The sequence below is a fragment of the Melospiza georgiana genome, chromosome 3 (genome assembly GCF_028018845.1).
Source record: "Melospiza georgiana isolate bMelGeo1 chromosome 3, bMelGeo1.pri, whole genome shotgun sequence".
Taxonomy (NCBI): Eukaryota; Metazoa; Chordata; class Aves; order Passeriformes; family Passerellidae; genus Melospiza; species Melospiza georgiana.
In genome coordinates this window covers 11,569,894-12,004,278 of record NC_080432.1, presented here as the reverse complement: position 1 = coordinate 12,004,278, position 434,385 = coordinate 11,569,894, and the positions used below count along the sequence as shown (strand labels likewise).

General features: G+C 46.3%; 6 protein-coding genes across 13 annotated transcripts; 5 read left to right on the top strand and 1 right to left on the bottom strand.

The window, feature by feature from the left end:
* The first annotated feature begins 32,332 nt into the window (after positions 1–32,332).
* Positions 32,333–205,433, top strand: PLCB4 (phospholipase C beta 4). Of its 4 annotated transcripts, none has more exons than XM_058020297.1 (39): positions 32,333–32,423; positions 51,704–51,763; positions 98,434–98,501; positions 130,636–130,736; positions 132,788–132,868; positions 133,165–133,224; positions 134,515–134,658; positions 142,419–142,498; positions 143,045–143,098; positions 147,762–147,843; positions 148,548–148,648; positions 149,268–149,325; positions 154,037–154,145; positions 155,513–155,723; positions 156,322–156,415; positions 157,025–157,104; positions 157,545–157,629; positions 159,366–159,456; positions 160,643–160,738; positions 161,787–161,884; positions 166,115–166,256; positions 166,912–166,996; positions 167,223–167,347; positions 169,250–169,301; positions 171,541–171,643; positions 173,245–173,409; positions 176,048–176,252; positions 179,881–179,969; positions 180,360–180,510; positions 183,199–183,248; positions 183,369–183,434; positions 183,780–183,895; positions 188,000–188,075; positions 193,541–193,716; positions 198,288–198,389; positions 199,485–199,542; positions 199,968–200,054; positions 202,084–202,120; positions 204,874–205,433. In XM_058020297.1, the coding sequence occupies exons 4-39, from the start codon at positions 130,653–130,655 to the stop codon at positions 204,960–204,962; spliced, it is 3,582 nt and encodes a 1,193-aa protein (XP_057876280.1). In that variant the 5' UTR covers positions 32,333–32,423; positions 51,704–51,763; positions 98,434–98,501; positions 130,636–130,652; the 3' UTR covers positions 204,963–205,433. The 4 variants fall into 4 exon arrangements, with proteins under 4 accessions (XP_057876280.1, XP_057876282.1, XP_057876283.1 ...); XM_058020298.1 differs by lacking the exon at positions 32,333–32,423 and adding an exon at positions 44,285–44,308; XM_058020299.1 differs by lacking the exon at positions 98,434–98,501.
* A 4,777-nt stretch (positions 205,434–210,210) lies between these two features.
* On the top strand, positions 210,211–220,203 carry LAMP5 (lysosomal associated membrane protein family member 5). Its single transcript, XM_058021104.1, has 6 exons — positions 210,211–210,602; positions 210,841–211,013; positions 211,184–211,315; positions 211,391–211,496; positions 212,846–213,034; positions 219,076–220,203. Exons 1-6 carry the CDS (start codon positions 210,563–210,565, stop codon positions 219,252–219,254), a joined length of 819 nt encoding a protein of 272 aa, XP_057877087.1. The 5' UTR covers positions 210,211–210,562; the 3' UTR covers positions 219,255–220,203.
* Positions 220,204–223,065: 2,862 nt separating this feature from the next.
* Positions 223,066–371,917, bottom strand: PAK5 (p21 (RAC1) activated kinase 5). Of its 3 annotated transcripts, XM_058021736.1 has the most exons (9): positions 371,845–371,917; positions 255,581–255,795; positions 240,117–240,914; positions 234,450–234,932; positions 232,120–232,253; positions 230,337–230,463; positions 227,750–227,875; positions 225,669–225,803; positions 223,066–225,135 (listed from the first exon to the last, which is right to left on the bottom strand). In XM_058021736.1, the coding sequence occupies exons 1-9, from the start codon at positions 371,891–371,893 to the stop codon at positions 224,980–224,982; spliced, it is 2,223 nt and encodes a 740-aa protein (XP_057877719.1). In that variant the 5' UTR covers positions 371,894–371,917; the 3' UTR covers positions 223,066–224,979. The 3 variants fall into 3 exon arrangements, with proteins under 3 accessions (XP_057877719.1, XP_057877717.1, XP_057877718.1); XM_058021734.1 differs by lacking the exon at positions 223,066–225,135 and having other exon boundaries at positions 225,142–225,803; XM_058021735.1 differs by lacking the exons at positions 223,066–225,135; positions 371,845–371,917 and adding an exon at positions 300,614–300,619 and having other exon boundaries at positions 225,142–225,803.
* LOC131082100 (D-beta-hydroxybutyrate dehydrogenase, mitochondrial-like) lies at positions 353,994–366,910 on the top strand. The gene is made up of 4 exons (XM_058021738.1): positions 353,994–354,327; positions 360,431–360,583; positions 363,274–363,404; positions 365,904–366,910. Exons 1-4 carry the CDS (start codon positions 353,994–353,996, stop codon positions 366,249–366,251), a joined length of 966 nt encoding a protein of 321 aa, XP_057877721.1. The 3' UTR covers positions 366,252–366,910.
* Positions 371,918–372,415: 498 nt separating the features above from the next.
* ANKEF1 (ankyrin repeat and EF-hand domain containing 1) lies at positions 372,416–389,484 on the top strand. 3 transcript variants are annotated; one of them, XM_058020769.1, is made up of 10 exons: positions 372,416–372,639; positions 378,326–378,712; positions 379,148–379,347; positions 380,291–380,440; positions 380,906–381,029; positions 381,855–382,650; positions 385,174–385,400; positions 386,608–386,783; positions 387,971–388,108; positions 389,158–389,484. In XM_058020769.1, exons 2-10 carry the CDS (start codon positions 378,367–378,369, stop codon positions 389,281–389,283), a joined length of 2,283 nt encoding a protein of 760 aa, XP_057876752.1. In that variant the 5' UTR covers positions 372,416–372,639; positions 378,326–378,366; the 3' UTR covers positions 389,284–389,484. The 3 variants fall into 3 exon arrangements, with proteins under 3 accessions (XP_057876752.1, XP_057876753.1, XP_057876751.1); XM_058020770.1 differs by lacking the exon at positions 372,416–372,639 and adding an exon at positions 372,997–373,195; XM_058020768.1 differs by lacking the exon at positions 372,416–372,639 and having other exon boundaries at positions 378,056–378,712.
* Positions 389,485–390,931: 1,447 nt separating this feature from the next.
* On the top strand, positions 390,932–394,765 carry LOC131081654 (tubulin tyrosine ligase 3-like). Its single transcript, XM_058020894.1, has 10 exons — positions 390,932–390,971; positions 391,055–391,632; positions 391,775–391,903; positions 391,982–392,096; positions 392,194–392,301; positions 392,533–392,701; positions 392,773–392,921; positions 392,993–393,239; positions 393,321–393,753; positions 393,827–394,765. Exons 1-10 carry the CDS (start codon positions 390,932–390,934, stop codon positions 394,763–394,765), a joined length of 2,907 nt encoding a protein of 968 aa, XP_057876877.1.
* The last annotated feature ends 39,620 nt before the right edge of the window (positions 394,766–434,385 follow it).

Here is a 434,385-nt window from a genome sequence, read left to right as displayed (position 1 = left end):
CCAATGAACTGGTAAGAAAATGTGCTGGTTTACAGGAAGGCTTTTGCAGGAGAGCTGGGACGTGACTTCCAGCCACACCAATAAACTGTCTCAACAAATGGCAGCACCTGTACTTCTGTTCCACTGCCCCAGCTGTTTCACTCATCACCTTTATTTCCTTTCTGCATTCCCAGAGCAGAGATGATGGATTGCAGGCACTGGCAGGAAGAGGGGATGATGCACTGCATGGGATGGTGCCACAGCAGGTGCTTGCACCATGTGCTCAGTGTGGATGCAGCAGAGGGGACTGTGATGGACAGCCCAGACCAGATGATCTCACAGCTTCTCATGGCATTAAGATCTGCTCCTCTTAGCATAATGTTCTTTTCTTCGAGGGTTTTTTTTCCCCAGGAGGGCACTTTCACATATGATCACCCCAAGGCTGAGATTCCCCTTGGAAAGGCTTTCTAATATCCTCTTAATTGCCAGGGTCAGTAAAGTAACCCTGAGTGGTGATTCACCATGTGGGATGTCTCCCAGCAAACGAGTCACCTCTCTGCAAGGGTGTAAATCAGCCAAGCTGTGGCACCCCAGGAGCCCTCAGCAATAAATAAACTGAAGCCAAGAGCTCTTGCAGCTCGGCACCAGCTGAGCAGAGCAGATGAAGTCCCTGGCAGGGGGCAGAGCCCGCTGTGCAGCCTGTGGTAAGATCATCTCTGACTCACAGAGTGCAGCCTGGGGAGCAGCCGGGACAGAGCCGTGGTGTGGCTGCACATCTCCATCCCAGTGCAGGATCTCTGCACAGAGCTCCTTCCTGGGCTGGGGGAGAAGCCTCTCCTGGTGGGAAGGGATCTGTACAAGTAGGCAAGAGCCTGTGTTCCTCTCAAAATAAATATTGCCCTCTGCCTTTGCTTTGCTGCCACAGAGCCTCCCTCTGATGGTTCAGCCCCAGACCGCAGCCCAGCCCTCAGCAGGGCTGTTTGCTGCCCTGATTTGCGGGCTGCAGGTGCCCACAGAGCCCTTGATGCCACTGCTGTGCTCTGTGCCCTGCTCAGACACCTGCAGCAGTGCCAGGCTGGCTGGAGAGGAGGGGAGGGAGAGCAGCCCTTTCCTGCTCCCCAGGAGGGGTTTTCCTGCCCCTGTGCAAGTGCTGGGGTGGGGACCCCTGGGCAGGGCTGGGGATGGTGCAGAGTGCACAGGCTATCCCGTGGCTCCTACAGCTTACTGCTATTAGCTCCTTTTATTATATTAGGGGTCTAGGAATAGGAAGAAAACACCTTGGTATTGCCTTGGTAGCAACAAAATAATTGTTGCTGTGCTTTCCCAAGGAAACCGAGCTTTGGGCATTTGTTCTCCCTTTCCATAAAATGCAACTCTTTTCTATTGCCATAATTTCAAATCTGTATCTCTTTTAAAATTCCTGTTCCCTCAGACCAGTGACAGACTGGGGAGCTGTGATAACTTTCTTGTGTCAAGGTAACTAATGAAAGGGAAATTATCTGGCTGTCCATGGAAATGCTGCTATCCTCAGCTATTGGAGGAAAGCTGCAACTCCTCACCTCATAGTGGGACTGGCTGTGGCCAGGGGATGCCAGTGGTGCCAGAAGCGCTCCAGGGCACAGGGACAGGCATTTGCTGGTGTTACACACAGTGATAAAAATCTTGCAGTTTAACTGGCCCTGCTTCAGTATGCATTAAGGTGAATTTGACACAGTTATCATTGTCTTGCTGCATGGAGCTAACAGACTTAAATACCTCTTCTCTCCATATTCACTGAGACCATTGCAGCAAAGCCCTCTTTATCAAACCACAGCACTACCTTACACCAGCTGTATGTAAGCCAGCACCTGAGCTGCATGTGAAGTGAGGAGAGTGTTTCTGTGGAGAATTGCTGCTGCAGGCTGCACGTTCCTGTCCCAGCCCTTCCCCTGTGCTGGCGCTAGCTGCCGCTCTGCAGCAGCCTGGCGGGCACCAGCAGCGAGCCAGGCAGCCTGTGCCCAGCAGGGAGGGACAGCCACCAGCCTGGGCAGGTCCACATCCCACTGTGCCTCTGCCTGGTGGCTGTTCTCAGCTCAGCCCAAAATGCAGGAGAGCTGTCTGATGTTGGAGCTCTGTTTGCAGTGCCGATGCACGCTGCACAGCCTGCAGTTCCCTGCTCACTTGGTTTTTCAGCACTCTGGAGCACTGCCAAAAGTAAAGGGCCTGCTCCACAAAATAAAACTTACAGCTTTTTGTTCCAAAAGGCAAGTTCTTCAATGTTTCTTAAAGAAACTCAGAGGGTGTTTCTTGAGCAGTCTGTCTAATCCAATGCACACAGCACGGTGCTCTTGGTCCCCTGTTAGCTCCAAAGCAATTAGTGCCCAGTGTTGGGAGCTCTTTGTGCCACAAACTTCTTCAAGTGTCAGAATTCACTAGCCAGGTGTTAATATTGATTTTTAGCCTATGTGGAATAAAGAGTGAAAAATACAATAGTGTTTTCTATGAAGAGCCGTTTCATACTTTCATAATAGATATCATAAAATTCCATCAATTACTGGGGTCTCTTCAGGGGACCTAATTATTGTGCTATGCATACCTAGTCTGAAAACTTAATAATATCTCCAGATGCTGCCAAAAGTCCTTTGGAGGTCTTACATTCCACAAGGGAACCCTCTGCTCTGTTTGGCTTTTTTCTTTCTTTTAAATGAACTATCAGATGTTCATTGAGGGAGATGAACTGGAAAGCCTGCATTCACACAAATTCAGGGTGGTAAGGCAGGGAGGGAGAGGGGGTGTTTATTTTATTTTTTAATAATTAGATCATCTGGGATTTGCCTTAGGTCAGCTATGTAATGGTGACTGCCCAGTGTCACACGCTCAAGGAGCTGCAGATAGATCCCTCCATTGCTGGAGGAATTAATGGGCAGTGCTGTAGCAATTAATGGGCAGTTTGGGGTTGCTTTTTGTGGGGAGAGGTTATCCTAGCACAAGGTGAATGCCAACAGAAGCAAAGCTATTTCAGTGACTCTTTGTGTGAAGGCAACCAGATCCTGGGGGAGCACTGGGCATTTCATACATGGACTGCTTGATGAATGGCCAGCAGAGCAGCAGGTTGCAGCCCAGCACAAAAGCGTTCTGGATTGTTGTGATCACACTGGTGAGGTGTTCCTGGGGAGGTTCCCCTCTTTCAGAGCTCCAGCCCAAGGCCTGTTGCAGTCTGTGGCACTGTGTGTCAGAGGGAAGCAGGAGTGGTGCAAGCTCCCAGCACAAAGACAGCCCTCAGCCCTCTGCAGAAGGGGACGTGTGGCCCCTGGAACACAAACCAGAGGCACAGAACCAGCTCCCATCTTCCCATTTCCACATCCAGATGGCTGTTATGAAACAAGGAAACATGATGTGCCTGAGTGTGGCTGAGAGGACAAAACCACACTGGTGGAGCATGCTAATCCCTTCTTGTCTGAACCCCAACTCCTCTTGGGTGCATTACTCATCCCTGTGGCTCTCCAAAGAACCAGATTTTCCTTTAGATGTCTGACTTTGCTGAAAGATCTGAGAAATGCTCAAGGGCATAAATTATTCTTTTCATAGCCTGTGATAATGTATGATTCTTAAATTGCCACCAGATCTGCCTCCTTCAGATAGTGGAATGAAAATAATGCTGTGCTTGCCCCGAGCTAGGAGAGGATCTGGTCCAAACCACGTTGTCTTCCAGCAACCCAGCAGCATCATGGATGCAGATGGTGGGGATGCAGGGACAAATGCAAGGCTTGGAGGATCAGAATTCAATATCAGGCACTCAATTTCTTATTTCAGTCCTTACAATTGGGACCAGGTTTGTAGGGATGCTGAGTCTGTCAGTATGGTGTAAATCAGTCGTGTACAGTGTGGGGTGATGGAGCACTGGTGTCCAGTAGGACAGGAGGTGGTTTCTCCCTCTGTACTACCACCCATTCAAAACCCAAACTGGGACATTCATAAAGCCTCTTTTAAATAAAAACTTCATTTTCATTTGTAATTAGAATTATCCCCACTAATATTGCTGGTGCCTACAGCAGTTACAGGTTGCATGTTTGCAACCTTCCTTGACCAGCAGTAGATGTGGGACCATTGTGAGCTGTGAAATGGAAACTGTTTTCACATAACTCAAGGAGATGATAATTGCAAAAAAATCAATCAGCACCATAGCACCTGCAGTAAAATCAGAGTTAGCAACCCCAAATCAGTGAAGGCTGCAAAACCACTGACACAGGGAGCTACACAAGACAGGTAATTGATTTAAAGCATGCAGTATTTATATCAAATGGGGGGAAAACCAGTCAGAGGATGTTTCTATACAACCATTTTGGGTTTTCTGGCTAGCGTTCCTTACCAGCAGAAATACAGGCATCAGCCAGCAGCGCCTGATCCTGCTTTTCCTGGCAAAACTACAATTTGCCACAAGTTACAGCGGGAGTGGGACTCATCTTACAATGCAGCCCATCCATCTCCCAGGCAGCTTTCTGTGGGAGCCACACTGTGCCTTTGATTGCAGATGGAGCCCATCCAGGCACGCTGACAGCCAGGCACTCGTGATCACGGTGGCTGCACCCGCCTAAACCCCTGCTCTCCCTACAGGAGACTTGTAAGGCAAGGCATCAACACACATTTAGGCACAGGTCTGCCAAAACCCTTCCTACTGCCACAAGGAGATTTCTGCCATATGTGAGCCAAAAAAAAAAAAAAAAAAATATTCATTTAATAGGGGAGGAGACATTCTACCACACTCATTTATTGTAACTGATGAAAAGGCTGTAATGCAAATCCTTGTGCCAAGCTGCCTGTGCTAGCCAACATTTCGGCACGTTACATTCCTATCTAGGCAGCTTTTAATTGTTAATCATTTCAAGTGTTTTGAGGTTGAATTGCCATGGATTTTAAGTGATGGGCTAGCATGGACATTAAACACTGAGCCCGAGTGTCAGTGTGAGGGTGTTGGTGTGATCTCGCACCACTGCTCCTGGCTGTGGGTGGCTGCAGAGGATGACAGCTGAAACTGCAAATGTGAGAAGCTCCCAAATGTGTATCCATGTGAGACAGGCCCTGTGGGCTGACATTTCTGCATTGCCATCCATTACAGTAACTGATTCTTAGCCAGTGTCCTAGGTTCAAACAAAACTGAAGCTTCTGCTTTTCCCACGTTCGCTGGTAGAGGTTTGGGGATGTGTGCGATCATTCCCAAGAGTTTATTGTTGTTGGCCAAGTAGGACTTTCCATGGATAACAGAAGATACAACTGGAAACAGAGAGCTCCTCGTTCCACACTGATTCCAATCACGTGGGATCATTTCAGATGGATCTCATGTGAGTGAGCAATGATCACATGCCCATACCCTGAGACAGTGACTGATCTGAAAATTTGTACATCCATGTAACCCTGGGATCAGAAGTGTTTGCTTCTTATATTTCCAACTATTTGCTAAAGCTGAACAACTCCAGCTCTAGCAACTGTTGATAGAATATGATCATTTCAAAAGAGAAAGATTTTGCAAGTCTTTTATACATGCATTAATATTAAATCCTCTGGAAAATTTCAAAATGTGACTTTGCACCGAGTCCCTTGTGACAAGACATCACCCATGAGAAAGAATGAGAGGGGAGAATGTAGCTCAGCAAAGCTGACAGTTTAAACATCCCCAGAGAAAAATATAACCAAGGAAATTATTTTTGTGTATGTGCCGGGCTTGGGGGAGGAGGCTGGGTTTATTTTATTAAGCAAATGACCCATGGCACTTCTGCACAGAAGAAGGCAGATTTTAGACAGCAAAACTGTGCATCTTACTTGGAATCAGTGGTCTGTGAAGACTGTTGGAAGTTACCACTTTTAAAAGATGCCTGTCCTGTGTTCAGTCCAGCTAAACAACTTGGGCAGTCAACCCTGGGACTTTAATGGATGGATGGATGTTGTCAGGAAGAAAAGAGCCTGGACTTATCTACAGAAACTTGGAACATTTGGGGCAAGTGTTCCAAATTAAGAAAGAAAACATTCCGTGATTTACGTCAAAACTATAAAAATAAGCGTTTTGCACAGCTCATGCTCTGACCAAAGTCAGCATCCAAAACATGCAAAAATTACTTCTAATTACTTCAGCTCATGACAAATGAAATTCTCCTTGGTCTTCCACGGCAGAAATATCTGCTTTATCCTGATTTTTTCCTGTAATCATTCCCAGACACAAGAGGTTCAGAACAATGCCGTGATATCCATGACAGAGGACACAGGAGAGGGGGAAGGGAGAAAGCAAAAGGCATTATTTGTAGTTCTTACAATATTAATATAGTAATATTAATGTGTACTATGAGCCTCCCACAAAGCTCCAGCTCAGCCTGTGGCCCTAGAGGACTGGTGCTGCCTTAGAAATATGTGGACAGAAAAGGCAAGGAAGGGACAATTGGTTTGTAAAGGGATGAAAGAGGGTGGGTATGTCAGTCTGTGTGATACTTGGAGCTCCTCTAAGCTGCAGAGAGGATTCTCCTGCCTGCAGCACTTGGGTGTTGCTCCTCAGGCTGAAAACTTTCCTTTTGCTGCAAGGGCTCCTCCACAAGAAGTGCCAGGTGCAGAGAGAAGCCCTTGAAGGCATTCCCTTGACAGAAGGGTGATGCTGATTGGGAGCACAGCACCAGTTTGCAGTATACTGCCTAAGAGAAAAGGCACTTCAGCTGGGGGAATAATTTGCAGTAATGAGGGTGAAAGCTAAACTTTGCAGCACAACTCTTGTCAAACAAAAAGGTACCAAAGTCACAGTGAATTTCTGGAGTACCTGACAGGCATTTCTTCTGGGTAGGGCTCCATAACACACACTCACTTCACAAGCCATTTGTTTTGCCTTACAAACTGTCACTGTTGAGCTGATGCCACCAGAAGCTGGAAGGAAATGTGACTGGAGCTCCTCCATCAGCACTTCTAATTTCCTTCCCCAAGGTGGGAGGAGTGGCACACAGAGAAAACTTGTGTGTGTGTGTGTCTCTATGGAGAACGCCAACGAGCAACACAAATGAGCAGGATTGTTTATGCTGGGCTATGAGATGGTGTTGCTACCAAGTACTATGTGTGATTAGAAGAGAAAAGAAAAAAAAAAGAAACTTTATACTGAGTTTTTGGTGCTAGAGTGGCTGGGTGTGTCTGCTGCTGGATTAGGAAATGCATTCCTAGCATCCCCAGGTGTGCAGAGCAAGGGCTCTCCTGGTGACCAAGGTGCTGCTGCAGGCTCCTGGAGGAGCAGAGCAGTGGGAACATAGCTGGGGTCTCATCAGGGCTGCTCTGCTCATGCCAGGCTGAGGGCACAACTCTATTTGCTGTAGCAGAGGTGACTCCAGGAGGGGCTGCTGGGTTTTTGTATGAGCTAAACCTTGGTCTGTACAGGATCTGACTCTCCATTACACCAAGGAATGCACCTGCATTCCCCAAATCCCTCACTGAAGTCCTGGCATGGACGTGCACAGCAAGCAGCAGTTTGGATTTTGTGTCAGTGGCCCCTGGGGCAGGAAATCACTGTGGTACCCCCATGATCAGCCCTGCTCTGTGAGGATGCAGAGCACACCTGAACTCTGAGCACAGCCAGTGGTTCCTGGGATAACTGTCTGTGGCTTTTCCCTGAGAAGAGCTCGAGGAAGGGCTGCTCATCCCTTCACCTCAGCTGGGCTGAGATCTTCATGCTTCTATGAAAAATGAATTGGGGGGAGAGGGCTGCTGTGAAATAAACATCAGATGTGACAACCACACAGACTTAAGAGGAGAAATGGTGGTTTGGGGTGAACAGTAACCAACTGTGGCCAAAGAAAGAGGCAGGGAAAGAACCCATTGCAGATCTTCATTGGCATCCCATCCTCTTCTGCAGTGAAAGCTGGCATATTGCAGGACAGATGATTTCCCTGCCTGGTTTTTTATAGTGCTTTACACTTCCCAGGAGTTGTTTCTATATGACTGTAATAGAGCTGTCAAAATAACAGCTTGTGGTGGGGGAAGCAGTCACACCTCTTGGCTTCATGCTGCCCCTCTCCTGCAGAACCTGCTCCAGGGAATGGCTGCAGGAGCAGGCCACATGAAGGTGACATGCCTGTGAGTGCAGGACAAGGCTCAGGGCTCCTCTGGTTGACCTTCCAGCAGGGCCATGGCCTCAGGCCCCTCCAGCCCTTTGCACTGTGAGCCTGGCCCCAGCCATGTCTCCTTTGCCCCCTGAGGGTCTTTTGCACCTTCCAGCCCCAAGTTCTGCATCCTGCCCTTCCTGCCCAGCATTTCTGATCCAACCGCGCTGCAGGCAACACATGGAGCACAGTCACTCACAGCCAGCTGATGATGGGGGGTTTGGCAGGTATTGCAGCTGGACAGGGCAGTGAGGGTGGACTGGGATAAGATCCACTGCAGAATGGCTGTTGGGTAGGCTATGGAATACAGCTCAAGGAGGAATAGCCCCAGGACTACCTGGCAATCACAGCCTGGAGGGAGGCAGCATGCTGGTGCTGGGGTAATGATGGCTCTCCCATGCCTGGGGAAAAGAGTGCTAGGAAGTGTCCAGACCTGCTCTGTCTGGGAATGATTGTGTAAAGTCAGAGCCAAACCTTAATGAAAGAACTGGAGTCACCATCCAGCCATGTCCATTTGCTTGGAGGCATCAGGCTTTTGCTCCCTTCTTTTACCAGACATCTTCAGTGCCCTACAGGTGCCTGCTTGCAAGGTCAGCATTTCCTATGCACGAGATCAGTGGCTGTGCTGAAGATGAAGGCTGCAGAGATCCAACCCACCAGCTCAATCAGATGTTTAAGTATCTCTGCAGGAATGATCACTGTCATTTAATTTGCTGATTAGTGTTGTCATATCTATTTGTAGAATACAGCATAATTTATGGTGAGATCCCTGGAGGATCTTCAGCAAATGCTACAAGTAATTGAATCTGCTGATTTCTAAAGGTCAGGTGAAAAGTGAGCATTATTATAACACAGATGAGGTGATGATGACACCAGGTAGCTTTATATTTCAAATGTAAAAACTTGTACTCACTGATCGTTGCTGTATGCCATCACTGTGGAAGATGAGTGAGTAAGACAATCAACCACAATGTCCATTTTCAAGCTGTCAGTAAAGCAGTGCAGTTTCTGAAGAGAAAGAAAAGGGATTTACTTTTCCAAATCAACAGCTCAGGGGGGAGAAGAGTTTCAGAGAGGCGTGGCTGGGGAAGCATCAGGAAATTGTTTGGGTGATTTTTCTGAAGAAGTGGCTCAGTGATGAACTCTGAGGCTGAGTGCTGCTATTTCCAGTCCTGGCTCAGAACCATCCCTGAGCTGGCTCAGCCACTTTGCGTCTCTCTTCCAGCAAACAAGCGTATTTCCCTTATCAGCAAAACTAATTTGGTCTGGCTGACAAATTATGAAAATTAAGTCTTTTAATTTGGATTGTAGAGTCTGGAGTTCAGTTCTGCAGAAATGAGGGAGAAACAGAAGGAAGGTGGTCTGGGAAGTGGCAGGGACAATCAGCTTCTGAGGGCACCAGACCAAAGCAGCTCACTGAAGAAATGGTTTGGCCATGGAACAAAGCTGATGGAGGGTACCAGCAACACAAAGCTCAAGCTGGTTTGCACTAAAAAATCTGCATGCTAATAATAAGTTGAGATTTTTTTCCCAATAACACCAAACTTTTTTTTTGTTTAAAGAAAAGAAGTATTTCTTCAGGACTAGGCTTTTGTTGTCAAACTTGTCTGGGCCCATCAGAAACTCCCCCAGCCTTCTGGAATACCACTAGTTCCCATCTGCTTCCCTCAAAGTAACCAAGTCAGTGGAGAGCTGGGCAGGAACCAAATTGGCAAGACAAGGGCTGGGTTGACACAGTGACTAAATGTGGGATGTGTCTGTCCCCATGAAGCTGCTGCTGCTAACCCAAGCACACTGTGTGGTGTCTAACAGGCATTTATAGGCCATGCACCACTGACTTCTCCTGCAGCAACTCCTGCCTACAGGTGCTCTGCACAGGGCAAGACTGTGCTGAGGTCATAAATTCTGTGGCTGAAATGCCTAATAAAAAGGGTAAATGCATGTTTGCTTGTAAAACCCTTCCCCAGAATGGATTAAACAAGTTATCCTGTGCTTTTTCACTGCAGAAATATGTGTGTGCTGCAAACTTTCATCTTTAGCTGCTCTGTTAATCATCATCCTAGAACACTGCAGGCTACAAGAGCTGCCAGAACAAAAACCTGAAGCTTTAAGCCCAGGGAAGACTTAAACATCCACCTTACTTTGCATAGCCTGGTGACAGCAGTATGGATGTGCCTAGGGCTGAGTGCTCCCATGCTCCCATGGATCAGGGCCTAAATACACATGGACACTTCAAACAGAGGCATCTGTCTGCAAAAACTTCCTCTCCTTGGGAGGAGGCTTCTCTCCCAGCTCCTGCGTGGGTGTCGGGGCACATAAATCCCCCAGACTTTGTTGTTCTGCCAGCCAGCAGGACACAAGAGCAGTGAAAACCTGCCAGGTCAGTGAGAAACCAGCTGAGTCACAACGCTGCAGCAGGGCCACCTGGAAATAAACAGGCCAACAATGAAAGCTGCCCAGGGGCCAGGTCAGGAGCCTGGCTCTGGATGGGTGCAGGTTTGTCTGCTGCAGGGGCTCTGGCACTGGGGATGCTCCCTGCTGCTTCCCTGCATGGCTCCCTTTGTGCAAGCCTGGCAGAGCTGGGTAACCATCACCTGCTGTGCAGCACACCATGGAGCTGAATATCTGGAAAAGCAGCGCCAGAGCAAGGACCCCGTAGGATTCCTTCAGCAGGAACCCTTCTCTCTGTCCCCATCATCGCTCCCCTCAGGGTGACAGCGGGCACAAGTGGTGACAAGGGTATGCCAGCCCACGTGCACCAAATGGGGAGCTGTTGGGTTATTTTGGTGCTCTCTGGGGAGAAAGGCAGGGCAGCAAACATGGATAAATAACCGCTCCCGGTTCTGGGTCTCTTACATAAGGGGATGATTATAGAAACTGCCGTGTACGAGGGGGTGGAAAGGGATGCAAAGATCAGAGTTTTTAAAGGAAAGTAGGTCTTGGTGTTGAGGGGGGAAATGGAAATTACCAGCCTTCCTTGAGGCTTGATAGAACCAAAGAAGGTGGTGCTGTGTTGTAGCGATGTCCTGGCCGCAGACAAGACACGAGCTGGGGAAGGGCCGCTCAAAGACCTTGTACAGATCTTCTCTTCTGGATGTGCTGATGTATGGGGCTGTCAGCTAGGCACAGTGCTGGGAATCAATGATTCAATAGCACAAATGGTTTCCAAAGAGAGCTGGGAGAGTACTGTCCCAAAGTAACCAACACTTCATGTTCCATTGCAAGGACAAACGCTAATTGAATTATTGCAGACGTGTAGAGAGCAATTTTGTAACCATCCTGACACTAATGTTGGTTGGTTGATTCGTTAGTGAAGAACTGTTCACTGTATATTTTCCTTTCTTTTAAGCTTACTGAAGAATGCCGGATTAATACTCAGGATGCTTTTTAATCCTAATCAGAAATGAAGCTGCTTACAAACTAGGTTTAAGCATCTTTAAATCCTTATCATAGAGGGGCTGGGTTGAGGTTGTATTAAAACAGGCTGCTGTTTTATTCAGAATTGGTTAGAGAAAAATAGAGGAGGGTTTCATAAAGCACTAAACATTACACACACATATTTGCCATCTCCACCTCTTTTAAACACAGACTGTAACTCGCCAGTTCCCTAAGCTGCAATTTATTTTCCTAGAGCCAGGCTGTGGAAGCTGTGGGAATGGAAGTGATCCGTTGTTCTGATCTGTACTGAGAGTACTAAACCCCCCTATGTGTTCAGCCTGGTTGTGGTGGCAAGGTGTGCATTCACAGATTCACTGGTGGGTATCTGGAGGTTAACCTCCAATGCCAGTGCTCTTTATGATCTGAGCAGAGCCGTACCCCACAGAGCAGATGTCCTGCAGCAATGTAATTGTGAGTTACTCTGCCTGAGTGCATTTCTCTCCCTTTGGGTTCCTGATTGCTGTACCAGGAGCACCATCACAGCTTCTCTCACCAAGGGGGTTTTGGTGCACTGGAAAGTCCCCTTTGGAAAAATCGCTGTGCTCATGTAAAACACTGGTTTGGAGCAGGGCTGTCACACGGCCCTGGGATGGATCTGGGAGGATAACCAGTGTCCTGCATGACAGGGATACTGCCTGGATGCCATTCAGCATTCTGTACCTCTCATTCCTAGCACACATCCACCTTTGGCGTGCACTCCACGGGTGAATACACACAAGGACACAGAGAGAATCCTCGTGGATGTTTCTGGTGCCTCCCTTCCTTGGGGCCAAGTCTGCTCTCACTGCAATTAGCAGGAGCCTGTGGTGCAGCTCTTGTGTGTAAGCCCTGCTCAGCTGAGCAGCCTCCCTGCCCTCAGTGGGCTCCTTGGGTGCCTCATTTAGGGCTGGAATTTGCCAGCACCCACCGGGGTGCTGCTAACACCTACTGAGTCTCTAGACCTGCTGTATTAGATCATGCCAAAGGCTGCCCCTGATGGGCACTGCCAGAGAGAGCCCACATCACAGACAGGAGCCAGAGCTGTTGGATAGTCCCAGCCATGTGCTGTGGACATTTATGGGGCAAAGGGGCACTCATGAGTAACAGCAAGAAGGACAGAGAGATGAGCATGGGTTTATGGCACAGCACTTTCATGAGGCAGGGTTGATAAATGACAAGCAGAAGGGTCTCTGGGCACAGGGGAAGCACTGACACTGCTTTTACAGGCTGTGGGGTGCAAGGACCCTGCTTGTCACCCTTCCTCCTGCAAGGCTGCAGAGGGAAGAGCTCAGGCAGCAAACCCTGCTCGTGTTTTGGCTTCCTTGACGTGCCTGCTACGGCGTGCTGTGTGAGAATCCTGGCAGGGGGTGGAAATGCTGTGTCTGCTGGAGCTGAACGAGTTCCTGTGTGTTTGGCAGTTGTGGTGTCCTTGTTTGCTCTTTCCTGCGAGGCGTGTGAATGGAGCCCTTTGTACATCAGGGCGTGTGGTAGTGCCCAGGTACTCCTTGGATATAAAGGAATATTTGTGCAGTGGCAGCTGAGCCATGGAGATGGTAGAAGCAGGTGCCTTGTCTACATTTCATAGGAAAATGGAGTATGTTTTATGGAATAAATCAAGGCTTTGTTAGCTAGGCCACCTTATTCCTGCAGGGAATCCGAAGGAAGGATTTATATTAAGTGTTCTCTGATGATAATGATGCTTTTAAAATAGAATTCAGAATATTATGCCACCTAAATCTTGATAGCCCATTCCTTTAGCTCAGAAATACTAATGCAAGGTGTATCTTGTACTCCATATTTCATGGCTGTTCCAATTTCTTTTCTTTTTGAACTATATATTAATGTGGAGTTAGAGGCTTTATCTCCTCAGCTACACAGTCCCCCTCACAAGCCTCTCCAGATATGCAATTTAGCAAAAAAAAAAAAGCTTGCTTTGTTCCTCAGCATTATATGGTGTAATCAGGAGAATGAATAGCTATGCCAGAAAGATTTATGACTTGATTTTTTTCAGAGATGGAGAGGACAACTAATACACAATATTGATTTCATGAGAAACTGGGGATCTTCACACCAGAGAAGCATTTTTTTCAACATCCACTTCAGAAATATCACCCTAAATGAAATGGGTTTTTTGAGAAACTAAAGGATGAATAGGAAAAATTTTCAGGATGGACTGCTTTTTTTCTTTTCCAAAACATGAAGACACGTTTTGATAATCTAGCATACAGCAGGATTTGGCACTCATTGGCATTTTGCATCCTACCCAATGTTAATCCACCCTTTAGAAAATGTGCCCTAACCTCACTACCCCTGAAGCATCATTTCACTGAAAATGTTTTGGGTTTTTTTAAATCACCTAAAAGTCCAGCATTTATGGACATTCATAAAGCAAACCAGAACACAGCATTTCAGTTTCAAATTGAACTCTTAGCTGGTTTAAACTCTCTCTTTCAAAAGTGCAACTGAATACAGTTCTGTCTTTTTAACTATCCTAAATACAAATGCAACCATGTAGTGACATCTCTTTTTTTTTGGCTGGGTTTTGATATTTCTTGAGCTCAGCTTTTGGTTCCAAAGGGGTGGGGAGCTGCTCTGCTCCCACCCCTGAGATACTGAGCCTGAAGTCTAATTAGGCTCTTTCCATCTTTCTTGACTACAGTGGGGACAAATTTAGCAAAAAACCTCCAGCTGTGCTGAGACTGTGGAAGGAGTTGAGGCTTGGGGTTAGAGCTTGAATTGCTGCAGCCTCTTATTTCCTACCCTGTCTGCCCCTGAATGGCAGCTGTGCAAATTATATGCATACACTTCCTACTGTAGGTTGGTTTTATGGGGGTTTCACTGCAGTGGGGGAACTTTGAACAAATCATTTTAAGTTGGTAACTTTAATCAATGCAATTTTTTCATATTTTTTTCCTTGCAAAACCAGGTTCCTCAATGTCCCTTGTAATTCAGCACTAGTTAAATAGTGCTGGTTTCCTAGGGAAGAGGTGCTATTGTTTAAATCAGAAAGGTGAACACAAATGTAAGGCAATATCCTGTCTACCAAACGTGTGGGACGTGCAGATGAACAACTCCTACGCAAGCTGCAAATGCAACTTATTTTTCATTCTTCTTCCCATTCCTGGAAAGAAAGACCTGCAGGAAGGATGGGACTCTTAAAATCCCAGTCTGAAACCAGTTGTGATGGAAGTCAGCTACTGTAGCCCTGCAGCTCTGGACCTCTGTGCCTTCAGAAATTAAAAGCCCTGTTCCTATTGATTATTTTAAATTAATATTTAATAATAGTAAAAGCATGATTTCCATGTCAGACGAGGGTTTCTTCCTAACAAACTCTTTCTTTGGAGGCAGCTCAGAGGACTTGCCTGTCACAGGATCCTAGAGCATCTCTGGAGTGAAGCAAACCCCTTGTTCCTCTCCCTGGTGTGTGTGTGCTGCACATCCCTTATCCAGCCTGATATCCCAGATCCTGGGGCACCCAGCACCACAGAGTGAACCAAACCACTTCTGTCTCCCAGTCTGAGCACAACTGTAGTAATTTCTGTGGTTTACGCCTACCTTGTAAGAGTATAAATGACTGCTATCAGCTCCTGGTCTATGGGGCAGCACAGCAGTGTTAATGAGACCTGCTCCTTGCTACCAGGGCAGCTCTGTGTAGCCCAGTAGGTGTTAAACTGAATTTTAACCTGCTGGCAGTGAACACTTTATTATACAGCTGTGCCTAGGGCTCTGCAGGTCTGTGCACCACACACACAGCATGCTCAGGGGAAGCTGAGCTTGTGGGTGAGCATGCAGGAGAGAAAAGACAGTTCTCAGTTTTATTTTGCCAGCAATGCAATGGAAACAAGCTCTTTTTCTCCATCTACGCACAGATGTACTACTGCTGTTCTTGCTGGGATGAGCACTAGCTGGGGATATTTCTGTTTGGATGGAGAAGTGGAGAGATTGAGGAAAGAAGTGTCAGCCCCCAAAATGTGCTTCATGAAAACGTGCATGCAGCACACACACCAGGTGCTTGTACCACAAACATGGAACTGATCCAGCTCTCCTTTGCCATCCCAAGGATATCAGCGTGAAAGGAAGATACAAGGGACACAAATCTTTCCTTTCCTTGTTTTTATCAGGCTTATTTTGATCTGCTTGCCTAAATTAGCCACAGGTGCTGTTAGTCAGCAGCACAACACCACTTTCTGTGGGCAGGACCTTGGGGCTTTCTGGCCTGTATCAGAGATACAGGGAGTTTATTAGCTACTGATGCTTCATGGCTCTCCTCCAGCTCTATTAGTAACCCAGTCACCAGCTCCTGCCTCTCCCCTTGTTCTACACACTCCTGCCATTGTGTCTGCTGCTGAGTCACAAAGCTTCTTCCTTCAAATCACTTTTGCCGAGTAACTCCTGGTAAGAAAATCTTTTAAACCTATTTAATAAGACTGTGGCCAGTGCAAGTGTGGGGCAGTTGATGTTTAAGGGAAAGGAATAAAGGAAAGTTTTTATATAAAGAGAACCCATCAAAGGTTCTTAAAAAGAAATTGCTAAAGATGTTGCACAAGTGACTAACTGCGCACATCTGTGGTTTTTTAAATTGTCTTTTAAGTTTTTCAACAACATTTTAATTAAAGGTTTTATTAGCAAGTGCCTCATTATAAAAGACTGACATTTTTTATTACTTTCTATTTCATAATTTTTACAAGTGACTTTCTACAAATGTTTTGCTCTAGAAAGGTCATTCTGGGAGAAAGTAAGAAGGAAGCAACAGTGTTAAATCAGTCACGCAAAAGGTGTGATGTGAGCCATGGCTTGTTTTAATGAATTTCGTTCACTAAGTGAGTCTAATTTCTGGTCACAGCAATTGTGGTGCATTGATTTCCAGCCCCACACTAGCCTGGTAAACAAGATCTCATCACAGGCCCTGGTTTGTGTCAGTAAGGGCTTTCTGCTCAGGCAAATCAAATATTTCAATCTCCAGGTCCCCCCAGCTTTCGTGCTCGGCTGCACGCAAGCCTCGGAAGGAAGAGGCTCCTTTAGAGCTGCAGGGCAGGGTAGGAGGGGCTCAGTCCCCATCAGTGCTCCTGAGCCAGGGCTCCCTGTGCCAGGTGCCCGTGCCAGCTGTTTGCAGCTGCACAGCCTCGGCTGTGGCACAGGGGGCTGCAGGAAGGCAAGGCTGGCTGCAGCAGCAGGAGCTCAGGGCAGCCCAGGCTGTGTCCTGCTCATAGGCTGCTCTAGGGATGTCTCACAGCTTACTCTGTGCTCACACCTTGGCTGCTGGGCTGATGAAGTTCTAGCCTTTGCTTTGTCACAATGCTCTGAGGACTTCATATAATTTTTAAATATAGCAATCAAACCACTGAGCAACTGGACTCAAAATCTGAAATTTATATCTGATGGGGAAGCAAAATTCTAAATACAAACTGCTGCTGCTCGGCTGCTTGTGGATTTAGATTGCTGTCTTTGGGTGCTTTTGCAGGTTGCTCACAAAGTAACATAAGCTATAAGGAAAACCTCCATACAACCTCAAAAAATAACAATAAGTTTATCCCATCAGTCACTGCTCTTCACCATTCCTGTGGCCAGCTGTCCAATGACTACCCTGAGTGTACGGAGCCAGTGCTGATATCTCAGCTGTAAGTAACACCCAGCAAGGGAGCACTGCATATATTTAAAGTGTGCCAGGGCCCAGCAGATACTGTGCCAAGACTGGATTTTTGTGCCTATCTGAGACCTCCTCCTTGGAGGATTTGTTCTTGAGTGTTGCATAACACCTTTCCTTCTGCACTGACCTCTGAGATAATGTGCATCAAGAACGTCATATTGTCAAGAGAGCCAGGCAGCAGCTTGGGAGTTGGTACAAGGGCACATGAATAATGGCATTATTTCCAATCAGAAAATTGCTAAATTTAAGTCTATTACTGAATCCATCAGAACACTGTGCAGCTTGGCACCTTATGCAGGGTGTGCACCTACATAAGATTATGTTCATAAGAGGAATCAATAAGGTCTAAAGAAAAAGCTGGAAAAAATCTCCATGAGCATGTGGAAGGGAATACTAAATGTTTAGTGTTATTTTTAGCTGACCTCTTGATTTCAAAGATCTTTTTACTCGACATATCCTTCCCTAACAAAGTGAAATAGTGACAACCTGAGAAGAACCCAGAGGGATGGTAAAAATCTGTACAAGGCTGGAGCTTGTTTTGCCTTTGGCTGAATTGGTTCATGCAGGGCAAGCTGAACTCCTTACACCTGCTAGAGCCACACACCATAACAGAAAGGGACAGACACAGTCCTTTACTTAAAACTAACCCCTGTGAGGCTGTCGGTGTGAGCGCCAGAATGTGGAGCAATTGTGTGCAGCTGAACATAAAAGTCCTTAAAGAATCCTTCCTCACACAACTGCCACCAAAAGTACTGTCAACAAAGGGACCTGCTCTGCTGAGTGGGGATGGTTCCCTCTTCCAGCCTCCGGAAGCAAATGTGGCATCACTGGCTCCGTTGTAAGCAACCTGTCAGTACCTGTAAGGTGACTGTCTGTGCCTTAGCACACAGAAGTAATAACCTGCAAAACTAAGACAGTGTAAATTCTAGCATTTCCCAGGAGTGTCTGGCTTTGCAGCTTTAGCAGTGCTGGTACAAGGCAGGGCTTTTTTTTTTTTTTTTTTCTTTTATGGTAATACATTTGATTCAGCATTTACAATCAGGAAGTTCTAAAAGTAATGATGCCAATTCACTCCTAGAAAAAAAAAATTAAATGGGGCTTTCCTATCCAAACAGCAGGAAGATGAGCCAAAACTAATAATGGCAGTGGTGGTTTCTGTCTTGTGTTTCTATGGTCAAAAATGGGAAGCTGTCTGACATTGATAAAACTGCTCTTGAAAAGTTGTCATGAGAGGTCTAAATTATTCATTTGAATGCATCGTTACTAAATGCATACTAAACAGGAGCCAGGCTCTTACAAGACAAGCTAAAAAATACTGGGTTTGCATGTTTTCTCTTTGTTGATTTTTTTCTACAGTGGAGAGAGGCAGAGTAATGATGTGCTGGTTTTCACGCTGCATTAACTAATTATAGACATTAAAGGCAAAAAACACCTATTATTTTATTTAAATCTTCCCCTAGCTGTTGTCATGGCTGACAAACCTAGCTCTTTTTAAACACAGTTTTGCAAACTGCTCTTCCCTTGTACGAGCATGCTTCGCAGCACAAACCACGGTAAAATAAGGAGCAACATAATTCCCTTACCTGTCTAGGCCATGTGTCCTTGCAACTTCAGAGGTCACTGGGTGGAGAGATCCTCTGTGAGGGCTGCTTTTATGGACTGCAAATGTGGTTTTCTCTGCTCTCATCCGCGAGCCCCTCTCCGTCAGGCTCTCCCGTAGTGTCTGCAAAACACAATGCACCCAGCCTGAGCACATGTGTGTTGCAAAGGTAGGATCACATGGAAGCACCTGGATTTTACTGAAACAGGAGCCCAGGTAGGCTCTCTGTGACAGAACACTGCGGGTGTGAATGTTTTCGCTTTCGTGCTTTACACACCCGGCCAATACTGGGGGGTGGGAGGTGACAAGCAATAGATTTTTCACTATCCCAACTGCTTTAGCTCTAAAGGGAAATCATGCAAAAAGCAGGCTAGCAGAAGTCACTTATTATATGAAGGGTGTGGAATAAGTAATATACTTAATTACAGCATCAAGAAAGGGCTTTTTATATGCTAAAATAAAAAGAGGATTTGACCTCAGTCTAGGGTGGTGAAACACAAGCACAGATCTCACTAAATAACTGAGATCACCAATATGTGCCCATTTATACGTTCTCAGGACACCTATGACCTGATTCCTGCTTTCTGTTCCTTCCCTGAGGGAGCAGGACAAGGTGGCTGAGAGCACCCAGGTCACCCAGGCAGTGAGGGAGATGATGTCTCAGATTATAGGATTAAAACCTGACTGAGAGAAGAGTGACATCAACTATTTCCCAGTTCCTCTCTTCCTTTTCGAGTCCCAGAGGATGAGTTTCTTCCTAAGGGTCAACAAAACCCTGAGACCAGGTCAGACAAAACACCTAAGCTGACAGCTCCCATAGCCTGGGGACTCATTTTTGCTTTTAGCAGTGTCAGTGTGACCTTTTGCATCCATCCCTTTGGGTAAGGAAGGGCTGGGATTCTCCTGTAACTGAAACACCCCACTGCTGGCAGCCTTCAGCACTAAAAGCAGGGAGCATGTACAAAAATCCTCAATAACTGCAAACAGGCTGCTCTTCTCTGATGGGAAAAAGAAATCTCTGAAGTGTCACTGCACCTGAGGTTCCTGAAAACACTTCTTGAAACTATTGGGCAAGCATTGGGTTGCTTAAGTGAAAATGACACATCAAAGCCTAATTTTGTCAGTTCTTGATTTTCTAGTACCTCAGAACCCAGGATGAATTAATACTGTAGTAGAGGAATATGACTTCTGCACTTCTGTGTTTCATGATGTTAGTATAGCACTAAAAGGAATTATTTTCTGGTGTTGATTTTGGGTGTATTCCCTCATTCCCCTGTAAACGTGAGGCACAACTGCACCATTTAATGGCTAAGAAAAGAAAGGCAACACCAGGAAAGCTGGGTTCTCACCTATGTCTGATTGCCTGGAGTTCTAAATTAATTATCCCTCTTAAGGGAAAATGGAGGTTGAATGGGGAATAAAGCACAGCTGCTGAAGCTGTATAAATAGGAAAAGCTTTTAGAGGGGAAAAAAAAAGGTGCACTTTGAGGTAAACAGCTTTGTAAGGCAGCACTGCTCTTGGATTTGACTATTGGGATGATTCAGCACTGACACAATGGACTTGGGGGAGATGCCATGGGAGATCCCTGCTCTGCAGCCCATGGGATTTCAGAGAGCAGCACCCCATATAAACATATTTATGTGCTTAGGCAGACCATTACTTTGATAATATTCCTGGACAACACTTCTGGCACTGTGTTGCTCCTGTTTCATCTCAGCCAGCACCAAGCACTTAAAAAGTCTGCATAGTTTACCTGAACTGAATGAAAACAGGCCTTTTTCATTCTGGGAAAATAGTTTTGGTTTCTCTCTCCATGTCTCACTAGTCACAGCACCTGAATCACCACTTGAAAAGAGAATCATATGTAGGCCAAGTGATTAGCAGACTAGAGAAATGCTGGATTCTTCAATTTATGGCTCCCCAGATATGATAAAAGGAGAGGGGAAGTCTCACAAAAAGGGATTTTTTTTTTTTGTTAACCATGCAAAGTTTAGGGAAAACAATCTTTTAAGGCTGTGACTATTGTAGCACTGAGTTTCATGCTAACTTCTGAAGCAAATAGACTTTTCAAAACTGGAAAAGCTCACATTGCTTAGATACAAGTGTGTCCCTCTCTGCCTCTCCAATGTTTGTTGATCTATTACCCACCTTAAAGGAAGATTCCTGTTCCTCCTTGGAATCTGAGCAGAAAATCAATTAACTATAGTATTAATGAGGCCTGATTACAGGTTCTCCCCTGCCTGTGGTTGTCTTCACCTCCCTTTTCTGCCATTATTTAACTAGGCATATGAAAAATCTTATCTATTCCTTTCTTTCATCAAACATTGCTGATTAGAGCTCCTGCTTTTTATGACTTCCCTGATACACATAATTTTAGATTAGAGTGTTTGGAACAGGCCAGCTTAATGAGGAACTGCTGGGACAGGATTTCATACTAGCATTGTCAGTGCTCATTAACAGTGTTTATTCAGAATTATTTGTGATGGAGGTAAATTCCAGATTCAGGGGGTTCCTGCTTCCTTACTGGCATTCAAAACACCTTCTGTGATACTCCTCTGTGGGGTATGCAAAGAAGGATGAGGTTTCTCTCCTTAGTGCCTTATGAATCCAGCACAACTCAGAGCTGCCTGCTGGGGTCACACATCCAAGTCACTCCTTAAATCTAAAATGTGGTGGTACCACTTTGCCTTTCAGTGCCAGACCGGGAGCCTTGTGGCACCTGCTTGGGAGGGAGCTGGCCAAGGCTGCAGTCTGTGCCTGGGATAAAGGGATCTGTACCTGGGATAAAGGCTTTGTATCTGAGAAAAGAGCTTTGTACCTGGGATAAAGGCTCTCTGTACCTGGATACAGCCCTGCAGCTGCCCCACCCGCCTCAGGCTGGCATGGATCAGCTGCAGCTGAGTTACATTCCTGGCTCAGGAGGTGCAAATCTCACTGCTTGACCTCAGGTCTGGCATCTGGACAGGAAATTGTCTCCCATAGAAGATCATATTGGGATGATTTGGGTTATCTATCCCAATATACAGCTCCCAGCCTGACTAATATGAATTATCCCCACTTTGTGCCTCTGGCAGTCTTTCTTCTGCTGAAGGCACAACAGAGTGCCAGCAGATCTATACAGGTTGATCAATAAAGGCTTTTGGCACATGAACAGGCCAAGAGAAAGAAAGGAGTATTTCTGCTCCAGGCAAAGCCTCCTCTTCCAAGCTTTGTGCATGAACCCAGGTCTTTGACTGGAAAATTGCTAAAACCTGGACTACCTGGAGGTGTTGGAACAGATTGGGAGCCAAAAATTGCACTAGTCAAGCACTGCAACAAAGGGCAAGGAAACAGGGAAAATATCAGAGACCAGGGATGCTGCAGGAGGAGGAGGAGGAGGCTGAAGTCTGATGCAGCAAGACTGCAGCACAGGGAATGGAGCTGGGAGAGCTCACCCTGAGCAGGAGTTACAAGACATCCATGCACTTCCAGAGAACAAATAAACACAATTGCTTGCCATCACCCACGGATGCATGCACTTTCCTCCTTCCCACACGGTATGAAGACCTTTTGTAGCTCTTTAATTTAAACCAGTGAAATTGGAGCAACATAAAATTCATTTCTCTGGGTCCTGTTCTGTAAGCATCAATTATAATGTCTAATCTTCATGAAGTGCTGCTAAGTTTAGTAACCAGCTCTTTATTATGCAGCACCCAAAAGCATTCAAATACATTCACATTAAGATGTAAGATCATACAAACATTAATTGTAGAAACATCCAAATGCTAACAGTTGTTTTTTGCCTCCTAAGGCTATGAACAGCTAATTTGACTGGATTGCCACGTTTCTCTAAAATACACACGTTCAAAGAGAAATTTCTCACTTGGGCAGTGGGCACAAAGCCTTGTACTATCAGAAAGGGGAGAAAGCTTAGAGGAGTAGCCTTTATTTATTACAGTGGCACTGGAAATCAAGGTTTGGTGCTTGCTGTGAAAGAATTTCACGTGGCGGCAGAGGAAGGAGGAATGCATTGCTGTGAACATGTAAATCATTTATGCTCTCAATTAAAAATTTACTCAGTACCTCCAGTTTTTGCCTGAGATATGGCTGAGAAAAAACCCTGAAAACTGCTGCCTCTCCTCCAAGATCATGCATCTTGTCATTTAAAGGATTATTTGGTTTTGTTATATATTTGACACTTTATTGGCCTCTCAATTGGTTTTGGAATAAAGTTGTGTATTCTTTTGACTTCCTTTTCAGTTTTCTCTGCAGCCTAATGTTTTGGGGTTTTTTTCCCTACAGCAGATTATTGTTTACCTTTTTCTTCAGTATTACAAATTTTGCCACCTCTTACCTTTTACTGTGTCCTCTCTTTCTCTCTTGTCATTATTTCTTCCTCTGTGTCCATTCATTCCTCTGCTTGTGCTGATTTCTTTCCCCCAAAAGTAATCTTTACTGTCGTAGCTCACTTGTTAGTCTCTCTCTTCCTTCACTTTAATTCATGTTCAATTCTCCTGACTCTATTTTCTCATTTAGGGGCCTCAAAAGGACCACTGAAACAAACAATAACAAGAAAAAAACTGTCCAGAAAACGAAAGGAATAAAATGGTACATAGAATCATTTCAGCAAGGATAAATAATTAAAAAACAAAAGTGTGAATATGGGAGAGATAATCTTATCACTTAAAGCAGTTTTGACTTTGTATGAAAGCAGAGCTGGCACATATTGCAATACATAATTTCATAAGGTACAGTGCACCTGGCCAGGATCATAGTGTATTGCACAGGGTGTTTGCTGAAGGCATTTTGTATGATCATCTCTCTTTCTTTTGATGACTTGACCTTTCAATAGGTCATGGCTGGTGAGGCTGCTTCTGTCTCTTTTGCACCCCAAGTTTATGACCCTACCCCTCTCTAACAACTCAGAGGCAAGAGAAAAATGGCATTACAAGAAACTGTCATGCAAAAAGCATCAGAAGCAATGGCTTTTAACAGTATGGACCATACCTTGGCATAAGCACAAACCTCATTCATCATTCAGGAATCATTTACTTTTCATAGTGGTGAATTATCCCTGCTTGAGTTACTTAAAACTCCTGTTGTAACCTAAAAACTTTGAAATTAAATAAATAACTAAATTACCCTTACAGTACTGGAATAGCTGAATTGCAAACAAACAAATGAGCAAAAAAAGATCCAAAGCTTTCCAGATGGCTGGTTCCCACTGATGTACATTTTTTCTCTGGAGCTTCAAAACATGTTTAAATTATGAAATTTGGTGTGATTACAAGAACTTGGCAAGCACTCATTAAGGTTTTAGTCTGAGCAGTGATACTCCAGAGCTGGAGGACAGAAGCTGAGCAGTTGTGGAGCTGCATGGCAGTTCTTGTGTGTGCACAGCCTCCTCAGGGTGGCTTGTGCAGCTCAGCTCCCTGCTCACCAGGCTCTGACTTTCTCATGTGCTGCCCTCCTGCTGCTTCCTTGGGCCAAATCCATCCTCAGCAGGGCTGGTGGGACTGGTGAGATTGCATCAATAATTTACTTGGCTTCTTTTGCTCAGAGCTGCTTGCTCGGCGTGCCCTGAGCTGTGTCCCAGCCTCCAGGTGACTTGGGGACCGTCTCTGCTCCTCCCAGGCAGTGAGTGCCTGCTGGTGCTGCTGGGGCAGACCCTCTGCTCCCCAGGGAGAGCCCCTGCCCTTGCTGGGGGAGCAGAACCTGGGGAAAGGCTTGTGGGAGGCAGCAGCAGCAACAGATCCAGGAAGGAAAGTGAGGGGGCGTGGGGGAGGACAGAAAAAGAAAGACAGAAACAATATATTTACTCTCTGTTTTGAATATGTTCTGAGGCTGGCACTGATGGATTTTAATGAGTATATCCCACCCTGGGATCAGGCTGACAAGCAGGGTCAGGTGCTATGCTCCAAGGGCAGGGAAACACCCCAGTGGGGCAATGGTGGGGTGAAGGCGGGTGAAGCAGGGTCAGGCCTTGTGCTTCAAGTGCAGGGAAACACCCCAGTGGGGCAATGGTGGGGATGAAGACTGGTGAAGGTTGCGCCTCTCCCAGCAGTTCAGACAAGTGGGAAGTTCCCTCTGCATGCCAGGTCCTCCTGGCTGCAGTCACAAAGCCCCTTCCCACTCCTTCAGGCCCATCCTCTGGCAGCTCTTGAGGGCCCTGTCACAGAGCCTGAGGAAAATGCAGCACCTCCCTGCTGCATGCCTGGACAAGGCTGCTGGTGAGGACACCACCTCGTTTTTGTGGTGCAGCTTGTTGGCCAGGTGATGCAGGAAGGAAGTTCCTTACCAGACTGCTCCCCTCGTTATGGCAAGGGCAGGTTGGTCACTGGTAGCTCAAGATCCACAGTGGTGGGCAGTATTAGCATGGAGAAAGGAGGGAGCACAAAAGCCCCAAACCAAACAAACAAAGCAAGCTCCAGAGGTGGCTCTGTGGTAAAAGAAGTTACCCCTGGAGTTAGCAAGGATCTGATATTACAGCATTGTTGTGTTCTGTGTGCTGCTGCAGACAGTCATCCCCTGCTCAGCACAGACAATAGACAATCTGAATAGACTCTGAATGGACTCTGAATTATTCAGCTGCAGTTTAATTATGGATGTGGCAACAACTCATGGCGAAAGGAGGGAGGAGGAGGGTAAGTGCAGTTCCCCTGTGCTAACCTGGTGGCCCTTGTGTGATCCTCACCTCACTGGTGCCCAGGGATTGCTCTGGCAGGGCACTGATGTTGCATTGGTGCTGCCTAAGTGCATGCCCTGCAGCAAGCAGGAACATAAGCATTCAAGAGACCAACCTGCTCTGTACCTATCAAAGCGTGGTTTGCTGTCTGCTCCTCGGATTTATTGCCAAAACACAGTTCCTCTGGGGCTCAACCAGCTGCTATCTTATGCATTTGTGGACTCCTGCCGTGTGTCACTGTCAGTATATGAATTAAAAACAAATGCTGGAAGTACAGGGAAGAGATAAATAACAGCAGAGCAGGAGGAGATGTGCCTAAGCCCACGCAGTGGACTTGGTGTGACTCCTTTCTAATAAGTGCCTGTCCATCAAGGCATGCAATAACCTGCAGATGGCTCAGCAGTGGGCGGCACTCGTACCCTTGGGCCCCTCTGGCACACAGGTGTCCTGCCCTGGCCTTCCACCCTCTCCTTCACCAGCACACAGCCTTGCCCTGCTTGCTGGCAGCTCAGTGCCCAAAACACGGCTGGCTGGCTCCCAGGGGCTTGTCCCCTCTCCTGGGGGGGCAGCAAACACAGGCCAGGCCACCTGACTTTCTGCAATGGTACCAGAGCAGAAACATGACAAGTGGCAGAAGAACTGAAATATCAGAGCCATTCAGACTGTGTGCTATGATTTCTTTTGTTTATTCACTGTTCTGTCCAGGATCATGGTCTGACTACACACAGTGCCATTTTCAAGGGCCATCTCTGATGCCAAAGCAGCATGGAAAGCCTCTGGATACTCCAGAAGCACTTGAACTTGCATTGTACAGATACAGACTCAGGTGACATCTGAATGCTTTCTGCACCTTAGTAATCCAACCACATCATCCAGCTACTCAGAGAAGAGACAACAACCTGAGCTCTGGAAAAGGAAGAACAGGAACATGTCTATAGGAGAGGAAACAGAGTTTGTTTCAGAGTTAGGTTACTTTTCCTAGAAGATCTAATGGAAAGTACAGAGAAGCAGATACAGGAAATGTATACAGATATCTGGAAGGAACTCTCCATTGCAAGCACTGTGTCCAATCCATGATAAAAGCATCAACCCCACAAGCTGAAGAGTCCTACAATCCACAATAAAAACACCAACCCCACAAGCTGAAGAGTCCCTAGACTCACTGTTTACATTGGAGGGCTAATGCAAAAACTTGCTGCTGATGTTAGAGAGCAACTTTGGAACTGAAATTCACTGATGGTGACTTTTTTTAGCTCCGTCACTATAAACAAATCACAAGTGGTTAGATACTAGGAAAATGGGTTTTGAAAAGTATCCGATAGGATTGAAAGCAAAGGACTGTCGACTACAGAACTAAAAGTCACACAGGAAGGTTCATGGGTTGGACTGCTTTTGTCTTCTGCGACTTCTTTAAAGTCTTTCATGAGACAGAAAAATCCTGAATCGAAAAGTTCTTGCATTTTGCATTAATATTTAAAGCAGAGTACTTCTGAGTGAGCACAGATTTGTTACAGTTTATTAATAAGTTTTCCTTTATGATTTTCAAAGAGCATTTTTTACATAACCTGCTTGTCTTTCTATGGATCATTTACAACACTGAGTGCTGTTGTTTCAGCCTGGCTGTGCCAATCCTCTCACCATTTCCTTGCAGGCAATGACAACCCTTTAGGAACACTTAGGCAAAGTGAACTTGATCTGCATCCCTGCAGACACCCAGCTGAGGAGGAGGAGCAGAAGCAGGTTTGGGGGCTCAGCAGGCAGGCTGAGTCTCATTGGCCCTGTACATACACAGAGGGTGAGACTGGAGGTGAAACTCACTCTCACTGCACTGGGGCAGGGGGGCTTTATTCTTACACAGAGAGGGATGAGGAATGAGCTCCCAGAAGTGAGACAGGAGCCCCAGGGCTCCCTCCTTGGGCTGCTGAATGTGGCATGCAGCAACAAATCTTGTTCAGGTCATGGTGGATGGGGACAGGGGTGCTGGTGAAGGACAGAGCCCTTGTCTTGCACACACAAACCCTGACTGGCTCCTTGTCTGGAAGGCTGAATAGCACTGTGCTATTTTTGATACTCATGCCATTTCTTTGGAAGGTGGAGATACCTTACTGATACCTTAAAAAATACAAAAAGTATTGCTCAATGCTAAATTAAATTTCTTGTCATTAAGTCAGGCAAAGAAACTCAACCCTTCTCTTCCCCTAACATCCAAATGGAAAAACACAATCTCATTAGCAGCATTACCCTGAAAGCTCTGTTTCCCTCCCTGCTGCATTATGCAGCTTCTGGAGGAACCCTTCTCAAGCCCTGTGCTTCTGTAGTGCTGCATTCAGAAGACCTGGAGCACAAGCCTGAAGATAAATATATCCCAGCACAATGAAGAGCCTAATTAGCATCCTGAATAGATCCACTACGGCACTCTTGATTAGTAATATACACTCCTTTTAATAAGAAAGACCTCAAAAATAATAATTGCAATGTCTGTCATTAATATTATATTGTGGGCAGAGGAAAAACATTCCCTTTGTTCCCACTCATTCCTATTGTATCAATCTCTGTATGTGTAGCTCCCTGAAAAGCCCAGAAGGAAGCTAACAGTCTCCTTGAAAAATGATCACAGAAAATTTTATTTTATAATAAATGAAAGATCTGATACTGGAGGAAATGTTGCTTCAGCTTTCAGTAAAGTAACCTCAGCTTTTCCTAAATCAAAGCATTTGATGGGATATGGGTGCACAAAACAAAGGGATCACAGCCGATACAAATGATTGGGACCATGAAGGTCTGGAACAGGATGGTATTTACAGGTGTAGAAACTCAATAATCTTGAGCAAAAGGGCTTTGTACCTGGGAAAAGGACAGTTTCAAGATTGAAGTCTCTTTCATTTTGCTGTGTCCTGCCTAACGAAAATATTTGTGTAGATGAACATTTTGCAAGGGAGAGCTGGTAGAGACATCTACATTTAGAACTGCCAAGACTTCCAGTATTTTGCCAAAATTTTAACTACCAGACTAAAATATTCCAAGCTTGCTGTCTGCCTCAAGCTGCAACAAAATGGCCCAGCAGTGTTCACAAAAACACTCATGAAAAAAAAAAATCAAAAGTACTTTTAATCAAAATTATTCACCTCAGCTCTTTTTTTTGGAAGACCTTAAATTAAGTATCTGTCTACTTCAGCCTGCAGTGTGGCCCTGGAGTGACCATCGGATCAGCCTTTTTGCATTGAGATGCTCAGGGCTGGAAAACGCGTGCCCTAAGCGGCTGCTGTGCTATCGATTGAGGGCGATGTGTTTTCCCCATCAATAGCGAGCGCAGCACCATTAGCGGCCGATGATCGCACACCAGAGAGCCCTGTGGCAGCAGGACAGCAGCGGGACTGTCTCCAGGGACACTGGGGATGGAAACCCATGCAGGACATGCACCGGAGCGGCTGCGTGCAGCACAGGTTAATAAACCACACCGCTAATGGCGATTAATTGTGCGCGTGAACCTTCCCCAGCATGCAGTGTCAATGGAGTCAGCAGAACATCCGTGTTGAGAAGGAAAATAATCAATGGCCTCACCAAGAGGTGGCGTCAATCAGTGAGGAGCACACACAGGTTAGATCGACATGCATCTGTCAGAGATTGGCTGGGAGCTAATGGCACAGAACCACTCTTTCTGAATTTTGCAGATCAAGACTCCAGTACCCACCATGTTTCTATGCCTATTGCCTGCTTTTGTTCACTGCACATGCTGAAGGCCAAGGGAAATTTTGCTTTACACAGCCCAAAAATAAACCACTGAGAATAAATTCCTTTGGGTGGATATTCTAAGACCTAGTGGGGCTGTGATTATGAAACATCCTGCACCCTTGTATCAGAGAAGGAATAACACTGGAAATAACACCAAAATACCAATGTCTTTGGAAAATTCTTTTTCACTCTGAATATGCTGCAGCTCGAGTGGGTTCCTATGAAGGCAGCTCTAGCTTTTTGATAACTGTAATCAGGTGAGGTGGCACTCTATGGGGCAACCATTTTAAATGCATTGGGTTTCAGGTGATTGCTGCAGTGGTTAGGACTCTTCTGCTGTGTTTCCTGGGATATAGGAATTGCTGGCACAGTTCATCTTTCCCTAAATCTTTCTGGTAAGTCATGAGGGTGAAATCTTTAGCATTTGCATATGTTTATATTTGCTGCTCCTAAAGCTATAATACCCAATGTTGTCCTGTTGGAAGCAAATTGAACAGGACAGGTCCATGTTGTCCACAGCAAGTCAGCTTAAGAACTAGCTGGAAATTCAGAAGTTCTGGGATTCACTCCTTACTTATCCCTAAGAAGCCAAGTCACACAGACTGCTGAAGCCAGGAGGGAATCAGGACACAAAGAAAGATGAAACTGTTGTCATCAGCTGTTGTGTTTACAAGTCCAAGTGTGTAAACAGAGCTGTATCACAACAAAATTCAGAGAAGTGGGAATTTATCTTGATATGGGGGCCTGGCCCAGCCATGTGCAACTGTGTGGGGAGTTCAGACCCTTTGTTTGGCCTGACTTTCTATGACTTTAAACACCTTTTATTGTGAAGAACCCTTGACATTGTCAGTAACTGTTTCCTTGCAGACCCAGGGTCCTGACACAGGTTCCTTTGCTGACTGCCCTTCTTTCAGGGAACAAGCCAGGTCAGGGAGTGACAGCGGAGGGGGAAGGACAAAGAGCAGCTTTTTCTAAAGAAATTCCACTAATTCTGAGATGCCACTGCTTGCCTGCATCTCATGCAGTTACTCAAGCGTTTAAGGTCCTTACATTTTGCTAAAGCTGTTTTAAGAACAGCAATAATGAAGATAATAGGCCTAGTTTTACCCTGGAATAAAATCTCCCTGCACAGGCAGGCAGCCATGACTTATAGTCACGTAGAAGCCATTTTTGGGGAAAAGGAGATAAGAAATCACGGGAAAAGCCAGATAGAGGTACGGACCAGAATAACAATGGCTGTGCTTACAGACTCTGCCAGCTCTAGAGAGCTGAAGACAATCCACACAGGGATTCCTAAGGAGAATCCAATGCTGTTTTCTAGCGAGCGACTGATTATGTCTCACTGGAATTAAAACACTTTTTTGTTACTACTTACATAATAACTTACTTAATTTACATACAGCCCAATGGCAAAAAAAAAAAAAAAACAAAAAACAAAAAAAAAAAAAAAAAAAAAAAAAAAACCAAAGGAAAAGAAAGCAATGAAAAGGACACAGAGCACTTCATTTGTGTACACATAAATGCATCCATCTCCCATTCATTCAGAAACAAACGCTTTGGAACCACAAACAAAAACCCCTCTTCCCTAAGCCCTTCCATGTGACATTCAAGCAGATACCGTCCATCTTTAATGGCTGTAATTGCTGCTCCCATATCCTGTTAACTAGATCCCCTTAGCCCTGCCAGCAGCACTGGCCTTGGTCCAGCTCACGTGCTTCTCATCCAGGTTCCTTTGTTATTTCCTTCCTGCACCTCCTTTGGCGTGCTACGCCCACCCCGGCCCTGCCTGCAGCCCGGTGCCCTTGGGGGGTTTCTGCAGCCCTGCCTCTGCCCCCGAGCCCATGAGGGATTTCTAACTGAGGCTACTCAGCAAACACAAACACAAAGGCAGCACCTGCCTGGGCCACAGGAGCCCCTGAGAGCGCAGCTCTGCTCTGCTGACAGGCTGGCCCTGGAACCTGGCCTGTCATCCCTGCTGCTGCTCTCAGCCCCCCTCTGCTTGCTTCTTTGATAGGCAGCTCTGGAAGGCAGAAAATGTATATATATATATATATTTTTTTTTTTTTTTTTTTTTTAATCACATCCTAGCAGTGGTGTTGAGATGGGGGCTCTCATTCCAAGCTTGGATTTGTGCAGTATATGTTACAGGATAATATAGCCTGAGATCTTGGCTACCGCGTTACTGGCTCGAGTAGTTCATGGCAGTGCAACGCCCTTTCTGTGACTAGCAGAACTATTTCAGGTTTTCCTGCACTGCTTCCTCAGCTCACCCGGGATAACTTCTCATCTGCAGCTCGCTGTCTCTCCCCACACCCGCTCTCGGTGCCGGTGTCCCCTCGGAGCGGTCCCATACGTTCCACAGCTCACTAACAAAGTCCAAAGTCGGGCTGCAGGTGAACAGGGATGGGAACCTGCCCTGCCTGTCAGGCTCGGCAATTTGTTTGGTTTTGTGGGCGTTTCACGTTTGGTTTTTTTCCTTGACGCGGGGGAAAGCATTTCTCTGAAATCATGAGGAGACGGGGAAAGGTGAGCCGGGCACACGGTGACAGAAACAGGGGGAGCACAGGGAGGGCACCAGGGCAGCCCATGGCAGTGGTTTGTGGACATCACGAGCTGGGAAAGGGTTGGCCAGGGGATGTGGGAAGAGGGAATCCCCCGCTCCAGAGCTGAGCTCCTCCAAGGCTCACTCCAATAAACCTCAAGGAGTCCAACTGTAATTCTGAGATGAAAACTGCGGGACTGTGGGAACCCTCCAGCGGCCTCCGCACCATCGCCTTTCTCCCCTTGGCAGCGTGGGGAGCAGCAGGCCTGGCGGAGCGCAGGGAGAAGGGGGATTTCCTCCTCGCCCTTTCCGATCCGCGCCGGCGCGGCATCCTCGGGGGCACCGTGCGGTACCTGCGGCTGCCGGCCGGGGCCGCGGAGCCTCCGCGCCCGGGAGAGCCGTGCGGGCGGAGCTCCGCGCCCGCGGCCCCGCCGCCCACTTGCCATGCGCTGCCCGCAGCCTGCGCGGCGGCGGCGGGGGGAGCCGGCGGCGGCCCGGCCCGGCCCGGCCAGCGCAGGCGGCGGTCGCCCTGGGGTTTCCCCCGTCCCTGCCGCGTCTCTGGGCGCTGCGGGGGTTGAGGCGGGCGCGGCGGCGGGGGAGGAGGGAGGGGAAGGGAGGGGGGAAGGAGGAGCCGCCGCCGCTGTGGGGCGGGCGGGTCGCACACACACACAGACACACACAGACACTGGCACGGCGTGAGGAGGAGGAGGAAGAGGAGGAGGAAGCAGCCTCGGCGCTTGAGGTACGGGCGGCTGGAGCGGCCACCATTGAGGCGGGGGGGGACGGGGGGCGGCCGCGGCTCTGTCCGCGGCTTCGCGTCCTTGGCGGGGAGCGGCGCTGCCCGGCCCCCCCCCCCCCCGCCGGGCCGTAACCTTGGGCTCCCCCGGCCGCGTGGGGCCGGCGCGAGCGTGTGGGGCTGCCACGAACCTGTGGGGCTGTCACCTGCGAGGGACTGTCGCCGTGTGAGTCCCTCACCCCCGTGTGGGGCTGCCACGAACCTGTGGGGCTGTCGCCTGCGGGGGTCTGCCGCCGTATGGGTCCCTCATACCCGTGTGGGGCTGTGGTACGTGGGTGTGTGTCATATAGGTGTGTCTGCGTGCCTGTGTGCGACACGCATGCAGGGCTGTGTACACACACACGCATGTGTCCGTGTGTCAGTTTCACCCGTGTCCGTGTCAGTTTCCCCCGTGTCTGTGTCAGTTTCACCCGTGTCCGTGTGTGGGTCCCTCCGTGTGCAGGTCCCTCCGTGGGTCCCTCTGTGTGTGTGCCCGGCCGCTGGAGTCCTCCCCTCATCCTCGCTGCTGTAGTTTCTGAGCGTATCCGGATTTTGTCAGTGCTGGGCGGTGTGACAAATGTTTCTGTGTAGTTAAGTATAACTTTCTTGCAGTGGGTTGGGTTTTTTCCCTTCCATTTTTCCCTTTTTTTGTTTCCTTTTTCCCCCCCTCGCAGGCTTACCTTTGAAGATTGTTTGGTTTTTTTTGTATATATCCAGAGGTCTCTGGGGGTACAAGTGCTCCCGTTGCCTCTGTGTGGTTGGAATTTACAAGACATTTGTAAATTGCATACTGGTGATTTTCAAAGCAAGGTGCAAAATGTTTCCATTTCCATTCCATAGCCATTCCAAGGCTGTGCACTGTATTCCATGCACGACTTTGAATTATGTGCAGTCAGACACCTGTTACTTAATCCTGTTTATCCTTTGCAGTTACAGTTATCCAGCCTGGTCTTCTTTTTTTTTTTTTTTAATGTCTCACAATAAAGTACAAATATTCTTTTATGCTAGCATGTAGTAGAAACCCAAGGATCTAATGCGCTTGTGAGGTATTTAATGTGTGTTTGTTAGGTAATACTTTCCCAAAGGGGGATGATTTTAGAAAGTTATAGAATAATCATTATCTCAGGGGGAGTTTATATAATGTTAAAGTGTCCATGGGGATGCAGCTGTGGGAAGGGTGGATTTGACACAAAGTCTTGCACAGTATAAATCTTCAGTATAGTGTGCATCATCCTCTGTTAATACATTAATAATGTTTGTGTTTCTCAAACTTTGCCTGCTGTTGCACCATGGAATTTTCAGTTTAATAATTGCTGTTGAGGAGTGTCCTGGGGAAAAGGTCTCATTTTGGATCCTGCGAGGGGATGGAGCAGGTTCTTCCATAGCACGTTTGTGTTCAGGGCTGTGTTCTGGAGATTACCTGAGCAGTGCTAGCAAGCTGATACTGCTTCTCACTTCAGGTCAATTCCTTCCAGCTTCTGGAAGTGTCATGGCCACAGTACTTGCAGGCTTTCACTAGATCAAGGGTACCTAATAGTGTCATGAACTACAAAGTAATTACTGTTATATGCAGCCAAGCAGTTTTGTATTGTGCAGAGACAGCTCCTAAATATGAGTTCAGATTTATTCCTCCCTGCAACTGGTACCTTGATGAAGCAGTTAAATTACAGAGCTCTAGGATGAGAATTCCTTTCCACAGCCATTAATACCGGTGTGCCTTCACGTGTCAGTTTTGATTCATCTCTTGATGATATTGCTAAAAACCAGGTATTGATGGGAAAGTCAAACCCCTGGTGAAAATATGACTGCGTGGCTGTCAAAATAAAATGTGAGGATCTGACTTGATTGCTGGCTGTGGATATGCACTTGGGAGAGTAACAATGCCTTTTATTTTAAAGACATGCACCCACGCACAGGAGCTTTGTTCTAAAATAGTGCTTTCTGTCATGAATTTATGCATAACCTACACTCTCTGCTTTTTCTTAGAATGCAGGGAAGAGACTCTCTTCCTCTTGAAGGGGAAGACCAAAAGAGGCAGGAAAGAGAAGTCATTTGAATTTCCCTTACTGACAGAGGAAATTCTTCTCTGTTGTGTTTCACACAAAATATTGTGTTGTTTTCACCTTTTCAAAAACAATGGCGAGTTGTTTGGGCTTGACATACGCTGCTGACTTCTGCTGCAGACTTTGGGCATTTGTTCCAGTAATAGCTGGCTGTGATGGTGAACTTGGGGCTGTGCTGGAAGTCTGTCAAGTATTTGTTACAGCTGTGTAGGAACTGATGGCTTCATTTTCACCAGGCTTAGGTACACTGTGTTGAAAGCTTGTAGCGATATAAGTTTTGTGCTTACCAAGATGGCTTGGTTTGTATTTCTGTTTCATTTTTTATCTTGTTATTTCTGTGGGCTTTTCGAATTGTTTGGTGGTTTGCTTTCCCTGGTGGTTTTAAAAGCTCAATTGCTATTCCTTCCTCTTTGTAATATGCCAGAGACTGAAGTCTGAAACTGCTGGTTTATTATTTTCCTTAAAATTGAATTAATCCCTTTTCTAGAGGAAAGGGAGGAAAGGAAAGAGGAGTACCTATGAGAATTTTAGAAATGAGAACCAAAACTTAATGCAGGCATCTTACCTAAGAGAGACTACTTACGAAAATTGTACCTCATTGATTTCGGAGAAGGCTGCTTTCCTCTGCACTTTCAATCATCTGTCCCATTAGATTTTGGGAAGTGTTGTAAATTGGTTTAGAAGTGAAATTTTCCAAGTCATAAAATCTCTGGTTGGTTGTTAGTGGAAATCATTACGAAGGGTTGCATAAGCATTATTTGTGGGATGGCTAATCAGCAGCCTGGGCTTAGTTCCATTCTCTAATAAATAGATGCATTGTGCTACTTCAAAAATTGCAAAATTGATGGCTTGAGCACATTTACTAATTTTGCCAGATATGTAATGCATCTGGTTCGGGGAAGACTCTTTGATGTCTGGAGAAGTTGCACACAGTGGAGTGTTTACGATCCAGCCCTTAAAAGTTTTTTGATTATACTATTTAGAACATCTTATTCTTATGAAAGATTCATGCGTAGCACCACATCAGAATCACCTATGTGCACGCATCAAAGGCTCAGATGAGTTTTATTCAGCAGGACTCTCTGGGAGCAGGTTTTGTGGTCCTCTTGCCTCTGCAGAAAAAGAATGTGATTTTTTGACTTTGTGTTCCAAAGAGCTGACCTGTAGAGGGTTAGAATACATGGGATATCAGTGGTATAAATACCAAAGGTACTGTGCTTTGGCATTAGCCGTCCTGCTTTGGTTGTATCTTGCCCTGTGAACACCAAACTATTAAAATCTATCTTGCTGGTCCTCACCCCTCCTATGGTGGTAGTGTTTTCTGGAAGTTTAGTAAATATGGCTCAAGGGGCTTGTGAAACTGTGGAGGAGGACAGGTTCCCAGCCATTCTGGAATGAATTCATTAGCCTAGTAGTGAGGTCCTTGTTCCAGAAGGACATGCTGAAGTATCAGAGTGCCTGGAATAGGGTGCCACGAGATGGGGAGCAGCATCAGAACAGCCCTTCTGTCCCTGCCTGTGTGGTGCTGATGCTGGGAATCTGCAGTGTCCAGGGCAAGACGCTTCCAAGCGGCCTCTGCGAGTCACAGAAATAAATGGTGCAGCTCAGCTGTGGCTCTAGAGGCTCCTCTCCTGCAGACTTCTGGGTGATGGGCTGCACATGTCTTCCCTGCAGGGATCTTGGAGGGAAATCAACACTTGCATCCCCTCCTTGTGAGGACCAACATCAGCTTGTGCCAGGTAGTGAGGTGCTGTGGTCAGTTTGCCTTACAAGTCGTTCTACATGTCAGCCACTGAAAGAAGTACTTGTTAAAGTTGTACCTGTGCAGCAGCAAAGCAATCTTGAGTTTTGGAGAAGAATGAGACAAAACCTTCATCTTCCTCTCCTCTGAAGAGCCTCCTAGCCTAATATGAAGTCATAGCACGCTGTTTCCCTTGTTACTACTCTTGGATAAATGGTATTTGTGAGCAATTAAAATGTTTCATTTCACCTTTAGAGTTCTTAGAGGCACTAGTCGGTTTTCCTGTGGGAGAGAGTGGTATCACTGAAAGGTTAGGTTAATGTGGTGTATCTGCTCCTGAAAAGGGACAAGTACAAGGGATCCAGCTGTTAAGGCCACTTGCCTTTTGCACCATGTAGGTTTCTGTGGCAGATGGGGCTGCCACTTGGATGTCTTTGTGGTTTCCTGTTCTTTTCCATTGCCAGTCAGCATTGTTAAGCTCCATTGTGATCCTGTCCCACCCGTGGCTCATAGCTGGTCATGGGACAGACAGACCATGGGTGGAGCATCCCTTGTCCTCCTCTATTTCATGACCATCTTGCAGGTGAATCCATAATCTATTTATGCAATTGCTCTAAGCTGCCTGGTAAAAAATCTATTCTATACCCCATAGGTGTTCCTAATTGCTCACAGTGGGTCTCTCACCTTTCTGTATGCAATAGCCAGGGACCAAAGTGCAGCTTAAGAAGTTGGTTGGCAGCTGTTGTACATCCAAAATTAGGGCCTTGCTTCCTATTTTGTATGGGATGTATAATTGTACCACCATGAGGCCCTGCTCCAGGAGAGCTGATCCCTGGTTTGATCTTCCCTCAGAGTAAGAGCCCGTTCTTTCCCCAGTAACAGTAACTGGGAGCTTTGGCAGATGAGGTGAGACAGCCTGTTTGGAATGTGCTCCATTTTAAGGGCTGTTTGCAGACTGGTGAAATCGGTGGTGCTGAAGTTACAAAGTGCCTTTGCCCTTTCCCTTCTGCAGAAACCGGTTCTGTTCAGTTGACTTTGGGGCTCTCAAATTAAAACTTCCTTTGTGAGCCAACCTTGCAGCCTAGAAGACCTTGAGCAGGTGTGTAACATTGCAGAGGCTGGATTTGTAAGGGACTGTTCAAATTAAACCCTCTACATTGTTCCTTCTCAGATGTTGTACCAATAGACCCTTTACTTGAAAAGTCTTAATCTAGTCTTGGTGTTTGTATTCTGTTGTTTTTATGTGCAGCACCATCTGAAATTATGAAGATAAAAAATTTACAAATGTCATTGAATTATCAAATAGTTACATAGAAGTAATTTATGTCTGCAGTTGGTCTAGCAATATGCCAGCCAAGAGGGGATATATATTCAGCTACAGAATTTTGGGTGCACTTTAGTAAGTAGGAAATGGGTATGAAAAAGATATTAAAGGGCAGGCTCTTTATTCTTGAAGTTACAGATAAATTTCCCTTTCTAACAATTTCTCCATTCAGCCTGAGCACGCACGTTCGTGCAGACTGGAAGTAATCATCCAGGAGGTCAGTGACTAATAAAGGGAGCAAAAGAGAAGAAGGACTTGGAAGGTTAATAAGGAGCATCTCTTGGATTCCAGTGATCTCGAGTGTCCATGATCCTGTGAACACTGATGATGTGGAAAATAACAAGTAATAAGGGAGTTCTCTGAGGTGTAAGTTGTGGTCTTGAATGAAGTCGGATGAAATAACTTCTCATAGCAAAGTGGCATTTTTTAACTCCTTGATCTTGTAGACCATTCCAAAACTCTATGGGTTTTTCTGCTCCCATTTTTATACTCCTTGAACATATTAATTCCCATGCCTAAAATTGCCATGTCTCCCACATTTGCCCTTTGGTTTTCTTTTCTGGGGATGTGCACTGTGGATGTTGCTGCATGTGCTGTACTTGTTGCACATACAGATGCTCTGTGCTCTCCTCTGAGCCAAGGCTGTGTGCTGGATCCAGGGGCTTGACTCCATCTCTGCCATCTCACTGCTGCTGCCACACAGGGAAGAAAGGGTTTGATAGCTGCACTGAGAGCCTGTTTGTTTTGAAATACACAAAGTAGGATAATTCCTACAGAATTCTTCTTGGTCAAGTGTGTGTTGAAATGGGATATGAATGCCTTATTGGGAAGTAGGAAATTGAGCCATGGAGTGGTTTCTTTGGCAAGGCTAATGTGATCTGTTGAACCCAAAAGAAATTGGTATAATTTTTTCTGTGAAGGACTGTGATCATGGAAAGAAAAGTGTTTCTGGAAAAGGCAGGGAGAGAGGCTGATAAATTCTCTGTAGGTTTGTTTGCAGAGATGAGGAGGAAGCTCAGATGTGTTAAAGGAGAGGTTGGGTAGCATGGTGTTGTGGTGACTGCAAGGCAAGGCAGAGGCTGTTGGATGATTTGATTTTACTACTTGTTTTTCAGATATAGTTCTTGAGGATTAGTGCAGATTAATTGGGTGCTCTGGTGGATTTGGAGAGCTGTACTGCACGTCTGACATGAGCAAAGAAGAGACCGAGTAATTATTGCTTTCTGGTCTTTCAGCCTGTGTTATTTGGGTACTGCTTCCCTACAGAATACGCTTAGGAACAGTGGTCACCCAGTAAATGACAGGGGAAGATGGAATGTGGTTGCAGGTGTATTGGAGCAGATTGCAAATGAGGTGCTGCAGTCTGCCCCAGGAGCCGTGAGCTGCAGGTAACGCGGGCACTTTGGCACCCCTGCTTGGCCCGTGCTTCTCACCCCGGAGATCTCCTGTGGCCGTGGATGCTGCAGGAGCTCTCGGAAATTCCCCCCAGCGTGCCTGCCATCCCTCACATGATGCGCTTATCTGCTTTGATTGGAGAATGCCCGCGCTGGAGGGAAGGTGGGGGCTTGGGGCGGGAGCGGTGTGCCCTGGAGAACAACGGAGGGCTCAAATAGGGCAGCCCGGGCGGGAGGCTCGGCTGGGCTCGGGGTGCCGCCTGCCCCCGGCTCGGGGGGCTCGGGGACCCTCGGCCTCCTCTGCTCGCTCTGGCGGCAGCAGCAGCCCCCGTGTGCCTCTGCGTGTGCCGGGGGAAGGTCCTGCCATCCCTGCTGCGGCTGGACCGAGACGGGGACTCATTTCCTTTTTGCCCAAGCCCTTCAGATCTGGCAGTGTGTAGCAGGGGCTGGCTGGTCTTTTTGCTGATGCCCTCGGTTTTGGCTGTGAAATACAGAGTAGCTTTTTGATGACCTGAGACTGTACCAGGTGGCTGGGAAAAGAAATAACTTCTGAGAAGACCTTGGCCCAGGTGAGGACAAGCTGGGCAAAGTTTTTTTTAGTCGTACAGGTTGCTGCTTTCCTGCATTCACACATCACTGGTATAATTTTGCTTTTCTCAAGCAGGCTCCTGTCTACTTGGATGCATCCTAAAGTATTGTGTATGTTTGGCTCTGCATGCTTTTAATTTTTTGTTTTTCTTTACAAACTGAGAAAGTGCTGGAATTGGCATGTGTGGTAAGGCTGGTAAACAGATGTTGATAAAATGGTCTCCTTTGAGATATCCTAATGAGAGCATGAGCTTAACTAGAAGAGCCATGTAAAAATAGTTGGTGTGCCATTTCATCTGTGTGACTTGATACAAGAAAATGTCTTAAATTAGTCTTTGCATCAGGTAACAACTATCTGCACTGCTTTCATGGGAGCAATCCCATCTCTTCCCTGCGGAATGAGTGAAGAATGACACCTTGGAGGAAGCATGTGGTACTTAACTGGGAGAGTTAATGAGTTGGTGTGGTGCTGGTGGGCTCTGTAAGCTGCAGGGATGCTTTTGTGGGTGGTTGTGGGGTTGTGTGCTTGGGAGAGAGAACCCCAGAGACACTCAGAGAGCACCTCCAGAGGCACTCTGTGAGCCCAGCTGATTCGGTGGTCACAGAGCTGTCTGGATCCAGCCCGGAGTGAAGGTGCACAGAGCCTTGGAAGGACAGGAAAGGCCAACAGCAGCATCAGTCCTCTGCATGTTGCTTTTACCTCTCTAGAGAGCTGGATGAGCATTGCTGTGGAGAAATGCTGGGTGTTGTTCCTATGCCATGTTCCTATTCGGGGTAAATCTCCAGCTCTGCTGTTCTGGTTGAGTTCTTGTGGAAGATTTCTTACTAGTGAAGTTTGTACTGTGGAGTTGTGGTCCCTGTGTGGATAGAAGAATCACAGCTTGCTTAGACCTTTATCTGGTAGTCTGAATCAAGCAAAAAACCTTCATATTCTCTGCTGCATCTTCATTTTCAGTGCTAAATCTTTGGATTGCAGTCTGAGAAAAAAGATGTTATGTTGGATTTCGGCTATGGTGACAGTCTACCAGTTGATTGATTTGGGGTTTTGGGGGACATTTTTTTTGGAGTTTGTTTTTCCTTTTTTTTTTTTTTTAAACTTAAAGAACATTGTTGTTCTTATTTGTAATGATTTTTTGTTTGTTTGTTTTGTGTGGATTCCTGTATGTTAGTTTCTTACAGCTTTCCTGTGATGAGCTAAAGCCTCTTGTTACCTAACTGCATTTCCAGATGTGGGGAAATCAAAAGTATATGTTTGCAGTAATTCTTTGCTATACAAACACATGTATTTATTTTGTAAATGCTTCTTGTATTTTAAAACACACAAGGTGAAAGCAATACTTTACAGGAGTAGCTGTGAATTGCCATGAAATCGCTTACTTCTGAAAAAAAAAGTGATCTTTATTGCTGGAGATTTTAAAATGAAGTCTGTGGCACTTCAGTTTTCAAACCCGAATCAATCTGCCAAGAAATGCGTGCTCTCATTTATATACCTTTGATTTAGTTATGCTCAGTTTATAAACAGTGCCTGGTAATCTTCCCTGATCTCATCCTGCTTTAGTTTTTAATTTACCCTTGGAAAGACACTGCTCACTTTAATCTGGAATAACCACCTCCCCTCCCCACAGTAGAACCAGTGAATAATAATATTGTGAAAACAAAGATCTAAGTGCAGCTCTCAGATATGTGACACGTTAAAAACATCAATTGAACTGATCTGAAATTATGTGGAAAAACATACAGGTAGTTTTTCAGGTAATTTTGAATCATCAAATGACTGATTCCATGAGTGGTTTTCCATGAGTCAGGTGCTGAGCAATGTGGCGATACTTTGCGGCTTTTGAAAGCTGGAAAACAGTTTTTGATCCTCACAGGTGGAAATGGCAGAGGAAATTGCATTGCTGTGTTAAGAGTTACATTATTTGGTTTTAAGGAATTGGCTCCATCCCACTGTAGTTTAGTGTCAGGATGTTTGCTGGGTATTTTCCTTCTTGCTTTTAAGTGCAATTGTTTTCTTTACAGAAGACAATAATACTGCAGGATATTTTTTCCCTAGTCTTTTTTGGGGTTTAGTTTTTGAATTATTTAATTTTCACAGCATCAATTAGGTTGGAAAAGGCCTCTGAAATCATTGAATCCAGTCTATGATCGAACATCACCTGGCACTGAGTGCCACGTCCAGGCTTTCCCTGAGCAGCTGCAGGGATGGTGAGCCCACTCCTCCCTGGACAGCCAGTGCAGGGTCTGACCACCCTGAGCCTCCCCTGGAGCAGCCTGAGACCTGGTCCTGCCCCTGGTTTCCTGGAGAACAGGCCGACCCTCACCTGCCCACAGCCTCCTGCCAGGGACCTGGACTCCCTCAGGAAAGGGATACCTAAAAGAGTAGCCTGAGCCTTCAGCAGCATTGCAATGCTCATGAACGCCTTCATGAATAATCTGAAATTGTCACCAAAACTTGTGCTGCTTCACCTGGTTCATTTGAAACATCTGTGCAAGCATTTCTTCAAAAGTAATTATCAGAGTAAGGTGTCGGGTTTGTGTTTGTTTTTTGCTTTTCTTTGTAGGAGCTATAAAACTATATATGTAAACACTTCAAAATTGTAGACTTATGGTATTTTTCAGGTGAGCTACACATCTTCCTTAAAAGGTGACTGCTAATTTAAATTATAACCACTTTTCTGGTATTATTTCTTGATTTCATAAACCATTACCTGAAATCCTTCAGTTACTGAAAAGCCAACTTATAGTTTCAATTAAAAGTGCTTCTGTATACATGAATATCACATTAATTGCACAAATAAATTTCTGGCTGCCTTTCTTTTTGTAGAAGTTGATGAAAAGATAATGCTTCTCAGTTAATTTTAAATCATTTAAAGGAAGGCTTATTTAAATGTGACTGAAAGTGGATTAATCCTTCCCTTCCTTCCATCTCTCCCTGCTATCATCACATCTTGGGTTTTAGAAATTAACGAATGTTGTCTAAAAGGCTGTGGCAGGGAATATTTTGCTTATCTCAGTGGTCTTCAGTCCAGCTGGTAATTAGCACTTCTCTTAGTGGCTGAGACATAATTTTAACAAGATTTGGCTCTTCCTTTTCAGCACTGTGTATTGACAGAGTGTGGGTGTTGCAAGCAAGTAACCTGAGTCCATTTGAGTCTTGCATCTCAAAATTCAATTCAAAATCATCCTGCCTCATCTCAGGGGCCTTTTGGATGGTTATGGAAATTTATCTGATCTCTCTTACTGTGATACTGTTGTGACTGGGTTTGTGCATCTGCAGTTTTATCAGGGATGATTCATAGGCCAAAATGGTGTTTGTCCACTCAGTGCTTCATTCCTTTCCTCTTTCAAAAGGAAAATAATGGGAAAAAAGCTATTCTGTCTGATAGATAATAGCTTCTCTTTTATTGTTTGGCAGTGTGTGGTTTTGTTTTCTTCTTTTTCTTAATCTTGAAATTTGACCTAACAAAAGAAAGGTAACGAGAATCCAAATATTGTCCGGACTTGGCAGGGGGATTTGCCATGTATGAGGAAAAAACTGACCTGAGTACAGCACACTGCAAGTGCACAAACCCAGCCCTCCAGAGCTGGAGATTGATTACATCACTCTGTAATTTTTGCAAGTGAAATAGTTAATTGGAGACCTTAATTTCAGACCTTTATTTGTTCCCCATGGTCTGCACATCTGATGGGGCTCCGTTTATCCTTCCAAAGCAAAGCCTACATCCACAAAGCGGGCTCAAGCCTTCTCATTTGTAGCAGATGTCAACAGCATTCCCTTTTTAAGGATTGAGAGGTACTGGTGGAATTTTAGATGGCCACGTTGAGACTGATACAATTTCAAACGAATTTTTAGCTCAATTTCAGCCAGCAAGGAGTGGCAGTGAGGGCACTTTTGATCCTGTAGGAGGAACAGTGATACTCCTGGGTTAGGACAGGTAACTTTGTGACACAGGAGGAGAGGGGCCCAGACAGAAAGCTACTTGTTGCTTGGTATTGTTTTGGTAATTCCACCACCCTGTCCCCCTTCCCTCTCCCCCTGTCTTTTGGATATGGGCATAGCTGGTCACACTTTAAAAATTAAAATTCTTTGTTCTAAAGGAAGACTTGGGTTAAATACAGTACGACGCACCCCTCACCCACAGTGTTCTGATTAGGTATTTTTCAATATCTATCTTAAATGTCATGATAATGCCTGACAAGAAGGCTCACTGTCTTGTGAACCACGAGATCCAGAGCAGATTTCAGCAGTGCACATCAGAACAAGTGCATAGTTCCAGCCCTGAAAGTATGAACCGAAGAAGTACAGCACAATGTAAATGTCAGCTGAGGAATGTGAGGTAGGTTTGGTATGATCCCTTAAGGATTCTTTGTTCATGGCCTAAATTGCAAGGTTTCTGGGGCAGGGACGATCCTTGCATTATTTATTTTATGGCATTTATTCCAATGCATTCTTTGTTATTTTTTATGTAACCTGCTTGGTGCCCATTTGCTGATACCTCAGATGAGGGAATACACTGCAATATAGTGTTTTTAATTAGAATATATATACAGAGCTGATATATGCAGGTTAAAAAGAATTGGCATCCATGCTGTTCAGTCCAACGTGCTGAAGTACCTGAGGGTATAAAGCAGCTTACAGACTATTTCATCTCTTTATGTTCCAGTTGTTGAGACCTTTTTAAACGTGGCAAGATGACTTCTCCAAAGCCTGCAGCCCATGTGTGTTAGCAACAGGGATCCTGGTAAATTGCTTCTTGACCTTGACTTGGAAATCAAAATGTAGCAATCAGGGACATGGCCATGCTCTGCCAGCCCAGCTCCCCCAGGTGCAGGGTAATGTATGGAGCAGGGCATTGCTTACACTGCTCACACTCATGTGCCACGCAGTCTTAGAGGCCATTATCTTTAATGCCTTTGTTATGCAACAGATGCAGTTTTGATTTGTAGCCCAGAAAGAGCAGCGTTTCAGGTTTAGAAGCACAGTCTGTTATAGGATATTTATCAAGCAGGCTTTTTGCATATGGACATTGATAGCAGTCTTGCAGCAGAAATTACAATGTTCTTCTTGGTGTTGTTTCTAAGGTTGAGGATTCCCTGTGTAAATCTTTTAAGTTAGAACATAACTCAGGAACACCTTTTTTTTATTGCTTTGGCAATAAAAATGGTATGGGCATAGTCTGAATCAGCAAAGCTGGCTTAAAGGGACACTCAAGTGACAACCATATATATGTATAGAAAGGAAATTTCTTCTGCAAAGAATCAAAGTAGCTGCAGACATCAGGCCTACCACTGAACATTTTAAAACTAATTTATGTGGGTTGTGTCATTTCGGTTTCCTCCCTCTTTCTTTTGTTCTGTGAAAGGCAGCAAGCAGCACACCCTGAACAAGCTCAACTGCTCAGTTGGATGAGAAAAGAAATAGAAGGGGCTGGGCAGAAATTATAGTCTTACAAAGCACAGATCTAGAAAGATGTTTCAGCTATGCTAAAAATTATTTACACTTCGCAGTCTTGCAGTTCTCAGTGATCTAATAGTGGTTCTGGAATCTCTCTTTTAGGCGTTGTACATATTTGTTAAAAATGCTCCTTCACCCAAAGAATTTATTGCACTGGAATAGGAGGAGCCTAGAGCTGAATACAGTTTTTGGTATATAAGAAACAGAATAGAAGTGTGAAACATTTCCAGCTACATGTGTTTAAGATCAGCCTAAAAATTCAAGCTGCATGTTTTAATAATTTTTGATCAAGTGGAACTTCAAAGATTTTTACTTCCCTTTAAAGTGTAAATTTTTGTATTGGACAATGTAGCACAAACCAGCACTGGCTGCCATCAGATGAGATTTGCTTCAGTGCAGCTGGCAGCATCAGGCCCAGGATGTTTGCACAAGGAGGCTTTGTAAACCTCCTCTGCAGAGCTGCAATGCTTTGATCTGTTTACTGGACAAATCAAAATTAAACCGATGTCTTTTTTTTTCCCTTTTATTTTTTTTTTTTTTCCTTAGGAGAAACTAGCACTCAGGAAATCTGGCTGGCCATATCAGATTTTGCCCCAAGAAATTGCATTAGTTTCAAAAAGAGGCATTGTACTCCCAGCTTAATGTTTAAACTCAGTGTCAAAACGTTAGGGCAGAATAATGCACACCGATAATGCAAATGGTTTTCTTGGGTGGATTTCAACTGCTGTGCTGCTGTCTGGGAGAAGATGTTTACTTTCTTGCACTGCAATACCACGCCATTTCCATCACAGTCATGCCACTTGCAGCTAGCTGGTTGCAGCCAGGTTCAGCGATAAGAAATCAAAATTGTTTTCAAATGTATCTCTATTTATTACAGTGTAACTTTTCCTTTATACTTCATATTATCCAGTGACTAAACATGTTTACTTTAAACGGCCTCCGTGTTCCAGGTGGGTAGAAGCAAAACAAAAGTGCGTTTGAACCAGTTGTAATTAAATTTCTGCTCTGTACATTTTGTCAAGACAAGGAAAGCTGCTGGCATTTAAACCTTGCTATGCATTATGGAGTGACTGCCAGTCAGATCCTCCTATGGAATTAAATCAAATTGGAAAGCAGAGTGAGAAAGGCGAAGAGAGATTTGTGTGAATTAAATGACTGCGGCCTGTGGTTTGCCAGGCTCTCCTGCTTTTGTTGATGATGTCTGCTTATGTAAACTTCTTCCCACCACTTTCTTCTTGAACTTTGCAGCAAAGCAGTTTTGTGTGGTAAAACATCTGCTGGCATAAAAGTGGTTGTAAATAAAAAAGTCTTTACTGTGCAACCCAGTAGGAAGGAAAGAAAGGATGGAAGGGAGCGTTCTCTAGAAACACAGATGGCTTAAGTCATTAATAATCTTTTGTGAAATAATTTTAAAAATATGATTGCTAAAAATGGGACTGTATGAAGAAGCTGAGTGCATCTATTTGGTACATTTGGAAGAGTTTGCTGTTAAACTTTCCTGGAGGAACGAGCCCAAAATGATCAAGAGTGATGGGACCAAGAGGTTTCCATAAAACAACGGGCCTGTTCCATGTTATTTTGTACTGTGCAAAATAATCTTGTATTATAGTATGGGATGTAATTATATCAGTAAATATTCAGGGGGAAAAATAATGCTGCTTAATCCCTTTCTCTTGCTGTGCTGGAGGATTGGGATAAAAAAGCATAGATCACCACACGCAACGTTCGAGCTGCTGGCCTACATTTCAGAGCCAGGCTGGCAAGGAGCAGGCTCCCAGTTTCTGGAACACAGAGTACATCCCAAACAGAACTATTAGGCTGCAGAAGGATTTATGTGATGGTGCTGAGCTTTCCCTGGAGATATCAGATTTTATCTTGGTGATACAAAGTGCTGGCTTGCTGGCCTGAAAGGAGTATCCATCCTCTTCCCATCCTGTCACCTGCTGCATGTTCTCCAGGGCCTGCATTAGCTGCCCACTTTCATGTTGGAGTCCAGGCCTGTTCCTTCCTTTCTGTTCTCTTTGAATGTGGTGGGACACCTTTAAACTTTACTCTTGGTTGGAGTGCAGGTTTTTATGATAATAATTAATTTTGTTGGCCCAAGCTAAGTAAAAGCATTTACCCATAATTGGCCTGGATTCTTTGTAATGCTGTAAATGAAGTCTTGGATTGTTAATGCTTTCATCAGCAGTGAGTAATTTCATAGATTGAAAACCTTTTAAACTGCAGCATGATTATTTTGGTTCTAGAGAATTACTAGAGGCGACTAAAAATTGAGAATTCCACCAGGAAAAAAAAACCCAAACAAACAAAACAAAAAAGCTTCCTTTAGCCATAGGTAAAATTCCCTCCAGGAGTTGTAGAATAGTATATAATCACATCCTAGACACCCTGAAATTCTCGGAGTCAAATTGCAGATTGTGTATTTTGGTGCTATTACATTTGCATACTGATTAGAGTTTGTAATAACTGTTCTGTATTGCGCAAATGCTGCTGTTGTTTATTGCTTGGCTTAAGTTTTGTGGGGTTTATCATATAACTCCTGCTGTGTAGAAAAAGGTCTAAAAGATTCTATTATCTACACATCATTTTAGAGGGTGTACTTTATTATCAATTGACAGCTTCTCATGAAATGGAATCTCTGGGCTCCAAGTGCTTGACATCTCTGTGAAAAAGAGTCTGCCTGTTTCAGGAGGGCAGTGCCCTGAGTCTTGCTCAGCAAACATCAAGGAGTGATTGTACCTTTCAGGTTAGCTGTGTGCACATTTACCCTGAGTCAGGAGCTCTCCTGAGTCAGGATTTCATGGCTGGAGGCAGATTTAGGGCTGATGGGGTGGGGTGTGTGTGGTACTGGTAGGAGGCTCTGTGCTCCCTTTGGTTAATAAGTTTCTACCTTAGTGAAGCTGAATGCAGCAGCCCTTGATAGAATTCTGTGGTTTCTGAAAGTGATTCCCATCGTGGTATTCCTGTGACCATTAATTGTATTTAACTGCGTGGTTACCTGCTTCTTTTGTCCTTTTTGGAGTCATACTGTCAAGTTTGTGTTTAGTGGGGATCAACAGCCATCTGTGCCTGCAGTCAGTGCCCTCCAGGTCAGAATCAGTGCAGGGAGGTGCAGAGCTGTGGGAGCTGAAGGTGCTGCTGATCCTGTGGGCGAGCACACGAAATGTTCCAGAAAGATATGCCAGAGGCTCAGATTATGTAATGCCTCGAGCAGGAAGTCACCGAATGGTGTGTGGAGCATGTCAGCAGCAACAGCCTGATGTCCCTGGCAAGGCTCCACGCCAGGAAGGAGCTGGGCTTTCTCAGCAGCCTCGCAGGAGAGTGAGGGATGTGCGGTGAGGCCCTGGGAGCAGCCTGGCCCGGGGAGGCAGGAGCTGACACCACATCCCTTACTGGGCTTTCCTGCCCCCAGGTGTGAGGATGACAGGCAATTCTTCACATTTTCCTCCTGCCTTCTGTGTTTGCCTCTTCTTTTGCTTTGTTTTTTTTTCCTTACTCCTAGATCCTGAAAAAAAATACAAAGAAAGAAATGACCTTTTCAGAGCTGTGCATCCAGATTAGGGATATACAGGCAATTCATGTCTGAAAAATGGTAACAGTTGTGTGTCTAAAATTAACTAATGAGCTATGGTCGAAGCTCCTTTCCGGTACAGAATGAGAGAAGGTTTGGTAGGTAATGATCATTTCAGTATATTGACAGACTAAAATTGTCATGTTTAAATTAAGTCTCTAATGGTCTTTTCTAAATTGGGTACTTGTACTTTGCTTTTAATTAGAAGGAGGCAAAAGGTCCTTATTGGAATTCTAAAGTTATACTCTGGGTAACTCAAGGAGGTGATTATCTGTAACCAAGTGTCCATCAATGGGAAAGTCTTGCAGAAGTGTGTATTTGTCAGGTCATTTTCTCTGAGCATTTCAGAGTGACAGGTGAAAAAGAACCTTGAATGATGGATCCCTCTGGATGAAAACTTGTTTTCTGCTTGAAATGAAAAAGAAAAGGAAAAAAATTCTGTTGACAAGCCCAGAGTCTTGATGAAGGTTGCCCATCCTTTTGAAGGGTCATTATGATTCAGCTGGGTCTTTTGCAAAAATAAGTCTTTTCCTTGGAGCTTATAAGGGGGTTAGATTGTGAAGAGAGAGGAAACCATGGGGTGTATTTAAGGTGACAGGAAAGGCCAGGTGACAAGTGAAGAAACACGTTGTGCTTTACTGAACACCAGTGAAGAAATGTGTATTGTGGCCAGAATGAACACTGGCCACATCAGAATTTGATTCCTCTACACCTGCCCTGGTGTTGCGAGGAACATCAAATTAAAGATCCTTTGCAAAAAAAAAAAAAAAAAAAAAAAAAAAAAAAAAAAAAAAAAAAAAAAAAAGCAGGCATCAAGGTACTTAAGGCTTATTCATTTAATGTTTTTTTTTCTTTTTCTTTAGAACACGAGGAAAATGAAAATTGTGGGGTTTTTGTATTTTAGCCTTTAACTCAGCTGTGGAAGGGAGGGCAGAGCTGAGCCTGCAGCCACTGTCCATTCCTCCATCAGTTGTCCTGTTGCTGTGAATTACAAGCTGCACAGTGTTTCAGGGACTGAGGCTGCACTCTGGCTCCGAGTGCTTCCCTCAAAGAATTTACAGTCTCGCTGAAAGGGCCACTGGAGATTTTGGACACAAACAAGCTTCTGAAGAAATACTTAACTGGTGGAAAGACACAGAGAGAGATTTTTGGTATTTGCATAGCTAAAAAGAAACTGATTTTGTTCATTAAATTTATGAGATTGTACTCGTGTGTTTACATGGAACATGAGAAATTTCAGGGCCCAGTGGCAGTTCTGCCCAGAAAGCTGTGGCTGATTAGTACCAGTGGGAAGCAGGTTGTGTTTCTGGAATGTGCATTAGGGCTGCTGGGATGCTCCTGGTTCCAGTGGAGCTGGCTGGATCCCACACTGATGTAACCCTGCTGAAATCTGACTGCAGGCTGCAGGGGAACAAAAGGGGCTGGGCTGTATCTGCTGCTGCACACTAACAGAGCAGTTTGTATGCTTGAAAATTATCTTGTCATGTCTTTGTTTCCCAGCACAGGCCTGCTTTGGACAGGGAGTTTATTTTAGCATGAAGCTGGCTCTAGTTGACCCAGGAGTGAGTGTAAGGATGCTTGTGTGTGAAGCTGCAAAGTCCTGGAGACCCAGACATATCTTGTCATGTAATTAGGAGCTGCTGAGGGCAGGCTGAAAGTGCACCAGCAAAATGAAAGAGTTTGAGGCATTTAAAAAAATAATTTAAAAAAGACTTGAAATCACTGTGTAGTCTCTTACTAGAAGAGAATGCTGTCAGTATTTAATGAGAATAAAGTACGTAGCCATCATCCTCTCAGCATTGCTATTTATGATTTTAAACAACTTCTTTTAATGGACGTTTTTGGCAACTTTGAGAGGATTCAACAGAGGAGGAAAGTATTCTCTTTAACTGCTCTCATTGCTGTAATTGTGATTGCTGTGTCCCTCTGGTCCCATACTCAGGGTGTTTTATGTGCCCTGAGTTCTCAAAGCAGATGCTAGAGCCACAACATGCTCTGGCTTCCCTTGGCTGAGACCCTTGTTTTCTGCAATCTGTTTCTAATATTGAGGTTTTTTTCTTCTTCTCATAAAACTTAAACCTCATAAAACTGAAGAGTATCAGGTCAAATTTAATTCTGTGTATGCACCTAGTAGATATTGAGATGTTCTCAGCTTTAGGCTTCAATTTATTTTTTCTATAAAGGAAGAAAGATTTAGCTTGATGGAAGACAGAAAAATACAGCTTCTGATCTAATGTGTAGGAGCTCTTGATAGAAATTCATTTGAAAAAGCAGCGGTCAATTTCATGTTATTTTCAATAATGCTGAAGACACTTGCTTTCTTTTAATAAAATACTGTCTCCTATAAAACATGGATTTCTAATGTGAATTTGGACTTGATTTTGTTTTTGAGCACTCTTTGGTCATTTTCATTCCTGTTTGTGTAAATCTGCTGCTTTGCTTGCTGGAGGGCTGTTGTGCTCATGTCCAATTTAAAGTTTCACACCTAGGTCTTACAGAAGGAAATCACTGGGTTTGTGCATTTGGAAAAAAGAGGGGTGCAAAGGAGCAGCACCAAAGCACCCTGCCCACTTGTACTGCTCAGAGGTGCAGGAGTTGGTGTTGAATGTCCCTGTGCTGCTCCTTCCCCTCCAAAGATGGGGAAAACAGAAGTGGATGCTTCCATCCTTCCAGAGTGTTGGCAAAAGCAATGCAGGAAATACATTCTAGCACTAATAACAATGGCTTAAATTACTTTTTACCCAAAGCTGGGATGATAGAGAGACCTGATTGTATGTCTCAAAATAAAATACTTTCTTTTCCCTGCTCCTGACACACTGCTCCATCCTTAGTCTCCATTGTGTTGCTTTCTAGTTTTAAATGCTTGGAAGAATGGGTGCCATGTGTTCCTGTCACCTGCAGCTAGGAATTTCAAAATAAAACGAACTTCAAACGAAAACTCACTGAGCACTCAGTATTTGTTTGCTACTGTGTAAATATTCTGATCCATAAGGAGAAATTATTTCTGGGGGAAAAAGGTCTTGAAGTAGTTTACTGAGATTTTATTAGGTAATTAAATATGAATATGCACAATTAAGGCTTTTCTTTTTCTTTTTTTTTTCTTTTAAGGGAAAGGAAGACATTTTCTACAATGTGAATTTCTACGGAACAATTTCTGATTTTCCAAAGGTATGCATTTTCTGTTCTTTTAGTATTTTAATTCTGTTTTGTTCTAGATTATCTACTTCCTGTTTAAAATCCAGTTTACCATTGCAATGCTGCACTGTCCACGTCAGTAGAATGAAAAATGTGTTCTGAAAAAGCAGTGGTTGGGGTTCATGAGAGGAGAGAAGTTTAGATCATTTAGATCTAAAGAGAGAAGTTTAGATCATTTAGAAATTTAGATCATAACTGCAAATTCAGAGGGTGCTGTGCTCTCCTGAAACCAGATATCCTGACATTAAGGAAGTGTGTATGTGTGAGGTTGATCAGACACAGGCAGATGAGGGTATTCACAGTTCTCAGAGGCCTTATGTTTTTGGAGTCTAACATCCTGGAAAGTTTGGATGAGTAGAAATTGTTCTTTGGCGTGCTCCCCCTCAGGCCCAATAAACTCCAGTGATAACCACTCCTAAACAGCTGCAAAGTCAATTTAGGTTCTGGAGTCTCTGTGTTCCAGCAGATCCTTCTCACCTTGTGTTTGTGGAGAGCAAGGTTTTTACTTTCTTTTGGTACTCGGGGATGGGTCACTTGCATGCTAGTTTATGTTCCCTTCCTAGTCTGAGTAGTTTCACCCATCCCATTGGCATAGAGGATTCTTACCCTATTGGCTTCTGCTGCCTGAAAACCGCTTTTCCTCCAGAAGCACCAATCTGGCACAGAATTCCAATTGCTTTAGCAATCCAGGCCTTGAGCAAGCTCAGAAACTTGTGACAAATGTTAGTTTCTGGCTAATCCTGACTGAGACCTCAAGCTCAGCTTAGATGAGTTCTTTGATTCCTGTTGTACTGCACAGGTGCAGAGCAGGGCACAGGCTTTGTGCATGAAAGTTTTGAAGTGATAATGATTAGGTGGTGCATTTGCTTTTTATTGTTCTTCTAAAACCACACCTAAATTCATATGAGAGTTCTCCAATGTTGCCTGAAATTAAATCACGTGAGAAATCTCAGATGAGGATTCCAGTTGCTGATGGATCTGCTCTAAAGGGATCTTTAGTAAGAAAATGTAGGAGGGTAGAATATAAGAAAACAAAGATAGTGCAGAAAGTAATCTCACCCCTAATGAGTTGCAGCTGGGCCAATTAGCAAAGATTAGGAGCAGGCCTGACTTTAACAGGCCACAGGTGTAACCAATGAGAAGAGGAGTGCTATAAAGAGTGGGGTGGGTGGTGAGAAGGGAGCTGGAGTCAGGTGGCTGCTGTGTGAAGGAGAAAGAGTCAGTGCTCTGAGGAGATGCCCATGAGGAACACCAAGCAGGTATGGAACTCTTGTGATAAGGAGATAACAGCATGGCACCCCTGCAATAAAACCACAACAGGAAAATTTCATTGCAGAACAAATCATTGACACCAAAGGATGTGGTTGTGGTGTTTATCTAGAATTGTAGAATTAGAAGTAATGGTACAAAGGTTGTAGGCAGTGCTCTACCTATCCTACCTTGGCATTAGTGGTTAAAACAGACTTGTTTTCCTTGTTTTTCACTCCTGGATTGTTGGTTTATCCATGTAGTCTGTGCCACAACAGTTGGGAATCTGCTGCACTGTGACCTGGTGTTCTGTCACAGTTGGTTTGTTTATTTGTAACTGATAAAAATAATTCTTCTGTGGGCACAAGTACAGTTTAAAATAATTGAAAAAGAAAAAAATAAGCCTGCATTGGCCAGAAATAGCTTTCTTGGAAAGTAGAAACTTCTGTAAATATCTTTGTAGAGCAATGGTCTGAAAATACAGATAGGGCTGACTTCTTATCCAGGTGCAGCAGTAGAAACCTGGTAAGAGACTTGGAATGAATACCCATTAATGGCAGAACTGTTGGTTCATTTGTTAAAAGTGACAAAGGAATAGTAGATGAATAAGTTTACCTGGAGTGTCGCATTTGATGCTTTCAAACTAAGAGTAAATATTACAGTGAAAAGCCCCTTTGGGGGCTTAGTTAGTGAAGGAAGGTAGAGGTGAATGCTTTTTGTTTTCCACTGGATCCTCTTTTTAACCATTTCAACACAACATGAAGAAGGACATGCCGTAGGCTTTACACACCATCCTGAAAGTCAAAGACCTCTAAAACTTTGTGAAAAAAGGAACAGCAGATTTCAAAGCTCCCAACTTTTTGCATCAAATGAATACGAGGAGAACTTGGCTCTATAACAAAACAAAAGTAGCCCCAGGCAGTCACAATTTGTACAGCCAGTTTTAGGGTCTGTGAACAGCATGCTGCAGTTAATATTGGTTGCACTGAGGATGCCTGGGAGAGGTTGTCTGGGTAGAAGCCTGTTAAAATATCATATTGTTAAAGATTAAATGGGGCCATTCTGTGCTATCCTGTGTTTCATTACAGTGTGATTCCAGGCAGTATTTCTTCGGGAGATGAGGTCAGGCAGTGCATCCTTAAAGGTTTATTGTGTTTACATAGTGGTGGGTGGGAGGACAGGCCTGTGCAAATGGGAGATGGTGCCTTTATCATAACACATCATTTACCTGTAATCATGTTCCCCTTAGGAGAGCATTAGTCATGTTATTGAATAATCAGGAGCTGCAGGAACTTTGACCCCTCTCCTAGTCTGAAAGAGATTGAGCTGAAGAGAAAACTAGCCAAAGAAAATCCTTTAAATGAAAGGTGCTTTCCAACACTGTGGAAAGGAGAGAGGGCTGAATTCCTGTTCAAGTTTGTAGTGTCAAACTGGCCATGATGTTCACTAGGTATTCCTGATTGGAATAATAATTAAAACAGTTCCTTGCAGTTAGCTCATTGATTTTATTCATCAACACTTCACAGTTGATTTTTATGGAGGTGAAATAAGATCCCTGTGGTTTATTTACAGAATTGCAGACCTTTCATGTGAAGGACAGAGCCTGAATATTTGGCATGTGCACTTTTGATTAAATTACCTGTGCTCCTGTGGGTACTTGTGTGTCACTGTGTCTCTGAGTTGAGGAGCTGCAGCATTCCTTGGCCACATATTGATGGAGTTCCCTCTGTGTAATCTGCCTGCTGCAATCACAGAAACATCTTGCACTTGTTTTTCTTGTGCCGGTGTGGAACTCTCACACCTACTGAGCATAATTTAGGATGAGTTTTAGTCCCAAAGTATTTGCTGCCTGCTCCTTATAAGGGGCATGGTAACTGGTCCCAAATGGAAGTGACACTTTATAGGGGAGAGAATAAAGGAAAGCTGCCCTTCTTGTTAGAGACCAAAGCCATTTGCTCAGATTGCTATTGTCAAAATAATCCATGCCATGAATCCCCCAACTGTTCTCTTAATCAGGTCCATTGAATCCTACAGCCTATCTGATTCTTTTCCCTTGTTATCTCTGTTTTCTGGAAATTGAGTCCTTGTAGGCCTGAAAACTTATCTGCTGCTCATAAGCAACATGCATAGCTCACTAAGGTGGGGTATACTCTGAGTTTCCCTTCAGATGGCCAATGTTTTCTTTATAATAAGTTCTCTTATTCTTAGCGCATTTCTAGGTCAGGAATGCTTAAAATATCTTTGGTCATTAAAACTTGGAGTCAACAGTATAAAACCAAAATAGAGAGGCAAAAGACAAATAAATGAAGCTTACTGCATCCAGATGAAGTATTGTTTTCCAAATATTCCCTGCTGCTTGTGATCATGTTGTTGTCTTTGTGCTTTCCTTTGGGAGACTGTTCTGTTTAATTACAGCAAAATCCAGCAAAAGCAGAGACTTGTGTGAGAGAGGTGAGCATGCAAGGAGCAGAAAACCTATGTAGTGGCAAAGGTCTCAGCCTGAGCAAGATTGTGGTTTGGAGAGGAGGCAGAGCTCTGGGAGCTCAAAGCAAGTGATAACAAAAGCATACTGATAATTTGTGGCAGTGTGACTGTCTTGGTTGTGAGGGTCTCTGTAGTTTCCTGTGCATTTAAGCTGACACTTGTGATAAAGAAAATAGAGGCTGGGAGTGAGAAAGGAGACTAATTTCTTGTCCCTGAATGCTTGTTCACACCAAAAGCCAGTGTGAGAGTGAATCAGGGGCTGAGCTGGCCCAAAAGCACACCTGATACATAACATTCTAAGAGGTCATTTCTGAGCTGGAGGAGAGAAGGCTCCAGGCTACTGCCACCTTTCAATATTTTAGAAGGTCTTAAAGATGAAGACAAACTTTTTAGTAGGGTCTTGTGACAGGACAAATGGCTTTGAATTGAAACTGGGTATATTTAAGGAAGAAATTTTTTACAATGAGGATGGTGAAAAAACTGGAACAGGTTTCCCACTTAGATTGGGGTGCTCCATCCCTGGAAACATTCAGGGTTAGGCTGGGTTGGACTCTGAGCAACCTGGTCTAGCTGAAGATGTCTCTTCTCATTGCAGGACTAGATGGCATTGAAAGGCTCTTTCCAACCAAAACTATTCCATAATTCTGGGATTTTTTTTTTTAATCTGAGTCAGTTTTCATTTTTTCTGCCAGAGCAAAAGTTAATGGTGAAAGAATGAGTGACTGGTGGACTTCTGGAGAGGATTCCAAAGTTTACCAGACTGCTGCCTCAAACTGGTCTGTGGTAGGTCTGTCTGAAACCTGAATCATTAAGACATTCTAATGCAGGAAAAAGGAGAAAACAAATCTTGGCTCCTGTAAATTTTAGTTGTTTATGATAAGAGTTGTCTTAGGTTGTTTTCTTTGTCTGTATATTTCTCTTTCTCAGCCTAAGTGACTGCCTTGTAAAACTGTCCCGGAAGATTTATCTGCCATTCCCCAGGAAGGAAAGACTGTTTGCTCTTTTTTGCAAAGATTATATAAAGAACTTAGTCATAGCATTGTTTTATTGAAAGTTTCTATTTCATCAATGCCTGAAGTTAAACCTTCTTCTTTTAAAATGTGTGAAGTTCTGATTTTGAATCCAAAAGTGCGGAGTATGGGAAGAGCAGGTCAGAAACCAAGAGGCACAGAGTGGCACTGTGTACTGTTTGGCCTCAGTAAAACCTGGAGGAAGTGAGGTCCTTGCAAACCATTTTGTTCCATGCAGCTTCAGCTCTCTAACACATACTGGGGCTCTTTATGGCTTCCCCTCTCCCCCTTCTTTTCTGTTTTCTGGGTGTTTCCTTAGTGCACTGTATTGGATCCAGGGGCAAACCAGAGCACAAGAGTCTGCTGCAGTTATCCAGAGGAGTGTGTGAAATGGAGAGAGTGCAGTAGGAGGGAGTGGAGGAAGGAAACTCTTCCCTTTTGTGTTTTCTCAGCCTGCCCAAAGCTGGCATGACTCTGTGCCAGAGCTGGAGGGCAGAGACCTGAGTGACATTCCCGTGTTCCCAAGGGAAACCACTGCAGACACATTCGTGGGATTTCTGCCACTGGCTTCACCTGAGGCCAATTGTGTGAGAAATGGAGAGTGAAAGAATTAGCAGGATGATCTGGAAAGTGTGGGGAGAGCTGTGAGATAAAGGCAGCAAGGTAGCAAAAGTGGGAAATGTCATCATAAAACTGTCAGATACAGGAAATACCTACATGGTGGGAAAGAAAGAAAGAGGTTGTGCACAGCTGAGTTTGGACAAAATGTTTTATTCATTTCTGACTCTCTTGTCTTGTTGAAACTATCTGCCAAGACCTACTATTGATACAGCAAGATTACTGGCCTGTTGGATGCTCTCTTTTAAACTGATATGTCTCCTCCTGCCACGTGAATAGTGCATTCATCTTTAACCCTTACTGTTTTCTGGCAAAGCCAAAAAGGAAAATTACTAAATTATTGCCAAAAACTGCATTGTATTTTTAAAGGATTTTTCTTTTCTTCGAGTACTTTAAGCCATAAAATTATGGAAAATTTCAGAGGGATGTTTGCTCTGACTGCTTTTGTGATCTCTGTAGAGGGATAGAATATAAGAAAATAGTGCAGAAAGTAATCTCACCCCTAATGAGTTGCAGCTGGGCCAATTAGCAAAGATTAGGAGCAGGCCTGACTTTAACAGGCCACAGGTGTAACCAATGAGAAGAGGAGTGCTATAGAGTGGGATGGGTGGTGAGAAGGGAACTGGAGTCAGGTGGCTGCTGTGTGAAGGAGAAAGAGTCAGTGCTCTGAGGAGAAGCCCATGAGGAACACCAAGCAGGTATGGAACTTTTGTGATAAGGAGACAAGAGTATGGCAACAATATAGAGGAGCAGTATTTGGTTGAATGTAAAAAAAAAAATCTGTAAAGAGATGCTAATCAAAGACAAAACTTCTCAGTATTGTCTGGCTTTCCCAGAGCTTGCTTTTGTTCTGCTGTTCGTATCTTATCAGTTGTAATTTTGCTCTTAAAAGGAGTATTGCAGTGGAGAGCAGGGAGTGTGTGTGTGTGTATTATGGAGTCTGCCCACTGCAGCTGCTTACCCATACTGATCCCTTTTGATCACAATACCTGTAGCAACTGCAGGCTGAGAAGGTGGCACGTGCTGTTCCACATCAGAATCATTTCTTTGAGGCAATGGAAATACCTGTGGCAAATTGAATTGACATTCAAAACTTCATTTATAATTGTGGTTATTATGATTTCCTCTTTCTCTGTGTACATATTTGGGATCTACTAAGTGTAAATTTTCCATGCTCGACAGGTTGCCTAAGCCAGAAAAGTAGAAAAGAACTCCCCAAAGAACTGCTGCCAGATCTCTGAGGCATGTATTGAGCTGTTTGAGCTGAAACGCAGTATGTAAGAGGTGCTGTGCCAAGTTTTGAAAGGTACAGTATGTGGAGTGATGAGACTGCTGTCTAGTTATTTCCTGTACCCAAAGGGGAGAGACAGACAAACAGGGAATGCCGTCTATTGCTTAACAACACATATGCCACTTTTCAGTTATTTATATTTTAGCTGTTGTTTCTTCCCCTCAAAACTAGTGAGACTTGGTCAACATTGGAATGAAAAGTAGCAAGCTAATCTACTTGGATTTCATAGCTGCACTTTTTCTCTGTGATTGGTACCAGACTGAGAACTCTGATCAGAAACGTGGTCATTTGCAGTTAGCAAATGGGAGGACATCTCTGGGGCAGCTGTAGATGCTGCAGGTATTTCTTGTGCTGATGTGTGAACTGCTTTTTCAGGATCTGCAGCTGCTCCTTTCTCGGGCATTTGTACATTTTTGTACATTTGGAGGACTTTGACTGTTTGTGCTGGGTGTTTTTGTAAATGACCTCACTTACACACATGTGACCATCTGATATAATGAGGTATCTAGCTCCTGGTTGTGAACATTTGGCCATATAAGTCTGTCTACAAGTCTTTTGGGTCTGTCTGCCTGAAAAGCAGTAGGATTCCTTTTTTCTCTGCAGGGCTTTATGGTCTGCTTTTGTGTCAAGGATGTAGTAAGCAGCTAGCTAGATATTCTGAAAAATCTAAAAAATAAACTTCTGTGGTTTAAAATTATTTTACTTTCAGCGCATGTCTTAATGGAACAATTTGTTGCCTGGATTCTACAGGATCTTTTTTTTTTCTTGTGTTTAAACACAGTTGGTGAACTGGGAAGCTTACTCTTTTAAAATGTTTAGCAGTTTGAGGCTGTTTCCAGGTGCATATTTTGAAGGAAATCAGAGGCTTTCCTCTGCTCATCACTGATGTATCAGCATGGAGGCTCTTGTATTGTCACATATAATGTGGAGTCAGTTTTTTCATCATTAGTACTCCTCTGTGTTAATTTGCTGTGAAAGTGATGGTGTATTGGTGGGAGGGCAGTTGTCCTGTCCTCTGCCCAGTAAGTGTGTTCAGCAGCTTTGGCTTGGCTGTGCTTTCCCTGTCCCTTCTTTTCCTGGCAGTTCTCAGGCAGGAGCTGGCAGAGGTGGCACAGGACAGCAGGTGACACTAGAGCAGGAGATGATGCCATTGAAGACACTGCCTCTAGTACTTGTGGCTGCAGCAGAAGGTGCTACAGTCAATATCATAAACCCAAATCCAAGCTCTCTGACAGTTTACTGCTTATCTTTCCTCTCCCTTTTTTGTTTTTTCCTTTAAGAACTGTGTCCAGAACATGAGGTTTGTTTCCTTATCTTGAGTGTTTTTGTTAGCACTTGATGTGACTTGATATAAACAATGTGAATTCGAGTCAAGTGGTTAAATGTTAAAACAGCTTCCCACATGTGTTGGTTTACTGCCAGGGAAAGAAATACAGCAGAAATGCTGTATTTACCACTAATCAAACATCTGTTATTGTTGGAAGAATGATCTGACAAGGATAGAGCTGGACTAAAATGTACAGGTTGTATTTCATGGAAGGGGAAAGCTTTATTAATATTTCAAGAATGGCTTTAATTAGTCTGACTGTTGGTAGGTGTGTTCATTTTCTCAATGTACATCTGATATAGCATTTTTCACCGACTTATAATTGGCAGTTTCCCATAGGAAATAATCATTATTGGTATTATAAAAGCACTTTGTATCTATCACATTTGGGAAATGAAAGTTTTGCAAAGGTCACAATAAAGTGTGCCCCCAATTATGCTAATAACTCATACCACAAATGATCCACTAGAAGGTTTAATAGCTTGGTAGTCCTCTTTAGATTTTCTGAGAACAGGAAGAATTAATATTACATTTTGACACTTTACAGAAAGGTGAAAAAAGTAATCTTCCTTTGGAAGTTTGTACCTGAACTCTCAGTTGCTTGAAGATCCTGGTGGATTTGAGTTAGGACTTGTTGGGGTTTTTATTAAGAATTCTTTTGAAAAACATTTTGTTCCACTTCACACTGAAGTCATTACATTTTTTTTTTTAATGATCCCATGGTGGCATGGTATGTAGCATGTTTTGACATTTGGAGTTATCTGTAAGTTTTATTTGGAATTTGACAAAGTCTAATCGACTGATTTTTTTTTTTTGCTAGATTGCTGAAGTAATTTAAATTAATAACTTGGTATGAAGTATTGAAAGCTATTTAAAGACCTCTTCAAAATGAAAATTTTACTGCAAACTAAATTTTAATTTTCCTTTTCACCTGCCAAAAATAAAAAGAAAATCTTTGAGGGGTATTGCACATCTGTACTCAACACCAAAGACTGGAGTAACTAAAGCATCCAGAGGTCTTCCAAATGTCACAACAAATCTTCAGGATAGAATTAGTTAGAAATTATTGGATACTGGGTTTTTTTGTGAAAAGAAAATACCCACCAGAGAGATTTCTTTAGAGCCAGAGTCCGTGTTGCTTGAAATGGCTTTTTCTGTTTGTCATTTTGAGGCTGAAACATTACTAAAAGGCTAGATGGAAAGATTTGCTACTGAGGGTGATTGTCCTAATACTGCCACTGTTCCTGGGCATCTCCTGAGCCGTTAAAGAACCCATAAGGAGAGCAGTCTGAGAGCTAACATTTGCAAATGTCTGCAAATTGAATTATAAATGTCTCTGGTAAACAAAACGTTAGCTGCACTGTGTCAGCTCCGCTCCGAGGTCTGGCTGTGCCTGGTACTTGGGGTTTGTGAGATACTTTGGGAAAATAGAAAAGCTCAGATATAAAAATAAATAGCTCAGATTCATTCATCTCACAGGGCTTTTAAGTGGAGAAACATTTTTCCCTGCATTCTTTACTTGAAACTCCTGTCCCTTTTCCTGTGTTTCTGTAAGCTTTACTTAACCAGAGATGCAGATGGTTTATTGCTCCTTTAGAGGAGCTGTAAATGGGGAGTATTGACAAGTCTGGCACTGAAACAGGAGGCTGTTGGAAATTGCTTACCCTGATTTGATGGGCTGCGCTGGGAGAGCTGCTGCTTCTGCTTCACTGGAGGTGTTGTTTTGCTGCTTGCAGAGATCAGGGCTGTAGCAAGACTGCCTTCATAAAATGTCTCTTAGAGAAATGTTCCTTTAGGACAATTCTTCAAGCAGCACTGCCAGCAAGGCCTTTCTTGCACAAACATTTCTGTTTTGAGCATGTTCTGGTGCGGTTGGCCACACGTGTAAATAAAGAGAAGGATGGGAGCAGGCTGCTGGTAGACTTTAAACTTCAGCCTTGGTTTTGTCCTCCTGGGAACAGTTTTTTCTGTTTTGGCATGTCTTTATTTTTCCATTGTCACTTGTGATAAATGCCTGATGCTAAGTGCAAAGACTCTTGGTCTTGGCTGGTTTTTAATGCTCAAGTTCTCTCCACAGACAAATTACTCTTCTTCAGCTTAAACACCTCAGGTCAGTGAGGGGACATCATTAACTCTAGTCAAGCTGGTTTTACCTAGAAGATTATTTCTATGCAAATGCTGTGAGGAAGGGATAAAGGCAAATTTGTTAAAGCTACCTAGTGAAGCTCGTACACGTGTGATTCCATGAAGGGTTCTGTTTTTCATAGCCTACTACAGACTGCATGGCACAGTCCAAAACACATTTTCCAGAGCAAATCCTAAGTTTTGAGTGTGGGGCACACAAAAGGTGAAATTAGAGTCCAAAAGTAATTTTATTCAGCATATGTAGTGAAGTACATGGCAGTACTTATATTTGATTAGGTGTGCACTGCACTCCTTGTTTGACTATGGTTTCATAAAATGTTCAAAATGGTGTGGATTTTATTCCATAGCTGTGTGAACAATTAAATCCTCTGAAATTTTTCTGACTGTCCTAATTTTTTTTCTTCCATCTGAAGCTTTGCTAATGGAGGTCTCATCACTCTGTCAGAGAGTCAGGTATGTCTCCTGATGGTACTTGTGCCTTTTAGACCAATGGGGACAAAATGATCCAGTTTTTCCTTCCTTCCAGGTACAATTATGGGTCTCAATATAATAAAAATAAAATGATTGAACATCTACAGAGGATCATATGGCATATTTTCCATTTATTTTAAGTTGGGAAGCTAAAATATCTTAATTGACAATCCCGTAAGGTTTATTTTTTATGAGCTCTTTTCTCTCTGCGGTTTTACATTTTCAGAGTATTGCTAATTCTGTAAATTTAGCTATCAGAGTATTGTAATTTAAGGCCAAATCCTTCTCACAGTTGAAAGAAAAAAATTGAATTGGTTTTATTGGAGTAGAATCAGATTTAAGGGGCAGAGCCTGAATAGTTTTTAATTATTCTAATCCCTGGACAGCTTTTCAGCCAGGACACTTCACAGGCACTAATAACATTTTATATCAGTTGAGTTTCCCCTGATGCAAAATATAAAGATCATGAGTTTGCTGTATAGCCTGCTCACATCATTGGGACCAGTTTTTCTAGCTGCATGAACAGGCTCTAAGAAAGAAGCTGTTTAAATTTGTATTGTGGTGCTTTTGTGGAGTTTTTTTTTTCCTTGTTTTTCTTTTGACCTTTCTTTCCCATGGGTCGCTTCAATTTATTAACTTAGTTGGCAACTGTTGATAGGATCAGGTCTTTTCACAAAGTCTTGCAGCTCCTGTGGCAGGTTGTGGTTGAAATGCTTTGTTTTGGTGCTCAGGTGTCTGATGCTCATATCCTGCACTGATGTAGGAAAGCAGAGCATCAGAAGAGTGATGCTGGTCAATCATAGCAGTGGTTTTCTTCTCAACAAGCATTTAGTTCTTTAACCGGGCAAGTGTTGCCATTCCCACTCCAGTTGTACTCAGCAATTTCAAAAAGTGGCAAGGTTTTGTTTGTCAATCAGCAAACAAGCATGAAAAGAAAAACTGTGATGGAGCACAGGACTGTGGTAATGGGTTGGGGGTTTGTGTGACTATAACATGCCAAATTAACATTTCCATTTCTTGAAAAATCTAAAGAAATGTATCTCAGGAGCTTACCTTGAATTAGCATGGTTGCAGAGCTGTTCTCTGTTTGGCTTGTATGAGAAGAAATATTTATAGTCTGCTTTTGTTTAAGAGAACCCTTAATTTGCCCTGTAACAGAAAACACCAGTAATTGAGGAAGCTGGTTTAGGTCCTCTTGTTAGGTGGCAGAGGAGATTTTGTCCCTTTCCATGCATGTGCAGAAGGACAAAGAGAAATTCCTCCCTGTGGCTTCTCTAATGAACTCTAACACAAAGCTAAGCAGGTTAGAATTTCTACACTCCCTTGAACCAAGCAAATCATGTGGTCACTTCTTTTTTACCCTGTTCTGCTTTTAGCAGGGGGTACAAAAGTGAACAACAATGTATTTATTTGCTACTGTGACAACAGATGAAATTCCTGATCTTCCCTTAACGTGAATGGGAGCATTGCTCTCCTGCTTTGGGGTGCCAGGAATTCACCAGCTGTGCCTACTGGCTGCAGAAGTTCAAACTAATTAAGAGCTAATTCCAGGTTACCACTGGACTGATGCTGCTGGAAGTAGTTGCTGGCCTTGTCGTGGGTAATGTGCTTTCCATCACACGTGGCTTCTTCTCTCTTGCTGTGCTGCTCAGCCCTGTGCAGTGAGGTGCTTTCCGTGCTGTATCCATTTGCTTTTGGAATGATGGGAGATGTTACAGGCCGCTCCCAGGGGACAGTGAGTTAAAGCATTCCTGCAGAATTGCTGAATAACAGGGTAGAGCAGTGTGTAGATAAACATCTTTTGGAGTCACTGGGGTAGATGTGTTGGACCACAACAGTCAGTGTTCAGAACTAAATTAAAGGTCAGCAAACACAGAGCTCCTTCAAAACTCCAAAGCATCATGTCTGACTGTGTTTTGTTTCTGGAGACATAAAATGAGATGTTCCACACCCAGAAAAGTAGCAAAAAACAGCATTTGCCATGGCAGCTAAAGGGTGTGAAAGGGAAACCCATGTATCTTATACCTCTTATTTTGATTTTTGTGCTGATACTCAACGTACAAGTGGTTACGATGTAAAATCTAACCATGGCATGTACCATTTTGTGCAGAGGAAGGAAATAACTTTTTAATTTTTTTTACTGCTAATGATTAATGTTTCTTAAAAATAACTCAAACCTGGACATATCAAGCCTAAAATGGTGAGCTTGGAATCTCTGTGTGGGCTGTCTCAAGTCCAGCTCCTGTCTCACAGTAGGCCCATGTATGTGTGAGTATGACAAGTAAGGAAGGGCTGAAAATGCAACTGCTACATCCTTCTTGATGAAAGGAGTGAATGCTGCTCTGCAAAGACTCTTTATGTAGATCAGAGCCAGAAAAATGTCACATGGTGTTAAGTGTGTGTATATATATATATGTATAAACGTGTTTGTGACCCATGATCTGTTTTTCCCTCAAGTCCACAGCATCTCAGAGGTGCATCTGAGTTTTGTGTGTGGATAAGAGCCCTGGGGGTTATTGTGGTGCTCCCACCATTTCCTTTGCTCTTTCTCTCTTTGCTGACAGATGCAAACATCTCTCCCTTCCCTCAGTTTCCCCTTTCTCCTACAGCAGCATCAAAGAATAGGATGTGCTGTTTCCAGAGGCTCTTTGGGTAATGTGAAGCTGAAGGATATTTAGTAACCAAAGAGGAAAAGCTGGAAAGTTTTAATTCAAATAGTCTTTGGCTAATATTGGAAGAAAATGAGTAGTGCAGGCTTATCTAACAGAAGGAGCTGTGCTGGTCAGTTGTTGCATAAAGGGAGTGTGACTCAGTGGCTGATGCTTTCCACAGTATTTCACTAGTTCCAAGGTATGATGGAGAGCTTCATTTGGCAGCACTTAAAAAATCTCCCTTATAATGCAGGAGAAAACAAAAGCCTCTTGGAGACTGGCCATAAGGTTTGTTGTACACTTTTCATTTAGAAAGAAATGTAAATTTGTCTGATTCTATAAAAATCAACTTTGTGTCATGTAAGCTGTTCCCTGTTTGGTGTGGATGGAAAATTCTCAGTCCGTGGCAGGTAAGGTCAGCATGAGCACAGCCTGCTCCCCAAATCATTTATCATTGATGTGGTGTGTTTAGTTCTGTGCTAGAAAATAAACAGGCACATTCCTTTTTTGTTTACATAGAGATTTAGAAATAGTTATATTGCCCTTCATTCTTCTAGGTTTTATTAGAAAAGACATTGAATACAAATAGAACAGTGACAAAGCTAATAATAGGTCTTTTATGGAATGTGACTTATTTTGCCAAACTAGAGCATTTTTACATCCTTGTGCTTTTAGGCTGACTTTTCTGTAAAAGGGGGGAAAGGGCAGTAAAGAGATTTGATTTAGATTTTATTTCAGCCGTGCTGAGTCAGGGTTACTTGTTGTTTTCTGTGAGCTGCATATATAGTTTGTCTTTTTAGATGACTCTTTTTTAGAATTGAGATGAACTGCTGTTTCTGCTTTGCTTTCAGTCATGAAACATCCCTAGAGATGTTCTGTCCAGTTTGCATAATTGCTTTGTCAGAATGTGTGTATGTGCTCACCTGCAGTTGCACTTCTCATGTCAGGTGTCCAAGTGGACTTGGTGTCCTGTAAATCAGAAGGCAAAATGCTGGAACCTCAGGAGCTGGGAATGGGGCCCACTGGTGCATGCTGCTTTACCCTACCAGGTTTGGTTTGTTTGGTTTATAGCCTCACTTGCCTGGTGCTCACATTGTGTTTATGAGGGATTTCACACACAAGTGAAAGTAATTTTTAAGACAGAGCACTTCCAAGGGCAGGATGGCAGCTCTTACCTTCAGAGTCCCTCCAGTGTTCCTGGCACAACAGGAATGTGGAGCTGGCTCTGAATAACTGAATGGCAGCAATTAGAACTGTTATTAAAACAGGAAGCTACTGTCACTGTGTTTTCTGCTCATTGTCTTTGTTCTAGCTGTTGTTCCTAAAAGTAGTGCTTTGTGTCTGAAAACTGAATCTCTCTTGCTTCCCTTTGGCATTTTATTTCATCCCACAAATGATAATTGCCATAGGTAGAAATAGTCTGCAGCAATAATAAGCACTAAAAATCCCCCTTCCCAGCCTGTGCAGCTCTCTGGAAGTCCTTGCAGTGTGGTTCTGGATTGCCTTCCTCATCCTCTCATGAAGGAGGGATTCACCTTTCAAATATAGAGCAGTAACCTTCTTCTCCCTCCTCCCACTTCTCTCAATTATCAGGTGTGCAGTATATCTAATTTTAAATTAACTTGTCACCCTACATCCCATCTGCAGGGGTTTACAATTTTAAACCAATTGCCTTTGAGGTGACTTTATATACTGTTCCATTAACATATACATATCAATTCTAGGGCACTTACAGACTACAGAATAAAATCCCCTCTTGAGCAACACATCTTCAGGGAAAAGTAGTAGCTTGCACTTGATTTGCTGTCAAATGAGAGCTGTGATATGTCAAAACCTAACACTGAGCAGGGTGGTTGAATGACTTGAGTAATTGTTTTAATACAAGACAATTTAGGATAGTCTTAGTCTAGATGCTTAGTAAAAGATGGGTTTTTTCTTATCTTAGTAGTGTTGCATTATCCATGGGTATTGTAGTACAATGTAGGAGAGAGTGAAACTCTACGTGCCTGAATTTGTGAGTACATGCATGAGCACCCAAGGTATTGAGCTGTCCATGAAAGCATTTTTAGTTAATTTTGTTATAAAATTACATAAATAAAGTGGTGGGAGCTCAGACTGTATATGTGTTGTGTGTCACGTTGTTATCAGTGGCATGATTCAGAGTGTGACAGTGCTGGAAGGGCACTGTTCCCACTTGGCTCCTGGTGCAGAGGCTGCTGTCACCTCGGGCAGGCAGGAGCTTTCTGTGTCTGGAAAGAGCGCTGTTCCATTTTACACTGCAGTCCAAAGTCTGTGCTTCACTCTTCATCCTGGGGAAAGCAGCCTCACTGGTGTGATACAGAAAAGTCACTTTCCTTGGGAAAAGACATTTTTTGTTGTGGTGTGCTGTGATGTCCCATTTTGGCCTTCCAGGTCACTTTCCCAGGTGTGCCTGTACGTCTATCCCTTCCCCCTTGCCCCCATGCTGAGTGAGTCCTGTCAATCAGGCTAAACGTTCCAGCAAGGCGTGGTGTGGTTGGTCAAGTTCAAAGGATGCCCCTCAGGCCCAGGGGTCATTGGCCTGGCTGGGTGTCATCTTCCCCTGAGACCCTGCCCCTCTCACCTGGTTGGTGGCTCACCTGTACCTCCCCTCCCCCTGTCCCTGAGCTTAAAAAGGTGATCAGACCATGCGGTGATGGTTCTGTTGGAGCAGCTCCTCACGTTCAGACCTCTGTAACCATGGAATAAACCTCTGGACATTAAACCCTCCAGCAGAATCCTCTCCTTTTTCTCTTCACCATCGCCTGAAGCTATCCTCTTGAGGTAAACGGGGTCCTAACAAGCCTGGACTTGTTCAGTGCCCAGCTGCAACCACCAGCAAGCCAAGGTATCTCTGCGGTGAAACACCGCAGTTGCTGCCTTTGGCCCAGCAGTGAGGGTCAGACTGGCCCAGGCACAATCTTACTGGTAATATTGGGAGCCTTTTTTTTTCCAATAATTTTTCTTCCCTTTTCATGCTGCTGCAGCTGTATTCCTGCCAGCAAAGATGAAGGGATCTGGCTTTGCAGAGGTTGTGACACAGCTGATGGTTTCTTTTAGAGAAAGGAGAGCCTGCCTTGCACTGAGACACGAGCAAAAGTACCAGAAATGGGCAGGGCTCTAGCCCTGTGCCATTAGTCTGCAGCAGCCGGCCCTGGCAGGCTCCCTTCCAGAGGAAAGGCAGCTCAGAGCTGGGGTCACTGGGAAACAGCAGCCAGGAGTCAGGAACTGCCCCCAGCAAAGAGAGGGTGCTCCAGGGGCAAGGCAGGGAGGAGATGAAAGCACTGCCAGGGTGAAGGTGAGGGGTGATGGCAGCTCTGTCAAACACCTGTGTGTTTGGGCAGGAAGGAGACCAGGGGTTATTTACCCCAACGTACCTCCAAGGAGCTGCTTGCACATCAGCTGTAATTTGGACATAATTTTCAGGAATTTATTATTCAGGCCTTATTTTCAAAGATGAATACAGGGAAATGGTGTATCTTGGGATCAAGGGGAGTAAAGTGCAGTGAAATGTCAGGTTATTGTCTCAGCAGGAGAGCCTGAGCCTCTGAGGCAGCCAGACCATGCAGTGTGCCAGAGGCAAACCTGCAGAATAAACTCAGGGAGGCTCTTTATCTCACTGGCAGTGGAATATTTTCCACAGCTGTGCTGTAATAGCTGGATCTGGTTTTATTTTGTGAAGGGGTAAAAAGGCAACCAGAAGGTGGCAAAAAGAAACGTAAAATTGGTAGAGGAAATGAAGCTGAACCATTTTAGAACACAATCTTTTTTTCCTCTTTTCTCCTTTTCAATTTTTTTTAATTTCAGAATATAAATCCAAATATTCTTTCAGTTAATTGCAGTGTGTATCACCCAGCTCTGCCTAGGGAAGGGTGGAGTTCTGGTAAAACTTTGGCTCATTGGCTCAGCTCTCCTTGCTGCTTCCTACCTGACTGCTGTGCTGCAGTCACTAGGGCTTTGTCTAAAAATCCTTTCTCATGCTATTTCTTTGCTTATGGCTTAGGAAAGGTAAATCTCTAACCACCCAAATGTGCTTCACATTAACCCAGTGTGCACAGTAAAGGCAGTCAGTGAGAGAGAAGCCTTGTGTTCTTGGCATTTACTTATTTTTAAGTAAATGCATCTATTGGACTGACATTCACCTTTATGCTTATGGATACGAGCAAAAATGCCAACTCTTGCATGACACACTCAAGTGTCTGTAATACTTATACCAATAAAATACCAAAGCCAGCAAAATGTTCCAGACTATAGGTTGCTACAATTTTTATTTTATCCCTAATGTCACTCTCTCAGAAAAACCTCAATTATGAAACTCATGCTGTACATTGAAAAAAAGGATCTAAAAAGTAAATAACTCCCACCTCAGTTTGATTTCCTGCTCCACTGTCTTGGGTTGGATAAGTAGTATGCTGCCCATATGAATTTACAAATGCTGCATTCTAGGAGTGAGAAGCAAAAATATACAGAACATTTTGTTGTATCTGCCTGTATCATCTCTGTGTATGTCTTAGCTGCAAACAGCAGCCATCCCTGTGGATATATAGAATATATAACTGTAAATAACAGATGCAAAAATATTTATAAAATGAAATTATTAAAACTTAAATAAAATAAAAATTGCACATGGCGACTTGCATATGGCTGTGTGCATGCACCCTTCTGGAATACAGGAAAACCCAGTCTTCAGGCAGGAGGGAACAAAAAAGAAAAACCCACCAAAATATCCAAACAGAAAATAAGTAGCTGTTCCATTTTAGAGCAAAAATAGTCTGAGGAGAATGTAATGCAACAATTCCAGTGTTTATTTTGAATAGCTTCAATCTGGAGTTCTCCATGCTCAGGGACTGAGGGGCTCTCCCTTGAGGAGCTGCTGAGCCCAGGTGGGGACTGGGAGGATGTGCCGGTCCCAGGCTGAGGCAGCCCTGGAGGAGGACACTGGGCAGGTTTGTTTCCGTGGGAGATTGCTTGTTAGGCAGGAGGGAAAACTTGCTGGGGTTGGCTTTTCTCTGTACAACACTTTGGTTTTTCAGGAACTGCCACGTCACTTTGGAGAAGTGTCCTGGTCACAAGTAGTGGTGTGATTCCATGTGCAGCCTCAGTGGTTAGCTGGGCTGAGAGAGACATGACCTGGCCATGGCTTTCCTCAGCTTCTGCAAAACCTGGGGAGCCAGTTGTATTTCAGAGCAAACTGGTGAAACCTTCTATTTCTCCTCAGCAACATTTAACACACTGTAAGCCACCTTCCAAGTGGCAGCTTTCAGCCTTGCCCTTTATATTTATCAGAAGGCAACCACAAAATAAACGGTGGTATTTTTCTGTCTTTGCCCAGTTTGCTTTATGCATTAGGCAGTGCTCTGTAAATTACAGCTCCACTTTTTCTCTTGAGCAGTCAGCCAGGCGTGCTCCCGTTTCACTTGTGCTGAGATCCATTTAAAGGTTACCCAGTCCTCGCAGGGAGGAGTATGTTTTAAAAACATAGAAAATTGAAATAGTAAAATTCTGTGAATTGCTGAGGGAGGAATAGGGAGAGCACAGTGAAAAGAAGTTTCTTGGATCTGTTTTGTCACTTGTTTTCAGATTGGTAGTGTTCTTGTTTCTGATGTTTCGTCTGTGTCACGTACGGCTTAGTGAAAAGTCATAATGAAAATAACATTGCTTTTACACTTTATCTAAATGTAAGAAAATTCCTCCTTACTAGAATAGCAGTTTGTCTCCAGTTATTGAGGGGGGTGAGGTTAATTAAATTGGCTCCTAAAAATACAGTCTCCTGCTGTCTTAGTGTGGTGCAGTTTTGTGTCCTATTTCTTTGTGTTCTTGCCCTTCCTGTTCTGTTGGGGTGTGGAATTGGGAAAGCAGATGAACTGAATCAAGTTTGGGGATAACTTTCTGGTAGCAAATAGAAAACAAAAGGGTGGAATAGAGATTGTTACCTGAGGGAAATGTGAGAAGTTTTATTTTTGAAGGTGGGTTTCCCCAAGTGCCAGAAGCTTGTTTGGGGCGGTGGGAAGTAGCTCAGTGCAAGGAGATGGTAAGTCTGTCCATTCTGCATGTACATCTGTAATGATCTGTGAGTGGTTTTTCTTTTTAATGAGCATAGTTGGAACCTAGAGAAGAAAATGGATATGGGAGGGAGCAGCATATTCCAGCACAGGAGGGTGTTTTGAGGTGTTAGCAAGTATTAAAACTCTTGTTCCTGGTGCTACCACACAGCTTTATCCAAGGAACATTTTCGATTTTTCACTCTTCTAGTAAATTACAGTGCAGGCTTTAAAGGATAGTTTTTTGGTCGTGACCTGTAGCATTTTTTACTGTAAAACTGAAGATAATTTTAGTTTCATGTGTGTAACTTTGTTTGTTTGTTTCCATATTAGTAGTTTAAATTTTGGAAAGTTGAGAGGGCATGGCAGTTTGCCAGCATTAATGAAATAGTTTTGTTTTAGTTTGGGAACTCAGCAGAGGCAATTCATGGAAAAATTGTCTTTTATAAGTATGAATAGTGACTGCTTTAGATGCTGTCTTATGCTGCTCAGCTCAATGAAGGACTCAAATAATAGAATTAGCAGTAGATTTATGGAGAAAAATTGCTAATTTTAAGCATTTATAAAAATGAAAATAACATCTTTGAGACATACTTAATATTTATTGGACAACCACATAAGTTTAACATTATATTTATTTGTTTTCTTTACTAAAATTTGCTTCAGATTTCTTTGTGCTAAGATGTTTCTGTTGGATACATCAGCTCTTTTCATACTTTCTGAATAAAAAAGAGCCTTTCTGATAGCATGCTAATAAGTGATTATCTCTTTGATTTGTTAAATGTAGCAATGTGCACTATAAACACCTGTGCTGTCAATTTAGGGTTTAAAAGAGAACAGATGTCAAGGTTTGTGACAGGTATATGCAGCTGTATAGTTTCACTCCTTGGGAACTCTGTACTGCAGCACAAATGCTCTATGAATATTTATTAGGGCATTGTTCAAGCTTGCCCAGCCATATTCCTACACTTTCCTTATTTGTAGGCTGTCGGAAAAGAGGACAAAAAGATCTTTCTCTACACATTTCTTCAATAGTGGAGTTACTTCAACTCAAGTTGATGAATGTGTAGTTTTCAGCTCTTTGGGAGAAGCGTTGCTTTTCCCAGATTAGAGTTCACAGTAGTTCATTGTTTTTTAAATAAATAAATACTAATTAATCTCGCTAACATCAAAACCTAAAGTATTTCATTCCCCTCAGAAGTTTTAAAATAGGCCTTTAAATGTGTTTTGTTCAACGGATGATTTTACAGGGAAAGGATTTGATTTGTTAAATGTCAAGCAGTGTTATTTGTGGGACTGTTTTCATTAATGGCAGTGTGAATAACAGCTTTCCTGAATTTATTCCTGTGTTTGCCTTTGCTGAATCAGAATTTAATAAGCTCACTGTGTGGAAAACTGTTGTCAGTCTCACTTTTGAGCTTTGTTAAGGAGCCTGTGCTTATGAAAATAGAGATAAACCTTCTGTTAGTCAATGAGGAACATTTCGGAAATGAAGGAGAATGCAGCAATTTTCATCTGTTCTTTTAACTATGAGATAAATTATAAAGTAGAATTGCTCTGAAAAAGCTTTTAGGTTATACTTTTTAAAAGGACTACTGCAGCTTCCATCTTCTCTCACCTTTACTCCAGTGAGTCTGTGTACTTTGCTGTTTAATGTAAAGTGCAGAATATGATGGATTGGTTTTTTTACCCCTCTCTTTCCTGCTGTGAAGAGATGGTTTGGTTTTGCTTTTGTTTTTTAAACTCTGATCTTTAGAATTTAAATTCTGCCTTATGTTTTAAAAATAATGCTACTTGAATGTGGGGGGATAGAATATAAGAAAACAAAGATAGTGCAGAAAGTAATCTCACCCCTAATGAGTTGCAGCTGGGCCAATTAGCAAAGATTAGGAGCAGGCCTGACTTTAACAGGTCACAGGTGTAACCAATGAGGAGTGCTATAAAGAGTGGGGTGGGTGGTGAGAAGGGAGCTGGAGTCAGGTGGCTGCTGTGTGAAGGAGAAAGAGTCAGTGCTCTGAGGAGATGCCCATGAGGAACACCAAGCAGGTATGGAACTTTTGTGATAAGGAGACAACAGCATGGAACCCCTGCAGTAAGATGACAATGCGTGAAGGTGGAAATTCAGTGATAAACTGATATCCCATAGTTTATATCAGTAACAAATAGAAATGTGAACTGCAATTACAGTTGTTGAGTGGTCATTGCCATTGCAGAGGAGGAAGAGCTGGCACAGCCTTTGGTGAGAAGCTCCCCCAACTCCTGGCAAAAGGGTTTTCCAGAGGCAGGGAGTGTTTGTTCTGGGGCTCAGGTCACTCAGCTGTCCCTTCTCAGTGATTAACTTGGCTCAGGCACTGCTGAGGAAGGCGATTGAGGACTGCAGAACGTACCTTGTTTGACCTTTGCGTTCCCCTGGATGAGAGGGAGGCTCCAGGAGAGCTGAAGTTACCCAGCTGAAGTTGTGCAGAGCACAGTAAACAATGCCATCTTGTTCTGTTCCTTCAATCAGTGCCTTTCTTTTAGAGAAATCAGCTGCATCTCGAGTCTAGATTAGAATGTCTGCTGCAAAATTAGAATAACTGCTAAAGTCAGTAGTTCCTGACAGCTCCCCCAAAACAGAGGTGAAAAACTGAATTTCTCACTCAGTTCTGAACTCAGCCCTTTGTTTGTTTGCTTATTTGTTTGCTTAAAGAAAAGGGGCTCGTTTGGCATGATTACTAACACACCTATGAAGACCAGCCTTTGGCAGGTGCTGCCCATGCACTCTGACACATGGGATGAATTTTTGTGCCTGTGCATGAGGAGGAAGCTCTGTGCAAAGCCCAGGCAAATGTGCCTTTGGTTCATCAAGCTGCCCTTGGTGTCAGGACAGCAGCTGTGCAGTTAGACAGCAAAAGGCATTTTTGAAATACTTTCCTGGCGAGCCTCAGCCCAGGGACAAGGAAGGTTGCTTCAGCTGTTCTGTACATGCTTCATGGCAGGAATGCTTGAGGAGATGCTGTGTGAGCAGGCAGGTAGTAGCTTGAGAGCAATGAATTGTTCTCTTATTTCCATCTAACATTGTTGCAAGCCCTTGGGTGCTCACACCAGGCTGCTGCAATACCCAAGCAGGTCACTTGTTACACCCTAACTGCTTAACAGCCTTTCTAGCGCCAAGTCACATTCACATTGGTTAATGCAATGCAAAATTACAGCCTTCTTGGTTTAAAACAATAATAATATTTTAAGTATTTGCTTATTAAGGAATATGTTCTGTAAAGCCTGTAGTTTTCTCCCTCCCCTTAAGGCAAAAAAATGTTAGCCCAAATCATCAGATGCCCTACACTTCAGCAAAATTTCTAGTTTTCACCAAACATGCATCTGTTCTTCTCCCTTTTTCTACTTCTGAGGGAAGATATTTATTCTAGCTGTGCTCTCGTATAATTACATTTTCCTGGTATTCACTGGGTAAAAACAGCTGCCAATGTTCTGATCACTTCTAGTCATAAAATGTTCCACATGAGTTAATTTCTGTAGTTAACTTACATGGTGATTCTGCAGTAATTCAAGACCTAACACTGTTTGCTGGTTTTATTTTCATTTGCCTTTAGAAGTTGTCTTGTCATCTCTGCTCTTGGTTGAATTGAAGAATAGTACATTGGGGAACATAATCATAAGAGGTTAAGGAAAGCCCTAATCCTCCATTCTCCTGAGCCTTCTGTGTTTCCCTCCCCACATTTTTGTACTACTTAGAAAAGAGCTGTGACTGATACTAAGCTTTTTATGATTAGTGACATTCTCAAGTACTCACTGCTGCACTGATTGTATTTTGTATTGTATTTGCCTTCCAGTAAAATGCAGTCTTTCTAATGATTTTTATAATTTATTACATTGGGGAAATGAGGTGAAACTTTGCTAGAACAAGTTAATTAACATGCCTAAAGAAAAGCTCACATTTCTTTTTTGGATGCTGAAGTTTTTCATTTTTTAAATAAGCTTACAATGCAGTGGATGTTTCAAGATGTTTTTAAGAATCCTTTAAGTTGAAGGGGTATATTCTGAACAGGATTTCCACAATTTTAAAACCCAAAGGAACCCTAAAAAACATCAGGAGCTGAGAGAGAAAATGTTTGCAGAAGGTGTGATAAAAGCAGAAGTTGGTTGGTGCATGAGTTGAGCAGAAATGAAGTTGCCACCCATAAGAAAGGGCACACAAATGGCAATGTTTATGTGCCCAGAGAGGTGGAGATGCAGTTTTAGGAGATATTGCTGTGTAGCTCCACAGGTAGGGTTTATCTTGCCTGGCTTTGGCTGCCTAAAACAAGTCATCTGTTGAAGCTGTTGTTCTGCTGGTGCAGTCCCGGGAGAGAAGGCATTTTGGGGGAATGATTCATCTGCCTTGGCTCAGACAAATCCCCCAGGAGGTAGTGACGTGTCCTCAGGAGGTGTGACACTGTGCATTGATTAGTGGCCAGCCAGAAAACTCAGCTGGGGGACCTGCCAGCTGCATTCAAGTCCTCTTCCACCTCTCAGCTTCTCTGTGAGGCTAAGGGGATTTGTAGTTCTGTATTTTTACAGTTACCACACGTGCTGTTGTCCAGCATTTACACAGAATCAGTTTTCCCTTGTGTTGTTGTTCTAGTTCAAGTAGTTATTCTTGAAATTGTCAAGTGTGCTAAAAAAATTACTTCTATTGAGGTGATGCAGTGGATGATCTGTTACTGAATTTTGTTCAACCTTATATAAAAGTTAACACCTTGTGGCTTATGTAATTAACAAATGGGAATAGTAGATATTTATTTTCATTCTAGAATAGCTGGACAAGTCTCTATTTGATTTGGTTTTTCCAGACAAGCAGATAAAAGTTTAACTGCAAACCATACTAACACAGCTTTGCTCCCCAATGACAGTGTCTGAAAAAATATCCATTTGGTCTTTATCTTCAAACATCAGACTATCACCTGAGACTATTCACTCGTCTATGGCCTACATAAACACTGTAACAATGCAGGGGAGGGAGGTCTCTGTCATGTTCCTAATGGATGAAGAGTTTGATCTCAGCTTTCTGATGAGAAAGGTCGTGATTACTCAGATTGAACAGAAAGTCATTCTAAAGGTTACGGAATGAGAACCGAGTCTCAGCAATGACACAATAGTCTCTTTGGCCTTTATAGAGTTTGTAATCAGGCACTGCTTATTGACCTTTGCAGATTAAATTTTATTTTAAATCTCAAAAATGAATACCTTGTTTTTATTATATAAAACTGTCATAAATAGAAGATGGCACGAGTGTTGAGCCTCTCCCACAGTGCTGATACTGAAGGAAGCTTTCTTTTCCCTCCATCCTGCTGCTCTGCAGGCAGCTGCCAGCTCATTGTAGTGGCTCTGCTGGAGCCTTTCAGCCTCAGCCGGGTGGGAGCAGTCTGCTCTGCTCACTCCTTGAGTGCAGCTCTGTTTTTGGGATGCACAGCCCATCTTCCATGATCTCCATCCCATCCTCCTTGCCCTCCTGCAGCTTGCTCAACTTCATCCGTTGTTTTTGGAGTGCCACACTCCATGGGAACAGAGAACTGAGGGCTGTGTGTTTTCAGCTCCTCCTAGCCCCTTGCTCCCTGTGAGGAGCCTGGTCCATGTCCTCTGACACCCCCGTGGGTGCTGCTGGAGCTGCTGTGGGTGTCCCCCCAGCTCCCCTTTGTGAAGGCAGAGGAGCCCTGCTCCACAGGGACAGCACTGCCATCCCTGCCAGGCTCACGGATTGTGCTGGGCTTGCTGCACTGCTCCCACCTCCCTGAGTGCTGGCCCAGGTGTGGCCCAACAACCCTGAGCAGAGGGGGTGAAACCCTGCCTTGCCTTCAGCTGAGCCAGGCTGCCGTGCTGTGTCCTGCCAGAGCACGCTGCTGGCTCGTGCTCTGCTCTGTTTGCTGCCAGGAAGGACCCTTGCTCTTTTCTGGGAACTGCTGAGCCCAACCACCTCACTGTTTACCCGCCTAATTGGCCACTTCTCCACATGTAACACCCAGCTGGAGAGGAGGAGTGGGCCAGCCTGTTCATTAGCTGATAAACTCTGATTTGTTTTCCCACATTAGCATTGAACCTGTGCAAGCCCTGCTGTCTGACCGTGCTGCTTGTTCATCACTCCACCGGGAATGGCTGCAGTAACCCCCAGGTACAGGTGATTTGCTGATGTTCCCACAGCCTCCTGACTCCCGTGAGAACATGGTACAGGTGTTTATGGTCTCTCCATGCCTACACCCACAGCCTGCTGTGGACAAGGATTTTCCTGACTCCCGTGAGAGCATGGTACAGGTGTTTGTGTTGTCTCTGTGCCTGCATGCACAGCCTGCCGTGGACACAGCATTTTCCTGACTCCCATGAGAACATGATACAGGTGTTTGTGGTGTCTCCATGCCTACACCCACAGCCTGCTGTGGACACAGCATTTTCTCTTGCTCCTCTGACAAGAGTGGATGAAAACTTTGCTTCTCAGCAAGAAGCTTTGTCTCAGTGTCTGTCGATCATTGCATTCCTGTGAGCAAAGTGAAATCAATAAGAATCCTCAATAACTTTGGTAAATCTCACTGGTTTCTTGCAAGCAATTTAAAGCCTAACTGATTTTTCAGTCTTTAGTATTTGGGATTTGAAGTGGAAAAGCAGTTATTTGCATATTGAGAGGGTGCTGCATTTAACTATAAATGGAAAGGAATGAATTGCTGATGATCACTGCTAGCATTTTCAGTTGTATTTTTGTGTTGAACACAGACTATGCCCATAACAGAAAAGCTGAACTCAAAGCACTTTGCTTTCTCTTGAAATACAATGCTGAATAATAATATCAGGGTTTTTTTGTCTAACTTTCTCATTTGGTTTTCTGAAACTTCAGAGACTGACAGAACTGGGAGAATTTATTAAATAGAGCATTCTGAACTGAGGATTTTAGTGCACTGGTGCATGACCACATTGGTATCATCCAGGAGGGAATATATAGATGAGATTGTAAAATGCAATAATTGCAGTAGCTCAGAATAAAGCCATTATTTTGTTAAATCAGAATAAGTAATGGCTGTATGACTTTAATGTGAAAATCAAGATTAGATGTAATATGGGGCAGCCCCACCTCCTTCCCATCTGTCACCAGAAGCCTTTTTTGGAGGGGAAGGATGGCAATCCCCAAAGAGAAAAAGCACTTTTTATACACTCACTTGCTCTTTCTGCAGAGAACGGACTTCTCTGTTATTTTATTGCTGCTACCCTCTTATCTAGAGGTGAAAATATTTTGAGCCCTCCACTTGTATCTATTTTTAGGCAAGTGATTTTTCAGAAGTACTGAAAGCTCCTTAAAATTTTGTCCAGTGGTTAACACAAGAATATTCCTGTTAGATTTACTGGAGCCTTTAGATATGAACACTTTACCTGTGTGGGCAAGTCAGAGGTTCCTTGGTCACAGAGCCTGAGATAATTTGGATATTTATTTTGCACAACCTTTTGTATATTTGTGTGCCCTCATGGGTTTTACATACATGGCATAGTCTGGTATTTAATGGGATTGCCTGCTAAGGGCTGTGAGTTACAGGAGTTATGGATGAGAGTTGTAATAGTGCCTTAGAGCTGAGGAAGCTGAGGTCCTTTGTGAGCAGTAATTAATTAAAGCTCAAACCAGTCCCATGAGATGGCACCATCCCCTGTTTTACAGATGGTGGAACTCAAGGATAAGTGTATTGTTCAAGGGTGGGTAGCCAGGCGTTGTCAGATCAGAGATTAAACCCCAGACCTCCTTTTTATAGGGCCATGTTCTAATCCACTTTGTGTTTGCCGTGCTTTGAAATTTGCTGATACTTATTCTGTAAAGCAACTTTTTCATCTCATTTGATCTTTGCTGTATGAGATGATCCTTGACAAAAAGCACGGCATTCCATCGATCTGCTTTTGTCGTAAGTCTCCAAAAGGGATTAGGTTACAAATTCTGCCTCTTTAGTACTGCCCAGACTAACTCAAAATGTAAGCACATCCTTTTCTCTCAGATCACAGTATTTTGTGCTGCTGCTTTGCCTGTAAGAACTCGAACAAGATTATAATGGCACCTTTTTTTCTTAGCTTGGCCATTAGGGGTGGGGTGGGAGTTGGTGTTCTGCTGCTCACACAGAGACATCAGTGGGGAAAGATGGGACAAGAAAGACCTTTGAGCATTCAAGTGTCATTTTAAGAAATGTTGCTACTTAAAACTTGTGCTCGTGGTTGTATAAAGAGTTCCTCCTGTGGAGGTTGACTGATGTCAAAGGCTTTATCTGTGTTTTGGCATGTGGTATCACACAGCAGCTGAGGCTCTTTGGGCTGTGGGACTGTTCCAAGTGCAGAGGGAGCACATGTTGCAGCAGGAATTTCAGCTCTGGCGTGTGTTTCCTCTGGAGGTGATGAGGATGTCATGTTGCGTCCGGAAGGCAATCTGGAATGCTGCCCTCATTGAATTTCTCTGCAAGTCCTGCTGAATGAAATCATCTGCTCTCTGTCAAAGCATCTCAGGGGAAGGAAGAAAGATTTTTTTTTTTTTTTTTGAGTAACAAAGTGCTGTGTAGTAAACTCATTGACAAAATCCTTGATTGGCTTTGTGCTTGTTTTAAAAGCCTTCCTAAAAACCAGATCTCTGACGTAGTCAGCAGTAGGTTAAAGTATATTAAAGTATACTTCTGTGTAAAACTTCTAACTTAACTGAGTTTGCTGACAGCTCTTGGTCTAGTGCATCCATGAAACCAAAATAGCATCACTCCTGAGAATTCCACTGAGTGAGAAGCCAATAGGATCTTCTGTGTTTTGCTCTTTTGGGGAAGTACAACATTTGACAGATTTCCCTAAGCATTTGTCTTTGGTTGTTGGGAAACAACTTGTGGACTAGTGAAGCTGGTAGTTTCTGGTTTAGTGTAATTTATTGCATTTTGTATTACTTTTATGCACATCCATTTTTGCAGAGTGTCTCAGTAGGGTGGACTGGAAAACAGCTGTGGTGATAGACTGGAGAAAACCTTTCACATGGATGGACGGATGGATGCAGGGTTTGAGGTGCCAAGCAGACAGACACAAGATGCAGAGTCCTCACCCAGGAATGTGTGAAGCTACAGCTCAGCCCAACTCCTTTTCTGGTCAGAACAAAAGGTGGGGTGATAATATCAGTCTGATGGTGACAGCTCAAAAACTGAGTCACTGAAGAGATTGGGGGTCAGGCAAAATTTAATGTAATCAAATGCATGTTTTCCTTAAAAATCTCAGTTTTGAGTGGAAAACTTTAAACCGGCCTTATTAATAATCTGTGTCAAAGTTGGAAAAGATTGAGTAAGGAAACTATGCAAAGAGAAAGTGAATTTAGCTCAGTTAGTGCTGGCTGCTGTTTTTCAGCAATTTATTAACTTTTGAGGGTAGTATGATCAATATTGTTGTTTTGAGGAGTGAAGAGTGAAAAAGATGAGTGGCAAAGAAAGAAAGCGCTTTGGAGTGTGTAATAACAAATGCTAATGAGGTAACATGGACACACAATAAGAGATCCAGGACTTTGCTGGAAGTTGTGAGATGTTCCTGGTAGAAACAGGGACGTACCCTGGATTGCTTGCTCTGCCATGGTAAGTGAAGACAGGAAGAGTTTGGCAGGGCATTTCCCATGTGGTTGGAAGTGCAAGGGCAGGCTCACGTTCAGCCATGCCTTGTCCTTGCTGTGGTGCCTCTCCTGCCAGGTGAGCCCTCCCCTCTGCTGGCCAGGGCGCAGAGCTGGGAGCAGTGTTGTGGGAGGGTTGTGTCTGGGCCCTGAGCTCTGGAGTGGCTCTGCTCAGCTGCACACACACTGCTGTGCTCCAGTGAATCATTCCCTCTCTCTGAGATGGCAGCTTGCTTTGCAGGGCAGCTTTGCTATTGCAGAGGTGAGTGGAGGTGAGGGAGTGAGCAGCTCTGCTGCTGGGATCCCAATGCTCCTGGCTGTGCCTGTTGCTTACCCATGCTGATTTTGGAAACTGGCTGTTCCACCCTTCCCTCTCTGCACATGCATCACCTGGCTCCTGAAACAGGTCATGTGTCCCTTACTTTGTTTAACTTTCATTTTGGCACCATGTTCCCACAGCTACACGTTTTTATCCTCCCCACCCTCCATGAGCTCCACTCTGAGGTGTCCCCTTCTCTTTGTGCTCCCTGCCTCCTTCACCTCCCCACACACACCTTTCCCTAGGAGCTTTCACCCTTCCCCTCCGCATTTCCTGCTCCACAGGCGCACTCTGCCGCAGCCCTAGCAGAGAGCCTGGCCCCTGCCTCTGGCTGGCATGGCACAGTGCCTGCAGCAGGGAACCCGGGTGCCTGCAGAGGGCTGGGCTGCCAGCTTCCATTTGCACATCAGGCTGTGGCAGCAGCAGCAGCTCCAGACCTTGGCTTATGTGTAGCAGCATGTCACAGGGCAGGATGGTCTTTGTGATTCCCTGTTACGTTTTGTGTATGGAAAAGTCAGGAACAGCCTTCACTGAAGATTATCATTATACCACTCTAAGAAGGCTTACCTACCAGATTTTACCAAAGCTTTGTTTGATAATGATGGAAATTACCTTTTCTGAACCTGTCTTAAATGAGCACTGCAAGTATCAGATTGCAAACTGGTTTAAATCCTTTCTCTTTGTCTTTTTTTCTGTTTATTTCTCCTCTTGAGTGAGTGGGTTTGTTTTTCATGAAGGGGTAAAATTCTTGAAGTGTTCCCAGTCATTGATGCAAGGACTATCATGTTGGCCAGACACAGGGGATGGGCAGCACTTTGCCCTCCAGAGCTGCTGCTGAATACTCAGAGGCACACTGGGAGTCTTTTTGGTGTTACACACACAGCTCATGCTCTGTGGGAGTTAACTGTTTATACTGATTTCCTCGCACAAGACATTTCAATTTACCTGAGACTGGCTTTTGCTTGATTGCCTGTTAAACAAATTTGTTACTTAAAAAAAATTATTACTCCTTTTTTTTCCCTGGTACTATACGAGAATAAACCCCAAGCATTGGTTTTTTTGTGTTCCTGCTGAAATGGCTTGGCACCAGAATTATAATTCTTCTATGTCTTGGGCTTTAGAAGTTGAATGTGAGATTTGTCAGAATTTCTGAATTCTTGGCTCTTCCCTCATAAGTAATTGGTGAGATTTTGGGAAGCTTCCTGGTCCCTGGTCAAACGAGTCCCATATTTTCAGGACCATTACATATCTAACAGTTCTCACTACAGACAATCAGATTATTGAATGGTGTTGCAATCATTTTAACAATTGAGTCACGTAGTTGCTGGAATTTCACAATAGGTAATTAGTTCTCAAGCCATTAACAGGCAATGCCTGGAAATGAAACCAGCCTTCCCTTTTTTGTTGTGTAGAATGCTCTTAGAAAAGAGTATATTTAAAGCTTTTTGCTTTTTAGTTTAAATGTTAACTTGAATATGTTATGAAAGGTGAAGAGACTTATCTGTTGCTATTTTGCCTTCTAAGGCCAATGGCATCTTTGTGCTTTTGCACTTCACTGCTAGGATTCATTCTAAGTAAAGAAAATGAGTATGAGCGGTATATTAGGAATGGTGATAACTTGCATGTGACAAGGAGTAACCTGAGCACAGACAAGCCACTGGATTTGCTGTCTAACATGACCCAGGGTGTGCATAACTCTTTCAGAGATAAATGTCCAATGTACAACTTGAATTGGAAATGAAGACCTGAGACAAAACCCTGTTATTGCAGCGATGAAGAGAAACCATGAAGCTTGAAATCCCCTGTAAAAACAACAACAAAGCTCCCAGGCCTACAAACTGTTCCCTTATCTCAGGTTCTGTTTTGCCAGTTCAGTTTTCCCTTGGATTCTTCCATGGTTACAGAGCAGGAGCAGAAGTTCTTCTCAAGGTGTTGCTTTCCAGCTGTTACTGTTCTGCTAAAATGTGTATGTCAAGTTTGTGAAAGATGAGTTGTTAGTTAACATGGGGCTTTCTGGTTTTTCCCATTAGTGAAGGGTAATATATTTGGACCTCTTTATATGGAAATGAATCCACGTTCTATTTACAGCCCTCTACTAAAGCCTCATCTTATGAAGGCAAAATTGGGTTCTGGGTAGCCAGAAAGATTTAATTAAAAGACATGATATAAAATTAACGCAGCCCATCTTCAGCTTTGTTGCAATCTGAATAGTTGTAAACAAGGGGCTCTGACTGGCTGTGCCAGTGGGCTCAGGGAATTTGTGTTCTGTATGTTTTCCAAGCACTGAGGGAGTTTTGAATTATGTGTCCAGATAGTCTCATGAGAGCTGTTCCCATGCCCAAGGGCTGAGACTGGAATTCTTTTTTCCCTCCAATTTGCAGTGTCCTTTGGGGCCAGCACACGCTCACATATTCAATTGTGATTGTTTTTCAGTGGTGCTTATCTCTGAGCACAACAGTAAATTGAGACATCCCTAACTGATTTCAAGGGAAGTATAATCTGGAATTCAGTTTATTTTGGGGGGCTGGCAGTGGCCATGTTGCTGTAGTAGCAGAGGGATGGTGGTGTCACAACTGCAGATTTCTTGGTCTGTGAAAGTACTGGGGTGACCTTGGTTTTATTTAGTTTAGTTTGGAACCAGGGCTTTGCTTTCTGCTCAGGGTTTTCATCTCAATGGGGCCCATGTGAGAAACATTTTAACTGAGCTTTTATTGTGTACCAAAGGGGCTGCTTCAGCCTTTTATCAATAAAAGCGCTGCACATCTAATTTATTGAAGGCCTGTATTAAAAGTTTGTTTTCATTCAAGGTTTGTTTTTCTTTTTTTCTGGCAGTGTTGACTACATTGACCCACATTTACACCTTTCAAATGCTATTTGCAAGGCTGGTTGTTTGGGTTTTCTAAATCTTAAAGCTTTTATGCTTTGCTAACTTTTGAAAACTGTGTGGCATTCTGTTTGACAACCCTTTAGTCTCTGCATGTCACCAAGTACTGTTTGAGCAGTAAATGATGGCTCCAAATGTAAGAGCTTCAAATTAATAATTAGTGTGGAGCAGCGGAATGATACCTAAAATGAATAAAAATGTATCTTGTATTGTCAAGGAGGGATTAAAGAAGTAGCTGAAATTATGACCAAATGTGACAGGAGGTGGAATAATTTCTTAGTGGTCTGTTCCCTGCTCAGGAATTGAACTTCTCTCACCTAAGGAGTGAGGGGTATCGTGGGTAGCCTGGTTTCGGTAGCAGTGCCTCACTGATAGGGGTTGCTCCCCGTTTGTTTTGGTTTAGGTGAAGGTTAAAGCTGGCCGAGTCCAAACTGACAGTGGGAAGGTGATTTTCAGCCCACCCTCGGCCCCAGGGCTGAGCTGTCAGCCAGGATCCCTGGTGAGTATCAGCATTTCAGGAGAGGCTCCATCCCAGCTGTGCAAGGGGTTTGTGCTGTGTGTGCTCATCACCCCTAAAAAGGGGAGATTTTGGGGTGTCTGAGTGGATCGGATTCTACTTCTGGGCACACAGTGATTGCACAGGGTGTGTTCATCTGCTCTCCTGTTAGACACATGAATACACGTCTGTGTAGAAAGCTGAATAGGTTTTAGCTGGCAATTTAAAAAGTCAGTCATGTTTGGCCTTATTTCTGGTGGTTTTTTATGAGATAGAGCTTCCTTCTCTTTTGCAACTTAGTCATCTTCTCACCTCACTTTTGTACTGCAGCTATCATGAATCCTTTCAGATTGAATTGCCGTCTTCATTTTAGGCGAATGAAAGCATATTTCAATGCTTATGATTTGTTGAAGCAGGCAATTGGCAGAGGGAAATTGAAGTTTTGGGTGTAAGTTACAGGAAGTTGGCAAGCAAAATGCTCCAGTGCAGAACCCAAAGCTGCAGTAGAGGTATATAAATATTTCACAGAAAAATGTAAATCAATTGTTCTTGTACTCCTCCATTACATCAGTAGAGATTTAATCAGCTTCAGGTGAGATTTTATCCATGATAGTTTTATAGTGGTGGTTTAAGTCATCAGGCAGGGCAGAAAATGAGATTCTAAACCTTTGATACTATACGATATTCCAGCCTTCCAGGCACGACATTTAATTATAGCAGCCAGAGTTTGCTTTGGCTTTAACGAGCAGTTGTGTCTGTGTGGAGCAGTTGGGTTTGAAGAAGAGCAGTTCACAGCACTGCCCCCAGCTGGAAGAGCACCTTCCATGGGGACAGCTCTGGAGCCTGGGTGGCTGCTGTGCAGTGTGAGTGCAGATCTGTGCAGGGACAGGGTGGCTGCTGTGCAGTGTGTGAGTGCAGATCTGTGCAGGGACAGGGTGAGCAATGGGGTGGTGCTGAGCTGTGACCTGGGGGGGAACCCCTCTGCTGCTGCCTGCCCACTGCCCTTCTGCACCAGGGCACTTGGGTTACCCCTGGCAAATCACATCAGCTCTCTGTGCCTTGTCTTCTGTGCAAGGAGGCTTTGCCTTCCTCACAGTAGTGTTCTGAGGCCTAATTAACATTTTCCATGTGCTTCCAGAACCTCAGATGAAAGGCATGCACAGAAAGCAGTATAATTAACAGGAGCTTATCAGCTGAGCTTTACAGAATTAATTCTCATAAATATAAAACTAAATGTTTTGTAAGAAGCTTTTCTCTACCTTCCATCCCTAAAAAGCATCATTTGTGGATATGATATTTTAAGATCAGTAAAAAGAAATGTTTATTTTCTTGTGCTGGGATATTCTTCTGAGTGCTCTCATGCCTTATTGTGTTAGGGATCTTGAGATTTGGGAATGTGGGCATTGCTCCAGGATATATCCACACAAGGAGAAAAAATTGATTAGACTGTGTTTGCAGATAGTTTCCCACTTCTGCTGTAAACATAGCATTGTTTTCAAATTATTTTCTGTTTCTCGAAGACAAAAAGAAATCTCAACAAGTTAAAAATTAATCAACTTTTTGCTGCTTCCTGTGGATTTTCTTTTTCTACATTTGTCATATTCAAGTACTGCTGCTGCCAGAGGGAGAGGTGGAGCTGCTGGTGACATTTAAGGCCATTTTGCTTACTCCATCTCTGTGGTAAACGCAGGGATGACTGGACCTGCATCAGAACTGGGATGGCAGCGTGACTGGTGTTGGAAGGAAGCTGTGGTGGGGTCTGCTGCCAGTACTGGGGGGTCACAGCAAGAAACAGAGCAAGGAACAGGAGTGCTGGGTGCAGTCCCACTCATAATGCGCAAGGATGGGCACTGAGTATTTGTGCATGCTTGTCCTTACTTTAACAGCACCTCAAGGCCCAGTTCCTGCCCTGGGCAAACAGAATTTTATAGATTATGGGCTCATTATGTGTTGACTGGGATTAGGATTATTTACTGTCCAGAATTTAAGCCTTATTAATTTTGCTTCCAGAATGGATCTGATCTGCAAGTGTTTCCAGGGAGCAACAGAATCCTGTTCAGTGATCTGGGTGGTCTGCTGGGCAGGGCTGGTTTGTGTTTGTCTATAAAATCTGTCACCAGGCGTTCTTCCACAGTAGTCTGTTGTCTGGTAGGAAATGTATGTCAAGCAGAATTAATATTATTATTCCTTGTGGCTTGTCTCTGCTTTTAAGGCTAACTGGAGAAGAGTCAGTGTGGTGGGCACTGAGGCCATTTGTCACAATGCTTTTATTGTCCTGCTCAGCTGCAGTGCAACATTCATTTAGTGCTCTCGGAGCGTGGCGTTTCCGCTCGCAATGCAGCACCAGGGAATTCTGATTTCATTTCCTAGAAGATTTTGGCAAAATTAGAAGGCAAGTAACTTATCTTTGTCATATTTTGGCTGGATGTTTTCTGGTTTCTGTTTTTTTTTTTTTTCCCTTGGATCAGCAAAATGGAAACAACTGCAGAGGCAGCGGTGGATAATTTGGTTTCTAGGTTAGGTGGCGTTCAGGAGCAACAGGCAGTGATGATCCAGTGTCACAATGATGTTGTGAGGATGCAGTCACAGGTATTTATTCACATTATGCTGTGATTTATGGCAGTATTTATCACTTTTTTATCTGCCTTGAATTTAGCACTTTGCTTGTAGATTTTAGGCATGGCTTAGCCTGTCTTACATGCAGAGACTGCCTGGTTAAAGCACTGCTGGCTTGCTTAGAAATGAGTGCAGAGATGTAGAGGGGGTTAGTGCGGTAGAATGGCAGTGCTTGCAGTCGTTTCCCAGGTGTGCAGGCAGGGCCAGCAGCACGCCCGCAGGCTGGGTGCCATGGATGAGCCATGCCCTCTGTGTCCAGGGCTCAGTCCCAGGCAGAGCAGGGCTGGCTCTGGATGCACAGCTGGAGTTCTTGGTGACAGGCCGAGGTGCTGCAGCCTGAGCAGTGCCTGGGAGGCCAGGAGCAATGGATTCCTCTTCTTCCCTTCCTCTGTGTTCACGACAGGCCTTTGGGCTCCGTGACCCTGTGGTGCCCAGAAGCCCAGGTGAGGCAGCTGTGTCCTCAGCAGGAGGAGCTGGTTCCCAGGGAGGGAGAGAGAGCAGCACCATCAGAGCCTGCCCTTGCTCAGGGTGATCATGTCCATCCCACAGGAGCTGGGTTTGAATTACCTCAACACTGAGCGAGCACACCGGCAAACCTTAGCCAGGCACTAATTCATATCATTAATGGTTCAATACAGGGATTTGTGCAACTCCAGACTTGTTTGGGTAAGAAATATTCTTTCAAATTTAGTTTCTGTAGGGTTTGATAGTTAGGAGTGAACTCTCACCTGAATTCAAAGTGTGTTGATTCTGATTTTGCCAGTTAATATTGGAACATGTTTATTTATTTTACTGGCTAATGCAATTGAACCAGTACAAGCCCAAGGGTGAAAGCAGCCATCTTAGTAAGCGTTGATTTATCTGCTCTACAACAGGATATGTTTTTTGTATCTCAATGATGCAAAACAGATACGGCTAAGGTAAATCAATCTTCCACTGCAGGTCAGGCTTCAAGGTGGAAAAAACTATAATATTTGAGAAATAAAAGCAGCAAAGGAATATTTACCTTCTTTGAAGAAGTATTTTAACATCTATGACACTTTCCTTGTTATCAGACTCTTTTTGCATCCTTCAGAATATCTGAGATATCTCAAAGGTTGTAAGGTTGTTTCCAGCACTCCTGGACTAGCATTAATGCGCTGAAATTGAAAGACAGCAGAAAAGAAAACTCCCAGTGAGTACAGATTTTTACCTTCACAGTGGCTTACATTATTTTTGAGGTCTCCTATCTGCATTCAGTCACTTAGGACCTATCAGCTCCTTTATGAGCAGTTTCACTGTGTGAAGCTGCACTCTTGGTCACTTTTGTTATTTATTTGTCTGATTTATTTTTAACTGGAGAACATTTATGGGAGTGACAGTGGAATTTTCTTCCACTCGTGCAGTAGCATGCAGGCACAGCACAAGACATTGGAAAAAAAAATCATAAAAATCAGCCAGCAGCTGGATAGATTGAAGCTATAATGATGTGACTGTTACTGTTTTATTTGAAATGCATCAGATTCTAAGTCAGTGATATCCTCCTGAATTAACAGCCTTTCTAATTAAGGGAGAAGGGTTAAATCATGAGCTTGGTTCATTGACTTAGAGGCTGCCTGCATGATTTATGTTAAATTATGGTTAATGCAGCTGGGGCACGAGTGAGACATTTTCCTTTGGAAACATAAATGAGATAAACCCTTCACCAGTTGAGTCGTGTTCATCAGTTGTGAACCATTTGTTTATCCACTTCTGTTTTGTAGCACTGCAGATAAGATGGGCACACATACACAAATAGAGGCAAAACTAGCCTAACACACAGGGATTAATATAAAGCACTGTTTTAATTCAGAAGTACACTTGGAGGATGTCTTATGTGTCAGATAATAGCTTGCATAATCTTTTTAGTTGATTATGCATGTAACAGGTTCTGACTTTTTGGCAGAGCATTTGTTGGCTTTCTTTGCCACAGACTTATGCCACAGCCTGTTACAGTGTAGAAAATTGGAATACTAAAGGATTTAGGAGGCTTGTTTTCTGTAAATTCTTACTCTTCACTGCTGAAAAAAAAATTGCCATAGAACTGCACAGACTGTCAGAAATGCTATGAAATTATACTTTTTTTTTTTTTTTTTAACCTCTAGAGTTAAATGTATCATACAGTGGCCTGGGTGGGAAGGGACCTTAAAGATTCCAACCCTCTGCCGTGGACAGGGTTGGAATTTCACTAGACCAGCTTGATCAGAGCTCAATCCAACCTGGTCTTAAGCCCTTCCAGGGATGGGGCAGCCACAGCTTCCCTGGGCTGCTTGTTCCAGTGGCTCACAGTGCTCTTAAAATGAGCAGAGTGGTTTAAATACCCACAGAAAAGCTATGAGGTGTTGGAAGAACCTTTTAATAAATGCCAGGAACAGAAATTTTGCATCCAAAGCATGTAGCTGTGACAGAATCTGGTAAAGCATCCCCTCTTCAAAATTCCTTGTTCAAAATTTCCTGGAAGCCAACCCCAGAGATTTGTGTGAATGGGGAGAGGTATCCCTCTAAGAGTGGGGAGTTCCTGTGTGAGGAATCTCCACTGTAAATGACATTTGTGTGTGTGCTGTAGGGAAGGCAATCTCATGGAGCCTGTGAATCCAGACAGGCTCCGCTGTGCAGCCAGGGAAAGCTCTGGATTAAATCTGCTCTGAGCTAATCACATTGGCAATCTCAGCTGCCTAGGTGAGGCCTGGTGCTGGCCAGGAGGCCCTGGATGTCTGCTGTGGGATTCTCAGGTCTAGTCCTGGGGCAATTCCCTTTTCTCCTCTTTCAAAGCATCTTTCCTTTCCCCAGCATAGGAAGGAGAGCTGTGCTTGCTGCCTCTTTGCAGGTGGGTCAGTATAGTCATGATCAGATGCTTTCAGCCAACAAGCTCTGTCTTTAAAGTGTCAAAAATCCATTCTTCCTATAATTTCCTGTCACTCCTATTTCCAGACTTCATCAAGTCAATCATTTTGATAACCTGACATCAGCCAGATGCACTACTGGGGAAAATTTATACATAGGAATGTTCCTGGTTTTGTATGGTGAGACAACTTACTAGACTTTCAAGCCTTTTAATTTTATGGGGTTTTTTTTAAATAAAAATGGTCTTTTGCAGGGAATTGACAAAAACTGAGCTGGAGTTTATAGCAGACAAATTTAGGAAATATGGTGAACCAGAAAGCTTCTAGACAATCTTCTGGTTCTTTTAGCAGTCAGGCTGTATTTCACATCACAGTTTACATTACAATAATGTTAAATAGCATATGGTTGCATTCTTTGGATTAAATCCTAGTTCTTCTGAAGTTAGTGATAGAATTCGTATCAATTTCAAAATCATACTCGCTGCCTGATGCATAAGGACTATTCTTCCAAAAAAATGGTGCCCTTGGGAGAAATCTCAGCCTGGAAAAAGCAGGAATGCAAGTTGTCACTGGAGTCTTGTGCAGTCTGGGGAAAGCAGGGAGTGAACAAGTATTGACTGTTTCCTGCTGGGCAGTTCAGCATGGCCACAAGAAGCTCAGAGCTCAGCCCTAAAAAGCTGCTTGTGATTCTGCAGCTCAGCTGAGGTTTTTAAGCTCTTACCATCCATCTGTTGCAGACAGTGCCAAATATGAATTCAGTGCTTTCTTGTGCTGTATTCCTCATTTTTGGCATACATAGGAGATCAGAGAGAGATTTGGATGACTTGGAACCAGCAAACCTGATGCAACTGGCGTTGTGGTGCTCTGGAAGCACAGCAGAGCTGGGGATTCTCTCATGTGCTCTCCCTGAGCTCATTGCAGCAGCTCTGTGCTCAGGCCCAGGGCAGGCCAGATGAAATCACTGGCATTCCACCTGCCTGCACTGCAGCACTCTTTGGACTGGTCTGATATGTGGGAGTAAGTGATGAGATCCCCATGAATAGTCCCTCTGTCAGTAATGATCATGGGGAATTCTAGGAATGTCTGAAGAGACCCATCTTTCTGTGGAAAGAATGTATTCATAGCTTTAGGAGATTTAGGTTTCAAGGAGGCTATAAAGTGCCCATGCAAATTATTGCCTGTATTTTTATAAGTAAAATAAAAACCCAAAATGTTGCTGTCGAGCTGTTTCAAGTGGAGATTTTTTTTTGTCAGAATGATAGCAAATTTACTTTGAAAAGTATACAGTTTGTCCTTACAACTTCCTTACAGTTTTTCCATGGCAAGCACACTGAAGTGAGCACAACCACAGGATTCAATATATGCAAGATGAAAAGATCAAGATTCCTGTATTGGGGTGCAACTTTACACAACCTCCAAGTGGTCTTGCTAAAAGTCCTCATTGAAATTCTTGTGTAAGGCTTTGTTTTGAGAACACGCTGAACTGACAACATAATTTCAATGCGGGATGCTCTGGAATGATCCTTTTTTATTTTTCTTTTCCAGTGTAAGTTAGTAAGAAATAGTTGACAATCTACCCTTTTTAAAAATTATGATGATGTTGGGTGATGTTTAATATTAAACTTCAGAGAAAATCACTGTAAAAAAGAATTATCCATAAAGTTTTATGTGATGTTTTATTAGAAATCATTACAAAATGATATATTACAAAATATGACATATTACCAAATAACCTGATGGGTTGGCATAAAATTTGAGTGAGACTTAATTTATACACTGAAATTGATTAGAAGATTTAGATGATGCATTAAAATCTTTGCCAAAACTGTCTTATTAAATGGAATCCAAATTTCAACTGTTTACTCATATAGTCCAACCACTTGGATGAAGGTATGTGCTTGTCTCTGCAAGTTTGAATATTTCCTTTATACATTATTCCTCTTGGTTTATTTAGTGTTATTATCTACTGCATCTCTAAATGCATCAAACTGAACATGTCATCATAGTTTTGGAATATTTTGGCATTATTTTTGGAAATGCTTAACTTGATATTTTTTTTTCTTTACTCCAGTCCTGTGTTAAATATCTGTATGTTTTTATTCAGCTCTAACCAGGATCACTTGACCATGGTGAGATCATGAATATTTGTGTGTGTTCATGAACTTTTCTCTGGATAAAAAGTTTCCAGTGCTGAAACCATTACCATTCAAATGATGTGAAAATATTCAAAGCTCATCTATCATGTATGAGCTCCAACAGGAATACTTTTTAAAATGGGAAACAGCAGACAGTTTAGCGAGTTCCATGAGTGCTGTGTTGCTGCAGATGCATTTTGGACCAACAGAATTAAAATAAAAGTATAAATAGGACAGCACTACGTGCCTGTACATGCACAAGTATGGATTCTCCTGGCACTGCTGACCCTTCAGCACTGGGGCAGCAACAAACTTCAAGTTGACTTAAATAAATCATCACTTAAGTGGTTTTAAAGGGCAAAAATGAACACATGCAACCCTCCAAAATCCTTTATTATGCTTCAAATCCGTTGTAATGAGAGTCACCCTATTCTTTTTTTCATTTATATCAGTGGTGGGAAAGATATGGAGGAGAAAATCTGTTTTGATCAGAGTTTTATGAAGAAAAAGGAAATAACAGATAGTAAATGTAAATTTAATTATTGTGAGGACATCCTTGACTATATTGTCACAACCTTTTTATACTGCCAAACTGTCCCCAGCAAAAAATTGTCTTTGATTATTCTATTGCCATGCTGGGGCCACCATTGACAGGTTTCAGGTTTAATGCTTAAGAACACAAGATGGAAGTTTTGGCAATCATCACCTGGTGTTTCTCCTTGTTACTTTTTCTTTGCCATCGTTCCCAGAACTGTGCCGCTCAGAGCGTGCAGCCCTCCCTCACCAAGGATAACTCAATTTCTCTTTGCTGTTTCTGTCCCATTTTCCCTGCCTGCAGCCTGGCTGGGCTGTAGCAGTTGGTTCCTGTTCCCTGTGTTTATTCCCCACCCTGGGAGCTCCCGGCCGGGTCCCTGTGCAGGCAGTCCCTGTGTGTTGTTCTTTCCCAGTTTCCCAGGTGTGGCACCCTGGGAGGGACATCCCTGAGCCTGCTCCGCTTGGCAGCCATGGAGCCATGGGGAGAGGCTGGCACCTCCCTGCTGGAACCTCCTGGGCGTGGGGAAGGCAGGCACAGGGCAGCTCAGCCCCTCTTTGGGCTGCTTGTCTTGCTGCAGCGATTGCAGTGCTCCTGCTGTGCAGGGGAAGGGTTTTATCCCTCCTGGGTTCTGGGGAAGGAGGCAGGGGTGCCTCAGAAGCAGAGGCTGCCCCCAGGGTGAATGAGCCTGTTACTGCTGTGACCAAAGGATTTTCCCTCTGTTCCTGCCACAGCCTGTTTTACAGAAAGTTTTTGTTTGTTTTCTGTGGCAACCACAGGCTTCTGTTAGAGCATTCTGCATGTCTCTGCAGCTGGGATATGGGTATATATTGATTTTTTTTTTTTCCTTCCTTTCCTTTTCCTTTTGTGGGTTTGGAAATCTTCCTTTAATATTCCAGCTTGAACAGAGGAAATAATATCAAAGACTGAGTGCTGTGGGAAAGAGAAGTGATGTGTAACTGTCATTTCAACATAATCAAAATCTTATCAGATACAAAATCTCAAAATTTGGAATACCCTCTGCCCCACATCATCTGGACATGGCTTTTACTCGTTCCCTTACAACCCTCTGTGGACAGTAATGTTCCTTACAAAAGCAGCTTGAAATCACAGCCTTTACATCCCTTAAAGCGTTAATCCCTTATTCCAACACATCAAATGTCAGCTGCTTGTTAGCATGGTGCAATTAAAGCACACATAAGGCAGCAGTGAAGACAAAGACAAATTGCATGAAATAGAAGTGTGAGGATGCAGGTCCCTGCTGTATTGCTCTGGGTATAAAGTTTTTGTAGCTTTCTAAGTTTGCTATTCCCTCAGCTGTGCTCATGTTTCTGTTTGTCAATCCAAACCTTCACCCTCATCACTGAACCCATAAGAAAAAAGAAGGAAAGAGGCAAGCTTTGGTTGGGTTTTTTTTTCCCTGTTAAAATAAAATAAAGACATTGTAAACTGTGTTTGCCACTGGGAAATTGCAATGGTCAGCTTAAATTGTAGTCCCTGTGTAATTTCTGCAATCCTTGTGTGATCCATGTGTATGGTTTGAAGGCCCTCGTGCAGGTGTTTGCTCTTGGATGGACAAACCCCCATTTCCCTTATTCTTTTTGCTGTGGGATTTTTAGGAATGTCTCTAAGAACATGTGTTCTTCCTGCTGCCAAAATTAGGACAGATTGATCCATGTGATTTGGCCAGAGGCACTACCAGGACAACTCTCCAAGAAAAGAACCACAGTACTGCTCTTCCCTCTCCCTGTTTGCTGGATCCCCAGGTGAATGCTGGCCTTCTTATTTATCTTCCAAATGGTCCAGCAGTTCTTGTATTAAGGCAGAAATTACTGCTCTGCCTGGATTGCTGCTGCAGAGCTTCCAATCACAAATATTATTTTACTACAGCAAGAATGAAATATTTCAACTTTTAGCATAATGTACAGCTTTTAGCATAATGTACATCATGTACAGAGGACTACCCACGCTGGGCACCAGAGAGATTCTGTATTCTTGGCTTGGGCAGTTGCTAGATCTAAATCCTGCTCCACTATATCTTTATTGTGTTCTCTTACAGCAATTGAGTGTTTGAGTTTTTTAGAACAAACAGAAAATGTTTGCTGTCCCCTCCCTGGGGGCTCCTTTTCCTGGCAGGGCAGTGCAGTGCAGGTGGCAGCTGTGTGTGCAGAGCCCCTTTGTGGCTGTGTCCCTCTGCTGCCCAGGCCCCAGGAGCCAGGTCACTGAGTGCACAGTGCAGGGATCAGGACGTCTCAGGGGCAGCTCTGCCTCTGCTCCAGGTGGGTTTTTAACTTGGCTTCAGCTTTGGGTCAGAGGTGGTATCAAAGCAGAGGTGTGTGAGTGTTGTCCCTGGTGCTGCAGTGGTGAGAGGGGTTTGCTCTGTGCCCAGCAGGGCAGGCTCAGCTGGGACTGGGGATGGGTCCTGTGCTGCCCTAGCCCCTCTGCTGCTCAGCTGCCACACTGCAAGCACTGGCTGCCACTGGTAGCTGGGCTCTTCTTCCCTAGTTTGGTTTTTTCCCTGCCATCAACATGATTGTTGGTGTCATTTGTGGCTTTGCTGTGATGCTGATTTGAAAAAGATAATATGTAAAATTGTTTTAAATAACAAAGTATTAAATAGCAAAGTAATAATATGTAAAATTGTTTTAAATAACAAATAACACATAGCTAGATGTAGACAACAGCTCTTCCATGATGTAGTTTACATCTAGCTATACGTTACTATCAAGTAGCAACTAATTAGCATACATCTTAATAGTCTGAAGGGCCCCAGAACCATTCTATGCTTTCCACTGTGTCTGGAAATTAGTTGAGTCCTGCATGCATGGTGTAATCAGCCGGTTTCAGTGTGGTGATTTATAATTGCAGAACATGGTTCAAAGCTCACCTTCACAAAACTGAGAGAAATGGGTTGCCTGATGTGCAGCAGGCCAGCTGTGTGACTGTACACTCATTTCTGTGGCTGCAAACTGAAACTCACCCTGGGCTTCTAGCCTGTTATTGTTGATAAAATTAATCATATACTTCCATGTATTATCCTGTAAGTTGGCACAGAATTCCCACCTGACCATCCATTTGATAACTTAAGGAGGCTCTGGACTCCAATTAGCACCATGTGATGGAGTTAGGCCTCAGTGCCACCTCTTGTGAATTGTTAGTAAATGTTGCCAATCAGCTGCTTAGATATAAAATATTCTTTTTTTTTTTTTCCCTTACCTCCCCCTAAGTTAAGAAGCAAGACTGGTAAAAGCAGATGGTATCTTTTATCAGGCTGACTGCTGAGACCAGCCATTAAGTTTTTGGACATAGGCTCTTTTCCAGGTCTCTGAAAAATAGCTCTGATAATGTCACTTATCATGTGTGTGGTCTTGCTCCAAAAAGATTTGCAGCATTGCATTGGAGGTTCCAGTTCTTTCCTTGTAAAAAGGTGACTGGAGATGACTTGTGAAGTTGTGGGAGGAAGAAAGAATTAAAGTTTATATAAAATGTCCCTTTTGTTGCTTGTTCTCACAGGAATGTGGCTGGGATCTTTCTTCAGTGAGCAGGGCTAGAAGCTACTCCATTTTTGTGCCTCAATTTCAGAAAAGGCTGAACTCACTTCCTCAGAGGATGTTCACAGAAGAACGAAGTGTCCAAGCCTGTCCTAGAGCAGTTCTTAGATCCCTGACAGATGAAGCTGTTCTGATGCTTGACAGACTCGCTGCATGCTGCCTAATGCAGGACCCGGGCTGGGTTTTTTCCTGTTTACAGAAAAGTTTCAAGTCAAATTCATAGTTCCACCTGGAGTTACCAGAGTTGTCCAGCTTTGTTTGGATTCTGGATATGAGGGGTGCTTGTGTTGGTGAAGTCCATTTACACAGTTCCTCATGGCAATGAGTTATGCCAGTTGTCTCTGCAGATCTTTTTATACATCACTAGTGTTCCTTAGCCCTCATCTCACAGTATTGCTTGTTCTTTCCAGAGATCAACAGGCTTCTGAGAACTAATTCCATTAAAAAAAATAACCCAGAAAACAGGTTACAAGTTTTGTCTGTGCTTCTGTGAAAAAATTCAGGTGGTGTTAGAATGTAAAGCAGAATGCAAAGTGTGGGGAATGGGAGCAACCACTTGATGAGATTTAGATCAGCTTGAGTTTTCCTATGCCTGGTGCTTGGCAGATGGCTGGCAGCAAGCTGGCAGGGATTCCACCTGTGCCAGTGTGGGCAGTGTTGTCTTAGCTAAGGGCAGGGAAGAGTGACAAGGTGCTGCAGCTGCTTCTGCTGCCATGGCATGGCTGTCATACTGCTCCACACTTAGCTCTGGGGGGTGAAGAAAGGGTTTATGCCTTCATTTTCACAATTGCTATTTTAATTAGCCCTTTAAATGTTTTTTTTTTCCTCTTATCTCACAGCTCCATCTACTGTTGGTGCACTTGGTGTTATTTAATCTTCAGTTTTCTCCTAAACACACACACAGCAAACAGCTGATTTCACCTTTTGTGCACTCTTGGACTTCAGTACCTTCTTTGTCCTCCTTGTTCGTCCCCAAACTTCTCTGCTGCTTTCCTCTTGCCTGTGATTTACTGTGAGTGCTGTGAGCAGCCCCAGGACACTGAGTGACAATTTTATTTGTTACTCTCTTTGGATCGCAGGCTGAAGACTGCTGCTTGAGGGGATTGCATGGCAGATGGGGAACATCTGCTGGAAAAGTCTTCTTATCTGTGCACACATCTCATTGTTATGTTCTTCTGACTGTAGCAAACTTGCCTTGTTAATTGCAGTCTTACTTCACCAAGCTGAAATAGTTACATGGGTTTTAGCCTCTGTCTCTCCTGGCTCCTTGTACATCAAACATCAGCTTGCCTTTTGTACTTCAGTGCTCTACACCGTGATTCCTGGTGCCCTTGCTCTGTTTCTCTTGCTAATAAGTAACACACTCTCACCCCTGACCAGTCCAGGCCCCAACCCTTTGTTGTTCATTTTTCCCATTCTCCACTCAAGACCTTTATACTCTTTTTGTAGCCTCTTGCAGCACAAGATGCCCCCTGATGAGCTGCCTCATTATCCTTCTTCAGTGGCTCATATAAAGTCTCTTTTCTGTGAGCAAGGCCCAGTTTTGAGGCTCTTGTGCAGAAAGTGTTTTCTCAGTGCTTCCAAGGAGCCCCGGTTTAGCAGTGTATCCCTGGCAGCCGTTCCCATGAGCTCTTTGGCGTGTGGAATCCCTGGCAGCCGTTCCCATGAGCTCTTTGGGGTGTGCAATGACTTTGGCTGTGTTTTGGTACAATGCCAGCCAGGATGGCGTGGCACTGGTACCCACATGTCCTTGCTAAACATCTGAGCTGCAGCAGGGTGCACCTGGCCCCAGGGCAGGTGGGATGTTCAGAAACCTTAGGAATGGATGGGGGATCATTAGCCTTGTGCTTTGTAGCTGTCATGCTGTACTCCTGGGATAACACTCCCTTGCTACTGGAGCTTGTCTGTTACTCATTCTGGAGTGAAATCTTCCCAAGTTTATGTTGCTCGTCTAAGGAAGACACGAAAGACAATTAAAATCAGCTAGCATTTATTCTGGGAAGAGATAAATGTGGCAGCACTGTTCAGCTGCTCCTTTGTGATGATTATTAATCATTCAGGATGCTTTATGAATGTTAAAAGCTGTCCTGGTGTGCTGCAGTGGGGAATGAGATGCTTCATCCAGAGCTTCCAGCACTCCCAGCCACAGTCCATCGTTCTGCGTGCAGAACATTTCCCAGGAAGGATTTAGCAGTGGCAGAACCCAGTCCTGTTCTGCAGTGTTTGTCTGGGTACTGCACTTTGTGGGCCATGGGAGGGGTGTTTTTGCAGTAGTGAGATCTAGCAGCTAACACAGGTCTCAGACTGACAATCTTGTTTTGTTGCTTCACAGCAGGAAGAGTTTCCCAGCAAAGCAGTCCAGTTAGACCACTGATTGTCCACCCAGCACAGAACTCCTATGTAAGTTGCTCACTCCTAAACTAGAAATCACAGCTGAGTGCCATTTGCACATGTGCTGCTAATGGAGCCTGTCTCTCTCTTGATGCATCAGTTTGAACTCTCAGTCCACTATTGTGACCAGCTGTGCACACACACATATATGGGGATATCACTCATATATTGTCCTGTACTTGGTATGCTGAAACCCTTTAGGAGTATCAGAGACTTCAGTATGTAGTTTGTAGGGCTCATGTGTTTCCCAGCAGTATTGGCTTACAGTGTTTTATAATGTCAGCCTAGCACCGTTTCTGTGGAAATGAAGCTGTGAACCTCATCAGGAGCCAGTGTTGTCCTTCAGAACAAAGGGAAAGACACATTTTTTGTGCTGTAGTGTAGTCACTGCCTGAGTATCCTGTCTGTTGTAGACAGGAACAACTTGCTGGTGTTGAAGGGGAGGTCAGGGAGCTGGGAGTGCCACTGAAGTCTTTGTTACCTGATCCAATGGCTTAAGACAGCCAGGATTCAAAAGAAACACCTTTATAACTGAGGAGAAAGCTTGGGGAACAGTGGGGAGCACGGGTTGTTGCTGCTGGGAAACTGGTGTTGGAGCATTATTCCCACAATTGGAGCCTGCTCAGTTTGTCAGGGAACAGTCAGGGGTGGTGGTGTATAAATGACCAGCTTGTGAGGAGCAACTCTGGGGAGAAGCAGTTAGAAATGCTTCTGTACAGCAGGGCTGCCTCAGCAGCTCTAGGATTTCCCAAAGTGCACCTTAGCAAAGCCTTTGGACTTGGCTAGCCTTGGTTTGGTCCATGCCAACCTCAGGAATTGTCATGGCAAAGCCAGGCCAACAAAAAGATCAGCAAAATGCTCCATCTAGTCCTTGTTCTCACTAAATGGGAGACTTCTTCATGACTGAATTCTGGACTCTGTTGCCATGGACGAGTGTCACACAACACTGACAACTGATGAAACTGCTGCAAAGCCTTCAGGCTGATAACAAATACTGGAGTCAGTGGCCCACACTTAAAAGTACTTGTTTTTCATCCAGAAAATCCAATTTTTCAAGCCCAGTGGAAAGAAACTATTCCCCTAAACAACTCCAGGTACAGCTCTGGATGTCTTGCTCCTTACTGGCTCTCTGTGCCTTGTGGGTCTCTAATCTGCTGAATTCTTCTGGGAAATGAGGGTGAGGTTCAGAGATGAGCTGTGGCAATCACTGCTGAGTGGCCAGTCTGCCTAAAAGCTGTCATCTCCTGGGCCAGTGTCACCAGGGCTCTGGATGACCCCCGGGAGTCTCAGAGGGCAGCTGAGAATGTTTCAGTCTTTTTCTCTGCAGTCTGTGCTATGCAGAAAATTCTTCACATAGACAGTGAGGGAGCAGGGAATACTGCCTTGTACGGGGATTACCTGGAACTGCCTCGCTCACCCATCAAATGGGTTTAGATCCAGGCCAGACAACTCCCACTGTCTCATCTCACATCCTCAGCTCCATATTCTCCATGGATATACCAGATATATATAGATGCAGATATATATACAGATATTGCTGTGTCTTGGCTTTCCCCTCTGTCCTGGCTTGTCATTCAAGTGGCACTGATTATCCCTAAACTGAATCTGTTTGTTACTAGCTATAACCAGTGATTTGAATTCTTGAAAAATATTGCTGTTTTCCTGAAAATAAAGCTAGTGCTGGGCAGAACTTAACTAATGCAAACCTGAGAAATTGTGGGTGGATTTTGTATTCCCAAAGGGTGAAATAGTTGACAAAGCATGGCAACTGACAAACAGCAACACAAGTAATTTCTGGCATTCATATGAGGCCAAGGAGAATACATGCTGCTCAGAAACCAAGTGGATAATGAAGCATTTGGCTATGACAGAGCAATAATATCCAGGCTGTCCTGGAGTTCAGAAGGCATTTGCAGTGGTGGTTTGGTGCGCATGGATGCTTGTGTGTGTGTATCCTAAAAGAAAATGAGTCTCCAGTTATTGAAGCTTCAAAATGCCAAAAATTATTAGCTTGTGCTTGGACTTAGTTTTAAGGTGTTCTTTAAGAAGTATAGATAAGCATGAATTTTAAACCAATCCAAACTTCAGCACTGGAGCTCACTGTTTGACCTGTAACAAGATTCTGTGACCCATCAAGGCTCATCTTCATCAGCTGCATTTGCTTTCTGGAATTAAACCTTGTGATGGCCTTGCTGACTTTTCATATTTTGTATACAGCTTGGAAGCTTGTTTGATCCTCTCTTAGAGTCCAGCTTTTCTCACAGCAGTCCTGAAAGTAAAAGCTGCCCTTGAGGTTGTGGAGGGATAGAATGTAAGAAAATACAGACAGTGCAGAGGGCAATCTCACACCTGAGGAGTTGCAGCTGTACCAATCCCCAAAATCAGGAACAGGCCTGCCCTTAGCAGGCCACAGCTGTGCCCAATAGGAAGAGTGCTGCAAAAGAGTGGGTGAGCTGGCTGAGGGGAGGGCTGCAGTGTGGTGGCTGTGCTGTGAGGAAGAAGGAGTCAGTGCTGCAAGGAGATGCCCATGAGACATCACCAAGGAGGCATGGAACTTTTGCAATGAGATGACAACTGAGGTCCTTGAAATAACAGGTATTAGAGAACTTTGCTATTTTAATTAATGTGCACAAGGTTGCACAGTGGATGAGATCTGTTTAGCATAGGAACTTACTGGAAATACTGAGATTGAGAGTTCAAATTCAATAAGCAATTTCTAAAAAATTTGGGCTTCATTTAAAACATTTCAGCTGCTGCTGTGTCTGGTGCTTTTTGTATAACAAAATGACACAGTGACTTTACAGCAATTAATAAACTCCTTGTTTTGATACTTGCTGCTGCTTCAGTGGGAGCTGCTTTGCAACATCAGGCTGCTGGTACAGCCTGAGCTTTTGCCTCTCAAGGATAATATGTCACCTTTGTCAGATGTTGCCTCTTTTGGTCCTCAGTCTGTTCCATAAATGCTTGGAAGTTCAGCTGTCTTTTGTGGATTTCTTTCTTTCTTTGCTTTTTGTCCCTGCTGCTTCTGTTTGTTAGTTAATTGTTCTAAGATCAGAGGAGACACTTTATTGTGGAGAAGATGAATAACAGAAGCAACCAGGACATCCTGTCTTCTACAAAAACTTGAGGACCCCCTTTGTGAAACCTAACATCAGTTAAAAAAAAAGAAATTACTTGCCTTTTCATTTTGTTCTTCAAGTATTTTATACCTTGATGTTCTCTGCTGCGGGCAGTGTTTTGTATTCTGTTTGCTGAGCTGGTGAAGTCTGAATGTTTCATAAAAGCCTCTTTGGGGAGAAAGAACCAAGCAATTTCCCCTTCATGCAAGCAGCAGGATTATTAGGGCTTCATAACTTACTCCTAGAGGCAGGAGCCAGAGAAAAGGAAGGTGAGCCAGACTTTCAGAATTAGGGAGAAAAATCCCCCACAAGCAGCAATTTATTGCTTTAGCTCTAAGCTAATTTACTGAGTCATTCTTGTGTGGTTGGAAGGTTTTGTGTTCTCATGTTGCACAGTGATTCCAAAGTTCTGAGGCCATCATAAAAGTGGAGACCTGGAAGGAAATGCACAGAGACAGGCGTGGGCAGCAATCCTGCTGTCTCTCCTTGGACACCCCTGCCTGGCTTCCAGGGCTGGAATTTTAGTCAGGGTTAGCACATTAGATTAGCTATCTGTCAGCTTGGCTTCCTGTTATTTACAGCTTGCTCTTATGAATTTAACACAGTTGATGATACAGTGAGACCACACCAAGAAAAGCATTTAACACCAAAATGCTGCTTATGGCTCCAAGCTCCTGAGAAGCAAACTGCAGAAGAATATTCTGACAACTAACAGTGTAGTTACATGCTTGGTCAGGTCCCCTGGGCTCACCTCGTGGCTGCCATTGCTAGAAGAGTCTTTGACTGCTTCTCCAAGTGCTTGCCCTCCTTTTGAGGCAGTAATCCAGACTGCAGGTGCTGCTCCATTGTCAGCCAGTGAGAGCAGGCGCAGCACACACCAGGCTACAAGGGGCTCGCAGGGGGAGCCAAAGATGTCAAACATTTGCTTCCTCTCTTGTTGTATCAGACAGGCTCTGCCTGTTGGCATCCTGCTGGCTCTCTCCCTGCAGTGAACAGTGACACAGGACAGGGAGTGTGTTTTGTGCCCCACAGTGAGAGCCTGCTGTGCCACGTGCTTGTAAGGCTGGCACCGCTCAGGCTTTGGGTTCAGATGGATTGGAGTTCAGTCATCAATCCTCTTTCCCAGGACCTCAGTAACCAGGATGCCACCTTGGTGAAATCTTAACCTCACACAGCTGCCTTGCTAATTCTGCCTGCTGCTTGGAGAAGGGTCCAAATCAGTGTTGGCTTTGAACACTCAGGTACTGCCTGAAGGGCCAGTCCAGGAGGTGTTTGTATCCCCTTAGGAACTGATGGGGACTTCTCTGCACTGTGGACCTCTGGAGATTCACTTAGCAGCTAACTCATTAACTAATGAACTCTTAAATTCAGTGTAGATGGCATCAATAATTCCTCAGCCAGTTCTGCCTAGCACACATCTGTATGCTGCTGAGATAAAACATGCAACCAAACAAAAACCCCAGACTCAACAGTGTACCTGGGTGATATTTGCCATCAGCAGTGTTACTGAAGCTGGTGAGACTGTCAGCAACCCCATGCTAAGAAATTTCTGTTCTACCATAGGACAGCAGTAGCTAAAGTAACCCAGCTATACAGAGAGCGCCAGGACTTTATTAGCTTTGAAAGCTTTGAAAGTGGACAAATATGCAATAAAATAAGGTTTCTGCCACAATAGAGATAAACTGTGATCATGGAATGACATGTGAGAGTTAAAAGTTGGGAAGATCAGATCTGAGGAATTCAAGATTTTTTTCCTTTTTTTTTTCTTTTATTTTTCTGGAGATATCTTAAGTTCTTGCAGCTCTAGGTGGAGGCAACTCTTTTCAATACTGTTGAAAATGAATAGGTACAAATCTTCATGTACTATTTTAATTACCCCCCTTGTTTTCTTTTGCCTCTTTATTTCTTGCATCTCAGAAAAATTTATACAGCAATTTGCTAATTAGCTCTAGAAATTGATAGCAATGACCAAATTCTATTCAATAATGCCAGTTTTAGTGCAGTGTGACACAACTGTGCAAGTCTCAAATTCCCTATTTCCAGATTACTTCCTTAGTTTTGGTCTGTGAGAAGCCAGATTATTTATATGTCTGTATAACATGTTCTGCATTTGTAGACAGCCAGGCAGCATGTTTTCCTTGTAGAACCAATTTGTGCACAGGGCTTCTTGCCAAGCAAACAGCTTTCCTGACATTTAGTGACTCTCTGAGTTCAACTCAGCACAAAACCCATTTGCAGAGGACCTGTTAGCTGGGTAGAACATTTCTGAGGAACTTTGCTGACCCCATGCTGGGGACAATAATCACAGAGTGCCTTGGTTGGTGTGGAGAAGGAGAAAGAAAAACCCAACATGACCCATCTGGTTGCACTCCACTTGAAACAGACATTTAAAATAGACACTTTCTCTCAAAAGGAAATTTTAATCAATACCTTCAGAAAAATCTCTTGGCTTTGCCCTGCTCCCTTCTTGTAGGGGATAATGCTGTGCAGAGATCTAGAGGAATTTTAGGAGCCTTCTCTCCTAGCTTTAATCATCTTGTAAAATTCCACGTAGACACATCATTTGGGGTTTTTTTCAAGTCTGTATCTTATTCTAGAAGTAGGTAATCTTTGAATCTCTGTATCTCAGCCTCAGCTGGAAAAATAGTTCACTTTATGTATGTTCTGATTGTTAGGAATGAAAGCTCTATTTCAGAGTGGCTGCAGGAATTGTAACTCTTCAGCTGTGCTGGTAAAAATGTACAGCCAAAGAAATGAGATACAAGATCTTCTGCTGGACTACTTTTGAGTTGATCTGGGATGACAGAACCTATTTCAGGCCAACAGTTATTCTGAGGTTTCCATGGAGATTAATGATGTCACAGGAGCAACATCTGAGTGCAGATTGCTAGAAAACAAGGCTGTAATGTTGTAGTTCGCATTTTTGTAAACTCACAGAGCAGCAAAGCCCATTTTCTCAATGGGTTGCAGTTTGCTTGTGATTTGTGCTGAGTGTGAGATGAAGCTGTGCTTCCAGTGTGGTGTCAGGGATGGTTTCAGGGCTGCCTTGTGCACAGCCTGCTACAGCTCCTGCTGCTATCCTCACCTGCATGTTGTAGGCTTTCTTGTGCTGCTTTATTAAACCCTGGCATTTTCTGTCTGCTCTCAATGGCTTTAAGAGTGGTGCCCAGGTTTGCTTGTGAGGGTATTTGCAGTGGATGAGTATGAAAACTGGAATAAGTTACAGCTCTGCTGAGCTTTCTGAAATGTAGGAGCTGCCACAAAGGATAGCAGGGGGAATACAGTGGAGAACTGGCAAAGCAGGAAAATACAGAAGGTTAACAGAGGCATAATTTAAAGCTAAAATTTGGCCCTTAGGAGTTTGAAAATTGTTACCATTACTTGCAGTTTTATAGAGACTAAAACTCCACTGCAGAGATATTGCTGCCCGAGGACCTGGATGTGTTAATAATGAAGGCATTGTGTATTTGCACAGGGCTTCTGCAGTGCTAGGAATAGTGTTAGGAGACCCAAAGGGGCCTGGATACTGTAGGGGATAGAATATAAGAAAATAAAGGTAGTGCAGAAAGTAATCTCACCCCTAATGAGTTGCAGCTGGGCCAATTAGCAAAGATTAGGAGCAGGCCTGACTTTAACAGGCCACAGGTGTAACCAATGAGAAGAGGAGTGCTATAAAGAGTGGGGTGGGTGGTGAGAAGGGAGCTGGAGTCAGGTGGCTGCTGTGTGAAGGAGAAAGAGTCAGTGCTCTGAGGAGATGCCCATGAGAAACACCAAGCAGGTATGGAACTCTTGTGATAAGGAGGCAACAGCATGGAACCCCTGCAATAAGATGACAGCAGGATGCCACTGAAATTCCACAGCTTTGCAGCAATTCCTGACTGGGAAGCAGGCTTTGCAAGCACTGCTGCTTCCCTGTTACTACCTGGTATGTGTTTTAGTTCCACAACTGTGGTTTTGCTATTCATTGTTTAAGGGATCCTTTCAAGATGTTTGCCAAAATAGAGGGCAAGAAGCAGTACTTGAATTTGGCAGGGTGTGGGGGAATAAAGACTTTTTCAAAATAAGGTAAATGGAGGGGAAAAGTTTAAAGATTTTTCTGCATAAGTTGAATTCAGTTTTATGACTAAAGCTCTTGGTGCCTCTGTAGAAGCAGCTGCCTGTAGAAAGAAGCTCTTGTTTATTGAAGAACAGCCAGAAGAAGAGTAATGATGGTAAACAATGTCAAGTCTCTGCATCCCCTGGCTTTGTCAGGAGATAAAGCAGCCTTTTCTGGAGCATCTACTGTGCTTCAGTCAGCAAACTTAGCTCTTGTTTCTTAACTGTAATTGTAACAGAAACAGCTTTTGCATAGAGGGAATGCCGGACTATGGAAACTCGCTTTTCTGACTTGCACAAATTATCAGAATGTACTTACATTTCAGAGAACTTTGGGGTTTTTTAGAAAGCAAGGCACCTCTGAGCTCAGATCCTTTCATGTCTGAGTTCAGCAGGAAAGGCGCTCTTTTTTCCCCCAGGCCAGTTTCTGAATTCCTGAAATGCAAAGCTTTTGCAGCAAGAGAATGGCCTACTCTGATACAGGACTGACAGCTCCTCCTGAAAATCAGGACAAGTTAATACATCCCACATGTTCCCTGCCCCAGTTCTGCAAATTGATTATTTTGAAAAGCTAAGTAAGCCTATCTTTATTTTGCAGGAAATGTTTGGTGCCCCATTAGGTAGCAAGGCTGTTGAAAAGAACAAAGCTGGAACAGCTTTTGATAATGTCCTCAGAGAAATGGCCAATTGCTGTACAAGTGATACAAACAGGACTGTTTGTTCTCACTGGGTGCTGAGCACTTGAGAGTTCACACACTTCATCATGAGCCTGAAAAGGAGTGAAATTCTTTTGAAATCTTAATATTGGGCCAGTTTGCAGATCTGGCCCTGTGCCAGTGACCTGCCCCTGTGTGACTGTCCTACAGTAATGCTGCTCTCAGTGCTTGGTGATCACCTGGAGGGTGGCAGCTCTTGTGCTTTGCTTGGTTTCAAAAAAGGGGAATATTTGTTATGGGATTGTGTTCTATGAAGCAACAGAGTCAGTCTGCAGGTCTGGGCATAGCAGGTTAGCAAGTTTCATACAGAGATAGCAGGAGTCACTCAGTGTGGGAAGTGAGGCCTGGGTGTAACAACTGCAGGCTGTGATCCTGCTCTTGCTGTTTCCTGGGAGAGATTAGGGTTTAATGAAGTGTTCTGTAGTCCATAGCAGTGCTGTGGCACCTTTGTGTTTGTTAAATGGACAGAGAGAGTTCAGAGTAGAGGGAAGTAACTGAGAAATATTATTGTTCCATATGTTTTTAAGCACATTCCTTCAGGAGAATAATCTTTCACATCTACTGAGTCATGCAGATGGTTGCATAATTGATTGATGTGTTGTATGCAAGTATCCTGCCATCCATCTAAATTTCTCCCTTCAAACAATGCCTTTTGACTGGGTTCTGTTACTTTCTAACCATGTTTGGCAATGTTTTGGTGTGCTGAGTTTACTTGACCAAATACAAAGTTTACTTAACCAAATAGAAAGTAACGGCCTGACAAACACAGAGATAAGAATCATGAGCTTGCAGCAGTGCATAACATCTTTTTTAATATTGCTGGGGGGTTTCATACTTTGCTGTAGAAAAAAGAACAGTCAGATGTCTGCTTCTACCTCCTTATCTTCTGCTGACCTGTCACCCCTTCTCTTTGCCCGTTGTGCCAGTGGTTTTGGGAATGAAAGAGCCTTTTGTAGGTACAGGCCCACCTGTGGGCTCTTCACTAGTGGGAGGCACAACCACTGTTGGGAGCAGCTCATCTTGGGCAGAAAGAGAAGAAAAGAGAGGGAACCCTGTGCCCAGGTCACACTGAGCAAATCCTCCAATGCTGCTTCTTGTTTTTAACAACTGATTTATCTCTCCCCAAAATATGGAAAGGCAGATGCATAAAGCACAAAGTACAGAGGAGCATCAGACCGCTTGCCATGAATCCATAGCCGTGTCACATCTTGGTTGGAAGGTGTAATTGGTCTAAGAATGAGGGCTGAGATTTCTGCTGGTGAATGTGTCACCATATGGGGTCATCACTTCAGTTTTTCACTGCAGGGACATTGTCGTTGTTTTGACATGGGAGGAATTTAGGGAAGTGATCCAAAAGCTTTTTGTGTAGCTGACAGTCTGTTGGGCCACTGGGAATCTGGACATATCTCTGTGAAACACATGTTAGAGACAAAAGAAGAGTGTTAGATAAGTCTCCATAACATTAACAAGAGGGACTTCTCTCCCCAATAAACTAAAGAAAAACTATTTTAGAGGTGGTAAGCCAACTGGAAACTTCAGGTTTTGTTTCTTTACGTTTGCTTCTGCATGGGGAAAAACCCCAAAATTAGTAAAAAAGTGACTGCTATAATTCTCTCCATGTTGAGGACCTTGAAGGTGCTCCATATTATGCAGACAGAAAGGTCTCTGGAGAGGGAGATGTCTGGGGGGAGAGCACCAGGGGCTTATGCACACAAAGCTCCAGAAGAGGAGAGAAGAGCTGCCTTACCTCGTGGTGCTTAATAATAATGACTGGAAAGTAGTTTTCCACGAGTTTGATTGGTGGTTAATCACAGAGGAGTTCCAGCAGCTAAGCCAGAACATTCTTCTGTGCATCTGGTTTTGATGCTCTGGAGGATTGCTTCTCTCTTCCCTGGGACTGTGGGGGGTGGCTGCAAATGTTGTCAGAAAGATCAGAAGATCAAAGGGAAAAAATCTCTAGCTTCAACTTTGCTATTTCTGTGTCAGTCCTAAGACCATGGCTCTGTGTCCAAAGCTTATCTGCTTTTCTTTTCAGCCATTCTCATTTAATTACTGGGTGATTAATAACTTGTAAGCAAGCTTGTCTCACCTAAGGTGCTGTACTATCAGTGAACCTTATCCATAAAATCTGGAACTTTAAAAGCTGATAGAAATACATAGCTTTCTTTCTGTCTGCAGTGCATGTTTTTTTTTTTTATTTATTTAAAGTCCCTATGTAGGCTTTTTTTTTTAACTCTATGGGAAAACTGAAGAAAACAACAGGGCCACATGAGGGAATTCCATATTTGCTTTTGGCATTTAATTTCCATAAAGAGGAGGATCCTGTTGACTCATAACATTTCTTTTTTTTTTTCTTTTCCAACTTGCAAATGTTATGAAAGCATTAAAAGTTAGTTCCTTGTTGTCAGGGTTCCAAGATAGATGTTTGCATAGTAGATTAGCTGTAATATTTGTGGAGCTTTGAAAACAGCTTTTGGGCTGGTGTTTCATTAGCAGGATATGAAGCTGTATCATCATAAAGGGCATTAATTCTCCAATGCATGTTTCCTATACAAAATTGATGAGATTATAGACAGATAATGTACCATAGTGACTGCAGAGCCATGAGCAGATGATTAGTGGTGTAAAGCAGAGCAATGTGCATGTATAACTTGTTCTCCCTGTTAAATATGGTTCATTGTGCCTCAAATCTTGCCACGTTTTTATAGTGGCAAACCTCGGAATGGGATGGCTTAAAACTGGAGAATTGGAGTTTGGGAGGATAAAACACCATACACAGGGAAGGGTTATTTCAAAATAAACCCCTGAACTCCACTGTCTGAAAACCTGTAGAGATAACATCTACCTGTTGCAGGAAATGCCCTCACAGCAGCCCCCGAGCCCCGTGGCACTGAAAGCTTTGCCTGCCCTGGTGCCTGTGCTGGTCCCAGCCCCAGGATAGCTGGATAAACCAGGAGTGATCGCTGCTTTCCTACAGGCCATTGAACTGAGGGCTGCATTCCTTGCCTCTCCTGATCCAGCTCTGCAGTCCACTTCAATGGGACACTGATGAGACTCTTTGTGAGGAAATTACATATTGAACTGTGAAATTGCAGAGATGGAGCTATTTCCAGCCGTCCTACTGCCCATCCTCGTGCAGCCAAAAGTGGCTTGTCTTGCCCCAGCCACAGGGGTGGCAGTCGGCCCACGCTGTCCTGCCCCTGCAACACTGTACTGCTGGAATTCCTTTAATACTCTTTAGCACAGAGTTCATGTAAATGAGCTAATTACCAGCCTCTGCCCGGGCTTCCATGAGTGCTGAGGAGTGGAACAGAACGATTTAATTTCCCTAACATATTCTCTTGGCACTTTTGCATGCGGAATATGTTGCTCTAAAGCATCCCCTGATACCAGATCCTTGGCTGTGCTCCAGGAGGAGTTCAAGTTAAAAGCATGCAGTGTAATTCCAGGGTTGGCAAACCTCGAGTTGTCACCTTCCCTGCTTCCTATAATTCTGCTGTCTGTAATGCGGGCTTTCCTCCTCTCTCACAGAAGATGATCTTGCATAAGTGTTTAAACTGTGAATCAGGGGTTACAGCTGGCACTGCTTATGCATATGGTATTCTCTTGGGAGAGTAATTAAGCTGAGGTGAAGTGATCACATGAATCTTAATATTTGCAAATTCATTACACTTAGAAAAGGACTGTAGAGTTCTCGGTTACATTGGCAAATGAGTGTGATTGCCTCCCACTGTAATTTTCATCTTTGCCTTGTGCTTACTCTGAAATGTTTGCTGCTGTCAGAGGCAGGAGTGGTGTATTTTAATTCCCCATTGAAATTCTTGTGAAAGAGTCTGTGTGGAGGGTACAGGAACATTTTGACTGGCTGAATGTAATTATTTAAATCCCAAAAAGTTTTGGGATGTGGCCAGATCGAAGCTAACAGGAAAAGGAATTTAGTCGAGGTCCTGTTTCTCCTCAGCAGTTGGGTCCAAATCCTGGAAACACTCTCAGTATGTGTTCACTCATTAATTTTACTGCAACTATCAAATAAATCTAAATATAGACATAAGTACTGGCAGGTATTAGCCAGCTAGTTCTGTTAATTGAAACATGCTGATGTCACTGAAGGTTCCTTTAATGGTAGCTGCATTCCTTGGCTGTGTAGATACCATTAAAAAGCAAAACATGTTTTAATCCTCAGACAGGAGGAGTAGTGTCTACGTGTTATTTATACAAGCCTTGGCAATCAAGAGGAAGTCGTAGGTCTGCTAATTATGTGCTGTTGATTGCCTGTCTCTCATCTTACTGCAGTGTTCCAATGGCCAGAGAGATCCCAATTTCCAGCTGAGAAAAGGAATTTCATTCTCCTGGTGCTTGGTGGTCAGACAGTAGTGCTTGCTCCCTGTGGGATGGCAGTCACAGAGCAGAGGTGTGCACTGGAAGGTTGAAGGTCACTGTGTTGTATGTGTCCCTGCTCAGCAGAGATTCCTGCTGCTGTGTCCTTGCAAAGTCATGGATGGAGACTCCGCTTTGCTTTATTTCTCCAGCATCACCTCCCAGGTACCAGAGGACGCCCTCTTGCAAGGCACAGCGTGGGTGCTGAGTGAAGTTAGGGTCCTTAACCCTTTGTAGGTGATGGCAGATCACAGCATTGATGTTACTGTTGGACCCTGCTCCTCACTTCTTTTCTCAGATGGGACAGCATGGAAAGCTGGCTCAGAAAGCTCATGTTGTTCTCATTCTTCCTTCAGTCCCTGCATCTTTTAAATCCAGGATTAAAAGAAGCTGGATTGAAAATTTTAGGTAGCAAATCTCATGCAAGTACTATAATTTTTTTCAGTGTCCTAAACATGGTGATAAGGATTGTGTAGAGAAGTGCTTTGGTGCCTCATTTGTTTTCTATTTGAAGCAGCTAAAAGCATCGGTCTGGCACTGAGATAAAATCCAGTTTATTTTGCAGCCCTTAAAGATTTGTGTTCCTATTTACTGGGCATCCTTATTTTTGTAATAATTTATTTTAAAATATCCTATATTTAAAGAGGAGAACTGTTTCAGAATTGTGTAAACTGGAAACTATGTTGCAAAAATATTTACCACATTTCTTTCAAACTGTCAATGGCTTGTTCTTTAGACAGAGTACTCCCAGCCAAGTTGCATAAGTTGGGGTGCTTTCAGGATCACTTTCAGGATCACTTCTGCCCACTGGCTCAGTATGGGCTGGTGTTTCATCTCTCACATCATGCACGTTTTGTACATGTGCCAGTCTGCACATCTGAACTCCTGATTATAGGTCATACTGGAAATCAGTATTTTTACTGCTTGTATTTCAGGGGAGAAAAAAATCATTTAAACTACTGAACTTGCCAGAAATCTTAAATTAATATCTACTGCTAACTTTTCAAAGAGCCTAAAGGCAGCTTCTGTAGGGCTCTTCAAGAAATTCCTGCAGGGTTTGATGCAAGTCCGGCACTAGAGCTAACTCATACCTGGTGTGCTTCTGCTTTGGACTGGGATTTTTTGTTGTAGTGCTCTCCTTGGCTTCTGAAGGAATGGTCATTACTGGAGTTGGTGTGCTTGCTAATTGTTCATGGTAACAAAGTGCTGGGAAGGGTTGGGGGCACCCAGTGCTGGGCACAGACCCTCAGGAGGAGCACCCTGCACCACCTGGTCTGTCAGCAATTATCTTCTACAGCAGCTGAGGAGCTTCTGGGCAGATTGCAGTCTCCAGAACTGATCATGGCTTTGAAATATTCAATAGGTTTCTGCAGAGAGAAAAGGGAAAATCCATGTGCTGTGCTGTCTGGGGTAAGAAATTTGAAATTTGGAAACCTTTGAGAGTTGGAAAATCTTCTCCAGGGCAAAGAACAATGAAGCCGTTGAATGGGTTGCCTGCAGAGCTGGTTTCCTCTGGAGCAATAAAGGTGAAAGTTTGTCACATCTCTCAGAGTGGAATGGATTTGGCCCTTCCTGGGTCTGAATAATTACATTACTTTATGAGTACATTATTTTAGAAGACTCCTCCAGTTCAAGGACCTAATGTTTGCTTTGGGTTTTTTGGTGGTTGTCTTGTATTTAGGATTTGTTTGTGTGTTTTTGGTTTGATTTTGGTTTGATTTTGGTTTGTTTGGGGTATTTATCTGTAAAGATGCACAGACCTTTTATAAACATCTTTCATTAAGCTACTGCCATTATTTAATTTACTAAAAAGTGTTGAAGTTATTGTACATTAACAATCAAAACTTCCTGAAGTCATACACTTAGTGATTTATTGGGATTTAGTCTTTCAATCATTTATTAAATCTAACATCTGTGTCCCTCTGCACAAGACTTGTAACCTTGAATCCTTTAGAAGCAATTAAACTTTGCATAAACATGCCAAAAATTTAAATATGTTTAGCTAACAATGAGGTATCTCAAAGCAGTCTCTGTGCATTGAAAAATCCATGTTACATATATGTTACATATGTATATAAACTGTTTGTATGTGTGTGTATGCACATATGTTCAAAATCTCAAAACCTGCTGTTAAGGCACAAGTTAGTTTGAATGAGATTGGCAGTACATAAGAAGATTAAATCTTCTGGGTCTTTTAGTCAGTAAATATTGAATTTAGAACAGCCTGCTCATTTTATGGAGAGAAATAATTTGAGGTAGAGCTACCCAAAAGGCAAGATCTTATCTAGTAGCAAAAGCTGTGCTTGTTAGTATTTCCAAGCACGTAGAGCACAGCTGAAAAAAATCAGATTAAAATGAAGCCAGTATTTATTCTTAAGTGGAGTTCACCTGATGCCCTAAGTTTTAGCTTTCATATTTTCCAGATTCTGTACTGCGTTAGTGTGTAACTCTGAACTTTCATATAAAGCGTTAGCAAGTTCTCTTCACAATCCTTTTCCAGCCCAAGAACTTGCAGCTTCAGGCCCAAAAAGGTGTAAACAACAGGGAATTGAGGAGGATGGGACTGCATAAGCTGGAGCTGGAATTGGACAATTAAACCAAACATGGAAATGGGTTTTAAAAACTTATAAAAGTGTGGAAATGTGTGACAGCCCAAGGTGTATCCCTTGAGGCCTTTAAATGGATCCCAACTTTGTTCTAGGCCAGCCTCTCAGGCATCACAGCCCCAGTCACATCTTGTGCAGCTTGGATGTGCCACTAGACCTGATGACATCTTCACATTGATTTTAGTCTGTCCTTTTTAGTCTGCCCAGTCTATTTGTATTGTTTCCCTTCTCTTGAGAGATCACTGCAAATAGGAGTCTTGGTGGCTTTAATGTGGCTGAAGTCATATTTTCCAAGAAATGACCATTCTGGTAAAGCACTTACATTAAGAGCATCTAATAAAAGTGATTTAATAGAGGGAATTACAAAACTAAGCAAAGTTTAAATCTTATTATAAATTGCAGATTCATTCCTCTGCAGCATTTAGTTTGTGAATTTTGGAATGTACCTCAGGGAAAATGGCTTTGGATCCAAGCATATTCAAAGCATGGAATAAGAACAAAAAAACCTGCAAATGAGCTGAAAATCTGGCAGATCCTACATGATGAGGTGCTGAATTTTACTTTGGCTCGACTGGTTAGCAATGACTATTAGAAATGTTGCCAGCTCTGATTGAGGAGCACCAAAATGAAGTAGAAGCAGGGTGCTTATTTCATCATTAGCTTGTGTGGTAATGGAAATCTGTTAGAGGCTTCTGTGGGGGTAATTCTCACAGTGGGTTGGGATAAATCCTGTGATGACAAGAAGCAAGAATGCAAGTCTCACACTTGGAATGAGCTTCTAGGCTGCCCTGGAATCATTTGATAGGGACTGTGGCAGCTGTGACTCTGTGACTGTCAGAAAGCTGACTTTACAAACAAGTCAAAATCCATAGGGAAATGATTAGTGAGCATTTGAGATGTTCAGAGGAGTGGGCTGGGAGGTGCAGGTAGAGTTGTGACCCCAGACTTGGAGGGACCAAGCTGTGCTTTGACTTCACACCATGTTTGGACTGGATTTGCAACTGGATTTAAAGATTAAAACATGTAAATGATTCTCTGGAGTTCACAGAAGTGTGTGAGTTAGCTGAATCTGGTGTTTCTGGCCACATCACTGAGCATGTATATTAGCATTATAATTATCATTATATCCCCCTGCTCCTGTGGCATGTCCCTGGCTCTCAGACCTGGATTTGGAGGAGCTGTGTCCATCCAGCTGAGCAAAATCTGCCATCCCACACAGTGAGGATGTTAAAGCACAAGGGGACTCATTGTGCCATGTCAGATTAGAAGTTCTGGTGAAAACTGCCCTTTGATATATAAAATGAGTGCCACTGCTCATCTGCAGGGTGCGAATGCAATTATTGTCTTAGGTCATCTCTGTTTTCTGTCATTCATAGCTTTTTCCTTGTCTGTGAGAGGGGTCTGTTTTTCTGGGGAGCTTTCCAACCTTCTGATGGACAGTGCTGTGCACAGCCAAGTGTACAGATGACTGTACTAGAATTTGATTTTCTAATCCCAAAGAGATGTAAAGAGGAATTTTCCCCTTGTATCTTTTTTTTTTTTTTTTTTTTTTAAGAACAGTTGAATATATACAATGTGCTGGAAATTAGGGTGAAAATATCAAACAGTCCTCTTTTAATTCCTCTTTTAATTAAGACCATTGGTCCCTCCAGATGTCTACAAAAATTTTAACTTCAAGAAGCTGATTACTACATGTCAGCATATATTAATGAACAATAAGATAAGCATTCTGTGAAAAGGTAAACTTGTACCATTTATTGTAAGATTTCAGTGGACAAAATGTCTTTAAAGTCATTAATGCTGTCTAATATTTTCCCTTCAGTTTAGTTTTGGTGTATGTCCTCTGGGTTTGTAGTTTCTGTCATCTTTTTGAATTGAGGTGCTAGAGGTGTTCCATTAAGGACTGGATGTGGCACTCAGTGCCCTGCTCTGGTTGATACACTGGTGTTCAGTCGAACACTGGGCTCAGCAGTCCCAGAGATCTTTTCCAATGCAATCGGTTCTGTGATTCTGTGTGGAAGATAATGCAAAGATTCCTGTTTACCAGGTGCTGTCAAGGGCTTTGGGAGCAACAGAACAAGTTGTGAAAATTGTGATGAGCGTGTGTGTCGCACTGGCTGATTCTCTGCCAGCAGAACGCCTGGCACTTGCATCCTCTGCATCTCCCGGTGTGCCACCACCCCAGTTCCCCTCTCCCAGTGCTCACAGCAGAGGCACTGGGCTCCTCCCTGAAGGCAGCAGAGCACTTCTGTGTCATCTGTGTGTTCACTGCCACCATTTATCATTGTTTGCTTATGTCTTTTGCAGAATGAGAACAAAATAGGTTTGATGTGCCATTCAAGGTGTTCTTGACATGGGTCACTTGACTCTGGCCAGTGGAGGGTTTACATTGAAGCACTGTTTGCAAATTCTTCAAATGCTTGTGGGGTTCTCTTGGGCCCTTCCTGAGCAGTGGTATGTAAGCTGAGCACAGGTTGGAGTCAGTGGGGAAAAATGCCTATTTTTCCTGGTTCAATTTGCTTCAGTTTCTTGAGTTTCAGTCACAACTTAATCCTTAAACAGTGGATTTGTTGAAGAAAACTTCCAATTTTAAAGGCTGGAGTACAAACCCAGGGTTTGGATTTTCACCCATGCTTTGGCTGTAGTAATTTTAGCTTGCAGTGCACCTGTCTGGAGGGGCTCATAGTTGGAAGACAGAAATCTATTAGAGAGCTGTGTTTTCAGTGTCTTGCCATGTTACAGAGGAGCAGGTACTCATTTTCACAACACAAAATCAGTATTAGAGCAACACTGCTTGTACAGAGTGATTTATGAAGGTTTCAGTATCTGCAGGCTGTTCTGGAAGAAATACCAATGTTACTGCAGAGTTTTGGATAGTATCGCTTGCAGTCTAGAATCATCTCTGGTTGCTTTGTGATACTAGAGGGCTTTCAGCCAGCCTGGTTTGGGTGGCTGTGGATGCACTGCAGAGCAGCACTCACAGGTACAGCAGAACCTGCACACCATCATTCCCAGGATCCCTGCAGCACTGAGAACCAGCTGGGAGCAGCTGGCTGTGCTACCAGGGAGCTGTGTGGGGCTGAGGAGCTCACTGAGCAGCCAGGGAGCTGTGTGGGGGCTGAGGAGCTGGACCCCAGAGAGCAGCTCAGAGCTGGCTCACACCTCTGCACACTGTGAATGTGCCACGGAAGGTGTGGGTAGAGCATTCCTGAGCTGCTGCTGCCCATGGGGTTTCACCTACACCTGGTTCTTGACCATGTGGGCACTAAGGGACCGCCTTGTTCCAGCTGGAAACATCCCTTAATTCATGCCAGGGATTTCTTGTGTGCGAGCAGAAAGGTGGATAGAGGTGTCACATTCTCTCTGTACTCTTGATGCAGGAAAAAAAAGGGAAATCTCTTAATACCCATGCATGAAAAACAAACCAGACCAAAAAAAATCACCTGAATTTTTATACATTTATTTTGTTTTTCTTGTTTAAAACATTAACTGAAACTTTAAAGATGTAGCGCATGGGTTTTTTAAAGATTATTTTTGGTAAACAACATTGAGTACACTGGTAAGGCTGGTCTGTGTGGGCATGCCTTGAGTGCAGCTGCAGGTTTGATTGCTGAGCAAAGCCACCCACTCTGCAGAGTATTATTGCTGGTGGGATTGCTGATGGAGCTCAAGTTCAGTTTGTGGCACAGGCAGTCACAGGGGTTCAGGGAGCGCGGCTGGAGCTCATACCTACAGCTATGCCTTTCTGTTAGCTTTGGGGTTTTTATCTCAGTGTATCAACCTGGTTTCTTTCCTGGTTTTGTACTTGTACTCCAAAACACAGCCACAGCTGAGAAATGCAGTTTGGGTAGAGATAATGTTATCTTGTGCCTGTCAGGACCGGGTGTGAAAGCAAAAGGAAGTTTGATTTCTTTAATTGTAATGGAGTACTGTCCCTTACACAGCTTGAAAAGAGCAGCCTTTGTTTCCTAGATCTGATAGTTCTGCCGCAGTGAGAGGTTTGCCTGAGTAACTTATTTCTCCTTATCTTGTGTGTGAATTTGGATTTCCAAGGAAAAGCAGGGTTTCCCTTCTTATCACATCCAGCACCTGCAGGATTTTGTGTTCCACCTGATTTACAAGTATTGCTATCCTGAACTTCAAGATCAGGTGGTTGTATAACCACAGCTTCAAAAACAAGTTCTGCTGTTTCTTTGTGTTCAATTTCCTAATAAATCATGGGATTTATTAATAAATAGACTCTTGAAAATATTTCAGCTTACCAGCTAGGGTACCTGTTGCATGTGGGTTTGCTTTTCAAAATTATGTTAAGCAAGTTCCTGGATGGCTTTGTAACCAGGTCTTAAAGCCAAGTTTTCAGTACGTTGTAAAATTTAAGAAGTGGCAAACTTGCTTTAGGACTGGGAGATCAGACCAAGAGTCCTGGCAAAAATGGGCTGCAGAGTATCAAAGGTGAGAGAAATGATTCTCAAAGTCAGCCAGTTTTCAAAATGCTGGTGGTCTTTCCCATCAGTGTGTGCGAGATGCAATTTGGAATTCACTGCTCTTGGCCCTGTGAGTGCTCCAGTGTGTCCTTGGTGCGGTGGCTGCTGTGTCACCTGGTCACTGCACAGAAGCAGCAGAAAAGAACAAAAGCACGAGAGCTTTCCACCCGTGTCGGGCTGGGCCTGGCTGGGATGGGGGCACTGGGGCTGGCAGCAGGTGGCATCGTCACAGAGGGAGCAGGAGCAGGGTTAGCACTGCTCTCCTCAGTCACAGGAGCTGCATTGTCCCCCTCCTGGCCCTGGGGGCTCCGGGGGGCTCAGCCCTGCTGGCACTGTGAGCAGGCAGGACACAGAGCTGCGGGGGTTTGTGTGGGGTCTCTGCAGGGAGGAGCCTCTGGCTGCCCTCATCGGGGTGGGCTCCAGCTCCCTCTGCCACCAGCCTGGGGACACAGCAGGACACGGGTGTCCCCTGCCTGCCTGCTGGCAGAGCACATCCGTGCCCTTCACCTGGTTCACCAGGAGCACTCAATGTGAGCCGAGCCCTTGCTCACATACAGATCTTGGTTTGCATAACAGCGATGAGCAGCCTCATTCATTAACCCTTAATGAGCCCATGCGATCGAGATTTTGAGAAAACAGCAGAAATACAACCCAGGAAGGGAAAGCTTGTTTAGTTTATTTATGAAATCTGTTATTTCTGGTGTTGTGCCAGCCACTTCTGTTTCAGGAGAAGCAGCAGCCTCTCCCTTCCCTGTGCTGCTTTTATCTGCCATCCAAAGCAGCCTTGCCAACAACCTGGTATGTCAGTAAGCACAGCCTGGTTGCCTGCCTTCAGGAGGCTGCTGCCAGCTGCTCAGCTCAAAGCACTTGCAGACCACTCTGTGTTCCTGGGGATGGCAAGAGAAACACCACCTGGGCTGCTCCCTTTTCCCTCCATGTGCCATTTCACTCAGATGCCCAAAGACAACAACAAATGGAGCAAAGAAGGGATTCAATTCAGCCGTGCCATGACTGTGCAAAGCACCCTCTGACATGGACTGTACAGGAAACCAACCCTGCAGGGGATGTGCTGACAAAAGGAGAGATTGATGATCTAAACTCTATATTAATATTTAAGCAAGCAAGCAAACAGCAAACCCACAGTGTGCAACCTCCCTGGTGCAAGCTCTCAATTTGCACACGTAGTTATTCACAAAAGATTCATTTTAGACAGTGACCAGTGATCTTGCTTGGTCTGTTCTCCACTGTATAGTGGAGTTGTATAGTATCCAAGTGCTCCACAACCAATAAAATCACTTTCCCTGATAATGCTGAAAAAACGCATAAAATCACTTTCCCTGATAATGCTGAAAAAACGCATTCTTGCCTTTAACAGAGGGGAATATTCTGACTTGCTCAGGGGAAATGGTATCTTAGGGAGAACAGGAACCAGTTTCTGCCTCAGAGGTGGGTCCATACCTCCACTGTACAAATCCTTGTGGCCTTGGTCTTTTGATTTGGATAAACTGCCATTTTCCTCCCTTGAAACAACCTTCCCATAGATATTCCCAAGCCCTGAGTTGGTTTCCTGCAGGGTGTGTTCTGTGGTTTCTTTTTCAGCTCCTGTGACTGGCAGTGCACTTTATGGTCTGATCACAAAAACAAGAGCTAATTAGGGCCTTGAAAGGGAGATTAAGAGCATTTTAAACAAAAAATTGTCCTCAGGATGCTAGGACTGCTTTGGGAACAAGCAGGGTACAGGAAGGTGGAAGTGGGAGTCTGATATGTGGTTTGACAGTCCAGTTGTGACCAGGCCAGAGTGATGTTCCTGTCACATCCTGCTGTCCATTAATTCCTTTGGCAACTTTTGTTTCCTGCAGGAGTTGGCCATGAGGAGTGGTGTGCAGGGATGGTGCTTCCCCTCAGGCTTTTCCATGGTGTGCAGCTGATGTTCCAGCATGAATCCCCCTGCTGACAGGAATCAGATGCCCCTGTCCCTTGAGCACACCCACTGCACAGGTGCACACTCAGAGCCCCTACACAGAAAGGGCTGGGGGTGTGCACCGCTCGAGCTGGGTAATTTCACTGCCAGAGGTATTTTTAGTGTAAACTCTGTGCTTGCATCTAAGTTTAGAGTGATTGTAATTATGTTAGAAGTTTAGTTACACAAAAATAAACAGCTGCTGGAGACTGAGGGCAGCTTGGGACCACAAAGCTCTGAATGCACTGACTCACGTGTGGCAATGCTTTTCCTAATGTTCCCATTGGGATTCCTTGCTTTAACTCTGCTGCCTGTTGCCTTCAGCAACTGGTTTGCTCTTCATCAGTTTCAGCAGAATATTTTTGGGTTTTTTGGGCAGATTTTGTTGACTGGCTTGTGACAGCTGCTGTCATCTTCTTCTCCTCAGCAATGCCTGTAGTCTGATTATAAACTGCAGAAGTTTCCTTGCAAAGTAACACTGTATTTACATATATACTATATTGCACCTATATGCTTCACGTTTCCCTGGGCTGATCTATTAGATCTCAAGATTTCTGAAGATTGCTGCAATGGATTTATGGATGTATGCAGAAAGTGTGGGCTGCAGAATGACAGCGTTCACATTATTGTGCTTACAAGGGGTTTGCTAGCCAAGGGCAAAGAACACTCTTCCTTCAGCTTTCAGTCAAAAACCAGTCTAGACATTTTTATCACATTAAACAGTCTGAGGCATTTAATAGGTATGTGACAGGAAAAAAAAAGCAGTCTGAACTAGCTGACCAGTTTTCTTATGGGAAAAGCCTGCTGGGCTCAAGTTTTTATTCTTTGCAATGGTAATTATTATGCTGGAAATGCTTAATGGTGATGCAGACAAAGCTGGTTTTAGACACATAAAAATTTTGCCTTCACTTTCTGCGGGGTCTCTGTGCTTTGGGTGAGGTGCTGCTCTGTGTTGTGATGGGCTGTGCCTTTGCTGAGCCTGTGTGCCACTTGTTCCTGAGCTGTGGGAGGCCAGAGTGGCTGAGCACCCCTTGAGAGCACTTCATCCAGCCAGTGCAAATGGCAAAACATTTTCTCTCTGTGTCTGCGAGGGTCCCTTTATCAATGTTTATGATGTAACTGGTTATATCTGTTGATTCTCACTGCATTTGATGGCTGCCAAACAGACTGCTCCTTCTTTGGCCTCCACCCTCACATCTAGAATCAGTTTTTACACCTTTCCAGGCCTGTTCCCCATTGCTGTGTTGGTCTGTGTGCAGCATGGGGCAATACTGAGCTCCTCCCCTGCAGGATCCCTGCCATGCCCCTCCTGAGGTGCCTGGTCAGTGAGTGACCCCCCTGCCCTTGCCTGGAATGCTGGCAGTGTTCCTGCCACCACTTCTCTCTTTTTCACCCCACACACAGGCACCAGCCTTGTTTTTCTTTTGGTCTTTCTTAGTGTATATTCCACCCAGTTCCTTCCTTTCCAGCCATGTTGCAGTAACCCAGCTTCATACTTGGAATAATCTCTAAAAATAGCCTTGCCTGCGCTATCCCAAATAGTTTGGGAAAGCTGAAGTGGAAATTATCTACTGTTCTGTTCTAGCATGGTGAAAGCATGGCTATCTCAGGCACTTTGTCATGCTGCCCCAGCCCACATCAGTGCCAGGCACCCCATCCTTGCTTCCTGTGGCTTTTTCTGTGTTAGTTCCTTCCTCCTCTTTCCAATTGTTGTGCTCTTCCTCACCCATTTCACTTCTCTTTGCCCTGGTGGTTGTCTGGGGTCAGCAATGTGCTCATGGAGTGTGTGCTCTCACCTTTGCAGGGAGGAGAAGAAAGGGCTGCTGCTCTCCCTGCCCATGTGGGAGTGTTCCCCATGGACCTGTGGGGGCAGAGCTATATCCTCTGCTTGTGCTGTGTGTGTCCCCTTCCTCCTAGCAGGGTCACAGCAGCTGCTGGCAAGAAAGAACAGTGATGAGGAGCTCGGAGAGGGGCCAGCTCCCACTCTCCTGCTGCTTGACACTGAAATGACATCCTGAAGTTAGGGATTCAGAGAAATGGAGTCCCCTGACTCTGATGTCACCAGCTGCTCCAGAAAAGTCTGGATAAATGGGGTTTCTCAGCATGCTGTGGATGTTGCTGTTTCTCAGGAGCTGTGAGAGCAGGCTCCAAAGGGCTGCGTGTGCCAGCAGGCCAAACCAGCACTCCTTTCTGTCTCCATACAGGACTAATGGGTTACATACCAACACTTTTATTTTTATCCCTTTAGGAATACTCTGTCAAATCATCCACTTGGAGCAATCAAAAACAGAGATGCCTTTCCTTCAGAAATTTCATGTCTCTGTTATGAATAGCTGAAGGAGCCCAGTGCATCCAGCAGAAACTGGGAGAGGTTCTGCCTTGGAGCATCCCCCACCCCGCTCTTCACCAGCTGACAGGGCTGGTTTTACCCATTTCTGCACAAGCCATGCATTCATGGTCAGGGTACGTTTGGGGTGCATTCTGAAGCATATAAACAGCTGAATGCCTCAGCAGTGACTGTGTGGCACTGTGGGCTGCTGATCAGATAGAGCCCTGAGCAGCCTCAGGCAGCTCCCTGCACCACAGAGACAGCAGCTGTCACCTCCTGGCCTCGGCAGTGACAGGGAGAGGGCACCGTGTCAAGAGAGCTGCTTTAATATTTGATTAGCAGAAATGAATATGCAGATTGCAGGGGCTCTCTGAGGCAGGGATTAGTGAACAGACTGTGATGCCATGTTTTATGCATTCCAATTTTCTGCTTCTGGTTAACCATCAGCTTGCCAGCCAAAGGATTTTGGGGATGTTTTTCCTTTATCCTTGGCCACATTTGCTGCACAATCTTTCCTATTGTTTTCAGAGCTTCTGGGCAGTGGCACAACAGCCATTTAAAAATAAATGTGACTGAAAAAAATTGACAAGAAATGCTTACTCTGCCACCTACCTACCATAATGAAGGAATAATAACTGAAACTTCACAACCACTTGCTTTTTGCTCTTGCTTCTCTACAAAATTAAAGATGTAAATAAATGATAACCTGGTGTATCTCCAACAGGGCTGTCTGTATTTATCCTGCTGGAAAGTGGGCTTCTGGGTTTCCAAATGTTGGGCAGCAGTTTATTTCCAGCCCTGCCTAGTTGTGATACCCTGTGTTTAGAACCAGGGCAATCTCATCTTCAGTAAAATGCCCACTTTGTTAATGAGTTAGCACTGGGTGTTACTGGTGATGAAAGGAGTACTTAGCATCACTAAATCTGTAATTCAGACAAGCCTTGCTAGCCTCATTCTTTAGAGGGAGGCAGAGGAACGTGGGAAACAGCAAAGTGTCCGTGCAGGACTCAGAGCTGTGTGGCTCACCCCCAGCTCAGCCTGGATCCTTTGACTCCTCCTGCCCCAAAGGGGCTGTGTTTCTCCTGAGCAATCGATGATGGGTGCTGGCTTTGCATACAACAGCCAGAGTGGCTGCTGAGGGGTGCGAAAAACAAACAACTTGAACCTCTGCAACAGGGTTTAGGCCAGGCAGTTATTATTATTTTCCCCATCCATTAAATGTCATTGTGATTCCCAGAGTTGCTCTTTGCACAGGAGTGTTGAAGCGCACACTGTGAGCCCCACAGAGTTTCTTTTCCTCATACAGACTGGGAGATTTTCTGTGATGTGAGCTTGAAATCTTGGCAGAAAACATCATCACATGCTATAGCAATGCAGAAAGGGTAATTTCCATTCCAGCCAGCTGATAATGCCCTGCCTGCATTCCCCTGCCTTTGAGATGAGGGAAGGGAAAGGTGTTTGGATGGAATCTGAGCAGCATTGCATCTTCTGAGATAGATACCAACATCTTACTGATGCCACGGGTTAAACTGCACAATGACAATCTAAGAAGTGTAAATGCCCTGTGCATTTCCATGGTGACTGTGGCTCCTAGGCTCTATGCAGGGTACCAAGAAATTTGTAATTAGTTTAAACTTCCAACAAATACCTACTTCTAACACACTGCCAACTGTCAAACAGTGCATCCAGCTTTTTGATGTTAATGCACTCTAGACTGCTGGAACAATTGCCAGAGATCACCTTAGCTTTGTCTGAAATTTTAAGCCAGCAGTGTGGGTCACTCTTGTTTTCTCAGAAATCATCCAGAAAACCAGCAAATTATAATGTCACTTTCCTAATTTTAGATTTTAAAGTAACATCTATGTTCCTCACAGCTTATTAGTTTTTAATATATCTGTGTATTTTGAAAAAGATCCTAATAAATCATGTCCAGACTTTATTAAAGTTTGGTTTGAACTAAAGTACCTGACCATAGCAGGGATTATTTCAAACACACAGGGATTTAGAAGTTACTACAAAAAGATGATCCTGACCTTTCATTGCATTTTATTAATCCAAAGTTCGAGCCTGTGTCAGAGTTTGGAAACAGACAACTGTGTCCTCAGGATGTGGTCACAGAGCAGCTGATAGTTGTAGCTTGTTTTGGTTGTGTTTGAGGTGCTACATTGTGTTCTTTCCAAAACCTTTCCTTGCACTTAGAAAGGAAAGACTGCTGATATTAATGCAGTTTGGAAGTTTGTTTTCATGGTGTTTGTAGTTAATAATTCACTCTTAGGATCTTGCAGTTGTTTTATGTCCTTGGATCCCTTCCTGAACTCCTGCATTTGTTATTGGAGTGATGCTCACTTACAATTGTTTGGTGTTTATCTATACTCCCACCTGAACTCTTTCTAGAATCTTAATTTCAAACATTTATTCCTGTCTTCCTGTCACATTAAAGTACAGGAACCACTTCTGCTTGAGATCTTGTAGAGCACAAAGCTCCAGAATGAAGCTAAAAAGAAGAAACTGAAGTTCTAAATGTCAAAATTGCCCATGATTTGAATTCAAATAATTTGCACAAACACTATGCACAGGTGTACCTAAAAGTGAGAAACACTCTTCACTGACTTAAAATGTGTCACCTGTCAGCAGCAGATTAAACAGCAGTAGAAATTATGTATGGTATTAATTGCCCAATCACCATGCTGAAAACTTGGTTTTTCAATAGATTTGCCAAAATTTTTGGCAAATCTGCCAAATCCCATTCCTTTAGGCTGTAATTTTCTGCTGTAGTGATACAAGGTGTCAAAGTTTACAAAACTGTGAAGAGAGACTCTGGGCCTCAGTAAATCAGGAAATACTTGTGGTGTTTTGCAATTGCTGCATGTTTGTTTGTTTGTTTGATTGTTTTATTATTCCATGAGGTAGCCTTTGTTTTAACACTGCCTTCCACTGAAAGCCACAGAGTGAAGTAATTAAACTTAATAGAAGTGACTGCTGGTTAAATCCAGCCACACTGTATACATCCATCACATGCTATAGCAGTTCAGAAAAGATCTTGGCAGCGATTACGCAAACCATTGTTTCCATCAAAGCCCAATTTGCTCTCTACTACTACCTGGGGATGAGATGGCTTCCAGGAAATGGGACACTTGACATTATGCTAAATAAATCTGAGCACCTCTAAGGCTTCTGCATGACTAAAGGTAAAAATGTAGCATCTTCACATTTTTAGACAAATTAATATTTTGCATGGTTGGTGTTATTGGAATGAGACAAAACAGGGTAGGTTCTGGGGAATGGTTCCTCATCACATGCTCACATGAAAGGAAGTTCACTTGACAGATCTAAAGCAAAATGTTACTGTTAGATGCATACTGAATAATATGTGTAAATGAGCATCAATTATCATTTACTGTCTTTTGATGGATCAGATTGCTAAATCCTCTGTACTATTCACAGATTATGAGCATTTCCATCCTGAAATAATCCCTTGGGGAGATCTGTGCCTTTCCCTTTTTCTCTCACCTTTGCTGTTACAAAACTGAGAATATGAACACCAAATTTCCTATCACCAGAAGAAAAGAATAGGAAACACAACTTTACTTATTCCATGAAGTTTGTAGTTTTCTATGTCTGGTTTATTATTTTTTAACACTTAAGATTTTAGTAACATCCAATTCTGATAGTTCTGCATTTTAGCTCACTATTGAAGTCATACCTTTTTCTGGGAGTATGTATAGGTCTCTTGTTTCTTTAGGAGTTGTTTTGAAAATCAGTAACATGTTACCTTTTCTTTGAACACTTTGGTGTTGCAATTGCAGCGTTACTTTTGTTTTTCCAGGCATTTCAAGTGACATCTATCTGAAGGCTCATTTTGGTCAGCAGGTGAAGCTAATAAAGCTGGTTCACAATGGTGGCACACAAGGACTGGTCCCAGGCTGTGATGAGTCCTGATGACTTTGGTGATCAATTCAAAAGGAAAACTCTGCTCCAGTGGCTCTGTATTGCTGCTGAGCAGAGAAATAATTTGCCTTCTTGGGCCTACAAATGTCTGTAATTTAGAAGTTTGTGAGGAATTAGACCTGAATGAATCATCTGAGAAGCTTTCCATAATGGCTTGATTTAAATGTATTTCTAATAGTCAGAACAGAGTTTTGTTACACTGTCAGAAATAGACCAGAATAAGTTTATTTACAATACCAACATGTCTCTTTCTGCACCATTCATTTCTCATAAAGGCAAGTGCTGTCCCCCTCAAAAAGGATGGGTGGTCAGCACTTAGTCAAAAAATGAGAGTTTTCAAATGAATAGGAATGCTGGGGAAAGCTCTAGGTATGGACAAACTAGGAAGCCATTAGGACAAGAAGAAAAATATTGAGGAAGCTGAGGGATGATGTTAGAGCACTGTGTTTTGTGCTAGGAATTGCCCTTGTCAGAAACAGTGGCTGTCACCAGAGGTGCGACTGAGGGCAGGAGCAGCAGCAGGTACTCCCTGGGAGCTCTGCATGGGCAGCCTCCCTGACCTGGGGCAGTGCTCAGAGGTCAGCTCAGAGCAGCCCCTCTTGCTGTGCTCTGAGCCCCCGGCTGGCCCCGAATCCCAGCCCTTCCCGTGCAATGGAAATGGGACAGCGGGAGTGGAGGGCAGTGCTGGCCACTGCAGGTGCTTCTTGGGTGCCTGCTGCTGTTCCTGGCCCTTGCTCTGGGGACAGCTGCTTTCAGGTGTTGCATTAGCTGTGGGAGTAATCTGTTTAAAAATAGCCTCCTAAAAAGTAATCTTTTAAAAAAGGGGGAAAAATCCAGCAAAATTTGACTGTGGAACAGCCTGGAGAGCTGAGAAATCTTGGAATTGTCTTACGGTATAGAGTGGACACTGCAGAAATTCAGCATCATGACCCTGCTACTTTTCACATAGAACTCACACTATAGCGGCTTTTATTTTCTTAAAACTTACTCTGAATTTTAAGTTCTGGAGTTAAAACCAAAGTTTCATGTTTAAAAGACATGAAACTGCATTTTCTTTTTTTCATTTCCCTGTCTGTGCATTTTGCTTATATTAATGTCAGTACCTTTATAACCAAATGAATTTGACATTGAGGAGTAAATACATGAAGATCTGACTTTTCTTCAAGTTTCTAGAAATATTTACACTATTTGAATATGAAAGTACTTCAAAGCCTCATTAAAAAATGAAAGGGGCATTTTTATAAGAATTTCAGTGCTTCACTGCCTGTTTGGTCATGGACAGCTGGATGTTTAGTCTGTAGCTCTACAGGGAGGCTTGCTGGACTGGGATGAACTCCATAAAAAACCTCAAAAGTTAGAGAAGTCTGCTGATCTTTCTAATGGTTGTCTTTCTAATAAAGAATCTTGTTCACCAAACAGGAATGATGCTGTTATATGTAATTTGAGGTGGGGGAGTGTCCTGAGGTGACTGGGAATGGGAAATAGATTCAGGTTTTGGGGTTTTTTAATTGCTTCCTTGTATCTGTAAGAAAACCATCTATTCCTGGGCATGATTACCAAACTCAGCACAGTTCTGGGTGGGTGCTGCCCTTGAAACCCAACAGACAGTAACTGGGGCAGGTTTAGGGGCTGTAATGCCAAGAGGTGAGTGGTGAAATGGCAAACACAGAGTGTGGAGTCTCCTCACCTCTCACTCAGCAAACAGGGCTTCATTCCAGAGCAAAAATAATAATGACTAAAAAAAACCCTCCAGGTCCTGTTAGGATCCTGGGGCTGAGCAAAGTGCGGAAATGATGAGTTTGTGTGTTTGAAACTGGGGGGGCAGCTCTGAGGAACCCTGCTGTCCTTGCCAGCAGTGTCTCAGCATTGACAGGATGTTTATGGGACCCAAGGAGTATCCATCCATCATGCTAGCCAGCCCTGTGGGTTAGTTTAGAATATCACCTCTTTCCACAAACATTTGTCTCCTTTGTACTAACAGAATCCTTTCCTCCTCCTGTTCAGCCACACCTTGTCCTTCTCTTGGTCAGGGAATGACAAACCCAGGATTTACAGCCCACACGCCCCAGGTTTAGCTTAGTACAGCCAAGCTTACAGAAGAGAGAGACTTTTGTGTTAATTAATGCTCTTCTGAATATGGTTCATTTTGTGTCCTCGCTCTTTGGGTGCTCCAGGTGAGCTTCCTGTCATCCAAATCATGCCTTCGGGCACAAATGAGAGTTGGGAGAAAGGGAGATACTGCAATAGGCTGTTAACTGCTGCAACTTCACCCACCTCTCCCTTGTAGTCATTAATTGAGTCCTGAGGTGGATTTATATGAGTGTTCTTTCTGCTTTTGTGAATGGTATGTATTCATATTATACTTTGAGAACTCTTAAGTCAGTAACAAAATTTGATTTCAGTTTTTAAAGGCAGTATAAAAGTTTTCAAATTACAATTTTGCTGCTTTTAAATTTAGTTCCTTAACCTTCTGTGTCTCCCAATTGAATCTTCACACATTTCGTTGTTATTTAATGTCTCTAAAGAGGGTAATTCTTGATTCTCACCATAGTGAGGATATATGCATGCATGCATTTGCAGCCATATGAATGCTGCAATGTCGTGTTTGTTTGGGTTTGCTGGTTGGGATTGGTGTTGTTTTTCACTCTCTTTGAACTGCTAAAAAATTGATGAAGATGAACAGAGGTCCAAAGAGTGACAAGGGAATATTTTGTATTTTAGTTTGGTGATCTTAAAAGCTAACACGGTTAAGAAAAAAATGGATTTTTGAGAGGACTGTAAGAAATGTGAGAGGCTGAAAAGAGCTTTTCTAAAGGCAGAGAGAGTTTTCTTCACCTTCTGCACAGCTGCCAAAGCATAAGGCTTAAAAATGTTGTTTGTTACGGTTCGTCCAGCTCCTTGCTGCGTGTACTCAAGCTGCCTTTCCCTCACACTTCATCTGTCTCCGTGCATCTGTAAACTGCAGTGACCTGTGACAGCAGAGCTGGGAAAGGGACCGGGAAGGTGGGAAATAACAAGGAGCTGGGGTGTCCAGACTGTGGATGAGCTGCGAGCAGTCAGGCTGTTCTGTGCCCTAAACCCGGCCCATGCAAATGGCATGGAGGGCTGTGCTGCTGGCTCTGGGACAGGGGGTGGTGCTGCCTCACTGCTCCTGGGCCAGACCCTCATCCAGAGAGGCACCAGGGAGAGTGGAGAGGCTCAGGCTGACTGCAGGGCGGGAGAAATGCACGGTGCAGCCCCAGCTGGGGAGCTCCTGTTGAGTGTGCCAGCGATGGAGTAACAGGCTCATCTGGCTGTGTGAGTACCCAGAGGGAGGAGAGGATAGGAGCTCTGGGTTGGGAAATGCACGGTGCAGCCCAAACTGAGCAGCTCCTGTTGAGTATGTCACCGATGGAGTAACAGGCTCATCTGACTGTGTGAGTGCCCAGAGGGAGGAGAGCACCCCTGGGCAGGAGGTGGCACACAGCTGTGCCTCTGGGGCTGCATGCAGAGCTGGCCAGGTGATGTGTGTGCTGCTGAGCTGGGGAATGTTTCTCAGAGCTCAGAGTGTGCTCAAGCACTGCTCACAGCCAGGTTTCTGAGTGCCACTCTGGAGGGAGCACTAGGATCTGCCTTACACAGCACCTGCAGAACTTCTAAATTGGGTTTGTGTGGGGTTCAGCACCAGTATAAAAGGGGGAAAAGCCATTTTTACAGGCTTGGGACTATGCAGAAATACTCTTCACAGCCTTAAAAGTGCCACTACATTTCTGGTGTTTTAGCACAGAATGTGTCAGCTTTTCCCAGAAGGATGGGAGCAGTTATTGCTGCGGGAGCTACCTGTTGTGTTTGAAGACCATTCTGATAATAGAAGACATTTAAATAGATTGGGGAACAGCTACCATGCCATAAAAACAGTGGTTATCACTTCAGGTGTGTCTGCACAGGACTGGCTAAAAGAAAAGGAGGCTTTTGATAAGATATTGGATATAGATGATCTGTTTTCTTCAAAGCTTCTCTTCATTGGGAGAAAAAAGAGACAGACTAATAGTTTAAGTATAATTTAGTCCTTTTTTGTAAGATTTGGGAATAGAGATCTATTATTTCATATCATCCTGTTTTGAATGAAAATGAACACTTAACGGTGGCATGTGTACATAACTTTCAAACTGTATTTTTGATTTCTGTATCAATGACCAGAAAAATAAGCAGCATTTGTCTGCATTACAGGTTGTAGTATTTGGTCACCTAGAGCTAGGTTAATCCCAGTCTCATTGTACTCTACAGTTACAGTGCAAAGTGTTTTTCAAATAACTAAGTTCATACACACATTTTACAAGTGTTTTCCGTTGTAAAGATATGAAACAAAATTACTCTTAGGAGGAAAGCTCCTAATTTGGAAATGCACTGTGACTTTTTAGTACTTCTGTATGAAAGGAAAAGCTAAAAGTCACTTTTTTTCCTGCTTGGCCTTTGAAATGCTCCTTTTGAAGGACAGTAATTGAACTGTGCTTTTCCATTCCATTTCAGGTTTTTCTTCTGTAATCATGGCAAAACCTTATGAATTTAACTGGCAGAAGCCAGTTCCCTCTTTTCTGCAAGATGGAGCTGTGTTTGATAGATACGAAGAGGTAAGACCCAGTTGCTTTTCATTTGCTATCCTCTTTTAAATATGCAGAAGTGCCAGAATATTTCATGCTTTGCTTTCATTGTACACAAAGAAACTTTAATTTTTTCTGGTAATACCCTCAGAAATGTCTGTGGGGAGGCAATACCAACAGACTTTATTGCTACATAGAGGGGTTTTTTTTGCTTTTAGAAGAAATAGCTTTAAAATATATTTAATCCCTCTGATTTGACATAAGCCCTGAGGAAGAGAAAGGGAGAATTGGATCAAAATATCTGTAACATGTATAGAACTCTCATCTTTGCAGATTCATAAAGCACATTATTAAACAAAGTGAATCCTTCCATTTTTTTGTATTATCTATCAAATGGAGGGGGGGAGAATATTGCTTTTTCTTGGATATATAAACTGAGCACCTGCCTATTACAAGGGAAAGTCAGAGAACACAGAACATTCATTTTCTGATTCAAATGCATCATTTGAGAACTGGAGTGGTTTTATCTACTTTGGAAAATCAATCTGCACTCTATCTGAAATATGATTACTATGATCCTGCTTTCAGCTGTGCTTTAATCCACCTTTATTAAAGGAATGCAAAACAGGACATTTTACACAGGCAGCTGAAATAAAGTGCTGAGAAGTTTACCCTATACTCAGCATTGATATGCTGGTAAGAATAATTGTATCAGGGTCTATTTTTAATCTTGTTTGAACAGGAGATCTCTGTAAGTTGAAGGTAAGTGCCTTCAGGGATATTAGTATTTTCTTATCTTTGGAAATGTAAGTAAAAGGTATTTTTTATCACCAGACCTGCCAAGATAGGGATAGTTGGTTTACCCTGTGTTTCCAGATTTGGGGCCAGATAAATGAAGTAGATAGTGGTGGAGATGGAGAAAAAAGCTTTATTTTCCTTCAGCAAGCCCTGCTGCAAACAGTCTGTGAGTGAGTGGTTGTTCTCTCAGCCTTCACCAAGAACAGAGTGTGCAGCTGCAGCAGAGGGTTCCAGGTGCTCCAGGTTGGGTGGGGTTCAGGGGCACTGCTGGCACCTGGGTGTCACTGCTGGGATGTCACCACTGGCAGGACAGTGCCAGGCAGCTGTGCTGTTCTGTTCTCAGCTGGCTGCTCTGAGACACCCCAGCTCTGGCACCCAGCTCAGGTTCCTTCAGCTGGGTTTGCTTCCTCCAAACCCCAGGAAGGAGCTCCTGCCTTCCCCCCATGGAGCAGAACCTTGTCTGTCCACCCTGTGAGCCCCTCCTGCTCCAGGTTTCTGGGGCACACCTGGGAGCCTGCTTTGTTTCCTCACAGAGGACTCTTCCCACAAAATCTCCTCACTATTCAATTAGGGAAGTCAGGAAGTTCTGGATCCTCTTTTTCTTGAAGAAGTGATTGGTTCTGCACACCCTTTTCCTGCATTTCAGCTTAATTTATGATGCTCCAATTGAGGCTGGAGGTGTGTGGGGAAAATCTCTGTATAAATTCAGCTCATCTGACTTTTTGCCTTGCCCAGTCTCTCTGGAGTGCCATTGTTTCCTGATTTCTTGTACAAATCAATATCCTGCAAGCTCTGCTTATCACTCACTCTGCCTGCAAGGCACTCACACCATGTACACTGCCACAGTGCAACAGAAAATGCTTTCCAAATTCTGCACCTTGAAAGGAAATGTGGCCATTGGATCCTGAGGGTGCCATTGGCAAATTATATATTTTTTACCTTCAAGCATCTAATTTTCAGTACATTTCTTGAAGTTCTGTTTCATTAAGATTTTTTATTAGGTAAGAATCACTGCTTCTATTAAATAAAACATCATCTAGTTGCCATGAGGTAGGAAAATATTAATTAAGTGCATCTCAGTGTCTCAAGTGTGAACAATAAGACAAATCATTAAAAGGGATCTCTTTTTTAAAGGCCTGCCTCCCTTGTTTCTGTTTTTTTGGTAAAAAAATTCTGCAGGAGGGTCTTTGGGAAGAAACAGAACAATCCTTAATTTGTGAATGATAAATAATTGATATTTGGCAAACTGACTAAAATGATGGTGTGTATTTTCTTTTCTATAGGAATCTTTTGTCTTTGAAAGCAACTGTCTCTTTCAAGTGGATGAATTTGGCTTTTTTCTGAGCTGGAAAAGTGAAGGAAAGGTATATTGCAATTATGTCAGGAATGTATATTATATGCTATTGCACTTTATGTATATTCTGTTTTTAAAAAATTTAAAATACTGTTAGTTTGTTTACAAAACTAGTCCTCATCTTATTCTTTTTAGAATTGACAGAAGTGAAGAATTTAAGAGGGAATCAACTAATACTGAAGGGAAATATACTGCTTAGTGTTTATTAACAGTTTGCCAATGAAATTCTCAGGTATTTTTTGGTGAAACTCCCAGTGGAATTGTGTCTCAGCAGCCTTTGAACTTGTACCCTTTTTGTCCTTTCAGGAGGGCCAGGTGTTAGAGTGCTCCCTGATCAACAGTGTTCGCTTTGGAGCTGTACCAAAGGTACTCTGTACTTACTTTATACTTCATTTAAACGAGCAATATTTCAGCTGAAGGTGAAATGCAGGATTGCATTCATTTCTTTAAGTAATATCAGTAACACAGCTTTTACTTTGCAATCATAGCCTCACATTTGAAGTTTTGCAGGATTTGTTGTGATTGCCGTGGGCAGGGTCAGTCATCTGGCCCTTCTGATGTACTGCAGGGTGCAGGATGCACTGAGAGCTGAATAGACATTAAGAGCACATAGCAGGAGATTTTAATTATCTTGTAACAGTTTATTGGGATACTTGTTTAGGGATCTGAGAAAAAATGTTCATTTTCCATTACTTTTGTTCCGATCTGTTTGAATTTATTTTATCTTCTCTCTCCATTGGCATAAAGTGTAGAAGGATTTGTTTGCATCCCTCTTTCTGCGTTTAGGTGGTCAGAGAGGGCAGCTGCTCACAGCCTGCCTTTTTAAAGGGTTTCAGCAGAAGTACTAGCTAGGAGTTCTGGAGCCCCAAGCCTTTGGAAATACACTCAGGAGTATTCAGAAGGAATATGCAGGGTTTTCTGCAGAGTTGTGCCTCTCCTTCCAGCAGCCCTTCAGTTTAGGAGATCTGCTGTGAGCCCTGCATTTCCACTTTCACATGTGAAGTGTTTTCATGTAGGTAACTCTGTATTAGAAATCCTCCTGGTAGTCTGCAGGCCCAGATCTCTGCCCCACTGAAGAGGCAAGAGCTGTGGTGATGCAGACAGCCCCATGCTCCCCATGCTCACAGCCACAGCAATGAGCTGCAGCTCCAGCTCTGCCCTTCCAAAAGCAGGAGCTGTGGTGATGCAGACAGCCCCATGCTCATAGACACAGCAGTGTGCTGCAGCCTGCAGCTCTGCCCTTCCAAAAGCATGCCCATGGAACCTCCAGCAGCAGCAGGGACAGCAGCTCGTGTGACACGTCACTAAAGAACCTCCAAGTCACACAGATCATGACTGCAGGAACTATGGGGTTAACTAGATGGGAATAATTAACTTCCAGATTAGTGCTGATCCTCTGTCCCCAGTCCTTGGAGTGATTAATTATTGTTCTTCGTGATGAAAAGATGAGTTCTCACAGTCATGTTCCTGACTGTCAGAATGTGTTGTTTTCTCAGGTTTGCACACAATGTTTCTGAGTGGAAGCACTCATTTCAGATGACTGGCAAAGGTTTAAAGGTTTGTAAATGTATGAGAAGGTGAAAATGCATTTTTACCATCATGCCTTGTGTAGCAGAAGTGTTGCAAATGTAACAAGTTCTTTATTGTGTCTCACAGGATCCCAAAATACTGACTGCACTCGAGGCTGTTGGAAAATCAGAAAATGAGCTGGAAGGACGGATAGTGTGTGTTTGCAGTGGCACAGACCTGGTGAACATCAGCTTCACTTTCATGGTAGCAGAAACCACAGAAATAGCCAAGGTATTTCACAATTAAACTGTGTGTGGGAGGTGAAAGAAGAGCTCATCAGCAGTGCTCAATTGTTTTTCCTGAGCCCGCCTGCATGGCTGACTGAAATACCTGGGTTAGAGTCTGCTGCCCTGTCCTTCCAGAGGGCACCAAACATCCCTGTGGAGCATCCCTGTGTATGTGCTGTGTGAGGGAAACAGTGATTGTCAGCCTGAGAATGCACAGAGGGTTATCAGAGACACTGAGAGCATTGTGTACAGCACTGGGCACTCCCTGGGCTGGTCAGTGCCTCTGTGAGATCTCTGTGTATGGCACTGGGCACTCCCTGGGCTGGTCAGTGCCTCTGTGAGATCTCTGTGTATGGCACTGGGCACTCCCTGGGCTGGTCAGTGCCTCTGTGAGATCTCTGTGTATGGCACTGGGCACTCCCTGGGCTGGTCAGTGCCTCTGTGAGATCTCTGTGTATGGCACTGGGCACTCCCTGGGCTGGTCAGTGCCTCTGTGAGATCTCTGTGTATGGCACAGGGCACTCCCTGAGCTGGTCAGTGCCCCTGTGTGACCACTGTGTATGGCACAGGGCACTCCCTGAGCTGGTCAGTGCCTTTGTGAGACCTCTGTGTACAGCACTGGGCATTCCCTGAGCTGGTCAGTGCCTCTGTGTATGGCACAGGGCACTCCCTGAGCTGGTCAGTGCCTCTGTGTGGGGCTGCCCCAGCAGACAAGCTTGTGCTGCTGGGACTGTGACAGGGATGCTGAAGGGAAGTGCAATTGCTGCCATTTTCCTGGTGGATAGAGCTCAGCCCTTTGGCATTCTGTTCTGATAACCCAATTGCATTGTGTGGTTTGTATTATTTTAAAAAAACAAAAGCAGGAAAGGAAACTCTGTGCAGTTATGGGGAGCCAGGCTCTTTTCTGCTTCCCATTGACATGGAGGAGCCCTCAGGAAGCAATGGTGCTGTTTGACACCTCATCCTTCCTGAGAGCTAGGGATGCAAGTCTGGCCTCCACCTGCCCTGGCCCTCAGCTGTGAGCTGCTCTGAGAAACCTGCTCAGAGTGCTGACAGGACACTGCTAGCTGAGATCCAGGGATCCATGGGGGTTTAAAATACACACTCTTGGCTTTTCTTCTGTCTGCATGCATTTAGGGTGTTTAGGATTATAATCTGTTCTGCCTGTAAGATAAGTATTAAATAGTGATCAGTGTCACACACCTGGTAAATCCCCTCCTTTAAAACTGTTTGCTGAATGCAGCATCACTAAATCACTTGCCAGCCTGTTTTATTGTTCATTGCTTTGGATCCATACCTTTGGAAGCACTGGCAATGCTGAGCAAACTCCTTTATAGGAGAAACACTTGTATAACTTACATGGGTGCACTAAATTGATTTTACTGTGTCTATTTTCAGCAGACTTCAAGGGAAATAACGTGTCAGAGTTATGTTTTGAAAGCATTTGAAAAAAGAAGCAAAGCATAGGAGATGTTGGCAGCATTCACTTTCACACTCCACCCAGCAGCATCTCTGATTTCTTCTGAGAGCAGCTGCAGTTAAGTTTCTCAGCCACCCTAGATCTCAATAACCTGTATTAGCCTAATTGGTTTGTGAGAATGCTGGCCCATTAGAGAGGCTGTCACAAGAGATGAGCTAATTATGCTGTGGAGAAGCTCTGGTGCTCATTAGCAGCCCAGCCTTACAGAATTGGTGTGTCATGCTGCACTGGGCAGGCTCTGAGCCCCATGGAACCCAGAGCTCTGCATCTGGGAGCCTTCCCACCAAAACACTCACCCAGAGCTGTCAGCAGTGATGATCCACCTCATCTGATATGAGATGTGTGAGGCATGAGGGACAGCAGAAGGCAGATCAAGCCAGAAAATCAATGCAGAGCTCTCTAAGTTCCTTTCGCTGGGGAATTTGGCCTGTGCTGTGTTGACCTTTGGTATATGGTAAATACCACAGCTTGCTACTGCACTTCTGTGCTGAAATGGAATTTTCTGGGAGTTATCTGCACTAGAAGTGCTCCTGCTTCATTCTTCCTGTTGTGTTCAGGAGAGAACATCTTCCTTGTGGGACACAGTAAATCCCCTGCAGAAGAACCAGCCTTTGCATGGCATTGAGTAGCTGTGCAGCTGCTAACTGCAGCTTAAAATAGAGCTCACATTAATCCAGCTCAAAGCCCCTCCTGTGAAATGACAGAGGCAAGAGTTTGGAGGGGAAGGGGCAATGACTAAAGCTTGAGCTGCCCAGATATGTGTGAGGGTTGTAAATGTGTGCAAGAAACCTATGCTTTCTGCTGTCCCCCATTGCTGTGAGGAACAGAGCCTTGGTCTGTACCTGGTTGGGGTAATTTAAATGAGGGAACTGAGTGGCAGATCCAAGCACTGAAGCTCAGAACCTCTCTGCCCGGAAAGGCTTCTGTAGGTGATAATTTGCAATGGGAAAAGAAGCATTGTTACCCACTGAAGGCTGGGTTGGAATGGGACTGGCTAGCTGTGAGCAAGGGAATTGGTGGAAGATCCTGTCGGTGCAAGGGGTGGCACACTGGGAAGCAGGTTCTGCAGGTCCCTGGCACAGGGTGGCACAGGGGGACAGTCCCTGGGGGTGTCCCAGCTGTGCCAGTGGGCTGGAGACTGCTGTGGGCACTGCTGGACCCTCCCTCCGGGCCCATCCCAGGCTGGCTCTTGTCACCTGTCCTCACCTGTGCCCCTGGTGCTCAGCAGGGCTGCCCAAGGCACTGCTGTGCCCCAAGTGCAGCAACTCCAGCAACAAGAGAGTGTTTATTATCTCTGCACTTGTCTCCAAGCTCCAGCTCTGCTATTTACATTCTATCTACTTAAATTTTATTGGTGTTTTCAGCTGAGAAATTGGTTTTCATTTCCACTCTTAAAACAGCCACAGAATTGGGTGTACTGTGTCTCTGATTGCAAGCAGCTGTCATGGTCCACTCCTAAAACAGCTCCACTGTGGTAGTAGAGAGTGACTGTAAAAGGTGGAATTTAAAACCTGATGTTTGGAATCCTGATTTAATCGGGTTGTATAAATTATCCTGAGCTAAAATTAACACACACACATGCACACACATATATTAGAGATGAGAGCATATGTGTGTATTTTTCTTTTTTACTTCCCAGATGGACTTTGTGTGCCCCAGTAATTGGATAATCTGTTTCCCTCAGTCTAGGACAGTTGAAAAGGCCAGTGAGTATTTGGGGATGAATTTCCTTGGGGCAGAAGTGATCCAGTGCTGGGGTGAGCCTCAGCCCTTGGCACATGGGCTGCCATTAGTCCAGTAAAGCTCTTGTACTTCAGCCACCCAAAATCTGGACTTATCTTCTTTGCTCACCCACTCTGGCAATGCACTGAGTGGCAGCAGTGTGGGCACACTGGGCAGCTCCAGTACAGAGCCTGTGAGCCTCAGGTGAGCCCCAGCTTTGCTGCTGGAATAGCTGAAGGTCACAAGGTTCCCTTTATCTGTGTGCAGTGTTTCCACAGCCATGTCCTGCTACAGTCAGTGCTGCGGTGGGGCAGGGCAGGGGGAGGTTTGGCACTGTCACCTCTCAGGTTCCTTGCCGTGGCTGCTGGGTGATTTTCCCCGAGCAGAGAGCAGTTGTGAGGTGTTTGCACTGAGGGAATGGGGACATCTGCTGGCTGAGGGCAATGCCAGGGACTCCTGCCAGCCCAGTGTGTCCTGGGCACAGGTGGGAACAATTCTCTGTGGCTTCCTGAGCCTTTGGGCTGTGGAGCCCTTGGCAGCCAGTCCCAGACCTGAACCCCAAAATCAGAGGGCAGTGCCTCCCTGGCTTTCCTGATGCCTGCAGTAGGTGGAGTGCAACCCTGCAAAGGGGAAGGCAAAATCTGGAGAGGTCTGGCAGTACTGACCCCATGGGTCAACAAGCCATGCATGGCCTTGTCTGCAATGTCATGAGCTGCAGGCTATGGTGCTTTTTAACCTTTCATAATTCTGTCCTTTTTAACCCTGCCCAAGTGAAAGGTTGATGGCTAAAATAGAGCTGAAAGGCCAAACTTATTTGTGCCCCCTGCCAGTTGTGCCCGTGTTCCATCAGTGAACCTCACTAACACAGGGTCACTAAGAGCCTCAGAAGCATTTCAGGCTGACAGCAAAAGCTAAGAGAGTGCTTCTGTGATTGATTTTTCTTGCCCCTTCTTCTTCTGGAGATGTTTGACAGTGTTTGATCTTGTCAGAGAAAAACAACACAGTGTTTGTTCCAGCCTGCAGCGTAGATTTTGGCCTCTTGTGTCAGCCTAAGGGGGTCTGAGCTTGGGATGTTCTGCTGTTTGGTTTTGTTTCTTTTCATGGCTTATTCTTTTCATTTTCCAGGATTAGATATCAGGGTCCAGATCCCTCTATGAATCTGGAATAATATTTGTGTATATCTCGACAGATTAAGGATACTGAACCATATTTTGAAAATTGGAAAATATTCAGCACTAGCGTCAGTAAGAATCCAATGTACCCTGATTTCTATCAAAGACATATTTTTTTCTAAGAACAAGGTGCTTCCTATTGGTACCTAAATGGCACCAACAATTGCTTCCTAAATGGTATCTCATTTCAGAATTGCACTTTTTACAGAATTTTCATCCTTTGCACAGGCAGTGACTTGAAAATGCTGAAGATGAAAGAAGAGAACTGAGGATCTGTATGCCTGTTCCTTATGTAGATGTACAGGTCTTTCAGCTTCATCTGTAAATTAAGGGGTGCTGTCTCAGAATACAAGCAAGGTTGCTCCTGTATTTGTCTGTGTGTTAGCTGGATAAACCTGAGCCCCTCTTTCATGCCTCCTGCAAGGTCATCAGACAGTGTGCATTAAACCTGGGAATGGTTTGTTGTCAGGAAAGCAATATAGTGCCAGCTGGATATTGAATTTTGTGAGTATCTGTGCACTGATCACAGTACCCTAGGAGCAAGTGTGAAGGCAGTATTAATTGAGACTGTTCTGCCTCAGAGGGACAAAAACTCTGCCAGTGCTGGATGTGTCGTTGAGTTTGGTTTTCCTTTGTGTTCCTGTTACTGAGGGGCCGCTGGTGGCCGTGGGCAGGGTGTGCTGTGACTCTGCAGGAGCTGCTGTGCCCAGAGCCAGGGGCAGGCAGCCCAAGCTGCTGTCAGCTGGAGCAGATGGGCAGGAGGGGCTCTGGAGCTGCTGCTGCTGCCCAGGGCCCCTCACACACCATGGAGATGCTCGGGGCTCCCTCCCTTCCTGCTGCCCCAGCAGCATGATGCTTTTGTGCCTCAGCAGGGTTGGGCTGGAGCTTTGTGCTGTTTTGCTCCAAGGGAGTGCAGTTCCTGCCTTGGCATCTCTGTCAGAGAAGGGCATTAACACTGAGAAAAGGTTAGGGAGACCTCTAAAGTGGGAGCCATCACGACAACTCCTACGAAAAATCACTTGGGAAGTGCTTAGTGTATTGATTTCTCTCTTCACTCGTGTTTTTCTCTAGCAGTGTTCCTTCTTGGCAGCTCTTCTAGATGAGCCGAGGTGACTGCAGAGCTGAGTGCTGGCCAGCCTTGCTTTTAAATGTTAATTTTGTTGTATCTGGTGTAGTCTCAATCCATTGCCTTCAAATCAGAATGGGTCTGTGGTGTTAGCTCCAAATGAAATGCTGATATGGGCAGCACTGCACCAGGGGTGGTTTTCTGGCAGAAAGAAATGGCAGAAAGCCTGCAGCTTATTCCCAACGTGCATTTGGTGTAATGGAATTTTCACAGGGGTTTTCTCTTTGCAGTGAGTATGTCACTGAGTGGTTGGGTCAGTATTGGAGGGCTGAGGAGTTCTGAAGGGCTGCAGACCAATGCAGATCGCACAAGGACCAATGGTTGTGTTGTTGCAACAGTGTTAATGCAGCAGGAATGTTACATTTAATTGGTTTAAACAACAACAAAAGCAAACACCCAACCAAACAAACAAAAAATCCCCCAAACCCAAAACAAACCAGGAAAACCCGAACCCAAACAAACCACAAACCCCAAACACAGGCAGTTGACAATAGTTGAACTTCAGCAGTTCTAGGAAATTGAATTCTGTGTAAGATTTGTTCAGGCAATTACCCTGAAATTATCACAAGCCCCATTCCTTTGTCATCTGAGGTGAGGGAACATTTGTGGGAAAACATCAGTGTTTCCTAAATCTGTCAGTGGTTTCTAGTTATATCAGTTCTAATATAAAGATAAAATAGTATTATCTTGCCCCATGAACCTTGCTTTCTTTATCTTCCTAGGCAGTCCCTGCAGCCTATGACTACAGAGTCATCTACTCATGCAGCTGGGAAAAGGGAGATGGGAGGGCAGACTCTGACTGGGGGGTTGTTTCCAAGCCCAAAAACACACCTAAGAAAACCCCAAATGCTACCTTTTCCCATAAGTGATAGTTCTGTTATTCAAATAATTCTCAGACACACACTTGATCTCTTTAAATGAATATTTAATGCAGTACTTATTTAAAAGGTAACTTAAAAAAGAACACTTAAGTATTAACATGCATCTTAATAAGTGACTACTTTTCCTAAAGGAAAACAGATTTAATATTTCATGGGTGCAGGGGTCTCCTGAAGTGTGTTGAATTGACACCCCAGACCTTGTTTTAACCCAGGGATTTGCTGCCTGCAGTTTACAATACACCCTTTCCCAAAGAGGCTAGTGCTCGTCCAGTATAAATCAGGATTTTTTTCATCTGTCTTGCAGATGTACAGCACTCATTCATGAAAAGAAAAATCCACTCATCTGCATCTATTTATGAGTGTCATGTCTGGACGCTGCCCAAGTCAGCTCAGGCTGCATGCACAGCATTTGGCCAGAGGCAAAAAGCTCCTTTCTTCCCAAGGTTAATGTTTAGCAGTGGACTAAATCCCATCTCCATTCCACCAGTGTAAATTATCAGTTGAGTAATCCTAGTGTTACAATGGCATAATTGAGATGGAACTTGGTTTGTAGCACTGCCATTTTTGAATCTTGCCATGGCTTTTTCCTGCCAGGATTCTTGCTGAAATCAGTGGGGGTTCATGTCAGGGCCTAAGCCTTAAGCTGCAGCTCTGCAAGCTTGGGGTGCAGGCTACAGCAGGAAAATAGATCCCTGAAAGAGGAATTACAGCAGTAAGGGCTGTAATGCTGCTGTTGGCTGCAGGTCATCCCAGGGATTATTTGCGATGCTGTGCATTTGGAGGATGAAAGCAAGCAGAGCTTGGATATGTAACAGGGTGTGAGAGCAGTTGTTGTGCCTCCTCTAGCTTATTGATATTTTATTTCACTCCTTTCCTAAGCTGGACCAGTGAAATATGTCCTCACACACTGGGTGATGGTGCTCAGCAAGGGCTGGTGTTGCCCCTGGCACCAAAGGGAGGCAAGTGTTCATACAGGGTATAAATGGAGGCCTCAGCACAAATAAATATCAGCTCAGCAAGGGCTGGTATTGCCACTACCACTAAAAGGAGGCCACTACAGGTTCATACAGGGCATAAATAGAGGCCCCAATAAATCAGTGAGTGATCACTTGCCTTGGCTGGCAGTACACTGATTTACTGGCACTGCTGGTCCCACATGTAGCATTTGGAGGAATGGAAAGCACATCCCTGTGCCTAGTGGGGGATGAGCAGTGATGGGTAAAATGGATAAAATAGGCTGGGCTTTTCCATGGTATGGGCTGTGACCTGGCACAGGTTATTGACATTACCCATGGCTTCAAGGAGAGGAGCCTTCCCCCAAGCCAAGCTTTCCTACTTCTCCTCTCTTCAGTTTCCCTGATTTGGTGTTTTGGTGTTTTTCAGCAATGGGTAGAAGGGCTTGGATCCATCATACATAACTTCAGAGCTAACAATGTCAGTCCAATGACGTGTCTCAAGAAACAGTAAGTTGCTTTCTTTCCTCTCCCTTCTCCTTTATTTTTCTGTCCTTGTGTTTTCCTTGTTGGAATTGGAAAAAAAATTACTTTTTCTAGTATGACATTTACAAAACAGTGTCAGAAAGAAAATGGTATTAAATGAGTTAGGAGTTTGTCTTTTATTTAGACTAAAGATGTCTCAAGGCTATATCTGGCATCTGCCCAGGAGAAATTACAGGAGAGTTTATAACTGTTCATTTGATTTATGGTAGTGTATGTTTTAATTATTGGCTGGCTTGTTTTCTCTTTGATGCATATGCAAGCAAAGCCCCATGAGACTTTCTCATCTTCACACTGGTGTTAATTGCTGTAGTGATTTTTTTTGGCTGCTTTTTGCCTTTGCAGTTAAAGAACTGCCCTGCCTCAAGCATTAAAAGGTTACAGAAAAATGTTTTTATTGCAGAACAATTATTTGTTTGTACTATTTAGCAGACATGGCAACAAGTTAAACGTAACATCTAGACCCCAATTTTAATAAACAGTGTTTTAAAAATATTTCATTCCTAATTTCAGCTGGATGAAGCTGGCCTTTCTAACAAACACAAATGGGAAAATTCCAGTTCGGAGGTAAGCACACTGGGGAGCTCTAGGGTTTTTCACTTCCAAGTTCTATAATTTTAATAAAATTCTGTGGCTTAATACTGGAACATAATATTAATGTTATTACTAATATATATGCAATAGTAAGTACAGAACTAGATTTTCTTATCTGCCCTCCTTGGTAAGCTAGGCAAGTAATTCTTAGCAGCCTAGTAATTTATATTTTTTTGCAGTCCATTGTAATGAAAGGTATTCTAATAGTTTTCAAAGTCACTTAGAGCTAAGAGCTTCAGATTTCTCCTGACATTCCTCAAACCCTGGGATGGGTTTTTCAGTTGTAAAATTTGATAAAGTACTTTAAAAAAGAGCCATAAAAGCTTGCAGGCCAGTTAAGTGGAGGACAAAAAGGTACTTTGAAACTGCAGTTCCTTGTAAAAGAGACATACATGCATCTGCCAAAAATGCTCCTGCTTTTACAGGAACCCCCAGGATAATGTTTGGGTTTGTGCACATGGTAAATGAGCTGTTGGGTGATAGTTTTGGGAACAGCAAGGCCAGAACAGCATCTTTCCTGCTGCTCAGCTGTTAGCTCTTACAGGTGACAGGTTTTCAGTTCTCTCTGGTGGCCAGTAGTGCTCCCCTCCTGCTCTAGGACTCATCCTTGCCCATGCACTGAGCTGCTGGTCTCTTCACAAAGGACATGCCAAGCAGAGTTTTGGGGCATGTTGGGTTTTCATGGAGAGGAACTCACCAAAGGGAGCAAGAGGGAGGACTTTGGAAGATAGGCCCCACACAACATTTTTTTTTCCTCAAGAAAGAAAAAGAGGATTTTGCATCTGTAGAGTCTGCAGAAAGACAGAGGGCCTGCCATGCTGCTTGGCAGGCTTCTTTAGCTTCGTGGCTCAGTGACACCTTGCCAGTGTCCCAGCTGCCTCAGTGTGTTCAGCTCCCAGCTCTCACAGGGCCAGCTCCCTGCTTACTCCTCAACCTCAGCTGCCATGGGGCACCTCCTGTGCAGGAGTCCCATGGGGAATATCATCAGCTGGAGGGGAACCAGGAGGGAGCAATTCCACAGGGACAAATCCATTTCCAGGGTTTTGCAGCTTTATGCCTGTGCTTGAACACAGATCCTATTCCACAGCACGAATTTATAGTGTGCTAGCTTGTCTGAAACTGTTTCTGCCTTTAAATATTTTACATCACATTTAGTGAGGCATAAATTGTCTCTGTTGGGCTCCAGCATCCTGATTTGTGTATGCAGGCTGTCTGTTGCTTGAAAATCCAGTTCACTGGGTCCAGTGTATTAAATCTTTACATTTGAATTTGCAGTATTTACAGGTTAACACAGATCAGTCCCTAGCAGTTAATTTATTGCGAAAGAAGGTTGCTTATAAATTTGTAAGGGATCTGCTGTTCATGGAGATGAATCTCTTTTGCATCTGGGTGCTCCAAGGAATGGGCTATCTTGGTCTGGGTGAAATGTGGCAGATTTTTGAGTCTCACACCTGTATTTCATTTTTACACAGAGGTGCACTAAAACACAAAGAGAAAAACCCCTCACCTGCAGAACCCGAGCTCCTTGCATTTCCTCCCAAGTTTGAAACAAATTTTGCATCTCTCACATTTCCCACAGGGATTGAGGAGCCTTGAGGAGGTGACACTCCTCAGGCTGTTGGTGGTAATGCCATAAATATTCCTGACTCCTTGGTGTGCAGCTGGGAGTTGCAAAGGCACAAAGATTTTCTCAAGGCACTTTTGGGTTTTAATGTATTCTGGGTGTAGGTCTGCTGCTGTTGATGTGCTGTGTTTGGGAGAGAAGGAACTCTGGCAGTGAGCAGTGTGAAAACCTTGGGAGAGCAGCAGCTTTGCCTTTTGGGCTTTGGTAAATTTTAGCAGTCTGAGCCTAGAATTCCATTTACAGCTCTTGCAAAGGCATGGCATTTGTAAGATGTTTTGTATGTTCTGATTTTAACACTGCTGTAACAGATGAGCAAACAGGTCAGCGTTTGTAAGGAAAAAAATCTACTTGCTTCAACTTTCTGCTGGCAGAAAATATATTTTCTGTGTGAGTGAGTTGCACCTGCTCATCTAGAGCCTGGTTAGAAATCAGCTTTGCTCAGACTGTGCTTCTCCCTTTGTATCACTACATTGAGAAGGGTTCAAGCAAGTTTAGGTTCTAACTATGAAAATACATAGTAATAAAAGAAAGAGCTAAACTATGACAAATGAACCTTAAATCTGTTTTTCAGTAGTTTGACTGAGTTAATTTGAAAGTAGAGGTTTTTTATGTGTGTTTCATATCAATTACTCCAGAGTGTCTGGAAGAAGTCTGTTGCAATGGTTCAGTGTTGGTTGGAAATCAGAGTCAGATAATTTCCTGTACAGTGCAGGCAGGTCAGGCCCAGCTGATCAGTTCAGGGCAGCCATGGTAGAAGATTGATTTCCACAGGTTGGGCTGGCTTGGTTTTTGAGGTGGTGGTTGGAAAGTGCTGAAGGTCAGATGTAACAAGTCATTTAATCCATCAGCAGGCACAGCAGAGTCAAATCCCTCAGTTCCAGAAGTGGGAAGGATTTTCAGTATTTATGAGGAAGTGCACTGGCATGTTAGCAGGAGCCCCAAAGCACTCCAGATGGAACATGAGGAGTAAACACCTGTGGGTGTCCAGATGAATGTAAATCTGCTAGGATGGACTCTCTTCTGATAGAAGGAAAAGCAGTTTTATTTGCAATAGCCTTGGCAAAATGAACGTGTCACGCTGTATTTTTACAATCTTTTCTGATTCATGCAATCTTCTCTGCACTGCTGCTGTCATTACAAATTACTGCTGTGCTTGCTGTCAGCTTTTGAGAAATAAAAAAATACATTTGACATCAAAAGTAAGTTCCCAGCAGCCATGGAATCTTGGCACACATCTGATTAATTACTTACACCAATATTACATGTTTTACAGGACATTTATTATTGGAGTCCAATTCATTATAAAAGACATAGAAATTTACAGGGCTGGAAATAGGTTGTAAATTGTAGAGCTAACATTACTCTGTGGTTTAGAATTAGCAGGAAAAACAGTTGCCTGAGGATTTTTTTAAGAAACAAGTGCCTAAAGTTAAACTCAGTCTATATTTTAGTGAAAATATCTTGGTACTTATCAGCTTTGGAAAATTAAACAGCTAACTTAGATGCCTAAATAGGGACATAGAAATCAACTGTTGTAAGGACCCAGTAAGAAGAAAAACATGGCTAAGTTTTGTTAAAATATTTTTTTATAATTTAGATATTTTCACTTCCTGATCTTAATTTTATTAGTATGAAAATATTTACATAGGCAGTTTAAAGTGTTTTGGAGAATAAAACAGCCATGAATTGCTATGGCAACAAATAGCAGCCACAATTTGTTTCACGTCTCTTGCCAAGTGAAATTATTTATTATGCATGAGATTGACTAAAAGTCTCAGCAAATGTTTGTCTCACTTGGTGATGAAGAGCAACGCGTTCTTACTGGCAGCCCCTGAGTGTTTGCAGTGTTCAGCTTTTGTTAGGACACATCTTGGATGCCTTGGAGAACGAAGGGTTCTCTCTGCAGGTGAGGACACCACAGTCAAGGGTTGTGGGTCACACACAGCATTGCAGCTCGAACCCCAAACAGAAGGCAGGGGAGCTGTGAGGTTTGGATCCCCCTTCCGATCCAGGGATGATTCTGCCTCTTCTCAAATGGAATCAGAAATAGGCACTCTCCTGTTCACCACACCAAATAGCTGCATTTCTGTGGGACTGATCTCATTGCAAGTGAAACCACCTCCTCTTTGGGCAGGAGCAGGGTGCTCATCAGCTGGGTGGGAGTGTTCCAGGGGCAGCTGGGAGGGTCTCTGTGCGGCATGGCTGGGACAGGGAATTTGGTGTTATTCTCCAAGGCTGGGAGCTCAGGGAGCCCTGCAGCAGGGATTGGGATTTGCCTGTGGCTGGGATCTGGTAGCAGCAGCTGCTTGGAAAGGGAGAAGGAGGGAAGCTGCCTTTGGGAGCAGCCCCCTCTGCCTTGTGTGGCATAGTTCAGTGCCTGGCATGGAAGGGAAGGCAGCACAAACACAGTTCAATGCCTGGCATGGAAAGGAAGGCAGCACAAATGCAGTTTAATGCAGGGAATGGAAGGGAAGGCAGCACAAACACAGTTCAGTGCCTGGCATGGAAGGGAAGGCAGCACAGCCTCAGTTCAATGCCTGGCATGGAAGGGAAGGCACCACAAATGCAGTTTAATGCAGGGGATGGAAGGGAAGGCAGCACAAACACAGTTCAGTGCCTGGCATGGAAGGGAAGGCACCCAGCCGGGAATGACCCAGGGAATCTCCTCCCTTGCAGAATCTGCTGCTGTGTGAGCAGTCACTTGTACCAGCACACAGCTGAAAAGAGCAAACAGAAGAGTGCTTTGCACGGCTCTGTGCCCCAGTGCCCTGGGTGAAAACCCCTCTTTTGTTCTGTTTGCAGTTCATTATTCTGTATTTCCCGTTGAATCGCAGGCAGAGCAGGGCTGCTCCCTGCAGCTCAGAGCATCCTCCCACTGCACTCCTGCTTGGAGCTGCTTCCATTCATCAGCCGGAGCCAGAGGAAAGTGCTGGCAGTGAGAGATGATTTTTTAAAAATGACTGACATTTCTCTGTTGTTTCTTTTTTTTCTCTCCACTGTTTCTTGTTTTAGCATAACCAGAACGTTTGCGTCAGGTAAAACAGAAAAAGTGATCTTCCAGGCACTGAAGGAATTGGGTCTTCCCAGCGGAAAGGTACTTAGTGGCTGTGAATAAGTGCTTTTGTGTACTACTAAGGGAATGACTCATTCACGTTTGTAGCTGTAATCGAAGCCATTTGCATCACAAAAAGCGTGCCTATTGCGTGTGACTTACTAATCGCTGGAGGTTGTTTACTAGAGCCAAAATGTAATTAAATCTGTATGACACAGAGGTCCTTAAACCTCCTAGAGGAGGCTTCCCTTCTTTGCTGTCACAAACCACCTTTTGTTCATTTATGCTAAGTATATGAGCACAAAATATGCGTGTAATAGATTGTTCTGTTGAATTTCGGGGACTCCTCCTGCCCTTTGCTCCCCTCCTCTGCAGAGCTGCTCTCCAGCTCTGTCCCACTTGCAGTGGGAGCCCCAGGGAGGGGATGGCTTGAACTTTTTGGGTTTGGGTTGGTTTTTGGTTTATTTTAAGCTTCAGAAGAGAAAAAGATTGTTTTCTAGCTCTGTGTTTATGTAGAATTACTGTTAGTAATTACTGAGGGTAGAATACAAGCACATCTAACAAATCTACAATAAAGATGAACTCAGAATTACTTTTAGAGAGTACAAAAGAAACTGTGTAAATTTAAACTTGGGAAGGAGCTAAACCATTTCTCAGTTGCTTTTTTCTGATATAAGGTATTCTCTTGGGAAAAGAGCACATAAGCTCACTTGTCTGGGTAAATGTACCTTTGTATTTCATTGCAGAATGATGAAATTGAGCCTGCAGCTTTTACTTATGAGAAATTTTATGAGCTTACCCAAAAGATATGTCCCCGAACTGACATAGAGGACCTCTTTAAGAAGATGTAAGTTCAAATTTCATATAATCTTGCTTTAGAGACATTTTGTGTATTTTTAGTCCATAACTAATAGCGACAGAACACTGTAAAATTTATTTACCCTTGAGTCTTAGTAGCATCAGCAGTACTTTAGAACAAGCTCCAGTCTGTGTTTTACCCCTTCCTCCCTCCTCAAACTGTTAATGTAAAAGTTCACTCTGTATTTCAGAGCAACCTTTACATGAGTTAAAGGAAACACCTGGAACCCTTTTTTTTTTTTTGCATTGGCTTTACTAACTACTGTAATTTTAACTTGCTCCTTTAGGTGATTAACACAGTATGTGAACAAATTAAATTAAGTAAGAAATTTGAAGTTTGAAAAATTTCTTCACTAAATTTATTCTCAGCTGGAGGACTTACATGTTGTTTTATGATGTGATGCTGTTCAGGGATAGGCAGATATGTTGTGGGAGGTACTGATAGACAGTTAGCATGTTTTCTGTGCTTGTTCATGTTGAGATTATACAACCACATTCAAGTAGAAAATAGCAGGTGGTTTTTAAGTGTCAGCAATGTCAACATGTAAATCATACCTACTGTAGCATCGTGTACAACAACTCACATTCTCTAATAAATTCCTTTTCAGCAATGGAGACAAAACTGATTATTTAACGGTAGACCAATTAGTGAGCTTTCTAAATGAAGTAAGCTTTTTCATACATTAACTCCCACCCCAGTGTGTCTGCAGTGGCTTGCTCCAGCTTCCCATTGCATGTCCATGCCCCTGTGTGCTTCTGACCTGCTGATCTCCCCTGGGGAACATCCAGGGGCTAAATCAGCTGAGCCCTTGTGCTGCCCTGCTCTCTGCACCTTGGCCCTGCAGCTGCCCCTCCTGGTTACCTGTGCCTGTGTTGTGGCGTGAGTCCTGTGTGGTTTCTGCTGTTTGTGCTGTTCATTGCACTGAAATACACCCAGTATTGCACTGCAGTTATTTCACCTGTAGGCCCAGCTAAATCCATCTACTAGTCCTTCTAGAACAGTAGAAAAACTGAAGTAGGTGTTTATAAACAGGGATTTCATCCTCCTCAGCAGCAGTATTTCAATCTGTTACACAACTAAGAGCTAAGAAGATGTTTTAAGAGTTTGTATATGAGTTTTAAAATACCATGTGTGCAGAATAGGAGGAAATATTTTTATTGCTGTATTTCCAGAATGCAGTTGTTGGCAGAAGTATTTAGTATTTCTTAAAAGCATCATGAGTGTGTGAAGTAGTTCAATAAACAGTGTGGGCTTGGCTCTTTTCTGTTCCTAAAGCACAGTAAGTTATAGAAAACTGCCTCATTTGAGCAATAAATGCAGTATGTGGATTTGACAAGAGCACACCCATGGAAAGCAAACACATCCCAGTAGGTGTTGTACCAGCAGATTATTGTCATCCTGAACATGGGGAGCTGCCAGCCTCACTAAGTGACATTTTTAGGTGCGTTACCAAAAGAAAAATCTCTCCATCTAGAATTGTTTTACTACTTACAGTTCAATTTTATATATGTTTGTATATATACATGTTTGTTTATTGGATACTTCAGTCTAAAGATCCAAGCTGTAAGTTGCCTATATATCAAATTTAGAATATAATGTTATTTTTCAGCATAGAACATGTACCTTACTCTTCACTAAACCTGAATTACTTATAGAAAGGGTATTCAAATTCATCTGAATTACTTGTAGAAAGGGTATTCAAAAAGAAAAGAGAGAGAGAGAAGATTAGCAGCTTGATTACATAATTGAGGTTACATATTTAGGGCCTCAGTTCCTATCTATTGGCAAGGCTTAATCTTACTGCTGTGAGACATCCAGCTTTGGATTTTTTAGTGTCACTCTTCGTTGTCAGGTAAATTACTGTTTTATCTTCATTTTAAAATTGATCTCTAATTGTTTTAATTTAAACTGTAGTTCATTGAAGAACCCCCTACCTCCAGTAACTGATTGAAAAATTAAGATTGAGTTGCTGTGCTCTCAATTTTGTGTATATAGGCAAATATAGGTAGTATTGGGGAAGTGTATAGGTAATATTGGAAATAATGCATCTTGTTGACTGCCTCCATATTGACAAAATTCATTTTGCATTTGGAAATCCTGTGGTGCGCCCCTTTGGATCAGGACCAGAGCTGGGATGAATTACTCCAGTGTTTTTTCTAGGGGAGGACATTTATTCTGGTGACTGAAAGCAATGCCTTTGGTCTGTGTTGGAGTTCTTTTGGCCTCCAAGCAGAGTTTAAAGTTTTGGCCATAATTTGAAAGGCACAAAAGGACCCAGGATGTGCCTCCTGCAGGGATCATTTCTGTCCCTTGGCTGCTGGCCAGCCCTGCAATTAGCAGTGGTGTCTAATGCTGGCAATATCAAAAGGTTATTGCCATTACAGGAGAGGGGAGTCACTTGGCACAGCCGCTCTTCATGAGACTCTTAAATTATTTTGCAGTAACCTCCAAGGCATGCTGCAGAAACTGTAAGTGTTAGGGTTTTTAAGAGAGCACGAGGGTGCGTGACTGGGGATGAGAGGAGAGTGAGCAGCTTTCCTGGAGTTTTTCCAGACTTCTGCCTCTGTTTGACTTTTAAATGCTGCTGGCTGACAGATGATTTAATTGTGCTCCACTATTAAAGCTTCTGGGAAGTTTAGAAACTTAATTGTTGCCATGCACTGAGTATTTTGTCTAGATCTCCTGTTTTTAAAGTCAAATTTTGGGAGGAAAATAAAAGGAAATATAGTAGAAAAGGGACTGAAATCACTACCACTGAGATTTTCTCCTGCGGATCATTTACAGCAATAAAATAACAAGGCAAGTAACAGTTAAAATGGAATTTTCAGTAGTCTGACCAGTGCTCATCCATTCTTTTGGGAGGGAGGTATGGAGAGATCATTTTCTATTCCCAATTCCTGGCTTCCTCCCCCCTTCCCAGTCCCTCTTTGCATCCCCCAGCTGTCCATCTCCCCAGAAGGCCCTTCTCTCCAGCCCAGGGCAGTGCTGCTTTTAGGCAGAACTGCTTTGAGCACCTTTGCAGTGCTGTGTGTCTCAGGCTGTGCCCACTCCCAGGTGCTGGGGAGGCTGGGTGAGCTTTGCTCTCTCTGCAAACCCTCTGGACCCCCTTTCTCCCCTCTTTTCAGTCAGGTCACCTCACCTGCCTGGGAGTGCCCTGTGTAGGGGTGCCCAGGGTAACCAGAACAGGGTGCCCTGTGTGGCAGAGTAACCAGAACCACCAAACACAGCCTTGTTGCACATGCACAATCAATCCTGGGGTGGGTTATCTTCTGAGATGAAATTTCACACTTTAGATTTGGGTGAAAGCAAAACACAGGTTCCCTGTGCCACCAAGATTTGAGGTGCAGAATGTTTCCCCATGAGGCTCTATAGAACATTATCACTTTTTAAAGTAGATCTTTATCAGTTGCCAACTTTATTTTTTAAACAAAGTGAACATAAGGATACCCTGCTGTTCCACTGGGGGATCAATAATGAGCAGTGATCACTGCTACTGGAAGAATATTTTGCTCTCAGCTCCTTCTGATAACTCTGGGACTTTTTCTCAAGAGGAGACTTTTGCTTTACCCCATTTATTTTCTTCTGTTTGCTCATTACTAACTGTAGGAGAAAGTGAGTGGGGAAGAGCCCTTTTCTTGAGCACAGAGCCTTCCCCACTGTTTCTGGCCATTTTCTGAGGTGCTGTATTGTCACTGGGGTGTAAAGCCTTGTCCTTTGTCACCCTAGAGCTGTTGCATGCCATGTGGTGGTGGTATTGGTGTGTCCTGCTTCCATCTGCTCTCTGTGGTGTTTGTCTGAGTGTTCCTGAGCATCCCCACAGCCTGTGGTGTTTGTCTGAGTGTTCTGGTCATCCCCACAGCCTGTGGTGTTTGTCTGAGTGTTCTGGTCATCCCCACAGCCTGTGGTGTTTGGTGTGAGTGTTCTGGGCATCCCCACAGCCTGTGGTGTTTGTCTGAGTGTTCTGGGCATCCCCACAGCCTGTGGTGTTTTGTGTGAGTGTTCTGGGCATCCCCACAGCCTGTGGTGTCTGGTGTGAGTGTTCTGGGCATCCCCACAGCCTGTGGTGTTTGGTGTGAGTGTTCTGGGCATCCCCACAGCCCCTCTGGATAACCCTGCTGTGTTTAGGTGCTGCACAGTGCCAGTGGCATCCCCTGAAACATCCCTCCCTAACTGCATGATTGACTTGGCATTGGTTGTAATTTCTTGGAGTTAATTAAGCACATGCACCAATGGATTGGTTGTAAGAAAAGAGATTGGATTGGATGTTACTTTTCTTATGGGAAAAGAAAAATTATTAATAACTTTCCACATAAGGAATTACAGCAAATGCTGATAGTACTGTGTAAGCCATGTCAACACCATCCTGTCACTCCAAATTATTGACTGCCAGTATGGGGGTGGCCTCTTACATCTCTGGATTCTGCTGAAACTAAAGCTTGGAAACTGTGCACCTTCTGGGGGACTAGAGTGTTTTCACAGTCATATTTATTTCTTTGTTTTGTTGCATCTGCTTACATGCTACTATTCTGTTAATTCTGGTTTTAATTTTCTTTTAATGGAGAATCAGGCACACAGTGTGCAGCTCTAATCCAGCATGGAGCAAAAACCAAAGTTACATAGCACACTGCAACGTGAAAACATATAAATTCTGATTTTTATTAGTCTATTAGAAATCACTGCTAAATTGTACCTAAACATGACATATATTATTAAATCCTAATATTGTAAATTATTGTGAATTAAGAGATGATGCTGTGAAATTCTGTGTAAATATGCTGTGTGCACATTTACTCCAAGAACCTGTGCTGGTTTTTGAATAGTTAAAACATGATGTTTCCACGATTCACAAATAATCATCCAGTACTTGCACATTTCTAAACTCAAATTTCTAATTCTCTATTTACAGTACAGCTTTATTTTACCTTTTTGCTTTAGCTGTAGATATTGTGTAAGACTTGCATTTTTGCAGAGGTGATTACAGTGCCACCAGTCAAGTCTTTGCAAAAAAAAGGAAGAGAGAGAATTTACAAAAGGACATTCAGCTGTTGGTTTTCAACATCTCATTTGCACAGATTCCATGTGCAGTCATTATTTTCATGAATAAGCAAGAGTAAGACCAGTTACATGATTGCATTCGATTTTTCTTTTTAAAAACTATTTTTGTGATCAAACTGCCTAGGTTTCTTATGAAAGATAAATTCATTTTCTGCCTAATGCTGAAGTTGCTGTTGAACAATCTGTAAATTATAGGGCTGCTTTTTTTTCTGTTTTTTTTAAATGTCCACTTCTTTCTTTCTCATCTGCAGTAATGAAATGCTCTGTGTGGTAGCCATGCACTGTCTTGTTTTGCTGAATTCCCTTGTTTTCTCACCTCAGCATCAGCGAGATCCTCGGCTCAATGAAATTTTGTTTCCCTTTTATGACACAAAAAGAGCAATGCAGATAATTGAGACATACGAGCCAGATGAAGACTTGAAGAGGAAAGGTAAAGGGGGAGGGAGTTCAGAGGCACTGGGTTTGGGCATTTGGGGAGTTTGTTCTGAAGCATTCAGGCTTTTAAAAGGGATTTTGCAGTGCCTGTGGTGTGGGGACAAGCACTTGTGGAGGGTGCTGGGCCAGGACACTGCTCTGCTGGAGAAACACCTCCCCTTCAAAATCAGATTGGTTTTTGCCCCCTTTTCTTCATACTCAGGGTCAGCTGAGAGCACTTGGGAAACATTCTGGAGCAGCTCACCCCTGGCTGGCACCAAGCACAGAACATTTAAGCTCCATTAGGCTTGTTTTTTTTTCAGAAAGTTAGAAGTAGAATGGAAACTGGGATCACTCCACTTCTCTGTATAAGAGAAAAATAGACTTAAAGAAAATAAAAATAGGACTGCTGCAACCTTACCTTAACAATAGCTGAATGTTCATAAATTACTTCAGAGAAAGCAATGCCAAAATTAGTGCCAGGTAACCATTCCCTGCAGCAGCTCTTTGTGAGTAATCCCTTATTCCCTATCACAGATAATTTTCATTTTTCAGACTCTTGGCCTCTTTAAAACTGATATTGCCATACTAATTATTCCTAATTTGGTTTCATTAAAAATTACCCCTTAATTTGTATTTTTTTATACTTTATTATAGGCATAGACCAGCAGACAGATAAGAGAGGTGTTATGAATTCTGTGTTCTGAATTCCTGTATGTGCCATGTTCATTGTAGGTTTCTGTTTTTATTTACAAAGGTATGAACATGTATTTCAAACAGTAAATGGAAGGTATTGTAGATTTCCCTAATGAAGGTGTGGTATATTTTGTGAATGTAACACTGCAGAGGTTCTCAGGTGCATGTCCCTGTGTGTGTGTCAGTGGGGAGCTGGGTGACAGTGATGTGGCACAGGGCTGGCTGTGACAGGGGGCACAGGAACCTGCTCCATGCCAGCTCACAGCCCCTGACTGCACAACTCCCAGAGATCAGAACTGTTGGACTGTTCCGAGGAGATGTCACTGCCTGTTTGCCTTCTGCACCTCCTTCTGTGCCTTAGCTCTGCTGCTGATGAGTGCTGGACTCAGGAGTGGAGCTGGTGGGCACCTGGTTTTAATCTGGGACATAATGGCACATTTGGCACCAGCTGCTGGGCATCCTGGAGCAGGGGAAGGGGAGAGCTGAATGCTTGCAAGAACCTGTGTAAATCTGGAACATAATGGCACATTTTGCAGCCTGGAGCAGAGGAGCAGGAGAGAGCTGAATGCTTGCAGGAACCTGTGTCACTAGCAGGTTCTGGGCTGGGTTCCTGCTCTGGGAGGTGGTTTGGGTCCTGTGCACCCTGTGCTGCTGGCAGTGACTCACCGTGGCTCCCTGTCCCTGCAGGTGTCATCTCCAGTGATGGCTTCTGCAGGTACCTGATGTCAGATGAGAATGCCCCCGTGTTCCTGGACCGCTTGGAGCTGTACCAGGAGATGGACCATCCTCTGGCTCACTACTTCATCAGCTCCTCCCACAATACCTATCTAACAGGCAGGCAGTTTGGGGGCAAGTCGTCAGTGGAGATGTACAGACAAGTGCTTTTGGCTGGATGCAGGTTGGAAGCAGGACATAATCCATTTTTGTGAATCTAATGCTTTAAAATACTGCATAATGTACCTTGGTGTTGCTATCTTGTACAATTGAATGTATAAATGTGTTGGTGTGGCAAATGAAAACTTGTGCTTGTTTAAGAATATTATTTTTCTCACAAAGGCATTCCTCCAGGCAGAGGAATGTAGAAATTGATATAAGGAGAGTTTGTGAGAAAGTTAGCAGAAGTTTGATCTGAGAATGACAGCTGGAGAATTTCAGAGGGCTCTCTGCTTTATAGTGACAAAGTCTATAAGTTAATGAGAATCAGGAAGTTTATTATTTCCTGCTTAATTTCCACCAATTGACTTAATAGAATGAGAATAAGAAGAGTGGCTCAGTGCTAAAGACATTATTGTCCAGATGAGAATGTACTGACTCACACATGCCATATTTAAGGTGGTATATCCAAAGTTACAGAAATAACACATGTACAGCTTAGAAAGAATTGTGCAATACTCAGAACTGATTTGCAGCTTATTGTTCTGACCATCACTGCTAAAACGTGTCCCAGGTAGCTCACCTGGAATAAAACACTGTGTTTATTTTCCTTGGATCCTCAGGTGTGTAGAGCTGGACTGTTGGGATGGCAAAGGTGAAGACCAGGAGCCCATAATAACCCATGGGAAAGCAATGTGCACAGACATCCTTTTCAAGGTAACACCTCTGCAGCTGGCAGCAAAGCCCAGGGGAGGCCAGGCAGGACAGCCTCCCCTCCTCCCTGGGCTGCTGCTCCTGTGGGATGCACTGACAGGGGCAGGGATTCTGGCCCAGGCTCTGGGGCTCTTTCCTGACCTGCACCACCCACCCTGGGCTCCCTCTGCCTTCCCACAGAGCCTGCAGGGAGCAGGCTGGCTGCTCTTGCCCCACTCCTTCACATCCTGGGGCTCTTTGCACCCCAGAGTAAATATCTTTGTTGTCTGAGGAGTTCCTCACTCTGGAAAGGGCCTGGAGGGGCAGGAGTGGGGCCCTTTGCACCCCAGAGTAAATACCTTTGTTGCCTGAGGAGTTCCTCACTCTGGAAAGGGCCTGGAGGGGCAGGAGTTCCTGTGGGAGTTCCCCACTGATGGCTGTGGGTGGAGGTGCCGTCCTGCTGCAGGGACAGCGAGGCTGTGGGGGCATCAGAACACAGGGGTTTCTCTCTCCATTTGCACATTTAAGACATCCCTGTGTTTCTCAGGGTGGGGTGGACAATAAAAAAACCCCTTTGATTATCTTTTTAATTTGATCCATTCTGACTTGTATCCTGTTGCTGCTTTTTTGCAGGATGTAATTCAAGCCATTAAGGAAACAGCATTTGTAACATCAGAGTACCCTGTCATTCTTTCATTTGAAAATCACTGCAGGTGTGTAGTGCCCACTGTTAATTTTTAAATTGTGCACTGTCTGAGAGAGATGATATAGTTTAAAATGCTATGATATGATACTTGAAAACTGTGGGGGGGGTATGCAGGCATGCTGAATGTCACTTAATATACTCATCAATCTTTATGTAGCTTAATAGTGGCAATATTTTTATCTGTGATAAAGCTGTGAAATGTAGTTGGATGTTCCATTAGCTGTGTAAGATTCAGTTATTCTACTTTTTTAGTCTTGTTAAATTCCTCTATGTCAAATAATAGACTCTTATTGACAGTATAATTACAGTAAAGTAATACTTCTCAGTTGAAACAAAGTGGGCAGTATATAATTTGGGATGTCTCCATTACTTAGCATTATTCTTTTGTGCTGAGTGATAGTGAGTTCTTTTTTACATTTAAAAATTAACTGGCATAATCTTTTCCAGCAAATATCAACAGTACAAGATGTCAAAATACTGTGAAGACCTTTTTGGAGATCTCCTGTTGAAGCAGCCTCTAGAAACACATCCAGTATGTTATATTGTGCCAGTCTCTCTAATTTTTGTATTAGTTTTATTTAAAAGAGATGACTTTTCATCCTAAAATATTTTTAGGAAAAATTTTTCACTGGAATGGCTGCCCGGGGAGGTGGTGGGGCCACCATCCCTGGGTGTGTTTAACAAAGCTGAGCCCTCTGTGTTCTGTGTCCTCCCCTCCTGTGGGTGGGTTCAGTCCCAGCTGCTCACAAACGCTGCAGAGATGGCAGGAGCAGCTCTTGGCAAGAGCTTGGAGCTGAGAACCTGGCCAGGGCCTGAGGGAGGCAGGCTAGGGGAGACTGGGCACTTGGCTGGAGCACATTTGGTTTGGAGTAAAAGCAAATGTTCGTCCCGAGGGGCATCCAAGTGTGGCCCTGTGTGGGAATGCAGCCCGGCAGAGATGGGCTCTGCAGCACTGACATCTAGTGGAGTAACACTACACCCCCAGTGTGGTTCCAGCCCCAGCGCTGTCAGGAGCAAGTGTGCTCACCCAGCCAGCTCATCCAGCCTGCCTGGGTGCTGGGCAGGACCCTTGCCCTCCCTCGAGGAGGTTTCCATCCATTCCCCTGGGGCTGGGTTGATATGGTGGTATTTTATTTGGTTTCAATTCGTGCTGCTTCTCTCTAGCTCAGATTTGGATTAAGGGATCAGAGTATCTGAATAGTTCTGTTAAGAATTGTCACTATTAATGGAAACACCTTCTGCTCCTGTATCATTTAGGCTTCACTGGAAACCCCAGTCTCTTATGGTGCTAAGAATGCCAGGTTGTGGATTCAGTCTCTGTGTGGCCATTCATTTGAGAGTTGGGCTTAATGATCCTTGTGGGTCCCTTCCAACTCAGAATATCCTGTGATTATACCAGCAACTCTCAGGGTAACATTCCTAGCAAGCCTGAGGTGGGGAGGGTGCTAATCACCTTACCCAGTTCTCTGTTTCTTAGGCTCAGTGATGTGATGGGGCTTAAATCAGAGGATTTCATACTTTTCCTCTTTTCTGAATAGTATTTTTTCTCCTTCCCCAAACTGGAACTTTTATTACTACTTCCTTGTGTGTGTATGTGTGTGTCCCCTTTGCCTTTGAGAAGTACTGAATTTGTGACCCTGCTGGCAAAACCAGTCCCCATTTCCTAGCTGAGGACTGGTAGTTTTCCATGCCCCAGTGCCAGTCCATTTCCAGTCTCCAGGTGGGTTCTGCAGCTCCAGGGGACCAGAGCAGGTGACTTATTTAGAGATCAGATAACAGGCTGAGCCAGGGAGGGAGGGAAAGCAGGAATTCCTCCTCTGAGAGGAGTGCAGGTCACATCCACACCCTCTGCCAGGCAGGAGAGGTGGGAAAACGTTCAGAGCAGTGCAGCTGGGGCTGGCCCAGGCTGGAGAGCTGAGGGCTGGCTTCTCCAGCCCCTTCAGCTGGGCACAGCTTCTCCCAGCACAGGCTGGAGAGCTGAGTGCTGGCTTCTCCAGCCCCTTCAGCTGAGCACAGCTTCTCCCAGCACAGGCTGGAGAGCTGAGTGCTGGCTTCTCCAGCCCCTTCAGCTGAGCACAGCTTCCCCCAGCACAGGGGAGGAGTGGAGCAGGCTGTGAGCTGCAGCCACACAGCCTCCTGGTGTGCCTGAGGTGCCACTGCTCCTTCACTGCCCCTCGGTGTTCCTGCCCTAAAATCCAGATCCAGACAGGGACAGGGAGGCCAAAGGGTGTCATTATTACTGAGCATTTTCTTTGAATTGTTTTACAGCTTGAACAAGGAAAAGCCCTGCCATCTCCCAATGACCTCAAAAGAAAGATTCTCATAAAGAATAAAAGGCTGAAACCTGAAGTAGAAAAGAGTAAGTAACGTTTGTCAAATACTAAATAAACAAAAGTCCAGATCACTGCAAACAGGCTTTGTTACCAAAGTTTCCAGATTGTTTGTTCTTTAGTGCTGGAAGAATAGGAGTTACATGTAAATAACATTTGGTTTGCCCTTGTGTTTCGTGTGAGTTCCAGTCTAGGCCTTGATATCGGCATGCTGCACAGCACAGCCAGCCCCAGAAATGTAATCCTGGGACTTTTATCACACTGCTGCTTGAGCTGAAATATGAGGCAGATAGAATCTCCTGTCAGCTCTGCCAACACCAGTCTGTTTGCATTGCTGTGTTCTTCCAGGATAAGCATGAAGTGAAATGGAATTTCAAATTGCTCCTCTTGCTGTTGTTGCCAGTTGTGATGTTTATCTCCTTCCAGTAACAATAATGTTGCTGTATGAGTTCCCAGTGTGGCTGCAATGATAAACCCTGCTCCTTCTCCATCCCAAGAGAAACCCCCAGGCCTTGCACTGCATGGCTGTGCCCCTCCTGTGTGACTGAATGCCTATGGGAGCACAGCTGGAACCCCAAGCACTGTGCCCCCATTGGCAGGGATGAAACTGGAAACCCAAACACTGTGCCCCCATGTGCAGGGATCAAACACTGAAGGGGCAGCTGCCTGTTTATCCTGTGAGGGAGCAATGTGCTTGCTCCAGAGACCTTTGTAGTCTATGGGAATTTAGGGGAATTTCCTGGATTGTCAAGCAAATTGTATTTAGTGACAGGGAATTTCTTCCCAGCAGGGTGGTTAGACATTGGGTGGGCTGCCCAGAGAGGTGGGGAGTCCCTGTCCCTGCAGGAGGTTAAGGAAAGGCTGCTGTGGCACTCAGCCACTCTGCCTGACAGAGCTGGTGCTTCAGGCAGAGCTTGGATGCAGCCTCAGAGGCCCTTCCCAACCTGATTCTGTGCTCCTGTGAAGTATTTCCCTTCATTTCAGTGAGCTTTGGGCACAGCCCTTACTGCTGACCACTTTTCAGATCTAACAGCAATCTGTGTTTATTGGTGCTACTTACTCTGTAAAATTTTATTACCAACTGAAAAACCAGAGGAGTCATTAAACAGAATGATCTGAGGAACAGGGAATCATTTGTGATGGTTCTCTTGTATTTCTTTGTGCTACAAACTGTTCATGTCACGACTAATTTAATTTCATTTTTCGTATTAACAGAACAGCTTGATGCTCTGAAGAAGATGATGGAGGCTGGGGAAACTGCTGCTCCTGTAAATATCCTGGAGGATGATAACGAAGAGGAAATAGAAAGTGGTGAGGATTTCCTGGAGAAGGCTCTCAGGGGCCTGTGGCAGATCCCTGGGCTGGGTACTCCCTTCCCTCTTGCCTGTGCTCTGTGGCAGCAGCAGCAGCAGCAGCAGCTCTGGGCTCAGTGCAGGGCCATCTGCACAGACCCCAGCCTGGCCACCCCACCCCAGACAATTTCACATTCCATTCACTGGTCAGAAGTTGTGTTAGAGCACCAACCAAATCAGACTTTCATTCTGAGAGGCAGAGGCTAAGAAGTTGTGTTCTTTGCTTTGAGAACACATATTGTCACTGTGTTTAGCACTTGGGTCAGCATCAGAGGGGATTACTGCATTATACTGTATAAGGACGAAATGAGGGGAAGGATTTTTCTTGCCAGACCTCAGTTATCCTCAGTGTAAATGTGCAGCTCTGAGCCAGTGATGTGGCCAGCAGAGAAGAATCCATGTATTTAGGGTGTGATTTAAATGTGCACCTTCAGAAGGTGTAAATCACACCCCACCTGCCAGTGTCTGAAGCATGGCCTGTGCCCTGTGTCACAGGGAATGTCCCAGCTTTAGCCTCCACCTGCTCCTCATTTATTTGACTTTTTTTCCCCTTTAGTTTTTAGCTTTGAGTACTGTAGGTTCTAATGGAAATCACCCTAAAAGCAGATGAGAACAATTCCCTGTAGAGGGGTACACAAGGAGCCTGACCATGCACTCAAGCCTGGCCACTGGTATCTTCTTAGATCTTTATTTAAAGAACTCTGTCGTCAGTTCTTGTTATTTCCCAAGGCTAATGGCTTTTGTTTTTACACCTGAGCAAAATACTGATTACTTCAAAAATACAGCAAATAAAATTTCTCTTATGAACCATCTGAGGCCTTAACTATAATTTACTGCACTTGGAAACAGTTACCTAACTCTTAGAAATCTAATACTCTGGATTTTACTCCTGTTTTTAAGAAATGCCACACCCAGACCTGTGAATTCAGCTGTCATTTGTTTCATGCCTTGCAAAGAAAACAGCAGCTGCTGTGGTTTTGCACTGATCCTTTTTGTTTTCTGTGCAGCTGACCAGGAGGAGGAAGCTCATCCTGAGTACAAGTTTGGAAGTGACCTTGTAGATGATTACAGTCAAAAAGAAGCTGTTGCCATCAGTGTCAAAAAGGTGAGATTGCTTCTTTCATATATATATATTGTTATGAAAACTTTCTATGGGGGCTGTTGCAAAAGGCACTCTGCTTTGTGGAGACATCAGAGGACTTGTCACAAGACTCCAACCTGAGATCTTCACCAGGTGCCCCTCACCTTCAGGTTCATGAGAACACACAGCTTTGTAGCCAGAACCACTCTCCCCTTGCTCAGGTGGGATATGCACTCACTGAGGAAGCAGAATCAGGGGGTAGGGAGCAATGTACAGTGGAGGATTTCATCAGAAATCCCAGTTAAAGGCAGCAAACAGCTCCCTGCTCCAGCCTCTGTGTTTCACTTTGCACCTCAGGTGCAGAATCCCAGTAAGAGGTGGAACATCATCTTCCATGCTCAGCAGTACTTTGGCAGGGCTGCACTCTGTGTGTTCACTGCAGGGTTCTCCTGCAGCATGTTCCATGGTTAACCCTTAGGTTGGGTTCTCTCTTCCTCCTACAGCATGGAGGCAGAACAGGGCAGTAATTCCCAGGGAGGTGTGGCAGAGGGGGCTCTGTCAGGCTGGCAGAGAGGAAAGGGTTCTCTGTATTCCACTCACACCTGACCATTGCAGCCATCAGTCACTTGGATGTTATTGATGGTAACTAGATCCAGATCTGGAATTCAGAGTAAGCTGCTCTGGCACTGGAGGCATTAGTGCTGCTGGCTGCAGAGCACAGCCCACAGGTGAGGGCTGAGGTACCTCAGCAGATCATGTTCCTCTGCCTCTCCAGTGTTCTGGCTGCTTCTTCCCTCCTCCTTGCCTTCCTTTGGATGTTTCTGCAGACAGAAGTGTAGGAGTGGAAAACAGCAGTGTGTGTGCAGCAGCACCAGAGCCATCAGACCTGCCTCTGGGTATCTTCTGTCATCAACTTGGCTTCCTCAGCTCTTATGGATCCTCCCACTGCAGTGTCATTGCTCATTGCACTTCTTTTCATTTCCTGAGTCACTGCTCCTTGACTACCTGAATGTTTTGGGCTGTTTTGGTTGGATGGGGTTTTTTTGTAGTTGTTGTTGTTATTGTTTTGAGGATTTTTGTTTGTTTCCAGACCTAGTCACTCATCCTCAGCACGTGTCCTTGGGTAACTTCTCTGCTCCTCTGCTGATCAGTGCCTTGATCTTTACTCTGCAGGAATGCACACTCAGTGCCAGATAGTATTTACCTGAGATTCTCAGTAGCTTTTAATTGAAGGCAGGCCCCAGACTGCTGCATTGCACATAACATCCTGGGACAGGCCTTCTCCAGTGTGGGCATTTCAAGCACAGTTTACAGCACTCTTTACCCTCAGTTTTCAGGGCCTGGCAGTTTGCACATGCAGATCAGATGATCTTTATTGTGGTATCTTTATCTGGGTGTGTTATTCTTTCATTCTTCTCTGAAGCTTCCTGTGCCCAGCATCTAGTGATAGCTCTGCTTTAACTGTCTGCATCCTTCATCCTGTTCCCATGGCTGAGTTTCAGATCTTGTGTACCCAAATTTGGAACAGATACAAATTTTTGAAAGTGTATGCAACAGATGAGCCTTGCAGGAAGGTGGAAAAGGGTTTACATTTTGCTAAATGCGTTCGTTTTTTGAGGATTTTTCCTCCTTACTGTGAGTGTTTCCTATTGCTTTTTCTTTGGGTAATGTATATATATTTTCTTTCCCTCAGGCTGTTGAAGATTCTGAGCAAGAAAACAATAAAAAGGTGACACAGGATGTAATGTAGTTTATTTTATTGCTTTATATATAACCTGCATATTACTCACCATGCATTTTGAGTGGTTTAACAATTTTATGCTCAGTTTTCATCACACCTGTTTTTGACAGTGACTCTACCTCCTTTGGTCCTCTAGGGCTTCTTCTGGTGTGCTTTTACACTGGGGTCAGGGCTGTCAGAAACCTGGGGACAGACAGGAGTGCATGACCTTTGCCTGCCTAGGAGTATCTGATCTCATGCACTGGGAAACCTGTTCTCTGAGTGGTGCTGAGATCTGTCATCCCTGCTTGATTCTACCCTCTGCCCTTACCCTGACTGCACTTTGTTTTCCTCTCTCTTTCTTCCTTTTGCTTTCCCTTGGGACTTCTGCATTTATCTTCTCCCAGGAATCCCTTCTGTAAGACTCTTCCCCCCTCTTTCCACTCTCCTCCTTCTCCTCTTCTCTCATCCAAGCTGCTCCTGTTCATAACCATACTTTGTTTCAGTCTGTGTTGTTTTCTAAGTGAGTTTTGCTTCTTTTCTTGAGGGGTGGGGAGGTGTAAATGACATGGAGATCAACTTTCCCACTTGTCTTCTCTATCCCCTACAAGGCTTCTGTGCATTCCTTTGTTTCTGCAGACTTTAGGAAACATTCCCTCCTTGCCTCTTTCTTAACTCACAGTTTTAAAGTTGTGAACAGTGCAGAGTATAGCCCTACTGTAAAAATTAGGGGTCTGCAAGGGAGTAAGATCACACCAGTGTCTGGTACCTTGTCTTTGAGGCAGTGTCAGTGATGCAGTCACAGGGCTGCACCTGCAGGGTGCCATTGCCTGGCACTGAGGCATCACAGCCCTGGGGCTCCCTTTTCCCTGGGGCTCCTTTGCCTGGAGGTGTGGATGGATCAAGACAGTAAAATGAGATTCGCTGTTCTGAGCAGTCCAAGCAGGCACTTTAAGAGCCCTGGGTTTTAGGAGGTGGGTGCTCAGTTCTGCCTGAGTTCATGGCCTTTCACAAGTTAAGACACTGACAAGAACTGGTTTCAGTGGGTAAATCTGGCCTGAATTTGACCTAAGCTCTATAACCAGCTATTGACCTAGTAACAAAGAAGAAAGCCTGTTTTCTACTAACACAGGGATGTGCAGTGGGCATATCTTGGGATCACATCTGTGAAACCTCAGTGTGCACATTTCTGAAAAGCAGTTGGGTTGAGCCCTGATGATCAGCATTAAAATGTGGTGTCAGTTTGATTTCATGGGCTGCTGGAAGTGTAATTCAGTCCGAAATGCACATACAACAATATGTACCTGGGCTCATTCTGCTAGCTCAGTCACTCTGTGCAGCCACAAAATTGTGTTCCCTTGACTATAATCATCTCACAGCAAGGCATAAGTGGTTCCAGTTCACATGGGTTTCATTCTTGGGATGTGCCTGCCCTGCCTGGCAGGCAGAGGTCCATCACTCTGGTAAGTGGGCTCACTTTTCCTTTGCTCTGCCCCCTCAGGGAGTGAAAGAGCTGCAGCAGTGCAGGGTCTGTGAGCTGCATTTCCTCCAAGCCCAGAAAGGGCCTGGGACAGTTTCCTCTTCCTGTATTTCCTGAGTCAGGGATGGGGAGAGCTTCTGCCAAACCCTGAGCTGCAGGCTGGGTGTCTGAATACACTGTACTTCCCAGCTGAAGGTCACTGCCAGCCTACAGGCACATTTTTTTGTAGGAGAACAACCAAAGATGCATGTGTGGGAAAAACATGATGAATTTGCAGAGATTGTTTAGCTTGACAGAAATTTTTTTCTTTTTTAATTTCAGTGAAAAGAATGTGTTTCAAATTGGTTTAAGGAAAGGCAAATACTGGACAGAGAGAGCCAGTTAAGAAATGTCTCCTGATGTGGGTTTCTAGCAGATGAGATACTTGTAGGAAACTCTAAGTTCAGTTACAAATAAAGTGCATATTTATATAGGTGATGGATTCAGGATTTTATCAGTTGAAGTGGGTAAGAATAGGAACTTGGTACCGTGTCTCTTGTCTTGTGACACCTGTTTGTCCAGTGAAGGCCATGGTTCCTATATTTTTGTTTGCTTCTGTTAGGAAAGATTCATAGTGGAACCCATTTGTGTTTTCATGGTGAGGAAGTTCTACTGAGTGCCAAGTACACACAGTTTCTATCAGAAAATGCATATTAGATCACAGGTTTTGGAATTTATTTGACAAAGATGGATCATTACCTCCCAGCATTGTTCAGGCTGTTGGAATACTTATCTTATATCTCAATGTTACCCTACTAACTTCATGTAATATTTACCCACTGCTTAGAAGCTTTTCTATCATCAGCCCTCTTGCATGCATCCTATAACATTGACAGTCTTATATCAGCAAGGAAATAAATTTTAATTTGTGACACTAAAGTTCCACTTTTCCTGTATTAATTTGCACTGTCTTTAACCTTCTGCAGATTTGGCTATGATTTTGTCCCACCTTTGAAAAACCCAGCAGCAGTGTTTGCAGACAGAATTGTGATTGTTCTTTTTAATGTGTTTCCAGGGTTTAGTAACTGTGGAAGATGAACAAGCGTGGATGGCATCTTACAAATATGTAGGTGCCACAACCAATATACATCCATATTTATCAACAATGGTCAACTATGCTCAGCCTGTAAAATTTCAAGGTTTCGATGTAGCAGAAGGTAACATAAAAGGTTGAATGAAATACAAGTATTTGCTTAACCTAGGTAGTTTTATAATCTCTACATTTCCTGAATTTAGAAATAAGGGCATAAGACTTTAGTAGTTCAATGACCATCATCAGTATGTTTGTAGACCTGTTTCCTTGGATGTGAAGTTAGCATGTAATTCCATTAGTCATCCACACGGAGTCACTCAGTTACTGGGAGAATAGAAGCTGTCGAGGTTGGTTCTATTCCGTGGGCCTTCCCAACTGAAATGCTTTTTTTAGTTCATCTCTCTCTGCAGTTAGGTGAGCACAGCTGTCACTGTGGGCAGCAGTGAGCTGATACTGCACACCAGACAATTTATCATGTTGGTTTGCCTTATCTACCACACAGTGCAGGCTCTGAATAACAATGTTGTCCTAAACAAAAAAGGAAAATGTTGTTGATTTCCCAAGGAGAGAAAAAGAGCAGCGAGTCAGAAATACTATGAAATTTCTCATCACTGTAATTTGATTCTATGAAATTTCTGATCACTATAATTTGATTCTATGAGTAATAGATAATGGGGAAAGAGACCAAAACCTGCTGTGTCCTGCTGTTATAGTGCATGATTTTGAATGTGATTCATCATTACAGAGGTGTTTTAAAATGTCTTGTCTTTTCTTTCTAGAACGTAATATTCACCATAACATGTCCTCCTTCAACGAGTCTGTTGGGCTGGGCTATTTGAAGACTCATGCCATTGAGTTTGTGAAGTATCCTTTGACCTCCTCATCCCACTTTCCTGCCAGTGCTAAAACAAAGCAGTGCACCTTTCTACATTTAGTGCCACATGTCTACAGAGGGAAAGGGGAAGTGCCTCACTAAGTAGAAATAGTGAGAGTAACAAGAGGAGCGTTTTGGTGTTGCAATGCTGGAGGTTGCAGGCCATGCCTCTGCACCTGTGTGGTGTTTGTTTGATTTCCTTGATGGATTCCCCAGCTACAACAAGCGGCAGATGAGTCGGATTTACCCCAAGGGGGGCCGTGTGGACTCCAGTAATTACATGCCGCAGATTTTCTGGAACGCTGGCTGCCAGATGGTCTCACTGAACTATCAGACCCCAGGTAGGCAGGGTGACCCTCTCTCCTAAAGAATGGCCTGGGCAGTGGCTGTCAGCCAGATGCCGTGGATTTGCTGCTGGCATTTCTGCAGGAAGCAGACATATGGCTGAATAATGCAGCGGGGTGGGAGCACGGGAGCGTGAGACAAGAGCAATAAAAACAGCCATGCACAGAAGGAAAATTCAGTCCTTTTATGGAAAAATAATGGAGTGCTGCATCTTCCCACTGAAATTGCTTTTATTAATAAAAAGTGTTAATTACAGGGAAATCAGTGTTTTCACAAAACACAGCTCTGGCACAGCTGGGTGCATGTCTGCAAAGCAAGGATGGAGTGCACTGATTAAGATGGTAAAAAGTAATGACTGTGTGACAAATGCATTTCTAGACCAGTTGTTGGGAAGTGTCAGCAGTCATGTGCTCAGGTCTGAGATCCCAGCTGAGAGAATGATGCCAGGGAATGGAAATGCCTCTCCACGGGGTGATCTGAGAGGAGATGTATGTTCCTGTTCAGTGAAGGTGTGAGTACAGCAGGGCAGGCTGTCTGTTGTTTCCATTTGGTTTGTTAATTCATCTAGGAATGTCTTCAGTCAGATATATAACAGGCCCATTTCCCATTGCCTTTCTCTGGCTGTGGCAGTGCTTTTGTGCTCATTTGCCCCTCCCTGAACAGTGTCTTTGGTACAGCAGACACTCCTCTTGGTCATCCCCTGAGTTCTGTCCTGCAAAGCTGTGCCCCAGGCTCACCAGCTGAGGAGGCAGGAGAGGGGATACGCTGGAATCTGCTGCTTGTAGAGCACTCCAGTGGGCATGCCAGGGAGGCTGGAGCAGAAATACAAACCTCACTCTGCTCCCAGCACTGCCTCTGCCCACTGCATGTCATTCCCAACCCCTTTAAATTGCACATTAAGAGTAGTAGCTGTCTAAGTGGAAGTGAGCAGCTTTCCTGTGTTGCTCCCCTGTGATCCAGCTGTGCTGTCAAGATGATTGTGGAAATAAAAGTTACAGCTGCCCAGTAACTCCAGTAATAACTGGTATGGGCATAAGACAGTCTTGTATTTTGTATAACAGAGCAGGTTTTGCTCCCTTTGAAGGTACAGTCAGTTGGGCAGGAGAAATACTGCTTTGTTGCTAAAGCAGGAGGTTGTATTCTTGTGTAAGTAGAAAGCTGCAGGAAAACATTTCATTCTTTACAAAGTTCTGGAGAGGGTTGGATAGAGGGAGATTGTTACATGTTCATGATCTTCCCCTACCAGTGCTGTAACAGTGCACTCACTAAAACTCACATGCTTGCAAATGTTGGAACTAAGCAGTGCTGCTGTAATCTTTGTGCCTTGGTGCGGTATTTTATTCAGCTAAGTCCTCAGAAAAGCAGTGGGACGTGCACCTCACCTTCTTTGAGACATCAGGCTGCAGGCAGCTTCATCAGAGCTGGCTGTCATTGTGATGGAGTGCATTCCTCAAGGATGTCTCCTCTAGTATATCTGTTACTCTGAGGTTATTTGCACTGTTAAAGCTCCTGCTTCCCTCTGTTATTCACAGTGATCTGCAGAAATGTGGATGCCAATCTGCACTTTGGTAGATACCAAAGGTTAGATGATGGAAATCCCATCCCAGGCACTTGGCATGTCCACAGTTGTTACTTCCCTGCCTGCCAAATGTGTTTGAATTCAGGGAAATACTGTTTCCTGAGCCCAGCATGGACTTCAGCATGCTTGGTAAAGCTGTTACTCCTGTGAAAAAATATGAAGTTTTCCTGTTGCTTCCTATTATTTCTTAAATGTGGGGTTTTATATGCATTAAATTTTTATTTAAACTTATTATTCTGGAAAACCAGTCTTATTTTCTGATCTAGTTCATGATGTGCATTATTCAGCAGGAAAGTGAGTAGATTCTCTCTCTTGGCAGATCTAGCAATGCAGCTGAATCAAGGGAAGTTTGAGTACAATGGATCGTGCGGGTGAGTGATGTGATTTAAACTGTTGGCACTGTGCATCAGCGTCCTTTACTAAGGTTTTAATAAGATTTTGTCACTATTAATTATGTGTTACAAAAGGAGAATGGGATGCTAGGTGAGGAGAGTTCAGGGAGCATTCTCCCCCACAAGGAGGTATTCTAATGAAGATGCTTTTAATTATGCCCAGTTTTCAAATGAGATCCAAGAGGCATTGTGTTCATATTATGAAGATCATGAATGCTGTACACAGTTATTCAAATCCATCTCCACCTTCTGTTCTCAGCCTTTCTTTGAAGATGTGCCTCAGAGTGGAGATTCATTGCACAGTTCACAGAATTGCCAAATTTACTTGGACAAGTGGAATCTGAATGCATAGGGAACATATTTCTAATCTGTGCACTCTTAATTGGAGCACAGATTTCACAGAGAATCCTGAAGTGTTTCATTTAAGTTCTTGCTCATGATTTTTGTATGACAAAGGATATTCAGGGGATGCTGATAGATTTTTCTCAAATATTGATAGACCTTAATAGGATAGACTGGTCATTAGCAGCAGGAGAAAAGGAGGAGTTTAATGAATCACAGGAAATGACAGTCCAGAAACACATCAGAATCTGCACACTCTTCCTGGGAAGGAGCTGCTCTTTTACTGCTGCAGATCTTACTCAGAAAGAAAGTCTGGTGGATGGAGCTTGGTACAATTGTTCATTTGGGGAATGGCACAGAGTGCTTGGCCATGCCATGCCTTCATTGCAGCTGTGAGCACTCCAGGAGAGGCTCTTGGCTTTCACAAAGTGCACTCTCTGTAATTTCAATCAAAACAACAAGAACAGAAGAAAACGAAAGCTTTCTTATGGCAGAGTTTGGTTCCTTTCTTCTGGGACCCACCAGCTTAGTAAAACAGTACCTGCTTACTTTTGCCAAATTCTCTGAAGGACAGGCAGAATTACCAACTAAATTCCTGGGTTCTTCCATCAGTGCTTTGATAATAATGTAGTGGTAATGCACGGTAATGTTTTGATATGCATTGTAAATGTGGTGGTGTTTCAGTCACAAGGGAAATGAAAAACTGAGCATTTCCTTCTGCCTGTACTCCTCTTTTCTGATTTGCACCTTTCATGCTGATCAAACAAGGTCATTTCAGCATTTCTTATTGCAGCAGGCTGAAAACAGAGGCTAAGGAGAGTTAGTTCCCTTCTGCCCCAACCTGCCTTAAATTAACCAAATATTAAGAAATCACTTTTCTAATGGAAGAAAAATATTTTTAATGGAAGAAAAAAGAGTAATATTGCTTCCAAACAGAAGCAGTGTTATTAAGAAATGGATGAAAGCACTGATATTCTTTCCACTGGATTTTTTCTAGCATTTTTTAATCCCTGAATTCTGTCTAGGCCTTTATCATATTGTGTACCAGTGATTCACTAGAGGCTAAGGGTGGGTAAAAATTCATCTTCAAGCAGCTTTGTCTGGCAGGGTTGCAGAATTAGCAAGATTTTTCCAGTTGCACATTTTCTTCCATGAGTTGAAGAGAATGTCTGTAATGTGCAGCCTTTCTGCAGTGATCAACTGCTGTTTCATTTTGGTGGCAGATCCTTGGGTTTTGGTGCACCAGAGCACAAATTGGCTTCATTGATATGATGATGCAGTGTGAGGTCCTCAGGGAGGCATTGTGAGTGTTGTTGTGGTGGTACCTTTCATGCTGCTATAATTAACAATCTGTCAGCACTGACATTATCAGTTGTTTCCCCCAAGGTTTCATAACCACAATGAAAAAATCAGCTTCAAGCTGAAATTTAGTGTACAAGTCTTGAACCATAAGGAGCTGCTTCATCTGGAAAAATAACATTGAAAAATCCCTCTGTGCTTTTCCCAAGTGTTAAAGAATTAAAACAAATGAGAGCATCTGTCTTTTATTACATGGTGACTCCCTGTATTTTTTAACTGTATTGTTCAGTTGTTTCGAAATGTCCTTGATTATATTACATTTATTTTTATCTTAAAGTCACAGATTGATTTAATCTCTCTGTAGCTGGTTAATCTAAGTTAAAACTAGTGTTTACCTATGTTCCAGACAACTGTAATACTTTCTTTTACTTCCTCACACTTGCAGCTGGAATGAGTCTGTATTTTACACTGCTTAGGAGAGCTCATTGTTTAAGGGCAGAACATCCATTTCATAGGTATTTAATACCAATTTAATTTCCAAACAAGGATAATTTTCTCTTTTTCCCCTTGCCATAAGGTACCTACTAAAGCCAGATTTCATGCGGCGACCAGACCGGACGTTCGACCCGTTCTCTGAAACTCCTGTGGATGGTGTTATTGCTGCAACGTGCTCTGTGCAGGTAAGGCAGCACAGACAGCTGCCAGCACACCCAAAAGCACACTTAGAATCACCAGAAATTGCATATATGCACTCAATGTGCTTGGACTGGGCAGATTTCAGCACATTGGTTATTTTTCTTTTCTTTATTAATATTGCTGCCTAAGATGCCTTTGTTTCCTTGATCTGAGTGGAGTATGATAGAATTGGAAATGATGTGTTATTGCTCATGGTGGTGTTCTGACACAATGGTCTTTTTGAAATCCATGAGCCCACACAAACACGTGAAGGAATGAAGTTCCTTCCCATGCACAATGTGAAATTGCACAGCATCACTTGTCCCCACAGAGCAGGGAGGAGTCTGGGCACACAGGGACAGGATATCTTCAAAATGAATGTAGAAAATGGTTGGTGTGAGGCTGGCCCTTACTCTGGAGCTATCTGTGAGTAACCAAGTCCATAAAGCTCCTGCTGCAGTTCTACAGCACGGTCAGTGCCCAGTTCTGGGAGGGGGCTGACAATTGTAAAACCTGCTTGGTGAGCAAAAGGCTTCAGCTTTCAGTTAGCATTTTCCATGGGCTGCATTTCAGTTTCACACCCTCGCTGGCCAAGCATTCCTCATGCATTCCAGATGTTGAACTAAGCTCCATTTGCACCTCTAGTAGAATAAGCATGTTTAATTAATGTTGTGTTCCTTAAATGGTAATCAAAGCACAGCCCCTCCAAGAAGGAAGTGGGATCAGATGGTTCCTAGGTCATGCATTTTGACAGTTACCTTTCTTCTGTGACTAAAACTAGTGTAAAATTCCATGCAAATTTTGTAATTAAGGAGTTGAATGGAGCAAAAGCCAGCAATGATACCCTCAACCACAAAACTTTTCATATCTGTTATCCAGAGTGTTCCCCAGAAGGATGTTAGGTCATGCGAAGAACAGGATCTGGAATTAGCTTAGTTCTGTGAAATCATGTTTCAGTCTTTTTCTTCCCCCCTTGATTGTAGTAATGAAAACATTAGCTGTATTTTTAAATAACAGATCATCTTGGTGAAATAAAAATTTTCTCTGGAGTAATCACTTGCTGTGGCTAGATTAATCTTGACTTGGAGTGAAATGGCAACAAAACTTCATATCTCTAACAATACTGAGGAATCCTGTGGGGTTTTGGTTTGTCACTTTTGAAGCATCCTGCACTTTCCAAACACATAATATGGAGTCAGACTGACCCGAGATTAGCTTCAAACCTTCACCTGAGTGAAAACAGAGCAAGAGTTTCCTTTTACCTCTTGTGCTCAAGATGTATCATATCAAAAAGTGCTTCTGAGCAGAGTGTTAGAAGTTGTGGAATAGCAGTGCCAGCTCTGGTTGTTCCATTCAGTGTTTTCCTGCAGTGGATGCATCTGTGAGGCACTGCTGGCAGTACCATTTCAGGTGAAGTTGTATTTCCATGTCTGAACACAGGAGCTTTTCCAAGGAGGTGCAGTTTGAAATGCACACTTTATACACGAGGAACTAAACACATGTGTCAGCTGTAAACCATCTCTCAGAGCAATGTCAGTGAGAAATGACCTCCGTTTCCCACATGCCTGCCCTGCAGTGCCTTTCTCTCTGCGCTGCTGTGTTGCAGGTGATCTCTGGGCAGTTCCTGTCAGACAAGAAGATTGGCACCTATGTGGAGGTGGACATGTACGGGCTGCCCACGGACACCATCCGCAAGGAGTTCCGCACGCGCATGGTGATGAACAACGGCCTGAACCCTGTGTACAACGAGGAGTCCTTTGTCTTCAGGAAGGTAGGGTGGCATCTGTACAGGGCCCTGCTGTGCCCTGCCCACTGAGCCAGCCCTCCCTGCTCACCCAGACGAGTACTGCTCCACGGCCAGGCTTCTAGGGCCCCGGGTGCTGCTGTGAACGTGGAAAGCTGAGGGCAGCTTTCAGGAGCCTGCTTGGTTTTGCCTTGTTTTGGTTCTGCTTTCTTTTTGGTTCTGCTTTGGTTTTATTTTTCTAACGGATAACCTCTGTAGCTATCACATGATTTTTTTGTTGTTTTTGTTTCCATTTGGCTTTTTCCTCCCCTTTGCTTCCTCCTCCCACTTGGAGGTAGGCACCTCCTCTGTGACCATGCCTGTGTTCAAGGTATGCAGTCTGCTCAGAGTGAGCCCCGCTGGCGGACACCATCATTCCCTGGAGATTCCTTCTTCCCTGCCCTGGCAGTGGCTGCTATCTTGCACTGTTCCTTCAGCCCAGAGGGCAGGTGAGATGCTGCATCCAAAGCTAAGGTCAATGTCATTACATGGAAAAGTTGGAAGGGTGCTGTGTTCCTCAGGCGTGTTGCCAGCTCCCTCCTTCAGTGGTCCATGTGCATCATGTACCTTCTTTATTTTTTTATTTTTTTCCAATACTGAAAGAAAAAACAACCCTTTTTTTCTTGGCATGGGGGATTTAAAGAGAGAGACCATTTGTCCATGTTCAGTTTTTATCTCTCAGTCCTTATATATATATGATACATATATATATATATATATATTTATTTATTTTCTTTTTCTTCTGTTGCCTGGAGTTTCACCCAGACTACATATGTTATAGTGCTGTCTTGGATAACATCTGTTTTGCTTATACCTGTTTTGTTGTCATGCAGAATTGTTGCTCTTTTATTCCAAAGTTCAGACTTGTAGTCCAAATGTCAGACTTTTTGCTGAGTGGTGATAGCTCTTCACACTTGGATATATTACACACTTAATCTGCTTTCCTAACAGCATAGCCAGTTTTTGAGAGAAATTGAGTTGATGCAAGAGTTTTTTCTGAGCTCATATTGTGGAAGGAATGTGACTCCAGGTGCTTTTCTCTGTGTGAGGAGCACAGGGAAGATGCTGATGTACAGGCAATGTGCTGCCCATGGCTTGCTGGTCGTGTGACCAGCAGCTGCTGCTGTCTGATTTCTTACATCAAAAGGGCCAGAAATTCCAGTGCAGCCCGTGTGCTGGGACATGGGCACAGAGACTGAGGCCAGTATTTCTCATTACTGCTCTCCAGTGAGCAATCCCATGGTCACAGGCTCTCTTGAACTTGTAGGTCAGCCAAGAGATTATTTTTCTCCACCTCAGGCCCTTATCATAGCTAGCAGTGTAATCAGCACCCACTGGAGATCCAGCAGGTGAGTGGCAGGAGCAGGAAGGATTCCTCCAGCTGGAGATGCTGATGGCACGGGGTGCACTGTGCTAAAACATCATGAGAGGGTGCAAGTCCTAGCAGGATACCACAGAACAAATTAATGCAGAGGGAACAATAAACTCAGTCCCCATCGTGGCAAATCTGTGCCAAAGAGCATCATGTAATGAAAGATGTGCTGATCTGTGCCCTGTAGAGGAGAGATCTCACCTGCCCTGCTCGGGTTGCAGGGTTATGCTCAGGCTGATGCTTAACCTCACACAGTTGTTCTCAGGTACTGTGTTTGATTGTTCTCCTGTCACGTTTTCTCATATTTATTTTAGTTAAGATAAGGTTTCAGTCTCTCTGACCTGGGTTCTGTGTTGTCCCTCTGTTGTGTGAGGGGAGGAGGGAGCAGTGCTGGTGGCCTGTGCTGGGAGGGCTGAGCTGTAGTTGAGCAGAGCAGGATATCCATGAGCTGCTGCCATGGTTCAGAGACCAAGAGCAGCCTTTATTTTTGCCCCCAAGGCTGAGAAGGTGTAAGGGAGCAGGCAGGCACAGCTCCCTGAGCTCTTCCCCTGTGTCCCACAGTGCTGGGGAGCAGCCCCAGGCAGGGAAGGGGGGAAATCTGTCCCAGTGTGTGGTTGGGGTGGGCTGGGCTGGCAGAGGAGCTGCACTCTGCTGTCTGCCTGCTCCTCAGTGCTGCATGCCCAGAGGCAGCTCCTGTGCTGCAGGGAGGGCAGGGGGTCTCTCATCTCTGTTCCCTGTCCCTGTTCCCTGTCCCTGTCCCGTCAGCCCAGCTGGGCAGGGGCAGGAGGCTGAGCATCCCTGCTCCCGTGCATGCCTTGAGCCATGTGCTGAGTGCAGCGCAGCCTGCAGCAGCTCACACATCCCCAGCAGCCTGTACTTGCACTCTCCTTGCCCTTTTGAATGCATCCCAAATCCCATCTCTCTGTCATAATTCCTCCTGATCCAGCACTGCCTGCCCTTTGGTAGCTGCTGGATCTGTCATTTCCTATGCAATATTTACCTGCCTTCTTATCAGTCTCCAGTAATGAGAAACAAACACGCAGAGTATTTAGCTGTGTAACTGTGAGCTGCAGGATTTACATAGCCTGAAATGTCCCCGTTATTTAGGGTGAAAAAAGCTTTTCTAGGAAGATTTCATTTGGATGCCTGGGCTCTTGCAATGCTGGCAGTTTCTGGCACCGAGTTCAGGCACGGGAGGCGGGGAGGAGCTGCTCTGTCAGTGCCATGACATGTCTGTGCTCTGTGGCTTTCCAGGTTATCCTGCCTGACCTTGCTGTGCTGAGGATAGCTGTGTATGATGACAACAACAAGCTGATTGGGCAGAGGATCCTGCCTCTGGACGGGCTGCAGGCAGGTTACAGACACATTTCCCTGCGCAATGAGGGCAACAAGCCCCTCTCCCTTCCCACCGTGTTCTGCAACATTGTGCTCAAAACCTACGTGCCTGATGGGTTTGGAGGTGAGAGCAGCCTTGGGCTCGCTGTGCTGTGGCTCTGGGGTGTTGCTGTGCAAGCCCTGCAGTGCTCCCTGTGCCAGCCAGAGCACATGTGCAGTGCTGCAGGATGGGGAGGTTCAGGATCCCTAACTTTCTGTAACTCCTTGGGATCTCTGCATGTTGAGGGGACAAATCTGCTTTCTGACCAAGTGCCTGTGTCTGTTGATGATAAAAGCATTGGTGTACTAAAATAAGAAAATAATGTGGAAAAAAAGCTACTACTACTAAGCTCAATTTGATTTTTCTCTGTTGACAATTTAGAGTCTTTTATTTTATTGCATATTGTCTGACATAAATATCTGTACATACATCTGGTTAGGATGTACTTTATCTATATTGATTGGTCTATAAGTGTTAAAAAATACATGCAGAAACATAGTTTCTTTCAAACAAAGCCAATTCTGTATTCTTGGGAAAATTGGTGTATTTTTGTAAAAGGCCAGTGAAATAATTCAGCATCCAGAACCTCTCTGCATTTTTCTATCCTGATTTTACATGTCTTTAGTGTGGTTTAATTGTTTTTGGGCTCTCAGAAAGTTAATTTCACATGAGCATTTCCATGATGAGGCTGGCAGAGCTGTGGTCACTTACACTGAGCAGTGGCCAATTGCCTCGCGTGTGTGGGAGCACAGAGCTGAGAGTAATCATTGCACCACTAAAACCTGTGTAATGCCTGAGTTCCCCCTGGCAGAAAGGGCTTCTGCACCCCAGATGAAATTTGCTTGTGCACTGGACAATGCATGAACCATTTCAAACTGTAAAGTAGGAATTGCACAGAATGCTGGAGCTCTGACTCTGCAGCAATTACCTCAGTGGTTACTGATGAAACATATTGATCAAACCAGTGTTTTTCTCTTCACAAAACCTGTTTCAAACCTGCAGCCATGTAAAGAATGGCTGCACTTGTCTGAGTGATTTCCACTGTAGAAACTGGAGGAAGGGAAGGTTGACCTAACCTGTCTTCAAGTCTGTGTTTGCTGGTGCTTATCCAGGCTTTAAAAAATTAACAGGCTGAGACTTGAGTAACAACATTTCATGGAAAAAAGGTGTTACAGGAGCATCTGTGTTGTTCACATGTGGAATCCTGGTTTCTGCAAGTCAGCTGGAGGTGTGCCAGGGGCCCTGGAGCACCACCATGCCATTGTGCAGCACGTTTCATCCCCAGTAATTAACTGCAGGGACTTTGTCTCCAGAGAAATGTGAGCTTCTGCCCAAACTTGAGATTCTCAAGGGTAATTGACCCATCAGTCTAAGAGACATGTTTAAGTGTGCCCTTTAATTCTTACCTGAACTGAGGCTTTTGGCAGCAGATGACTCAGTTGAAATATTTTCTCAGCTAAGGATGTGCTTCTGATTTGGGATTGATGTTCTATGGCACCAGACTTTTCCTAAGGACAGAATTTAAACTTAGCACTGAGTTCCGTGTGGCTTGAGCTTCTGAGGGTGCTGGAACCACTAGGAGAAAATATTTGTTTAATTATTTTTTTAAACTGCATTCTGCACTTGCAGAAGGGAAAGACTTGTTTTCCAAAGAGAATTTCAGCACCAGTTTAGAGTTTGCACATTGTGTGCTGCAGTGTCAGCAGTGCTGTGAGTGGTTTATTTGATAAGGTGGGAAAGCACTGCTACCCTCAGTAAGAGTGTTGGTGCAGTACAACGCTGCTGGAAGGGAGGGCTGGTGGCTGTGGTTTGCTGTCAGCATGGCAAAAGCAGCCTGTGCATGAGCAGGAGCTCAGTGAGCTCAGTTCTGGCTCTGCTCTCCCTCCCAGACAGGCTGCATGTGCCTCCTGTGTTTCCCTCCTTGGTACAGAGCAGCAGCATGCTGAACACCTGGCAGTCATGTCTGACACCCAGGTGCAATCAGTCATTAGTGTTCTGCTGCCATGGGGGTTTAATTACTTATCTTCAGCGAGCTGCTCATTGTTTTATGAGCCATCACTAGGATCTCTGGGGTTGTTTCAGCAAACCTGTAGGAAGGTAGAGAAGGTAGAGCTCAAGTGAGCTGCCTACTTTCTTTCTTCTTTCCTTTTTGTCTTTTTAAGCTGTATGAGTAAGATTTAAAATGTGCCCTGAATAATAACTAGAAAAGGTGATGCATTGTAGGCTTTCAAAGATGTGCTTTCCTTTTTTATTTTATACCTTTGCAATTTCTTGTGGTTTATTTGCATCAGCCCCTCTGTTCCCAATAAAACCACAATAATGGCACAAACTGATGCAAGTGGAGCAGCATTGTACACATTTCTATCCTGGAGCTGTGCAGTGAGTAAGCCTGGCTGTCAGGTTCATGGTGGGTGCCCTGTGCAGTGAGTCTCAGAGCTGTGGGTTTGATTGCAGCTCCCACCCCAGCTCACCTCCCTGGGATTGGGGACAGGAGCAGGGCACAGGGAGGCTCAGCTCCCCAGCAGGGCTGAGCCTGGGCATGTGCTGGGGTGGTTCCTGGCACAGCCCACTGTGGGCATCCTCACCTGGCAGCTCCTGCCTTCAGCTTCCAGTGAAACTGGGACGTTTCCAGCACGGTGCTGCCAGGGCGGCCCTGGGTCTGCACTGCCAAGGACAGGAGGACATCCCTAATGGCTTAAGGAGAGGAGACACACTCAGTGCTCAGCCACGAGCCGTTGCCATGGCTAAAAATAAATCCTACATGGCTTCTGTGTGTGAGAAATGAGTTTCAGGAGACATCAGTGGGTCACAGCAGTTACTGGAGATGACCTGTTCGTGTAGACAAACAGATCTCAAGGGTAGTGCTGAGTGTTAATACAGTTTCTGTGGGAGTGGGAGGCCTGTCAGCTGTGGCTTCAGAGGAGCATTCCACAGAACAGCTCAGGTTGGGAGGGAGATGATACAGCCCAGCCCCTACTTTGAACAATGAGTTTCTTCCCAAGCCTCTTGATGGGTTGGATATTTTCACTTTTTTTTGACCGTTGGAGTTAAGCACAGGAAGAGATTATTTGATATGCATGTAAAAAATTGCTGGGACTTTGTCATGCTGTGAAGCTGTGCTTGCACATTTGTCACTGCACTGGAAAACAAATTCAATGATCTGTGTGGTACCCAGGGCTGTGGTACCACTGGTGGTCCTGTGCAGGATTCAATGCTGGTCTTGCCCAGAAAAGCCATTTCACAGCCTGTCATGGAATATCACAAGGGCTGCTGAGAATAGATTTACCTGATGGCTTCAATCCACCTGAAACTGCTCTTTAGCTAGGAAATACAGAGGCATTTTCTGCAATTCCCTGCAGTCAGTCAGCACTCTCAGCCAAGGGACAAAGTTAGTGCTTTGTGGCCAGGAGATCCCATCCTGGTCCCAAAATCTACAGTCAGTAACTGGGAGGAGGTTAGAGCAGTCTGACAGAGTCACTGGGTTCCTCTAAATAAGGATCTGGACTAAAACCACACCTTGGTAGATTAAGAGCTGTTCCATGTTGCAGGTGCTGTGGGAATAAGCACTTCCAGCCCTGCCAAATTCACTGCAGAAAGCTGGGCTCCTGGTGCAAGCCATGTCTCATAATACCAGGGATAGAATAAAGCTTTTGTAAAATACTCATTTCCAGATGCCTCCAAAGCTCACAAAAAGTTGATTTTTTTTTTACAGATATTGTGGATGCTTTATCAGATCCAAAGAAATTTTTGTCAATCACAGAAAAAAGAGCAGACCAAATGAGAGCTATGGGCATTGAAACTGTAAGTAGAATCAATGACAAACACAACCCACTTCTGTCAATGCTGTGCTCTTTATTTAAAGTGAGCTGGTCCTTCTCCAGTCAATTCACCTGATCACTTCTCATTTTCAAATATAAGCTTCTTTGTGTGCCTTATGTCATTTATTGAAATACTGACTGGCTTTTCATGGAGCACATTAATACCTCCTTTAGGGGGGCAGATTTTAATAAGTGGGGACCAAGTTGTATTTTAGTAAGTAGCTATTTGGAATAGGTTACAAATGCTTTTCTGTAGTGTTGTTTGAAAATACGTTGCAATTTCATTATGTTTAAAGTAAGCCGCTCAGAAATGTTCCCAGCTTTTTGCACTGCAGGCAAAAGAACAATCCTCGTGTTCTGGTGTTTCTTTCAGAGTGACATAGCTGATGTACCAAATGACACTTCCAAGAACGACAGGAAGGGGAAGGCCAACAATCCCAAAGCCACTGTGACTCCTCAGAGTAGCTCTGAGCTCCGGCCCAGCACCACTGCAGGCCTGGGCTCTGGCACCGACGCCAAGAAAGGTACCCAGGTCCTGCTGTGCCCTGAGGGGGGCACAGAGCCCCACAGCAGCACTCATTTTTCAGCTCTCATTCTGGGCTTGCACTCATTCCTAGCATCCTGCCCTTGGGAGGTGTCTCTGGCTCACTGCAAATGCACTCAGTGTGTTGCTGAAATGCCTGTGTAAAGGCAAGGCAGCTTTATTTCACACAGTGCCCTCTTGGTGTAGCTGCACGCCTCTGGTAAGCAGCTAGAGGTTTATTTTATCTCTATATTGTACACATAACCTGCATGGCTCTGGGAACAGTTTACTAGTAAGGATTCCTGGAGCAGTGCCAACAGGAGTGACTATTATCTGGCATAGTCCACAGAAACTCTTCTGCTTCTTTTCTCCCCTCACAAATCCCTTGGCAGGGTTGCAGAGTTAAGTAATTAAAGGTATTTAGAATTCAGTGGAATCTGTAGAGATTTCCCAACAATTAGAAATGTTTTCACAGTGTGGTTTTATTCTGAATAGTGATTATGGAAATGGCATGTTTATTGGAAAAAAAAATTAGATGTGCTCATTTATAAGTGAGTTAGTATTTTTTCCTAACTCTTCACCATTCACTCTACAAAGTCATTTTATACACTCAAATGGGATTATTTGTTTCTCCCATATCATCACAGGTAATGAAGATTAAGCAAGAAAACAAATTAGTACAGCTGAATGAAAGACAGTAAATATTTCTGTGAGTGGGCCACAGGAATTAGGATGTGGCTCTGTCCCTCATCCAGCTTGGCCCAAGGGATTGCCAGGAGGGGGGAGGAGCACAGAGGGCTCTTGGGCTCAAATTCAAGCCCCCATGGCTGGTCACACTCTGGGGAAGGGATCTGCTGAGAGCCCAAGTGCCATTTCCCTGGAGTCACTGGCAGTGAATCAAAGCCTCAGTTGTCTCTGGCACCTGAACTCCTTCAGAAGTTGTTCCCTGGTGTGAGCCCTGGGTCCCTCCGTGCAGTGAGGTGTTTTCATTTCATGTACCATGACCATTTGCACAAGTGTTAGCTTTAGTGTGCATTAATCAAGCTTGAAATTTGCTGGGGTGACAGCAGATTCCTGCTGGCCACGGAGCCTGGACAGCTGAGGAAATGTTCTGTGTAGTGGTTCTATGCAGCAAATGCTTTAAAATAAAACCCTGAGGAAGCCTGCTTAGAACCCCAGCAGCCTGATGCAGGCCTGAGATCTCAGTGCCTAACACTTTCCTGACTGCAGTTTTCATCCCTATTCTTGCATGTTAAAATAGAGCTGCTCATTTCTATGTCCCATGTAATGATCCTTATTTTGTGTTTCTTATCTCTGTGATTTACTAGGATATGAATAACTCTAGCACTGTTAAAATACACAGCTCATACTGCTGTTAGAAATTACTTGAGCAGCAAAATGGGGAAGGCTTTCAATGCACAAGAATGTGGGGGTTTTTTGGTCCCAGATTTTCAGTAAGAGTCAAATCACTTGTGTTTTTGAAAACTTCAGCCTCTATCTGTGCCTGCATCTGCTCCTGTCCCATTTACTAGACTAATGTTGGTACCATATACTTGAGCAGTCTTACGCTCCTAAGAAAAGAAAATATTCATATTCCCTAAGGAGATTGCCTACCTCTCCCCCCCTCATTTTTTTTTCCTTTTACAGTGTCTGAGCATTTCCCAGTTAAATTCACCTTAAAGCCAGAAAGTCCTTCTCAAGGCAAGGGAAATCTTACAGTCCATAGACATTATTAAGAGCAGTTAACTAAATAAGTTTGCAGTGTATTTATACACAGGCCAACATTTCTGTGTGAAACCTCAGGAAAACCTGAAAATTACAACTCTCGTGGCATTATAGTGACATTTTTATTTACACTTACATGTAGGATGTGCTTAGTAGTTTTTAAAAAACCCTTAATATGTCACAAAGCATTTATTAAAGCATAAACATTAAATGAGATCAGGTTTTGTTTGCATTACAGTTAAAGTGACCAAAACATTTTCATTCATTTAATTTTCATTCTACATAGTACTGTTAGTCTTGTGGGACTGAAATTTCATCAGAATTTTCACTTCTTTTGGTTTTTGTTTCTCCTTCATTTTGTAATTCTCCTTTAGTCTTGGAGCACCCTTCTGCTCCTTTTCCCTTAGCCTGCTATTAAACAACATGCAGATTTTATTTCTGTTACCACAGAGGGTGCAAGTTGATTTTCCCTCCTGTGTTTTAACCCAAGGAGAAGCACACCTAGCCCCACCCCAGTTTTGTAGTCACGTATAACCCTACCCAAGAAACTCCCCACTGCAAGAAGTGGTGCCAGAACAATCTCCAGCTAGGGACCAAAATTCTGAAGGTGTTTTAATATTCATAAATGGTTTGCTGTGTTTGCAAAAATGACCTTTTTTCAATTCTTAGATTGCTGTGTTTTGACACTTCAGTCCAGAGCCATAAGAGATTAAAATACACTCATTGATTCAATTCTTTTTCCACAAGGCAATTGATTGAAGAGTGCATGGGAAAAGCAAATGACTGTATTTTAGCTAGATCTTGATCAATAATTTTATCATTAACCTGTGATTATTTTTTTCATGTGGTGAAAAACATTAATTAATTAATTGTTAAGTTAAATGTAGGTTGCTGGGGTAAAACTCAAATTTTGAATATGAGATATACTAGTATGTATAGATAAACTGTATCAATACCTTCCCAGGTATAGACCTTATTCCTCAAGTGAAGATAGAAGATTTAAAGCAAATGAAGGTAAGATTTGACACAAGCTTCTCAGGAGGTGCTCCTAATTTTTGTTTTAAGTAGCCAGGATTTTACCTGGCTAAGGTCAATATGGCCACAGAAGAATTGATCCAGCTTCTCTTTTTTCAGGCTTATATAAAGCATTTAAAGAAACAGCAGAAGGAGCTGAATGCCTTAAAGAAGAAGCATGCCAAGGTATGATCAGTTAGAGTTCTCTGAGCCTCATTTTAGACAGTTGCTCACTAGCACAGGCAGTTCCTAATTAAATTATAGGGGAAGACTAAAGGGTGGTAGCTGGACTCCCAGGAAAGGCAGGTGTGTTTAAATGGACTGAAATGTGCTGCAGGGAGCACACCTTCCCTTGGGCAGCCCTTGGTGTGTGTGCCTGAGGCTGGGTGCACCTTGTGTGACCATGCAAGCACTCAGGGCTCCCCCTCCATTGTCAGAAGGGAACATTTGTACACCGATGTTCCCTAGGCTCTAAGGAAATTGCCCATCAGATACCCAGTGACCTAATGGCAGGGCCCTGCTGTTTTCCAGGAGCACAGTGCCATGCAGAAGCTGCACTGCACACAGATTGACAAAATAGTGGCCCAGTATGACAAAGAAAAGGTGTCATATGAGAAAATGCTGGAGAAGGCAATCAAGAAGAAGGGGTAAGATATTTTTTAAATTATTTTTCTTTAGACATAAAATACATTTGGTATCTTATACTATTGTGGTCTGGACTAAAGTGTTCCTAAAAAAGGGCATTGCAGCTTGAAGCAGCATCATACTTCAGCCTGAGAATGAGCTCTAGGAATGGTTCATAAATGCTGGGCTCACTCTGCCTTTCTCCAGTCTTCTGCTGTCAGAATTTCAAAAGTAAAAAGCAAAGGATTTGCCTCTAATTTTTATTTCTGTGTTCTGGTGTGGTCTCACTGCACTCCCCAGGCAATGTCACTGTTGTGTTCAGTGAGAGCAGACTCAGGTCCTCAACAGCTCTAGTGACCAGAAAGTGGCAATGTTTGGATTTTAGGGGAAAAGCTGGCTTTTAAATCCTGACTGTTTGAGAATAATAGACTCCTGCTGTGCTGTTGAGTTGAAGTTTGTTTTTGACAAAAAACTTACAGATCCTCAGCTGGGATAGATTAGTCTTACTCCTTTGACTGGGGTGGAGTTGTTTTGACTTGCACAAGCTGATGGGATATTATCTGTGTGAGTCTCCTGTTTGTCCCAGAAAGGTTCTGGAAGATGATGATGACTTTAATAGAATGTCTAATTCTAATTTGGAGCTCAGGGGCAGGACCTGCTGCTGCCTTGCTGCTCACCTGGCAGCACTTTCTGCTCTCCACCTTTCCCTGTGTCACTGGAGTTTCATTGAGACAGCAGGAATTACTGGAGTTCCAAACCCAGCTATGCCAACAGTTGCTCCTAATTTCATATTGTTGTCATCTGGCAACAGCAGCTGGCAGCAGCTCACTCACTGAATACTGAACATAGATCTCTGTTTGGCACTGGATTCCTCCAAGAATGCTTTTCCTATAAATCACTTGGAATGGTGGAGGGGTTTTGAGTGCACATGCTGTAAACTGCCAAAGGAACAGAAGCAGGACTGTCAGAAGTAAACAAGGTAAGGAGAATTCTCCTCACTGAGTTACTGAAAGCTCACAGTTCCTTCTGTACTTTTTTTTTTTCGAGACAGGAGAGCTGTAAGCACACAAATACTTACAAACTATGGAGTTTCTTCCAGAAAATCACTACTTCTCCAAGCAGAGAGGGGCCAGCTGCAGGATTAATTAATTTAATGTGGCTTTGATTCAATTTCATTGACTATAACACAGCAGAAGGTTACTGATACAGCTGGAGTTTTAGTTACAGTCAGGTTATTTCCTGCAGTGGCAGAGAAGTGAGCTCTGGGCATTGCACCAGGATTATTGTGGGGCAGAAAGGTTTCCCTGAGCTCTGGTATATAAGAATCTCAGTGTTCCTGTTGGTCTGGGGAGGAACCAGTGCCTCTGCCTGTCCAGACAAAACAGCCAAGGAAGGTGTGCCAGGAAGTTCAAGGTGGAAAAGGCTGTGTCTGTGCAATAAATATGGGGAAATCCTGGATAACAGTGCTCTCCAGATCACCCCAAAAGAGGACAAGTATCAGAGCAGTGCACAGTTTGATTCACTGTTTGAGGTGACTTCATTGGCTACCTGCAGCATCTTTTCTTAATTTTATAATGCATGGACACCAAAGCCTTTATGCTGGTTCCATATTATGAGTTAAAAATAAAACTGGAAATGACCACTCCAGAAGCAGCTTCAGTGCAAAGCCAGACACTGTTCTTACCCCAGTTCCATGCTTCCATGGGCTCCAGAGCTCCCAGTCACCTGATATCTCTTTCAGTTTTACAAGACTAGCTGTGTGCATCTGATTAGCAGCCAGATCAGAATGAGTACAGACAGACTTGCTGTGAAACACTTTTTAATGCCACAGCAAAATATGAAGGGCTTCCTCCAGGGTGAGCCCTGAAAGCCAGTTCTGCAAGGTACTTATGCCCAGCCCAGCTGTGCAGAGTACTAAAGGACATGCTTAAAAGGGAATGCATTGGCTGACACTTAGGAATTTTATTGAACCTAAATGATCTGATGAATCCAGAGTTCTGGGTTCAGTGGGTACAGGACATGCTTCATGTCCTTGGCTATCAGTCTGGAGCATTTGCAAGGAATAAAAGTGTTGTAATCTTCACTGCAGTGTTGTTCCTGCCTCTCTGCTGGGGCTCTTCTCCATTCTCTGCAGCACAGTCCTTCCTGTCTTCTCAGGGGCTCCTCCTGGGCTCTCAACCAGCCCCTATTTATTCCAGCTATCTTTACGAGCCACAGCTGCTGCCCAGCTAAGGACTTTGCAGCTGTAGCTCATTTGGAGCAACTCGGACCCACACAGATCTTACAATACATAGATCTTAACAGGGACTCTCTCCATAACAATACATATATTCAGGCCCCCACATAAAAGTTGTAAGAGAACTTGTAGAACATGTTGTCAAGGCATTCATATTGAAATTTTCAGATTATTTCCTGATAAAAAGGCCTTTGATAGGTGTAAAGACAGCTTTCTCCTCTGATCTTGTTGTGCACTTTCTTTGTGGTCCATTTCTGCCACATGGTGTGACAAATGCCAACTGCATATTGTTCAGCAAAGCAGGATTTTTTAATCACATGCTAATTCACTGACAGATGGACAGGATTTTGCTCCCTGTGCTATTTCTGTCATGCACTTGAAATGCTTACAAATCCCAGAGGGGCATATGGGAATAGGTATGGTTGTGTTCCCACTCTGAACTGGAGTCAGGGCACATCAAGATCCTTCTGCTTGATGGGACTGCCCAGAAAGCCGAGGGTGTGTAAGGTTGGGATGTGACCCTGGATTGGGCTGGCCCTGGCTGTTTGTCCCCAGCTGTGACTCTGGTTCAGCCATGGGCTGTGCCACCCCAGCTGGGGACAATCCCATCAATCCCATTCCCATTATCCCAGGCCCCAAACGGGCTGGGAGCTGCCCTGGCACAGGATGAAAACTGTTTCCAGAGGCAGGATCCGCTGGTGGTTTGGTTGGCTGGGACTCTGAAGAGTCCAGTGATGGAACTAAAGAGGCTGTTTTGGGATGAAGTATGTGTGATTCACACCTCAGAATCAGTGTCTTCATACTGATCACCAAACCAAATATTCCATGGCAGCCACACCTGATCCCAGTGTTATCAGAGACACGTCCCTTTCAGCTGCTGGGCTTTTCAGGCACAGGTAACAGTGGCCAGAACATCTCTCTATGACTTTAGATTGCTTCCAGAGTGTAAAATCAGTGTTAAATTTTGTAAATCTACAAAATTTCCCTTGCTCTGGGTAGAAAATAAATGACTGCTGGCCCTTGAGAAAACAAGACACACTATTTTCAGTCAGGGCTTTCCTGGTACTGTGTGATGATGAAATTTTCTGTTAATTTCCATAAGTTTAGCCATACTTTGATATGAAAATAGGATTTAAACTTGTTAAGAGTTTAATAAATCTCCTTTTCTGGAGCAAACATGGATTAATGTGGCTGCAGTCAGCAATGACCATCATTCCAGGCCAGCTGCAGCTGATAAATGACCATGTCCTGTCCAGACACAGAGCTGCATCACTTTGCAGCAGAGACTGATCCAACTCAGAAATGTTGCAGTGGTGTCCAAACAGACTTCTCTCAAAATTCTGTTTTATTCCAGTAATAATTCAGGTCCCTCCTTTGCATTCACTTATTCTCACAGAGGGACATCCACACTTTCTGTAGGTGTCCAGATTTAGTGCACCCCATCACCCTGGGAGGTAATTATTGAGATTGCATGGTTTTACCTGCCTCAAACGAAATACAAGTAACCAAATTACTTTTCAAACAGAGTCTAAAATCGTGGCAAGGATAGGCCTGTAAGTTTGCAGGCAGAAACTGGTTTCTCTTGGCAAGGCATTATAAGCCTGGACAAGGATCCAAGTGTCATAAATGCCTGTCATAGATGCCTGACACATCCTCAGCAACAGAATAATTGCTGGGCCAATCTAGAATTAATCATGTGGTGTTTGAATTGACTGATCATTAATCCAACAATATTTTGTAAGTTGTGAATGGATTGCCAGAAGAAATAATTTCATTCCAATACGGTGCAGCACTTCAACTTTGATTAACATTTTAATTAGTAAGTGCTGGCTGAATGGGGAGATGTTTAACTTGTGGCACACATTTGCAATTTTTCTTTTTTTTTTTTTAGAGGAAGTAATTGCGTTGAATTGAAGAAAGAAACGGAAATTAAAATTCAGACATTAACATCAGATCACAAATCTAAGGTAAGCAAACAGCCAATTTTAACACATGCAACTTCTGGAAGAGAGATTTTGAGACCCAAGTGGTAGTTAATTTTCTTGGAAGCATATGAATAATTTTCAGCAATAATAACACGTTGAAAAGAATGGGAGTAATTGAGTGTCTAAAAGTGTTTCTTAAATTTTTTTTTAAAGCAACATCAATTTCCTGCTGTTTTGAAATTTTGAAGAAAGGACCATATTCATGCCTTGTGCAGTGAAACTGGTCATTTGTGTCAGCTCTAGTTAAGCAAAGAGAATATGTGTTATATGAAATTTGGATGCTAAACACATTCCCAAAATACATACATAAAGAAGTTTCATTTTCCATCATTGTTGCCTTGCCTTGGTAGTTGTTTCTTAGGGAATGAGGAGCCCAAGCTGCTCTTGAACCAAATGCCTTCCTATTTCTAGTGTTGTTTTGTTGCTTTCCCATGGCTTCGTTGCTTTCTTTTCCCCAAGGTCCTGGGGAGTAACAGTGCCCTGGGACTCAGCCTCAGCTGCTTTGGACAAGCTGTTCTCAGCTCCTGGCTCCCCTGGAGCTGCTCAAAGCTGTTTCCTCTGTCCTTCTGCCCCCCTGCTGCATGCACTGGCTTCCTGTCCCTTGGGAAGGCTTCTCCAGGACCTGCTGACAACTTTGCAAGCTGGCCAGGCTGGAGGTGGCAGGGACACCAGGAGCTCACCCATGGACACGTCAGCTGGAGGGAGGGCAGTACTGGAGACTGCCCCCAGTAAAGGCTGAAACCTGTGAAAAAAAACAGACAAGAACAGAAAATACACACAAACACTGTCACATCTTTGGGGATAGAGCAAGTTAATTTTTATCTGGCCTTTGTTGAACTTTATTCTCTGGTTTTATTATTTCATGGAGGGAAGATCCTCATTTTCTAAACAAGGTTTGCTTTCTTGCTGCCCTCTCAGCTGTAGATGTGGCAAACCCCCCAGGAACAAAACCTAAAGTATTCTCTTATCTCTCTATCTTCTTCCCCTATGAAAAGCCCAGAAGCTTTCCTTAAATAAAAGCAAATTTTAAGTTAAGTCAAAAAACAAAAAATTTAATTCCTCTCTTAGTGAAACAAACTCTGCTCCGAGGAGCACTGGCTTCCAATCATCCAGACATAAGTTCCAAAACTCGTTTGAAATTACATTACACAGAAATCTATTTGCTCTAATCTCTCTCTCACCTGAATCACTCATAGTCTGGAGTTAGGTGTCATTTGTACACAAGGAACATCCAAATGTTCATTAATCTTCCAAATCCAATAAATGTGACTCATGTTCTCCCTTTCCACAAATATATTCAGTTTCTGAGCCCTGTTCCTTTCAAAATGCTGCTTTCAAAATGGTTCCCTTTAATTTAATCCATACCTGGAAAAAAAAAGATTGATTTTTTGTCCACTCCCATGTCAGGTTTTAGGATGACATTTTGACATTTTGAAAGGAGACTTAAATGTAAGATTTGAAATGTAAGACTCCAGTATAAGACTTGAAATTTCAAGCTTCTGATTATTGGATAATTCCCAAAGAACTCCTCTGCAAGTCATCCCTCTCTGAGGATTCCTCTAATGATTTTCAATGTCCTGCTCACTGTAGTTCCATCAAAATTCTCCAGATTATTCACCAACCTCTTTTGTTTCACCTGCTATATGTGGCCCCTTGAATTATTCCTGGAGATCATTCAAAGTTTGCAAGCAACAGGTTGGCAAACAGTGCTCAAGACCACAGGGAAATTAACTCTTATCTTAGATGAAGGTAGGTGCAATTAAATTAGATTAAATTCTGAGATGCTGAATGCATTACACTGATATACTGGGAGTTTGATTAATTAACAGTTGTTCAGCATTTCTCAGCATTTGGCCCACTAATTTTGATATATCAGATTCGAACATAATTCATCTTTAATTACAGCTCATGTCCTCCAGTACAGCTCTGTGCCTGCAGACACCTTGAGCACCAAAGAGACCTTTTCATCTCCAAAGCTCCTCCTGTCATGAGCAAACATCCAGCCCAAGTTTGACATAAAATATTGAAATGAAATCTGAATGTCCCAGCGTGTACTTCCCACACAATTAACCTAGCAAATGCAAATTACCCACCTGCATTAGCAAAGTAGGTCCCGATATCAAGAGGGGAGAGGATGAAAAGGAAAAATGGAAAGATTACTTCAAAGATCATTCCTATTTGTACTTGGTGACTAAACAAACTTCTTGCATATATGCTGTGCAGAGGAAGGTTCCTTATCAGGACTTTAATTAGTCTCTTAGGCCCGGTATAGGAACAGATGAAAGGACAGGCTCACAAACCCAGGCTGCAGAACAGGAAGGGGAGAAGGAAGCTAATGGTTGTTTTTCCTATCCTTTAGGACAAGCAACACTGCCTTAATAGCAGAAAGTAGGACAACAGCACAGCCCAGTAAAAATTAAATAGTCATTTCAGCTATGCTGCTAATAAATTGGAGAAAAGCAGGGATGCTCTCTGAATTTACCACTGAAACTGAAAAGCTGAACTTTGAAGTGTATCACAGATCTGCAGCAGAACTGGATTTCAGATGATTTAATGGCCATGAGTTTTAAGTTATTTGGAATCTGAGTCAAATTGGATGTTTAAAGTCTTTTAACTGGTGTTTGGCACGTCCCTTGCATCCTTCTCACAGGTTATATCTTGCTGTACCTGAAATGAGACTTCTGCCTTGGTGGAGATGGAATAAAAGAAAGTTTCACATTTCAAGCTTCACAGGAAAGTTTGTTTTACAAGGAGGTGTACCTGCTTCTTAGACTGCCTGCTGCTTCTGGAATTAGCAGCACATCATAACACATCTGTCCACAAACACAGGCAGGGTGTTCTTCTGATTATTTCCTCCTTCTTAGATTAAATACTTTATCTAAGTATTACCACACTGTCACTTTGCAGGGTTTGTCTTTTGGAACTGGATTCAATAATTCTATGAGATATGATGTGATCCTGGGGTATCAGTGTACCTGAGATTCAGAATTCCTGCCTTCAGGCTCCTCTGGTTTACAACATTCACCATTTAAAAGCAATTATCTCATTATTCATTTGCAATGAGCCCTTGAGTCTTTGTTCCTCTGTGTTTGTTCTGACTTTGGAAACTGTCTACAATTAAGTCACAAAATATTCACTTCCACCATGCCTTTCACTATTTATTTCACAATTTATTTATTTTAGTTTATTGTCATGCTTCTCTTTTTGTGCAAAGTTCATTTTGCATTTTCTCTGCAGTGTAAGGAGGCCTTCATAAAAGCAAGCTCTTGTTTGTTTACTGAATGCGTGTGGTGGTGGTGAACACTCAGCCTCCTGCTGCCTGAGCCACATAGCAGCACTTTTCTTTTGGAAATACTGACAATTTCTGTGACTGTGGGAGTTTTCTGAGGGCACAGTCCCTTTGCTGCTGTGCTCCAAATTCCACCCAGCATTTTGGACTGATCTACCTGCAGCATTTTGAATTCAAATTGTGGATGGAGCTGATTCCATCTGGAAACTCTATATTGAAAATAAATCAGGAATGTGTTTTCCTGAACCCTTCAGCCATGACTTTTAGCCCTCCTGAGTCCATCCTAGTCACCCTGGGGTTTGGTGAGCCAGATGAGGTCACTGTTGAGAGGAGATTCATACAGCCTAACTCGAGTGTCTTGGTGCTCGAGGCCCTGGGGATGTGAGAGGGGCATTTCCAGAGAGTGTGAGAGTGATAAATCCTGCTTTAGACCTGCCCACATTTTCCCATCAGCAGTACCAGGAGCATGGGCTGAGCTTGGCCCAAACTGAAGTGCCTTAGGTGGTGCTGTGGGTGAGCTGGAGTGTCTGCCCCTCAACCTCTGAAAAACCTCTCTGAAAAGTTCATTTTTCTTCCTGCACAACATCCAATCATTTATTTGTACTCGTTTAAAAACTGAATCCTCATGTTTTTCAGGCTCTGAAGGCAGTGCTGATTAGCACCTTATTAAAAACACTACTCCCACAAACTGCACCACATCCTTCATATCATTTCATGGCTGACAGGCTCTGGGCTTAGTTGTGCACTTCCCCACAGGCACAAAAAGAAGCATGGCTCATTTTACTGGACGCACACTGACTCTTAAGCACCCTGATCAATAGGGCTTGTGTTAGTCATACCAACTTCTGCCTCAAAAGGTTTTGTTGTTTTCTGCAGAAAACTCCAGGTTGCTCTCCATCAGCTGCTTGTACCTGTTTTGGTATGAGACCACCATTTAGCTTTAATAGTTAAGTGTAAATCTGGCTTTCAGGTATTAGTAGTCATCCTGCTCTTTCCAGAATTACTCACTTCTTTATTTCATTAGATCCCTTCTTTATTGGGCAACACGAGCTTTAGGTGAGAGGCCCTTCAGAGGAGCCTCTCCAGGGCAGAATGGAGACTGGGGCTGATAAAATCTCCACTTTTTTCACCTTCACCACCGTGTGCAAGACAATCTGTTCTTCATAATGCAAACCTCAGCTAAGATATTTAGCTGGGGTTTGCATAATTCTCTCACTTTCATTTTCTCACCATTCTCTCACTTTCTAAGCAAAATAGTGGCAATTTTTGTTAAAAGGGATCGAGTTTGCTTTCATGGAAGATGACCCAGATGTTATTGGTTGTAGTTGAAATGATTACCTGAAGGTGGATTTATTGGGAGGCACATTTTGTATACCATTTATGGAGAAGTAGGATAGCATGTCAAAATACCTAAAGATAATCATTAAAGGTGATTAAAACATGTCTTTCTATTAGCTTCTTTTTGAAATCAATAAGCGCGAGATATTATAATAACAACTCTGGTGATTTAGGCTTCTTAATACTGTCTCTTGGGAACATTCCAAAACTTTAATCTCATTATTCTTGTGAGGCTTGGGAGATAAGCAAGAGAAGAATACTTGTCAGATTCTCTGCTGACTTAATGACTGTAAAACAAAGATAGGTAGCCCATCTTCAGATTCAGGTTGTACTAAATACAGGATTTTTCTGTAAATGCTCTGTGTTTGTGAAACTGTCTCCACAAAATCAGAGGCTATCTTTAGGCCCTCAGAGAAATCCTGCTTGCTACGTTTTTCCATTGTTAAGTTCAGTACTTTCAATACATATATTTTTCTTGGCAACAAAAGCGTGAAGCTGTTTTATTATTTGCTTGATGTTAGAGAAGGTATTAAAACAATGGTAATACAGTGAAGAGCCTATTTATTCAGCCACTTTATTCAGGGCATTTTAGGTAATAGTGTCTTAATAACAGGGTTTGGTTTACATCGTTTTTATACCCACCCAGCAGTGCCCTCAGTGGCTTTGCTATCTGTGAAGCAGCCTCATTTGTGCAACTTCATTTTTCACACTAGCTGTGTTCTTTAGAACCCATTTTATGCTTGCCTTTGCATCACTTTCAGCAGCAGGAGGAGTTGCTCTGCCTGGAGCCTCTAACAGGGCTGGTGTTACCTCCCTGCAGGTCAAAGAGATCGTGGCTCAGCACACCAAGGAGTGGTCCGAGATGATCAACACGCACAGCGCCGAGGAGCAGGAAATCCGTGACTTGCACTTGAACCAGCAGTGCGAACTGCTGAAGAAACTGCTCATTAATGCTCACGAACAGCAAACCCAGCAGCTGAAATTCTCCCATGACAGGTGAGCAGGGCAGCGCTGCCTGATAACGAGCGCTTGGTTTGGGTCTGCTCTGTGTAATGCTTTAGATTTTGCATTGACAGCTCCAAAGGCACTGGTTGAACACAGGGTAGAAGTGGAAGAAGCAGCCATGCAAGGTTTAGGTAGTGTCCTGGTGAAAGACGTGTCTGCCAGGGAAGGCGGGAACCTCTCGGAATGGAAAATGTGACCCCCTTCCCTCAGAATTATTATAACTCTGAAATTACAGAGCTGTCAGGCAAAGGTGTGGGGAAAGGAGCAGCAGTGTTTTACTGTGTATAATAGGGCAAACAGACAGACAGACAGACAGACAGAGCAGCAGCCCCAGAGCAGAGCCCCGCTCCAGCCGCGGTCTCTTTCCCTGCGCTGCAGTTCCGGGCGCGGCCACCAGGGGTGCTGCTGGCTGCCGGCCGGGCGGGGGCGCTGACTCCGCTCCAGCAGGGGGCGCCGTGGCTCAGCCGCGTCTCCCTCACGCGGCGATGGCGGCCGGGCCGGGCGGCGACGGCGCTGAGGGGAACCTCGGAGCGGGGCTGGGAGGGCAGAGCCAGCAGGCCCGGAGGGACACGGGAGATGCAGCAGAAACTCTGCAGCTCCAGCAGGAGCCGGGGTGTGGGCTTACAGGGCAGAGAAAACCCCCGGAGCAGGGGCAGAGGAACGGCGCGGCCTGGCTCCCGAACACGGCTCCCTCAGAGCGGCTCCCTCAGACAGGCAGGGGACGCGGGGCCCCAGGTGTTCCCCTGAGATGGTGAGGGTCCCTTCCAGTGAGGTTGGGCGTTAATAAGGTCCCAGTGCAAGGGCTGCTCTTAGGAACAGAGCCTCGCTCATGGTAGGAGAATATCATAGCAGGCAGAACCCCACAGTGGTGGCAGATTCTCCCCACAGCAACCGCAGCATCTCCCCTTCGATCCCACCAGCCAGAGGAGCTGAGCCCAGCCTCACCCCCAGCCAAAATTTCCCACTACTTCTGCCATCCAGAAGAAAGCCCCTCAGCTAGGAGAGTACATCTGCATCCTTCCCCCACCTTGGCCATTTATTTTGTTTCTCTGAGGTCATTATCGTCTCTTAGCAACAAATGGGACAAAATTCCCTAAGAGAAAGAAAAAAAAAGGAAAATTTTAACCTCCAACAGGTAGATGTAGGAATGGGCTTCTTAGCTGATTTAGATCATCTGAACCTCCTTAAAGGCAGCAGGGGTGATGAAGCATTTGTAGTTTGCATTGACTTTACTCAGGAACTTCAGTTTGGAGGCTGGAAACCGAGAAGTAGAAAATACAGAAATATCCTTTGGAGTTGCTGTCAGCTGGGGACTCGTTTATAGCGCTGCTGGCTGTAAGAAAGATCCATGAGAAGTGAGGTAAAAAGGGGCTGCAGGATAAGCTACATTAGACTGATGTGTTATCTTCATACAATATCTTGCTATAATCACACAGAGGACACTACATGACGCTAATGCTTTTGTAATTAACCATCCTGCATGTTTGAAATCAAATAAATGCACATTATAGTCACAGTGCTAAAAATCATGGTAAGTAGAGGAATCATTTTTTGTTCTGTGTTCTCTTATCCAAAGAAGCCTAAAAGTGTATGGACATGAAATATGTGTATACACAAAATATATATATTCATATGTAGATTTGTATGTAATTGTCTTCAGCACCTTTCACATAAAAATCATGGGGGGAAAAGAAATGAAATAAATCACATTTGAAGAAGGAATTGGAATGATTTTTTAAATTCCTGAGCAAAAAGCAGCGTGTCTCTGCATCAGAGAGAACACATGCTGGGAGCTGCAAGCTTCTCATCCAGCAGAGAATTGTCCCAGCAAAAGGCTTGTACTGAGCTCATCTTTATGTTAATCTCTGTGCTAACCCATCTCTTCAAGCTGTCCTGCAAAACATACCCAGTCAAATAGCAAGTCCACAAACTGTTAAATTATTATACAAATTCATCATTCAAAAACTACTAGCCAGAGGAAGGTGCAGCCCTTGGTTCTGTACCTCTAAGTCATGTTTGGTGGCATCAGCCCAGGAAATCACATCACTTTCTTTTTTTCTTGAGTCTTTTTTTTTCCATCCTGTTTGAAAGTCATCAGAATGCTTGGAAGATTATTGACTAATATATGGCCTGTAAAAGTAATTTTTTTGTTTTCTTTTCCATACATAATTCCATGTTCTCTTAACTTTGGTACAAACTATTATTTCAGCCTACCGGTATATATACACTAAGGCAAAACTTAGATTTTTAAAAAAGCTTTTTTCTCATTGTTTAATCTTTGGGTTTAGAATTTCTGTATCTGTATGTTGTTTAAGCATCCCTCTATTATTTCTTGTATATGATTCTTATATTCTTAGCCTGGATTTTGCTTTCTTATTAGAAATCATTTGTGTTCAGTCCATGTATTGCTCTGTGTTTAAAGGCACTGAGAACCAGATCTGATAATTTGCATCCATATAGATATCAAGAAGCCTCTTTGTTCAGCTGTCCCAGGAGCAACAGCCTTCAATATTCTTTCTGCTTTATTCATTGCAATTTAGTGTGTTTCTGCTTATTTGGGAATTATGTGCAGACAGGGGACTTTGCTGTTAAAAACAAATTTAAGACTGTGTCTGAAGCTATGAATATTTCAGAAGAATTTGGACTGTGAAATATTGAAATGTGAATAATAATGCCCCAAAGAGGCATCACACTTGACAATTTGTGAACTTTTTCATGTAATATATTGTGTGTGGGAGGACATGTCCTTATCTGTAGAGGCCAGGAGACAGTCCAGGTCTGTCCCCAGGAGCACGGGGATCTGTGAGGGCAGTATGGGGGCAGAGCAGGCTCTCAGCAGGCTGTGCTCACCACTTCCCTCTCTCTGAGCTGCCTAATCAGCTGGAGAGCACAGCAGAGGCCACAGGGCTGTAGCAGAGATCAATAATCTCAAATGATGCCTGCTGTAGGAAAGGTGCTTTCCCTCCATGGCAGCACAAAAAGCAATTTCTGTCTGTGCTTTGGGCTCATTTAAAAACAAAGCAGAAGGCAGCAGATACTGCTCAAAACCTGAAGCTCATTGAGCTGCAGGGGTGCTGAGCCCCTGCCTCCCCAGACTGAGCTCCTTTGGCTGATCTGGAGGTGGGGATCCTGCAGCAGGTCTGCAACTGGGGACATGAGGCTGGTACTCACAAGCATTATGTACTCCAGATAAAATAACCTGAGAGAGAGAGAGAAATTGTGTGGTAGTTTTTTTTTTTTTTATTAGAAGAAGAGATTTCTATTTATTCAAACAATACTGGTGTCAGAAAATGACATGTTAATGCACTTTGATGTCATCTAAATGTATATATAAATTCCAAGGGTAGACTGTCATGCTGAAAGTTAAGTATCCCTTCAAAAGACATGTTTGTATAAATTTCAGAGGTGCAGTCATCATGACTCAGTAGGGAATCAGCAGCTAAATCTTGCAGTGCCACATTTTTCAGAATCCTTTTTTCTTTTTCTTTTCTTTACCATCCTGGCTTATCCACTTCTTCCAGTTGCAGGAATCACCACTGCCTGTGGGAGGAGAGTGTTTTTGCTGGAGACAGCGTGATGTGTTGGCCCTGTCAGCCACCTTCATGGCCAGTGCCTCATTTCTAAATCATCAGTGATGCACAGTAGTCCTCTAATCCTCTTAACTTATTCCACTCTCAACTTGTATCTGATGCAAACAGGCTAAGTCACTTTGAACACCTACACTGACTTTTTCCATATCCTTCAGCACAGTAATCAAAATAAATTATTTCAGCCCTCCTCTTAAGACAGTGTGTTTGAAAATCACTTCCATTTCAATGAGGAAAATAAAAGCTTTCATTTGAAGACAGGTTTGTTGGAGTGAAATATGTTTTCAACACATCATTTTTTTAGAACCCAGACTAATTTTTGCTGTGATACCACTGCTTGTAATTCTGTATCCAGGAAATGTTCAACTTTATGAACTCTTGGAGGGAAAAGAAAAAAAAAGGCACCACAGTTCTTTAATAAAAATTTTTAAATTTTTTTTTCATAGGAAAGGCTGAAAGGTTCACTGAGCCAGTAGGAGAAACCAAACACAAGCCTGCCCATGGCCTAAACCCCTCTTTTCAGGCCCACAGGCCCAAAGTAGAAGGTTTAAAAGGAAGAGTGTCAGCTCATACCACAACTAGCAAACATTATTACTGTTGATACTGCTGTTACCTTCTGAGTGCAGGATTAGTACATTTTTAGGCAGTTGTAAAAGACAAATTGCATTTTTTATAGTAGCTTGTACTAGGACAACTCATATAATAGGGAGAAAAGAGAGTATTTTGTACCCTTTTACAATATTCAAAGTGTGAAAATGCTTTGAACTCATCTTTCAAACTATATTCTCTGGAATAAATCGAGATTTCTGGTTTCCTGCTCAAACTGTGTAATTTCTATCCAAAGGAAGGGAATTTTAGTCTTGTTTGTTCCTTCCTCTTCCTTAATACTTCAAGGGAAAAGTAACCCCAGTGTAGAGGAACCCAACCTCACAAGATTGCACCTCAGGCATTAATGAGTGTGTTTGCTTTGCCCAGGGAAAGCAAGGAGATGCGTGCCAACCAGGCTAAAATATCCATGGAGAACAGCAAAGCCATCAGCCAAGACAAATCCATCAAAAACAAAGCTGAGAGGGAGAGGTGAGTATTCCTTCCTGACAAGGGAAGAATGCTGCTAGAGGCTGACAGGGGAAGCCATGGATTAATTCCATTAAAACCATGCTTTTATGGATGGAAATGAAGGTCAAAAGATTGTGCTGGATAAAGTTTTAGATGACCCTTTTAGGAAAAAATGGTGATTTTCTCATATTTATCCTTTTAATAATTCTAATACTCAATACTTCAAGAGCATTGTATTTTTTTTGCTTTTTCAGTGAGATGAGGGCCTGACTGAGAAGGGAGTAAGAGCAGAACCTACACAATGATGTCTTACAAGCCTCTGGGGTTTCCCCTTCACTTTGGCCTTGCCATCTGGCTCGTTCTTTCCTTTTTTACATCCCTCCCTGGCACTGGGCTATTTTGGTCCCACAGCCTGAGCCAAGTCCCCTGAGTGCTGCACACCCCAGCTCATGAGCAGGAGGAGCTCTCAGAGCCCTTGGTAACTGCTTGCTTTGTTGTGTCAGACCTCACTAATGACTCCCAGGGAAATCTACTCCCAGATCTGAAAGCCGTTCTGGTTTGTGGGCTGAATCAACTGTTTGAACTATTTCTGTTCTCTGTCGTGGCAGAAATCCTAGGCAGAGATGCTTGAGTTATTTTATGTAACTATTAATAGCATATTTATATTTTTGCATAAATAGCAGCTTTAAGAAGCTTGCTGTATTGATAAGTGTAACTTAACTTATGATCACTAAATGATTTTTTCCATTTCCACTCTTAAGACACATAGCACTTTTTTTTACCAAAACTGAAAACAGACTGCAGCAAGAGATGTACAAATTAATTAATTAATTAAACAATTTATTTTTTTTTTAAGTTTTGACTATCACTCTTGAGTAAGGAAGAAGCAAACTTCATTCACAGCAGTCAAGCCTTCAATCATACTGCCAATATACTTGGAAATCTTTTAAGTGTAAAGTTCTGAACCAGAGGAGTGTACAATTGGCCATTAGTCCCACCTGGTACAGATAATCAGAAAATAAAATACACCTGAAGAGTTTGTGATTCTCTCAGTTGCAGCTTTTGGGTTTATTTTTTTCCAATGTTCTTCATGGAGAACATTTTCATTTTTTTCAGGCGAGTCAGAGAACTGAACAGCAGCAACACAAAAAAGTTCCTGGAAGAGAGAAAAAGGGTAACTATAACCTTGAAAGTCACTGGGCACTGCTTCTGGATGTTCTTTTTCATTCCTCTGTTGAGAGAATGAAAAAGATTCTCATTCTGTGTTGAGAATCCAGCTCTGGTAGATTTTTGTCTTTGCTTTGTTGCACATACTAGTAGAATAAAAGATCTGACATCTGGTCATTCCTGTGTGTTTGCCAAGTCTATGTATTATGTGCAATATGTATAATATGTATCTATTAATTCTATCTATTAATTAATAATATAATAATATTAAGCTTTTATTAAGTTTGGGTGATATAGTAGGCCTTCTGTGATGTTTTATGCCACCTAAATGGGACAAGACAGCATGCATGTGTGTATCTTTCAAGCAGGCTTTTATTTTACTTGTTAATAATGTGTTGTGTTCTCCCTCCCATTATTTTCTCTCAATCACAGCTGGCCATGAAGCAGTCAAAGGAAATGGATCAGCTGAAAAAAGTTCAACTTGAGCACTTAGAAGTCTTGGAGAAGCAGAATGAGCAGGTACCTTGTTTTAAAGGCTTAGGAGAAAAGCAAGCTAGAGAAAACAGTAACCAGTCAGGCTGAGTAGAATCCCTCTGAATGTAAGTCCTTACTAAACTGGGCACTTTTTCCTGGTCACTGCCTACTTTGGGAGTCAGAATGAAGAGGTGACTTAAATGATGATGCAGCAGCAGGTTTGTTTCAGCTGAGCCTGTGGGAGCTGAGCTGCTCAGCCAGAGTGCCCTTTCAGCTGTTCAGCCACACTGATACTCCTTAGCCAGATATGACAGTCATTAAGGACCCAGCATATCCATTTTAATTACTCCCCAGAAGTAACTCAAGCAAGTCGGTTTACTTCATTTTGGAACTTACATTTCTAGTACTGCTTGAAAAATCAGAGGAGGAACGTGCCCAGAGAGTCTCTGAACTGCGAGAGACAGTGAGTTTGGACTGAATTCTAGAGATGTATAGTAGCATGGGGAGTTTTATCTGTACTAGTACACCCTTTCCTAATTAAAATACCTTATTATTTTCTGCCAGTTTATAAGCTCCTTTTTTTTTTTTAATTGAAAAACTACTTAGCAAGGAAAGGGAAATTCTAATCTTATTTCTGGGGGAAGCAATGCTACATTCTGAGAAGTTCCCCTGCTGAAAGGTTGAGCCAGAGGAGCTGGAATAATTGCATGGACTTGCAGTACTGCACTTAAAAATGTAAACTTCAAGGGGAATATACCCAGCAGTTCAGTGAGGTGGGAGAGAAGGGGAGCATGTAATACTCACTACTGTTAAGAGTACTATGTACTCACTTCTTATTTGGTAGATTTTCAGAACTTGAACTCTCTGGAAGACACCATAGTACAAATTAAAGCCATCTTCCAGAGAGATAGGGAAGGGAATAGAACAGGCAAATCAGGTATTTCCAGTGTCAGGAGAGAGCCCCAGAGCTGCAGCCTGGGTAACTTGCAGGGGGGACAGCACTCTGAGATCTCAGGTGGCTGCCAGCGCCGAGCCCCAGCCCGCAGGGCTCTGCTGGTCACTGCACCTCCTCCTGGGTGACAGCCACCATCCCACCCTGGTCCCTCACAGGGCTGCTGTAGGTGCCATCTCCAACATCCAGCACGAATGGATCTGGCTGTCAGTCTGCTCCTGAGCAGCATCTAAAGGCAGGGAGGCAGCACCTGGGGGAGGAGTTTGGGTCATGGCAGATCTGTAGTATCACTGTGATAGCTGCCCAAAAAATGATGGGCTTGATCCAGAGCTATGGTGTTATCAGTTCTTTTTTTCCATTGGCTTCAGAGAGCTTTGGATCAATTTTTAAAGATACCTAAGGAGAGGAGAGAATGATTCTGATTGTACTTTTGACCATAATGTGATAACCATGTTCTGTGTGAGGGAGCTAGGATCAGTGTGAGTCACTGAAGGGTCACCTCTTGGAGCAATTAGAGACATCCTCACCTGGGCTTACAGCTCTGCAGCTGAGGGGTGGCAGCAGCCTTCGTGAGCTTGCTCATTTGCCATTTAAGTCAGATAAATCATCAGTTATTAAATGGAATAAGCTCCTCCATGTGCTGGTTATCATTCCTGTGTGGGCTTGTGTGGGCCTCCACCACAGGGGTTGTCCTTAACAGCTTTTTAACTCACTCTAATTTGATCCATCAGGGCATATCTTTCCATATGTGCTGTTTGGACCATTTCCTTGTAGCCCCAAAAGTGCACCAGTGCACCCCCCAGATGGCTATGGTATCACTGTTATAGACACTGATGTATGGAAGTTAGTTGGATCCTGGGGGTGTTTGTTTAATGTGGATTTTGAAACACTTTTTTTTCCTGATTGAGCAAGGCAAGAAAATTTTCATACAAATATACAATGGAGAAAAGTAGAATTATGGGTGGAAACAGCCTTCAGTACAAAATGTTGTAAATTTAAATTTGTTTTGTTTTATGTATGTTTTTCTTGCATTAATTTTTCAATCTCACTTCAGTTTTCATTCATTTAATTTGCTTCTTGTTGTATTACTCGATTTTGACATTTTTATTTTTGTACAAACAGCTTTTGAAATCCTGTCATGCAGTGTCTCAAACACAAGGTAGGATGGACGTATAATAAGCAAACTATTATTTCAGTGTGCTTTCCTTCTAAATTAAATCATTATCATTGGAGCCCTCCTTGTAAATGCAACCGTGGAAGTGCCATTGACACAGTGAGCACAGTGCTAATCTTGTTTGCACACAGATATTTGAGCCTGACACAACATTAGCAGTATTTGTGCTTTAGCATCTGAAATGCAGATGAATATGAACAGTGATGCACAGAGGAAATATTTAGAGATTAACTTGTACATTAGCTGCTGTTACTGGAAGATCTGCTTAGAGTTCTAAATTGTGTCTGTGAGAGTGTCTGTTGATCTAAGGAAAGTATTTTAGTGTTAGCACACATATGATTAACTGCTAATGCTGATAGTCAGACAAAGGGTATCCACATATCTCAGTATGGTAATAAAATAAGTAATTACACTCTAGGAATAGCCAAATATAGAATAGATGGCTGGAAATAGCTTCCTAGTGTCTATGGAAGAGCACTTTAAAATTCACTTCAAATTCCAATATGTTGCAAGCTCTGGCAATTACACTTTACGATGTGGCTGTGCTGCTGTGGCTTCCTAAATAATCGTTACTCCAAGAAATCCCTATTAACCCCTGTGTTTCCAAGGGAAGGAGCTGCACTGGGCTGGAACATCCCCTTGTGCAGCACTGCCTGATCTGAATCACTCCCTTGAACTGATAACATCTTGCACTACTGACAGCACCCACTGTAACAACATTCATTTATGGACACATAATAATGAAAAAACTCTCATTAGGCTAAGGGAAAAAAATATATATTTTTTACTGTATGTGTTTCCTAGCTGATGTGAGATCTCAGTAGAGAGTACCCTGAAAGCAGAGTCCCTTGGCTGCCCTGACTTCATTGAGCTAGTGTAGGTTCTGGAGCCTTGTCCTGTTGGGCTGGGTTCCCACTGGAATGCACTCTCTGACCCAGCCTCTGAGCAGCACAAATGAGATCCTGCTCCTCTGCTAGATGCTTATGTGGTCTTTGAAGCCAGGTTCTCCAAAAGAATTCCATAGGCAGTACACTGGGACACAGAATATTTATAGGACACTGTGCGCCTGTAGTCAAGTCACAAGCCTGAAACGTGAAATGTGTGAGTCACTGAGTAAAACCACTGGGTTTTGTTCTGTTTGGATGTTTCATCTCACACACAGGCAAAATCCAACCAACATTTCAGAAGAGGTTGTCCATATTGATTTATTTGTTATGTTTCCATATTTTCATGTTAAAATTATTTCTTCATTACTTTCGAGCTTTTTAAGTCATTTAAATGGAGAATGTCAATTAATTTTTAATCATATTTATGATGGTTGCTTTGCTGTTATCATAATTACTTTTTCCCCCAAGAAGATGATAAGGATGATTAAGCAAGTGCAGGGCTAGATTTTTCAAGAAGGCAGGTATGTCACATCTGCATAAATCCACATTTACCTTGGAAAGGAATAGAGGTGCACCCTCATTACTCTAGACCTACATCTGCCCATTTTCACCTATGCAAATGTGTGTTTGCACATCCAAAATAGGTGACTCTTTAAGTAGCAGCCTGTAGAGCAAAGTTCCCTGTCTAAGCAACTTTTACAACTTCTGGGGCAATATAGTTTAAATAAATCAAGTCCTCTAAGCATTTTTCCCTGCAGGATGGATAATACAGCAATTACACCAAAGAAAATAGTGCTTGGCTTGTCTCTTCCTAAAACTTGTCCTAATGCTCATGAGTTTAATTGTATAGATGGGTTAGATTGCCCTCAGGGTCAGTTTATTCAGGGTCCTTGGGGTATGGATTTAAATAACTTCCCAGATTGAGAAGCCTCAGGGAAAATAGAGAAGCTGACTCTCAGTTCCTTGAAACTGTAGAGTTTCAAACCAAAACACAATAACAGGAGGAGAGAATGTGGCTCTGTGTGCATCCGAGAGAGAGAGGAAGGGAGTTTAAAAAGTGCCCTCTGAGAGGGGATTCCCAGGCCAATCACCATTTACACACAGAGCTTTAACTCTGCCTGCAGAGCCTGTGGCAGGCAGAGTTTATCCTGAGGTCTGGCATGTATTCATTGCTGGATTTTGCATGATGCATTTGGATACAGTTTCAGGTGGATTCAGGGTGTGTAATCCCATGGAGCACATAGCAGTGCTCTAATCCTGAGGTGAAAAACATCCTCTCTAATCATAAGGATCTCCAGGTCAGAGAAAAAAATTATTTTTAAAAAATATACTATTTTTTTAAATACTCTATTTTAAAAAATACTACTTAAAAATCTTGCCTACAGCAAGAGAGATGTTACACTGATGGGTTTTTGTCTTTCCTTGTCTTTATGAAAGAAACAAGTCCAGATCATGGATGAATTTCAGGCGTTAACACATTGCAGTACTCTCACAACAGCAGTAAGAATGCATTCTTGGACATTTCTTATCTGGAGAAACAGTAAATTGTCATCTGCCTGACTTCTTCCCCAAAACTGGGGTTCTGCATTTTATCATACATTAATTTTGAAAGTCAACCCATAACTCCCAGAATAGAATAAAAAATATTTCCTAAGAATTTGTAGATATAAGTATTACATCCAATTTTGAAAACAGTGACATGGGGTGGGGGGACGAGGGGTGTAAAAATAGTGTTGTTATATATCTCTTCAGTGTGCTTTGCCTGTGTGTCACTCAGACACTCATGTGAAACGTGCTTCATTGGGAGCAAAAGGTCTAATGCAACACTTCATGGGTTATTTTGGATTGCAGGCAAAGGAGATGCAGCAGATGGTGAAGCTGGAAGCAGAGATGGATCGCAGGCCAGCAACAGTGGTTTAAAGCCTCAACAAGCAAATTGAAGTTGGAGAGCACAGCATCCTTAAAATGAGAGCAAAATTCAGAATAACATTGCTGAGGTTGAAGAGTGGGCTTTTGGTTTGTTATGGTTTTGGCAGGGGTTTGTTTTGGGTTTTTGTTCTTAATATGTCAAGGGTAGCTACGGACCACCAAGTCTTAAGGTTTGCATTGTTTCTTTTTTAACACTGGGCACTGAATTTCCTTTGTTGGATTTCCATGAGAATTTCCTTTGTTCAGAAAAACCCCGACCTGAGGATGAAGAGAGCTTTTTAAACCCCATCCTGTTTTCCTTTCTGTATCTCACCAGGCACCTTGCCTGCATCAGAATCCCAGGATCAGAGCCTCAAAACACGGGAGATACCTTTAGCATCATCTCAGATGGCAGCAAAGCTGTAGCTCGAGTGGTGTAATTTCCCATTTGTGTTCTCATGTGTGCTGTGCTGTGCAGAAGCCCCGTGCTGCCAGGCCACACCTTGTCAGATGCTCCACACTGGTGTTCCCTGAGCCCACTGAACGGGACCTTATGCCAAGTAATAATTAGGACAGTAAGGAGTTGAGTTTGATTTTAAATGATATTTAAATGGGTTTTTTTCAGGCAGCAGGCAGTGGAAAGGTAACTGCATATATTCAAAAGTACAGCGTGTACAAAGTCATCGGCCAAATTCATGGGCTGCAGCAGTAACTTGACAGCGTATTTCTGCAGCCTAACGATGTCATTCACAAGTGCCATATCAACTCTAGCAATTCTGAGGGGAGCCAGTATCCTGTAGAAGTCACTGCAGTGGTTAACCTGAGGGAAATACAGTGTATTTGTGCCAAAACTGATCAGTGCTCTAAGGAATTACGTATTAGGCACTTTAAGAAAAGTTTACATCCTACATTGCTTGTATAGAAATTGCATTTTGATCCTGTTGTTGCAGATCCCGGATACTACAGTTCATTGTAACTTAAAAGATTATTTAAATGGCTTTTGGCAAAAAAGTTTGTAACTGTGAAAATGTAAAAAGTATTTATACACTTGGGAAACACAACATTGTAGAAAATCACATACATGTTGCTACGTGATAAAATTAGTCAACAGAAATGCTAAGAGTATGTTTGCATGTGATACAAATGCTACTAAGGCTGTCATGCCTACTATATGACCACAGTCATGCTACTAGCTGGTAAATACTGAGTAAATGTATGGCACAGAATATTGTTTGATTAATTACAAAGACTTTTAGCATTACAAGGTCTCTATATATATGTGTGTATATTAATTACGTGGGCATTCTTGATACTTGTAGTAAAAGAGAAGTACATAACTAATTTAATTTTACACAGAAGTATTTATGCAGATTTTCAGAATTTCATATCAGGAATAACCTTTTTATGTCCATTAGATATAAAAACGATTTGCTAATGTGTTAATTTGCATGTTTCCAGAGCTTGCTGTAGTTATATTGCAAAACAATGCATGTAAGCATTCGGCTTGGAAATTGTCCATGCTGCCAATTCAAAGATGACTGCATGGAAGACTGGTAGTTTAGAACAAATCAGATTTCTGATTTCAATGTACTAAGCACCAATTACTTTGTTGTATATGCTTGTACAAACAAATTCTACATCTTCCTATAAACAAAATAAATGAAGAGAGATAATTATGTTATTGTCAGTCCTGAGATGAAACTTTCAACTTCTCTAATAAAAACCTTAAAAATGCAAATCCTTTAGCTTTGACTGCAGTGAATTGCAGGGTGGCGGTGTTATTAATTGCAGATTTTTAGCAAGTTTTATTTCCTGTAAAAATGTGCATAGTGTAAATATATTTCTATCACAGATTATTTAGTCAAAGGAGTCTTTTTTTTTTTTTTTAATTGTATATAAGTGATAGAAGCATTGTGCAGCACTAGAGAACTGCCCCAGTGGAGTGCAGCAGCATAACCTGGAAATGCAGCAACCCAAGTGCAGTGTAGCAGCAACTGAGACAGAGGTCAGTGAATCTTTAGGTGTTTAAAACAGGGTTTGAGCAGACTTGGGATGAGTATTCAGAATTCCCATTCTGGTGCCACAGCCTGGGAAGGTAGCTCCTGGTCCTTTATAATGTTTCAAAAGACAAGTTGAGTACTGAGAGCCCCTCTCTAAGCCTGGCTTAAGTGCTGGCTGGAGCTCGAAGCAGAAGTGTTTTCAGAGCGTGCTGGACAGGATTTTTATGATGATTTTCCTTTAATTAAAAATGTCCTCTAAAACACAGCTGGTGGAGACAGTGCCGTGAGATGGAATTGTACACTGTTGCCTACTGCAGTGGTTTTAGCCTGTAAGGAGGAGCAAATGACAGGCCAGGTATGGAGAGAACTGGATGGTGAAGCATCTTAAGCTCATGTAGAGCCTGGCTGGAAAGCCCTGCTAAAAAAAACCACTGGGAATGAAGGGTATGTCCCTGAGAAGATCAAACCTGCCTATTTAATTCCTTGGTGAGCATCCCATCCCCTAAAGGGAAAACACAGGTTTTGGAAGGACAGAAAATACTGTCCAGAGCCCCTGTCTGAGCCTGTGCTCCCTGCTCAGCCAGCAGCGAGCCATCCATCAATTCAGACAGGAAAATGGGCTTCTGTGGAACTGCCGAGCAGGAGACCTCAGCTGCAGCCTCAGCTCCCCACACTGATACCTATTTCATCCACTGACAATTTAGCATAAAATGCAGGCAGTAATTTGAAATGAAGTGATGAATTTTGTCGGCTAAGTGTTTTGAAATACTGTTTAAGCAGTATTTGATTCAAAAATTATTTGAAGTTTGGCCACTAATGTAATGAGGTGAATATTTCCATTGAGATTAAATAGGCTAATCAATTTGAACATTGATACTGAGTTAAAGCAGTTTAAAATGTCATTCCCTGCCGGGGTGATAGATTCCACTTCAGTGAAATTTCATGGAGGCTAGTGGCAGATTTTCCCTCTCTGAATCGCTTCAGATAGATTCAGCTCAGCTGTGCTGGGGAGGGTCATGACACCTAGGCAGCCTGCTATTCTTTCACCTGCAGGAGTTTGGGGGTTGTTAACCTGATTGCTTTCAGGTGGGGGCCTATTTAACCCCTGTACCACCTGCATGCAGTTAAGAAATCACCCCAAATCACCCTCAGGTGCTGCCCGTGAAACCAGCTGCAAGTGGTAAACGCTGATTGGACCTAAAGCCCTGTTCCTGCTGGCTGTGGCAGTAGTGGTCCCAGCGCTGCAGCCTGGCTGTCCCCGTGCTGTGTGCTCCCTTCCAGCAGGCTGGGAAGAGCTGTTATGTCTGGTATTCGGGGGCAGCAAGGGGGATTCAGCCTTCAGAGACACCCCAGTGGCCTCCAGAGCCGGGGGTAAGGGCAGGTGGCAGGGTGGTTTCAGGGGGCCTGGTCTGGGACCATGAACTGTCCCTGGTCACAGCATTTCAGGGTGGCTGGTGCTGCACTGGCTCACTTGGGTGAGACCTTCCTGCTCTGTGTTTTGGGGGTTTCTCAGTGCTGGCAAGTCTTAGGCCTTTCCCTTTTATTTGCCACAGAGAGTAGGATGAAGGTAGCTCTGCAGGCTGGAAGTGGCAATTGTCCCTGGAGCTGAAGGCTTTGTTGTGCGGTGCAGCTGGGGGAGCACAGTTCTGGGCTGGGGGGCAGCCTTGCCCCTGCATCCAGTACAGCTGCTCTCTCCCAGCTGCTCCCTGGACCCTCCTGCACAGGCTGGATGCAGGGGCAGCTGCCCAGAATCATGTATTTTGGGCCTTAAAATCTACCTAGGATGTTCAAAAAGGCTGGAAATTAAATCGTGGAACAGAGAAGGAAATAAAGGGCAGTCAAACACTACCTTCAGCTCATCAGTGTAGGACCTGAGGAAGCCAGGCACTAAAATCATCACAGAAGTACAGCCTGTTACAGTCAAAGGTTCTATTTTCTACAAGATTAAATTTTTTCCCTTTATATAGTCCCCTGAAATAATTATCCATAGGTTAATCCTGTGCCACAACTGACACAGGTCTGACTGTATTTGGGGGTGTGTGGGAATGGCTTTTCATCATGAAGCAGGAGAGAGAGAGAAGGAAATGGTCAGAATATATATTCAATATGTACAGAAAGCAGAAAGGAAATTTCAACATTGTAGTTAAAAAAAAAAAATTCCTTTAGTATCAGTTTTTATTTTTTAAAAAAGCCATTTCCCAGCAAGAAGGCTCCTCTCTGCAAGTGTGTGCCCTGAAAGAGAAAGGGCAGCTGCCCACAATCAAAACTCACCTTGGATGGCAATGTCTTGGACAGTTTCCTCCAGATGCCTTTTCCTGAACTAGAAATGGGAATTGGTAGTGAATCCAGTAACGCTATCACTCCGGATGGCTGCTGTCCCTTTGGCTTTTTACCGAAAAACCATTGTCAGTAGGGCCCTTCATCCCCGCTGCTCCTGGGACTGGTGTCGCTGTAAATCGTAAATATTTGGATGTGCTCCTGGTGCCGGGGCGAGAGTGGCAGCGCGTTAAAGCTCAAAAAAAAAGGTCCCGGTGCGAGGGGGCAGAAATATTTCAACGTGGCATCAGCGGGGCAAGGGAGCAGCACGGGGGCCGGCCGCAGTTCCCCGCACGGAGCGGCGGCGCGGCCGGGCTGGGATCGCCCGCACTGCCGGGGCCGGTGCTGCTCTGGCCCGGCTGGCAGCGAGGGAGGGAAGGCGCTCCTTGGTTCGGGGCTGAGGGCCCGGAGCCGGCAGGGCAGGGGGCGGGCAGCCCCCCGAGCTCTCTCCGCGCCCCGCAGCCCCTCTCCCTCGCTGTGCTGCACCTTGGAGCCGGCCAGGGACAAACCCTGAGTGCCCCGGCTCGGTTCCCCCCATCCCACATCCGAGGCGCGCCTCCTGCCCGTGCCCACAAAACACCCGCACGGGCCGTGTTGTTCCTGTTTTAAAGCACCTCCTCGGGCTGTTGGGTTTTATGTTACGGTGCGCCTTGTGGTTTGGGACATCTTAGAGCTCAGGTGTGCCAATGGCCGCTCACAGAAGGATGCGCGTTTGCTTCCGACCTTGGCGCACAAAAATAACCGCACGTTTCTTCCTAAATGAACACGCGGAGCAGCTGCTCGCCTTCACCGAAATTAGTGACGCTGTGTGAGCAGCCGGCACAGGAATAGGTGTCCCCTCCTCCATCCCGCCGGCCTCTCCGGCAGGGACCGCGGGGCGAGGGGTCCCGGGCTCGCTGCCAGCGCCGGCCCTGCCGGGACAGCGCTCGGGGTGAGCCCGCTCCGCTCCAGCTTCGTTCGGCCCGAGCTCCGCGGGGATCCCCGGCAGCCCCTCCGCGGGGCCCGGCGCCGGAGGGGGGGAATCCCTTCCTCCCTCCTCCCCGCCCGGCTGCGTACGCCCCGTCCCTCGGCGTGGGCGCTCCATCAGCTCCGCCGGCATCTCCCCTCCTCCTCCCCGCACACCCACGCACTTTCCCCGTCCCTCCTCCTCGCCACTCCGCAGCAGAGTGCTTTTGCAGCCGGTGCGGCTCCTGAGGAAGGAGGTGTGCGGCTTTTTTCCCCTCTCCTTTTTAATTTTTTTTTTTCTTTTCTCCGGAGCGGACCTTTCGGAGGAGCAGCTGCAGCAGCTGCGGCCACGCCGGGACCGAGCAGGGAGAATGGCCGGGGGGCTTCTCCCGGGGCTGCTTTTCATCTTGCGTGAGTACCTGGGTGGCGAGTCGAGACACGGAGCCCTGTCGCGACCAGGCTGGCGCTGACACGGCACCGGTCTCGCATTACCGCTGCCGGCTGCCACATCGCCTCCACCTGCTCAGTCGCGACTGGAGCGCCCCGTCGCGATAGAGTAGCTCGCTCCAGGGGGCTCGGGGCGGCGGGGGGTGTTGGGGTGAGCGGCAGAGGCTCGGGCTGCCGGCGCTCAGCCCCGCTGTGCCCGCAGACGCCGCGGCTCGCCTGGCCGCCGAGCAAGAAGTTGAAAACCTCTCCGGGCTCTCCCCTAACCCCGAGAAGGACATCTTCGTGGTGCGGGAAAACCGGACGACGTGTCTCATGGCCGAATTCGCCGCCAAGTTCATCGTCCCCTACGACGTGTGGGCCAGCAATTATGTGGATGTGAGTGGGGTCCGGGGCTCCAGCAGGACCGGGGATGGCAGGGGGCACACACACACGCGCACAGCTGCCGCTACTTTCGGAAAGTCCTTTATTCCCTCCGAGGATTTTCAGCCGGGGCAGGGGTGGGGGGACTCGGGGGTCGCCCCGCTGAGCCCCGCTCCCTTTTGCAGCTGATCACGGAGCAAGCCGATATCCCGCTGTCGCGGGGCGCCGAGATGAAGGGCAAGTGCGGCACGAACGAGTCGGAACTGGAGCTCTCGTGGCTGGACCAAGCGTACACCCTCAAACTCTCCTTCCTGAAGGTACGGGCACGCCGGGAGCGGGCTGGGGGCGCGGCGGCTCCGCGGGCTCCTCACCGGCCCTGTCTGTCTCGGCAGGAGGGGCACAACACGTCCCGGGGCCCCGAGGCGTCCTGGAAGCTCAGCCGGATCCAGTTCACGTACGACACCTCCGAGCGCACCTACTTCAAGGATGCCGTCAGCCGTAAGCGCCTGGGCTCGGGGATTCAGGGAGATCCCGGCGGGCGGGCGGGCGCGGGGAGCGCTCAGCGGGCTGCTCCTCAATGGAGCTTAGGGAAAAAGGAAACCCCAAAGCCTCCCGACAAAGCCGAGACCTGCTGCCGGCTTTAAACCGCATGTTTAATATTTTCTTTCTCCGCTGTTTTTTTTTTTCCCTTGTTTTTCATCACCGCGGTTGGCGGAGGAGGGAGAGCCCAGCTCTGCCCGTTTGCTGCGCTGTCCTGTGGGACCCAGGGCCCGAGGGGTGGGTCAGGGAGACACCTGGGCTGGAAAAGCTTGTCTCCTTTCCTGTGGGGAGATTGTTTTTGAGGTTAATCCTGATGATGGTTGAATACGTGGGAAAGCAGCAGTTCCCCGAGATACCTGAGATTGACATTAGTATCATACCCCCACACACCTCCGCACCCAGCAGCCTCCTTTTTTCTCACTGGATTTCCATTCTTTTGGTTTTCATTTTGTTTTTATTTCATTTCGGCTCAGAAATGTGTTCTATTGAATTGGAAAATGAAATATTGTCACTTGCAAATAGTTCTCTCCGCAATTTTCCAACTCCAGCGAATAGGGCGTTTAGAGTTGTTGCCATAAGACGTGCTGGTTTTGGGGCTGTGTTCCCACTGTTTGAGTCCCCAGAGCACGGAGCCGGCCGTGCCGCATCAGCCCCTGCCCGTGTGAATCCCTGATTGCCTTTTTGTGCTGCCGAGGGGAACAAAGGGCTGCAGAAAGCGGGAGGTGGAAGATACCCCTCATTCCACCTGGCTCAGCCGCAGCGGGCCTTCGCTTGCAAAACGAGCTCGGTGTGATGGGAACGTATTTTCTCTGGTTTGTACTTGGGTGAAACGGCCCCGTTGTGTGTTCAGGAAGGGCTCTGTGGCCTGTTGGTCCCCAATGGCACTGCCCCTTCCTACCTGGATTCAGAGCCCAAGTGCAGCCTCAGAAATGGGTGTTCCCCAAATGTGGGGAGCACAGCCCCAGTCCCGGGCTGCACCCCGAGTGTCTGTGAGCGGGCACCGTGTCACGTTCGGGACTCCGGGCGCTGTGGCAGGAGCGGAGCTGGCGGCAGCAGGGCCAGCTCTGCGCTTTGCTGGGTAGCTCCGTGTGCTGGGGCCGTGTTCCGCTTGCGGGAGCCCATCCCGGTGTGTGAGCTGTCCTGGCTGTGCGGGGTGTCCCCCAAAAGCCGGGTCGCACCCCGGGAGGACCCTCAGGGGCAGCAGGCGCTGCTGCCGCATTGCGCCCCGGCCGTGTCCCGCCCGTTCGGTTCGTTGCCTCTGTTCCCCCCCTCGGGGCCGGGCCTGACCCGTGTGTGTCCCTGGGCAGCCGGGAAGCACACGGCCAGCTCGCACCGGCTCTCGGCCCTGGTGACCCCTGCCGGGCGCTCCTACGAGTGCCAGGCGCAGCAGACCATCGCCCTCGTCTCCAGCGACCACCAGAAGTCCGTGCAGCTCCTGCTGTCGGAAGTGCGGCTCCAGCCCTTCGACATCCCCGCGGATTTTGTCTTCAGTGAAGGTAAGGAGCAGGCAGAGGCACGTCCCGCATCCCCGAGGTGCTGATGGTGCCACGGCCTTTGGGGATGTTGCAATCTACTGAAGGAATTTGGGTCCCACCTTTTGCAGGGCCACCTTCCCCTCACTGCAGCCTGTTCCCAGTGCTCCCTGCACTCCCTCCAACCCATTCCTTGCCTCTGTGGTCCCCCAAAAGGCCTTACAAATTCAGCCCCGCTGCCAAAACATGGGCCATCGTTGTATGTACGTTGTCTTCTGTAAGTACTCATAGAGTCAGATTGCCAGCAAGCCCCAGTGCAGCATCCCTGGGGAGCCCTGCAAGGCTGAGGTGTCTCCTCTGCAGCACAAAAATGCTTCAGCACAGCCCCAGGGGCTCCTTAGGGCTGCTGCACGCTGGGGAAGCCGGGGGCTGCAGTGACAGGGTTTGCTGGGGGTGCATGTTCCTGGCTCCAGTTTGATTAATGCCCATTGTGAGGGGGAAGGAAGCGAAACAGGGACCTCAGTGAGGCTCCTGGAGGCCCAACACATGGGATGCCATTCTGCTTCTGGGGTTCCTTAACATCCATGGTGGAGAAAAGAAAACCTGAGTTACAACATGCTCTTTGTATCAAAGGCTCACACTGGAGCCTCCAGCAGTGCTGCTATGGGACAGGGTTCCTGCAGTCTCAGGTCCCTTTATCCCAAGGAACCCATGGTGCTCCCCCTTGGCTTTCCCATCAGGCTGCATGAGGCAGTGTAGCCATTCCTGGATTAGGGCAGACCAGTCCCATTTCACAGCGCTGCCTTAGCTAAAATCAGTTAAGCCCGTTATTGTAACCAGGTGCAAACAAAACGTGTAATGGCCAACTCTTTTAATAATGAGTTAGCAAATGGTGGTATTCAAGCCTAGCATTAAAACCGTGGAGCTTTATTATTTTGCATGTGGGAAATGTTTTGGAGCACAATGGAAGCCCAGCAGTGACTGCAGAGCTGAGTGGTTGCACTCACGACTCGCATCCTCTCACCGATGTTGTAAATTGGTGCTGCTGCATGTGCTGACAGAGCTCTGCCTGCCTGAATTACTCACAGCAAGGCCAGTGTAATACTGAGTAGGCTTTATCCGTGGGCAGGGTGTTTTTGTATCAAAGTAGTACCACATTTTTCATAGACTTACAGGGAGGAAAAAGTAGAACTTGATCGTTTGCTGTAATTTTTTTTGTTGGAGTAGCTTTACCCTCTTTTTCCTCCTGTGTATCCAGGATTCCTGCACTCAGGGTTGGGCTGGGCAGACCTTGGGGGCTGAGAACAGCGTGTTTCAAATATGCAAGGCTGTGTCTCTGTGTTACCAGACCTGTGAAGTCCTAGAGCTCCCAGTTAAAACAACCAAACCTCGGGCTCACTGCCAGAGGAACCTACCTGCTGTTTTCGTTATATGCTCATTCCTGTCAGGCAGCAAATTTGTTGCTATTTTGTTTTCTCTTTTGTTGCTGTTGTTTGGTGGGCTTTTCTTTTTTCCAGCACACAAAGACATGATGTTTCTTTAGCAATCTTTAAACACATGGAGGGAATTCCTCCTTTGGAGGACAGCATGGCTTCTCTCTTTGTCAGGCTCAATGGGGTTTTCTGTAGTTGTTGCTCTCATTATTGAATTACACTCCTTTTTGTTGAATTCCACTGGAAGCTGAGCAGCAGAGGGCACCTGGAGGGGTGGTCAGAGGGGCTGGGAGGTGATTTATCAATGGAGCTCTATCCAGGGCACTGCTGCTCTCCCAGTGCTGCGTTCCCTCCAGCCTCGGCACACACATGGCACAGCAGCATCCTTTGTGGGGTCTGGAAACCACTGCCAATCTCAAATTACAGTAATTAGCCTTCTCCTTTTTGCTTCATTAATTTCCCATTAGGTGAAATTCCTATTAATTATGAACAAGCTACAGAACATTTTAAAATATTTTGGAGGAGAGAAAGAGACCTGCTAGAGCGGAAGAATCACCAAGACACAGGAGGGTCGGGCCCCTGTTTTCCACAAAGAAATGGGGGAAAGGTTTCTTCATTACTCCTGACACTGTCCTGGCAGGGATAGGTTAAACAGCTTGTAGGGAATGATTGCATTGTCTTTGGTTTTTTTGAATGCCTAAATTCATGTGCTAGAGTATTTTTTTTTTTTGAGATACTGCTTCCAACCTTCACAAGTCCACATTTATTTATTTATTTATTTAAGTTTTTATTTTTCAATAGAGAAGCAGCAGAATTTTTTTTTTCAATCAGACTTTGCTAATTTATTTTTTTATAATAGGGGAAAATATGTGTACATTTTTCAGCTTAGAAGATGAGTAAAATGAGAGCTGGATCAAGAGGGTGGGAAAAGATTTAAACTGATGGAAGAACCCCAGAGAAAGTGTCAGCTCTTTTGATTTTATATCTAAAAATTCGAATATAAAGCAATATGATCAAAAATAGTGATACAAAGGGATACAACAGCTGATAATCAGGGACTGGGATCCTGGTGTGGCTCAGAGGGAGCTGCAGCCTCCCACTTGAGGGCCACATTTTCTCAAGGGTCCTTTGCTCCAAGGTATGCAGCCACTTTTTAAAAAGCACCTGGTCCTTCTTTGTTTAATTTTTTAAGTGTTTACTTACAAGCTCCCATCTCAAAATGCCAACCCCTTGTCATGCCGGACACAGCTGGGCCGTTTCCCCCCTTGGGCCGGTCCCTGTGCCGGTGCTGGGGCCGGTGCGGGCGGGAGGGCGCTGTGCCTCCTGCCGGGCTGTTGGCCTGTGTGCTCTGCGGGAGGGTTCTGGAAGGGGAAATGGGCTCTTAGGTGGTTTCACAGCCCCTGCTGGAACTGGGCGAGCGCTCACCATAGAAACCGTGGCAGTACGTGAGCCTGGGAGGAGGCGCAGCACAAAGCAAAGGAGGAAATGCCCCTCAGCACCTCCTTTGTGTCCCTCTGCGGTGGGTGTTGTGTGCAGGGAGCGGGGGTGGCACCGCCCTGCCAAAGGGGTGACCCGGCCGTGTTTGGGGTGCAGCACAGCTCCCAGCACAGCCCCAGCTTCCTCCTTATTGCCAGGGACCTGCTTGCTTCCCTGGACCGAGGGTAACCCCAGGAACTGGGAAATGCTGAGATCCTGGGACCTGGAGTGAAATACTGGGGAAATTTGACAGAAAGGGCTGTTTTCCTGCAGGGTCATTAATCTGAAATTGTAGCTCTTCCCAGTGCAGTGGTTCTCTGTTTGTCAAGCACCAACCTACCCATACTCGATGGGGTTGAACATCCAAATTTGTCCAAACCCTTCTATCCTCCTGTTCCCCTTTGCCTGTTCCTGTGCTGATGGAGCAGGAATGATACCTGCTGCCTGCCTTGCCTCCCTGCTGTGTTGTGGACCTCAGTGCCTTTGCTTTGAATTTTTGGGGTGAAAAATGCTGTATAAATTTTAAAGTACCCTTTTATAAGTGTGCAAGTATTTTTATTTGTCATAAAATTATGTGGATTAATATGATATTAATGTTAAAATAGAGAATTCACCCTCCTAGCAGTCAGCACCCAGAGAGCCTCACTTCTGCTGCAGATGTGTTTGTGCTTTGCACTTCCCAGTGCCTCCATACTGCATCCCCACATTCCCCCTGCAGTCTCCAAAGAGCCCAGGCTTTGGTGGTCTGCTCCAAAAGGAGAAAATGGATGTCTCTGGTGAGGAGCAGGTGTGGGTGGGGCATAGAGAGGTGCAGTGGGTGCAGCTGGATTTGGGGATGTGCTGCTGGACACTGACACACTGACAGCTTTGCTTGCTGCTTTTTTTTTTTTTTTTCCTTTCTACTTCCTGTTGGCTTTCTTTTTTATTTTATTTTAATCCTCTTAAAAATAGTGTCAGGATAAAGAACTCTCTTCCTTGGTTGCTTGCAGGAGCTGACACCTTTTTGAGTCGTGACACAGACCCCTAAACACAGCCTGGCTTTCTGTGGCCCATGGATCTCTGGCCACGTCCTCTGGCGTGTTTTGTGCCCTGGCAAAATTTGGTGGAATTCAAATGTTACAAGTGGGGGCTTTAGAGCTGGGTCTGTTTTCTGCACTGGTGCTTTTAGCTTTGCTTTCTCCACTGGCTGCAGCCCCCACATCCAGCCTGTTCTCCTGGAGCGTTGCTGTTTGGGGAAAGGTGCAAGGAAAAGCTGGTGTGTGTTTGAGCACGGGGAATCCTCTCAGCTGGGCTTCTAGCAGCTCCTTTCCATTGTCTCTTGGTTTCAGCTAAGCCCCTTCCCCAGCAGGAGCCAGTGTCCAGCCAGAGTGCTCTGGTGCTGATGGGCAGCTCAGCACAGCCTGTCTGCAGCCATGGGGGGTGCACAGGAGCTCCTGGAGCTGGGGTCTCTCCATGGGAATGGTGCTGCTCTGTTCCTGTGGGGAGTGGGGCCCCACAGCACTGCCCCTGAGTGCCTTTTCCTGCAGTCAGCTCAGCCTGGACTTGTGTCCCTGTGAGCTGCCCAGGCCTTAGCCTCCTAAACTGGGAACGATTCCACAGAGCACTAAAAACCCAATTCTGGGAGCTAAGTAACCATCAGGGTTTCTCCCCCCATTCTCCTCACTACAAACAAACAAAACCCCTGCATTGCAGCAATTGCTGAGTCGCCTGTGCCACAGTCCTGGTGATTAATCACTCCTCTGGTGAAACAGTGAGCAACTGGAACTGAAAAGGACATTCTTGTGTGTTAGACAACATTCCACTTTTGCTTTTTTTGTTTTACCTCATTTGCAGCTTGAAATGTTTCCTGATGCCATTGCTGGCAGGAGGCTGTGCTCCAGGACGTGGTGGAGCTCCTGGAGGTGCCAGCACCGCTGGAGATGGGTCCCTGCTGTCACCTCCTGCCTGGGCCCGGGGCTCTCTGGGTTTCTCCTGCTCTTTGCCACATGCTGTTAGATTTGTGGAGCATTTGCTCTTCGTGGTTATTGCAGAGCTCTGCAATCAGCTGCCCGAGGAACCCATCTGGACAGTCTTTAGCAGGGGGGAAATTGTGGTGCCCTTTGTATTTGTTCATCTAACACACAGCTTTTCTATTTTCCCTTTTTTTTCCCTTTTAAAGTTGTCATTGTTTCCAGCACATTTCTAATACAATGAAGACAGAGAATTGTCCTTCCTGTATCACGTACCCTTTTCCCTCCCCCAGAACTGGCATTTTTCTCCTTTTTAGCCTGGCAGCCCCATCTCAGCAGCATGGGCCCTGCCTGTCCATCAGCACGGAGAAGCAACAATCCTGTGGGGAAAGATGTGCATCCTGGTCCTGTCCCCCTGGCCTGCAGTAGACTCTGGAAGTGTAAGGGAGCTAAGCCAGGGTTACCAGTGTTCCTCACCCTAGTGGCCTTTCCAAGCTCAACAGAAAAGTATTTTCCAATTGTATCACTATTTTCTAGTGGTTTGTTAGGCTGTGGCAGAGACTCATCAGCCACAGACAAGCACTGGCAGGGCTCATGTTGCTTCTGCTGCTCCTTTGCTGTATTTGGTGGGCCGTGTGGGGTGCTGGGGTGCTGCTTGACACAGGCACATGTCTGTGCTCCGCCAGGGCTGGTTCTGTGTCCCTGGGGGCTCACAGAGAGGGGCAGTGGTGCTGTTCCACTCTGCCAGCCTGCAGGTAGAGGGGCAATCTCTGGGTGATGTGCAGGGTGAGTCTGGTGCACGATTAAAGCCTTCCTGATGCTGAGGCCTCTCCAGACTCTCTGCCTGGATAAACAAAGCAGCTCTTGGGGCCCTCAGGAACCTCAGGCCTTGGCTGCCCTGTTCCCAACAAGGCCATCCGTGTGTGGCAGAGAGGGCTGGGCTTATGGGCATGGCAGTGTTTTTCCAGTGCGTGGGCTGCTTTGATAGATGTACCTCTCCCTGCATTGTGAGTGATTCCACTTTGCTCCAAGGCAATTGATTTTCTCCCCAGGGCTCTGCAGGCAGCTGCAGCCACTCCGTCCTGCATGGAGCCGTGACCGGGGAGCCACAGCTCACAGCGTCTCAGCCACATCCCTCTTCCCCCTGTTCCCCTGTTCCTTGCCCTGCAGTCTCAGCCATGTCCCTTTCCCTGTTCTTTCCCTGCAGAGCACAAGTGCCCGGTGGACCAGCAGGAGCAGCTGGAGGAAACACTGCCCCTGATCCTGGGGCTGATCCTGGGGCTGGTGATCGTGGTCACCCTGGGCATCTACCACATCCACCACAAGCTGACAGCCAGCCAGGTGCAGATCCCTCGGGACAGATCTCAGTACAAACACATGGGCTAGGAGCAGCACAGAGACGCGCAGGCACTGATCAGGTAGAAAAAGCAAAAGCACTTTTTTTTCTGGGGGGCAAGGGATGGTATTCACAGCACCTCATCCTGGGCATTTCATGGAGACACCCAGGCTAAGGCTTGGCTTTAGCACAGCCTCTGGAAGGACAGTCAGTGTCTGTAGGTGGTTTGAATACCTTCTTCAAGCAGCTGGGCTGATCATCTGGAACAGAAATGCTTCACATGTCAGAGTTTCACACTGGGAGCACAACTAGCTTTCTTGTTTTATCTTTTTTTTTCCCTTTTCCCCATCCCCAGAGATTCTTACCTCCCCCTGTGTCACCTTTGGAGCATTCAGCCCTCCACGTTCCTGTCCATGCAGGAAGCAGGGCTGCGAGACAGAGCCATTGCACAGGGCTCATTCGGGCCCTCTGGTGATGGGACTCAAACCACATCCCCAAGTTTGCACTCATATTAAGGAAAGCATGGAGGCAAACACAGGTGTGCTTTGGGGAAAAAAAGTAATGAATTCAAGGTCAGTAACTCCAGTGGAGCAGATCACAGCTGTGGAGCTGACCCCACACCTGAGACTGGGTGAAGAAGGTTTGTTTTTGCTTCTTGAGCCACATCTGAAGTAAACTTAGAAAAAAAAAAAAAAAGAAAAACAGTATTGATACACAAATTATAAAGTGCCGTGCTACTGCAAGTCAACTGAGAAATGCTTCTGGCTGGGCATCCTGCACGTATTGTGATTGTGGTTGAGATGTTACATTGCTACCTGCAACTGAAAACTTTCACAACAAAACAAAAAAAAAAGAGAAAAAGAAAACAGTAATGTTAAAGTCACTATGCAGATTATTCAGGTATAATCTAATGTAACAGAAAAAGTATAAGGGAACCCTTGAAATCTATCCTTAAATGTAGACGATTTTTAAAATGAATTAAAACATGTACATACATAATGCTTGATTTGCCTTCTTAATTTGAAATGATGTAATGCTGTGTGCTCACTCCACAGTACCAATGGAACCAGAACACAAATCTGAGTGGATGGCACGTGTAGGATTTTTTTCCAGCAGTGGTTGTGCTGCAAATGGCTTGGTGAAGACACCATGGTGGTTCAGTGTTCTCTGATTTGTTGGTTGTCCCTAATTTTCTTCTATCTTTTGGTTGTTTTTCCATTGTGTTGTGTGGGCAATGATGTGTTTTATTCTGGTATAGTCCAATTCCCACTGAGCCCTCTGACTCCCCTTGGCTCCAGTGTTACCTCAGCAGGAGTTAGGCCAGGCCTTGTGTCAATTTAGGGTGTGGAAAACACTAACTTGTTCTTAAACTGATTTAATTCAGAGGCCTGATTGTTTTCTTTCAGCTTAAAACTCAATCAGAAATAGTAATTTCAATGTTGGAAAAAGGTAAGAGAAGAAACTTAACTGTTCTTTAACGCTGTAGTCTCCTCCAAAATGTATGGGTTTTTTGATGAAGGTGGATGCAGCATAAGCCTTCCTTTAGTCCTGCTTCATTCCTGGTCTCATTTCTGTGTTATGCTCAGCTGTTTTCTCATTTGGATGCAAAAAGCAAAATTATGGCACTAACAATGATAGTGGCTTTGCCCTTTTCCTTTAGAACTGCACTGAAAGGGTCCTGGGTGAGCTTTAGACTGACCAAGTGCCACTGCCTACAAGAAGCTGGTAATTAAAAAAGAAAAGAAAAGGTTCATTTAGAGGCAGTTAGAAAAAGCCAGAGGTAGCAGGAGGGTGAATAAAAGGATTAAAGGTTCATCCTTAATAGAGAGGAGCTTTGTCCTGCCTCACCCTTGTCTGCCCTGGGGCCAGACAGGCACTCCCAGCCGGCTCCCATCAGCCTGGCACATCTGCCACTGTGACCTCCCAAAGAACAGGCAAACACAAAAAGGAAGCCAACAGCTGAGCTGCAGATGCCAGAGCAGCCCCTCCACTGCCATGTGTCTCCTGGAGAGGCCGTTCTGGCCAGGGGCTGTGGGAGAGATGGGAGAATGCCCCCCTGGAGCCCTCCCAGTCACTGAGAGGGCAGCCCCACCTGGCTGCCTTCCTCCCTGGGAAGGGGGAGTTCGTGGAGCTGCCTGGGCTGCTCGGTGTGCCTGCAAGCAGAGGCAGTGGCTGGGGACACCGTGCCCAGGCTGCTCTGGGGCAGCTGTGCCCTGGCCAGGTGGTGGCAGTCCCTTGCTGTGCCTCCTCCTGTGAGCGCTGCCTGCTGGACAGGGAGCTGCTCCCAAACATCTGTGTGGATGTGAGATGGACAAAGGCTGGTTGTGCTGGCCTCTGTGACCTGCCCTTAATGCACTGACCCTGTCAGGGACTCACAGACGGTGGTGGCAGTGGCCACTGGATGGGGACACTGCCCAAAAGCTGAAGCTGCTCCTGTGCCTGCCTGAAGGGCTTCTGCTGCTTCTCCTGGCACGTGAGGGCTTCCCTTAGGAAGCACCTGCCTTCACCTTCAGGGGGTGAGTGTGTCTGTAAGCTATTGGGAACACAGGAATGCAATAATTAATTTCTTGATTTTCTGAACTGACAGAAAATATTTTTTGGTTGAACTGAAATGGTTTTGCTTTTTGGGGAAGAAAGGAAAAAGAAACAGTAATTTAATGTCAGGGACAGTTTGTGTCCCAGACTGATGCATCTTGGTTGAAAAAAAATGTTATTTAAGCTTTTGGATGAAAACCTTTTAAAATCTTTTCATTCTCCCCATCCTTTTGTTCACATTTAGTAAAATTGATCTGAATTCTCCATTGCTTTAAGCTTTTCAAGCCTATTTATAAAAAATTATTTATGAGAGAGATTATGTCCAACTTCCCTCCTGCCTGTCAAACTGCAGCAGCATCTTCAGGATGGCAGCACTTTGTTGTGATAATAATTTAGTATTTAGCTTTCATTTATTGATGGCTTTTTATGGGTGAGCTGCAAATGGAAAGCTTTGCTTTCTAGATGTTTATGAACACAGCAGCAGAAGGTGGATAAATATACCTTATCACCCTCCTGAGCTCTGCAAGGACCTGTAATAATTAGGCACTTACTAAAGCAGCTGCTAATGACTTACAGAGTACTTGTGATTAGAACTTTAATTATAAATTATTGCTCTATTGCTGAGGAGGGGGCTGACATAACCAGGAAACGTCCTGGCCTGTGCTCCCACGGTGAGGAGTATTTGGGAGTAGTTTTAGACGTGTGAGCTCAGAAACAGCCACCATTCCCTAGTGACAGGTGGCAATCATTTCACTGGAGTATCAGCCTCAGCTTCTGAGGGAATGGATGCTCTTCACATCCTTATTTGTTTGTTTTTAGGCAATGGCATTACATTTTTAAATGTATTTGGAAGTATTTACTGATGTCAGAAACCAAAAGTAATAGAAATCCTCACCTGTAAGACTGGGAGGTAGCAAATAACATTGTGGATTCATCAGCTGACTGGTGCTGCTGGGGAAACTGGGAACAACTGTAGGTGTGAGAGACCAACAGCTGGGAGCTAAAACTGGGGCTGTGTAATCAGGGATTATTTAGGGGATAGAGAAAGGGAGGTGGGAATGCACTGACACTTAGAAATCACTTAGGGCAGCTCTACAAATCACTATTTATATGTATGTATGTGTATCTTGCGTGTTTATATATAAGAACACTTTTTTCTTTGTTATATATATATTATAATATAATAAGAATAATATATACATGTAAAAGAATAGTAGATATTATAAGAACACTTTTTTCCTTTGTTATCTGCTTGGTCCAGTACTGTGAGACTGAATCAAATCTATAAAGTAGAAAAAACACATGGGGGGAAAAAACAAACCACACTGAAACTTGAAGTGTTTATTAATGAATTTATTGAACTTGCATGTGCATTTGTTTCACCAGTAGCTGGTGTTCACAAAAAACCCCTTTGAAATTGACAAAACTCTCAGTAAACTCGATGAACACTGCTTAAAGTATCTAATGATAAGAAAGTTGCAGAAAATTCTTCACTTGTACAGCCTAAAATGTGCTGAATATTGAAGAAAAAACTCCCACCAACCCCCTTTTTATCCAAAGATGGTTACAAAAGGTAATTCTGTAGCTAGTACTAAGTTGTGCCGTTGCCTGGACTGGGGCAGCCTGGTTTCCTGAGTTGTCAAGACTACAAAAGAGAGCCCTGGGAGGCTGGGGGTGCTCCCTGCTGGGTGGGCTCTGGGAGCCAAACGTTTTCTTCAGCATCTTCTTCAAATGTGCAAACAGGGCTAGGGAGAGAGCATTGGGGTAAGACACTGATGTAAGAACAGCTCTTCCATGTTCCAGGTCATCCTTATCTCCTTCTTCCTTTTTTATTTTTAAATTGCTTCTCTCCCTCCAAATATTATTTAAGGGCAGAACTTAAGGAGCTTCTTTACTACTGGCAACTCTTTTCTCCCAGAAGAAGATCTTTAAGCAACAGCTCCTGCCAGGTTTAGATGTTTGGTTATAATTTACTACAATAAATAATTAATTTATTAACTATGAAATTTCATAAAAAGAAAGAAACTGTGTTTTCACAAAGTTAGCTTTGTGGTTCTTAAAGATACCATAAAATGAGGTCAGTAAGAAAAAAAACACTTGAAAAACATGGCTTTTGTATTATACAGAATTAAAACCAACTCATCGTTAATAAATAAAATTAGTTTCTCATCGAAATAATTATGAAGCACTTCTAAAAACTTTAAAGGCAAATCTATTTAGGCCTACAGTTAACATGCAAAGTCATCCAACAAATAACACAAAATTGTACCGCAGTAGTCAACTGTTGCATCAACATTCAGAAAGGTCTAGACAGCAGCACGACTCCTCCTCTCTGGCAAACGCTGGCAGCTCATCCCATCCCAACTGATCCCAGGGCTCTGCCTGAGCTCTGGGGATCCCTCTGGGCTGGCAGGAGGAGCTGCTGCTCTCCCTGTCCCCTGCCAGAGCGTGACAGTAGTCACGGAGGCTGCTGTGGTGGCAGAGCAGGTGTGGTGGCACGGCAAGAGAGGGCTCAGGCCAGCCCGGGAGGCCCCTGGGCCAAGGCTGGGCAGGGGCATTGCTCCCCAGCCAGGGGCAGGGCTGGCCTGGGCTGCTTCTGTCACCCAGTGCCCCAAGCCAGGCGCTTCCACCGGCCGTCAGGGCAGGATCAGCCCCCTGCTCACCCCGTGGGAACTCTACAAAACCTTACAACTTCATAAAGGTGGCTGTGGTTTCTTTTTTTTTTTTGTTTTTCTTTTTTTCTCCTGTTTTCAAAAGGGTTTAAAAAAGTAGGAAACTTTATCTTCTCAAATTCTCTAAGTTACACTTATTACTTAACTAACACAACAGGTACATGACAAAGTACTGCAAGTTATCAAAACGTACTGTACAGAAAATTACAAACTTCTTGCAAAATACATTGCGCTGCTCTGGCCAAGATAAAAAGTGCTTTGTTTGTCAGAAAAGTGTTCTTCTGAGCCAGAAGTGCCTCAGCCTGCGGTGAAGCTCAGCTGTTTGGCTCCGTGCCGCCTCGCCCAGGCTGGCATTGGGTGCGCCCTGCCTGGCAGCCGTGGTGCCCGGCCTGCTCCTGTCCCTGGCACGGCGGAGCAGGGAGCGCTGCCTGCCCCGGGGCTCTCTGTACACACGGCAGCGTTTCTCAGGGCTGCCTTCCTCCTCAAGGCTCTGCTGCTCCTCCTCCTCCCTGCCTGCGATCCCGCACGCCACGAGCCGGACTCTGCGCTGCCCCTCCCCAGCAGCCCTTCAGCGGTGCCTGTGCTGCCTCATGAGGGGCACGATGCACGAGGGGGGCCCGGCCAGCTTCAGGAAGGGGTGTCGGAGCAGCTCCTGCGCCGTGGCTCGCTGCGAGGGCTCCCGCACCAGCATGGAGTCCAGGAAGCCCCGCAGCACTGCCGAGACCTGAAACACACACGGGCATTGGGGTGCCAAACACCCCCTGCAGCTGTGCTGCTCTGGGCATGCTGCTTTCTTGGGGACAAACGGGACACTGTGCTCAGCAGAAGGGCTTTGGGTCAGTGCTGGCGTTTGGAGTGTTTGGGTGTCCCTGGGGTACAGAACAGCATTAAGCTAGGCTGAGGGCTGATGGAAATACCCCCTAACTGGGAGGGGCCCAAAGGCTTTGGTGCCTCACATGGGTGTACCAACCCATCTGCAGCAGGGCAGTGAGCTGGGCTGCCCTGGTCCTCGGGCAGGCTGGGAAGCACAGGGAGCTTGGGGCTGTGCCCAGCTCCCTTTGCCGTCTCTGGCTGCAAAAGCAGCGCCAGGGTCAGGCACAAACAAGGCCGTGACCGATGGCTTCGGCCTCTCTTCCCCCCGCCCCCCCAGGAGCCCTGTGTGGCACCACTGCTCCAGTGGCCCTTGGAGGTGACAGTGAGGGTTTGGACACGCAGGGTGTGCCCGCAGGGCCCCTGCCAGGGCCGGGGAAGGCTGACCTTGTGCGTGTCCTTGACGCGGGGCGGGAGGTTGTCCCGGATGCGGCGCATGGCCTGCAGCGGCGGCTCGTTGAAGTACGGCGGCTCCCCGTCGATCATCTCCATCACCATGATGCCCAGGGACCAGATGTCCACCTGCAACAGCCCGGGGCTCAGGGGCACTGTTGGCACTGCACTGGCTCCTGCCGCCTGCCCAGCCAGCACCAGCACCATCCATGTTTCGTTTTTACCAGCCGGCCACGGCTTTCCTTCTAGCAGTGAGGGCCTGACAGCCCAGACCGGCAGGGGCTCACAAACCGGGCTCTGCAGCTGCCTCGGGTGCTGCCCACTGAAAGCTGCACCCTTGGAGAGGCTGTGTCCTGCTGCCCTGCATTCCAGCTGCACTGACCTGCACCCACTGAGCACCCCCCAGGCTGCCCTGCAGCTGCTGGAGAGCAGGGTACACTTCACTGCTCTGGAATCACTTACTCTGTTCCCCTGGAGCTTAAGGACTATGGGAACTCCATTCCAGAGCCCGAGGCAAATGCAAGCACTCACTACAGCCAGCCTTGTTTACAGCCAGCACAGGTAGCACATTATGTAACACCTTTGGAAAGTGATTCAGCTCTAGCTCAAAAACACCTTTTTTTTTATTCTTAGTCCTGGCCTGCTGCAGAGCTGCTCCAGAATCCTCTGATGACTGTAATTCCTGTCATTTGCCAGCCCAAATACTGCCAGGGCCAGTTCATTCTGCTTTTGCTCTTTTGCCAACACTATCCTCTAGTTTAAATCCTTTTTTTTCCCCTTTCCCTTCTGGTGGGGAAACTTAATGCAGCCCTAAGTTCAGCCACTTTATAATCCTCCTAAGCTATTAATGGGCTAATAATAGTTGATGCTATTATCTCTGGAATGTCTTCTCCAACAGCACAGATCCTGGGTGGAGAGCAGTGCCAGCAGGGCGCTCTTGCTGTGCCGTGCCAGAGCAGTGTGAGGATGGAGCAGCTCCTGCTCAGCTCACTCCCTTCCCTGGGTACATCAGTATTTGTAGATGTGTTCAGTGCAGGTACGTGCAGCGAGGCTGTGTGTGACCATCCCATGCCCTAGCTCTGCAGCAGCTGTGTCCCCAGGCAGAGGCACAGAGGCAGCCCTGTCCCCGCAGGGTGGCTGTGTCACTGTCACCGGTCCCCTCTGTGACTCACAGCTGCCCATGCACGGGCTGTGGCACTGCAGAGCACCCTCCTTGCTGGGCTCCTCTGAAGGCTCCCAGTGAAATGCGTGCCTTGCCTCTCCCAGAACATCAGGCAGTGCCTGACACAGCTCCCACAGAGGGGCTTTTCCCACCCCCGTGTCCCAGCTGATGGCAGCAGTGACGGCAGGGAAGGAGCCCATGGATGGAGAGCAGTCCAACCACAGAGGGTGGCAGTGCAGCCCTCCCAGCTGGCCCCGGGTGCTCCCCTGGCTCTCCTCCGGAGGGGGCAAGGGCAGGATGAGAGCAGAGGGGCCCTGGCACACACTGGTGGCACCGGGCTGGGCAGGGGGTGTGTGAGGAGCCCGCTGCTTTGGCACAGGCAGCAGCGCACGCCCGTGAGTGCAGCTCCAGCCTGCAGGCTCGCTGTCTAACAGCAGCACAGGGCCTTCCACAGTGTGCAAGTGAGGGCAGCTCCCTTCCCTGCAGCACCCCAGGGCAAAATGTGTAAAGCATTGCACTGCTGCGAGTGCTAAATGGAGCTGTTATTAAATAACTGCATCCTGCGGAAACACTTCCAAACCAGGCACAGTGCTGCACTCTGGGGTGAACTGAATCACTGCTATTTAGCACAGCTGTGCAAATGTTCCTGACCTGCACAGCTCTGACACAGCTCCAGGGGCTGGGCTATCCCTCCTGCAGTGCCTGCTGTGCTCACCTGGGATATCCCCTCCTGGGAATGCCCTCTGCAGTGTCCTGTGCCCACCTCAGTGCCACAGGGAGCTGGGAATGCCCTTTGCAGTGTCCTGTGCCCACCTCAGTGCCACAGGGAGCTGGGAATGCCCTCTGCAGTGTCCTGTGCCCACCTCAGTGCCACAGGGAGCTGGGAATGCCCTCTGCAGTGTCCTGTGCTCACCTCAGTGCCGTAGGGCAGGCGGGATATCACCTCTGGTGCCATCCAATAGGGTGTCCCAACCAGGGACTTCCTCCTGGGGACCTCCTTTGACACTTGGGCACAGAAGCCGAAGTCAGACAATTTTATCTGTGGAAAGAAGAAGAAAAAGCCCCTCCTGAGTGAGAGGACAAAGCCCTCCCAGGCACAGCTGCAGCACAGGGACAGGAGTGGGGCTGCAGTGCTTTCCTGGGCAGGGCAGCAGCCCGGCTCTGGAGGAGGGGCTGGGATGGGAGCCCAGTCTCGGGAACACACAGCACATTAAAGAGAAGGGGAGATGGAGGGGGGTGCCACTGGTGCTCATTCCTGATGTCATCTGTCACAGCCCATTGCCTCTCCACCAGCAAAGGATGGGGAGGTGATACATGGCTTATCACAGTTAAAAATAAAAGGAAAACACAATATTCCAAACAGGACCCCCATGCTTGTAGTTATATATGTGTGATATCCAGTAATACACATATTCCAAGTGACACCCACCCCTCCTGTGGCTCACACCAGTTTGTACAATCTCTGGGTTTGCCAGAAAATGTGGGGAACAAGTGCCATTCCCCCCACTCCTTTTTATCACCCATAGAAAATAAAACCCTTCCAAGGGTCTGCCAGGCCCAGGACCTCCCACGGGGCTGTCACTGAGGGAGCTCCCTCTCTGGGCAGCAGGAGAGCAGAGCTGGAGGAGGCAGGGAGGCTACAGCACTCCTTGCCCAAGAGTGAACCTGGTCCCTTTGCTGGCAGCTCAGGAATCACTGCTGTCCTTGAGCAGCTGTGGCAGTGACCTGAAACAGAAATTATGGGATACACGAGCACTCCCGAGAGCAGCTCCTGCTGCATCATGTGCCTGGCTCACACTTTTATGACTGTTTTTTTTTTAACAACAAAAATTATGGAAAATTATCACCTCCCCCTCTCTGTCACTGTACAATGCCAAGCTGAAAGTTCCACAACAAGCTGCTCTGAGGGTTGGTGGCATCACCCCTTCCAGAAACAGCTTGATCCTTAAGGCTAAAATCTTTTTTTTTACCTCTCCAAGTACTTACTTGGAGGCCTGGAAGCTTTCCAAGGGATATTCCTGGACATTTTCCTACTCTCCATCCCTGCCCAGTCCAATGGTGACCCACGCCCTAGGTCCCCAGGCTGTGTATCCCACCAAGTACTCCGTGTCTGGGGATACAGAGGGAGCCCAAACAGCCCCAGGACAGCTGGAGTGGGAAGCTGCATAAATCCCTGCACTGTGTAGGCTTATTGTCAGCACTCACTTTTGGATTCAGCACAGACATTACTTTTTTTTAAAGTTACGGATATTATTTTTAACGGAATTACAAAATGATTGTTGGTATTTCTAAAACAAAGCCAATAATAGCCAAGTGCTCCATGCTAAATGTATTTCTCAGTTTACAGGATGAAGAATGGAAGAAATAATGCATATTTTGGAAGCACAGCCCAATCTTCTTTTGTAGGAGCACAAGAGGTTTTGCATATCTATTGCTCATTGGAGTACATAAAAGACGAGGATTTTCTAAAAAAAGATAATTGCACAACACAGCCATGAAGAAATCTGCAATGCAGATAATGAGGACTGGAGTAATGAGTATAATGAGGCACTGTATGCAGATCCTGAGCACAGATCAGATGTTATTCCAGCAACATGAACTGAAATCACAACTGAACAGCTCCTACACACGTGGGATTGGCTTTCCTTGACAGGATTAAGAGGAGCAGCCTGTGGCTGCTGCAGGAAGAAAATCCCTCTCCCTTGGTGAGTGGGCATCAAATTGGACAGGCCAGCCTTTGGCTACGGACTCAGAGCAGGCCTGGAAGCCAAGAGCTTTACCTGGGGAAGGGGAAGTCTGGATCTGCTGCCAAACCAAAGCTCTTGGGCTCAGTCCAACCCTCAGGTCTTGCCTTAGACAGGTGTGTAAGGCCAGGGGAGCAACCCTAATTTTTTCTGTGTGTAAACCACATTTTGTTTAGTGAGCAAGCCTTGTGCAGCATTCTGTGCCCTTCCCCCCCGCTCATTAACAACACAAAGGCACAGCAAGTAACACACATGGAAGTGTGGGACAGCTTTTATCAGGCATCTTGGAAGTGTGAAAGCTACTCTTACCATCTGGGGAGGGTTTCAGCAGTAATGCAGATTATTTACTATTTGCATAGACTGATGCTAGCCTCCCAGCCAGCCTGGGGAAGCAGAGCACATGTACAGAAACTGCTGAGTAAATGATAACTAAGTGTGGTACAAAGGAAGTGTTTTTGGAAGGCATCAGGGTAGGAGTGGTGCAGTCCAAACAGAGGTCTCCCATCACTGATCATCACCCTTACTGCCTAGCTTCCTCTGCCACTGCCTCTGAGGCTCCAGTTCCTCCCCAAGGGCTCTGCCTGCAGCACAGATGCCAATCACCAGTGAGGCCAGGTCCGTGTTCCTTGGATGCAGCTTCTCCCACGAGTTATTCCCAGGCTCTAGCAGGTTCCCTGTGTGTCCCCCGCCGTGCCCAGGTTCCCCGCGTCACTCCCACCCCGTGGTGCCCCACGCTGTCCCTCAGCCCGGGCTCACCCTGCCGTCGCTGGTGAGCAGGATGGAGTCGCTCTTGATGTCGCGGTGGATGACGCCCTGGTGGTGCAGGTAGGACAGGGCGCGCAGCACGGACACGCACACCGTGGCGATCTGCTCCTCGTTCATCCTGCAAGGGCGGCACACACGCACAGCTCAGCCTGGGGAGGGGAGGCACCGGCTCCACCACAGATCTGCCTGCAGCGCCTCTGGGGCCGCTCCTGCTCCTGATTCTGGGAGCTGAGGCTGGGGACCGGCCCTGCAGCGAGCTCTGCATTAGTGCCAAAAGCCGAGTATGCACGGGCTGGGGTCTCTGGGAAAGCACAGAAATTTCCCTCTGGAAAATCACAGAAATGCCTTATTTACAGTAAGCTCGCTGCTTGCCAAGCAGGCTTCGCTACTGGGATGGGAACAGGTGTGGAATAAATAAATATAAGGAAAACCACCCTTAATTGTGTAGGCAAAACATCAGACCCTGGGTTGTAGCTCTTTGAGAGCACTTTCATGCCTTCCTATAAAAATATTCTGGGTATTTCAGCAGAAAAACAAACAAGAGTCCTCATTTCTGTGCACAGCTGAAAAACCCATTGTGGGGTCATTCTCTCAGCTACAGTGCAATGCCTGGGATGGGCTGGGCACCCTGTGCCACTGCCCCATCCCCGATGTCCCCAGCATCTCTTTTACACGAGCAAAAGAACACCTGTGGAGATTTCTGCTTTAATTTGTGCCGTTTGCAGTATTTTAGCAGGATCTTTGAGGGAAGGTCATGCAATGTAAAAAAAAACCACCCAGCATATTAAGAAACGACTGTTTTGAGTTAAAAATAGATGACAGCTCTTAAGAAGTGCTGTCCTGGGAGCATCTGTTTGCTGTCAAACTTCTGTCAGAAACATTTAAGATAGAGCTTTTAACAGTTTGGCAAATACTTGCCATACTGTGATTTATTTCAGCACATAAGCTAACACTCAAAACACCTGTGTTATAACTCTTGGTAAGACCTAAGAGCACCATTTAACTGGGAGAAAACACAAATTTTCTCATTTATAATTCCTTGCTTTTGTTCTTGCTCCCCTAAATATTCTCCCACTGGTTTGGTGTGGAAATTCTAATTTTCTTTCATTCAAGAAGAAATTAAATAAAGAATCCCTCTTCCCTGTCTCATTTTATCCATCTCATCAGAAGCAGATGAGCAAAGAGCAGATGTAAAGAGGGCTGTAAAATCTAATGTCTGCCTTCAGCAGAGGCAGAGCAGTTCCATACACTGCAGCTCTTGTGCTGGCCAATTTCCTACTTTAAAGGTGGGAAATTAACTGAAATATGGGAATGTGCTCCACCATAAGCACAAAATATTCTGACATAAAAATACTTTTCCCCTTATGTTTTGGGCTTGGTTTGCAGATAACCTTTGTGAAGAGAAATCACCCTTAGAGCAGAGGTGGTTATGACAGCAAACCCAAAAATACAGATCACCAAACAGGGAGTAGGGAAAATAACTTTTTTTTTTTTCCATTCTAGGAAGTAATGGATAAGAGCTGTGTTGGTGCTAAACCTCTTCCCAAAGTGTTAGCAGATCCCCATCCCCACCAGGCCCTCCCGGGTGTTTCCTTCCCTTTGGTTCAGCAAATGCTGCTGCTCGCAGGAGTTCAGCTGCACCTCTGCGTACTGATGGTGGCACAGCGAGCGTGTACCAATGGGCTCAGTTCAGGTACATATAAATACATGGATGTGTGTTCTCTAAGTGTCTCTGTGTGTGTTCTGTGCAGGCTGCTCTCTGTGCCCAGCCCACCTGGTGTGAGTGACGATGTCGGTCAGGGCGCCGCCCTCCAGGAACTCCATCACCACCCAGAGCTCGTCCCCCACCAGGTAACTGTTGTACATGTCCACCACGTTCTCGTGGTGGTAATCCCTCATGATCACCACCTGCAGGGGCACAAAGGGACAGCTGCCAGTGCCACGGCCTCCAGTGGCACTTGGTGTGACCTTCTTTGTCACCGGTGCTGAGGGAAGGATCTGCGATGAATCACATCCTCCTCATCCTCACGCCAGCACATAAACAACCTCAGAATATTTACATAAAAATATCAGTCCTTGTAAGTGCATCAGGGGGAAAAAGAATCTCTGGCTGTTAGAGTATAAACAGTAGGTAATTGTTTTATTTCAGCCTGCAGGAACAGACCTGTTTATTTAATTGGTTTTTTATTACCAATTGCTTTCAGTACAACAGATTCTTCTTTTGACCTGATCAGTCCCTCAACACATCAAAGTCCTTTTTATCACGTAGTAAATGGTACTTTGCACAGATTTTCAACAGATTGCTGGAGTAAGGGCCCAGAAAACTCACTCAAAGAGACTTTTAAAAGGCTTACTACTGCTTTTTGTCTACTCTGAGTTAGAGACATGGGAGAAATACCAACAAGAAATTCTCAAGAGATCAAACAACAAAAAACTTCACTGGCAGCTGAAGAAAAATCAGAGAACTTCGGTAAAAGGTTTTGTTCAATACACAGTGAGGGCAGCCCAGCCAGGACAGTGCCCATGACCTCAGGGGACTGAGGGGGTCAGAGTGGTAAGCATGAGAGAGAGAGCACAGCCAGGCAAGGCTCCATCACAGACAGACAGAGGGACTCCAAAACAGACGCAGGGACTCCATCACAGACAGACAGAGGGACTCCATCACAGACAGAGGGACTCCAAAACAGACACAGGGACTCCATCACAGACAGACAGAGGGACTCCAAAACAGACACAGGGACTCCATCACAGACACAGGGACTCCATCACAGACACAGGGACTCCATCACAGACAGACACAGGGACTCCACCACAGACACAGGGACTCCATCACAGACAGACAGAGGGACTCCATCACAGACAGACAGAGGGACTCCACCACAGACAGACACAGGGACTCCATCACAGACAGACAGAGGGACTCCATCACAGACAGATAGAGGGACTCCACCACAGACAGACACAGGGACTCCATCACAGACAGACACAGGGACTCCATCACAGACACAGGGACTCCATTCCTGCTGCAGGAGATTTTCAGATGACACGAGTGACTGGAGCGTGGCAGGGAAGCAGCTTGGTGCTGCACAGCATGCAGGACCTGCTTCAAGCTGTCAGAGATGCTCAGTTAGAGCCAGCCCAGCCTCCAGAGAGGCAAAGCCAAGCCCAAATAACCAGCACAGTCCTGCACTGTGTAAAGAACTGGTTGAAGTTTGCTGTTTAATATTGTAATTAAAAAATGTGATGTTTTCAAAGGTTTTAAAGAATCCAATCTGTTGTGCTGAGGGAAAATACACAGTGTATAGGAAACAAAACATAGAATTAAAAGGTTCATTCTCACAGGAGGCTTCCTTGGGAGTGGTTTTGGTATTGATCAGATATTTACAAGTGATCTCAAAAAGGCAGCAGTGAACACACCCCACCAGATGCTTTAAGGGAGTAAGAAGTTAAAAAAAGGAGAAACTCTGTAGGTTGCAGAAGGTACTGTCAAGCCCCAAACAAACTGGGTGAAAAAATGGCAAATGAAAACCAGTGCTCTGAAATTTAAAATAACATACACAGGTAAAAGACCTGTGGGCTCTGAGCTGGCTGCAAGCACTCAGGAGAGGAGATGTGGGAATTAACTCAGATAATTCCATGCAAAAGGACTCACAGCTCTTAGCTTAGTACCATCAACAGAGCACAGGGAGTGCTGATGGTGAGGAGAGGAAGGAGGGAGGAAACAAAAAGCACGTGTATGCCAGAAATACAGCACACACACACTGGAATAGCCTGGTTAGCTTGGATCCTCCCTCCTGGAATAATCAGCTGTGCCAGGAGACAGACAGAAAAGGCAGCAGGGCCACGTCTGAGTAGCTGACCCACTGCATGCACCAGCTGATACATCTCTCAGCTGTTTCCTGGGACAGCACCAGAGGTTTCAAGCCTGGAGGAGAAGTGGCTGAGCTGAAACTGGAATGGCAACACAATATTTATACAAGCACAGATGTGTGTGGGACCCCTCCCCTCCTTTGCAAAGGTATGAATGTGGCTCCTGATGGTGGCATGTGGCCCACATCTCCTGTTGAACCCAAAGACCCCGAGGCACCCCCCGAGCCCCCATACCTCATTGAAGAGCAGCTCCCTCCTCTGCTGCTTCCTGAGGTCCATCTTCTTGACGGCCACCTGCTTGCCCGAGTGGCGCTCGGTGGCGATGCACACGATGCCCGTGGAGCCCTCGCCGATCTTGAGGAAGCTGTCCAGGTACTCGCGGGGGTCCCCGGGGCTCACCACCAGCTGCAGGGCGGCGCGGAACTGCTCGTGGGACACCCTGGAGGGCGCCTGCTCCGAGCACGAGCCCCAGCTGGGCGGGGGGTACGTGCCGGGCGCCAGGCCGGGCGAGCTGGGGTACGAGCCCGGGGACACGAACGGGGAGCCGGGCTGCGGCACGTGGGGAGCCTTGTGGTACGGCACGGGGTACTGGTAGCTGCCGCCGCCGGGGTAGCTGCCCTTGCCCTGGCTCTGAGGTAGCTTGGCTGGGCCCCGGGGGTACGTGTCTGAGCCACAGAGCGGGGGGCTGACCACCAGCTGCGCTCGCTCATAGTCCACCTGCAAGGCAGACACACACACACACAGTGAGGCTGGGAACAGCTCCCTCCTTCCTCCCTGCCTGCCCTGCCCTGCCCTGCCCCTCCATCCATCTCAGCCCCCTGGAGGGCCCAGCAGAGCTGGCACAGCGTGCTCCCTCATTGCACCCCCTCTGCTCAGCACAGCACTGCTGCCCCAGGCCGGGCAGGGATTTCCACTCCACGGGGCTGCAGTGCCCTCAGCACACTCAGGACATCTCCTCTGCATCCCAGGTCCATTCTTCTGTCCAGGTACTCCAGAGCCTTTGCTGAATCACAGAATGGACTGCATTGGAAGGGATCTATGCTTTAAAAAGTGTGTCTGCTCTGCATCTGCAGTGCCCTGCAGGCTCTCTGGGCCATTTCCTCCGAGATTCCATCCCTGTCACATCCATAAAACTCGCCCTCCAGCAAATTCCAATCTGTGTCTTACCAGTACCTGCATTTTGATTCTCAGCTCTTAGCCTTATGTTTTTCTGCGGCAATTCAGGGATAACCCAACCCCTTCCTGTGGAGGTGGTGGCACCCTAAAATCCCTGTCATCTCCTGTCTTGCCGTGCTGCCAGCTGTTGTCTGAGGGACTGCTTATGTGAGTTTGATGAGGAGCCTAATTCAATTCACCATTTCTTAAATAATTTTCCACAGCGACACACTACTAAACTGCAGTGTCACAAAACTGCTAATTTTCATCTGAAATCAGAGAAAATCGCAAAGGAAATTATCCCAATGAGAAGCCTGGTTCATTTGTAGGTTCCTTTCTATTTTTTGTATTTTTCAAGCTTCTCTAAGCTTCTTACATTGAAGGCTAACGAATACTCCACATTTACAAACATAATGGTTTGCTTGCTTCCATCCAAACTAAAACACCCCCAAAAGATGTAGAACAAAAAAGACCCACCCAAAAATGATATTTTTTTTCCTCTGTAAAAGAACATCTTCACATTTACAATGTGTGACTCCTGCCAATGTGTGGAGCATCTCAGGGCAGGGGGGCGGTTTGACACAGGCTCATCATGTAGCACAATTACAAATAATTATGGCAATGAGTTCATTTAATCAATCAATTTCAGTGGCAGTGCACAGGGATGGACAGAGCAGCAAACTCTACACAGCTCACGGTTGCTACTATTACTGCTGGCTGCCAGCCAGGAGTCCCTGATCCATGTTAGTTAAATGCACATTAATCTGAATTTGGCAGTGTAATCAAGGACCCAACTGAACTGTGAAATTGAATTCTGCGGTGGAACATCATTTGACCATTTTATGCTAAGACTGCAAAAAAAAAAAGCAAAAAAAAAAGAAGAAAAAAAATCTGCCGCAGCATCAATTTATCAGCGTGGGCTCTGCACCGTGAGGAGGAGCCTGGGGCTGGAGGTGCCTCCAGAGCAATTCTCTGCTGGCCTTTCCCACCTCCCCGTGAGCCACCAGGGCTGCTGGGCCTTCCTTCACTCCACCAGGGCTCTGGGGAAACGGGGAATGTCCCTGCAGAGGGGCTGTCAGAGGCTGCTCAGGGGCTGCCCAGCACAGCTTTAGTGGGAAAAGGGAATGTCCCTGCAGAGGGGCTGCTCAGAGGCTGCTCAGAGGCTGCCCAGCACAGCTTTAGCAGGGAGAGGGGGAATGCCTCTCCAGAGGGGCTGTCAGAGGCTTCCCTGGGAAGAGCTGGAGTGTCCCTCCTGCAGGGCTGAGAGCCCCCCACCCTCCATCAGGAGCACCCAGCAGCAGCAGCAGCAGCAGGGCTGTGCAGTCCCCTCCCAGCGTGCTGGGGTGCTGAGGCAGAAACCCACACCATTACAGCCATCATTTACAGCCATCATTTCCCTTACTCCAGCAGGCAGGGACAGCCATCAAACAGAAGGGAGTCAGACACATGAATTTCATGAAGGACATTACATCTGCCAAACTAATTAACGTGGAGAAGTGCTCAGATGGTTTGGTGGAGGGAGGGGAACTCAATATAACCCTGTCCTATATATCTGTGTATGTAGGGACAAATAATTTATTGCTTTGGCTGTAAATACACCATTTTCTTTATAACCACTGAGATGGGGAAAACCTGGTCTAGAAATTCAAGCTGGATAAATCCACACTAATGAATTATTAGAGGCTTCACCCATGTCTGGTATTTCTGAGTATGCCCCAGGCTTAACACACTGGTCAAAGAATGTTCTGCAGTGAAATTTTAGAATGAACATTCAGGGGTTCAGCGTGCTTGCTGAGAGTTCTCAGAGCCTTTCTGAGGTTAGCATTGCTGCACAACGTAAACCCACTTCCTGAATCCCAAGAAATGCTACAAGAAGTCAGGAGCTACAATGAGTAAATCACTGAAGCTCTCCTCCAAGGCTGTCCTGATGCAGTGCTCCACACCACAGCAAAATGAACACACTTTTACTCCACCAATAATTCCATTTCTGCTGCTGAATGCAGCCCCTACTGAACGGAGATCCTTTAAATGCTACAAAGGAAAGAAGAAAGCAGTCCTGCACTCCTTCCAGATGAGGTCAAAGGAGCAGCCAAAGCTCTGGCACGACATTCATCATGGCACAGTCTGCCAGGTGGAAGGTGCAGAAGGGATGGTCTGTAACCCACACTGAGACCACAAAGGCAAAGGTCTGGCTCTGCTGCTTCACTGGGGAGAGCCCCAGGACTCTGTTCCACACACAGAGGTGGCAGGCAGCACTCACACACAGCTGCTGGCTGGGATGGGAACACAGGAGAAAGGAGAGGATTTCTGGCAATGAAGGCTTGGCCCTGCCTTTGCCAGGCTGGAAATGTGCCCGTGCTACAGAGGGGGACCGTGGTGAGACACCTCTGCTGCACTACAGCAGCAAAATGACAGGGAAAGGAGCTTGGAAGTAATAGGGCTTGGTGGCAGAAGTTGAGAGGTGCCTGTGATGAAGAGGAGGGTAAAAAACCCCATGCAGCACAGAGTGGCCAAACAGCAGCCAACGATGAACTCGATATCGTGAGCCAATACTGAGGTGGGACAGCAGCTCTGTGTGGGGAGGGTGGCACAGCAGACTCTGCAGCTCCATGCAGGTGTCCTGGAGTCAGCCTGCAGGGCAGGAGAGCTTGTGGTGACACAGGGGTGGCTCAGAGAGGCAAATCTGAGCCTCTGGCTTCCTACACTTCCATCGCTCCCCTGCACAGCAGTGGCCAAGCCCAGGGCAGGGCAAATCCTCTGATGTAACAACTCTGAAATCCCTGATGATGAAACAGGCACACATTGACTGGTCTGACATCTCTGACCTGCAAATAATGCTGAAGTAAATCTGCTCTTCACATTTACGGCCAAAATGAACAACCTTGTTAAAGGCACTTTGATGCCACATTTGTGCCTGCAGACTTTTTCACTTACTTTTTCACCCCTTTTAATTATACTTTAAACCCAATCTCATTTGCAAAATATCTGATTTGAGATCTGACTCTCATTTAGTAAGCCCATTTGATGAACCATTATTTACTAATGCCTCCTTGAAAAGAAGATTCTTCAGCAATCATCCAAGACAAGAAACTCCTATTCACCTGCAGGAGCTGTGGACAGGTTTGGGAATTGAACTGCTGCATTTACCAGTGAATCATCAAGTTTCAATACACCATGGTTGTAGGAGTGCTTTTGATGCTCTGAGGAGAGGAACAGCTCACAATGAATCTTGCATAGAGGCATATATTTTTTTAAATAAAAGTTGTTACTGCATTTTAATGGGATATTTTTCCAAGTGCTGGAATCCTATAATAAACACCTGTGTCTTCTGCCCTATTGATCGGTGTAAAACTGGCAGAAGCAGCTGCTACAGGGTCTCTGCATTACTGGATTTGCCCTCCGCTTTTCTAAACTCTGACAAAATGACTGCTCTCAATAAAGGAAATGGCAGCTAACCCAGCCCAGATTTTCCTCCCAGCTTCCAGAATCCACACTGAATGTCTCACTGGTGTGACTACCACACACACTCCTCCCACCACACCCTGAGCTTTGGAAAGGCACCTAAAGAGAGCTGGTGACTTTTCTGCTCCCCCCAGGGTTTATCCAAGCTCCAAAGCCTGGCTCTGTGCTCCAGTGCAAAGAGGGACAGAAAGTGCATTGCTCACCCCTTCCCACGGGCACTGCACCACGGTAATGGCAAAGCAGCCAGACCTGAGGAGGCACAAGGCTGGCACAGCTCCAAGCCAGGGACATCAGGGATCTGCAGACCTGGCACTGCAGCAGGGCACAGACAGAAGCAAATGCACTGGAGAGCTATCATCAGAGAGAAGAACACACCTCACCACTGACAGTCACCCACCTCAGCATGGGAAAAGTCACAGCAACCCCAGGCTTGGCAAATTGATCACCACAGTGCCCGTTGCTAGGGGAACTCAGAGATGTTCAGAGCAAACTACACTGAAAAGGCACCTCTTGCACAGCATTAGATGCTAAGAAGGTCACCATGGTTATGTGACTAGAGGTGTGAGAAAAGCACTCTGAACTGAACAAGTGGTCACAGCACCCTGCTGCAAGCAGGGCTGGAGGGCCTGTGCAGGTAACACTCCTCATGTGGCAGAGCAGGGACAGATCTGTGGAGGGAAGCTGCCTCTAGATAACATGGCTGAAACGCTTTCTTGCACATCAACCCTTTTTTAAACTGCATCTAAAATGTCTTGGGTGAGATCAGCTGCTTTGACTTCATTTCAATGCTTAAAAACAATGCAGAAGGGAGTAAGCCCCTACTCTCATGAGCAGTGAAGAGCTCATAAACCTTGTAATACAAAGATGGCATAAATACAGTACAAATACTGAAACATGGAGGTTTCAGCCTTGCAGAGTAACAATTCAAACACAGAAGTATCTGATACACAAACCAGACCAGCATCTTACCTCCTGCTATAGATCTGCTCAGGTGCAGGAACTCCTGAAGCTACAAAAAACCGCTGAAGGGCTTGCACTTACTGGGAATTTCAAATAAAATCCCCAGAAGATGGGCACTCCAAAGCTGCCTTTCAATAAGTACCTCAAACCCACTGTCCCTGCCATCCATTTCCATACACCCAAGTGCAGTGGGTGGGTTTGCACGGCTGCCAAGGAGCAGCCCCAGAGCGCTGGGGGCCGTTCCCAGCCCCGACTGGCACGGTGTGCCCACGCATGGCTCCTTGCCCTCCCTGCTGCCCCGGCCCTGTGCAGCCCCTGGGTTACCTTGGGCACTCCTGCTGCGCTCTCGGACAGCCGGGGGTAGGTGTACGAGCTGTAGGGATGTCCCTGCTGGTGGGCTTTGAAGGCGATGCCCGCGTAGGGCATGGCCGGCTCCTGCAGGCCCGAGCCCGACCTGGACCTCTGCCTCATGGCCGGCTGGGGGCTCGCGGGGTCCACGTACGAGGACTTGGGCCTCTTGTCCATGTCCTCCTTGGCGAGGCCGTGTCCCCAGTCAGGGTCCCCGTAGTCCAGCCTGTCCCGGGGGCCCTCGCTCTGCAGCGAGGCCCGGGACGGGGCGTAGGGGAAGGAATCTCGGTAGTCCAGGGAGGAGCCGCTGGGCACGCGCTGGTACTCCAGCCTCAGGCCGCCGTATTCCAGCGCCTTGGGCTTGCTCTCCAGGTGAGCCTGGTAATCCGGGAGGAACCGGGACAGCTCTGGCTGCAGGGGGGCCACCTCTGAGTAGTAGAAGTCACGGGCCGTGACCTTGAGCAGGTGCCCGTTGTGCCTGGCGGCCAGGCTGCCCTGGCAGTAGCGGTCCCACTCGTCCCCGCACAGGGCCCGGTCCCGCAGCCGCTCCCCCGAGCCCTCGGCCGTGCTGTCCGACTCGCTCGAGTACTGCGAGCACATGATGAAGCCATTCTCCTCCCGGGGCCGGGGCGCGTGGTTGGCGCTGCCCTGGTGGTGCCGGGGAGGGCTCTCCTTCCGCAGCGAGTTGGAGCGGGTCACCGAGATGTTGTCAAACTCCTCCAGCAGCCCGTTGATGGAAGTGTCCTTTCGAGGCTTGTTCCCCCGAACAATGGTCTGCCAATACAAAATGGCTTCGGTTAAACACTGGGTTTTGTTCAGTATTTCACCAAAAAAAAAAAAAACCACCAAAAAGGACAGAAGTCTGTATTCACCCAGGACTACCCACAGCAAGGTCTTATGTTCTTCGTCACATATCTCATTGCTTAAAAAAAAACCTCAATAAATAATTACAGTAGGCCATGAAGAAATGTTTAAATACAGTGCAGATCACAAGCTGGGATTTGGCATGCAACCCCAAGACACTCTCAAAAAGCCCAATTTCAGAGGTGGGTGTTCAGCAGCCAACAATAGAGACATCCAAACTCACTACTTATTTTCCATTTGTTCTTATTCAGTTGTCTGCATCAAGCCACACTGGTGGGCTGAGTCGGATTTTCAGGGCATGAATAAGCTAAATGAGAATCATTCAGTGGTCACTTCCATGTGCTATTTTAGCAAACTGCTGGAATGAAAAGTAGCATACAGTTAATCAGGCACTGAATTTTCCTGTTTTTTTCTTTTTTTACAAAACAGTATGTTCCTGAGTAGCAGAATCCTACTGAGGACTGCCTCTTAGTTAACTTAATGTAAAATACACTTGGGAAAGAGGGAAAACCACTTAACTCCATCTCCTTGTAACACATAGCATCCAGCAGGCCATGGTGCACAACCATGGCTCTGGGACACCCATGTCAGGGATGCCAAGTGCTGGCACAGTTTGTGTCCCACTATCGCCAAGCCTCCCACAGATCCCATCCCACTCCTTTATGCCTAAAGCACTGCTGCTCCTGCTAGGATGGGAGGTGAGCAGTGTGTGGTTACAGCTGTCCTTCAGGAAATATTTCATTTTTTAGCCAGTTCCACCTGAGGGCTGTGACACGTGCCTGCATCCATTTCTCACCTGGCACTGCCATTGAGCACCACTGCACGTTTACAAACACCCAACAGGAATAAGATGTACAGATTGGTGCCCAGGGCCATAAATCAGCTAGGCTCCACTGAAAACACGTTTGCTTTGTTGATTTACTTTGGCTAAGTATCTCTGGCTGCATCTTACTTAACTCACTGAGCTTTTCAACAGAGTCACCGTGGTCACCCCAAGGAGATTCCCCTCTCTGGAAGTGCTGCACATGGACTGTGGTGTATCAGGAACCAAGCAGGCAGGGCACACGCTGAATATGGGACACTGGACACCAACCACAGCATTCCAGAGCCAGCCTGATCACTCTGCACTTGCTCCAAGCATGGCGAGACTGCTCAACTCCTGCTTGACAGCACTCAAGGATTCAAACTTTGTCTAAAAAAGCATTCAATCACTAGTAAGAGCACAAAATTAACAGGAATGTACTGCTTTGTCTCCCAGCAAGAGGCAGCTGAGAAAAGGCAGGTGAAAAGCAAAGCAGTGCTGACCTCATGCTGCCTCCTGCTCTGATTTATGTCCATAATTACTTGCCTAGTTTGCTATTTTGAAGCCAGGGGTACTGAAACAATAGGACAGCAAAAATAAGAGACAGCAAATAGATCACTCCTTTCACCTCCAAAGCCATTCAGCAGGATGAGAGGGATTGCTTTAATTCTGCTCCAGCCTCTTAGGCAGGATGGCTGCACGATCATTCCTATTTAATTATCACATAATAAAGCAGCAACATTCGACAATGAAATGCTTATAATTGGAAACAAGATTGAAACACCCGGCTGTGCAAGGCCTGCCGAGGAGGGAAGTGCCCATTTCACACCTCCAGGGAACCTGCACAAAGCAGAGCTCCCCTGGGTGTGCCAAGGGAAGGGGAGCTGCCCCCTGCCCCTCCAGGCACGCTCTGCTCTGTCTGCACTGTCAGACACCCTCACAAGGAAGGTTCAGAAAACGCAGCTGAGTGTTTGTTAGGGAATTCACTGGTGACAAATCCCTGCAGTTTGGGGATTTTCTGCAGACAGGTGCATGCGTGGGAGGAACCTTTTCCACTGTGGGGATTTAAAAATAGCACTAATAGTAAAATGATCTTACAGGAAATTCTGGTTTCAAAAGAAAAAAAAAGCATTTGCCACTGAAGCCTCAGCCTGGTGAAGCTGTCCTGGACAGCTCTGGGAGCTCAGTGCTGTCTCCTCCTGACTGGTGAAGTGAAGGGGATTAAGAACTAAACCCCATCTCTTTGGTCCCAGCATTTTAAGGATGATCACTGGCTAACAGTGACTTGCAAATGTGATGGCTGCAATTCCTATTGGCTTCAGATTATTTTCCATGAGAAAATGAAAATGGCCAGCACAAAGGGAGGATAAAACTTACCCGTTCCAGAGGCACACTTTCTGAATAGTCAGTGCTTTGTTACTATGAATAACAATTATTATCAATTATGATACCTAATTATTTCTAACAGCAACAACAATAATATTTCTACTTGCTTTGGGTCGTTTTTAAATTTTGCATTTCCCTTATATGGAAGGCCAGACTTGGTGAAATGCTCCCAGGCTCAATCAGACAGCCTACACCAGCTTGATCTTCTCCAAGGAAATATCCAGCACCATTCTTATCAAAAGAACTGTAGCGTTCATGGAGAAGGAAATTTGGGAAGTGTTTCATCAAGACTGTGTGAAATGCTCTGTATTGTCAAGAGGTTTGCTTGACATTCTATCTGATTGTGATAGAGGTATTCTATCTGAAAAGAACTTAAATGTTTATACACAATTCTGAAGTGCTGCAGGTCTGATCCCCTATGGAGTGCAGTGCCCTGGCCTGGGCCCAGCTCCCCGTGTGTCCCTGTGGGTGCAGTGCCCGTGTGTGGGGCTGGGCCCAGCTCCCCTGTGTGTCCCTGTGGGTGCAGTGCCCGTGTGTGGGGCTGGGCCCAGCTCCCCGTGTGTCCCTGTGGGTGCAGTGCCCGTGTGTGGGGCTGGGCCCAGCTCCCCGTGTGTCCCTGTGGGTGCAGCGCCCGTGTGTGGGGCCGGGCCCAGCTCCCTGATTGTCCCATGGCTCCCTGGTGACAGCAGCCATCCTTCATGGGGCTCTGCAGTGCCTGTGCTGCCCTGATAAGCTGTAATGGATCTGCCTGCCGCTGAGGCTGTCCTGCCTTGCTTCCAGCAGCAGATGAGAAACAGCTCCTGTGCTCAAATACTGTATTAACCTTGACAGTAATGAAGTGGGTAATTAACTGTTGTGCCCTAATGCGACCTTGCATTTATTGTCTTTAGAACTACTATACTTTACACACTCGTTGAGAATATATCATCCTTTGTCCTCCTGGAGCTGTGTTTTCTGCAGTCAATGAGGGCTCTAAATCTCTGTGATGTGCAGGGTGAAAAAAAAGGAATTTTAAGGGAAGGTCGCCCTTATGAACAGCCAATCTAAACTCTGATTTTGCCTCTAGCTAGCTTCTCTCTTTATCTGCTTTACACATAAACTAAAAGCACAGCCCATGCTGAAAATATTTTTTTTTTGTTCTTAAGAAAAGGTGCATAAAGCACAGATGGTCAGAATAATTCTAAGTGATGGAAGTATTGGCAATTTATTTTCTTGTGTTGCAAGACATCTCAAAGTATTTGAAGCTGTTCATGACACCACATTTATTCCCAGTGTAAACAAATATGAGCAGCATGTGGAGAGAAAAACTGATCCCTGTCATCAGTAAGAAGGCAAACTCCAGCTTTCCCTGTGAGTAACACGGTTTCACAGCTGCAGCCAAGGTGTCAGAGGCACTTCAGGCTTTCCTCCATGCAATATTCACTGGGGGACAAATTCCAAACTCTGAGCTGCTTTCCCAAGGGACAGTGTCAGAATTATCCTCCCAACCCTTCCACATCCCAGTGAATCCTTAATTACACCCAAATGGGCAAGCTGCATCAGAAGGACTGAAAAAGAATTGTACACCTCCATTCCCTCCTTCCCCTCAGTGGGGAGTTCAGGGCACTTGTGGCACACGGATTAGCCTGCAAAGAAGCCTTCTGGGCAGGAACCCATCAGATACAGGGTGGGAAAGGAGGCAGTTCATCACTGCACCCTCCAGCAGTGTCCTGTGGGAGCTGCCCCAGTTCTGATCTACAGCTGCCTACAGAAGCAGCTCTTGGTTAGTCTCAAGGAATACACACCAGACAGGAAGCTATGTCAGAGCATCCCTTCCTGAAGCTGTAATTTGGAGCCTGCTGTACACCTGGAGGCCTTGGAGTTGATATAATTTCTGTTATGAATTCCTTCTCAATGCTATAAATTCTCATTTCCCCACAAACACAGTATTAAAAAACATGAATCATTTTGGTATCCCTCAGCTCCCTCCTTGGAGAAGGCTCTCTGCAGACTGCAGTGGGGTTGGGCCAGGATTTTGGGTCTCTGCTCCCTGGACCAACCATGCAGTTCACTCCACAGGTCACCTGCCCAAACCAGGAGCACGAGATGGTGTCACCTGCCCCTGCCATGGAGTGTGCCAGCAGGTGAGCCATGATCCCTCCCTCCTTAACTGCTCTGATCCCTTTCCAGGAGATCCATAAATCCCTGCTTGGGACGGCTCTCAAACAGGAGCCAGAGAAATGCAAACCCAGGTAAAACCCAGCCAAGCCAGCCTTAGGAGGGCAGAATGCCCCAGACAGAGCCATGGGTGTGCAGGATGTGCCAGGTCTGGGATGGGCCATCACCTGAGCTGGCTCCAAATCCCAGCCTGAAAACCAAGGCACAGCCTGAGAGCAGCCTGACATGCTGAACAACACCACTGCCAGCTGGTTAAATTCTTCAAAAGCAAAATAATGGAAAGCTATAAAAAAAGGCTCACCAAAACAGCACTGTGTAATTTCCACCCTGCACAGCAGTTTAAAAGTTGGTTTCCATAACAACAAGAGCAACGTTTCATTAGAATCACATTCCCTGGTAATTCCTTTGACATCTTAAAATACAGTAACTTTAACACAAGGTTTAGTTTAAAATACCACTGAAATATCTACATTCTAGTAATTTTTCCTTATTTTTTTTATTAAATACACAAAAATGCTTGTTATATGCAATTTGAAATGCTATTAGAGAATTTTAAATGTTTAAAGTAATTATTCTGGGTTTACGTGAAATGTATCTGATCTGTGCAATTTTATATGTCATATACACACGCAAATCTCTCAGACACACAGCAAATGAGTGAAATGTGACTTAAAAGTTTTAATTTGAAAGAGAAAGTGTCTGTATTACTGATTCAGTGATACAGAAGGTGTCTGTAATACTGATCAGTGTTACTGATGGGTTCAACAATTTCAGGGAGAGGAGTGGAGAAATCTCAAACCAAACAATTTCTGTTTCATAGCACTTAGGACCCTTCAAAGCTTTCTTTGATCCAGAGATGGAAAGGAAAAGAAGAATGTCCCACAAAATTAAATAACTCAAACACACTAGTCACAGGAATTGTAACTGCCCTCCGTGCACTGCTGCATTTCCATGAGGCTGGTGGCAATGGTTCCAGCACAGCAGTGCACAGAGGGCACAGGACACAGGAGATGAAGCAAGGGCTGCTGGCAGTCCTGGTGCCTCCTTCAGCCCTGGCATCATCCCTGTCATAGGACAACACATCCCAAAATGCATCCCAAAGCAGGAATGAACTGACTCTGCTGCCCATCTGAGCTGGGTGCAAGCATCCCCAGGGACACTGCAGGGAGCTGGGACAGCAAGGGGAGCCTGCAAGGGCCTGGGGCTATCCCAGAGGATGGAGCTCTCTGCAGCCACATCACCAGCATCACCAACCCTAGTGGGGGTGATGGGGTTCCCATGGGGAGAGCAGCCCTGCTGTAGGGTGGGTGGTGTGAAACCCCACATGTGCCCCATGGTACAGGGCACTGCACAGGGCACTGCACAGGGGAATGCAGCCTGCTCTGCCCCAGCAGCCCCAGAGAGGAGCTGAGCAGAGGCACAGCCTGGATTCACAAACCCTCCCTGCAGCCAGGATGGAGTTTCCCTGGGTGAGGCTCCCCTCTGCCCTCAACATGCCCATTAACAAACGCAAGGTTGATGGAGCATTAACCCAATTAATGATCCCCCTGCTTTTCTCCCTCAGTGAAAGATTTTTCTGGCTGCAGTCTGATTGAGCTCTCTGAAATATTTAAGTCAATTCCAGTGTGATAACATTTTACACTCAGGAAGTAATTGCCTTCATCTGGTAGCTTTGACAGAGGGGCACTTGCTCAGGAGGGCAGAGGCTCTTGGGTCACTCCACTGTGGTCAGGGTCATCTCCTACTTTTAATTAAAATGAGGGTTCTGACAGTCTGTTAATTTAGAACAAACAATTAGAACTGTATTGCCACAGCAAAGGAAGCTTAACATACAGCAGGTGCTTGAAGACAAAGTCCACAGTTCTGTTTCTGGGCAGGCAGAGCCACAAGAAACGCTCCTGCCAGTCACGGCAGAGGGCTGTCAGTGACTGTCCTACCCCATAAACCATCAGGCAGAGGCTGGTGAGTGCAAGGTGCCCCAGCCCCAGCCCTGCAGCTGGATGGGGCTCACTGCCCACGGGCCCTGCTCAGGGCTCAATCAGTCCTGCAATGCCAGCCCTGTGAATTTGGGGTCAGCACCTGAGGAAGGGCAGGCTGGTGTGTGCAGAGCTCTGCCCAGGGGGCAGGGAGGGCACTGCCAAGGTGAAACCATCCTGTACCAGCCATGTGCCAAAACATGCCTCAGTCCCACGGCCTTAAACAGCCAGAAAGTTTCCAGGTTCTTCCTAGCACACTAAAATTGTGCATTCCTGCCCACACACATGCTAGGAACACCTTTTAATGTGACTGATGTCTCTGACTACTTTGGACTCCTTCATCCTCTCCTGAAAGCTCATTCCTTGATTTCAGGGAATCCAGGAATTTGTATTGGCAAAATAAAGACACAAACCAATTTCATCTGCATTGAAAATTGCAGCATTCATTCTTCCAAAGAAATATATTACTTTTCCTTTTCAAGGACACTATCAAATGGGAAATGCAGCCACAGGAATGTCCTAGGGAAGCAGGACTGACTCCCACGGAGTGGTTTTCATCTGCAAACATGGTCATGAAGCAAAAAGTGCTCCTGTGCAGAAATCTGATGCTTAGGTCAAATTTACAAGGCAGGTGAGACAGAAGACATGAGGAGCTTCCTCAGCTGACATTTGAACGATTCCCTGTTTAAAGGAGAAGTGCAAATCAAACACCTTGGTGAGAACCAGGTGAGGCAGGAGATTCAGAGCAGCAGAGGTGGGACCAGCCCAGCACCAGGATCTCAGGTGCACAAGGAACTGCTCCAGCCCTTCAAGCTGATCCCGATGTGTTGCATTTGCTGGGCTGTGTCGCCCCCAAGTGCACACAGGGCTGGGCACGGATCGGAGCTGCCAGATCAGTGACAGATCTGCCTGGCACAGAGCTGATCTCCCTGCCCCTGGCACAGAGCTGCTCCTGCCCCTGCCCTGCCCTGCCAGGCTCAGTGACAGATCTGCCTGGCATGGAGCAGTGGAGCAACTCCCCCTGCCCCTGGCACGGAGCTGATCCCCCCCCCTGCCCCTGCCCTGCCCGGCTCAGTGACAGATCTGCCTGGCACGGAGCTGCCCCTGCCCTGCAGCTCCCCAAGGCAGGGAGAAGCAGAAGGGTGAAATGGGGCCGCTTCCCCCATGGGCTGTGCCATGGCAGCCAGACCTCCCCTCGTGCTCCAGAGCCTTTCCCAGGCTGGTTCATGCAAACCCCTGTGTTTAAAGCACATTTCTACACCTGTCCATCCCATGCTCCTGGAAAGGGCTGTTCTCAGGGAAGGGTAAGCCTTAGCAATAAGGATCTTCACATGCACTATGCTCTGTGAGAATCATTAACTACAAAGTAGGACACAGATACCAATTACTGCTCTGCTCAGACTACAAAACTGTGAAATTCAGTAAAATTCACAATCTTATGCTGTCCTTTTAACTGTGTGATCCTGATAGCTAACTACTAATACCTGCGGGATCTCAGCAATTATAAAGCAGAAATGCTCACCCTAAATACTTCCCTTTCATTCACTTTTCTCTCTCCAAAGATCTGTATCTGAAATGCCCTTTCTTTCCTGGTGCACACACACATGGCTCATCCCACAGACAACAGAAAAAGCATTTAAAAGTCTCTGCAGGTAAGTCAGTGTTGTTCCCTGGTAATACACAGCACTTGTCTGGTGTAATTGGATCCTGCATGAAGGGGAAGACAAGAAAGAACGCTCAGAAAAGCACTTGCAAATTCCTAGAGAGCCACCAAAGCCCAGATCTAATCATGTCAGAGCAGGAGACAGAAAGGAGCACATTTATACCTGCAGCTCTGGCTCCACAGGTGTCAGCTGCTTGACAACATTTCTTCCCCTCTGATCCTGTGACTCTATTGAACCAAACTCTGCTGGGATTGAATAAATGTGGCTGTTTGGTTATAATTATGGAATCACAGAAAGGTTTGGATTGGAGGGACAATGAAGATTTGTATTCCATGGAGCATGGTTCAGTGGGACTGTGACCTGTCTGGTTTCTGTTCTGGACTCCAAGGGCTCACACCAGGCTGGCAGTGTGGCTCATTTTCCAGGACAGCCAAGCCAGCCAGCAGTTACTGGAACAGCGTGCCATAGATTTGTCTTCAGGGACCAGCTTCCAGGTTAAAAACAGAACCTGATTATGAGTGTCCTTGGTCAGGATCTCATTCCTGGCTTGTTTCAGGTTACAAAGTGCTACCTGGAGAGTATTCCCAGCCTGGTACTCCCAGAGGAGACCAGACTCAGTTTCTGAAATGCTGGCACCAGGGTCTGGCCCTTCATGTGCAGACCTGTAGGTTACCATGGGTTTGAGCTCTGGAGGCCGCTGTGCTTCAGCAGCTGCAGACTGTGAGCTGCAAGTTCACTTTCAGTCTCTGTGAACTGCAAAGTTCTGCTCACCCACGTGGGCGTCACTAACAGGACTAAAGCTCCCCTTGCAAGATTCCTCCAACACTAGTATCACACTTACAGCATTTACTCTGTGCTTTTTTTTTTTACTGGCAGCCTCAGTGATTCTCTAGGATGGCCAGGTCCTGCTTGTACACCCTGGTGCTGGTGTGCACAGTCCAGACAAATGTACCTGCCTGAACGTGGGGGATGCCATCAAGGACATCTTGGCCAAAAGAGGGATGTGAATAATTCACTTTCTGGAACATCAGCTGAACTGAAACACTGAGGAATATCCTGTGTTTTGGGTCAGTCTGAAATGATAATGATGCTGGTTTTGATTCTCCAAATGAAGCTCTAGAAAAACAATGTCCAAACCAGGCTGGATGAAATGTTTCAACAGCAAGGAAGACAACTGTGAGAAAATGAAAGAGCTGCTGATCAGGAACTCTGCTGTTCAGAGCACCAGAAACTCAAAACTGTAAGAAAGAACTGAGAATGGATCAGTTAAAGCATCCCAGGGAGAGGTGTTCCCTTTGGGATGGGATGGGATGGGATAGACTGTTTCAGCTGGAAGGGAGCTACAACAATCACTCAGTCCAGCCTCCTGCCCAATTTAAAGCCTGCTATTGAGGGCATTTTCCAGATGACTTTTAAATACTGACTCTATTGTTGAAATCAACTCCACAGGCAGCAGAAGTGTTATTCTAAAGGACCTACATAAAACATATAATTTTCTGAAATCAGACAATCAGAAATAAACCCAAAAGTTTCCTCTGTACAATGTAGAACACACAGAACATATTAATCCAGTGATAAAATTCTTAAGAACTCCTGAGCTGTGTGCTTGCACTGATTCATACCTGTGGCTCATTTCTATTTGTGCAGTGATTAAATTCCTGCAAGATTACACAAAGCTGTCAGCTGGGCTCTTCTCACACCGAGTCAGCCACGGACACTAGATGGCACATTTGCACTGTATCTGGGGGGAACAGGGATAACTGTCACTTACAGACGCAGTAAAACAAATGGCTCTCACAGGTGAGGCATGATCCCTTTGGCAGAAAAGCTTCCATTTAAACGTGTGGCAGCATTTCCTTCCAGGAGCACACAGCAGCAAATGCATTCCCGTCCAGTGACCAAAATAAATGGGAACTGGGGCTGTCTTACAGGCCAATTGCAAATCTGACAACAACCACTTGCAGATAGAGATAGAGAAGAGCTGTGGCTGGAAGGGCCTCCTGCCTCCAGAGCAGGGCTGACATTAAAATCTGACCAGGCTGAAGGGCTTTGGCCACTAAATGTTGCCCTCTCCTTTCCAAAGGCTGAGATCCCACAGTCCCCCCTGGCTGCTGCTCCTGCCCAGCCGCTCAGCCCTGCTCCATGGCACAGCATGTTCCTGCAGCAGAGGTGCTGTGTGCCCTGTTCCATGGCAGAAGATGTTCCTTGCTCTAAGAACATGTTCCCTGCACCCAGCTCACGTTGCCTGCACCCAGCACATGTTCCTTGCCCTGCTGGGAACAGCCCCTCAGCCGTCCACAGCTGAGGCAGCACTGAGCTGCCATGCAGAACCTGCATTAACAGCCCAGGGACTTTCAGGCTGTGCTTACAGGGAAGGCCCACGAGATGTCAGCAGCCCTCCAGGTCCTGTCCTGGCAGGAGCTGTCAGGGGGAAATCAGAATTTGGGAGGCTGAGAAGAGAGGTCAGGCAACGCTGCTTTGCCCATCTGCTCCTATGCCCCTGAACAGCTCTGTATTCCTAAACCCCCCTGCTCCCGGCCAGGCATTTCACCTGTGCAGTTCCACACGGGGGTTTCCAATGAAATCTGGACGTTTCTGGCTACTCAAGCCCGCACAAGGACCCTCACTCATCTCCTCTCTGAGGTCCTTGGCCACTCAGCACCACTGTGCACAGTATCCTCCATCTAAGCAAGGACATGTAAATGTAGGACAAAAATGGCACCTTAAACGAGGCTTGAATGTCAGTGTTGGGAAAATGTGAGAGGCCAAACAGGATGGGGAAGAGAAGTAATTGCCTTTTTTCCTTCTGTCTTCATGCAGAGTGAACAAAAACTTTGGTTTTCATGTCAGAGCTATTGGAAGGGCCACAACCAATTACTCATTTTCTTATTTTTCTTTCTCTTTGCAGGAGAGAGGCTGAAATGCACCAGTAGAAACTTTGAAAAGTTTAAAAAATTAAAGCTAACTCACCAGGATTGGGGTCAAGGATTGAGGCAGAAGTGAGAAAAGCTAAAGTTTCAAGACAAACCCTACAGAGCAGAGCTGTGAGATACGAGGATGGAAGGCTGGGAGAGAAGCTGGCAGCCCTGAGGTCAGTCCTCCACTGCAGATTCACTGCAGAGGAAGGAGAAGGTCATGAGGAGGCCCCAGCAGGCAGAATCCAGTTTTCTGGAAGTCCCTACATGTTTAGCCAGCCAAACACTGACAGCTGCCTCCCTCCTTTCTCAAGGACAAACTCAGCACTGTCACTCTCAGGTTGGGAACCCTGGTCTTGCTGAAGGTGAGGATGGATGAAACTACCCAAGGCACCCACAAAAACAGCACTGGAGGCCTGACACATGGAGCAGCACAGAGAACTAAAGGATAACCCCAGTATGGTACTTCTTCAGGAACAAATGGCATTTTTCCCTGTAGTAACTTGACAGAAGTGAGGATGCTCAGCTGTTCCCTGCACCAGGAAACATGGGAAGGGATTTTAACAAGTCTTCAGTGCCTCCCTGCTCCCACTGACAGCAGCAGGCATTGAAGAGTGTTAATGGAGCATCTTTACACAGGCAACGATGAGCTCTCCTGGCAGAAATCCCCAGAATAAAGGTTCTGACGTCTGTTTTCCTGGTATTTTGGATGGAGTGGAGACGCATTTGCTTGGTTATTGATTCTGAAGTTTCCAAAAATCAAAGGGTGGTACCAGACTGGAGCTTCTGTGCAGCACAAAGGCAAAGACAAGGCAAGCATGTTGTGTGCTGAGAACAAACAGCAAAGCAGGAGCTCCAGTACACATGGAGTAACTGCAGAGCACTGAGGCAAGGGGACCAAGAGCCCTGGCAACAGCATGGCAGCCTTTGAGAAGCCTGTCTGAAGTACAGGCAGACACAGACTGCTCACATTTTTCATGCAGGGATGTTTTCAGCGGAAAATGAGCCTTTTTTCACCCCCTCCTTGTCTCTACCCCTCAAACCTATCAAGATCACTGCTGTTCCACTTGTCATGAAGTTTTCTGCTGTGCTGTACTTGTGCTTGCACCTGAAATACACAATGCTCTGCTGGTATCTGGGTCAGCCACACCGAGAAGGGGAATCCCATTACTGTCTCTGGTTGGTTTTGAAATGAATGACTCTGTACAGGCAGCTCAGGCTGGCATTCAAAGGCTGACATTCCACAAGAAGCAGCTGCCACACGTGTGCCAGAGCTCCAGGAGCCTTTCAGACAGAGGCGGGGGTGACATCCCCCAGGGCTGACATCCCCCAGGATGTCTGGGAGCACAGAGCCAGGGCTGACATGCCCCAGGATGTCTGGGAGAGATGCAGCAGGGACAGTATTTATCATGTGTTGGTTTCACCCCAAGGCAGACACTGTGCACCCTCAGATCTGCTCTGCAGGCTGGCAGACAAGCAAACAGCCCTAACTGAGAGAGCTGCAGGGAAAGCCTTTCCCTTGCTGCGCCTCAGCTCTGGTGAAGCCCCAAGGAAGCCAGCACCAGCTCTGTTCCAGAAGCAGGATTGGGCTGTGCAAATCTGGCTCCCATCTGTGCCACTCCTCCGCCACCCAGCAGCACCACTGGGAGGAACACTCCTGCCTCACAGCACACACACTGTCAGTACTGAAGGAATTGCATGGCAAAGGAACTCAGGAGCACATGGCAGCAGGGTTCCAGAGCTGCTGCAGGACTGAAACCACAGCATGAGCTAACTCTGGTCAAATGCCCCAGCCTGACTCAGCTCTGTGGCTCAGGGCACAGCTGTGCATCTTCTCTGCCCCACATCACTGCACTAACTGAGCTGTCAGCTGCTGTGTGGAACAGAGCAGTTCTAAACAGCACTGAGATCTCAGAACCTTTGCTTCCTATATTCATGAACTGCAAGTGCATTTTAAACCTACAGTTCTCAGGGAAGTTAGGAGTGCCAAATACCCTTAAAACACTGTAGGTACTGGTGCAAGTGCACACATTAAAAATTTTTCTAAATTAAATGTTTATGCTGAACCAGTTTAGCAACATTAAATATTCTTAAAGTGATTGCAACTCAGCTTCTAAGTTAAGCTGTATCAAAACAAAGCATGCTAACTCTTAACAAATATGCATTAAGCTGGTATCTTGCAATAGAGTTAAAAGCCAATGCTCAGGTGATATTCAATGCCTCTTAGCTGCTATTAAAACTTTGTAGCTCTGTTATGGAGGCCCATTTCAATTACTCATATGCAGAGCCCCGACACACAGGCAGAAGAGCAAGAATTTACAGTTTCTTGGAAAGAACCAACAGTGATTTTCTGTACTTCCAAACGTGGCAATTTCCCATCTGGGGCTTGGTCCCTCACATATGTTATTTCAGTGGGACTTGAACCACCTTTGCAGGCCAAGGCCCAGAGTCATATGATCTTTATAGTGCTGAGAAAAGTAATGCAATTTTATACTTTTTAAGCTTAGGGATTTATAGCTCCAGAACTGTAGGAAAGAGAGGGTATTTCTGGAAGATAATAAACTTCTTTTTTCTCCCCCCATTTTAAAACATCTTCATGTATTCATTCCAAACATCCAGAGATATTTCTGGTGTTAAGAAGAGCTGTGGAACAAAGTTGCTCTCCTACAGCAGCAGGAAGAAGATTACCTACCTTTTTCCTCATTATTCTGGGCCACCATTATCAGCAAGATATTTTATTACAGCAAAGAAAAAGAGAGAAGAGCTTGATTTTATCCCCACTGTCCTGCAGCAGCAGCCAGCAGCCCTGATCAGCAGGTGATGAGTGCCCTTCCTGAGCAGGCAGTGAATGCAAATTTAGCAAAGAGCACTTAGCAAATGTAACTACAGGGTCCATGCTCTCAGGATTATCTGATTTTCCCTTGCTGCAGGAAAATCCTCATGAAAATGAAATCCTAAATTGATTCTGCAGCTGCATGGCAGGGAAAGGTGCATGGCTGGCATCGGCTGGGATCAGCATCTCACAGGTGTGATTCACCTGCATGTCAGGATGAGCAGTCCCAGAGACACTGCACAATCAGGGGCAATTAGTCAGAATCCTGAGCCTGGAATCCTGCTGGCTCCCTGCCCAGTGCTGCTGTACCCTCTAAGCCAAATGTTCCTCCCAGATGAGCAGCCTGAGCCCCAGGCCATGACCCGGGCTGTGTCACTGTCCCATCCCCAGCATGTCCCACCCCACTGGTGGGTGCAGTCAGACCCTCCCCGAGCTCCTTGCCCAGCTGAACAGGCCATTTAATTTCCCTCCTTTGGTGTACATTTCCCTCTCTCCCTGGCTCCAGCCTGCCTTTGCCTGAAGCCCTGTTGCTGAATTAATTACCAAGGAGCTGTGTGCTGCAGAGGAGCAGCATTGGGGCCTCCCCTGGGACCTGGGGCTGTTTCCTCTGCAGCCCGGCAGTGCCAAGGCTCAGCCCTGCCAGGCCTGTGACTCAGGCTCTTCAGAGACACTCCTACCACTTTTACACACACACAATTCCTTTTTGCTGCTAGATGTTTGCATGTGCAGCTCCCTCCCAGCCATGCCGGCCCCCTGGACAGTGCCATGCTGAGCCCACTCGTGCCGGCCCTGCTTCCTTAGGGTGCATCAGGGCAGTGACAGATAGGCTGAGGGCTGCAGTACCTTCATAGGAGCCAGCTGGATGGGGGTGATGCATGAGGGATCCACCATGGGCTTGGGCCTGTTGGCTGTGTCTGCCAGCAGGCTGTGCCACTGCTGGGGCAGCCCCGTGAACTTCTGCTCCCGGTGGTCAAAGCCGGTGTGCACCCGGTGCTCGAAGTTGGAGGGGCCGGAGATTTCCAGCCTCTTCTTCTTTTTCCCAAACATGGTGGAAAGATCTGCAGAAAGGAAAAGGCCACATGTTTACACTCTGCTGTATCCCTCAGCCACAGTCTCTGCTTCACAGGGAATTTCAGTAGACGCCATTAGCCAGCTACCCCATGAACTTCCCTGCACACACTGAGATCTGTGTGAGGCAAGCGCTCCCCTGACCTCTTTCTGGGAGAAGATTTTAACAAATGAACCTGTTCAGAATGCCTCATGAAACAAGGGAATTCCCAGGAAAGCAAGCCCCAGGTGCCCCTTTGTGCTCCTCTCTCAGTGGTGCTGCAGGTTGCAGCCCATGGGAGCTCCAGGCTGGGAGCAGTGCCAGCAGCAGGGACGGCCCTGCTCCAGGGACAGCCCTGGGTAAGGGGTGAGCTGTGCCCTGACACGAGGGGGAGCAAATGCAGGCACAGCTCTGCAGCCCTGACAGGGATAAGGCACTTGCCCACCCCCCTGGCACAGGAGATAGCCCATACCCTGCCCAGCTGCAGCAACCCTTGGGCTGGTGGGTCCCACCCTGAAACGCAGAGCAGCCTCACAGTGCTACTGAGGCAAGTCCAGAGCTGACTGTCTGGAGGGCTCCAGAAATCTGAGTGCAAGGCAGGGATAAATTCCTGCTCCCAGGGAACACACAGGGGCCCTGTGGCCTGTCAGTGACACACTGTCCTGTGCTGGAAAAGCTCTCTGCCTGCTTTTTCCTCCACCCTGCTCTCTGGGCATTTCCAGCAGGGCTGGCCCAGCACTCGAGCAGCATCTGTGTGAAGCAGCAGCAGGGTGAGGAGGCTGGCAGCTGCCCTTCTATCACAGCTCTAAAGGTGCTTCCCTGACTTTGTTCAGGATGTGGAGGGGGGAAGCAAGGAGAAGAAAATACAGTTGTGTTGCTGCTGCAGCTAAGGAAGGATGCAGTGATAAATCAGACATTTATTCCACCCTCACTGCCTTTTACTAGTTTATCTAAAGATCAAGTCCATTATTCGAAAATTGATTGCTGGCTGCATTCTAAGTCTCTCTGTGTATTTGTAGGTGATTGTCTCCTTTGAGCATATTTCTTTTAGACAGAGCAGACTTGGCCTCTCTTTGCAGGTCTGATCTTCCACACACTTCTCTCTGGCTTTCTGCCCTACTCTGAACTCCCCAAAGTCTCCTCTCTTGTGACAGTCTCTCTCCAGCTCTGTCCACTTGGGTATCTTCCTCACCTTCCTCTCCCAGAACCTCCAAAAAGACACATATCAAAGTGATGACATTGTAATACAATCACTTTGAGATGTGCCTTTTTTGCTTTCCCAGCATCACAATTGTTTTGTTTCTCTTTGGTGCACGTGGGTACCGTGTGGCACTCACAGCCACACTTCCAAAGCCAGGGTGGTGCTCTCTGCCCAGAGACTGCCCATGTGAGCCCTTTCCAGCTCAGCCAGCAGCAGCCCCAGCCAGGCAGTGCCCCAGCAGTGCAGGTCCATGGCCCTGCATCGATCCCACGTGCCCCAGGGACAGGGATCCATGACACTATTGGAGGAACATTTTACACCATCAGCTCCGGACATGTGTTTTTTCCTCTGATCAATGCCAGCATTTCCCACAGGACTTGCATCCCAAGGCAGCTGCTTCAAGTCCTCCTGAGCTCCAAACACCACTGGGTAACTAAAAGCCCATCAGGGGCACAGTGCACACTGCTTTTGAAAATGAACAGCACTTTCACTCACCAAGACAGCAGCCAGCAATCACCTCCACTTCACTGCAAAGCCCAGCCAGCCTCCCTCAGCACAGTCCCCTCAAAGAATGTAACATACACAGCAGTCACGAGGGAGCCTCATTTCCCCTCATTACTCCTAAGGAATGGAAACGGTGCTGCCTTTTCTAAACATCCCTGGTAAGTGACTCCATGCTCTCCAAGACATCTAAAGCCATTTTAGGAATAACCAAGTGCTTTGAAGAGGAATGACAGAGCTTTCCAGGATGCTGGATAATGTGTGTGTGGCAGAAAACTTCTGAAATTCATATCAAGAGCACAAAATGTATGACATTCATTCAGGCACCCTCCCATTCACACAAACCAGCAATCCTCTCACAGTTACTAAGAACCCCTAATTTCCTAATGGGATTACTTGGGAAAACACCCCCAGAGAGGAGGGCAGCCTTGCTGAGAGGCCTAGGGAGGAGGGAGGGAGCAGGACAGCTCTGAGAGCTGCCCCTGAGTCACCCCCACGCAGAGCACTCACCCTGCACTTAATTCCTCCTGACAGCTTCCAATGGGGCCCTGCCTGTGCCAGGGCCCTCAGCAAGTGCCAGCTCTCTGTACAGCTCCTCCCGTGCCCACTCCACAGAGGAGAGGAAATGAGAGGCACTGTACCTGCCACGTGTGCTATTTTGGTAGCACGAGCACAGGCAGCATGTCTGTGCTCTCCTTGCCAAGGGACAGCCTGGCTGCTCCAGTGGCACCTGGCACGAGGTGACACTGGGGGGGCACTGCTGATGGCAGGGGGGCTTGGCTTTGGGGGAAGCAGGAGCCACCCCTGCAGTGCTTCTCTGGGGCAGCTCTGCAGGAATCCTGCACTCACTGTGGTGCTGAAGTGATGCAGCACATGGACTCTGTTTGTACCCTCTCACCCCAGTGCAGAACTGATGCAGCACATGGACTCTGTGTTTGTCCCCTGTCACCCCAGTGCAGAACTGATGCAGCACATGGATTCTGTGTTTGTCCCCTGTCACCCCAGTGCAGAACTGATGCAGCACATGGATTCTGTGTTTGTACCTGTGGGGCCTGCAGGAGGCAGCCCTTCAGTGCAGCAGACAGTGAGCTCAGGAGCAGGACAGCAGGACACCTAACCAGTCTGCTGAGCCTGTTCTGCTCCAGGCTGCCATGCCCAGGTCTCCTCAGCCCACAGCCCAGCCGTGGGACAAGAGTTAGGGATGGCAGAGCTTCTGAACCACAGCCATGATGGGAAAACAGGGACAGAACACTCACCAGAGGAAAACACAGTACTGGGTGGTCACAATGAGGCTTCTTTGTGACTGCCCAAAATATGACTACTGAAGCACCTGATGAGCACTCAGAACCTCTCCTGGGTCACCCACAGCAGGGCTGGTCCCAGATACACCACCAGGGAATGGGGAAGGGCAGGGACAGCGGGAGACACGCGTGAGCTGTGCTCTGGGCATTGTTACCCAAAGCCTTCCATAACTGCAGCACTTGCATTACTGTGTCTGTGCCCAGGAAGGAGCAGTGCCAGCCCTGCTGAGCAGCTGTGCCACAGCTCCAGGGGCTGCTGTGGGCACCAGGGGCTCAGGAGCCATCACTGCCACTGCCCTTAGTGCTGTTTCTGTGGTGCCCAACAAACCCAACTCCATGGCCATCAGCACAGCCAGACTGGCTCCTCTCACTGCCCTGCTCTCTGTGCACAGCCATAATTCACTGACACCACAGAGCCAGGGGCTCCCAGGCTGCTCCACACCTCAGCTACAGACCACAGCCCCACTGAGGACATTTCCCGAGATGATGCCTGTGCAAGGTGTGAGATGTGGACCCCCAAATGACAAATAAATCCCGTGTCAGCTCCTGCACTCACTGTGCTGCCCCCCAGGCCCAGCTGAAGGCTGTTCCCAGCCAGGAGCCCACAGTGGAGCAGGAGGGGGGCAGTGCTGCCCTGGGTGCCCATCCAGGCTCTGCCAGGGTGAGCTGGGCTCAGCACAGGATTTCCCACAAAAGGCTGAACCCTGCCAGCTCACACAGAGCTCACAGGTTTGTTCACATTCAGAATTTTGCCCCATCCTGGGGTTTCCAGGAGCTGTCTCTCTCCTGTATGTGAGACCAGAGCACACTCCAAGACTGATGAGCTGAAAAGCTGAAAGTCCAGATCTGTGTTACTGCCCTCAAAGAACAAATGTTTGCATTTGCAGCAAGTTAGATCCAAGGCAGCAGGAATAAAATGAAAAAAAGAATTACTTCATCCTGATGTTAATGGTATTCTGTATCTTTTATCATATCCTAAGAGTAACTCAGTCAGCTACAAAGTAAGAGAACTCTGTTTAGCTCTGCCCCATTTTCTGTTCCCAATAAAAAAGTCAGAGCCAATTTTTGCTCCCCCTCCAAATAGCTGCTCTTTAAAAAAAAAAACTACAGAAGTTGGAAATACCTTTCATGTCTTGTAATCTTGAAAACTGCCAGTGTTCCAAGGGTATCCCTTAAGCAGCGACAACGGCCCTTGCCATCCCCCATGTCCCCAGCTAACCCTGAGCAAAGATCTGTGATGTTCTGCCACACATAAAAACACAAGTCAGGACCTGGAATAATGAAGTGAGATGGGAATTTTCACTTTGCAATGGAAGTTTCATTGACTCTGCACTGTAGCTGTGTAAGCCCTGTGTCCCACTGACCCCAGGAGCCCTGAGTGCTCCCTGTGACCCTGGGGCACCCTGGCAGCCTGCAGGGATTTCCTACACACACCTCACTGCTCTGCAGCACAGTCCCCCTCAGGAGGGGCTCTGTGCTCCTGCCTGCCCAGCCCAGCCTCATGTTTGCCTTCAAAAGCAGCAATTAGCTCATTTTCAATTAGGCAGTGCACACTGCATTAAGCCTGGGAGCCTGCATTTTCTGCAGGGATTCCCTGTGGTTCCTCAGCTGAGCAAGCAGCAGCAGAGCCCTTTTCCCTCGTGGATGGCCATGTTATTAACATACAAATATTGCCTTTGTGCATGCTGAGCATCCTCTGTGAGCCCCAAGGGGGGAGCAGCCAGGGCTGTGAAAAGGTCCTGTGCAAAGGCACAGCCAAAAAACCTGCTTACAGGCAGAAGCATTAATAAAACGCTTCATTTTTAGGAAACCTGACAGAGACACAGATTGCAAAATTGTGCATGGGGAGATGGGTGCAGGTTGCTTTCTTTTGATACTTTTTACTTACTAATAATAGTTTTCTGTGCCACAAGGACCCCAATTATTCCCCTCCAGAGCAGTAACACATCATTAGCTCTGGTGGCTCTGTTCCCCACTCAGATTAATTGTAACCTTTCCCCATACTTGATCCTAAATGAGGGAGCATGAATTGAGAGGCACAAATTCAATTACCGTGCCAAGGCAGCCTGCAGAGCCAGGGCCGCAGACAATGCGAGCTGGGCTGAGACTCCATCTCCAGGAGAGAGGCAGGGTGTGGGATGGGCTGAAGGCAGCACAAGCCCTGAGAGAGGTCTGGGAGGGAGGGAGGGAGAGGTGGAAACCATGCTGCCTCTCCTTGGCTCACACTGCTGTGAGCTCCTGCTCCTCAGGCAAGTGCAAGGAGACCAGCACATATCTGTGCATCTACACACCAAATGTACATTTCATATATTTACTATATTTAACAAAACTGTTAAAAATGAGGAAAATTGTTTGGTTTTTTTTTTCTTTAATAAGGAACAATAGCTTTGTGTTTCCTTTCTGTCTAAGGATGGTTCTGAGCTTCTTGGTAGGGACCCTCTGCTGCTGGCTGCAATCAGAGCACACACTTCTTTTGCAAAAAAAAAAGAAGCATGCCCGTGACTGCAGGCTTAGGTTTTTAAGAAGAATTTATCTCTGTTTTTAACTGAAAATACAGAGAGCACTACCCTATTGTTCAGGAGATAAAACCAGAAGCTACACCTGGAAAAGCAGAGTGAACTGAATAAGAACACAATAAAGTTCATGGAAAGACTCTTAAAAACCACACTGGTTTCAGGTCAGGTTTGACTCACTACTGTGACAAAAGGAGAAATCCTGTTTGACTTTCCACATTTAATATTCCTAAATACTTTCCTATCTCCCAGAGTGTCACTCTGGATGGACAGGATGGAAACAAATGGGATTGACCCCAGAAGCAGGGAGCGCCTCAAAGCAGAGGCAGGTGGGCCTGTGGTCATGTCTGGTATTTATTTATGAAGTTGCTGCGAGAGGCAGAGCTCATTACTGCCTCAGACACAAGGTTTTTCTGTTTTGCCACAGGAATGGACAAGGTGCAGGTGAATGCTGGGTTGGTTCACCTGCCTAATGAGGGACCCCATCTCCCGTGATCCCTGCTCATCCCTCTGCTCCTCATTATGATCTGAGCATCTCAGTTCGGGAACAATACAGAAACACCTTGGAAAGTGTTCCCACACATTCTGCTAATGATGATTTTACACACTGCCCCTCTGGCAGCAACAAAAAGGACCTACAAATCCTGAACAAACCAAGTCAGCTCCCATTTGGAGTCTTTTGCCATTCTGCTAAGCTGTTCTGCACACAAATAATGTACTGACAGAAATTAACCACCGTGACCACTTCGTTTTTCCAGACTATTCTTTCAGTCCAATGAAAGTACAGAAGTATCATTTTCAGTGCATGCCCTGTGAGTTTCAGAATTAAAAGCTTGGTGATCAATAGGATTCAACTTTCTATCATGGATTTTCAGGGTGCCTGGTATTTTTTGGAGATGGGACAGACCTCTAAGTTGTTTAAGCACTATTAAAATACATGCCTCAATCATGGAAAGAGATGTACTGATGGACCAGACCAACAGAAATGCCTCTTTGCCAAAGCCCCTCATTTACCCTGCAGCATTCTGCTCATTTCTGCCTCAGGTCAAACCAGCCAGTTTCTCAGAGTTTCTATGTCACTGCTCAGTACAACAAAGCACATTTAAACAATTACAAAGAGTCCAGGACCTGTCACTGCCCATGGCTCTTTTCAATCCACAATACCTTGTTTATGGCTGGAAATGCCTTCATTTGGCACAGCACAGCAGTGTGTCCCTTGATAGCGGGCCCATGAGACACAGCTAATAGAAACGCACAGTGGAACAAAAGCCAGGGAAAAATAATAACAAAAGCCCATGTATGCTTGCAGAGAAATAGTAAAAGCTGGTACAGAGTGGCCAAACTGGGATTGATGCACTCCAAGGAACAATGCTCATTCTTCTTACTGAAAGCTACTCTTGTAGGAGACTCATTTCCACACACTGACTGACATGTGCTCTCCTAATTTAGCAGTCCTGTGATTCCCAGGGGATTTTAATGCTCAGTAATTTTCAGCTGAGTAGCTTAAATGCATATATTGTAGTCAGTCACTCTCTATTATCTCATACACATGCACACATAAATAGCAACGTGGAGACAGGGTTTGTGCAGGGAATTAGTCTGCAACAGCTCCGGGCAGATTAAAGAGGAAACCCCCCCTCAGCCCCCAAACCCCTGGAGATAACTCAAACGACTTCTATCCCTAGCAAGTGAAAATATTCAGATTTGCAGAAGCAAACAGTCCTCTGGGTGCTCAGCTTGAGATAATTAATGGTATTAACTTTGTAGAAATGCTGGACATCCACAGGGAGAGGGGATTAAATAAGGCACCCATTAAACAAGGCACCCTGAGTCTCAAGTTACTGCTGGAACTTCAGCTGTAAATTATTTTTTTCTGAGCTGATATTAGCACTATTTTAAGACAGTTCTACACTGTTCTATATTAAAGGATGCAAGTACTCTATTTGTATGTTTTCAATTAGAAAAAAATACTCAGGGAAGGAAATACTGTCAAGAATGAAAGGGATGATATATGAGCAGAGAAGAGTGAGCAGAGGGCTGACACAAACCTGCAGAAAGTATCAGAACAAGGACAGTGAAACTGTAATCCTGAGCATCAGTAAATATGGACATTCCTAGGCTGGGGTAACTGTAGGAGAAGGACTGCAAGGATATGAAATTCTGTATCTGTCAATAGAAGAAGACAGCTTTTGCTTGGAAAAAAAGGAGGCTAAATGGTTCCTAGGTTTAGAAACCAGCTGACCTTGAGCTGGCTGGATCCAGAGCTGGACGCATCCATGAACAGAGATGATTTTACAGCCCTCAGAGGTGTCACAGGGACAGGTGAGATGGGACAGGAGGGGACAATGCCTGTGACAGCACCATACACCACTGGAGCAAGGCAATGACACTGGGGCTCTGGATTTCACCTCCTGCCACAGCTCCTCACTGCTATGTTTGCATTCACTTCATTTTCCTACAAAATCATTCACTGCATTTCCTATTTTACTTCTAAAACAGTACAGGCTGTGCTGGCTCTGAGGAACTGCTCTATTACCAAAACATTTGTAGAAAAGGTTACTTTCCAATGAATGATCAACAGCAACAGATGCTTCATTATTCATTCATCATTAATGGCAAGCCTCTCATAAGAATATCTTTAGGATGAAACACAGGATCTGACCTGTGTTGCCAAGAAATGGTGCAAAGTCAGTTTTATTTGGTATGTCAAAAGCCCTTTAAAATGCAAACAAACAGATCTATAGATAAATGTATCCACAGTGAGTGCCTGCAGGATGGAAATCATGCCTGTTGTTATCACTGCAGGTTCCCGACCCTTCTATCTGGTTTTAGTCTGCATTGCTGTAACTGAAGGGAAAATATTTCCACAGTCTACAATACATCACGGATGTGGAGAGTCTACCTTAAATTTTTATTCCTTACATATTTCCTTGTCTTTTTTTTTTTTTTTTTTTTTTTTTTTTTTTTTTTTTTTTTTTTTGTTCCACTATGCATTGTGCTGGAAAGCTGGTCTGAAAGTCAATTCTTATCCTATTACCTACTGAGCTGCTGTCAGGCCATACTCTGTTTCCACATTAAAAATGAGAACTGATCCCTTGAAGGGTTTCCAGAGCTCACTGTTTATCGCCTTCTTCAGAAAGGTTACCATAAGCTCTTTACACAGAACATGGAATGTTTATAAAGCTCTGTCCTCCTCCCCCTGGATAATCCCCAGTGATCAATAATTGCATCTGAGGAATTCCTCAACGCTGATTTTACTTCAGAGCCAAGCAGCCGAGCCATGCAGAGTTTGTGTTCTGCCACCTCAGACAGCAGTTTGGAAATGCTGGGTCTGCCCTTCCCTTCATGCCTTCTCTCTGAAGCTGATAGCAAAGTTTTCACACCAGACACAGAGAAGCAAACAAAAACTACAGTGAACTGAATGAAAGAGCCCACATGTTTTTATTTCAGTGCAAATCCAGCAAGAAGAATGCTACTGTAGGTTTTTATTGTTTCCCACCTTTTGAATACCAACAACAGCAATGGTTTTTGACTGCAGAAGGTTTTGAGTTACAGCATCTCAGATGCCACCAGTGCCACCTTCCAAGAGTGGTGCTGCTGCAGGAGGTGGCTCCTGCCCCTTCGTTCTGAGCAAGGATGCACACACGTGAATCACTGCATTTTTCTGGGCCCAGCCATCCTCTCCAGGCCGTCTCCAGGATGAGAGGTTCCCTCTGAAATGGTCCAAAAGGACCCTTCCAGCCTCTCAGCAGAAAACCAACAAGGGAAATGTTTTGCCAGGTAAGTGAGCAGCTAGGATGACTCCCAGGAATTTTGCTCTGGAAGCACCAGGAGAAGCTGCCATGTGACTGTGTGGATGAGCTGATGCAGCTCCCAAACTTGCAGACAATTAGGTTAAAAAGCCACTTGTCTCTCAGAAGAAACACTTCTGTGGAACAGCAGGGCATCATCCCTCCCAGCCTGCACTGAGTGATCTCACAGAGCTCTCCAGGCTCTGGCTGGGAAAACACCATCCTGACAAGGAGCCTGGGACAGAAGGAGGCAGCATCCTCCATCCTCCATCCTCCATCCTCCATCCTGCCCAAGCACTGCCTGATACATCTCAGGAAAGCACCATCCTGACAAGGAGCCTGGGACAGAAGCAGGCAGCATCCTCCATCCTCCATGCTCCCCAAGCACTGCCTGATATATCTCATTTACCACTGAGGGGAGATGCTGAGGCCATGCAGAGTGGAGAACTTGGCCACCATCTCAGCAATCAGTGGCTCACAGAGCCCCCAGGCTCCCATCCTGCCTGCTGAAATGGTGCCAGGGACCCATCAGACCCCAACCCTCTGTTTATAGTTAAATACATGTGTCTGTGTTTAAATTTAGCATATTTACATCTGAGATTGCAGGTCCTTCTTCAGGGCTCAGCATCAAAAACTCACCATCAATTAGAAGATAATAATTACCAGAGAAGGACATCTCTGCATGGTGACTCTGGCCGCATTCACTGCTGTTTCCAGAGGCAGGGAGAGTCATTAATTCATTCAATCCCCACTTCGTTAGGGAATGACTCCAACAAAGCTGCTGATACAACTGGGAAATCAAAAGATGAGCCAGGAAGTGACTGCAAAAAATGCATTAAGGGAACATGTGTGGGTATGTCAAGTGACAGGGCCAGAGTCAGGACTTGGGGAAAAAGGCCTGCAGAGTCACTGGCTGACAGGGAAATTACATGTGCAGAAGGAGCTCGGGTCCTAAAGGAAATATTTGCTTAGCAGAAAAAAAAATTATAGTTTCTGTTCTAATGAAATATGCTGTCCTACAAAATTTCTCATTTAATTCTCACAGTTTCCCTCATGCACTTAAGCAGGGAATCACACGAAACTCAAAAGCTATTAGAGATATAGTTAACCCCTCAAAAATGTCCATTTTCTCAAGTTTTGGACACAAGACTCAATAAATACCCTGGAATGTTCTGTTTCAGCTGACTTGAAAACTGTGTGTGCTCCAGGTGGGCATCTGAGATGACTGTTTGCCTCATGAGGCAACAGGAAGGTTTCAGAAAGGTGACTTTAGGACAGGCACAAGACTCAAATTGTCCGAGACACCACAAGAGGATGACCAGAGCATCTTTCTGTGCTCTGCTCCTGTAACTCAGTCTCTGCACCCCTGCACCCTGTGCCCCCAGCCTGGTGTGACTGTGCCCAGCCTCGAGCTCAGCCACACTGACAGCCCTGGCTCTCTGAATTATTCCTGCCTTCTCCAGGATGAAGGCAGGAACATGTCCTGAACTGCTTTTAAAATGATTATGCAAAGCACAGTGAGCTGTATAATGCCTTTTCCAATAAAACTCCCTTTCAGTACTCTGACAGCAATCAGCTGTGTTATTATAACCATTCTTTCTCCTCCTATCACTCAGGCTGAGTGTTTTAAATGGAAATAACATCATCTTGTCCCCCTGTGTTTCTTACCTGTGGCATGTCCTTGCAAGTAACCAAGCTCAGGATGCCAAAAGCTGAGGGCTCAGCTCACCCACACAAGAGATGTGACGTGAATAAATCAGTGCCAGGGCCATGTGAGCTCCTTCTCCCTCCTTAGCAGGGAAAAGCTGATCTGCACTGGAGCCACCATGCATTACACTGCCATGGTACCATTTCAAACATCAGCTCATCCAGGATATGGATTTGGTTTCCAGAATACCAAATCTGCAGCTGGCTATCTACAGGGAAATGAAAAACCCCATGTATATTTACTAGGGTGCTGTGACACCTCTTTCACAGGGTTTGACTTACTGCAAAGGAGTTTCAAATCTCAGAGGAAATCCAGAATTCTGAGAGCTCTGTCCTAAGTGTCACTCACAGCCTGGTGAGGGCAGATCTCACTCCTGAGCACCTGGATCCCAAATCACTCCCAGAGCACAGCTGGGTACCTGTGTGTTTCATACCTCCCCAAAATTCAAAGCTCATCTCTCTTTTCCCCACTGCAGAGCTGGCTCATCTCAACCTTGGGCTTTCTGGAGCATCATTTGGGTCCTGGTGCAACTGCTGTTGGCTTCAGGAGAGGACTCTGACCCCAGGAATAGCCACCAGAGGAGATGCCACTTCTCTCCCCCTCCTTTGCTGCCACCATCTCCCATTCCCAATGGAAACCAAAGTTCCCCTTCATCGTTATTTTCTAAGCCAAGATTTTGTAAAGCTGGAAAAAGACTGAGCTTCACATTCTCTGGTTTGAATCCAGCAAGGCTTATGCTCATCAGAAAAGGAAAAGAAATCAAAGTTTCTGACTTGGAAACCCTCTGAGCCAATATTTGTAAATAAAGTCTAATTGAATTAGCAATATATGTATTTTTCAGCTGTCCAACTCTGAGAGAGCACAATCCCAATGGGATGAGGCAATCACGCTGCTTAACATGCAAAATCACTGCTCGCCTACCAGCCTATTAATAGGTGGTTTTGTAATGCACAGGAAAAGGCAAAGGAGAAGGACAACAATCTGAGCACGAGCATCTGAAATGCTCCACTGAGCTCTGCTCCAGCAAACATAGGGAAAGACTTTTTTCTCTTTTCCCCCTCCAATGACAGTTTGCAGTGCTGCTGGCATCCATCACTTGTGCAAAGGCAATGCTTCCACACTTGGCAATAATCAGAGCAAGGCAATTGTGGACGGGGAGGAGGAACTGCAGGGTTTTTTCCTCCTGGCTAAAGGCATGCTTCAATCTGAACAGCTCCAAGGGAACTCAGTAGTAGCTTCCTTCTCCATTTCCCCGGCCCAAGCAGAGCCAGGACTCCCTGCAGACCTTCCATATCTTCCATTTCTCTTGGGCTCTGTTCAGCTGTGCCTCTGCTCCGTGTGCTGAGCTGGGGCTGGCTCCCAGAGGACTCATTCCATCAGCTCCTGCCTGTCCTTCCACACCACCCCTTCCTCACCTTACGCAAAATAACCTTCCACTCTTCATCTCAAACCCATCTCCACTGCCAACTCTGTCCCTGCTACACCGCCACCTCGGCTCATCAAACCAAATGCATCCCACTCTCCTCTCTGACTCACAGGCTTGCTGCACAATAATACAGGACACAAGAACTGTCCTCAACAGGAAACTCCTCGTGGGAGCAGATAAAAGGATTTTCCTTAATGTAATCATGAACTGAAATCAATAAATACATGGCAAGGCAGTACAGAGGCAAACATGGGCATTGCAAGGATTAGGGAAGAAATTTATATAAACTATGGTGGCAAGGACAGAGTAAAAAGCAAATACAAATGTAAAAGACACAAGTAGAATATTAACATGGCAGGTTTTAGGACAAGTGTTACACATTCTGTATCTCTATAAAATCAGCTTTTGAGAGTCTAAGACATTAAGGCTTATTCAGAGTACATTGTTTTACAGATGAGATATCACCAGTCAGTTAAATTGCGGGAATGAAAGTGGGGGTTTAATTCAAGCTTCTCTAGGGAGGAGATTTGTTTGAAAGAGGTCAATTAAGCCTTCCACTCCAGTTAATCCCTTCTGTTTATTTTAAAAAATCTGGAATAAGGGAAAAAATTACAATAGGCCAGCAAAGCAAAATTTTCCTATAGATGCACCAAAACAAAAACCTGCAGGTCAGCTTGCTTTTAGCTGGGAGAAACACAGGCAGAAATTGCAATCAGTCTGCATTTCATATGGATGCATCACATGGAGATGATTCAGACCAAATTATTCTCCAAATTAGCTTTATGAAACACTCTCCTCCAAGGAAGGCAGCAGTGCCTGGATTGGTTTTGGTAGAAGTTAATGTTTTAACTTACAAGTCTCGTTTGCAATGAGTCTCTGTGGGGAAGAACAGAGGGCAGAAGAGAGTGGACCCTCAAAGAAACCATTTCCATTATTTTGCATTTTCCTTCAGAAGTCAGCAGCTGCCCCCAGCCCTCAAGCTGTTAATGGCACTATTTACATGTATTTCCCATATATTTCCATTCCCCACTATTTACATCTATTTCCCTCAAGCTTCTGAGTCACCACTGGTCATTTAGGTCAATACATTTGTTTCTTCTGCTCTTGTGGATATTGAAGGGTTTCAATCATTTCCCCCTCTTTCTTTGCTCCTACTGCAAGTCCTTTCTGAGCTTCCCACAGCAAAGCAGCAAAGGCCAGGCAAGCCCCACGCTGTGCTGCCCATCTGCTTCCCTCTCTCCCTCCTCCTCCTCCTCCTCGGCGCTGCATCCGCTCTGTGCGTGCCTGCCCTTTGTGAGAGCCCTTCTGATGTCCAACCTGCCATCCTGCTGAGCCAGGGCACGGGGCACGGGGCACGGGGCACAGGGCACAGGGCACGGGGCAGGCAGCAGCACCCCTTGCAGAGCCAGCCCTAGAGCTGCGGTCACTGCTCCCCCAGCACCCAGCTCCTTGCACTGGGCAGTGATGAGCCCCAGGGTGCTGGGACATCCCCAGCAGCCAAAGCACCATGGCCATGTCCCTGCCCTGGCACCAGCTGCACCCAGGCTGCTCCCAGCCCAGGGACATCCCCAGCAGCCAAAGCACCATGGCCATGTCCCTGCCAGGGAAGTGTAGGAGCAGGGAGGGCAGGGCAGGAGGCACAAACACAGGGATCATGCTGGGTTTCCCTGGGAAGACAAGAGCAGCACGAGAAGTCCATGTTAGTGGCTCCTAGAGGAGGGGAGGCTAAGCCAGAAGGGACAGATGCAATGGAGACCCGAGCAAGGGAGGAGAGGCAGGTGAGGAGCAGTTCAATCAGGGAGTAGCTTTGACTTGATTCAATACTAGGAGAGGAAAGGCAGCCCAGCAGCTCCTGGAGGGCAGGGAGGAGGATCTTGTCAGCCATGAAGTGAGGGAAGGTAGCACAATTACTGTGGCCGCTGCTGCTGCCTGCTCTCCTGGCTCTGCCCTCTGTGCTTCTCCCAGCACCCTGATCACTCACAATTGAGTTAATTAGACACAGAGCCATCAGCTCCCTTCACAAATTCATAGAATTCCTTTGGGCTCAGCTCTTAAACCCCTCTCTCTTCTCATGGAAGCAACACTTGATGAGATCAGTAACACACCATCTCCATCCAGAGCCTCAGGAACATCTCATTTATTCAGGAGCCATTAAAGGGGTTCACCTTCTGGTAAAGTACTTCACCACATTAGAGTACATGTGCTTTGTCCCATGTTCTGCCTTCCTTTAACAGGAAAAATCTGCTTTCCCAGCTGCCTCCATGGAAACAGCAACTCTGTGGTGCTGGCAACGCTCCAGGCTCGATGGGCTTGGTTCAGATGTGGAAATCTGCATCTCCTCATTGCAGAGTGCCAGGATCCCAGAGTTCAGGTCTCCTCTGGCTGGTTGGACAGCACCAGTGAAGGTCCTGTGGGTTGGATCTCACACCCAGGAACATCAGAGCAAGCCTAGTGCTAGGGAATGCTTGGGAGAGAGGAGGAGCAGGCAACGCTTTTAACTCGGTCACTCATCACCTCTGGCAGTGCTTGTGTGGGTCCTGGACTACCAAAGCAGCTCATGGAGATGGAGCTAAGTGCTCAGCTTCCCTTCTCTAATGAGCTTTGAGACCAGACACCCAGGAATGTACAAGAAAACAAATTTCCTCCATTTGCTTGCCCTTGTGCTCTGCTGGGCAGGGCCCCTCATGCCTGGTGCATCCCCCAGCGAGGTCACAGCCAGCAGCAAAGCACAGCAACACCACTGCACTCCTGGGCTCCAAAGGAGGATAAATGGCTCCTCTGGGCCCCTGAATCCCCTAACCTGAAGCTCTCAGACTATCAAAGAGGATGTGCAGCAGCTGCACAACCAGAGCACAGGTAAAGAAGGGAGGATTTGCCCTCTGGCTTGGGAAAATTGGTCCCTGTGCAATAAAACACACAGCTCTTCTACAATCATTAGTTCAGCTCCATCAGCCCCAGGGCATGAATCAGGCTGTGAGGAAGAGCAGCTCTGCAGGAATCTGTGCAGAAGGAAAAGCCCCAGCCCTCTGTGGGCCCGTGGCTGGGGAGCTGTGCTGGGGCCACGTCCCTCTGCTGACAAACACCAGCAGAATGGGGCTCGGGGACAGCTTGGGGTGGGTATTAGGGAAATGCAAAATCCAGCAGTCCCTAACTGCCCTCCGGTTAGCAGCACCTGTTTAAATTGCTGTTGTTAAGGCAAAGACACTGAAATTGCAAACATAAACAATAAACACAACTGAGGGTCGCAGATGCTGTAGCTCTCCACCAGCAAACACTTTACTTGCTGCTAAACATTATTCCTCTCAACACAGGAACAACACCCATGGTGGCCAATACCCAGCAATCAGGGGGTTTACAGGAGGGTGCCCTGCAAGCAAGGACAGAGCTGGTGAAGAAGGAAAACTGGTGACAAAGGCCCCTGGGAGCTCATGAAGGAAAGGCTGAGAAGGGAATTCACCATTCTGCTAGGAATGATTAGAAACAGTTACGGAGAGATGTGAAGAGAGACCGAAAGAAACACCCAACCATGTGTCAGATGAAAACTGAAATATCTCTTTTTAACAAAAAGGACATGGCGTATTTGTCAAAAATACTGTTTGGAGAACATGAAAAACAGCTGCGGCGGAAGAAGCAGGCCCAGATGTTTGCAAGGTCTCATTGCAGGCAGGGAATTAACAAAGCACCCTTAGGAGTCTGCTCAGCACCACCTCCAAACACTGCAGCATCAGTGTCCCCCAGTGCCCCTCCAAACACTGAGATGTGCACACAGGCCTGGGCCAGCACAGCTCAGCTCTGCCTTTCCTTCTCTTCCATCCTGCCCAGGTTTGTGGCTCAGGATCCCAGAGCCAGGAACGTGATGAATGCCAGCAGAAAGAGGAGGTATCTCCAGCAGGACCAGACCCAGTGGACCCCAAGGAGTCCAACAGGAGTCCAAGACCCATCCCCATCCCCACTGACCCTGTGCTGGGTGTCAGGAGCTCTCTGTATCCCGCAGGATGAGGCCCCATGGGTTGCTCCTTGGCATCCTGCCCTGGGGAGTTATGCAGATCATTCAGTCCCATCAGCAACAATAAATTCCATGAGCAATGGTATTTCCACACGCAGGGAAAAACTCTGCACACGTGGTAAAAACACCACTTGTGCAGGCAGGGGAAAGATCTGGAGTCAACACAGTGCTTTACACATCACTGAAGCTCAAGTAACTGCAAAATCTGGCCCAGAATAGCTTTCACTTGGTTGTGTGCTGGTATTGCAGAGGATTGTTAAAACACTCCACTGAAGGAATGATGCTGATTTAACTCTTTGGGGGGCTTTGGCTGAATTCCATGTGCTGGATGCCCGAGAGCCCAAGGGATGCCATTCCTGCCCAGAGTGCAGGTGCTGCTGCTGGCAGAGCTGCACATGCCAGGCAGCCCTGCCCGGAGCACTCAGTGCCTGCATGGACAGAGCAGGGCACCCCGAGTGCCACAAGCCCCCTCAGCTGCAGGGTCAGGGGATTTGACCCCTCCACCCCTGGGCCTGGGCATGACTGCAGACCCCTGAGACCCCTCCCCTCCCCATGTGTGACCATCACCACGGGAAATCACAAGCCCAGAGGTCTGTGGAGGCACAGATCCTGTCTGATGCTGAGGGGGTTAAGCCCCAATCCTACACACACACAGGCATAACTTTATTCCAGCTGTTTGATCTCACAAGGGTTAATGAAGCCATTCCTGTGCTCAGAGCAAAGCAAGTAGCAAAGTCTGCAGGACCAAGGTCTGGTTTTCTCCCCTGAGGTAAGAAGTTGCTTGTTTTGCCATTGGTTTTCCTGGAAAAGCAATCATTTTTTTGGAGCTGCCCTTTGCTGCAGGTTCTCACTATTTTGAACCTTTTCAAAATGCCACTGCTAGAGCCACTTTATAAAGCACCAATAAAATTAATATTAAAAATGACTTTGTGCATAATTCATGGCCTCTAGAAACCATTTCTTATTCCGCTGGCAAACCAGCCAGTGATGTATTTTCCATTGCTTTCTCATTTTCCCAGCTGTGGAGCAGTGATTTGGGAGCAGCAGAGCTGTGCTGCACGTGTCAGTCAGACAGCACCCAGAGACACCCAGAGCCAGCACTCATCCAGGGGCATGGATGGGACATCCAGCCGGGACAGGAGGCAGCCCTTTGCCATTGGGGAAAATCAGGGACTTACTACAGGCTTACAATCAGGCTGAACCAGCTCAGGGGACAGCCTCTGTCATGTTTGTCCAGGTACAAAATGTTCTCCTTAATCTTCCTATTTGTTTCCTCTGGATACATTAGCCTGAGAATTCATGGCAGCAATGTTTGAAAAGTAGTGAATTTTATGCAAGTATTAGAGAAAACCCCTGGGAAACATTTAGCAGAATAAACTCCAGAAGTGGTACCAGAAACATAGCTTGTGCTATGTACAGCTGTGGTATGAGCATTCACTTAAAGTAATTACATTAAAGAGTTGAAATATCTCATAAGAACTGTCTACAATATGCCACAGAGAAAGATACATAAATCAAATAAAAAAAAAACCCAGATGAACATCTAGGTCTCATAACTGCTCAATCCTTTCAAAATAAATCCAGGTAAACATTAAATTTTGTACCAAATTAAATACGTTCAAGTTGATATTTAGTAACAGTCAGCTCTGAAGCCCCTGGTTAAAATAACGACTGTAACTTTAAAATATTGGTTCAGACAGGCCATACTACCTAATCTGTGATTTATACCACATTGTGGACAAGATCTCACACAGAGAATCCGAACGAGATATAAAGAGACTCCTGAAATCTTGAAGCTTGAAGGCCATTCTTAAAAACAGGGAAAAAAGAAAAAAAAAGAGAAATTAGCTCTACTTAGAAGTTGTTATTATGGCAAAGCAGTGCCCAGTGTCTCCATCACCTCAAACCTGAACATCAGGCCTTACCAACATTCCCCTGAACAAACCAATAAGCTCTACCCCTCCTATTCAGCTTTAAGCAGTCTAGCCAATGCTCCTAATGTAGGTTACACCAGAAAGGGAATATTGTCATTCCTTCTCAAGAGATTTGAAGAATGGAAACACAGAGTGGTTTAATTAACGTTAAATAATCAAATTCAACTTCATATAATTAAATGTAATCACCTATCAGAGTTAATAGGCCAAAAACTAGAAATGGCATGAGAAGAATGAGAACTCCAGTTTAAAAGGTCCCAGAGTCAATAACATGCTTATTAAAGCACTGAAGTTTGGAATATGTGCCAGCAGGAAAATGCAGTATTGAAGACCCACACCCTTCTCAGCAAAAGGCTGCCAGGAGCACAGCAGAGAAGGTAAGATCCTGGAAATTCAAGCTTCAAAGACTTTCCAGGCAGAAAAACATCTAACTTTGGAAATTTCATGAAGAGTGAAGGCTGAAAGCAAGATTCCTGCAGCAAGGAAGAGAAGACTTGGGAAGCCAAGGATACAAGGTGATGTGCACATGACAAAAGGCAAAATTGCTGACAAAGATTTTGCTGGAGTCATGCAATGCATCCTTGGTGACTCCTGCAATGAGAGGTCATCACAAAGAGGCTGGTGGAACATATCACAGAAGCACATGTAGGAAACCTCAACTCTTAGCTCAAAGACCCCAAAAGAGACAAGAGGCTAAAAAGAACAGAGAAGAAGAATGGAGGCACTGGACAGTTTTGCTTGCTGCCTTTTTGCTGATGTTACATGCCATTTCTTTTAGGGTATTTATTCTAATTCTTCTTGAGTAAAGCAGTGATTTAAATGGCCAGAATGTATTGTTTACAGTAGGATCAGAACCATGTCCTAGAAATTAGAAACAAAACGTGGTAGTCTTGCTTGTTAAAGGTTAATTTGTCATCTTTTCTACAGTGCTTTTACAATTATACACTGACATCAAACAACCTTTGTCGTGTCAAACACTGACTTGAACCAGCAGAACTTATTCCCTATAGAAACTATAGGACATAGGTATAAACTTCAAATTTAAGACAAAAGGAAAGGAAAAGCTATTTGAGTTTAGCAAATAACCATTTCCAGTTCCACCTTCCGGTCTCAAACGCAATCATTTTTGAGAAAGGATGGATTTAGCACCCTCAGCACCTTTAGCACATCCTCCTCCTCCTCCAAATAACCGTGCGTTCCCCAAAGCGAGCCCGGGCGGCAGCGGCGGCAAAGGGACGGTCCCGGCAGCGCCGCTCGCGGTTCTCCGGGACGGGGCAGGTTTAATTCACACCGGGTTCAGTTCACACCGGGTACAATTCATACCGGGTTCAATTCACACCGGGTTTAACTCACACGGGGTACAATTCACACCGGGTTCAGTTCACACCGGGTTCAGTTCACACCGGGCTCCGCCGCTCCGTTCCCTGATCCGCTGCATTCTCGGTATTGAAGTTACCAATACTGCATCTCACCCTGCCATCAGAGGCACACAGTGCATCATCCACCGGCCCACAAACACAGAAATGTACCCGGACAAGCATGTAACTGCACATATGTGTATGGACTGACACTCATGCATGACTGGATGTAGTTTAATCAGTTTTCCTGAGCCTCACCCTGTAGCTTGGCTTCATTCAACAATTTCACCCGTGTCAGAAGGGTTTAAAGCCATTGTGAAACCCCAAAATCAGAGAATCCCCATCACTTTGTTTCAAGACACAGATCTTAAAATAAAAAAAGCCAAATTATCATGACCCTCATGATCTCCCTGATCTCCATTTTCATTTTTTAGAGCGCAAAAATGAAAATGCAAGCCTTGCTCTGCTCCTCCCTATTACTGCCAAATGCTGTAGCACTGCAGAAAAGCCCCTTTGCTGTGGGGTCCCCTTCAGCACAGCAGGCATTTACAGCCAAACCACCTCCCATGTGGCTGAGCCCCACAGAAATAGGAATGGGGAGCCCTGTGAGCCCCAGCACTGCCAAGGCACCCCCGCAGCAGCAGCTGCTCCAGCAATTCCCACACTGCCGTGTGCTGCAAGCCCCTCCGTGGAATTCCTGCCTCAGCAGCCCAGAGCTGACACACAAGTGCTTTCCCTCAGTGTCACCACTTTATCTAGCTCCGAAAAAACCTCACAGCCTCACCACCATCAACACCTTCAGCTGATAAATTTGGCTGATCTGGGCCCACGGGTTCAAAAGTTCTCCAGGGGAGGGATGAGGATATAAACAGAGCATGAGCACTTAAGCCTCCTTAGCAAGTGGGGCTAAAAAGAGATTTGACTTTCTAAAGTGCCATGATACAGTCTGGTGAGATGGTTCCAGCCATGGGTGCAGGGCAGGCGAGGGGATCACTGCCTGTGTCTGAGCAGAGTGCATGAGCCCTCTGCACCACACTGCCTGCAGACAGCTTGCAGGGGAGGACAAATACAGCATCTGAAGATGTGGGGAAAGGTGTCAGGCTGGGCTGGGGGCATCTCCACAACTCTACACCAAGCAGGTTGAATCAGATCAAAAGGCTGAGGACATGTATGTGAGGTTCAACAAGGCCCAGTGCCCCCTGGGTCACAGCAAGCCCATGTGGCACCAGGGGCTGGGGAGCAGTGGCTTGAGCTGCTCCGCACACGGGGAGCTGGGGGTGCTGCCTGGCAGGCAGCTGGGTGTGAGCCCTCGTGGCCAGGAGAGCCAGAGCAATGCTGGCCTCTCTCAGGAACAGCGTGGCAGCAGCGCTGGGAGTGACTGTCCCCTGCACTCACTACTGGCAGGTCACATTTTGAGTGCCATGTTCAGTTTTGGGTCCCTCTTTCAAAAAGGGACACTGAGGTGCTGGAGTGAGTGCAGAGACAGGAAACCCTGGAGAAGGGGCTGGAGAACGTGTCCTGTGAGGAGGGGTCCAGGTAAGTCTGGAGAAGAGGATGCTCTGAGGGACACTCACTGCTCTCCACAGCCACCTGAGCAGAGGCTGCAGTGAGGTGGGATCAGCCTCTCCTGCCACGTCTGAACAGAAAGGATGAGAACAAATGGCCTTAAAGTGCACCAGGGGAGGTTATTCACATTAGACATCAAAATAATGTTTTCCCTTGAACAGTGGTCAGGCACTGGCAGAAGCTGCCCAGGGATGTGGCAGAGTCTGTGGAAGTGTTCACAAAGCATCTGGGTGTGTGGGTGGGTCTTTCTCAAAGCCTTCAGTGCTTCCCTGGACAATTGGGACAGGCAATAAACTCCAAATTTCCACTGGGAAGATGACGACAGCTGCAATATGTGATGGCATTACCCAGTCCCCAGCTGTACTGGCTCCAGGATGCAGCACCACTGGCATCTCATCTCCCTCCTCCTTCTGCTCTTACTTTGCTTATAGAAGCAAGTTTGCACTCCCTGGTGCTATTTCTGTCCTGTGCTAGGACTCATTCCCATCCAGTTATACACATAATTACAGGCACCCCAAGATCATGTTAAAGGTCTGAGTACCACATTTGAACACAGGGAAAAGAAACTGGAAGCTGAGGACAGAGAATTGCCTTTTCTCCCCAAATTAGAGAACAATTCTCTGCAATTATGATGTCCCCATCCCTGTTGTAATTAACACAGTGCAGTCAAAACCAGTTAATACAAATGGTGTTAAAAAGGTCTAATTTGTCTAAATAAGAGAGTCTGTTAGTGAACGAATTACATATTGCCTCTAGGAAACAAGACAACACAGGGAAAGTTGACATAAAAGCATTTTCTGAAGATTTCAGATGTTACCAGCCCCAGTGTCAGCTTCCAAGTGGAGACTGAGGATGGATCTGTACATCCACAAATAATGTTGCACTCCAACTCTACCTGGGTTTCTACCTGTCTCCCTTGCACTCCTATGGAAAGAGAAACTTTTTCTTGAAATACTGACAGAAATAATGAAAGACTGACAGAAACAATGCAAATTTTGCAAAAAGTGTGTTTTGGACTTTTCCTCTGGGGAAAAAGCCAAAACAAGCCAAGGCAAAACCAAACCAAAGACGTTCAGCTGGGAAGAAGTCTGGGAGGTGCCAGGAAAAGTGATTGCTCCCATGGAGTGCTGTGTCCACAGGCTGCCAAGGAAGAGATAGTGTTGCTTTTTGATATAAGGCAAAGCGACTTGGTTTCGAGGAGTAGCATGGTGACTTAAACTCACTAGGGTTGCTTGGGCTAAAGAGTACGCAGATACTGATGTGGTAGATGGTCAAAGGCTTTTATTGTTTTATTTCATGGGGTTTTATAGTCTAAGGGGCTTCTCTACGTCAGAGGGGGTCTGTAGTATTATCTATGGTTAGTAAGGAGGGGAAAGTTACTAGCATTACTATCGTTAGGGGGGCTACACTCTTAGTTACATTTTTAAAGTGATCTCTTATCTCAAGAAATTTAAAAAAAAATCTTACTGCTTTTTGTCACATCGCGTAATCTTCTAATCGCCTGTCCCTATCTACCACAGATAGCTAAGCAGTATTTGCAGAATTTTCCATTTTTGGGGACAGCTGGATTCCAAGCAAGTCCCTTTTTCTTGTAGGTGCATCCTTAAAATGGGGCTAACCTTCCAGTGCCTCCCATTAAGGAAAGCACAGGATCATCCCAGTGGAGTGGATTTTTCTATCAGCCAAGTCAGTGAAGCCGTAATTATTGCAGCCCTCCTGGGCTGATAGCTACCAGCCATTTACAGGGCAGCAAGGAGATAAAACCAGCATTTACACATCCACATAATCCCTTTTTTCCCCTATTAAATATTCATTTCCACAGGATTTGCAGAGTCCCTGTGCAGCAGCCACCCCAGCGCCCACTGTGCCGCTGGCAGCTCCCACGGGCGCCGTGGGCTTCATGCAGCACCCAACACTGCTGCTGCTCCTGCTGCCTTCCTGGGCCCCCAGAAACACCTGGTGATTGTTATCAGCCCAGTGTCCTCCTGCCTGCACAGGCAGCCCACCGGTGCCACTATTCTGCATTGCTTTACCCTGAATATCACACAGCTTTAATGCTGTTCTGGCTGCTCCTTAGCTTGTGGTGCTCTTGCCCCACGTTTCTGGCTGCTGCCTTTCCAAGGCCTCTCAGGATCAGTGACAAATGCCCAAAGGCCAACTACCACTCACTGTAATCACCACACTGGTGCTTTTATGGAGGATGCAGGGCATGGCATCACATCCACACCAGTGGGAAAACCCCTCTAATCTCTAGGATGCCACCAGGTATCTTACCAGAGGATATCTCACAAATCACGTTTTCCTCCCAAATTGCTCTGATCCCTTTTTGTTTTTCATAGAACAAACACAGACTTGCAGCTTTGGCCTAAATTAACTAAGTGGGATTTATACACAAGCTCAAGAACAAATACTGATTCGCAGAATGCTGCTAAGCCAAACAGAGGGACATTATTCTCATTATAACAACAAGCTTCTCCAAGGCACAGAGAGTCACAGCAACCCTCGCCCCAGCACTTTGCAGCAGCTGGCTTTGCAGGGATAAATACAGCCTCGTGGGCAGTTCCATCTGCTGGCCCACCAGAAATGGCAACACTGGGAAAAAAACCCATGAAAACTCCCTAAATCTATGTTTTACTCCAGAGATGATACATTCAGCTTCCCAGCAGGCTTCTAAGTCACTCAGCCTCCAAGATTTATGTAAAACAGTACTTAAAAATATTTTTTACCATTAACTGGAGGAAGGGAGGGGACAAGACAGCAAAAGAAAGAGCACCTGCTCTGAGACTACTGAAAAGCCCAAAGTTTATGGCAAAGCAAGCTAACCAGGTTATCCAGCAGAATATCCTGCAGCCTGAGACCAGTATTTCACATCAGCAGCCTCCTGCTCTAATTGCAGGCACTGGACATGCAGCAGCCCAACACAAATGCCCCAGCCCCTGGTCAGGAGGTGGCTTCAGAGGAACTGCAGCTTGGCTTTGCACCACTGGCTGCCAGAGCCCATGAGAGCACAGCCTCAGACTTCCACAGCCCCCACGGGACCCAAGCACCCCACAGGCTTTACATATGACATCCCCGGATGCACAGTAAGCCCTTTCCCCCTTACCCACACCAGGGAAATAGGCAGAAGTGAGACTTTGAAGGAAAGAAGTGATGTTTCTGGGATGCAGTGAAATTAAAAGAAAACCAACTGCAAAACCCCTACGTACATGTCTGGGCTCCCTGGAAAAATCACTTTTGATTTCAGCAGTTTTGGGGCAAGGTGCAGCCTGTGCAAACAAAGCTCTCTGCAAACAGGCTCAGAGCACTGGTGCAGGGTGAATGTTGCTGAGCTCTGCCCTCTGTGGTTGCAGCTTGGCTGCAAAGCATGCACATTATATGCACATTAAACACCCCAAAAGTCAAGATAAGCAAATACTTATTTGCCACAACTCTGAAGTTACTGCCAAAAGCTCTGAAGATGGCTCTGCTGAAAGCAGGAAATCCCTCCACAGATCCTGGAACAGCTCAGGTCCTTGAGTTTTCTATAGCTGCTGCTCTTTTCCTATGAAAGCATAAATTCTCCCTTAATTGAATTTGACAATTGAAAAGTAAAGAGATTTAAAATAATAAATGGTTCCCCAGCTCTCCCTGCAGCAAGGTTAGAGACACTTAATTGAACTTTAGCTTAGCTGCCAAACCAGAAAACCAACAAATAAGAAAGCCCAGGGAATACCTGTGTTTATTAAGTTCGTAACTCATCTTTATCCAGGAACAGCTCGGCACCATCAAACTCTTTTCCACTTTTAATTGCAAAAAAAGCAAAGCAAACACAAACCTCTTTGGCACCACAAGGACTGTGGAGGTACCTACAGAACTGACCATGGCAGGCAGCAACAAAATGCCTCTGTAAAATTATCCAGGAGAGCAGAGCACAACCCACCGTGTGACAGGCAGGGGATATTCCACTGGGCCATGTCCATGTAAACTGGGAACGCAACACGTGCAGGCCAGGAGGACACTTCACCCCCACACATCAGAGCTGATGGAATGGATCCTGCTGATGCCTGCTGCTGCCCAGGGTGCATCCTTCAAGGCATTTAATACATACCTACTTCATTCTCTCGGCTCTGTCTGCTCTGCTCCAGGCCAGCCTCTCAAGGCATCACTGGAACAGCCCTGGGGTCAGCCTTGGCATAACAATGTTGAAAACTGAATAGGATGTAGTAAAAATTACTGATGGCAGAAAAATGTCCTTTAATGAGAAATGTGGAGCTCAATCTGTTCAGCTTGTCTGAGAGGTAACTTGATTATAGCGTAAAACCCTTCACAAAGGAAAACACAGCGCCAGAAAAAGGCTTTGTTATCTCTGCAGTTACAAAGAAAAGAAATCACTGGCTGGAAGCTGAAGACAGGGAAAATCCAACAAGGAAAGTATTTTTACAGCATAAATCATTAAACTCTCCAACAAACTCTGAAATAGAGCAGAAAACGCCTGAATTCTGGGACATGCCATGGGAAGAAAGCTGGGTCTCCTCCTGCAGAGGGAAGGGCAGTCAGACAGCCTGCCCTGTGCTGGAGCAGCCATGGACACCAGGGTGAGGAGCAGCAGGACAGGGTGCCCTGTGCTGGGAGCAGCTCAGGAACACCAGGGTAGCACCAGCAGGACTCCACAGTCCCTTCTGGCCTGGCTGGCTGTGGAGTCACCAACCCAGCAGCTCATGTGGACATGGAGCAGCACCCATGTACTGCCACTTGCTCAGCCACAAGGAAATGGAGGAATTCTTGCCTTTGAAAGCCAGTTTTCCAAGCCATTTGGAGAAATGGGTGCCACCATGACGTTGTGATTTCACATGAGGCTTTCAGTGCAGCTGAAGTTATGAGAAATAATAAAGAAGAGTGTGCAGACCCAGGTGCCCTCACAAACCTCTCCTCATTCTCACTGTTGGCCCAGTCAGGCTTTTGCCAAGGCAGGGTTAAGGGCAGCAAGTTGATGGCAGCAATTTCCCTTCTTTGCTTTCCCACTTGCAAAGTAATTGCTGAGGGACATTAAAACACACGAGGGAAAAAACATTTGCACTGAATTTTTTCTCCTCCAGAAATCAGATGATGTTTTCCCAGACAGCATCAAAAAGAGCATCTCTTAAGCTACTTATTAATGTTTAAACATGTTTATTTCAAGTGATAGCGGCACTCTTTGATAAGTAATGATCCAGGTAAAATAAAAATAGCTAACAAAGGAAAACAAGATTGCTTGGCTGCTCTTCTGTCAAGCTGTTGTCACAAGTCCAGCAATTAAAGGGGAACGTATCCTTGCTGGAGAGGCTCAGTGAAGCACCAGGAATGACAGTTTTGAGTTAAGAAACCCTCGGAGCTCTGTCGTCCCCTGGCCTTGGCACAGCTTTTGCTTGGTAATGTGGGCAGCAGGGTTGTCCCAACGCCTGCCTGTGAAGGAACAGGGATCCAATGAGCCCTTCCTGGGAACAGCAGGGCCACACTTTGTGCTCAGCCCCAGCACCTGTGTTCAGAGACTCCCTTTAAGAGCTCATTTTGCAAAACACTTGCTCATTATTGCCAACTAACCAGTGATTAAATAATCATATACTTCCATCTCAGGCCCAAGACAGCCTCCTTTGCCTGGTCTCTGAATTAAAGGGAGCTGTTCTCCTGCACTGAAATCTATTTCCATCTTCCCCCAGCCAGCCTCAGCTCTAGAAGGTAGGTGGCTATCAGGTAACAGCAGAACAGTTTACCCAGTGTAGTTCATCCAAATTTCATGAGGGATGCAAAGCTCTGCGGACGTGGCTTAAAGCTATGGATGCTTGTACTGAGCTCCTGCACTGTTTGCAACGATTCAAAATGATTTAATGACACATCTGCTTCGGGTTTCTGCTGTTCTGAGCAGCAGGACATTGGAGAAGCGAGCATATCACATTCCTCCTGCACTCAGAGCCCCACTTCACAATTCCCATGCCCAGGGCAGACTGTACCCTACAGAGGCACGGGAGGGATGGATGGAAGCTCTCCAACCCACCCACGGGCCCAGCACAACGGGTTTGGTGGGAACTCAAACAGCATAGACTGCTGATGACAACAGTGAGGAGGCAAACACATTCATATATTGCAGTGGGGATTTCCTGAGGCCTACAGGAACCAGACCAACCTGACCTGAATTTCAGCAGAAGCTGCAAGTGCCCCTAAAGAGGGCTCCTGCTGGTTCTGCCAGCACCCCACTGGTTCCCTTGGAGCCCTGTAACAAGGACCTTGCCCCTGTCCCAGCAAAGACCAGGATTCCAGCAGCAGGACAAATGCTTTGGGAACAGGGCTGAGTGAAGATTGTGTCTGCAGGCACTAACTCCAGCACCAAGTGATGCAGGAAGGTTTTGTGGAGCACTGTGTCTCCTCCCTGGCCATGAAGGGAACCCATGTCCTGATCCAGCCCCTCTGACACATTTGAACTGGCTGCCCTAAGTTAGTCCTGTCTAACTATTGCAGACGCCTGTGCTTTGCCTAAGGCTGATTTAAGCCACTAAAGCCCTCAAACAAGGCTTGAAATACCATTGCTGCAGCACACAGGATTAATGCTGGCCCTTCTGCAGAGGGGTGAATGTCATTTGCAGAACTGTGTTAATTCCTGATTTGAATTTAGATGATGTTTTTAAATAAGAAACAAGCTCAGAACATCCGCTGGGAATCTGTAACTTGGATAAACCTTAATAAGTCACTAAATACAAGTTACTATTGGAAAAGTGCTCAGTGCTGCCTGTATAAAATTAATAATAATATTAACAATAATAAAGGAAGAGAGGAAGATCACTTCTAGAGAATAATGCTTCAGACTGAGTATTATGGGCACAGCTGATGTATTCAGAATGGTACAACAGCATTAATGAGCTCTAGATCAGCACGCTCAATCCACAAAATACACTCCCTTTCCTCAGGAGAAGAGGAACAGGAAAGGAGTAGGCTCTCCCTGGAGACAGCAGAGGGAAGTCCCTGGGGCAGCCTGGATCAGGACAAGGGCAGTGAGACAGCAAAATCCTGCTGCTGCTTCAGCCCAGGTCTCCCAGAGCTGGCACTTGGTGTGGTGTGCCCTCAGCAACTCCTTCTGCAGTCCATGGGGGGTGAGAGAGCTCAGGAAACACCAGATTGCCCAGAGCTCTGGCATCCCTGACTGCCCAGCCCCTTCAGACCGAGGCATTCACTGTGCAGGCGGTGCTGCAGCCCCAGGTGAGTGGGGACTGCAGCAGTAGCCCCAAGCACAGCCAGCAGTGATGAGCAGTACCAGGAGCATCGTCCTGCCTCAGCTCCTGCCTGCCCCAACAGCACCCTCTCACAGCTCCTGGCTTGTTCTGGGTCATTGTCTTAAATGTGGGCAGCACTACGTATTTATACTGGAGGGAAAAGAGAAACCAGCTGATTTCATACCGTCTTACATTGATTTATCTATTCCAAAATAACATGAAACCTTCACACTCATACTTGTCCTTGCGCTAAGTTGATGAATCTCCAACAAATCTCCCTAAACCAGTCCCGTGTTAAAATAAAAGACAGTTCTACATTTATCTAGAAGGTGGTGATGGGAAAATCTCCAAAGAGTGGAAAGGAAGTTTGGAATCTTAAACTGGATTAGCACCCAGCCCACATCTTTACATTGCTCAAAGCAAAAGGAAGACTTTCCAGAGAGAGAAAGCAGCAGCTGCGCCAAAGAATTAAATTTAAAATACATTTACTTTCAAAGTGGGCGAAAAATGTCTCTTAACTCCTAATCTTTCATACTGAGGACTTGAGTCAAATGGATGTTCTTTTCTTTCAAAAAGTCATGCAATTCAATGTGATCCTTCCCAGCAGGCTGCATCTGTTTTAAATGTTTGCTTTCAAAATGCGAAACCACTCCCTCCTCCCTCTTAATTTTATCTAGAATCATGAATATACTCCATTTGCTTAAACATATTTGAATAGATGAGCCTCAGAAAACCACAATGTTAATGTGGGACAGCCTCGTGCACCCCTGGGGATCCATCATATCTGGGAAATGCCACGGAGGGACTGGGTAGCTGCAGTCTACCCAGGCAGCAGCAGAGTAAGGAGGGAGAGGAGCCTGCAGACACAATTTAGGGCTGATGTGAGATTTGGGCTGTTCTCTCTGTTCCTTACTCCTCCACCACAGTAACATCCTCTGAAATGCTCAAACACAGACGAGTGAAGGGAAAAGGGACTCACAGCAAAAGGGACTGAAGCAGCCTCCTGGAGCAGATCAAGCCTTGCCAAGGAAGGGCAGCATTCCCTAAGGAAACCGGGGCCAAGCGTCTGTCTTGGAAAATGCAAATTAATACAGGGAAGAAGGAAAATCAGATAGCAGATCTCAGGGCAGTGTTACTTCTGGGGGTGGAAGCTGCAAAATTCTGCAATTTCAAAGACAAGAATTTAGCAAGATTTATAAAAAGAGACAGTCCTTGGCAAATTCCACTGAAGAGCACAGGAAAACGTGTTTAATAAAGAAATGTTATTTATTATTATTTAAAAATATTTCATTTATATGAAAATAGCAAAGAGACAAAGGTTGAACAGATACATACTTTCGGATAAATGGTAGACCACCCAAAACACCAGTGATGATCAGGAATGTTGAAAAGCAGCTTGTTGCTATAACTGGCTACAGATGAAGAGCTAGCACACAACTTTTTAGGGAAAGGATTAACAACCCTTGATCATCAAAAACAGGGAGCAGGACAGAGCTGGCTGCCAAAGACGAGAGAGCTGGAGAGGTAAGTGAGCTCACGGCAGCAGCATGGCCCCAGTGAGCTGCAGTGCCATCCCCAATTGCAGGCAGCAGGGCAGGTGTGCCAGGGCCAGCTCAGCTGTGATCCCTGCACAGGCAGAGGGGACACAAACCCAGCCACTCCCAGCCACTGGGCACTCATCCTGATGGCACTGCAAGTGACTCTGCTCACACAAAACTGCCTTTAAAATGTCCATGCAAATTCAGTGCTGGGAAACACAAAGCCTCTCCCAGGGCAGGGACAGCAGCATTGGCTTTGCAAACACAACAATCCTTCGAGCAACTTGGGATCAGGAAAGAAGTCTTGAAAGCCTCATGAATCATCCTCTGTCAACATCAACCTTATGTTCTGCAATAATTGAGATGAAAGTATAAAATTAAGGAATGTTATGAGATAGAAAGGAACAAAACCAGCAAACAATCCCATGATTCAGATGCACTGAAGTTCTGCCGAGGGCCAGGCTCCAGCTCTGGCTCCCTGGGGCTTTGCTGCAGCTTGTTTAGCTGTAGCAGCAATTTCTCTATTGACCAGGGGGCTGATCCCCGTACATGGCTGTAATGCCTGCACAGACAGTAACAGCAGGCAGGTGTTCCCAGGAGAATGAAGCATGGATGATCCCAGCGCCATCGGGCAGCATGACGGAGCAGGGCGCTCCCCAGCAGGGCACAGATGGCACACAGGGGTGCAGGTGTGGGAATACAGCACAGGGGCACAGAATAGTCCTGCACACCCCCAAAAGTATCTCACCAACAGCCCAGACATTGACCAAACCAGTTTAGGGCCAACAGAATTAGGAGCAAGTATTGAAGGCACTCCACTTACTGCAAAGACAGCCGCAAATATGCAGTTACTGACTTCAAGAAAAAATACCTAAAAGCATGCTGGAAAGCATAAATAGATTTATTATCCCAAGTGGATCCTGGAGCAGAATGGAAGAAACAACCAACCTCCACCTCCTGCTTCTACTAGCAGAAAAAATAAAAGCCACCCATCAGCATCATGCTCCTCCTGAAGGCAGCACAGGACACTGATGAGTCACTTTTTTTCTGTAGATGTTTTTAACATTAAGAGCAATCAGGAATTAGAAATGCTTTCTTGCAGAAGAGGCATTTTTGAATTTCTAGAAGGGTCAGTAAGGCTAAAGAGGGCTTTGAGTGGACAGTGAGGTGGACTGAGAACTCTGAGAAGAGAAAGGCATAGCTATCAGGACTTGAGGTGTTTAACAGCAACTTATTATTAGGAGTTCTTCTGCAAGCAGGGCTTTTTCTTTTCCTTCTATTTTTCTATAAGAAGTAGAGTTAGGCTAATAACAACCACCTCAAGTGCACTAGTTAATGACTTGCAAAACATTTACATTCCTCCACAGCCTCAGAAGTTCTCAAGGGTGACGGCCAGAGCAGCAGAAGAGGAGCAAGTCTGGAGATTTCCGTGTTTTTCTAAGCAGGACACAAACTTCATTCCCTGAGCTTTGCTTTCACTGGTCACAAGGAAAAAAATTGCTCAGGGTGCAAGAAGAGATAGAGAAATAAAAGAGAAGGATTTCCTAACCCCCAAACCATGACTGACTACACAGGGAGCCATCAGGGACAGAGGCAGACTGCCAATGTGCCAAGAATGAGGCTCTCTTTCAGGAGGGTATTTGCAATAGCACTCAAGGACTGAAGCTGGGAGATTAGCTGGCTATTTTATGTAAGAAAGACCGCTTGAATAATCAGTTTTTCTGATGTTGCCATGTCTTTTCATTTGTTAGTGTGGAGCATAATTACTTCTTGTAAAGCTGAATGACTTTAAATTAGATGGAAAGATGGTCATTGCAAAGATAATTTTGAACATTCCCTTTCAAAGTTGTAGGTTTAAAAATATGAGTTGAGATGTAACAGAATAATTAATCTGGCAGGAGTCACTTAATTTGTCTGCTTTTTCTTGTTACTTCCTTGCTACATGCTTTTAAGTACCTGGTATGTTCATTCCTGGAAAATGAATAGCAGGATAATAAATACATTTATCCAACCAACCCCTTACCAGAGCTGAAAGCCTCCAGTACAGTCTAAACCAGTGATTAAGTCCAGATTAAATTAAAACAAATTCACCATGTCACTCCTAATACTTCCCCTTGGCGATGACCCAAACATTTTTGTTTGTTTTGCTCCTCTCTCAAACACAGAGCAGGGTCAGGCTCCCCCTGGCTGGGGGGTCTCTGTGCTCAGGGGCTGCAGCAGGACAGGGCAGGCTGCTCAGGGCTTTGTCCAGCTGCAAACCTCCAAGGGCAGGGACACATCTGATCCTCACCCACCTACACAATTTCTCTCCATGTAAATGCTGCTCACAACACTCTCACAGTCATGGTTTGATGACTGCAACAACCAGAATGGCTTTTTCTCACCAGCTGATTCAGTTGAGCATTGTCATCGGGCACTTGTCCTCCCTCTGTTTCACCCCTCTTTCCAAAATTCCTCACTCTTCCTGCCAAAGGGGTTCCCATCTTCTGGAAAGCACCTACCACCCCGACTGCAGGAATTCTGCAGTTGGGAATTACACACCAGGCTACTCAGAAGGGCTTTTATCTGGAAATGCAGAGTCTCTCTCACTCTAGCAGGGCCCTGCAGAGCCCGAGGGGTGAGCCCTGCCAGCCAGAACAGGAGAGAGCTGCCACACAAAGGATGGAGGAGGCAAAGGGAAGAGGCTCCTGTGCGCCACCTTGGATCAGCAAACAACTTTCAACCACTTCAAAACTTAAGGGGGGTCCAGATCATTTCTCCTTCCCCCAGTGTGCTCTGCTCCGCTCGCAGCCTGCAGATGAAGAGCTCTGCTGACGATGGTGAGGCACCAGGGAGAGATTTTAGTAACTGGGGCGGAGGAGAAGAAGCAGCAAGTGGTGAGAGGGGGAGGAAAAGGAGCCTATATAAAGCTGCAAAATTCAAAAACATTAGAAGAGAGAAATGTAAGAAGGAGAGAGCAACATTCAGGAAATTTTGGAACACCAGGTACGTTACAGAAGTAAACTGATACCCAGCCAGACATTGAATCAACGCCCATCCCATGGATCAAACGCAAAACCATCCAAGATGTGTCCATCCCATCACCTTTCTCAAATGTACAAGGGAATTTTCAGGCCCCCATGGCATAATCCAGCAGTCTCCTGAGGTCTGAAATTCAAGGAAAGTGTTTGGAGAACTGGGGTCAATACAGAATTACAAGATAATGCACTGGGTGTTCCCAGCGAAGTACCAAGCTCTATCACAGCTTCTGCTTCTCAAACTGCACCAAAAGAACTAAAACTTCACCACATCTTCCAACAGGGCTTTCAGAAACACAAATCTGGGCAAAGACTTAACAGTGGGAGCTGACAGATCGAGGAGCCCCTCCTGTAAGAACACTCCATGGCTCTGGGGACTCCTGCCCGGCCCAGCCGAGGCTCTCCCAGTCTGCACCAGCAGGTACTGAGACATAATCAATGCACAAACAACTGCTGCTCAACCATGTGTATCAAACAGCACACATAATTAGGGCTGCCTGTGTATGCAAAGGCTCAAAATTAAAAGTCAGCAACTTCTAGTGCTACTTTGTGATTTTGGCAGGTTTCACTTTCCCACTTGGCATCCGTTCAGCATCTTTGGTGAAAGCTAAGATAACAGTCTCGATCATCGAGCACTTGTTTTTTGTAAACACCCCCGTGTGTGCAGCAGATAAATAATTCAGTACCTGCTGAACATTTAATCTCTCCATGACTGTGCAGAGAATGTGCCCAAGCCTGCAGGGTCCTCAGTGCCTGCAGCCCACCCTCCCCAGAGCTGCGACATGCCGGCTCATCCTCCGTGCTAGCGGCTTGTTGCCTCAGCCATCCCCACACTGTTTGCTTCCAAGGCTGGCTCTCACTGGCACAGATCCTCAAAATGTCTTCCCAAACACATGCACTGCTGCTAGGAAAGCCATCACGACAGAGAACAGCACTCATGCCAAGTACAAATCATCTCTAACTCCTAAGTTTGTTTTCTGCAGTTCTGAAACATATCTAAGCACAGGTTCCTGATGCTGCCTTTGGGAGGGAAAGGCGTGGGGGGAACCTCTCCTGCCTTCATTAAGGCACAAATGTACACACCTCTGTTTAAATCAATTGGACTATTTATGCTAAGCTAGACAGGCTCTCCTTTGATGGCTTACGCTCTCACTTGTCCCACAGTCAAATCTACATCAGCTTTCTGTTTTCACAGTCAGCACTCTGCAGCAAATTCTCCCAGAAGCTATGCCACCCATCCCAAACTTCAATCTGACTCAGGTCAGTCTGGGCACAACCGACTTTGCAAATGATTTCCCAAGAATCTCCTTCTCTGGAGCAGTACAGCACTGATGGGAATCAATACTCTGCAACCCTTCAGGAAAAGTACAAGCTGCTTGGAACTCTTAATTAACCCGAAAGACTCCCAGCCCAGATCCCCCCTCCCCAGCTCCCTCACCGAGGGATGTGCTCCCCATCACACACCAAAACCTGCTGCTCACTTGTACATTCAGAGCTATCAACTTCTACAGGAGCCTGACCTGATCCAAAGTCTCCCCTGAATAAGAGATGTAGAGCAATTTTAAAACATATGTGATTACAAATGCCAGTAAAAGCTGAATGCCCATTTCCACACCGGCAGCAGAACACCCATTTCACTTAAAATAACTGGGGAAAAAGGCATGGCCTTTACATGGCCTCACCACAGTGAGCTGGCAGCACAGATTTACTGGCAAAGGACACTAGTGAAGTCTCCTCCTTCCAGAATGTTATTGCTCTTACATAATATGCTAGCATGCATTTACCAGCACGCTGTGAAGCGCTGTCATAAATATTTAACTGGTGATGACAAAGTAAGAGAGGTGTTGGTGCCTCCTGTGTCTCTGGTTTGTGCTGCTGGCTCCCCTGGGCCCACGGTGAGGGCAGAACTATGAGCAGAAAACAAAAGTGCTGCATGTGAACCAAAGCAGATGCACGGACCTGGTGTCCAGTACAGCAACAGGACCTCAGCTGGTTACTAAAGCTGTTCCTGCCCCAGGGCTGTTCTGTCAGGATGGCCATCCTGTCCCCAGCGAGGCTCCCCTCCCCACGCTGCCCTGCTGCATTAGTTATTACATTTGATAGCTTTATAGCATTACTTGAAGCTTGCTATTTACCCAGTTACACAAGGCCCAGTGGCTTAGAGTCCGCTCTCTGCCTGGGCTGCAAATCTCTGCAACTACCTCCAAAATAGCCCAGATTTTACAACCCATTAAGCTTAATGATAAACCCTTGGATTTATGTTCCGGGCTAGTAAGCGATGAGAGATCAAGGGCTAAGCTTTGATTTATCTGCAGGCCAAGGGAAATGGTTATTTCTATAATTTTATTTTTCCCATTATTTCCCCTAATGACTGCAATGCTTTGCTCTGACATCATGGCCATTTTTACTGTTATCTACGCCAGAATCAATACTGTACTTGGTCCCTTCACTTGTATTTCCCCTCAGCAGCACGGGAACACTGCTGGAGCAGTTTGCCAAGCCCTGCCCAGCCCGAGCAGCAAAGCCTGCTACAGATGCTAACTCCAGAACCTCCTGGTGCATGAAAGGCAATGGTATCCAACATGCAAATACTGCTGGAGGTGGGGCAATGGTCTGGGAATGCTGACTGCTCTGCTTTGAACCAGTTTTGTACATTTGAGGTGCTTTACATGCAATGCCAGTGGTGACTGGAGTTGAGATAAATTTTGCTTCATAGTGCTTTAAATCCAGAACCATGAAAGAGCAGCCAATACTTTGGAGAGATGCTACTCTCAGCAGGTCAAGTATCTGCATTGATTATAACTCTCCTGTTTTAACAGTTTCTCTGAAAAGCCCAGGCCTTTGGAACCTGAGAGATACAAGAAAACATCCAATTTTCTCTCCAAATCTACTTTAAAAGAAATAAGGAGAAAATTAAATGCTCTGTGTTATAGGCAAAAGTCTTGAGCAATGGCTATAAGGACCACAAATGTTCATGCAACTCAGAGTTTCACACTTGCCTGGCTTTAGTGTCTCATCACACAGGCAGGCACTGCCTTTTGGAGCTGCTTTCAGCAAGGACAGGCGGGTGCCTCATGGAATGACAGGGTGAGACTGTTAAAAGGTTCAGGAATACCATGATACTACAAAGCTAATCACACCTCCAAGTTACTTTCTTCAAAGATTATTACATCCATTTGACCATGCTGTACAGGTACCTGAGGACTACTTGAGTAATACTGAGAAAGGACAGGAAAAGTAAATACTAAAGGGCAAATTCTGAGCAGCTCAAATTTACAGAGTGAAATACATGCCTCACATAATAAAGGGAACTTGTCAGGAAAATGGAGTATTATCCAACAGCTGTCTTGATTGACAGCCTGACAGTCTTTCAGCCATTAAAAAAAAGTCTTTAAAAAGCATTAGTTAGCAATTATCACCAATTTTCCTATTAAGGAAATTTTCCATGGAAAAATAGTTGCAGTTTAATTTCTAGCTAAAATCAGGACAGTTGACTATTCTTCTTCCTCACACGGAATTGGAAATTGCAGGAAAATAGCAAGATGCTCTCAGATCAATACAAGAGCAAAGTAAACAGGAGAGGAACAAAAATGGCAAAAGCTATGGAACAAAACCACACAAAACCCCTTCAATCCTCAGCTGAAGATCTCTCTTCAGAAGCAGCATCAGGCTGTTGTGTAAAAATTAAATGCAGTAACAACATACTGTAGACCAAGTCCTACCAGATGCTGAGGAAGAAGTCAAAATACTTCTACAAACAGAAGTTTAAAATAAATGTGAGCCACAGAGGTACCAGGTTTTTCCCATTACACACACAATGCCAGGGATCCATTGCACTGATGAGGTCCAAATTCAGACTGGATTCCTGGGAGGAAAAAAGCCCTGGCCTTGAGTTCATGAGAAGAGAAGGCACAAGGGTGACCTAACTGGACCTTCCAGAAACTGATGGGGGCCGATAAAAAAGATGAAAAGAGACTGTTTACAAGGGCATGGAGTGAGAGGACAAGGGGAATGGCTTCAAACTGAGTAGGTCTATATTAACTGCTTAGGAAGAAATCCTTCCCTGTGAGGCTGTTGGGGAGAAGTTATGGATGCCCCATCCCTGGAGGTGTTTAAGGCCAGGCTGGATAGGGCTCTGAGCAAGCTGGGACAGTGGAAGGTGCTCCTGGCCACAGCAGGGGAGCTGGAACAAGATGATCTTTAAAGTCCTTTCCAATCCAGGTCATTCCATGATTCATTACAGCAAACATTTCTCTTGGAAGGAAGCAGCCCCGCTGATGGGCAACACATTCCATACTCCTGTCCCCAAACAGAAGAAAAACCATCCATTTATTGTTAGCCTGTGAAGAGACTGTAAGTCACTTTTCAGCTAGCAATGCTCTGAACCAGTGTTTAAATTATTTACCTCATGCCTTGTACTTCTTAAGTACTTGAAAAAGCCCTCCGTGGTCTCCCTGTGAATGTGACAGTGCCAAGAGTTGGTCCTCAAAGAGACTGGGTACAGAAAGCACTGATGTGGGATGGATGCTGCATTTCAGTAGTTTCTGTGCTGCATCTCTAATACCAGAAAATGAGAGACATGCCTGAGTCCCTCATAAAAGCCCTGCCTCAGTAAAGCACTTTCCCTGCTCCCCAGACCCAAGCCTCAGCTCCCATCTCCATCCAAGGGAAGGCTCCTCCTGCCTCACCCCTCGGAGTAAATCCTCCGTGGCACTCAGGCACATGGTTTTGCACGTGTTTCCCCAGGCAGTCTTTAGGGTATGGATTACACCATCTGCTTTACACTGAGCCCTGTCATCAATAGTTGGTTTTGGCAGGGCACCTACTGGCAATAACCCCTCTCCTTCACTGCCAGCCCTCCCTGACTCTGGCAGGACAGCCCCGTCTCCATCCAGCCACACGATAAGAGCAGACATCCCCACACTGCATTGTTCTCATTTGTTTGCGTTTCTACTTCCCATCCTTCATCAACTGCCCTAAAAATGTCACAACAGAGAGCAGAACTTAAAAGGCAATCACCACCTGCAACTTCTGGAGCAGCACTGAGCTATTCTGGCAGTCAGGCCTTTCCCCAAACACGCTGACAGGGCCCACATCCCTGGTGCTGGGAAGATGCAGCACAGCCCCCCCCCGCTTTGGGCTGTTTCATTTCAATCTCCTGCACAAAGACAGGAGCACCTTTTTATCTCCTGGGCTCCTCAGCAGCCAGTGGCTTTGATTACAGCCCCTGCCTGGGCATGGGAGCACTTGGATAACACAGCACCATAAACGCTGGCAATGCAGCTGCCCAAGCCCTGTGCACACCCGTGACAGGGACAGTGCCTCCCAGGCAGGCACCCCACTAACAGCCCCATGCTCACACTGCTCCTGCAGCACGCTGCTCTCAGCTGCAGCTCAGCCGTGCAATTCTCTGCCCTTTGATTAGCATTTCCCTGTGACACACAGCTTCAATAGGAACAAGTTCTGCTCTTTGGGAAGGAGGAGTTCAGTGCGTGCAACAGAGACAAATTCATGTACCATTATTCTTTCCAGCATGCTTCAAAATCTGGGATAGAGGCACAGCTCAGGGCACATTTACTTTGTTCTCATCTCACTCTCAGGGAAACCTTCCTACTTGTTCAGCCTAGAAAATCACCCTTTGCTGTAAAACACAAAACCAAATACCCTCCAAATCCAAATGAGCAATGATACAAATCTGTTGCCTTTGGGCTCTTTACACCCAAGTGACAGAAGTTTAATACATGCAAACCCAGCTTTCTGTGGCCTTGGCAGGGTTAGGTTGAAAAAGGAAACAATTTAAACATTCTGCCAGTTTACCTGCATTTCACAAAGTGTCCTGTAACAATCCTTTTGAACTATACCTCATTTCTATGTCCTTTGGTTGTATCTTAAGAGCCCTTCTGTGGGTGGTGTGCAAAAAATGCATCAAAAATCTATTAAGTTTCTTTATTTACATGGCCCAAACAAACAATATGGCATTAAGAATTGTTTTCACAATCCTGTGAAAAGCCTCCTGGGAGGCTTTCAAGCTTCTCCAGCTCAGAACTGGAGAGTTCTGCACCTTTGGAAAAAAAATAAAACTAAACACCCAAGGTGTTTTTCAGAAGCAATTATCATAATCCCTGCTGTTACCCCGAGGGAAGCAGAGGCACGCAGAGGTTAAATAACTTCTTGGAGGTGGCTCAGTGAGCAGCAGAGGCAGGATTAGAGCCACGGTGCCTCCTGACTCCCAGCTCCAGGCTCAGCCCCTTAAATAGCTGCAGTGCAAGCCTTCAGCTCAGCCTCTGAGCATGCCTCCAGCCTGGGGAGCGGGGCAGCTGGAGTTTAACTCCATCACACAAAACTTCCTATGGACAATCCCCAGAAAGAAACCTTACATTTTAACAGCTCTAACCTGCCCAGCCTCTATGAAAAGTGCTGGGTGGATTTTACTGCCACTAGTTTGGGACGAGTGAATTATTCACACGCAGCAGAGCGTGTCGGAATAAAAGGTTTATAGGGCTATCACCAGGATCATTCCTGTGGCATTTATTCATTCCAGTTTCTGTTTGCTGGCATTTCTTTTGTCCTCCCCTTTGTCACCAGGATTCTCTCCACCCTTCCCTTTGTGGGGTACCTTAACCTCTAAAAAAACCAACATTTCTGCTAAGAGAGCGGTTTAGTGACACGGCACATGTTTGTTTACATTGTCAGTTTTGTGTATTTCTACAGGGATAGCTGACACATGTAGTTTTCCCCCATCAGAGGTGACCGTGTATGTCTATTTCCACTATTCCCTCGCCTACAGCTGCAGTACCTCTTTTATTTCTTTAGCTGCCTCCAGCAGGGAACAATAAATCTAAAACACAGTCAAAAAAAGGACAGTCAGAAAATGGAAAAAATATCTCGTGCTATTTTTGGCATCTAAGTTCTTTGGCTTAACCTATTTTTGGCAGAGCATCTTTGTTCAGCAGAATCAGAGCCCCGGCCCTGTGACAGAGGGGCAGCGTGCCCCGCTGCAGGCAGAGCCCTTTGCCGGCAGCAGCCTCCAGCAGCAGAGCAAAGCCAGGAGAGCCCAGAAGGAAAATGATGGAAGACAGGGCTTCACTTCCACTCTGCATCACTGTGTGCCTCGGAGTGAGCCACGCCGCCCTGCCTGGCCATGCTCGCGCCATATGCACACACAGGGTGGGTGCACCCGTGCCCTGAGCTCACAGGGGACAGCAGGGCTGCCCTCAGCCCTCACAGCCCTTCCAGGAGCCAGCTTTGGTGGCTCATGACGTGTAAATATTAACTGGCATCTACAGCTCATGTTTAAATAAAAGCCTTGCTCAGGAGATAAGGAAGGTTGCAAATGGCAAACGGCAGCCCTGAGGAGCTAAACTTGATTCATGTATTTCTGCTTTGCTGGTTTGATTTCAAAAGATATTCAAGCTCTGTATCTGAAACAGTTATTAGCTTTGCACTTCCACCAGATGCACCTTCCAAAAGTGGCAGCATTCTCACACGGCACAGAAAAGAAAAACTTGGAAAAGATGCAAACTAGCTGACTTGGTGCGTTGTGGCTGGCTCTGCGTGACGCAATGGGAGCACACACTTCTCACATCGCTGCGCTCACAGGCAGCGCTCAGAAAGGGATATCTTTGAACCCTCCAAGGCACAAAACTTGATTTAAAGCTGGAATTTCATGCCAGGGCTTTCAACAGGCACAGCTGAAACACAAGAGAACCAAATACTGTGGCTGGTCTTAGACCAGAAGCCTTGGCCGCAGTCCTGACCCGAGTTGTTTTCTCTCCAGGAAAAAAAACAAAACAAGCAAAATTTAACATGTAATTGCAGAGGAAATATTTTGTTTTCTTTGTCACAGGGACAGACCCCCAAATGCAACATTGAGTCCTCCTGGGCTCGGTGACATGCAGGCTGAAGCACCCGCACTAACAGCCAAGTCCCCAGTGAATCTCTGTGGCCTAATGGATTAAAGGCTTAATTAGAGTTACCTGAACATTAAACACCACTAAAGTGCTCTAAAATTTGCTCTGAAGGGAGCTGGGGGGAGCTGCCTTTTGAACGGGCAGAACTAACTGGGGTTTTGTTCACAGCTGTTAATGGTTTTGGATCATTCCCCCTTTCAGCTTGTTCCCTGATAATAAAGTGAATGCAGCTGTGCATCAGGGAGTGCTCTGGCACACCTCACCACCCATCACAGCTGAATGCAACTGGGGCAAATTGTCATGAATATATCAAGCTTTGTATCTAGAAAGAAGGAAGGTACACTATGAAGCTCCTACTGATCAACACATAAACCTGTATCAGACACTGCATAAGCTACAAGGGAAGGTGCCATCAAAACCAAGGCTCTCTTGGTCATGCCATCCATTTTTTAAGCCAACCGTTGTTTAAAACACATTTCTGGCTTCAAATTGCTACTTAGGGTAGCAAGACAAGTATGTTCAAGAGATTAGAATAAATGGTAAAAATAAAGAGTATAACTGAAGGATGGTAGAAAGTGTAGGCCCTACAGGTGTGAGGCTGTCAACCACCTGAAATCTCCATCATCACTTGTCTGGTTTCACCTGGCTGCAATCACACACCATTCCATCCTGACAACAGAGGTTTTGCTCAGCTTTCACAAAACCTGGGGAAACCTGGCCAAACCCTGTAGCAGATGCAGCAAACAAACTGCTCTGACTTCTGCACGGAGCAAAGCAGAGAGAGTCCCAAAAATGCCTCCAGGACAGTCAAACAGCACCATGAGTCAGCAATGCTAATGCCAGGAGCAGAATATCCCAAGGAGCTATTTAAAAGAGAGGTTTTGTTTGGGATTTATGGCTCTGAACCTCCTCAGCTGTTGTTCCCACACACACCTGCTGGCAGTTTCGGCACATGCCACACTCGTGTTTGGAGCTTTTGCAGAGTAAACCGGTAAAACCAGAGCCAGTTTATGTTTTTGAAAAAGTAGATGCCAAACACTTCAGATTCCTAACTGGAGCAGCTTCAAAGCAGGAAGAGGATTTAGGTGTCAGACGTGAGGGTGATCAGAGAGGAGAAGCAGAGATGCAGGTGCTCTTCTGCTCTGTCTTTGCAGCTCTTTTTTCCATCCATCCCTGAAGCAGCTGCCACCTGTGCCCCTGACAGATCTGTGCCAGCATCACCTCTTGGGTCCCGCTGCACGAGCTGGAGCTCTCCTAGAACTCAGCTTTAAACCCCAGCTGCATGCCCCAGCTGATGTCAATGAGAACAGTTTGTCTCCCCCATGTCAGTAGCAAGTCTGGGGTCAGAAGTGACACTGACAAGGTAAAGCCAAACTAAGAGTTGTGATTAACTACCACGAGATGTTTGTTCTCAGCTGACTGACAGCAGGAGCTGACACTGGGGAGCAAATCTCTTACATTGCATTGTACTTCCCAAATATTAGTTTCCAGAGTAAGAGTTGCCAAAATCTGTTACACTGGCAAATAATAATGGGGAAGTAAAATGTTTTGCAGGAACTTGGCTTGTTACACACTTCCATTTTAGAATCAGCCATTGGGATACTGAGAACTCACTGAAAATCAAACACTGATAGACTCTGACTATTCACGATGGATGAAGATGTCCAGGAAAAAAATCCCAAACAAACAGAAAAGCCACTGGGAGGCAAAGAGAGGTGCCAAAGAAATCAGGGAATCAAAGGAGCAATGGGATTGACTAGGTCTGGCTCCACAGGGGCTGCCAAGGGGATTTGCTGATGACTCCTACCAGGGCTCTCCACAACAGGCCTGCCAGGGTTTCTCTGTGGCACTGCTCCCCAGTGTGGAATGGCTCCTGGGCTGCCCAGTGGAGCCTGGTCCAGCAGTCCCTCCAGCTGAGGACACACACAGTGCTGTGACCAGTGAGCTCTCACTTCCTCAGAGTGAGGGTGAAACAGCGGTGAGCAACAGCACCCCGAGCTCCTGCTCAACAGGGATGTGGGACTACGGCAGGCTGGACTCAGATCATCTGTGCAAACTCATCTCAGCTAGACATCATGGTCGCACTGGGATACAAACCATGTTTGAAGCAGGAGAAAGGAAAAAGTTTAACTTCAGCACTCTCAACATGAGACATGAAAGTCTTTCCCTTGATTAAAACAATGCTTTTACTCAATTTATCTCCATTTAATACATTTGATAGCATAAATACACAATTCCACAGTGAGCAAAGACCTTTCATCAACCTAAAATGACCTACAGCCAAAGAAAAGTGACTAAGCCATAGCAATAGGCAGTAAGGCGAACCACAAGGAGTAACTCCCAAAGCTTTAGCTGGCACAGCCAGCTCTGAAACCAGCGCCCTGCCCCACGCAGCCAGGTCCCTCACTGCCACCTGAAACCCAGCAGAGCAGCTGCTCACCACGGGCATCCACACACAGCAGAAACAGTAACGCACGGGCAGGAAAAAAGAGCAAGGCAAAGGGCCATTTTGTGAAGCTCAACGTGAACCAGAGGAGCTTCTCCAGCTTCCCGCGCAGCTCCTGGGGGGCAGAGGGCCAGGGAGCCCCAGGAGCGGCACTGCACCCACTGGCACCTCCGCAGCACCCTGCTCAGGCACAGCCAGAGCCACCCCGACACCCGGCGTGCCAAGAGCTCTGTCCCCAGCAGCAGCACCAGCAGTGATGCTCCGTGCTGGCAGCCCCAGTGCCGGCCGTGGCAGCGGGCAGGGCAGGGCAGGGCAGCACGGCTGCTCCCTGCTGCACCCCCAGCAGCGCAAGTTTCACCGCACAATAAAGGCAACACACTCGGAGCAAGGATTCCTTTGGTGCTGTCTGGGCAGCAGGGACCACCGAGATCGTGCTCAACACAGATACCAACTAATTTCCTTCATTTCACAAATGCTAAAGCACATAAAAAATTCTAAAATGAACGGGAAAGGCTACTAGCAGAGGAGTGTCACTGCTGGCCCCTCTCAAGTTCTTGGGAATTGTATCCTTACTGGCAATGACAGCCCATTAGATATAACACTGAATAAATTGTGGGGGGAAAAATCCCATTGTTTCTTTCTGTTAGTAGAGGGCTGGTATGTAACAAAGAGGAAGAAAGGCAGCCTGCGTGCTGCTGGCGGGTTGGTAAAAAATTCTCAAGGTCTGATCGATACCATGAAAAAACCACCTCTCCTGGCCTGAGGCTGGAGTGTTATTCGAGCACGGCAGTCACTATGCAGCTCATTTTCTTCAGCTGCGATGATCCGAGGCTCATGAACACTGAAAGAAGAGCGGAGTCGATTGCAGGCATTTCTAACCCTTTACATGAAAGAAAAAAAAAAGAAAACAGAGGGAATAGAGGTATAGGGGCGCACGTAGGAGCATCTCCAGGAGCGGCTGTACGGCTCTCTGGGCACCTGCTCCCTGGGGGAAACCCAAAAGCACATCATATTCGCGGAAAGTTGGGAGCAACTTCTGGGAGGGGAAATGGCAAAAAGCAAAATGGCTTAAAAAGAAAAAAGAAGAGAAAAGCCATTGTTGTAGGAAACCCCGGCGAGCTATCAAAAGCAACAGCAGCTACGGCAATCCGCGGAGAGGAGCCGGGATGCCCTGGCACGCCCGCGGCCGTGCCGCTCCGCACAGGTGCGGCCGGGATGCCCGGGCCGTGCCTTTGTCTGCGGGCAGCGGCGCTGCCAGGAGCGCACAGCGCCGGGCTCCGGGCGGCCCCCGGCTCCCGCGGCCCCCGGGCAGGGGCAGCCACCGCCCGCGCCCCGGGCAGCCCCCGCGCCCCGGCCCCGCCGCCCTCTCTCCCCGCCTGCCCGCCTGCCTACCTCGGCCGCCGCCGTCACGCCGCCCCCAGCGCCATGTTCCGGCTACATCCGGGCCCGGCTCCGCTCGCTCCGCACGGCGCGGCCGCAGGTGCCGCCACCGCCCCCGTGCCAGCCCAGCCGAGCCGAGCCCAGCCGAGCCGAGCCGGGCGGGCGCAGCGCCGCCCCCGCAGCGGGCCCGCAGCCCCGCCCCGCCCGGAGCGCCGGGGCCGCGCTGCCACGGCCGGCGGCAGCTGCGCACCTGTGCGGAGCGGAGCGGAGCGGCACGGCACGGCACGGCACGGCACGGCACGGCACGGCGCGGCACGGCGCGGGGCTTTGTCCGGCTGTCCGGCCGGCCGCCCCAACGGGCGCACACCGCGTCCGCACCGGCCCCGGCACCCCGGCGCGCACCGAGCGCTGCACGCACCGTGCGCTCGTACATCGCCCAGCCATCCCTGCACCGCCCCGCGCACCTGCCCGCCCAAGCGCCCGCTCCTGCACCAGCCGAGGCACCTGCCCCCAAACAGCCGTGCCTGCCCCCGCCAGTGCATCCCTCCGTCCATGTGCACCAGCTTGTGCGCCCACCCGTGCGTGCACGTACCCATGTATCACCCACCTATTCCTGAAGCAACCCATGCACCTGGGCACCACACACCCATTCCTGCACCCGCCCGGTCATGCACCAACCAATGCATCCATGCATGCACCCGCCCACCTGAGCACTCATCCACAGCCAATTCATGTATCCCTCCACCAATACATGCACCTGCCCATGTACCAATCCACACTCCTACCCACATCCATTCGTGTGCACCCCCACCCCAACTCTGCAGCCATTCACCCACATGCCCCTACATCCACCCACCCACTGCTTTTTGCACTTGGACCTCAGTTATTACATTTTTTTTAATATAAAAACAACCATGCCAGTGTGTTTTGTTACCTGTAAGCTCTCCCCAGACAATGGTCAGGTGCTAAGGGACAAATCCGGTTAAGGCAAGTGATGGAAGGAAGCAATCAGAGGATGACAACCCCATCTAGCCCATCTAATTTTGGTGTATTACTGCTGGCAATTTGTGGCTGCCTCTGAAAGCTGCTCTAAGCCTACATGTTTATGAAATGTTCCATAAGAAAGATTAAGATTGCCTTTAATAAAGGTTTGTACCCATCCTTCCACATGCTAAATCAGTAGGAAGATGATGGTGTGTGCTCATGGATGACCACAAGCCTCCCTGTCAGGAAACACGGAGCACAAACAGCAGAGTGCTTTTCAGAGGCACCTGCAGCAGAGGCTTCCTGGGAAGAAGAGACCCAAAGCTGACCTGATTGATACAGCCCTGCATGGGAGAGGAGTGATTTCATAGCTAATGATGTTGAATTGAACATAATTTCTGGTTTCTTTGATGCCTGTTTGCATTAACATGCGCCCTGTGTGGCAGGAGCAGAGAGGACTCGACAGGAACAGCTTGAAGACAAAGGTGCATTGGAGCTGTGTGGGGTGGATGTGCTGGGCCAGGCAGAGGGATGTGCAGAGGCTGAGGCTCTCACAGCACTAAGGCATCCGAGGCCCAAATAGGTTTTGCACATATGAAAAACCCTATAACAACAACAACGACAACAACAAATCCATCAGAAATGTGCTCATCCATTACCCATTACAGCAGTGCTTGCTTCTGCTGTTTTCATGTTCTGCTCTATCACTGCTCTGCATAATGCTGGGACAAAAGGAGCTCCCTTGGCTCTCCCCAGCACACAGTGTCAGTGTTTGCTGGGATGGCCGAGCTCCTGCTCCAGCCTCTGCCCCTGCCCACGGCACTGCTGGGCCACTCTGCTTTCTAGGAGGGACCTGGGCCACAGACCAGCACAAACAGCCCAAAATATAGCATAAAGTTATTCAAAACCCTGGGCCATAATTTTCACCTCCTAGATGTGGAATTCAGAGACAGGCTGGCTGGGGTCACCCTGCATGGGTGCCATTGTTGAAGTGACTCTGCTGCTCCTGGTTTCCATTTCTTTGCAGTGGGTTTTGCAGCCAGAAGCATCATTTGGAATCAGCAGCTACCAAAGAACATTCAGGCTCTGGTAAAAACTCTAAACAACCCAACCTCTCCCCAGAAAACCCCAAGCCAGGCTAAAACTTTAAGGAAAAACCCCCCACACCTTAGTTTTAAACCTCAGCCCAAAGCTGAAGCCTTTCCCCGGTGCATGAGAGCAGCAATAAGGTGGGACAAGGCAGTGAGGGTTTCCCTGCTCTGAGTCAGCATGAGTGGTGTGTGTCTGCAATGCAAGGTGCTGCATGTCACATCTTGGCATGCTACACACAGCTTCTGGCAGGGCAACAAACAGAAACCAAGCCTTGGCTGTTTTGTCTTTAGTCTCAAGCGTGACTTGGAGGAAACTGTCTCAGGAATTGGCAGAATGGGCTGATGGCTGCCAAGCTGCAGCACCAGAAGGGAGGCACTGCACCACTGCAGGAGTGACAGGGCAGGGAGGGAGGGAGCAGAAACCCCTCCACAGCCCAGGGGTGCTGGGAGAACGGCTGGCACGGAGCCTCAGTAACAGGAACCTGCAGAGACTCACACGGGAGGGAGGCTGATCATCCACCAGCACAGGAAAATCCATCCTTGTACTCCCAGAGAGCCCTGGACTCTCTGTCTCCATGGCTGAAGCCAACAAGAAACCAGGTCTGTAGCTTGGACATTAGTTTCTCCACTGAAGTCAGCTGAATTACCCTAAGGATGAATGTGACTATCTACCTAATACCTTCAATCTGAAAAACAGATATACTCCAAAGCTTTTCAAAAAGGTTCATTTTGCTTTTACCTTACACACAATGGTATGAATCAGAAATATGGCTCCTTGAGTCATTGCAACTGCCCTGAGCTAGAGTTGATGCAAATTAAAGGCAGATAAAAATACAACACGCCCCTTTTCCAGAAAAATCAGAGAGCAGGATTATTTTTTTTGTATTTATCATTATACATTTAAAATTTGTTAATTTTAATTTAAAACCTGAACCAGTGGCACTAAACATTATGGCCTAAATTTCATTGTAATACTAAAAGAAATAGCAGTTAACCTCTACAAGTTTTAGATTAAGTCAAGCTACTGCAGTGGCTGAAGTATTTGCTGAACCAGCTGGTCAGGGGATTCTTGAGACTCTAAGCCCATTTCCAACACACCCATTTCTTCTCAGGATGCACATTCTTCCTTTCAGTTCACTCCAATTTGAGAAAATCATTGGGCGTTGAAAACTAAAGAGGGAACAGGAGATTGCACCTTCTCCCATGTGAGTCTTTATAAGGATTTGGTGATTAGAAACACCCCAGCATGCTGTCAGAGATAATATTTCCTGCGTTCAAGATGTCCATTTCAAATGCAGAATCAGTTTTGATACCTGTGTTCTTCCCCTTGCCCCATCTCTCCATCGTATTTAAGATTAGTGTGTGATTTACTGAGCACAGTAACTAATGTATGTTACTTTTTCTGCAGTGCACCTTAACATGAACATTAAAATAAGCCATGGAGTAGAGGCATCAGTCATCGGTTTGTCACATAAATGAAAATTGTTAAGTAACTTTAGACTTAATATGCAGATTCTTAAATAAATATGGTAATAGCATATCCTGATCACAAGTGAAAAAAGAGTACCAGGCTCCGGTGAGGAAGTATCAGTTGTTCCTTAGGAAAATAATTTAAAACTACAAATGAAGAACAAGATTAATTTAAATAATCAATTTTGTGTTTCCTGCTAGCTGATTTAAATCATGATGAAAATTGTTGATTAAAGCCCCTTATTTAAATCTGTGCCTCTTAATGAGAGTGCAAGCCTATGAACATAGGCCCATCATAGTAATAAAAGACTGTAGAGAAAAAATAACTTTCCCAAGAATACTTCCAGGGCTGGAAGAGCATCATCCATCCTTTGCAAAAAGAAATGCATCTTACCCAGCCAAGCAATTCTTCACCCCTAAGCTCTTAACCCTGTGAAAAGATCAGGGATAGGGCAATAAGTCATAGGATATTCACAGCCACATTATGTACGTACAGCTGAACTGGTGATCCTTTTTGCTAACCATTGGAGAGGAAGATGAAGTATTGCTGGAATAATTAAAAAGACAGGTTTGAATTCCCCAAGCAATGCAGATGAACGCCCTGTCCAGCTATTGGTGTTGGTGGCAGCAGCCTTTCAAGGTCCTGGGCTGCTGCAGCGGGAGGCAGGTGAAGGATGCAGGGCAGGGTGGGCCTTTGCCAAGCCAGCACTTGTGCTCCTGTGCAGCCCCTGGCCTCTGTCCAAAATGCTCTTTGAGGGCCACTCCTCTGGCAGCAGAACAATGACTCTCATAACTGCACTTCACATCTCCTCTAAACCTAGGGTGCCTTTGCTTTCCCTGTCAGTCTAAGTCCAAGCCCAACAGCATTCACTATGAATGTATAGAGAATGGAGACAGCTGCATTTCACTGAGGGCTGTGTGAGTATCACCAGCCTGTACAGGAACTTTACATGTCCAACATGCACTGAAACAGGCTCTTCCCCATGGTCCTATCATCCACATTGCTTTTTACTCCTCTCCAAGTAGTCTGGAGTGCACTGGTGCAGCCCCATGGCCTGTCTCTCTATCAGCAGGGGTGACAGTCCCCTCCATTTCCGTGCTGCTTGCTCCTCCCTGCTGCACTGCCTGCTCCTGGCCAAGAGTGGTGTCTCCCACAGAGATTTCTGCCCTTTTGGGAAGTGTACCACGGGATGAAAGCCTGAAGGCATGACCTTCACTGTAACTGACATCAGTCACCAGAGGACAGACAGAGAGAACAGATACATTTCATAAAGGGGGTTTTAAAGTGATTGTATATTTTTGAGCCATGATTTCTGGTACGCCTGGTATTGTTACTGCCAACATTCTCATTGCTGAATGATCAAAAGATACACAAAGATCTATAACTAGGGATATTTACACAGACTTATCCTCACACACTTGTGATTCCTGCCCTTCAACTCTTATTTCTGAGGGCAGCAATGGGCCCAACCATGCAAGGCAGAGCACAAGAAGCTCTGTGGTATGCATCTTCCCAGGACATGGCTGCTCCAACTCCAGAGACAGCTCTGGGACCATGCAGGAGCTTCAGTGCTGTGATGTGCCCTGAGCATGGTCCTGTCCTGTCTGAGAGGACAGCAGTGTGGGACTGTATCAGGCTCAGATGGCTGAGATGGTCCTGTCCTGTCCTGTCCTGTCCTGTCCTGTCCTGTCCTTTCCTGCCTGAGAGGACAGCAGTGTGGGACTGTATCAGGCTCAGATGGCTGAGATGGTCCTGTCCTGTCCTGTCCTGTCCTGTCCTTTCCTGCCTGAGAGGACAGCAGTGTGGGACTGTATCAGGCTCAGATGGCTGAGATGGTCCTGTCCTGTCCTGTCCTGTCCTGCCTGAGAGGACAGCAGTGTGGGACTGTATCAGGCTCAGATGGCTGTCCCAGCTGCCAGAGCCCTGCTGTGTCACAGTCCCTGTTTCAGGGACTTCTCGGCCCCTGCACTAAAGTTTGGGATCCATGAACAAAGGGATTCACTCCCTTTCCTCCCCCCAGCATTTTGCAAAAGCACTATTACACCTTTGTGTCACACTGCCCTGCAAATGTGCTTCCAAAAGCTGCCTTCTTTCCTCAAAGATCGTTTCCAGTACTGAGCAAGATCTCTCAGAGCCCTTGTCTTTGCAGCTGGCAAAGTTTACAACATGTTTACAATACCCTGCATAATTTGGCTATGAGATAATGTATAGTATAGTCCTTCAGTGGTGCACAGTGGGAAAAGAACAAGTGGAAAAAAATAAGGTAATGCAAAGCCAAGAAAAACAGATGGTAGCGAGCTCTCCAAGGGGCAAGAATGAATAAATAACTGCAGAATTTTTTGTCTGAGGAAAAATATATTGTCAAATCAATAACACAGTTTTTAGGAAATGCAGACTAGATCAAATGTGCATTTTTCCAGTATTATACAATGGCACTTCATCAGGACTGATGGTCTGTGCTGCACGTGTTTGCCTACATGAAACAGAGAGAAGTAAAAATAGCATTGCTCCAAAAAGTTCTTGTTTGACCTCAAGGTTACATTTCATACTTTGTGGGAAGTTCTGCAATAGGTGACAAGCCAAAAGTTCAGGTGGAAATCAGAGTGCCCCAGCACTTACTGTGCCCTTTAGCAGCACTGTATCTTTGATAATCTTAGTCAGACCTGCAATTCTGAGAGAAAAGAACTTCTTGACAATTTTGGGAACATTCCTGTGCCTGCTGTTAGGGCCACAGGAAACTATACTATTTAATTCAGCTTTAGTTATCCAGTCCCATCCTGCTTGTTTTTCTCTCTCCAGCCCACGGTGTTTGTGCTCTTGGGGCTGAGATTTGCCTCACTTTTCCTTGGCCCCCAGCTAGAGAAGAAATTGTTTTGTCTCCCTGCTCTGTGAAGAGAGCTTACATCCCTTAATATGAAGCTCAGAACTACACACCAAAACAGCCCAAAACCTGAAAAATATAAAAGCTCAAGCTTAAGGCATGATAAGAACAATGGTTGCAGTGTCCCCAGTGCTCACTGGGCCACGGTGATGTGCTGGGCTGTGGAGCAGACGGAATCCCAGGCTGGAAGGAGCTCTGACAGTGGGACATGAGCTCTTGGCCCTGTGAAAGGCCTGTGTGCTCCATCTCCCAGGCTGTGTCCCTGGGCCATGCTGGGGCTCGCACAGACCAAACCCTGCAGATCTCCTGGGGAAGCTCCCCAAGGAGCCCCATCTGCGGAGGGCAGCCAGAGCCCAAAGCAGAGAATGAGCAACCCCAGGGCTGAGGGGCCAGTGCACCATCTCACAGCAGTGCTTTGAAAATATCAGCCTTTCCTTTCCTCACAGCACACGGGAGGTGGGGATAATCCATCTCCATTTCTGCTCCAGAAGATCTGAACTCACAGTGCTGCCTGATCTTGAAAACTAACTGCATGTCAATAAATCAAAGTGATGGCGTACTTCTTGGAAGCCAGTAGCTGTCAGAAGCCTAGGAAGGGTCACCTCTTCATCTTCCTGCTTTTTGGGAGGTGGTGAAGGCTCCATTATCATGCCCACAACACCACTGATAATATTTTCATTAAAGCTCCATTTCCTGTTCTGCCCATGCAAATACGAAGAGCAAAGTCACTGTTACTGCTGGGAGCAGAACCTGAGCTCCTTAATACCACGTACTCCTAAGGTCTGGAAGCAATCACTTTTCCTATGCAAAGGGAACCTTCTCTCTAAAAATCAGAGTCTTTCTGGGGAAGCAATAAACCCACAGATGAGCCTCCCAGCTGCTAAAGCCCCTGCTGCCCCCCTGCAGGTGCCAAGCACTCCTCCCTCTAACAGCAGCCCCAGGGATGTGCCAGGGGGCGCCCCAGAATGTCCAGCTGGGTCCATGTGCCTGTGGGAGCTGCTGGGAATTGCTCAGAGGTGGCTCCTTTTGAGACGGGACAGGTTCCAAAGGCACATGGGCTCTCGGAAGAGGCAATCACTGGGAATGCCTCCAGCTCCAGCCCCAAACTGCAAACTAAAGTACTTGCTTTTGTTAGAACATATGGCTAAACCCTGCATCCTACACGTGCTTTAATGCCAAGAGTGACTCTTAGTTTGGCATCCTGCATGGCAAAGAAGCCAGCAGGGGTTTTGTCCAAGAGAGAAGAGGGATGGAAGCAGGCATTTATCTCACTGCTATTTCAGCTTCTCTTCATTTCCTGGTCTGCACCACATCCCTGGGTCAGTCCAGCTCCAGCCATTCATGGCTGTCCTCAGCCCCCTCACCTGAGTGTTTCTGTACCTGACCCTGACATTGCAGGCTACAAAGGACTGCTTTGCAAGGACTTTGTGACCCAAGGCGTTTTTCTATTACAGACAATCCTTTGCACCAAATTCCAGGTAGGCTGATATTGTAATGTCATTCCAATCACCTGGTGGAATACTTGTCTATTTCTCCTTTACGAGTATCAGTACCCAGCCTATATTCTCTCTCTCATACTTAAGCCTCCAAAATTGCACTGATCAAAGCAACCTGCATTTATAAACTGATGTGCTCTTGCATTCGAGAGATTTGCCAAGTGCTAAATATAAGGTTTCCCACTATACTCAAATCAAATTCAAATTCCAGCTGCCTCTCAGCTAATATGCAGCAAAGGTTTAGCAGTACAAAGCTGTGTTTGTAGAATCAGACACCAAAGATGATTAAATTAAACTGAAAGGGGAATCAGTACAAGCCTGAAATTAGTTTGCTGAAGATGCCAGAGTTCATTTCCTCCCACTGACAGACGGAGCCACCTCGTGACCTTTAGTGATCAGAGCAAACAGGATCATGCTTTGCCAAGTCTGCCCCCTCCATCCCCAGCAGTGCCCTGACTGAAAAATCAGCTCCATCCTCTGCTGGCAGGGCAGGGAGCCTGCAGGATGCTCACACCAGTGCAGCAGTTCAGACACTGCCCTCTCCCCCACGGGCTGGGATCCATCTCCTCCCTCTAGAGCACACGCTCCCCAGCATTCCAGGCGTGCACTGAGATTGGAATAACAACTCCTGGGTTTATCTTGGTGGTCTCTGTTCTGAGCAAAGGACTCTTCATTCTTTGATTTGACCATGGTGGTGAAACCAGGAAGGTGCCTGAAGTTGGCAGGGTGAGTTGATGAGATGTTGAGAGCAGGCAGGAGCAGGAAGGCATCCCAGGGGTGGGCAGGCAGTTACTTCCTTGGTTTTGCTTTGCTAATCTGGCTCTTTTGAAACAGCATAAAAATTGCCAATGGAAAAAAAAAATCCTAACTTTGGCTATAGGAAGAGAGCTGAAGGGATTTAAAGCATATGGTAGCAATAAAAAGTTGTTCACCTTCTCTCTCCCACCCTGCCCCATTAGCTGCTATTCTTGGGCATTGTCTCTGAGCACTCTGGATGATGGCTCCATGGGAGCCATGGAAAACCCCCTGCTGAAAACAAAAGCTTCTCTTGACTATCACATACACACAGGTTTGCCAAGACACCCTGTTCTCTCCCTGCAGCCCTTCTGGTGCCATTCTGGGTCTCCTCCGAGCACAGATGGGAGAACAGCACCAGGCTGTTTGGTGTTCCTGCCTTGCTAATGTCACTGACCTGATTTACAGACCACACTCAGACCACTGCTCCTGTTTGGGGACTGGTACAAACTGGTGCTGCTCCTCAGAGACTTGCACACAGTCAATTTTCAACAACAGAAAGGATTTTCTCCCTGTAAGAGGCGAGGGCTAGCACAGCTCCTTGGCAACATTTAAATTGAAAGGATAAATTGTAGGAGCAGTTATTCCAGTGCAGTGGCACAGCCTCTTAACAAAAACCCCTACCATCCAAATTCAATTAGACATAGCCCAGGAGGGAAAGAAAAAAGGCACAAAACTCTGCTGATGGAGCTTCCTCTGCAAGCAGCACCTGGGTGCTCCTCTGCCGTGCTCTGGGGTAGCTGTGCCCTCTTCTGGGCAGAGCAGAGCCTCCCATTGGGCACTGGTGGCAGGAGAACAGGAAGCTCCCTCTCCATCAGCGCAGTGGCAGGAGAGGAGAGAACAGGCACCCTCAGCTGGGCCAGGAATGGAGAAGGAGATGATCACACTGTGCTGAAAGCCAACCTGGCTGAAGGGCTGCACTTGCAGGGAGGTGAGCAGGAGTGCCCAAAGGGAACCTCTCAGGAATGCAGCCAAGCAGGAGCCGTGCAGCAGCACCTGCAGCTCCAGCTGCCCTGCCCCAGGGGGCTCCTGGCTGAGCCTGGGCACTGCCAGGCAGCACGGCCACGCTCCGGGCACCATCACACTGAGCTCCAGCCTTCCTCTTCACTACGGAGGATGCAAAAAAGGATGTGAGGTTTGCTGACAGAAAATCCTGTCTGAATAAATAATGCAGCTCTAAATTTGAATTGGTGGAGCTCTTGGGGAGCATATCCTCACTGTGTTTGAGGCAACTGCCTCCTGCCAGACAAACACACACACCACTGAGCTCATGGGCTGCTGCAGCAGTACCTGAGGCCAGTTGGAAAAGCCAATATGGTTCATTTCTCCTGCAAGATCTCCCAGGGGAAATATGCCTCAGCCAGACTCAGTACTTCCCTTGTGCTATATCTGTATGGAAATTGTATGCTTTAAGGTTTTGTTTGGGATGGCAAAGAAGTCAGACCTTGCTGAAAAGCCTGGGCTGGGCATTCTCAGAGAAAAGCAGTGCATGGTCCTGCTCCCTGACAGCTGAGCCACACTAAGTAACAGATGAGGGCCATACTGCCACAAACTGTTTTCCAGGCTTCCCCACACAAACAAGGCACTAACCACGGCTTTTCTTCCATGGCTGGAGGCCAACACGCCTCTGGGCAGCATGAGGATGGCCCCACACCAGCTAGTTTCTGTTGACTGACAAGCATCTCCTCCTTCTCTTCTTCTGGCTGAAGGCTGGCTCAGTTTGTGATGGCAGAAGCCTTGCAAGAGCAATTTTAAAGGTGCTTACAAAAACAAACAAACACACCACACCCTTGCCATCATTTGTCACCTGCCCCAGACCTGTTTTACACGCTTCTCACTTGCAGGAAATCATCCATGACTTGAGGAAATGCTCTTTTTGACATCTTCCTTTCTGTGAACTTTGTGTTTCCAAGTGAACATGTTTGAGACATGGGCCTGGGCAAAGAGCTGCAAACAAGGGTGAGGACCAGCCCTGGGGTTGGCAGTGCCACGCTGCCCTCTCCTGCCAGGCTCCCCAACAGATGCTAATCCACTGTCCGTGATTACTCTCTCTAGGATCTGTAAATCCAGGCTTTGGGGATTAAGGAGCCACCCCCCTTTCCCAAATGAGGGAATCCTCCCTTAATCCATTCCTGCAGGCACAACACCACCAGGAAAAACCCAGCATTTTCTGGGGAGTGTGGTCCTGACTCTTTGTATTTCGAGGCTGTACAGAACACCACACCCAAATGTCTGTGCTTGAGAGCCCTTCAGCATCACAGCTGTGGTCACAGATCACACCTCATAACCCAAACCCCTTTCACTGCCCCTTTCTGGTGTTGTTTGGGTGTTACCTGGGGTCTCCCTCCCTGGTACAGGCACTGAAAGCCCCTCCCAGCCCCACTGCCCCCGGTGCTCTGGAGACAGCCCCTCCACAAAGGATGCAGCCTTTGGGGTGCTTATCACTGCTCAGCACCCAGTGGCTGGAGCAAATAAAAACAAGAACTGAGGAAAAGTGCCAAAACACAGTCAATCTTTAACCAGCTCAGGGAAGATATGGTCTCAATTGTCCTTATTCAGCATTCACCTCTGGGTGCCTTTCACCAGTTTTAACCCACATTTCAAGGCTGCAAAGCCTGCACAAACCAAGCAGGTTTGCTTAATTGCAGTCTTCCCCCCGTCCTCCCATGCCCAGCTGCTTTTCCACCCATGCTTGCAAGAAGCCCTTTCTCTCTGGGGATGCTTTTGCCAGGTGACCTGTGGACACTGACACCAGCCACACTGAGCCCAACCCACAGCAAGGAGCACGTCCCAGTTCCAACTTTGGCTCACCCATAGGGCCTTGCTCACTTATCTCAACTTTTCACTCTATTTTGACTTGTCAAGGCTGGCTGAACGTCCCCCTGCTACCCTGTACTGTGTCAGGGCCAGCCCTGGTTTATAGGACAGATTTTGGGGGAAAGGATAATTCACAGTGTAATGCTGTATCCCTGATCAACCTGAAAATCCATTCCTCCAGCTCCCAGTCACGTGGCTCCAAGAAAGTCAGACTTTGTAAAACTCTTAAAAAACTTTCAAGACATAGATAGGCTGTTTGCAACCTACATAAGACTAATTTACACAGAGTGAAAACACAACTCTTCATAGATCCAAACAGAAACAAGCCGTGTGCCAACACCAGCCACTGAAAGCATCCTGAAGGCCAGCCTGACGCCGTGGCTCTGCGCTCTGCCGGGGCAGGGCTGACACGGCTCTCGGCCGTCCCAGGAGCTCCCTGCAGCGAGGCCAGCCGGGCTGAGCCCTGCCGGACCCTGAGGCGGAACCTGCCGGAGCGAGCCGGGGCGGCTCTGGCCGCTGCCGGACCCAGCCGGACCCTGAGCCGGGACTGCTCTGGCCGCTGCCCCTCTGGCAGCTCCGGGGCGCTCAGGAGGGCTCGGCACACCCCAACCCCCGAGCGGCTCTGACTGGGAGCCCAGGCCGGGCACAGCACCCTCCATGGCGCTGATTTATTTATGCTCTCTCTCCCTCGCTGCAGCAAGGATGGCTTTCCTTTCTAATCCCTTTCCGCCGTGGTGTGCTCCAGCTAAGCGGGCTGTGCTGGGGGAAGGGAGGCTGGGCTGGATCCGTGCCGGGGAACAAAGAGGCAGAACCGCCCGGCACCGCTCGCAGCCCGAGCGGGGAAGGGGCCGCGGCGGCAGCAGCAGCTCCCCCTGCCCCTTCATTCCCCCAGGCTCTGCTCACGCTGGCACCAATAACCTTCGGGAGGCACGGCACTGCTCTAGGCCCTGAATCCTGCTCGCAGGAAGGAATGCTCATCCCGACAGGCTCATTGTCATGGCAACGGGAGATGCCTTCCCCTCCCGTAAGGGCGCCGCTGTGCCGTGGGATGCAGCCCTGCGGAGGGCAGGTCTGCTGGGAGCTGCCCTGGAGGCCATGGAGCAAGGAGAGGCACGATCCCCAAGGAGCAGTGTTCCCCAAGGAGCAGTGCTTGGGCAGGCCATGGAGAGGCAGGATCCCCAAGGAGCAGTGTTCCCCAAGGAGCAGCCCTAGGGCAGGCCATCTCCAGAACAGCACAGACCCACAGGACAGACAGGGACAGCAGGAGTTTAGGTGGCTCTGTCATCGGCAGGTAGCAAAGGGGGGATGATGGCAGTAGAACCTTTGGATAATCCCAAGTCATACCCGCTCCCTTTAATGAGTTACTTGGATGGATAATATTCTTCTGTGAATCACATTTTCGGCACAGGGTGAACCTTGTGCCAGGAGATCCTAGCAGTGAAATAAAATTAACCCATTTTCTCTTCTAGTCATACAGAGAATGCACAGCCAGCAATCCCTGCTCTTGAGAGCTTCCAGCTCAAAACCTGATCTTTTTCACGAGGAAGACAGACAAAAACCTAGAAACAAGCTGGGAACAAATGCTACAGCAATGTTCTGCCTAGAAACACACAAATACCCCTGACAGTGCCAAGCCTTGAACGGAATCAGTCACAATTTAAGTCTGCCATCATCATCTCTAAACGGACACCATGGAGAACACAAAGCAAGGGGAATATATTTCCCCCAAATCAGGAATGGCACTCGCTTTTCCCTGTCCCCCAGCTTTCAGCTGGAGCAGGACCCCCCATTCCCAGCACTGCCTAAGCCTGGCAGCGAGCAGGTAAGAGCCTGCCTGAGTGAATTAGAGAAAAGTCATCATTTGCCATAAATGCTGCATTGATTTTGGACGGCAGAAGCTCAGCTGAACCAGCATAGACCCAAGAGGTCCTTTCCTTCAGGAAAACCACTGAGAAGGAAGCTGTACTTTTCTTTAGCGGACTTTTGTGGAGACCTTTGCAATGCCACCTCTAGGCCAGTGGTGGGAAAGCAAGAGCCGTGTGTTCTGCTCCTGGCTTTTTCTTCTGTCACAACGTGTATCATCAAACGAGCGCTGAAATGCTGCCCATTTCACACAGAATTGCTGCCTGTAGGAAGATTTCATTAATTGCAAATGAGAGCAGGACTTGGCCCACACAGTGGAAGTAATAGATGGTCCCTATAATTAAACGTTAAGTGTACGTCCATTGATTTACCCGCAGTATTTCAAAATAATTAGGCTGGCACAATAGATCTTAGTCCCTGTGAATTTAATATCCCAGAAATCATTTACAGTTTTTCTGAGTCTACCTGCTTTGTGAAATGCTGTATTTCTCCTGCAACTCAGTGCTAAAGCAAGGGCAATTTAGTGAAATCCAGTGAGGCATGCATTGCATGCTAAAGCACCATTTCCTTTTCTGTTTCCCAGGTGAACAGTACCAGCACTTTTTCTATATGTTTCCTTAGATTTACCTTCTTAAAGAACTGGAATTTTAATTCATCCTTTGAAAATCCTTAGGATGCTGTAAACAAGAAAGGAAAGTTTCAGGAAGACCAGAGAGAAAGTTTTCAAGAACATTTAAAGCACCCCAGAAAGTCAACATCAATTTCCTTAGTCTCCATTCCCAGGCTACTAATTACAGTGCCACTGTGAATGATTAACCTTTTTTCAATGTATCTGACTTCTGCCTTTATACAACCAGCCTTTAAGAGTCCTGTCTCAAGGAGGAAAAGATAAAGGGGCATCTGATAAGCCTTTGGGTCTGCAGCTTGGTGAAGTACAAGGGACCTGCAGCAGGTACAGCATCTCCTTACTTCGCTGGTTTAGCTTGGAATGAACAAGTAAATCTGGAGCTGGAAAAACAAGACTTATTTCCAGTAACTGAAATGAGGGACAAGGCAGAGGGCTGCTGGTTGTGAAAGCAGAACATGGAGACCATAAACCACTTCAATTTGCTGGCTGTGGGTAGCATCACCCTTACCTGCTAACACAACTCTGAATGCAAAACATGTTTGATAAGCCTGGGGTTTGTTTATGCATCCAACACACTTGATAGTATTTCATACACCTGAAGTCCACTTATTTGCATGTTCAATTGCATTCTAGTTTCTACCCAAGAGCTATTGACTCAAGTTGCCAGGAAAAAAAGTAAAAACAGAACACAAACCCCAAGTAAATGCCAAATGCCAAAGTTAGAGCATTAGGCGCTGTAAAGCCAACATAAATACCATACATACTCAGCTCCAATTTTTAACCTGCATGTGAGGTATCTTTTTATTCGGTGGAGGGGCTGTATTTAATTACAGATGGACACATTTGAAAGGTTAGCAAATTACAACCAGTTTTCTTTAGATGAATGGCAAACTCAGCCAAAGAATCCTAGCTTAATATCACTGACAACCGAGTAACACCTCCCCTGCCCCCCTAAGGTCCACTAGCTTACAAATGCAGCGTTCCCAGCCCGGCTGTATCAGTCCTCTCTAATATTCCCCCAGTGTCCACTCAGCTGGGGTGCCTCAAAACCCCTTTGCTGGGGTGTGAAGTGGCTGGTGCTTGCTCTGAAGTCCTTGATGTAGGCCGGGTTTAACATCTGTTGATATCAACAGAAGCCTACCCACTGAGTTGTACATACTTTGAATTAAGCCCTGTGTACATAGATTTTCCAGTTAGGGCAATGAAGGGCTTGGTTATTCTGTCCTCATTAACACTGATGGGGTCTGGGCATGCTGATTGCAGCTTTAGAAATGGCAGCCATAAAGCACAATTGCACTCATGTACAGCCTACATGTTCTCTTTGCTGGGGTTCAGCAGGAGCTGTTTCTGGTTATAAAACACAGTTATTGGTGAAAACAGCCTGCACCCAGAGCAATGATGAGACAGTGGAATTTATTCCATCACACAGACCTGTTGATTAAAACCATCATTCATATCACTGAGAAATGAACAGCCACAGAGACAAACTACCCTGGAGCTTGCTCTTTCATTCTCTAGTAATCATTTCACACAACATAATTATCTTGAAAAGTTGCTGATGACAAGGCTAAAATACAAAAATATTCACGAGTATCTCCACAAACAGTTTATTGATGTGCTTGCTAAATTTTCAGCACACACAGAGGTTGGCAGAGGTCTTTGCTTGTCTGCATTAACATTTGCATTTGCTGTTCATATGAAAATACAGGCTTGATGATGTTAATTGCAGCTCTTTCATCTTTCTGCTTCAAGCTGTGTTATAACTGACCTAGCTCAAATCTGCAGAGCTAAAGGGATCCAGAACCAGAGGGATACATCCTGTCTGCTATCTTCTGTGATGTTCCACCACACACCCTCCTATCTGATCCTCCAGGCAGCTAAGACACCACTGCCCAAGCTCTCCTGTCTAAAGGCACTGCTGGGGTAGCTCTGGTCATCTGGGCAGAAAAAGGATGCAGAGACCTATTTTATTATATTCTCCTGTGAATGGCACAGTCTCACATGAAGACAAAGCTTGTGTGAGGTTCCAGGGGTGTGAAGGTGCCCACATGGGCTGCACCACAGCTGTGGGCAGCAGCTCAGGCCTGAATCACGAGGCACAGAGGCAGATTCTGTGGTTACAGCGATCAGCATAACGTTGTGGCACAACACCATGAACTGCCTCAACAGGCAGGGGAAGGTTTGCTTGGAAGGGAAGCCATGCAACAGAGAAGTTGTGCTACTCCTCTTGCGTGCAGTGTAATCAGTGAAAGCCACTCTGAGAAATGCCCAGATCAGCTTCCCTTGGGCACAAGGCACCAAAGGCCAAATCTGATGTGGGGCAGCTCAGAGTGAGCTGAACCTTGGGCCCAGATGGAAGGAGTGCCTCTGTGCCTGTGTGTGCTGTACTTCCCAGCAGCACTGCCAACTGCTGCCACGCTTCAGGAGGAGGAACACAGAATGCCAAGGGCTGAGGAGAGCTGCTGCATGCTCTCAGCAATGGGAGGGACAGGCAGACATGGCTTCAGCTCTTCCTGGGAACAGACCCATGAGCAGTGAGGGATCAGAGCCTCTCCTGTGCTCTGCTGCACACCTCCCCTGCTCTCGGGTGGAGATCGGAGGCACAGGAAGGGAGATAGAGAGGCCTTGTTCCTGACAGCAGCCCTGGAGAGCTGGGCTTTGTACCTGGCCAGGAGCTGCACACGGGCTTGCAGGAAGGGATTTTTTTGGCTCTCTGCAAGAAGGAGGCAGTGGAGCATATGTTTTTAGACAGAAAGTACAAAAACAAAATGAAAATACATAAGCGTTTGTTATCTGAGGCTATGAGCTGTATCTTGCAGATTCAGGGAGGCAGCTTGGCTGAATCCCTCTGGAGGCACCAAAGCCTGACTGGGAGCAGGGCCAGAAAAATCAGTGCTTGGAAAAACACCGCTGAAAGATTACAGTTCATCCATACAGGAGCAATTAGGATTTTGCCAGTGAAATGATTGAGTCCAGGCAAGTACATTTGGAGAAGACACAAGATGCCCTCAGGAGGAGAGGGAGGCTGAGCAGCTGGAGCCATGCCACTGCAGGGCCACCAGGCTGGCTGTGGGCACTCGCTGGCCACTGCAGGGCTCCAAGCCCAGGGGAGAGGGACACACACTCCATCCTTGGGTAGGGAGAAAGAGGATTGGAGCCACAACCAAAGCCTTACAAACACCACCTTCACCAGACCCAATCTATTGTTGTCAGGCCTCTGAAAGTCACACTTTTGGGGCTTGCCCACAATGCTTTGGAAAGAGAGACCAGAAATGAAGGTAATTCAGGTGAAACATTGGATCATCGCAGGTGAAAAGGACACCTGACACACTTGCAACTGGTTGATGTTATTGAAAAGGTATTTTGTAGGGAAGACTCCTCTGCAACAGCTTACCCAAAGCAGGGTGTTTGTTTTACCAGCTCAGTTCCCTGCAGGGAGCTTCCTTTGCTTTTCCAGAGACAAACCTCTAACAGAGACCACTAAGTATTTCTGATCTATGCTGGTACACAGAACTAGAGAATGCATTGACAGGCAAAAGCAATTTAATTGCAGTCGGGCTCCATTTTGAAATCCTCAGCCTCTGACCTTCAAGAAAAGTCTGACTATGGTGAGCACAGAGAGCACATCCATCACTGTGCTGGGGAAGAAGAATGGGAAGCCAAAAGCCAGAGTGTGTCCATTTTGAAAATTAGCAGTTCATACTTGTGCTCTGCATTTAACAAGCTTCTGAATAAAGAAGATTTTCAGGGTTTCCCAAATATGGTTTCTTCTCTGGCTTAAGTCAATTTGGTATCTGTACACTCAAGAAAAGCCCATGTGTTTAAGTCAGAAAATCTGCATTAATATTAATGTTGAGCAGGAAAGCAATTTGGGAGCTGGACTATTTGGCAGTTGTAAGAAATGTACTCAAAGGTGTGCTTAACCCAAGACATAAGCCATTCTTGTCACCACCCAGCAGGTTCAAAGGACAAGAAGAAGTGATGCAGCAAACATGAGGACCCAACCGATTATCCCAGGGCACCTCCACCCTAACTGTCACTGCAACACAGAGCTCCCTGGTGGCTTCCATCAAGTCATTTCTCCTGTCTGACCTAATTTTCTCAGCTGCAGAAGCAGGATAATACTGACTCATACAGGATTTGTGATGGGAAAAGGATTTATTTTATCTTATAAACCACAACTGAGAGATGCCAGGAGTTAAAGGCCCAGTGTGGCAGCAGCAGAGAAATGCAAGATCTCTGACATGAGGAATGGGGTGTTTCATCAGCTGGGGCTGACCCAGGGACAGGAGGCAGCACTGGCATTTCTAAATGGGCAACAGTCATTCTGATTGATTATTCTGTAATTCATCTATATATTTATTTTTCCATTCATCCAACTTAGAGACCATTGAATAATCTGTGATTTTGTTAAATGAACGTATCATGAACATATAATTTTGTACTTTTTTTCCTCATAAATATTGGCATTTTGTTCCACTCTGTAAACTGGTTATTGCTGACAGGGTAACATAAAACTTTGAGAACATTTATTGCAGGGACTCAGGTCTCCCAAACAAGACAGACAGGCCAGGTGCATAAAATCACCCTAAAAATGTGGCAGACCTCCTGCCTGTGCATTTCTGCTGCTCTCCAGACCTGTGCTGAGTCTCCTGGCTCTCTGGAGAGAATCATTCATGTTCTCCTGTCGGTGAAACCTGACAAATCTCCACTGGGGGTCTCTGCTCTTCAGTTTCCAGGTTCGGTGCCAGTTCAATGCCCTGACACTGACCCGAGGTTCTCCAAGGAAACACCTGAGAGGCTCCAGGAAGGGCAGGAGGGCTGTGGGTGAAACAGCGCTGGCTTCCCAAAGGGAGCTGCTGACCCCCCACCCAGGCAGGTGCTTTACAGACAGCACTGGAAACCCCATTTCCCTGCACTATTGCCTTTTCTCAACTGGGCCCCCTCTGGATTATTACCCACTCACCTGCAGGCAGTACTTGATAGCCATGAACACTCCTAAGGAAGTACAGAACAGCTGAGGTTGGAAAGGACCTCATTTCCCTAGTCTAACTCCCCTGGTCAGCACGGTCAGCCAGAGCAGGATGTCCAGCTCTGTCTCCAGCTGCATTTTCACTGTCCCTACACATGGAGAGCTTCCAAGACCCAAGCACTGCTGCTGTAGTGAGTTATTACACAACTCCTGAGAACCAAACCAGCTCTGACAAGGAAACTGAACTCAGATGTGCACAAAGGCTCCTCCTTAGAACCCAACTCGTTTTACAAGACCGTGAGAACCAGGACCAGAGTTGTGGCAAGATGCACTGCTGGGCTCTACAAGAGCTCTCACAGCTGTAAGGAACCCCTGGAACTCTGGCTCCTGGGCCATGGGCTGGCCTAGGGCTGCAGTTCAGACAAAGGGCAGAGCTACAAGCCTTCAGGGGGCTGCAGAGGAGGCTCCAAGGCACACCAGGGCTGGGTGCCAGAGCACTGGGGGCACACTGAGCCCTGGCTGCAGTGAGGCTCAGCACATGGCCCTCTCTGAGGTGCACTTCATCAGGGCTTCCCTTGCAGGCTGCGTGCTGACGGCACAGTGCAGCCCGGGGCTCAGGCTGGAAGAAGGGCCAGAGGTACTGCTGGGTTTGCAGAACACCAGGACCCAAAGGAAGCTGCTTCTGCAAGCAATGTGCTTCAGGAATAGCTGACCTTTTCAAGGATTTGAGATGCAGAACCGAAACATTCAAAGAATGTGCATATATACCATTAAAACATTACTGCAAGTCCCCAGTGGCTACAAAACTCACTGCCAAAATCTGAGAGAAGACAAAAGATTCTATTTCTGGCAATGTATTAGTCAAATTAATTAACACAGGACTTTGTTGTAACTCAAGGGGTCTCAAACTGACTGATAATATTTGTGAAGGTTTCAAAAATTTCTGTAGACCATAACTCTTTCTTTAACCCTAAGAGATTCTGTGGAAGACATAAAAAGAGATTTTAACTGAAAAGGTCACTGCTTGCAAGCCAAGACAGGAATAATTTAGAGGTGTCTGTGGGATGTAAGTTTGACCCTGTGCCATGATGTGTTACCTCACCCAGGGAGGGGCTCCCAGGCCCCAAGGGCTGTGCATCCCCCTGCACTGCTGTGGGGCAGCTCTGGGCACACCCCCTGCACTGCTGTGGGGCAGCTCTGGGCACACACCCTGCACCCCTCACAGCAGCTGCCTTTTGCACTGTCTCCTCTGTGCTCCTGCTCCATTCATTAGCAGGCTCTGACTAAACCATGTTTAACAGTGAGCAAGAAGCTGCAAGTGAAAGGAAATTTGCCTTCAGAAAAGAAAAATGGGAAGAGTACCAGAGCATCTAATGAGATATATACAGTATACATAAATAGGTCAGTATTTTATTGAATCACTAAGGAACACCCTTTGTAAAAGATTTTTTAAAAAGAAAACTGGGAGTTTTCCTCTTTAGATTCATGACCAGAATAGTAAAGTAGTGTCAATCATCACAGAACATTTGGATGCGTCCATTAATAAGCAACAGGGAGTTTTATTTCTAGGAGCCAGGTAGGACTAAGCTACCAGGTAATTAGTGAACTTGCCATCAACTACTGCTTCTGGTACCAAACTGAAAATTAAAAAAGCATTAGCTAGTCACTGTTTTCATTTCACCTCCGGAAGTCTGCAAGAGATACAATATTCCTTACTCAATGTATATAATCCCCAGACCTACTGAATGGGAACAAACCAGCCTCTCAACTTTTCTAATAATAAAAATTTTCAAGAAAAGAAGTGAAAAAAATAGCAACCTTTATTCTTTCCCACCCCCCCTTGCAACTTTTTTCCCTTTTTAAGTCTAATTTTACCTCTTTTCATGTTGCTACTGAAAAAGAGAGAAAGGAAAACAAACACAAAGGGAATAGAGCAAAAATTAAACTCTGTTTCTGCTCTTGGGAACCAAACAATGCTCCGTGGCTTTAAACAAGAGTTTCCATTCAGTGGGGAACTGGGTGATCCTTCATGCAGTTATAACACTGTGGAGCTGGGATTGCACTCAAACAGAAGGGAAGGAGCAGCAGCTGTTTTGGGAGCCCCCAGAGGCTGCTGGAGGGCTGCAGAGAGCTGCTGACCCCCCAAGAGCCCTGCAGGCTCTCACTGCACTCACCTCGAGCTCTGCAATCCCTTCAACTCTCCTGAGCACACTCCCCTACACAAATCAATTTGTACCTCCCCTTCCTCTGCAGAATAACCCCAGAGTGCAGGGAAGCCATTGTACACCCGACACCAAATTTAACAGTATTGAAATTATTGCATTCATAAACACTACTGAAATAATTTCATTCACAAACTCAAAATGCCCATGGAAGGCCAAATGACAACTGCACCAAGCTCACACCTGGATCCTCAGCCAGTGCCTCAAAGCCCTGTGGTGCCCCTGTAAAGCCTCCAAGTCTCCTGGAGGTTTGACTCCAAGGACGTGGTTTCCATTAAAAACATTGCTTTGTATTGCTTCTTTAGGAGCACCAGGAACACAGAGAGTGAACAGAGCTTCAGGACCTGCTTGAAAGAGGTTTGGGGTAAGGCACTAATTATACACAGCCCTAACAGCACCAACAAGATTTAAAAATGCACAGCTCCCTGTAACAGGCATTTTGAACCACATGGTCAAATCAAGCCTCCAACAAAGGTGCTGTCCCCTTTTCTGGTGGCCAGCAGTTCTGGCAAGCCCCAAGCAGAGGCTGATGTAGCTGTTCTAACAGATCACAGTTTGTGTGCCTAAAGAAGGCTCAAGCCCAGAAGCAGAGGCAGATAGCTGCTTGTTCTCCCACCACAACAATTCCAGCCCAACAGAGGAGTGCTGCAGCAGCACTGGCATCCCAAATCTCTGCTCCCCTGCACGGGTCTCCCTTTCCTTCTCACAGACAGGAGATTTGGGTTCTTTCTGCCTCTTTAGCACACCAGTTTGTGGAGGGAGCTGTGACCAGGGGGACTCAAGCCTGCCATGAGGTCTCCAGCTCACACCTCCAGTGAAAGCCCCAAATCACTGCTGAAAGCAGGCAGACGGCTCCTGAGGGGGGCCCAGGAGACCCAAGGGATCGCTCAATAACCCAGCTCACATGGCACACCTATGCACTCAGCTTCTCACTCAGCATGAGGAACAGCAAACCCCATGCACAAGTGGAGCATGAATCAGCCATTTCTTGAGCAGGCTTGAAAAGAACAACGTATTCCATTGAAATGGCCCAGCAGCCCGAGGGTTAATGCTGGCCAGGAAAGGATTCAGTGGAAACCCTTGGAAGAGCTGGGCTGGGAACTGCAGTGCAAACCACAAACTGGTGGCAGCCAGGAGTGGAGACAGCTGATGTGTCACTGCTGCCCCATGGGTCACCAGCTGGCAAAATAGATTTATGCTTGTGAATATGGTAATACAAAACCCAGGGCAAGACTGAGCTCTTTACTGTCTCCAGATATTACAGCAGTGGAGACAGAAATTAAAAAAAAAAATTAAAAATCACTGCTTTTGAAGTGTTTTCTTGACCTGCACTAGCACCTCTCACTTTAGTATTTATTTGTTGACTAAGAAGAATCACTGAAGAAAGAAATAATTTTTGGGGGGAAAAAATTTACAAATAAAATAATTTTGTCAGTGGTTCTGGGTAGCTGGTGGTTCACCTCTTAAAACCAGAGGATTTCTGGGAAAGAGCAGAAGGGTCGGCGTAGAAGAAGGGCGACAATACTGACACCCCCTGTCACAAGATGTCAGTGTGGGGGGAAGCAGCTGCTGTGAGCCCCCCAGAACGAGGGGAGGTGTCACCCAGGGCTGTGAGCCCCCAGAACAAGGGGAGGTGTCCCCCAGGGCTGTTTTAACCTCCCCAGAACGAGGGGAGGTGTCACCCAGGGCTGTGAGCCCCCCAAAACAAGGAGGGGGGAGCTTTGCCAGCCCGCGCTGCTGCAGCCCCTCTACCGGCCAACAGGTGGCGCCATGGCACTCACGATAATCGCCATTTACTAGAAAAAGGTAATTTTGTAAAATATCCCTTTCTTTCTAAGCCAAAAGCCCAAGGACGCCAACGATTTTTGTTTTCCTAGAAAAGTGACTCTGGATCTGAGGTGAAACGTCGGCCTTCCGTGCACCCCACTACCCCAACTGCATCACCACGGGAGCACAGTGAGGAAAAGCTTCCAACTGGCCTCACCCACAGGCAAAAGCCCAAACAACCGGGGCAAGCGAGGGAAAATTGGGGCCAGTGCCTCCACTCCCCTTCTCCTGCCTTTTGGGCTGACCTTTAGTCTCCAGCGTTTAGAGGAGCATGGAGCTTTTCACGCTCCATCAGCACACTTAACAAGCAGCGTATGCAAACTCATTGTTTGCAGAGGCAGTGCCTTGAGTTTTTCCTTTCTGGCAGTGAAAATGACCTTTTCTGGCCAGGACTGCCAGGATGCAGGAGGCTCAGGCTGCCCACCAAGCCTGGCAGGTATGGCCTGATCAGCCTGCAGACAGCAGCTTGCCCGGCTCACACCTGACGCTGGTGAGACACAGCAGGGCCAGGGCCACCCCCTGCTGCTGCCCCATGGCTGGCATCCCTCCATGGCTGGGATCCATGGCCAGTGCCACCTCAGGCATGGCACCCACAGCCACTCAGTGGGCCAGGGCTGTGCTGTCCTCACCAGCGGGAGGGACTCGTGTGCTCTCCAGCCCAGTCAGCACTGAGCACAGGCATTTGCAGTCGTGGCTCCTGGGCCAGGAATGGGAATGATGCCTCTTTCTGCTAAATAAGCAGTGCACATAGTCCTTTTCCCTCACAGAGTCTTTCAGGCCATGTCCTGCCCCAGGCTTCCAGCAAGAAGGGCTGAAAGATTTGTAAAAGCTCTTGGTGAGTAAAATTAGCCCCTCAAACACACAGCCCTGCTGCTCTCAGTGCTGCTGAGCCACTGGAAAGCAAACTGGGTGCTACATCCCCACTCCAAAGAATGAGCTGCATGTTTGTACACATGCTGGGTGGGGTGCACAGAGTGGGTTTGGGGTGCAGCTGACAGCAACACCACCCCAAAAGCACCTGGAGTTGGATGGCTGTGGCACACAACCCCATTGATCCCCAAGATGGGATCTGCACGGAGGATGAGCGAGAAGGACCAGTAAAACGTGTGTGGGTCGTGCTGACAGCCTGTCCCACGCTCCCAGAGCCTTTCCAGCTGCAACAGGGAATGAACACAACTCCCACCTGCAACACAGCCACACCTTCTTAGGGGGTCCTTCACATGGGCCCACAGCAACAATAAATAATAAAAACACCAGTATTTAAAGAACAGGTTCTGATGTCAAGGGTTGAGTGGTGACCAGCAGCACTTCCCCCATGACCAAGAAGGGACAGAAAGGCTGGCCTCCAGCCTCAGTGAGAAAGCACAAGAAGAGCTGGCAGCATCCCTCCTGACTCTCTTCTGCAGGCCAGGTGAGTCTCCATGATGCAGCACTCACCTTTGCTGGGCTCTCCCAGTTCTGCAGAGGCTACAGCTGCAGCAGGGAGCCCTGCTCTGAGCCCTGCAGTCAGAGGTGACTATGCCCCCTGCCATGGCACTGCTCTGCCTGCCTGGGCAACAGCAGAACCCTCCCTTCAATCTCTGCTGTCATTTGGAACAGCTGTTTCTGCAGCACCCAGCCTGTTTCCGGTCTCTGAGGTGAGTGACCCCTGGCCTGGCACAGTCCCCAGCTCAGCAGCACAGGGCTCCCAGGGTGGTTTGTTTTACAGCACAGCAGGAGCTGCTTACACAGGGCAGGGCTCCCGCTCCTGTGCCTTTCTGGATCCCTGCCCAGACTCACCGAAACCACCGGTGTTACAGCAGTAGGACAGTAGCAAATTCAAGAGCCTCAGAGTGCTGAGCAGATATGGGGGAATATTTCAGCTTCATGGTTTCTCAGTGCTACGCACACACTCCTTGAAGAAATCCCTTCAAACTGTCTGCTCCCAAACAACCTATATACATCACTGGCCCCAAAGATGACACTTGATGAAAGAGCCTTACAAAACAAATCCTCACATTTCAGCCAGCAGAGCATCCAAGTGCACGGCCAAGCCAAGCCAAACAGAGCAGTGCTTTGGCCTGGCAGTGTGTGTACGTGGCTTGCAATGCCCATTGTTGCTCCATCCCAGAGAATGAGTCACCCTCCCCAGGGCTGTGCCTTGCCCCCGCCCGTTTCGCAAGGCTCCTGCCTTTATAGCAGCGTGGTGCTGCTCCCGGCAGATCGCTGGGCTGCCTGCAGAGCGACGGGCAGCAGCCAATCCTCCTCACCATGATTCTCCTCCTGCAGTACTTCTTCCTGCTGGCCACAGACCTGGTGCTGGCCATGACCCTCTCGTGCCTCTTCTACGCCTTCGCGTGCGCCTCCATCGCATTGCTGACCTGCTGCGCCATCGTCTTCTCCTTCGGCAGCGCCGAGAGGAGCGCCGACGTCAAAGGGAGAGCCATTGTCATTCTTGTGTCCAACAGCTCCATCGGCAGGATGTTTGCAAGGAACCTGGACAAAGCAGGCTTCGGGGTGTCTGCTGCTCAGTGGTCTGCCCGGGAGGAGAGGACAGTGACACAAGAGTGCCCATCCAACAAGGAGGTAGCCCAGCTGCACCTGACCGAAGATGAGTATCAGAAGACAGTGAAAACCTTCATAGAAAGCCACTTATCCCTGAAAGGTAACCAACCTCTAGGGCAAAGTTGTGGGTTGTGCCTACTGTAGAAATTAAAATGCACAGCATTGTGAGGTCGTAGTTCAGCAAATGAGGAAGGCAGGAATGCTTTAGCAAATGGTAATAACACTCTAACTGCAATGCATTTTGTTGTGCAAAACAAAAATTTTGCTTTTTCCAGGGGAAAGAGCCTGCTTTGGTGGCTGTGAAAGGCCCCAGCAGACCCCAGTCCCTGAAGGAAGGCAAGGTAGGCCAAGGAAGGAGGGGGAGAAGGTCCTATCAAGGCACAGAGGGCTGGACTTGCTCTGAGAAGAAAACACAGAAACGAACAATGGGGAGCAAAGCCTAGACAGTGACCTGAGGTGAAGGAACATGTCTGATGTTTAACCTCTTCTGGATTAAAAAGGAACCCATCTGAGCTCCCTCTTGGCTTCCTGGCTGCTGTGGGATTCCTAAGAGTCAGGTCAGAGCTTTGTGTGGCAGGCTGGGACAGAGTCCCTGAGCCACGCTGCCAGTGTTCCTGTGTGTGGCAGGCTGGGACAGAGTCCCTGAGCCCCGCTGCCATTGTTCCCGTGGGAATACAGGAGCGAAGGCAGCCTGCAGAGCTCACCTGGGACAGCATGGGGCAGATGTCCTGCTGAGGGCACAGCTGTGGGCACTGCTGGGCTATGGGGTTACAACAGAAGGGGCCAACCCCTCTCCTGCTCTGTGAGCCCACCTAAGGGCCCTGTGAGCCACAAAGCTCTCTCCTTGTCCATCCCTCTGCTCCTTGCTGTCTCTCTGTGGTCTCTGCAAGGCTCCCCTTGGGCTCTCCCCGGGGCAGCCTGCTGGGATCTCAGAGAGCACCCCAGTGTCCCCAGGACAAGTACGAGCCTTGGTACCGCTGCCCAGCACTGAAAGCTGTCTCTGTGCTCCCAGGCCCTGCAGAGGAAGGACATGTTGGAGGTCAGAGCACGCCCAGGAAGGCTCCAGCACTGCAGACGCCCTTGGAGGGGCGGTAGGGACCCCTGGCAGCCCCTGCAGCTGCTCAGGACACAGCTCCCTGCAGTGCCCTTCTCTCAGCAGCCCAGCACCAGCAGTGCCTCTGCAGCTCTGCATGGCCCAGGATGCACCCCCAGCTCACTGCCTGCGTGCAGGCTCCACAGATGGCTCCCTGCACGCCAGCAGTGGGCTCCACACCGAGGGCTCAGCTGCCTGCACGAGCATTTCGGCTCATTTACCCCAGGAAAATTACTCTGGCAAAACCTTCTTGTGTGGACAGGGCCTAGAAGCTCCCCAAGCTGAGCATCAGCATAATCCTGCTCTGGAAATGAACAACAGAGGCTTTCTTAACCAGTAATGATCTGTGGGAGCTAGTGATTTCTGTGGGCCTGTGCTGTTCTAATGAAATGAGGCTCCAGCACAGTGGTACCTGTCTTCTTTTGCTCTTGACTAGTTTGGTCCCCCTGCTCGTTAAAGGCTTTTGCTGGTGTCACGTTGTTTTGACAGGGGGATCTGTCGTAGGATCCATGAGGTTTTACATTTAGGATCTCCTGCATAATATTCACATCACAGATGTGGATGTTGAAATGTATTTCCCAAGTGCTGACCCAATTGCATGGCAGATCAAAGCAGTAAGTTGGGAGGGAAAAGAAAAAGAAAAATAAGAGAAAAATAAAAAGATAAAGAAAACCTCACTGTTTTCTTGGGTTTCTTTGTTTTCAGTTTTGAGTGAGTGCTGATATTCATTTTGCAAAATTTACCGTGGTATTTTTGGCATGGGTTAGGTGAACATGAACACTCACCACCAATAATAATGAAAGAATTTAAACCAAATCTAAAGCCTACATTGGTGGGTCCCCACATGCAGTTTGGTGAGCAGGATCTGGACAAGGGCAAGAGAGTTAGTGCTGTAGGGCAGAACCATTACACAATCTTCGCTATTTAGAAACTTCTCGTATGTACTTTGTGCATGCAATTTTTAGTTCCTAAAGAAAGGAACCTTTGCTAGTTTTTTTTTATGGGTTTTGATCTTTTTTATAATTACTTGTCCCTATAGGACATTTTTACCATTGTATCTTTGCTATTGTAAATAAAAATATACTTGTTCTATATAATCAAATCTTTTTAAATTCATCCTAAATGCCTTTCAAGGTAACACAGTGAAGACAGAATCCCCCAGCCATGGTTGCTTCTAGAATTAAAATAGTTATGATAGCTAAGATAATCTACTTTTCATTCTAGTACAGGCCCAGCAACCCAAATTTTCAGGAAGGCTAGCACCTTTATTTTGCAGTGACAGTACAAGTTAATAAGATGCTACCAGGCCTAAGGAGAATGTAACAGAGAAATGCAAGCCAGCCCCCTTCCAAATTCTTCCTTTGCTGTGTGATAGCTTAGCTCAGTTCATAAAAAGCCTTTAGAGCTTCTGGCTTTTAGCCTTTGGTGCCTTTAGATCAGATATTCAAACTTTTCTCTGTGACCAAGAGGTCAAAGAGACAGAGGGAAGAAGATGAGAGAAGGAGTTTGATTGCTCACCTCCAGCAGCTGAGCCTGCACTGTCAGATATTGCAAGAGCCCCTGGCATGGTGTCCAAGCCCTCTGTGATCTGCTGCTGGTGAAACTGCTGTGCTGTGCTGCTCTGGGCAGGTGCCTGCAAATGCTGGCAGCTGCCTCACCAGCCTCAGGAGGGACTGCAGCGAGGGTGGGGCAGGGCAAGGAGGAAAGAAACAGGGATGGGCAGAGCCCAGAGACAGCCCCCTGACCTGACTCACAGAGCTCAGAGAAGCAGAGGGCTCCCCTGTTACCTGCTGGAGCCCCTGCTGTCACAGATCCTGGAGTCCACCTGTCACACACAACAGCCACAGGCTGGGCAAAGCCAGCACTGCCTGGGCACAGCATCACACAGCTGGCTGCTTGTGCGGGGCCTTAAAGGCCATCTAGGGCCAGCCCCAATGGGCAGGGACACCTTCCACTAGACCTGGCTGCTCAAAGCCCATCCAGCCTGGCCCTGAACACTCCCAGGGATGGGGCGTCCTCTGTAATTCCCCAGGTTCCCACAGGAGAGATGATCCTTGATGTGAGCAATGCCTCACACTGCACAGCCTTCCTTGCTTTGTTCAGATCTCTGCTATGCTGAAGCTGCTTACACAGTTCTGTTGGTTTTCACTGCATCAGGATTTCATATCTTGTACCTGGACCTCAGATAACACCTGACAACTGCTGGGTTCTTTGGTGCTTACCATCTTCCATCTCTGTCCCTGTCTCTCAAATAGGAAGGACAATAACTTCTGCACAAGCAGAGAAATAACTGATGCAAATTAATAACATTAATACCTAAATAAACACTCTCACCACCACACTGCACCATGGTTTCCAGAGCAGTAGCAAATGCATGTTCCAAGCCTTGCTCTGCAGGCTCCAAAGGGCTGGAAAGACAGCCTGTGCAGACAGCCAGGCCAGTGGGAGTTATTGGACTGTCATCCTTGGCCATCTGTCCCCATCTCCATGTTGCTGTTGGCAAAGCAGCTCTCATGACCTCTCCCTGAGCGAGTGCAGATCACCTTATCATGGGATCACTTTAAATAGGTGTGCTAAGCCCTGTTAATGCAGCTCATTACTTTCCTCTGTGTGCCGTGGGACACTGATGCAATCTCTGAGCAGGGCTGCGAGGGCAGGCAGGCCAGCCTGGGCAGGCACAGCTGGTCCTGGTCAGCAGGGTGGCACAGCTCAGGACATGGTGACACAGCTGGTCCTGCTGAGGAGGGTCAGGGACACACTGGCACAGCTGATCCTGGTGGCACAGCCCAGAGACACGCTGGCACCAATCATCCTGGTGAGGAGGGTCAGGGACACACTGGCACAGTGGCTGCAGGGTGCCAGCAGCCCCCTGGCTCCTTGGGCAGTCTCCACCTGTCCCAGAGGTCAGGCTGCTTTTGCACCTCTGCTGTGCAGCAGGCAGCAGTGGTAGATGCTCTCCTGGTACTTCCCCTTGCCTTGCACCTCTCCTTCAGCATTCCCAGACTTTAGCTGACCACAGTTTGGTCCAGAATGGCTCTCTTGGAACACAGACCCAAAGAAAGACCCTACAGTGAACCTGAACAGGAGACAGAGACATCAGAACTGCTCCCTTGTGTGGTGTTCACACTGTAGAAGCTCTTCTCTTCCTAAGGATGCCAGGGTGGTTGATGATGTTATTTTATCAGAAGGTAACCCTTACTCACTGTCCATGCTGTGCTTTCCTTAGGACAAAGGCAAGGCCACCCAGCCATTCCTACTCTCAGAGCAGAGAGAAAGCCCAGCTTTCTTGTGGAACAGCCTAGCTTAGTGCATGGCACGAGCAGCCGTTCCCACAGCCTCAGAGATGGATTGAACAGATGCAATAATCGACTGCAATAAACTACAAGGGAGTAGGAATGAATAAAGCAAACAAAATCATATACTCATGCAATTTTAAAGAGCACTGCATTATTTAACTTCACTCAGCTACAACAACTGCAGGCCACCTTGGATAAATCAGCCCATTTTCCATTTCATTCCTAAGTCCAAATGACCACATTTGGACTTAGGAATGAAATGAATAATTTTTGCAGCTATGCTTTTGTGCCTTTAATGGGGGTTATCCAGAAGTTTTTGAAAAACTGGCTTGCAATTATATTGCCTTCCTGTCTCTTGGGGATTTATCAAAACCAGAGAAGCACTTTGATACAGCAGCATCAGGGCTATGAAACAGCCCAGAGAGAGAAAACAGATCTCATTGTGAAACTATAGGCTGGGAGGAGTTATTTTAAGATGAAGGGGAGTTCCCCACTCAAAGCATCTTTTTAAAAAAGGAGTCTGTGCATCATCTAGAGTCAAGGTGTTTTTTTCTTTTTCCAAAGGAAGCCCTGCATCCAGTAACTCTGGGCACTTTATGGGAGGCGATTCCCACTTCCTTAAAGTGGTTTTGTATTCTCCTGTTCCAACAGACAAGTTTTCCACCAAGCACTGAGCTCCAGGGCCATGCACATAGACCCTCCTGATTAAAGGGTTGCACAAGCCAGGAAAGCTGCAGCAACACTTCCCCCTCATCCCCATCCCTCGCTCATTGCCAGTGGGCAGAGTCCATTTGGGTTCAGAACCTCCATCCCAAAGCTTTGCTTTTTTGCTTGTTGGTGGCCAGAGGACCACTGCTGGCAAACCAAGACCTTTAAGCAACGATTACTAGTGCCTGTTGGCCTGCCCTACGTTACAAAGAGGGTTGTTTATCTGGGTGCACTCAGAACACATTGCCATGCTCGCCACTAACACCAGCCACGAGGACAAGATGCAAAGAGGAGGAGGGGAAAGAGCCACGCACTGCCAAGGCTTTTTTTATCATTCTTCTAAATTTGCTGTTTGCAGACAGGAACAGAAGTGGAGCATTTCCCAAAAAGAAACCAAACAAAGCCCAGGCAGTTGGATACTTATGTTACACTGGCTCCTAAATTCTGCCAGAAGCCATTTTTAGCATCCTAAAACAGTACCCTCTTCACACTGCCCCCGCTTAGCTCATGTGAATTTTAGTCCTAAACCACAAGTTTATCTTACAACAAGATTACAACAAGACAAGAGTTTGATTTCCAAGCTGCATCAATCATTACACCACACAAGACTGAAGAGTATTTTTAGAGACTGCCAAAAAGAGATCTATATTTATGATATGTCATTCTTTAAACAAGTGATCAACTCCGTTTCATGCAACTGCAGTGGCAGGATTGGAGATCCTGCAAAGGAAAATAAACCCAAAGTATCTGGGAAGCTATTTATTTATCACTTATGCATGATGCTAAACTAATCTCCGATTCTGGAAGCCATTGGAAATAATCACAGGTGTAACATAACCTTTACACTAATTTAAGAACTTCCCAGACAAGAGCTTAGCTTTGCAGTTTAGAGATGTTGTCTTTCATTAACCAGAGCTGGACAGCTTCTGATCAGAGAATATTTTTGAAAAATACGAGGATTGAAGCCCAAAGAGTTCTACAGATCTGTGTCTTTTCCAAATAATGCAGTTTGCCAAAGTGTGCGTGTGCACCTGGATGCTTTTACTCTTACCCCTTACCTCAGTCCTTCAGAAAACCTTCTAGAGGTCAGTTTTAACAGGGAAAGGGAATCAAGTGAGAGAAAATATTTCTGCAGCTCTGCTTTCCCATATTACAGTGTTTGGAGACAGAAACCTGCTGAACAGTTCTAACACATATGCTCAGAGACTTAATTTGAATTATGTGGTAAAACTGAATGTGCATAAAAATGGAACACTTCTGTATATGATAATTGGAACACTTCTGTATATGATAATTGGAGCACTTCTGTATATGATAATTAAATACTTCCCTAATACAAATAAATTATCTTTGTGGTTACACAACGTCTGAGTAGATTATTTATTTTAAATCTACTCTTTTCATATTGCCTATTTAACAGGCTTTCCCAACACTTGTGCTGCAAACTCCAAGGTAACACAGAAGGATTGTGTGGCATTTTCAGCAGGAAAAGGGGGGCCAGAGCAAACTCTTGTGTGGAGTTCTCCTTGCAGCAGGACAGAGCACTTGGCCAGGTCCATGGTCCCTGGGCTTTGCTTTGGCCCTGCACAGATTCTCTGCTTTCCTGAGGGGGTCCTGAGGGGAAAAGTCTGCCAGGTACAGCCAATGGCACTAAAGCTCTTAATTACCCCAACACAGAGCTGAACTTCATCCCTTGGTAGGCTTAGAAATACTGACTTCAAAAAGTGGCATCAGTTTAGGCCAGGCAACCATCTGCCACCAGAGGGTTAAAAATCAACCTGTTTTACACATTATTGAATTTTAAATGTAGGTGGTGAAAACATTTTAGACCTGATGCTTCATTATCATTAGTCAAATAATTTGTTCTAACTATGTCATCAAAAAAAAAATTTAAAAAAGGAGTACCTCCCTTCTGTTCTTAGGTGCCTTCTCCTGGTCTCTAGAACTACATTTATTCTTAAACATTCACTCCTCTGGTTTGGTCAGATAGCATGAAATCTATGAGCTGTCTGATAAGGAATTACACTGCCAGGCAGCATTAATTTCTAACTCCTGACTGGATGTAACTTTCTAAACCAACAGACTGAGGCACAACAAATAGTTATTTTCACTAACTATTGTTATTGAACAGTATTCCTATTTCCTCCCACAAAAACATCTCACCACAGAACCATTCCCAGTGGTTAATTCAGACATTTACACCTGTATGTGTCTGTCTGGCACAACACCTGGCTGCTTCTCTCATTCCCTTTTCCCTCTAGATCTCATTTAAATCCCATTCTGCCTGGTCCTCAATGTAGACACCTAACAAACACCACAGAAGTCCATTTAAACCTTAGAGCAGAGCCAAAATACAGTAGCCCAGAAAGTTTTTGATTTTTCTAATCCTGTCCTGGATCTGAACTGCACTTTTCCTGTAGGAGTCCAGGTGCCTTTCATTACAGCCTTGTTTTCTCCACTCCCATTTTAAGTGTCCATTATTAAATTAACTGAGATGTCACCAATCTAAAGCTAAAACTCCTTTCAGATCTCTTACCTTCTTTTCCTTCCCTGTGGCCACCTTTGTGGTTTCATATTAAATATACTAAAAATGCATTTTCTCTCTTTTGTTGCTACCCAAGACTTGCACAAAATCAGGAAAGCTTTTAGTCCTCATCAGAGATTTGAATTTCCATCCTGTTTTAAATTATGAAGGGCACATTTTCCAATGAATAAACACACTGATGGAAAACTCCTGAGCATTCCCCATACCCATACACCCAGCATTAACTAATTTACCAGGTATCAAACTGCAAAGGGAGGGACCAGGTCCTTCTTATCCATCCATTCAAGAGCAGCAGACTCCAGTGTTTTATAAATAAGGTCCAGAAAATAAAAATACAGGCAGAAATATGAGAATAAATTACAACCTAAAAAAGACTTTAAAAAAGGTCTACAATAATACAGAGAAGGCAAGCCCCCGGATGTCTGTGTGCCAGAAGCAGAGGTGACAGGAGGAGCGCTCCCATTGTCCCTCTGCTCTCTGCATGCCTCTCTTCAGAGCTCTGAGCAGATTTTGATTCATGGCACCAGCTCCAGGGCACGGATCATGTCTGTGTGCGTCACTCATGGGGACATGATGCTAAACAGGTCGATGCAGTGACTCTGCCACTCAGCCACGGCAGCAGGTGACAGGAGAGCTGGTCCCAGCTCTGCTTCCTGAGGAGCAGCCCGGCCAAGTGCTGACAAGGACAGTGCTTGGCCAGGAAAATGATGTCACCTGCAGCTTTCCAGGGCTCTGGCTACAACATTAGGGAGGGACCTTCCTTCCTTCCTTCCTTCCTTCCTTCCTTCCTTCCTTCCTTCCTTCCTTCCTTCCTTCCTTCCTTCCTTCCTTCCTTCCTTCCTTCCTTCCATCCATCCATCCATCCATCCATCCATCGCAGTGCCCTTCCTCAAGCAGCAGGTCACTGTCTCCTCCCACAGCACCCAGCCTTCCCTCTCCCATCGATGCACTGGAGCAGCCACCAGGTTCTACAGAAATATGGCTCCTAGGCACACACTGCATTTCTACGGGTCAGAGCCCCTTGGCTTCAGTTTTGAAGTTACACAAGCAAACAGAAAAAAAAAATCCAAGATATTCACTACAGCACAGACAGAAGTGCCCCAGCTCTGGTTCATTTTTTTCTACAGAGTAAAAAACTTTTGTACCTGAATATGCTCCCATGTGATATTTGGATGTAATAGCTTGGCATTACAAAGGGAATAAGTGCCTTAAAGAGAACAGGTCTCATTCAGGGATGGTTTCTAATAAGTGTAATTTGATTTTTCCTCAAGCAAATTTCTTGGAAAATACTTCCCTTGCTTTGCTTCTAAGAAAAGCAATTTGCTAACATTTGTCTGATCATAAAATTGATTTGACCTTCTGCAAATAATCTGACTTCCCAGTGGGCTGCTGAACTTTCTGAAGTGCAATAGGTTGTTCATAGAACACAGCTTTCTCTTGTTTATTCTGGATAGCCTCTTTGTATAACTGATGGAAACACTGCCAAAGCTTTTGCAAAAATAACTTTGAGGAACTGGTAAAAACTAAAGATTTGAAATGTAATAACACATTTCAGTGGACACTAAAGGGAGAATGGCTACCCTTGAACCAGCTCTGTTGCTCATGCTGGCAGTGTTGCACAGCAGGGACTGCTGCTCTTGAGCTCATTGCCCTCGGGTTTCTAATTAGAGTGAGTTACAAGCGGCAGGATTTCATCAGTGGCTGCTGTGTCTCTGGAGCAGCGTGCCCAGGTGCTCTGGGTGAGCTGGCTGAGCTCACAGCCCGTTCTGTGCTTTGCTTGGCAGGCATGTACGGGCAGATGAGGAAGCCGTCCATCCTGATCTGGGACGAAGGGGCTGCGGACACACAAGGCTCCTGCGAGGGCAGGAGGGCTCCCAGGGCTCCCCGCAGGAACGGCCTGCTGCGCACAGGTACAGCTCACACACTGCCCTGACTGCAGTGTCTGCATCGGGGCAAGGGCTTGGGAACACTGCAGCCAGCACAGGGCTCTTTGCTCAATACTCTCCCCAGAACTTCAAAACAAAGCCCTTGTTTGTGCCCACTTCTCACCAGACAGCTTAAAGTGGGAGTTTAAAGGTTTTAGCTAATATTCTGGAAAAGTGCTGCTCTTTCAGACTGGACTTTTAAAACAGACTACCTGGGTAGGACAGAGCCAACATGTACAAAATCAGCTCTGCAGGGCTCCCACTGTCCCAGGGACCAGCTGAGTTCCCTCCTCCTGACACAGCAAATAAAACCCCATGGCTCCCATCAGCAAAATGCAGTTCAGTAACTGGCAGCACCAGGCTGTTATCAGATGGCAGAAATTCTCCTCTGGTTTGCTCTTCCTGTGGGAAATACTGCTGCTTTAGCACCCACTTGGAAGAGCTGTGTTGTCAGTTGTTTGTGGGAAGGAAGACTTCCTGATTAGAAATAACCCTCTAATTAAAGCATGGCTTTATTTATGCTACATTCATTTGTAGTAACTTATTCATTTATAAATGACAAGCAATAATATTTAATTTTAGCTGTGTGTGAAACCTCCTCTGTGAGGCTGCCACCATTGGAAGGTGTTCCCTGGGCTTGTACAAGCCTCCACAACACAGGCAGGTTCTGGCCCTGGGCAAGGGATGGCTCTGGCTGTGTGTCCCAATGCAACCCGTAAAAGAGCAGGAGCAAAAACAAAACTGCAAGAGCAGGCAGCTAAATACTCTTTCATGAAATAGCAGGAAAAAGTAGGCATCTCCTCCTTTCCCAAGTGATAAGATGTGGAATATGTGCCAGAAAGATGACGTAAACAACCAAGAAATACTCAAGAACGTCCAGGGTGGTCACTGGGAATCCAAAGCCCATAGAGGCTGTGCTAAAAAAGCTTTTTTTTTTATGCATTAATGTTATCTTTAGCTATTGAGTTAGTGTCATTTTTCTATTAGCAGCTCTCTGTATCTCAGTCCTGTGTCACCCAGTGACCTGTGCCCTGACTCTCCTGAAGAGAAGCTCTCAGCTGCTCGTGCCTCTGCTGAAGCCCAGAAAGTGACAGGTGAGGCAGCACCTCCCAGCTCAGTTACCTGCCAGAGGTAACTGCACCTCCTGCTCCTCTGCTGGGACAGGGGAGGGGTCCCAGCGGTGGCAGAGGGCTGGGGGACAGCCCAGGAGCAGCAGCCCGTGCAGCACGGTGACACCCCAGGGACACTGCAGGGGAGGGGTCCCAGCAGTGGCAGGGGTGCAGCATGGTGACACCCCAGGGACACTGCAGGGAAGGGGTCCCAGTGGTGGCAGAGGGCTGGGGGACAGCCCAGGAGCAGCAGCCCGTGCAGCACGGTGACACCCCAGGGACGCTGCCCCTCTGCCCCAGTGTGGCCTTGAGGAGTCCAGCCCTGGGCACAGCAGTGCACTCACATCAGCAGCAGACACAAAACCAGCCAGCTCAGCCTTCAGCACTGAGGCAGACCATTTACTGCTCTCCAGCACCTCACTGGATTTTAAGATGCACAACAGTCACCCTTAAAGGGTAACCCCCAAATATCCTGTATCTGTTCACTGCTGGACCATCTCTCCCCAGCTCCTATATTCTCACTGCTGCAGGCTCCCAAGGCCCTTGAATTCCCTTTCATCCAGCACATGGCTGGAAGAGCAATCAAACTGGTCCCCAACATCCCTGCTTGAAAGGAAGCACCCAGAGCACCCTGTGATTCTCTGGTCCAGGGTTTAGGACAGGAGAGAAAACAGAAAACAAATTAAAGCCAGAAAATAAAAAGCAGGCAGCTGATGATGTGACCTGCCAGTGTCCCCAGTGGGCAGTCTGATCTTTTCTGGCTAGAGGGGAGAGGGTCCCTGGCTCTCCTGTAGCACTCCTGCAGGTGCCTGGCTCTCAGCAGCACCTTGAGCCTGCTGAGTGTTGGGTCAGGCCACAGAGCAGGCTCTGAGGCTGCATGGGGCACTGAGCTGGCTGCAGCCTGTGTCACCAGTGCCCGCTGCAGCAGCTGGGCTGGGGCACCCCGTGCCCAGCAGGAGAGAGCCCAGGGAAATGAGCAAACAGCCCCAAAGAGCTAAAACCCTCCTGCTGTCTTCCAGCCAGCAAGGCAACCCACGGAGCACTGCACACTGGCACTGCCACACCACAATGGAAAAGGGAGCGTAGCTGGGATCACAAGTGACAAACTCCTTGCAGCAGGGGATTATGAGCAGTGACTTCAATTGCAAGCCAACAAAAAAACGTGGATGAAGACAGAAAACACCTTCAGAACCATGACACAGGTCTGCAGCTCCCTTGCAAGTCTAATCTGTAAGGAAGAGAACCCCAAGACATTGAAATTTTGGGTTGTTCATTACAGTGCTGTACTGTGCACACTGGGATATGCACAGAGGAAAAAACATCTGAGGTGAAAGGAAATAAAGGAAGAACTCTGCTGGGAGCAAAACGCTAGGGCTTGGTTTTCATTATCTAAAGGCACAACTCAGAACTGCCTGACTGATGATAAGAGATGTCACCCTCCCAGGGAGCTGGATCCAGGGAGGAAAAGGAAAGCTTTCAAAACAGCTCCTCTAAGACATTAAACCAGCTTAATATCAAATCATTCTGGAAACAAACATTTTAATTCTGTAACATCAAAGCACTGAGAGAGAACATGCTAAAGCAGAAAATTCCTGAATTATAAGCTCGAGGTTTTAGTCTTTACACATTTGGCAAATAACCAGTTACATGAATAATGCCAAACCCATATATTCTGCAGAACATCCCAGGAAATGTTTCCTTTAGTCAAAACCCTGCTCTGAGCCAGTGCTGTCAACTCGCTCAGTGCAAAATCCCATCCTGTGCACATAACCCTGTACAATTTCAGCTGATAACCATTATTTTTCTCCTCCAAAATACAGCAGGGGACATGTGTGGGCTGCTACATGGCTCCTGCTTCTCTCCCAAAGTGACCTTCAAGCAAAGGATGGTGCCTGCTTGTGCACCCTGCAGTACTCAGGGTCTGAAATCAGAGGCATTATGTGAGCAAAGCTCCTGAAGGCCTCAGTGGAAGCTTTGCTGGCCCGAGGACTTGGGAATGGCCTACGTCTGTTCATGAAGCTTTCCAGTCCACTGGGATACAGGGAACCCCTGTGTGCAAGCATAAATTATCACAGTGAGGCAATAGCACCGTGAGATAAATCATAATATAACTGCACTGAAAAGTGCAATAACTTGCACTTTTTTGCAATAACTTGTTTTGCACTGAAAAGTGCAAAACAAATTAGCGATATCAAACTAACACCGAAGTTACAGACTGCTGAAGCTGACTAAGGGATCTGAGTGCCCAGATGCTTTTAATTTGAGTGGCAATGAGGGATTTGAACTCCTTCAATAGTGCTGAATGTTTCATTACTAACGTGTAACACAAAAACATGAAAGCAACTGGCATTTCAAGCCTACAAACCTGGCCAAAAGATTCTGGCAACATCTTTTTAGACACATCTCCCCAAGCATACAGCCATTAAAATTAGAGATTCAGAAAATCATGAAAGTATTCCAAGCCTTAATAAATGCTTTCAGGAAAAAATCCAACAATCCCAACATGTTTTTCAACACTTTGATCCATTAAATAAAAATATGATCCATTTAGATCACTTTGATCCATTTAATAAAAATATAATTGAGCTATAAAAGTCTGCTAAAAGAAAAATAGCTTTAGCACCAAATCCCATGTCCTGCAACTCAGAACAGAAACAATGGATCACCCAAGATCTGTCCTTTCACCTCAGTCTCAACTGCAACATTTCTACTTTTTGCACCTTTTTAAGAAAGCACAGAATTGCACTTGAAATAGAACAGATTTTCCTGGGCAACACTGTAAAATTATTTTCCCAACAGAGCCTAAATGTTAGTGGTGATGGAGAACCAGAGGGAAGCTGGTTACATGAACACATCCTTTTACCACTTTAAATTATGTCAAGAACTAATCTACAGGCCAGTTTTATTCCTTTATAGATGTCTGCATGCCTGTCAAAAGATACTAAGAGAGCATTCCCTTGGGTTGAATCCTCTGCAGCACTGTCACTCCCCTAGTAGCATTCTCCCTGTGTTTGTGAGGACACTTTGTCCTGACTTTCCTCTCCTGAGCAGAGGTCAGACACAGAAACGGCTCCGCTGAAGCCAGAGCAGGTAGTGCCCACCTCCACACTGGATATTGGGAGCTGTTTCAGGCAGCCTGAGGTGAGAAATTTCCCTCCATGTGTTTATTGTATCCAGAGGAGGACAAAGAGGGAGGAGAAGGAAGGGAAGGAAAATAATGATTAGTGTAATGGGATTTGCTATTCTTGTTAATGGTTTAATCAATAGAAACATATACAGAACCCTCTGCCATGCTTGCCATGCTCAAGTGTCTCTATAATTAGCTCAACACCCTTACGCCATGGTTAGTATCACCTGGATCTCTACCACTCACTTTGGCAACAACAAAAAGAGGCAGGAGTGGGATTTCCTGTGCCTAAACTCAGCCCTGCCCAAGTGACCCTGCCCGGGGTGTCCTGGCTGTGCTGGCTACCCCAGACACACAGTGTGGGTGGGACAGGTCCTAGGACAGGTGGGAATTGCCCAGTGTGAGCAGGATAATCTCATGGTGCTGTGCCCAAGGCTCTGTGTGCCCCAGATGTGCAGGTGCAGCCCCAGGTGCCTCTGCCCTGCCCTGCAGCCAGCCCAGCACTGCCAGGGCTCTGCATATCACACACACCCGGCTCTGTGCCTGTCACACTGTGCCCCCCTGCAGGAGCACCCCTGCAGCAGCCCCTGACTGGAGAGTGCACAGGGAGGGCTGAGGAGGTGCAAAAGGCAGGATGAGGCAGAACTGTCCCAGGCTGGCACAGCACCAGCCCCATGGAGGTGCCACACAGGCTGTGCTGAGCTCTGCCCTAAGGAAGCTGTATTTGCAATTGGCACCATGTCAGTTATGGGATGTCACTGCTGTCATACCACAGGACACAGCATGTGCTCTAAGGAGACACAGGCCTTCCTTACAATCCTTTACCTTGATTTTAGGCAGGGAGAGAGAAAGTTTGTGTTAACTTTTGCTTTCATCTCTCTAAATAGATAGTGCCAAAAGCAGATATAAACACCCTATTGGTGTATCAGTATAAAGCTCATTTTAAAGGCTTAAAACTGACTTTGAAATAAGCTGAGACAATCTCCAAACTGACAAGTGCAAGGCAGGGGGAATAATCTCTAGAAGTGGCAGATTTCCCGGAGGAGCAGCTTTCCCCACTGCCAGGCTGGAGGGGGGCCACCCCTCCATCCCAATGCCTGTCCCCACAGCCTCACGAGAGGGAACCTGGCCCATTTACAGCTGCTCATCTGTGAGCAAACAGCACTGGAACAGTGACTGCCACAGGCAGCATCTGTGCAGAGAGCCTGGATTCCACTTCCACAGCACGGCAACTCCGAAATGTGAAGTCACAAGATTAGTTTGCTATAATGTGTCTAATTTATTTTGGCATTCCCTAGGGATGAAAAAAAAAAAAAACACACCAAAAAATAACTATGGGCAATGCTGTTGTATCAGCTCTGAGAAGCATGAAAAACCACAACTGCAAGCAGCAATGTCTTATGGGTAGGTAAGTTAATTTGGCCTTTTAAATATTTTTTTTTTAATAAGGAACAACTGACAAGTTTCCCCTGTGCCACTTGGATGCACTTTGCACTGCACTGTGTCACAGGTCAGCCCAAGGCAGAGCCTGAAATACCATTCCCCACTGATAAGCTCCAAGGAGACACTGAGTAACAACTCTCTCTTGCCTAGGGCCTGCAGGTCAGACCTCAAACACCGACCAAAACCTCAAATACCCACTGCTGGGGCTGAATCCTTTTTCAGAAGAGGGCTTCCACTCCTCTGCCTCTTTTCCAGTGCATGTGAGAACCTGTCTCCCTGCACAGACAGGGCAGTGAAACTGATAGGAGCATTACAGAGTATGACCTGGAGAAAAGAGTAAGCCACGGGCTCTGGAGCCCTAATCCAGTGTTCCAGGAGCCATTAGTATGCCAGACAGGCTTTGGATAATGCTGCTTACTGATCATGCCACAACATGTGAACTTGAACATTTCTGTCAAAGAAACCTTAACATTTTTGAGAGCTTAGGTTTAGGAAACTGAGATCAAACCCATTAGACATTGGTTGCTCCCCAGTTAGCCCGTTCTCCTAATGAGGAGAATTCAGTGAAACACTTTCTTGGCAGCTTGTTTATGAAGCAAAGCAAAAAATCCAGCTACCTTGGTTATTCCCTATTTGTAGTACTACTTCTGCTGCCTGGAGAGCTGTCAGAAACCTGCTCTACATTGCTGCTCTCTCTCAGCCTCCAAAACCATCACTGAGGGCTGAGGCAGAGTGCAACAAAATCAACGACTTGGACCTCACACACTAATTATCAAGTGGGTTTCAGGTTAGATATTGTGATTTCCTTGTAGCTGCAAGCATCCTCCTACCCTGTTCTTCTCTGCACTCACACATTTAATACTTGTTACTCAAATGAGTTACACTTACATGTTCAATACTCCCAGAATGGAAAACCTTGGGCAACCAAAGCTGCATTCCTGAGAAGACAAGGTTCCCTTTCCATTGGGATGGGATTACTGGCTCTGATTTAGTTAAGTCAACCTCAATTCATGCTGGTAGATTGGTGTAAATCAGCCCTAGGAGAACCAGAGGTCTAGAATGAATTTCCAGAGAGTATTTAGTCCACTGGCCTGGCTGGGGGAGGACATGCATAGGCCATTCCTGAGAGCGGGTCCAGCTTATTTTGAAGGAGTTACAGATCTCTCCCAGGAAATCTGCTCCAGTCCTTCGCCCTCCCTTAGTACCAGATTAGTTACTAAATCAAAGTGCCCTGATTTTCCCTGGAAGCAATTTATTCCAAAGATTCTTGTCTTAACTGCCAGGACCAGGAACACCAAATTATTGCCTGACAGTGTTTTGGGGAGAAACAGTCTTGCCCTCAGCCTCCCTCTCCTGAGGATGGGACCCCTCCACATTCCCTAGCAAATCAAGATTTTTGGACCTTGGATCAGTCCTCCTGCCTTCCTTTTCCCACTCAGCCCAATCCAGCTCAGCTTGGAAGTACCCTAGGCAAAAGCAAATGCTCCTGCTTGCTGTATTATTGCCCTTGCCACAGTCCTGCTCACCTTTAATGTGCCTCTTCTGTAACAGCATGCTGTTGTTTATTGATGATCAGTTTGTGAGCCATCAAAAGCTTTCATCCTCATTGATAAGTCAACTACACTGTAGCTGTTGGTCCCAACCCTGTCATAACTAGAGAATAACCTACATGAAGAGTTTATTGCAACACACAAATCTGTATCAGCAGAGGGACAAAGCACTGTCCCAGCTGCATGGCAAGCTGATTTGGGTGGGGTTCTTAGCACCTCTCCACTTACAAGCACCACACTGAATTGTAACCTGCCCAAAGCCTTTCCAAAGTGTTGCCAGCTGCAAGTTTAAATTGCATGCTCTCTTGCCTCAGCCATTCCACAGGTGTAAACAAAAGATAGATCCCTATCAATTTTCCAACCAGTTTTGCATTTAGATATTTTCAGCCATATAATCATTATAAAGGCACATGTGAAGCGGCTTCAGAACTCAAACCTTTTGAATATGTGTCTCAAAAAAAATTATGCTGCCTGTTACTCATCCCCTCAATTTCTTCCAGGTGCTCTCCAATAGTTTGGTGATTTGTTCCAGTGTTTTCCCAGGAACCACAGCTAAGCTGACAGGTCTATAATTCTAGATTTGCTTGTTAGCAGCACTTTTGGACCTGCAGCTCAAACCTGCACTACTGGGCTTTGCTCCAACAGACCTTTTTAGCACACATTTAATTAGGAGGGAGACACATCTGGCTGTAGAGAGTTGAGTCACATGCTTATTGCCACACATGTGCTTGGATGTTCATCTAATTCCTAAGAATAGATACGTATAAAAATCCAAACAAACAAAACCCAACACACCAAACCCAAGCAAAACAGAGATGTATTTTCATTCAATGCTTATGACTTTAAGAATGGAAATAGCAACAAATACTAAACATTGACTTTTCATTCATCCTAGGAGATCATTCTCCAGTCCCCTGCGGTGACTCCTTTTACTACTGTGCTGCTTCACTCTCTTGTTTGGTTAGATTTTTCTCAGATCTCCCATAATACCTCCTACATTATGCCTCCAGCACATTCTTCAGCCTTATTAGTCCTTCCTTTAAGGGAGATAATGAATTGATTATATGCCACTTAGTCTGTCATGCACTGCTATCGACACCTCTTGCAGCAGCTTTCTGTGCACTCCAAGGGTGTTTTTGTGCTTCTGAAAGACAGAGCACTGACAGCTCTGGGGAGCCAGACTGATCTCCCCCCCAGCTCTGCCCAGCCCAGCTCAAACCCACAGAGCAATTACAGCTCCTGTGGCAATGGAAGGAAACAGCCCACAATGGTGGCGCTCACCCACACTCCTCCCTCTGCTGCTCCCCATCGTCCCCTCCAAGCTTAGGAAAGCTGTCCTAAAGGCAGTTTGCTTAAACACAGCCCCTGCTCTGCTGCTGCTGAGCAAATGAAGCCCTTACAGCTGAGGGTGGGCTGGACTCCCCCCGGTAATGCCTCAGCCCTGCCAGCCCAGTGGATAATTGTCACAGAGCCACCTGCAGCACCACCAGGTGCTGAGCCCCAGCTCCCACCACTTCTGCTCTCTGGGCTTTCCCTGCTTCTGCTGCTGCTTGCTCCTGGCTTCCAAGCCAGGATGGATGTGGTCAGTCAGGTTTTCTCCCACACCTCTTCTATCTAATCTCTTCATTCTCTCCACATGAATCATTTCCCCAGATCAGCAAAGAGACCTCAAACACACTGCTTATTCCAGACTAAATTTATCTTATGCATACAGAATTGGGGAGGAATTCCAGCTACCAGAGCTCTCTTGCAAGCTAATTATTCTTCAAAGAAGTTTTAGGCAGTCCCAGAGAGCATCTAACTATTGATTTTCTTCTCTGTATAATTTCCCTGAAAAATGTAATCATTCTCCTCCTGTCTCACACTGTCACTTGCCTCTCAGAACAACCTGGGAACAATAAAATAGTGAGATAGAGGGCACCAAGAAGGGCACCATCAAAAATATATATCTCTGTACAAGCAGAGTCTGTAAAAGCAAACCCAAGAAATGTCTGTAGACCTTGTTTAATATTCATCAGCCAGTGTAGGGTATAACTGAAACCCAAATGCAACTGTTATGAAAATTCAGGCTAGAAGGAAATCAAATGGAGACAGCTCTCTCACTACGCTGCCATTTCAGAGTTTCTCATTTCTGCATTTCTAGCATAAATGTACCACAGAGAGAAATGTCATCAAATACACTGGTTGCTTACAAATGGATCATTTTTATAGAAATTCGCTTATGGAGGAAAAAAAAAAAAAAAGAGAGAAAAGGATTTGGCAATCAGAGACTCCAAGGAACTGGCCCAGTATAAATCTATTCCTAACACACAATTTTACGGAACAACAAAATAACAATGGAATTGAGATCAGCATATCTTAAAAACCCTGTTGTGCAATATTACGCTGGGGTTTTTCCTCCATGTCCTTGCACAAGAAAGCCCTTGACCCGAATAACTTAATGACCATTAAGAATGCCTTGTGGCTTCAGAAGCGTAGCACCTTCAAATACAGCTGTAATGGGAATATTGAAGCAGATACTGAGCTCCCTGCTGCTGCTGCTTTATTGCTGTGTGTGTGCTATGAGCCCCAGCCCGCTCAAGGAACCATGGAATCATCCCTTGGCACTGCCAGTGAGGTGCCTGCTGAGGGACAGGCAGGCTCTGGAGGAACCACCTTTATCACAACCAGACAACAGAGGCAGGAAGAAAAGGGCTTGTGAGAGGGAACAGGGGAACAGGGCAGAGCAGCCCTGCTTTGCCGCTCCAGTGCTGCCAAAACTCTGTGCTGTAATGCTGAGCACTCCTGAGTGTTTAACTGGGACAGGGCTGCACAAGGCCAGCTCCATGAGCTGCCTGTGGGTCTCTGCTGACCTTTGTCAGGGATTTGCTCTTCCCTCCTGCCATGGCCACAGGAACTGATTTTGATTTCTTCCACGCCTGGGATTAAAATCTTGCAGGACCTGGGACCAATGTTGGCTCTGAGGCTGTGCTGTCCAAACTCAGGCCTGGTTTAATCCACCCCCTTTCCTCTGGATGTCAAATCACAATTCAGGAGGGGAAATGAAATGCTTTGGAAAGTAGAACACACAATTACCATTAGAGGTTTGCTTTTTTTACTCATTTTCTTCACAGATTTCCAAGTCTTTCCTGTTTCCCTTGGGAAAATAAATTCTTATCAGAAGCTATTTAATGACAGAAAAGGAAAAGCTATTATCAACTTAAAGGAAAAAACCAACAAAACAGCTGAGCAAATGTAGTAAACTGTGTCTTGCTGCTGCCAGGCAGAGAGGTTGGTGCTCCGAGCACAGCTCCTTTCGCATGCCAACACTCAGCTGTGCACCCTGACATTCCTTATTTACCAGCCCCTGTGTCACACAGGGCTTTCAGAAACAGGATATTCTTCAGCAACCCAGATAAGAACTCAGCCTCCAAATGTTCCCAGTGCTCCAGGAATGGCTTTGATTCTCAGCAGTCGGGAACACAGCTATGGTCATCCCTGTCCACTGCCAGAGCAACCCCATGGGCTCTGCTCCAAAGGAAGCTGCTTTGAGGGGGGAGCAGCATCACAGAGCTGGGCTGCTCTGGGCACACTGTCTGAATCTGAGTCAATTCCTGGCCCCTGACTGTCTGGCACCCTTGGAAATCTGCCAAAATCAAAAAGGAAGTGAGAATGGCCAAAACCCACATGCAATTTTATCATTAAAACCTTAAATCCAAAGTTCCAAATGTAGAGGCTTAAAGCTATGCTTTGAGCCCCCTGTGAGGAGCATTAAAAACGACCCAGTTTAGAGTGCTGTCAGGGGGCCTTGAACGTGCCCTGTGCTGCTCCAAAGCACCTCCCTTGCATTTGGGGGTCATTCAAAAAGTGGGCAATCGCATGATGGCAAGATGCACCCTGGCAAGATCCCTTCAGGATTTAAAATACATCTATTTTCACTTTCCAGCATTAACAAGAGCACTGTCTTCTACACCTTCAGGCATCTGCATGCCAAGAAATGAGGGCAAGATGCACAGATGCTGCAAGCCAAAGGAGGAGACAAGCTGGGAAGAAGCCAAGCTTCGCCCAGGAGCAGAGTGACATTTCAGAACATTATGCTTGGGAAGGTGCCAGTCCAAGTGATCTGCACACTGCCTGGGCTGGAAAAGTGAGCCCCCACATTGCTGCAGTGGTGCAGCTGCAATTTCTTACCAGTGAGGCAAGTGTTAGGGGAGGCAGGGATCCCAAACCAGGGAAACTGCTCAGCTCAGGTGTACAGGAAAACAGGATATATGGGTGCTGTATGTTTTCCTAAAAGTAGGCCTGTATGAGGGGGCACTAAACAGTCACATTTCCATCCTGGTACTGTCACAGAGGATCGCTGCCAGCCATGCACTCCCCCTGTGAGCGCAGAACCTGGCTGCCTGTGCCGTCCCAGCGCAGGGACAAGGAGGTAACCCGATGCAGAAGTTCAGAGATGTCAGGCTGGACAGTGCTTCTGGCAGCTGGAGGTGGAACTGTGTCAGAAAAGCCCAGCCTTCTTTTCTGTGGCCTTTCCAGGAAGAAACCAGACCTATTGATTACCTCCTGTTGCATAATGGAAGGGAGGTTTGGGATCAGAGGCAGGTGGGTGAGTGTTAGCTGCTCTCTTGAGTCACTCTCAGATTGCATCAGTGAGCTCAGCAGCAAATTTCAGTATCTGTTTGTTCTATTCAAATCCTCTCTGCTGTCTATGGTACAGCTCCTCTCCACCTCTCAATTCTAAAATGGAGTTGGCTTTTGACTTCTATTTTTAAAAGGTCTACTTCTATTTTTAAAAATGCAAACCTTCACATATTTCCATCCTCTGGGTGCTTACTTTTGTTTTTGAGGGGGCATCAGGGTCTGCAGGTATTATTCTTGTCCTACACACAGGGCAACTCAGACTTGTGAATAAGGAAACCATATTCTCTGTCATTCTCTGTCACATTTGTTTCTGATTTGATCTATTCTCTCAGACCACTTCTCCTGCACTTCCCTACCCATCCTCGCGCCCTCACCACCAGCTGATACACTGCTAAGAAAAGGCAAATGATACTCTACAAAATTGCAGAGTAATTTCCAGTAGAAATGGGTGCCCTGGCTCCTCCAGCCCGGACCAACTGGTAAATGATGTGCCACCTTCTGGGCTGTCCTTGAACAGCTGCACACAAGGGCAGCAGGAATGCCAACCACCTCTAGTTTATACCCTTAGCTGGAGGGGGATGGCAGTAACATCACCCACACCTTGCCCTGTGCCAGCATGCTGCAGGACGAGACCTGGCTGCTTTTCCAGCAGCCTGCTGGCTGTGCTGGTCGTCACCTCAAAGCACAACCCGTCCTTCACGTGAATGTCACTTTACTCTAGAAACAGGCAGCCATCTGGGTTCTTCAGCAGCTCTATCACCACGGGCTCTGGCCAGGATGAACACACACAACCCTTCTGAGGCCTGTGAGCTGATGGCACCACGGAGCAGGGAAGGGAGATGCTGCCTTGTGCTAAGAGAAGGAGCAGCACCCTCCTGTGCTCATGTACATTTACTGCACTGCACACTCGGAGCTCTCTCGCTGCTCATCAGCACCAGGTGGTTTTGGCCACCAGGCTGCCGGGTGTCTTTCAGTGCATGCCCCTGCAGACCGCGTTTGCAGGGATGAACTCTGCTGCTATTCCCCCAGACCATGAGCCTGGCTGCTGTCTCCGGGGTGTCTCGGCGCTGGCTGCCCGTGGGTGCTGCGGTGCGGGGGAGGCTGGCACATGCCCGAGCCCCACACCTGGTGCAGAGGGCGCTGCTGCCCCCGGGGCGCAGGGCAGGGCAGGGGGAAAGGGCTCCGGACCATTCCCCGCAGGGCAGGGCAGGGGAAAGTGTTCCGGACCATGCTCTGCTCCTGCAGTTTCCCCGCACAGGCTGCCACCTCGTGGGCAGCCACTGGCACAGGATTTTCCCTGGAAATACCAACTCCCAAGCGCAAAGAGCTCGTTACTGTCAATATTCTGCACCGATGATCCAAGGAAACCGCAACCCTTCGGGTCCCTGGCTTGGGAAAATGGTACAAGTGCAGAGATGATAAAGTTGTTCAGCCTCTAACGTGGGACAGTGTGGTTAGTGGGACAGATTTTCCATGAAAATAAGAGCTCTGACAGGCAAATCTGCAGGTGCCATGGTGAGATGTTAGTGGGAACCAGCAAGATTGGCACACTTTGTACTCAGAAGGTGCACCCCTGCTGGCTATGTCACTCGTAGGAGCTCCTTGTATGAGTCAGATTTCACATTTCTATCTCTTGCACAGTGAGAATCTGCAGTCAAATCAATGTAAATATGTCCTCTGCTTCTTCAGGCACTTCCTTTACAGCTTTAATCTAAATTACCAAAAGCTAAATCTGGGCGGATCTGGAGTGGGATATTTAAGGCCTGTGTAGACTTCTTTCAAAATCTGCTAATTCTAATGCTGGATCAGTTTATCACCATTGAACTGATTTTGTATCTACTCTGATACCTTTGGAATTTCCCAACAATCTGACAGTGCAAGGACTTTTCATCTTCAGATAGATCCTAATTTCATAATGTTGTGCCCGTTTTTCAGTAATCCTCAGGTTCAAAACCCTTTACCCGATGAATCTGTATCTGCACTGTGTGCCTAAGGTCACAATATGTGCTGGAGGAGACCATTTGGATTTCAGCACTTTCCAAATCTGGTCACCAGGAAGGAGACTTGATCTGCCCTCATCCTTATCCTCCACCTCCAAAGGAAGTTCTCAGGTTGCTGTGCCGAGGTAATCCTTCCATGACAGGAGTGAGTATTAGTCTGTGTGGAGAAGCAGCCAAGCATTTTTACTCCCTTGGGATCATTTTGCAGCAGCCTTTGGAAGTCGCAATCATCCCACATTTGTCTTTCAAGTCAGAAATGACATACGACAGTGTTTAGTTTTCTGTTTGTTTTGGATTGTGTTATTTGGAAAGTAGAGGGTGTCTTTTCACTTTCCATGCTGCCCCTGCAGGAGGACACTCCAGCTGAACCATCTGTCCCTGGGCCAGGGGTGTTCCAGTGGAAAAAGGATCAGTCACTTCAGGTTACAGAAGATGGTGAATTTTCCTAGAATTTTCTTTCCATCTCTCTCTCTCTTTTGCTTTCTTACTACTCCAGTACTGCCAAAAAAGACTTAATCCTAGGGACTTACTAAAATAACTTCTGACAAATGGGCAATTTAATCTCTGGAATAGTCTGGACACCGTATGCAGTGACAAGTATTTGAAAATGTTTCATGGATAGAGATATTCCTGCCTTGCTTTTTAAATAGAAGCAGTCTCCCTTTTTTTGACACACTGAGCAATACACATGGCATCCTAAATCTGTTTTGTCAACTGAGTCCAGGCTTCTTAAAAATATGCAGCAAGATTTTAATAGAGCTCATCCCATCATACACAATCAGATATCCTGCTGAGTCCTCAAAGGCTGGATATTCCCCATGCACAGCCCACACGCAACTGCTCCTGTCTAATTGCAAGCAATGACAACCTCCCATGGGCTCCTTTCCTCTGACACCACGGCACAGCCTTCTCTGTGCAGCCCACCAGCTCTAAAAACTGCAAGCCTTTCTGTTCACAGTCTTTACCTGTCCAACTGCACCAAAACCCATATTCTGATTTTCTTCCTGGAAAGCAGCTTTTCCCAGTCCTGAAATGCTTGCCTGCAGATGCAAATTCAATGTCAGCCTTTTGGATATTTGCAGCAAGCAGTGTCACTTGTGTGTTAGCATTAGAAGTAGGAGCTTAATTTGCTGAACTTCCAGATGGGCGGGCCAAGATTAATTCTGTGGGGTTTTATGGTCAGATAAGCGTAATTTTCACCAGCAGCCTGCTATGCTATTTACTGTACAATAGCAAGAGGAATGCTACATGGTCTGGGGCCTGAGCTGACAAGACACAATGGATGGCAAAGAGAAGTCACATTTGTTGGGGATTGTGAGTTACAACCAAAATCCTGATCCTGCACCCTGAAAATCATGAAAGCTCCAAAAGCATCAGAATGTTAAAAAGAAGAGTCTGTATTTCTTGTTTGCTGGGCTATTTGGAACTTTTAGGAGGCACTCTGTCACATTCTTAGCATTTTTCTGAAGCTTTGACAAAGTCAAAGTCAAAGTCTGCACCGAAAGGGATTCATGTGAGACCAAGGATGGCTCTGCAGTTACCTCAAAGGACATGAGGGTTTCATCTTTGCTTTAGAATGCAAAAATAATAATGGCTTCCACAGCATGCTGGAGAGTTGGGCCTGCAAGAAAGACATCAAAGACTTTAGTGCTCCCACCCACTGCTGAGAGTGGGCACCCCCGAGCACTGCAGATGGCAAATGCTGAGACAGCTCCAGCGTGCACTGAGGCTGCCAGCAGGGGCACAGGGCTGAGCCAACAGCAACAAGAGAATGGGCAAAATTAGCACAGGTCCATCCCAGCTCTCCTTTATCTTGGTCTTTTACAGAAACTTGACAGTGCTTTAGAAAAGCAGTTTGTGTTTTTAGGGTAGGGACAACATGGCAACCCATTAACAAAAAAAGATATTATGATGCCTTCCCAGAGCAACTTGTTATTTCACACTGTAAAACTTAAAGCGACACAGAATAAAGCTTTAAGGTTTGAAGCAAAAGCTTCAGAGGATGCTGTTGCCAGGAATGCTCTTAGGAAGAGTTGAAGGTCCCTGAGCATATTCTGGGAGCAGAACTGTCCGGATCCCCATCAGTATCAGTCTCTAAGTGTCTTCCATTTCCTCATCTACTTCCTCAGAATCCAAGCCTTTACTTAGACTTGTTACAGGTAAACCACAACTAACTGGAATTGCATAAGAGGTAGAACAGATTGACATAAAAACTTCATTTTTAAAATTAAGTCTTAAAGATGGGAAAGATGTCAGAAACTAGACAAAGCAGAGACATAAATTCAAAGTACACACTACCATGTGAGCATGTGTATGTGTGTGTACACATATGTGTAAATATTTGAGTTAGAACAGAATACTATAAACCAGAGGAAAATCATTCCAAGAAATAAATAAATTTTACTGCAAATGTGCTGCACTGGAGACCTAAGTGGCCTCATTTCCTGGACCAGGTAGTCATGAAGTAGTTTTTAAGAGTGAAGGACACAGCTATAATCCATAACTTTCAGCCTAAATGATTGCATTGCTCTGACAACATACTGCTTCTGTGCTCAGCTGGAAGTGTGTCACATTTGTGCACCACCTTTTTAACACCTTTTTCTTTTTTGTTTTTTGAGCAGAGACAGCATAAAATTCAGAGGTTAGTTGGGTCACCTCTTAGTCTTCAAAAGAATGGCTTTGTCACTGCCTGTGATCCTTATGTTATTAACAGGACACAAAAACTGAGAGGAGAGGCTGGCAGACATGGATGAGAGGTGGGTAGAAGGTATGGAGGAGGAGAATTTGGAAATCACTCCCTGTCTTTTTATGCCAGAGGGAACCAGTCAGGGAAGCTGGCTGGAGGACAGGCTGTTACCAGCTCTCATGATTTTGAGGGTTGCGTAATTATTTTGTTAACATAAAGACAAGACTTTGTGACTCATGTAGTCCCAGAAGACTGAGTGATCTTTTGAAGGCTAAAAAGGGGCATCATCTCCCAGTGTGATGGAACACGATCAAATAAATCCTACTGAGGACAAGTATCTGGGTATCTTCTTTGGGGTTTACCATTCCATGTCCTACTTTGTCTCCCAGCAGCAAAGCTTTCCCAAGCCACTTGAGGCTTGAGTCCTATTATGCAATGCCTATGGAGAGCTCAGCAGTGCTCTCCATAGAAGAGAGTACTGAACAATTTAAAGTTCAAACAAACCTAGGCAGAGGTGCAGCCAATGAGAGTAAAAACACAGGAATGCCCTGGGCCCCAAAAAAGCAGATGAAACAATAATTATTCCCTTTCTCCTTCGGATGTCATTAAAAAACTCTGTGTCAGCGCAAAGGTGTCCCCAAGCAAACACAAAACCCAGCTGATTGTAGGGACCACGCAATTTCTGAACACTCCTGGACAGCAGGGCAACACCAGTTCTGAAACCCATCTGCCACAACCAGATACAGGTTGTTCACTAAGTATAAACAGGGCTGAATAGAGAGCCACAGGGATGTAGTTTAAGCAAATATTTGGAACCTTCTCTGTGTGTGTTAAGACCTGCTGTTTTGTCTGCTGCTGTGTAAATATCAATGAATGACTGCCCCCTTTGTACTTTTCACAAGCCAACTTTAAGCCACAATTAATAAAGGCATCTGGTTCTTTCAGTCATTTCATTTTACTCAGAGGAGGCAGATAGGACACAGTTTTGCTTTCAATAGGTGCCTGGAGAGTTGCTCAGATAAAAGAAAGGGCAGAGAAAACACTGCCTAATCACATTTCTCCTGTAATCATAGCTCTCGGGGATCTTTTTTTCAGCAATGTATAACTGTCACTTTAGCCTACAAGAAACAGACATTTTCCTTCACCATGGGCTAATGTAGGCACCCTTGAGATAACAACAGTCATAGACCTGAGTCATAAAAACCCCACATCAGTTTAATGGTGCCATGTAATATATAACGTAAGATACAGCAACTATAACATAATAATACAGCTGATTTAGAAATCCCCACCTGGCCGATCTAGAAACACTCATGGCCGCTCTCATTTGTGCCCTGCGGCCAGTCTGCAGCGGCGGGACGGTGCAAACTCAGCTGAGCAGGGAAGCTGAACTGTCCATGCCGCCGGATCTCGGCATAGCCCAGCTCCCTTTCGCCGGCGCAGCTCCCTGGCTGCGCTCTCTGTCGGGATCTAGACCCGGGGGAGGCCCCGGTGGGCAGAGAGCCCTGCCGAGCCCGGGTTTCCGCAGCACGGAGCCCGGAGGGGCCGGGCGGGCCGGGGCCCGTTGCGGGGCTGGCCGTGCGCCACGGGCGGGCGGGGCGCGGTGCGGGCAGCGGGGAGGGGATGCGGGCGGGGAGGCGCTGCCGCCCGCGGCTTTGCCGTTCTCCCTGGCTGCCGGACGCGGGGCGGTGGCGGCATGTGGGCAGCGGCCCCTCTCCTGCTCCTGCTCCTGCTCCTGCTGCCGCTGGCGCGGCTGTGGGGGCGCGGGGCGGCGCGGCTGGAGCCGGCCGGGCGGGCCGTGCTCATCACGGGCTGTGACAGCGGCTTCGGGCACCTGCTGGCGCTGCGCCTGCACCGCCTGGGCTTCACCGTGTTCGCGGGCTGCCTGTGCCCCGGCGGGGACGGCGCGCGGCGGCTGCAGAGGGAGGCGGGCGGCGCGGGCCGGCTGCGCGTCCTGCGGCTCGATGTGACCCGCGCCCGCGACGTGCGCGCCGCCAAGGAGCTGGTGCTCAGCCACCTGCCCGAGCGAGGTGAGCCCGGGCCGCGGGCGGGGAGCGGCGCCTCGGTTCGCCCGGGGCTGCGGGCGGGGAGCTGCCCGAGAGGGCCGGCTGGGCCGCACAGCCCAGCGAGGGTAGCGAGCACCGCCACTCATGGGCTGGGGGCGCCCACCGCTATTGGTGAGGACGGCGGGATTTTATCAAAAACCCTTTGGTGCGTTCGCGGAGCGGGGCCTGTCCGAAAGTGCCGGCACTGTAGAGCGGGTGCGCTGCTCGGGGAGCTTCACCTTTCCAGCGGGACAGGAACTCCCCGAGTGGGGCGTGCCGGAGCCCCTCTGCGGGTACCCGAAAGCACAGACTGCAGAGAGAGCGCAGAACAGCTGTGCAGGCATCCGAGCGATGGGACTGATGCGTTTCTGAGCATGACTTGTCAAAGAGGAAATAGATACAAGAAATGCAGCGAGGGCAGCTGCCGTGCCATACTAAAGCAGCTGCTTCTTGGAACCACTTGGGGTTTGTCAAGCTAGTCCCTGGAGAGGTTACTGCAAAGGAAACGTGTCAATTATACAGCCTGTACAGGGAGTGTGCACCCAGGGGAATGGATAGACTTAGCTCCAGAATAATTTCAGACAACCTAAATCCCTCCAGCACATGTGACACAGTGCAGGTGGTGGGGCCACAGTTACCTCCTTTCCCAGTGGGACTGCAGGGTGGGAATTAGCCAGTGTAATTCTGGGATACACTTGGTGTAGAGCAGATTTCCTCAGAGTCAGAAGTGAGATTCCCTCTAAATCACAAACACTTCCTGCTCATACAGGGAATAAAAGTGGAGAATGGGGCACACAGAGAGATAAGGAAATGCAAGGCCTCTGCTTGCCTGGCTCATTAGCTCATTGGGAAGAGGATGGAATGAGACATGAAAGAAGAAAGAGCCTACACATTGCTCATTAAGCACATGTATTGATGGTTGATCTTGACCTTATCTTATTAAGAGGCAGAGCCTGCCCCTCTCAGGCCTTTTCTTAACCTGCAGATAAACACAAATGTTTCCCAAAAGCCCTTAAAGGCTCCCTGGGCACCAGGTCACTTGGAACTCTGGGTTTCACATAATTTATCCTGCAATTCCGACAGCTCATACAGTCCTGCAGTGGTTGTGCTGGGGCTGCCATATAGACCCTGGAGTGCAGGCTCAGTGCTCACACACTGTGCAGGTGCCCCCAGAGCAGCTCCAGCCCCGTGCACACCCTGGAGTGCAGGCTCAGTGCTCACACACTGTGCAGGTGCCCCCAGAGCAGCTCCAGGCCCGTGCAGACTCTCAGCAGGGCTGGTGAGGGATGCACCAGGCTCACAGCATGGGCATAGCGCTGTTCCTGGGCTGGCACTCGGGCCCTCACACCAGCCACAAAGGGCTGGGCAAGCACCCACATTTTATGAAACCTTTTTCATGGCTGGGCAGCTCTGCTGCTGCAGGATTTTGAGGGTATTCTGCAAAGGCAGCAAAGAAATAAATAATTTCATAGATTCTTTATGATTACAGTATCATCCTTTCCACGGACTATGCATCTCAAACAAGTAGAGCTTTTTGGCAGATATGCTTTCTTTTAAATCACCTTAATCTGCCTTTTTCCTGGGCCCAGGATAAGTAGACTTACAAAAGACTAAAAGAGACTTTCTAATATAAGTAGACTATTCATTATGAAATGTACACAAAAATGTGTAGAATATCAGAAGAAAATCAGAGTATGAGGAATAAAATACAGTTCTCCCTACACCTCCTATATGCTGTAGCCATAACTAGCCCAAGCTCCTCATTACCTTCTCTGCCTCTGTTATACAAAAGTACAAATCCAAAGCCAATGAGAAATAGACCAGGACTTCACAGCATGGTGATTTGCAATTCTATTAGGCTCTACGTCAGGCCTCAGAATTTTTCTGATTTTCTTCTGTTTCAAATCAGAATGTGTCTTCCTTTTATTGCCTGCTAAGTGTTGGTAACATTAGCTAGCTGGAACAGAGGGATATTAGTTTTAGTCCCACTTCCTACTCAGAGGTTATTAAGTACTCTCTTACACATAATTATGATTTTGTATTCATGGAATTCACACATGGTACAATATTTTAGCCCAGACTTCCTATTGAAATAGATTATCCTTACAGTGAAGAGAATTTCAGCATAATATTCCAAGCAAAGGGTGGTGACTCATGAATGGATGTAAATATAACTCAGGAATCTCATCTGGCCTGCTAGCACCCTGCACTGCTTAGTTTCCTTTAGTATTGGTCTGAATCTATCAGGAGAGAGCCTGTCATTTTCATTTGGGCTCAGGCTTAGAGGAGAAACTCCAAAGATCAGTGATCCCAAGAACACCTGTTGGAATTGACAGAGTGTGGTAGAATTCAGGTATTATCTGAGTGTTGGCACCAACACAGAAACAACCTGATTTTCAAAACGTTTTGCAAACCTGCAGCTGCACTAACTTATATAGGAAGAGGATTTTAAGAGTTTCTGGGAAAAAAATCAGATGTCTTTTGGGCCTAAATAAGGATTTCGGATATGTCCCTTTTGGTCACCATGTTGTGAAGCAGAAATTACTGGAGAGCTTATGTGAGAGCTACTGTTCTCCAGAAAGCTTCACTAAAGTTCAGTATCCTAATGTGATTCTTAGCTCTATGGCTGTATGTTTTAATCTTTGTTGTCAGGATCCACATTCCCAACACAGAGATCAGTGAAAATCTCTGTGACATCCAGTCCTGCTTTCCAGTTTATTTTTTCCCTGCCTGCTGTAGCACAGTCTAACACCTCTCTTCATGAGCTGTGTTTGGACTGAGCTCTGTTTTGACAGTCTGACACGCCAAACATCACCTGCTTTTTCCAAATGTGGCTCTGCAGGGACACTGAGGAAATGGAGCATCGCTCTCCTTCAGCTGTTTAGTTCTTGTGCCTTGTCCTTCGGGATTTCCATCTCAATTTTTAGGCTACCTGAGCTGCATTTGGCTAAGCAGATTTACAATATGTTTTGAATGCACACTTATAGCATTAGTTTTTACCACAAACATTTCAGGAAAGAAAGACCAAAGCGCATTCAAGTACTCTGAATACAGAGCTGGGCAGGTTGTTTCTCAGAAAGCAGGAAATATTCTTAGAAAATAGCATGAGGGAATAATGAACTGTTTGCTACTGGGGTAGAATTTTTTAAATTGATTCAACTATACAAAGTGGCAGGAAACATTCTGGAAAATATCAGAGCATTTCCCATTTGGGAATGCCAAAATATTCTAAGAAACAATATGTTTTGCTTGAGGGCAAGTTATGTTTTGAGCTGACCAGGTCAAAAGTGTCTTTTTGTGTTTAAGTTAAAAGTTAAACACAAGTCTGTTTTAGTTTAAGTCAGGCCAGTTTTTCTCCTAATGGCTTTTGATTTGGCCACTACACAGAAGGAAGGAGCCATTATTTTGTGAGCTCCCGGCAATACACAGGCTGGCCTCTCCAGCAGCCACCCAGAGGCTTTGAAGCACATGAGGCAAATAGCTGGAGAGAACTTAAACCTTGCAAGCTAAATTCTGAATTTCACAGTTTAGAGAAAGTGGAAGAAAATCAATTACAAAGATTAATGGCTGTATTTCTGAAGGCCTGATGAAAGCAGGGGTATGTGGAACAAGTGTCCTTGCTGTGCTGCACAGGGTGCAGTGGCAGAAGCAAAATTACTTTAATTAGAAAGGGTAAAGCTGAAAATATCAGGAAGCAGCTTTTGCAGTGATGTTGGGCTTTAGTTTGGGTTGTGCTGGAGTTAGGTTATATAAAAATAACCCTGAGTACAGAAACCTCCAGCTTTGAGCAGAAACAGATGGGGTGTGCAGTCACTCAGCCCATCTGCAGAGCAGATCATGTGCAAGTACAAAAATATAATTGATAATTAGCTTCTGCAGAGGGCTCTCTAAGCCATTGATCTGGAAGCATTTTATGGGGAGGTAAGTCCCATGGGGCTGGGTTCCATTTTAAGATGGAGAAATAAAGCCAGAGAACAATGGAAAGACACAGAAAAGGAGGCAGTGGCAGGAGGAAGAAGGAGGCCTAGGATGCCCAATTCCATGGCCAGTTTTCAAGCTCATTTCCTCTCCTCTGTCTGCTAACACTTGAGGCCATGGAAAAGAAGTGAGTCCAGAGGAAGCTGCTGCATTACTGGGGCACCAGTCTGTCTGTAACTAAAGTTGTAAGAGGGGTCCAGGATCGCTGGCTGACAGGCTACTGAATAGTGATTGATGCTCCTTAGAGGATAGAGTTATCCAAGTTCTGGGTGCTAAATTCCTAATTTTGAGTGTTTTTCCCTGCAAATGAGACATTCACTAAAAGAAATCAGTTTCTTTCTCTGTTTAAAGACCAATTTCATTAGATAATACAAGTAGTATATATATATATATATATATGTTAGAAAAGTTTACAGAGGTCTGCTTTACAAACTAATTTAAAAATTTTTCTGTTTCATCTCTACTGTTCTGAATGAAATCTGATACTGGCGCTTCTTGGTGGGGCTCTGGAAGGACCCATGAGAAATGGGTATTTCAAGATACCGTGAAATTATTGCAGTAGTTTTGTCAGAGGAGATCAGAAAGAAAAGGATTCAGCCCAAAGGTTTCTGCAGTGCCTTGACTGAAGTGATCATACTTCCCCTGAGAATAACTGTGCTGCCACAGGTACAGGAGGCTGCAGCTGGGTCAGCATCACCCCTGCCCCAAAGTCATGTGTCCAGAGGAAGAGAGGCACTAAACCCTGCTCTGCCTCCCCAGAAACTCAGGCTTGGACGTCCTGTGGGAGGCATGACATAACAATTATTTGCCCTGGACACATTCATTCCTTAAAAGAAATGCATGAGCAAAATTGCCAAGGCTGGCAGAAGTAAGCTGTGACTGCAGCTGTTCCAGTGCCAGTCAGGCTGCCCTGGTCACCCTGGAGATGCTGTCAGTGAGGGCTGAGGACAGGAACAGAGGTGTTTCCAGAAGCACTGTGTCACTCCTGCTCTGCTGGCCATCCAGAGCTGGGGGCTGTGCAGGCAGGCACCAGCCAGCACGGCTCCAGCAGCACTGGGGCAGGGAGTGAGCTGCTCCTGCCAGTGCTCCCTGCTGCAGCACTGCATTCCTCAGCTGAGCGCTGGGGGTGCTCCCTGCTGCAGCACTGCATTCTGTGCTGAGCCTGTCAGTGCTGGGAGTGCTCCCTGCTGCAGCACTGCATTCTGTGCTGAGCCTGTCAGTGCTGGGAGTGCTCCCTGCTGCAGCACTGCATTCCATGTGAGCACTGTCAGTGCTGGGAGTGCTCCCTGCTGCAGCACTGCATTCCATGTGAGCACTGTCAGTGCTGCTGTGCCTTTGGGCTGAAGGGCTCCAGCTCCCTGTCACCGAGCTCGAGCACAACAAGCCTCACTGCCAGTACCTTTCTGCTTGTGAGCACTGACATCTCTCTCCTTAGCACCAAAACCTGTCATTACATGGGCAAAAATGTCGTTCAAAACTACAAAATTTTAAATATACTGACCCTGCCACTGACCCTGCTTGATTGCTTTACCCAGTGTTGCAGCCATGTACCTGATTGTGGCTGATTTCAGAAGAAATGAGAGCTCAAATCTTGGAAGAAGATGCAAGACTTGGGCTCTTAAATTAGTCAGGCACTTTGAAATAGTACCCCTTAGCCTTTAGACTGCTTAATATAATTTTCACAAAGCTGCTCATAGCACACAGTGGGATTAAAGTAATTAAAATATCATGGTACACCACATTGGCAGTAAGATGTAGTCTCCCAGATCATGTTAATCATAAATATCTTAAGACAACTGTAGAGGGAGCAAATATTAAATATCACTGAGACTTATAGGAAAGGTGTCCCTGACCATGGGAGGGGGGTAGAACTGGATGGTCTTTAAGGGCTTTTCCAACCCAAACTCTTCTGTGATTCCATTTAGCCAGATTATGGGCACAGTGGCATTCCTTCACTAAACAAACCATGCCTACCCTTTGAAGTGGAAAAGACAAAGATGTTACACAACCATACAGTTCCTCTCAAGGCTCTGAATCAGTGGTGATGCTTTGTTATCTAACAGGATGCTTTGCAGTTAAAGGTGTTTGCTGAGTCATTTCTCTTCCACAGGTTTCTGGGGCCTTGTCAACAATGCAGGAATATCAACATTTGGTGAGACAGGCTGGCTGCCTATGGAGACATATGAAAAATTTGCAGATGTGAATCTCCTTGGGAGCATCAGAACAACCCTGGCATTTCTTCCCCTTCTAAGGAAATACAAGGGTAATGCTAATCCACTGTTATTTAGAGTTGTAGAATAATTAGCTTACTATAATCAGGGTAATGTAACATCTATAAAAGAGGCTTTAATTGTCTTTCATTGAACTGAAATGACAGTCTCCTTCTGTGTGGCCTGAAAGAGCAACTTGATCCTGAAAAGAGGCTGAAGCCATAAGGGGAAAAAAGATCCTTAAAGATTTTGTCTTTGCAGTACACAGGAAAAAAAGTATTTATATTTAAGGATTTCTCTCAGTGTTTGACTCAAAAAAGAGGAAGAATGTTTACCATAGATCATTAAGCCCAGGCAAGGCTTTTTAAACACTGGCCATCAGAAAACACAAAGTTACATAAGCTGCCTAATTTTATTATTTAGGCTTTACAATTTTATTGTTTGGCAATTAGGAGAGCAGGAATGACCCTACAGAGGTGAACTAGAGACATCAGCTTCCAGTTCCAGCTCTGTGGAGCCTCTGTGACCTTGGACAGGAAACTTCAAGTATGTAGAGGTGCATGGGTATCCAGTGGGATAAATGTATTTGCATGAACCTCCCTACATGTGGGCTTTATCCTTCTTTCGGAGAAGGAAGTGTTTAATAGCCCTCCGCAGCATGGCAGCATGCCTTGGGTGCTTTGCATTTGTTCCCTCCCTGTCTCCATCTGTGTTTGGGGAGGAAGATCCCCTCTTCCTTGTCTGTTCTGGCTCGTTAGGGTGAGGATTTGTGCTCTGAGTGCAGCACCAAGCACAGGAAGGGGCAGGTTTCACCTGGAAACTCCAGGTGTCACTGCTACACAAACTGCTGGTGAGATGAAAACATCCCTTTTTTGGGCTATTCTGCTTCTTTCTGCTTGGCTGCCTTTGGTAGATGATGTTCTGACAGAAGAAGAAAGAAACCTTTAAATACTGCAGGCTGGATGTGTTTTTGTAGCAGAATGTGCTATTGTGTGTACCCAGTGAGTGTGTTATGTGGCCCATTACACAGGGAGACATCTCTTTTCCCTGTCATGTCCTACTTACTGCTGGAACTCTGTGATGCTGATCCACCAGAGGCATTCTCTGAGCCCATGAACTGCACAGGTTACTTTGAAGCAAAGGGGACCAACAGTATGTGCAATATTAAGCACATGCATAAACCTTCCGAAGGTTTGGGTCTGGATGGCTGCACACACACCTTGGCTCAAAGGAACATTCTGTATCTGCCAGGGCTGTCAGTGTTTCCATGGTTAACTCCTGCACTCCATTCTCAAGTACCATCTATGGAGGAGAAGAGGCCAAGGCACTCTAGGAAGAATCCTGGATTTGCTGTTGCCTTCCTTGCAGGAACAGCCAGGACAGCTAAAGCTTATGTGTTTGGGGGCAGCAAATGACCTCTCCACATGAAAAGCTTGACCTACAGACATTGGAGCATAATCCTGGGGAACCTGAGTTTCAGTTCCCTTAGGCACTTCAAAGAGAAGTTAAACCAAGTGTCCCACATCCTGGGTGTGAGCCCCATCCACTCAGCTACTGGACAAAGGAGGCAGAGGTCATCCCACCCTTGCTTACTGCCATGGATGTGCACCTATTCCAAGAAACACTTCAAAATTACTCATACAGGTACTCACTTGTAAAGGGAGGTCATGCCCTCCAGCCTAGGACTTAGCATTCTACCCTGAGAGGAGCAACATTTCCCCATATCTTTTCCAGCTGGCCAGGCTAGCTGATAGAGCATCTTGATCAGCAAGCTGGTGGTTAGTTTCCTCTTACTGTAGATAAGATTTATTTGGGATGCTGTACAGGAAGGCAGGGAATCTAATTCAGAATGGCAGATTTCACTGCATTGCCGTGACACCCTTTGATATCCCCAAGCCTGTTCCATTTGGTGAGATCTGGGGCCCAGCTGTGATCTGCATCTGTGGCAGCAGCAGGGGTGCAGCTGTGTTCTCTGCACTGTCAGTGACAACACCACCTTTGTCACCCCTGGTATTGGTATATCCACACCCAGACATTCCTTACCCCACGTAGGACTGTGTGACAGAAGTTCACAAGGAAACAGTGGAATTGAACCACAGTCCAGTGCCTCACGTGAGGAATCTCTGCTATTTATGGCATGCCTGCACTCAGCAGGAGTTAGAAAGGAGGGAAAGCAGCACAGATCAGGGAAATCATTGTGAGGTTTTATAAACCTGCACATATTTGGCAAATCACATGTCCTTGGTAAAGCTTATCACTGTACACTGGAATTTATATGCACAGTAACAGAACCTGGCCTCAGTGCAGAGACATTATTAGCACAGAAAAAAATGATATTAGTAACCATATAATGCACCTCAGGGAAAATCACCTCCCCTCTCCTCTGCAGTCCTTTTCTTTCTAGCACAGTCTCATTACTATTTTTCAGTCTTTAGGGCACTGCTTTGTTTCCATCCCCTCTCAGGCTCAGAAGGAATAAGCAGCACACTGGGAATGTGTTACACTTGTCTAGTCCAACATCTGTCATTAGGTGGAAGATTTTTGTGAGAAGTTTTCTGCTCAGCAGAGCTGAGTGCCCATCTGTGCTGGGACTGCACACTGACACTGCCCAGTTGTGGCACAGTGTGCAGGAAAACAGTCTCCTGCTAAACACCACATTCTCAGCAGCTCAAGACTGAGGCAAATCAATTCCATGCTAAAGACTGAGAGTGAAGTTTTGTTATTTGCACTGTTTTCTCTCCAGGACGTATTGTTTTCATGTCCAGCATCATTGCCTATTTTACTCTGGGAAATGGCATTTATTCTATGACCAAGGCAGCTATTGAAAAATTTTGTGATGCTTTAAGACTGGAAATGAAGAAGTTTGGTGTCCAGGTAAGTGATGTAACAAGGACCTGGAAACCAGGTAAGTGATGTAATGAGTTATGTGAAACGAAGTAAAAAAGATAAAAGCTCAGAACTGCATTCATGGGTGCAGCTTCCTTTTGGAAAGAGGTGGTTTCTCTGTGGCTAATCAGTCAGCTGGAAATCACTGGGAACAGCAGTCCTGGGGGATGTTTTTGGTTCTGAGAAGCTGCTGGGTAACAGTCTGTGTGTCAGCACTGAAACTTCCACATCTCTGCAGTGGGGAAGGTTCCTGACACGGGCCTGCCCGAGCTCCCACAGCAGTGAGGAGCCCAGGTGTTCCCTGGGCGGCTGCAAAGAGCCAGACACCGAGTGCTGTGCAGCCAGAACTCGTCACTTGCCTGAGGGGTTCTTTCTCTCCCCTTACAACACCAACTCCTTGCTTCTTGAGAGAACAGCTACGCTGCAAGAGGCAGCATTGTGCAGAGCAGTTATGTTTTATTCTCTTAACCTAAGAGGCTCTAAGAGTGCTCTTAGTACCCTAAGCAACTCTAATAGTCAAACCTGAAGCTTAGATCCCTAAGTAGCTTCACTGGGCTTTTTCCTTGGAGTCACTCTACTGCTGAAACACTTTTCTCAAACACTCAAAGTCTTCCCTGCCAGGTCTGCATTGGAGTACTGTTTACGTACACAGACTTACAGCATTGTTCATAAGCTTTGTGTTGGAAAATATTACAGCTATGCATCTATTAGCTACCCCTGTCAGATAAATATGAGGGCTGTAAAATACAAGTGACTTTACACATCCTAATACCACATAGCATGATGAGGATTTCTGCTGATTAGCTGAGGATAATCTCAAATGCATGGAAGGGCTTAGTTTAACAGGTTAGCTACGCTGGTTGTTTTGGGACTTTTCCTGTTCCACCTCTGCAGTAGTCCCAGCACATAAGTGAGTGAGCCGGGCTGACAAGCATTTCTGGAGTATCTTTGAGAGGTGTTTTTCTGTTTCTCACTGAATGGAAGATGCTGGCTGGCACTTGCCTGAGAACCTGCCCTGTGCAGAGCCTACAAAACACACAGTCCCTTTTTGCTGTGCTCTGTTGTCCTGTCTGTCCTTTCAGGAGAAAGCTGCACAGAGGTGCAAGGAGCAGATGGAGCTGTGGCTCTGTCCCACTGAACTCTGCCCAGGCAAGCTGACAGCCTACAGAAAACAAAGTGGGTGCCTGCCAGTAGAAAGGCCACAGAAAGTATGGAAAGGGCAAAAACCAAGCCATCTCTCCTTCCCTCCAAGCCAACTCCAAAAAAGGAAGCTTCCAAACCCCCTTTGTTAACAATAAATGTGGGAAGTTGACTATTTAGCTGATACCAAGCACACTTCTAAACAGCACCAGAAGGGAGGGCTCCCGAGGATGCTGTGTGACAAACGTGCTTGAGGCAGCACCAAGCTGTTCCAGCTGTGCACACCATGCCTCTGCTGGGGTTTGTCTGCATCCCTTCCTCCTCCCTGTGCACAGGACCTGCAGCCCAGTCCTCCTGAGAGCAGGGAATCCATCACATGCAGGCCAGCAGGCAGACACTGACACAGCTGGGCTGGTGGCTGAGTGGAGACATCAGGGTTTTACATCACCACAGACTTCCCAGAGAATGCCTGTCAGATCCCCAAGTCTCTGACACAGCTCAGCATGGGTTTTCCCCACCTTGTGTTGCAGCCTTTAGAAATCAGGTCAGTCAAATGCCACGGAGCTTTTAATGTTGCATATCTACAAACAGTTTGAACAAGGCTGCTGCTAACTGAGAACAGCATGTGTGCTGTGAGTGCTCAGCCCGCTCCAAAACTCCCTGGAATACTCAGAAGGAGCAGAACAGCAGCAATACACAAAGAAAACGTGGAGCAGCAAAGGACTTGTGTGCTTTTCATTTAAATCTATGTGCACAAATCTACAGAAATCTCCTCATGGCTTCAGCAAGAGGCAGAGCAGGACCTTTTGTTCCCCTGTTCTTTGCTGACAATACCTAGTTTACTTTTTATTACATCTTCTTGGGGAAAACAGCACTTCTTTCCCCAGGACCTGATAATTTTCTTTGATACCTCCTTTTGTCCCAAATTGGGTCAAAAATCATCAATGGCAAGGTTCTCCACTGAGTGAAAAATCCAAAGTATTCCACTTTGGAGACATCAAAGTCACACTGAAATGCTTGTCTCAGTACTGTCAAAACATTTATACAGTTAAGCATTGTACAGCAATCAAAGATGCTCTGTTGCATTCTGTGAGAGTGTGCTGAGTAGTCAAAACAAGAAATTAACATCAGAGCAAAATGAAGAAGTCAGAATAAAGCACCTCTGCAATCTTAAATATTTTACAGGAATACATTTAATTTCAGTTAAGTTTCCAGGGTTAAAATTTCAACAAAGCAGCATTTTCTGGCTGTCTGTAGAGACCTTTTGGTCTGTGTTACTGACTATAGTATTTAATTGAATTCACAGTGACTGATTGCACCTTGGTAAGTTTTACATCTCGCTCTCAGGTCTGTATTATCCAGCCAGGAAATTATGCACGCTCTACAAAAATTCAGCCACCGCTCAGTGCCGAAGAGATCTGGAGTGAGCTGAGCGAAGAGGAAAAGGCTGTTTACAACAAGGAGTACGTTCAAGAGCGGGCAAACTTTTTCAATAGCATCCTCAGTGAGGGAAGCACTAATGGCAGTGAGGTGGTCGACGCCATGGTGGATGCTCTAACATCTCCTGCGCCCAAGGCACGGTACATGGTGGCGAAGCTGAAGGAGAAGGCCCTGGTGTTGGTGTGTGCTTTGTTCCCGACTGCTGTGATGGATTCTGTTCTGTCTTATGCTCTGAGCAAGGTAAAGCTTGCATAGCCTGCAGTGGTGCTATTCCCTGACTCAGGTGAGGCAGTTTATCAAATGTGAAAGGCAGAGTTGGACTGAATGCTCCCGTGTGTTAGAACGGTGACTCCGATTAACCAGTACAAACTCTGGGGAGTCCCCCTAGTCAGAACTGTCACTGACTGCTACAGAAAAACATACAGGACCCTGTGTAAAATTAAAGCATTTGTTTAAGTAACGTTATCTCTTCCCTGTGGAAAAACCCCATCCACATAAGCCACTTTAGTTATTGCCTGGAAAATTTAACGCATAATTTTCTAAAGCAATAGCAGGTTGTTGTGTTACAGCCATGATGAAGACAAAATGGACTGCACCCACAGGGCAGCTGTACACCTGAAGTCATTACAGCAGAGAGCAAAAGCCCTTGCTTGTAGAAACCTGAGTAGCCATATATTCAGGTTGATAGTAAGAGGTTAATGGAAAAGTCATAGAAATGAGCATTGGACCTCAAATACTTTGAATGGAGTTAAATGGCTGTAGCAAGATAGGAAGTCTTGAAGCTCTGAGCAACCTGGTTTAGTGAAAGGTGTTCCTGCCCACAATAGGGGGCTGGAATTTCATGATCTTTAAGATCCCTTCCAACCCAAACCATTCTGTGATTCTATGAACAATAAAGTTGTAATATGAAAACACTGTCCTGGCTAACTACAGTTCAATCCTTTTTCAGGGGTTCTGGATAAATCTTACAGAGCAGACACATCACAGACTTCAGAAAACAAGTTACATATTCCATTTATAAATGAGTATTTAATCCTAAATAATCTCTATCCTTTAATGTCTGGATTAATCAATGTGTTGACCTGAAGTGTAGTGAGAGAGCTAAACACCAAGGAGCCATATCAGTGTGCTTGGAGCTCAGAAAGAACAGACTCAGGTTTGGCTGCTAGTGCAAGGAATAAGGTCTGAAGACAAGAATACCTGCTAACAGGAGAGGGAAACATTAGTAACATTTTCTGTGAGAGTAATTGATCACAGTGGCTCCATTTACACTCTTCTACTAATTGTCATGGCAAAGATTGCTGGTTTACACATACAGCTCTAAATTTGACTTGGTTATGGTATGGCACAAAATGCAAGACCTCTGGGACCAAAAGAACCCAGAAGAGCTGGGATAAACTGTGGTGGCAGTGATCTATCCAGGGCAGCAGCACTGAGCATTAGCTTCCCCCATGCCAGGTCTCCCTTATCAAATCTAAGCTCTAAGTTGACACAGTTAACTTTCTCATCTGAGGCAGAAATTGCACCCTGTGCCTGGGAAATATTTCCTAACATATTTAATTAACTGCTGAGAAAGTTTATGCCCTCTCCTGGTTGGTAATTTGGGCAGTGTGAATCAGAAAACAGAGTGACAAACAATTCCAGGCTCTCTCCTGGTACACTCAGCAGTGGAACAGCCACTGCACCTGTCAGAGATTGTGGAACATGTTATTTCTCTTTCCAAATGCTGAACCCATCCCTGGAGCTGGCATTGGCAAGAGGACAAGCCTGGGCTCCCAACTGTTCCCCAGACTGTCAAGAGCAGGATAATCAGGTGATTATCATCCCTCCCCTCATTTAACCACAACTGAGCCAGGCCAAGCAAGGGAACAGGAATAAGGCTTATTCCAACTGAACCAATCAATTCCTTGTCTAGGAGTTCCCCCTGCGTGACCTCGGGGATTTCAGCAGCCCTGCACTGCTTTGGAGCACTGTTTTCGTGCCCTCAGCTGTTCTTTGTGCAGATTGCCCTCCCTCCCTCGCAGTAAGCAGCACTGGCCTCCACGAGCAGCTCTGAAGCCCAGAGGTTTCTCCATCAGGCCCAGGGTACAAGTGCTGATCTCTGCCCTGTTACACTGTCACCCTTCTCTTGGCATTTCTAAAAGCTACTGCACTAAGTTGCTGAGAGCCAGCACCATCAGATCTGCCTCACAGACACTAAATAGCTTCCAACTGGAAGTTCTTTATTTGCTGGGTACGGGGTGAAGCATGTGATCAATATTTCAATAGCCTCATGTAACAGAAGATGAGAAAGACTCCAGAACATTTATTCCCTCACCTTGAAAACTGAGAACTTGCAGTGCACAGGATTTTAAACAGGATACAGTGACAGGGTGAGAGCCCATGGGACAAATAAGGCAGTTTGTATTTTCATTGCCACCTAACCACTGGCTTGGAAGCTAACTGAAAATCAGCCATAAAATTATCATCTTTATTCCTTCTATAATTTAGCATTATGATCAGCAGATAAAGAACTAATAGAGTCAGAGTTTGTTATTAATACAACATCCCACTGAAGTCATCTGGAATCCTCCCACTGAGTTCTGTGTGTTCCAAGCCACAGTGTTAGACAAGTAAACATGAACATAAGTAGCAGAAATAATTTCAGAATGCCTGGGCTGAGCAGCAAAGAGACCCTCAGAGGAAGTGGTGATGGAAGGGGCACAGCATTCCCTCCTCCACAAGTGCCACAGGGTACAGAAGCTGCAGGATCAGTAACTGAAGGTTTTAGTGAACAAACCTTGCTAACCAAGCCAGTGCTGAACTCTGAGGACTCCCAGAGCTGTCAGCTCTGCAGTGAACTCCTGCCCTGCCCTGGGGCTCCCCTGACTCTGGGGATCCCAGCTGCCACCCTGGGGAGCACTTGCTGGGAGTGCAGAGCTGCTGGACTGCCCCTCCATCCCTTCTCACTGTGCCACATCCCTGGCTGAGGAGCGCCTCCCTCTTCCTCAGTAACTCTGAAATCACCTTTACCTCAAGTCAAGTTGAAGTACAGGGGCATACAAGAAATCTGTACTTACAACATCCAAAAATTAAACAGTTTTAGAAAAAACTTAGGACAAAGATAAAAGAAAAAACCAAACAAACCCCCCCCCAAACCCCACAACCAAACTTATATTGACATTACTCTCATACCTGAAACACCCCTCTCCCAAAACCCAGTTAACCTGCTGCAGACCCTTTCCTGAGGCTGTTTCTCTATGTAGCATTGATCTGAGCTGCATTCAACAGAGAACTTCTTGCAAAACACATCAGCTTTTGTCACTATTTGTCTTGATAAGCCTTGCTCACAATTTGGGATTTTTTTCCCTTGAAAACAACCACACCAAAAGAGACTCAGCTTTCCTCCCAAGTCTCTTCTCCAAGGACACAGTATCAAGGACCTAACAGTTATTTAATGGATTTTCTCCTTGATGAAAAGGCCTATTCCTAAGAGTGCATATTAATTGGTAGAAAGAGTCAGTGTTGGTTTTGACAAAGCACTTATAGAAAGAGTATAAAGAAGAATGAAAAAACCTAAACCAGTTTATAAGCTGTACAATGATGTGAGTGACACCAACAGCTTCATACAGCAGCACCAAAACCAGAAACAGAGCAGATGCCAGGAAATTCAGGAGGAGGAGCCGTGTGGTACCTGCCAGCACAGTCCTGAGGAGGCTGTGCTGCTGTGAGACACAAAGGCTGTCTCAAGGAGCAGACTACTTCCCTCCCTTGAGAGGGCACCCCTGGAGCAATGCCCCCACCATAGCTCCCAAGAGGACCTTCAGAATTAGCCAAATGTGTACCTTTGTGTCATTCTCCCAAGCTGGCAGGTCTGAATAAGGAGATTTTGGGTGGAATGCACCACACAGCAGATTTTTTGCAGTAGCATCAGAATCCAGAGAGATGAATAGCAGTGATAATTACTTCCCCAGTACAAAGGCTTAAGTAAAAGCCAGGCAATCCTCAAGCACACCTTGCAGCTGAAGCCAGGCTGTCACCAGCGCAGCTCCCCCTGATGCCATCGGGACTCCAGGGCCATGCAGCCGCTGTGGTGCACAGCCTCCCTCCAGAGGTCAGCTGTGGGACAGCTTTGGCATCCACAGAGGAAACCCAGCACAACGCAGAGACAGCCGGCGGAACAGAGGAGGGCAGAGGATGGTCCCACATGTTCCGGGAGCGACTGAGCAGTGCTCTCAGCCTGGCACCTTCTGCTAGCACCAAACAAAACTTCACAGCCTTTGTATTTTGAATATTTGGAAGCACTCGTTCAGCAGTGAAACATTTTCATGTGCAATTAGATGATTTTGGAGCTGCAAAGTGAGCATGTCAGTAATGGGGACTTTACCTATCAGGGGGAAGAATGTATGTTGCAGGAACAATTGAGGTTAATGCTTAAGAGTACATAAAACAAGGGGGAAACAGTAATAAATGTCAGTAATGAATGTTCTTTGGAATAATCTTGATTTGGACATGATTTAGCAGTGATCTCATTGTCAGACACAGTGGGCCAAACCTCTGTGCCGTGGGCTCCACAGATTGCATTCGTGCAGGGCACCATGAAGGCAGTGGAGCTCCCCGCTGGCTGTGAGGGATGTCCCCGCGGGGAGGGAGGGAGGGAGGGGAGCTGCTTTCAGCACCCAGGACAGAGCAGCCCCAGGGCCGCCCTCACTCGCGGCGCACCGCAGCTGTGGCAGCGCTGCCCTCCCTGAGCGCCCGGCAGCGGCACACGTGGGGCCCTGCCAGGGCACGGGGACACGCTGCCCACCTTCGGGCTGTGCTGTGCCTCCCACCTTTGCCTCTGCGAGCTCCAGGGCACGCTCAAAGCTCGGGGCACCTCACACCTTTCCTCCTCAGGGCAGCCAATTACCACTTCCTAACTGCGGTCAGTTTCTACCAGCACCATCCCACTGGCACTCCTGCAGTAGCTCGCCACTCCTCTAAAACTGAGCTCTCAGCCAAAAAGAGCCCATCGGCTTGAGGCTTCAGACCTTGGAACAATTTTCTCTGGTGAACTTTATTTATCTCTATAGGCAGGGAATACTCTGAATTTCTCTAAGAGAATTTTAATCCTATTTATTTTGGAGACTTTGCAGTACCCTAACTCAAGTGCAACACCTCTGCTCTTGAAACCACATTGCTTTGAACCATCCAGTATGATGCTGAGCTGCTTCTTGCGTCCCGAATCCTCATTATCACTCTCAAAAAGCTCATGGAAAGCTGATCACCATGAGAAAATAAATCAAGCATAAGAATCTAAACATATACACATGCAGTTACATGCACATTCACATTTGGGGTGGAATACCAAGTGCCCAGAGTGGTTATAGTCTGGTTATGGTGTTTCCACAACTTCCAGGGAAAAGGCATGCAGATGTTTCAGACAGGATATTCAGTTATTTCCACATTTAACTAAATTTCAAAATACATGTGCTAACTTTTCTAATAGGAATTTAATGTGTGCTGCTCAACAAAATGAAAAAGGAGAATTTACCACAGGCCTTTAGCCAAGACATGTGTCTACTTATTTGCGGCAACAACAACAGCCAAAATCTAACAAAGAACAGGCTGGGAAACATCTTCTACTGTGCCATGTCTGCATCAACCATTTAGTGCAGCCAAGGAGAAAGAGAAGGGCCTATGTTTTTGCTATGCTATATTTTCCAAAAAGGAAAGCAATACACCAAGGCACAACAGTGCATCACTACCAGTCCAGCCAATTCACACCACAGAGTGCTAACACCAAATAGCTGCTGTACGAATGGCACTCATTGCAGGGTAAATAATGAAACATTATGCTAAAACAATGTTTTCTTTTGTTGTGACTCACCACACAGTCCCATGGCTTTCGTCAAATGCCTTTCCATGCTGTTGGACATGCATCCAGCTGTGTCACCACTTTCCTGGCAGAAGAAATTTCACATCAAAAAACATTTTTTTTTTTTTTTTTTCCTAATGCTAGAGGTGATTTGCAAACAATTCAGCTGCCAGGCTTGGCCAGGAGCAAGACAGGCAGTGTTGCTGCAGTTATCCCATACATACATGACTACCGGGCCTGGCAGGAGCACTGAGGGCTGGGCTGTGGCATTTGGGAATTCGGCACTAAAGGAAGTGAACGGAAAGGAGATACAGAGCTCGGGCAGTCCCAGGGTTACTGCTGCTGCCTTTTAGAATGACTTAGGCTTCACTTGACAAGCTCTGAGGGTTTTCCCCCATTCACTGGCATTTTTCTCCTGTTAATACAGGTTTTTCTGTTCAACTGACTGTGAACGATCCCATTTCCACCCAAGCTCATTTCCATTATCGTGCTACACAGACCCTATGGGAATGGCCGGGCCGTTGGTGGACACGCGCACCTCGCCACTCCATTTTCTGGCAACTCCAGAAAAGTCTGGAGGCGGAACAACCGCACAGCGTTGCTTCTTCCCACGGGGGAGGAAAAGGAGGCTTGGCGAGTAAGCCAGCTTCAAGGAAAGAGAGCCCGCGACACCCAAGTCCTTCCCGAGCGCCCGCCTCACCCCCGGCGGGACGCTGGTCCGTACCGAGCTGAGGGGAGCCGGGGGCCCTGAGGGGATCCGGTGGCACTGAGGGCACCGAGAGGACGCGGCGGCACCGCGGGGATCCGGTACGGCCTCACGGCTCTCAACCGCCCGACGCCGTTGCCAAGGAGACGGCCACAACGGCGATGGCGGCCGCTGAAGCGGGCGACGGTCCGGCTGCGGCCGCTGAGGAAGGCGAGGGTCCGGCTGCGGCCGCTGAGAGTCCGGCGGCGGCCGCTGAGGCGGGCGAGGGTCCGGCGGCGGCCGCTGAGGCGGGCGAGGGTCCGGCTGAGGCCGCCGAGGGTCCGGCTGAGGCGGGCGAGGGTCCGGCTGAGGCCGCTGAGGCCGCCGAGGGTCCGGATGCTGCCACCGAGGGTCCGGCAGCGGCCGCCGAGGGTCCGGCAGCGGCCGCTAAGGCCGGCGAAGGTCCGGATGCTGCCGCCGAGGGTCCGGCAGCGGCCGCCGAGGGTCCGGCTGCGGCCGCTAAGGCGGGCGAAGGTCCGGATGCTGCCACTGAGGGACCGGCAGCGGCCGCCGAGGGTCCGGCTGCAGCCGCTAAGGCGGGCGAGGGTCCGGATGCTGCCGCTGAGGCGGGCGAGGGCCCGGCGGCGGCCCCCGAGCCCTCAGCGCCCTCCCCCTCAGGTGAGTGCCCCGGGCTGCCGAGGGTCGCTGTCGCCGCCGCTGGGCATGGAGGCGAGAGGGCGGCGGGGCTGAGCCGGCGGCTCCCGGCGCTGCGGAGGGCCGGGGCAGAGCGGACGCGCTGTGAGGGCTGAGCGCAGCCTCGCCGGACACGGGCGCGCTATGCATCGTCCCCCTCATGGCCCGCGCCTCTCGCCGCTGGCATTACCTCCGTTGGGGTGTCCGCACGACCAGAGCGGCACGTCCTTGGCAGGGAACACCGTTTGGGTCATCACCGGCTCTCCAGCATCCTCCCCTTCCAGCGGCTTCTCTCCCGTTAAAGCCAGTCTCCTCTACAGGCCGCCCGCTCCTCTGAGTCGCAGTCCAGAGAAAATAAACCAACCGCTGCTGCTCACCTTGTTCCTGAGCGCAGCAGCACTTCACCCCCAATTCCACAGCCTTCCAGAAGCTTCCCTGGAGCACGGCTGGGCTCCTGGCTGGGGAGCCACCCCCCAGCCCCTGTCCCACAGGTGTTGCTCGTTAAGCTGATTGCCCAGAGCAGGCAGTCAGGGCTCCATCCAGGTGCTGGCAATCAGGGCTCCATCCAGGTATGGGCAATCAGGGCTCCATCCAGGTGTGGGCAATCAGGGCTCCATCCAGGTGTGGGCAATCAGGGCTCCATCCAGGTGTGGGCAGTCAGGGCTCCATCCAGGTGCTGGCAATCAGGGCTCCATCCAGGTATGGGCAATCAGGGCTCCATCCAGGTGTGGGCAGTCAGGGCTCCATCCAGGTGTGGGCAGTCAGGGCTCCATCCAGGTGTGGGCAATCAGGGCTCCATCCAGGTGTGGGCAATCAGGGCTCCATCCAGGTATGGGCAATCAGGGCTCCATCCAGGTGTGGGCAATCAGGGCTCCATCCAGGTGTGGGCAGTCAGGGCTCCATCCAGGTGTGGGCAATCAGGGCTCCATCCAGGTGTGGGCAATCAGGGCTGCTAGGTGCTGGCAATCAGGGCTCCATCCAGGTATGGGCAATCAGGGCTCCATCCAGGTGTGGGCAGTCAGGGCTGCTAGGTGCTGGCAATCAGGGCTCTAGGTGCTGGCAATCAGGGCTCCATTACACCCCAGTTTCAATGGATACTGGGGTGACTGGAAGTTGCAAAGCAAGCTGAAGACAAAAGGATGTACATATTTTGATCCAACCCAGCCATAACCTGGGAACTGCCTTTACAGCACTCAGGACTGGATCTGGGCTGAGATCTCCACACGACATTGAAACCTGCTCAGTTCAAACCTAAGTGCCCATCACTGTGCTCAGCCGTGCCTCAGCCCAAGGCAAGGCACCAAATTGGAAAATTAACACCAAAAAACCACAGCACTGTAGGCTATTCATGAAACTGGAATTCGGTTTTGGGAAGATTTTGTTGCATCACTCCTATTAAACCTTAGTCACAGCTAAAAATCCAGTGCAATTATTCACGTAAAGCTGTAAATATAGCATGGCACTGTTACCATATTGGTTCCTTTTATAGTGACATATAGGGCTTAGGCTTATCTCTGTGCCCAGCATGCAAAGGGATTAAATTTAGAAAGCGCTCAGCTATTTTCTCCCACTAAAGATAAAACACATGAAAATTTTGTTTACTGGTTTGTGAATAGAGATAATTAAAGGGATGTTTTCAATTGGAAATGTTGAAACTGACAAAACTTCTGCAAGCTTTTAAGGCAGAGTCACAAGTGCTTCCAGCAGCAGTCAGGCAGCAGGCTTTGACTGGGAGACAGGGAATGAGATCAGTGGCCATCAGAAGTTCCCTCTCTATCAATCTACCTCCATCACAGCTTGGAAAGCTTTGTGGGCAAACAGGAATCCAACTAAAATTATTTTCTTAATGCCAGGTGTGCTGAGAAAAGGATTAATCTGGATTTGAAATGAGTTCATGCTCTCCATCAGAACAATGGCACAAGCTGGCAGAATGAAGGTAGCGAGTCTGTTGATGTTTGTCAACAGATAAAATTGCTGCTAAGCAAACACTACGGGCTTGGGGTTTGTGGTTACATCTTCATGAAGCCCTCCCAGAGCCCAGCTGTCTCAAAGCCACATAACAATCCCTCACTTTCCATTAAACCACCTATTAGAGGTGAAGTGATAAAAAAATATATGAAATACACAGCGTTGGTAGCATTTACTTCTAGTAAATTTACTAGTATTTACTACTAGTCAATTTACTCATTTACAATGAAAGTTGACAAGATGTTGCAGTTTTCATTTTAGAAGCTTTTTTCCCTTGCTTATAACTTTACATGACCCTGGGTTGAATTTCTTATCCCACCCGTGTTTCTTTGATGCTGCTACTTTAGAAGCTTCTAATAAAACTTGATCCAGTCATTTTCAAAAAATGCTGCAAAGAAATATTAACTGTAACAGTTAAAATGTTTTGGTTGTTTTCATGTAAATTGTTGGTTCTTAATGCTTTGAAGCAAAGACTTTAAACTGGGTAAGGACTCAGTGGTGGCTGAATTGTGATAACAGACTTGACTATTGCGATAAAAATAATTTCACTTCTGCTCATGGAAATAATTTTATTGCTGCATGTGAAATATTAAAAGAATACTGTCATAAGCAGCTCAAAAGCACCAGAAAAAAATCTGATCAGAACTAAAATGGTACTCAATTGTACATTCCACTGTGAGCAAAAATGAAAGTGTGCAGTAAGTGTAAGGTGTGCCATCAGTCTCATGTCCAGCATGGGGCAGAGGTTATAGGGAGCAAGTATCTCAAGGAATCTCCAAGATAATCCATGAAATAAATCCAAATTCATATGTATTGAATGTTATATCCATTTGTTCACATTTGTTCATCAAAGATTAGTTACTAACAGGTTTTTACCAAGGGCACTTCTGCTCATGTTCTGTGGCATTACTAACCTATGTCCAAGGAGAATGTCACTTCAGTGTTTGCTGCTTCAGAGGGAGAAAGAAAGGAAGAAAAAGCAAGTTTTCATCCAAGATAAGTTCCAGAAAAAAATCCAGATGCAAATCATGAATAACAGTGGGAAGAAAGTTTTATGGAAGTAAACCCAAGTTCCTTACTGCTGCAGGATGGTGGGAAGTGAAACAAAAGCATAAAAGAACATTTAAGCTTGTCAGTTCCATCTAAGTATCTTTCTTTTGCTGAATTTCAGTGGTGTAAGTACTGTAAGAGCCTTCCCTGCAGAACATTCCTGCTGCTCCTCCTCACAGCCCCTGCAGAGTTTGTGTCACAACTTTTCCCTGTGCTCAGTAGCCAGAAAAAAAACTTCCTGTATTGAGGATTTGCTCAGAAATTTCTTCAGGCTCTAAAAAGCAGGCTCTGTGGGGACTCCAGTGATCACTTCTAGCAGGGCATTACTCTGAAGTACCCTTATTTCTCAGCTCTGAGCTTCAGGACTCTAGGGTTGCTATAGGTGTAATTCCCGTCAGCAGGATAAAAATCTCTGCATTTTTTCCCTCTCACTGGACAAAATGTCACAGGAAGAACAACATGGTAGGGATGAGAATGAACAAGCCACAGGTGACAGACTTAAGTTATTGCTACCTGAAGATTTAATTGTTTGATGTAAGAACATACCTGTTTATGATCAGAATGAGGGTTATGTAAGACCTAAAGAGGAAAGGATTTAAGTAATTCCATGTTTAAATGGAGAACATCTGAGAGCAGCTGATCTATTCAGAGCAGGTTTCATTGCAGAGAGAAAGTCTTTGCATTTATTACCCACTTAAACACTTCTGCAAGGGAGCAGCTTCTAATAACAGCACCTTCACCCAGCACAGTGGGGTGCACAGGGAGGGAGCTGAGGGCCTTGTCTGGCAGGGAAAACAAGAGGCACAGTGCTCAGAAATCTGCCAGCAGTTGACCCAATCTCTGTTCCAAAGCTAGGCTGGACACAGAACTTCCAAAGAAATGAGAGGCAATAGCTACAGAAACTACAACTGGCAAGTTGTACCTGTGGTACAAAAATTACCTCTCTGTCCATTCCCAACATGATTCACCTTCAGTCAACTTTTTCTACTTTTCCTGCAGTTTTCCCTCAGGCTTCCTCCCCAGAATGGGAGGTCCTGCCTGTTGGAATCGTGCATCCTTCTGCATCTCTCTGCAATCTCCCCTTGTCACAGACATCCACAAAGCACCCAGAGTAGCCAGGCAGATGCTGAGTGGTCCCATTTACAGACTACATTGCAATGAGTAAGAAACCCAAATGAACCAAACCCCAAGTGTTCTCTAACATATGTTCCTTCACATTTTTGTGTTGCATGTCCTGTAAGAGTTCTGGAGGACAGGATGACCAAAGGTTTGCTGAAGCTGCTAGGAAGCCTCCTGTCCACTTAGGAAAGCTTCAGAAATGGTCCCTACAATGTCTGACCCTTCCTAACCCTCCAGCCATGAGAGCTGAGACTAGCTAAAAGAGGCTAAAAGACCCAAAAGAAAAAAAATGGAAAACATCCAGAATTGAGGCAAGTGCAAAGTCCTGCACTGAATTTTTTTCAAGAAGCTTGTGATGCAGGACATGGAAGACCCTTTTCCCAGACAAGTGCCCTGCAGTCTGTATTTTTTTTCCTCCAAGGGTTTTGCAGCAGAGAAATTTGACTTACTCTTTTATCTACATAACCTAGCAGGAATTTCATGCATCAGCTACCAGAAAAAAATACCCAAAAAAACGGGGAAGATGCTCAGTCACTGGTGAGGTGATGTTAATAAAAATTTTAGTATCAATTTTATGTTTCAGGAAGTGAAGAGGACACAGTGTCTCATGACTCTTTCTCCCATTGAAAACAACAGATGAACAGCCTCCCCTTAGGCTTCCAAGTAATTGTAGATTATAACAGTTCCTTGAATGGAGAGCAGTTACCCTACAGCTTCTTAACTTAATTTTCTCCTTGAATGAGACCTCTTCAGAACAGTTGGATGACTAGAAAGAAAAATTTTGTAAGGTACTACTTGGGTTTATATAGCCTCTATATGTGCTGCCCACAGTAAAAGATAAATTAGTTCAAAACCTAATGTTTTGTCCAGGTAAAGTGGATATTTTCATGCTGTGAACATGGTCTAATTCCTGATTTTACTGGCAGGTCATTATAATGTCCTCTGTGAGATTACATGTTTTCTTTTTTGTCCATGCAGAAAGTATTTCCTTGAAAGAAGAAAATCGTCCCTATCCTGGGATGCTACCAGTAGATAAAAGGCTTCTAAACTTACAGATCTACAAACTTCTACAGTGTGTTCATGAGAAAGACAAGAAGCAAATAGAAAACCTGATCCAGAAGGGATTCCCAGATCTGATCAATTACACAGAGCCCAAGGAAGGATACAGTGCCTTGCACGTGGCCACCATGAAGAACGACATTGAGATGTGCCGCTTCCTGCTGGAGCACGGAGCGAGCCCCAACGTCCACGACAACATGGGGTGCACGCCAGCCATGAAGGCAGCTGAGCAGGGGTTTGAGGCCATTCTGGAACTACTAGCAACAGCTAAAGCAGACATGACTGCTGGGGATAATGAAGGGAAAGGTGAGTGAGAAGGAGGTACCATAAAGCAATCCCTTAACTGTGTGGCACACTTATTACATGTGATGTGTCTGTCTGTGGAGAGGAGCTGTGCTTGAGGGTTATCCTTACAACCCAACAGAAGCTGTTGGCCATTACAGCTTTGATGAAAATGAAAATAATTCCTCCTGAAGAGTCGAGGCCATTAAATCATGTCTCCCCAGCAGAGAGCTGAGAGGTAACTTATAATTGAGACTCACATTCCTCTCACGGCCTGTGACATACTGAGCTCTGGCTTTCTCCTCAGGTAAAGTCTCTGAAGTAGAAATCTTTTCTTGCATGGCTTCTCCCTCAGTGAAGGGGTCTCTGTTGCAGACTGGTCAGCTGTGAAGCTCACAGCCCCACAACCCTTCTGGTAATTTCCTTTTCCACCCTAACCCCCACTGGTTTCCTTTGCAGGTGTTTTGTTTTACTGCCTTGTACCTACAGTTCGCCATACCCACTGCCTGGAGATTGCCTTGGATTATGGTGCAGATGTCAACAGCTGTACCACGACTGGGAGGTCTCTGCTTCTAGAAGCCTGTGAGCATGCTCATGAGGTTAAAGATATGTGCCTCGTTTTCTTGGAGAAAGGAGCGAATCCCCATGCAAGAGACCCGGTATGAGCCTTTCTGTAGCTAAGAACAGATACAGGAGTATAGAGCAGAGTACATGACCTTAAATCCTCACATTAAAATAATAAAGCAGTGAAAATTGCTTAACTAGGTGGCCATACCTCTTCCCCTCTTCTGTACCACCCTTTTTTGGAGGAGACGGATTTAAATTTTTTTTTGATTTTTGTAGGTTTAGAGTGCAAATATTTCCCCAAACTTTCATGTAACTGGATCAGCTTTTAGGAGCTGCAGCTCACTGTACTTCAGTGGAGCACTGCTGATTTGTATTTGCCTTGATGTGTCCTTAGATTTTCAGAGTTGAAATAGTATTCATTAAAAGGTAAGTTATTTTAGTGAATATTCACTAAAAGGTAGGGAAAATCTGATGAGCAATCAAGGCAGGAACAAGGCATGAGAAAATTTCTTCTCTTTTGTAGATCCTAATCGTTTATTTGTTTGCTCCCTAATTTAACAAAGACCTGAAAGACTGAAGCTCTGTGCTGTTGATAAATCAAGAAGCTCAGGCTTTCCCTTGGAGTTATCCAAAGCAAACATCCATTACTATCTGGGAAAAGACAATATTAATGTAATCGAGTGAACTTTGCCTCACAGAACCATAGTGAAATTCACTGGTTGATTTGCCTTCCCCAGCCATAGCTCCTCGTGCTCCTGCTTTTGTAATCTGAGGTGGTATTTTGAGTTAGATGTTGTAAATATACATGAGAAGATGCCCATAGAATCCAGGATTCCTTAACTAAGCAATAGATTGGGCATTATTGAAGGGACTCAATATTGAAGGGACTTCAATATACTTGAGGTGCTGGCATCTGCCTGCTCTCTGCTGGCAGCCCTATTATGAGTAGGCTCTGAGGGCTCACCTGCAGGTCCCTGTGAGGCTGTCAGGCTGTGTTTTGGGGAACCCCAGTGTAAGTGCTCTGTGCTGCCGCAGGCCACGGGGCGCACGGCGGTGATGGAGGCGGCTCGTGAGGGCGCGGCAGACGTGGTGCTGGCTCTGCTGCAGAGGGGAGCCAACGTGAACCTGTTCGACTTCGACAGACACAGCGCTGCGCACTTCGCGGCCAAAGGAGGCTTCCTTGAGGTATTCACATTTCTGCTGTGAAAGCGCTGCTGCAAAGCCAAACCTGGCTGGGTTTTTTGTTGTTACCGGGCTTTGCTTTGGGCTTTTGGAGTGTGCTTTTGTTGGGGTTTTTTTGAGTCCGTTATCTCAGCTGATCAAAGCATAATGATCAGTAATCAAAAGCAGATTCTTTGTAAGCATCAGAGGGATTCCAGCAGTGATAGGCCAGACAGGGATTCACAGTGAGCTGGCAAGAAGATTGTCCTTAGTGTCTACAATTACACAAGGTTTCTGTTTCATCAGTTAAATAAGCATAATGCTATAGAAAACATTAATGTTATATGTGCATTGACCAGCTGGAAATGGAAGAGAACTTCGTTATTAGAATGGGAATGTCATATATTGCATTTATTTGTAAATCAATCTTACATTTTCACATGTTAAGAACAGACAAGATTTTTGGTGGGACTCTGTTTGTTTTTCTAGATTCTGGCGATCATTTCAGGTTATGGTGCAGACTTGAAACTGGTTGCTATGAATGGTAACACACCACTTCATTATGCTGCAGAGGGAGGATTTACAGACTGCTGCAGGTATATAGGACAAAGAGGTACATGAAAACTAAATTACTTCACAACTATTATCTGTATTCTATTTCTGTGCTAAAGGAAAGATTTCATTTGGGTATCTCTGAAGGATTTGGGTATCCTGTGGCAAAAATCTTATTCAGAAGGGCCTAACAGAGGCTCTTACCTCATGTGGATGAGAAAAAATTTCTCAAAGAAAGCAGCAGAAACATCAGGAGGTTGTATAACTTAGTGTTGGACAGTATTAGGTGGTTCTGGGTTTAGTTGGGTTTAGATGTATTGTATTGAAACTTCCAATAGAAAATACATTTTTGATTTGATGATCATTTAAAAAAAATCTCTGTGCAGTCATGAGGAAAATTTCATACCCATGGGTACTGAAACATGCCCTGAAGCAGCTGTGATCCTTTCCTGACTTGATCAGATGATCATTTCACTTCAAGCTTTGATCCAAGAGCACCATGCAAAATCCCACATCCTGTTCTTGTGATCCATTGCCAAATTGTAATGTTGGGATATAGAAATAAATGACACCTTAATCTTATTTTGCTTCTTAACCTTGCTCACCACTTCAAGTAAAAATGTAAAGTTTCTACTGAACTTCTCTTTATACATATTCATGGGTGGATAAATAAATACAGGCTGCTCAATGCTTCTCCCTTTGGAAAAAAAATATGGACATGTGGGTGACCTTCCAGCCTGGGATCAGTGATGTGGTTCCACCTACCACTGCTACTTATATAAAATTGTAGGCCGTTGCCACGAGTTGCCTGTGTATTACAAGTTTCTTATATTATAAAAGTAGGAATTCCACTGCACTATTAGCCATACTGTGTCCATATTTCTAGGCTGTGATCCTACATGGACCAACTTGTTAAAGCTGACCGCAAGGGATGTTGCCAAGGGCGGTGGGTTCAAAGCAGCAGTAACAGTGCTGCGCAAAGCTGAAAAAGCCGCAAGGAAGCCAGATAAGACCCTTGACTGGTACCTGAAGGTGTACGACTGGTCCCTGCAGCATGAGGAAGCCATCCGCAAGGAGTTTGAGATTGATGAGGAAGATGAGGGGATAGTATCCAAAAGAGATTTCATGGCAGTCATTCAGAAGCACTGGGGGACCGTGGATCAGGAACAAATAGAAATTCTTGCTAGAAAGCATGAAGTATCTTCTGACAAGGTCAGCCTGGATGATTTTTTTAAAGGCACAAGATACCTGCAGAAAACCTTTCTGCTCTCATCCTTTGGGCCAAAACCAAAGAAGAAGAAGAAGCCACCGAGAAGGAGAGGCAAGAAAGGCCTCCCTGTGCCAGTGTGCGTAGTGCCCCAGAGTGAACGCCCCCTCAGGGAAGATGGCCTCCCTACCTGCATGGTGGAGGCTGTCCCCACCATCCCCGAGGAGCAGCGATTCAAACGCGCCCTCCACGCCGCCCACCCCGTGTTCGATGACCGTGCCTGGTACATGGAGGAGCCCGGTAAAACCCTCATGGATATCAACTACCTGGTCAGAGAAGGAGACTTTGTGTCTCTGCAGAGAGCCTTCGACCAGGGCGTGCCAGTAGACATGAAAGATATATATTACAAAACACCTTTGATGGTTGCATGTGCAATTGGCAACATAGTTCTTGTGGAGTTTCTTCTGGAAAAGGGGTAAGATAATTTCAATTTAATTGCTATTTTGGGAAGGCTTTCAAAAGCATAAATGTCCACTGAATACTTGGATGCAAAAGGCTACGGTTTGTTTTTTGCTTACATAACATTAAAGTTACTTCCCTAAGATCTCCAGTCACAGGGGTAAGTTTATTATTTTTCATATTTTAGTAGCATGGAATGAAAACAACCAAGGGACAAGTTCCCCAGGACTGCAATTGTTGGTGTCTGGGCTGTTGATATTTGGTCAGCGGCAGGGGTTCATACCCAAGTAGTAGTGCATCCTCACAAGCAAACTCTCAAAACTGGGAAATTATTTTGGGGAAATCTGACTTGAAGGACTTGACTGAAATCATTGAGGTAAACCTGGACTTTCCTGTTCCACATGCCTGGTTTAAATCTCCACTTTCCTCTGCAGCTGAGGCAGTCTGAAGCAGCAGGATTTACATCAGAAGCCCCTGCTACTAATTAGCCTGCTCCTCATTTTAGAAGTGCTTCAGCAATTCTGTAGCCCGCAGACACACTTGTGAAAAATCTCAATGACACCTTAAAAATGAAAGCAATTTCAAAAATATTCAGTCATACTTGTGTAATAGCATAATCTCTTATTGTCACACTGCTGTGCTCCTACAGTCCTTCACATAATTGCTTAAATGAACATTTTCCAAAGATCTTTACGTTAACTCTGTTCTCTCTCTACTATGCATAGATAGAATTCATGTTAATATTAATATATCAGGGAAAGGCGCTGTAGTCATTGCTCTGGTTCCTGCAAAGACTAACAGCAAATGGATCTTTCCACACGCTGGTAATTACACTGACATTCCTAGAGCATATGGAAAATTGGGTAATGTGTATATTCAGGTTTTCTGAAGATAAAGGTATAGGAGCTACCAAATTAATCCACCAGATTAATCTCTACTCCTTTTCCCAAGCCTCAGCAGACAGCACTGGAGTCACATCCTATTTAACAATAAGACCTAGAAACACAGTAACTTAGCTTGAATAAATAGTACCAGTTTTGAGATTTTTTTCAATAGACAGAAACGAAAATGGAAAGTTATCAGTAGCATTTAGGTTTGCATGTCTCAGCATCATGGGCTTGCAGTTTAGCACAGGCATTCAAATACCTTTTATAATATAACCTTTTCAGTACAGAACCACAAATCCATATTGAATACAAAACAAAACATTTATCCAGCTAAATTGTTAACATTTATTATGTTTAAAATTAAATTGGTGGTATCTACTTTCTATCTTCCTTCAGAAATAATTAGAAGTAAATGAAATTTGGTCTGATGTGAAATTCTGTGCTTGATGGGCAGAAAATGCCAAGGAATTTTTGAATTCAGTGCTGCATTGTCCCTGTTCCCAATGACTGGTTTCTTTCTGATAGGATGAAGTTAGGAAAAAGGGTTCGGGGGCAGACAGAGTCTGAGTGCAGGCAAAGAGGTTGCGTTGAGAGAGAAAGTGAAATAACTGAGGAAGCTCATTTTAATGAGAATTAAAACAAATGGAAACTGCCTACAAATAAACCATAACACTTAGTGACTGAAAGATAAGAGAGATAAACGTGGTAGGTCAGGGAATTTACTGTGCTAAGATCTCATCAAAGATAGAATTCTGAAAAAGATTAAAAATTTAAACAAGGGAAGAAGAACAGATGAATCTGTGCTTTTATTTAGACAATCATCTGACCTGAAGAGCAAACAGCTATCCCTGGAAGCAGCTTCCTTCACAATTTTTCTTCTTTCTTCCTTCCTCCTTCTTTTTTGGGAAGACAGCAGCTTTTTGTCCTCCAAGTAAGTGGGACAGTGTCCCTAACTCCCTTCAGGACCTCTAGGGCTGGTAATGCTTTTCCTCTCAGTTTCATCCAGGGACCTCCCGTGAACTAGCCCTTGATTTCTGCAGAGCATCCCAGGTTTAATTTGAGAGCAGAAGCAGGTCCTAGCCCAGCAGCACAGTAGCTGAATGGCTTTTCAGTGCTCAGACTCCCAAGGCAGACCTTGTGTAACTCGTTTGTCAGAGGGAGGAGCCAGTGCAGAGGAATGGAGCAGGCAGAGGGCAGCAACACCAAAAGGACAGTTGAACACTTCCCTCTCGTGCAGGCGAGCTCTGCAGGGTTGCCACATGTCCTGTAGCACTTGTTCTTGGCCCAGAAGGGAACTTTTTGAGTTCCTGAATCTACTTTCTGCCATTCTCGGTGAAGCTGGAGCACAAGCAGCCTTTTACAGGACTAAGGTGTTTGAATGCCTGTGTTTTTTGCTGTACCTGTGAAAAGCTCCATGTGAAGGACACTGATGGCTTAGGGGGAGACATGAGCAGCACCCAGGCACACTTACAATTACTATTCCATGCCAAGTTCAGGGACTGAAACAGGTTCAGAATAGCCATATGAAAATAGCTCTTTACACTGAATATGCCGCTGCAGCGGGCAGTTCCAGCTGATTGCCCAGGGAGCTGGGGCTGTTCCTGCAGGCACCCAACAGCTCCAGCTGCCACAGCCACTCTTACCCTGTGCAGGGCCGATGTGAATGCAACGGACAACTTCCTGTGGACCCCTCTGCACCATGCCTGCTACAACGGACACCTGGACATCGCTGAGGTGCTGGTGAAGGCTGGAGCAGCCGTCAATGCCCGGTCGGTAGGCGAGGCCACCCCGCTGATGAGAGCCGTTGAGGCCTGCAGGCTGGACATGGTCTATTTCTTAATCACTGCAGGTGCTGACGTCGAGGCTTTAAACAGCAATGGTAAATAGCAATGTCTCCAAAACAGGCTGATTCTCTATTAAAAACACCTGGAACACTGGGAGAACTGTTCTGTGTTTAGGGTTGCTGTCAGGATTGGGATGAAGGAATAGGTTCAGTTAGTTTTCTCCAGTCTGGAATAATTATTGAAAAAAGGCTTTCTTGGACTTTGCATATCTAGAAAATGAAGTAACATGAATAATTACTCAATTCAGGAGACTGTTACTCCTCACAAGATACATACAGAATTATAAGTGGCTTTAATGAAAACATTCTATCTAGTTATTATTATTTGAGGGAAAATTGGATTTCAGCTGTGGCTCAGAGCATAGTCTGCCACTCATTTAAGTGATTTATTTTGAGGCACAGGCAGCGCTGGTTAAAGGACTTCCTTGCTGCTCTACATGTATATATAACTCCTGAGAAAAAAATATTTAACAGAAAACCAAATCTGAGCTGATACTGAAGAGTTACCTCCTCACAGCAGATCCCTCCTTCAGAGTTATTTCCACTGTCTCCAGAGTAATTGAAAAGTTCACATGCATCATCTTTCAAGCTCTTGCTCTAACATAGGAATCAGCATTGCTACACAATGAGACTTTCTTTGCCAAAATGTCTAGTGGTGAAACCCTGCTTGTAGAAGGGATGTGTATTCCTTATATCATGTGGAGTTGTGATTCGCACAGCAGTGCAGTCTCACAGATACTTTACAGCCAGAGTCTCATAAGAACCAGGACAGATTTTTTTCCTTCATTAAGCACTGAAGCTGTTCATTTCCATCAGGGGGCTTTCCCTTGCCAGCCACAGAGCAAGCAGAGGCGGAAGGAAATAGCCAGCACAGCACAAGGTCAGGAATGCAGACCATCTCCTAGTGCTAAATGCTCTCAGCTCTCAGAGATCAAAATGACAACCTGTGGACCAGTGTATTAAGCTGCAAATGGCAGAACATTAAGAGCAAAGCAAGCAATATAAGAATTCCCGCAATATTCCTGTAAAATGAGTTTTAGGGCTGGTGTCTGCCAGGTCTTATTTCTGCAAGCAGTGCTGATGACCGCTGGTCCTCACACCAATGTCAGGCACGTTGCTGGCATATGGGATGGGTAATAAAATACTGGCCATATTAAATTCAGTTGATTGTCCAGCTGCAAAAAACCAGTGCCAAAGTTACTTTTCATGGTTTACACAGGTATTTATTTTTTTAAATATACAGGAAGGAGTGCTCTTGATCTTGCTGAAATATTTGAAGATGCTGCAATAATTGAACTGCTTGAAAATCAACTGAAATTTTTGGCAGAAGAACGAGAAAAAGAAGAAGCAAAGCAAGCAAAGCAAAGCAAAGGTGGGAAGCCAAAACCACCAGAGCCACCGAAATCTGTGAAAACAGAGGTATGAGAGATGGTAACAAAGGACTGATTTGCTAATAGTTAGCAGGGAGTTGCTTTCATTCATTCTTTGCTATCCATTCCTCTCTAACGCTGTAACTTGGGCAGCTTTGTTAAAGTGATGATTTTCAGATGCTCATACTGTTCTTGCGAGCATTAGAACTTGTTCATTGGTTGAAATTTGTCTTGCTAATTAGACAAACTTCATGTCTTCCACAGACACACATCAGAATGATGTCCTGTATCACTAACGGACATAGACAGAAATTTCCTTTACTTTTTCCCTCCTCCTGAAGGATGTGCTCATCCAGCTCTGTTGTGGTAAACACTGAACAACTGGTAACCTTAATTTCTTAAAGGGAGAACCTCTTTTTTCACAAGATAAGAGCAATACCCTTCAAACTGGTTAAAAGGTTTTTTATTCTCCTAGTTGAACTCACTGAGACAATACCAGGCTTGCTAACTTCCTATTTTCCATTTTATGCCATATCTTTCCTCTTCCACTATTTACCTAAGTCTTGTTTCTCAAATCCCACACTGATGTTTGCCTGTTTTATTTCTTCATGTTTTTCCTGCACCCTCTGGGAGTCTTGAGCAGCTCAGCATTGTCCTATTCCCAAGCTGACACCAGCCTCTGTGCCCACATCTGGGTTCTCCTTCTGTGGATGAGACCTTCCTGATTCACCAGTGGCACTTTTAGTCGCATGCAGCTTGCTATTTAGGGAGAAGTTGAAATTGTATCTGTGTGGCTGGAGGTGTCCTTCAGCTGCCCTGGACAGTGCAGTAAATGTGTCTCAGTAGCTAAATGCTGGCATCCCCTTGCACAAAGGTTTTGAATGTCAGGGACAGCACAGGACTTTCAGAGGCAGGAGGAAGGCAACCTTAGGTGCCTGTTCATTCCTCATTTGGAAAAGGATGGGATCACCAGTGGTACAAGGTGACTGTCGTGGGAGTCACAAAGAGCAGTTAATGTTTTAGTGCCCAAGGAAGAGAGGTGCCTTTTACCTTTCAAAAGGGTGGCCCTTGCAATTTTTGATTTTAAAAAATCAGCTTTGACAGAAACAGGTTCTTAAGAGATTAAGAAAAATACCCTCCCAGTAAGCATTGTAGCAGAGCATCAGAAGATGGAGGATGCATGCCTTGCTTGTGAACATGATGTATTGGTAAAATTGGTACCTTCTTCCCCTTCAGTCTCCAGATGGATCTCCGCCACCTGAGGAAGAAGCTGTTCCTGAAAAGCCAAAGAGTTCCCGTAAGGACAGTTCTGCTTATTGGCAATCCTTGGCACCGAGAGAAGACAAAAATGACATCTCCTTCAGACCCAGGAAAGTACGTACAGCAGCAAAACAGGGGTGCAGTTCCATGGTGACTTTTGATCTCTTGCTGAGATCAAAACCCAGAACAATCCAAGTATTCATCTAGCTTAGAGATGATGTGACACAACGTAGAGAGGTTGCCACCAAGCAAGAGTAAATTAATGAGTTTGTGGATGTATAATTTATAATGACACAAATATATATATATATATGACATATGTTTGTGGAAATCAAATATTTGTTTTATATATCAAAATCTCTTATCGGATTTTTAAATTGGATTAAAGTGAACCACACTTTAAAATAAAAATGAAACTACATTTATGACACGTATTTTTATACTCTGGCTTTTAAAAGATAGGAATCTATTTGCATAGCTTGGGCACCAACTTCTAACTTGCCCTGTTGATTAGTTATCACATGATGACTTTTGGCAGTGACAGTTACTGAACTAGATGGATTACAGCACACTAAATATTTGCTACCTAGAGTTGGAATAGTGGAAATACAACTTTTCTGTCCAGGTCTTGTCATACACGCTTAGAAATAACTGAGAAACAGAACAACATTATCACAGTGAGGTAATTTTTGTATTTTTTCCCCCTCCTTGAAAAGGAAAAGAACGCCACTGCTGGCTAAGCAGTTGTGTTTGGAGTTTGTTTATCATTTCCCCAACCCTGATTTATGCTAGTTTCTACAATGGTCTCAGAGGACTGAGGCTACATAGCTGATGACTCTACAGCTAATTACTATTTTCCACTCTGAGGATCGTGAGCCCGAGTCAGTAATTTTAAATAATTACCTTAAGATCTTCTTTCCCACATTATCTGTAATCGGAGTCCATGGCATGATAGAGATTGGAAGTGACAACAAGAGAATGCTCTGTTTGTACACACACGCGTTGTTGACCTCTCTTCTGCTGGGTGGCCACACTGCTTCTTTTCTATGTCTCACAGTGGAAAGGAGTGCTAGAACATGCCTGTCTTTGGCTAACAGTATCTTCCTAGTGCCTCTGTTGCAAAAGGCCCATCCACATTCACTACACAAACCTTTATTTTGTAGATATGGAGCCCTGATGCCACAGCAATGCAGCTTGCAGAACAGCGAGTATTGCTCAGTGAACGCGCTGCTCTTTGTGGTCACATGGCAGATTTTACAACCCTCTTCAACAGAAAATTTGAGAAATAAGCACAGCATCTGGAAAAAGCTACTTCAGCACGTGTTTTGAGGAGACAAAGATGTAAAAGGCTACTCCTTTGCAAGGAAGGAATCGTGCAGTGCTCAGTAAATAAATTTCAGCTACCATAAAAGAAAATCATATCAAGTTTTTCCTCCATAGATTATGTTGCTTACACACAATCTTTTGTTGAGGGCTTAGTCTGGAAAAAGATTTATCCTCATGTGATTCCAAGTCTTGGAGCTGGCTCAGTATACTTCATGGAATAGCCACTGTTGTGAGACACACATCTTTTGCAAAGGTGTGGCTTTCTAAGGCTTTCTTCACCCCAACTCAAAACTTCTTCCTGGAAGATACATTCCCCTTCTACTCTAGATATGTAGATACGAAGATGGCATTCAGTAATTAGCTATGACAGCAATGTTCTGACTTGTCTGTAGAGGCCACAGAGAGTTTACAGCCAGAACTATCACAGTGCCTCATGTGCTTCGTGATCATGTTCTCCCATCCATTTTCTAAAGTGCGTGTGAGACCTGAAGCTTCTTCCACCCCAACAGGGGCATCTTGTTTTCCTTCTGATTTCTTGAAAGGATAATAATCTCTGTATAATAATTTGTAATCCATTTTTCTCCCTTCTCCTGGAGAAAAACGTTCCAGCAGGTCTGGAGCCCCCCAGTCCCTGCACCTGAGCCAAGGGGCCTGTCTGTGATGCCAGTTTAACATTGTGACCCACCTCTGCAGCCAGTTAACTGAGGTTCTTGGTAACACATCCCTCGGGGGCAATCACAGTGAAACAACACTGAGTGACCAGTGTGTGATTTTTATCTGCCAGCATAAAACTGCTGCTGGCTGCAGATGATTGTAAATAATAAAAATAGTAGAGCTTCAGTTAAGTCATAGAAGGCAGTGTGGGCAAGGAGCCCGCGAACAATTGTAAATGAAACTACATCTCTGAAAGAAGGAGAAGCAAAGGGGCAATTTGCTGAACAGCAGCCATCAAAATAAAATCAAGCAGCAGTCAGAAATTATACTGTAAGGTAAAACTGCGTTTCTGGCAGAGCTCTGTCATGGATGTTACCTAGGACAGTTCACAGCCTTCACATGTCCAACGAGGCTTTTCCTGGTTCTTAGTGCAAGGTTGAGCAGCACACCATTCCTAGTGGGATCCTCACTACCTGTGTCAGGAAGGGATCATCAAAGCTTTCCAGGAACTTCCTGGACTGTCTGTACTTTGCTGCATCACCTCTCCAAGCTGTCAGGGTGGTTAAAGTCCCTCACAAGAGGGGAGAACCAGGACCTGTGTATTGAGGCTGCTTTGAGCACCCTGCATTGTGGCATCACGGTGGCTATGGAATAAGGAAGCTGTGTCCTGTGCAGGACACCCACTGCAGTCTCTAAGGGATGGGGGAATAGGACAACCTGCTTGGCCTGGAGGAGGCAGAGCCACCCACAGCTCCCCTCGCCATCAGGCTGGCCTGGGACAGCGTGACAGAGCAGCCCTGCAGGCACACAGCCCCTCAGCCAGGGGCAGTACCTGAGCAGCTGACACCCCAGCTGCCCCTGGCCCAGCAGGCCAAGGACAAGGGAACAGCGCAGCGTCCCGAGGCTCTGGAGTGCAGCTGGGATGCTGGCAGAAGGCTTGGCACGTCCAGAAATGCCATGGCAGGATCCCCAGACGTGGTGAGGCAGAGGCAGACAGGTCAGCATGTTCCCCCGCTCCCTGCCCACCCCATGGGGCTGGGGACACGGGGACAGTGGGCTCAGGCGGGGCTGTCCTCACAGGGCAGGTGGCAGCTGCCACCATCGGCTACCACGATGGCCAGCAGTACGCGGCTGAGTCGGAGCGGCTCAGGAAGGCCAGGCTGCGTGTGGAGAAGGCCATTAAGGTGAGGGGTTCGGTTCCACAGTGCCCCGAGATGGCACACGCTGGCATTTGTGCCCCTGTGGCTCAGCAGAGCCGGCTCGGAGCGCCGGGAGCGCAGGCTGAGCTGGTTGCTGTCCCGCAGGAGAAGAAGATCTTCACCGTGCACGGCCCCTACCCCGTCATCCGCCGGCTGCTGCGTGCCCGGGGCTGGGTGGAAAGGAAGCTGCCCCTCAATCACAAGCAGCTGAAGCAGCAGCCTGCCGACCAAAGACAACAGCAGCCGGACGGGGGGGCAAGCGGTGGCGGTGATGAGCAGGGGGAGGCAGTGCTGAACCCGCCAGGTGGGGCACAGCCTTCCCTGGGCACCGCAGAGCCCCTGCAGCACCCGTGGTGCACAGCACACGATAAGGAGAACGAGGGGGAAAGGGAAGATGAGGACGACAACGAAGATAAGGAGCAGTGCAGTGAGGACTCTGAAGACATCCATGACCTCATGGTTAGCTAAGAGGGCTAGGGCTGAGCTCTGCCACAGCTCCCCACGGCATCCTGGGACCCTCAGAGGCAGGGCTCAGCCTGGGGCTCAGGCCTGGGGCAGGATGGGGGCTCCCTGGCTCACCCCAGCCCGCTCTCTCCCGCAGTCCTTCCTGGTGCAGGACCAGGTGCCAAACTTCCTCTGGACCATTCGCCTGAGCAGCGTTGACCGGGAGCTGCTGGCGAGGATTGAGGTGGTGAACCGCTATCCCCGGCTGGCCGCGCTTTGCACCAAGGTGGGAGTACGGGGCCCTCGGGGAGGGCACACGAGGGGTGTGGGTGTCCAGAACGAAATGACCAGCTTCTCCAAACAGGAGGGGCTGTGCCAAAGTCTGCAAAACTTGTCCTGGTTCGAGCAAGTCGACTTCAACACCTTTTTCCCCCGGTGCTACCGGCTGGGGTTCAAGGACGAGAAGGAAGCCTTCATTGGTGAGCCTGAGGCTGCTGCCCTCCTGTCACCCCTCATGCTCCAGTGTATCCCGTGTCCTGTGCAGGACTGGCTAGGGATGATGCCTCCCTCTTGCAGATGATTTTTGCCTGACAGCAGCTCGCAGCCTTCTCAAATTGGCCCTGCAGAAGGTCGGAGACAGGCCGGTGGGGACAGAGCAGCCCTCAAAACCCGACGAGGTGCCGGGTGAGTGCATGGAGCTGGCTGAGCGGGGTGGAGGCGAGGGATGAAACGGGGAGTTCAGGGCGTGTCTGAGGGCTGAGCTTGGAGGCTGAGCATCTGCTCATGTCTGTGGCTTGGGGTCCCTTACTCCATCCCCTGCCCTAGCTCCAAAGGCATCCGTCCCACAGGAAGGCTCAGTGCTTCAGCCCCAAGGCTGCCGTAGGAGTCATGAATCTCACCCCATGCTGTCCACAGCAGGGCCGTGCTCGCCCCTGTATCCCGAGCTGCTGGAGGAGGCCCTGGAGGTCTGTGAGCAGCACCTGGGAGTTCTGGGGCACCAGGACATCGACAGGAGCACCCCGTCGCCCTGCCGGACATGCATCGACTGGGACCGCTTCCTGCCGGAATACTACCGTGTGGCACAGTGGGTGCTGAGCGGGACGGGGCAGGGGGGACAGTGGCGGGGCCGCTGCTGACCCCCCGTGTCCCCCACAGCGAGGGGGCCAGGCTGGAGCTGGACACGGAGCAGCGGGAGCGGTGCCAGGAGCTGCTGCAGCGCCTGGAGGAGAAGCTGCCACAGCTCGGCATAGAGGGCAGCCTCAACGTGTGGATCGTCAAGCCCAGCGCCAAATCCCGCGGCAGGGGTAAGGCTGGGGGAGGCGTGGGGCACACACATCCCGCGGAGAAGGGGTGCCACCGTCCCTGTGTTGCCCAGGCATCGTGTGCGCGACGCGGCTGGAGGAGGTGCTGGAGCTGGTGCAGAGCTGCGTGGGCACCCCGGCGGGCGTGTGCGAGTGGGTGGTGCAGAAGTACGTGGAGCGGCCGCTCACCATCTTCAACACCAAATTCGACATCCGGCAGTGGTTCGTGGTGACCGACTGGAAGCCGCTGACCGTCTGGTTCTACCGAGACTGCTACCTGCGCTTCTGCTCCCGGCCCTTCTCCCTGTGCCACCTGGAGCCGTGAGTGTTCCCCCCGAGCCCCGGCTGGCACCGCCCAGCCCCCCGGCACCCCCTGACCCAGCCCCGCTCTCCCTGCCCCAGCGCCAGGCACCTCTGCAACGTCTCCATCCAGAAGCGGTACAAAACGTGGCAGCCGGACCCCCGCGTGCCCCCCGACAAGATCTGGTCCAACAAGCAGTTCCAGGCCCACCTGGCGTGGCTGGGGCGGGCGAACGCTTGGCAGCGGGTGATGGTGCCCGGCATGAAGGCGGCGATCCTGAACGCCCTGCGCTGCGCCCGGGACCAGGTGGGCTCCCGCAAGGGCAGCTTTGAGCTCTTCGGGGCCGACTTCCTCATCGGGGAGGACCTCCAGCCCTGGCTGCTGGAGATCAACTCCTGCCCCACCATGAGCCCCTCCTCGGCGGTGACACGCCAGCTGTGCGCCAACGTCCAGCGGGACACGCTGCGCCTCGTGCTCGACCGCAAGGACAACCCCACCTGCTCCATTGGTGCCTTTGAGCTCCTCTACAAGGAGGTAGGCTGGGGCCCGGGGACAGCCACCCCCCAGGCACCCTGAGCCCCCCACTGCCCCTTGTGTCCCCCTGCAGGCAGCCGTGTCCTCGTGTCTGACTGTAGGGCTGAGGCTGATGGTCACCGGCTGTTCCCTGAAGAAGCCCCAGTCGGCGAAGCATCGATCCCAGGACAGGCTCCCCAGGTCTGCACCCTCAGGGAACAGAGCCGCCAAGGTGCACAGGTCGAGGGGGTCACGGGAAAAGCTGCCTCCTATGGTGCTGCAGGGCAGCTGCTGCCTGCCCAAATCTGACCCTCCAGCACTGCCACGGGCCCCAGACTGCTCTGCTGGGAGCCAGGAGCTGCCATGGCTCCTTCACCTCGATGGGCAGTCCGGGGAGGCTCAGCCCCTGATCAGTAGCTGTTCCATGGATAGCGTGCCAGGACCACCAAACCAGGGAGCCACCAGGAGCCCCCAGCGACCCCCAGGCTACTCTGCTGGAGACCAGGAGTTGCCGTGGCTCCTTCACGTGGTGGTCGGGCAGCCCCAGGAAGCTCAAGCCCAGACAGCTTTGCAGCCGACCACCAGCAGCTGTCCTCTGCACAGGGGGCCTGTGCCACCGCCCCGGGGAGCGACCAGGAGCCCCTGGCTACCTCCGGGCAGTTCTGCCAAGAGCCAGGAGCTCCTCCATGTGCCTGGGCAAGCCGAGGATGCTAAGGCTCAGTTAGCGCGCCCCCAGGAAGCTCAGCCCCCGACCAATAGCTGTCCCCGGGACAGGGTGTCACCGCGCCAGGAAGCGCCCAGGAGGCCCTGGCGACCCCCGGGGCGCCAGGGATTGCCCCGGCTCAGTCAGCCGGGTGGGCAGCCCCAGGCTGCCCGGCCCCACCGAGATCTGCCCCCGATCAGTGCCCGTCCCCCGGTGCGGGGCCCTGTGCCACAGCCCCCGGCAGCGCCCAGCAGACCCTGGCGGCCCCCGGGCTGTGCACCGACCCCCGCGGGGCTGCCTGCCAGGCCGGCGCGCCTGCCGGCGCTGTGACGGCACCGGGAGCCCAGCCCCTGCCGGGAACAGGAGAACGGCAGCTCCCCAGGGCATGCAGGGGACCTGGGACACAGAGACACCCCGCGAGGTGACAGCACCCTGCCCGTCCTGGGTGGCTAACACAGCAGCACCCGGCGGGTACAGGAGCCCAGTGCTGTGCTGCGGTAGCCACCTCAACCTGCACGCCTGCTTTAATAGACTTTCGTGAAAAGGAGCCTGGCTGGGACCTTCTGTGTGTGGGAGATGTGACACAGCTGGGGATGATGCTGCAGGCAGGACCTGGGGCTGCCAGGGCAGCTCCTCTGCTGGCTACAGGCACAGGAGGCAGGGAGAGCTGCCTGTGGTGGCCCCTGCCAGGCAAGGCTGTGGCAGCGGTGGGAAGTGGCCAGGCACAGAGTGCTGGCAGGGCTGGTGCCCCCTGACACGCCAGGGGAATGGCAGGAGGAGTCCCGTGCTGTGGGTGTGCCAAGAAAAGCAGCAGGTGGGGATTACAGGGCTGGCAAAGGAAAGTCAGGTGTCCTCAGGGGTCCCCTGTGGGCTCCTGGGGCTGCTCAGGTGTACAGGAAAGGAGGTGGGGGGGAGTGCAGGGGGGCCCTGGGCAGCACCAGCTCCTGCAGATTCCTTTGTGATGAGGTAACCCACCTTGTTAAAGAATCCCAGAATGGCTGGGCTTGAAAGGGACCACAGTGGATCATCTGGTGCCACCTCCCTGCTCCAGCAGGTGATCCCAGTGCACACGGTGCAGGATTGTGTCCAGGCAGTTCTTGAGTGTCTCCGGGGAGGGACATTCCTTAGTGTCTCTGGGGATCTGTTCCAGTGTGTAGAGTGAGTTCCTCCTGACAGCTGGAACTGGCACTGCCAGGGCAGCTCCTGTGCTGGCAGAGAGCACGCAGGATCTCGTGGCTCCCCAGTGCTTGTGCCCTGTGCCTGCTGCTGTCCCCAAGGATGGCTGGGCCCCTCCTGCCCTGCTCTGGGCTGGGCAGAAGTGACCAGTGCATGGTACACCAGCTGCAGAACAAGGCTGGTGCTTCTGGCAGAGTTCTGATGTGGAGACTGGAGCTGGGAGAGCCAGCCACTCTGCTGTTAGAGGCAGCTCCTCAAGCCTCCTCTCTGCAAGAGAGTTCTTCCTCACTGGGGAACTCCTGCTGCCTTAAGGTCCAGACAGACCATTTTCTGCTCCCTGCAGTCATCAGGGCCACTGGGAACAAGTGGAAGAGAAGCTGGATGCAAGGGAAAAATTCAAACCTGGCAAGCAGCAGGGGCCATCTCCTGCACCACTTTGGATCATGTATCCATGTTGGTGACTAGCCCCTGAAAAGGCTGTTTGGCAGGGCAAGTACTGAGGGGGGACCATCCTCTGTTCCCCCAGGAAATCCTGACTGGCATCATCCTCATGCCTTCTCATCCCAGCCAGAACGGGCTGCAGACTCTCCCAGTCTTCTTCACATGTTTCTCCACACAAAGAAAGGAGAAGAGCTGACTTAACTGGCATTTAGATATCTACCACTCAGTCAGAAAATGTTTTTGCATGACTGATCAATTCATTCAGATGCCAGTGGCCCAGAGGCAGAAGTGGAGCAAACAGAGGGGCTTGGCTGAGTCAGGATGAATCTTTCAAGACTGTCCTCAAGGGTGGCAGTGAGAATGTATTTATTTAGAGACTCCCCTTGTGCATCAGAAGCACAGTAGGACAGTCTCTTCCATGAAGCAGTGACAGCAGCACAGGAAGGTTTTAGGGATGCAAGAGCAGGCGTCACAAGGAGAGTCAAAGGGTGAAGCTCCAGAACTTAAATGACATCAGCAAAAATAAGGGTGTTGAACACAGAGCTGGAAGTAAGCTGTGAGAGAGGGAAGGAAACTGCCAATGGAGTGGTTATGGAAAGGCTGAGTGATCATTTGGTGGATGTTTTAAAAGGGGTCAAGGGATAGTCAGACCGAGAGAGACCTTGGTAATGTAATAGAGAGGAAAGCTCTGCTCTCCCAAGTGACAGATCCTTCTGGGAAGCTGAATCAGTTGTGCGCTAGAAAATGTACTGAGAACGAGGAAATTTGCAGGTAGGAGTTCAAACAGATTACTACTGTGACTCAGTCTCTTGAGATGGGTGACACAAGCAAAAATTAAACCAAAGGGGGATACCGGTGCAGAAGAGTTAAGCAGACAGAGAGCAGCAACAACAAAGGAAAGGAAAGATGAACTCTGCACATGTACACAACCTAAGGCCAGAGGAGTTGAATGCTGGTGCTGGTTCACAGACAGGCTGTCATGTAACCTTAGCCACACTTTGTGATTTGCCTTTGAGGTTCAAGCACTTGTGAAGCCTCCAAGGATTGTTTCAATCTAACAGAAGCACCTCGGGCTGGCTGCTCTTGCTGCCTGGGAGTGCTTCATGTCCTGCTGGATCCCCGCCCCACCAGGCAGCCCTCACACACCTACCCAAGCACAAACATGCACAGCGAGTCCCTTTGTGCAGCTGCTCATTCCCAAGGCTCCACAAGCCTCCCTGGAGTTTCCCCAGCCTGCCTCTGCCATGGCTGTTCAAGGAGGAAGATGTGAGCACAGTCACCTTGTGCTAGCAAACAGGACATCATGTTATTGCTTCGGTACCACAACAGTTTCAGTGAAAGGCACAAAATAACATTTATGTGATAAAAATTCCTCTCACCTCTGTCCTCACATTAATCTTACAGGTGTCCTACATCAGTACATGGATTGTTCCCAATTTATCACATATTTTATTAAGTATGTATTTATGACTGAAATACAAGAACCTGCTTTTTCCTCCCTATTTTCAACACATTTACCATTCATTTGGGTTTTTCTGAAAGGCAATTTGCAACACAAATATTGTTCTAGTCCCAGTAATCTGTGCTCATACGCTAGTGGAAAACAGACAGAAATTCCACAAAGTGGAATTCCTGGGCTGCTGTAAGCACAGTGGAGCTAATAAATACATTTACAGCTTAGGACTTTTGAATGGCTCCTGAATAACCCAGCTTTATCAATTGTTTGAGACTGAATCCCAGGAAATTAAATTTAGCATTACTACTGCCACAAATCTCTTGCCATAGCTCCAAGGAGCACCTCATTTATGATATCAAATTGGGGAAGACTCTCAGTAAGAGGAATTGTATTGACTTAAATGGGCTGGAGGAAGGAGCATTCCCTCATCCCTCAGTAAGGGCTTCACTTCCTGCTCCCAAAATGAACTTGACTGGGGCAAGGCTAAATCATGGTATGTTGGCATTATAGGCCATGGGGACCTCCTGGAAGAAGGCAGGGGGGGAAATAAAAAGTGGCAGTGTGTTTGCTGTGTGTGGTGTTGCAGAAGGACGGGGTGAATAAATCCTCTCCTACGAGCAGCAGTGCCTGTACAGCCCAACAGCTCTCCTGTGGCACAGGGATTGCAGGGAAATCCAACACTCTGGAGCTGCTACAGCCTGTGGCGTGCTGCTTACAGGGGAAACAGAGCCAGGGACCCCCAAAGGCAGGGGAGCTGTAGAAACACAGACAACAGTCTATAAACAGGAATCTGCTAGTTTTGTGCAATGCAGCTCCTAGCTGCTGACTAAGGATGCCAGAAGAAGCCTGGCACATCACAGGGAATGGATGTTGAGCTGTGCAGCCATTACACAGGACCAACAGAAACATTCACAAGAGCCAGAAGTAGCTTCAGATTGCCTATTAATTCTGGATGCCTGTCAGCAATTGTTATCTGATGGGCCAGAGTGAGCTGGCATCTTCTATGGAGGAAAAAAAGAAATCAAATCTAGCCATTACTTAAAAGAAATAGCTAAAGAATCATTTCATCATGACTTTCATCCCCTTTGCCTTTTAGCCCCCCTTGACAGTGGCTGGTGCCTCCTGGCAGCACTCCCTCTGAGCTTGCTGGAGCTCTCGACCCTGTTCTTCCCCACCACTCACCCTGTCCCAGCCAGGTGCACCTTTACCCAGGTGAAGGGTATACCCAGCTGGGCATCCCCTCCCAGCCTGAGCATTCAGTGCTTGCTCCTGTCACCGTGTGCCTCTGGAAGCTTTAAAGCTTTCCTGGGGGAACAGATTTGAATTTATTGGTAAACAAGGAATATCCACCTCTGACAGTCAAACCTGTGTGTGCTGACAGGCACCATCCCCATTTGAAATACTGATTTGCATCTTTTTGTAAAGGAGTTTGCTGGGCCAGGCTTGAGCAGTGTGCTTTCAGTGTGGGAGGAAGCTTTACCTGAATGTAAAAATATTCGGTGAAAATGAGTTTCAGACGTGTGTTGCTCTGCTTGCAAAAACCAATTCTTATGTGACCCTTCAGCAGTCACAGCAGGATCTGAAAACTGCTGAAATATTGTCATTTTAAATAAATTTTTCATGGGGTTTGTAATCAAAACTTTTAAACTGATCCTTTTCTGTCAGGCTCAGGATAGGCTTGTAAATTAAAAAAAAAAAAAACAACAAACAAACAAAAAAACACCTCAAAAAGAAACAAACAAAAAACCAAACCAAAATCCTTTCATGCTTAATATCTCTGTTCTAACAGACTTTTGAGACTTAGCATCAATAGTTTTATTCACTAGAATGAATAACAGCAAATCTATGGGCTTTGGGCAGTTCTGTTTCCTTGACTCTATTTGCATGCTTATCCAGTCAGGAAAGACAAACAATTGCTCATGACAGGTCTGACCCAGCAGCACCGAACATTCAGCTGCAAGGCTGAATGTAAACTACTGCCTGTTTAGAGGGAGTGCTGGCAGCAGTCTCAGGAGCTCAGGAGAGGCTGCATCTCTCCACACGGTGACATGAGAGAGTGGGTTTGGTGCACATCCCCACTGAGGAGCTCGGGAGAGGCTGCATCTCTCCAAACTGTGACATGAGAGAGTGGGTTTGGTGCACATCCCCATGGAGAAGCTCCTTTTGCTTTGATCCTCTGCTAACTGGGGAGCCTTGGGGTGCCATTGCACATGTGCTGGGAGCAGGGTAAAGGAAGATCCTTGCTAGACCCCATAGACTTAAAATCCTGCCTGAACCTTCAGAAGAGTTTTCTGAGATGTCCTAAATACCATTCAACCTCCCATACCTCCCATTTGGTTTGTCTCACACTCTGTGCCTTGGGGCCTGGCTTGGTGCCATGTACAGCACACCTGAGGGACTCTGCACAACCCTGTCTTTGGTTTATCCTCAGCCACTGACATTTTCAGTCTCAAACTCAGCTGCAGCAAGAAGCTGTGGTAAAGAGGTCCTGAGTCCAGTTCAAGTATGGAGCTCCCGAATCTTGTGTTAAAGGGGCACTAGAATAACAAACAACAACTAGGCAGGTCAAGCTTCAGTACCTCATCTCCTGCCTCTCCTTCATGCTTTGATCAGGAGCACTGCCAGGGCCTCCTAAGAGCTTGGAAGGAGGAGAAGGAAGGATGGCACCCTGGCAAACACCATCATTGCACAGCAATGCTAAAAGACCATTCTCCTTGCTTTAGTAGTAAAAAAATGCCTTCTAATTCCAAAAGGCTTACACTACAGCAGCTGAGACATCAGTACTGTTTCGCTGGGTTCTCTGCCCAGGGTCCTGACAACATTCAGAATTTTGCCTGGAAGCAATAAACTAAGCCAAAAAAATTACAGCACAAGTGAAAGGCTCAATTGAAAGTCACATCCAAACAGGCAAGACACAGTGCCAAAGCAGTCAGCAGCCTGGTGGATATTTTAGGCTATTTAATCCTTCAAAGATATGCCAAGTATCTACCTGCAAGTCTTCAGCAGGCAGCTCTGCTTCAGTGAGGGGTTCACTTCAAAGGAAGGTAGATGTTGGTGCCTTCCTTCCACTGGAACTTCTAATGACATCAAGTTAAATAGCTATTTAATACTAGTAAATGCAATACCACAAATAATTGGATCCCTACCAGTCCTGTTTTGGGGAGGCTCCCCCATCCATAGAGCTGAATTACTTTGTGAGGACATCACCCATGTTTGGGGTCTGCTCCTGGGGCTGGGGCACGGTGGTGGCGATGGCACAGGGGTGGTTTGTCCACATGCCGTGAATAAAAGTCACTGTCAGGGCAAAGATCCCCCCACAAGGCTTTTGCCTCGGCTGAGCAAGAGGGACCCAGCATTTTGCACGCTCTATTTTCTTACCAGCCCGGAGCAGCACTTGGGGCACCGCTGTCAATCTGAGCTGCTTTTCGCTTTCCTTGTGAATATTTATCCACTACTTTTTCCCCGTGGGAGCAGCTGGCAGGAGACAGGTCCTGGTGCCCAGCACAGCCAGAGGACAGAGCTCTGTTTGCGTTCCTCCAAGGGCGGCAGTGGTGCAGGGCCGAGCCCGGCAGTGCCCAGCAGGCGGGGACACACACCAGCCCCGGAGGCTGCTCTCCATCACTCACCCAGCCCCGGAGGCTGCTCTCCAGCACTCACAGGATCAGGCACACGCACCAGCACCGCAGGCTGCTCTCCAGCACTCACCCAGCCCCGCAGGCTGCTCTCCATCACTCATAGGATCAGGCACACGCACCAGCCCCGCAGGCTGCTCTCCATCACTCACAGGAGGGGTTTCTCCCCGTCCCTGGCACTGCAGTAGGGCTTTCGCTGCAGTTTTCTGCCGATCTCTGCTGCCCTCTGCTGATGCGCGGCCGAGGCAGAGGAGAGCCCTCCGGGGGAACCAAAGCCTCGGTCCTTTGCAGCAAAATCTCACTCTCAGCCTCATTAAAACCCTAGCGTAGGCAGGGCTGGTTTGATTCTTCTTTGTCCCCAACACACACCCTGAAGTCACTCGGTGAAGGATTTCTTGTCTAATAACACCACGGGGAATTCACTGAGAAGCTAATTCATCCTTATTACCTCACGTCAGGTAAATACTGGTTTAATCAATTTACAGACTTCAGTATTAATTAAAAAAAAATCCAACAAAAACAACAAAACGATGTAGGATGAGGGTTAAAGACACTTGAATTTCTCTCTGAATCAGGAGCCATTCTGAGAAACTTAGCCCTGCCCCATCCACTGCTGCTTACAACCCCACCTTTAGATCAAGCATCAATTTTCCATCACCAACTCAGGGAAGGGCTACCACTCATAGGGTCTTGCCCCATGCACAGCTCTGGGGAAAAAGCCAGGGGAGGATATTCTCTGATCCCTGCCAGATGCAATTTCCAAATAATTTAAGACATAAGCTACCTTTCTCATGGAGATAAAAAACACTGTGGCAAGCGAGCAGGGATGGACCCAGACTGCTGCATATTCCAACAGGCTTCATTTTCTCCCGAGCTCCGCTGTTCCCATCACCTGCTGCAAAACAGATTTTTAAACCACACACAGGCTGCTCTGCCTCTGCTGCATGTGCTGAGACCAGTTGAGAGGAGAGAAATCCCCATTAGGCAGGCTCCTGGCTGAAGAGGCAGCTCTGCTTCAAGCCTGCTCCTCTGCTGCCTCTCAGCATCCTCCTGGACAATCTCCACGGCTCAGTGCTCCGCAGGGCCCAGAGGGAAATGCTTCCCTAGAGCACCTGCCAGAGAGCTGCAAACTGCCAGCAGGCTCTTCCTATGGCACTTCACTCGGCCACGGTAGGGAGGCAATGCAGCCCTGTGGATAACACACCGACCCAGAAACGCAGCCTCTGCTTCTCTGCTGCATCTCTAGGAACGAGCGCTCCCTTCCTCCATGCTTGAACTGCCGCCTCTGCAAAGAGAGGGCACCCTTTCCCCTGTAAAGCAGCATGAGAGCTGTTGGTAACAAGATTTACGATTATTGAGGAGTTATTGAGCACAGCTTTTAGATCCTGCTCCATTGATTTTGCCTCACAGACTCGGTGGCTCCTGCCACCATTACCGGTGAACTCACACTGGCCCTGCGGTACCTCCTGGCCGTGGTGGCTGTGCAGGAGGATCCTGGCACCCAGAGCTGCTCAGAGAGCTCTGGTCACAGGGCATTTGCTGGCCAAATTACAGCTGGGATATCACCTTGTTTCTTTCTTGTTGTGTCACCCCCTTGGACGGGGTGCTTGCAACAAGCATAAACCACAACCTTTCTCTGATAAACCCTGTAAAAAGTAAACAGTGAATGTAGATCCTAAAGTAGGTTACTCCTCATAGCTGCTTCTATGGCTTGTGGCCAGTTCAACAGCCCTTGTGAGCTCTGCTGCCCTGTGCTGTCCTGCTCTGCAGTCCCAGGGAAGTGATGGGTTATGCAGTGGAGGGTTGCTCTGAGCTGATGCCTATTTTGATCCATAATGAGTCATTTTAAATAACTGTGCTGCAGAGCAAAGAGAGGTGCTTTGTCCAGGCTGTGGTGTTGGAGTGTAGGTGAGGAGGTGGGTTAATAGCAGGTAAATGTACCTTCTGCCTCCAAGACTGTCCTAGGCTGCAGTATTTGAATAGCAACAAGCAATTTTCCCCTTCAGTAAAATTTATACCATTTGGCTCAGTGGGATTAACAACTAATAATTAAAAAAATTAAAAAGCAAGCCAATGTGTTAGAAACAGACTGCCTGATCATCCTTTGTGTGTGGATGTGTCTGAGCACACGAGGGACCAAGGGCCTGAGTCACTGAAGGGGAAGGTCTCAGGAAGTCCACGTCAACATCAAACCATTCAGCAGCACTTCTGCTTTGTTTATGCAGTTGTCATTTGGCCACAGTCACAAAACCAAGTCTCCCTTCAAGTAGCTAAGCTGCTAGTTTGTGGTTCACTATGAAACAGCACAAACCCAAAGCCTGTGCTTTGCCTCCCTGGTCCCCCATATTTGTATTAAACCCAGTAGGTTGGGAGGCAATGCTGCAGGATTTTCCATTTCCTAATCCTAGCAGAAACAGCAAGCCATCCCCAAACAGATCATTCTACCCTACCATTGCTTTGAAACCCAAATCAAAACCCAAGCAGGAGGTCAGTACTCCATTCTAGACTCAAAAACCAGGTTTTCACTCAAACACTTTTGTTTTACTCCAAATCCCATTCAAAAAGCCACACTGGACAGACAGTGTCTGCAGACAGGAGACATGAAAATGCCACGAGGGGAGTTTGTGGCCATTGGAGCCTCTCTACAGCACCTCTGGGCCCTTTGCTGTTCAGGATGCAAACAATCATCACTGGGCTGCACTGACAGATTTGGATTTTCATTTACTTGGAGACAATGGCCAGTCCTTAATAAGGTAATTAAAGGTCCTCTTTAATAACCCAGCACGAGGCATTTTCTGTCTCCTGGCAAGTGCCCAGTGTGGCCGAAGTTCAGCTAGACACGCTGACAATGAGCATCCATTTTCCCTCACGTTTATTGCCCAGGTTTTCAAAGCAGTGTGCTGCTGCTGCTGCAGGGATGCTCCCGGGAGCTCAGCGCTGCTGGGGCTGGCTCACAGCTGGGCTCGGGGAGCCCTTCCCGGCCGCCCGTCCGTCTGTCTGTCCGTCCAGGGGAGATCGAGCTCCCAGCCAGGAGTGCGGCGGAGCCCGGAGCGAGCCAGCCCGGCCGGACCGCTCTCAAAGGCTGGCCTCGGGAGCGCGCCGGCAGCGCTCCTCGTTAGTGCTGCGCTAATTAATCTGTCACAGGGCTGTCGGAGCACACGCTCACTGCCCGCCGGCCCGCTGGAGAGGGGCTGGGGCAGCTGGGATGCTGGAGCGGCTTGCTTTATTTAACTCCAGATCCTTTTGCCTCCCTACGGCAGCATTCTGCCTGTGCCTCTCTAACGCTCTCTGTCACAGCCCCGGGCATCACAACAACTTTGATTTCTTGAAGACAGACACAAACTACATTTGTGCTGAATTATTTTTACCTATAGACATCACAGATGTGAAGACAATACAAGGAGCAAGAGTGTTTTAACAAAACCAACCTGCCGCACCTCAGCCCCAGCGTTTCAAGATGCCTATGAATAGTCTGGAGATTTCAGGTCAGCCAAAAGGCTGTTAAATTGTATCCATGAGCATCTCTCTGAATTTCTAGTATAGCCGGATGGCAAAAGCACAGTGGCCTCTCCCCTGCTGTCATTTTTGCTGGAAAACAGTCTCTCAGTTTCTGCTACCCGCTGTCATCCTTCTTTTGGCTTTGCTTTACCCCTCATGCCCTCTGCCTCATAACAACTGAAATCTGTGTGGCCTGCCTTGTTTCACCTCTTTTCTGCATCTCTCCAAGCCTGCCCCTTCCCAAACAGGCACCATGCTGGTTTTCTCCTCTGCTCTAAGTGGTGTTCCCACATCACTTTGTACATCACTTCCAGCTCTGTGTGCTTCTCCCTCTTGCATCTGCCTCCTCCTCCCCACAGTTATCTTCTTTTTTGGCCCTCCTTCACTAAAACAGGCAATATTCCTGCACTAGATGAAGAGCTCAGCACAGTCCTAGGGCAGGGTTTTGAATTCCCATTGCTCACAGAGTCTCCTTCGGTTACCCAAAAGGGATCTCAACAGATAAGTTTTCAGCTGCCAGAGAGCAAAAGTCCTCAGGAGGATTCTCTATTTCTGTCAAAGGCCTCTCTTTTGCTACAACCACATACCCAGATCATATATCCTAATATTTTTCCATGGGAAAAGACAAGTCAGCCAGAACCTTGTGACTTTCAAAAAGCAATCACTTATTATCTCACTGTTGCAACCAGGAATGCCTCGAGGAAACTTGTACTGCTGAATGCAGCCAGGGCACCCACAAAGATTTCTTGTTGGCAGGATTAGAATCTGCACTTGTGCTGCCAAAATGCAAATGCCACTGTGAGGCAGCTGAGAGCACACTGCAGTTCCAACCCTTTAAATAATCCAGATGTGTGATTGACTGGTGTAGCCCACTCTGTGTGTTGGGTTCCCAGCTGCAGGTCAGAGCAGCAGGAGGTGCTTGGAGCGTGTGTCAACACCAACCTGCACACGGTTAGCAGGGGCTGCTGGCACACAGGAGGAAGCAGGTTTGGCAATTGCCACCAGGCTGTATTTCTGAAAAGCCAAACACCACTTACAGCATTTCCCTGGGGAGTTCAGGAGCTCTGATCCTCACAGCTCCACAAAGCACAGGGAGCAGCAAAGCCAGCCATCACTGCTGGTGTGAGGTGCTACAGCCACAGTGACCCACAGCTCTTCTTTCCCAGCCTGGCTTTGACCATGCTCTGCAGACATGAGGGAGCACAATGCTCCAAGGCCAGAGCCTCAGCACACAGTGAAATGATCATGGCTTCCTGCTTCCAAGGCAGCTCAAGCCTCCCACCTTAGTAGGGGAGGTGGCTCCCAAAGCTCTGTGATCTGCAGGACCAGACTGGCTCCATTCATGCTGGTTAGGTTTGGCCCCTCCTGCTCTCACTTGCTGCAGTTGCCAAGATCCGTCCCTACTTTGTGCCCAGCACGAGGGGACAAGGACACTCAGCTGTGGGAGCTCCAGTCACCCCTGTGGCCAGCACGGTGCAGGTGCCAGGCTGGGGTGGGTGGCAGAGTGTGGCAAACCACACTCAAGGACTTGGCAAGCCATGAGAGCACAGCAGTTTTAGCTGGAAATTGCAACCCTCCCTTGCAGTGGAAGGATATGTGCCATGAACATTTTCCAGAGCCCTGGATCTCCACCCTCCTGCACTGACACCCTCTCCAGCACGCGCAGTGAAGTGAATGCTACCACAGGGGAAGGTGCACCTCTGCAGCCACCCCCTGTATGCCCCAGCTCCACCTCCCTTTGAAGGTGTGATCCCAAGGATGACAAGGATAACACACATCTCCACACTGCCTGGCTTAGATCAGGCTCTGTTTGCCCAACTACATACCTTGGAAAAGTACCAAGAAAATCCCTTCTGGAGATTAGCTGCAAACTACCACATACATCATCTACATTTACATATACGTGTAAAAGCTTAATATATATGTAAACTGTATTTACATACAAACATATGTTAAAGCCTTTGGTAGGGTTGAATGATCGCCACAGGCTGAGCTATTTGAATTTCTCAGGGAAAGACTTAAGCTTAACATCCCTAGTGTAGCCTAAGATATTTATATGAAAAAAATTAGTATTTTTCAATAGTTGAAATTCTTAAGGCCTTAATCAGGTTAGAGGGATTTAGAAGTTAGATCAATATCTCATCACACAGAATACAGAATTGGCTTTTTCCTAGCTGCCTACAATAATGATTTGAAAAAGAAAGAAAATCCTACCATTTTAGCAGACTTCTCCAAGTCCACAAGAGACACCCTTCTAGCTTCCAAAGCTCTGTGGCATTCCAAGGCATTCCTGCAGAAAAGAGAAGTATTTTAATGGTAATCGTTTTAACACCTTTGACATTGTTTTGTAACTACCTTGGATCCCAAAGTGCTTCACAAAGCTGCAGGGAGAGGTGAGGGCTGACGAGTCTAAATTTAAGGAGCAGGAAACCTGACTCACTGCTGGCACTGCCAGGGGCTCCCTGCAGGAGCGGGTAAATCACCCGGGGTGGTGTCTGCAGCGCCCAGCCTCGCCCGGAGCCCTTCTCCCTGCAGCCTTTGGCTTCAGGAGACATTTCCCGGGAGCAGGAGAGGATGAGAAAGCTGGCAGTGTCCCTGAATGCCTCCATCACCCGCTGCAGTGTGTCCTCACCCACCTTCCATTGCCGCACAGGGCAGGGAAGGTCACAGGGAAGGGTGACCCAAGCTGATCTGTGGGTGCCAGGCTGATCAAGGATCAGTGTGGCAATGTTCTGTGGGCAGGCCAAACCTAAACTTTGTGCTTTGCTTTAGGCAATCAGCTCCAAATAATAATGAAAACTAACCCTTCAAAACAGCAAATAGCCTTTTCAACCACAATTAAAAACCTGGGGGTGTTTGTAGTTTGTGCTCCAAGCATTCTACATTTCTAATGGTAAACTAGGAAAGGGGAGAGTATATAGAGATGCCTGGGTTCAGATAAAAAGCTGTATTCAAATTTCAGAGATCCAGGTGTTGTTTAGTAACCTCTGAAAATGTGTTGGCGTTGAAAATGGAAACATTTTGATGACCATTTTTAAAAGACCATGAGAAACCTAGAGATGCCTTTCCTGTGGCCCTGCCCTCAGCTGGGACAATCCCTTGCTGCCTGGGAGCACGAGAGCTGTGGAGCATCACCCTACAAGCAGCCACAAGAGCCTCTGGGTCAATGCATGTCAATTCCAACTCTGTGCTCATGAGACCCACTTGTCATGGTGACCCTTTCTTTGCTATGCTAGGAGCAGCAATCAGAGAGGCCTTTCTGGAGGGAGGAAGCCGTGGTGAGTGAGGATAACATCTGCAAGGTGATGCTGCTGCTAAGATTTCCGCACTGTGACTTCTGCCACATGCAGAGTCAGCAGAGCTCCTTGGAGACAGACTCCTCCAAAGCCATCTGCTCGTGAGGGTGATACCTCACACACCTCGGAGGGAACGAGCAGAAACCCAGTACAGCTCCCCTGCCCCCCTGGCTGACAACCCAGAGCTCAGAAAGGCTAAGCCCAGCCAAGGAATTAAATATCGTGCTGGAAGACCAAAGCTCTCACTGCCCTGAAAGAGAAGGTAAATATCTCTAGCATTTACAGTTCCAAAGTTATATTGGAGAAGGCTCCCCCAGAGACACTGATTCAAAGGAAAGTGTTGCTGGGGTTTTGGCTAGCACGTGGATTTAGTCCCAGCTGCAGAGCCATGTCCTGAGGACAGGAGGGCTTGGGACAGCCAGGGTCACACAGCCCCCCACTGCCTGGCTGAGGAGCAGCAGAGCATTAGTAGGAGCTGGAGGGGAAAATAATAGAGAAGGATAAAAATAAAACTACTCAAACTCCATCTTATCATTAATATATAAAAAAAAGTACTCAACCACCATTTTGTCCTTAACAAAACAGGACCAGGTTACAATTTGGAGGTGCATCCCTGCTCCATCAAGCCCACCATTCTCCTGCTGCCAAATCCCTGACATACTGGAACAGCCCTGAGGCACGGGGCCTCACCGCCCCAGAACAAGGACTTCCTTGGGAACATCAGCTTTGCTCCAGAAACAGGGGGATGGCTGGTGTGCATTCACACTTCCTGGCTGTCAGCAAGCCAGGTCTGTCCCACACTTTGGCTGAGCAATGGAGCTGGAAGCAGAAATAATCTGAGGCTGAAATGGTGCTGCTGGTAACTGAGGGAAACAACAATTTTGTCCTCTCTAGCTACATCCCCAGTCCTCTGCTACCCTGCTTTGCTGTTGTTCCTGACCCTGTGATGGTTTAAACCCCTGTGGGCTACCATGGAGTTGCAGCACTGAGCATCAGATCAGTTTTTCCCAGGGTGCTCCTGACTCAGTCTCAGGCTGCAGCACCAGGCAGCAGAAGCTGCCTTGCCCAGGAACCTTCTCCTCAATACACAATTCCTGAATCTCTTCAAATAACCAGACTTCAGGAGGAAAGCAAGGAGGAAATGCCTGTGGGATTCACTTTGTTTCTGGGGAAATCCAAGGCAGCAAGGCACAACAAGACAAATCCCCTCCCTGCTATCACGGAGTTGTGCTCGGCACGCAGAGCCCTTCCCACGGCACAGCTCGTCCCCGATGGCTGAGGCTATGCAGCCTGTCCTGAGACACAGACAGCACCCTGCCTCCCCAGTGCCTTAGCAGTCTCCTTCACCCTTACAGCGTAGCTGAATGTTTTCAGCTGCCTGATTCACTGCAGACCTCCAGAATCCTGTCTGCACATCTCGACAGCTCCATCCGCCTCTAGGGCAGGGACTGCCTGCTGTTCCCAGCACTGTATCTGCACTTCTGGATTTCAGCCTTGGAAGAAGCTCAGGACAGTCTGAACCTGGGGACTTCTCCCACCAACAGCTGGGAGCAGCAGCCTCAGACTCTGTTTGTATCAGCAGTTTCCAGTGCTGGAGCAGAGAGCAAGCCCTTCTCCATCCTCTTTTGCCTGGGAGTGCTGGCTGCAGGGTGGTGGTGAAGCAGCACGGCAGGGGGAGGCCCTCAGGGCAGTCACCAGAATGGCATTCCCACCAGCGTGGGCAGGCAAAGAAAGGGGAAATACTCATTTTCATTCTGTTGTGCAAACAACGACTTCCTAGATTTAGAGCTTCTTGACCCATCTCACTCCTTGGACCCACTCCAGAGCTTTCAGCCTGTCTTTGAGAGCTGGAGTCCAGCTCAACCCATGTCCAATATCCCTCATTTTTGATGGCTGCTCATCGCATCCCAGTTCATCCTACCTTGGGTGGAAAGCAATGGATCCCTTGACAAAGAAACCCCCCCACCCCCAGCTCTGCCTTCCCCTTCTGCCCCTCAGCACCCCTGGTCAGCAAAGGGGCCCCGTGAGTTTCCCTGTTTGGAGTGGAAGCATTTGATTTGTGTCTCATTTTGCTGCAGAATGAAGCGTAGGCTCTTTCTCATTGCCAACCACCCCCTCAGCCATCCCGGGGGGATATTCCTGTCCCCTGAGCCTGCTCTGTGCAGTGAACCCTCAGACACCAGCAGCAGCCTGAGCATTTGTCATTAATAACATGATTTCCTGGGGATTGGAGAGGGAAGGTAACCCAGACCACCAAACACTGCTCTGAAATGATGAATCAGAAAAACAGGCACTCATTAAGCATCTCAGTTCTCACTGTAACAGCCTCCTTTAAATCAAAAACAGCTCTTAGAGACTATACCTGGCCTTCCTCTCCATCCATAAAGAGACAAGGAGCCTACAAGTACTGACCAGGATTCAGAGAAACTGAAGAATTTGTCTTGAAAGCTGCCCCTTTAAGGTCTTCAGTTGTATTTTAGCCTGACCACCAACTTGCAGCAGCCTCTGCACCTGATCTCCCTTGCCCAGACTGAACACGTGCCTTGGGCAGATGGAGATGCTGAGGGGACAGAAGCTGCAGCAAAAGCAGCACTGCTGCACTGCTGCACTGCTTGAAAATCATTTAACATCCAATAACTCACCAACAGCAGCCTGGCTGCCACTAAAGCCATTCATTTCCCTTGCTCTGCCATGAGTGTAACAGGGAATAGCTGCATTGGATGTTTTGTAGCTGCTCCCAGCCACTTTCCAAATTCCAGCCCAGAGAGAGCTTCCACTGCTGAGTAAGGAGCCCTGAAATTGGTCAGCGAGGCTTAGGACTGCAATGGAAACAATGGCACTGCCTGCACTCAGGGAGCAGGGCCAGAGCTCACAAATACCTTCCAGGGACAGTACAGGAGAAGGCTGGAAATCATTCATAATTTTAACTGAGCTGGAGACAGAACAGTCACTTACAGGTAGTAGCGAAGGAAAGTACCTGCACTTGTGGGACATTCTTGGCAGAAAAGCTGTAAAGAGCTCAGCGATGTGAAAAGCTCACTGGAGAGAAAGAAACTCTGCCTGGCTCAGGCACAATCTTCATTCCTGGGCCTGCTGCCCCTCACTCAGCTGATATAAAGGATGTCCATGGGAAATGAGGTCAGATCTCTTGAGGCCACACCAGAGCTCAGACTTACAACCCAGCAAAGCCAAAGTACAAAAGAGGAGAAGGACACAGCTACCCAAGTGTTTTCACAAATACCATTAACTTTGTTCAGCTTCTGACTAAAGCTATCAATACCTGTGACCAGAAACATTTGTTTTTTCTCCTCCATGTAGAGCAGCAAAAATTCATCTCTAGCCATTTCCAGCACGTGAAGAAACTGGAGGGGCTGGAGACTGAATGGCTGCTGCTAATTTATTACAGTCAAGTGAGCAGCATCCCAATGTGCCATTGCATTTGCAGGCTGATGGAAGAAAAGGAAAATAGAGGGGCTGATGAATGTTCTCACATTTCCTCACTGGTGCTGCCAGGCATTCTGACCCATGCAAACCCCCCCCAGCACACAAATGTGTGACCCACATGTGTTGTGGGGCGCTGGCACCTCCCTGCCTCTGGGGAGACATGGGAAAGATCACATTTCCTTTTCCTGACTTAACAGGTTCCTTGTATTTCTCTGCAGCTGCAACAGCAGCAGCCTTCAGCAGCAGCACAGCAGCCTCCAGGCCCAGTCCAAATCTATGATTTCCTTCAGAATTTTCCATGGCAATGCTTCCTGCTGTCAGTTTGTGTCTGCATCCCCATCATGATGCGCTGGGCAGGAGAGAAGGGCTGGGGCAATGTTTCCAGCTGCCCTTGGCTTCCCAAGGAGCTCTGAGACTGCTTATTTCAGTGCTGCTTCAATGTTTCTCTCCTGTTTGAGAGTCTCAGTACATGATGCTCTACTTTGGGTAATTAATTTTTAAAGAAGCTGTGTATATTAATGCAAATTCTATTAGCGATGCCTCTTGGCGGCCCGGGTATTAAATACAGTGCCAGTAGATGACAACACTTGACAGTCTCCACAGTGGTAAATCACATATATTATTATTTTATGCCACTCTTAATGCTTTTAAGACACATCCTTAAAATAAACTGGAATTGTTAGTATGCTTACACTAAAGCACAAAAATATTCCTTCTTAATTTAGCCAAGCGTATGTTCCTATTAGAGCTGGAGATGCCAGATAAAGGCTGGCACACACCATGTGTGGTGTGAAGTGCTGGAGCTGTGCTGCCTTCAGAGGCATTGCAGGGGCTGATACCAACAGAGGCTCTGACTTGCTGTTCCTTTGGAGCCATCACTTGATATTCCACACTGGATTATTAGCATCAAGAGACAGCCACAGCATTTGACAGCAAGCCCAACTGCTCTGCAAAACTGTTCGGTGATGGAAATTCATAAATCTCTGCTTGGGTGCTGGCCACTACAGAGGGACAGAGGAAGATGCTTTGCAAGTGCAAATCCCTGCTTGGAAGAGTTTATAATGCAGAGTACAGTGGCAGCGCTGTGTTGGATTCAGCCTTTCCTTGAGGAAGGAGAAAAATCTGCTGACAGGTTATATTCCACAGCAAATAGATTGTGCTGACTGCTCACAAGCGAGCAGGAGTTGAACACAGGAAGGGCACTGTGCAGGATCCAAGCAAGGCTGGATATTGCACAGCACAAGGCATGATGGAGAGAAGGGAAAACTAAACAGGGCCACTATGTAAGGGCCTGACAGTTCACTGCTCTACTGGTCCACAAAGCAAAGTAAAACTAATCTAAAGGTGTCAGCCCTGTGTGGCTCTTAAATGCAATGCCACAAAACAGGACAGATGGATTTCTAGTTCTCTCTTTTTCTTAAAGCAGCACACAAAAGACATGAAGCAGTTCAGCTCTCAGAAGCTGGGATGCAGCAGAAGCAAGACTGCACAAATAACCTGAACTCAACATTGTAACAAAACCTGGAGCTGACCAGTTGCCCTCTGGTCTTGGTCACAGCTTCACTTCACTGTGCAGGAGGGGTAACAAGGCAGGAGCTGATGTTCTGCTCCAGCAAACACTGTTTTCCATCTCCTACCTCTATAACCTCAGCATCCTTCAGATGAACGGTACACTGAATGCACTGCTAAGGTCAGGCTGCTCTCTGCCCCCAGGCATTCAGCACTGCTCAGCTGAGTTCACCTGGCTAGCTGCACACAAGGGAGAAGGTGCTGGCTGACAAACCAGCCCAAAGGCACCAAGTGCCCTCCTGCAATGTTTTGTGGCTGAGCCCTGCTCCAGATGGGGCCTTGTGGAGATGTGGCTGCCTGCAGACACCCTGGGCTCTGCCTGTGGTGTTTGTCTTCCCTGTATCAGCTGGGACAAGTCAGGTCTGCCCACAGCACGATGCAGCAGGCAGGGCATGTACTCTGTGCCACTGGGGGCTGACCTTGCAGCAGGGAGGCTGCTGGCAAGGGCCACTCCTGTCCACCCTCACCTGCACGTTCTCCAGCCCCTTCCTCAGGAGAAAGAGAACAAAACACACACTGATACGTAATGAGGCAGCAGCACCAATGCCCTTCTTCACTGATGGCTCCCAGGAGATGAGCACCTTGCCACTGTCTGGTGAAAACATCATTGAAAAATCCCAGTATCCCTTAAAGTCTGCCTGTACCTCCTCCTGTGTGGGCCATGGAAGAGGCACTGAGCATCTCTTGGAGTAAACCTAACATAGCACCACCAGTGCTGCAGTGATGCTGGGAGAGGCCCTGGCCTCAGGCAGCTGCCTGTGCTCCCCTTGCAGAGTCTTTCCAGGCTCTTATTTCCATCAGCCAAAGACTCAAAGCAGTGGGAGGTAGTGGTCACTGAGGAGAGGTGAGGAGGCTGCAAGGGAGCCATCCGTCACTTAGGCCCTGTGAGGGGCTCTCTCAGTTTCTTTAAGGCTCGGGTCCCAGTTCTGTAACTGCAGATATTTTGTTCAAGGCCCAAAGCCTTCCTCACCCTTCCTCACATCCCTCCTAACCCCTGCCTTCGTTCCCCCAGGAACAGACAGGAGGGAGCAGGGCAAAGCACTGGCACAGCTGTGCCCTGGACTGCCACATGCTGCTCTGGATCACCTCTTGTCCTCTGAGCAAGCCGTACCTGCCCCCTCCCCTCTCTCACAAGCAGCTGAAAATGCCCATCCTTCCCTCAGCTTTCAGTTTGGAAACCCAGCCCCCTGGCCCTTCCCTCACCCTGCTGGCTCAGACCACATTTCTCTTCCCCGCTCACTGAGGTTTGGTGACGAGAGGCTTTAGCAAAACATCCCCTTCCAAAGCACACGGCACATATGAGAGATCAGTGACAAACATCCCATCCAGAATGTCAGAATCTAAAGAGAGATTCAATCCTATGATATTTGAAGACTTCACAAGAACGCATTTCCTTTTTTTAATTCGACTTTGGGATTTCCTGTAACAGAAATAGCGATCTTCAAATTATCCTTTCCTGTTGGAAGGAAAGTTTTGCTGCCCAAAACACGCAGCAATGCCTCAAAGCAGTTCTTACCTCCTAGGAACAAAAGGTCACCACAAGAAAAAGTGCAGGAAGCAGAACTTGCACATTGCAAGGATCAAATGTAGGTCAACCCTGGCCTGCTTTGATTTTTTTTTCCTCTGCACTGAACAAAGAGGTTAATTCCACCCCAGGCCAGAGCACTCTGGGAAGGAGAGTGCCTCTCCTGGACCTCTTGGCTCCTCCCTAGGCTGCAGTTCAAGCCAGCCCCAAGAAGCAGCAGTCAGCAGTGGAACAGGAGTGCTTATAAGATCTGAGGGCATTTTGCTGGATTTTATAGGATGCAGGGTAGGTTTACTCTCAGTAATAGTAGTGCCATTCTCACACATTCACTGGAGCTACCTGGGACACCAGACCTCTATTACAGCTCACACATTACACGGCAGGCATCAATTCCCCCAGCCAAGTCAGCTGTAAGCTCAGTGCCCTGAACTGGCCTTCTGCAGCCTTTGCCCTCTCCCTGCAATGAAACAAGCTTTTGGTACTGCAGCAAGAGCCCCCAGGGACCCACTGGAGGCAACTCCTGCATCTCCTTACAGAGAGAGATAAGGCTTTAGCAGCTGCAGTCAGGAGCCCTTGCCAAGAGCCCATCCACAAACCCCACGCAGCAGGGAAACTTCCACCAGCATTGAAGTCAGCCAGTGTCAACTCTGATTTGCTAAAAAGCAGGTGAGCCTTAAAGCCTCAGAAGTGGTGTATGGGGAGAGTAGTCAAGAGGTCTGAGCTAATCCTCCACTCTCTGAAGGAGCACAGCAAACCACAGCTCTAATGGTGCAGGGGAAATTTGTTATCTAACAAAAGGCAGGGGGCAAAAAACCCCCCTGTGAAATACTGGAGTGGGAGGGAAAGAACATAAGAATTCAACAAACTCAGCTTAAAATCCAAAGAGTTACAGAAAACTCCCAGAAATGAAAGCAAAGGAAAAAGCAGTCCCTGCTGCCCTTGCAGCCCCTGGGGCACACAGCCAAAGGCAGGGGCTGCAGCAGAACCCACCGTGCCAATGGGCAGGGAATCCCACTGCCGCTGACCCCTCCCTGCAGCTGCTTTGCATTCATTGCACCAGGGAAGACAAGGAAACTTTCCTGCTTCTGCCACTGCCCTCCTGCTCCAACCTCCCTGAGCCTTCCTGGGTGTCTGTCAGCAGACAAGGAAATTTTTCTTGAGGTGCAGCTTACAGATTGCTGCACACAAATAGTTTATTTGCCTCCAGTGCCAGGCATGCAGCATTAGGGATGCTCTCAAGTCACTCCAAGCATAGTGTGACTACAACACAAGCCACTGGAGCAGAAAGCCTGCAAGGGGGAGGGGAGGCCAAGGAAAAGAAAAATATTTTTCAGGCTGTCTTGAATGCCTTTTTTGTTTTTTCTTTCCTAATGTGACACAGAAAGCTGCTTGGGAAACCAGAGAAATAAACAGTTCCTACATGGCCCACTTTAATGAAGTATTGATTAAGGCAAAATTAAAACTGCATTTGTAAAGCCCAAATAATAAATGCTGCTTTGCATTTGTAGCACAAACCTCCAGCTCTAAGATCTTTCATGAATGTCTTAGTCACTTGCAAAATGGCTTTTGAGGAAGGTTCTAGATGCTATGTGAAGCCCCAGATCATCACGAATTAGGGCTGCCTACATGGTAAAATTATGCTCATCAACTGAGTCAGCACTGAAACAAGTTTAGCAATAACAACACTTGATAGACAATAATAAGGCAAATTTAAGGTACTGCAAAAAGTTTATTGCAGTGTAGATGTTCTGTGCAATGGCTGTCACCAGAAAAATTACTACAGTGTGTAGCTAATAGCTAATTTTCAAAAATGTTTTGCAGCAACTTTGAGCATTCAAATGAAAAGTGGGTGTTGTGAAAGTGAAAGTATTTTAAGTCAAATTTTGCTCCTAGATGTGCTATTATTGCAGCTACTAATGAGATTTTATCTTATAGCCAAGAATGAGAGCAGTAACATGCAATTATTTGTTTGGTGGGATTATTTTTAAACTGAAATAATGTTGATTCAGAGCTTGGTGAAGGAGTCTAGTCATATAAAGGGTTTTAGAATTTTTAACTTTTTTTTACACCGTATCTTTGCAGCAGCCAGGTTTCCATACAATAAAAGGGAGGTGAAATTGAGCAGTACCTCTTTCCCTAAGTGACCCACTGCATCACTCCCTCCCCCAGCTGCCATTCAGCTCCTTTCTCCAGAGCTGCTCCATGCTTTGGTAGTGTTTTGATCCAAGTTTAGCCATATCCTGTGTGGCCACTGACAATCAGTTCCCCAGACTTCTCCTGGCACAGCTAAATATGTTTGTGCTATAGGAAAAAACAGCACCATATGGCAGTTGTTTGATCTCTAAGCAGAAGCTGTTTTTCTGCAAACTGATGAGCTCCACCTGTCTAGAAAGTTTCATTTTCCTCCCAGACACTGCAAAAATCTTACTTGCACACCTCACGTGTCCTCAGCATTCAGGATAAGGAAACTTTGGGGATCTCTCCTAGACTGTCTGGATCAGGACTAATTCCTGACAATCTGCAAGGTCACTGTTGTCTTCAGAGATGACCAGGGACTGGCTTTTCCCCACCAGGGACACTGCCAGTGTTTGATACTCTGACATGGGATTTTCCTGCCCATTTCCTGGGGTGTAGAGCCCAGCTGCAGCCCCTACATTTGCACATGACCTCAGGTACATGTACCCAGTTACATAAGGCTGACACACCACATTGTCAGCCTGCCTCAGAGAGCCTCTGACATTATCTTGGATTAATTCTGCAGGCCAGTAATTCTTGTTCAGTGTATCTGTGACATTTATATCTACTCTCAAATCACTTCAGGACATAAAAAGGGTTCAGCCTTTCATGAGACACAAAGTGCTCAATCTGACCTCCAACTGGTGCCAATTAGAGAGTAACCAATACCTACTTTTGGCACATTGCATTGTGCCATGATGTGGCCTGGATGCATCCATAGGAGGAAAAAAAAAACCAAACCAAAAAGCCCCCAAAACCCTAGGAAAGAGGCACGAAGAAGGGGAGAATAAGCATGATCTCCCTGTGCAAGATGCTGGCTCTGCTTTCTTTCTTCATGCTGTGAAACTATTTGCTAAAGGAAATAATTTCACTCCACTTCCTTCATGAAATTACTCTTTAAGTGCTGATTCTCCATCTGGTGCACAGCTCCTGATTTCCAAAGATATTTAGGGATCTAGCTCCCAGTTTCAAAGAGATGTCTGCCATGTTTTAAAAGTCAAATTTCTGTCTTTACATGCAACAATACACAAATGTAACTCTTAATTTTAGGCTGGGGGAAACAAACTGTAAGAGAAGAGAGAATTAAGAAAACCACACTTGACCTTGAGGCAAGATCCAACCTTTGATGTGAAAATGAAGGTTATGGACCACATCAGTGTCTCACACACAACAAAACCTAGGAGATGACTGGTTTGTAATAGTCTCTCCAGCATGAAAATAAAAGTTAAACTTTCTTCACCTCACTCACACTTCAGCAAAGGGCTTACTTGCCACTAACATGTGGCTCCCAGGGAGCTTGGCAGGGAGCCCTGCATGAGGTCCTACTCCCACACCATGTGAGCAATGCCTGTTCCATGGAGGGCAGATGGGGAAGAGCCTTTGCTAATAATTTTCCTGGATTGTTAATTCTTAAATTGGCTTTTTTTATCCATACACTCACACCATACTGAAATACACATTTGCTTTTTTAAAGAATCCTTCTGATTTTCTCATTCAAATGAAGTTATTTTAAAGAGACTCTAAAAAGGAAATTTCTTGAGTCATCCATCCCTAAAATGTTTTCACTATCATGAGTCTATCCACCAAGGACTCCAAGGGACACAAAGCCCAGAATGTACAGGTGTCCCAGAACCCTTTGGATTGATAAGCAATAATTGAGGACCAACCTGAACGTTTTCAGTCTAGGAAAGAATGCTGTATAACTTATTTGGAATGTGAGCCAGTCTCCCAATAGATGAAGGTTTCAAACACCTTTCTTGGTTTTCAGATCTGACTAAGCCAGGCTATCACAGCAAAGATAAAGTGTTTAACACAAGACATGTAACAAATCGATTTAAGTCAGACATATTCTACTCTTCTGTCAGCATGGGATCTTCCAGAAAATTGTAGTCTTGCTGGAAAACCTTGCTTGGTGTTTCATTTCTCATTGCTGTGCCATCAAATAGCCATGCAGATGAAATGTGAGGGCTACAAATTCTCCACTGAAGTCAGTGGCATTGCACCAACTCAAAGCAAAGGTAAGTCAAGCCCATCTTTCACACCGTTTAAAAATTAAGGCTCAGCACACTGCCAAGTCTCCTCCTTAGCCACACTGATGTCTGAGAAGTTTGCTTCAAGAAACAATTAACTGTCCCATTCATCCTGTGAGCCGCTCATTCAGGAACCAAATGACTGCCCTCCACTGCATCAGCCAAGATTCCTGCTCTCACATCTCAGGATAGCACTCTGTAGCAGCCTGAAGAACCACTTAAAATGATGTATTCATTATTCATTTCCAGAGTTCATTAAATAATCTTTCATATTTGTTTTCTTTGTATTTTTGCCACAACAGAGTGCAAATAAGCTAACTGCTGGGTCTCAGAGGAGAAGATCAAGGATGCTGATTACCTCAACATACAGCCTGTGTTCTGCTGGAGTTTACAGAAGAGCTTTGCTGCTCCTGGGGGCCCCAAAGCACACCCCAGGTGAGCACTGCCTGCAGTCCTCATCACCAGCTTGGGAAGGGCTCTGACAGCCCTCACCAGGGCTCAGCAGGAGTGGAGCATGACTCTAAAGCAGCACTTTCCCTTGGAAACAGGCATTCAGGGAGGAAAACAAGCAGCAGGCAAAGGCTGTCCTTAGGGAGGGCAGGAACCAATACTCCAGCAAGGGGAAGCCATCCCCAGAGAGCAAAGAGTACAACTTCCATCCCAAGCATCAGGCAGATGTTTTCTGAAAGCAGCGCAGAACTGACTGATGCAGGAATCTGGTGAGGAAAAAACACAGCTATTGGAAATAGTCTGAGTTTTAGGTTAAAATATTATCCCTATCTCACCTGATTTTCAGTCAGAAAGGGATTCCCGCTCTTCTCCTCGTGCCCCTTTCTGTCACAAGAGGGATGAATTTTGCAAACCAGGAAGGGCCAGGAGAAATGCATCCCCCTGCTGGCGTTTGCTGCAGGATGGGGCAGTTTTAGCCCAGCTGGAGCCTGCTGGCCCCTGTGTGAGCTGCTTTTATTCTGCTGTCCTCAAAAGCCTTCCCACAGTCACTGCCTCTGCTCCCTGGGGCTCTGGGGGAGGAACAGCAGCCTCGGTGGCCTGAGGGACTGCCACAGTTGTTTTGCAGAAGCTCAGACTGTTATTCAACTGCTGCATCCTCAGATGATAGACTGAGGTTATGGCAAGCAGTAGAGACCCACAGCTGCCAGAAGGGCAGTGCTGCAGGAAGAGCAGCCTTGACTCTGACAGGGTGGAAGGGGAAGGAGAGGGCTGAGGCTGCAGTGGCCTGGCCTAAAAACACCCTCACATGTCAGCGCCCTGGTGGCCCTCAGTGTCCCACAGGATCAGCTCCTTCCTGAGAGAGGGCTGCACGTGGAGAGGATCAGGAAATCCCTAAGGACAGGGAGCATCTCCCATTGCGTGGGGTCTAAGGTGAGCTCTTCCTCCCCTCAGCTGCACACACCTGCCCCTCAGCACCAGGAGAGCAGAATGAACCAAGCCCACTGCTCAACAGAGCTCTGAGTCAAAGGAGAGTTCAGAGGAGCACTGGAAGCTGCACCAGGCAGGGCAGCAGCAGGTGCTGCCCCAGGCAGGGATGTGCTGATCCTGCTGCTGTGGGGGTTTCCCACCCATGGCAGCACCAGCTCTGCTGATAGTTATCTTGTTTCCCCCTGGGGCTCTGGTTAGCAGAGCTTTAAATATTTTTTTCCTTATTAATGTGGTTGCTCAGAATGAGGCAGGTGAAAGGAGGCACAGAGGTGCTGGATGTATCTGTTCAGATGAGTTTTGTTAGCAGGGTACATTGCTCCTCTCATCAGCTGCCTCCCACCTCATTTCTTTCCCCCACACAACGTCCCTGGTTTTTAGGCACTAATGAAGGCAGCAGAATGGTTGGGGCTCTGGGGATCCCTTATCAGGGATTCTGTACCTATTTTAAAGTCCTGCTCTGTTCATATATGAAAGGATTTCTCTCCCAAGGATACTCCTCAGGAGCTAATCCACTTGAGAGAAGGGACACAATGCAGGTGAAAAGCAAAGTGCTGTCTTTTTGCTGAATTACTACAAAGAGATAATATTTACCTGCAAACTTTCTCACCACCCTACAGGACAGCTGCTCCAACACATGGGCAGAGATAAGTAAGGGTGCAAAAGAAGGGAAAATACTGCTAAATCCACTGCCATCCCCTAAACAGGGCAAACCACTACTAAAAAGGCAAAAGGGAGACTCTTTAATAAGGGCAGCTGTAGACAGGTGTTCTCACCTGCCACACTCCCCCTTTACCTGTGCCCAGGTGAGCAGTAGGGCACTGCTGAGCCTCACCCAAACCATCACTTGGAGCAGCATGAGGCTGCTTTTGCTAAAGCACCCTGTAGACACTTGAGGAATTTACTATGAGAGCAGCCTTTGGCACTCTGCTCCCTGCAGCAGAGTCAGCTCCTCAGGATGTGGGTAACTTCAGGAGACAGCAGTCACATACACAGACCACCAATCTGAGACCCTCTACCAACCCAGAGCCAGGAATGTCCCAGAGATTTAAGGCTCCAGGCTGGTTGGAAAGCTCAGCCTCACTGGCCCACCATGCCTGGGATTTGGTTGCCTCAGGCCCAGCTGAAGCTGCAGATTTATCACTCTTGTCCTCTGAAGGAGACAGGTGTCAAACATCGACACTGTCACTCTGCTGGCTCTCCAGACTGATTTGGTCTGGCCTAGAGGCTAAGATGTGCTTCAGCAAGAGGGCTGCAATGACAAAGAGCACCCTCAGGAAGGTGCTCATTCTTTTCCTAGGCAGTCTGTCTGTATCCCACCCCTCACCAGTACTCTGTGCCTTAAACACCAACTGAAGGATTAAAGAGCTTCTCTTGCCCTGAGAGGGAGCAAAGCAATGGGTTTGCTCAGACCATGCTGCTTCCAGGGGCTCTGCAACTGGAGCAATCCATGTGGGCTGCTCTGCTGGACCCCAGGGAACACAGACACCTCTGTTGGGTACACCAAGAGTGCCTCAGAGACAAACATGAGCCAACAGAAAACTGCCAAGAACAGAGGGCACAGAAATAGGTGCTGTTGTGATGGATTTTCCCCAGAGAGTGCACTCAAGAGTGATTCTGTGCCAATACCAGTTAGTATCTGCCAATAATATCAGTCCCCTTCACACTGGGTTGGAAACTGCAATTAAGAATTCGTTCAGGGTCAGATGTCTAATTAGTTTCTCCCATGTTGTGTACCCTGGGAACCATGGAGGTCCCTAGAACAGCAATGCTGGAGGAAGAGTCACTTGGGTTGTTTCCTGTGTGGCAGGAGGTGCAAGGGAAGGAAGGATGAAAAATACAGACTCCACCATCAGGAGAGGAGATATTAAGGGTTTTACACCCCATATTGACTGGATTGGCTTTGGAAACTTGACTCAATAAAAATAGGCTTTCTGAAGCAACCAGCTGCTGCCTGCCTTCTCCCCCACACCTATACAAAAGCAATACAGAGTGGGCTAAGTTACTGCAGCATCTTCCCTTGCTTTGTTTTATTTTTAACTCTGTGTCTTCCTCCAGCTCTCAGAAGAGCTCCTGCACAGCCCTGTCATTTCAGGCTCATTTCCCCAGTGGATTCCAGATTCTTGCAATATTTCAAGTATCCCTAGATGAAATGCCAGGACAGATTATTTTTTTTCTTGATCTCAGTACCCCTTTCACTATTTATTTTCACTAGGCTTCTGAAAAGAACTTGTTTTTCTGAAAAGCATGGGGACAGCAGGGCCTTGCTGCACACACAATCCTATTTCTTCTGCCCTAAGCTTTGCTGCTGGTGAGGCCATGCTGCTACAGCACCAGTTACGCTGAACCCAGTCCCTTCCCTTAACACAAGTCAACAAATCAGTCTTGGCTCATGTGCTCCAAGAATGGCAAATGTAACACACTTGGACTTCTTCCATCAAATAAATCATGCCTTGGGAGTGAATATAATAGGGCAAGTTACAATTTTTAGCTCACTTCCATCTGGGATTTTTATCCCATTACCTGGTGTTTATATCATTTCTCATTAGAGCACCCCTGTGTCTCATGTCTCAGTCAGCCCCCAGAGGCAGGCTTCAAGGTATATTCAATATAATATTCCCAGCTGACTCATGGAAGAGCAAAACACACCACCTGAAAGCAGCAAAGCTGCCACCAAGCAACCTGTGCTCCCATAACCACCACTGCTGCGTCTCACGTTTCCCTGGAGCTCTGCAGGACATGTGCCACGGGCCCTGGCAATCACCAGGCTTGAAAGCCTGCATGGAAATGACACACAAAGACAACAGCAGTACCCACAAGTAGCAGAGTATGCAATGTTTTGCCTTTTAACCACACTGTGTCTCACAGGAGAAGAACTGCCATAACAACTCAGCACAAACTCATCCTTTGAACCTCTCCGGCCCCCTGCTGAGGCAAGATGAGACCATTGCTGTAGAAATTCTCCTTTTCAAGGAGGAAATGACAACCTCTGCCCAAGCAGGACAGTCCCTGGCCCTGTGCTGTCTGATAAGGCGGCTCAGAGAATTCCTCTCCTCACTGATTTTTCTGTCTCAAAGGTTCATTAGACTGGTGGAAGGTGAGGCCTTAATCTCAGGTTGCCAGAAAAAAAAGTAGTGAGTCCAGATGGAAAACAAGTCCCCTCATGAGTTACTGCCTTCCTCTAGAGAACAAAGCACTGATTTCTACCTGGTTTTTAATGCGCCACTGTATAATCAAGCCAAGCCATTTGTTCTGACCCATCTCTGGCTCCACCTTTGAGGAGTAACACCCAAGTACACCCCTTCCCCCAAACTCCTCCCCTCCATGAATGCATCTTTGCTGTTTTTTCTTTAGATCTGAGGATCCCACAATATCAAGATGCCTTTTATTTTTTTCCCTGACTTCTAATGAAAGCTATGCAGACAAAACTGAGCATGTTCCTGCTTTGCCTGCCCTCTCCCAGACCCCAGGATTTCCTGTAGAAAAACAACCTGATGTGAACATCCAGTTTCCTACTCAGAAAGACAGGAGGATACTGCCACATCTCCACCCAAAATTTTCACATTTCACTTTCTATGATACACTTCTGTTCTCCACCTTTTTTACATTTCTTAGTATCTTGGGGTATGTCAAGAGCTCTCATCTTTTGCTGCACAAAATAGAAATTGAACTAAGATCCCAGCTCAAACTTTTTAAAAATTAAAGACAAAATAATTGCTGTGTCCAGTGAATCATAACCAGGAGTCCTGAGAGAACAAAATTGGAAACTTTGCAGTACACAGGTGGATTCCCCAAACCAGAGCTCTGAATTTCAACTGCACACAATGATCAGGTATTTAATCTTCCAGCCAAGATGCAGAATGGTAGAAACAATGGCTTAAGATCTCAAGAGAGAAATCTAATCACCATTTCTCAGATGCCAAAAGGTAACCCACATGTGGAGAGATTTACCTGCAAAGCTAATTGCAGCAGAACTGGACCCTCATTACCTCCTTGCTCCCATTGCCCTGCAGTTTCCACAGAGAATGGAGGCAGTTTGGAGCCTGACCTGTTCACTGTCCCAGGAAGGGAGCCTTCAGGAACAGCTTGTACTTTGCTGCTCTCAGGAGCCCCTGAGAATTCAGGGGTCCATTTACATTGTTTGACTACTCGGCACCTAAATAGGCTCATTGCCACACCTAACAACGACAAATATTCTAAGATTAGGGGAAAAAAAAGTTACATAAGTGAATCACAGTTTGTCCTGCCAAACCAGGTTCTTGCAGATTGCTCTGAGAACTGTGAGTGAAGCTCATGCCTTTGTTAGCATGGGTTTTTCCTACAAACAATCCTGCCTGGCTTGGGTGTTGTCCTCCCTTCCTTTCCCTCAGCTGCATTAAGCTGCTGATGCTCACTGGCCCAAGGGTCCTGCCCAGGTCCTGGCTGGTGTCTGCAAGGCACTGTCCTGCCATGGGTGCCCCTCACAGGACACCCACCCACACCACAGTGGTGGCAGCCCTGCCCCAGGTGCCAAGCAGGGTCTGCAATGAGGAGACACACACGGCTTTATCTCCCCATCATCTCCCCCAGCCACAAGACTGTCTCAAGTAAAAAAGAAAAAAAAAATCAAGATCAAAATCAATAATTTCTTCCTCAGGCAGAGTCTGAATTATGATCTGAAGCATATCAGTTTAAATTTAAATACCTCCCAGGTGTCTTGGATTAATCATAACCATTACCTTGCACAATCTTGGAGTTGTCAGCATGCAGGGAAAAATTACTGAAAGCAGAGACTAGAAATGGCTATTTTCTACTGCCTTTTGCCAGTCTTGCCTATTTTAGACCACAAACTCATTGAGGCATGAATATCTTCATCATTATATACGTTATATAGCACTACAGAAGATGGGATTAGCCTTGCTTTAGGCACTGCTGTCAGGTTAATTTATAATTGACAAGGTTATATTCAAGCTATGATGCACACACTGCTCTCAAAAGCCCTTTTTAGAAAAGGCTCTATACCAGGAAAAAAAAAAGTATTTTGGCAGAATGTTTTTAAAAAAGGAACTTATAAAACTCTGTAGCTGAACTGTAATGCTAAGATTCAGATTATGGCCTGCCAACTGCTCCTGCATTGAAAGAGAGGGAGAACTGTTCCACACCATGGTTTTTGTTAGTGCTCAGATGCTGTCCCACAAGCACTCCAAAACTACAGTTTAGCTCTACAGAATGGGTTTAAAGGAAAAAACCCCAAAAGCAAAGAGCAAGAGGCTTGAAGCACAAGTCCTTCCCTGCAGCCTGATTCCCAGCACAGGCAGGTGGAGCTGAGGGCTCCAGCCAGCACGCAGTACTGTGCTGCCTGGGGATGCAGCAGCCTGCACGGTGATTGCTCAGTGGCAGAGAGGGATGCTGGCACATTGCTTCTGAGAGAGCTTTAATACCACCAAAAGGACAGAATTCATTTACCCAGAAAAGATAGAAAAGACCTTTTGCAATAATATCAATAAAATCTCATTCGATCCCTACCCCCAAATGCTCACTGTGAATTTCAGACTGATTTATCCTCAGCTGGCTGAGACAGGCAATTAAAATAGAACATTAAAAGAGACTTAGATGCATTCGGCACCGTGTGTGGATATGTGGCAATAAATCTGTTCCCTGGCAGTGTGTGGGAGAATTCCTCCCTGCTGTGGATTCATACCAGTATCAGGCAAGGCCTCACTTGCTTATTGCCAAATAAGCAGTAGGACTGGTGCATAGGATGGCAGCATCCCAAGCTCTACATGCAGGAGGAAAACAGAGCCAGGACTGACTCTTCCCACAGGTAAGCTACATTTCCACAAGGAAAGGTCATGCCAGCTATTAATTCATGCAGGCTGCTCCCCGCTTCAGCCTGTGCTGTATTATCATCTGTGTTATGGGGGAAGGTAAAAGCAACAAATTGTGCAGAGCCTTGGCCCTCCCTCCAGCAAAACCAATCAATGTCACTAAGCAGATCGACTGAAAGAGAAAAGTTCCAGTACCTTTATCACACCCAGAAGTTTCTCCAGCTTTCAGTGTGCATAAGGCTGTGTTATGAATGATCATCTATGTAATACAGCAGTGACAGCTGGAGTTCTGGATAGCCCCTGCAGCAACACAAGAGGGCACAGCAATGCTGCCCTATCCATGCAGGGCCACATTCTGGCTCCTGTCAGAGGCACATGTGTGGGGAGCAGGGAAAAAAATGGAAAATTCCTGGGAGGAGCCTCCAAAGCTTAGGACGCAGCATATGATCCAACTCCCCCGACACCAGCAGGGCAGCTCCTTCTCTGCCAAGCTCTGTGCTGCAACAATCTTTGGTCCATTTTCTACCAGCTGTGGCTGGAGGTGTAAGTGCTGGAAGCACAGCTTTCAAGTAGCTGAAAGCTAGAAAGCAAATATGTGCTCCAAAGGGATTATTTTTAATTTCCTTGAGTACCATGTATTTGGGGCTGGACTCCCAACGAATTCAAGTACTGAGGTTGTCAACAAGCTCAGTGCTGCTAAAATCACCCAGAGGAAGGACTCCTACCTTGAAAGGACCTTGGCTCCAGCACAAAGCTATTTCTGCCTTAGCATGATCAATTGTGGGCTTTTTGTGCAGAGAGTCAGATCAGCCAAAGGGCTCCTTGTGCAGAGAGGCTCCAGTGCTGACACAGAGAGCATCACCCAGTGAGCCATCAGGCCACGTGCCAGGTGACTCACAGGAGCACAGGGACATTCAAACCAAATCACAGAACCGCAGGGTGTTCTGGGCTAGGAGGGACCCCCAAAGACCAAAGCCCAGCTCCTGGCTCCCCACAGGACGTGCCCAAGGATGCCACCCTGGGCCTCGGGCTGTTGTCCAAATGCTCCTTGAACTCTGGCAGCCTTGGTGCAGTGCCCACTTCCCTGGGGAGTCAAATAGCAAACCATGAGCCCAGGCTGGGTGGAACAGAAGCAACCACAGAGGGGAGATCGTCTCCATTTCCCTCACGCTGCCTGCACAGAAAGACACCAGGAGCCCCCAGCTCCTCTGCTCAGCCAAGCCAAGAGCCCAGCTCCCAGCAGAGCCAGCCCCAGCATCCCTTGAGACCATAACAGCAAAAACAATGCCAGAGGCAAAGGACTATTTTCATCTCCCTGTTATCTGGATCATCCTGGTCATGAGGAACATGACATTGTTTCAGCCGCAGCAGCCACACTAAAATAACACGATAATAAACAATTACAATAGATTATTATTTCTCTAATCATCCTTTAACTCCATCCCTTCACCTTGCCAAGGTGCTGGCAGATCATGGGGAAGACCAAGTCTCTGGACATCTTTCAAAGGCATTTCTGACAAGTCAGGGCTGCTCTGAGAACCACAGGGAGAAAGGAAGCACTGCTGTGGGCACTGACAGATCTGCAGAGGCAGCTGAGCCTGCTGAGGGCTGTAATGGCCCTAACAGAGGTCCCAGGGGGGTTTCACCCTCACCTGGGGGTGCTCAGCTGTGCTCTGGGCTGCCTCTGAGGGACTCCTCTGAATAAAGGGTCTCTTTTTTTGGCAAGAGTAAGAGCTGCAGTCTGATTGGTGGGTGGGTTGCTCAGACACTCTTCAAATAATGAGGATTTCTGCTGCACAAGGGAGAATCTCTAGGGAACTATTTATAAGTGATCCAACAGGAATGCACATCATCCCTCAGCCCAAAGCTTCCTGCAGACCTGTGTTAAAACCCACAGGAAATTTTGGATGGGGTCTCCATATTCTCCAGTCCTTCCCTCCCACTTTCTTACACTGCAAGAGCACACCTGGATCAGGTAACATGAAAGCAGCTCCTCAGCATGGCAGCACAGCCAGGCCTGACCCACAGCAGCCCCTGGCACACCAGGAGCAGGCTTCACAGCCCTGCAGGTGGCTCAGGGGCTGTCACACTCCAGTGTTGGCTACTTGCATCAAAAGTGGGCATTCAGCAGTAAAGTGACATTCATTATTCAGCTTCATATTATGCACATACCTCATGTGAGAACAAGGCTCACTAATTACTCAAAAGAAGGCCATAATTGCACTTATTTTAGAAACAGGCAGGTCAAAGAACACACCTTAAAGCAGCTTAAAAACACCAAGTGCAAGTATTAGGCTGAGGGAAGTAGACTTTTCTTCAGACAAGTACTGGTTTCTCAAAATATTTTGAACCTTTGTAAGTTAAGGAAGAAAAAACAACACTCAGTATTCAGAAGCTGGGGAGTTCTTGACAGATTTGTTTCCCTCACTTGTAATTTTCAGCAAGTTTATCAACTTAAAAAAAAATATAGATTACCCGCAGAACACTAGGAAGGGAAATTGAAATAACTCTCAGGAAGTTAGCAGGGCAGTTTTTATTCCCATTTCAGAGATACATGAAGACATTGACCCATAAACCATCACAGAGAGTATTCCTATTAGATCAAGGTGCATTAGACTCCTTTTTGCCTCAAACAAGGCTGAGGAACACTGCCAGGAGCAATTTTGAACCTACTGCAATGTATATGGAATCTGAGGAGCAGAAAGGGTTAACACCTTAAGCTACATGTTTGTCTGGTCTATCATAAAGCTCAGTTCTGTTGAATAGAAGAGACCTGGCCTCCTTTGAGTCACCTGAATTATTCCAGATGCACATCCTGTGACAAAGCTGGCACCACAGCCCAGAGGAGCACTTGCCTCTTCCCCTGCAGCGTGTTCCCTGTGTGATGTAGTCCCTTTCTGGGCAAAGATTAAACAGACACCTCAGGCTTTCCCAAGAGCCCTTAGTGACAGAAATGAGTCTCCAAAAACATCAGCAAGCTCCTGCCTTCGCTTTACCTACAAACAGAAACCTCCTCTCTGGGCAGGTGCCCCCTTGGATTTGCAGGCTCTCCTTGGAGAGGTAAATTGCGGAGGCAGCACCAAGTCCCACTGGACAGATGTACAGCAAGCAATATGGGAAGGTGGAAATATTTACATCCTTAACAGGGAGGAAGAAGCAACAGGAAGAGAGGCAGAGACACATTCAACCCCAGTTTCAACAGGGAAAGAGCAGCATGTTCGTTGAAAAACCAAGGACTGTGCCAGACAGTGCTCATAGAGGGGCTGATGCTCTTGTAGCTCAGCCCAAAACACCAAGTTTCAAGGTGGAAGTGGCTTTGTCCAGAATAGTACAGCTGTTCAATAACAAGGCTAGGAGAAAAACCCAGATCCCTGCCCTTCTTCTAGAGCTTGGTCTCTTCCTCCACTCTGCACAGCAAATAACAGGAGAATTTGCCAAGGTGAGAGAACAGATTCTTGCTCAGCACGGTGAAACTTGGAGCAAAAGGTGTCACCCAAAATTCCAAAGGGAAACCCTACAACAGCAATCTTGTGAGGGACAGTAACACTCATGGGCTCTGTAAGGAGCAGCAAGCCTGCTAGTCTGACATGCTCCATGTTAATTAACTACGTTGTGTAAGAGCTGAGGGTGAGCAGTGTAGCCCTAGGACCTGTGAACACTGCAGCTCAAACCAAACCAAAGACAAAATGTTGCGTCTGTCCATAAAAGGCCGCAGCTGCTGAGCCTCCTAACTCTGGAGTCTGGGAGCAGACTGCAGCTCTCTCCTCAGAGAAGGATCCCACTCCACATGAAGTGCTTCACTGAAAGCAGCAGATAATGGCCCTAACAAAACCAGGCCCTCGGGGCAAAGGAATCCCTGGGACTGCACCTACATTAATAAAAACCTGTATGCTTGACTGGACTGCACCTCTTTTGTTTTGTCTGACTGAGGATGATCTGAGATCCTGTTATGTGGCAGGCAGCTCACAGATAAAGACTTGGTGAGTGAGGAAGCCTTTCTTTTTTTCTGAATCACTCCTATGGATGCCCAAGGTTATTGCAAAGTATTGCATCAACACTGAATCACTCCCTCCTTGGCATATTTAAGTACAATTTTTCCCCTTCATGATTTTTTTCATTCTATTGAAGTAAAGAAACATATAAAAGGGAGAGCAAAAAGCTCAATGTGCTTACTTTCAGCATCCCAAGCCACCTAGTCTCAACCTGAATTTTACCTACGCAACCAGGCAGTAGCACTGGTTGTTACCTCAGGAGTTTGGAAGCAAAGGGAAAGGAGCAGGTGAAGCAAGCCCAGGAGAATCTAAAAGGAAAATATCTTTAAAGCTCCCCTGAATTAGTGACACTCACCTGTTTGTTCCATTTTGTGCCTCTGGGTTTCTCTGAAATAGAGAAGAGCAATTATGAAGTGACCCACTTTCCTTCTGTTTAGAGTGAGAAGGAAACGGGGAAGGGAAAGAAGGAGGAGAGGGAGAGTTGCAGAAGGATAATATCAAAGGGTAGAGAAAGAAAAAACCCCATATCCTTACAGCAGGTAGGAGGGTAAATTGTGATGACCCAGTTTAAAGGAAGAGCAGGAACTAGACCTACTAACAGTCAACACCTTCCCACGCGCTCTAAGGAGAGGAAACAGCAAGGGAGGGGAAAAACTTGGTGCTTACATCTCCTGTTGGAGCTGCAGACTCATTCCTCCAGGTTAAAGTTTGTGCCAGAGAAGTTTCCTACCAAAAGACCAGCAGTCTCTGCCCAGCCCTTTTACCTGTGCAAGGGACGGGTGGAGCCTCAGCCACTCCTGATTGGGACTGAGCAAATCAGGGCCAGGTGCAAACACTTCAGGTAAAAGGAGCTCAGGTGGTTTGCATTATAGCTGAGGCTGCCTCAGGTGGGGCTGGGAGACACAGCAGGATGCCAGGGGAGTGGAGTGGGCAGTGTTTCTCCTTGTCCATGCCAGGGGAGTGGAGTGGGCAGTGTTTCTCCTTGTCCATGCCAGGGGAGTGGAGTGGGCAGTGTTTCTCCTTGTCCGTGCCAGGGAGTGGAGTGGGCAGTGTTTCTCCTTGTCCATGCCAGGGAGTGGGCACTCTTTCTCCTTGTCCATGCCAGGGGAGTAGAGTGGGCAGTGTTTCTCCTTGTCTGTGCCAGGGAGTGGGCAGCGTTTCTCCTTGTGAAGGAGCCCAGAGGTGGCAGGACGTGTGCCACAGCCAGAGGAGTCACCCTGCTGGCACGGTCTGACAGGCAGCTCTAGCCCTCACTCTGCTGAGGGCCACCTCTTCAGGAGAGCCTCAGTGCTGTGGCTCTCACCTCAGTGCTGGGGGCCCTGAACCAACACCTCTGCAGCCCCTCTCAGGGCTGTCTGTCCCATGAACAGAAATCAGTAGCTGGGGGGAAAAGGGGCCTTCTGGCTTGCTGTACATTTTTGTATTTTCCTTCAAGATTAGTGAGGTTTCTATTTCCCTTCTTAAATCCCATTTACCTCACTCAATGTAATCAGGCACAAGTGGAATGAAGTTAGTACTCCTGCACCACTTCACAGCATTCAAAAATGATTCAATAAATAGTGTAACAAGCACATGCTTTGTGCAGTTGGCAATTATAACCATAAAGGAAGGACCAGCCATACCCTCATCTCCGGGTGGATTATTAAAACTCACAATTCAGCTTGTTGAACTCATCACAGCTCCACTGGTTTCAAAGCCTGCACACAAAGAGAATTGCACTTCTCAGTTCCAAAAGTTCCAGTTTAAATAGCCTGTGTTTCCTGTAAACAAGCAATAGCCCCCAAAAGCATAACCCCGTTAAAAGTGTGGATTAAACCAGGACTTTAATTTGCACTCACCTAAAGATTAGTTGTCAGCGTATATGGCTAAAATCATATGGGGAAGTGCAAGTAAATGACATTGTGTGCTAATATACAGCATCTGCTGTGTTTTTGTGCTCACAGAAAAGTTGGCCAAAGAAACAGGGGACTGCAGTACCACACAGCAGTTCATATCTCTCAGTTAAGCCTGTGCCCTGCTTTGTGGGACCTCTGTCCTTTCTTCATTTAGCTTTCAGGCAGGTTTTTGAAATGGTTCCCAAATTCAGGTCACATGCACAGAAGGAGAATTAAAATCCAATTATAGTTTATTTTACTAAATCAGGATTGTTTTAAATTAAAAATTGGAGTTTATTCCTTATCTGCCGTCTGTGTCATAGGAACACAGAGAAAGCTGTTTCTATGTATTCTTTCCTCTGTATAATATAGATTAAATGGCTGTGGTCCTCCTTCCTCTGTGTCCAATACCTTTGTGACTTTCTTGGGCAGAGCTTTCCTCTCATGAAAGCTGAGCTGGGCTTAAAATTCCCATTGGCAAGGTTTCTGGAGGCCTCACACCAGTCCTACCTCCAGAGCAGATGACAACCCTCAGAGCTGTGGCTATGTTTTGCCTAGAGGATAATAGATGGTGAAGTCTGGCATTGCAGGAATGACACAGTTATATCACAGCTGAGAGAAGGGCCCAGCCAAGGCAGGGGGAGCTGGGGGGCAGCAGTGGAACCCAGACTCACCAAACATTTAAGTCCTGGTTGCTCTTTAAGCAACTAGTCAGGAATCAGGAACTTTGGGGATCTGGCTCAGCAGATCTAAAAGTGTGATCAGGAAATCGGTGGGGAACTCATCTCCAAGGGTTTATGTTACAATTGTATTTTAAATCTCTCTATTTTTGAACATAAGGCTCAGAGAAATCTTGGCTTGGCCCAAACTGGAGCACCCAATCACAGACAGCTCCTTAAAAAAGCCCCCAGCCTAACTGTGTATCTAGAGATCCTGAGCATGCAGGGGAAAACTAGACCCAGCCATTCCCTCAAATTTAATCAGAAGCAGCCTGGGGCACAGAGATGCAAGTGCTGTTGATGGTCAAAATTCAGAGTTACATAAAGAGCAGTGAATGACAGAAGGCAATTAGGAGCTCTGCATAAAGGGCTCCATCCTCAGCTTGTTCTTATTGCAGATATCAGACTGGGGTATGCCTCAGCACCTCAGCCTGGGAGCAGGCAGAAATTGGAGAGGCTGGAAATGTTCAGTGCCAAAGCAGGTACATTTTCCCTCTCGTTTGCTCTATGCTTAGTTCAGTTTCTTTCCCAGCCACTTACTTGAGGCCAGGATGAGCAGCATTTGGATAAATATTTCCCTCTCTGCTGAAAAAGGAAAAAAAAGAAACGTCTGAGGAAGGTGGAGAGAATCAAGGCAGTCTCTGTGTTACAACTGCCTCTAAGAGAGCCCAGGAAATAACGTGCAGGATCTGGTGGCACTGTTTTGGTGTCCCCTCACTTGGCTGCCCCACAGCCCAGCCTTGCAGCATGCAGGGGTGTGAGTTGGAGGCTGGAGGTGGTGCTGTGAGCAGCCAGGAAGATCCCACTGCCCACAGCTCTCAAACCATGGACAAACAGGGGCTGTTCTTTCCCCTCTTAACCTGCTGCAGGCTCTGCCTGTCCTGCCCTTCTCCGGCTTCTGGCCGGTAACGTGGAGCACACATCCTGCTGCTGTCATGCAGGAGAGCATGCTCCTGCCTCATTATTCATGAGCTGTGCCCACAGGTACTGCTTGTGAAGCCTGCTGAATAGTTGCCTGAATAATTAAGAAGGAGCTGAATCATTCTTAGACCAAATTCCGGTTTTCTCTCTCCTCCTACTTCATTTATAGGCTTCTCTTCTCACATATCCCCTGTACACAGTGTGAAACGACTGTTCAAATAGTACCGGATAGAGTCAATGAACTCCCCGTGTGCTTTTTCTTTTCGTTTTTTTTCAAATTATCCTTAGAAGATGCTAAAGAATCAGTTAGAATTGCTTAGTGCACTTATTGCGACAGAAATCCCGGCGCTGCGGTGCAAAAGCCTGCCCCCCTCTGCATCTCCCAGGATAGAGGCAGCCACATTCCTGAACAGCACAGGCTCCATCCCTTCCTCCCTCGTTTCCAGAACAAAAGGTGGCTGCTCCTTCTAAGCTTATTGGGCAATGTTTGTGATCTATTTAATGATTCTGCCCTTTGTTTTTTTTATTAAGCTCCATGATTTCTGCTGCAGCAGAGCTGGAAAATGAATCTTAAATTGAACCCAGCTTTGTCACTGGAAAACTACCTCTTATCCTCCTCCCACTCCCTCTCTGCTTTCTCTTCCTTTTTCCATTCCTTAAATCTCTTTCCCCAAGTTATGCTGCATTTTATTTTGCCTTCACTGCATTTTCGTCCCTGGCTTTTGATGCACAGAGCCAAATTCATCCCTGCTGGTATCCAATGGACTGAAATTCTTCTCCGAGGCATTATTGGGCTGAATCCAAACCCAGCCATCATTTTGCAGTGCTGGTGGCTTAGCCAAAACAACAGTTTATAATCTCTCTTTTCCTTCCCTTATCTACCGTTAATATGAATTATTAA

Excerpts from the sequence above, each read along its gene's own strand:
- PLCB4 (XM_058020299.1), top strand. The coding sequence starts at position 130,653 with ATGGCAAAACCTTATGAATTTAACTGGCAGAAGCCAGTTCCCTCTTTT. Across the intron at positions 142,499-143,044 it reads ATGACGTGTCTCAAGAAACA|CTGGATGAAGCTGGCCTTTC; the intron begins GTAAGTTGCTTT and ends TCCTAATTTCAG. Across the intron at positions 173,410-176,047 it reads AGTCCTTTGTCTTCAGGAAG|GTTATCCTGCCTGACCTTGC; the intron begins GTAGGGTGGCAT and ends GTGGCTTTCCAG.
- LAMP5 (XM_058021104.1), top strand. The coding sequence starts at position 210,563 with ATGGCCGGGGGGCTTCTCCCGGGGCTGCTTTTCATCTTGC. Across the intron at positions 211,014-211,183 it reads GGGCCAGCAATTATGTGGAT|CTGATCACGGAGCAAGCCGA; the intron begins GTGAGTGGGGTC and ends TCCCTTTTGCAG. Across the intron at positions 211,316-211,390 it reads TCAAACTCTCCTTCCTGAAG|GAGGGGCACAACACGTCCCG; the intron begins GTACGGGCACGC and ends CTGTCTCGGCAG.
- LOC131082100 (XM_058021738.1), top strand. The coding sequence starts at position 353,994 with ATGTGGGCAGCGGCCCCTCTCCTGCTCCTGCTCCTGCTCCTGCTGCCG. Across the intron at positions 354,328-360,430 it reads CAGCCACCTGCCCGAGCGAG|GTTTCTGGGGCCTTGTCAAC; the intron begins GTGAGCCCGGGC and ends TCTCTTCCACAG. Across the intron at positions 360,584-363,273 it reads CCTTCTAAGGAAATACAAGG|GACGTATTGTTTTCATGTCC; the intron begins GTAATGCTAATC and ends TTTTCTCTCCAG.
- PAK5 (XM_058021734.1), bottom strand. The coding sequence starts at position 371,893 with ATGTCCAACAGCATGGAAAGGCATTTGACGAAAGCCATGGGACTGTGT. Across the intron at positions 255,796-371,844 it reads GAAAGCCATGGGACTGTGTG|ATCTTTCCACCATGTTTGGG; the intron begins GTGAGTCACAAC and ends TCCTTTCTGCAG. Across the intron at positions 234,933-240,116 it reads GCGCAGCAGGAGTGCCCAAG|GTGGACTATGAGCGAGCGCA; the intron begins GTAACCCAGGGG and ends TCTGCCTTGCAG.
- ANKEF1 (XM_058020768.1), top strand. The coding sequence starts at position 378,283 with ATGTCCTCTGTGAGATTACATGTTTTCTTTTTTGTCCATGCAGAAAGT. Across the intron at positions 386,784-387,970 it reads CGAAATCTGTGAAAACAGAG|TCTCCAGATGGATCTCCGCC; the intron begins GTATGAGAGATG and ends CTTCCCCTTCAG. Across the intron at positions 388,109-389,157 it reads TCTCCTTCAGACCCAGGAAA|ATATGGAGCCCTGATGCCAC; the intron begins GTACGTACAGCA and ends TTTATTTTGTAG.
- LOC131081654 (XM_058020894.1), top strand. The coding sequence starts at position 390,932 with ATGGCAGGATCCCCAGACGTGGTGAGGCAGAGGCAGACAG. Across the intron at positions 392,702-392,772 it reads GAATACTACCGTGTGGCACA|CGAGGGGGCCAGGCTGGAGC; the intron begins GTGGGTGCTGAG and ends TGTCCCCCACAG. Across the intron at positions 392,922-392,992 it reads CGCCAAATCCCGCGGCAGGG|GCATCGTGTGCGCGACGCGG; the intron begins GTAAGGCTGGGG and ends TGTGTTGCCCAG.